Genomic DNA, 576,716 nt, shown 5'->3' with positions numbered 1-576,716 from the left:
CTGGGATAATTCTTGTAAGACCCCATTGAGGGGGGTTGTATATTTTTTGCAAGCTGTATTTTTCTACATATTTAGAATGTTATAATTATGCATGATGGTTGCCAGTTTATGTGCACTTAAATAGGCCGGTGTTGGGTAAGGTGTACAGTCAATGGTAAAGGGTAAAACCCACGATGTTCATTGTGAAAAGTCATGCCAGTTTCATAGGATTGATCTGTTTATTATGAAACTTTATGACAAACTCGGTAGGCCTGACCTATATATTGTGAAAAGTGTGCATTAAAGACAATAGGCTTTCACGGATAGATTATTACACCTGGATACTTGCCTTTTGGAAAGCATACATACTGTACAGTAGGCCTGAGTTGGACATGGTGACAAGTCAATAGTAAAGGCTATAGCCCTGACTGTTTACTATGAGAAGTTATGATAAAGGCAGTAGACCTGGCATATTGATTGTAAAAATTATATATTAAAGGCAGTAGGCATTTAAGGATGGAATGTAATGTTATTACTTAGAATTAAAGCCTATAATTAGTTTCTGTTACATAAAATCTTACATATTACCTTAGTAGGCATAGGTTTTGATTATGGTTTCCCGCTCCCAAACTATGAACATAGAAGATTTGCACTGAGAGAATCCTTGTTAAGCCCTGTTAGGATAGATAGTATTTTGCTGTGAAACTATAATTGTGTATACATGCTTTTGCTCACCATGCCACCCCAGTTTAGACCTGCCCATATGCAAAGCAGTTTTGACCCTGTGCCTCATGGAAGCAGTCCAGCCTGAACTCTCATGCCAGGTCCTCGGACCAGTTTCGGGGTTTCACCCCTCATCAGCCAGGATAGCTTGAATCCAGTGCCGAAGTGAGCCTGGGACCCACACCTGGGCATACCCGGTGCACTTAGGGCGAGAAAGCATAAGACACACAATTGATGGACGGAATGCAGAACAATGTCATACATTCACCCCAGTACAGAGATCTGGGCCTAAATCCATCGTTTTTTTGCTCCCCATGGCATTCCAGTTTGAACTCACAATATACAAATCAGTCTTAACCGTGCGCCCATGAAGGGTTTATGATAAAGTAAGTAGGCCCGGCTTACGTTTTGTGAAAAACATGTATTAAAGGCTTTTAAGAGTGGAATCTTATTACACTGTTCTAAAGCGTGTAGGCAGGTGTTTTGTTACATGGAATCTCACAGATTACGGTAGTAGGTTTGTTTTGACATTGGTGACCCACCTGAACAAACCATGAGAATAGATGGTAATCCTTACTAGTAGGGATTTTATATTGTCTTGACAACTGTATCTTCTACATATTTCTAGTTTCATCAAGGCATAACTGATGGATGTCTTGTTGGTTTGGGTTGGTTATGGTGACAAACCAATGATAAAGGTTACATGCCTGACTGTTTCTAAGGAAAAGCTACGATAAAGGAAGTAGGCCTGACATACTGATTGTAAAATGAATATGTTGAAGTCAGTAGGAATTTAAGGATAGGTTGTTATCATTCTATAGATATGCATTTTGTTACACAGAATGTCAGAGATTACCGTGGTAGGCAAGGGTTTTGGTGCTCGTTACCCCCTGCTTACAATTGTGGGTATATAATCGTTGTAATGAAATCTTTTCATTGCCATTTAATTTTTTATCGTGCAGCTCGCAGCGGGCGGGTCAAAAATGAATGTGCTTCAGCGTCAGGGCTGGTTGGCCAGTCCTTTAGTTTTCAGTTCTCTCCTTTTATAGTTCTACTTTCATTTATTTGCTTCTCTTTTTATCGTAATATTTCTGCACTCCATGCAGTGCTAACCGGTTTCTTGCTTTCAGCTAATTTAATCTGCAGTGTGCCACATCCCAAGATGCTACTTCCTCCAAACAAGCAGCCCATTGTGCAATGCTGTTGCCATAGTGTATCATTGTCTTACAATTCCAAGATGGCCATCACATTGGTTCTAAATGTACCATGCTGGAACATTAAAACAACAATAGATTATTTATAATACTTCTAAAGCACCAACACCTACTGCTATGCTTAGTTTTGTTATTCCAAGCATATGCCTGTTGTGGTAAAATTGCAGCATATTTTCGTTTTCTACTTGTCTTGTTATACTTTATCTTGCATATGTTGTTAAGTGTGCATGTGTTTTATTGCAGTTATGTCACAGGGTGGATTCAGAATGAGTCAGTACATTGATGAACGGATGCATGAATACAAAGAGAGTGACATAGAGTAAGCAAGATGACTTATTGAGTACCTAATCCCATCAATGACACATGCACTTTCATTCATAAACCAGGCATATTGGCATTGCCAATGCTAGTTTTAGTCAGAGTGGTGAAGGGCCCTTGGGTCAGGGGAGTTGTGAGCCCATATGCCGGTCCTTGTTTGGCGGATGGTATGCTGCACACCTTTGTTTGCAGGTGAAGTGGTAGAGAGCTGGGGACTCAGCGGGCCTGCTGAGAGGTTGGGTGGAGGGGGCATTTAAGGAACAGAGCATTGTTTTTTAGGGCCACACAGGTGTGATTATGGATTTGGAAGCGGAGGCAACTCTCTTCATTAAAGCATATAACTTTTGCTTTTGGACTCATTTTGCGTCAGAATTTATTGTCATAATGTTTGCCGTCCTATTTCTGCTGCACATAGTCTTACTGTTTATAAATGCATTTAGCTGTGTTGTAGGGCTTAGTGACTTTCGAATAGCTAATTGCCTAGGTCCTCACTGTGCGTTGGATCTTATTATCATTGTGGGGCTGTGCAATTTCTATTGCATATGCGTTTTTCTCCTTCTTAGTGCTGAGTGCTTGCCATTGTGAAGTTTAACGATGCAGTCAGAGATGTCCCTCTCTTTGCTGCCTGTGGTTTGGTTCTTGTAGCAACAATATGGTAGCACATTCCTTGGACATTCCTTCCCTGTGCCCCCAAGAAAGTGAATTTAGCGACTTTCGTTTTTTTTAAAAACTTTATTAACATTTTGTTAAAGACAAAGGGACACAGAGTCATTCTGTATACAAACAAAAATCATATAAATGTTAGGATTCCCTTTTCTGGCAAAGCATCTTGAAGACGATTTGAAACCTTAAGGCATGTTCCACTCCCTTGTTCGTTCATGAAACTCATACTTTTTAGATGATCCCTAAACAACAATGCAATGAAGCACTTTAGAGACGTCCCCTACCTTTCATAAAAAGACGTCTCATACACAAATCAGTGCTTGGTTTACTGATCTTGCATTCGACTGGTGACCACGCGCCCATTTCTAGCAATTAGCTTCTGAATCCCTGAGCTACTAGTTTGCTCTCGCCTTGTTCCTGCTTTATTTTGATATCAGTCACCTGAGGCTAAATAGTGACTGACACTGATCCGTTCCTTCCATCTCCCCCGGACCGGTCAGAGCTGCATATCTGTCCGCAGCCACGAATGATTGTCGCGGCTCCACTCCCTTCCTGTAAACAGGAGTAAACTAACCTTAAGCGTTTGTTCTGTTGCCTCCCTTTACAAGACCGGAGCCGGCTAGTGTGGTGTGCCCACTTTCTCAGGTAGGCGTTTGTTGCTGCTCCGCTCTCTTCCCTCCATCGGAGCCGGCCAGCGCGGTGCGTTACCTGGGTAGGGGGGACGTCGCGACTGCTCCGCTCCCGTCTCTGGGAATTTCTGCCAGCGTTGAACAAACGGTATAACTATGTTTAAAGGTGTCTGTGACTGCTCCGCTCCCTGCAATTACTACAGGATCCGGCCAGCACAGTACCGCCATTATTGATTTGATTCAGGGCAAGTTCCTGACTGCTCCGCTCTTCACTTCCCCTTTAGAGCCGGCCAGCAAGAATTGCCCTCATTTATTTTTTGACTCAACCGTGTTCGTGATTGATCCGCTCACCTCGCTCTTGAGCCGGCCAACTCGACACGATATTTTATATCCCTTGGTCCCTAAGTCCTTTCCAGTGCACCCTCAGGGTCCTTCGCATTTTCCCCTGCATCTAGTGTTGTATGATTGTGAGTGTGAGTGAGTCCTTCCTTGCCCATCCTTGGAGTCTATCGTATAAGTACAGCAACCCCGACATACAAGACTTCAAGAAATGGTTGGTGATATGGGCTGCCTTCTTAGGAGGAACCTTAATTTATGCCACACCGAGACACGCTATCAGTAAGTGGATACAGGGGGAGAGTGGACATGCATTAATGTTATGAACGCTTTGTGTCTTTATAATGAACAGTCTTAAACCTCACCTGTATTTCCTTTCAGCATTCTAACGATCAACTACCAATGTTGCCTGCTACAAACCTCAGGGGAAGAGTGGTGGTCACTCATTGATTATTCCCCTCACTTTTAGCGGACAATAACTCAAGAGGAGGTTGTTCTGTCTTTCTCTGGGAGTTGTTTTCTGAAAGTTTGAGGACTAGGTCTTCGCTCCTGTGGAAGTTCTGACTTGGTGTCCATTCCGGATCTGCCTGACAGAAAGTCAAGTCCAAGAAATATTTCCACCCGAGCGAAGATGAATCAAGATGGGGCTGGTGCCCCGTTAAACCCCTCTCTACACAATGCTTTGCATAGTCCGTCTGTAGACGACCTAGCCGTAGCATTAGTCGACTTACAATCAGAGGTGGGGAGGTTAAGGACTGAGAATCAGAGATTACAGGCTGAGGTAATGCAACTAAAAACACAGGTTCCCATAGATTCTAGAGACCCTGGTGCCTTTCCCAAGAGCGGAAGAAACTACATACAGCCTGCTCATTTTTCTATTCCGTCTACGAGTGCTAGTTCCCCTACTAGAGGAGATAGTTCCTTCCCTCCGGTACAATTGACCATACATACACTCAATCTAGTACCCTTAGCCATGCCAGAGAAATTTAATGGAGATAGTTCCAAGTACAGCATTGTTATGAACCAGTGCCAGCTACAGTTCCTTTGTAAAGCCACTGCGTTCCCTGATGATGCAGCTAAGGTAGCATTCGTCATATCCTATTTAGCGGGCAATGCGGCAGACAGGGATGTTCCATTAGTAGAGAACAACGATGCCTTGTTATATGATTTCTCGTTATTTCAGGACAAAATGAAGAGTCTTTTTTCTAAACATACTTTTATGCAAGCAAGTGACAATGCCCTCCTTAACCTTAAACAAGGAAACAAAGACCTGCTTTCATATGTCACCAATTTTAATTGATTAGTTGCGGAAACGCACTGGCCTGAGGAAAAAAGAACTTCCTTATTCTATCGTGGGTTATGTGACAAACTGAAGGACCTGCTATCCCAGATAGTCAATCCACCAGAGGATTGCGCTACGTTTATTGATTTAGCAGTGAAACTGGATCACAGACTCCATGAAAGGAAAGGTGATAAGTCGCGTCTAAATCCTCCTAGAGACCTAATGGTAAAAACAGATAAGAAAGAAGTACCGGAACCCATGCAGATCGGTGGAGTGCGGAATCCTCTCTCCATGGAAGAAAAAGACAAAAGACGGAAAAATAACCTCTGTCTCTATTGCGGAAAAGACGGACACTATGCCCAAGATTGTCTAGTTCGTCCTCGTACACCTTCAAAGACTCTTGCAAGCAGTCAATCACCTACTATAGAAGAGGGAAACTAGAAAGCTTGGAGAAGGTAGAGACCGATTCTTCAAGTGTTGGGTTTTTCAAGGTCTCCCCCTCAAAAAAGATAACACCCTTAATACCTAAGCAATTTACCCTGTCTGTCACTCTGGTACTATCCCCACAATGTCGAAAATATTTTTATATTTTGTTAGACTCAGGAGCCACTGGTAATTTTTTGGATATTCAACTAGCGAAAACCGTCGGCATTCCTTTCATACGCAAACCCCAACCAGAACCTGTAAAAGCAGTCGATGGGTCTGAACTATCGTATGGGTTTATTACCTACCAGACTCCTCAGATGGAGATGATTTGTAGTAATGGCCACTCCGAATCTATTACCTTCGATCTCATAGATGCCCCTAACTTTGGAGCAATATTAGAGGTACCCTGGTTACAGAAACACAACCTGAAAATAGATTGGATCTCTCGTACCGTGGCGCTAAAGTCACATTATTGTATGTTGAACTGCTATCAAGAAGCAAGAGAATGGGACACTTCTCTATGCTGTGCCACAAGTACGATGTCTTCACCTCCGGGTCTTCCTGCAATCTATGAAGAGTACAGCTCTGTTTTTGATGAAGCAAAAGCCACTGTTCTACCCCCTCACAGGTCTTATGACTGCCGTATTGATTTAATTCCGGGAGCAGAATTACCTATCAGTCGCATCTATGCTTTGACCGCGCCTGAAACAGAATATCTACAAGAGTACATCAAAGACATGTTAAAAAAGGGGTTCATCAGACATTCCACGTCCCCGGTTTCTTCACCTCTTTTTTTATCCCGAAGCGAGAAGGAGGTTTACGTGCGTGTTTGGACTATCGCGCACTTAACAAAGTGACCATCAAGAACAAGTACCCACTCCCGCTTATTCCTGCTCTTTTAGACCAGGTATGAGGAGCCAAAATATTCACCAAAATAGATGTGAGAGGAGCCTACCATCTTATCCGCATTAAACAGGGAGACGAATGGAAAACAGCCTTCCGTACCAAATTCGGATTATTTGAGTATTGTGTAATGCCTTTTGGCCTTTGCAATGCTCCTGCTGCTTTTCAATTCTTTGTTAATGATATACTGCGTGAGTATCTAGACATCTTTGTGATCGTCTATATCGATGACATCTTGATATACTCACAAAACGAGCAAGATCATATGATACATGTGAAGAAGATCCTTCAGAAGCTTAAAGAGAATCAGTTATTCGCCAAACTCGATAAGAGTATGTTCCATACCACTCGCGTGGAATTCCTTGGATTCGTAATCTCTCCTGAAGGGGTGCACATGGATCCAAAAATGGTAGAAGCATTGGTTAAATGGCCCAGCCCAGGTTCAGTGAAAGAGGTGCAATCTTTTATTGGATTTGCCAACTTTTATCGAAGATTCATACACCACTTTTCCGAGTTAGTGAAACCAATAACACGGCATGTACGAAAATGAACATCCTTTAAATGGACAAAAGAAGCAGATCTTGCCTTCTGCCTTCTAAAAGAGAAAGATTCACTAATGCTCCCATCATTAAACATGCAGACAATACACAGCCTTATTATGTGGAAGCAGACGCATCACAATTTGCAGTAGGGGGAGTCCTCTCACAACGAGACAAGACCTTGGGATGTTGACACCCTATTGCCTACTTCTCCAAGTCCTTGTTACCCGCAGAACAAAATATACCATTGGGGAAAGAGAATTGTTGGCCATTAAATTACCCTTCCAAGAATGGAGACACTATCTGTTAGGGTCCCCGCATGTAATTACCATTTATTCTGATCATAGGAACCTCCAATTTTTTAGATCAGCCAGAGCACTTACCCCTCGACAGATGAGGTGGGTGGCATTTTTTAGTGAGTATGACTTCATGATTACGTATCGTCCTGGCCCTCAGCAAGGCAAAGCAGACGCTCTTTCAAGGCTAGGTCATGAAAAGACCCTTACACAAGACGAGTCTTTCCCCATCATTCCAAATGACAAAATAATAGGGGCAGAATATCAGAAGAACACTAGTTCCCGAGAATTCCTGGAGAAACTAAAAGAATTATTTAAAGAAATTCCACTGGAAGACTGGAAAAAGGATCCTCTGAATCATATCAAAGAAGGGCTTTATTATCATGACGGTAAATTGTACTTGCCCACAACTGAAATGCAGCAACAGCTGTTACAATGGTGTCACAATAGCGCTTTGGCTGGACATCCAGGTAGCATTAAAACACTCAAGGCCTGCCAACGATGGTTTTGGTGGCAAGAAATGAACAAAGACGTTACCGCTTTTGTAGAGTCCTGTTCTACTTGTGCTCGACAAAAAGCTTCCCATTGTGCACCCACAGACATGTTGAAACCACTTGCAATACCCCCTTCGCCCTGGCATTCCATCAGTATGGACTTTATTACTGATTTACCTCGAAGTCAAGATTATAACACTATCTTGGTGGTAGTGGATATGTTAACCAAGATGGCACATTTCATCCCCTTGAAGAAATTACCCACTTACAAAGACTTAGTGCAGGTGTTTGTAGCTAACATCCTTAGATTGCATGGCCTACCCTCTGTGATAGTGTCAGATAGAGAAGCTCAGTTCGTATCAAAGTTCTGGCAATGCATGTGTATTGCTCTGGGAATAGAACACAGGTTATCCACTGCCTATCATCCCCAAACGGATGGACAAACTGAACGCACTAATCAAACCCTAGAGCAATACTTAAGATGCCTGCTTTCCACAATCACAAGCGACTGGGTTGGCGCTCTTCCTCTGGGAGAATTCGCCTATAACAACACCACTCACGCCTCAACTGGGGTATCCCCGTTCTATTTTACATTAGCCCAACACCCTAAATTCCTACCCATTTCCTTTCCCACGGAGCTGGATAGTATCCCTGCACTTAAAGAACACCAGAAAAGTCTGTCGTCCGTTTGGGAAACAGCCATAACCGAATTACAAAAAGCCAAGGAAAGTATGAAAAGACAGGCGAACAAACACCGATGTCCGGAGCCCGCTTACCAAAAAGGGGATAAGATCTGGTTATCAACAGAAAATCTAAGATTAGCAGGGCCTAGAAAGTTGCAACCCCGATATGTAGGCCCTTTTGTAATTGATAAGGTGATACCCCCGGTTACCCTCAAACTACAGTTACCAGAAGACATGCAGATACATCCCGTCTTTCATTGTTCCCCAATTAAAAGGTATATACCCCCTCTACGCCCTGAAAAACCACCACCGCCAATAATGGTTGAAGGGGAAGAAGAGTTTGAGGTGAATAAGATTCTGCATTCCCGTAGACACAAGGGGAAACTCCAGTACTTCGTAGATTGGGTGTGTTATTCCCCAGAGGACAGATCATGGGAACCCATGGAAAATATTCATTCCCCTCTCCTGATCCTTAGATTTCATGCCCTCCATCCCTCAAAACTACGCCCCGGGAGTGCCTCTTTGGGTGGGAGAACTGTTAGGATTTCCTTTTCTGGCAAACCGTCTTGAAGACGAGTTGAAACCTTAAGGCATGTTCCACTCCCTTGTTCGTTCATGAAACTCATACTTTTTAGATGATCCCTAAACAACAATTCAATGAAGCACTTTAGAGACGTCCCCTACCTTTCATAAAAAGACGTCTCATACACGAATCAGTGCTTGGCTTACTGATCCTGCATTCGACTGGTGACCACGCCCCCATTTCTAGCAATTAGCTTCTAAATCCCTGAGCTACTAGCTACTGAGCTGATCCGTTCCTTCCATGTCCCCCGGAGCCGGTCAGCACTGCATATCTGTCCGCAGCCACAAATGATCGTCACGGCTCCGCTCCCTTCCTGTAAACAGGAGTAAACCAACCTTGAGCATTTGTTCCGTTGCCTCCCTTTACAAGACCGGAGCCGGCCAGTGTGGTGTGCCCCCTTTCTCAGGTAGGCGTTGCCTGCTACAAACCTCAGGGGAAGAGTGGTGGTCACTCATTGGTTATTCCCCTCACTTTTGAACAAACAGGGGGTGTTATTAATGTGTCAGGCTTCTGATGGGCGCACTGGGAATTACGTAAGTGAATGGACCTGAAAATCTGTAACGGTGCCACAGAAGAGGGAAAAATACCCCTAAAACCCTCAAATGGTGGACGAAGGTCCACTAATATCCACAAAATACCAATTGTGCACACGTTATAAGTAAAGTTGCGTATTAGCATGAAGTATCCACAACATTTATAGAACAAACAACTGTATAAGCAATGGATGACAAGAAACAGGGTTGTATTCCGTTTTGCAGTTTTATGTGAAATTCTGTAGATCCAACCAGCCAACACGTGTTTCGTCAGAGGGTATAAACCCCAGACTTCTTCAGGGCTTCTATGCGTATTGTAGGAGTGTTAGACCTTGGAACCGGTGATAATTCCGACCCGGTAGGTCTTAAAGGAAATGAATTCGTGTGTGTCCTCTCAAAAAAGTTGTTTCTTCAATAAAGTTCGTAACTGCCGCTTTTATCTGAGACGAGTACATCCAGACCAAAGGTGCTTCCATCCGTAGTGTGGGTGACCGGCGTGTTGTTGAAGTGCGCCAAACCTGCTACAAACCTCAGGGGAAGAGTGGTGGTCACTCATTGGTTATTCCCCTCACTTTTAGCGGACAATAACTCAAGAGGAGGTTATTCTGTCTTTCTCTGGGAGTTGTTTTCTGAAAGTTTGGGGACTAGGTCTTTGCTCCTGTGGAAGTTATGGCTTGGTGTCCATTCCGGACCTCCCTGACAATAAATATTTTGCATAGCGTACATCATCACTGTCATGTAAATTAGTTGTAGTGAACACTGTCTAATCTTAATGCACCTTACTGAACTCAACTCAACATCATAGTAACAGTGCGGCATCTTGTATCCTAATACACCTTACAAGCATGCGTTTTGTCTTACATCTCAGCTAACATAGCTCAGACCAGCCGTTAGACATTCGGACCACAGGATATTGCAATGTTTTTAACTACTTCCACCGCTACGGAGCCTCTCAGCACCCCCCCATTCGTGCGCAGGTGCGTCCGCACTCTTCATCTCATTTTCTTTGGTAAGCAGGTATGTTTTATACAGTCCCGAAAAGTTTTTAGGACGGTCACGAAGGGGAAAGTTCTCACTGTAGTTTTGCGTTTGTGTACTGCAATGTACCATATCTTTCGACCAGCACGTGAAACTGGGAGTCGGACCTCGGGACCTACAAATTGCTAATCTTCATTTGGCTAACAGCAGCGCCATGTCTACCAGCCGTCTGACTGCTTTTGGTACTTGCTTGGAATACACCAATAAGGCCAGCATAGGGTCAGGTGTCAATGTCATATCAATGATATCCCTCAACTGTTTAAAAAAGATCAGGGCCTAAAAGACAGCAATCCCTTGGCATAACCAAGCTAGATGGAAAAAGTCTGCCACATGTGCACTATAGTGCTCACACTCTGCGGAATCACACAATCTACACCTGTGCAACCTCTCAGCTGTGTAATAGACCCTATTTAAAAATTTGTAATGGATCAGCCTGTGTCGGCCATTCAGGGAGATCCGTTTTGTGCTTTCACAGTATCTCCACGTTGTGGCATCGAGGTCTCTTCCCAGGTCTGCCTGCCAAGCCAAACGGGCCTTAGTGTAGTAGTTTACCCTATACCCCTGGGACAATTTGTAAATGTTAGATACTATCTTAGTCGGAGAGCCAGTTTTAATCACATGGGTAAGTGCGACCACTGCAGGTGGCTCAGCAAGATCGCTGCCTAGGATTTCCAACGGCGCCTGTCGTGCCTATGAAACTGGAATCTGATGAGCAGCGAGGCATTGTGTTCCATTGTCTCAGCATCATCCCACTTTTTCACTATGCCCTCTGAGAACATGTCTCCTATCGTCAGAATGTTTAGGGAGCTTAATGCCTGAGTCACCCCCCTGTCACCCCCAGTCCTTGTATGGAGGAAGCCAGAGACACCAGTCTAGTGGAGTTAGCGGAGAGTACAAAATGGCTCCGGCTTGTAATTTCAGAAGGTGCAGCCAGGCATGGACTGTCGTGTTAATGGAATCCAAGATGCCTGTTCTACTATCAGGAGGATTAAATAATAGGGCCGGCAGTGGGATAGGTGCAACTACAGCTTTCTCAATCTGGATATGAGGGGTGCCGTGCATCCAGTAATGGGCATGGGCGCTTTGCGCCACCCTATAGTATAGATCCAGGTCCGGGGCGCCTAAACCTCCCAATTGATATCGAAACGTGAGAATGTCCCACTTCACCCATGCGTGCTTCCCAGCCCAAGCTAGTTTAATTAGGAATAAATGAAGCGTACGGAAGAAGGAGTTAGGTAGGACCATAGGTATATAAATCAGGCAATATCACCATTTTCATAATTGAGGCCCTTCTTGCTAGCCACAATGGGAGCCGGACCCATCTAGCCACATCCTCTTCCAGTCTGCTAACTGCAACACCATAGTTCTCCCTCATCAGCACCTCCAAGTCGGTATGGATCATAATTTCTAAGTAGCGCACCTGCTCCGTCGTTCATCCCAGTGGAAAATCAGGGGTAAAGGGGGTAGTAGCCGGCATAAGGGAAAAGATGATCGTTTTAGTCCAGTTGACTTTAAGCCCTGACATCGTACCAAACTTGACTATCTCCCATAGTATTGGTGACAGGTTAAGGTCGGGATCTCAACGTATAGCAACATATCATCAGCATATGTAGAGATGATCAGCTCATATCCCAGGAAGCATACACCCCTGCAACTATGAAACTCCCGGACTGCACAGACCAGCGGTTCCACCACCAGCGCATATAAAATTGGGGACAACGGGCATCCCTGTCGCGTACCTCTAGTTATTCTAATCGGATCAGTGACCATGTTGCTTATTTTTATCCTGGCTGTGGGGGAATTGTATTGGACTCCCACTATTTGAATGAAGATCCCCCTCAGTACTAATCTCATCTGGACGTGCTTCATGAACAGCCATTCTATGGAATTGAATGCTTTTTCCATATCTGGGAACACTACAACTGCCTGCACGTCGTCTCTTGTGTGCTGAATCACCCCAAACACTGTACAGAGATTATAAATCAGATTTCTACTAGGGACAAACCCTGCTTGTTCTGGCGCCACTAATAGCGGCACCAGTGGCGCTAAACAAGATGCCAATAACTTGGCATAAATCTTCTTGTCTAAGTTTAGTAGCGACAGTGGGCGGTACGATGCACAGTCGGTTGGCTGCTTATCTGGTTTGAGTATTGCAACAATTAGAGCCTCCCTCATCGATGGTGGCATAATTCCGCTCTCACTCATCTGTTCAAATAGCATTAGTAAATGCGGGATAAGTACTTCCTTAAACTCCTTATAAAATGCGGCTGTTAAGCCATCTACACCTGGCGCGCTGCCGGATTTCATCCCAGCCAGAACAGCAACTATCTCTTCTGTATCTAAGGGGCGCATCAGTTATTCCCGGTGTGCGTTTGTTAACCATGGTAACTTGATATGTGCCAGGTAGTCTAGGAAATCAGCTTTCATTGTCCCCACTTTGCGAGCTATATAAAGTCGAATAATATTGTTTGAATCTGTCAGTAATTGCCGTAGGGTCAGATAAAGGCACCCCTTCCTGACTGTCAAGTTCAGAAACTCCTGCGGTCTTCCTTCGCTTTTTTGGTAACGAGGCCAGAACCGAGCCTGGGCGCTCGCCCTCCCATATGTGCGGGCCGTGGCATATTTCCCTAAGTGTTTGAGTTCAGCGTCAGCTGCTTCGTGATATTCTTCCAATAGCGCCTGAAAATCCTCCTTAACGCTGTCTTCTGGGCTAGCGAGGAACCTTTGTTCCAGTGATTTGAGGAAATTCTCCAAATGTGAGAGCCGCGTGTGGAGCGCACGAAAAACCCCTGAGTGTTTGGCCATGGCTATCCCACGGATGTAAACTTTAAACGTTTCCCATACTACTGAGAACGTATCGACAGACCCTATGTTGCACTGAAAAAATGAGTCTATGGCTTTCGCAATTTCTGATTTAAAAACTGGGTCCAGCAGTGAATATGGGGGGAATCGCCAGGTGAAAGGAGGGTTGTGTTTATGTGGGCAGTACTGGCGAGTGATCTGAGTAGGTCCTAGGGAGCACCACACAGCCGCTGGCCTGATTGTATAGTGTTCTAGAGGCTAACCAATAATCAATCCTAGTGTGGAGATTATGCTAGGCAGAATAATGTGTGTACTCACCCTTCCCAGAGTGTTGCTCTCTCCAAACATCTCAAAATTCAAATTTTTTCATTGCATCTGCAATAGTCCGAGCCCAACCTATCCAGCCGAGGGTCTAAGATGCAATTAAGATTGCCACCCCAGAGTTGTGTGGTCCCCCCATAGCCCCGCATTTTCTCCAGTAGCACAGCGTAGAATTTAGGATTGTCAAAGTTAGGGGCGTATATGTTAACTAGGGTCAAATCAATTCCCTTTCCCTGGCATCTCGAGATGGTAAATCGTCCCTCCAGGTCAGTGTCAAGTGGTTCTAGTTTTAACCCTGACTTTGGATTAACCCAAGTGATCAATCCCCGGGCATGGGACGTGAATCCCGCTACATGTGTGTTGCCCTGCAAATCTTTACTACGGAGCACTGTACTAGAAAGGGGTAGGTGCGAGTCCTGCAATAGTGCTATATCTATGTTGTGCCTGGCTAGATAAGCCAGAACGTTCCTTAGTTTCCTATAATTGTTGAGGCCGCGAACGTTCCAGGTTAAAATGTTTACATTACTACTTTGAGTCTGTGCCATGTGCGCTAATCGGTCTCGGCCTTATCACTGGTGAATATGGTTTGATGCCTTTCTGTACTCTGTTAATGCGAAATAATCTTTGCCTGATCAGTTTAACGAACACATCATAAATTTCACAATCAAAATATTGGCTCCGTGCCCCCCCCCCCCCACGCCAAGCATACCCAAACTGTGCAATGGCGAAATCTCCCTGTACAAACCCAATGCTTCATGAGAACAATCGCATCTGGTGGTTTCAAACAGCCCAAAAAATTTGTAGAACTATAAGTTGTGGTTCACACACGTGGGCAGATGTTGCCTTCGCCCTCTATAATCTAGACCTTGGTAGATTATATACCTTGCGCTACCCACCGCCTAGCTCATCAATTGCATCAGTTTACCTACGTAACAATATTTTTCTTGTCATATCAGTCTAGTACAGGAGTCTTCAAACTGTGGGGCCCGACCCCCAGGGGGGCCGTGGAGCGATGCAAAGGGGGTCGCGCCTTCCCAGTCACACTTCTGCCCAAGCCCAAGGGCTTCAGCCCCCCTCTTTCCCCGTCCTGTGTCTCAGCCCGGGTGCTGCAGTGCAACTCGAGCTGCTGGGGGCTGGGCAGTGTCTGGAGTCTTATCTCCGGCGCACCAAGTTTTTCACAGATCTTTAAAGACCATTTGCATATTTACATGCCTTTGTAAACTGGTTACAGAAGCTTAGTTTTTTTCTGGGTTCCAGTACCCCCTGGGTCCCCACTCCGCCTATTCCATACATTGGTATTTTACATTTACTGCTGTAGTGTGAGAATGCATTTAATGAAAAAGAATATAAAGTAGGTTTGCCAAAAGAAAAATACCTGCCTTGTTTTGCTTAAAGAGCCTGCAAAGATCTCCTCTTGACACTAAATAGACTTATAAATAAAAAAGTATGTATGCATTCGTTATGTGACTTTTCTGTCTTTGTTCTCTTTAATTATCAGTATCATTGAGGCAGCCCTAGAACAAAATTAAAAGTGCTTTCTATTTATATTTGCTGTTCGAAGTAGGCACAGATAAGTGCAGAAAATACAGCTTTAGGTGACTGCTTATTTTTGTACCGACTTGGCCATCAAAATAATCTGCTGACAGCCCTAACCATAGGACTGTAAGTTAGTTGCAGGATCAGCACATTATTTATTTTCTTCACCCTAGATCCCCGATTAATGCCGCAATAGTTTAACTTAGATCTTAAACTCTACCCCGCCGTCAATAACATGCTGAGTTACTTCATGGGTCTGGGAATGCACCCGCATTCAGACAACTCATTCCTGATTCCAGTCCTTCACCTTCACTCTCACCCTGCATTCACAGCGATCACAATGCACTCACACTGATCACCATGCACTCACACCATTCACCCGTTCACCCTGCACTCACAGTGATCACTCTGCACTCACAATGTATTTGCGCTGTTCACCCTATACCTCACCCTGCAGTCACACAGGTACACTACTCATCCTGCACTCATGTGACACTTCACTCACCTGTCCCCCTCACTGCTCAATATGCAACTCAATCAAACAAGCCCATCAGTAATTATGCATTGATTCATCCCATTCTGAACTTGCATCCGCACGTAAATTCATACGCCACCTCACTCACCCTGCAGTCACTCCTCTTGCCCTACTCTCACACTGTTGCATCGCTCACCGTGCACTCACATGGGCACTCTTGTCACCCACACAGTGCAGAGGGTTAATGTGCCTGCTACATTGAACATGTACCATGCAGATCACAGAAATGAGGGTGAGTAAACTATGAGGAGCGCTATAAAAAAATGAAATGTTTGTCAGAAAGGTGCTATAGAGAGATGAGCTGCATTGTTGGTGAGTGGCAGTGTAGGAATTCATGGAGAAGGAGGAAACGGGGGTGGGGCATCAAAAAACACTGTTGTACGGTGTGCGACCAGTGTTAGAACCAGCCCTGGCTGGGAGTGTTAGCACCCCCCTCCGAAGTTCTGGTCTAGTGACTCCCCTGCTTCTGCCTATTATTATTTACATTTGTAGTGTGCTACTGCTACCAAAAGACGTCCTGGGGCTAATAACCATCTGCTGCCTGAAGGCAAATGAGAAACACACAGAAGGGGAAGGAGAACCAGCCAAATGGGGTGACCTACAGAGCATAGAGAAAGGTTTTTATATCTTCCTAAAGGATAATAGATTCTTGGTGGAGCGAAGCAAAGGAGGGTGCACGTTCCATAACTGCGCGGCCTGCATCAAAACAGCGAGACAGACAACTCATGCCTTCTTGAATTAGAGAACAATAAGCAGAGTGGCACATGCCGAGAGGAGCATACGGGTCCGACCCGTATGCTTGGTGAGGAGAGATGAGAGGATGAGAGAGGACAGCAAGGGAGTGAGAGAATTTGATGGAAGAGGTCAGGGATGAGGAGAAATGTGAATTGCCGAAGAGAAGTGTGGACACGCAAGAAGTGAGTGTGAGCCAAAGGTGAGGGCTTCTGTTAGAACAAAGGGGAGATGTGAAAGATGAATGGGGTGACTGGAGAGGTGTAAGATACAAATAGACAAAAATTTGAATGGAGAGACGAGGTGAATGAGAAGTGCTGGGGGGCACGGGAGGTTACAGGGCCAAAGAGGAAATGAGATAAATGCAAAAGACTGTTAGAGATGAGGGTAGTGAAAAGACAGAATGGCAAGAGGTGATTAAAGGTGAAGTGAGAGGTTGAATGGGGAGAGTTCAGAAATTGTAAAAAGGGTGAAAGAAAATGGCCTGCAAAGTGAGAGAGGGATCCGGGGCTAGGAGAGGATAGAGGGATGGAAGGGAGGGGGTGATAGGAAAGCTGCATGGGTAAACTGCTTAACTCTGCACAAAACCACCAGGGTTTTAAGGGACCCCTGCTGCTCCCGGCCAGGGCCAGGTGAGCTTCTAATGTGGCAGCACGTATTCCTGCAGAGTGGAAGGCCCTTCACAAAGGTTGACTAGAAATGTTTCTGATGATAATTGCTGTATTTTGGTTATAAACGGGTACTGATTGGGTGAAATCTTTCCTCAGTGTTACTGTCTGTAAAAAATGTCAAAATAATGAAGCAATGTTATCCCAAAATACGCGGCATCACATAACCTCATTTACATTTTCTTCCCACACAATTTAGTCAAGCCTGTCGCGTAATTTGGTCCTCAGCTGCCTCATAATTCCAGTAGCCCTGCCTACAGGTTTAGAAATTTTTGTCAGGAGGGGGTCCTTACGCCTCAAAATGTTGACAGGGGGGTCTCGGCATCCAAACGTTTGAAGACCTCTGCTCTAGTATTATGGTGCAAATCTCAATTATAGGGACCTCCTTAACTGCCCGGTACTGCATATATTGCTGGATTGCCTGTCTTGATACTGTAAAACACATTACAATTCTTAGTTTGCAACTACAGCAGAAATACAAATATTGCTCTGTGTGAGTCCCGATCACCCCTTTTAACATAGAACTTATCTGCCAAGTTGTACATCCCACCAATTAGTCTTGTTCATCCAGACTTCCTCCCGTCGCTCCCTCCTGACTAGATGGCTCGTTGGTGCTCGGTTTGTCCTTCGACCATTCCTTCAAGGCTTTCTGCAGCACTTTGGGGTCCGTGAAAATCCGAGATCTTCCCTGTCTGTTCACCCGAAGACGCGCCGTGTACAGCATGGCATAATCCAAGTTTTGCTCTCTCAATTGTTTCTTTAGTGGCGCAAATTGTCTGCGCGCTTCCTGGACCCAAAATGTAAAGTCACGATAGAGCGAAATTACAGATCCTTCATACTGTATTGATTGCTTCTCCCGTGCAGCTTTCAGAGCCACATCCCTGTCTCGGTAGTTCAACAATTTTGCGATGATAGGTCTCAGGGGAGCTCTGGGAGGGGGCTTCAGGCCCAGCGAGCGGTGTGCACGTTCCACAACGAACATCGAGGAGAACGTTTCGCTTCCCAGCAGGTCACCAATAGCTTCTCCACGAACAGATCCATGTTACCAACACTTGTGGTCGCCGGAAGGCCCGTAATGCAAATGTTGCTTCTACGGGACTGAGCTTCTAGGTCCTCCGCTTTATCTTGGAGGGTCTGCAGCGCCTTTCCCATCTGGTTTTGTATGGTATCTGTTTCTGTCTGAGCCTTCTCCACTTCAGTGACCCTGCGCTCCATCATGTCTGTCCACTCTGCCTGTTTGCCCAAGCGTTCAGTCATTCGATCCATGCAATATGACAAAGAGTCTATTTTACTATCAATGGTGGACAAGCTTTTTTGTATTACAGCCAGAGCAGTACGAATGTCTCCCTCCGCTGGTTCCGGCAAGTCTGTGTGCTTGTTAGTGCCCTCTTCGGGCATGTGCTCCTGTTGTCTGGATTTCCTTTGTTCAATTTGTAGCTTAGTCAGGTTTTTATCTACCTTCCCCATAGTGGCCACACTAGTTTGCACCCACTCTTCGCCGATGCACTTGTGGGCGGAACAGCAATGCCACCGCCTTTAGGAGACTATGTAGCTATTCCGTCAGTAATGTCCAGATACTGCAGCGCTTAGATCTCAGCCTGGGCGTCACCACTCCAATCTGTTCTATCAGTAGGGGGGTGCAAGGGATCCCAGTTCTTATCCACAGCTGTATTCCAGTTTGGCCTTTCAGCAAGCCTGGTTAGGGATGTATCCTCCAAGAGTGTGCTCAAGTCACTCTCCTTTGCAGAAATATGGCCTGGCAATAGTGGTATCCGGATTGCAGCTAGCCCCCAGGCGAGGACTCAGTCCGAGCAGTGATGACTACAGAAGGATAACGTGTCTTGCTTCAGCTCTAGGGACCAATAGATCGTGTCGTTTTCAGTGGATAGAGCAGGGCCACTATGTCAAGAGCAGTCTTTCAATGTGCCGCACTTATGCCCGTGCTGGGTCGCTACCGCTCAATGAGACCACTCCAACACACGTGAGGGACATCATAGGCCCAGCTCGATCCAAACTCGCGGCCCCGCCAGCCCCCGCAATGCCAGTTGGGGGAAGCAGGTACGGGCCCCTGTATGAGGCGCGCTGCAGCACACTTTTTCGCACTATCAGCCTGGCAGCACACCTACTTTCCTCAGTGGTCCCAGTCACATGGTGCTAGGCCCAGCAGCCTCTCACGGCTCCAGTGAGGAGAGTAATGCAGCCGTTCCAGTAGAGGGGGTCAGTCACCACTTCCCTGCCCATGCTTGGTCTGGGCTGCCACCCCAGGCTCTGCAAGCTCCCAAATTGTCCGACACAGGTCCAGCCCGATCTCTGCGTACCATACAACTATCTCCCACTATGCCAGGAAAGGTGAGCAGCCAAAGGCTCCAGCCCAAGTAATACGGCCGCGCAATTGTTTCCGATCCACCTAGCGGTTCACTCACTTGCAACGGGTGTCCAATGACTTTCGCAGGCTCAAGACCCGCGTCTCGTCCAACAGCGTGCGCCGCACTCCCAGCAGCAGGCCCAGTCGTTTGATCCTCGTCTCAGGCATTCTGGAGGCTATGATGACAGTCCCTCCCCACTCACGGCACAGATCGTCAAGGCGTCGAGGGGTTCGCAGTTCTCCCCAGTCAGAGGCGCAATGAAGATCTCGCTGCCGATCGCCTAACAAGTCCGCTGACTGGCTCCTTCCGTCGGGGAATCCAAGTGATCACGTTTTCCACGACGTAGCTCCGGCCTTTGCAGCTCGGGATCGGGCCTCAATGTCGACTCTCAAAATCCTTAGATGTAAGCCATTTCCAGACTCCTAACTCAGCTCTCTGGACAGGCAATGCATTCCAGCACTATAATCCCCGTAGGTTAGGCATACAAAACTGCCCTGATGCAGGATAATTTCCGGATATTGCGGCGGTTAGCCAGAGCACTTGAGTTAAGCAGCCATCTTGGGCTCAGGCAAGCTCCGCCCCCCAATTTAGCGACTTTAGTTAAGTAGGGACATGAACCCAAAATAGGTCAAGAGTAAGATAGTAGATGAGCTACAGACACTGACATTGCCAAGGTGATGGTTAGGTTAGAATCCATCATGGAGTTACTGTGTTAGCTGTGGCCCTCTTAGTGGGCTATTGCTACCTGTGCCTCAATCTTAATCTCCCCCTCACACCCAAGTAAGAAATACTGAAGGGCCCCTTAAGGTTTTCCCTCCTGTTCCACACCACAACCATGTTCAGGTCTCTTGGTAAGAGAGCTCTTTATGCTGAGTCAGCCTTTTGCCTCTTACTGGTTCACACAAATGACATCTGCGCCTTCGTTTTTCTATCTGAAGGTTTCTTCTTCTTTGGTAAATGGGATGCCCATGAGTTGTGCGGTGCCTTGCGTCATTTCAAGTGGTTCAGCACTTTCAATGAATGGTTGCTAAAAAGGGATAGATTATTGTGACAGGTTCCTATTCAATGGTTCAAGGAACTCTGCGGTGTAAGACTTCTTTGAGAATTGGTATCTCCCTGATGTGCATGTCAGGGGTTCCCTTAGCAGGTGGTAAGACCACTGGCCCTGCTACCACCTTAGGTTTCCTAGTATTGAGATTGACATTGTCAGCTCTTTGCCACCTGAAAGCACTGTAGCATAGGCGCCAATCAAGTGCTGCCTAGGGCTGTGCAAGGTTGCTTTGCGCCAGCTCTAAGTATTGATTGGCTAGCTGAATTTAACAATTTATATTATCCCAATTGGCGGCCCCTTCTCAAGATCAGTGGCATAAGCCACTGCCAGACGCAAAGGCCAAACATCATAGAGTCAGTCTTCCAGCTAAAGCAGAGGTCTTCAAACTTTTTATTTTTACTCTGAGCCCCTCTAAGCAAAACGTTTTTAAGCTGGGCCCCCCTCCAAAACTATATGGCAAGGATTTAATCCCAGTGCTGAGTTGGACAGATTCTGGGCTCTGGGGCAATTTCGTTTTGAATTTACTTTTCTACACCCATTTTTTGTCAAGATTGAGGATATTTAAAATCAGCTTAACCACTGCGAGCCATGGCCTATTGGTGTCTATTACACGCACCAAGTGCATAATAGACACCAATAGGCCATGGGCGGAGGAATGCACCCGCCTTTGGCCAATTGCGTGCAGTCTTTTATAAAAAGACGCACGCAAAGGCCAATCGCGTAGCACAAAAGGAATCGTACACGCACAAGCGTGTGCGATTCCTAGGTCAGCTTCGATTCCCCGTTTTTCACCCACTAAATGTCTTGCGCTGCGCCAGCACTGCTGCGCAGTGCACCACTAGGCGGGAGACCTAAAAAGCAACAACCAAAAGTAGATTTAGCCCCACCTCGCTCTGTTGCTTAGGCCCTGTTCCGGGTGCACAAATGGTGCTGTGGGCCTTAATGCTAGCTCCCATGTTCCTTTTTTATAGTAAGACTGAGTGGCCACTGGACCCCAGTGATGTCACAGTGCCTACAACAACAACAACAAAATGAATGTGTCCTTGTGTAACGTAAATGTTGCTCATGTAAAGCGCTCCAATACCTTCGTATTGAGTTCTCGCTATATAAATCTGTAAGAAAAAAATAATAATGGGTAAACATGTGCCTGGTGTAACGAATAATTCTGCGAATGCTTTGTCTTGTTTTGGGGAGCAGTGTTTCAGACGTTTTCAACCGTGGTTGGTGGAAGAAGTCTCTCTATTCCCAAAGGCTCTTTGCAAACACGGCACACAGCACTGCCAGACCTCATATTAGCCAGTGTAGCTTCACAGACCAAGAAAGGCTACGAGGGAGCATTTTAGTGCAATTTGGGTTTCTTAGGGGGGCCCACAGAGGTAGTTATTTTCACACTAATCATGGATTACCTTCTTCACTCATATGAAGGGAGATGGTTGGCCGGAAGCCTATGTCAGGAAACATACCATGGCCGACGCTTTCTTTGCCAGCGTGGCACGATTACACCAAATCATTTCACATTCAAGGGGCTTTAAAGAGCTGGGAGAGGCTTGAGGCAGACAGAATACCAGGAGACCCATGGACATCAACAAATTAGTCAATATTGTAGACTGACCCCGACTGTCTGCCCATGCAAATGAGTACGTTCTATTCAAGGCCGCTTTGTACATGCCCTTTTACTGGGCCTTTATGTTTAATAAGTTTGTTTCTTGTTCGAAATCCGACCTGGGTAAGGGGCTGCAGCGTGCCAAAATCCATTGGCATGGGGGTTCTGTATCCGTGCCGCTCTTTCTCGTTATCGAAGACTGGACAACTGGGGAAGAGAGAACATGTAGTTCTTGATAAGGCAGGAGGTCCATCTAGTCCTTTTAAGTGTTCTCAGCATTCATTCAGCTGCGGTCAGTGTGCCAAGCTTCTGTGCCATTCGGCCACCGCAGTGGTCTCCTCTTTCCAGTTCAGCAGAGTACTATCAAAGGCCCTAGAGCAGCTGGCATCACTGCTTCTAACTTTAATCCACATTCATTTTGCAGAGGTGCTGCCAATTCTTACAGTGGGTGGTAGCGCGGCAGGTCCAAAGGGTCGGGAGATGGAGGTCTGAGTGTTACATTTCGTTTCAACTTGTGGTTAGTTTGCAGACATACTTAGTTCTACTGCTGGATCCTGTGGGAATCACGTTGTTTCTTTATATTTTTCAGTGCTTGGGATTTAATGGACCCAGTACTTAATTTGAGCCGGTGGTCACCTTATTGCCTGCTCCGAGGCTTATGACAGTCTGCCACATGGTGGCGCTGTCTGGCTAATTTAGCTATGAGCACAACAACAGCTTCTTTTTAGTTCAGTTTACATTTACAATGACTAATACCTGCCTACCAAGCCATTCTTATAGCTTTGGGGGCCTGGAATAGTATGAATTGTCACATTTGTAAGAGTGTGATGGTTAGTAGCTGTGTTTGTACTGTCATTGGCAGCTGGCAGGGGCAGTGTGTAGTGCAAGATGCAGTGGCCTCCCGACGAGAGCTCCGGCACTTATTCTTTTACAAATTAAGCACTGAATGGCCCCAGTAAGCACCTAGGTTTTTGGTCACTCTTTTGTATGGTGGGCAGCACAACCTTCGGGGCTGATGACGTTTGACGGCAAGCTCTGGAGGCAGGTCTCAGAATCCATTACTTCGTTGTTGGTGGAATCCAAGTGTGTCATACGAGGCATGTTGTGGATAGAGCTCTTTGCAGGGGACTGATGCTGCCTACACTAATAATCTTAAACACATTGGTGTGAATGACCTTGCTCAGTTTGGCAGAAGGGAGCTTATTGAACATTTGATGGCACCTGGTACATTGTTGGCCCAGAAGGTTCCTGGAAAAATTATTTCTTGGCTACATTTTATTTACTGGAGTGTCTGGGGGCATGGGTCTTCTGTGACTGGCCTGAAAATTTCATTTTTGAAAAACGACTAAAAGGTTATATTTGAAAGCTCCTCAATGCAAAGTAGCTGAAGTCCAGTCCCCTTGGTTGCTTGAGAGGAGAGCAGTTTTTCCATAGTGAGGGTGTCCATCTGTTCCAGGGCAGCAATGAATTGTTTGTAGATTGTTTAATCACCTTTTCATCATGAAGGCTAACGTCAGGCAAAAGCAGGAAGAATGTTAGATGACCTGTGGTCAGCCTATCACAGTACTAGCTCATGATGGGCATGGATACCAGCAGACACCATTATGCATCCTACATCAACTCTGTTTGGGATGTTGGAGACTTCTTGGTTGTCAGGGGGTGGAGGAGGTAGGGGCGACACTTATTTTGCTTTTCCTAGCCTGTTGCTGGATACCCCATATTATAGGCCACAGGGAAGGGGGAGCTGGGCATATGACAGACATCCACGGCCCGTGCAAGTAACAGCGGTGGAGCCGGGTGGGGGGGACGGATTTCGACAGACGATGACGAGGGGAAATTAATTATGCCAGAGGACTTTGTTGCAGCCTGATCGCTCAGACACATCTTTCAGAAGGGTCACAAGGTGTCCTGACAAGGAGGCCTCTGGCATGGTTTTCAAGTCTGTTTCAGAGCTGGCCTTGCTCCTCTGTACGGGAGCTGGGTGTTGCATAATGTTGGCTTCGTCCTTGGTATGGCCAAGCTGCTTGAGTATGTAGTCCAGGGAAGACCACTCGAGGGGTAATCATGAATCTAAAAAAAATGTACTGCTTGAATTGGACAGCAAAGATTGTATGCATATATTTTGTTTTATGTTTGTGTTTATTATGAACATTGTGATGTTGTTACGTTAAATAAAATTGGCCAGAGATGTTTCTATGCTCGCTGTGTTCCCTTCTTATTGTGGTCTACTAGAGAAGTTGAAAACAACTGATTTAGGAGTTGTAATTTTTAAGACCAGTGCCGAGTTGGACAAATTCTGGACTCTGGGGCAATTACGTTTGGAATTTACTCTTCTACACCCATTTTTTGTCAAGATTGAGGATATTTAAAATCAGCTTAAAAGCTGGTTGTAAGTGTGTGATAAAAAAAACTGGACCAGAATTTGGATAGACGCTCGGGAGGGGGAGTGAGGTTCAAACAGTGCACAGTCTCGTCGCCTAGTTATCAAAATGTAATATAGTGGTATAATTATACACTTTGAAGCAAGCAGTACTGTGCTACAGTCTTGGCTTTCTTGATTTACCAAACTATTTGACTTGGGCTAATACCAAAATGTTAAATCAAAGGTAAATTGTAGTGTCCTGCGAGACACGTTCTAGTGTCTCACAGGAAGCTGTAACCCCAGCCACTCCCCCGAGGGCTGGACACACTGCACCCGACACCCATCCATCACGGGTGTCACGAGTGACGTGGCCCCGCTAATAAATAGACCCGGGTGCACGTGCTCGTGGCCAGTTACTATACCACAGACCCTGGCGTCCGTCTCAGTCATTATCATAATGAGGGCCTGAGGCCCGACTTTACAATGGCGTGAGGCGGGTCTGACCCCGCGTGCCAGCCGCTCGGCGCTGCATCATCCCCCATGGGGAGGAGAAGAGCCTGCATTGCGACACCGCCCGAGTCGGGCAGTTCACAGCCTCCCTGCGACTGCCGCGAGGAGCGAGCCCAGCGTGCCACCCAGCTGTCGCCTCCTCAACCCGGGAGAATCAGCATTGTCTGCCGGTAGGCTTACACAAGCGCATCACCAGCGCGACGGCCGAGGCAGTGCCGAAGTGGATGAACATCACCCGAGGCTCGTACCGGCACCGCGACGCCGACGGACTGCCGCCGCTGCAGCCCGGACACCAGTCAGCCCAGCTGTGAGAGGTCAGTGGGGAAACAGATAAAGCGTGTGAGAAAGCGCCACCGCAAGCGCCGCGCCAGTGGCAGCCACGCTCCCGACCCTCGTAGCGCTCCCGCCCTGAGGCCTCCGTGGACTGTCCCACCTGCAGCTTGTACACCGGAGAAGGTGAGGTAGCCTCCCGTTTACCCTCGGGGTAAGGCAGCGCCCCCCTCTGCTCAGGGTTAGCAAGGCCCCAACTCTATCAAGGGATCCACCGGCAGGTTTCTACAGACGTGTACCCCAAGCTCCCATGCCGGCGAGAGACTAATGGGAAATGCCGGCAGGGAAGCTAGGATCACGACAAAGCGTCCAGAGCGTGAAAGGTAACCGCTCCCTGGGTGACATGTTCGGCCCGCCCACGCAGCGAGAGGAGCCCTCACCGGTGACCCCAGCTCGATGCTGTGACACCTAGCATCCCTTTGCCAGCACCGCAAGCCCCAGGTTGCACCCTATGCCCCGGCGCACTTCCTGACTGCTGAAAGACTGCTGCCACTCGCCAGCGGATCGCACCGCACTCTCAACCCACAGACCTGAGGACACCGCCCTCCATGGATGCCGCTGGTGGGACAAGGAGGATGTCCAGTGCCGCCGCGCGGTGGGGGCGTTGAGGCCCAAAGATACATGAAGGAGGCGAGCGTCGGCATCCCAGCCACGTCTCACGGACCGCACAGCCGCCGGCCACGACTCCCGCCGGACCGCGGAGAAGCGGAAGCACCCCCTGCCGTCTCGCGAGGCAAGTCCCCAGTACCCCTGAGGTAGTGGTCAAGACTAGGACCGAGGGAACCATAAGCCGTCCAACACTGTACGCCCCGCCCGCATTGACAGCTCGGATTGAGCGTGATTCCAGCGGAGGGGGCTCTAGCCTGCGAGGTGCTTGCAGCGTCGCCCAGCCGACTGGAGCGGTACCGCATCTGCCACGGGAGAAGATGGGAAATAAGCACGAGAGTGACGGTGTCTGCGCGGACGTTCTCAGCGGCCTGCCACAGACGGACAACTGTCACTGTCATGGCCTAGGAAGCAACGGCAGCGCCACCTGGTGGTCAAGGTGCCACACCGCGTAGGCTGCATCCCAGCACCAGGCAAACACACAAGGAAGCAACGGCAGCGCCACCTGGTGGTCAAGGTGCCACACCGCGTAGGCTGCATCCCAGCACCAGGCAAACACACAAGCCCGCAGAGCACTGGGGAGACCCCGTAAAGAGGACTCTGTTTCTGACCACAGCCCAACCTACTAACAAGGGTAAACGAACCGCATCCAAGCCTTAAGCACCTGGCAAATGGACCTCTCCCTGCAAAGGCGCAGCCCTCCACAAGTAAGGGACTATTCCCTGAACCAGACAGGAAGCCAATGCTGCCAGAGTGGACCGAAGACAGGGGAGTCGAGGCTGTTACGGAGCATGCCCTGAACCACTTAACGGCCGTCTGCCGACACTGCAACACCCACTAGGCAGTACGTCACACTGCGACAGCTGCCACGTCTCCAGAGGCCCTCGGTACCAAAAAGAGGACGGTGCCCTCCTTGGAACCACCCGCTGCACCAACCTGGGACCACAAGGCCACGCTAGTCCCTGACAGACAAGGTAGGAGTGGTAAGGAGTAGTAAGTGCCCCAGGAAGGCCGGGGGGAGCCAACACCACGTGGAAGAGCCTCCCCTGCGCCCACAATCCGGCCACACCAGTGCTCCTCCGGACACAGCCATCGTGTGCACAAGACCGCTGCAGTGCGGAAACCCAGGTGAAAACTGCTGCGAACACGGAGGGCCGACCCCCACGGTACACACACAGAGCCAGACACGGCCGACGTCCTCACCACCGCTGCATCGGGGGACCTGCCTCCGGCATACAAGGGACACAGCAGCGGTTCTACCGAGTGGGTGGTAATCTGCACCACCAAAGAAGGAACTCTCATGCACAGCCCTGCAACAGCACTGCAAATATCTCTATGCCCAAATAACCACGCATAGCATGCAAGACCCACCCAGAAGCTCAGAGCCAAGTACAGGCAGCAACGCCATGGACAGCCATCAACAGCACAAGTGGGAGGCCACCCATAACTACATCCCCTTGAGTGAACCGTCCCCGTCGACAGCTCAAGACAAAGACTGGTGCAGGGTACACACCACACGTGGCTGCCCAACGCCACCGCCAGGGAAGAGATCGCATCACCTGTCCTACTGGTGAACAGGCACACTCGCCAACCACGACACCCAGAATGCCAGAAGAAAGCGTCCAAGAACGAGACATCTCCACGAAGAAACACAGCTGAACGCAGCACAGAGAGCGACCACGTCCCCACTGCACCAGCGAAGCCCCGCAGTGGGCCGAAAGCAACACAGGGTCCTCCTCAACACAGCCTCAAGATGGAGTCGGCGGTGACCCACGGCAGGCAAGGAAGGAGTCGCACCCGCAGCGGCCCGAAAGTGACACAGTGTCCGCGACACGGTGTCCTCCTCAACACAGCCTCAAGATGGAGTCGGCGGTGACCCACAACAGGCAAGAGAGGAGTCGCACCCGCAGCGGCCCGAAAGTGACACAGTGTCCGCGACACAGTGTCCTCCTCAACACAGCCTCAAGATGGAGTCGGCGGTGACCCACAACAGGCAAGAGAGGAGTCGCACCCGCAGCGGCCCGAAAGCCACACAGTGTCCTCCTCAGCACTACCTCAAGATGGAGTCCGCGGTGACCCACGACAGGCAAGAGAGGAATCGCACACACCACGTGGCAGGCCGCCACAGCAACAGACGCTCCAACGCCAGCGACACGCGACTGGACGTCATGTCGCCCAGCAAGCAAGGAGCGCGCCGAAGCGTAGGCAGAAGCCGGCGCCACGACAGCACCGCCTCGAGGTCCAAGCGCAACGCCCTCGAAGAGAGAAGAGTGACGGCCCTGTCACCCTGAAAACCAGAAGACACAGGTGGGCTGAACAGACCAGAAAAGGGAGAAGACCGAGGACTCACAGCAAGCCAAGAGCTCACCCTGACACATCCGACAGCCACCAAGGTGGACCAACGTCCCTGGACACAGCCTCATGGGAGAACCGAATGTAAGCCGCAGCAGTCGCGAACCGCGTCTCTCCACAACGCTTCCCCAGGTGAACGGCCACTCCCCAAGTGTCAGCAGTCCAAGTCAAGTGGCATCCCTGCTCCTGTCCGCAGATGCCACGGGGGAATATCAGCTCTGAGTGTCCGTCCTCACACAGCCTCAAGATGGAGTCGGCAGTGGCCCCAAGCCAGGCAAGAGAGGATCAACACATGCTACGTGTTAAGCCGCAACAGACGCTCAACATCAGCAAGGCGGAGGCACGTGGCTGCCCAGGTCCATCCTGACATCCAACCTCTCCCAGCAAGTCACTACCACCGGTCATTCCGACTCGCCACATGGCTGGCAACCATCACCGCGCCAGCCATCAGCACATGCGTCAAACACCACTCCCCGAGTACCGATGGACTGGAGTCCGAAACCGTTGCCACACAAGCCGACTAAATGGAACCAGAAACCACCTGCGAACCTGGCCTACACCGGAACCGCGGCAGCGAGTGCAAGTCTTGACCAACAATTATCCACCCGTGAGGGTTGTGTGTGCGACCAAGCAACGGCTCCTCGGTGGTCCTGCAGCTGCCACCAGATGGCACACAAGCAGCGGCTCCAGTGCAGCCTTCCTACAGTCCCGCAGCAACCCCGACGATGGGCCTCCTCAGGAGGGAGAGCGAGGAGAGACATTGCCCCACCGACATGGTACCAGTCACCGCCAAGTAGTTCAACAGGGACAGTCGGTCCAGCAACACCCCCGTGAAACCTCACTTGAGACTCCATCCATGGTCACGACGCAGCATGCTAAAAGAACTGTTAGAACTCACCACAGACAATCACCGACGTCAGCAAAAGGGAAGCCATACAAGACATGTCGTTGTCAGCGAACTGTCGGGATGCAGCGGACGTCTCCAAGCCAGCGGTCGTGCCCTGAGTCTCTCAGGTTAAATTACGAGTGCCCGCTGAGAAGATTCTGCTGCAAGCCAAGTTCACCAGCCCACGTCTGATGTCGTCCTGCCACCTAACTCGAGAAGCTGATGGACCCTGTGGTATTTCATCAACTGTGTTTTTCCCCACAGGTTGGACTTGACTCTTTGTTTGTCCTTCTATAAAGTTGGGGAGGAATGTAGTGTCCTGCGAGACACGTTCTAGTGTCTCACAGGAAGCTGTAACCCCAGCCACTCCCCCGAGGGCTGGACACACTGCACCCGACACCCATCCATCACGGGTGTCACGAGTGACGTGGCTCCGCTAATAAAAAGGCCCGGGTGCATATGCTCGTGGCCAGTTACTATACCACAGACCCTGGCGTCCGTCTCAGTCATTATCATAATGAGGGCCTGAGGCCCGACTTTACAGGAAATCATACACTCTCGGTGCCTCTGTCACCTAGTCTGAAAATATGTGAGCACTATGAAACAGGCTTAACCCCTTTTATGTGGTGTACGGCCCATTGATGTTCATTGCACTATCTTTAGTGCGGTGGACGTCAATGGGTCTTTCACCTTACTGGGAAAGAAAATGTCTCTGGTGAAATCACCAGGAATTTTTTCTGTTCCAAAACCAAAGTTTGGACTCAAGAGAAAAGAGTCTGTCGTGTTGCAAATTTGATTTTGTTTTGCTGTGACACGCAGCGCACTGTGCGCTGACGTCAGAGCAAAACAAAGTGAAAGCAGACCAATGCTAATGACACGATCTACTTTCACTTTTCATTAGAGCTAAGGCACAACGCTGCCCCCTGAGCACAGATCAGTGCAAGATAGGCAGCAGTTGAAAGCGGAGAATGTCCCCTTTCCAGCCCTGTCTGTTCCTAGTGGATCCCTGCTTGGGGACCGCCCTCAGAGGGTGATACCCAAGCAGGTATCCACCCAACAAGACCACAAAGAAGAAAAAATGTTCTAGCTATCGCGACAAAGAATTTTAAATTCTATTAAGGACACGGAGGGGAGGATTATGCTTCTCTTTGCTTTACTGCAAAACACAGCAGCCAATAAACAACTTTAAACATAGCATACCCCCGGAAGTACAACCCCCTCCATGGTATGCACCAATCACCATCAGTCCAATACTGTATATAGTCCGTAAAAGAGCTTATCACTTTCTCTTTCTTTGCTGCTGCAGGAGCGAGTTAAGTGTCTTTAATTTGTCTATTTTTATTGTATTGATTTATTACTGTGTATTTGGCAGCGCGAGTGTCGCAAGAGTGCTATCTGTTATTCTTGCCTCGGCGCTTTGATTGTGTAGCGCACGCTGCGCGCTTGAGGGGGCAGTCTTTCGGTTGCCATCCGCGCATGCGCGAACGCCCGCATCGGGTTTTTGCGCGTAGCGGACCGCTGCTGCCTCCACCCTCAGCCCCATTGAACGCCAGACGGGGCGCAAAAGCGTTGGAAGGTTCTGCCTTAGGGGAAATAGGGGTGGCTCCCTCCACATCTTTCTATTGGTACACTGGGGCAGGTTTTTGGGACTAAGTTGATTTGTTTATTTGTGGTGCTTCAGCCTGTCAGTGTCACCCTGGGTTTTTTCCCCCCCTGAAGTTCCTCCACCCTCCTAGATTGCACTGATGGTGTACTACGCCGAGGAGGCAGACCAGTGGGCAGAGTATGCAGATGATGTTGAATATGATGAGGTGCCTTACGAGCACCAGCTAGAGGAACAATTGGTGGAAGGCCTCGAGTCCCACGTCCAGGGTTCAGTGAATAAGGCATTAATTAATGCATTAAAACCTTTTACGCAACCTCTACAAAACTATGGTAAGCGTAAGTTTAAGTCTTCCCATGGCGGACCATCACATCACTCCTCTCAGGTGCTTGCTAAGATGGCAGCGAATGTCCTTAATGACCATGGGGGCTATAGGAGCTCTCGTCCATCGTCTAGCGCATCCTGGCAGTATGAAGGGAACGACGATGGCCGTTCTTCCTCACTCTCAGACACTTCTGACTCCGACCAAGGCACCGAAGAAGAAGCGCAAGTCGCAACCCGAAAGTTCCCTTCGTCCCAGCAAGAATTCGCTCTTCAAACCCAATGACATTGGTCATCCTAGATCCACCGAGTGGGTACCATGCGTAGAGGTGGCGCACTATGTCCAAGGTAATATACGGCAGGCCTCGGCGTAGTACACCATCAGTGCAATCTAGGAGGGTGGAGGAACTTTGGGGGTGTAGTGCCCAACGGGTATTAGACAGTGCTCCCCGGCACAACAGTCTTTCTGTGTTTCCCCTAACTTACCAGAGGGTGGATAGGGAGTTTTTACACCAGAAACACATGAAAAAGCCCTTGTCACATACCACATGTCAAGTCACTGCTTCTTGGGTCCCCCACGGCTCAATTTCAAGCGAGAGAGGTTCTAGTATATACCTCACCCATTATGTGTAATTTCAACTAATTTAAAACACAGGTCAGATGCATCGTGGTGAGTTCTAAATAAATGAGGAAAATAATGAGTGAGCACAGGAAGTGCCTCACATATGCAACCACCAGGGAGCGATTGACAGGTTCTGACCAATCTGCTCACTCTTTCACCATCTGCACTCTCCTATATTAGGGAAGGAAATCAACATCCAAACAGAAACGGCTTCTCAATTGGAGCGGAGGAGCGTCGCCCCACTCAAATGTGCCCGAGATGAAAAATAAAATGGTAATGCCATTTTATTGTTCATCCCCCGTCCCGAAGTGTGTGTCAGGACAGGGGTGGGGCCGCTGCTGAGTGACAGCAGCAGGGAATAGGGTGGGCTGTCTATGCACTGTTTAAAGTACACATAACTTTTAGGCCGGCAGTCTTGCGCACACATGCCACACATGCACACTTTAAACATCTCTAACCCAGCTGTTTTAAGACAGTTGGGTTAGAGCAAGTGCATGCCTCCATAGTGCTGTGGAGTGCCAAGTGAGGCCGCTCCCTCCAATCAGGGCGTTGCTCTTAAGCTGGCGAGAGCAGCGGCCTGATTGGTCAAGAGAGTTTCCTGGTGGTCGAGCTGCAGAAGCAAAGAGGACGTCCAGAGCGAGGAGGTCCTGTTGTGTAAGGTAGGGTTTTTATTTTATTTTATCTGCACATGCGCACTCACCCCCTTCCCTGTAGATGCCAGCCGCCACTGCCTCCAAAACATGTGTGGAAGTATCTTGTATGAGTGCAACCTAGTAACTACTTTTAGTGTATGGTGTACATCTCAAAACAACTCCCTATGAATCCTCATAAAAGGGAGGAGAACTTCTTCCTCACAAACACAAGTAAGTTAAAAAGGAGTTGCGGAAAAGCACTCTGCATACGTCTTTAATTTGTAGTGCCAGCACTCATGTTTAAAAATAAATACAATGTTTTAGACCATTATAAGAATAATGGGCAACATGTTTTATTGCCAAATCACATTCTGGCAAATTCATCAGGGCACATGGACCTCCTTCCACCTTACAAGTGCACCAGACCTATAGAATAAAATAAATAATAGGGGACAACACACAGAATAGAGAATGAATAAGACATTTGAATGAGATTTCTCCAGTAGTGAACCCCCAAGAGTTTAATCTATTGTATATAGTGTAGTTACCATGCGGCCACCAGGTGGAGGCGTACCAGCAAACCGCAGGCAGGAGACAAATATAGGGACCAACACTCGGTTGCCAGAGAAAATAGAGAGGCCCAGCATGGAGCTATATCTGAAAAATGGTTGGAGGAGCAGGTGGCCACTGGGGTTCTCTTGCAATTCTCCGCAGACAAAAAAGCACACAGTGCTTCAATGCCCTAGAAGTCGGGTGTCCCTCGGAGGCCTGTGGTGGCAAGGCATTTAATCTACATGGATAGAGACAATATTCTATAGAGAATGCAAGGAATTGGCCCGATAGAGTTAGAAGGTAACAAGGGATACTATGGTTTCCCTAATAATATACAGGAATATCATTTAGCTTTACATCCAAAAAGCTACTAACCTGCAATTACCCAGATCTGTTGGATCTCCCTTTCAGCTATCCATTGTCGAAGACTTATTGTGTACTAGACCAATACTTACAATGGACTTTGGACCAGCCCAAAGAATGAACTAATGAATGAAAAGCACTTTATAGTGCGCAAACAGCTTCTTCCACAGGAAGTGAATAGGCGCTCAGCTAACAATTGTAATGGATCCCGACTACACTTCTCTAAAGATGGTCTGCAAGCCAGCGTAAAAACAAATTCAGAGTCCATCTCGCAGAATTGTTACGTAATTCCACTCCACAGCCTGGCCCCACTGAGGAAAAGAGGGCATCCCCTAATCTGGCATTCTGGAATTTAGGAACACAAAGAAGCCCCTGATTAGAGGAGCAGAATACCCTACAAGGGGTATAATTGTTCTAATCTTTGTTGTAGGTATAATGGTGCTTTTTGCAGAGCTCTATACGTAATAACTGGAGCCTTAAACTTGACTCTCTGATTGATTGGCAGCCAATGCAATTTCTTCAGACCTCAGTGAATAGACTGACTTTTAGATATGTTCAGAATAAGGCAAGCGGCTGCGTTCTGCACTAGTCGGGGGCTATTTAGCAGTCCAAAAAAGAGCATTAGCGCAATCTAATCTGGAAGTAATAAGGGCATGCCCAAAGTCTTTCAGCGTATGAGCGGTAAGAAGTTTGAAAGACTCTTTTTTTTATAATCAATTTTATTGATTTTATGAAAAGACAATAGTAAAACCCGAATACAAAACAGCACAGCATATTCATCAGCATAATTACATATGACATTAGGCGAATAAAACATCCTTATGTTAGTATACATTGTCATATCACTGCCCTCCAAATGATATATAGGACTTGACCTAAAAGGACGGAAAAGATGACTAAATCACCATTCCCAACCATTTTCCCCAAACCTTCCGATGCTTGGCCGGGCATCCCCTGGCCTCGTACAGTGGCAGTTCTTGTGTGGCGCACCAGTCTACTCCTTTGCACCATTTGGCTATGGTAGGCAGGTCGGGATTCTTCCACGCCATTGCAATGTCTCATTTGGCCACCACAAGGGCAGTGCGTAAGAATAATTTATCTGCTCTAGACCCATCCAGCCCATCTGTGACACAAAGTAGTATGCTCAGAGGGTTGTGTGGTACCTCCCGTGCCAGCACCTCCGTAAGCTCCATTTCCAGTGACTCCCAATAGGAAGCTATGCGTGGACAACACCATACCAAATGGAAAAAGTCCGAGGGCTCATCCCCACATCGTGCACAAGATGGGTGTGGCAGTAGGCCCGCCCTGTGTAAGAGGACAAGGGTGAGATAGAAGATATGTAAGTAGTACAGTTGGACCAAGCGTAGTCTGATTAAGATGGTGATGGTCTTGGGGGCCATCAGGGCATCCATCCAATGATCGTGCTCCAGGGCCATCTAGTTCTCAGCGGGTTCAGGCAGGTGGAACCATTGTTAGTTAAGGAGCAATAAATGCGTGATACCCCCCCCCCCCTCAAGTTACCCATTGTGATTTGAGCTTCTAATGGGCTGTGCTCTGGAAGTGTCATGCCTGTTGCTATATGTACGCTAAGGGCGTGGCAGAGCTGCAAATACTTGTAAAACTGTGACTGGTGGAGCGAGTGTCTGGTCTGAAGGTCTGAGAAGGAACGGATATGGTCGCTGACCCAAATATCCCCGAGTTGTGAGATACCAATAAGGTCCCAATCTCTGAATCCTCCCAGGCTTCCCACCTCTCGCAGCCATGTGCCTTGCCAGAAGGGTGTTTGCTGGTTCAGTTTATTCCCCCATTGGGTGTGACATAGGGAAGCACGCCAGGCTAGCAGAACTGTACGGGTCACTGTGGCAAGTTCTAGGGCATGGGACCCCCGTACATCATAGTTTGGATTTGAGGGAGTCCCGAATCCCTCAGCTCAGTCCTATCGGCAGGGTCAGAACAGCCCCGAATGAACCAATCATGCAATGCTAGGAGACGGGTTGCTAGGTATTATAAGTATAAGTTTGTCATATCCAGGCCTCCATCGAAGGGCCGAATTTTGCAGCGAGAGAGGGCCATGCGTGGCCGCAAACCATTCCAGAGGAACCTCGTGATCAGACTGTCCAGCCCCTTGAACCAGGTCCAGGGAATATGGAATGGAGTGTTTTGAATGATGTAGAGGAATCGGGGGAGAATCATCATTTTAAAAAAAGTGCTACTCTACCAAATGGGTTGAGCGGTAGGGTTTGCCACTTTTGGAGGTCTTGTTTGGCTTTTTTGACCAAAGGGGTGATATTAAGTGCCCAGGCCAGCTCCGGAAGCAGGGCGACCCAAATTCCCAAGTACTTAAACGATTGTCTTCTGATGGGGATGGTAGACTGCCAATCAAAGCATTCTCTAGATAGATGCACGGGTACCAGGGTTGATTTGGCGGAGTTCAGATGTAATCCAGAGGCTCATTCGAAGATATGTAGTATCTGTAGGCATCTGGGGCCGGATTGGGCTGGCTCTGCGAGAAAGAGTAGGACATTGTCCACATATAAGGCGATTTTGTCCTCATGAGAGCCTGTCCACTTCCAGCCCTGGACCCGATCCTCAGAACAAATGAGGCTGTGAAAGTCTTTTTAGAGACTTAAGTACTGAAAAACAAAACACCGTGGTTGCACTTACTAGTGATTTAAAAGATAAGTCCTGGTCTATTTTTACCCTTAGGTTTTTGGCACCAGCTGTGGGACTTGGGAGTTCCCTAAGCTTGTTGGGCCAGAGTCTCATAGTATCCAGAGGAGAAGAATTTCCAAAAATCAAGATCTCAGATTTGTCTGAGTTTAATTTGAGATAGCTGTCACTCATCCAGCTTGCAACCACTGAGAGGGAATCTTGAAACTTTTCCTCAACTATACCATCAACTTGTTGAAAAGCTAACATCAACTGTGTATTGTCAGCAAAGGACGCAATCTTAAATACGCATGGCTCCACTTTCTTAGCTAAAGATGCCATATAGACAGAGATGTTGTAAGGCATGGGCAAAGTGGGCTGTGGCCCAGGGCCCCGGCCTTTCAGGGGGCCCCCTGATTGAGCAAGCTCTGTTCTTATGAGAGTCTTGCTGTAACGCCCTGAACGTCTCAGGATCGTTTAACAGACACGATAATGAGAACGCAACCACTTGTGAAGGTTTAGTTATTTTAATGAAGGCAAAAATAATACAAGGAATAAACAAAGGTTATAGTCACTGGAAGTACGTTACCAGCCCACAGCACGGATGGTCCTAGCCGTCCTCTGCATATACGCCGATCCCGGCGTATGCCAACAGAGGGCAGAAATGAAATGGCCGACAATGCCAATCGGTAGGCTGTGAGGGGCACGAAGAGTGTTGGGGAGAATCGAGGAGTCAGGGAAACACCCAGCCGGGGTCTCTACCTGAAGGGAGCAGCCGCTCAACCTCTTCCTCAGACTGCACCGGGACGCGGAGTCACCTCCTGGTGATGCGTCACCGATACCCCAATCACAAGCAAAGAAGACTGAACCGAGAGCAGCCGCTCGATCGATCCTGTGGACTTCCGAGTCTGTAACGCGGCAAACACCTCCTGGTGTGCGTTACAGCTGGCAGTCCCTGTATCTCTGGTCGGGCTGGGAGTTACGACTCCAACCAGCAAAAGAGCCACTGCGCTTTGACTCAGCCGAGTCAAAAAGCGAAGCTCAATGGTTATCCGGTAGAGCTTCCGGGTCCTTCACAGGTGACGATGGGGCAAGACACGGCCCAGGGAGTAACGACTCGACCTACCTCCGTTCTTGCCTTACTGGAGCACCACTCCGGAACACTGCTCTTCACTAAGCAGGTACGTCGGTGTAAACACAATATCCGACAGCGTTGTACCTCCCGGTTCCTCCCTTTATAGGGCGTGTTTTCCTTGAGTTATGTAACAGCTCTCCTGTTTACATAAGGGCGTGTTTTCCTTGAGTTATGTAACAGCTCTCCTGTTTACATAAGGGGGTGTTTTCCTTGAGTTATGTAACAGCTCTCCTGTTTACATAAGGGCGTGTTTTCCTTGAGTTATGTAACAGCTCTCCTGTTTACATAACCTCTCAACCGCTAAGCATCCTGGGAGATGTAGTCCGTTTTCGCTGGTTACCGTTTTCCTCCCCTCGCATGACAGGAATTCTTGACACTTGCCCTGTTGACCTTGTATAATTCCTAAACAGACTTTTCTAAATACCATTTTCCTTTAATGTATTTTAATGTGGGTGATGTGCGAGAGTCTGTTACAGACATTCTGCAGAGAAATGTGTTTGTTTCATACATCTTATAAAAAAGCTTCTTTTAGATGACAATAGGACCTCACATATGAGAAATGGGAGGGTGTCACAGAGATTATTTGCAGTAACATTAGGGACCTGCAGATGTGTTACAATATTGAAAACACGTCACTATCCCTAAATATTAGAAGTAAATACATTTAGAATTTGAACTAGTGTGCCTGTACACTGTCAGTGACCTGGTTTAAAAGGGCATGAAAGAGCTGAAATTGAATCATAAATTGAAAACTGTTCCAAGCAGGGTCCTCCAAAATACATTTGGCCCAGCGCCTCCAAAATCCTTAAGACGTTCCTGCATATAGACATTAAACCACACAGAGCTTAGGGCATGTCCCTGAGGTATCCCATAGTAGATTTCCTTAAAACTTGAGATATAGAGTGGTAGATAAACAGCCTGTTCCTTTCAGATAGGGAAGATTTAAGCTACAGCCAAGCTTTGCCCACTATACCAGTAATTTCCAAACTCTCAAGGAGGATCTCATGGGACACCGTATCAAAGGCGGAGGAAAGATTTAAGAGGATAACCATTGGTCTATACCTGAGATCAAGCTTAGATCAAACAAATTCCATGACCTCAAGAACAGTCAATTCTGTACTAAAGCCTGAGTGAAAGCCTGATTGAGTAGGATGTAACATTGCTGATTTTAAAAAACTGTGTACGCTGAACATTAACCAGCTTATCCAACAGATCAAGGGAGATAGGTCTATAGTTGCTCAGACAAAATGGGTTGGCATTCAAGTTTTTTAAAAGTGGGAGCAGAAGCGCTTTTTTCCAAGATGCGGGAGCAGCACGTTGAGCCAGCGAGAGATTAAATATTTTGTTAATCTGAACATTAACAGATGATCCCACCTTTGTGAGTATATTAGGAGTACAAGGGTCAAGGGGGGTTCTTGACCTGGTCTTACGAATGATGGACTATGAATCTGTTTACGGAGATCTTATTGAAAGCTGCTAGCTTGATTCTATAACTCTGCCTGATCATCCAGGACTGACCTCAAGCACACCTCATCTTCTGACCTTTGCAAAATTGGTATAGGTATTGTTCTCCTTTTCCTGAAAGAATAGTGAAAGATTATCACATAATGTATGGGAGGCTGCAATGGTCTGCTTCCCTGCTTCTGGACTGCTTACCGTTGGTTGGTTTTGTCAATTTTCTTGCTTCATATTCAAAAGCTTTCCTTCCTCTTCTTGTGTTTGTCCCTCCACATGAGAATAGCTTCTTTAGCATCCTTCTAGTTAGATAACTTGTATCCTTCCACTAATTAAACTTAGGGAGCTATTTATTTCTTTTTCTTTCAGCACTCCTAACAAGTTTTCTTGTTCTCTCCATTATGTCCTGATTCCCCCCTCGTACCCTGTCCGGTACTCTCTGTTTTGCTCCCTCCCTCCTACCTTGTCTGTTACTTCTCTAGCCGCTCCCCACCATGTTTTTTTTTTTAATTATACAAAACATATATGTTCTTAATACACCACTCACAGACTGACACACTTTGGCTAGAAACTATAAATCAAAAGTTAAAAACATTTGTCTTCCTCGTCATGATACATATGTGCACATGTGGGATGATGGATGCATGTATGCGTATATATCATCATGCTTTGGCGCACATTTTATTTCCTGGTACTATTCTGAATAGACAAACAAGCACTTTTTTCTTTTTCCGGCATTGATAAAAAAAACTTTGGACAAGCCAAGAGGCTAGGTAACACCATTGAAAGGCAAGTCCTATTGTCTTTGCCAATGATTGTCAAAGATTAAAGGGATCCTCCAATTACTGGGAATTGAGCAATGAAGCCAACTCGATTACTACAGAGAACAGAGACTGGTAGCCCAACAATCTGGGACCTCTTTGAAAACACTGGGTTTTGCATTTCATTGCATACCTGTTGTGTGCTGACCCGCAATTTCAGTATCCACATATAACTTTGTAATATAAAGTTATCCACTCTGCAACATTGATGTTGTCCCCTATCGCCGCTTCCTTGGGTGCATTGACGTATTCCCAGAACTTCTGGGAATCTCATGCATTATGTACAAAGAATGCATTCAGTAAAGGTGCTTGCAATATGTGCACTGACTGTTACTGAATGCTTTGGTATTTATTATTTACTAATAGGTCAGTTCACAAAATACGGAATCATTGTGGGTCGCAATTCGACATACTTCATGAATATGAAAGAGTAAGGCCACAAATAGCGACCCGCTAGGATTCACTGCCATTACAGGGATGGTGGCCTGCAAGGGTCACAAGACCGCCATGCCTGTGACTGCTTTTACTAAAATAAATCATTTTTGTTTCAAATGAAGGCTATTTTGTTTAAGCTCGTCTTGGGATGGTTGCAGACTGTAACTTCATTGTAGCACATTGACCTAATGCAGTCCTGTTTCAGTTTGCACTGCATATGGGGGCTAGGAAGACACTTATTTTCCAAGCATTACTGAAAAATGGATTACTACAAACATAGCTTATAAAATCTTGATGATACATCAGGTGTGCAATGGCTGAGGGACACCAGGCACTAAGATGGTTGCGCTGTTGTGTGGTTCCTTTGGTCAGGCTCTTTTATCTGACTCAATCTTCCTAAATATAACCTCTCAAAACCTGCTGTTGAATCATTTGGTATAAAAAGGCGGCATTGCATGTAGAACTATTAATGACGTTCAATGATAGCTACCGAGTCAATTGTGAGGCCATCAGCTCTAGCAGCCCAGCATGCAAATGCACGACAGTGAGATGGTCTGCTGTTGAGCCTGCAGATGGAAGGGAAAGCTGCAAGCTACTTCCAGTTAGCTGAACATTGGACATTGGAGGTAGACAGCCTCCTGAGTGCTGCTGTGTTGAATATGATGACACAGTGGGTTTCCATGTCGCCCGGGTGGTGATCAGCAGCAGGGACTGTTCCACAACCAGCCTTGGGTAAATCCGTGTTGCTGCCACGATTTAGGCTGGGTACCTGAAAGGCAGCCCTGGTTTATGGCTGCTTCTGTGGATGTTCTGGAGTAGATGGTTAGGCTGACATGGGAAGGCCACTCGCACATGAGCTTTACCATCTGCCATGGTGTGGTTGGTTGTGGTGCCACTTGAGTCATGTCTTGTGGCTAAGGACCACTGTCAGGACAATATGTGCTGACTGATTAAAGGGAAGCGTGAACTCTGCAGGAGTCAGGAGGCTGAGAAGGCATAAGGGGACGAACCCCATTCCTAGCCACATATTGCTGCTTAAATTTTACCCTTCTTAACTAGCCAGGTGCTTTTGTGAAATGTCTGAGGCATGAATGTTATGTCTCCTATCTTATGATTATAATGCTCTTGGTATTAATTCCCTTGGCCTTTCGGGCTGTATAAGAATGTACCCGCTGCCCAAACATCATGTTACATGCAAACTGACCTAGTCTGCTTTTGAACTGTTGAGCTACCTCCACCTGTTTTGGACCACATCCAGACTCGCCACAGTCATGTATTGAATCTAGCACATGCTACTCCTCTTGCCAATTGTGGACTGTCTGGGTAATGCATTTGGGTACTGATACCTATTATTGGTAGGTGTTTTTCTGCCCTGTATGTTGCTGTAACCATGGATGGATGGGATTAGCAACATTTAAAGTTAACATTTGACCCAAAGCAGGGTACGAAAGTTTCTGAAAAGGATCAAGATTTACACACTTATTCACCATTTAAATAAACCAAGCCTTGATCACAGTCGCCCTTACCCAATATGAAGAAAAGACTGTCTACCACAAATCGCTTAGGTAGACAGCCATGGAATGTATGAAGGAGCGGATGGGTAAGCAAAGGGTCCAACAATAATATAGCCGGACACCAGATATTAGACAATGATGACTACACTAGGACTAGTAATGAGAAATTCCGTAACAGGGAATAGGTTCTAAAGGTAATAAAGGGAAATAATGAAGACTTGGAAGTAAGATCCTGCACAATAATCTCAGAATTATTGGGGTCGACGAACATGGGCACAGGCAAAATGGAAACATATACGGAGATCATGCTTAAACTACCTATTTGAAAGATTCTATATTTCTATTGTGCTTGTGGTTGAGTGAGTCAACAATTCAAAGATACCGAGGCCAGGCCACTGGACACCACAGACAAATTGTATTCCCTCTTTTAAATAATATGTATTGCATTACAGTTATCCACTAGGGTATAGAGAAGTGGGACCTATCATATAGCTTCAGTCACAGATATCACACTGCTGGTGAAGGAGTCCATATTTATGAACATCAAAAATAAATTCCAGTGGCTAAAATTAGGTATTCTATGCGCTACCGAGCTCATCAGACAATTAAAGTGAAGGGAAAAGTGCATGCTTTTAGTAACTCACAGTCAACCATGTCCTGCACCAAGACTTATGTCACTGATGGCGGCTCCTCAAGACTTCTAGGACATAAAGGTGATTCGTAGAACTAAATATGGGAGTAACTTGGGCAACCAATTGAGTTTGGTGGGCTATGGGAGTTTGCTCCCGTTATTGTTAGTTGGGTATATTGTATTGGTAAATATGGTCATTCTCCATTTGGCGATTCAATTTATTCAGTAACATTCCTGTTCTCCTAATTTGTGATATTTTCAAAAGTTTAAGATAGCATATGAAATAACTAATCTAGTCTGACAAGAAACTGCTCATTGACTAGCAGACGCTGACACTACCTTATTATAAGGAGGTAAGAAGGTGTCCTTCTGGATATCAAGCCATCTATAGACCATCAGGTTAATCATACAGTCTCAACCTGTTTCTGGACAATTAGGATGTTGAGGAAAATATTCCTGTGTATGGCCCTCCCAACTCGGAGGCACGTTGCTCTTGCCCATGTCTCCTCAAGGATAGATTATTGTAATGCAATCTACCTCAAGGGCAACAAGTCACTTTTGCAAAGCTGCAACTTGTGCAGAATTCAATGGCAAGGCTCACGCTGGACATTCCAAAGCGCCACTTGGTGTCGAACGGACTCCAAGAACTGCATTGGCTCCCAATAGAGGAACACGTCTGGTTTAGGTCCTTATGTTTGGTGCATAACGCTATGTGGAAAACGCAGTGGATATCAAAGCCATGTTCAAATGCTATGTACCTGCTGGAAATCTCTGATCAGCACTCCAAAATCAGATTACGGTCCCCAGAGTGTGGAAGAAGAAATGAGGAGGTGGAGCTTTCCCTTTTGCAGCAGCAAGGCTCTGGAACACTTTTCCACTCTATCTTACATCCCTGAAAATGCATCTCCCTTTTTGGAAAGCCTTAAAAACCTGGCTGCCTACTTTATAAGTGAACGTTACAACAAACAAATGATGGACGGAATGCTGACAATGCAGACATTCTCCCCCAGTCAAGAGATCTGGGTTAAATCCATTGTTCTTTTGCCCACTACGCCACCCCGGTTCAGACATGGCCATATGCAAATCAGTCTTGACCCTGTGCCTCATGGGAACAGTCCAGCCCGAACTGCCAAGCCATGTCTTCCCTGGACCGGAATCAAGCATCCTAGGACCAGTTTCTGGCTATCAGCCGTCATCAGCCAGGATAGCTTGACTCCAGTGGCGTAGTGAGCACGGGTCCAGTGGCGTAGTGAGCACGGGTCCCACGTCTGGGAATACCCATCCCACTTAGGGCGAAAAGCGTTACAACAAACAAATGATGGACGGAATGCTGACAATGCAGACATTCTCCCCCAGTCAAGAGATCTGGGTTAAATCCATCGTTCTTTTGCCCACTACGCCACCCCAGTTCAGACATGGCCATATGCAAATCAGTCTTGACCCTGTGCCTCATGGGAACAGTCCAGCCCGAACTGCCAAGCCATGTCTTCCCTGGACCGGAATCAAGCATCCTAGGACCGGTTTCTGGCTATCAGCCGTCATCAGCCAGGATAGCTTGACTCCAGTGGCGTAGTGAGCACGGGTCCCACGTCTGGGAATACCCATCCCACTTAGGGCGAAAAGCGTTACAACGAACAAATGATGGACGGAATGCTGACAATACAGACATTCTCCCCCAGTCAAGAGATCTGGGTTAAATCCATCGTTCTTTTGCCCACTACGCCACCCCAGTTCAGACATGGCCATATGCAAATCAGTCTTGACCCTGTGCCTCATGGGAACAGTCCAGCCCGAACTGCCATGCCATGTCTTCCCTGGACCGGAATCAAGTATCCTAGGACCGGTTTCTGGCTATCAGCCGTCATCAGCCAGGATAGCTTGACTCCAGTGGCGTAGCGAGCACGGGTCCCACGTCTGGGAATACCCATCCCACTTGGGGCGAAAAGCGTTACAACAAACAAATGATGGACGGAATGCTGATAATGCAGACATTCTCCCCCAGTCAAGAGATCTGGGTTAAATCCATCGTTCTTTTGCCCACTACGCCACCCCAGTTCAGACATGGCCATATGCAAATCAGTCTTGACCCTGTGCCTCATGGGAACAGTCCAGCCCGAACTGCCAAGCCATGTCTTCCCTGGACCGGAATCAAGCATCCTAGGACCGGTTTCTGGCTATCAGCCGTCATCAGCCAGGATCGCTTGACTCCAGTGGTGTAGTGAGCACGGGTCCCACGTCTGGGAATACCCATCCCTCTTAGGGCAAAAAGCGTTACAACAAACAAATGATGGACGGAATGCTGACAATGCAGACATTCTCCCCCAGTCAAGAGATCTGGGTTAAATCCATCGTTCTTTTGCCCACTACGCCACCCCAGTTCAGACATGGCCATATGCAAATCAGTCTTGACCCTGTGCCTCATGGGAACAGTCCAGCCCGAACTGCCAAGCCATGTCTTCCCTGGACCGGAATCAAGCATCCTAGGACCGGTTTCTGGCTATCAGCCGTCATCAGCCAGGATAGCTTGACTCCAGTGGCGTAGTGAGCACGGGTCCCACGTCTGGGAATACCCATCCCACTAAGTGGGATGGGTATTCCCAGACGTGGGACCCGTGCTCACTACGCCACTGGAGTCAAGCTATCCTGGCTGATGACGGCTGATATGGCCATGTCTAAACTGGGGTGGCGTAGTGGGCAAAAGAACGATGGATTTAACCCAGATCTCTTGACTGGGGGAGAATGTCTGCATTGTCAGCATTCCGCCCATCATTTGTTTGTTGTAACGCTTTTCGCCCTAAGTGGGATGGGTATTCCCAGACGTGGGACCCGTGCTCACTACGCCACTGGAGTCAAGCTATCCTGGCTGATGACAGCTGATAGCCAGAAACCGGTCCTAGGATGCTTGATTCCGGTCCAGGGAAGACATGGCTTGGCAGTTCGGGCTGGACTGTTCCCATGAGGCACAGGGTCAAGACTGATTTGCATATGGCCATGTCTAAACTGGGGTGGCGTAGTGGGCAAAAGAACGTTGGATTTAACCCAGATCTCTTTACTGGGGGAGAATGTCTGCATTGTCAGCATTCCGTCCATCATTTGTTTGTTGTAACGCTTTTCGCCCTAAGTGGGATGGGTATTCCCAGACGTGGGACCCGTGCTCACTACGCCACTGGAGTCAAGCTATCCTGGCTGATGACGGCTGATAGCCAGAAACCGGTCCTAGGATGCTTGATTCCGGTCCAGGGAAGACATGGCTTGGCAGTTCGGGCTGGACTGTTCCCATGAGGCACAGGGTCAAGACTGATTTGCATATGGCCATGTCTAAACTGGGGTGGCGTAGTGGGCAAAAGAACGATGGATTTAACCCAGATCTCTTGACTGGGGGAGAATGTCTGCATTGTCAGCATTCCGTCCATCATTTGTTTGTTGTAATACTTTATAAGTGAAGGCACAGTATAATCTGAAGTAATCTAACAGTTCACTATCCTGCTTTGTAAAACTACAGCACCTAGACGCCTAGGGACCTTTGTGCGCTTTATACATTCTGTTAATTTAATTTAATTTCATTTCATAAGAAAGTGAATAAAGTGGAGTGATGGTAAACCACCACAAGTAAACATGTCACTAACCTGTTAGGTCCAGGCAAAGGTTCAACTAATTTAAACCTGAGCTCGACCCTAATAGCTGTGGCACATAGCAAACAAGCTTAACTAAAAAAGAAAATTGACAAAAATCACAAATAATGGTGCACCAATCAGCCAATGTTCAAGCAAAACAGTCCAGATCAAGACTTGACATATTTCTTATCTTCTTTATTTTGTTTGTGTACAAAAGGAACTCCAAATGTTACAGCAAACGTGTTTTCTTCACAGCATGTAAACTTCTTCACGGCTGTAACATAATAAATAGAAAAAATATATAAATTAATACAAATACTCATAAAAGTGAAAAACCATACAATACATAATCTTCAAGGACAGAAACACCCACCACTACCACTGCAATAGTGCATAGACATAACCACATAACATTCAATATGTATGCTTAGAGTCAGCCAGTAACAGTATTATTGAAAAGTCACAAATCTACACCCAAGATCAGTGACAATGATGCAATCTTAACAGACATGTTACAATTTTTTCAAATATATATTTTTTTCCGTGATCGAAATTTTACAAAAAAGAAAGAAAAGAAAGAAAGAAGAAGAAACAGGAGTTGGTCAAAAGAAGCAATTTTTGACATTACAAGTTTGTATACTTGTATTAAATAGATTTTTGGAATCCGGGAAGTTGAATCCTTTCTACACACTAGAACTGCAGATTTGTTGGAGCACAACAAAATGATTATTGAGATGATGGATATCAATCTCTCAAAATATTTCTTTCAACATGACGTATGCTGGAACCATCAAATTCAAGGCACGGCGATGGGCTATAAATTTGCTCCCTATGCCAGCTTTTTTATGGGCTTGTGGGGAGGGTGCATGCCTTGGGCCGATATGTTTCCCCCTGGACAGACTATGTTGTCTTTTGGTGGAGGTATATCGACAATATCATCATGTTATGGAAAGGATCAACCAACCAAATCATTAAATACTACACGTATCCCAATGAAAACCCATTTAACGTCAGATTAACAATGACCCACAGTAGAGAGAGGATTTCATTTTTAGATCTGTAGTTTTATGTGGAGCATGGCTCAATACAAGGTACTATGTTCAGAAAAGCCACGGCCTGTAACAGCATCCTACATGCTTCGAGTGCCCACCTGAAATCAGTGATCAACAACATACTCTTTTGGGAGATGGTGAGCATAAGGCGCAATTGCAGTAAGACAGAGACTTACACCCAATATCAAAAATGTGAAACAACGTTTCAAAACTACAGGATATGAAAGCAGGGTTTTAGAAAAAGCGGAGGGCAGGATACAGTGAGTAGCAAGGAAAGATACACTTAAAAAAAGACAAGACAATGTGGGAAAAAATGAGGCCAATTGGCATTAATTGCTAAGTATACCATGCATAGTAATGATATCTATAAGATATTGTGGAGACATTAGCATTTACTTACTGAGGTGCCCAGGATTAAGGACGATATTTCAAACATCCCTAAGCTGATTTACCACAAGGGCAAAATAATTAATCAATCAATCAATCATAGCATTTATAAAGCGCACTACATACCCGTGAGGGTCTCAAGGCGCTGGGGGGGAGCTGCTACTATTCGAAGAGCCAGGTCTTGAGAAGTCTCCTGAAGGTTAGTATGTCTTCGGTCTGCCGCAGGCAGATGGGGAAGGTGTTCCATGTCTTGGCGGCGAGGTGGGAGAATGATCTGCCACCAGCGGTCACTCTTTGGATGTGGGGGACGGAGGCGAGGGCGTGGTCTGCGGAGCGGAGCTGACGGGTGGGGGTGTAGAGGCTGAGTCGGCTGGTGAGGTACGCTGGTCCGGTGTTGTGGAGTGCCTTGTGTACATGGGTGAGGAGCTTGAAGGTTATCCTCCTGTTGATAAGGAGCCAGTGCAGGTCTCTCAAGTGAGGTGTGATGTGGCTGCGGCGAGGGATGTTGAGGATCAGGCGTGTAGAGGCGTTCTAGATGCGTTGGAGCCTTTTCAGGAGTTTGGCCGGGGCTCCTGCGTAGAGTGCATTTCCGCAGTACAGTCTACTGCTGACGAGGGCCTGGGTGACCGTCCTTCTAGTTTCGGTGGGGATCCACTTGAAGATCCTGCCAAGCATGCGGAGGGTGTTGAAGCAGGAGGAGGAGACGGCGCTGACCTGCTTCATCATGGAAAGACTGGAGTCGAGGATGATCCCTAGGTTGCGTGCGTGGTCGGTGGGTGTAGGGGGTGCTCCTAGTGCAGTCGGCCACCAGGAGTCGTCCCAGGCCGAGGGCATGGATCCGAGGATGAGGACCTCCATCTTGTCCAAGTTCAGCTTCAGTCGGCTGTTTCTCATTCAGCCGGCGACGGCCTTCATTCCTTCATGGAGGTTGGTTTTGGCGGTCTGGGGGTCTTTGGTGAGGGATAGGATCAGCTGGGTATCGTCAGTGTAGGAGATGATGTTGAGGTCGTGCCGTCATGCGACGTGGGCGAGCGGTGCCATGTAGACGTTGAACAAGGTTGGGCTGAGGGATGAGCCTTGGGGTACGCCGCAGATGATATTGGTGGCTTCAGTGCGGAATGGGGGAGGCGGACGCTCTGTGTTCTGCCGGAGAGGAAGGAGGTGGTCCAGTCCAGGGCCTTCTCTTGGATTCCGGCGTCGTGGAGATGTGTTTGTAGTGTGCGGTGGCAGACCGTGTCGAAGGCGGCTGACAGGACCAAGAGGATGAGGGCCGCGGTTTCTCAGTTGTCAAGCAGGGTCCTGATGTAGTCGGTGGTGGCGATGAGGGCAGTTTCGGTGCTGTGGTTGCTGTGGAACCCGGACTGGGACAGGTCCAGGATGCTGTTCTCCTCGAGGAAGTTGGTCAGTTGCTTGTTGACGGCCTTTTCGATGACCTTCACCGGGAACGGGAGCAGGGAGATGGGTCGGAAGTTCTTGAGGTCCTTGGGGTCCGCCTTGAGTTTCTTGAGTAGGGCATTGATCTCTGCGTGCTTCCAGCTCTCCGGGAAGGTTGCTGTCCCAAAGGAGATGTTGATGGTTTTCTGGAGATGGGGTGCGATGGTTCTGCTGGCTTTGTTGAAGATGTGATGTGGGCAGGGGTCTTCCGGGGATCCGGAGTGGATGGTGTTCATGATCTTGACGGTGTCGTCGTCGTTGATGTTGGTCCAGGCGAGCAGGCTGTTGGTGCGGGTGGTGGTCGTGGGAGCAGGGGTCTCAGCGGTTGCCAGGGTGATGACAGCGTTGAAGCTGTCGTGGATGTCTGCGATCTTGCGACGGAAGAAGTTGGCCAGCAAGTTGCACAGGTCTTGTGACGGTGGGATGTCGTTGGTGTTGGAGCTGGGGTTGGAGAGTTCCTTCACGATGTTGAAGAGCTCATTGCTGTTGTGTGCGTTGTTGTCTAGGCGGTCTTTGAAGGAGGTCCTTTTGGTGGATCTGATGAGGTGGTGGTGTCTGCGGGTGGCGTTCTTGTGGGCTGTGTAGCTTTCCGGTGTTCGTTCACGGATCCAGTTTTTTTCGAGTTTTTGGCAGGTTCGCTTGGAGGCCTGGAGGTCTTCGGTGAACCAGCTGGCTTTCTTGCTGGTGTGGGTGTTGGAGGGCTTCTTGAGCGGGGCGAGGGTGTTGTGCAGTCGTCGATCCACTGTCTGAGGCTGCGGGCTGCGGCGTCGCGGTCGGTCGGGTCTGCGGGTGGGCTCTGGGCAAGGGCGATGGTTAGCTGGTCCTCGGTGACTTTGCTCCAGCGGCGGCAAGGAATCTGCTAGGTGCGGTGGTGTGTGGTGGGTTTCCGGAAGGTGAAGTTGATGCAGCGGTGGTCGGTCCAGTGGAGTTCGGTGGTGCGGTTGAAGAAGACGTGGGAGCTTGCTGAGAAGATGGGGTCAAGCGTGTGGCCGGCGGAGTGGGTAGGTGTTGTGACGAGTTGTCTGAGTCCGAGGTTGGCGAGGTTGGCGATCAGGGTGGAAGAGTTGGAGTCGTTGTTGTGCTCGAGGTGGAAGTTCAGGTCCCCGAGGAGGATGAAGTCCGTGGAGGCGAGGGCGTGTGTGCTGATGAAGTCGGCGATGGAGTCGCTGAACTGCGGTCGGGGTCCGGGGGGTCTGTAGATGAGGGTACCTCTGAGGGTGGTGTTGGGGTCGGTATGGATCTGGAAGTGCAGGTGTTCGGCGGTGCTGAGGGTGTCGTCAGTGTCTGTCGAGATTTTGAGAGTGTTTCTGTGGACAATGGCAATTCCTCCTCCTACTCCGTTGGTGCAGTCCTTGCGGGTGATCTTGTAGCCTTCCGGGATGGCTATGGCGATGTTGTGTGCCGAGGAGGGGTTCAGCCAGGTCTCCGTCAGGAAGGCGACGTCTGGGGCGTTGGTGTCGAGTAGGTCCCAGAGTTCGACGGCGTGTTTGCGGGCGGAGCGGGTGTTGAGCAGGATACATCTGAGGAAGTTGGGTTCTTCGGTGGGTGGGTTGGTCGGCCGGATGCTGGTGAAGCTGCAGTTCCGGCAGGAGAAGGGTCCTTGGGTGCGCTTTGGGACGGCCAGGCAGCAGGTGCGTGATCGTCTGGCGTTGAGTGCTTGGAGGGTGCTGGAGTTGTAGCAGAGGCAGGCATCGTGGTGTTCACGGGGGCCAGGGGTCCTGGCGCTGGGCGGTGGTCCAGGCGCAGACGGGCTTGCCTTCGGACTGGCTTTGCCTCAGCTACGTAACCACCCCCAGGGCAGAGAACTCATGGCTTCCTTCACCCACAAATGATTTTTTCACAAGTAATGGATGGAATGTATGCAGATTAAGGAGAAATAAGAACAAACAATTTTTCTACAATACTAAACAAGTACACGAGATACGCCATTACATTAATTGTAAAACAGAATTTGTCACATATGTAATTGGTTGCGGTTGTTACATAATATATGGAGGGAGCAGTGTGAGGTCTTTGAAATCCTGCATCCAGGAACATGTCTCGGCCCTTAAGAATCAGGGTTTGAGATATCCCATGACATCCAACATCATGAAGGCAATGCAGATATACGGTTCCATGGTATTGATCATGTTCCACCCAATGCAAGGGGAGACAACAGAGAATTGCTACTGAGACTGAATGATGTGGGGTGGATTTGCTATTTGGGTTGTGTTGAAATGGGTCACAGAGGAGGAATTCCACTTCAAACACAGAGATCACAGTTTGCCACTCTGGTTTATAAAGTAATTCATTTCTAGGTGTCACTGCGGCCAAGCTGTATTACTTAGGGTGCTTGTGGAGTTAACATCTGGAAACATGGAATACATTTGTTGACATAGATTTGTTGTACTGAGAGGTACTGTTTAGGGTTCTCATAGAATTAACTTCTGAATAAATGGAATAACATCAATGATGTGACAAAAAAAGAAATATTTTAGTGTATTGAGCTGCATTGTGTAAAGTTGTAAGACTAAAAAAAGGGAAAACCATAGTACTCAATAAGTAATCCAAGAAAACATGTAAGGTCCAAACAGTAAGGACTTGTGTTGAGTAGGAAGTTTTGTTTATTGAAGAAATACGTAGTTTAAGTGTTCTTCAGTACATACTTCCCTATTACTGGCATCTCTTCTTCATGGAATTTTTATGTAAATGTACTCATTTGCTCCTTTTCTTCTAATCAGTTGTTCAACACTTTGGAGCCGTTTTGTTACTTACATGAGAAGATTACGCACCTTTTGCCTTGTTTATACTGTTCTCTGCTGTTTACATGTGAGCGTTCCAGTCATTACCATATTGGGAATACATAGAAGAGACTATGGGCTTTTACTACTATATATTTCACTAGTATTAGTCTTAGTATTTATGAGGCCTGCTCTCTTTTTTGTTCCTTAATACTAGCTTTTCGCATCACAGCAGCCTATGGCTATCCACCATGTGCTGCCCTCAGAAAAAGAACAAACACTTGTTGCTTCTTGGTTCGGCAAAACTCTCCCAGTGCCAGTAGTCTCAATACCAATTAAAGTTGGATGCTAGATTCTATCTACTGTGCAGAAATGGGCACTCATCGTCGCATGCTTCAAATTTAATTTCTACAATTCATATACTTTGGCACATATTCACTTTTTTGCGCTGACACCTATTCATGCGCTATGGGTCTTGTATCTCTATATTTTTTCTGATTCATGGTTTGGGCAAATTTTTATTGCGTACTTCTTTGTTAAGTACATTTTCTTATTGACCTATACTAACTACAGGTATAGGTCCAAGCTCTTATTACACACGTTTACTTCGGATCTAGCTGTTTAGGACAATTACGTTTAATTGGTAACTCTTTTGAGGCTTGTCTCTCCCTCTTTATCTATTTATATTTTTTTCTCTTTTTCGAATGTACAATTCTGTTCTGATGGATACATCTGCCAGTGGATTCCTCACCTTGTGAATATCCCCTGCGCCAGCAACATTTGGAAACTTTTGTAGCAGTCCACGCCGATGGGGTCGACGACGACGTCACAGAGACACGGCTCCGCTCGCAACTCCGCTGATGTCACCGGCTCCATAAGAAGACCTCGTTGGCGTGATGACGTCAGTTCCCTTTTTTCCGCGTTCTCGAAGCCAACGGTTTTCGGGAATCGCTGTTGTTAGCGTCGTTGATACTTTGTGTATTTTCGTTAGGAGAAGTGATTGGTTGAGAACTTCGGAGTTCTCTCAAGATGTGCAATCAACCCTATTGGATCTACCGTTTGATGGGTCTGGCCTATTTGGGAAAAAGGCAGATGCTGCTCTGGAAAGATTCAAAGAGAGCAAGGCAACTGCTAAATCTTTGGGACTCCAGTCTCAGTCGAGAGGGTCTTTTAAGAGGTACAGAGGTTTTGGAAGAACATCTTTTCGAACCTATAGGCAGACTCAGCAGCAGCAACAGCAGCAGCAGCAAGGTTCCTCGTCGAGAGGTTACAGAGGAAGAATCAGGGGTCGCACACGTGGCCGTCAGCTCTCCTCCTCCTCTTCCTCTTCCCCAGCCCCTCTCACCACCGCAAAACAGCCCTAGATCCGCCATTCCGGATCATGCTGGTCCCGTGGGGGGCCGGCTTACCCATTTTCTACAAGATTGGAAATCTGTAACTACAGATCTCTGGGTTCTAGATCTTGTAGAAATGGGTACGCCCTTCCCTTTCGGGAATTCCCTCCAAATTACCCTCCTTGCCAAGGGGCTTGCTCGGAGGACCACCGTCTTCTCCTGCAGGAGGAAGTCCTGAAGTTGTTTCAGAAAGGTGCGATAGAGGTGGTTCCAGAGCAGAGAGGGGTCAGGGATGCTACTCCCGGTATTTCCTGATTCCGAAAAAGGACGGCAGGTTACGGCCGATATTGGACCTCAGAATCTTGAATCTTTATCTAAAACAAGAGAAGTTCAAGATGCTCACCCTTGCTCAGGCGCTGAATCAGGAGGACTGGATGGTGTCCATCGACTTGCAGGATGCGTATTTTCACATCCCAATCCTGAAGTCGCACAGAAAGTATCTCCGTTTCTCGGTAGGGTCGCAACATTATCAGTTTGCGGTCCTCCCGTTCGGTCTTACTTCTGCACCTCGGGTCATCACGAAGGTGATGGCAGTGGTGGCAGCCCATCTCAGAAGGTCAAGGATCTCAGTTTTCCCCTATCTGGACGACTGGCTGATCAAAGCGGAGTCTCCAGAGAAGGTGCTGCATCATCTGCGGGATACAACTCAACTGTTGTACAACTTGGGTTTTTCGATAAACGTGCCCAAATCTCACCTGGTGCCCTCTCAGCGCAACCTGTTCATAGGTGCGGTACTGGACACTACTGTTTGTCGAGCATTCCCTCCTCCTCAAAGGATTCTCGACATTCAGGAAATTATTCCTTTATTTTACAACGGAGCGGTTGTTCCGGTTCTGAAGGTCCTTCGCCTGCTCGGTCTGTTTGCTTCTTGCATTCTGTTGGTCAACCATGCACGCTGGCGCATGAGGGCGCTCCAGTGGTGCCTCCGCAAGCAGTGGTATCAGCACAAGGGAGATCTCAGGGAGTCTGTGAGGATCTCCAGAGAAGCTGCGGCGGATCTATCTTGGTGGGGCATGGAGGGTAATCTGTCTCAAGGAAAGCCCTTTCATCTTCCTCCATCGGTGGCCACAGTGATAACGGATGCATCCACCTTAGAGTGGGGTGCTCATCTGGGGGATCTGGAGATCAAGGGTCTTTGGTCTCCAGAGGAAAGGTTGCTTCACATCAACCTTCTGGAATTGCGGGCGATACGTTTGGCGCTCAAGGCCTTCCTCCCTTCCCTTCGCGGTCAGTCTGTTCAGGTCCTGACGGACAACACTACCGCGATGTGGTATATAAACAAACAGGGAGGAGTGGGGTCTCTTTGTCTCTGCAGAGAGGCCCTGCGTCTATGGTCCTGGGCTCAGGACCATCAGATTTGTCTGATGGCAAATCATCTGGCCGGGGTGCTGAACGTGCGTGCAGACAGTCTCAGTCGGCAGTTCTCCGCCGACCACGAGTGGAGGCTCCATCCGGAGGTGGTTCGTCACGTCTTTCGGACGTGGGGAACTCCTCGGGTGGATCTATTTGCCACCCGCGAGAACGCGCACTGTCCGTTGTTCTGCAGTCTCCAATATCCGATGCAGGGAGCGTTGGGGGACGCGTTTCAGCTGAGTTGGGGCTCACGACTCCTTTACGCGTTTCCTCCCATACCCTTTATTCCTCGGGTTCTGAGGAAGATTCGCCAAGACCGGGCCCAAGTCATATTGATCGCCCCGGATTGGCCAAGAAGGGTGTGGTACACGGATCTTCTCCACCTCTCCTCGTGCCCTCCGCTCCGTCTCCCTCTGAGGGCAGACCTCCTCTCGCAGTCGGAGGGGCAGGTTCTACACCCCCACCTCCAGAGCTTACACCTTCATGCCTGGAGATTGAACGGGGCAACCTGAATTCTTTCTCTCTCCCGCCGGATGTGGTGGATGTTATTTTATCGGCCAGGCGACACTCCACCAAATCTATTTATTCATATAGGTAGTTTAAATTTGTTCTCTGGTGTGGAGAGAGGTCCATTGATCCCTTGAAGGCTCGTCTGTCTAATATTCTACAGTTTGCCCTTTCTCTTGCTCAGCAAGGCTTTGCTGTGGCTACTGTGAAAGGATATTTATCGGCTCTATCGGCTTTCCTTTGTTTACCGGATCAGCCGTCGCTGTTCAAGTCACCTATTGTTCTTCATTTTATAAAGGGCCTTACAAACAAGTTTCCTCCTACTCCCTTTATTGTGCCTCAATGGGACTTAAATCTTGTAATAACCTATCTTATGGGTTCTCCCTTCGAGCCCTTACACAAGTGTCCCTTGAGGCTGTTGTCCTTTAAGACAGTTTTCCTCGTTGCAATCACCTCGGCAAGGAGGGTAAGTGAGCTTCAAGCTCTAAGTTCAAAACCCCCATTCTTGACCATTCATGCTGAACGAATGGTACTCAGGACCAGGGCTGCGTTTTTGCCTAAGGTGGTAACTCCCTTCCCTTTGGGGCAGTCCATTACCCTTCCTTCTTTCTATCCTCCCCCTCACCCTTCCAAGGAGGAGGAGAGACTTCACCGCTTGGACCCTAAGAGGGCGGTGAGCTTCTACCTGGACGGGACAAGGGACTCCAGGATTGATGACCAGCTCTTTGTGGGCTTTGCTGGCTGCAGGAAAGGTCGAGCGGTGCACAAGCGCACCCTTTCCAGGTGGATTGTCTTGTGCATCAAGATATGCTACTCCCTAGCTGGTAAGGAGCCTCCGGAGGGTTTGAGGGCTCATTCTACCAGAGCAAAGTCTTCCACATCTGCCTTAACTAGGGGTGTTCCGGTGGAGGACATTTGTAGGGCGGCAACTTGAGCCTCCCTCCACACCTTCGCAAAACATTATTGCTTAGACACCAAGGTGAGGAGGGACGGACATTTTGCGCGATCCGTCCTTCAGGACTTTCTGGTATAGAAGGGTGGACACCCTCCTCCGGGAGTGGGGACTGCTGTGGAATCTATTCACAAGGTGAGGAATCCACTGGCAGATATATCCATCAGAAGAACAAGTTACTTACCTTCGGTAACGCTTTTTCTGGTGGATACAGTATCTGCCTGTGGATTCCTCACTGACCCACCCGCCTCCCCGTTGTCCATCCTTCTATACCTACAATTCTGTTGATGGTATTTCAAAATGCGTTTTGTTACTGTCAAGGGCATTATGTTTTTTTCTTGTGCCTTGCTATTTATTTTCCACACTGTGTGTGTTGATTTGCATATCATGTACTGTGTATATTGTATATGTATATATTGCTGTCAGTCCGTCCGTGTGCCTCGAAGGCACGGAAAAAAGGGGCGGAACTGACGTCATCACGCCGACGAGGTCTTCTTATGGAGCCGGTGACGTCAGCGGAGTCGCGAGCGGAGCCGTGTCTCTGTGACGTCGTCGTCGACCACATCGGCGTGGACTGCTACAAAAGTTTACGAATGTTGCTGGCGCAGGGGATATTCACAAGGTGAGGAATCCACAGGCAGATACTGTATCCACCAGAAAAAGCGTTACCGAAGGTAAGTAACTTGTTCTTTACAAATGTAACACAGCTTTGAAAAAGTCACTGTGTGACGAAACATGTGTCGGCTGTCATCCAGTATTGAGAACGAAAGAATATGAATTTGTGAAACATGAATGTACTGAAGAACACTTAAACTATGTATTTGTACAATAAATAAAACTTCCTACTCAACATAAGTCCTTGATTTTTGGACCTTACATGTTTTCTTGGATTACTTATTGTGTGCCATGGTTTTCCCTTTTATTCATGTTGACACATTGGATCTCTAGATCCAACATGAACTCACACCTTTGATAGTAGGGTGTGGGATAACCTCAAAAGCACCATCCCAAATCAATTTTCTGTACTTTTCACTTATTACCTTATACCCACTACAATGTGTACATCAGTATGAGGTGCAATTTGTAGTCCACTGCTGCCTTCTTTGTTATTTAAAGTTGTAAGAAGTTGAACGCTGTGGAGCTCATATTTGTATCTGTGTACCATCACATTGCGTAGACCAACTGAAGGACTTTGGGTCACTTTTGGATGGACTCATATTTTTGGCTTTATTATGACTAAGGGTTGACACCTTCTGGCATTTTTGGAACTTTTGAATGTACCAGTGTTGTAGGCAACTATCCTTGTCCGTTTTATTCTCATTTAATTCTAATCTCATTTTCTTTTTCATTTAACTCTAATTTTCTTTTTCCTTAGCAGGATACAATTTTTTTTCTCGTTTTGTTGCAACATACAGTTTCTAAGATCAGGGAATAGTGGTCCCATTGGTCTTTTTTTTTGTTCTAGGTTGTGGAATTTTTGGCACCCATATGATCGCTTGAGTTTGCAATTATGATGCAATATGGAAGGGGAAGTGGTCACGTTATCGCGACGAACCCAACATTCCGGCATGATGTCCCAAATATTGAGGGTCTGAATGTACCAGATGGCGCTTGCATAAATATGAGAAACGTGTCAATAGCTGCCTGAATGTGATTTGATAAATGCTACCAGGTCATTTCTGAATCAGCACCGATATACATTTATCGGTTAAAATATACCCCTCGTAGATGGCCCATCTGCTAACCTTACACTGTGCGGGTTGCTTCCTAGTGGTCCCAGGTACCAGAGTTTTAATAAATGAGGGACTATTTAACAGGACCCAGCCCTGGGAAACTGGTTTTCTTTCTTGCCGGGACTTACGTGAAGTGAGAGACGGCTGATGTGCGGTTTGAGACACATATTAAGGTATGGACATGCTGCCACATAAATTGCGACACATTGGGATCTCTGAGGTGGAGAAATTGATTTTTGTGGTGGGTATAAAATTGAGTGTGGTGACCCCATGGGAACTTTAGCAGAACATACAAATTGTGTGTATTGAAATAACATATTTGGCGGTGTGAGACGCCACTTTGAATTTGGCATGTATGAAGTCATTATGTTTTGGTGTGTGATATCTTTGGACACACAATTATTCTCCTATTCTGGGTCTTATTATCCGTCTATATGTAAATGCAATGTAGCATCGATATGGAGGAAATGCATGGGAACACTTTTTTGTAAGCCGCTTCAGATGGCAGCATGCTATGTTTTTCCAGCAAGCTCTGGGCTTATTAGTCTGATACATGTGGATAAAATGCAACACTGGTGTGGACGTGACACATAGGGATATTTTGTTTCAAGCCGCGTAAGATAGTGGCATGCTGGGCTTTAATAGGAAACACTGACAATGTGCTTTCTTTGGTCTTGGAAAGGACAGAGTAGAGAGGAAACACATGGAGATTCATTGTTGCAAGCTGCTTAGGATGATGGTATATTAGCAAGCGCTGATATGAGCTTTTCGGGTTAAGGTAGAGCTACAGGCCTTGCTTTGTCAATTCAAGTAGGTGTACATTATCTTGGGACACGAGTTGGGTTTCTCATCTTGGGGCTTGGTAGTCGGGCACATATGGATAAAACGCTGCATTAATATGGACACTATACATAGGGCCATGTTGTGGCAAGCCGTGTAAGATGGCACCATGCTGTGTCGCATTAGAATATACTTAAAAGCACTTGCTTTGGTTTCCAGAATGATAACCTATACATATCGGAGACAGTTAGAACCTGTTTTATCCCACGCACACGTCCATGCTGCACTTTGTTGGAAATACGCCAAAGATGGCAGCATGCTGCGTCGCATTAGGAAATACTGATAAGCATTTGATTTGGTTTCCAGAATGACAACGTATACATATCGGACACTGTTAGGATTTGTCTCACCTCACATACAGTTTCATGCTGCATTTTGTAGGAAATAGGCATCGGCATGTGGAATCTTGGGATATATGATCTTTTTTGTTGTTTATTATGGGTTCATCAGCCATGCATACACCGGTAGGATATTTCAGTGAAAAAATCCAATATACGCATTATGCTGTAAGATGCGTTAGGCGATAGCTGGTGACTGCAAGTTGCAGCACACTCTGGATGAGGAGTGGTGAAGCTGAGATTATGATGGATATACTGTGATATGCTGAAAAAGGGATGTTGGGTGTGGCAAGGCCTGTTACTTACATAATCGATGGAAACACGCATAGATACCAAATGGCAATGATCTTCCCACTGGAAGGCAGCCCATCATTGGGCATACTTCCACAGATGTTGTGAACATTTTATATATTGTTATCATTATTTGTATTTTCCTTTTTTCCTGTACCCTGTGTGTTGTGTATATTTGTATAAGTATTCTGTTTTTTTTTCTTTTTGCTTTATCATTAGAGTTTTTTACACCACCTATATATTGTGCCATTAGGTGTCAACTACAAGGGCAGACTGGTCAGAACCATAATGGATCTTGGGTTCTAAATTTGATAGAGATCCCATCAACATATGAAAAGGACTTCCTTGTGGTAAAATGTGGAAAACAAGGAATTGACAAATGATTTAACAACATGCAATTCAAATGGTATGTATTTAATGCAGCACTGTATACAGATTTAAATATGTAGTAATTTGAAGGATGCCAAAATAGACCTTGGAAACATTTCTTTCTTTTCTTTCTTATTTCTATAATTTTGATCACAGGAAATAGAATAAATTTGGAAAAATTGTAACATGTCTGTTAAGATTGTATCATTGACACTGAGACCAGTAAGAATCCTTACAAAAGAGTCACATGAATGGGTCCAACCTCTGGGAACAAAAGCCTAAGAGGAAGATTTCAAAGACGTAAATGTAAATGTAAATGTACAGGAATTTATATAGCGCAAATCACCAAGCGGTCTCTAAGCGCTTGCTTAGGGAACCCGTCCTGGTATTCCCCTGTGAGATAACCCGGCAGGGCATCCGCAAGGTGAAAGCCAGGCATCCCGCCGCGAGGGGCCCATGTGGAGATTAAGCAAGCTATTGCCCAGAGTCGCAGAGTGTGAACCCATGAATCGAGTATGCACTGGAGCGAGAATTATCGAGTCCATGGACATTTATGGACTCAAGACCCAGCCGAGCCGGGAATTGAACCCTGGTCCCGGGCTGACCTCTGCTTCCAGGTCTGCCTCCTCTAACCAGTGAGCCACACTTCTCCACGTCAATAAATAAATTTTTTGTAATTTCATTTGTTGACAGAGCCACTATAAAAATATGACTACAGCCAAAGTGCAATATAGAGTTTCAAAGTCTAACTATTGCATCCCTCATCGACTCAGGTGCCTGAGTCAATGTGTTGGCCAAGGAACAGTACTGCCAATGGAAACCATGTCCGAAAATAACAAATTCCAGCACCAGGATATATATGTATGGGGATGGAGAAACAATACCCCTGGAAGGAACATTCCAAACATCAAGTTGCAGATACATCTTCCCTACTTAGTGCAGTTAGCACTGCATCTTCGAGTAACATCTCAGTGACAGGAGCAGAGGGAACAACTGAGGGAGCAACCAATGTAGCTATGGGTAATATTTTTTCGGATCTCCGGTATTCAGTTTCAGGATATGTGGCTGTCACCTATGAACTTATACTCGGGTGATTGAGGTTTGGATTTTGCGATTTGATTGTACAGACGAAAGAAACGTGTATTATTACTTTAGGATTGCAGAGGAATCTTCTTGATCTTTATTCCGAACTTGATATTGTAGAATTTCGCCCTGACGAAGTCCATGGCTAATAGCCTTTTGGCTTGGCTTGAAGGCACTTGTTTGAAGAAACTGTATAGAAACAAGAATAACATCTGGCAAGCATGACATAAAAGAAGAAGAAAAAAAGCAGGACTGATATTTGGACTTTATTTGATACTTTGACTTATAAGCTTTTGCTCGGTTTACCTATTATTCAAATTGCATTAGGTGGGCATATTACGACGTGAGGTGGTCGTTGTATGGTTAACCTGGAGCAGTGGCTTTTAGCAGGACATTTATTGTTACCACGATTACCACTTCCCTGCGCAGATTTTCCCTACCACTGTTCTTTCTGTTGTTTGGGATTACGAAACATCACTAAATGGAATTTTCCAATTAATTTCGATTTTCTTCCTCTTTGCCTTGTTCTGCCAAACTCCCATATGAATTGGCAGCAATTTCATCTGATTGCTGGCCCCATTAACCATTAATCCCACTATTCATGGGCACGTTTGCAAATCCCCCTATTCACTTAAAAAATTGAGCCTTTCATCACAAAAAGTACTGCTTCGTGATCGGCTAGTTGTTAACAACCCCGCTGCTTATTTATCGAGGCACATCATACACAGAGAAAAGGGCTTGCGGGCCAACATTATGAGAAGAGGGAACGTGTGAAGTTTGCAGCTCAGGCGACATGCTTCAAACCTAACTTGGTTCAAGAAATGGTGCGAGACTCAATATATGGAAGACATTTCTGTCTGGAACTAAGTATAGAGACAAAGCGGGAAACAGCGATTTGATGGCTTTGTGGCGGCTATGCAATGAGTTGAGAATGTCTGATTATGGATTGATACAACGAGACACAGGTTTCTTTGACCAAGGAAACTACGAGGTGAGAGAACAATGACACTGCAAGCCAGAGAGCAGCACTGAGACGCCTGAATGTGGGTGATCAAGTATTGATTAGTCTGCCACCCTGGTGGCAAGATCCAAACCCCTTTGAGAAGTCACAGCACAGTTTCGCTGTAGAGCAATGGGCACTACCAAAAAATGGCATCAGAAAGTCATGGAAATGTGTTGTTTAAAAAGCTCAGCAATACGACTGAGTACCTTGCTAACCTACCCCAGAGAATCAACTAAGCAAATTTAACAATTGCCTAAGAAAAAAATGGTGGTGTGACAGGAATACAGCATAGATTTATCTTAGTATGGTTTCGTATGAACTTGTTCCCTTTGATGGTGGGTTATCCCACAGGAAGATTTAACCCCGCAGACTTGACTGACTGTCCTTGTGACAGCGGATCAGGGCAATCAGAACTTCATATAATTTTATTTTGCGACTTATGTAAAGCGGAAAGAGCAAGATACATTTTACCAATTTTAAGATATTACAATTTTAGACAATGTAGAGTGGCTTTTAGCTTTCTTTAAAAACTCGGCTACCCTCATACAAGCTTTTCAATAGCTAGCTTGATATGGGCTTGAATAAGGAAAAGGAAACTTACTTCTTAGTCATTTTAAGTACCAAAGTGATGGAGCTGTGTTATAAAAATTGTGTTGCTTTTCTGTATATCCCCCCCGCCCGCCCAGCACACATCATGAGCGAAGGGATGTTATAGAGTGGTATTGCATTGCATGGTATGGGCAGGTCTAAGTAAGATGATCTATGTACTTGATTTGAAAGGCATGCAGTCCAGTGGGGGGATAAACACCTAGCACTATTGGTTTTATTTTTTTTAAGTACTAAATATTTTTATGCAGAACAAGAGAAAATGTTATTTGCTTAGGCTGTAAAATGAAATGGAATTTTATGTTCTGTCTTTTTTTAGAAGCTGGGATATGATGTACTGTACTTTTATGATCTTTTTGTTTTAAGATCGAATACACTTTTTATATGATATGATGACAGGAGTACCCTTAGCAATCCATCACAGTGGCCTAAACTGATCTTTCCTGATCTGTTGCCTACTGACAATTCTGGGGACACAGATGACCCACCAAGATCAAGTAGGATCTCAGACCCCATGCTCAACCCCGTCTTGAAGATAAAGTGTTCTATGTGGTGATCAGGTGAGAATTATAACTTTACAAATGCTGTGTGTTATGTTTGTTTCAATTCAGATCCAAGTTGAGGAAGGGTGTAATCTATGAGTTCTATGAGTTCTGCGCTCATCTGATGCACACACAGGCATTCATGTGACAAATATGGGATTTAAGGGGAGTTGTTGAAGGTGGAGCTAAAGTGCACAAGCTCCGTCGCCGGACCCACATACTCAGTGTTTAATTTGAGCCGGTGGTTCCCGTAGCTCAAGACCGGGACTCATGACAGCCAGCCACCTGGTGGCGCTGTTTTCCAATTTTTTGATGAACACAACAACAGTTTTTTGTTAGATCGATATACATTAAAATGACTAATATCTGCCACCCAAAGATAGAAAAATAGCTTGGGTACCAGGTATTACAAATTTTTAATGAATAAACATTCTGAATTGTCAGTAGCAACGCAATGGGTGGTGCAAGCTGCTGTGGTCTCCTCACAAGGGCCCCGGCACTTTTATTTACAAATTAATTACTGCACATACTAAATCCTTGTGTGTTTATCACTGTATATGCCCTGCTTTACACAAGTCCCTTCTTAGGCAATACATGGCCTCAGATGTGTTACTACCCTCTCAGGCCTTTCCAGGGTGGGTAATGTCAGCTGCTGGCCCTGCTCACAGATATAGCAGTGGGCTGGGGGCTCACCTACCTGAGGCATGCTGTGTGTAGCATTGAAATCATTCACATGCTTAGCAATTTACTGTGCTTTACCCTTTATGCTTTCTCTAGCCCCTTCCCTTGTGTCTCTGGATGTTGTGCCATTACATGCTGTTGTAGTACCGTTGGGGGGGTAAACATTTGGTGGTTGGCAGATAGACCCATTCATTGTGAAGAGCTTGTGTAATGCAATAAATACATGGTTGTTCTTTTCATCTTGCTCACTTCATTTCATCACCGCTGGCAGACTTTGGGTCCTGCTGCCATTGTTGCCAGAACCCTTTGTTTACCTCAGGGTTGTGCTGTTGTGTGCCTGACACTGAGCTACTACTTTGTGGTGTGTGATTTATTTGGCTGTCATCATCCCAAGATTGCGCACGATCATATACTGGACAGATGAAAAACGCGTCCTTGAAGCTTCCTGGATGTACAGGTTTGTCTCAGGAGAGGTCAGTGACACGCGCAGAGTGGGGTGTCGCTCGGTGCAATATTTCACGTCTGCAAAGGGTGCATTATGTGAAACATACAGCTGGAATAAGGACAAGCAACAAGTCACTGGGTGCCATGGGACTTGCACAAAACTTGCAATGATGGGAACAATATTAGATTCATAAATATAAGTTATTTGTGCTTCAGAGCGTTCTTTCTTAGGCAATCAAGATACTTAGTTAGTGCACCTGGACCCTTGTTGCCACTGCTGGGAATTCACAACAATACACAAGGAGTATGTAAAGTTTTGCTGGAAATAGATACTAAAGATCAAGGATTTAGAATTCAATGTTCATACACTATGGGAGACATCCTTTTAAGGATTATGGAATTTAACTCAACTTACTGTTTTATGAGAAGAACAAGAAGAATCCTCACCCTTTACAATATTTTCCTTTGCCAGTGGTGGGGAAGTGACGGCTTGTAGCCCAGGGAAAAAGTAAAATACTATAGCCTTATAGCCTGCTGTAGCGGGCTATACCGGCTATTAAAGGCCTTTAACAAGGGAGCGGGACTTTAATAGCCGTTATAGCCCAGCTACGAAGGGCTAAAAGACTATTAGAACATTCTACCACTAGAGGGCAGAATGTTTTTTTAAAACAAAGGCTTCAGGGAGCCTGAGGGGGTTAAATCCCCTCAAGCTCCCTGACGCCTTTGTTCACAGGGACTGCTGTGAACAAAAGAAACATTAGAATGATGGAGCTCTGGGCTTCTACCAGCCATTTGAAGTCAGAAGCACTCCATTGTTTTCAGTGGAGCTCCCAACATTCCAATGTTCTAATAATGTGTATTCATTATGTTACTTACAGTTGATTAACTTGTTAAATTGAGATTGAATCAGAATACAGACTGAATTTACAAATCGCAAAGGGTAATTATCAATATAGAAACAGTGTTGTAGTTTAGGTATTTCCTTGCATCGGTAATAGAAGTTTCATACAGAGACTGTAACAAGGTGTATTATGTCATTTAGCAACTGTGATTTGGACTTCCAATGCTGATATACCAAACAAAGTATATCTTGTTTTAGATATCACTACATCTGCAAAGTAGATTAAGCCCAAGTATAAGAAATGCTATATGAAGATACTTGGTGCCTGTTTCCCACTCTTGTCCAATTCCTCTAGTCTACTAATGACCAGTTTAAATATTGTTTGCATGGTTATCTGTGAGTTCAGATAAGTATGGATAGTAGCGTCGCCCCTGTTGGATCCGGGCTACCAGGTAAATACAAATGTGACACTGTTTGGCACCCTGCTGACAATGTTCCGTTGGATGTACGTTGTACGGGCTGCTGTCTCCTGTACCCTCCATAAGCCAGCAATCTGCGGAGTGTGCCCTCTCAGCCTGTGCCGCTGCTCAGGCCATGTCGACCTTTCTACTCTCCCAAAAGGCAATTTTGCCAACATCCCTCATCCAATGCCTTGGTATCATGGCAATGCAGCACGCTTGATAAGTAATTCTTTGAAGAATAAAAACTGGCTGCCCAGGAAACCATTCATACAGATCTCTCCTTGTCTGAGGGATAACCCCTAATGTAATCCTACTCCTCTACGGTGTTCTCACCATTTAAGTGTCAACTCTTGTGTGAATATTGTTATTGTTAATTTGACTTAATATAGCGCACAGATCACCTTAGGGCATCTCGGCGCTGTTGCGGAACAAAATCAAGAGACTAAGAGGGTGATTAAAATAAGTGGGCTTTGAGGTGTTTCCTGAATTTACAGTAATTTGGACAGGAACAGACGTGAAAAGGAAGCTTGTTCCAGTACAAGGGGGCGAGATAGGAAAATGCCTTTCCACCGCTACATGGTAAACGAATGCGGGGGACCCACAGCAGGGCTTTCGAGCAAGATCTTAGATTACGGCGGGAGCGTACACTTTTATTATTTTCCAAAGACAAAGCGGCCCTTTACCCTTTAAGGCATTATATGTTAGACAGCAGATTTTAAAATAAGAGCATTTCTTCACGGGCAACCAGTGTAGTTCTTTCACCAAAGGCACAGAGGAAGTGCCAGAAGGGCAGTTAAGCACAAGCCTGGCTGCCGTATTTTGAACGACCTGAAGCTTAGAGATCAGAGTTTCATTGACATCTGCCAGCAGGGCATTGCCATAGTCTAGTCTGCTTATTACGATGACCTGAACCAGAGTTCTACGGGCGGAAGTAGGGAGGTAGGGGAAAATTCTGCGCAGTAGGCGTAGGTTGTGTTAACATGAGCCAGTGGTGGCCAAAATATGCTCTCTCATTGTTAAGGCTTGGTCCAGTTTTATCCCTAGATTCTTTACTGCTTGCTTGGGCACGGGAGTGGAACCCAGTTGTAACAGCAATTGCGGTCACAAAACATGCACAATTTACCACCTACTTCAAGTAGGTGGTAACGCATTCGCAAATGGGATCAAATGGGAAGGGGTCCCCAAGGGACCCCTTCCGCTTTGTGAATGTTTGTAAAACTAGTTTTAAGAGCAGGCAGTGGTCCCACGGACCACTGCCTGCTCTTAAAAAAACGAAAAGAAAACTTTTCATTTTTCGTTTTGTAAAGCATCTCGTTTTGCTTTGCAAACAATAAAGATTGCTTTATTGAAAAGCAATCACGGACATGGTGGTCTGCTGATCTCAGCAGGCCACCATCCCCATGATTTTTGCGATTCCTAGGGGTTCGCACATTGCAACCTATCTCATTAATATTCATGAGGTAGGTCATTCGCGATCCCTTAGGAATCGCAAAAGGTGTACTATGCATCTTCATACATTGCATTTTGCGATTTCTTATTCGCAATTAGGGAATCGCAAAATGCTAGCTACATACATCTGGCCCTATGTCTTGTACTTGTGGTTGTAAAGAATTGATGTGTTTGGGAATGCAGTAATGTAGGAACCTTTTCCACTTTGCTGCAGAGCAAGCCCTCAGGGGTAAATTGAGATATTTAAACTCTAGGATTTTAGAAGCCAAATTGTTAGGTTGAGTTGCTTTGGTTTGAGATGCCTTAGAGTTTATTGATGTTGCCTGAGAAGGTCTGGTCTGTTGAGGAGCTTCTGATGAGACCTCTAGGAGGGTTGTGAACCAGAGCTGTCTTGCCAATGTGGGAGCTACTAGAATTAAAGTGAGGGAAGTTCGCTGTTGTTTCCTGACTATATACGGAAGTAGTGGGAGAGGTGGAAAAGGGTAGACAAATATCCCTGACCAGTTCATCCACAGCACATTTCCTTTGGACTGTGGGAATCGGGTGCCAATGTCTGGGCATTCTGCATTTTCAGCGGTAGTGAACAGGTCTATGTAAGGGAACTCCCAACGTTGGAAGTAAGGGAGTAGAACTTGCGGGTGGAGCTCCCACTCGTTGACTTGTTGCTGCATCCTGCTAAACAGGTCTGCAAAAATCACAGTCCACTCCTGATATATACTCTGCCAAAGCTGTACTTTGTGGTGTATTGCCCACCGCCAAATGTTCTGTGCTAATAAGGACAGTTGGGAGAAGTGTGTGCCCCCCTGTGTCTGAACGTAGTACATTGCCGTCATGTCTGTTTTGATTAGGAGTGTTTTCTGATGAATGCGACAGAAAAATGCTTTGAGTGCTAACTGAATCGCTAACAAATCCAGGTAGTTTATGTGGAATGTTTGCTGCAGGGGAGTTCACAATTTTTGAACATTTATGATCTGTATGTGTGCTCCCCAACCTGTAAGGGATCCATCCTTCATAAGAATCGTGTCCAGAAAAGGCCTGCCCACCGGTACATTTTTGGTGTTCCACCACTGCAAAGAGTGATGTCTGCTGGCCTTTAACAACACTACATCCTCCCATTCACCATCCGTTTGTGACCACTGCTATGCCAACCGCCCTTGAAGTGGACGCATGTGAAGCCTGGTGTGCGGGACAATGGCGATACAGGATGCCATTATTCCTAGCCGGCACCTGATTGTGCAAACTGTTATTTGACATTTGGCTGAAAAAGAGGTAATGGAGCCTGAAAACTTTGGATTCGAGCGGGGTTGAGATAAACTTTCCCTGTCACTTAATTATGTACATTGCACCAAGAAAGGGCTGGATTTGCAACAGTTGTAAATGAGATTTGCACAAATTTATGTTGAAGCCCAAATTGTGGAGTAAGTCCAAAGTTTTCTGTGTGTTGGCAAGACAGTATTGTTTGCTGGAGCTCTTAATCAGTCTAAGGTCCAAATACAGGCAGATGTGGATGCTGCTCCTTCTCAAGTGAGCTGCAACCACTGCCAAACAGCCGTGGTGACCCCAAAGGGTAGGTATTTTAATTGATATTGTTGGCCACTTACCACGAATCTGAGGTAAGGCCGATGTGCTGGGTGTATTAGTATGTAGAAGTAGGCGTCCTTCAAATCCGGGGCAGTCATGAAGTGTCCTTGTTTTAGGACCGGTATGACATCTTGAAGCGTGACCATATGGAAATGCGCTGACCTGATGAATTTGTTGAGATGCCGCAGGTCTAATATGGGGCTGAGAGAACCATCCTTTTTAAGGATGAGAAAATACAGAGTACACTTATGTGTTTTTGTGGTGGGGTGGCACAGGCTCCATGGTTCCTTTTTAAAGTAGAGCTTTTACTTCCTCTTAGAGAAGGTGAAGATGTTGTGGTAAAAGGGAGTGTGATCGTGGGAGTATGTTTGGTGATGTTGAAATGAGTTCTAGGCAATACCCGTGTTCCACAATATCTAAGGCCCATTGGTTCCCCGACAGGTGTTGAATGATCGGAGGAAGGGAAAGGGAGTCAATGTTTGGTAGGGGTGGCTAATTTAGCCACTCATCCCTTACCTCTACCTCTGTTGTTACTCCCTCTATATGAACCTCTAAAGTACCCTCTTGTTGGCTGGGTGTGCTGCTGCTGCCTCTGATAAGAGGTGTGGGTTTCTCGGGATGTGTGAGAAGTTGGCCTGGCATATGCTGTCTCCTAGTTATAGGGACACCTTGCACCAGTCCAATTCGAATCTTATTGATGATAGGTTTAAGACAACCTTTAAAGAAAGCTATCCTAGTGGTAGCTGTGGAGAGCAGCCTTCAGGCTAAGTCTTGAAGGAGTGTTAAGCTTATTGTTTTACCATAATAACCTCTTGAATAACCAAATGAAAGAGTAGCCCACACAGGTATATATATCAAATATATGTATTTATGTATTTATTCTAGACAGAATCCCACAGTCTCTTTATGAAGCTGTGGCAAAGTTACAATATCAAACAAGCATTGATAGACACAATAAATAGCACTATTAACATTGGGCCCCAGGGGGGGACCAAACCATATACTAAAAAAGTGGTATAAGAACCACGACAATTCTACAGGCAATGCCTAGGGCATTCAGGATCGCTGGCCCCTTAAGAATCCACCCCAGGTTATGAGGAAGGGTACCCATGGGAGGCGCGTGCAGTGCAAGTAGCTGCAATCGGGATCTCTATTACAGCCTATGGAGAATGTCGCGGTTGGAAAAAACAGTTTAAAAAATACTTCTAGCAGGAGTACAAAGTTAAAACTTCAGACTTAAGCTTTTGAAGAGCCCACTACCACGAGAGTACCGAGGTACCACTGTTACCTGCCCCAGGGAAGCCGGGTGCATAGGTCGTTTCTGCTGTCGGGTCGCGGGCTGATTTTCAATGGGAAAATAGTCAAAAGTTCTGCTAGCCAAAAGCGTCGATGATGCCGTGAAGATCAAAGATGTGAAGATTGTAGAGAAGAACCTGAAAGCAGAGGGGACAGAGTCTGGGTCACGGCAAAGTGACCAGGAGGCTCAAATCAAAGAGCCCTTCGATGTCGGGTGCTTCAGGTGGAAAGTGGTGTAGCTTGGATCTGCAGCCACGGGCTCCGGGAGGCTTCAAGGAAGGCCAGCTTCAGGAGGGCGACTGTCCCACGTCGGATGAGGGTCGCTGTAGTGTTAGTGTCCGGATTGGATCCACTAAGCCTTGGCAACTGCAACCCACGAAGAATAAACAAATCTGCTACAGTGCAGACCCACGAGGTCTGGGAGAGGTCTCCTTCAAGGAGACTGTAGAGCAGGCCTGAAGCAACCAGGGGAACTCTTGAGTGTAAAGATAGACCTCCGCTAGGGCCCACCAGTCGAGAGACAAGGGACCGCGGGAGGCGGCAATTTGGCGTGCGTAAAAGGGCACCCACGGGCCACCGGAGGGGGCTAGGGCGCTGGTCTTTGGCACAATTGCTGTAGAGTGGTTGGCTCGTAAACGGCCCAAAGCACAACTTCCCCACTAGTCAGGGTCGTGTGCTATGCAAGAGGTGGCCGGTGTCCTCGGGTATTGGGGATCTCGGCACCCACGCAGTCCACGGTGCCCAAACTCGTTGAGCACACTCACTGGCCTCTGGGATGCGCTGGAAACCCACCTCAAGGGTTCTGGAAGTCGTCAAAATTCATGAGAGCAGCGAAGTTCCAACCGGGTCACTTGCAGTGTTTCAGGTGCCTGCCAAGCAGGGGATAACTCCTTTATCCCAAGGGAGATTTCTTCCGTCAGCTGGGCAGCAGCAAGTCGAAGGTCAAGACTGTAAAGTTCGAGATTAATGTGAGGCTCTGGGGCCACGTTATTCACCTTTATCCCCAAGATTAGGGGAGTATCCAGAGTAGCGTCCACCAATGGTAGGTGAAGCGGGAAAGGGTGGCTACACCCTCTCCCCTTTGTGTGTTTCCCACCTGGGCGAGGGGCAGGATGCCCCTGAACCGGTTCCAAGCGGTGTATGCAGAATGAGGCTTCTGCAGCTGCCTACGTGCAACTCTGAAAGGACTTTTGGTGCACCCACCCTGTTCCAATCCACATTATCCTGTCTGGGGAGATGCTAGGAGCCCTATTGTCCAGCTGGCGAGGCTGGGGTTTTCCCCCAGCAACATCCAGCCAGGGTCGTGTAGGTGGCGGGTAGTAGCCATTTTGTACTGCTTGTGCACTTTTAAATTGGTATCTAAATTCTGCCTCTTTTCCCATATCGCCCCTCTAGCAGGGGGGAATCGTACCCTCATGCCCATGGCTGGACTGGGGGTAGGATTCCTACATGTTTGACACCAAACACGATATGGTTCTGTGTAGCCATTCTCAAGTTATCGCGTTATCGCGATAGACTTATAATGCGGTTAAGAGTATATGGTATGGCTACACTACAAACAATGATTTTAAGAAGGTTGCAGAGAGGCCCTACTCATGTAGGGGTCCTCCCTCACACATACCTCAGCACCCTGCCTTGTAGGATTACCAAGGCCTGCTATAGGGGTGACTTATGAGAGTATATGTGTTGTAATGGGGTGGGATATAGGGTACCTATATCCCTGTAAGGGGTGCTAGCACCACCTTACCCAGACTACAGTAGTGGTCTGGTGGTGTCAGTTTGTATGGCTGTCCCAGGGTGGCACAATAAGTGCTGCAGCCCTGGTAGGCCTACTGAGGGGCCCATGCCCTGGGTACCTAGGGTACCATCTACAAGGGACTGTCAGGGCATCCTCAGCATCCAATTAGTTTGTACCTAGGGTACTTCACATTAGTTTTAGGGAGAAAGCAGATAGGCTGGGGTCCTGGATAGCAGGATCCCAGCCAGACTAGTCAAAAACCACTCAAATACCAGGCAAAAAGTTGGGGGCAACCATTAGTCAGATTCCACCTTCCTACAGGATGTGATGGTGGAACTCCACCAAAACTGGGGGTGATGGAAATTGGTTTAGGGGTGGAAACTGTAATGCTCTCAATTGCCTTGACTGTGTCAGTGTCTTTTTTATTTTTTCCAGGTTTGATCTACCTCCGGCCCGAAAAGATGCTCTCCATGAAAGGGCAGGATGATCAGATGCTGTTGAAACCATGTCACAAATCCAGAAAATCTAAACTAAGCATGCCTTCTAATGACGATGCTAGAATGAATTCCTCTTGCGGAAGTATCTGCCGCATCAAGGGCACACCAATTAGATGTATTTGAAACTGTCTGTCCCTCTGAAACTAATTATTGTGCTTATATAACTGCGATAAGTGCTGTATGAGCTCCCCTTCTCATCCCACTGAGCACGATCGTATCGTGGTAGGAGTCCTACCGAATTGGCAACACATCAATGAACTGCCAATTGTGCTGCAACCTTATTTCCTGCGACGTCATATTTTTTTGCTCTCTTTGTGTGGAAGTGGAGCATCTCCTGTCCCCTCGGCATTTGTAAGACTGTTTATGAACAGCATGTGCCACTGGCGAGGCAGGGGGTAGTTGGCCAGTAATGTTTGGTGGTTCAGCGGGCATGGGTTTGTATTTCTTATCCACCCTTGGGTGTACAAACCCTCGCCTTTACAGGCTCTTTATTCGCTTATTGTGTTGGTTTTTATCATGCCCTTAAGCATGGGCAGAAACTAGGTGGCTCACTGTGTGTGCGATAGGTCCTCCTCCTCTTGGGTTGAGTGCTGATCTACTTTGTGGAAGTGTGCTGCCCCTTGAATAACCTTGAAAAACATACTGGTATCATCAGGGGAATACAGTTTCGCAGGCTATAAATCCGGGTCATTGGGTCCCAGAGGTGCTACCTCATAATTAAGGCTCCCTGTTTTACAGATAAATAAAGATGGAAAATCATTTATTTTCCTGTCTGTATTTATTTATAAAGGTGGATAAACCCAGAAATTGTATTCTTTTTGTCTGATTCTAAATGCTGTCAGTCATGACAGCATGGGCAATAGCTGTGCGGATTGACAAGTAAAGGGTTAAAAACAGAAAGGAATTTTAGTAAAGAGGATTAAACAGCAGCAGATATGCACAACCTTGATACTAAAATGTTAATGTTTTCATACATGTGCATTGATTTATCATCTGTGGGTGTTGATATCATTGAAACAGGTCAGGCGTTCAAGCATGAATGCATATATATCGGTTACATAAATGTGGAAGTATACTAGTTTTAACTTTTTCACAAAACCCAAAATAAATATGGATAAGTACAGGTAACTTTAGCAAAAAATAAATATGGATAAAAACAGAAGGAAATGCCCAAAAAATAAATACCATAAAACCAGGAGCCCTACTCATAATCCTCCAATGGGTCTTCTTGCATATCTTGTGGATAGGGGACATCTTCAAATTCTAAAGGGGTGGGCAACCCTGTTTATAGTATGAATAGTGCGACCCATGTGTTGATTGGTGTTGTGGAGGAAGAGCAGGTGGCTGTGGTAGGGGCTTTAACCACTGTCCTGTCTCTTCTTTTGCTTGGGTGGTGGTATTTCCATTGTTCATTGTTCCTCTAAATTGAGTTGTCTTTTTAGAGGAAGAGTCTGTTGGACCTGAAGTGGAGGCCTGGAAATAAGTCTACCCATATAAGGAAGAATTCCTAAGTGTCTTTGTCAAGAAACCAGCTCCTCCTGTAGCCATTCCAGAACAGGTTGCTGCACCTCCGAGTCCGCTTTTGAGGGCCTACTGTGCTGTGCCGGACGTCTCAGTTTCAAAGCTGTCTTAGGGCTTGATGCTTGTTTGGGCTCTGAAGGGTGCTTGTCCATCGGTGGTTCTTTCAACTTAATGCAGGCTTCAGCTTGTTTTGGATGCTGATACAGCTTTCGGTGCAGATGGATGCATTGTCTCTGACGAGGGTTTTGGCGCTGATAGAATGTATGGACTCTAAAGTGTCATTGATGTTAATACCTCTGCTGACATCGAAGAAGCTGTCAACACTGAGGGTTTTGCTTTGAGGCGCTGACTCTGAGTCTGGCCCAATGTCAATTCTGAATCTTTCAGTCTGTGCCGGTCATGGCTGGAGAGCAGTGACGGCCCAGTCAACAGGAAATGAGGGCTGGAAGTCCTGGCCCCTGAGGGGCGGTGGGTGCTACAGTCTGGGTTAGTACTCACTGCGTGGGTGCCATATCTTTGTGTGAATGCCAGATGCAGATTTGCTTCTTCTGACTGTGGCTCCGGGCTGTACGCTGCTTTCCTCCATTTCAAAATGTTCCCCAAAGATATTGGGGGATCTTCTCGTCCCTATGCTCCTCCATCGCTTGTCTTGTAAGGCATCACTAACGACGGTTGTGGATGGTCTTTTTGGACCTGAATGCAAGGCGGGCGGAGCAGGAAGTGTTGCTGTGTTCTGGGGAAAGCCATAGGCTACAAACTGTATGTTGGTCTGTCTAGGAGTACTTGGGTGTGGCACTGTGGACAGTATCGGAAGGATGCTTTTTGCATCACGCTACATCCATTTTCGAAGGGGAGCAACACCAAAGAAACAAGCATTGGCATAGCCAATAGGTCTCGCCTTTGGGAAGTTAAAAGTGTTTAGCCATGCAACAGTTGATGCTGCACCAAGGATATTGTGCTGCATAACTAAATACTTATAAGGTCCCAAAGGCGAGACCTATTGGCTATGCCAATGCTTGTGTATGGCTGCAGCGTTTGATTAATCAACTTGAAGATATTCGATTAATAAAGTGAAAATCCAATCGTTTCCACTCTTATATGGGGGTTGCTTTATAATACTTTTTTCACACAGAATGGACAATGATCAGTAATAGTACACTACAAGTGACGTTTATAAACACATTATGAAATGACATGTGCAGTTGAAGTGCACACTTCCTCGTCCTGTGGCAGCTTTGAGTCAATATGGGGTGGTACGAACGTGGGCAAACTAATGTGGCCATGGAAAATGAAGTTAATATTTGTGTAAACGGAGATGGGTGATTAAAAAAAAAAAGCCCATATCTAAAGATGTTACACCTGGATAGTGTGCAGATCCATATACAAGCCCTCTTCTGTAGTAAGGGTTTAACTGGGGTTTGTTGGTCAAGTGCGTCAAGACCTAACTGGTGTGTTGCCCCCACCCCCTTTATTAACATCTTACCACAACATTTATCCAGTTTGGAGGACATGTGTGGAGTGTTGTGTCCTGTACTATAGAACTGTACTTGAGTGTTGCCGTTTTCTTGGGCCACTTGCTTGTATTTCCCAGTTTTGCTAGTTATAGCCTGAACTGCTCAACACACTTTAAGATTCTTGTGAAGTCGCTGAAGCTTTGTTTCTTCATTCTTCTGACCCGGAGGTCACACCCTGGAACCCTAGCATCAGTACCGTGAAGTGCACTACGTTGTTCTTTCATTTCCAAGACGCTCTGTATGCACCTTGCAGTTGCTCCTAGCTCACATTTACTTCCAATTTACTGTTTCAGCACCGTGAATGACCCCCCAAAGACAACTTCCATAGGCAGTGCCAGACTAGTTACCCGGCGCCCCACTCACTGTGTCCATAACTGATGACACATCAGGTCCTCTGAGCCCTGAATGGTGCTCTTTCATAGTGCCAATATCGGCAACACTCAGTTCTCACAGCAACATACATAAATAAACCACACGACACCTTGTTAGTGGAGAAAATTGCTGCAGGTTTATTTGCATAACAAATATGCCAACATGGTGGGTTATCTTACGGGCGATCTGAGGGCAGATATGCCGCCTGCCTGCCTGATGAGCCAAATTACACCGTGGCTGTCACCAATCGGTGGTTACCAGTTTTGGGAGGGGCCACCCCTCCCATCAGTGGACCGCCAGTCCACGCACTTACTCACGCCCCACAGGAGGGGGCGGAGCGTTCCTGGCCGCCCCCGGTTGCTCAGGCCCACAACCGTCCGTAGGACTAACGGGGCGCCGTCATACTTCCAGGGGACAAGCTAAGACATCCCTGGGTATCCTTGGCTTAGCACCCTTACAGTGCTGCTGCATGTAGTACCCTTCTGTACCTTGCAGACTCTGGATCGCCCTGTAACTCCTCCACAGCTCTGGGGGTGGCCACCGTCACAACCAGGGCCCCCCACCAAGGAAGGCATTTTTACCAATATCCTGCTGATTACCGGGCCTCTCCCAGGTCTAGCCAAAACAAGTCTTAGCCCAACAGGAGCGGAGGCCAGCATGCCCCTTCTGGACAGGTGCCCCCATCCTCTCTAAACTCCCCGTGGAATTTAGACTGATATGCCTTAATACCAATAGTTAGGTGTTGGTTCAATGTTAACATTGCCTGGCTGAAGAGCAATACCTTTGACACGCCACTCCTGCCAGGAGGTGCCAATGCGGGTGGAGGTAAGAGTTAACAAGCCCGCCTTACTTCCTCTTTCACTCAGTTATCTGTGTATAGCACTAGTCGGAGTCTGTCCATCGCATTCCGTCAGTCACCACCCTAGGTGATGCCCTGCCCTCTCAAACTTCTGCTAGTATCCCCGGGAGCAGACAGGACAGTGTGAACCAGAGGGGGAACCAAAGTATAAATACCTCTCTTTTTTTAATACTGGGAATGCCAAGTGTTCTCTAATACTTTGTAGCCCATTTGTGTTTGACCAAGTGGTTTCCCCCCAATCTTATGGACCATATCACCCTAGTTGGGTGACAACTTCCACAACCTGCATAGCTGCCAGCCATGGCTATAGGGCAGGAGAAATTTCACCTGTTCTTGTTACTCGACTCAATGGTACTTGTTTCAATGACCTCAGAAAGCTGAACTGCTAGGTGGACCGACCAGGATCTGAACCTGTGACCAGCGGTCAAACCCCAGCCCCTTTCCGTACTGCCGCTCCACCTGCCTGTGAACTTGCATCACAGGGCAGACTTCAGGCACCATAACCCATATTTGGACATGCCTGAGCTAAACACATATCTAAAAGGCCTGCCAACCGGCTAACCACCAACGTTGCAGTCTGACTGTTCGCTGACAATTCCCAAGGTAACTTGGCTTAACTGAAGCAACTGGTAATATGCCAACAAATATAATCAATGTAACCTTTACTATGACTGCAAAATGCGCTCTGGTAGTTGTCCGTATAAGTGCTCCATCCCCTCCATATCAGCACTAACAAGGCAACCCGCGCTCTATTGGGAATGGCACACACCCGCAGCAGCTGACAGAAAGTGCCTATTCGTGTGTCGCCCGCGGCCTTACGTATATCACTGACAGTATACCTGGAATATGTTTCAACTTGGCTGGTTCTACAGCTTAGTGCCCATTGCACCATCACAGGTACGTCTTGTCCTAATCAGTTTCTGGCTGCACAGCTTTATGACATTGCCAGCTCCCATCCCAGGCGAAATAAAAATAAGCTTTACTGCTATGCCTGTGAGCCGCTGCTGGTGCTACTGAAGGTACAAATAGCACCTGTCGTACTTTAATATTCGGAACCACGTAGGGAACAGGGCCCTACCCCTGTCTATCTTGGTATTAGCGAACCGCAAATGGTAAATGCGGCATGTACGAGTGCTTTACTTATCGTTCTAGCTATGAATGCACTGTGTACACGTTATTCTGCTGCACTACGCGGGTTCCATTTTGGAAGCAGTGGCCATCTTGTCATTGCCCTCACATAGGCTATAATGGAGCAAATACGGGCCTCACAGTACATGGGCTTCTTCTCTGACTTCTCTGTGACCTGGGCAGCTGGCTCTGCTGCCCCGGGTCAAACTGGTCTCACGAGCTCCCCTTCCTCTCTCCACCTGTGATTAGCATCAGGGCTTGACCCGTCATAAAACCCTTTCATTCTACACAAGCCCCTGGCTAATCTCTTTCGCACCTGGCTGTTCCTGCTTTATGACTTGGTTCCCAAAACAGGAGATGCTCATGTTTATTGGGGGGATCTGTTTACAAGTAATGTGGGATCTGAACCTTGTTGTGTAAATCATTGTGGGCTGGCCGAACTGGAATGTGGGATGGTCATCATGACTCTGCCTTTTCTTTGTAATGTACACTTGCATATTGCCGTATCATAAAACCTAGGAATGTATGCTTGAGGCAGGAAAAAGGGTATTTAAGATGAAGTCCATTCCTATGATTTTCAGCAGTCTCCTGAGAACATACACGCTGGTGTACTTCTAGGATACCTGTCATTGGTCTGCAGCCAATAAACGATTCTTTGACTTCACCCAGAAGACTCTGTGTTTCTGTAGGTCCGGAACAGGGTGAACCCAGAAGTCATAGGGTGTGTGCCCCTGCACCGCTGGGTCTAAAATACCCAGTACTTCAGTTTGGCGCCCAACGTGGGGCCGATTTCAGCGGTACCAGTCCAAGCCAGAGGTTCGTGAGGAGCTTCGTGTGGAAATTCCGGAGGAAGGCCGCCACTTCATCGACCCCTGCATGTCGACGTGGTCCGAAAGTCTTTTCTGCGAGGTTCTCCGCGTCCCGACGGCTACGAAGGACTGCTGCCCTGATTAATCGACCTGTTTTGGACCCTTGACGAGTTTGAGAGAGCGAAACAATCGAGAGAGTCTTCTGGTGACGCCATCGATTAGCAATATTCAGTTAAGTATACGTGGAGCGTCTCCCATTTGTTTTGGTATCCTTCGGGATCGTTTGGTTTGATTTGGTAATTGGTGATTTGGTGTTTGCAAACCCCAAAGCCAGAGGACTCGTGTATTCACGAGAATATCGTAATCGATAATCCTTTGACGTTTGGATCTAGACTAGTGAGCGAAGATGCCTGGTTCTAGAATATTTGGTAGATTATTCTGTTTGGGTTGTGGAAAAGATTTCCAGCTGGAAGAATCATGTCCGGTTCCTCCGGTTGGAACTCCAACTTATGAGCTCTATGTAAAACATGGCGTAGGCCCCATTGCATATAACGAAGTATGGATCCACTACACCAGAAAAGACGGTGTTTTAAAATGGCCCCAAAATGGTAGTTTTGATACCGATATTTTAGATAATTTGGAAATTAAATTGTTTAAGAAGAAAGCCCGGCCGGCGATGTTTGACTCTTTCCGCTTATGGCGAAAGGAAGCCAAACAGAAGGAAATTAAGCTAGCGAAAAAGAATAAAAGAGAGAGAGGTATGTCAGTAATGCAAGCAGCTGTACAATTTAAAGACAATGAAGAGGAGCAAATGAATGAGCAATTGCACAGGCAGCGTAAGTTAGGGGTTGACAAAGGTTACCCAGTTTTGCCACATCCTAAGCAGGATGAGTCAGAAGAAAAGGAGAAAGATCCCTTGATGTCGCATTTGTTGAGTTCGCCACCCCCGTATGCTCAAACTGCCACGGCGCCTCCCCAGCTTGTAAATATGCCACCTCCAGTGCATATACTGCAAGCCTTGCCGCAACCGCCAGTTGCTTTGCAACCAGTTCCTATTCCTGTAGCGCAGTCCTCTCAAGCGCCTCCGGTAGTGCTTCCAACTGCCCCCGCACTTCCTGCGACTTTGCTTAATCCAGCAGCTGCCTCCCCTAACACTCTTCCTTGCACCACTCCAGTACCCGTTTCTACATCCTCTTTTCTTCCCTCTGTTTTTCCCCCTGTTTCCGCTTCAACTTCCCCTTCAGCGCGACAGCGTTTAGCTAATGTGGTTACTACATTAATGTCGCCTCTCTTTGAGTCGTCTGGTGCGACTCCTGGTTTACGGCGTAAGCAATTGCGTAGTCAATTGCCTAACCCTGATGAGAAAAAGGTAATAGATCACATGGCGCGTAGATGGATCGTTTTTCCTTCACTGTATGATGTGGAATCGGTTGTTAACACTTTCCATCAATGGGATGCCCCGAAACAGAGATATGTGTTTGAGAAAATGTGCGAAATTCTCTGTGAAGAATTGGAGGATAGTGGTAAAAATCCGAACCCGCAGGAATTGTGTAGAGTGAGGTTCGATTTTGGAACTGGTATAATCGTGGACCGCGAAGTAGATAAAGCAGTTGCAGTTGTATTGTCACTTAGGAATGACGATTGCCAACAGTCATTGTTTGAACAAGAGGTCCTTGTGGGGAAAAAGGTAAAAGCGCGACAATACCCTATGAGAGAAGTTCCCCCGGTATGGAAGGAAGCAGTTGCAGCTGTCGGCAATAACCCCGCTGTGCCAGCGCATTTCCAACGTGTTTGGGTGCATGTTCCATGGAAGCGCTCTGAAGTGTTAGCACTTAAGCAGACATTGCCTGATCCCCGTAAAAACCCAGCAGGTTATTATAAAGAGTTGTCACAGACGGCAGGGTCATGCATTATGAATCTGGCCGACATAGACATGTTGTTTGGTAATGTTGTTCCACAGCCTCTATGGGGGTCAATTCGTAATGTAGATCACAATGCAGAACTAGGGGATACCTGGGCTAACATTGTCGCTGCTGATGCTAGACAAACGGGTGGTGCGAAACCAGAACCTTTAGTAGCTGAACTGCCTGGTAGAATCATCACATATATGAAGACACTAATGCCTGCAATGCGCGTAAATTGGGACAAGTTATCTGCGTGTAAACAGAAGAAGGATGAGACAGTGTCAGACTTCTTTACTAGGTTTGAGGAAACGTTTATTGACCACAGTGGGCAGGATATGAGTACTGAGGGTGGCCAACGGTTATTTGTGGATAAGTTTGTGCAGAATTTACTTCCTGACCTGTGTAAAAAGTTGAAAGATTCAGAGAGTTCTTGGGCCGTTTCTTCTTCAGCGCAAATACTGGCTACTGCACAGTATTATGAAAACAGAGATAAAGACGAGAAAGATAGAACGGAGAAGAAAACGAAGGAACTAAAGACAAAGGTCCTTTTACAGCAGGCCTATCCACCACGTGGCGGCGGTAATAATTATAGACAACCCCAAGGTGTCTATCACCAACCCCAACAATTTCAGAACAATCAGCAAATGAATGGGTATTATCAACCACGTGTCCCTATAGGTCCCAACCAATGTTCATACTGCAAAGAGGAAGGTCATTATAAATATAGTTGCCCTAAATTAATGCAACGGAACGGTAATGTGTATGGCGCTAGAGGTAGGGGTGGTCAGCAAGCTCCTAGAGGCAGAGGGCGTGGAAGTGTTCCCCAGAACGCGCGTCCTCTTCCGCCCCAAAGCGCCATTAATAGCTTTGATCAGCAGGCTAATGCGACTAGTAATACGGCTCAGTATTATAATAATGATTATTATGCAGAAGATGGTGATGCAGAAAGTAGTGATTACTAGGACAGCCATAGACAGAGAGAGGGAGTTGTTTCAGTGCCAGTGGATCAGAGTGGACCGTATGTTGATGTGACTACAGCAAATGTAACGGAGCCTTTTCTGCTAGACACTGGTGCTGCAAAGAGTTCAATCATGCATTCCAAACTCCCTGGCGCACATTTGTCTGGCGATATAAATGTTTCAGTAGGTTTTTCTGGCGCCCCGGTTAGGAACCCGATTTCTAGTCCCATGTCACTTTCTGTTGGGCCTTGCGAGCTGAAAGCACCCCTGATTCTGACAACAGGTTGTGGTGAGAATTTGCTGGGATTAGATTTGTTGAAAAGATTGCACGCTACACTGTATTGTTCTCCTTCAGGAGTACAACTTACATTAGGCAAGAAAGTGGTTTCCCCAATGTACTTGTCTAAAAACACAATGCCACCTGAATTGTCATCCCTTCCGGACGCCCTTTGGGCTACTGGTCCCAATGACGTGGGCCTCTTGGAAATACCACCATACGTGGTGACTTTAAAGACTAATGTCAGACTGCCACGTATTCCCCAGTACAAGATCTCTAATGAAGGCCAGAAAGCATTGTTAGACATTGTCAGCGACTTGATTAATAAGGGTGTGATTGAAGAGACAAGAGGCAACGTTTGCAATAGTCCGATTTTACCTGTTTTAAAACGAACGGACCCTTCACAGCCACCTGTTTACAGATTTGTGATTGATCTTAGAGAGGTTAATAAGATTGTTGTGCCTCAGTTTCCGGTTGTCCCCGATATAACTGCCTTGTTAACGATGATTCCAGCCTCTGCGGCATGGTTTTCAGTGATTGATTTAAAAAATGCTTTCTTTAGTATCCCTATTGCAGAAGAGAGCAGAGACATTTTTGGTTTTAGTCTGGGAGGCCGAAGCTTCCGCTTCAAACGCGCTCCCCAGGGCTACTGCGAGAGTCCATCCATATACAGTCAAGCTTTGAAAGCGCAGCTTGATGCACTTGTCTTACCTAGTGGCGCTATCCTGATTCAGTACGTGGACGATCTACTAATCGCTGCGGATACTGAGAAGATCTGTAAAGAAGCCACATTGTCACTGTTGCGCCATTTATCCGCTTACCATCACAAAGTGTCTCTCTCTAAGCTGCAATATTGTCGACAAGAAGTGACCTACTTAGGTCATCTCTTATCGAAGGAGGGAAGGAGACTGACCCCAGAGAGAATTCAAGCCATTGCACAGTTGAGTGTGCCAAAAACACAGAGAGAAGTGCGTGCTTTCTTGGGCATTACTTCATACTGTAGGCATTGGATTCCTAGTTTTTCTTTGTTGGCAAAACCTTTAGTAGCCTTAACATGCAAAGACACACCGAATCCTATCCCATGGTCTGAAGAGTGCCAGAAAAGTTTTGTGGAATTACGCAATGCGTTATGTTCAGCACCTGTGTTGGGTACTCCCGACTATAGCAAGCCTTTTACATTGTATGTTTACGAGAAAGATGGATGTGCGTTGTCAGTGTTAACACAGCCTTTTGGCGACAGACCGCGCCCATGCGCGTATTTTTCATCCACCTTGGACCCTGTAGCGAGGGCATTGCCAAGCTGTCTGAGAGCGACAGCTGCTGCAGCAATGTCTATCCGACAATCTGCTGGTCTGGTAATGGACAACACATTGATTGTCATGGTTCCACACGCTGTAGACACATTATTGAATAGGACCAAGACACAACACTTGACTAGTGCGCGATTATCAGGGTATGAACTCACACTGTTAGCGAATCACATACACATAAAAAGATGCAATACGCTGAATCCAGCCACATTATTGCCGATTCCAGCAGACTCAGATGAGATTGAGCAACATGACTGTCTGTTCAGGACAGAAGAAGAGACGAAAGGGAGAGTAGATCTCAAAGATACTCCCCTGACTGAATGTGATGGCACTTTATGGGTAGATGGGTCATGTTTCAAGCTCCCTAATGGTGACACGACTGCTGCATATGCTATCACGACTTTACATACGGTCGTGGAAACTGCACGAGTGCCACATAATTCGGCCCAAGCAGCAGAATTAATTGCCCTCACGAGAGCATGCGTGTTGTCTGAAGGAATGAGAGTTAATATATACACAGATAGCCAGTACGCCTTTGGCGTGGCTCATAATTTTGGGCGTTTGTGGAAAGAGCGTGGGTTCCTGACGTCGCATGGAGCTAAAATTCAGAATGGCAAGTTGGTGAATGATCTCCTTGAGTCACTGACCCTACCTTTGCAAGTTGCGATCATGAAATGCAGTGCGCATAGGAAAGTCACAGATGATGTTGGACGTGGGAATGCGTTTGCTGATGAGACCGCGAGAGAGACAGCACAGAATGTGAAGACTAGAATGTATGTTGCAGGCCCCGCAAGATGGGTTAATGATGTTGGAATGTGTGAGAACACAATAGAGAGTGTGAAGTCGCTTCAGGCTGAAGCCACAGAGGAAGAGTTAAGCAAGTGGAGAGAGAGTATGGGTAAGTTGGATGAGAATGGTTGTTGGATTGATTTGACAGAACATAGGCGATGGTTGTTGCCTGATGCATATGTGCTTCCAGTGGTTACTATGGCACATGGAATGGCACATATCAGTACGAAAGGTATCTGTAAGTTGTTGGCTCCAGTATGGCAGAATGCTGGGATTCCCAAGTGTGCAGAGAATGTGGTCAAGAATTGCATAGTATGCTTGAAGTACAACCCTGGTAGGGGAACCCCAACTCCAGCCGGTCACTTTGCACCCCCATCATGTCCATTCGAAGTTTTGCAGCTGGACTTTATTCACATGGAAAGATGCAACAACCTAAAATATGTACTGGTGGTTGTTTGTGCTTTCTCAAAATGGATAGAGGCTTATCCTCTGAAAGATAACACTGCCCTATCCACAGCCAAAGCCCTTGTGAAGGAGTTTTTCCCCAGGTTTGGGATGCCGAGAATGGTGTGGTGTGATAACGGAAGTGAGTTTGTGGGTAAAGTGATGAAGAATGTATGTGAAGGGCTAGGGATAAAGCAGAAGTTCCACGCTGCAAATCACCCCCAATCGGCTGGACTAGTAGAGCGCTACAATGGAGCCTTAAAGCTCAAGCTGGCCAAAATCCAGGCGAGCACCGGTCTTAAATGGCCTGACGCCCTGCCTTTAGCACTCCTGTCCACCAGAATGACGATACACTCACGAGTGGGACTTAGTCCCTATGAAGTAGTCTTTGGCCGCCCGGCCAACGTATGGGGTGTGCCAAGGCCTACGAAGTTCAGTGAGATTGAGCATCCAGTACTGCTCGATTACCTGTATGATTTGACTGTTAAACTGCGTGTTTTGCACCAACAGGTACATGATACTCTTCCCCAAGCCTCTGAACCTCCTGGACACCCCATCAACCCTGGCTCGTGGGTCCTGGTCCGGAATTTCCAGCGTAAGGGCAACGACGAACCTCGCTGGATCGGCCCCCATCTTGTTCTTCTTTCGACAAGATCAGCAGTGCGAGTGAAAGGGAAGAAGCACTGGATTCATGGTACTCACTGCAAGGTAGTTCCCTTGCCTCTGCCATATGACCAGTGGGTCAAGGAGGGTATCGCCGACACTGAGACAGACACTGTACCTCGTTTTGTACCATTCAGTGACGCACGCCTAAGAGACACAGCTTCAGTCCAAGAGAGTGACAATATTCTGCAGGAAGCTGTGCCGCCATCAAATCGACTGGACACCACTGAGCCTGAACTTTTGTTCCAAGACCAAACGGCACCTGGCCGTCTCCGCTATAACTTGAGACCAAGGCCCATGGACAAATAAAGATTTCCTTACTATTTCCTTTTTGGACACTTTTTGCTCTCCCATCTGAAGGACTTTCTTGATTTTTGTTTTTCGAACCACCATCCGGGTTCTGCCGCAGGGTCGCGGTGCCAAGACTTTGGGGTACAGGCCGAAGACGTTAGGTCAACGGTTCTGGTTGGTCTAGGGCGTTTCCCTGGACTGACAGGCGTACTCCTTAGCAGAAGAAACTCATCCACCGCGAGCGGCCCGAGTAGAGGATGGAGTTTTGTAGGATGGAGAGACCGATTGAGGAAATGAACTCTCAAACAAGGATGTGTAGAATTGTAAAAAGTAAATGTTTTGTCTTTTTGTGCCTTTTTACACTGTGTAGTATTATGATGTTTATTGTAGGATTTGTGTTTTTCTCTGCTCCAAAACCCATTGCACCCACTCAACAGCCTATATCTCTTTCTACTGCCTCCTCTCACTCTTTTCACCCTTTGCCTGAACACGAACAGACCAGACGATCGGAGTTTGTAAATAACTCGTTTATCCAGCTCTTGCACCAGCACCAACTGGTAATGAATACGACCAATTGCTGGGTCTGTGGGTTAATGCCCCATACCATTAACAAGGGTATTCCCTACCTGGTGCTACCGTACAGTTACAATGGATCGTCATGGGCATTCCAAACCATGTTTCTCTACGCCCTAGATATATACTCCCCTCGCCCACCGCGTTCCATCAGACCCATCACCAATAATAAGGCTTTGATGAAAGGAGTTGCCGATATGAGCAGGGATATTAATGCATACTCGTCCATTCCCAAAGAAGAGTTGAGACCTTATGTAGGATGGAACGCGACGGGGTATAGTATTAGTCTGGGTGAAAGACAGCGAAAAATCTCATCTCCAATCTGGGTCGTACCCCACCTGGGTCGGTTCTGCTTACAGGGTAATGGTCAGAACCCTAGGGCTCAACTGGGAAGAAGTGACTGTACTGAAACGTACACTTTCCCGTCACAGTTTTCCCCTGCGTTTTTGGCTGCTAAGGGTACATATTTCATCTGTCATGACCGAGCATATACATGGTTGCCCTCTGATTTCTCGGGCACATGTTATATTGCGAATCTGCTACCGCCTACATTTACTGCCGCCTCCGACTATCACAAGACCAGAGTTGTGAGAGGTGTGATTAGTAAGGAGGACACTGCCGGTCAGGAAGCGGGAGACTTCTTCTTGGGTTTCCTGCCGTTTTGGGGACCTATGGTCAATAGTAGGAACCTGAGACAGCTGACTCGTGTGGTTGAATCCACCGTTAATGTAACGGCTGGTGCCCTTAGTAATTTGACAGCTGAGCTCCAAGCGGATCGCCTTATGACTTTGCAGAACCGCATGGTCCTAGACGTTATTCTTGCAGACCGCGGTGGGGTATGCAGGGTTATCCAATCCAGTTGCTGCATTTTCATACCAGATAATGCTCCAACAGTGTATCAAGCCATCTCCAAACTCCATAAAATATCTGAATCCATACACGTGGATAAGGGAGATTGGTCACTGGTGGGGTGGTTCTGGGAACTGATATCTGCCTGGGGTTGGAAAGTTCTGATGGTCATTGGAATGATCTTAGCCATTCTTTTCCTGTTCTGTCTGTGTATACAGTGTGCTCCTGCGATATGTGGCCTCTGTGCTACCTTATGTGTAAGGAAACCTGTATCGAGGGACAAGCTAAGTAATAGGATGATGCTACAGCAACATCTCCATGACTTCGTGAACATTGACCTAGACTCGGATTAAGATGAGTATAGTGATTGCCTATGTAAGGGCAAAAGGAGGGTCTGTCGTACTTTAATATTCGGAACCACGTAGGGAACAGGGCCCTACCCCTGTCTATCTTGGTATTAGCGAACCGCAAATGGTAAATGCGGCATGTACGAGTGCTTTACTTATCGTTCTAGCTATGAATGCACTGTGTACACGTTATTCTGCTGCACTACGCGGGTTCCATTTTGGAAGCAGTGGCCATCTTGTCATTGCCCTCACATAGGCTATAATGGAGCAAATACGGGCCTCACAGTACATGGGCTTCTTCTCTGACTTCTCTGTGACCTGGGCAGCTGGCTCTGCTGCCCCGGGTCAAACTGGTCTCACGAGCTCCCCTTCCTCTCTCCACCTGTGATTAGCATCAGGGCTTGACCCGTCATAAAACCCTTTCATTCTACACAAGCCCCTGGCTAATCTCTTTCGCACCTGGCTGTTCCTGCTTTATGACTTGGTTCCCAAAACAGGAGATGCTCATGTTTATTGGGGGGATCTGTTTACAAGTAATGTGGGATCTGAACCTTGTTGTGTAAATCATTGTGGGCTGGCCGAACTGGAATGTGGGATGGTCATCATGACTCTGCCTTTTCTTTGTAATGTACACTTGCATATTGCCGTATCATAAAACCTAGGAATGTATGCTTGAGGCAGGAAAAAGGGTATTTAAGATGAAGTCCATTCCTATGATTTTCAGCAGTCTCCTGAGAACATACACGCTGGTGTACTTCTAGGATACCTGTCATTGGTCTGCAGCCAATAAACGATTCTTTGACTTCACCCAGAAGACTCTGTGTTTCTGTAGGTCCGGAACAGGGTGAACCCAGAAGTCATAGGGTGTGTGCCCCTGCACCGCTGGGTCTAAAATACCCAGTACTTCACACCGCTAAACTAGACAGGGAGTGATCCTAAGAAAAGAGGTTGGACCACCACCATACCCAGCATGTGAATCAGTATAGGTTTACCTTGCCATCTGCAGTAGTGCAGCCACAATTCGCCGGCATCTAAGCTGTGCAGTATCCTGTTCTGTGCATTCCCCCACATGTTTCCACTGGGCATCACTGCCTGATGTAAGTGACCTAGGTACATGGTCCCCCTGACTGGCGGCCTGCCAGTGAGAAATACATCACATACCCAAAGTACTGCTACCTGCCTTTGCTAAAATCTTGCCTGGTATTCCTACCTGCCAAGATATACCCAGCGAAAATGGCTATACTCGGTCAATTGACCCGACTAAACATCAAACCCACCAGTTTGTGCCAGCTAACCTGCCCGAAACTCTGCGGAAACAAATAAGCAGGATCTGACAAAAAGGAGGGGGATCCCTGGTTGTACTTTAAAATTTCATACTGCCCAACCAGATGTGCCCCTTGGAAAGATACCACAATCGCTTTGGATTTGAGCCTCACCCAGCACAACCTTCCATCCTGGACCTACCTCCAACATGCCGTGTATTTGAGCGCGCCGTCACCCGAGGGGTCCGCTGGCACTGACAGAAGTGACAAGATGATGCCTGCTAACCTGCCCCCCAAACTCCTCAGAACACCCATGTGTGCGCGCTAACCACCAACGTCTGCAAAAGATTCCCAACCCATATAATGTTTTACTTCCCTTTGCTCGAGATGGGGCAGTCCTGTCCCAAGGAGTGTGTATTCAACCATATGTGTCCTGTAAGTACCTATGATTTGAGTACCACTGACTAATTTATAGTACCTGGTGTTTTTAATAACTAATAGCAGATCTAACAACTTCAACAGGCATCCTCCGCTTACTTTAGGCGTGTTAGATTAAGGGTATCCCGTGAAAAGGAAGATACCTCCCTTGGCATGCCATCCCTTTAGAACCCCATTTACAGCTTTATGTTGGTCGCTTAAATAGTATGTGTTTAATGCTAATTAGTTTGAGTTCCGCTCTTGACAGCATCCCTTCTAACCAACAGTGTTGAGCCACTCATGTTAGTTTCTTGTACAAGTCGCCCCCGTTACCTGCCACTGTTAGACCAAATGAACCTATTAACAAACTTCCTATACACAAGTGTCATGTTGCGCAACTAGGGACACTGTTATTTCATCCCTACGTACGTTCAGGCATGGAGATACTGCCAAAGGAGTCCTCACCTTAGTCCTGTTTAACCACTAAATAAATACTGTATAAGGGAACAAAATGTTACCCGTGCACCTAGCCATGGACCTGAGTAAGGGAATGAGTCTATAGTCAGATATCGCTGTAGCTCGCTCTACATGGCTCCTAATTTTAACAAGGTGCCGTTGCATGAAAAATTCTCCTCTTATGCAAGGCTAAGTACTTGGGGCAAATTTATGATTTCCTAGGCCTAAACATAATGCCCCCAAGTCTTCATTCTGTAAAAGCGTCGTGTTTAAGTCTCAGGTATGGGGAGGGGCAGCTTCATCCCTTATGAACACCCTGCTGTCTGAAGTCCCTTGTGGTCTTTCTTTTTTGCTCGTTGGCACCAAATACTGCCTGCCACGTAGCATGCTCTACTGAAGATCTCAGGTACTCCTGCCATACCTCCTAGCCTACCCCATGCATAAATAATTTGTGGTAGCAGCGTACCCCAAAAGGTGGGGGGATATCCCCTCACCAGCATCCCGAACACCTTCCCCCAATCCGAGGCTAATCCTGTAAAGTGGGGTCCTAAAACTTGCGAACAGTGGCACTATCAATTGTTCATTACTAGTGTACTGCCAGCGTCCCCTGGATGGCTAGAATGTGGCCTGGATGCGGAGGGAATATCCCCCCACCCCCGAGCAGCATTACTGTACAGTCCTGTCCCCCATTCCCCAGGGTGCAAATAGTACCGATGTGAGTGGACCCAATGACATCAGTGTCCAAACTGAGATTCACAGGCTCCAGCAAGGACCCCTCTGCCTTACTGCCTGAAACCTAGCTACTTCACACACAGCGCACATGCGTGCCCTTCAAGTAGAAAACAGCCAAACCCATCGCAGGCCCTCATGCGAAGACACAAACAATGTCTGGCTAAAATGTGCCAATAAGTGTCCAAAGAGATTAAACAAGTAAAAGGCTTTGTTGCATCAACCTGATCAGCAGGGTAGTCAGAGCAGAGTGGACTAAGTGTGGGCCAGAATGAAGGAGGTATAAATGTCTAAGAAAATGATGATGTTGTGATACCACGTAAGTTAATGTCGGTAGAGTTAAATGCGTCAGTTCATAGTTCAAGCATATGTATAGTTCGACTGTAGAGTGTGTATCACTGTGACTATTGGCAGGGTGAACATTGATTGCGTCCTTGCCCCTGCAGTTTCCAAAACCCGATTGGATAACACTTATACTAATCTGTAGATAAATGCATGACCGTCAACGATGTACCTCAGACTGTTAATCCATGTCAGGGGCAGGGGACCCGGGATGCAATATATACCTTACATTCCTAAGAATTATGGGTCTCAACTTCATGTTTACTTCACTACACACGTTTGTGCGGACATCCACATGAGTGAGCCGGCTCATTATCAGGTGACAAATTATGGGCTGTTGGGCAATACCCAAACCCATTGGCTCTCCCTGTGTTTGTATCCTGACCTTGCCGCATAGTGAGTACGTCTGGGTCAGGCAGTACCCCTGTTGCTAAACCTGCCCACAATCACGTTGAATCGTGGAATGTGACAATAATATGTTGCACTGCACCTGAACACTGCAATACTGCAATTCTCATTGACAAGGCGGTACCATCAGACAGTTAGTTCCACCCCCATCCCAATAGCGGCCCCTTCTTCACAGCCTAGGAGTGAATACGCCACAGGTCTGCCGGACCTGATAGTCATAAGATGACATCGGAAGATGGAGTCAATTATGCCTGACCGAAGCCCAGTGCCAATGTAGCTGCACTAAACTATGGTTTAGTGACATCACTTAGTTACCGGCCATTCTTTCAAAAGGGGTTGCCCCCTAAGAACTCACCTGGGGATAGCCAAGGTCTGTGCAGCTACCCCAATGCGGCAACTCCGTGTCCTATGATGCCCGATACAGCTCGTGGCCTGTCTCAAATCCGAGATAGCGCAGCCAGATACCACGTGAAATAAATAAAGAGACAGGTGACATTGCACTCTCTAATTGACAAGATCATCAGCTCACATGATTAAAAAAATAGACCCATGTTTTCAGACCCGAGCAGGAGATGACACTCGACTCCCAAATAACGTGAACTCACAGCGACCTAGCCGTACACTCAGCCTTACTGATTAAGTATTGAACACGTGTATCACTATCCCTACTGTGGCCTTGGAGAAACATGTTTGTGTCCTTCTCCCTGCAGTCTTCAATTTCCAATTGTATATCCATATAAGACTCCGTAGGTAACTGCATGTAATGGTCATCATTTACCTTACAGTGTTAAACCAAATAAATACACCTGGCCCCTGATAGCTATCAGCGATCTAGCTGTCATGCTGTAAAGTCATCTGCCTTCATAAACTTTTTTTTTTTTCTAAGAATCCAGCAATGCAGGCTCTGTTGCTTAGATACGTCCCCACGCAGGACAGTTTACGACTTACCTCCCCAGCGCTTGTACACGGTATCATGGTCAGAGGCAGGGGAGGAGTAGAATAACTGATACCATGTGAACCGCTACACGCGCTCTTGGAGAGCCTAGCTTCTATCCAGGTTGAGCTATGACACGGTCGCGGTCATATATTGCATGCCGCTTTTTAGAGGTTATAAGGGTTCAGGAGTTTTCCCACAGACCCCCCAGTGAAAATATTACATATGAAGAGGCCCTTGTAGTCCTCCAATTTATTGGCATAGGTGTACTTGAATGCTGGCAGGCATACTTCCAAAACCGGGCAGCATCGCTGCGCGGGCGGGGGGCCCCCAAATGTCACCCTACTGTTCCCTGCTCCCGAATGAACCCAGGTATCCCAACGTTCCCAACAGGACCCGGGGTAGCCTAGCCTGGTGCATCCAGTTCCCAATATAGGGCAGAACAGCATAAATGAATGGGACCCAGTATGCCTCCCAAGGTAGCCGAATTCCTGTAGCCGTGTGCATCCAGCACCTGGTGTCAGGCAGTCTTGCAGCCCCCTCGCAGTCGTGTGCGCGCCAGGACACCAACAGGGTGAAAAACAGTCGACCTGTCTCTAATTGCCTCTCGGACCCCCACCAGTGAAACGCCAGAATAAGAAACCCTAACCTATGAAGTAGGAGTCCGAGACCATAGACACTAGGCCTCATAGCCTCGTAATGGAAATAATTTTAAAGCAAGAGGTAGCACCACCAGGCTTAACTTTATAAACAGCAAGTTGTGGATTCAAGCACGTGACTCATTATGTGTGTGACCAAGCGCGGAATTATGGCCCCCTCTCCCTGCGACGTTTGGTGTACTCCGCTAAAATGTCACAGCCAGATGTCTCCCTATTCAAAGATCCAAGGCCAGATTTTGAAGTAATGTGTTTTTTTTTTGCAAAGTCGACCCGAAGGTATAGTAGCGTTATAGATATGACATTCAGGCCTGGGAGAATAAGTGGTTTACCCAGAAAAAAAAAGATGTGGACGCGATCCCGAGGCTCGAACCCTGATTTCCAGCACCAACGTCGTAAATAACGTGGCGCGAAGTCGACCCGAAAGTGATGGAGCGTATCGCAGAGCACCGTCATACATTGCAGATTCAGGGACGGTGAGAAAGTTATTTGCCCAGAATGAAAAATTGTCTAGCAAGCGCGACAAAGAATTTTCAATTCTATTAAGGACACGGAGGCGAGGATTATGCTTCTCTTTGCTTTACTGCAAACACACAGCAGCCAATAAAACAACTTTAAACATCGGCATACCCCGGAAGTACAACCCCCTCCAGTAGTATGCCCCAATCACTGTCCACACTATCATATATAAGGTCCGAATCACGACATCACTTCCTCTTTCTTTGCATGAAAAACTTTTCAACACAGTCCACCAACTTGACCGTCGAACACTGGACCACCGATTTCTCCATCGACGTGCGTCCAAACTTGAACCTTGAATATCCTCTCCGGAAAAGACGACATCTGTCCTCTGTCCAGATGAATTATCTCCCTGATGAACCGAATCATCCCTGCCGATGCCAGACCTCCTGGACCTCAAGATTGCTTGGTCTGTTCTCCTGAAATGGAAACTGACATCGTAACACCCGTACAAAACAACCTTGAAGGCAATGTACAGGATTATCGGGTGGGTACAACATCATAATAATTACATAAGAATGCCAACATTCTAACTGCTTGGGTGGGATAATCCTCGCCTCCGTGTCCTTAATAGAATTGAAAATTCTTTGTCGCGCTTGCTAGACAATTTTTCATTCTATGGCAGTCCACGGAGGCTCTGATTATGCTAGTTTAAAGTTGATTTACCACCACCGAAGCTACATCCACAATAGGTTTATGATAAAACGTTTTGAATGTGGAATCAGCCGACCAGTCCGCCACAGTCATGATGTCTTGCAACCGGGAACCCGCCCCCAAAGACTTAGAGGCCATAGCTCCCCTAACAGAATGAGCTCCAAATATGGAAACATCCACCCCCGCAAGGCCCATTAACCAAGTGACCCACCTGGCCAGGGTTGCAGATGAGACCGGGCGAAAAGGTCGCTGAAGAGCAATTAACAATTGTCCTGAAACATCAGATCGAAATTCCCTAGTACAATCTTCATAAACCTTCAAACACTTGACTACACACAACTTGCTATGATGAGGAAATGCAGGGTACGTAATACACTGAGAATGCGTCTTAGTACGTCTGGAAATCGTAAAGGAAACTCCCGAAGGAGTAAATACTCTACCTGCCAAATCCAATGCTCGCACATCCGACACCCGTCTACATGAAATTAAGCACAGTAGGACTGTTAATTTTGCCGATAATTGTTTTCTAGAAAGTGCCTCATTATTCGGCCAATTCCTCAAAAAACGCAAAACCACCGACACATCCCAAAGTGCGGTGTACCGAGGTTGAGGAGGATTCACCAATCGAATCCCTCGCACTACCTTGCAAACCAAGGGATGTTCCCCCACCGGTCTGCCCTCCACATGCGGATGGCCCGCTGAAATAGCCGATCTAAAGTTATTTACCGTCCGGTACGCCAAACCGGACTTGGCTAATTCCGACAAGAAGTTCACGATTAGATGAATATCGGATCCCACGGGATCACACTGTCGCTCACCACACCAACCAACCCACCGTCTCCAAGCCGATTCGTATCGCTTGTGTGTGGATGGAGCCCAAGCCTGGGACAAGAAGTAGAGAGTGTCTTGCGAAACTCCCGGCACCTGCCAGCGACGCCTGAAAGTCTCCAGGCCATGAGGCCCAGTTGGTTCTGCAACACTAACGGGTGGCGCAGTCCCTGAGGATCCGTGAGAATGTCCGGAAACGACCGAAGACGCACCGGAGGCGCACAAGTCAAGTTCAAGGCGGTTGGAAACCATGCTTGCGCTTTCCAACAAGGTGTAACCAGAACTAACTCTGCTTTCTGCCTGCGAACGTGAGCCAACACTCTCGGAATCATGGCAAATGGTGGAAAGGCATATAGAATGCCCGTCGTCCACGAGTGAAGAAAGGCGTCCGAACCGACCGCTGGAGGGTCCGGCCGCCAACTGTAGAACCTCGGAAGTTGACTGTTGAGTCTGGACGCAAACAGGTCCAACACACAGGGTCCCCACTTGAGATTCAGCGCTTTGAAACTGTTGGGATGCAGTCTCCAGTCGCTGCTGTCCCGCAAATGCCGTGAATTCCAATCGGCAATCACGTTGGACGACCCGGGAATATATTCCGCCGTCACCACCAGACGATGGTCCAGGCAATAATGCCAGAAGTCCTTGGCTATCTCTGCCAAGAGGCGAGATCGGGTCCCCCCGAGTCGATTGATGTATCTCACCGCGGACACATTGTCCATACGTAGAAGAATGCAACAAGACACCTTCTGCGGGGCCAGAGTTCGAATCGCAACGCTCCCGCCAGAAGCTCCAAGCAGTTGATATGCAACTTTAGTTCCTCCTGAGACCAACGACCCCCTGTCTCCATGGCCCCGCACCGCGCTCCCCAGCCCCAGCGACTCGCATCTGACTCTATCACGACATTCGGGCTGGAGGAGAAAATGGCTCTGCCGTTCCAGGCCTCCATATGGTCTAACCACCAATTGATCTCCGTACGTGCCTCCGGTGAGAGGGCTATCTGTTGCGCATACGAGAGACCCTTGCGTAGATGCAAAATTTTCAGTCTCTGAAGGGCCCTGTAATGCAAGGGCCCCGGAAAAATCGCCTGAATGGACGCCGCCAGCAAACCTACTAGGCGAGCTAACGTCCGTAACGATATTGTCGGAGAGGCAAGCGCTTTCCTCAATTCCTTCCTGATAACTACCCTCTTCCTCAAAGGAAGGAGCAATTGGCACGTGAGGGAGTTGATCTGAAAGCCCAAAAATTCCATCGATTGCGATGGAATCAGGACCGACTTCTCCAGATTCACAAGGAAACCCAAATCCTGTAACAGTTGGAGAGTCCAAGTTAGATGTCTCATCAAGAGTTCCCGTGACTGTGCCATAATTAGAATGTCGTCGAGGTAAATGATCAGGCGGACCCCTCGTTCTCTCAACCATTGGACCACCGGTCTCATGAGTTTGGTGAAACACCAAGGGGCGGAAGACAGACCAAAGGGCATCGCGGAAAACTCAAACCTCCTGTGTGGTGGGAAGATAGGAACCGCCAAATAGGCGTCCTTGAGATCTAAACGAACGAGCCAATCCTTCTCTAAGAGGATGTCCCTCAGCAAATGGATGCCCTCCATCTTGAAATGTCGATACACCACCCAAGCGTTGAACTCTCTGAGATTCAACACTAAACGGAACCCTTTGTCCTTTTTCGGGACTAGGAAAATCGTGCTTACAAAACCCCGAGGATGGGGCATAGCCCTCACTATTGCACCCTTCTGGAGTAGTGCCTCCACTTCCCTGTCGATGAAACTCTGTTCTTGTAGGGAAAAATGTAGGTCGCCGGGCACCCGACTCTGAGTCGGAGTGGTGTAGAATTCTATGTGGAAACCCTGGCCTGTTTGTAGCACCCAGGGATCGACCGTAATCTCCTGCCACCTGTGAAGGAACAACGCAATACGACCTCCCACCATGCATTCTGAGGCATTCAACATCGTTACCTGAATAGGAGTTATCTCCGGAGTTTTGCTGTCCTCGATAGGATCCTCTGTGGCCTCGACCTCGGCCACCTCTATTGCGGGAGGGGTAAAACTGCGACCTCTGACCGCCTCTGCCTCTTTGTTCCGCCCCTCGGGAGGTCTGGTTGTAGCCTCGGCCGGACCCTCGACCTCTAGCGCGTCCGGCCCTATCAAAAACACCAGTGTGGAACACTTTCTTGATGTTAGCCTGCGCCTTGTCTAAAGCTGAGAAAGTGGCCACGTACTTGCCCATCTCTTTGACGAATTTGTCGCCAAACAGCATACCATTGGCCAAAGAACCCGGTTCGGTCGTGGCCATCTCCGCTAATTGAGAATCTATTCTCATTAAGAATGAGCGCCTCCTTTCGGTTGACAGCGCCACATTGGCATTTCCTAGAAAACACAGGGCCCGCTGAGCCCACTCCATAATCTCAGAGGTGTCCAAATGAACATTCTGGTTTTTCGCGTTGACCGCCGCGTCTAGAATTTTAGTGAGGGGTCCCGAAACATCCAACAACTTATCCTGGCACCCCCGCCAGGCTCTATCTAAACCCTTTTTCGGGTCTTTAGCGAACTTTCGCATAAATGTAGCCATATTAGGATCTAATTCTGGCGTGTCCGCCACCTTGCCAGTCAGGGATGGCCTTGGGCATTCTGATCGCAATGTGGCTCGCACTTCCTTCTCGAAGCCCTGCCGTAAGTTTACCCCCACATAATGGGCCACCTCAGGACAGGGAACCCATTCCGAGGACCGCGGGTGAATAAGGCTCTGCGGGTCAAACAGTAGATTTTTAGGAGCCTTGCTGTCATCAGCCTTGTAAGCAGTATGCTTCACCTTATTTGTTTTCTTTTTGGGTCTCACTGACTCCACATCCGAGTCAGAAGTGGTAGTAGTAGCTGGCAACGAGTCATCCGTGTCATACGCAGCCATGGAACCATGGTCTTTCATTACATTTTTTGCCATACGCGCCAAAACTTTGGCCGAGGACTGCGAATTGCCTGCATCGCTGTGCTTGGACTTCATTTTCCTCTTGCCATACTTAAGGAGGGGCTTAGTAAAAGGCTTGAGGGCTTTGATTAAGGCCATGTTAACCGAACCCTGGACGTGGGTATCCAGGGCTTCCACCAAATTCTCCTCCAAGTGTTCAGGTTCCTCATAGTCCTCATAGTTGTCACATTCCACCCACTGATCCTCCTCTTCGGCGTAGTACGCCATTGCTTTAAGCTCAGAGGGGTTGGAGGAGATTCACGGGGGGGGAGCAGCCCAGGGGTCTGACAGAACCTGCTCCTCAACAGGAGCACAAAAGAACAACTTAAACTAAAGGTTCTGCGCTACAATCAAGGTGGAAGGAGCAACCCCAGTACACTCCCCTAGAGCAGTGCTCTATTCCGGTCACACGCTCCGGTAAGCGTTCAATAATTGAGGCCAGAGATGTGTGCAGTCATGCAGGTCTAAGCGCGAGGAGCCGTTCGTTCAAATTGAATGAAGAACGAGTTCGCGCGCACAGCCAGAGCGTCCTGATAACGACGCGACCGCTCTCTGCGCACGAGCGTGTCGCGTCTGCCTCCTCCTTCTCCACCGCCCCCTAACGCCCGCAGCAGGCTATCGACGCGCGCGCGCTGCGAGGCGCCACAACTTGAGCGAGAACGGAGCCGAGAACACACGCTTCGGAGCCGACTCGCCGCCACACAATCAAACCACAATATCCATGAAAACAACAGGTAATAGCGATAAATCTCACTAAAAGAACTATATCCCCACACTCTACCAAAGCTGATAAAAGTAAGGGAAAAGCACTTATCTGCTGCTGCAGCAGCAAAGAAAGAGGAAGTGATGTCGTGATTCGGACCTTATATATGATAGTGTGGACAGTGATTGGGGCATACTACTGGAGGGGGTTGTACTTCCGGGGTATGCCGATGTTTAAAGTTGTTTTATTGGCTGCTGTGTGTTTGCAGTAAAGCAAAGAGAAGCATAATCAGAGCCTCCGTGGACTGCCATAGAATCAAGTAATGTGGACGCGACCCCGAGGCTCGAAACCTTTATTGCGAGCGCCAAAGTCGCAATACAGACGGCACGAAATTGGCCCGAAGGTAATGGTGCGCATACCCGAATAAACTGATGTGGACGCGACCGCGATGCTCGAACCCTGGTTTGCAGCACTAAAGTGTGCAAATACACAATGTCACGCAGACGGCCCGAAGGTATTGGAGCGCCTGGCAGGGCACCCTTAAATATCGCACATTCAGGCACAGGAAATAAGATATCAGGCAAAATGAATGTGCCGCTCATTTTTGTTGCATATTTTATGTGGCGCGAACACGACCCGAAGGTATTGGAGCGCTTACATAGCACCTTATTTACATTACACATTCAGGTGCGGGGAGACCGCGAGGCTCAAACCTTGGTTTCCAGCACTAAAGTGGACAAACAAACCGTCGCGCAGACGACCCGAAGGTATTGGAGCGCATGGCAGGGCACCATTAAGCATAGCACATCCAGGCACAGGAGAATAAAAGAATTGACAAAATGAATGTGCCGTTGATTTTTGTTGCGTATTTTATATGGCGCGAACACGACCCGAAGGATTGGAGCGCTTTACATAGCACCTTATTTACATAACACATTCAGGTGCGGGGAGATAAAGTGAATTGCCCGCCGGAATCACAGGATGTGGACGCGACCTCGGGGCTCAAACTCTGGTTACAGCACCTGAGTCAGCAGCTCTGGCCGCTGGACCACATCCTCTCCCACATGAATCCAATAATTTGAACGCGACCCCGAGGCGCATGCCGCGGATCGCTGTGCCAGAGCCCTCCCAAAGGAAATACCCGTGCCGCCCCTGCGTGTGTCGTGGGGCCCGACTCCCAGCAAGGATAATAAAGGAGGGACCCGGGAGGGCACCGCCATCTTGTCTGGCCCAGACTGTTCCCTCTTAAAAGTGTTCGCGCTAGGTAAATATGCACCAAAATTAGGGCTTCCGGTGTACAAATGCTAGCCAGCTTTTACTTTTCACTCTCACCAGCTGACTAAATAAGATAACTTGCTGGAAGCTTTCCAGGTTTACAGGAAAACAGATATACAATGGACTGTTGCCTCTTTAAAGGCCTGCACACCTAACTGTGGAGTAGCTGGCCCGGAGGATTGGAGCACTAAACATAAGCGGATGCCCTGGTGAGAATATACCCTACACGAGAGCATGCACGCCCGCTCTTGTGAGGCCACCGCGACTGCCGCATTCGTGACCTCGCCCAGCCCCCGTGCCCTTGTTCTGGCCTCCAGCCCGCCGGCGGAGACCGCTAACTACACGGAGACCAGGGGCACAGAAGCAAATATATAACATGGTGAGAAGAGACACCACCGCAGTCAATTATAACGGGGGGAGGGAGGGTGCGAACTAACCTCGTTGCCTTCCACGTAGATGGCAGCGCGGGAGTCGCACGACCAAACAGCGAGACGGGCAGCAGACAAGAGGCTGCCTTGTGGGCGGGGGAAGGTATTTGTACCCTTGACCCCCTCCCCCACGGCCGGAAGTGATGCGGCCGACTGATCCCCTGGTCACTAGACTGGGGCACTAGTACGCTGACTGGTGTGCCTTCCTGTGGCACTAAGGTGGCCGCCCTGTTGGAGGGTCCCCTACGTGGCCCCCCGGGCAGCCTTGGCATACATTACACATCGGCACCAATCAGAATGGGAATTATTTTTGCCTCTGGTTTAACAGCTGTGCTTATTCCAAAAAGTCAACTTTTACAAGTGTAATACAAGCACAAAGATGAGGGTAGAGGCTGATTGAATCCGCACCCAGCAAATGTCAGTGGTTCTCGTAATCAGTGAATAGTAGTGCACGAAACCAGAGAGTACTCCCCTCTTTACTCCCAAAAGTGTAGGATAAAATCCTACATCAACATATATAGACACAGGTGGTTCAGCACTATACACTATACACTTATCATATAATCAGAGCATGTGACACAAAATATAGAGATTTTCTTCTTTATTTCTCTTGGTTAAAGATTTCTTGTAATTCATATGTTCACATAGCCGTAGCCAACGCGTTTCGTCTCACATGAGACTTCTTCAGGGCTACCAAGAAAACATATATAAAAACAATCTCAAATCTCTCATTTTATAATAATTCTTCCAAACATATTATAAAAAAATATATACTATTTCATTAAAAATCAACGCACCTCTAGCAATTCAATTCCTTTACTAACAATCAGACAAAAAGGCCTAGGTATACTACGATAGAAAAAACCTTATTTGCAATGCATCATGTGTATCTTGCATCATATGTTCATCACATTATTAACTTCATAGTTATATGTATGGCTTTCCATAGGCACCAGTATATTACATCATTCCAACGAAGTTCTGCACAACTATTTTAAACCTTCTAGGGCATAATCATTAGAGGCATGCATATTGTTTTGATTACATCTGGACTATTCTGGTTTGTCGCATAATACAGGATAAATACAAAAGAGGAAGTCCCATTGTTAGAAAACCCCGGGCAACCAGGGTTTTGCAGTCACCCGGGCGTTTTCCAACACACACTGCGGTAGCTTGGCTCGAGCGGTAAGGAAGGCACCGTGTTAAGCGTACGTCACACCCTCACAATAACCATGCGTGCATCCGTTCCAAAAACGACACTACACCGTAAAAATTTATGAAAATATATCTGTGTTTATCTTGTTTTCTCTTAGTTGCAGGTTAAATAAATAATAACACACTTACAGTACACAAAGCTTCTTCTGTAAAAAGGGGTAGGTCAAATAAATAAGCTCAGATCATAAATAATCAATGAATAAATAGATGTGCATAAAATACATAGGCAAATAAATACTGTGAGGGAATAAATACTGTGAGACAATAAATACTGTGAGACAATAAATACTGTGAGACAATAAATACTGTGAGACAATAAATAGGATAATACAAAGAATACAATACTCTCAATAAATATAAGCCATCAATACACTTTCAAATCAGGTCACATTTGTGAGGTACTATGGGTTGATTTGGCCCAATCACTGCTTGTGGTTATGTGGATGGCCTGAGGGTGTCTCACCTAGCTTGGATAAGGCTGAGGCTAAAACTGAGGTAGATCAAGGGTAATCTAGGAATCTGGCTCTCCCAAACTACACAACCCCTCACACAGGTCACTGTATCAGTCTCAGTCCACCCCTGGCACTCCCAGGCTGGTCCTAACACCTCTCTAGCCCCTAGGATGGTCTCTTAGGGCTCCACAGGGCCTTAGGCGCCCTCTATTCCACTTACTGCCCTCTTTATGAACTTCCGACTCCGCCGGAGTCGTGTCGACGCCGTGAGGCGGTTCCGGTTCGATGTCGCTAGCCGGCCTCGGCTCGATGTCAGTTCTTGTCGACGCCGTGAGGCGGTTCCGGATCGATGTCGGCGGGCGGCCTCGGCTCGATGTCAGTTCCCCAACGTCACAGGGACACGATCTCCCTACTTCCGGGTGTCTCCGGAGTGCGACCTCCACTCCCGACCTCCGGTGCTCTTCCCTTCAGGTTCCGGCGACTCCGGAGTGCGATCTCCACTCCCGACCTCCGGTGCTCCTTTCCTCAGGTTCCGGCGACTCCGGAGTGGGATCTCCACTCTCGACCTCCGGCACGATTCACCTCGGTCTCCGGCGACTCCGGAGGGCGGACTTCACTCCCCCGTCGACGCCGCACACTCGACCTCAGGTGACTTCCTCCTCGACCTCTGGTGACTCCACGACCTCCGTCGGCGCCCTCTCTCGACCTCTGGCGGCTCCGGGTACGACGTCTGCTTTCCAGTCAGCGCCGCTTCTTCACCTCCGGCCCCAGGTCTCTAGGCTTCTCGGCGTCCGACTCCAGGAAGATACCAATAGACAGGTCAGGAACTTGCTGTTCTTTACTTTCAAGGCCTGTTCCGGCTGTTCAGGTCCTTGAGTTGGTTCTGCTTGACTTTATCCCACACAGGGCTCCAGGCTGGGCTCAGTCAGTAGGGACTAGTATCAAGGGTGGGTTTCTGGACCCCACTCCAGGCACAAGTTTCCACCCCTGCTGCCTCACTCCTTCCTCCTTCAGTGTTGTGCTGCTCTCTCTTCACCAGTCAGGTGCCAACTGCCTACTCCAACTGCCAACTCTGAGCTGGCTTCCCAACATTCTAAACCTGCCTCACACTGTCACAGGGTTCTAGAATGTTCTGGAAGGTACTAGTGGGTTCCAGTGATGTCACAGCTGACAATGGGTGGCCACCATTTTGTGTTTCAGGCCCTCAGACAGAAATTCCAGGGGTAGGGAAAATGGCTCCCTGACCCTGCATCAACACTAAAAAGTCTGGTGGTTCCCAAAAAGGAAAAATACTAACAGGGTTTGAGGCAAAAGTGGGACAAAATAAATAATGATGAGGAGGGACCACCCAAAGGGCTGACAGGTCTAACACGCGTCCCCCCCAGCTGAAAGTGGGGAGAGCTACCCAACCCCTTGGGAGTTCTCATCACTAAGGCGGAAATACCTTGAGAGACCGTCTGCATTGGCGTGGTCCACTCCAGGCCGATGTTCCACCTGAAAGTCCATTCCCTGTAGGGAGATAGACCACCTTAGCAACTTGGGATTCTCCCCCTTCATCTGCATCAGCCAGCAAAGGGGTCTGTGGTCGGTCTGAACTAGGAAGTGCGTGCCAAACAGGTATGGCCGCAGCTTCTTCAGAGCCCATACCACTGCAAAGGCTTCACGCTCTATTGCACTCCACTTCTGTTCCCTGGGAAGTAGTCTCCGGGATAGGAAGACCACGGGTTGATCCAGACCCTCTTCATTGAGTTGCGATAACACTGCCCCAATGCCATGTTCCGATGCATCCGTCTGGAAAATGAACTCCTTGGAAAAGTCTGGGGCCCGTAGGACCGGGGCCTCGCACATGGCTTGCTTCAGTTTTACAAAGGCCTGCTGACAAGCCTCCGTCCAGACTACCCGTCGAGGTTGTTTCTTGGACGTAAGCTCCGTGAGGGGGGCCACAATGGTACCGTATCCCTTCACGAAGCGGCGGTAATATCCGGTGAGGCCCAGAAAAGCTCGGACCTCAGTCTGAGTCTTGGGGGGTTCCCAGGCCATGATGGCCTCGATCTTCGCCTGGAGGGGTTGCACCGCTCCCCTACCCACCAAGTGTCCAAGGTACACTACCGACCCCTGCCCGATCTGGCACTTGCTGGCCTTGATCGTTAAACCAGCTTGTCTCAGGGCCTGGAGAACAGCTTGCAGGTGACGCAAGTGATCCTCCCAGCTGTTACTGAAGACGGCTATGTCATCCAGATAAGCAGCAGAGAAACTCTCCATTCCAGTGAGGATCTGGTTCACCAGACGCTGAAACGTGGCAGGTGCGTTCTTGAGCCCAAAGGGCATCACACAGAACTGGTAGTGGCCTTTGGGCGTGGAGAAGGCTGACCTCTCCCTAGCTCCGTCAGTCAGAGAGATCTGCCAGTACCCAGAAGTAAGGTCAAAGGTACTTATATATTGGGCAGCTCCCAGCCGGTCAATCAATTCATCCGCCCTTGGGATCGGATGAGCATCAGTCTTGGTTACTGAGTTCAGTCCCCGGTAGTCCACACAGAACCTCAGTTCCGGTTGGGCACCCGGTGGTGCGGCTTTTGGTACTAGCACCACCGGACTGGACCAGGGGCTGCTGGAAGGTTCGATCACTCCTAGCTCCAGCATCTTAATGACTTCACTGTGAATGCTGGCCTTCACCTTGTCTGACATCCGGTAGATCTTGGACTTCACAGGTGGGCTGTCTCCTGTGTCCACATCATGGACGCACAGGTGAGTCCTACCCGGAACAAGGGAGAACAACGAAGAGTACTGTCCCAGGACCTGGCGGCAGTCCTCCTGCTGTTCAGGAGTTAGAGATGGGGAGAGAATCACTCCCTCCATCCTTCTCTTGAGACGCAAACAAATCGGGGAGAGGCTCGCTTTCCACGTCCTCTGCTCCATCAGTCACCATCATCAAAATGACTTCGGGCCTCTCGTGGTGGGGTTTGAGGCGGTTGGCATGCAGCACCCGTAGGGGCTGACGAGGGGTCTTAAGATCCACCAAGTAGGTAGCCTTACCCTTCTTCTCCAATACCTCAAAGGGTCCTGACCAGCGATCCTGGAGGGCGCTAAGCTCTCCTGGTTCGATCACCCACACCTTCTGGCCAGGCTCCAATTCCACCGGGTGAGCGTTGTGGTCATACCACGCCTTCATTACTGCTTGGCTGACCTCCAAGTTGTCAGAAGCTTGCTTCCACAACTTAGCCATTTGGCCCCGGAAGGCCAGCATGTAGCTCACCACGTCCTGGGGAAGCTTTCTGGGAGTTCTTTCCCATCCGTCTCTCACCAGGCTGAGAGGTCCACGCACAGGGTGCCCATACAAAAGCTCGAAGGGGCTGAAGCCCACTCCCTTTTGTGGCACTTCCCTGTAGGAAAACAATAGACAGGGTAGGAGGACGTCCCATTTCCTCCGCAGGCTTTCAGGCAGACTTCTGATCATGCCTTTCAAGGTTTTGTTAAACCTCTCCACCAGACCATTGGTCTGGGGGTGGTAAGGAGTTGTGAACCGGTAGGTCACTCCACACTCCTTCCACATGGCCCGCATGTATGCTGACATGAAGTTGGTCCCCCTGTCGGACACAACTTCCTTGGGAAAACCCACTCGGGTAAAGATTCTCATCAGGGCCCTAGCCACAACAGGTGCTGTAATGGTCCTTAGAGGTATAGCCTCTGGGTACCGTGTGGCATGATCCACCAGAACCAGGATAAACCTGTGACCAGCTGTAGTAGGCGGATCTAATGGACCCACAATGTCGATGCCCACCCTTTCAAAGGGGGTGCTAACGACAGGAAGTGGTTCCAGGGGAGCTTTCAGCTTCACCCCTGTTTTCCTACTGGCTTGGCAAGACACACATGTCCGGCAGTAGGTATCGGACGACACTTTCATTTGAGGCCAATAAAAGTGTGGGACAAGACGGGCGAAAGTCTTGTCTTGCCCCAGGTGTGCTGCCAAGGGGATCTCGTGAGCCAATTCCAGTAGGAAGGCTCGGTAACGTTGAGGGACTACTAAGGCTCGTGACGATCCATGTAGGGGTGCCTTGGGTTCACTGTAGAGGAGGCCATCCTCCCAGTAAAGGTTGTAGTTCCCCTCAACGTTCCCTGCTGCCTGGGCTTCGGCCTGTCGCCTCAGTCCCTCAAGGGTAGGGCACTCCCTCTGACCCTTGCAGAATTCCTCCCTGGTCCGCCCTCCCTCCACGTGCCACTCGGCCGGGATGGGTAGGTCCTCCAGTTTGGTAACATCCCCCACCGCGGACTCCTGGTCCACCACCTCCGGTGGCCTATCCGTCACACGGGGCGCGGATGCCGAGGCAGGCTCCTCCTGTCCTCGGTTCTTCCCTTGGTCGGCAGCCGGCTGTGCCTTTGTTCCAGGCTCCAGTCGAAACAAACTCCCTCTCCGGGTAGTCGCGGACCCTGTGCTAACACAGGCCCAGTCAGGTGTACCCAGCATCTCAGCATGAGTCCGGTATTCCACCTCCTTCCAAGCATTGTGCTCCATGTCATTCCCCAGTAGACAATCGACCGGCACGGCAGGGCTTACGGCAACTCGAAGTGAACCTGCAACCCCCTCCCATTCAAAGGGAACCTCGGCCACCGGATAGTGGCTGGTTCTGCCGTCAGCCATCGCGGCTGGGTGGAGTACATCGGGAATTACCTGCTCTGGAGACACCAGCTGGCTACGTACCATAGTCATACTGGCTCCTGTGTCTCTCAGAGCCTCCCCTCTTTGGCCGTTGATGGTGACCCACTGCCCATACTTTACGGTATTTGCGGGCACCTGGATCTTAGGAACCATCTCCCGTTCTCCCAGGGACACTAAAGTGACACCCGCCCACTCCCTTCCCTTAGTTAAGGGCATCTCCTCCCCGAGCACTACACTAGCTACTCCGGGGGCCTTTCCTCCAATGGGAGGGGGTGGTCTTTTCGGGCACTTCGCATCTCCCTTATAGTGTCCGACACCACCGCACTCGAAGCAATGGACAACCCTTGGCTGCTGACTCTGGCCAGGATTAGGGTTTCTGGGTGGGTTAGCCCTAGGGGTGAATCCTATTCCCTTTCCTTGGAAGTTATTTTGGGGGCCTTTAGAGAACTCCTTTTTCTTTTCTCCTCCCTCTTTCTTCTGGGGGGCGCCCTGTCCGGCCTTTTGAGTATCCCCTCCAGTCCCCTTGTGGACACCTGGGTACTAGCCCAAATGTCCGCCTCCTCAGCAAGCTTCCGGGGATTGGTCAGCTTGCTATCCACCAGGTGTTGACGCAGTTCAGGGAAACATTTTTCGAGCAGGTGTTCCTTCAACATTAAATCAAACAACCCCTCATAGTCCCTCACCTCACTGCCCTGAATCCAACCCTCTAATGACTTCTTTGCATAGTCCAGGAAATCCACCCAATTCTGTGTGCCCAGTTTGTGGCTACCCCGGAACTTCTGTCTATACTTCTCGGGTGTTAGTCCAAACTTTCTTACGAGCGCCACTTTCATGGTGGGGTAGTGGGTCTGCTCATCCTGCTTTAGGGCCAATAATGCATCCCTACCAGCTGGAGGCATGTATTTGTACAACCCCCCTCCCCAGTACTTCTCTGGCACCCCATGGGCCCTTAAAGAGACCTCATAGGCCGCTAGCCACTTGGCAATATCATCCCCTGCACTATAGCTAGCTACTATGTCTTTTGGCAGATAGGGTTTGGGTTCCCTGGTGATTTCTTTGTCTTTGCTGCCACCATTAGGAACAGTTTGTGCCCCGACTCGTAGGATCTGGAGATCCATCTCCTTGAGCCTCAACTCGTGAGCCATCCTCCGTTCCTCCTTCTCTTTCTCCAGCTCCGCCAACTTCCATGTGAGCTGTCTTTTCTCCCTCCGGTCAGTTAATTCTACTTCTGATAAGCCACCGCTAGAGACAGTGCTGCCCTTCCTGGAAAGTGTTCTGGGCCCCGCTAACAGGTTCCCCACCTCAGGTTGGTACAACCCAGCCCCCTTGCTAACAGGCTCTCCATCCCTGTCCTCCTGCTCAGCCTTACTTTCCCGTCGTGCCTCCCCCCAAGCCCTCAAGCTGGTCTGGAGTTCAGCCTTCTTGGCACCCGGGGGGACAATACACCCCCTCTCGCTGACAAAACTCTCTGAGTTGGGCCACAGTGTAAGTTTCCACATCTTCCAACACAAACTCCATTTTGCCAAATCAGAATAGAAGACAGGTGTCTACAGAAGCTATGCAGGGGGGTACCTTTTGTAATACCTCCTCCCACCACCAGAAGTAAATTTGGAAAAACAAAACTCAGAATCAGGAAGTCCGCTTTGAGAAAACTCCCGGTGTAGGCCTATGGACTACCCACAGTTATTGTCGAGTGGACGCAAGCACAGCTCGATCCCACCGCTGAACACCAATTATGTTAGAAAACCCCAGGCAACCAGGGTTTTGCAGTCACCCGGGCGTTTCCCAACACACACTGCGGTAGCTTGGCTCGAGCGGTAAGGAAGGCACCGTGTTAAGCGTACGTCACACCCTCACAATAACCATGCGTGCATCCGTTCCAAAAACGACACTACACCGTAAAAATTTATGAAAATATATCTGTGTTTATCTTGTTTTCTCTTAGTTACAGGTTAAATAAATAATAACACACTTACAGTACACAAAGCTTCTTCTGTAAAAAGGGGTAGGTCAAATAAATATGCTCAGATCATAAATAATCAATGAATAAATAGATGTGCATAAAATACATAGGCAAATAAATACTGTGAGGGAATAAATACTGTGAGACAATAAATACTGTGAGACAATAAATGCTGTGAGACAATAAATAGGATAATACAAAGAATACAATACTCTCAATAAATATAAGCCATCAATACACTTTCAAATCAGGTCACATTTGTGAGGTACTATGGGTTGATTAGGCCCAATCACAGCTTGTGGTTATGTGGATGGCCTGAGGGTGTCTCACCTAGCTTGGATAAGGCTGAGGCTAAAACTGAGGTAGATCAAGGGTAATCTAGGAATCTGGCTCTCCCAAACTACACAACCCCTCACACAGGTCACTGTATCAGTCTCAGTCCACCCCTGGCACTCCCAGGCTGGTCCTAACACCTCTCTAGCCCCTAGGATGGTCTCTTAGGGCTCCACAGGGCCTTAGGCGCCCTCTATTCCACTTACTGCCCTCTTTATGAACTTCCGACTCCGCCGGAGTCGTGTCGACGCCGTGAGGCGGTTCCGGTTTGATGTCGCTAGCCGGCCTCGGCTCGATGTCAGTTCTTGTCGACGCCGTGAGGCGGTTCCGGATCGATGTCGGCGGACGGCCTCGGCTCGATGTCAGTTCCCCGACGTCACAGGGACACGATCTCCCTACTTCCGGTTGTCTCCGGAGTGCGACCTCCACTCCCGACCTCCGGTGCTCTTCCCTTCAGGTTCCGGCGACTCCGGAGTGCGATCTCCACTCCCGACCTCCGGTGCTCCTTTCCTCAGGTTCCGGCGACTCCGGAGTGCGATCTCCACTCCCGACCTCCGGCACGATTCACCTCGGTCTCCGGCGACTCCGGAGGGCGGACTTCACTCCCCCGTCGACGCCGCACACTCGACCTCAGGTGACTTCCTCCTCGACCTCTGGTGACTCCACGACCTCCGTCGGCGCCCTCTCTCGACCTCTGGCGGCTCCGGGTACGACGTCTGCTTTCCAGTCAGCGCCGCTTCTTCACCTCCGGCCCCAGGTCTCTAGGCTTCTCGGCGTCCGACTCCAGGAAGATACCAATAGACAGGTCAGGAACTTGCTGTTCTTTACTTTCAAGGCCTGTTCCGGCTGTTCAGGTCCTTGAGTTGGTTCTGCTTGACTTTATCCCACACAGGGCTCCAGGCTGGGCTCAGTCAGTAGGGACTAGTATCAAGGGTGGGTTTCTGGACCCCACTCCAGGCACAAGTTTCCACCCCTGCTGCCTCACTCCTTCCTCCTTCAGTGTTGTGCTGCTCTCTCTTCACCAGTCAGGTGCCAACTGCCTACTCCAACTGCCAACTCTGAGCTGGCTTCCCAACATTCTAAACCTGCCTCACACTGTCACAGGGTTCTAGAATGTTCTGGAAGGTACTACTAGGTTCCAGTGATGTCACAGGTGACAATGGGTGGCCACCATTTTGTGTTTCAGGCCCTCAGACAGAAATTCCAGGGGTAGGGAAAATGGCTCCCTGACCCTGCATCAACACTAAAAAGTCTGGTGGTTCCCAAAAAGGAAAAATACTAACAGGGTTTGAGGCAAAAGTGGGACAAAATAAATAATGATGAGGAGGTACCACCCAAAGGGCTGACAGGTCTAACACCCATTATATATATACACTATCTATTTAATGTTTTCCAGTATATCTATTTCATTTCACAAAAGTTTTTCCAACTACACAAGTCGTCACTATATATTAATTAATATACATAACATATATATATCTTGCATACCTCAAATATATCATGAATATGATCCTTTTGTAATGGCGATTTCCTATGGTATGGATTCTGCGATGAATACTTCTCAAAGCCACATATTATTCTAAAAGAGAGATTTTCTTACATGTATATACATGCAGTCATAATGTATAACACAATATTTCTTATCGCCAAATGTCGTAACTGAACTAGACTGTAATCGCGCAGTCCGCCTACTGTTCATTCAATTATTCAAAAGTTGGTTGTCATTTTCATTTTAAGTACCATATGATATATTACAAATCGATACTATTTATGTAATTTCACCTCTATTCAACTCCTGAATTCTAACACCATAACATCAGCACGAATGCGATGTGATATATAATCTGGACAAGTTACACAGAACACATTCATTCATTTTTCTTCAGAAACCTACTCAGTTTTGACAATACCCATTAATGTTCCCTATTTTATTCTAAATGAGTAATTCTAAATATGATAATTAGGGGTCATGACATATATAACTCATAGGACCGCCCTTTATCTATCCTGCGCCGTTAAGGCAAATGCATGGAATACCGATTTCCAGATAATCTTACGGCAAAGCACTGGAATATTGTTCAGGTTTTTTATGATATAAAGTTACTGGACTTGGCTTCACAGTTATTAATACAGTCCAATTAGGGGTCATGACATTTGTGGCTCATAGTGTCGCTCTTTATCTATCCTACGCCGTTCTAGCGAGTATAAAGATTACCGATTCTGTGTTGATCTTACGACAAAGCAGTGAAATATCAGTCAGATTGTTTGTGATCTAGATTTGCTGGGCCTAACTTCACAGTTATTGATGTAAGCCAATTGCTAGTCTATTAGTTTTTTGAATTAATCAACCCATTTACTGCCTGCTCTGTAATCACCCCGAACCCATCCTGAACAAAATTACGGATGACAGCGTACTTCTCCCTTCCGTACGTTCACATTCAAAACCTTTATGGTATGCGAGTTCCTACAGCTGATTCTTTAGATAACTTACTTCTGGTGGACTGATAGCCAGCGTGTTCACATCATAGTTGCGGCGAAACCGCCTGAGCATATTTCGCGGTTTCTTATAGTCCGCCCCCGGAAGTACCAAAATCATGTGTCTAATTAGATGCACCGGTATAAGTGTGTGTAACTCAGTTTAAACTCCACCAGGAGTCGCTTGGATATCATCTTACCCCCCACGTGTAATGAGATCTAACGCTCCTTCGCACCACTAGGTGACTACATGCCTGACAGAACATGAAATTGTCTTCACTTAAATGGCAGACACCCTGGAAACAAATAGTTTTGTTTCCGTTTTGAAGATGTATTTATCACAGCCCTTAAAGATGCCCAGTCGGTACAATGCATACGAATTTGCATCTGTTAACATTGTGGCCATTGTGCTTTATTTTCCCTCACTATCCGGAGAAGTTTCTCTGAACTGACTTGGGCATAAACGTGCCGTCCAAAAATATCCTACAAAGCAATATTGTAAACCCTAAGGCTCTGTCGTGAGAGGTTTGTTTTGCAATATGTTTTTGCGCTAGTGCTTTGAGGCGGCAGTACGGGTCGCATTGGTACAATGCTGTCGGTATTGTGATATAAAGAAAAGACTTAGCAGGTAAAACTCGTCATGCAGTGGACACTGAAGTGATTTGGGACATGTAGGGTGCAGCCTCTCGACTCTACGCCGGCCCCACTGCAAAGAAATGGACACAGGCGTGCACCAAAACATTTAAACTATTTGACCTTCGGAATAACTTTTTCTGTGAAGCATAGCAATTCCAAGATAATTTTAAGGAATGCAGATTGCTGTCTTCAAAAAAATTCAGTTTTTACCTGCAGGGGTTTGCTTTGTAGTGCGGAGAGAGAGACCACCTGGAGCCCCATTAGGTTATGTGTAAGGACTCCGCACAGAAAACGAGCGGCCTTTGTTTCCAGGTGACTGGAGACGACAGCTGCGCTTTTACCTGCCCTCAATCTACGGCCTATGGAACAGACCCAGGCTAAAATGGAAGCGCAGGTCAGCTGCTGACGTCACGCAATCAGTACATAGGCACAGCTGTCATGTGCAGTCTGGTGGTGGCAAAAACAGATAAAGGACTCCTGCACTAAGCCTAACTTGCCACTCATCAGTGGTCCTTCGCATTTGTTAGTTGTTTCTATAGCATGTTTGACTTGTCCAGCAGTGAGAACTTCAGTTTTACACCACTGTTCATACAATCAATGCCTAGTTTACGACATCGTCTACGAGAACGTCACTTTCCCTGTGCGAGGACAGCAGCTGCAGTTCTTAATGCAAGATGAGATTTAAATTTCAATGCGAGCCAATAGCCAAACCCCACATCGTCTGCCCATCACTGTAATTGCACGAGTATGAGATGCACTATTAACCCCTTCCCTGCTCATGACGGAACCACTCCGTCATGAGCCACGGTTGCGCTGTGCTCATGACGGAGTGGTTCCGTCATGCTGCGTTGGCCGGCGCTCCGCCCACGCGGCGCTAATTCCCCGCCAGTGCGGGCGATTAGCGCAGTGGGCGGAGATGTGACGGAACCACTCCGTCATGAGCACAGCTCAACCGTGGCTCGTGACGGAGCGGTTCCGTCACAAGCACAGCGCCACCGCGCTGCCCCCAAACCCTCCCCAGCGCCGCGGCGGAATTCCTGCCGCGGCGAAGGGGTTAAAACATAATGTACTTGTATGTCCTTTATTAGCATCACCTAATGCTTGTTAATGTGATCAATGGACTGCTGTATTAGAAGATGTTTATTTGTATATCGCTGGCAGGTCTTGTTTGTTTCCATAGTTCCAATATCGGCAACACTCACCATCCCCCCATACAGCAATCTCTTAGCGAAATAACCAGACAAGACACCTTCTTTGTGGAGAAAATTGCTGCAGGTTTATTAGCATTACAACAATGCCAAGATTGGTGGGTTAGCTTACGGGCGATCCTAAGGCATGCAGCCCCTCGCCGCCTGCCACTTGATGAGCCAAATTACACCGTGGCCAATCCAATCGGTGTTAGTCAGATTTGGGGGCGGGGCGCCCCTCCCACCGGTGGACAGCCAGTCCACTCCCTTGCTCAGGCCCCAGAGGGGGCAGAGCCTTCCAGGCAACCCCCGGTTGCTCAGGTCCACAACCGCCCGTAGGACTAACGGAGCGCCGTTGCTCCTCCAGGGTCCAACGCGAGGACCTCCCTGTGGATATTTGGCTTTAGCACCCTTACTGTGCTCTTGCAGAGGGTATCCTTCTGTACCTTACAGCCTCTGGATCGCCCTGTAACTCCACCACAGCTCTGGGTGTGGCCAGCGTCACCCCAGAGGCCCCCACCAAGATAGGCTTCCTTACTTACACCCTGCTGTCTCTAAGGCCTCCCCAAGATCAAGTAAGAACAGGTCCATACCCACTCTGGACAGGAGTACCCCATCTTCATCAAAACACCCTGTGGCCTTAGTGTGCAGTAACCCATGACGGATGAAGGCAACCCCCCTTTCTCAGTAAATTTCCTCATGGCGATGTTACTTTCCTGCGAGAGACCTCCATGGCTTCCCTGGATTGTGCGCCATGCCACACCCTGGGGCGTTATCTCAGACCACCATATCTCACAGGTCCCCAGCTGGTTGCATGGTGACCGTAATGCTTGACACAGTGCCCTTCTCCCCAGAGATGCCAGATAATTCGCTCCCAGGTGTGTGGCCAGCAAATTAAGATGAGGAATCCCACCCCCCCAAGACTCTGCTGTAGCTTCTTCAGCAAGCTGGTCCAGTGCATGCCTGGGTATCCTAGCCAAATAATGTCTATTTTGTACAGTGAATTTACGCATGGCGCGGTAAATTCTTTTGCATGAGGCTTCCTGGCCTCTCTTGACCGGGCTTCCTTGCTTCACTAAGCAAGGGGTTATCCTTGACCCCTATAACTCACATGTCTCTCGTGCCACCCATGAAGACGCACAAAAGGCCATATACCCAACCATTGACCCTGGCAAAATAAAGAAATGCTGAGTTGCTTAACACCCTTAATTGAGCACTGCACACCTTTCTGTACACTCCAGTTTGCACCTAAGCCTATTTACCTATATCCTGCTTGCTCTCGCCCCTCTCCAGGTCCAGCAAACATGTCCATGCCCCCTCTGGACAAGGGTGGGCATCTTTACCTACATCCAGCAGATACCCGGGCCTCTCCCCGATCCTGCAAACACTTTTAGCAGGTGTATCCCCATCTTCTTCAAAACACCCTGTGGACTGGCAAGCAAAACTCACATGCCCCCAATTGTAGATTAACTTACACATGAAGGACTTCATCTCTTGCACAGATCCCTCTTCCCCAAGACAGTCAAGTGGCTCAAGGCTAGTGAAGCCCTGTAGTAAATCATCCAAATAACTTGCCTGCCCTTTCTTTTCGATGCAGGAGAGAAAAAGTAGGAGCACTAATACACTATCATCCAGAGTTCTCCCACAAGTGTTCCCACACACTGAGGATCTTGCCCCCCTTCAAGGGCAACCGCTCCTACCCATCTGGCACACCGGGGTACCTTCGGCATAGTCACAATTTGCCTGTACATAAAACGCTTAACCTGTCTTCCGGCCACTCCCCTGGGTGGCTTACGGTCGGATGTACCTCTTAAAACCATGGGATTCCTATTGTCCCATCTGTAAGCTGTGATCCGTGGAAAAGCCAGCCCTGACCGCTGTAGTTGGTGTCCCTATCCTAACCAAGTGAATGCACCAGCGCTTGCCTGGACAAGCATTGCCTGACATTTTTAAGCATGACTATATTACCTGTACAACCTGAAAATCGGAAAGGGTCATGCCAAGAATTCTTAAGACATTGTACCCCCTACACCACGGGGGGAGAGGGGGTTAGCAGTCCCGGATTTGGAGACCTACTACTTAGCCGCTCAGTTACAGTGGTTGACCCAGGCGGTGGCTAGGGAGTTACGGGGGGTGGGGGAGGCTCCGAGGGGATGGATTCCAGCATGTCTACTGTCCAGGATTGTCATGCAACAACCGCTGCGCCTCGGGGGTCTCTCTAGTGAGGTACGGACCTTCAGGTTATGTTGGAATAGGAGTCAACAGAGGGCGCGGATCTTGCGCCCGTATGCACCTGAGATCCCGTTGTTGATGTGTCAGCAGTTGCCCCATGGGGGCAACTGGTTGGCGCTGGCGCGGTGGAATGATTCTGGACTGATGACTGTGGGGGATCTCTATGAAGACAATGTACTGTTGCCCTACGAGACTCTCCGCGACCAGTATGATCTCCCTCGCGGGGACTACCTGCTGCACGCGGCGCTGGTGTCGGCTATTCAGCGACGGTGGAGGGGAGGGTTGTCTGAGCCTGGAACATCCATGGCCTGCCAATACGTGGTACTAGCGGCTGGCGACATCAAAGCGGTCACGTGCTTATACCGTCGGATGACCTGTGAAAGGTTGGTCCCCCTTGATCGGTTGAAGCAGCAATAGGAGGAGGATATTGAGGGCGCAATACCTGATAAAATATGGGCTGAGGTGTTGGAGAGGCCCTGGAAATGTTCTAGAAATGCCCGATTCCAGCAGATCCAACTGTTCATATTGCACAGGGCTTACCTTACCCCTGTTAAAATCCAACAGTATTTTCACACGCTTACGGCGAGTTGTCCTAGGTGTCAGGCCGAGGGGGCCGACTTTCGCCACATGCTTTGGAGTTGCCCTCGGATAGGGGGCTATTGGCAGAAAATTTGGTCCTTACTGTGTGAGATCACGGACAGGGAGATTGAATTTGGTATTGCCCCTTGCTTGCTGCACTGGTTTCCCCACACCTCGAAGACTAAAATAACTAGTAAATTTATAGATCTGGGGTTGGTACTGGCCAAGCGAGAGATTACAATTAATTGGAAGGCGCAGCGAGGACAGAGATTTCAGAAATGGAGGGCGGAATTTATTCGGTGGGCGGAATGTGAAACGGTTCTTAGATTGCAGGCGGCTACCCGCGCTCATAGCGATAAGGCAATGGACTCGGCCCGGGCCTGGAGGGCTTTAGCAGAGCTTCTGAAACCCATGGAATCTGATAGTGAGGTAGGATCGGAGCTTAGCGACCCGCACGACATACCCTCCTCTGGGCCTGGTTAGAATGACTCTGGGGTGAATGGATGGTTGCTCTGCTTAGCTTGTTAGTAGTCCTGAGCTGGGGAAGTTTGAAGTGCACCTTACAACTGTGGAAGATGCAAGTATGAGCAAAACTGAAGACCTTATGATGTATTCGCTCAACAAGTCATGCCAGGGGAGTTATGGGAAGGGGGGTAAGAGGGAGGAGAGAAGTTAACAAGGGGTAGGTTTTAGGATATTGTGTACTTTTCTTTGCTTGCGAACTGGAACTTCCGAGTGGACTTACTGATATAAGCATGGTTATGTGCCGCTTTGCTATGAAAAGACGATGGTACAGTTAGTGGGTGGTATGTTGCAGGCTGTTACAATGTGTTCGGACGACAATGGCTCTATTCCATAGACCACGAAAAGGCTTGAGTGTACAAGGAGTATTGTATCTTAGAGTACTGCTATGTCTGCGGAAGGTCCGGATTGATGTACTCCGGAAGTATTGTAGAAGGTTAATCAATAAATATATTTACAAAAAAAAAAAAAAAAGACATTGTACCCCCTATGTGCTTTTACCGCTTATTACCAGGTTTCCGGGGGAGTAAGTAAATGCTGTGGATTTGAGGATGGAAAACATAAAGCAAATTTACTAGCCCCATCTAACTATGACTGCAAATGTGTTCTGGTAGTAGTGTTCTTGGTGCTTCAAACCCATATTTTCAACACTTGCAGCACCGACACCTATCTTTGGCGTGAAAATCTAAGCAACCCCCCTGGCTGGCATGGTGGATCTAACAAATGTAGCCCATAAGCCAGCGTTCGCTAGAGGTATACAAGTGTGTCCCACAGGGCCAGTGCTCTTGGCTAGTGCAGCCCTGGAGTAAATTGTACGCAATACTTGCCTGCCCACTTATTTGATTGTCTGCAAGTCCATCACCGCCTGAAAGCGATCTAAAGATGCGGAGTCACCTTGCTACTGTCCCCACCCAGGCGTGAGTAGTTCCTTGCCCAACTTCTGGTAATGAAAACCAGGAAGCAGACCAGTGGATGGTGAGAACGGGAGGACAGTCTGCACCGAATCCCAACCCAGTCTGACTGCGGACTTTGATTAATGTTGTGTAGCCGTGCCGGTGCACCCATCCTGGTGTGGATTACCCAGCCCCCAGGTTGGACTATCACTGGGATGCAGGAGAGGAAATATAGGATCTTCAATACACTTAGTCAGCCAAAGTCCTCCAACAAGTGTACCCCATACCTTGAGGACCATGCCCCCCTCTAAGAGCAACCACTCCTACCCACCTGGCTGGGCCACCTAAGGGGCAGGCAGTCACCTAACCATAAGGGAAGTGTCCTGTGGTACCCACTGCTTATGCTGAGCAACATCCCCATTACTGGCCACTTCATAACATGGCCATTGCACGCTAGCCCCACACCTTCTGCCTGTGAATATAAGTGCTGGGATTCCAGGCTGCTGTCTCCTCCTACTGCAGTCATTCTCATATAAAACTTCTGCCAGAGTGAAACCATGGCGCAGTCAAGTGTATGGAGGGGGGCACAATAAGACAGCTAGACTAATGGGCATGCCAACTTTCCTTAATCCCTTGAAGCCTTTTAGTGCTCTACTACCCTGTTTCTCCAAGAATAATAACTGTGCAAACGGCGTCAGGGGTAGTGGGCAAAGAGGGCACCCAGTGGGCAGGGAAAGGTATATATACCTCACCCAGCCCCCTCTACCCGGAAGTGACGCTGCATACGGGACCCCTGAGGGTCCCAAACACTAGGAGGCTGCCTCCTGTGCCCTCTTGTGGCACTAAGGGCGGCCGCCCTCTTAGTGGGTCTCCTGCGTTGACCCCGGTCAGCCGGCATTTTAGTGATCTGTTTGGTTTTGTGTATTGGGATTTCAGTACTTGTATGACCTCAGACATGCCCTATTAAGTCGTCAATATGTGTCTTTATCCTCCCATTGTAGGTAACTGGGATCAAAGCGTTGTATGAGGGGAAGCTGGCCGATGCCCGACGAGTGCTGGATGAGACTGCTAGAGTGAAGGCCAAGCTTCAGATCGAACTTGGGAAATTCAAGTCTGACCTGGACGAGATAACTAAGAAGTAAGACATTTACCTTGGTGTGGTGTGAAATGCTCGATGTATGTTGCTGGTTACTGAATTTCAGTAATTATTATTTTTTTTGTGAACAGTCTCGCACATCTCAACACTTCAAAGTTTTACTGCAAAAGTAGGCCGCAGATAAACGGGTGAAGTAGGGAAAACTAGCATTTTAATACGGCGGACACCAATCTTGTGGCAGTAAATAATACAAACAAAGTTAAACAAAACAAGCCCCTGCTTCAAAAGTGGTGCGCGCGCGAGCGAAAGTAAAAGCAGCGCGTCTGTACATATGTTAGCAATTAACGAGAGACGCGGCGGAGGAGAGTTGAGAAAGCAATCCAGATGGCGCCTGATCGGGCGCTGAAAGCTGGCGGTTGCGCGCGTGCACGCACGCGTGAACGCAAGCACTAGGCCAGCCAAAGCTTGTGGTAGCACTTTTTAAAGCCCCTACTAAATGTCTCACAGAGCCAGCAGCGCATGCGCTGGCTCAGCGAGACCTAAAAAGGGTGGACGGGCTGCGACCCTGCCTGAGGAGATGTCCCTAAACGCAGAAGCTGCTGACTGTGGCGTACATTTCTTCAAACAAAAACAAGTAGCACACATCCAACCCCAACATTATATTTCAGGAGTATGCATAGCATGTGTATAAACAGCTATACATGCCACAAACACTTATGTCAAAATAAGGGGCTAAAAGCAGCTCCATAGGTCAAATCATTTGATGAGGCCTTGCAATCAGTGTAACAACAGGTTCAGGTCTAACTGGTTTATGCACTATTTACATAAAAAAAGGTACAGAGAACCGCACCATAGCATGTGCTTTATGTAAGTCCTAAATTGAAGTACTTCTTATTCGAAAGTGAACTGTTAGCTTGCGTATGGGTGGTTAACCGCTACATAAGATTCCTATAGGAAGGAAAAATTTTGGTAAAGACAGACCAGAAGCAAAGAATTGGTTACTATCCTTGAAAATATATAAAAAGTAAAGTTTCACCAAAAACATACAAGTTAACACGCAAGTTACATGTTGAACATACATACATGCCAAGCCTCCTGATTCATGCGGAAGACTAACTTTTTCAAGGTTAGTGTCCTGCCTCCAATTTCTGTATGCAAAAAACGGATTCCTCTGCAGTTCTGCAGACCGGGACTGGTCTTGTGTGACCCACAGTATACACTGCCAGTAACCTGTTCCCGCAGCCCACTCCACAACGTTTTTGTCACACTCCCTCTGCCTGCCATACCGCTTTATGCTACGGACACGTAAATAAAAAAAACAATATTTTCATTGAGCCCCAGTACATGACAATAGACCCGATTCAGACCTCAATCTAAGTAAATGAGAGAAATGTATTCTCCCGATTATTTTATAAAAATCTTCCCCTTTCTTAAAATTATGGCATGTATGAATATATTTCAGTGAGAAGCAATATCACGGCTGCCTACCCTGTTACCACAAGTACTAATAAAAAAGACAAGGAATCTGACGATGAATATGACATTGGGAGGACGGGGGCACATAAAGCCAGGGCAAGCAAAATTATTCATTACGGGGGTGTTGTACATCTTACTTATAGTGTTTCGATAAAGTTGTTTGTATATAGTTTGTCTGCACAACATAGAGCACTCTTTGTTGCTCCCTGTATTGTTATGTTATCATAGAATACTCGGAATGTATTTAAATGATGTCATGGAATGTTGGTGTCAGATGAGCCATTTTCCTTGCCTGTAAACCTCGCTCTTATGCTTGCTACCCGCAGGCCTTTATATCAATAAATTTATATGTATTCATCCTAAGCTGTGACTCCCTTTTGTTACTACAAATTGGCGATGATTTAAAAGGAAGTTTTCTTCATCTTTTGCTAAGGCCTGTGACAGTAGGAAAAAAAAACTTTGAAGATTACGGACTTGCCAAGTTTGAAGCAAGTCAGGAAAACGAATTTGAGGTCAGTTCATGTTGATTTTGTGAGACTGTTTTTGGAAGAGCAGGAATTCTTTAAGAAATATAAGGAAATGAAGTAAGTGAAAGCGTTGGGCATACCGTTATCCGTTGCGGTTGGATTCTACAGTTGTCGAAGCCCAACGAATGCTGCTGCACTCACGAGACTTCTCGACAGTCACTGCGACGTAATTGTACTTAGCATTGCTAACCAAACATCACTACGCTCGCGATTGAGCGACGTGCGTAACTCCATCTTTTATCCAGGCATCGTCCATTGTGAAGTGTTGGTGTAAATAAACAGCACATTCGTTAAAAAGAAATATGCATAGTATTTAAACATCAGTGGAAACTACAGTGTGCAGCGCCGGTTACTGGCATCACTTAAGGAAAGTGCATTTAAGGAAAAAAGTTTAAAAGAAATTTACTATAAAAAGTTATTGGCAAAACTAAAGAGTAAACAAATGTAATGTCTATCGTCAGAAGTTCAAACGGTAGGACTTTCTTTGGCAAAAACAGTTTACATAGTGTAAGTAACAGTTTACTTACTACAAGTATCAAAATAATATTGTTGGGGATAATTTTTTTAAAATGGCACAAAATAGTAACATAAGTACACCAGCAGCATTTTTATCTGAGCCAGGTAAACCATCAATGCGCTGGAAGAATTGGTTGAGGGCGTACGAAAATGATCTGGTAGCTATTGACCGAAAAGCATATGAACCAGAAAGAAAGAAAGCTATTTTATTTGGATTACTTGGAGCAGCTGGTAATGAAATATGTGACAGTTTGTCTGAATACGAGAGCCCACCAGGACAGTTTATTCCTTTAAATGAGTACCAGGAAGCCATTAAAAGATTGGAAAAAAAGTTTGGAGAGGAACCTAATATAATGATTGGAAGACATTGTCTTTGCATGAGGAAACAACTAGAGAATGAAACTATAGAAGAGTATATTGCGAGTTTAAGGGTTTTGGCAACAAAATGTGAATATAATGATATGGCTGATATATACATTAGGGACCAATTTGTGTTCCACTGTTTTTCATAGAAAATACAGGAAAGATTGTTGGCTTGCAGTAATCCAACACTACAAGAAGTAGTGGATATAGCGAAAGGTATTGAACGCTCACTTGAATCTTCAAAAGTACTTTCAGAAGATAATTTAAAAAGGACAAGCATTGGCATAGCCAATAGGTCTCGCTTTTGGGACCTTATAAGTATTTATTTATGCAGCACAATATCCTTGGTGAAATAACATCAACTGTTGCATGGCTAAAAACCTATAAGGTCCCAAAGGCGAGACCTATTGGCTATGCCAATGCTTGTTTTTAGAGGCCTAGCATGCAGTTTTAAATGTAGGCTGGTAAGAAAGGTTCCAACCCGCTGGGCAAGGTCTAGAGAGAAATAAGATAGGAAGAGAGGTGAGTTATAACTGGGGGCAGAGAAAAACTCAACTCTTAGGTCTTGTTTACAATGTAAATGCTCAGTCACACAGACGATTACATAGCTCAGGGTCCCTTAAAATTAATAGAAAAGGGCAAAATGAACTGAACACAATTTTGTCCTTTCATAAATAAGCCGCCGTATGCACCCAGAGGTATCAACAAATGTTTGCACAGTAACAACACCAGCCAGCTTCAACTGGATTTCAGCACCCAATACATTCTTCATAGGCGATTTCTTCCCCTACACAGTAAAGAGTTACGGACATTCGACACAAGAGGATGTACCAGGGAGTATACTGGATTTGGGGGATTCACCCGTCCACTACTTACACGGCCAATTTAGCCTAACAACCATTCTCTGTTGCGGATAGTTTTTAACGGATGACTTTTGTTGTATGAAGTTTTGAAACTTCCGGGTGGCATAACAACAAATGTCACAGTCCAACACTTTCTGCAAGTCGTCTGGAAGTGGGTGATACTGCTAAAATGTAAGAGGGCCTAGGATTGTCGCACTGAAGTCACACCAGTCAATCGTAGTGCACTCCACAGAATTTCGACGTGCTGGTTGGCTGTGGAGTCCGCACATGCCCTTTGTCCGAGCTGTACTCTCTTACAATTGTTGGGCGCCGCGGATGTATTTCTGTCTGAACTAGACTGTGAATCTAAGGGTCGTCTGAACTAGACTGTAAATGTATGTCTCATGCATGCCAAACTAAGCTGCTGACGCGCATGATGTTCTTTATGAGCTGGAAGAAAGGGGAGACGTGTTTAAATGGGAGGACTGGTCAGTATGGGTGAGCAAGCAAATTTATAGGGACTGCAGAGCCGAGGATTTAGGTTGATTGTAAGAGCACGATCCAACCCATCAAAATCGTTTGGCAGATAAATCGTACAGCTAAAATCACTTTTGCATAGGATAAAGACGTCAAGCTTATTTCTTTATAGCGCAAGAACGATTCATTTTAGGTCATCGTCTTGTTACATTGAGTGCCTTTGTTTAGAATTGCTGTGTGCGTGCGCGCGCTAAAAGAAAAAAAAGGCCGCGAGTGGTGCGCGCATGACAAGAAAAGTGAAAGCAGGCTGGCAAGTGGTTTGCGATGACGAGAGAGGAAAGCCAGATGGCACCTCTGCTCGTCATTGTGCGAGTAACCACACGCTCTATGCCACCCGGTTGGACTTTTGAAAGGCCACTCACTAAATATCTCGCCAGAGCAGCGCATGCGCTGGCTCAGGCGAGACCTAATAACGTATTTTCATTACAGGAGAGAAGGATAGCAGAAATTAAAAATGAGAAAAGAAATAGGGATGGAAGTTTTATGGAATCTAAGTTCATTGTTTGTTACAGATGTGGTTTGAAAAATCACAAAGCTGATTATCAAGGATGTCCAGCTAAGGGTAAGAAATGTGCAGAAGGTAGGTCATTTTGCAAGTGTATGTAAAAATGTAAAAGCAGCTCAATTTAAAATGGTAAAGGCAAGCAATGTTGAAGATTTTGATGAAGAAATGTGTTCGAATATTGTTTTAACGGTTGATGAGAATACAGGAAGCATTAAAGGATCACTTAGAGTAGTCAATATTGGAGCTGTTGAGTTAAAAATAATTGTGGATTCTGGATCACCTATAACAATAATATCTGACAAAACGTATGAAGACTTTTGGGCAAATGTTAAGGTTCTTGCAACTGATGAAAACCTCAAAGCATTTGGGGAATTTGATATTACCATGTTAGGTTATTTTCATGATATTTTAGAAATGAAAGGAAGATCAATTACAACAAAAATATATGTTGCAGAGAAGGGTAGAAATATTGTAGGATGGAAAGACTTGGCAAGATTAGGAATTATTCTTAAAACTGGTTCACCTGATCCTATTGTTTTGGGGGAAGTTGAAGTTGCTAACATACATGTTTCTAAAGAAAGTGAAACTTTAGATTCACATTTTAGAAAATGTGAGTCTGTTTATAAGGATCGCATAGGATGAGTGAAGGGCTTTGAACATTCGATTAAAATACAAAAAAATGACATTCCAGTTAAACACAAAATAAGAGCTGTACCATTGTCAGAGGCAAACGTAAAAAATTATTGAACAAACTAGTTGAAGAAGAAGTTATAGAACTCACAGATTCTTCAGAGTGGGTTTCAGCTATTGTTATTTTTAAAAGAAAATGGAGAGATTTGGCTCTGTGCTGACTTGAGGTCTTTAAATAAAAATATGGTGATAGATTGTCATCCCCTACCTAAAATACAGGAGATGTTGGCGGCTACTTGTTTTAAGTGCAAATGGTATTAAACCAAAACTTGTTCAAAGCAATTGTTGAGGCACCTAAACCGGAAGATAAAGATTCACTTTGATCTTTTATAGGTCTCAGGGAATATTGTTCTCGGTTTATTGAAAATAATGCAAATAAAGTTGAACCTTTACGTGCCTTATTAAGAAAAGGTGTAACATTTTTATAGAAAAAGGAACATGATTTTGCATTTAGTGACATCAAAAAGGCTATTGTTGATGCACCTTCGCTGAATCCTTATGATTCAGAAGGAGAAAATATTGTAACAGTTGATGCAAGCTCAGTTGGTATTGGTGCTATATTCACTCAAAAGGTTAAAGGACATGTGCAAACAGTAGCATTTATATCTAGAAGATTACGAAATGCAGAACTCTATTACAGTACTATAGAGAGAGAGACTTTAGCTTGTGTATGGGCTGTGGAGAAGCTCAAATTGTATCTCTGGGGCAAACACTTTGAGTTGGTTACTGATCATAAGCCTTTAACTTACATGATGGATGGATGTGGAAGAGGTAATGAAAATGTATCTTCAAGACTTGTAAGAATACTGGCGAAATTACAAGAATTTAACTTTTCCATAGAACATATTTCAGGAAAACATAATATTCGAGCAGATTGTCTTTCAAGACTTTCAGTGTCAGATTCTGAAACTAATATAGCTGAAGATACAGAGTGTGTTGTTGCGAGTATTGATATTTTTAAAGATACTGATTGCACTTGTTCAGAAACTGAATGGTTTGAATTGAGTAAAAATTATCCAGTTCTTAATAAAGTCTTCGATTATATTACTGGTAAATGGCCACCCATAAGAAATTTAACAAGTGAATTAAAACCATATCAGCAAGTGTCCGATGAGTTGAGTATTGAAAAAGGTTTGTTAATAAGAGATTTGTTTGTTCCACCAATGAAACTCAGGAAGCGCTTAATTAATTTGGCACACAGTAGTCATCCAGGATCTATTAAAACTAAAAAACTTTAAAACATTTATTATTGGTGGCGAGGCTTGGGCACCAATGTAAACCTACATGTAGATCAGTGTTCAATTTGTTTTAAATCTGATAAACACTGGAAAACAAGAGTGAATTAAATGCAATTAGTAAATAGACCAAAGATGTCATGGAGTAAAATAGCCATTGATTTTGCAGGTCCTTTCAATATTTTGGAGAGCAATTCATGATTTGTTGTTGTAAGCGAATACTACAGTAAATGGATTTATTTTGAGTTTGAAATTAACACAGATTCAGTAATTATATTTTTTGAAAAATGTTTTTCAAATGAAGGTTTATCAAATGTAATGGTTTTAGACAATGGTAAACAATTTACATCAGACAGAATGATTTCATTCTTGAAAAAGAATGGAATCAAACAGGAGAAGACACATTTGTATTCACCAGAGTCAAATGGACAGGTTGAACGTTAACAGATTTATTAAAGAAGGAATTCAACTTGCAATAGCATCCAAATTATCTGTAAATGAATTTATTCAGGAAAAGTTGATTGTTACAATAACACAACAAATGAAGTAACTGGACATACACCTTTTTTCTTGATGAGGGGTAGGATGGGTAATACGTTACTTACTCTGAAGTTTGGTTCTAATGCTAACAATACAAAACAAGCTGTTGTGATTGATGATGAAAAACTTAAAGTACAAAATAACATTCAGCAGAAACACCTGTTGTCCAAGAAATATCATGACAAAATTCACAGAGCAAAAGAGAAACAATATGAGAAAGGTGATTGGGTTATTTATTTATTTTTTTTGTTTGTTTTTATGTCCTCATTTGCCTTACCCTCCATATGGGAGATTCCAGCCACCCTACATAACACAAAAGCGTAGGTTGTTATAGTGGTGGCATACATGACCCATAACCGGAAGGACTTTCACCAACTCCAACTAGGTATATTGCAACCTGCAGGACCATTAATGAACCTAGACAGAACCCGGTCCAGGGAGTGTTCAAGGCATAATCATAGGAGCCGGGGAAAACAAAAACACAAAAAAAAAACCCCCGGACACTATCGCCATTTAATCAGGAAGTTCCAAAAGGCTAAGTTGTGTTTGCTGCATGATCTATTAAGATCAGCTTTAGATGTTTCATATAAAGACGAGAGCCACCCAGATTGTAATGGGGCTGTTTTCTCTGTCCAATGTATACAAATTTGCCTTCTGGCCAATAAAATTGCATAGAAGAGGAAGGACCTTGCTTTGCCAATGATGTTATCTTCCAAGCCAAAGATGACAAGTGGTAGGGTTATTGACAAAGATACATTTAAAATAGAGTTTAAAGTGTTCTTCACTTCCTCACAAAATCCAGCAATAACCGGGCAGTCCAAGAACATGTGAACGTCGCAAGCTTCCATACAATTACATTTATTACACTTTTTATCTGGGAGAAACTTGGAGAGTCTCAACGGTGTTATATATGCACGATGTGCTGAGAATAAATGATTTCGTTTTAGCCATGATGGTTTCACTATTCTATGGAGGAGGCCAAAAGAGTTTAGCCAAAGCTCTTCACAATGGAGGCCAGTCACCACCCCCCATAACTGATCTGGAAGGAGAAACTCCCCATCAATTTCCTCCAACAGCTGCCAATACCATATGGCTACTTCTTTCCCTCCCAGTGGTCGTTCCACTAAGCGTTGCTCCAGTATACTAGCCTTCCCTAAGTGGGGGTCTTTACGCCTTTGGGATCTCGCCCAGCTTTCCAGTTGAATGTATTTAAATCTAGAAAGCCCAAGCCCAACATGATCGTATAGTTCATCCCAAGCTATTAGTGATCCTTCCTTAAATAGTTGACCCCATCTTATAATATCAGCTTGTTGTATTATGGAAGACAAACTGTCACTCAGACAAGGTGGAAGACCAGGCGAGTCCCAGATTGGAGAAAAATTGGAATAGTAGAACAGCCCCAGTCTTTTCCTGATACTAAACCAGGTTTTAGTCCATGACTATAACATTTTGAGTTTAATTTTGTTTCTTAAATTTCTGACTCCCAAATTTAAACATGAATCCATCTGCTGCTAGGTTCGCCCCCATTAGCATAGCTTTATATATTGACCCAGAAGGAAGATTAGATGGCATTTTTAAAAGGATCCTAAAGTGTGACAACAGGAATGCCCATGCATAATACAATAAGTCTGGCAGAGCAAGCCCACCCTTCTCTCTTCTTCACCTCAACTTTTTCCAAGCTATTCTAATGGGTTTGTAGTTCCATATGAAGGAGTTGATTTCTTGCTGACATTTTTCAATTGTTTTGTGATCAAATGCCAAGGGGATTGCGTTAAAAATGAACGTAAACTTTGGGAGAATTGACATTTTTACCAGATTTACCCTACCCGTTATGGAGAGTGGCAGGTGAGTCCAAGATTTTAGAAGTTTTTTACTCTCGGTATATAATCTGTTCAAATTGGTTTGTCCGATGCTGCCCACTTCTTGGGTGACTCTTATCCCAAGATATCGCATGGATGTTGAAATGTGTACCCCCAGATGTATATCAGGAAGGTTCCATACCATTGTCTCGCTCTTACTCGAATTAATATCATAGCCCGAGATATGACCAAACTCTTCTGCCCGTTTAATAATAACAGGAAATGCCTTTAATGGGTCGGATGTAAAAATCAAAATATCGTCCGCATAGAGTTCTACCCGCCTTTCCCATTCTCCGAAGCTAAAAGATGGAATGTTAACCTCCTCTCGCAAAAGCTGGGCAAACGGTTCAATATATAAGTTGAAGAGGAGAGGGGAAAGCGGGCAGCCCTGCCTTGTACCTCTGGTTATATTGAAGGCATCTGTCAAAACCCCGTTGATCAGCAATCTGGCCGCAGGGGCAGCATAAAGCTGCTTCATAATTCTACAAAAACCTTCCCCACAATTAAATTTTTTAAGTACATCAATCAGATAGAGCCAATTGACTCTATCAAAAGCCTTAGCTGCGTCTAGGGTAAGAGTAGCTAGAGGTAGGGAGAAGGCTGTAGCAATGTCTATAGCCCCTATCAGTTGGTGTGTTAGATCTGATAATTGTCGGCCTTTAATGAAGCCTTTTTGATCTGAATGGACTATGGTACCGATGACGCTAGCCAGTCTAGCTGAAAAAATTGTTGTGAACATTTTATAATCATTATTTAATAATGATATTGGTCTATATGACCCACATTCAAGGGGAGATTTCCCTGGCTTCGAGATAAGTACGATTGTAGCCTCCCCCCAAGATTTAGGCGGCAACTCTCCTTCTATTAGAATACCGTTAAATAGGGTCATCAGCACAGGGGCGATGACATTTTCCAAAGATCTATAAATCTCCCCCGGCAGACCATCTGGACCAGCAGCTTTGCCTTTTTTTGATTGTCGAATAGCTTTAATCACCTCAGCCTCTGTAATCTCAGACTCTAAGGCCTTACTTTGTGTTGTCGAGAGGGTTGGGAGGGTGATGGCATCTAGCCATCTATCTCTTGCCTGGTGGTCGTTGGGAAGATCCTCCCTGTATATCGCCTCAAAAAATTCAAAGAAAGCTCTACCTATATCTAGGTTAGTAGATCTTGTCACTGTCTCACCCTCTATCCTAATTTCCTTAATAAATTTGAGGGCTTGGTCAGATTTTATTTTCCATGCTAGCACTTTCCCTGCGGCCTCACCAAATTCAAATTGGGAAGTCTTGGTCACTTCCCATCTTTTGTTTACTCTCTCCTGTAGGATATTATTCAGTTGTGACTTCAGTTCAGCCAATTTTTCCTGTTCCTCTGATGTTCCTGAGGATGAATCAGTCCTTGACTGTAAGAGTTTCATATATTGCTCAAGGCTAGCCACCCTATCTCTATATAGCTTCCGCCTAAAAGAGGCTCTGTTGGTAATCAGACCTCTTAAAAAGGCCTTAAATGTTTCCCATACAACGGCCGAGCCAGCAGAATCCCTGTTTATGTAAAAAAAAATTAAGGACTCAGCTACCAGAAATTTGATCTCTTCATCCTCAAGCAAGAGAGTCCGATCAAAAGACCAAGATGGATAATTAATGGTGTTTTCAAGTCTCAAAGAAAATGTTAGTGCAGAGTGGTCTGACAAGTGCGAAGGTAAATAGTCTATCATGGTCAGAGTGTCCTTTAAACAATAGCTAAAAAGTGCATAGTCAATTCTAGAATTATGTTTGAAGCGACTATTCCGAAGGGACACCCCTAACTTGTTGCCAGCTCTTTCTCTCCATACATCGGCCAAGCCAAGCTGTGTCATAATTGTGATAAGAGTGTTGCCTAGATTTGACGGAGCTACAAGATCTAGATTTGACAGATTTATCCAGCCTGGGGTTAAGAACGATGTTAAAGTCCCCCATCCAAATCACTGGATCCCGGACTAGTACTAGTTGGTTCCTGACGACATCCAAATATGATGGGTCATCGGAGTTAGGGCCATAGTAACCAACTAAAGTATAGATATGAGCATCCAACAAGACTCTCACTAATAGCCATCTCCCTGAGTGATCTTCTTTGCAATCCAGGATTTGCGCTTTTGCGGATTTTTTAAAGATGAATATGACCCCCCCTAATATTGGCATTATGGTCTGTTGAACAGAATTTATCAATCCACCTTTGTTTTTTAAGCAGGGTAGTGGCCTCTGTTTTAAGAAGATGTGTCTCCTGGAGAACAATGATCTGCGCCTGAGAGTCTCTTAAATACTGTAGAATACAATCTCGTCTGCCTCTCACACGCAGACCATTGACGTTCCAGGACATATAATGTATAGATGTCATACTATATGTGCTATCCCAACTCCTTCATTGTTTCGCTCCCCGTTTTGATGAAATCTTAATTTTGGCGTATTGAAAAATCTAATTATGAAAAAAATAACCTGAAAAGGTAGACAAATGAGTTTTTTTTGGTATGCTGACTTCCCCCCCCCCCCCTGGAAAGCCCTCCCCTACCTATTCTGGCCTGATGTCTGGCCAGATTTACGCCCTCCTAGAGCCTTACCCTTCGACCCTTCCCCTGCTGCTCTGATTTTAGGGTAAGGTAAAAAAAACGCTATTGCCAACCGATACAGACGCAAAAAAATAGCCCATTGATAGTATCTAGTATCCCCCCTTTTTGTTTTTTTCTCCTTCCTACTCTCTTTTTTTTTTCCCTTCTGTCTTCTGTTGTCCTTTTTATTATTTTTTCCCTTTTTTTTTTTTTTTAATCTCTCATTTCCATATTTCCATTCCTTGCCTTTTTTTAATATAAGTATAAGATACATAAGGAGGGGACTTTCCTAGTTAACTTATAATTCCTAACCATAACATAAACAGATCTTAATCTAAGTCCAGACTACACAAAAGAGAAAAAAGATAATTCAGACACAGACACAGGCACAGCTACCCATAACCCATAGGGGCCCAAGAGACCCATAAAGAACCATCACCCTCATTTATTTTGTAGTCTGGGCCTGTCGTCGAATGGATTCTAGTAGGTCCTCAGCATCATGAATAGAGCGGATATTGTTCATCTTATTGTTATACATGATCCGTAGGAATGCTGGAAACCTCATCTGCACTGTGGCACCCAAGGACCTAAATTTATCCATGCGTTGCCCCAGCTCCCATTGTCTATCCAATGTAGTTTTGGAAAGATCTGAACGTATCTCGAAGGAAAAATCCAAGCACTTCAATGATCTAGCTTTCAGAGCAAGATTTAAAATCTTTTCTTTAAGAGTGTAAGTCAAGAAATTGATTAACACCTTCCTGGGTTTAGCTCTTGCTGGGTTCATGCGGAATGGGTCCCTATGTATTCGCTGAATATCCTTGTCTAATTCTTCAGCTGATTCGACAAGGTTAAGGGATTCCTTCAAGATCCGAATTATGAAGCCTTTAAGGTTAGCACCTTCTTTGCCTTCTGGAATTTTCAGAAGTCGGATGTTATTACGCCTTGAATAATTTTCCAAGACCTCAATCCTCTTTCTCATGTTATCCCCATCTCTTTGAAGAGTGTGTATTTTGGACCTAGCAGCCTCTAAGTTTGTAGTTAAGAGATCTACTGAGCTTTCTAGTACTCTGGTTCTTTCGCATAGGCCATCCACCTTTTGGTCTAATACCTCACACGTAGCTCTTATTTCATTCTGATTAGTTTTGGAAACTACGAAGTCGTGCCGAATCTCTTCCCTCATTGCAGCAATAGAACTGACTAGGGCCTCAAGAGTGTTGCCCACCTCCAGATCGACCTGACCCTGGTCCACCGCCTCCTGTATCGTCACCTTTTCTGCTGCAACCGCGTTTTTTTTCCCTTCGATTAACAGTTTGACTTGTTGACTGGATGATTTATCGACAGTGGCAGTCTCTGTCTCTGTAACCAAAACCGAGTCAGATGAGATAGGTACTAAAGAGCCCTCGGTGAGGAGACTAGAAGAGAGTGTTGAACTAGGGATAACATTAGGTATATCCTGTTTCTCTTGCTTATCAAGTTGTATGCTTTCTCCCCTAGATGCAGCCATATCCTGCGTAATTTCCAACACCTGGGGTAGTGCTTTAAAGAAGGAGCGCAGTGATGGAGCTATACCTCCCGGGGCTTTCAGATTTCTATTTTTAGCCTTTTTTTGTCTAGTTTGTTTTTTTCCTTCTTTGGCAGATTCACCCTTAGTTTCGCCTAAACTTATTTTATGCTCCAGACTTGGCTTAGAAGCCAACCCCAAGGTGCACTCTCGGAGCTGTGGTTTACTATCTTCTTCCAGCCTAAGCTCTGTACCTCGGCTCCTAGTCTTACTCCTTGTAGATCCTAATGGGGGTTTACTACTTTTGTTAGTGCCTGTCTTAGACCCCCCCCTAGCTGAGACAAGCACCTTACTTTCAACTGAAGAAGAGTCACCGCAATCCACCGGCTCCTCCAAGTTGGCCGCTACGCGAACTGCTTCTGGCTCTAATGCTTGACCGATGAGGCGAAATCTACTCAGTACTGTGTCCCTCGGCGTCGGGATTCCTCTTCCTCCTCCTCTGCTGAAAGAAGACGTGGTGTGAACCCCCCGAGCGGCGGCCGCGCCTAATCTCCACGGCTGCCTGCCTCCAACGCGGGTTACAGACGGGAGCAGGAGCAGAAGCGAGAGAATTCACCGGCAGACACATTCGCCAGTGCCTGCACCTCAAAAACGGTAACTCCGATGTCTTTGTGACAAAAAAAGGAAAAAAAAGATGTTCGTAGAGCTTATCTACAACTTAAGTTTGCCGGCATAGCATAAAATGCTAATGCAGCAGCGCGGGTCTCAGGAGGCTGAAGGGAGCGTGCGAGCCGCTCTAGCTAGCGATCGCCATGTTTTCCACCAAGGTGATTGGGTTATTGTAAAAGAAACCTTTTAAAGTTAAAAAGGAGAATCTATATACTCTGAACCTTGTAGAGTAATGGAAGTTTCAGGAGGTTCAGTTCTTATAACAAACAAAGGTTGGCGGAACAAAAGTGATGTCATTAAACTGAAACAAGGACAAAATGAACTCATAGAAAATACTGAAACTCTTTTATCTGAAGAAGGAGAAGGGTTTGTATGGGATGAACAAGAGTTTTTGAAGGACAAAAACAGAGAATGTATTTATCAAGGACATGGTAAAAACACTGTTGAGGCATTGTCTACTAGTAATGTGGAAAATTGTTCTTCTAACACGAATAATGACATACAACATGATGATTCATTTGAAACTTCACCTGTCAATGAGAACAGCACTCATGATTCCAGTAATGTTTCTTCGCAAAACGTATTTTAGGGCAATTCTACGGTTTCTGGTAGAGTTCCTAGAATGCCTTCTAAGTATCAAGATTTTGTTTTGTTTTAAACCCTTTGTATAAAGGGAGATGCAGTAATGTATTAACCTGTTTGATTGTATTGTCAGCATGGCTCCATGGTTACAGAATGTTCATGTTTGAACAACGAGGGACTATTATCCATTCCCCGGGAGCTGTGGAGACGAATGGTCAATAAACTCATGGTTTCCTCCACTTACCTTGTGTTGAGTGGTCACTTCAAATTGGCGACAAATTGGACAACCGTTCCGCGTCTCCACCCACGTGTGTAGCAATGGCTGTCTGGTCTAGGAATTTGACCGCTCTAAGAGACTTCGTTGGAGCTGTTTCACTGCCTGCTCGTGATTCTTGCCTCCATTTAAAAAGTGTTCCGGCTTTGGAAACTGCTACGTGTATGCCAATGGGACATCGTGTCTCGGCGTGATTCGGTGGCGGATTCTCCGCACGTGTATGCCAATGGGACATGGTGTTTCGGCGTGTTTCAGTGGCAGATTCTCAGCTTTAGAAGTTCAGCGTCTCTGCCAGAGCATTCCCGATTGCCCGTCCGACGTAAATCTGAAGTAACGTGCCGACTGTGTGCTTTCAACCCGGTTTGTTCCTGGCCTCCACTATCTTCCGGGCAAGCAAGTTTTGTGCCTTTGCAGTGTGCGCTGAAGTCTGCGTGTGGAGAGTGTGGATTTCACCGGACTCCTCAGGGGTCCGCTTTCCTCCGAGGTCCTACTCCTTTTGATGACGTGATGGAACGCAGGTAGTGTGATGCGTACCATCAGCTACACATCAGCTTTGGAATTCCAGACTGTGAGCAGCACTTTCGCAGAACGCGCTGAGGAACAGAGGCACACAGGAAGTGTTCATGCGTATGCCTTTGATTCTTCAGGCGTTTTTGTGTTCATGAGGCAATTACAAGACAATTTGGGTGTCAACGTTTTAGAGAGCAATTTTTTTTCTTTCTCTTGGAATCTTTATTTTGCGGTTGGAACATTGTGGGAAGGTTTCTTCAAGTATCCGGTTACATTATTAGATTTTGGTACTTTGAACAATTGTTATCGTTTTCCATTGACTGAAGAGTTCATGACATTTGGGCAATAGATTGACAGTGTTCTGTGGAAATACTAGTTTCTTCTTCTTCGTTCAAAATTACAAAAAAAAAGTTTTCATATGTAGTATTTGGTGCTCATTTAGATCTGTGTTAGAAAACAGCTTATTGTGTTTTCCACTACGCTATTATCTCAGTGTGTTTTACTACTGCATTTCTTCATACAACGTGTTGTCTTTAGCGTACACATTTTAGTTTCAGTTGTTATATCCACTCTGCAAAGAGTACAAGCTCATCCACCTTTTTTTACAGCTCCTGGAAAGTATGGTATAGGGCCTTTACTAAATATTTAGGGGCCATGGGAGGGAACAGGTTCAGTGCAGAACACAACACAAAAAGTTTATTTTAGAACATAATCTTGGGTTGGAAGGACAAGCTGATTTGGAACACTTACCACCCCTTGATGTAGTTGATGGTGAAGATCCCCTTAATGAATTTGAAAAAGCTGTTGTCATGTTAGAGAAGCAGTTTGATGTTGAAGGGAGGTGGCAAGGCACAAATTCTTCACTAGAGAACAAGAAGCAGATGAAAGTATTGTATCATATGTGGCTGCACTACGTATTTTGGCATCAATGTGAATTTGAGCATTTCACCTCGCAGTTGATCAGGGATCAAGTGGTGGTGCGTTGCAGAGATAAGAAAGTTCAAGAGAAACTTCTCACATTGACAAATCCATCAAAAATCCATCTTTGCAAGAGACAATTTCTATTGTTAAAAAGCATAGCATTATCACACAAAGCTTCTAGAGAGTTGAAACCAGATAAAGCTGTTATTGGTGCTATAAAGGAGTCCAAAGACCAAGGGGAAAAACAATTAAGTGAGCATAGGGTCAATAGATTTCCGAGTAATAGGTCTGAGAAAATAAATTGGTCAACAAAGGAATTTATGTCCGAAATGTGGTTTCCCTTCACATTTTCCAAACTCTTGTCTCTGTCATGCAAGGAGTGCTGCTTATCGCAAGTGTGGTAGACAAGGACACTTTGCTAAGGTGTGTAACTCCAAGGGAGATGTCAATGTGGCTTATGTTGATGAGGATAAGTGGGACATGCGAACCGAAATTGTCAGTTCCATGAGTGATTTAATGCTTGTTGTTAAGGATGATTGTGACGACTGTGTTGATCCTATCGTGGAGGTGATAGTTGATGAGAAATCAATTTGTTTGCTAGTTGATTCTGGGGCTTGTATGACTATGATTACTGAGGAATTGTTTGAGTGCAATTGGATGGATAAACTAGAACCTCCTGACAGAAATCCTGTCTCCTATGAATGGAGAAGGATTGAATTGAAAGGATTTTTTGAAACGAAGTTGATTTTCAAGGAGAGATGCATTAGTGAAAAGGTGTATGTGGCCAAGAAAGGATTAAACATTTTAGGATGGTACCGCCAGGGTTTGTTTGGTATGACCCTCAGGCCTAGCACCAAGGAACCTGTGTTGGTTGTTGATGAGGGTGTGCAGGGTGATGGTGTATCTCAGTGGGCCTTTAAGTTTGGTAGTGTGTTTGCTGACAATCTGGGACACATTTAAGATTTCAAACACCTCATTAAAGTTAAGGATAAAGCTGTTCCTGTAAAACATAAGTTGCGTAATGTGCCCTTCAGTGTCAGAGATGATTTGGCTGAGGAGCCCAAGAGGATGTGTGAGTCAGGGGTCATTGAACCAGTGGAATCATCTTTATGGTTATCTCCATTGGTCGTGGCCAGGAAACAAAATGGCAGTCTTAGGGTATGTATTGACTTGCGCTGCTTGAATAAGGAGATATGAGTTGATTCGCACCCTCTTCCCCTTATTGATGATATACTGTCAGAGTTTGCAGGTTCAAATTTGTTTTCTAAGATAGATTTATCTTCTGCTTACCACCAGGTTGAGTTGGATCTTTCTTGAAAGCATCTTACTGCGTTTCTTTCACCTGTTGGAACTTTTCAGTTTAAGAGGATGACTTTTGGGCTTGCTTCGGCGGGCTCGGTGTTTCAGCGTATTATGAAAAAAGTGTTGGAGGATGTTGAGGATATTGTTGTATTCCTGGACGATATTTTGGTGGCTGGAAATTGTAGGGTTTCACATGACAGAAATCTCAGAAGTTTTGAGGAGGTTGCAGGAGAAAGGAATTGTTGCAAACAAAGACAAGTGTGATTTTGGTGTAGAATCTATTGAGTATCTAGGACATCGAATCTCGGGAGAAGAGATTCTACCGAGATAGGGGTTGATTGATACTATTTTGAAAGCGCCATATTCCAGGTCAAAGGAACAGGTATCTTCGTTTTTGGGGTTTTGTGAGATTTATACTAAGTTTATTCCAAATTTTGCTGCCAATACTGTGCATTTGTGTGAACTTCTTAAGAGGAAGGTAACTTTTTTTGTGATTTACCTGGATGTGACGATGATGAGGAATGTTTGATTGCAGCTGTGGATGTTTGCAGTGTCGGGTGTTTTGATGAAAAATAATGGTTGGATGCTGTGAAAGGTGATAGTTTGCTCAAGAAAGTTAAGCATCACATTGTTTGTGGATGGCCTAAGGAAAAACATCTTGATGTGGATCTCCAGCCTTTAACCAAGATTGCTCCTGAGTTGTCGTTGGAGGGAGGTAAAATGATCATGCGTGGTGATAAATTCACTCCACCCGAGTATTTGAGGGCTCGCATTTTTAATTCTGGTCATGAGGGTCATCTGGGACAGACCAGCACCAAACGTAGGATTAGTGCTGTTTATTGGTGGCCTTCCATGGATCGCCAGATTGATGATGCGGTCAAGGGTTGTGTTATTTGTTGCTCAAGTGACAAGGTGGTCAAAACAGTTACTCCTCTCACACAAGTTGCCGAGATTCCCTGTGGACCATGGATGAAGTTGGCTGTTGATTTTGTTGGACCTTTCAATGCTTTACCCAACAGGTAAAAGTTTGCTTTGGTTGTTGCTGACTACTACAGAAAGTGGTGTGAGGTGCATTTTATAGTTGATCCCGACACCCAGGAGGTTATCAAGTTTTTTCAAAGTCTTTTTGCCAGGGAAGGTTTCCCCAAAGTATTAGTGTCTGACAATGGGGTGCAATTTGTCTCAAGGGAAATGTCTGAGTTTCTTTCCCAATCTGGCAATGCGCATCGTCGTGTGCCTCTTTATCATCCACAAGCAAATGGCTTTACTGAGTGCATGAATCAAATTTTAGTAGAGTGTGTGCAGTGGGCTATTTCCAACAGGGTGGAGGTTAAAGAAGCTGTCCAGAGCATGTTGTGGGCTCATCGCACCACTCCCTGTCCAGCTGTTGGAAAGAGTCCTTTTGAACTGTTGCGGGGGAGAGTGGCTACATTTGGTAAGTGTCCCGCTTGGATGAGGAAGTGGGGTTTGTGTTCCAAAACTGTTTCTACTCGTTCGGCCGTGGAAGGAGCTGTCTCGCCGACGAATACCTCCATTCAGTCATCCTCTAGGAGTGTCAAGGAAGTGAAGAGTTGGTGCTCTAAGGTTCAGGTGGGCAATTGGGTGAAAATCAAGCTCCCCTATAGTGTTCCTGAAGGATTGTCTAAGTTCGGTCCTCCTGTTCAAGTGGATTCCATTTCACGTTATGCAGTGAGAGTTAAGGGTAAGAGTTGGTGGAATCTCTCGAGGAGCTACAAGATTCCTGATCAAGTTGTTCAAAAATTTGGCTTGGAAGTTGGACCAGACCGCTCTTTTGGTGTGTCTGATCTTAGTGTTCCCAATTCCAAGGTTCCTGAGGAGAGTTCTACTCAACATCTATATACACGAAGGAGTGGTAGAAAAAGGGTTCCACCAAAATGCATGGACTTGTGATTTGGACTTGTGATTATGATTTGTTTCCTTGTTTTCCTTGTTCTTTATAGCATTTCATTTTTGGTGTTTCTTTTATTTGCATGTTTCTTTCTTAACTCTGTGCTAATATGTACCTTGCTTTAATATATGCATCTGTTAATTACTTTTCTCCTTCTTACTTTTATTGTAAAGAAGGGAGATGTTGTAGGAATGTATTAACCTGTTTGATTGTATTGTCAGCATGGTTCCATGGTTACAGAATGTTCATGTTTGAACAGCGAGGGACTGTTATCCATTCCCTGGTGTAGCCACTGAGCAGTCTAGTTGTCACCGGCTGCCGCCGGATGTGTCGCACCCACGCGCTCCCGCTGGCGGGTGGAGCGTGCACAATAAAAGAAAGGGGCGGGCCCGCTCGGGAGCAGTCTGCACCCACTAGCTAACTGGTGCGTGTCCATTCATCCGCACAGCGCGCGCACTGCTATACCCGCGGCCAGCGAGCCTTTACAGATGTTACACTGGTGACGAGGAGGCACGGACTCATGCTCCCACCCCTGCACACTATTGAGAGCCGGCCGGTGGAACAACGCGGCCCCAACGGCAGCCTGCACCACACAGCTTGCAGTCACGTGGTCGCTGCCTGCCATAAACCAGGCCCAACGAGGGCCATCACGTGCTGGGGAACTTCCTCATGCCCTCCACATTCTGGTAAGGCACAGCCCCTGACCCTACAGCAACGCGCGGCAGCTTCCACCTTCCTGCATGCCCACCTAAGCCCTGGGACATTGTGCATGCGACCCACGCTTCACTGCTGTAGTTGACCCAACAGTGGGAAAGGCAAGCCCTCACAGTGTCGAAGGAGCCCAAAAGTGGTGGATCCAGGACAGATATGCCACAAGCCACCGGGGGCCCACCTACAGTGCCACACCAGCAGCAAGCCCTAGGAGGGTAGACACAAGGGACACCAAACCCAGCCAGGCGTGTGCGCAGGCAACAGGCCGCATCACACACAATACAGTGGAGATGGGAGACAATCCAGATGGCCGGCCGGCGCAGTTCCGCGTCGTCACCCCCCAAGCGCCCACTGGAGTACTACCCCCATTCAGTGAATCGGCCGACCCTACGACAGCAGGTCATAAAGGTCATAAAGCGTGAACGTCACATCACGCCAACAATGGATGACATAGTGGCGGACGTCAACGGGTCTCGCTGGTTTTTTAAACTAGACCTGAACGCGGGCTATCACCAGCTGGTCCTGGCCAAGGAGACCCACTACATAACTATGTTTAGTACCGATCTTGGACTACAAAGATACAAACGCCTCAACTTCGGGATATCGTCCGCAGCAGAGGTATTCCAGGACGCAGTGAGGGAGATCCTAACTGGCCTACCGGGAGTGCTGAACGTGAGTGATGATATCCTCATCCACTCAGAAACCGTGGACGAGCACTACCGCCACCTGAGGCCAACGCTGAAACGGCTTCAAGACCATGGCGTCACCCTACACAAAGAAAAGTGCCTCTTTTTCCAGAAGCAAATAGAATTCTTCGGTTACCTGTTTAATCAGGAGGGCATCTAAGTAGATCCGCAGAAGTCCCAAGCGATCAAGGATGCCCCAGCTCCAGTAACAGTATCCAAAGTACGAGGCTTCTTGGGGATGAGAAGACGTTTGCAATGTTCGGATGCCCGGAGGAGATCAAGAGCGACAACGGGCCTCCTTTCCAAGGGAGTGAGTTCCATGATTTCATGCAGCAACACGGCATACAACATTGTCGCATCACGCCCAATGGCCACAAGCCAACTGGGAGGTTGACACATTCATGTTGACCCTCAACAAAGTCTTGCGGATTGCTGTAGCGGAGAAGGGGACTGGCCCTACCTATCTGACTAAGAAAATTGAACGCTATCAACCTGTACGACAACTGAGATCCAGCAACCGCAATTTGCTCTGTACGTGGAGAATAAGGAAGACCAAAATGGGTGGCCGTGCGTTTTCCTAATTGGCCCCTAGCCATTGGAACAAGCTCCCTAAACACGTACCTGCTCCAATCTATCTCAATTTAAAAAAATGCTCAAGACCGGGCTATTCTAAAGATTTCACTGTATATAAGGTTTCTCTTCTCAGGCGCTGAGAGATCCCCTTGGGGATGATTCGTTGCGCCATACAAATGAGTCTAAACTAAAGTAAAGCAAAGAATGTGGACCCTGAGCGACATCTGCAATCTTTTCTCCGGGAGTAGAGGGGCACCCCCCACAGCACTACCCGATGCACACCATGGGCGCCAATGTTCAATGGAGTCCGCAGAGACACACTCCCTGTCTGCCCAGGGTTGACCCCGCCTCCCTACTTTGAGGAAGATGTCCTAGAGTGGAGGAAGAAGCGGAATCTCGCTGCCAGCCGAACCCGGAAGGTAACACACCGAGAACTCCAAAGAGGAGATTCTGTGATTGTGAAGGAGAGGAGGCCGGGGGGAAAGTTCTAGATCAGGTAGGAACCGGGCCACTGGACGGTGGTCAACGTGAAAGGAACCATGGTAACAGCAGCAAAAGGGGGAGAGAGAGTGACATGAAATATCTCCTCGTTCAAAAGAGTGCCGGAACCTCGCTCTGTTCCAGAAGCTGATGACACCCCAGACATCTGGGAACACCCCAGGACCGAGGGAGAGGAACCTTCTGTGGGTATGGGGTCACCAGCAACCCCAGTGACGCACCGTGAGGTGCACCAGGAGCTGGAGTCACCGACCACTGAGACCCGTGTGACGACGATGGCGAACCCCGAGGGACTGGAGTCCTGCTTTGCCACCCGGGGTGATCACCCCAGATACAGACTAAGAGAAAACCCCATGCCCAGCTCCCGCCTGAAAGACTATGCCTGTCGAGTGCTGGAGGGGTCAAGATCCCGCAGAAGAAAAAGAGACTGAGTTGAGATGGGATGTAGCCACTGAGCACTCTAGTTGTCACCGTGCGCCATCGGATGTGTTGCACCCACGCGCTCTGTTGTGTCCTGCGAGACACGTTCTAGTGTCTCGACAGGCACTATTTTAGTTGCCACTCCCCTATGGGAGTGGACACACACACACCCCACACCCATCCATCACCGGCGTCACGAGTGACGTGACCCGGCTAATAAAGGGGCCCGAGTGCACGTGCTCGTGGCCAGTTGAACAATGGTAGCCACGGTGTCTGTGTCACTTATTCCTTAGCATGTGGGCCCAGGGCCCACGACATCACATTGGCGATGAGCGGGATAATCCCGCGTGTGCAGCCGCCTGTTTGAAGGTGGTGGAAGGGGGAGAGTGTTGCCCGTGGCGAGGGCACTCCCTGGAGCAGGCGAGAGAAGCGCCTGCTCGCCCGTGGGGCGTGTGAAGAGCCCTGGACGTGAGAGGAGGTCGGGAGCCCACCCCGATCCTGCAGTGCCTGCATCGACTGTGCCCCCCTGCGCCGAAGCGCTAGACGCTCCTGCCAGTCCGAGGGTGTGAGAAAGAAGCCAAGCAGGAGCCCACTCCGCATCAGACGAGCCGGCTGCCGGTGAAAACGGCGATGTAAAGCCCGGGGAGGGCTGAACATAGGCGGGCGGGGCTGGACTGCTGAGACGCCAGCCGCCGCAGATAGTCGGAGGCCAAGTGACGTCCGAGGAGTGGGCCAAAGGTGAGCAACTGTGGAGGACTGCAAAGTCAAAGAGAAGCACCCCGGATGAGCTGAGGCCAGCGGGAGCCTGCCACGCATCTGCGGCAAAAGGTCAACACTAGCCTGTAGTAAGGCTGAGTAGTACCCAGGCCATAGCTCCGACCCCCACCCGTGCAGCGCGCGAACTGAATGAAGCTGCTGTGGGTGGGAGGGGCACGGAAAGAAGAAAGCGTGCGGCCCGCGGCCGTCATGAGCTGCAGCCAGGCCCCCTTCCCCGCTCCAGCGCAACGTGTAAGCTGAGCGACTGCGACGAATACCAGACTGGGCTGTTGGGAAAGCCCGCGGCGACAGTGGAGTCCTTCAAGTCCCGCAGCAGAGCTAAACATCAAGGCGGCACATCGGAAATAAGTGCAGGCGGGCGAAGACACAGTAAGCGACGTGTCACTGCATAGTTGCCCAGCAACTCGGCCAAAGCCTGTCCGCTTACCGCAAGTGAAATTAGCACCGGGAGGACCAGCCGAAGTGGAGGAGTAACTGTACGTAGAAAGCGGCAGTACAGTGAAGCCCACAGAGTGTGCCAAGCGGTGGAAGTAAATCCTGATGAGACAGACGACGGGGCACCCCAAGGAGGCCCTGGCCGCAACGAGGGTAGAGTGCTGCAGAAAAGGTAACTGCCAGTAAGAAAAAAAAAATAAAGTGTAGCCACTTACCGGGAGCGCTACCAATAGCGCGGGGAGTACCAAGAAGTTAATGTAGCCGGGGGAAGACTTCGCGCTGGCGACAGAAAAGAGCAAAGAGTGCGAGGCCTCAGGCATCTAGAAACCAGCCTAGATCACGTATGAAATATGGAGACACTGCCATCTAGTGGCCATCTAGCGGTAACGCAGCCGCTGAACAAATAACGAGCAACAGAACTGGGACAGAAGGACTAGAGAGCACTAAAGTTACTCGGCGAGAGACAGCTCAAGGCTGATGTGACCTACAGAGAGGAAGTGGCTGAGAGAGAGCTGCCCGGATGGCAAGTAGGTGCATGAATAAATTAAGTACGTGCCAGGAGAAACAGCAGCATGAGGTAGCAGCGAGAAATGCACTAAAGGCACTATGTGAGGTATGCGCAGGAAAGCGTCTGAGTACGTGAATGGATCACAAGGACAGTTCTTGCACCCACTGCAGAAGTAATAGATACGTACAGTACGTGAACAGGACACACTGTTGGACCACACTGATACTGGAAAAAGGGACAAGCAGCCCCATGTTATTCTTGTGCGAAGTGAAACAAATAAACTGTGGCAAGGGAGGATGCAAGCCCTTTTAAGACCTCTTGAGCCCAAAACTGCCCCAGCCAAGAAAGATGCATTGGAAAAATCATCGACTCTCCTGAAAGAGGAAGAAGTTCTGTGGTGCCCTGTGGTGGCAGGACGCCATCACTGCAGGAATGAGCGGATACGCAGAGTGTCAGAAGACAACGCCGTGGAAGAGACCATGCACTTGCACCGCTAGTGCTCCCCCAAAGATAAGCGGGGAGGCTACTGCTCCACAGAGGCGGAGGAGCATCTCTCTATAATCAGTGACAGAAACCATAAGAGAAAAGTGACAACTTTATGTAACGTAGGTGAAAGACTGAGCGAATACTCACTGGGGCCCAGTGACAATGAATGGCTGCATAAAGGAGTCGGTGCCAGCCAACCAGTCCAGCACTGAAAGGCCACCTTGGAACCATCAATGAGAATTTCACAAGGAATTACCAACTCTGCCGAGCATGCAGAAACCAAGGCAGAATCCGACGTCGATACGATGCAGCCTCAAGTACGAGAGCAGTATCCTCGAGCAACGGATACCCAGAAGAGGGTAGAAGTGCGCCAAGTCCGAGGTGCGCGACAAAGGCACCCAGAAGTTTGGTTGCATGGGCAGTCGCCCAGGAGAGCAAGACCTACTCGAAGAGAAGGGGAAATGTCGAAGGCATCAAGAAGAATCTCCATCGCCTCAACGAAGCCTGGAAGGGGCCAAACGCAGAACAGTGTCCTCCCTCACTGCCTCATGCTGGAGTCTTCAGTGACCCAAGGCTGACAAGAGGGCCAAACGCAGAACAGTGTCCTCCCTCACTGCCTCATGCTGGAGTCTTCAGTGACCCAAGGCTGACAAGAGGAGAGTCGCACACCACAAGTGGCCAGCCGCCACCACAGCTCACCACTGCCCGCGGAAGCCATTCCCTGGAGAGGGAACACCCGGAGCAGGAGCTTCAAGAAGCTGCCTGAAGAAGGAGCATCCAAGATGAATGGCTGCTCGCCATGCCGCCGAGAAGAGCGACTGAAGGTTCGCCTGAATGGTCAAGAGACCATTGAAGTTAATAGGCCCGTTGGCCTTGTTAGAACACAGTGCATGTCACTGCACCTGGAGGAGAAGCAGGAGAAGAGTGAAGATCGTGTCACCCTAAAGAGCTGGACAAACGGAGGTGTGTCAAAGACAACGTGAGGAGAAGCAAGAGGACTCGTAACACCAAAAGCCAAGAGCTCCTCCAAAGACACCAGACAGCCACCCAGGCAGACCGACGGCCCTGGCGACAGCACCAAGGGAGAACCACACATAAGCCGCAGCTAGCGCCACACGTAAGCCGCAGCAAGCGCAAACCGCATTGCTCCCATCGCTTCACAGTGAGACCGTCCAGCCCAGAGTATCGGCAGTCGGAGGTGAACGGCTTCCCTGCTCCTGACTGCACATGCCCGAGATGCGAGAAAAGGTTCAGAAGAGGCAGTCAAGTGGCTACGGCGTTCATCCAGAAACCTCCTCTCCTAGTTAATCTTCGCCACCTGTAGTCCTGGCCCAATGGCAGCTACGTCATCAATGCCATGTGCATGACACAGCACTCATGAAGACACGTGGGAGTGTGACCGGAGGGTCCACACCAAGAATCGGACAACCAATTGAGGCCAGAAGGGGAAGTCGTGATTGGCAGGGCTGGACGATGAAGAAACCCAAGCTACAACAGGAGTGAGTCCTGATACAGCGACAACAAGGGAAGAGGGGGAAAACCCGAAAAGGAACTGGTAACCGCACAGCGGGAGGCCGAGGGTAAGCCGCACAGTCTGCGCGAACCGAGTCTCATGCCTTATGTTTCACAATGTGTTCATCACCCTCAGTCATCAAAGTCCCAGCAGCCCAAGAAGCCCAAGTACACAAATGCAAGTGCTTCCCAGAGAACGTGGAAGCACCTGGCCGCCCCTGCCTCAGGTGATCGACTTCAGACTGAAAGCCTGCAATCATCAAAGTAAGTCATCACCAGCCATCGTCCAGATTCACCACACGACTGGCCATGCCATCACGCCAGTCTTCAATCAAGTGCGTCACTCGAAACCATCTGGAATACACATGGAATGGAGTCCTACACCCGCGCCGACTTAGACAGCAAGAAGACTCGGAGGTTGTCTGCTAACCTGGTCTACACCTGAAATGTGGCAGCGAGAGCATGTCCTGACCAAGATCCATACACCCTTGAGGTTTTTGCGAGAGACTGGCTACTGGCTCCCCGGTGGTTTGCCGCTGCCCCCAGCTGGCACATACGCAGCCCCAATCGCAGCCTATCAGCAGTCCCGTGGCAAGCCCGATGAAGGGCCTCCCCAGGCGGGAGAGCTGGAAAAGACATTGTTTCCCCCCGACAGGTCACCAGACACAGCAAGATATCCTCAGAGATACTCACGGCTATGCCGAAAGAATCCAGTGAACTTTCACCATGGACTCCAACCATGATTTTGACGCACCAGTTAATGAACAGTCGTTAATCACCACATGCCATCCTCAAGGTCAGCGAAAGGATGCCAGCTGGGGCCAAAGGGCCTGATTCCACAGACCCGTCACTAGAGTGCCGCGGACATCTTTGAGCAAGCATTCGTGTCCTGAATAACACAGGTTAATGATGAAGGCCTGCCGAGATCGTCCTGCTACCTTTGGAGTCACCAACCCTGGTCTGTTGTCTTCGGGATGCCTGACCCGAGAAGCTGATGGACCCTGTGGTGTATATTTTCTTGTTATTTCTCCCTACAGGTTGGACTAGGAAACTTTTGTTTTTATTAAAATTTGGGAGGAATGTTGTGTCCTGCGAGACACGTTCTAGTGTCTCGACAGGCACTATTATAGTAGCCACTCCCCTATGGGAGTGGACACACACACACCCCACACCCATCCATAACCGGCGTCACGAGTGACGTGACCCGGCTAATAAAGGGGCCCGAGTGCACGTGCTCGTGGCCAGTTGAACTATGGTAGCCACGGTGTCTGTGTCACTTATTCCTTAGCATGTGGGACCAGGGCCCACGACATCACAGCGCTCCCGCCGGTGGGCGGACCATGCATAATAAAAGAAAGGGGCAGGCCCGCTCGGGGAAGTCTGCACCCATGAGCTAACTGATGCGTGTGTATCCATTCATCCGCGCAGCGCGCACACTGCCATACCCGCGGCCAGTGCGCCATTAGAGATGTAACACTTGAGAGCTGTGGAGACAAACAGTCAATCAACTCATGGTTTCCTCCACTTACCTTGTGTTTAGTGGTCACTTCAGGAGATGTTGTACATCTTACTTATAGTGTTTCGATAAAGTTGTTTGTATATAGTTTGTCTGCACAACATAGAGCACTCTTAGATGCTTCCTGTATTGTTATGTCATCATAGAACACTTGGAATGTATTTAAATGATGTCATGGAATGTTGGTGTCAGATGAGCCATTTTCCTTGCCCGTAAGCCGTGCTCTTTTGCTTGCTGCCAGCAGGCCTTTATATCAATACATTCATATTTATTCATCCTAAGCTGCGACTTCCTTTTGTTACTACAGTGGGGCAGAACAGCTGGGCAGACTGTCAGTAGTGAATGAACCCGGCCCGTCAATCACTCACTCGGCCTAACCGATCATCACTCACAGCCTATACTAAACCGTGTTGTGAAATCCCATGCAGCCGCAGCTTTATCACTCACTCCCAGCAAGCCCAAAAGCGTTAAGTAGTGCCCGTCTGCCGTGGCCACTTGCGAGCATTCCCTACTATCTCTTGTCACGTTCACTGACCAATCGTGGCTTACTTGCCTTCGGTGGTCATCAGATACGAACAGTGTTTACGTGTTAGAGAGGCACGTGCAGAGTTTACAGCCAATGAGCACCTCGAAATTCCGTATAGCGCAGCACGATTCGTTTGGGTGTCGACACTGCTCCAATCCAAGGGCACCTTACGTTTTTGGAGATCCTCCCACTGCGAGACGACTCCCAAAATATGACCAGCCCTAGGATTGGCTTCAATGCGACCCGGAAGAACTGAAATTACGAACAAATGTCATCAGTTTAAAGATCAATAACGGGCATTGGCTGTATTTACAGTCTATCCGTGTTAATAGCGGCTAGGTGGACTCTTTATTATAGATCGGATTCTGTTGATCTTCCCCAGGTAACTGCATGCTCTGTGCTTGCCATCTGTTATGGGCAATGGTGGATGGTAGTCTTTGGGGAGGTCGAAGACTGGTGTATTTAGGTACTCTTTGCTGTGCATAGTTGGGTGAATGGACATTCCGTACGCTGTTTCAGTAATACGGACGATGGTACCCGGGTGTTCTTTTTGTGGACGTGCCTCTGCGACCCGTGCTTCATGATGTCTTTCGCTTTTTTCCTATAGCGGTCGATCTGTATGGAGTAGAGTCCAGCAAGACATGACTGACCAAGAGAACAACAACAGCATTTCCCAAAATCCTTTTGCAGCTCTTTTCAGTTCCGTGGCAGATGCCAAGCAGTTTGCCTCCGTGCAAAAGCAGCAGCTGTCTGGTAAGTTGTGGTTCTTAAAATGGGTATAGACCACAAGGAAGTCAAAGACCCAAGAAATAAAGGCTGGCAGTTGCTGTGATTGAAATTTAGAAGTTTTGTTACTCGCTATTCAGAGAAATGTATTGTAGTCGTGCAGGCATTCTCCCTTCCAAATTGAAGAAGTGCAGATACTCAGTATCGGACAATACATTTCCATGTAAAGCACTGAAGTTGTGTCATTGGTGTAGTGTTGCCCGAGTCCTTATAATCCAGCCTGGACACTAGTTAATTACAGGGCACAAGTCCTAAAAAAAAAAGTGGGGGGGACTAACCAAATTAGGCAGTATGCAAGTGACATTATGGCACGTCACAGCATGACATCATAGGAAGTGACATCACAACCCATGACCTCCCAGGAATTGACATCACAAAAAGGGACATCCAAGTTTAACATGTCACACACATGTTCGCAGTTCTCATGAAAGCTTTTGAGCGCATTATGAGATGTAGCACATGATATTTTGCATCTGGGTTCGGCCAAAAAAGCAAAGCAGTCCTGACGCAAAATGTGGACCTCAATTAATCCTTTAAAAAAAAAAAAAAAAAAAAAAACTCTGCCACAAAGAAGTTGGCAATAAGAAGAAATGTAACAGTATATCTATTCTACATAATTGGATGCAAAGTCTAAATTTTAAAATGTGTAATGGGTTTAAGGCACCTGCTGCAGAGAGAGATCTTTATGTGCCCAGGAAACACTAATAGTGGTAAGATTACTTTGGAGGGTAAAGCATTTGCTGGAGAGACAGGTGTTTTCTCTAGTCCCAATTTTGAATCAAAGTAGTGTAGAGGGCTAACGTGTCTCCTGCAAAGCACATCATCTAACATGTGGATGACAGATTTTTATTTTATGTAGCTAGGTTAGTGAGTTACTACTTTTAACGCAGAAATCCTTTTGTTTCTCACAGTTCATAAATTGTAATCCTTCTAATATAGCACAGCAAGCTATGAAGGACCTGTAACTCCTATACATTGTATCCTTCACTGTCTTAAGTAACACATTTTGTATATTGATTTACACATTTATAGGATTCATTGTCAATGTATAATGTGCATGTGCAATGTAAAGGGTTCTGACACCCTGCATTCAGATGAGTAGCACTATAAAAGAAGTAAAACAAAATAGTGGTATTTAAATTGTTTGCGTAAATACTGTGTCCAGAGCAATACACCCTATATTCTTACATACATGGATTGAACAATGTAAAAAGCATTCCTCTCCAGTATTTGTCAAGTGATAACAACAAGGTGTCAGGTCCCCAAAGCTTAAAGAATGTCTTGGGTGGCAGGTATTAGTAATTTTTAATGTATATTGAATTAATAAATCACTGTTGTGCTCATCTCTAAATTGTACAAACAGCACCACCCAGTGGCATTCTGTCACAAGTGCCAGTATTGACAATTAAGCGCCAGTGATGTCACTGACCATGTCATGAATGATGTAATATGTGACCTCATCAGCAGTGCATTGCGGGCGCGTGAGTTATAGTTAGCAGAACTAACTATAATGGAGGAATTTCTATGGTTTTGTACGAGTGAAATGTCCAGCTAACTAGAACACCCCTGAAACCTATGGATTTTTTCTGTGAATTTCTAAGGTTTTCTAAATGCTAATTTTTAAGTGTAATAGTAGTTGTTATACCTATTTTTTTGTACTGATTTTCTACAGTTTTTTAACTGTTTATTTATAAATATTTTATTCATTAAATAACATTCTATATTCTGAAAATTGCAAAAAAAATAAACTGAGTTACTTTTTTGTTGTATTTTTTTATTTTAATATATTCTTTTTTATTTAATTTTTTTAAATTTCATCGGAGTCACGCACCCAAAGCGTACGCATCACGGTGGGTGCGCGGATTCTAGTCGCCACTTTAGAAACGTCATGAAGGATCCGCGTACGGTGTGCGACGGCTGCGTGTTTTTCAGTTACATCATATACATTTAATATTACGTGATGTGCGCGATTGGTATGCGACCAGTCCGCGACTCCTGCGCATTCGCGGCACATGCGCATTGCGGTACGCGACGCTTGCGCGGTGGCGGGTCCCGCATGATGTCATATACGTGATGGGGCACGCTGGGTGCGCGACTCCCGCAAAAACTTTTTATGTTCTAAAATGATATGTATGTGTTTAATATACATATTAGGGCAAGAGACTATCTAAGATAGTCATAAAAATAATATATTTGTACTTATAAACTTATATTATTTTTAAATATATTTTCGCAAACTCGCGTCTGGTGTGTGCTTTGTTAGCGCAGAGTGCGCGGATCCCATGTGACCTTAAAAAAACCCCAAAATATTTCATTTGTTCATAACCTTTCCCACTGTAACTATTGAAGGACCCCACCCATTTTAATCATTCTTGTTGGAGCATCTTTAGAGAGACCTCTCTTTTCCTACAAGAACTCTTTTTGCTTGTTTTTTTTTTTTTTTTTTGTTGGTGTTTTTCAAAAAATATCAAACAAAATGGCATCTGGACAGCAGCAGAAGGAAGTATCTTCTGAAGAATTCTTGCAGGAGGCACTACGTCCACAGAGGCCGGAACCTGTCGTGTGGTAATTCTTCACTTTTCCACCTGGAGAGAAGAAAGTAAATGCGAGAAAGGTGACGTGCAAAATTTGTGACAGTCCTGTCAAGAGGCAGTGAAAAAAAATAATCTTGTGGCACTGCTTCTATGTACAAGCATCTCCGAACCACACATCCTCTCAATCTTGCTCGGGAGGAAATGAGACCAGCTGCTTTGAACCCCTCACCTGCTATGGCAAGTACATCTGGAGCGTCCTCAGGAACACCTGCAATGGACTTTAGGCCGGAAGTCTCCTTTCTCGAGCAACACTGCGTGAAGTGTAAGAACTTGTATGCTTCGGTGAGCAGTCAGTGGATGCAGTTTGTGCTGCGCAACTCAACCATCGTTGTTAATTTTTTTTGTTTTTGGAATGATCAGTAATTCCAAATGTTTCCTGTTTTATTCGTTCTTTTTTTTTTTTTGTTCATTTTTTTTTTGAAAAAACAAAAAAAAATACAAAATTGTTCAAGAAAAAAAAGGTCTTATCAGCACTACCTTATCTGGTTAAAGAAAGAACTATAATTGTAAGATAATGTGTGAAAGTTTGGTTGAATATATGTATACAGCATGATTGACTGAAAGAATGCTGACTTTATAGGTGAAGATTTAGGAGGAAGTACTGCAGCGTGACACTGCAAGCTCTTTAGCTGCACTGCAGCACTTCCGAAGCACAGGGATGTGACCTATGTACATGAATATGTTGCAACTCTGTGCTTCCCTCTGCACTACTACACAAACTGCAGCCATGCGGTGACACAGGCACCCTTGCACCATGGTGCAAGGATGTCTGTGTCGTGTGGAGATCAGTAAAGGCATTTTCCTCTTTCAATGTATGCTGTGGAATGCAGCATGCATTGAAAGAGGAAAAAATGAGGAGAAATGAAAACAATTCTCCTTGTTGCGCCTAGCTACACCAACTCTAGGATGGCGCAGCATTCACACACATCTCCAGATTTACGATTTCTCATAAATCTGGAGATGTGTCTTGTTCTATGGGTGTTGCGTGGGAACACCCACAGCAACATCTATGGGACGCCCCTTTAACGCAAAGTTCTGTGTATGAAGGGGTCGTATTTACAAGAAGAGGAAAAACCACGCAGGGTGGCTTTTCCTCTCCTTGTAAATATAAAGGAGTGCCGGGCGCCATCACTACGTTACAAAAAGTGACGTACTGGTGGCGTAGTGTGCTTGTAAATCTGCCCCATAAGTGCTTAGGTATTGGCAGACTGATACAATAAGAACATAGTGCTGGATGGGTGATTGAAGAATTGCATGAGACTGACAGGAGGTATCCTACGCTGCATGGGTACTACTTCAGTATTTAATGGAGTGGACCAATAGCATGTATCTGCTTAGAGATTTGTAGGGATTATGCACAGAATATTTTACGTGTACTTGTGTTGGTGCCTAGGTCTTCTTATAAGAATACCACTAGTAACTGGAATGATGACAGTGCTGCAAACAGAGTGAACACTTAATTTATAAGTGCTTACGTATTGGTGGACTGATAGGATAAGTAGATAGTGGTATATAAGTGATTAAAGAAGTGCATGGGACAGACTGGACAATTCCTACACTGCATGAGTACTAACTGGGTATTTAGAAGAGTGTATCAATAGTATGTAGCTAGTTAGAGGTCTGCTTGGATAGTGCCCAAATTATTATAGATGTACTTGTGTTAGTAGCCTGGCCATTCCATAAGTTCATGACTGGTAACTAGAATAATTACAGTATTATAAACAGTGTATAGTGAATTTATAAGTGCTTAGGTATTGGTGGAGTAATGGGATAAGTAGATAGTGCTGGATGGGTGATTGGAGAAATGCATAGGACAGACCGGAGGATTCCTACACTGCATAGGTACTAACTGGGTATTTAGAAGAGCGTATCAATAGGTTGTAGCTGGTTAGAGGTGTGCATGCATAGTGAACAAAATATTGTACATGCACTTGTGTTTTTGACTACGCCATTCCTTAAGTATACGACTAATAACTGGAGTAATTTCAGAGTTGCAAAGAAAGCGCGTGCTGAATTTATAAGTGCTTAGGTATTGGTGGAGTGATAGGATAGGTAGATAGTGCTGGGTGGTTGAATGGAGAAGTGCATGGGACAAACAGAAGGATTCCTAGACTGCATAGGTACTAACTGAGTATTTAAAAGTGTGTCAAAGCTATGTAGCTGATTAGAGGTCTTCATGTATAGTGCACAGAATATTGTAGCTGTACTAGTATTGGTGTGTGTATGGTTTCGAGAATGGTAGTCTGTATTTTAGGGTGTGAGGAGGTGCATCATATGATCACGTAGATGATGTTATCAGTGATGTCATTTGAGATGTCATCAGTGATGTCACTGACCATGTCATGAGTGATGTAATATGTGTCGTCATCAGCAGTGCATTACTTTAATCCAAAAAGCTGGCGGCCATATTGGCCTGGTCACGATGTGAAAATTCAGGAATTGATACAATAAAGAAAGGAAAACAAGTGTTGATATGCTTACAATGTCATTTCAGCATATCTTGCCCCGTGACCGCCATACCTGTATGTTCGTCAACGTGACTTATTCATAATAAACATACTTAGAATTTCAAATATCAACATAAACAATGGACTACACATTACTTTAAAGTGAAAGGCTATCGGCCATATTAATCTGGGCACGTTGCGTATTATAATGGTTCTTGCACGAAAGAAAAGGGAAAAAAGGGGTGTTAATATACACACACTATCCCTAAATAAAGTTCTAGCGATTATAGTTCCATTACATTCACAGCTCATTAGAGATGTCATGAGTGATGTAACTGACCATGTCATGAATGATGTAATATCTGAGGTCATTAGTAGTACGTTGCGGGGGCGTAAGTTATAGTTGACTCAGTTAACTATAACTGCTGAATTTCACTGGTTGTGTATGAGTGAAATCTGAGTCTAACTATACCGTTCCTGTAATGTTTGTTTTTTTCCAGCAAATTTCTAGGGTTTTTTTTTTTTTTTTTTTTTTTTTTTAACGTTAAGTAAGATGCATATCACAATGGATGGTGGGGGGTTGGAAGCAGGGCCTGGCATTGTGCTGCCCCCCACCCAAGCTTGCTGCTCCTGCCTTCCCTCCTCCTAGCCATTCATTGTCCGAGTCCATGTCCCTGCTCCCTTATTATAGCCCTGTGTGGCCGTTGTTCTGCCACTGGCCTTCCCACCTTCTCTGAACAGTTAGCTTGCTGCCCCATCCACCTCCTCCCTATCCCCTGTTGTCTGAATCCATGGACTAGCCTCCTCCCTCCTGCCATGCATGGTCTGATGTGCTGCCACTGCCCTTCATTTAGCATGATGTACCAGTCCACTCCTCCTGCCCTCCATTGCCCAATTCTAGGCCCCATCATTGACCTCCTGCTTAGCCTCTGTGCTTAGCTTGCTGCCCCTATTCTCCTTCCCCCTGCCCTCCGATGTCTTTGTGCATGCCCCTGCTCCATCCTTTTTGCCCACCATGTTCCATGGACCTGCCACTCCTATCTACTCTGAGTGCTCTGTTGAGCTGCCACTCCCCTCCCACCTGCCTAGCATTGTCAGATGACTGTAACCTGTCCCTGCCACCTCCACCCTGCCTGTCCACATTCCATGCCCCTATCCCCTTCCTCCTGTCCTCCATAGTCCATTTTACTGCCACACCCTTCTGCCCTCCCTGGTCTATTGTGCTGCAACTGCTCCTCCTGCCTGCCCCGTGTGGTCTGTTGTGAGGCCCCTTCCCTTGAACTCTCTTGTCTGTGCCCAGGTCCTGACCCTCCCTTCTATCCTCCATGGTCATTTGTGCATGCCCCTACACCCTCCTTCTTGTCCATCATAGCCATAACCCTCCTGCTTGCCATGCATGGTCTTCTGTGCTGCCACGGCCCCTCCCACCTTCCCTGTGTGGGCAGCTAGCTGCCCCTGACCCCCTCCCACCTTCCCTCCATGGTCTGTGTGTGTATGCCATCATAGTCTCACCGTTGCTCTCCATGGTGTGTCTTGCTTCTAGTGCCCATCCTGCCTGACCTCCATGGTCCTCTTGGTGCTCCTGCCCCCTTGCCCCCAGCCCTCTGTTTCCATGTGCAGACCCCTATTCCATCCCTCCTAGCTTGTCTGTTCCATTGTAATGCCCCTGATCTGTCCCTCCTGCCCTTGATGGTCTGTTATGCTGCAGCTTTCTCTCCTGTCTATCCATTATGGTCCGCTAGCTACCATTGCCTCTTTCCCCTCTGTTCTCTGTTGTCCAAGTGCATGGTCCTGTCCCCTCCCTATTGCTTTCTATGGATTGTTGTGCTGCACTCCCGTACCGCATGCCCTGTGTGGTGTATTGTGCTGCTGCAAACCCTGATGCCTGTCTGGTAGGGTCAGTTTGGTGCACCTCTCCATGTCCCTCCTGGCCTCTGTTATCCGAGTCCATGTCCCTACCCCAATACCTCCTTCCTTCCATGATCCTATGTACCATACTTGCGAACATTTTGAACTTGGTAAGAGGGAGATTTTGAAAAAACACTGGGGTATTGATTTTACCCCTTTGAGTTGCATTGAAAAAAGAGGATATTGTAGACAGGAGACAGATCAAATAAAGCCCATTTGAGCTTAAAAACATTGGACGTTTCCTGGCTGAATCGGGTCTGTTGGCATGTATGGTTGTACTACCATTGCCTCTTCCTTCTGCCCACAATGGTCTATTATATTGCCACAGCCTCTCTTGCCAGTCCTGTATTGTTGGTTTGTTGCCCCTGCCCCCCTTTCCACTGCCCTCCATAGTCTGTTGTGCTGCCACTGCCCTTCCTGCCTGCCCAGTGCGGTCAAATTGTTGCCTCTGCACCCCTCTACCTGCCTTCAATTTTCAGAGTCCGTGCCCCTGGCCTCTGCCTCTCAACAGTATCCTCATGAACAACTAGATTGCTAACATTCTATATTTATTTAAAAAGTGTGGAACGCCTGACGTCATCTTGATGTAATCAAAACTGTAATACCTAGAGCATTTCGTTTAGAAATTACATATATGAGAGAGTCTTATTTGCATCAACATTATGGTTAGTGCTCTAAAAAACTAAAATGAGGACATGTTTTCTGAGTTTTCAAATAGCAACAAAGCACCTTTTTAAATTATTTGTTATCTTTGTTTTTTTTTATCCAGTTGACCACTTGATTAAATGTTGCACTTAGGGGAGAGGATGTGGTGTTACTTCCAGAGCTGCAGACTTTGCAACTGGGAAGCCAGGTTGGAGTTTCTGCTTCAGCTAGAAATTCTGTGATTCTGGTCAAATCACTTAATCTCCCCATGTCTACAACCAAAATGAACTTGTTCTTGTGTGATGTAACCAATGCTCATGTAAAGCACTCCAATACCTGACAAGTCTGCACTATATAAAACTGCAAAAACACAAACAATAAGTGTTTTGCACTTTTCTGTCATTGGGTTACATGTGGGCTACATCTGGGTGAAATTTGTACTGCATTTGGGCTCTTTTGTCTCTGGTGGCCATCTTGGGAGATTTATTTGTTATGAACTTTCCTAATTTCCTCATTTACTGCAGTCTCCTCAGTAGGAAATACTTTCAGTTTTTTACTTTGATTCCATCAAGAACTTATTCAGATGTGGCATACATTTGCCATCAATTCTGAATGTTAGCACTCTAGTTGCTCATTAGATCACTGTAGTAAAGCTACTGCTCACCAGGGAAGTCTGCTGCTGGTATTGAAAGTGCATGTTTCAGTCTGCATGTCAGAATCTTTTTATGAAATAGAAGAGGATTTGAGAAGTCAAAATGTGCCCTAATTTTTCTTTCTGCAGCACTAATCATACTTTCTATGGCAAAATGAACCCCCTCATTTTGTTCCTTTGCAAATTAAATGTTTTAAGTGTTACCACTTAATTCCAATCAAGATGGCTTCAGGTGTGCCATACGTTTGTTATAATTAGGACTGTTAGCGCTCTAGTTGTTCTTTGGAACACTCTGGGAACCTGCAGTAGAACACAAAGGAATCAACTGACATTCTCTACCCTTTTTGGATGTACATAATTTACTGAGAATGTCAGACTTCATTCTCACATGACTGAGAAAGATAATGTGAATTTACAGAAAATATGCTCTCCGTTCAGCTTATAGATCACCTTCCAAACCTCTGTGGGAAAAGCATGAGAAAATAGTTTTCTCTCAAACATGATTCATGATATCACAGCAGAAGGATTTTTGACCTGGTAAAATCACCTTAGAACACACCACAATTCCTAAAATGAGTATGGTAACATCAACAAATGATTTATAATATAACTAAAAGTCTTAAAACCTTCTATTAACTGCAATGCTTTTTAACGAGGTGCTATCCTGTATACTGGTCCCATGATGGCTGCCAACACTTCTTGGATGAAGTGCTGACAGCCAATCAGATCTCACGATGAGATGTGTGGTTAGGCTCCGCCCAGATATATATGTGATTTTACTTTTGATTTTCTCAGGAACTACTGAACGGATTTACACCATTTAACCAAAAGGCACGACCCTGAACCAAGAGCTACCTTTTTGCCAAATTTGGTGTAATTCCATTCAGCAGTTCGGGCTGTAGCTGCGACTAAAGGTTCCTATGGAAAATTGCATGGGGAAAACACGTTTTGGGACCCCCCCCTTTTTTCTCGGCCCCCGCTTGACGAATCACCCTGAGACTTTCAGGATAAGAGCGGACCGGAGATGGCCAAAAGTTTTGAAAATTTCGCGAAAATTCGTCAACCGACGCCAAAGTTATTGGGAATAGACTGTTGCGGATCTCCTATGGAAAATAGGTCCTAACTATAACTACCTACTGGCGACTGCCAGTAGGTAATATATATTATAAAGGGCGAACAATTACCCATAAGGGTGTCAAGGTGCTGGGGGCCATCGGGAATATTAAGCGAGGTATTGCCCAGAGTCACATGGTGCTGGGCTAACACGGCGCCGGGGTTCCAGAGTAAGTCGCCCTGGCTGCTGCGCCACACTTTTTTTCCATGGTACTACAAGTTAAGAATATTTCATTGGGGCCCACCTCTAGCAGGGTGGACGGCGTCCACCCTGTGAATATAGTGGGTGGACGCTGTGTGCTCGTGTGTACCCTGACTTGTGCCCTGTTTAATTTGTATGCTCTGGTATAACGCACTGACCTCCATTTGTGTGTGTGTGTTGTTTTTTGGGCTGTTTCATATTGCGTGAACCTGACCCGACAGTATTACAACGTTTTACACAAGCATCAGTTACATTTCACAAGGTCACAGTAATATTTTTTTTAAGGCACGGGGAGGTTACGTGATATGCTCAGGATGTTGAGCAGGTGTAGAGTCTCAAACCTGATTCTCCAATTCCAAAGTCGGCAGCTCTGGCTGTAATGCCACATCATCACCTGATGTCACTCGGAACATATCAAACAGATCAAAACTAACCTGGTTCATACCACATTTACTTCCCCAGTATTACGCTGCCCAATACTACTACATGACAAATAATACTTCAATGCTCACAGTTCAGAGAATGAATTCCCAGTAGTCCGTACAAATCCCCTGACCCCTACCACTGTTCGCTGCACAAATTCACTGCCCTTCTGCGAAGTGCTTGGTTCTGCTTTGAGGTTGTATTGTTGAATACCTCCTCGCTAGCACTGGGGTTCAGTCATCATCAAATCACTTTATTCGATCTAATTAAAATATAGATCATAAAAGTACATTACAACATAAACTACATTTCCATAAAGTAGTGGTGCATATACTGGAAAATTACAAATTGCATCGGTACAGAAATTGCAGAAGAAGGAAACCTCAACAAATACTTGTGCACAGATATTAAGTAGAAGAAAAAAAAATGAAGCACAGCTATAAACATGGGAGCTAAAACCTCACACGAGTGTCCGCCAAGCACTCCAAGGTATCATAAATTAATATAGCAGTGTTGCAGTCATTCTATAATAATTAAATGAATGTTAGTTCATAATATACATAATTTCGATAAAATGAGCCTTAAGTAGGTCAGAATAAGATCTATTAAAAGCAGGTTAAGATGAAACTTTCGGTCCATATTAATAAAAGATAGAAGGATAATCAAAAAATTTCTACCTGGGTAGGTGGTTAGGAGATTCGGTTGGAGCTTTCTACCGAGTAGATTGCCTAGTCATTATTGATAGACATAAGTAGGATGCTACACAGTAGCACACAAGATGATCAGACAGCATTTGAAGGAAATATAGAGCAGGACGACATTGCGTAAATTTGTATTTTCGCATAAGAAGGAAGATAAATCTTTTGCGGTGCACCATATAAAATTCCCCCAAAAATATAAGGTGTAGATTAGTTTGTGGAGATGTACCATCACGCGGGCAAAACCGGCAGCGTGTTTGGGGGAAAAGTTCCTGTAGGGTGTCCCAGCATGCACGGGAAGAGGTTCAGTCTAAATCTTACTAGTATAAAGCGATGTTGTGCATTAGTGACAAACACTAGGTAGGAGTTTACATCATAGGGGAAAGAGGGTATCTTCGAATACAGTAAAACCATGAATTTGTTACGGTTGCTTTCATGTCTGTTGTTCCATCTATTAGAAACATTTTTAATTTAGGATTTCGTGGTCAACAAACAGTTAACTGGGTTCATAAACAAAGACTGCAATCCCAGGGTGGTCAGTGTGCCTTTAACCTATTTAATCCAGGCAACCTTTTGTACGTGGTCAGGGGTTAAACAGTCTGATATTTTGGGTAAAGACCAGTTTCCTTTCTCTTCAGTGAGTGCCATATTAGGATCCGGGCAAGGCGCACCGTATCTAATCAATAAGGGGCTCTTGATGCATGTTCGAATTAGAGCAACTATTAGGGAGGGCTTAAAGGTTTTTGAAGAAGGATTCTTCAGTACTTTGTAGGGCATCTACATTTGCCAGACCCCAAACCCCTGCCCCATATGTGGCTACGGAAATCACTTTTGCTGCTTAGATCTTTTGAATTGCCTTCAATGGCTTGGACCCTAGTTTTTTTGTATAAAAGCAAATCTGTCTAAAATACTTTTTTTTCCTAACAGACGACATCTGTTAGCTACCCTATTGGTGCAAGTGGCCATGCTATTAAATAAAACACCCACATAGGAAAAGGTTTGGGTGATTTCGACTGCGCCCCGCTTTATAAAAGGATGGTAATATTTTGGACCATTTCCCTGTGACCAGGATAAAAGTTTTAGATTCATTGACTAGGAGGTCTAAAGATGACATAAATAAGACCTACTCCTCAATAAGGTTTTGCATTTCCACCCCGGTCCTTGGTACAGCATAATCTGCGTATATATTATGATATGGGTACGCATTTTATTCACTATAGGGACATCTATTGTAGAATCTTCCAGAGTTGTTTCGACACCATTGGTATAAATGGAGAATAGAAAGCGGGCCAGGACACAGCCCTGTTGGACTCTCCTATTGATCGGCTTCCCCCCCGCATACACGCCGAGGCTTGTGAATACAGTTGACGGATAAAGGAGATAATTGTCTTGTCTATACTCCTCTCCTTCATAATTCTCCAAAGTTTATAATGGGTGACTCTATCAAAAGCTGCTGAGAAGTCCCTAAACACCATGTACATTTTGCCCTATTTGGCTATGGTGTACTTTGCTGTAATCCGGTTCAGATTTGGATATTGGTCCAGGGTCCCATTCCCAAATCTGTACTATACCATAATTAGGATATTTTTCGCTTTGTCCCATTCCTCTAATCTGTTAAATAATAGCCGCCCCATTAATTTAACTGTGCCGTCCAAAAGAGAGACGGACCTATAATTTGTGGGCAATGATTTATCTTTTTTTGTCGATGGGAAGAATGTTTTTTTCCCCATGATATCGACGGCCCCAGCACCGCAATTGCATTGAACACATTAGTTAACAGGGGTACCCAAAGGGCTGAATGATCAAAAAATATATCTATAGGGCCTCGTTCAAGGCATGGGGCCTTGGCGCTGCTGCATTGCAGCAATCCACATCTGCCATAGTGAATTTTAGGGGGGGTAAAGGGACGTTACTTTCACCATTGGGAGGGTATTCTCCCCCTTCAGGGGGGATCCCATATATACTGTGGTAATGTTCCACCCAGGTGCCTTCGTCCACGTGTACTTTTAGGTTTGGGCCTGTGCCCCATTTCAAAAAAGGATAATTATTTTAAGCCCAGAATTCTCTTGTATTTTTAGAGGCTGCTGCATGTTTGATGTTTTCCCAAGCCTCCTCATTCAAGGATCCCAGCCTAGCCTTCCTGGCTTTCTTGAATTGATGACTCGTGTGCCTGACCGAGACCTTGTCTCTTGGTTTACTTCTAAGGGCCATGTGAAGTTTGAGTGCTTTAATACAGGCCGCATGAACCATTGGGGTTCCGCAGGGTCAAGAGACGACATTGGGCGTGTTAGGTTACGCCTCCCTTCGCTCAGAATTCTCTCAAAGGCCTGTATTATACTAAGGGGATCAGTACACGGATCAAGGCAAGTCATTATGTCCCTCTGAATAGTGACTGCAACCAAAGGAACCAGTTCATCCCTATTTATCTTAGCCCATTTAAGAACTATACAATTCTTTCTTGCGATGTAGCGTGCAGGAAGTCTCATCAATGGATGACTGGATCTTTCGTTCCATTTAAGTTGACAAGTTATTGCGGCGTGGGCCCTAAAATCTGAAATGTGGGTTTTAATGTTGCCAAAAAGAGGTTTTAGAGGGACCGAGACCACAAGATATTCCAGAGCAGAACCCTGTATGCTAGAACCAAATGTCTTTTTGAGGAGACCAGTGATCTCGCCAGTGGGGTTAATGATTTCCATATTCCTTATGGTCAAAAGTATATTTAACGAGTTACCATAGGAATTGTGTAAGAAATGTGGTATTACTCCCCCCCCCCCCCCCCCCCCCTTTCATCCATTAAGCCACACATTGGTTTTTATCATCCTACCTCAGCTATAGACTTTAAAGTCGCCCATCCATACAGTGTTAAGGGGGTGATGATGGGCTATCCGAGTTATCATCTCCTTCTCGAGTGAGTCGGTCACCTGTGACATCTTACTCTTGAAGTTATTATTGTAATAATTAATTAGCAGCATGTCAGTATCTCCAGAACCTTCACACACTAAGAGGTGGTAGAAAGGGGACTCGTAGAAGCCAAAAACTTTAAGATTTATAGTATTTCTAATCAACATAAGAAGCCCCCCCCCCCCCCCCCCCCTTCCTCGCTCTGCCTGCTCTTGAGGGAATCGCTGGAGTGTCAATGGGCCAAAATTTCAAGATGGTGTTCGCTCCTATTTCACAAGTTTCCTTAGACCTATTAGATCAAAAGAATTTCTGTGCTTAACCCAGTCAGGGTCAAACAGCTTCAACATGAGCCCTGCTATGTTCCAGGTTATTCTTCTTCTCGTACCATTACCGGAATCCACTGCGTAACTAACAATTGGGGGGCTAGCTACAGGATGGGTGAGTGGTTGTTGGGCCAACCTTTCTCTCCTCTGTCAATCACATGCTTCGAGACCTTCCAGAACAGTACCTCAAAAGGTGATGGTCATTGAAATGTACTATTATGCAATCCCCTCTGAGTTATTTAGTGGAGTTACCCACCGACGCATCCCTCCTAGCCATGATTATATTGATAATTTGAGATCCAGTGTAGGGCTTTAAATATCTTTTGCTGTGTTGGATATGAGTGTGTATGTTTCAATTCGGGGGTGTTTGCCAGAATAATAACATGGGGACAAGCTGCTGGGCGAAGTCCTAAATTTAAGTGGGTCTTCAGACGCTTGGCTCCCTCCCAGATTTCCCCTGATTGAAGCTGCCCCACTCTATTTGCAGCTTCTGTTCTGGTTAAAAAAGGAACCTTCTGCCCCACCCCCTGTCGCAGGAGTGGATTGTGGGGCATAGACACTGCTTGGAGGAATTGGGGGTATTGGGGAAGCGTGAGCGGGATGGGAACAGTGGGTAGGTATTCGGGTTGGCAGAGATCTTATTGGATTCAATGGCATTGTCTGGGTAGTAAGATTGATGGAACCTTCCACCCCCCCCCCCCCCCCCTGCAGGGTCCACCAGGCCGCCCTGTGTCTGGCTACGTGAGAGTGCCCAGCACTTCATTGCCAATCGCTGAGAAGAAGCAATTACATTGGTGTTAAGGTTTGGCAAATCCAGAGGGAGTTCCTGTGTAACCTCTGGTACCTTATTTGCCCCTTCTTGGGTTCCAACCCCTCTCATGCTAATTAAGGTAACACTATCTTCAATCCTTTTTAATCTATCAAGTAGGGTTTGAAGGAATAGGCAGATGGCCTGTTCAATTTTAACATAGGGCCTCAATCTCTGTCTGGATAGTTGGGTTTGTTCCTTCCTTTGCTTGTGTATTCGTTCTTGAGGGCTTATACGATTTCCCTCCCCCTCTCTATCTTTACTGGAGGTTCTGTGGGGGAACCACAATCTCCTCCAATAGATCCTAAAGGGAAGAGGAATTGAGCTATAACATTGACATTGAGAGGCTGGGGCAAACATTGCTTGTAGGCACTAAAACATTGTCCACAGTGTCCATAATTTGAAGCGGGTGTCTCGCCTCGCCTACGGAGAGCCGACGTGTGGTTAACTCAGTCTCTTTAAACAGGACATCTGCAGCTTTAGTGAAAAGTGAGTCCAGAGTATTCATGTTCTCGACCCATTGATCGCTAGGCTTTGCCTTCCGATTGCCCTTTAGTTAACAATGACTGGAAAAATAGCTGCTGTGTAAAAAAGAGGAAAAAATTAAAATAAGTAGTAGTAGCAGGAGTTAGAAGGGGGAGGGGGCAGCCCAGCCCAGCCTCCTCTGTGCTCCGACTGGCGTAGATGGGCCTGCCCTTGGCCACGCGGGTCAACGTTGCGCTAATACCTGCGTGTGTAAGACTTAGTAGATGATGGGGATTAAAGTTTCTGCCAGCAGTGACCCACAGTTATCCCAAATTGCACAGCTTCTCCCCCTCAGCTGCTGGCAGATGATGCCCCAGTATTAACCTCCTTAGAACAGACCTCCCTCTTGGTTGGGACTTGCTAGCTAGAATCAGCTCGTCCAGTCGTCACCCCACCGGTGGGGTGATTGCCTGCGGCTTATTCTCTCAAGCGACCTCATTACCACTATTTGGACAGTCGTCACACCCTGCCGAGTTGTCAACCTGCTCGTGTTCCCCAGCACCATAATGGCTTCCCAAAACAACTCCTCTTAATAAACCCTCACTGAAGCCAGTGTTGGATTTATTAAACCATGTACCCAAAGGGGACTACAGAGGTACCCCTTGTAAACCTACCAACCCATGTGTGGTCTCTGATTGGCTTTAGGCAGCCTTCCACCACCAGACCTATTCCTGAACCCCTGGGTGGAGAGCCTCTGCTCTCTGTGGCCAGAAACAAAGCAGATCAATCAGTCAGCTGTTTAAGTGCGACTACTCACACGTAAGGGTCTCAAGGCGCTGGGGGGGGCGGTTTCCAGTCCTTCAAGAAAGGGGTCTGTCGAAGAGCCAGGTTTTGAGGTGTCTTGCGAAGATGGGGGGGGGGGGGGGCGATGTCTGTCTGAGGTGGAGCGGAAGGTCGTTCCAGGCTTTGGCCGCGAGAAAGGAGAAGGAGCGGCCTCCCGATCTGGTCTTTCTGGTGCGGGGGACCACGGAGTAGGAGAGCTGGGCTGATCGTAGGGTTCTTTGGGGTGCGTGGAATTTGAGTCGACTGTTCAGGTATGCTGGTCCGGTGTCGTGGAGGGCCTTCTGAGCGTGGGTGAGCATCTTGAAGGTGAGTGAGCATCTTGAAGGTGACTCTAGCTTTGATGGGGAGCCAGTGGAGGGTGCGCAGGTGCTGGGAGATGTGGCAGTGTCTTGGCAGGTTGAGGACCAGTCTTGCGTCGTCGTTTTGGATGTTCTGTAGTTTGCGGGTGAGGTTTTTGTTTATTCCGGCATGGAGTGCGTTGCCGTAGTCGAGTCTGCTGGTGACCGGGGCATGAGTGACGGTCTTTCTGTGTTCAAGGGGGGATCCATTTGAAGGTCTTACGTAGGAGGCAGCGGGTGTGGAAGCAGGATGACGAGACAGAGTTGACCTGGGCAGAAGTGTCTCTTCCCCCCCCCCCCCCTGCCCGATAGGCACAGTTCTCGAGAGAGAAGCTTTAAAAAAGGTCTGCCGCCTTAGTGATGTGACCCCAGCCTCTTCTGCTAGCAAAAGATGACAGGCCCCTTTCAAACCCCCACTTTTGGGTGGGAGAGAAGGAATATGAGGTGTGCTTCCCTTTGCCAACTCTGCCCCTCAGGTGCAGGAGCCGTAGTAAAGCACATTTTTCAGTGCCCACCATCTTGAAGATGACCGCTCTGCATCGACTCCTGCGGCCTGTATCCAGGGGTGCCCCACCGATCCAGAGAAGGTTCCCCAGCAATCCTGAGTCCAAGTCTAGCACTGGCTTACCCCTCTTGGGCTCCACAACGCCACTGCCGTGTGGATCCAAAGACACCCCCCCCCCTCCCCCCCCACCCCCCCTCAGCCATGACCGGCTCCAGATAGAGAGACTCTGTCAAAGGACACCCCTGCATCCGAAGCCCCTGGGCCTTGGGAAGCTCGAATGAATGTCCCTGCGACCCACAGCCTCCCAGCTTACCTGTGCTGTCTCTGGTGTTCTTCGTGCATTCTCCAGTTTGATGCCTGCAGCCTGTTTTCAAAACAGAGTTCCTCTGTTTGTTTGCATTGGGCGTGCAACACTGTTTGCACCCTACTGCTCCTGTGCCGCTGGTGGTGCATGTGATTTTTTTTGTGCTGCCTTGTACCCCCCTGTGCTTGCCTAAACCTCCGAAGCTTGAACCCAGCAGCTGCTTAACTTATCTGCAAGCCGCGTGTCTTCAGGCACCCCCCAGTCTTTGTTGGTTAACCTCTTCAGTGCCCCGCCCTTTCCCCGCCCTGTGCCGGTCGTTGCATTAGCGGGCGGGGTTCATGACGAGATAGTCTCGTCATGGGCACAGCGCAACCGCGCTCCATGACGAGACCATCTCGTCATGGGCACTGAAGGGGTTAACATAGGACCCTAACCTCAGATTTAACCTCTGCACCCGGCCTCCCCTGTGCTGCTGGTGATGCAGTGTTAGTGCTTACCTGAACCTTGCCCTCTGCTGACCCTACACCCCAAAGACTGGAACTGTAAGTTGTGTACTTAACCTACAAAACCGTACTATTCTTTTCCTCCCATAGGTCAACATTTCAAAGACTGAAAATTGCAATAAGTGTCCACTTTTGAAACTGAAAAGTGTTTTTATTTAAGAAATTGCTCGCTTCTGTGAAAGGATTCTGCTCTTAGTAAATAAATATACCAAAGTACTATTGTTATAAATTGGTCTCGGATTTATTAATTGAGTGTATCATTTATTGCCAGTTTGTGTAATGCTTTCTTATGGGAGTAAAAACATTCACTGCATACATATACTTGCAAGACTTTTTTTCATGGGACCCCTGTCAGTCGTAAGGTGGTAGAGGGTCAAGGACCAAAGATCCACCAGCATATAGGACCGATCTGCCCTTGTGAGTTCTGGTGCTGCGGTGCTGGACTGGTTAGTAGCCTTATGTGGTAGAAAGGAGGGGGCCTCTTGGAAATAGGCAGCAGAGGGCTACTCGGGGACAAGTCCGGGAGCTCCCAACAGGGGGCTCAGGTCTTGAGGTGTTGTGTGTAGATTTAGATTCCGTATAGAGGTTTCTCGATTTATGCCCTTGTATAGGAACAATTCATATTGCCCTTATTTAGGCATAGAAAATCCTGCCCTTATTTAGGCATTATCCATGCTAACCGAATACAGGCATGGTCTACATCCGTCCATCCACGTCACGAGTTCTTGGAAAACCAGACTTAAGCCTATATGAATTTCCCTTGCTTGGATATTGATTTCTCCAAGAACTCATTTAGTATGCATGAGCATCTATTCCTTAGGGTTTCATTCATGACGTTCCGATGCCCGACTTTTACGTCAATACAGGCATTCCTAAACACCTTCAAGGTATAAATATACCTGCACTTGCCCTGGCAAACCACGGTTCCGGTACGGTCCAGCTTGACTGCCTACTTGTGGTTCGCCACGACAAGTTCGGAAGGAGATCGAGTTCCCGCCTGATGCACTGACCGGAAGCTGTCATCCTCCTCGCAGAGAATCCAGCTCCAGTGTTTCTGACTCCCCTTGCGGGGTGTTAGATATCGAGTCCCGGAAAGAAAGTCCAACCTCACACATTCGAAGGTATGGAGCAGACTAGAACTTGGAGAAACTTTTGGCAACTCTTGGCAAAACCGAACTATAGCTAGCTATACTTTAGAAAACAGCACCTACTTCTTACCTCGTACTACACTTAGGTTAGGTACATTGGGGTAGAACTATTTAGAAGCATCAGATGAGTATCACATTTTAGCTTGTGTCATTTATGTATGTATTTTATGAATATATGTCATAGCTACAACCCATGCTATTGCAGTATTCTTTTCTTACTGCTAACTCTGTACATCGCAGCCTGTCTTACGATTGTAGCAGTTCATATCTCTTGCACGAGAAATAAGACTGTTCAATAAACCCTTTTTTATTGAAATGCCCGTCTCTCTATTTCTGTGCAACTCTGTAGAAACTAAGCATGCACGAGTGAAACTGTTATCAATTGTTTTCACGGTTCTGAGATTGTTCCGACTCGAAGGGAAACAAAGTAGTCCTGTTTATGCGGTTGTCAGAAACCAATCCCTTCTTGTTTATTAGAGTAGTTTTTAGTGACCTCTGAGTTAGCTGGCACACACAAGTAATTAAGTTTAATGTACTCGATCGAGACCTACTGACCTCAGTCCTATGTCAAATCTATGGTGTATATTATTCCAATGCGCAGAGCCTATCCGGGATATAGGAACTACACTACATGGCGCCCAGCGGTTTGGTAAGGCACTAATTTAACACTAGATACTGAAGTAACTAAATTGTGCTTTTCTCAGAGACCCCTACTCCTAATACTCCATAAGACGTCTGGAGTGGATAGAGATAATATCCGCCATAAATGAGTAGGACAAAAATCCTATGTATTAGCTGTTTGGTTTGTTAAACGTTGAAGGATAGAGTGTTCCAAAATATTGGGCACCTTATCTTTGTTCCCTTGAAACTTGCTCTGAATTTTTCATTAAACAATATCCGACCACTGTGATGTTGTCGTTGAAAACGGTACAGCTGCGGCTGACGTTACAGGTTTTAATGAAGACGAAGCGGGTGTTATACACATCCAACCAAATTTAAGGAGAGCCATCACTCTAAAACTTATAAAACATGGCCGAACACCAAGAGGTGGTAGAGCAGTTTTTGTGATAGAGGCACATGAATCGCACAAGACAGAGGTATTCTGTTCTTGGATAGTATTCCCAGAATCAAATCCAGTAACAAAAATGTTTCACTTCTCAAAGACGATGATCCAACTGAGGAATGTATTCCTTTTGAGGATATTGACATTCCACTCTCCTACCAGGAGCATGAGCTCTGGTTTAAAGGTGCCCTAAAACATTACAATCACATTACCAGGCTCGGTCCACTAGGTAGACCAGGAGCTACATGGACGATTTTAGCCGGCTACACACCTCATCCTGACATTGAAGAAATGTCAGATGTAGACTTACTTGCTCAACTCAAAGAGTTGATTAAAATTTACAGACAATTGGTTCAATATGTCATGCGGACTTTTACAGTCCAACCACCATTAGCTATTCCACAGCATAATACTCACCAGGGGAATGCGCTAAAAATCACTCCACAGACTTTACACGCAGTCATGGGTAAAATGCCCACAAAAGGTGAACAAATTCCATTCTGGAAAGCTCAAAAAATGACTCGAAGCAATATTTCCTAATACTAGCCCTTATGAGAAACACAGAATTCTAACAATCTGTCTACCAATGGGGATCACACCACATCTGAAAGACTGCACCACTTGGGGCACAGTCTTTGCTGCAATCTACACAAATACACATGGTGTTCCGTCTATGGCGGTAATACCTGACGTCCTGAAACAGATTCAAAACGAATACGGGGCAGAGCCTGCTCTGAATTTAGGTATGAAGTTTCTTAAAAATTTCGACCAGGTCTCAACAATAATATTATCTAATATTAAAGGAGAAGCAGCATCAGTGGCAATCCGCCAGAAATTAAGGGAATTTGATGTAACAGAACAACCACAAGAACTAGCCAGAATAATCGTGGACGAATGCATAATAGTGTAAATTTATTGGTCGATTAATTAAAATCATTACAGTCAATAGCAACCACACATATACAATGAGAATAGAACAACAATATAGCATCAAAATCACATAGAGCATGGGAATAATTGACCAATTCCTATTATTGGCGGCTACTGCGTCAAATTTGCATAAAAACAAAGTTTACAAAATCCATTATGTACATTAAGTAAAGGAAATTTAACACAGTTGACTTAGCAGCGATAGAGGACATTAGGTAGTAAGGTGCATTTGTGGTAACAATTCTTAATAGCTATGTTTTTAAAATATACTTTATATAACCCTAAAATTGTGTCCTCCATATACTCGACAATAGACCATAACAACAAAAAGTAAAGTGCATTTGTGCTAACATTGCAACTGTAATATCCCGACTATAATTCGTGCAACTTTTTTTTTTCTTTCTCTAGGCGTATTTTGATTGACTGGTGGTAATAATATAAAATATACAATACATTGTCCTAAAATTATATATTGTAAATATACTTGGCAATTGTAATATACTGATTGACGGATACTATAGCAATTTAATAATTGACTACTTAGTTTTCATTTCATAATTACAACCACCTCAATAATATTTATCCCTATATTATAATGCCGTGGATGAATGCAATCCCACAAACACTAAGTCAAGGTTACTATGGATATGGCGTCAGCGCTCGGCTGACACTCGAATTGTTATAAAAGATGTGCGAGTCTTTATTGGCACATACGCAATTGGCACACTACATTCTGACCAGGGTCCTGGTTTAGCTCTCGAGCTTACAAAGAAGCCATGGCCAGTTTGGGCGTAGCATTGCGGTATTCTTCTCAATTCCATCCTGAGGGAAATTCTGTTGTGGAAAGAAAAAACCGGGACATAAAGCAGTCTATAACAGCTAGGGTATTCGGTACGGGTGATGGGTGAGTCAAGCACCTTTAAGGGATCCAATGCGCACTTAATAACTTGCCAAGAAGTTCTCTAGGGGGTGTCACTCCATATGAGGTCCTATTTGGGACTAGAATGTTGATACCGGACCTTGATATTCAAGGCACAGTGATGGAAAATAAGAAATTTGATATCAAAGATCGTTTGGATGTTTTACAGGACTTAAATGAACTGAGAACAAAAAGCAACGTGCTCATGAAGCCAACCATCACTGGGGAAAAACCAGCCGTCCCAGCAAGGCCTACCTGGATCCCAAAGCTTGGTGATCTAGTCAGAGAAAAGATCGCGGACAAGAAGGAATTTGTGCCTTTTTACAGACAACCAGTACCTGTCCTAGCAATCCACGGATCAAGAGCAGTACTTTTGCTGTCCCTTGCTGGTAAAAAGGAGAAAAGATTTGTGTCCATCGACCTGATCAAACCACACTATGTGACGATACTAAACAGTAGGCCAAATGGACTCCGCCAATGTAGCAGACGCACTCCTCTAGTGTGAGAAGTTGGCCTGGTATATGCTGTTCACTAGTTAAAGTGGACACCTTGCACCAGTACAATTCGACTCTTATGGTAGATAGGTTTAAGACAACCTTTTAGAGAAAGCTATCCTAGTGGTAGATGTGAAGAGCAGTCTTCAGGCTAAGTCTTAAGAGGAATGTAAAGCAGCTTGTTTTACCTTTATAATCTCTTGAATCACTAAATGAAAGGACACGACACAGGTGTGTGTGTGTGTGTGTATATATATATATATATATATATATATAATATATATGTATTTATTACTAGACACACTCTACTAATCTCTTTATGAGATTAGAAGTCAAGGACGTATGCACAAATCAACATTTCACAACAAGTTAAGCACAAATATGGCTGGGGCCCTAGGGGCGTACCAGACCATATACTAAAAAAGAGACTTGGGAATATCGACTTGCGAGGGGACCAGGCCTAGGGCCTTCAGAAGCGCTGGGGCCTCACTAATCCACCCAAGGCAGGTAAGTAAAGGACCCACGGGAGACGCATGCAGTGTGAGAACACAGCCACGGATCCCAATTGACTTAAATGGAGCAAGTCGTGGTTGGAATTTTAAAGTTTTAGGATACTTCAGGAGAGTCTACAAGCCAGACCCTTACAGGGTAAGTTGTTCTAGAGCCAACACACACAGGAGCACCGTAGTGCTGGAGTTAACTCACCCAGGGAAGCCGGGTGCATAGGTTTCTTTTGGTGTCAGGTCGCGGCGTCGTTTTCAATGGGAGCCAAAGAAGACTTGCTGCTTGTGAAGACAGAAGAGGTGTCCGGTGGAATCCAAGGCTGGATTCAGACGAAGGAAGACCTGAAAGCAGAGGGGACAGTGTTCAAAGTCACTTGGCAGTGACCCGGGGCAAGGAAGATGGATGCCCACAGTCGTCGGGTGATTTCAGGTGATCACGGGTGTCTTGATTCTTAAGCCACGAGGTCCAGGAGGTGTCGACGATGACCAGGAGCTGGATTTGGCGTGTCCCACGAAGTCTGCAGCTTACTGAGGTGTCTGCGACCAGATTGGAGCCAACAAGCCTTGGCAACAGCAAGTCTCGTGGAAAGTGTAAAAAATTAAGCGGTGCAGACCAGCAAGGGTAAGTCAGGGCAGGCCTGGGGCAACCAGGGGAGCCCTTTGGTTTTGTAGAAAAGTCTTCTGGGGACCCACAAGCCAACTGGCAAGGGATCGCGAAGACGCCTCGTGAGGATTCACTCAACACGGGCCCACGGTCACTTGGGACGGGGTAGGCCTCTGATCCTCGGTGGAAATCCTGCTGGAGGTTTGGGCCACACGTGGTGCAAAGCACAGGTTCGTAGAACGTCGTGAAGGGGTTGCACTCGTAAATAGTGCACGGTACCCAGGGATTGCGGTTCCTCGTCACTCGTGGGGTCCACTTGCGTCTGCGTCGCTGGGGACTCACGATGGACTTGGAGAAGTCAGGAAATCCTCTTCCTAGGATGCAGGGACTTCGAACTCCGCCGGGAGTGGGAAAGTTTGCGACCGTTGATTCAAAGTTTTGGTGCCGGCCAAGCAGGGGAGTCACTCCTTGACTCCAAGGGAGATTCTTCAGTCTTCCAGAGGTAGTGGAACGTCGCAGGTCCAGGATTCTTCTTCAGAGCGTCGTCCAGGGATATCTAGTTTGCAATGGCAAGGGTTCCCTAACTTATACTAGAAGGAAGGAGGAGACTAGCTCTATGACCCCACCTATGGGAGGGTCAGGGGAGTGGGTGGCTACACCCACTTCCCTTTGTCCAGTTTCGCGCCAGAGCAGGGGCTGGTAGCCCCTGAACCGGTTTGAGCTGGCATATGCACAGAGGAGCCTACTGATCCCCCCCAGTGCAGGACTTCAAAGCACTCTAGGGTGCACCCACCCAGCCCCAATACACTAAATTCTGTCTGGGAGGTGACCACACCTCCCTGTGACAGGATGCCTATTGTTGGGCCTCCTCCACTGCGAGTTTCGGTCATCAGCAGGAGGGCAGCTTAGTGTCTGTGACTGGTGGCATCCATTTTGTGATACCAGGGCTCTTCAGGATTCTACTGTGTTTCCACAGTGGGTACATGTCTATCCCTCTAGAAGGGTGGGATCATACTCCCACACCAGTTACTGGTGTGGGGGTATGATTCCAAAGCGCTTGACACCAAACACGACATGTTTTGATGCAGCCATTCCAAAGTTAGCATTTACCGCTAGGTTATAATGCACTTAAGAGTATATGGTTTGACTGCATTCACAAACAGCCCCAGAGAATGGACTCTGAGAGCTGCAGATGGGCCCTGCTCAGGCAGAGGCACCCCCTCACATGGAAACCAAGCACCCTGCCCTCAGGATTGATAGGGCCTACCTTAGGGGTGACTGATAGGTTTATATGTGTGTGCAGGTAGAGAAATAGTGAACCTATATCTCAGTGAGGAGTGCTAACACTACCTCACCCAGGCTGCAGTAGCAGGCCTGTGGTGTCAGATTTAGTCTGCTTCCCAGGGGTGGCATAATACATGCTTCAGCCCCTGGTAGGCCTGTGAAGTGCCTATGCCCTTGGTACCTAAGGTACCATATACTAGGGGCTCACAAGGTACCACAGTATCCAATCACTAGTGCATCTAATATGCACTCCCAAGTTGTTTAAGGGAGTAAGCAGATAGGCTGGGGTCCTGAATAGCAGGATCCCAGCCAGACTAGTCAAAAACCATCAAAACACCAGAAAAAAAAGTGGGGCAACCATGCAGTCAGATTCCACCTTCCTACATCTAGCTACAATCCAAGAGCTTCAAACTGAGAGACTCATCACCTTTGAAGATTCTACAGTGAGAAATGAAGGACTAAGCAACAAAGCTATGGAACTTGTTCCTCTTGAGACCCAAATAACAGTTCGTCCTGATACACATGTCTACAACGAAGTAACAAGTGATCAACTGGTTCCAGCGAATTCAACGAATCCTGATGCAATTCCTACCATTGACAGAACTGCCTCTGGCTATTTCATGAACTTTGACACATTTTCTGAGGATCACAGCGAACCTGAAACGACAACAGCGCAAAGAGCTTTCAAAGAACAAGCAACAGACTTTTTTCATCTTCTGAAAAAGACTTATCTGGTTTCACTATGGATTGTTTTGGGACTATTCTTCTTTCTACTTTGGTTATCTCTGGCATTAACTCTGGGTATGCTGATAAATGGAAGATCTATTCAAATGGACACAGCAAGTAAAAGAGTGAACTTAATTCTCCAGGCCCACAAATCATCCCATCGTGAAGCAAGTGACTTGTCAGCAGTGAACATCACAGCCGTTCCTATACATGATGGTATAGTTTGGGACCAAACTCAATATATTTTTGGTCCGTCGGAGCTTTTGAAGATTCCACATTTATTTAAGATTTCATTAAGTGACTTTATTACCTCTAGTACCTTTTTCTGATGATTGGGACTTCGAGACTATTAATAACCTGATGTCTGATCTAGAGATGTCTACAGTATTCACTAATCATGAATATTTAATAGGTTCATCAGACTATGAACAAATGTATTGTTATAACCATTATGGTCATCATTTCTTGCATAAATCTGCAACACCTAGAAATGTATTTATGTATAACCAATAGGAACATTGCCCTACACCTCCGAAGGGTAGCTCAAAACGTTTGCAATGAAATTTCCATATTTTTCAGGCTACAATTTGTCTAATCCAGAATCGTTGTACTTTCAAAATGTGAACAAGACCGGAACGAAAAATGTTGACCAATACAAAACAGATTTATTCTGCAGCTTTTATTGCCCAACTGTCTAGACAGGGTTTCGACTTTTGGAAAGACAACATTGAGACAAAATCTGTCTGGGGTACAAAAGATTGGCAAGTACAGGGGGTAGAAGCTTTGTTTAGAGCCTGTATCATCCCTGAGCAAATTATGTTTTTGCATGACACTGTCCAACAATCGTCATGCCTTGGATTAGCCAAGATAAGACATTAACACTCTGTCCATACCTTCACCTGCAAGTAATAGCACTACACAGGGGGAGGTCGACGTACATAATATTTGACATCACAACAGATCAGATGCAGCATGGAAAAAATGGTTGCTCTGGCCCACAGACACGAATACCTGTCAAGATCGATTCCTGAACAAAACACAAGGTTTCACTTTTAACAGGCCAGACCCACGCTATGTCCAAAGACCGCATCCAGGGGTAGTAACAACATGCAGTGTAGGGAAACTTTGCCTTGATTGGCTACAGAAATCTACACTGAAGGATGTAAAACAACACTTAACTTTACTTCAAGAAGGCGCAGACCTTAGGGATTTCTTGCTAGGTCCAAGAACACTGCGTCAAATGTTTCATATATGCCGGTATCTTCGCTGTTTATGATGAAGCATTGAAGGTTACCCAAGGAGAGACTGCAGAAAGAATACAAGAAATTGATCGTATTAATTTAGAGAAATCTCTCTGTAGTAGACAATGGGTTAACGACTGTCGTCCAGAAAATATTAAATGGACTGCATTGTGTCTTCTGTCATAGACATCATGGAACAAGACTTGGTCATGTTGCAACATGGTCAGTCTCCGCTACGTTCTATCTTGCTATTGGGCTGGACGCTACAAAACCTGCGTGCAGGCCATGTGCCTTGGCGTTTAATCAACACTACGTCACTGTTTTCAGAATTCAATCTCGCTGATCAGACTGGCACAAAAGGGAGCAGACTACACTGTGCTGAGCATTGAAAAACTGGAAAAATTACCATTCACAGTGGCAGAAAAAACAGCTACTGAATGGCTCATACATGGTAAAATTACTCTGCCTGTTACAACTTTCCATTTTCAGTATTGCCTAAAACATATACCAGTAGGCAAATATGAAAGTTTGGGTAAAGGATACATCAAGACATCTTGGAATTTACCTTACACACACAGATGTTGGAGTGGGGAACGTGAAGTGTTTCTTAGCGGTGAAAACTGTGAACACACACTAAGCGGTTCTCTTCTTTGTCAGGTTATTAACTTACACGGGGTCTGTGATGGTTCCACTACAAACTTATCCTGTCACCTGCAAGGTTCACCGGCTGCATTGATTAATCCAATTTTTAGCCAACTTTCTAACAGGACTTGCATTATGTTGAATGATCACAGCTGCTGTGGCATGTTGCCAGGTATTCCATATCTAGTTACGGTTACGTCCAGGGTCACTTGCTGTATGCAAGTCTTGTTTCCACAAATAGACAGTCAGGAGTCGCCTTTGTGGCCTTCACTGAACAGCTCTTCTATACGAATTGATAATCTAAGCAGAATGAAAGCTAATCTTTTACAGAAAACAGTGCCACTGACCTCGGCCAAAGAAACCTATGATCTGCAAGTCGCAAAGACTTCTGCGGAGATACATACCCTTTTGTATACAAACTGCCTTGTACATTTCTCAGAAATGTTAGGTCGTATCTTAAACATGTCTGATACGATCGGTATTATACATGTATTTAAGAACGTGTGTGCAGGACTGTTAGCACCTTTTGTGAAAAAGTGGCTCTGTATATACTGTTCCCAAATAGGTACACTGTGTACAGAGTCCACAGTCACCAGAGGTTTGGCAGAGGCTAAAGTTAGATCTAACCTTACTCTCTAAAGTGGTAGCTTGGTCGAGCAGTAAGGCAGTATCAGAGGACAGTGTAAAGCATTTTTTGTACACACTCATTCAGCAAATGGTCTCAAATACTCAACTGAACTCCTCTAGGCCAATGGTTTATATAAAAAATATGTTTGTTTTATTTTAGAACCAACAATAGGTATTAAAATATACTTTCTCAGAATGAGATGCTTTAGTTAAGTACTTTGCAATAGGCCATTGACTTGTGCAGGTAATTGTTACAGTTTGTTGCAATATGCAATGCTATTTTAAACACAATAATACATTGAGCTCAATGGGAATTTTAAGTTATATGCAATTGATTACTTTCAAGATTACTTTTCTAACTCCAGGACTGGATCCTAGATTCAGTCCTGGAACAGTTCTTGGAAACAAGTGAGTAAATTCGTTTTAGTTACTGTTGTGATTTTTAAGCAATATTTTGCTATTTTAAAAGTTGACACTTAGAAGATTTTTCTGATCAAATTACCAATGTTATCCTATGGAAGGAAATTCACTTAGCAGGTAAGTGGGGTTATGGTTACTTTTTCTAGGTCAGTGTTGGATCCTAGATCCAGCACTAGTGTACCACCTGTAAGCAGTTGAGAAACTGCGTTTAAGTTATACAGGCGATTTTGAAGGAATATTTATAAGTTTTCAAAATCGACACAGAAGAAATTTCTTAGAAAAACAGTCCATGATTCCCTATGGAAGAAAATTCAAGTTACAGGTAAAGTATGTTCTCGTTACTTTTGTAATCCAGTGCTGGGCTCCTAGGCTCAGTACTGGAACATCGATCTAAAACAGGTAAGTAATCACGTTTTCACAGTTGGTACGATTTTTAAAGAATATTTGAAGTTTACAAAAATCGACACTTAGAGGAAATTTCACAGAAAACAGTCAATGATTTCCTATGGAAGAAAATTGGGTTACTGGTAAGTACGGTTGTGAATATGTTTCAGGGTCAGTGCTGGGCACCAAGATCCAGCACTGGGATCTCTCCTAATAGCAGGTGAGTATTTTAGTTTTCGTTACTCAGTTGATTTTTGGTGAATATTTTAAGTTTTAGAAACTCCACACTTAGAAGAAATTTCAGAAGAAACCAGTCAATGTTACCCTATGGAGGAAAATTGGGTTATCGGCTTTTGGGTAAGTACTCGACTGGCAGAGTTAAGATTCTGGGCACAGACTCAGGGGTCTCCCAGGGTCAGGTAGGTACAGTTGTTAGACCCTCAGCGGCACAGGGGCAGCCGGGTGCAGAGGGAGGTAGGCCCAATATTATCCTATAGGAGGCAGGGGGCCCTTGGTTGGTGGCTACTGACTAGTAGGCCACGCGGCTGTGGGAGCTGGGCTCCTGGTCACTTGCTCAGGGCAAATGGGGAAGTAGATAGGTGTAGAGATTACACTGCCAGGGCCACTCGGGCGGCTGGGTGCAGGGTGCTTTTGAGCCTTCGGCGCTCAATGGGTTTCAGTGGGAAAGCTCCTGGTCGAACAAAGGCTGCAAGCTCGGGGACGAAGATTCTCCAGGTGCCACCACCACTTCAAGAGGTAAGTTGGGTAGTTGAACGATAGGTGGGTACCCAGGAGTTGGGCACAGGGGGCCGCCGGGTGCAAGGGTGCCTTTTGATGTCGCGAAATCTTACCCTCTGTTGATCGCGGTTGGGGGGCGGGGCACCTGGTTCTGAGGCTGTAGGCGTTGTCCGGAGCGTCGAGGTGAGTCCTTGGGTTCCCGATTCGGGGTCACAGTCGCCGGGGGGACGTCCTCGGGGTCTTTGTTCGCTCCGGCACTGGCCAGGCTTGGCGGGTGCAGAGTGTGCAGGGTTTGTGGTTCTGGTCTGATGCCAGGGGTTAGCAATTTGGTTTGAGCAGAGCCACTGCTCGTGAGGGTCCCAGTCTTGGTAGAGTCTCCAGGTGGTCCGGTCCCCCGGGTTTTTGAGGTTGCTGACCACTGAAGGCGCCGGAGTTCCACAGGAGCAGGTTCAAGCATCAACAGGCCGGTAGGGCTGGGGCCAAGTCAGTTGATGTCGTCCTTTTGTTAGCAGCTGCGTGGCGGGTCTTCTGGTTTCTTGATCTTCTTGCTTGTTGTTGAATCTGGATCTGAGGAAGGAAGGTTCAGGGTGCCCCTAAATACTAAATTTAGGGGCGTTATGGGTAGGTAAAGCGCAGGGACCACTGGGTCCATGCCCTGGGGTGGGTACACCCCCTATCCTGCCACTCTCCTGTGGGAGGGGGGCAGTGGCCTAGTCCTGATTGGGCAGGGCTCCCATCTTCAAGATGGCGAGAGCCCGGGGACGTCCTTTACCTCGCCTCCCCCCCCCCACCTGAGGGGTGGGGTTGGCAGAGGCTGGCACACCCCCTGTCCTTCCTTGGGGTTTCCGGCCAGTCTTCCCGCCAGAGAGGGGGTTGAGAACCGGTAGGGGCCAGTTGCTGGGTACATCAAGTGGCCTGGAGAAGCTCACAAAGGCAGAATGCCTTTGAAGCTTCCCCTGCTCATCCTGGGGGAGGAGACTTTGCACCTCACCCAGGATGTGCATTGTTGCAGGCCCAGGAGAGCAGATGGCTCTCTACCCAGGGGCCCAGCAACCTGTCTGCTGTGTGTTAGCATAGGCACCCCCTCAGACAAGACGTGGATTGTAGGTTAGGTTCAGGGGGCATCTCTAAGATGCCCTCTGTCGTGCATCTTACAGTAAATCCCACACTGGCATCAGTGTGGGTTTACTGTGCTGAGACGTTTGATATCCAACTTTTCAGTCTTCAGTGCAGCCATCGTGTTAACGACCTCCCAGCACCATATACTCTTAATGGCAGCACTGCACTTAAAGTTCCCAGGAATGGACCTGGGTACTGTAGGGGCACATGGCTCATGCACCCTTGCCCACACCTCTGGCATAGGGCACCCAGCTAAAGGGGTGACTGAGGTATGCCAGAGCAGTGTGTGTTGTGGGCATGGCACACCGGAATGTGTGCCATGTCGACTCTTTGTTTTGTTCTGCACCCAGACACTCAGCCTGCAAAAGCAGTGTGTGTGTGTCAGGGTACAGGGCCTCTAAGGGTGGCACAATAAGTGCTTCTGCCCTTAGGGGCCTTCTCTGGTCACCAGGCCCTGGGCACCTAGGGTACCATTTACCAGGGGCTGAAAGGTGACCAGAGATGCCAATTGGGTTTTGGCTGTTAGGCAGTTTTTAGGGAAGGAACACAAGGCTCTGGGCACCTGATTGGCAGGAGCCCAGGGCACAACAAGGAAAAGTGCATCAGTTATCGCGCAAAAAGGGTGGGGGGGGTTGTTACTGCAACAGAAACCCACTTTCTTACACATTTTTCAAGCAGTCCTCGGAATTTTTCCAAACTTCAGGCACTCTGCGTGTGGCGGACTGCCACTCCTTTTAGCACTTGTTGCAGGGACCCTATTTTTGCTCCTGCTGCTACGATATGGCAAGCCAACTCACCATCGACACCCAATTCACCATGGAGAGAGCTCTATTGGAGATGAAGTGTCGTGAGCGCATCGTCCAAATTTTGGTTTACCTCGCCTACGAGAATTAAATACCACATGGTTTCTGTCATTTAGACCAATCTGGCAAGATTGCATCTTACCTGTTCTACGCTGCCTGCTCTGAAGAATGCGTGCTAGACATCTGTCTAACACTCCCATCAGTCATGCCTACGGATATCGATACTCTGCTGGACCCGGGTACGGCCCATGCTCTGTGTTGTCCCCCAGCGGCTACCAGTCCTGATGACGGCATTCATTGAGATCTCAGTCGCAAATTGCTACTGCTAAGGTACGAGATGAAACATCAGGCACGCAGGTAACATCCGATTCGAACTTTGCTGATGCAACCAATGCTGAAGGCGATAGTTCACATCTATGTGCAGTTAATTTTCTAAACGAGGTATTCCAACTTTCACCTACAACAGTAGATGACTTTTTGTCTACAGGATTAGAGGATTTCATGTTTTTTCCAGGCCCACACACTGACTTTTGATTCAGGCCCACGGTGTTCTGAAGAGACTCTGAATTTGGCCTTCCTTCTTTTCAGACAAGGGACTAACTTTGGAAATCTTTTCCTATGATTAATTTGTTCTCATTTTTGGCACAGTAATCTGCTTATAGTAGAACTATTCATAGAGAACCGAATTCTTTGACAAACTTCCAGGGACAATATGCCACCTTGTCATAAAACAACAAATTGATTTATGTAACCTGATATGAAATGGTTTCGGCATTTTTTCTTCTGTATCAACGAGCCATTTCATTATGTGTATATATTTTTGGTTCATTCATTTGGCATTCCAATGTGACCTTATGCTAAGAATGAAATATTGCTTTTAATATGTACAGCACCTTATGCATAGCAATGGTTTTGTAATGCATTTTTAGGACATGTTTTTAGATATGTTTTAGCATGTTTTAGATTATCATGCTTTTAGACATGTTTAGTATGTTTAGGATTTAGTAAGGTCGTTCATATGAAACTGGAGTGGGTGTTGTGTGTAGATTTAGATTCCGTATATAGGTTTCCCGATTTATGCCCTTCTATAGGTACAATTCATATTGCCCTTATTTAGGCATAAAAAATCCTGCCCTTATTTAGGCATTATCCATGCTAACCAAATACAGGCATGGTCTCCTACATCTGTCCATCCACGTCACAACGAGTTCTTGGAAAACCAGACTCTTAAGCCTTTAGGAATTTCCCTTGCTTGGATTTTGATTTCTCCAAGAACTCATGTAGTATGCATGAACCTCTATTCCTTAGGGTTTCATTCATGACGTTCCGATGCCCGACTTTTACGTCAATACAGGCATTCCTAAACACCTTCAAGGTATAAATATACCTGCACTTGCCCTGGCAAACCACGGTTCCGGTACGGTCCAGTTCGACTGCCTACTTGCGGTTCGCCACGACAAGTTTGGAAGGAGATCGAGTTCCCGGCTGATGCACTGACCAGACTCTGTCATCCTCCTCGCAGAGAATCCAGCTCCAGTGTTTCTGACTCCCCTTGCGGGGTGTTAGATATTGAGTTCAGGAAAGAGTCCAACCTCGCACATTTTAAGGTATAGAGCAGACTAGAACTTAAGAGAAACGTTTGGCAACTCTTGGCAAAACCAAACTATAGCTAGCTATACTTTAGAAAACAGCACCTACTTCTTACCTCGTACTACACTTAGGTTGGGTACATTGGGGTAGAATTATTTAGAAGCATCAGATGAGTATCACATTTTAGCTTGTTATTTATGTATGTATTTTATGAATATGTCATAGCTACAACCCATGCTATTGCAGTATTATTTTCTTACTGCTAACTCTGTACGTATTGTACATCGCAGCCTGTCTTACGATTGTACGAGAAATAAGACTGTTCAATAAACCCTTTTTTATTGAAACGCCCGTCTCTCTATTTCTGTGCAACTCAGTAGAAACGAAGCATGCACGATTGACTAAATGAAACTGTTATCTATTGTTTCCACGGTTCTGAGATTGTTCCGACTCTAAGGGAAACAAAGTAGTCCTGTTTATGCGGTTGTCAGAAACTAATCCCTTCTTGTTTATTCGAGAAGTTTCTAGTGATCTCTGAGTTAGCTGGCAAACACAAGTAATTAAGTTTAATGTACTCGATAGAGACATACTGACCTCAGTCCTATGTCAAATCTATTGTGTATATTATTCCAATGCGCAGAGCCTATCGGGGATATAGAACTATACTACTGAGGGTCCTGGGAGCACAGGGGAGCAGTCAGTTTGCTTATGCCCTGGATAGGTGCCTCGGGTGCAAAGTGTTTGTAGTCGGCTGGCTCTCTTGTGTCAAGGCACTCAAGTTGTCAGTCGGGACCAGCAAGGGGGATTCAAACAGGACAGCTGGGCCACTCTCAGTGCCGGCCTCTGCAGTGCGGACGTCCCTCGTCAGCCGCTCATTGGTGATTTCATTGTAGTTCGGCTGAACTTTCAACAAGCTTTGGTTGTGGCATCAGTCTGGTACCCCGGTTATTGGTGCAGGAGGGCTTGTGAAGTTCCTGGCGTCTTCCGTCTTGACAGGAAGACAGATCTGACCTCCTTGAATGTGGTTACTGCTCTGTGGACCCGGGGGACAGCAGCTTCTATAAACCAACATCGCAGTCAGTGGCTGCAGGGAAGTAGCCCCTTTACGCCTAGGGAGATGTTGGCTGCTGTGTGAAGTGCTAGCAGCCCTCCGGGGCTTGTGGAGGATGCACAGCTGCAGGACTTTGCAATTGTTGAGTCTGTGCGACAGGCAGAGTTTGGCACCAAAAGTTCACAGCAGTCTTCAGTGCTTGTGGGGTTCGTCTGTTCAGTGTCCTCTTCTTTTCAGTCTGAATCTAAAGCTCTGGATTCAGGGAGCTCTCTAAATATTAAATAGAGTAGTAGCTAATGGGCTACCTACCCTTGGGGTCACTATGCCCCTTATATGAACACTTCTGTGAGAAGTGGGCATAACCCCATTCTTGTCTCCTTAATTCTGCCATCACCAAGATGACAGAATTTTCCTTGAGTGGGGCACATCAGGCAGCTCACCTTGGGGGTGTGACTGACCTCTGTGTGCTTCACGCCTACTTCAGATACTAATTTCCCGCCTGCCCTGGTGCCCAATGGGTCTCGGGCCAGGGGGTGGCAGCTCACATGGCTGTGGGATTCCAGGGTAGCATATCCAAGGCTTTGAAGCCTGCAGCCTAAATATGCTGATTGCTAGCCATTCTGTTTAGAGGTGTAAACTGTTCCTTCCAGAACAGGCACTGTTCCTGGCATCGTAGAGTGGGGTGGTCACCTTCTAGGGGGTCAGAAGCATGTATGTGGTGGCAAGCTGGATTGTACCAGTCAGCCAGCACACTAGTGGACTTGAGGTTTTCAGGGAGTACCTCTAAGGTACCCTCTGGGTGCATGTATTAATAAATCCATCACTGTAATCAGTTTAGGCTTATTAATACAAGATGTTTGATACCATACATCTTTGCTTTCAGTGAAGCCATCATGTAGCTGGGAAACTCATAATCACTAGTGCTCAGTACATATACTCACGATGGCTTCCTTGTTCACTGGCAATGTCCAAGAATCGACTTGGACATCACAGGGGCATATCTGCTTATGTGTATATATATATCCTCACATATAATATAATTCCCCCTGCCTTAGTGCTGTAAGGGTGACTTACATATTTTGCATGCAGTGTCTGCAGGCATGGTACACGGGAGATGTGCCATGTCGTGTCTTTAGTTTTGTCTGCTTCATGTCACGCAGTTTGCAGGAGTGTGTTGAATGGTCCTTTAGGGTGGTTCAAAACATGCTGCTGCCCTCGGGGACCCACTTTAGCAACCATGTCCTAGGTACCAGGGGTGCCATTCAGTAGGGACTTGGAGGGGTGCTAAAGTTATTGCCAATTGAGAGAACAATTGAACTGTTTTAGGGAAAAAGATATGGCACTGTGGACTTGGATAGCAGGAAACCAGTGCACTTTTGTCAAAATTGCATCAAATACCCGGCAAAAAGTGGGAGTGGCCAACTAAAAAAGGGGCACTTTTCTTTCACCCACCTTTTGAAGGGCAAGTGATGCACACACATGGGAGGGGCTGATCTGTTTGGCTAGACAGGCCGGCAGTAAAGACAGAGCGGGTAAACAGTTGCCTAACCAGTTTTCCCGTGAGCACGTAGCCAGAGGTACCACACTACTAGGGTATGCTACAAAGCTCCACACACCGAGAGAGGTGTAGCCACTTTGTGAGTGGTCCGTATACAGCACCCTGGGATAGCCAGGTTCGATACTTCACAGGAAGTTGCCATCAAGCAGGAGAAACCCAGGTAGCCCATTGGCTTGTGACTGCGACCTCTGCTCAGGGCAGTTTCAGGGCATAAAAGGGGCACCCCTGGCACCTAGAACTCTGACCTCGCTTGGACTGGGGAAGAGGATCAGAGGACTGCCCTCCTGACCTTAGACCTGCCAAAGAGAGGCTGCATCAAAGTTAAACTGCACCTGCTGCTCCTTGCGCTAGCGAAGGAAAGACTGTGCCTACTGTGTCCTGCTCTGGAGAAGTCGTCCCCTGAGCACATCCAGAAGTGGAGACTCCAAGAGTCAGTTGGCTGACTTCCTGTTAATGACAGAGGGTCAAAAAATGCTGAGGAAGCCTGCCTGGGCGAGTTGGTAGCCCAGATCACTGGATCATCACTCTTCGTCACAGGGCAGCCTGGGAGACTGATAACCGAGACCAGAAAGTTGCACACAAGTGTGCTGGATCCAGGAGGGTTGTCTGAATGCAGTCTGGTCACCCAGAAAGATAATTATCAGAAAAATAAGGGACCTGCTGGTTTCGCTGTGCCTGGCGACCAGGTGTGCAGTTACGACTGGACTTTGGCTGGATCAGTGAAGACTTAAAGGACGTCGGCCCCTGTGGCCAAAGTCTCACCACCCGGACTGTGGACGAAGAGTAGCCCTTGCATCAGAAGCATTCCATAGAAGTCCATGGCAAGTGATGATTCAATGTTGAAACTGAACTGGAGGCTGCTTTTCCGGTGACGGTAACTGTTTCTACAGATTTTGTTGGTCCACTTGACTGGTTCTGCTCTATAGTTGGTCACACAAAGTACTTCTAAGTAACCACATGCATCCCTATAGTAACTTTTTTGCTGAGAAAGTTTCAAAGTGTCATATTAATTGAATTTGTCAGTGCTGCTTTGCGATTGTGTCAAAATTCTTTCTTCGAGCCTTCAGGTGTATCTTTTGTTTTAATTTTGGTGCGTATCAATTCATAAAAATAAAACCTGCTTTTATTAATTTGTGTCCGATTTATTGTGAGTCCTGTTTCTTTCTTCTTCATTTGTTTTGGTGCTGTTTAAATGCTTTACACTTGTTACTTTGTTGGAGCTTGACTACTTGAAGCCACAGCTACCCAGGTTTGAGCTTTACAAACAAAGCCTGACTAATCCTAAGAAGACTTGGCAGTGTATTACACTGTGAGGTCTCACAACGACTCTGTATTGTACAGTCCATTTCTTCACAATTGTTATATCCTAGGGCTAAGCTCTGTGTGTAGTGGCAAACTGGCTCTTGTGTTTCTGATAAGAAATATTTGCAGCTGGGTTCTGTCTCTCCATGTTGGTGTTCATGGGAGTGTGCATTGTCAATGCTATGCAAGCAATGTGGGTGAGTGCAGCTGTATTTATTGTCTCTCATTTCCAACAGAAGAGGCACTAAGTGACCAAGATGACTCCGACAACAGTGTGTCAGAGAGTCTGGATGACTACGATGACTCTGTGGCTGAGATCAGCCGCTCATTCCGTTCGCAACAGGAGCTGTGCGAGCAGCTCAACATCAACCACATGCTTCAGCGGATCTTCCTCATCACATTGGATAACAGTAAGTGAACGTTGTATTTCTCCTCATTTCGAACAAGCAATAGCTGCACTGTTCATTAAGTATGAACAGTATGTTAGTGCCTGCAGTGTGATTGTCTTTCAGTAGATTATTTTCCAGGTATTTGAGTTTAATCAGTCTGCATTTATGTTGCATAGTTGAGGTGAAAAACTCAGTTTCATCATTTTGACACTTGCTTTCAAAATTTAAAGTCTGTCACAACACTAATATGGGTAATTCCTGCAGACCCTATTTTGCAGAGCTGTCATGCTGTAGAGGACTGATCTACAAAGTTTGCCCGCTCAATGCAGAGAAAGGAGGTGCACCCGAAATTTGCTTTATTTCATAGTGGCGCTTATCGCTTCTGTGTGTGTGTTTTTTTAAAAAAATGTTATTGCAACCACAAACGCTTGTATTTCTTAGCAATGTGTTTCTGAGCATTTGGTAAAGATTTGGATCTGCTTCTCCCCTTTATTTTCCCAACCCCTCCAAGCAAAGTAGCGTATCTCTTGGTAAATGTGTATTTGGTTCAAATTAAGCTGCCCAGTCTCTGACTTTAAGGGCTGCCAGTGGAGCCAAATCACCTAAGCCTCAGGCACCGTTCCCATCCTCCCAAGAAAGGCAGTCCGAAATTGTAATTCCTGCAGGCCCCATTTTGGACTGGTGCTGTGCTGCAGAGGGCTGAGCTGCAAACTTTGCATACTTTTCCTGAGAATGCAGGGGACACCAGAAACAAAGTTTGTTTTGTAGCGCTATGTATGGTTTCCCTGTTAAAGAATTTGACATTTATGCTGACCAGAAAAGTTTGTATTTAATGGCATTGTGTTGAAAAAGCATTACTGACCATTAAGTACATTTGAATCAACTTTGCCCCTATTTTTTTCCTGCCCCTTTCAAGCCGAAGAAATGTTCCTAGTGGCGCGGCACCGCTTGGTTAACCCGTTTATTGGGTTCATATTGAGCCTACCTTTAGGCCACCACGACGATGACTTGTGGGGCTTCCATTGAAGCTAGCTCACCTGACAACTAGTGTTTTTCCTGCTACTTAAGTTCTTTATGGCATCCATGGTGGAAGTCCAGGTTAGGAGCAGTGCTGCCTGTTTGGGTCTGTTAGGACTTTAAAAGAGCCTATGGCAAGAAACCCTACTTCTTTTTCTCCCAGACCACAGGGGTCCGCAGCTATTTACCACTGCAAGAGATATTTGCTGTGGGTGATTAGTACACTTGTGTACAAACCTTGAAACGGGTTGCTGGTACTGGGCTTTAAGTGACTATCACCCTCCGTACTAATGATCTTCTGGGCTCAGTGATCATCAGTCCTTGCTACTGCCCACCTACTAGTCTCTAGGAGTCTATCACACTGGGTACAGTCTACCTGCTACATTGGGCCATCAATTTTCTATTCAAATAGCAGCACTTGGATAAACTCCTTATTTAAGCATAAGATGTAGGACAGTAACTGTAGTCTTTCTGTCAGTTCTCCTTTTCTCAGTGTGATGTAATATTTGTTGCAAGGCGATTCCATATACCACTTTTCTACCAGATTCCCTCATCTTTAGTGTGACACTTACGTAAAGTATTACATGTCTTGTGGAACTTGATGGCAACTGGGCGGCACAGATACAGTAAATAGCAGGCCACTTAACTAACCACTCCATGTTTGCAAGATGGGTCTGCGAAGACTGAAGAGGTCTGACACACATTTCTGGGCATCGCAGGACTCAAACTTTTATTGTGTTAAATAAACAGATTAAAAGTCAATAGCAAAATAACTTACAATTACGTCAGGGAATTTTTGATGAGAGTTTGAAATGGAAGCAGTATACAACCTTCTTCGAACGTTGAAACGATGATTGATCACTCCTTTTTATTTTTTTACCAATACTTTTTAAAACTTTCAATTAATGAAATGTTTGTGCCTAAGAGGCAATCTTGAGGTCAAGTATAAACAATAATAAAGTACCTCTTTGAGGCAAGGGGCTTATCTGAACATACCAGGAATCTGTGAAGGTGGAAGCATGAGGTTGGCTTCTGCTTCCTTGCCACTCATTGTTTTGTTGTTGTGTGTACGGTTACTCTGTTTTATGTTTGTCAAAATATCTTTCCAACTACAGGAATGTATTTACAACTCCGTTTCCAGCAACAGATTGTTTCATTAGACCCGTTTCACACTGAGCGACGTATCAGCGTTCCAGTGCATTCCTATCATGAACCAATTTTTTCAGAGACATAACCCCAGAAACACCAAGTTGCATACAATATATTTACACCTTTTTATTCTCTATGTTCAATAGAACAAGTTTACTTGGGATTAATTATGTTTCAAGATTTGTTCTGTTCAATGGCAAGTCCATCAATTCCTAGCCAGAAAACGTTGCTAAAGTCCATGTTCTTTTGCATTTTTACCATCCTTTGGCTGTAAACTTATTTGATTCACTGAGTTACCTTTTTGTGTGTAGCTTAAGTTTCTTTTAAGTTCAAGAAAATTTTATTGGCAAGTATAAAGGTGTCTATAAAAAATACATAATAGTAACCTCATATCGGTACATTCAGAATAAGCATATTAAAAGTATACGAATCAGACTTATAAATAACAATATATGAGATACAAGCAATACAAATAAAAACTGAGTATCAATAAATTATAGAAGATTTTAGGAACGGATAGGGGATCAGAGGGGTTTAAGAACTTCTTGTTGTGATGGTTGTAACTGAGAGAAACTTTTGGCATTTGCATCAAGAAATATTGTAACAGGTGACCATAAATCCAAGCGCTTAGTCGCCAAATTTATAGGGTACACAAAGGCAGTATCTAACCTATGGTTGTGGCAAACAGCGTACCACCAGGCTCTAAAAGAAATTTGTGTGGAGTCTTTCCAATTTATAGTAATTTGTTGAAAAGCAACTGCTAATAACATATCGATAATTTTGACATTCAACATCACGTTTTCCCAGAAAGGTGAATGACTTCCTAAGAAAACATTGGCAAAGGAAAAAGGAAACTTAGTTCCAAAAATTAGGTTGATTTGAGCCCAAACTTGTTTCCAGAAGTTACATACGGATACACAGGAGAATAACATGTGAAATAAATCGGCGTTAGGAGATGAACATGTCCAGCAAACATCTAATACAGTTGAAAATCTTTTATTTAAAATATGTGGTGATAATAAAATAAATAAAAGTCTATTATATACAAAAAACAATGTTTGCGTTGTGTTTGCCGCTCTGGAGGATTTGCGTAACTTCATCCATAAGTTCTTCCATAAAGGAATTGGCCAAGATGTCTAAAAATCATGTTCCTACGCCTTCTCTATTTTGGATTTCTGCCTAATAGTGTCATTGCCCTGTATATAGTGGAAGCTTTGGGTGTACTTTTGCAATTGTGAGGGGGAGTCCGAATTGTAAGGGAAGATGGGTGTACTGGATATACGGGTATATGTAGTCATCACAACTTCCTTTAAAAGATTGTATTTAATGGTGAACGAGGTAGGAAGCTTAAACAATTGGCTAAGCGAGGAAAGGGTAAAAAGACTGACTGGGCGAATAACTGGTGAACCCAAAGTAATCCCTTCTGTCTCCAAGTTTTCCAAAAAAAAGGGTTTATTGGGAATAAGCAAGCTTTTATTATGCCATATGGTTGAATTGAGGAAGGAATGTATAGTTTTGTGTGTGAGGGGAAGTGATGGCTGAAAGAGTTTGGAAGTCCATTTGATTATGGGGGTAGAGAGGGTCTGCGGTTTGCGTGAGAAGGAAAGATGTTCATGAAAAGAAAATGGAGATAGAAAAAGACGCTCCATTGAGGTCCACAGAGGACAGTCATCTGTGGGCTCAAGTAGCCAAAAGTATGCCTGACGCAGAAGGAATGCTTTCTGGTACGCCCGAAAATCGGGAAAATTAACTCCACCTTCTGATGGATACATCTGCCAGTGGATTCCTCACCTTGTGAATATCCCCTGCGCCAGCAACATTCGGAAACTTCTGCAGCAGTCCACGCCGATGAGGTCGAAGACAACGTCACAGAGGAACAGCTCCGCTCGCGACTCTGCCGACGTCACCGGCTCCATAAGAGGACCTCGTCGGCGTGATGTCAGTTCCCTTTTTTCCGCGCCGTCGAAGCCAACGGATTTCGGGACTCGCTGTTAGCTTTGTTGATACTTTGTGTATTATCTAGATTTTCTCTGTTCTTTCTCGAATGTCGGCAAGGAAGTCTGGATTCAAGCCTTGCCGTGTGTGTGGCAAGCACATGTCGATCACAGATCCACATGAGGACTGTGTGTGGTGTTTGTCATCAGACCACGACGTGGATGGCTGTTCCAGCTGCCGCAAGATGAGCACGAAGGCTCTTAAGGAACGGGAAGCGAAGCTCTTCATTGCAAAGATGAAGAAGGAGAAGAGAGGGAGAAGGAGGTCGAGGTCTCGATCGAAGTCAAGGTCGGTGTCTAAGTCGACTTCGGGGCATGCTTCTCGAGCCAAGAAGCATAAGAAGGGAAGATACTCGTCTCAACACCATTCGGACAAGAGTTCGGCTCCGAAGTCGAAATCACCAACTCGACGCCGGAGGAACTCTGTTTCTCCTTCTCCTGTGCCTGATTAACCTCCTGGTCCTTCATCGCCAGTGGCTTCCTTGACTCTGGCTTCACCGGTTTCGGCTCAGACTCCGACGCCGATTCCATCTCCGGTGCCGGTATCATCTCCGGCTCCATCTCCGGCCCCGGTTGAAGAACTTCAAGTCCCGGGTGAGCCTGCGACGCCGTTGATTCCACCGTCGGCGCCGGTTGGCCCGAGTCCGGTGATGCCTGACCAGTACCCTGCTTTCCCTGGACCAGGTCAGGACCCCTCGCATTATTTAAATGCTATGTACGGGGTGTTCGCTAGAGCCATGTACACCACTGGTGCACCTGCGGGTCCAATGGCATTTAATTTAGGGGTGCCGCAAGTATATCCACAGGCCCCTTTCATGCCGTTCTTTCCAGCGACGCCGTCTTGGCATCTACAGGCGCCGAGGACATCAACGCCGCTTCCATCCTCACCGGCTCGACCTCGTTCGACGCCGGCGGCTCCTGCAGATCCACGCTCGGCGCCGTCTGATTCGAACACGGCACCGCCGATGATACGGATTCGGTCCAGAAGGGAGGCTCAGAGGGTTGTTGATGAGCGGAGGTACCTTCTGGAGGAAGCAGAGGAAGGAGAATTGGTAGAATCAGATGAAGTATTTGAGGAGCTTAAGGAAGCTAGTGGGTTGGATTTGTCACCTGAGTGGGAGATTACTCCACCGTCGGACGAACCCTCGAAGGACGTTGCTCCTTATCATGCAGTTATCAGGAAGGCTGCAGAACTGCTTGATCTCCAGTTACCAACTACGGAGTTTAAATCGAACATTTTAACTGAGGTTTTACTTTCTCCTACCGCAGCTTCAGAGCCATTGCTTCCTTTTAATGAGGCCATTATGGGCCCTGTGTTAGAGGTGTGGCGTAAGCCCTTTTCTGCTCCTGCGGTCTCTAAGACGGTCGCTAGGAGATATAGGGCAGCACCAGGGGACCCTGAGTTTTTAACGTCACATCCTTCACCTGAGAGCCTGGTGATTCGGGCAGCTTGTTCGGGAAAGTCCAAGGGTGCTTTTCCTCAGGTTCCAGGGGACAGAGCGGCTAAAAAGCTGGACCAATCAGCAAAAAAGGTATTTTCATCAGCCAGCATGGCCTTGAAGTCAACGAACGCCACTTGTCTTCTAGGACGCTATGTGCATGCGCTTATGGGTTTGGCTAAGAAGCTGGCGCCGAAATTGTCTGAGGAGGATAGGGCTGGATTCAATGAGATCTTGACTGATGCCCAGGCGGCTGCACACCAGGTGATCCAAAGTGGACTGGACACGGCGGATTCAGTGGCGAGGATCAAGGGATCTTCTGTCGCCACCAGAAGGAGTGCATGGTTAAGATCTTCGGAGTTTTCACAGGATGTGCAACCGACTCTTTTGGACCTGCCATTTGATGGATCTGGCCTGTTTGGTAAAAACGCAGATGCTGCTCTGGAGCGTTTCAAAGAGAGCAAGGCGACTGCTAAATCTCTCGGCCTGCAATCTCAGTCGAGGGGGTCTTTTAAAAGGTACAGAGGGTTCGGAAGGACATCCTTTCGATCCTATAGACAGACCCAGCAGCAGCAGCAACAGCAGCAGCAAGGTTCCTCGTCTAGAGGTATCGGAGGTAGAATCAGGGGTCGCACGCGTGGCCGTCAACTCTCCTCCTCCTCCTCAGCCCCTTCCACCACCGCAAAGCAGCCCTAGATCCGCCATTCCGGATCATGCTGGTCCTGTGGGGGGCCGGCTTATCCATTTTCTACAAGATTGGGAGTCTGTAACTACAGATCTCTGGGTTCTGGATCTTGTAGAAAATGGGTACGCCCTTCCCTTTCGGGAGTTCCCTCCAAATTACCCTCCTTGTCAAAGGGCTTGCTCGGAGGACCACCGTCTTCTTCTACAGGAGGAAGTCCTGAAGCTATTTCAAAAAGGTGCGATAGAGGTGGTTCCAGAGCAGGAGAGGAGTCAGGGATGCTACTCCCGGTATTTTCTGATTCCGAAAAAGGGCGGCAGATTGCGTCCGATATTGGACCTCAGAATCTTGAATCTTTTTCTAAAGCAAGAGAAGTTCAAGATGCTCACCCTTGCTCAGGTTCTTCAAGCGCTGAATCAGGAGGACTGGATGGTGTCGCTCGACTTGCAGGATGCGTATTTTCACATCCCAATCCTGAAGTCGCACAGGAAGTATCTCCGTTTTACGGTTGGGTCGCAACATTACCAGTTTGCGGTCCTCCCGTTTGGCCTTACTACCGCACCTCGAGTCTTCACAAAGGTGATGGCAGTGGTGGCTGCACATCTCGGGGATTCCGGTATTCCCCTACCTGGACGACTGGCTTCTGAAAGCAGAATCCCCAGAGATGGTGCAACATCATCTGCATGTAACATCTCAACTGTTATTCGACTTGGGTTTTTCGATCAATGTGCCCAAATCTCACCTGGTGCCCTCTCAGCGCAACCTGTTCATAGGGGCAGTACTGGACACTGTGTGTCGAGCATTTCCTCCTCCTCAAAGAATTCTCGACATTCAGGAAATGGTTCCTTTATTCCACAATGGAGCGGTTGTTCCAGTTCTGAAGGTCCTTCGCCTGCTCGGTCTGTTCGCTTCCTGCATCTTGTTGGTCAACCATGCACGCTGGCACATGAGGGCGCTCCAGTGGTGCCTCTGCAAGCAGGGGTATCAGCACAAAGGAGATCTCAGGGAGCCTGTGAGGATCTCCAGAGAAGCTGCAGCGGATCTGTCCTGGTGGAGCGTGGAGGGCAACCTGTCTCAAGGGAAGCTCTCCTCTACCTCCATCGGTGGCCACGGTGATAACGGATGCATCCACCTTAGGGTGGGGTGCTCATCTGGGGGATCTGGAGATCAAGGGTCTTTGGTCTCCAGAGGAAAGGTTGCTTCACATCAACCTTTTGGAATTGAGGGCAATTCGTTTAGCACTCAAGGCCTTCCTCCCTTCCCTTCCCTTCGCGGTCAGTCTGTTCAGGTCCTGACGGACAACACTACCGCGATGTGGTATATAAACAAACCGGGAGGAGTGGGGTCTCTTTGTCTCTGCAGAGAGGCCCTGCGTCTATGGTCCTGGGCTCAGGACCATCCGATTTGTCTGATGGCAATCATCTGGCCGGGGTGCTGAACGTACGTGCGGACAGTCTCAGTCGGCAGTTCTCCGCCGACCACGAGTGGAGGCTCCATCCGGAGGTAGTTCGTCACGTCTTTTGGATGTGGGGAACTCCTCGGGTGGACCTGTTCGCCACCCGCGAGAACGCGCACTGCCCGTCATTCTGCAGTCTCTAGTTTCCAATGCAGGGGGTGTTGGGGGACGCGTTTCAGTTGAGTTGGAGCTCACGACTCCTTTACGCGTTTCCTCCCATACCCATGATTCCTCGGGTTCTGAGGAAGATTTGCCAAGACCGGGCCCTAGTCATATTGATCGCACCGGATTGGCCAAGAAGGGTGTGGTATACAGATCTTCTCCACCTCTCCTCGTGCCCTTCGCTCGGTCTCCCTCTGAGGGCAGACCTCCTCTCGCAGTCGGAGGGGCAGGTTCTACACCCCCACCTCCAGAGCTTACATCTTCATGCCTGGAGATTGAACGGGGCAACCTGAATTCCTTCTCTCTCCCGCCTGACGTGGTGGATGTAATTTTGTCTGCCAGACGTCATTCCACTAAATCTATATATTCCTATAGGTGCTCTAAATTTGTACTTTGGTGTGGAGAGAAGTCAATTGATCCTTTGAAGGCTTGTCTGTCTAACATTCTACAGTTTGCCCTTTCTCTTGCTCAGCAAGGCTTTGCTGTGGCCACTGTGAAGGGATACTTATCGGCTTTGTCGGCTTTCCTTTGCTTGCCGGATCAGCCGTCATTATTCAAATCACCTATTGTTCTTAGATTTCTTAGGGGTCTCACAAACCGGTTTCCTCCTACTCCCTTTATTGTGCCTCAATGGGACTTAAACCTTGTCTTAACTTATCTGATGGGTTCTCCCTTCGAGCCCTTGCACAAGTGTCCTTTGAGACTGTTGTCTTTTAAGACGGTTTTCCTCATTGCAATTACCTCGGCAAGGAGGGTAAGTGAGCTTCAAGCTCTTAGTTCAAAACCCCCGTTTTTGGCCATTCATGCTGAACGAATGGTACTCAGGACCAGGGCTGCATTTTTGCCTAAGGTGGTAACTCCTTTCCATCTGGGGCAATCCATTACCCTCCCTACCTTCTATCCTCCCCCTCACCCTTCCAAGGAGGAGGAGAGACTTCACCGCTTGGACCCTAAGAGGGCGGTGAGCTTCTACCTTGACAGGACAAAGGACTTCAGGGTTGATGACCAGCTCTTCGTGGGCTTTGTTGGACGCAGAAAGGGTCGAGCGGTGCACAAGCGCACCCTTTCCAGATGGATTGTCTTGTGCATCAAGATATGCTACTCTTTGACGGGTAAGGAACCTCCAGAGGGTTTGTGAGCTCATTCCACTAGAGCAAAATCTTCCACTTCTGCTTTATCTAGGGGTGTGCCTGTGGAGGACATTTGTAGGGCGGCAACTTGGGCCTCCCTCCACACCTTCGCAAAACATTATTGCTTGGACACCGAGGTGAGGAGGGACGGACACTTTGCTCGTTCCGTCCTTCAGGACTTTTTGGTATAGAAGGGTGGACACCCTCCTCCGGGAGTGGGGACTGCTGTGGGATTCTATTCACAAGGTGAGGAATCCACTGGCAGATGTATCCATCAGAAGAACAAGTTACTTACCTTCGGTAACGCTTTTTCTGGTGGATACAGTATCTGCCTGTGGATTCCTCAGTGACCCACCCGCCTCCCCGTTGTCCATCCTTCTATACCTACAATTCTATTGATGGTGTTTCAAATGGTATTTGTTACTGTCAAAAGGCATTGTGTTTATTCTTTTGCCTGTTTATTTATTCTTCACACAGTGTGTGTTGCTTTGCATATCATGTACTGTGTATACTGTGTATATATTGCTGTCGGTCCGTCCGTGTGCCTTGAAGGCACGGAAAAAAGGGGCGGAACTGACGTCATCACGCCGACGAGGTCCTCTTATGGAGCCGGTGACGTCGGCGGAGTCGCGAGCGGAGCTGTTCCTCTCTGATGTCGTCTTCGACCTCATCGGCGTGGACTGCTGCAGAAAGTTTCCGAATGTTGCTGGCGCAGGGGATATTCACAAGGTGAGGAATCCACAGGCAGATACTGTATCCACCAGAAAAAGCGTTACCGAAGGTAAGTAACTTGTTCTTCTGTTTTGGAACGATTTAACCTTATCGGAGACATTCTGGGTCTTTTATTGTTCCATAAAAAGGAAGAGAGGATGGAATTGATCTTGTTAAATGATTTAACAGGAATTGGAAGTGGTATATTGGAAATAGTGTATAAAACTATGGGCGACAGCATCATCTTAATGGTGTCTAAGCGCCCCCACCAAGATAAGTAAACTTAGCGGTTAGGTCTGAAAGATTTGAATACATTTATTCATGCACAGTGCTACTGTGTCTGAAATATTAGGTGTAATATGTAGCCCTAGGTACTTAATATGATTGGAACTCCATGTAAAGTTAGAAGCATTCAATTCTGGTTTGAAAGTATACTTGGTTATGGGCAACATTTTGCATTTTACATTATTTAGCTTGTATCCTGAAAGAAGGGAGTATACTTGAACTTCAGCTAGAAAGGCAGGGATTGATTCGCTTGGATTTGATATAAAAAGCAAGAGATCGTCCCCATTAGCTGCAAGTTTAATATGGTAATTTAACATTTGGAAACCATGTAAATTTGGGTTTTGGCGTAATTTGGAAAGGAAAGGTTCCAGAGCCAAATTAAAGAGGAAGGGAGAGAAGGGGCAACCTTGACGAACTCCTATACCTAAATCAAAGAATGAGGAAATCATACCATTAGCACAAACTACAGCACGAGGATTGGAATAAAGAAGAGAAACCAAGGATGTAAATTTGGGACCAAAGCCAAACCACTTAAGAGTGTAAAATAAATAGAGTGTAAAATGAATAAGTCCACTCAATCTATAAAAAACCTTTTCCGCGTCTAGTGCAATTGCTGCTAGGGATTGTTTTAGGTGAGAAGATTTGGATAAAACGTTACAAAGAAGTTGTGTATTGTCTGTGATAAATCGTCCCTTAACAAAGCCAGACTGTTCCTTTCCCAACAGGTTTGGTAGGTAGGAATCTAATCTAATAGCTAACCCTTTAGAAAAGATGTTATATTCAATGTTAACCAGGGAGATAGGCCTATAGTTTTTACAAAATCTAGAGTCTTTGCCTTCCTTGGGGATGAGGTAAATATGTGCTTCCGAAAAGGATCCAGAAGAGTTGTTAAAGAACTAAAAAAATTCATTAGAGTGCAATTTAGGCAAAAGGAGCTTGGAAAAATGAAGGTAGAATTCAACGGTAAAACCATCCGGACCCGGTGCCTTATCTTTTTTACGATGTTGAAGTGCAATAAAGAGTTCTCGTGTAATATCTGACTCCAAAGAGGCTAAATCTAGAGAAGAAAGTTGGGGTTTTGGTATGTTAGAAAAGAAATGTGACGGGGAATGATCAGTGGGTTGTGTTTCAGATGAATATAGAGATTTGTAAAAATGGGAGAATTCACTTAGAATTTCAGCATCCTTAAATTTTAAATTTGAATGTGTGTCGTAAATTGATTCTATGTTTAATTTGTTCTGCCTAACTTTTAAGTAATTAGCCAATATTTTCCCAGCTTTATTTTTACCTCGATAAAACTTTGCACTGGATTTTAACAGGTATAATGAGGCGTCATCAGTCGACTTCTTATTAAACTGTAATTTAGCGTTTGTAAGGGCTGTTAAGCAATGTTTCGAGTGAGACGTGTAATAAGAATGTTCTAACTTCTTGATGTCCTGAAGAAGATTCTTAGTGTGTAAACGTGCATTTCTGCATTTCTTGGCAACAAAACCAATAATGAAATCTCTTGCCGAAGCATTATATGCATCCCATATAGTTGAAAACGGCATGTGCTCAGTTTGATTTCAAAATATTCATTGAAAAATATTCATTGAAAAAAAGTAGTGAACGAAGCAGTAAACTCTGGGTTTAAAAGGAGAGCAATATTAAAACGCTATCTTTTAGGAATTGAAGATTTAGGTAAAATGTCTATGCCAATTGAAACAGAAGCATGATCCCAGAGTAAAATGGGGCCAATTTCTGCATGTGTAAGAGTTTGTGAGGTATTGTGGGAGACAAAAATATAATGCATTCTTGACTGGGTGTGGTGAGTGGGGGAATAGAAAGTATATTCTCTGGTAGTTGGATTACATAGGCACCAAGGCTCTAGGAGTTTGTGTTGAGTAATAGTGTGAACAAAGGATTTATGTGGTTTATTAGGAACAAAGGGAAATCTAGAGTTCCTGTCAACAAATGGGTCAAAAACCTGTTTTTCTGTTAGATGAGTTTCTTGTAAAAACACCAAATCAGCATTCAGTTTAGTTTAATGAGTAAGGACTCTGTCTTTTGATGGGAGAGTTTAGACCCCTCCATTAAATGAATTTTAATGACATAAATAATCAAAAATGAAAAGATTCAAAACTGTGAGACAAAAATCCAATTAGTTATAACACTGTATATTATTAAAAAAGAGTAAAAGGAGATGGAGGAAAGATAAGAACTCAGATAAGAGGAAAAATGTAGAAGGTATAAACCATGAATGAAAGACGAAATTGACAAAAAAGAAGAGTTAGAATTAATGAGTAGATAAAGAGGAGACAAGGAGCTAAGAAGAATGAGTATTAGAGTAGCAAGTACTGTTTTGTAGAAGAGAGAATAAAACTGGGTAAGAGTATAAAAGACACCGGAATCAAAAAGAGAGGGAAATTGTAAGACAATACAAAAAACGAAAGACAAAACAAACAACATACCTACACTAAGGGAGCAAGAATGTGGGGGAAGGTGGAGCCACACGGAGCAGACGAGACGTCCAGTGAGGACCGGACCAGACCAAGAAGGGAACACGCCATAACATAAACGTGACTGTGGAAGCAAAAAAATTAATGAAATGGTCAAATTAGCTCTAGCTTATATGCTAAATATAAACATGGAAGAAGCACAAACTTGTAATATTGGTTAACATTGTCAAAGATGAGACTAAAATGTAGGCCTAATAAAAATATTTAACCGCATAAATCCTGTAATCAACGAGAAGATGACAGCTCAAATAAACACAGACGAATCAAGTTCCATGTGAGGAGGATGGTCTTGAAGAATCCATAAGATCAGTCGTGTGTATTAATGAAGCTTTCAAACGTTCTGGATCAACGTATGAAGTAGTTTTGTTATTATAAGTGACTTTAGACAAGCATGGATGAAATAGACCATATCTGGCACCCTTGGAGCGGAGTTCTGTTCTCATGTCGAGGAAGGCTTTACGTCTTGACACAGTAGCTTTGGAATAGTCCTGTGCACAAAATAATGTAGCACCAGACCAGGACATTTTTTGAAGAGCCCTGGCAGCAGCCAAAACTTTTAACATATCTGTATACTCTAGAAAGTACAAAATGACTCGCCTCTGCCTCTGTGAAGGTGAAGTATTAGTGACAAAACGACCTAATCTGTGAACACGTATGTTCACTATGGTGTATTCTGGCAAGTGAAGAATTTTAGGAAGAAAAGGTTCAAAGAAAGCAATAGGATCTTCCCTTCAACCCCTTCCGCCAAATTATAGATGCGTATGTTATTTCTCCTGTTTCGATTTTCAAGGTCCTCAACTTGTTTTTGTAGTGTTGATACTTGAGAGTGTAAGGAGGTAACGCATTTAGTGGTATCCTGATAGGAGGAAGCATTCTGCTTCACTATTGAGTCTAGCGTCCAGCTGCGAACAGTTGTCTGATAGGATTTGGTATTTGTTTCCTCCATGAAAGGTCTGAGGGCTCTTATTCCCTGTAGCAGTAGTTCCATTGAGACTGGGGAGGCCGGTTTGGGTGGTGAAGTGGGTTCTTTTTTTCAGTGTTTCACATTAGACTTCCCTCATGTTAACTGCGTAGGCTCCATATCTGTTTTGCACTGGTCTATTTCAAGGAACCCCAAACTATCCAAATTAGAGAGTTCTGAGAAAACTTTTGAGTTTTTGATGAAGATGCGTTTTGGTTTCGAAGTAGCAGAGATGGTGCCTTTTGTTCTGCCCATCAAACTGTAAAATCGAGAGTCCAGAGGGCAAACACGGACTTCAAAGGTGAGGAAGTTGGCAATGAGGAGGAAAAAAAAACAACTGGCTGAAGGAGTGTACAGTTCAACGGGACAGCGCAGTGAAAATCGATTTTGTGGAATAAAACAGACCAAAAAGTATTAGGAGCCTATGTATATTAAGAGTCCGTTAAGTCGCCACCACAGGATAAGCATTTGAGATGCTTGAAAAAGCACTATGAATAGTCTAAAATGTGTCCATAAAGCAAAGAGGTATCACACATGAGAGGAATAATCCATACAGAGCCTCACAATGCTGTAAAAATAAAGCTAGTGCGCCTCTTAGTATTGAAAAGCTATCCTAATAAAATTGGAGATGAGACAAAATGGCGACTATAACCACATTACCTCAGCACCTATGGAAAGGTGGGGTGAAACTGGGCTACAGCGCCAGCATAGACCTCTGCTGAGAAATATGGCATTATAAAAGCACAGGGGGTCCAATGTGTGCATTAATGCAAGTCAAAATCGCTGCTTATGCAGAAAGAGAAACGTTCACGTTGTGTTAAAAAAAAAAAAAAAAAAATGGTGGCGTCATAGCGCGACCTCACAGGCGTGTGAACAGCATCCAATATAGCCTTGAAAATTACCGGAAAAGCAGAGGAGGTGGCTACATCCCCGCGAGTATCGACACCCGCGAGGTACTTCAGGCAGCTTCACGATTGGGTCTCTCTGAGCGCGGTTCGCCTGCAGCGGTCCGGGAGCCTCACCGCCATGCCTGCCGGGCTTCAAGCCACGCCCCCCTAGCTTAAGTTTCTAGAATTAGCAAAACACATTCGGATAGGCATTGGCAATGCCAGTAGGTCTGGCCTTAAAGTTCTAATGTAGAATGTGTTAGCACGTGACACACACATGAGGAAGCAGCAGGAGCAGAACGAGAGGGCTATAGTTGTAACGAAGTCCAACATGCAGTTTAACAGAAGCACTTGAGTGGAGATGGGAGTACACTCCCAATCTTCCAGTAGCATTAGGTGCGCGATAAATGCTCCACCTCCCAGAGCCAAGATGTGATTGACAGTCTCTAGCCAATGACTGAAAGAGGCTTTTCAAAGAAAGTCAATGGTTGAAAGGGATGGACCCAAAGCCCACATATTGTTACCGGTAAGTTTGTTTGAAAGCTGAGCTGTCAAACCCCGACCTTCTGACGTACACATTTGATGCTCTTCTGCTGGAAGACCAAGGGAGTACCCAAAGAATACAATCACTGGGTTGCAATGTACACCAAGGAAGTGTTGGAAATGGAGCATCCTTCCTAATCCTAGGAAGCCTCTAACAGGGGGATTTAAATTTACATTTTTGAAAATGTTTGTGGATTAAAGCAACCCAAGAACATTAAGTTGCAACGTTGCAGTTAAGAAGTGATTTTCATATCTAGTTATAAGTTGTGTTCAGTAATATGTCCACAACTCATTGGAGTGCGCATTGAGTTGCTACACGTGAATGTGTGTTCATGGTGAATAGGAAGTATGTAGTGGCTGGGCCTAGCACTGAGTCACCCTCTAGTGGCGGGCGGTGTTCATTTATAGTGCATATTCTGTCTACCCAGGTGACCCCAGCCTGAAGGGCGGGAATGGAATTCCAATGCGATGTGTCTACCTCGAAGAGATGGTGGCAGATCTGGATGGACAGGACTGGCTCGACATGGACAATGTGGAACAGGTTAATGAATAACTTCTCTTCTGTCAGGGGTCGGATAGTGGTCTCTTGTCTCTTCCAGTATTGGCCGCACTTAACATCTTGCATTTGTATGGAAAAAGGTTTTTGAAAGCAACTTAAGGTTATGGATATTGCAGGGGAACCACTGTCACTGATATTTGAGTGAGCGTATTAATGTAATGTGTTTTGCACATAGCCACCTCTAAGGCGGGATATATAACTTTTGACTGGGCCCTGAATTTATTTAGGTCCCTTTGCTGTATTTTTCATTGACTTATCCTGACCGTGAGCTGTTTATGGTGTTAGCATCTAAGTTTTGCATTGTGTACTGGGTGCTGGTTGTGGGATCGGTGCAGTACTGCATCTTCCCGGCCTCTTGGGTTTTAGGCTTCCGAAATAGATGTTGCTTTAATAAACACTCCCCTCTAATTTATGGGTACTTCTTCTATGGTTGTGTTTTGTAGAACCCTACTTGGGTTTTTGTTTGGTTTCCCAAACACTGCAGTTTCGATATTCTGTTCTTTGTTCGATGTTGCCACCTGTGTGGGTTTTTTTTTTTTTTTTTTAAATGTGCTTACATTTGTTTTGTTTTGAGAACATTCCCATGTGTGGTTGCTGGGCTTCTTCTAGATTGTGTTGGCAATACCCAGCTATTGGCAATCCTATGTGTTTGGTCTTATTTTGTTTTTCTCTCTCTCGCTTCTCAGGCCGTCTTCAGTCGATTGCTGCTCCCAGAACCAGGCAACCACCTTATCTACATGACTTCTGTAGGCACACAAAACCTCTCAGCAGATCGTGATGCTGGAGAGAAGCACATTATCCCTTACCTGAGTGCCTGCTTCCAGAGGGCAAAGGAAGAGGTTTGTGGTGACTGGGGCTTGAGATGTACTAGCTGTAGTGTGGGGCAGGTGGCACAAAAATGAGAGGGGGGGGGGTGTCTTGTCTTTTAATTCTGTTCTAGTTTTATGGTTGGCTGACGGGATAATTAATATTCATGATTAAGTTAAACTATTCATTGATTGCGAATACTAGGTTTACCAGTATGTTTACATAGATGTGATAACATTTTCCACATATCGGTCATTTGGGGGCTACCACTTCCAAATTGCATTCTAAGGTAGGGACTACCAGTTGCAAATTTTAATTTTTATCATGTGGTCTTTTTGAGCTAAAGGCTAAGAATATAAGTCTGGTTCATTCTCAATGCAAAAATGGGCCACAAGTGGTTGATTTCATTTGCACTTTGTGTGCTGGTGCCAGTTGGGGAAAAAAAGTGATTCAGGGCTTGTAACTTTTAGTCCTTCCATCTGCCCCTTCCTGAAAGATGAAGGGCACACTTTGCATTTATTTTACTGATTTCTCTGTAGGAAGACTGAACCTCTTTGGTGAAAGTAATGTAATGAAAAAGGGGATCCTCTGCTAATAATGCGAGTTCCTGAGGCAGTGAAAGAACATATCAATGTACAAAAACTTAGGGCAAATCAAATGGTTTAATTCACAAACCTATGTCAATGGGAAAACTCATTCAACAAGGAAAAAGGACTCAGAGAAAAATACATGGTGGGTTTATCGCAAACCTATTTATTATTTATTTAATTTTGAATCCTTGTTATAGAATATGGTGAAAATATTAAACTTTATTGAGCAAATGTATTTTTCATAAAACTAAAGCCATTTCACACATCTATTGCTTTCTCATAATTTATTCAAAACACACCCACTCCTGTTACAGCAGAGTAAATCTAGTATATAGAGCAATGTATTGTTCACTGAGCCCTTTTTCCTTGTTGAATGCGTTTTCACATGCATCTGTTTGTGAAGTAATCCATCTGATTTGACTTCAGGTTTTTGTACATTGATCTCCTCTTTGGTGACAGGAAATGGGCCAGACTTTGAGATCTGCTGGGTTATTGCAAGCCAGTGCAGGCATACGACGGACCTTGCCTCATAAGTCTTGGACTAGGGGGAGGAATTCTATTTACTCATGACATTCTTGATTACTGTGCATGTTTTAGGTCTATTTAAAAGCCCCAAGGTATCTTCTAGCCAGTGAGTGACAGTTGTGATAGAGCTGTGTAACTGTACTGGGACTGCAGTGGAAACCATGGGAAAGGTAGAGGGGTAGCATTAATTTTCAGAGCCTCACTGAATGTAACCATAGTAAGTCACAAAACATAAGGTTCGAGGCATATGAGCTGCAGATTACACACTTTTGCATAGATCGCCATCTGGTGTTGGGCCCGGATGTTTGCAGTTTGTTTTTCCTCTTGGCAGTCACGAGGTCAGTGACTCCTCCTTTGGATCGTATTGCGCATGGGCTTCGGCTCCATCCTCAGATTGTTTTTATCCGCCATCGATCTCGGATGTAATCTTCGCGCTCCGGTTCCGAACATTTTCCAGTTCGACGATCGAAGCGGAATCCCCACCACAAATCGCGGTATTGTTTCGATCGCGATCTCCTCAATCAACGCACCTTCTCATCGGCAAACCTTCGATTCCAGTCTTCGACGGCGGCCTTTGGGCCTACCCAAGCTCCGGTCCCGGCTGATGGAAAGAACTCCATTCAAGAAGTGCCCTCGATGTGAGTCCAAATTCCCCCACACCGATCTTCATGAGGTATGCAACCTCTGCCTCTCCCCTGAACACGAGGCTCGAGACTGTCTGGCCTGTAAGTCTTTCCGATCGAAAAAGACTATTCGGGACCGAAGAGCCAGAAGAAACATGGCACACTCCTCGACCTCCGTTCCAGTCGATATCTTCAGAGACGACATCCAAGATCCGGGACAGCAGCACACCGAAGAGGAGCTCGTCAGTGCTTCCGAGGCCGACGAGTCAGATGTGGAAGACATCACTCCGGCGCAGAGGGTCGTGAGTACTATTACCCCCCCCCCCCCCCCCTCCCCACCACACCCACGCCAACACCCAAAAAGGCTTCGGTCACGCCTTCGCCTCCGGGCCTAAGCAAGACCAGAGACACTGCTTCCCACACCCCACCTTCGGGCCCGGTGAAGTAGCCAAGTAAGCCTTCCGGCGGCTCGGGCTCGAGTCAGCCTACCAGCGGTGCCGAGAAACTCACTTCGGCACCGAAAAAGAAACCGGCCTCTACCTCGACACCGAGCTCCGCACCGAAGCCCTCTGGGTCGAAACCCAGCTCTACCGTACCGACGCCATCTTCGGTACCGACCAAACCCCATAAGGCCCTCTGCACCGACACTTCCAAGCTGAAGCCCATCTCGGCGCCGACCAAGAAATCGGAGGTTCCCAAGCCCGGTGCTAAGCAAACTGGCACGCACAAGCCTTCGGCGCCGACGGACCAAATACTTTCACAGGAACTATTTACACCGGATCCCTTGCAAAAAAACTCTCACCAAGGATCCAAAAACTGGACATCTGGCACTCTCTTCCAAAAAGAGACATTTGGACAAACCGGCTCCGCCTCCACCTCCAAAGAGGAAGGACTCTGCTACCTCTCCTTTCAGAATACCTTCCCCCCACCTCCTCCATCCTCTCCACCCCCCCTGCCTTCTCCACCCCCACCTCATCGCTCTCCGACCCCCGTCTCCAGACGATGATGATCAGGGGGACCCATATCACGATATAGGGGATGTGCCCCAAGACCCCACCCCTACAGGATCCCCAGACCCATGGGACGACTACAATAACCCAGATATCCCCGACGTCCTACAAGATGACCTTTACCCTTCCAGGCCATCTCCACCGGAAGACTCATTAGGGTTTCACCATCTACTTCAAAGGGCGGCACACTATCACGGGGTAGACTTGCACACTGACCCAGTGGAGGAGGATTTCCTCCTCAACACATTTGATACCACAGTTAAACCAGATTGGTCGCACACTGCTACACCTACCAGGCGTGTTCCCCCAATGAAAATGGCCCCTGAAGGTCAGCGTCGGCGGATACACCTATGCTCGAGTGTGAATGCAAGTATGCGTGGCGTGTGCCATCCCTGACACGCTAGTGGGTGGAGCAGTGTGCGACCAACTTGGGGATACATATTTAGTGGCTCTCTGAGCCCCGGAGTCGACGGGCTCATGGTTACGCACCTGCGTTCGCTACGAGAGGTACAGACCTGATATGATTTTAGCAGCCTACACAAGCAACCCTGCATTCTTCCTACTCCCTGCTGACGAGCGGCAACTACCGGGAAACACGTGTCCAGGGATGGCTAACGCTACTCTGACTTGCACGCACCACTGAGCATAGGCGTACCCGCCGACGCTGACTACAGGGACCACAATTCTTCGGGGTAACACGCTAGTGGGTGGAGCAGTGTGTGACCAACTTGGTGATACATTTGATACCACACATAGGTCTACCTCCATACTACCTATGCTTAAGGGGGTGGTAAAGCATGCGCCAGAGGTTTTTAAAGACCCAGTTAGGGCCAGGGTCATTAACCCACGCATAGACAAAAAAATACAAAGCTGCCCCCACAGATCCCTCCTATATCAAAGGGCCAGCGCCACTAGATTCCCTAGTGGTTTCCACTGCACGAAAAAGAACAAATTCCCAGGCGTCAGGCGAAGCCCCACCACCTGACCAAGACTCAAAACTACTGGACGCATCAGGAAGGCGCACTGCGTCACAGGCAGCCAATATATGGCGTATCGCCAACACCCAAGCACTATTGGCCAGATATGATAGGGCACATTATGATGAATTAGAAAACCTAATGCACCACCTCCCTGAAAAATATAAAACTAGGGCCAATGAATTAATTCAAGAGGGTAAGACAATCACTAACACCTCTATACGCTGTGCCTTAGATGCAGCAGACACAGCCTCCAGGGCCATTAATACTAGCGTCCTCCTCTGTCGCCATGCTTGGCTAAGAATATCAGGATTTAAACCAGAGGTACAAGTCTCCATCCTTAATCATCCCTTTGACCAACAACAACCTTTTCGGCCCAAAGGTAGATGAGTCCCTCGAAAAAATGAAGAAGGACACGGATACGGTGAAGTCCATGGGAGCCCTACAGTCACACCCTCCTAGGCGCTCTTTTCGCCACTCTTCCTTTCGGAGTACATCTAGAGGCTACTCCTCAGATAACGCGTCCACTTCCTACAAATCCCCCACTCAGTCCACCTTCACAAGGGGTTATCAAAGAGGCGACTAGAGGGACAACAATAATAAAGGCAGAGGCAAAACAAATAAAGCCCGCTCTGCCACAACGCCTACCCAATGACTACCCCCCCCCACCCCCCCGCTCCCTCCAGACCATCCCACTCCGGTCGGGGTCAGACTTCAAAATTTCCTTCATGTCTGGGAGACCATCACCTCAGACAAATGGGTGACCCAAATTATTCGGTCAGGATACTGCGTGGAATTAACATCTACCCCCCCCCCCCCCCCCCAAACATTCCACCCAGGCAACGCCCAATGTCACAAGAACATTCCACATTACTAAAGCAGGAGGTAATCTCCCTCCTACAAAATCAGGCAATAGAACACATTCCCGTCAATCAACAAAATTTAGGGGTCTTCTCCCTATATTTTCTAATACCAAAAAGGGACGAGACTCTACGACCTAGTCTAGATCTCCGGCCCCTAAACACATACATACACTCAGACCATTTTCACATGGTAACGCTTCAGCAGGTACTTCCGCTCCTCTCCCAGAACGACTTTCTCACCACACTGGACTTGAAAGACGCATACTTCCACATTCCAGTACACCATGCTCACAGAGTACCTCATATTTGTAGTGGACGGACAACACTACCAGTTCAAGGTGCTCCCATTCGGAGTCACAACAGCACCACGGGTATCCACCAAGTGCCTAGCGGTAGTGGCGGCACACCTCAGAAGACCGCACATTCACGTCTTCCCATACTTGGACGACTGGCTGATAAAAGCCACTTCATACAACCAATGTGTACACCACACCGCCACCACAATCCAACTATTTCACCAACTAGGCTTCACGGTGAACCACCAAAAGTCCCAGCTAACACCATCCCACATAAAACAATACCTCTGTGCCACCATAGACACCTCAAAAGCAATAGCTTACCCCAATCCGTCCAGGATTGCAAGCATTCAGGCTTTGTGACAAAAATTCGTACTTCAACACTCCCTTCCAGCAAGAGTGTTTATGCAACTGATAGGGATGATGGCCTCTTGCATTTTCATAGTGCCCCACGCAACACTCCAGATGCGTCCACTCCAAGAGTGCTTAGCGTGCCAATGGAACCAGGCCCAGGGGCAACTGACAGATCTGGTGTTGGTAGACGGTCGTACCCATCGCTCTCTGCAGTGGTGGAACACCACAAACCTTTCCAAAGGTCGACTGTTCCTGGACCCGGTTCCCCAAATAATACTAACGATGGATGCATCGCTCTCTGGCTGGGGATCTCACCTATTACACCTCACAGTGCAGGGCACATGGACGCCGCAACAAAAGTTACTCCATATCAACCATCTGGAGTTACTAGCTATCTTTCAAGCCCTGAAATCCTTTCAACCACAGATTCAGGCAAGGCAGTCCTCATTCGCACAGACAACATGACGGCCATGCATTATATCCAAAAACAAGGCGGCACACACTGTCCACAGCTCTCTCAATTAGCACAGAGCATATGGAGATGGGCAATTCCCCCAAAAATCTTTCTCCTAGCTCAACATGTCCCAGGAGTCCAAAACACCATGGCAGATCTGCTCAGCAGACAGACACAACAAATCCACGAGTGGGAACTTCACCCACAGGTTCTTCATCCATTCTTTCAAATGTGGGGGCATCCACAGATAGACCTCTTCGCCACCCACGAAAACACAAAATGCCCAAGCTTCGCCGCCAGATACTCCCAACCATTGTCCAAAGGAAATGCGATATGGATGAACTGGTCAGGCAAATTTGAGTACGCATTTCCGCCTCTCCCACTCATTCCGTTAGTGGTACGAAAGCTACAACAGCATTCCCTCACACTGATCCTAGTACCTCCAACGTGGGCCAGACAACCGTGTTACACCACGCTGCTGGAACTCTCGGTAGTACCACACCAAAAGCTACACCTCTCACCATGCCTCCTAACCCAGAACCATGGAGAGATCAGGCACGCGGACCCAGCTCAGCTCAACCTTGCGATCTGGCTCCTGAAATCCTAGAATTCGATACCTAAACCTTCCCCCTGACTGTATGAACGTCATCAAAGAAGCTAGACGCCCTACCACTAGAGCCTGCTATGCTGCCAAGTCGAAAAGATTTGTTGTTTATTGGCATAACAACACAATCGATCCTCTAGACTTGTCTATACAACACATCATATGCTACCTACTCCACCTACAAAGGTGTAATCTAGCCTATACCTCCATTCGGCTACACCTCGCAGCAATTGCAGCTTACCTACAAAACAGGCAGCACCTATCACTTTTCAGAGTACCTGCCATTAAACCCTTCATGGAAGGCCTCAAAAGAATAATTCCCCCCAGAGTACCACCCTCACCTGTGTGGAACTTAAATATCGTTCTCACAAGGCTGATGGGGCCTCCCTTCGAACCTTTGCATAAATGCGAACTGCAATTCCTCACATGGAAAACAGCTTTCCTTGTAGCCATCACTTCCCTTAGAAGGGTCAGTGAGATACAAGCACTTACCATACAAGAACCCTTTCTTCAAATGCACCAGAACAAGGTTGTTCTCCGTACCAACCCAAAATGTCTCCCTAAAGTCATTTCCCCTTTTCACCTAAACCAATCTGTAGACTTACCAGTATTTTTCTCGCAACCACAGACTGTTGCAGAAAGGGCTCTGCACACGCTAGATGTCAAACGAGCCTTACTTTACTGTATCCAAAGAACACAACCTTTCAGAAAGACCAAACAACTGTTTGTCTCTTTCTCTCCACCACACAAGGGCAACCCCATCTCAAAATCAGGGATAGCTAGGTGGATTGTAAAATGCATCCAGATTTGCTACCACAAAGCAAAACGAACGCTATCCGTTCCCCCTAAAGCCCATTCTACACAAAAGATAGGGGCTTCTATGGCTTTTCTAGGGAACATCCCATTAGATGATATCTGCAAAGCAGCTACATGGTCAACACCGCACACTTTCACTAAACACTATTGTGTAGATGTGCAAACCAAGCTGTACTAAAAACATTATTTCAAACCACTGCAACAGATACTGGTGGTCGCCGCTAAGGTTGGAAACTGTTATATGTCTATGCAAAAGTGTGTAATCTGCAGCTCATATGCCTCGAACGGAATATGCTACTTACCAGTATGCATCTGTTCTTGGCATGTAGAGCTGCAGATCTACACACGCCCACCCGCCTCCCCGGCTACCTGTATCTGTTCCAGTCTATCTTATTTAGATACAACACACATGGGTTTCTTCACTGTTACGATGCTCCATCTTTCCCTGCTGGCGAAAAACAATCTGAGGATGGAGCCGAAGCCCATGCGCAATACGATCCATAGGAGGAGTCACCGACCTCGTGACTTTCAAAGACTTTCCAAGAGGAAAAACAAACTGCAAACATCCGGGCCCAACACCAGATGGCGATCTATGCAAAAGTGTGTAGATCTGCGGCTCTACATGCCAAGAACAGATGCATACTGGTAAGTAGCATATTCCTTCCTTTGACAGGTGCAAGCTAAATTCACTGTTACCCCTTCTGCATTTTGGACCCTAATCTTTATTTACAGCCCTTCAAATAATCTAGACTCTCTTGCCAATGAATTGCTACAAGAATCACTTAAGCCATTTTCATCTTATGCCAGTATAAGGATTTCTAGGAGATTTGAATTTACGGCAAGATAAGCTAGTTACAGAGGTCCGGTGCACTTTTCAGGGGAAAAAGGCCTTAACCAAATTGTCAAGAAATCCGCTCAAATCAACGGTCAGTGTTGATTGGATACACTCTAATAATCCTGTGGTGTACGTGACTGACATAGTCGGCCTTAACTGGACGAATCGTTGTGCAGTGCAATCATACACTGGCATCCTCGCCGTTTAACAAGTGGAGTATTGAAATTTAAATACTCTGAATGTAGATAGTTTTACAGAATCCCTTTAATCTCATCTAATGGACTCCATGGGCAACCTGCTTAAAGTCTCATAAGGTAATAGAACTCTTAAGAGTGATGCCGACAAACTAGCCCCATGAAACTGGCCAGATTCAGAGATGACCCTAAACTTAACAGCTACTTTACCTACATGGGATGAAGTAAGACTGATTGACATTTTCTTAGACCTTTCTTTTGTGTCATTTACATTCAATGACACAAAAAGGTCTAGGAATAAAAGCCATCTAGAGAAAAAAATGTGAGGAAGTCATATAAGAAAGCTATACTTGATATTGAGCTGCTCGTACAGCTCTTGTTGCAAATGAAATGAAAGACTGATCTCGGCCACAGAGTCATCGTAGTCATCCATGTCATCAGAAAGAAGATGACAAAATTGATACAGCATTTTTTTTGTTTTTGAAGATTAGCAGGTTCACTTTGTTGCAGCTCTCATACCGGCAACAATTTAGCCTGAAATGCTTGTCTTCTATTGTAGGTATTAGGGTGGCCTATTCTAAAGCTTTCAAGGGCAGGGGGTGCCACTTCTGTTTGGGGAAGAGGGCAAGGTTTTAATGAATTGCTAGTGTGTTGTCTGAAAGGACTCCATTGAAGTTTTTTTCCGTTTGGCTCTGTCCACACAGATAACAAAAGTGCCTGAGAACTTGCTTCCATATGCAATCCGATGCAAAAACCTGATTGTCTCCAACTCTCGCACTGTTTTCCTCACTCCGGAGATTTATGAGAACCAGAACATTCATGAACAGCTGTTGGACCTGCTGTTGGAAGCTTTCAGAGGAGGCCGTACGTATGTCTCTTGATCTATGTGTTTCGCATGGTTTACGTGCAACCTACACGATCTCTTCTCTCTTTGAAAGATTGCTACTTTTTGACCATGTCCATCTTTGCAGAATACCAATTAAAGGTTTAGGCTGCAATAAAACAAATGACTGTTTCAGCCAGTTCAAGGGGCAAAAAAGTCACTGCAGGGATTGCTGCAAGTCGCACATTTATGCCCGCCTCATTGAACAGGCATGTATTTTCAGAATATGTACTAAACCGAAAAGTGGATCTTTCTTGTTTATATGTTAGCATTTGTGTGTTGTCTAATAAACAATACAGTGTATTTCTTACTAGTACAACCAGCAAGAGTCACAGGCTAATTGTGCCCACTGCCTAGATCTTGCACGAGATATGAGAGACAGACCGGGTCTGAACCTGTCCTTATTATGGACTCATGCTTCGCTGAGCCACAAAAACTGAGAAGAGGAGGCAGAGAAATGTTGCACATAGGGAAATTGTGCATGAGGTGTGAATGCATGAGGTGTGAAGGAACTGCAGTGAAGTGCAATACAAGTGTAAACCAGTTTTCCAGTGCAACAATATTTTGCTCCACTGATGTCTTTAATGAATGGGGAAGAGCAGTTGTGGCAATGCCTTGATTTGTAATGGACACCATAAAGTATTAGTCAGGAACATGCTGCATCCTATCAGATGACCAAACACACTATAATTTCATCCTCCCATTGATTTCAGAGGTTGAAGAAGTGACTTCTTTCCTGGAAGAGGTGATTGAAGCAATCACAGCTGATGAGGAAGTGCGCACCTTCACAGAGGTCATCATGCCCCTCTTTGACGTGATTCTCGGGAGGGTGAAGGATCTCGATCTCTGCCAGATGGTGCTCTACACATATCTGGATGTGCTGCTATACTTCACACGGCAGAAGGACATCGCGAAGGTGAGCACTCAGGACAACTTCTTCACATTGCCAGACTCAGTTTTAGGGGAAATTGAGTGATTTTCCAACTAGATGGACCTTCTAGAGGACTTCAGAGCTGACAACCAATCAGTTTCACGTCAGCATCAGCTTGAGATTCAAAGTTTGCTGCAGTGTAGAAAAGATGAAAATGAGCTACACATTCATTTAACTAACTGAGCTGTCTAGTTTACAAAAGCAGCTTGCATTCCAAAAGTGGACTCTAAAGGTGGACCATAAAACCAGACAAAAACTACCTATAATGAAAGTAGACAAAAAACTGGGCAAATAATGAGCTCAGAAACTGTGTAATATGAGACAAACCGCAAAATATGGTCAATAGTGGAATAAAATGCGGAGTGTCCTTTTGGACGCAGGGATGCCTCAGGAGCTATTAGCCATATTAATTAAATTGCATACTTCGAACTATGCACAGGTACGATGGGGATCAATTGGTGAGGTTACCGATAGATTTCCTGTCCTAAAGGGTGTGCGCCAAGGATGTGTCCTGGCGCCCACGTTGTTCTCCCTGTTCATTGATAGGGTGGTCCACTATTACTCTACAAATGCCCCCACCTTGGCGGGGGCTGAGGATACCACTGCTCATGTTCGCGGACGACACCTTGATCCTATCTAAGACTCAGAAGGGATTACAGGCTGCACTGTCTAGGTTTGAGGTGTTCTGCCATGATCATGGGCTGGTGGTAAATGTGGACAAGACAAAGTTCATGGTTTTTCATAAACACAAGACCATTAAAGGTAGTGTGTACATGAACAATGTCCTTTTAGAACAGACAAATGAGTTCACGTATTTGGGGATCACCTGAGGCAGGAAAATCAACTTGAAGCATCACATTGACTTGGTGGCTTTAAAACATGTCCAGCTGGCAGGAGCGCTTGTAAAAGAGCATAGGCTTTCGTTCACCAAGCCAATAGCCCCTGTCCTGAAAATATACAACACCAAGGTCATTACTTCAATCTTATATGGTGCTGAATTATGGGGTTTTGAGAACATCTCCCCTTTAGTATTAGCCCAGAACAAATTTGTCAGAGTTATCACGGGACTCCCGCAATCATCCCCATTGTTGCCCCTCTTCCTGGATTTGGGTTGTTTACGCATTGAGGACCTTGCCCGATATAGATCAATAGTGTTTTGGAAAAGGCTGTGGGTTACCCCTGAGCTCTCCCAATATGCTAAATCCCTTTTGGATTTTAGGGGGGTTAGATGTTTAGGAAAGATCAAATGGCTACTGAATATAACCAGCATTTGCAATGCAATAGGTCTCGCATTAACGCGAGTTTGAGCTAATGACATTGCAAATGACAATGCCTTTTATTTTTGTGTTTTGGAACATAAATAAGTCATTGTCATTTACATTGCCAATTCTCGTGTAAATGCGAGACCTATTGCATTGCAAATGCTTGTCTAATGGGAGATAAGGTGGGGCAGACTGCACGAAGCAAACCGGCACATAAATTATAGAAAGCCCATGTAAACATGATCCTTACAACATTGACTGTTAACCCAGGCACTGTTTGCTAAGCAATTTCTTTTTTAAACTAAGAGCTTCAAAAGTATCCCAGACAACGATCAAGCCAAGAAATGCAAGTTTTAGCAACAAGTTGAAATTATAAGAAAAAGGAATGTGCCGGTGCACAATAAATCTCATGTAATGGATGCTTCGTTTTGAAAGAGTTGATAAATCATCACAAACTCTAACAATATGGTGAGAAGGACATGGCGAGTGTTTGTTTTTAAGTCGGAAAGCAATCTGGGTTACATTGGAACAAGCGAAAGTGAAAGCGATCGCGATCAAACATCAAAGCGGCCGTGCGGCCACGAAAGTGAAAGCAAATGGTGTGCAGGCTGCCAAATGGTGCGCGCGCCCGGCGCACATGCACTGTATTTGGAGGCCTGAAAGCACTCGTTTGCACTTCCAGATCCCCCATTTACAAAAGCTCTTGCGAGAACAGCACTAAAGCGCTGGCTCAGGCAAGACCTAAAAAACACCCCTGTGTGGGATGGGGATGAGTGGTTTATGGGAGCATCCAGAAGAAAATCTATTCCCGCCTAAAAGGGAGTTTAAGGCTGCCTATTGGAATATGGTTAAGAACAATTATTTTTCTTTCGCTATTAGGCCCACCCTGTCTAGGGATTTTTTGATGCTTAAACAGGACTTTGTGTTTGAAGCTTATTGGGATGTCATCCTAAAACTCATGGACAGGAAACTATACCATCAGTTTAGGGTTGGCTCTATTCCGATTAATGCTTTTACAAGTAAATGGCTTCTGCATGGGCCAGATCAATGTCCTGCATGCTCAGCCCAGACGGAATCCATATCCCATGTCCTTTTTGTATGGCCGGCTTATAAGTTACCCACGATCAAATGGCTGAAACCTACTTGTATGAACCTGGGTACTAGATCTGCCATGGAGGCGTTAAGGATTCTGCAGACATCTACCAATAGTTATTGCCATGGCGAAATTCCTGAGCTGGGTTTGGCTTATTCAATCTAAAAAATTAAGAGAAACTCAAGCCTAGTTATAATTATTTAGACGTTATGTCATTTTAGTGTGTCTCCGTTAATGAAATTAGTCGTGTTGAATTATTTCTATATATCTTACCATTGTATATTTATGATTTTAACGGTTTTTCTTTTTACACTTTTGAGCTTTTTCCATATGGTATAAATCTTTGTACTAGTTACTGTGCTTAGTTATACCTTAATGATTGTTATGTACTGTTTTGTGTTTTTATTCGAAGTATTTTAAATTAACATTCTGTACTGTCTTATGATTATTTTAATCGAAATAAAGAGACAATGAAATGGAATTGGACAAAAACACAAATTGCATTAGTTAGACTTGTTTGGTGGGACGTTTGTGTCTCAGGTTTCTGCAATATCGGGCACTATTCATAGCTGCATTGTACCGCTATAAAGCTTCTCTGAAGAATAGTTGTCTTTCTGGAATTCATGTTAGAATTGCATCCAAAGATGTTGGAAATATGCTCACCATAGGATATTTAGATGTTCAGGGAAAACAAAAGGAGCTTGATTAGGTGGCTACCTCAGTTCAAGATATACTAATATTGCAGAGGCATTGGCCTGTTTGGAAAATATGCTATTTTTAATGTAGGCTACTCACAGCCACAGTGAAGACAATACTGCTGCCCACCAGTTCCTGTGTGTTGTAAGATATTGTTCAGTTTCTATATGTGGACAGAGCCTTCTGTGAACTCTGGGTCTTGACAAAGGAGGAACAGGATGGGCCACAGCTGGCCTCTTAGACCCGGCAAAGGAAAACATGAAAGCTAATTTTAAAATAGATATGGAGAATACGGAGAGTTTGGGGGTCTCCGCTCTCAATGTAACACACTTGGACACTACTGGGAACACCTCTTTGTCTCTTAGTTTGCAACTACACAAAAATTAAGTCCTCTGCTATGACCCGTATGAGTGTGCACATTTATCTCCATTCTTTATTTTGTATTCAGGTGTTTGTGGAGTACATTCAACCTAAAGACCCCTTGAACGGTCATATGTATCAGAAGACTCTGCTAGGGACTATTTTAAATATCTCCTGCATGCTGAAAACACCCGGCGTGGTAGAGAATCATGGCTACTTTCTGAGCCCTTCCCGGTCCAGTCCGCAGGAAATCAAAGTGCAGGAATCCAATATCCATCAGGTAAAGTACCCATTCCATTTATATAGATTGGATTTAAAGCGGTCAAGTGCACACCTGAAGAATTTTAGACGATAGCTTTAGATCATTCGATGTTGAAAGTTTTTGCTAAAAACCCAAATCTCAACATGTTTAGCAGTCCTGTATAAGTATAAACCTATCTAATTGTACTGAAATTAATATGCCAAGATGGTGAGTGATCAGTCATAGCTTTTACCAGTCTCTAATATTATTGTCTACATAGAGTTGGGCCAGTTCCACCTCCTTCTCTCAGACTTATCGTTCTCACTCCAATCTGTCTGACTTCAACCTACCCCTACTGTTCTCCCTCAGTCCCAATTTAACTTTTCTGTGTGTTCTCCTCATCCGTGTTAACTCTCCAATACTGAACCATAAAGCATCCTCTTTTTTAATATGTATTTTATTGAAGCAGTTCTACTGAATGCCTAGTTAATTAAGAATTGTTTTAAAGCCAATTTTACCCTTCCACATTTCTATGATTTTTGCATACCTTAATTTGGCAGTATTTTTATTGTTTGTATCCAAAATGTGTGCAGTTTTCCAGCATATTTAAACTTTTCGCTTTTTTCATTATTGATGTAATTGCAATTCAACCTTTGTTTTACCTTTGCATTTTTTTCACTTTTGGGCTCTATTTGACATTTTTTGTATTTAAGGCTTCTATAAAATGAAGTAAAAAATGGTATCCTCCAGAATAGTTTTATTGTCATGGTTCTATGACAGAATCATCACTGACATCGAGCAAGTTATACATAGGCTTCATTTTCTTGTGTATGCTTACTGAAACACTGATGACGCATATGTCCACTCAAATTAAATACCCTCTTTCATCTGGAAGTCCGCTTACTATAAGACCCCCGCTAGCCCCCCCCTCCCAACCCCAAATATCTCCCTAAAGTTTTGATACGGATCACGGCTGAAAGGAACCACTAATTTAACAACGATTATAGGCACTCTACCACCAAACTGCAAAGGAAAAGTCTAACTGCGGTACTGCTCCAAATTATGCATTTAACTTCATCCCTCATGGCAACACACTGACATTAAAGACTTTGAAAACTACTGTCATCCAAATGCTCTGAAATGAAGTGCCACATTGAACAGCTAACAGCAATTGGATAGGTTTTAGGCAAGTATGAAGTAGAAAGCACAAGGTCTTCTTAAAGATACAAGGGCAAGAATGTAAAGTTTTGAAACCACTTTATTCATTAGCCCATAGAATCCTGGAGTCATTTTGGAAAGTTAATACTGTGACAAAATGTTTCTCCTTCTCTTTGGCCCAGTTCATGTCCCAGTTTCATGAGAAGATCTACCAGATGGTAAAGAACCTGCTGCAGCTCTCCCCAGAAACCAAGCACCGCATCCTGTCTTGGCTGGGAAACTGTCTCCATGCCAATGCTGGAAAAACCAAGATTTGGGCCAATCAAATGCCAGATATATTCTTCCAAATGTATGCCTCGGACGCCTTCTTCCTGAATCTTGGGGCAGCCCTGCTGAAGTTGTGCCAACCCTTCTGCAAACCTAAGTCGCCCCGTCTGCTGACATTTAACCCCACCTACTGTGCCCTGAAGGAGCTGAATGAGGAAGAGCGGAAGAGCAAGAATGCTCACATGAAAGGTAGGCAGGGCAGGCCGTTTCTGGGGTGTGGGATTAGAGTAAATGAAAGTACATAAGGGGAAGATGGCTGATCTGGGCAAACAATGTAGGCTAGATCTTGGCAAATGCAATTGGCTTGAATAATTCTTTAGGAGCAGGGACCAAGACTGGTCAGTGGTAGAGGGGTGGGAATGTATAATCTTAAACAGATACAAGGAGCAGGAACCAACAGTCTGGGCATATACAGGGGTGGAGCTGCATTGTCTTTTCAAACTCAAGGGTGTGGGTGACTAAGGGTCCAAGTGAATGTGTAGTGGAGACTAGGTCTGGGCAAGCGCATTGAGCGATTACTAAGGCTAGGCGCATGCTAGGGGCATCGACTAGTGGTCAGAGCAAATTCAAAGGGGCTATTAATTTAGAGTCCTTTCAAATGCAGGGACTTGGGAGGGGGTGGGCAGGGGGGGTGATTCTGGACGAAAGCGGAATGCGGGATCTTGGGCCTAGGCAGATGGCAAGTGAGTGTCTAAGAAAATGCAGGCTCGGCATTTTTTCTTTTAGGTATTTCGTTTCACACTTTTTAAAAATGTTCTCACATTTGTTTCTCCCAATGACTAAACTTGTCTTTCCTGCATTTTATTTCTGTGTCTCCATCTCTCTGCTGATACCCTCCCTTTTTTTTTTTTTTTTATCTTCTCTCTTTCCCAATTAACTTTTCAGTTCTTAAAATATTGCATTTACTTCGACCTTGTTCTCAGCATTAGGTTTTCAGGCATTTTACCGTTGGCAAACACTGGCACACTCTAGATGTCTATGTTTGCCCTGTGGTGATTGCGATTTATGTAGGTTGTGTTTTTTGGTGTGTGTGTGGGGTTTTTTTTTTTTTTTTTTTAACCTCCTCATTATAACATTTACCCAACTCTGGCAGTGCCAAATGCTTTGTCTCTTTCTTCAAGTTCATTTGAGTTTAGGCTATTCAGTTAATCTGATCACTAAAATCGATGGTCAGAATAATCAAAATCTGCAGTTCAACAATGTTCATAGTCTGATATTCAGACCACATACTTTTTATATTCCCCCTTCGATTTTGGCTATGCCCTCTTCCTTCATGTTATTTCCTGAATAGTTTCCTCTGCCCAGATGATAATCCTTCCTCAGAGTTCAAAAACACGTACAAATGGCTCATTTCATGGCTGAAGCACATGGATTGTTTCCTGCACTATCCTCCACAGCCAGCTCTAGGTCAAAGTTGTGTAAACCACGGCTCTCTGTCTAGTTGAAGGGCATGTGATTGGACAGGTCACAGCTTTAAACTGATTGTGATATACCAGCTGACAAGAAGACTAAGATCGAACTCTTTATGGTTGGGATGCTAGTCTCTGGGCTGTCATTGGGCCACAAACGATGGGCATTGCAAAGGTTGGGTGTCAAGATTGTTGCAGCCAATGTAGTCATTTACAGATTCCCTTGTCTCTTTGTAGGTCTGGATAAGGAAACCTGTCTTATACCAGCTGCAACTGACCAACAGTTGGACATTGCTCAGAGCTACAACCTTGTGACTGAGAATTTGGTCCTGACCCAATACACACTACACCTGGGCTTTCACAGGTAATTTAGCAGCGGAATAGAAAAAAAACTAGTACTAATCATGTGAGCTAAGTGCACATACAAGCCTCATTGGCTATAATGGATTCAACATCATTTTGATAAAATCTTAGTACTAGACTGTGAGGTAAAACTGCCCTACTTTAGCATATTTTGTACCTATGCTGTGATGGCTTGCCGTTTGCAGATGGAGTAAAGGCAACCGCTAGATAAAAGTTATAGAATCATGTAAAGCATTTCTGATGGATACATCTGCCAGTGGATTCCTCACCTTGTGAATATCCCCTGTACCAGCATTCCACAGAACTTTTTTCCCCAGCTCTCTACGCTGACGTGGACATCATAATACCTCGGCTCCGCTCGCGACTTCGTATGACGTCAGCGGAGCCATAAGAGAGCCACGTTGGCGTGATGACGTCAGTTCCCTTTTTTCCCCCCTGTCGACGCGTAACTGTTATCCAGCACTCTCCTGCTACTTTGTTGTCTTGCAGTGGGTTACTGTTTCTGGATAAGCCATGCCTTTGACGAGAGTCAGGTTTTAAACCTTGTAGGGAATGTGGGGGCCACATGTCCATTACTGACCCCCACGAAGATTGTTCATGGTGCCTTTCATCTGACCATGATGTGGATGACTGCTCCTCTTGTAGAAAGATGAACCCCAAGGCCCTGAAGGAGAGGGAGGCAAAACTCTTCATGGCCAAGGCGAATAAGGAAAGAAGAGGTAGGAAAAAGGAGAAGTCGAGGCCGGAGTCGTCGACTTCGCACTCTTCGAAGTCGAAGAAATACCATAAGAAGAGGAAGCATAGCTCTCGGCGCCGATCGTCGAGGAGTAAGGCTTAGAGGTCACCGTCGTCTCGGCGCCCGAGCAAGGAAGTTGTTTCTCCTTCTCGTTCTCGTATGTCTCCAGAGAAGACCCCTTCGCCGAAGTTTACTCTGTGGCAGTCACCGGCGCCAGTGGAGTCTCCAGCTTCCGACGCCAATCCGTATCAGGAGGAAGAACTTTCTCCGGTACCGGCTGGACCTGCGGCGCCAGTGGAGGACACTTCGGCTCCGGTTCCTGATACTCCTCGACCGGATCCAGGGTCAAACCCATACCCGCAATTCCCCACTCCGGGTGTGGATCCAACGCATTTCCTCAATGCGATACATGGGGTTTTTCAAAGGGCTGCCTTCCCATCCGGCGCACCAACTGGTCCCGTGGGTCCAATGGCATACACCTTGGGAGTGCCGCAGCATTATGCTCAAGCTCCTTTTATGCCCTTCTTGCCGATGACTCCTTCATGGCAGTTCCCGGCGCCGTCTGGAGATCCATCCCGGCTTCGTCTGGATCGTTTGCCTTCGGAGCCTCCATCGACGCCGTTGTCGACTCCATCTGCTCCATGCCCGGCGCCGCCTACTCCTCTGGTGCCGCCGACTCCGTGTACGGCGCCGCCGACGCCGGGTCCTCGGATCTGTTCTCGAAGAGAGGCCCAGAGAATTTTGGAGGAGGAGCATTATAGAGAGGAAGTGGAGGAAGGTGAGGTTGGTGATTCAACTGATGAGTTTAAAGGCATTCAGGATGCTAGTAGACTTGATACTACTCCAGAATGGGAGCATTCTTCTACTAGGCCTTCTCCTCCACAAGAGTTGGCTCCTTATCATTCGGTCATCAGAAAGGCTGCAGAGTTGCTGGACTTACGGTTGCCCTCTGCGGAATATAAACAAAACCTTTTAACTGAAGTCCTACATTCACCATCGTCTATTGTAGAGCCTTTGTTGCCCTTTAATGATGCTATTTTAGAGCCAGTGACGGGCGTTTTGCGCAAGCCTCTTTCTTTGCCTGCAGTATCCAGACAAGTGGCAAGGAGATACAGGGTGGGTCCGGGGGATCCGAGCTTCCTTTCTTCTCACCCTTCACCAGAGAGCCTTGTGGGGCAAGCTTCCTGCTCGAAGCAATCGTCAGGCGCCTTCCCTCAAACACCAGTGGATAGGGATTCTAAAAAGACCGAACAATCAGCCAAAAAGGTCTTTTCATCTGGAAGCATGGCTCTTAAATCGATTAATGCTACTTGCTTATTGGGGCGTTATGTTCATGCCCTGATGGACTCTATGAAGCTATTAGCCCCTAAGCTGCCTGAAGAAGAGAAGGCCTCTTTTATGGAGGTTGTTACGGACACTCAAGCTGCCGCAAGGCAGGTTATTCAGTCGGGTCTAGACACGGCTGATTCTGTGGCTAGAATTACGGGGTCTTCGATAGCCACTGGGAGGCAAGCTTGGCTTCGTTCTTCCGGCTTTTCTGCAGATGTTCAGGCTACGTTAGTTGACATGCCTTTTGATGGAGAAAAACTGTTTGGGGAGAAAGCCGATTCTGCCTTACAGAGGTTTAAAGAGAGCAGGGTTACTGCAAAGTCTTTGGGTTTGCAGACTCCGGATAAGGGATTTGGCTTCAGAAAGTATAGAGGATTCGGGAGGCCTTCATTTCGTACCTTCTGTCAACCTCAACAGCAACAGCAGTAGCAGAATCCTCTCTATAGGTCATATAGAGGAAGACAAAGGGGGCGGAGAGGTTCTGGCCGCAATCCATCTTCATCTTCTGCCTCCTCTGCTCCCAATGAAGCTTCAGGGAAGCAGCCCTAGATCCCCATCCTAGATCATGTGAGACCTTTGGGGGGTCGGGTGTCCTACTTTCTGCGAGGTTGGAAATCGGTCACGACGGACCTTTTGGGTTTTAAACCTCGTAGAGAATGGATACGCCCTTCCCTTTCGGGAGTTTCCTCCCCCTTACCCTCCTTGCCAAGGTTTTTGCTCAGAAGACCATCTGCTTCTTCTGCAATAGGAGGTTCTCACATTGCTACAAAAAGGTGCGATAGAGGTGGTTCCAGAGTAGGAAAGGGGTCAGGGATGCTACTCCCGGTATTTCCTGATTCCCAAAAAGGACGGCAGATTGCGTCCAATCCTGGACTTCAGAGTCTTGAATTTCTACCTGAAGCACGAGAAATTCAAGATGCTGACCCCTGCACAGGTTCTTCAAGTGTTGCAGCAAGGAGACTGGATGGTGTCGATCGACTTGCAGGATGCGTATTTTCACATCCCAATCCTGAAGTCGCACAGGAAGTATCTCCGTTTTACGGTTGGGTCGCAACATTACCAGTTTGCGGTCCTCCCGTTTGGCCTTACTACCGCACCTCGAGTCTTCACAAAGGTGATGGCAGTGGTGGCTGCACATCTCAAGAGGTCGGGGATTCCAGTATTCCCCTACCTGGACGACTGGCTTCTGAAAGCAGAATCCCCAGAGATGGTGCAACATCATCTGCATGTAACATCTCAACTGTTATTCGACTTGGGTTTTTCGATCAATGTGCCCAAATCTCACCTGGTGCCCTCTCAGCGCAACCTGTTCATAGGGGCAGTACTGGACACTGTGTGTCGAGCATTTCCTCCTCCTCAAAGAATTCTCGACATTCAGGAAATGGTTCCTTTATTCCACAATGGAGCGGTTGTTCCAGTTCTGAAGGTCCTTCGCCTGCTCGGTCTGTTTTCCTCCTGCATTCTGTTGGTCAACCATGCACGCTTGCACATGAGGGCACTCCAGTGGTGCCTCCGCAGGCAGTGGTATCAGCACAACGGAGATCTCGGGGAGTCGATCAGGATCTCCAGAGAAGCTGCAGCGGATCTGTCCTGGTGGAGCGTGGGGGGCAATCTGTCTCCAGGAAACCCCTTTCATCTTCCTCCATCGGTGGCCACAGTGATAACGGATGCCTCCACCCTAGGGTGGGGTGCTCATCTGGGGGATCTGGAGATCAAGGGTCTTTGGTCTCCAGAGGAAAGATTGTCTGATATCAATCTTCTGGAATTGCGGGCGATACGTTTGGCGCTCAAGGCCTTTCTCCCTTCCGTTCGCGGTCCGTCAGTTCAAGTCCTGACGGACAACACTACCGCGATGTGGTATGTCAACAAGCAGGGAGGAGTAGGGTCGTATCGTCTCTGCAGAGAAGCGTTACGGCTCTGGTCCTGGGCTCAGGATCCTCGGATTTGCTTGATGGCGAATCATCTGGCCGGGGTGCTGAACGTACGTGCGGACAGTCTCAGTCGGCAGTTCTCTGCCGACCACGAGTGGAGGCTTCATCCGGAGGTGGTTCGTCATGTCTTTCGGACGTGGGGGACTCCTCGGATAGACCTATTTGCCACCTGTGAGAACGCGCACTGCCCGTCATTCTGCAGTCTCCAGTTTCCGTTGCAGGGGACGTTGGGGGACACTTGTCAGTTGAGTTGAAGCTCACATCTCCTTTGCGCGTTTCCTCCCATACCCTTGATACCTCTGGTTGTGAGGAAAATTCGCCAAGACCGGGCCCAAGTTATTTTGGTCGCTCCGGATTGGCCAAGAAGGGTGTCGTACACAGATCTATTTCACCTTTCATCGTACCCTCCGCTCCGTCTCCCTCTCAGGGCAGACCTCCTCTCGCAATCGAAGGGGCAGGTTCTTCACCCCCACCTCCAGAGCCTGCACCTTCATGCCTGGAGATTGAACAGGGCAACCGGAGTTCCTTCTCTCCCCCGCCTGATGTGGTGGATGTTATTTTATCGGCCAGGCGACACTCCACCAAGTCCATTTACTCCTACAGGTGGTCTAAGTTTGTTAAATGGTGTGGAGAGAGATCCATTGACCCTTTAAAAGCCCATCTTTCTAATGTGCTTCAGTTTGCTCTTTCCTTGGCTCAGCAGGGCTGTGCTGTGGCCACGGTTAAGGGCTATTTATCAGCCTTATCAGCTTTTCTATGTCTCCCAGATCAGCCATCTTTATTTAAATCTCCTATTGTTCTAAGATTTATCAAAGCCCTTACTAACAAGTTTCCACCTACTCCTTTTCTAATGCCGCAGTGGGACCTTAATCTTGTTCTGACTTTTTTGATGGGGTCTCCTTTTGAGCCCCTTCATAGCTGTCCTTTGAGGCTATTGTCCTTTAAAACAGTCTTTCTTGTAGCCATAACCTCGGCAATGAGGGAGAGTGAGCTTCAAGCTCTTAGTTCAAAACCCCTGTTTTTATCCTTACATGCTGAAAGGATGGTTCTTAGGACCAGGGCTGCTTTCCTACCTAAGGTAGTTACTCCCTTTCATCTGGGGCAGTTCATTACTCTCCCTGTGTTTTATCCACCTCCTCATCCTTCCAAGGAGGAGGAAAGACTTCACTGATTGGTCCCAAAAAGAGCTGTGCGCTTTTATTTGGACAGAACGAAGGACTTTCGTTTGGACGATCAGCTCTTTGTGGGCTATGTTGGACAGTCTTGAGGCAAAGCTGTGCACAAGCGCACTCTGTCCAGATGGATCATCCTGGCCATCAAGATCTGTTACGCCCTTGCTGGAAAGTTTCCTCCGGAGGGTATTGGGGCTCATTCAACTAGGGCCAAATCGTCTACTTCTGCCTTGGCCAGGGGTGTTCCTGTGGCAGACATTTGTAAAGCCGCGACTTGGGCCTCCCTCCATATTTTCGCAAAGCATTATTGCTTAGACTGAGATGAGGAGGGCCACTTTGCGCGCTCTATCTTGCAGGACTTTTTGTTATAAGTAGGTGGACACCCTCCTCCAGGAGTGGGACTGCTGTGGGAATCTATTCACAAGGTGAGGAATCCACTAGCAGCTGTATCCATCAGAAGAACAAGTTACTTACCTTCGGTAACGCTTTTTCTGGTGGATACAGTATCTGCCTGTGGATTCCTCATTGGCCCACCCGCCTACCCGTTGTCCACCTTTGTATACCTTAAAGGATGCCTTGCTTGACATGTAGTTTTATCTGGTACACTTATAGGAAATGCGTTTGTTCCTTTAGCTTTCCTTTTTGTATATGTACTATGTATATTTGTTCGAATATTGTATACTTTGAATCTGTCGTTGGTCCACCTGTTCGCCTCGGAGGCACGGAAAAAATGGGTGGAACTGACGTCATCACACCGACGTTCAGTGGAATGCTGGCGCAGGAGATATTCACAAGGTGAGGAATCCAAAGGCAGATACTGTATCCACCAGAAAAAGCGTTACCGAAGGTAAGTAACTTTTTCTTCAGGCTATATGTTTCCATATATTATCTTTCAAAAAATACAATAGAGTGCACTTTAGTAAACCTATACACATGACCAAACAATCTATATCTTTGTTTTGAAAAAGGATTTTTTTTATTAAAGGCATCTCATTGGTGAGAAGTCTTTTTTTGTGGAAAAGTTTAAGATGTATCAAATATATAGTTTTATGTACAATTATTAGTATTAATATTCTCTTTTTTTTTTTTTTTTTTTTTTTGTAAACTTGTTTTTATTGCAGAAGTAAGAGTAAGGCATCCGTGAGAGCAACCCTTCACCAGATGGTATCTCAGAGCACACCCATCTGTTTAGCATAGCACACAGCCAATCAGCCCACATCCCGGAGGCCGGGCGGCGTACCAATACAGAAACTCTGAGTATCATAGCCATCAATTCACGCAGTGACAGGTCACAGCCCAATTTAACATCTGCTTTTTTTAACCCACCCGCCTCAATCCCCAACATTCCGTCCTGACTGCTCACTCCGGACTCTACTTCAATACCCCCAATAACTCCCCCCCCCCCCCCCCCCCCCATCAACTACTGCTGAGGTGGGCCCTTGGTGTGGGGTCTAACGCAATTATTCTCCAGCTCTCACTTGTGACATGCAATCTCACCGGCCTCTTGGAACCCCGCCCTCCGAACCCTCATGCTCCGTACTCTCCAGCCGGTAGTCCTTCAGCGCCTGTACTATCATCTCCCACGCCCTGACCCATTCCAGTCCTTTCTCGTCTCCTGCCCTGGTCGCCTGTCGCCTCCGAAGTATACTCTCACAGCCCGCCCACTTCAACAGCTCAGCCATCCTTCTCCCAAACGACGGGCCCTCCCGGGATTTCCAATGCCATGTAATTTCTCTCTGGGCCAACATAAGTCCTAAGTCAATGAATTTGCTCGTCACTTTCGTCTTTGCTGTGTGAGGGAACCAGAGCAGTAAGCAGGCCGCCATGTCGAACTCCACCTCGCGATCGGTGACTGCGTTCAAAAGCTCCCCCACCTCAGCCCAATACGTCCCTAGCTTAGGGCACCCCCACAATAGGTGGTCCAGCTCCGCCCCAGGCGCTAGGCATCTCGGGCACGCCGCGTCCTGCACCTTAAAATATCGTTTAATCTTTCCCGGGGTCAAATAGGCCCTGTGTATTACGAAGAAATGCACCTGTTGGAAACGGGCATTCCTACTTCCCTTCCACGTCCTTCGCAGGATGTGACCCCACACCGTATCCGGAATGGGTTTGCCTATACAATCCTCCCAACTCTCCTTCAATGCTGTGAGTGGCTCCAGTCCTTCCCGTAACATTCGCGAGTGGAGGCAGGTTACCGCCTTAACCATTCCCGCCGCCATCACCACGTACTGGCAGGTCTGTGTCACGGTAGGTTCCGCCAGTCCTTCCCTCCAATGCTTTTGTACCGCCGCGCTCACCGCCGCATGCAGTAGGTAACTCCCATCCGGAAGACCAAACTGCTCCTGCAACTCCCCGAAGGGGGCCAGCGCCCCGTTGACATAAAGGTCTCCCACCATCTGCAACCCCAGCTCTTCCCATTCCGCTAGCGGGGACCAATCGCCGCCGTGCGGCAACGCGGTCAACATCCCCAGCGGGATCTCCGGCGCATACGGACGCGCCGCTTTCGCTCTCTTCATACTCCTGTGCCAGCACTGCCTAGTATTAATATTCTCGATCATCAATGATTCATATGTATAACAAACTGATTGATATATAGTCATAGGTCTGTGAAGAACATATACATAATCATGTCACACATACATAAATATGACAAAAGTTATACATAACACTATACATAGGTTTAAAATGCAAGAAAAGGTATAAAGCAATTCAAATGCCTGGCGGTAGATAAGAACACAAAGCGCGTTTCGGCGTGTATACTTTCGTCAGGAAAACCCGTCTCAACTTTTTCTTATGTAAATGCAGTAACAGTAGACTTAAATTTAAGATTGAATGACCTTGCTTCTCAGGGTCCAAGACCAAAACCTTTTTATCTGTATAATAGCTCAAAAAGGAGTTACTTCGTATATATCGATGTTTATATTAACGTTGCTTCATTGGAGGGTATAAATATAGGGTGAGGTAAATAAAGTCCTCGATATACGAATAATGATGTATTATAAACAGTTTATCTCCAACGTGAAAGTTTAATAGCAAGAGTAGTTCAGGGGTATATAGGAATTGCTTTACAGTCTACCCACCTTTTCTTGCATTTTAAACCTATGTATAGTGTTGTTATACATAACTTTTGTCATATTTATGTATGTGTGTATCTGTCCTTCATAGACCTATGATTATGTATATTTTTTTCACAGACCTATGACTATATATCAGTTTGTTATACATATGAATCATTGATAATCGAGAATTGTAATACTAATAATTGTACATAAAACTATATATTTAATATGTCTTAAACTTTTCCACAAAAAGATTTTCCTCACCAATGAGATACCTTTTAATAAAAATATCCTTTTTTATAACCAAGATATAGATTGTTTGGTCATGTGTATATGTTTACTAAAGTGCACTCTGTTGTGTTTTTAAAAAAATGATAATATATGGAAACATATAGCCTGAAATGCTTTACATGATTGTATAACTTGTATCTCGCCGTTGCCTTTACCCCATCTGTAAATCCTCCCTCCAGCTAGCACGTTCTATTGTTTACCTTAGGGGTCCCCTTTTTTCCAAACCATGGCTTGCCGTTTGCCCTGCTGTTGCCATAATATACATCTTATGTGAATGAGTTGAGGCTTGCACTGCTGATGCATATTGTGCTAGGGAAGGACTCCTGCGCCATTGCTGTATTGTTTGTGTGTGAGGGGAAGCTTGCTTTTCTCTGGCCGTCCAGTTTGTATCTCTGCTATGAATGAGAGCAGATTGTGCTGCTAGTGCTTCTGCTGCATCTGTTCTGTGGTCCAGGAAATGCCTGCTATACTACTGCTATACTGTATGATACTTCATTTTAAGGTTCCATCACCACATATTGTACTACTCATTTCACAAAGACCTTCTCGAATGTCCTAATAATGTTTAGATTCACCTGCCAAGAGCTTGTTGTGCTTCCTGCTGTGTTTATTATATACCCCGCACTCTAATTCCTACTGAATTTCTGAGTGCTGCCTAATATGCGGCAGTAGGCTCTCCCGTGCCGGTCATATTTCTGACCTGTTTCATGCCTGCTCTAATTCCTGGCCGCTTTTTTTTTTTTTTTAAATGCTTCCTGGTCCCATATCAAAGCTTTCACTACCTTTTGTCCTTTCCCAGAACTTTTTGCAGTAGATGCTTTGAATCTCCGCCACCTTTCTGCCCTCTGTCATAGGACTTGTAGCAAAATCCCTTTAATCTTTACCATTTAACTGCTATCACCCAATTTCCTTTTAAGCTGTGCCATATTTTGGAACTTTTGGCAATCTTCCATATACCTGTCCTGTCTTGGACCATTCTCTGGTCCCTTCCTTACCTTTGCCATTTGTTCAAAGTTCTTGATCGTCACTTCCATATCCTACCTCTTAGAACTGTCTAACCTGTTCATTGTCTGTGCCCTCTGTTAGATACTATTAACATCTTTAATGAGTGTTGAAGGTAATATATCTCTGTCTCCCCAGAGCTTGTCCTAATGCCTGCTCTGTCTCTGCTGTCTGTCATAGCTCTGTAAATTTCTATGTCTACCATCACACTTTAACCCCTGCCATATCACTACACTCACTCAATGATCTGTTACCCAGGCATGATACTTCCCTCCCGATCTTATGGTAATCCTCCAAATTTCGTCTTTATTTTCCCAAGAGTCTTCAGTAACCCTAGCCACGATTTAGAGTTTTCTATAACACACCCTGTGTCTCCAGTCTCCCAAGATGTCTTTCTGATGCCCCCCTTTTCTCTATTCTCCCTCAGATTGCACGATCAGATGGTAAAGATGAACCAGAGCCTTCACCGGTTGCAGGTTTCATGGCGGGAGGCTCAGCAAAGCTCCAGCCCAACATCAGAAGCGCTACTGGAGCAATTTGAACGGCTGATGACAGTCTACCTCTCTACTAAGGCGATCATGACCGAACCCCAGATGCTGCAGAACTGCCTGAACCTGCAAGTGTCCATGGCACTTCTCCTGGTGCAGTTTGCCATTGGGAACCAAGGGACTGAGCCAATTGACCTTACATTCCCATTACCTGAGGTGCAGCATAGCATGCTGGCATTCGTACCAGGTAAGGGGGACATGGGAGGATTGTCTAGTACAAGTGCACCTCTGTTCCCTCATCTGTGTTGTCCCCGACTTAAAACCTCTCCCTCAATTGAGTACCTTTTTAGGTCGAGGACTACCGGTCTGCCGAAGGCAGAACCGGAAGTCGGAAGATTTAATGTTTCCTAGAGTGGCTATTTAGCCCGCCTCTCTTTTTGCTTCTCCTCCATTGGCTGGCTTCCTAAACGGAGGCCCGCCATTGGAGGAGAGAGCCGTCCCTCCAAATAGGCTCCGTCTTTTTCAGATTCGGGGGCGTGTTCCTTGCTGTTCTTTCCACTTTTTAGCCACGCCCTTTTAGAACAGCAGGAACACGCCCCCGAATCCGAAAAAGTTTCGAAGCTTCCATCCGCCATTTTTTCGCTAATCTCTGGCCGTGAGGATCTTCTTGCTGTTGTGCGTATAGGTAAGGCATTTTGCCTGTTTGTTCGTCTCGTCTGCCCCTGATGATCGTCTTGCTCTTGTCTTTCCATTCGGCTTTAGCAAAGTCAGCAGTGTGTTTACTTTCGCATCGCGCTTTCACTTTTGCGCGATGCGAAAATAATCATGGGGCTGCCTTTGCAGTACCGCGCTTGTTCAGTACAGATTTCGTCATGGACGTAGTAGCCCGTTACGTACATTCTTAAGCATCTCTTTAAATCACCGCGGTGGCCCAATAGCATTTCTCCTAAAGCTATATTTTGAAAATCGTAGTACTGCACCCTGGCGCTGCGTGAAACCACGAGGATTAAAGTTTAATGTGGGGGTCACTTCAACCTTAAAAGAAATACACAAGGCACCTACGTTACTTCTGTCATTCGAAGGAATGGCGCTAGCCTTTGCATCAATCTCACGGACACGTTAACATGTTCTAATCATAATGAAAGGTGCATAATGGCTGACGTGTTTTGCCTTCATCTTTCGTTCGCCTTCATCTTTCGTTCGAGAGGATCTGCAATCGTTTACAAGCACCCCGGGCTTCAGAGGGAAACACCCCGCTGTGTTATCAGACTGTAATCTACACCTTTCGATGTTTGCGCAGGCACGCAGACATACTCAGCACTTCTGTGTTTACATGTCTCTCTGTCTCGCCGTCACTCTCTGTAGACACCTACAGACACATGCATGCACACACACACACACATATACACACGTACACAAGACACATACAGACATGCACACACGTACACACACACACACACACGTACACAAGACACAGACACATACAGACATGCACAGACACGTACACACACACATATACACACGTACACAAGACACAGACGCACATGCATACAGACATGCACAGACTCGTACACACGCATGCACACACACACACACAAGACAGACGCACACAGACATGCACAGACACGTACACACCCACATGCATGCACACACACGTACTAACACTGTTACCTACAGACACACGCACACACATACAGATGCAGACACACAGGTACAGGCACACGTCTATGCACAGAGTGTAATGTTATTTGTTATCGTATCAAATATGGGGAGGGCTCATGACTCAAGAGATGCCCCCCTATCCTCCCTCAACAATGGTAGTGGAGAGGCCGCAAAACAGGGTCTTTCTGGTGTCACTTTTGCTGTACTGCGGTGATGAGCCCAAATTCGTCGTTTGTACCTCAGTAATTAATGAATGTATGTATGTGTGTATAAATATATATACCCAAACGTATTTCATCCGTCATGGATGCCTCCTCCGCGCTTTATGAACACATGTTAATATGTTATATATACGTTTATTGCACACTGAACTGGAAGTCGATCATATGCGGGCTGGGATATTTGGAATCTTGATAGTGACTTGTAATGTGACTCGTACTCTGGCCGTGTACGTGTAGAACGGTGACCGGAAGCTAAGCTCAGTCTAACTCTTATCTGTATTACACAGAAACGCCAGTCCTGCTCCACTGGCCGCTGAGACGATGGAGAAGCTGGGGCTGCCTGAGCCTCTTGAACTGTGTTGGGCCCCTGGTGGTGACCGCGGATCCTTGGGCCCCGTGACATGGCTTTATGTAGATATCAGTCCTTCTGGAGAGCGTCCTCAGATAGCTCTGATCAACTGAGGACTGCAATGACTCTGGGTCCCTTAATAACAATCACCCCGACCCACCACCGATGATTGTTTCAAGAATCAATGGTGCCCTCTAAATCAGGCTCTGCGATTCCGGAAAATAAAACAGCAACATGTCGACAGCAGCGTCTGTCTGCAGCACAGAGGGCCATGCTGTTAGTACACGCACTGAGTATCCTCTGAGAATAAACCTCGCTTCCTGTAATGGACAATGTTAGTATGCACTGAGAGGTGGCTTATTAGGAGAGAAAGAGGGTATGCTTTTACCTTACATGCACCTGTGTGTGTAAAGCCTGCCTAGGCATTAATAAACCATCACCGTGGCCCATCTATACCCAGGACCACTGAAATTATGACATTTCGACGCCGTGGACGTTCCCGCATAACTATGGGCTTGACTTATTTACCACATAATCGATCATTTGCTACCTAATCTGAACATTGCTGAAAAAAAAGTGTTTCTGGTTCAAAAGTTACAAAAAAACATTGCAACACATACTGCTTGATTGTGGAAGGCCCTTTGCAAAGCTTAACATGCCACGTTTCTGTTGCTTATTGCTATATTTGGCTTCTAAACTGGTATCAAGGAGGTGCAACCAATGCCCAGACAGTGTTAAGTGTAAACATGACAAAATATTTAAATAACACTCACAAAATGTGCTGCATTATTACGCCGCATAATTTGCCCTTTCTTGGAGAAAAAAAAAATACTCACCCTGCTGCATAATTTGGCCCTCCCCTGCCGCATAATTCTAGCGGCCCTGGGTATGGCACATTACAAAAAGGTGCAGTGCAAAAACATCTTTACAAACAAGCTGACATACCTATGTCACATGCAGGAGTGGGAAATATTTCAAGCAAATAAAGAATCAGTGACATAAAAAACAAGCATTTGCAATGCAATAGGTCTCGCATTTACGCAAGTTTAAGCTATTGGCATTGTAAATGACAATGCCATTTATTTATATTTTAAAAATAAAAGGGATTGTTATTTGCCATGTCAATAGCTCAAACTCCTGTAAATGCGAGGCCTATTGCATTGCAAATGCTTGTAATATTTTACCTCCCTGCATTGCTTTAGGCAGTTTGGGCTTACAAGCAGAGGCTTTCTTGGGTATTGGTTTTCGTTATGATCTTTTATCTGACGGGCACCAGCCCTCGAATTTCGATCCTCTAGAAATAATGGATCCTTCCTGAGCATAGTCAGTTCTGCTCTCAGGTCCCATGGGGCAGTCGCCTGCACTCTTTTACAGATGCATTACAGCCAATGATGCGTAGGCTATGATTACCAGAGGGGGCTGCAGCGGTGGCTCAACTGAAGCCCTCCTTTTCACAGCCACCTTATGCACACCCACTGGTATGCCTATCAGGTCACTAATCCTCACTGCACTAGTGTTCCTCCCCAGACTAATGGTATGACTGACTGGTTCAAATATACATTCAAGGTCATGTTTGCTGAACACGTGGCCGAGAGCTCGCCCCACCTACTTTCTGCACAGCATGAGCTACCCTGTTCAAAAAGGGCCAAGAGAAGCAGTGGCCTGGCTGCCAAATCCCCACACTTCTCCAAGTCTGGGCTTTGAGATGCTTGAACTGCATGAGGTAGTTACAGTAGCTCAAAACGTCCAACTCCTCCGAACAGGCTGATTGGGCTGCCTCCTTCCCCTCCTGGGACGTTTAGTTAGCTATAATTTCTACAGATCCAGATTTTTTTTTTAATTTCTTGCAGTTTTCTATAGCAAAAACTCGACCCGAAGGCATAGGGAGCGCTTAACATGAGCACCAGTTACACTACACAAGAAGACACTCATTTTTGATAAGCAAGGAGAGATTAGTGATTTGCCCACAATCACAGGGTGTGTATGTGCTTTCCAGTATGGAGCAGCTTTGCTCATTCATTTGCTGGTCGCTGAAGTAAAACGCCTGAAGGCGTATTCTCTCGCTCGTGACTTCTTCAGAGCGCTGCCGTGACAGAGTGTTATCTATTTCTGTCTCACTCTGGTGCATGTACCTCTCTCTCTATCTCACTACATCACAACATCACTCTATGCTTATATATCACTACCTCACAACATCCCTCTCCCTCACTACCTCACTCTCTATCTACCTCACTCTCTCTCACTACCTCACTCTCTATTTCAATACCTCACGCTCTCTCTCTATCTCACTATCTCACTCTCTCTCTGCTAATGCAATAGGTATCACATATGCAAAACAAATTCTAATGCCAATAGAAATGAGAATGCCATTTATTTAGGGATAGAAAAATAATAAAAAAAATAATGAGCAATACCAATAGCTCTACCTATAATATTGCCGAGACCATTGCATTGTAAATGCTTGTTTAAATCTGCTTTGCCTACTAAAAAAGCATGGAAATATTATTTAGCCTCTTCCCATTGTATTGATGGAGTGCTTTTTAATATGCCTCACTTGGTAAAGCAGGTATGCCATGGGAGGGCAAGTGCCTGATGCTTTTTGATTTAGAGTACTGTGTGTGTCTATAAATCTTGAGGCCTCAACGCCAACTTTTGGGGAGGAGCAGCATGCAGCAGCAGTACACCCTAGTCTGCAACTCAGGAGCACTAGTTCACCTTACTCTGACCCTGCTGTGTGTTTTCTACCAAGGCAAGGTAGAAGTAGAAAGAATTGCATACCCAGCTGCATGGGGCATCTGCCGCTCTGCCTATAATTTTTTGGGAAGAGTATCTTACCCAGCATACCAGTCAGACATAAATAATATTCTCATTTTGTGCCTTTAGGATGGATCCAAACGTCATAGTAGGGTGATTAGTCACTCTTCTCAGACTGACTCATAGTAATCAATGTTCACCATATGATCTGAAAACGAAGAAAAATGCTTGATGACCAAAAAAGCGAGGCAAATACTTGACAGGAAGGGAATAGAATAGTGCTTAATGTAGAACATTTCCTTTTTGTAACTACACAAAAACTGCCATAGGCAGATTGCTTTAACTGAGGCATGAATCGTACACATTTACTGAGTTGTGAAGCTTTTAATTGCTACACTGTAGTGTGAAAAGCTTTTGTAGGAAGATCCTCCACTTGCTCTTAAGAACAAACGAAAGTCAAACAATTATTCTACATCGGAAATTAGTTTTCTTACAAGGGTAGTGAGCTGTCGTAACCACCTGGTAAGGCTACCAATGTAAACTTTTCTATCTAATGTAAATGAAAGTTGTAGTTTTCATAAGGACAAGTAGGTGAGGTTTATCCTATAATTTCTTTAATGGTACCAGGCCAGCCACCATACAAAACATACAATTAGTACCAAAACCAAATCTCCCAGCAACAGCAGGGCAGGGATTACAGCTATCCAATACATGTTAACAAAGAAAAGCAATACAATTCCCACAGTCCTTTATAGTCTTGATTGTCCGAACTCCACTTCTATTTTTTTTGTTTCACCTCCACGTTCACTAGAGCAGCAGTTCTTAACCTTCTCACTTCTGTGTACCCCACTGAATCACTACTGAACGTAAAGGACCTGACTTAAAAAATGTCTACCATATGAACCTCTCAATAAGTCCCAAATATGAAATAAATACATACATTATTAAATATTTTATGTAATTGAGTGACAATATACAAAAAATGTAATTTTAATTGGAAGGTTTGAGCTTTTCAAAACGTAGTTTTATTTCTTAAAGACAAGGCAATGTATTATTAGACTCTACCATATCCCTTTGTTTTGCTCCTAATGCATGCCTTCAATTTGTCAGTGCATGCCAGTGCTTCAGTTGTGGTCAACAGTTGTTCATATTCGACTCTTTAGCTGTACTTGGGCGGCTCCTATTAATCAAGTGAAGTATACCAACTTAGTTTTTAGCCTTCAGTTTCAAGTTCCTTCACATTTACAGAGCCTTTTAAAGTTTATTTGACATTTTTGCTTTTTAGAAGTGTATATATAATTTAGAAAATTAAATAATATAGTCAGATTAGTAAACCGCCATGGAGCTCCTGAGTAAGTTTAACAGGCCCAGGGGTCCCAAGTTAAAAACTGCTGTTCTTTGGTGATTCCAACAACACCCATTTCCAAAAGAACGTTCTCAATTTTGCTTCTGGTCAGTCTGTGAAAGAAAACAATCATTTTAGGAACACCTCACCTGTGAATAAAAATCATTATGCATTTAAATCAAGGCTGCTGTAATCAACTTATCTTAGAAATGTAATCAGCAATCTAGTATCCAGTAATCTCATAACACAGGGTGTGCTACAGACACGTCTGATTTAAACCCAGGTGCGATAATCTTCACCTCTGTGTTTGTAAGAGAACTTTTTTTTAAATTATTTAGGAGTTTTTACATTTAATGGCAAGACAGAGACGAGGATTTTGCCATTTTACTTCTTATCAGCACCAAAGAAGCATAATCCGCTACTGGCTTCCAAATAGATTTTCTTGAATGTAGATTGGGCAGACCAGTCCACTTCCAACCTACTACCCAAAATGAGGGCCTTGGAGGCTAAAGTATTTTGTGCAGCGTATATTTCAAACTTTAAAACATACAATCCAGTATCTTGAATAGCCTGCTGTACCCAACGGGCTAAAGTCTGGGAGAAGACTGGGTGAAAAAGGTTGAAAAGAAATAATCAGAAGTGAAGCAGAACAAAGCCTTAAATCCTGAATAACCAATCCATGTTGCTTCAAGTATATGACAAGAAGCAACTTGGAATACTTCTCCAACCAAATTGGAGACCAGAAACCTTCCTACACAAACTGAGGCACACCAACAAAGTAAGTTTTCGAAAGAACCCTTCTTGAGAATAGTATTCCTTATTTAGGAATTGCTGGAAGAAGGACAAGACTCTGACATCCCATAGCTGAGAATACTTCGTTTTAGCCAGCCTCACTATGGTGAGCGTGCTTAGGAGAAGATGTTTGCCAGTTGAAAGCTCATCAGTTGTTGAAGGTTGAGCGAAGTGGCTAACCTATAGGAGTTCACCAGACTACTTTGGTGAACAATTTAGAACACTAAATTGATATTTATCATATTTTTGTACTTTTTCAAAAAATTAATTTTATTACACGATACCTACAAAAACATGTCTAGGTTTAAAAAAAAAAAGAATTTTTAATTCAGGCAAGGGTAGTCATACAAGCCCTTCATATATAGATCTTTACATCGAGTATGCTTTTGCTATAGAGGGAGCCTTCTAGGAGACGTAACACCCCAGTTTGAGAGTGAATTCTCCTTAGAACAGATCTGCTGTGTTCTGTGAAAATGGTGTACTTCACATTTCCTAGCAGATAAACACTATGCAGGACCACCCTGATGGTATATTGATATCAATAGTAGTGCCACCATCTTTGACTGCCCCATGCATTTCCATTATCGTAGTTGGGGACCATAGTGTCCACTCTTGGTCAATAGAGTATTGACCAAGAGTGGTCCATGCTTTTTATTGTTCCCGCCTATGAGAGTGACCTTCTTGGAGTATATTTCTGGAGTTAAGGATACCTTTCTCTCAACTGAGAGGTGGCTTCTAGCCTCCTTGTGACTAAGAACTTGGTTGACTGGTAGCGTCAATCCTCCTTAACGCACATAAGCAGCACCTTTAGGCTAAGTGCACCACTTCAAAGCATGGAAATTGTGTAGGTCATTTGAGTCAAAAAGATTGTCCTAGTCGTCAGTTGTGGCTGTCTTCCAGACCAGTGGTTGAAGTGTTCTCTCTGAGTCTTGGCTGAATTCATACCTCTGCCACCCGTTGGGGAGGGTGGTTTCTAGATCACCTGGATTCACCACCCAAATCAACGACTGCAAATGCTTCATTATCCTCGTCCTATTCAAAGATGTCACTGTTTTGCAACCCTGTCTGTTCTCCTAAGAGGAGGGTGGGGCTTTAGTTACCGTAAGGACTAACAGGAAGACCCTTTTTAACTTCTCAGATGGGTCAAAAACTGTAGATGGGTATCTCTTACTTGCTTTGCATGGGCGTTGCTTAGAGAGAGTGTTTTCTTTTCAGGTAACCTGATCTAGTCTTGCAGGGGTGAATCATATCTGAATGTAGTACGGTTGATGAATTTGCTAGCCCTGGGCTTTATCACTGCTACCACTGCCATTTTACTTGTTGTTTGTGTTGACTTTGTAATAGTTTGAGAGAGTTCGGAGGGTCAAGGTGTAAGAACATTCCACTTCCTTAACATAATCCCTCTAAGAAACCGATGCAGCACATCTAACATCTACCATTTTAACCATTAAAACCCTCATGTGCACACGGAAAAACTAGCTAAAATGAGAACCACATTCTGAAATGTCAGTTAGCATCCACCATGTGGCCGAAAACCCCAGAAACCTAGGACCCGGGGGCAGCACTAACTAAACCAGACAAAACACACTTTGCGACAGGGGACACCACCCTGCAGGATTACTATTGGAGCAAAATCAAGGATCCTCTATCATGTATAACAGTCCAATGAATGGCATTTAATATTGGGAAACTATTGAGCAACTGGGGCTGGAAGAAAGAGTGGAATTAAAATGGCAGACTCAGGGTCTCAGGGACACTTGTTCCCGACACATCCTAAAACTAGGAGTATGCAAGGCTCCTATGGAGGAAAGATCACATTCAGCAGCAGCAAAAATCTAACTGCATAACACAGGTTCTCCCACACTAACAGTTTGCATTTGGTAGGGCACACCAATGAATTTGAAATGAGTGGAAAAATCTCGTAGACTGAATATTGGCCAAAGCATCCCATGTGGTGAAGCCAGATTCCGGTCTCAAGTCTTTTTTAACAGCAGAAACGGGTAAAGAAAACAAACCCTAAAGACCGAGCCAGACACATGACTAAGATGCCCCAAAGAATGACTTGGTGCTTCTCCCTTTTGCAGTTCCCATTGGAAGGTTCCATAAACAGTTTTGTATCCAACATTTTACATTCAAAAAGCATGATTGGTGAAAATGCTCCACGATGCCAGAATTACAGAGCACACACCTGAGACGAAGCACAACCTCTACTGCAATGAAACTGCCTCCACCTCCACCTCCTTCTCTCCCTTTATCCAATTATTGCTGGTAAAATGGGACATATCAAAGCAGCGAAAACTAGTGGTGAGGACTTCCTCCAAACGTCCCAGACAGACCGCAACAACACTATGCCCCAATTTGATTAACTTGACCGCATACTCCATTGCCATTGGCTTGAGTCTACTGTGAGCAAAAGAATAAAAACAAAGTCCTGTATACTGAATACATTCTGGCTGAACTCCTTCCTGAAGTCAAGGGCCTATGTGAACAAATTGTGAAACTACAAGAGCGCAATCACTTGCTAGAGTACAGCACAGAGGACTCCGAGGATTATGAACCTGGTGCAATGACCTGAGGATCATTGTTCTACCTTAGAGGTCAGGGGGACCAACCATGAAGTAATTCCTGGAAAGATGGCTTCAAAGCAATGTGCACCACAATAGCATCTCTAAATTCTTTACTCTTAAAAGGCTACCCATCAAAACCAGGCTTGCCACTCTGCCAAGTAGTGGCCTGACTATTGAATTGTAGAAACGATGGCATACAGCACCACGAAGCTAGGGAAAAAAGTGATGCATGGTAATGAACAATATAAGGATCTATCTGTTCCCAAACAATGTGACAGCAGTACAATGTGATGGGATTAACCTCCTAGAAGTCAAACAGAAACTCTCACAACTGGGTGTCAAATACATTTTACTGTCGCTGGCTAATTTAAATGTTGAAGAGGCATACTACAGACAGTTGTACACAGGCACCAAGGGGGGGACGGGACAGACGAAACAATGGAGTGATGAGCAGGCACCATGCCCCAGATGCCTGAACAGACTGAGAAGCAGAGCTAGACACAAGTGCTGCTAAACCCACAACTGCCCACTTCTCAAAAGGATCAAGAAGCTGTCATTTCAACTCTCAGTGCCAGCAATCTAGAACTTCACCTACAAGAGGCAAGCACGGACACTACTGCTACTGGAACAGAAAAGAAAGACATTGGAAAAAACTCCTGTAACATACCTGAGATTACACCCATGACATCCAATGGAATAATGGATGAACAGACTCTAACAAATCAGGCCTAACTGAGTGCCAGTGAAAGACACCCAATGGTCACTCTAGCAGAACTAAGGGTCAGGATGATTAGACGGTTGCAGCAGAAGAAAATAACACACTTAATGTTGCTTCTCTACTCCTTTTTTTTTTTTTTTTTCTTTTTTTTCTACATATGCAGAACAGTACTGCCTCTGAGCAGATAGGACGAATATGCAGGGATACCTGGTCTGTCATTGCCCTTCCAAAGAACTATTTGACCAGTGTGGAAGGAATATTGGTCCCCCTGTCTGACCATGTTCAAGCTGAATGAGGTCAGTTGGACCCTTACCCTGGGTGGAAGTTAATTGTGAGTAGTTTTGTTCAGTCCACAAGCAACACGACTGATGGGGAGCTGATTTGGAATATAATACAATCTTTCTATAGGTGTCTTTTGACTTGATGCAAGATGAACAGAACAGATGGCAGGTCTGATAGCACCACGTACCTATCCCACTTTATACAAATGCCCTGGCACATGATGTGACGGAAAACATGTATGATGTGGAATGGGGAGCCTATCCAAATATCACAATTTATACATATATTAGACGACAAGGGTTGCCTTGCATTCTTGCGGAAGTCTTATTTGACCAATGTGGGAAGGAGAAAGACGTAAGAGGGATCCCCAGTACAACACAATGTATTCCTACTTTGGTACGGTCACATTGTGATGTGACCCAAATATACCTTTCAAAATTACTGGAGTAATGACTGACCCAGCCACAGAAGGATCATATTGGAAAGCCAGTTAATGACGAGCCGATTTAATTAACGTATCCCACAACTGACTTTACATTCCCATGATATTGCAAGAGGACTTCAACAAAGTCATGTACCCAGACACACCCTCTACTGCCTGAGGCGACCGCTAGCACCACCTGAGCACACTTCCAAACTGGCAACACAACTGGATACTGACGGACAATTGGCAGAGCAGGCATCCCCTAAAGAGGGAGTACTCATTCCAATCTTACGTACGCTTCCTTCATGCCAGAACAGGCATGTTCCTACACACATACAGGGGCAAATAACCTCCACAAAATATTTGAATAAAACTTACTCGGATCATAACTACTCCCTAAGATGCTTTAGTAGGTTAAGTGTCAAACACTGATACATTCCTGGCAAAACCAAGCAGTGGCTCTTCAGGAGTCTGTTTTTAGGGAAAGTTTGAACTCATTAAGACGATACTTTCCCAACAACACAGCAGTTATGAGCAGTGCACTGGCTGAGTGGAAGGCTTTTGAGGTCTGTACCAGGTGAATCTGTATAGGACTGACTCACAAAATTAAAACTGTATTCAAGAGGGAAGACAGCACAATAGATCTAGAAAAGGACTGTTTAATGGACTCCGATGCATTGTGGCAGCTAGCAAGATCAACCGCATAATACACTGAATTATTAAATAGAGTTAATCAGTTCAACTTAAAGAAATACTTAGCTAAGAAACCCAGTGATGGGTCTTGCAAAACTCAACATACCCTATTTAAATTTTAAGAAAATCGAGAGTGAAATTGGGGCGTTACTCTGGAATGGAGGCCCTGCACGGATACCGCAACACAAATTGACAAGGGGATGGTATGATGGGGGCGTGGCACTACCAGACATCCAGAAATCTTATTCGGCAGAGCAGCTGACCACTAATAATGGATGGATATTTCGCCCGCAGAGGAACCAGCCTTCCGTATGGATGGGCTGGTGATGCAGCTGGAAGAGGGGGCGGAAAATCTTGGGGCTCTTTAACGTTACCCATCTACACCTTAACCTTCTGGGCTCCACTGCAATGGTGGTAAACCTCTGGCACATAGCCACGGGAGCCTTGGGATGGAGGGGAGACTCACACAGGCTCCCTCCCTCCGCTTCCTTCCCGCTCCCTACCAGAAGGACACCGCAATGCTGGTTACACTGGGATGTTTGTCAGGCTGCTATATAGGGGACGTGATTGGTCTCTCCCGAGTGAGTGACTTGTGGCGTCAAGGAGATGTCGTCGCCCTTACGGATCTACAATGCGACTATCAACTGGCACCCAATGAGACCTACCGCTACATACAGGTCTGTCATGCCCTGAGAGTGGCGCTGCCATGAGGCACGGTGCTCCTAGAGTCTTTGCCCTTAGGGGACAGATTACTTGAATACATGTCGCACAAAGCCACATCACTGACAGAAATTGCTTAACAATACACCGGACGCACTGACATTGCTGAGGGAGTGACAGTTTTAAGATGCTGGAGGACAGCGAATGGGTGGAGGCCTGGTGATTCCTAGGTAAGTGGCCATATGGTCAGGTTTTCGCTTAGTCCAATTAACGATCGTCTACCGCTCCTACTATGCACAGACCACAATGGTGAAAATGGGCAGGGCACTGACAACTGCTTGCCGAATAGGCTGTGGCTTTACCAGCACCTTCTGCCATGTGATTTGGGACTGCCCAAAAATAGATGGCTTCTGGACGGTGGTGGCTGCCTGTCTGTGCGAGGTCTGTTGGGCTCCCCTCATCGCCTAGGTGAAAAGGTGTCTCTCAGATGTCTGGGAGGAAACTGACTTTCTCCGTAAGGAATGAAATCTAGATCATTTTGTGGGTTGGCAGTGGCCAAAAGGAATGTGGCTTCGTTGTGGGGTCCATATCGGGAGCCCAAGTTGGGAGGCTATAAATGTGATATGGACTGGTGTATGCTAGCTGAGAAAGTGGTGTATGAAGGCCGTGGTTGGCCCAAAAGTGGTCGAAAATCTGGGGACACTGGAATGAGTATACAGGTACCATATGTGACTGCTGGATCCTTCTAACCCGTGGAGATCTGTAGTCAAAGACATTTTCACTGGGCCATGCTACAGGTGACGTTGAGGGGCGAGGGTGGCGGGAGGTCACAGGATTTTACAGTGCTCAGTTATGTTTTTGTGTGTTTCTTATTGGCAATAAAAAGATTTGTCAAAAAACACACATAATGTCGCCTCTTACCGCTGCTGTTCATATTGAATCTTGACTATAAAATCCTGGCTGAAATACTAGTAAAAAGGAAACTTGATTCATACTGGGCATCATACATTCTTCACCAGTCAAGCTTTGTACCAAGCAGGCACGTGCCCCCAAATGTGAGATGCCTGTTCTGTGTCCTTAATAATCCCTTGACGGTGGCCAACTTACCAGTAGTGGCAGCCATTGAAATGGAAAACGCCATTGACAGACTTGACTGTGAATGCATAGTCTTAGATTGGGTGAGATGAGATGGTGGAATATATATATATATATATATATATATATTCTCTACTGGCGGTCGCCAGTAGATAGTTATAGTTAGGACCGAGTTCCCATAGGAAATCTGAAAATTCTATTTTGAATAACTTTGGCGCCGGTTGACTTATCTTCGTGAAATTTTCAAAACTAATGGGGCGCTCCGCTCAGCTCCTACCCTGAAAGTCTCGGGGTGTTTCGTCAAGCGGGGGCCGAGAAAAAAGGGGGGTCCCAAAACGCGTTTTCCCCATGCATTTTCCCATAGGACCTTTAGTCGAAGGTACAGCCCGAACAGCTGAACCGAATTACTTGAAATTTGGCAAAGAGGTAGTCCTCAGGTCAGGCATGTGCCTTTTGATTTTCTCAGGAACTACTGAACGGATTTACACCATATATGCAAAAGTAAAATCACATATATCTGGGCGGAGCCTAACCACACATCTCATCGTGAGATCTGATTGGCTGTCAGCACTTCATCCAAGAAGTGTTGGCAGCCATCTTGGGACCAATATACACGATAGCACCTCATTAAAAAGCATTGCAGTTAATAGAAGGTTTTAAGACTTTAGTTACATTATAAATCATTTGTTGATGGTACCATACTCATTTTAGGAATTGTGGTGTGTTCTAAGGCGATTTTACCATGTGAAAAAGCCTTCTGCTGTGATATCATGAATCATGTTTGAGAGAACTATTTTCTCATGCTTTTCCCACAGAGGTTTGGAAGGTGATCTATAAGCTAAACTGAGAGCATATTTTCTGTAAATTCACATTTTCTGATGGATACATCTGCCAGTGGATTCCTCACCTTGTGAATATCCCCTGCGTCAGCATTCCACGGAATTTTTCTTCCCCAGCACTCCACGTCGACATGGGCGACGTCATAATACATCGGCTCCGCTCGCGACTCCGTATGACGTCACCGGAGCCATAAGAGGCCCACGTCGGCGTGATGACATCAGTTCCCTTTTTTCCGCGCCGTCGACGCGCAACGGTTTCTTCCAGTACTCCTGCTACTTTGTAGTTGTAAGGTGTTTCTGTTGCAAAATTCTGTAATGTCTGCGACAAGAAAGTCTGGCTTTAAGCCCTGTAGGGAATGTGGCGGACATATGTCCATGACGGACCCACAGGAGGACTGTTTGTGGTGCCTTTCGTCGGACCACGATGTCGAAGACTGTGCATGCTGTAGGAGGATGAATCATTAAAGGAAAGAAAGGCCAAGCTGTTTATGGCGAAGATCGGTAAAGAGAAGTGAGGGAGAAAGAAAGAGAAATCGAGGGCGGCGGCGTCGAAGTCAAGGAGACCTCATAAAAAAAGAAAACCCTCTTCACGACGCCGGTCCTCGAAGAGCAGGAAGTCGAGGTCGACTTCACCTCGGTGTCATCGGAGTAAGGACATTTCACCTTCTCCTTCTCCCTCTAAGACTCCGGGAGGTTCTCCGTCTCCGAAGCGGGCTCCAGAGCGTTCCCCGGCGCAGTCCCCGGCGCCGTCTCCGACGTCGTCTCTGGGTCGGGTGGAGTCGCATGTTTCCGATCAGGAACGGGAGGAAGAACCGACTCAGGCGCTTGAAGAATCGATGGCTCCGGTGGAGGACACTACGGCACCGCAGCCAAATACTCCGCAGAGGGATGCAGGTTCAGTGCCTTATCCTCCGTTTCCTGCTCCAGGTACTGATTCTACTCAGTTCTTAAATGCCATGTATGGTATTTTTAATAGGGCGGCCTTCCCATCCGGAGCACCAACTGGTCCCGTGGGTCCCATGGCTTATACGTTGGGGGTGCCGCAGCATTATGCTCAGGCCCCCTTCATGCCCTTTCTGCCGAAGGTGCCTTCGTGGCAGTTTCCGGCGCCGTCTGGGGATCCGTCACGACTTCGGATGGATCGACCTGCTTCAGAGCCTTCCTCGACGCCGCTGCCGACTCCATTGGCGCCGCGTCCGGCGCCGCCGACTCAGTCTATGGTGCCGCCGACTCCAACACCTCTGGCTTCACCGACACCGCGTACGACGTCGTCTACGCCGGCTCCCCGGATTCGATCGAGAATGGAGGCCCAAAGGATATTGGAAGAAGGAAGGTACAGAGAAGAGGTAGAGTAAGGTGAGGTGGGGTGGACACATCCTCTGATGATTTTGAGGGCATACAAGAAGCTAGTGGCCTAGACACCACCCCAGAATGGGAGCACACATCGGCAAGATCCTCTCCACCACAATCACTGGCTCCCTACCATACGGTTATCAAAAAGGCTGCAGAGCTGTTAGATTTACAGTTGCCCTCAGCAGAGTATAAATCGAACTTGTTGACAGAGGTTCTGCACTCTCCTACTTCCACTTCAGAGCCTTTACTGCCCTTTAATGAGGCCATCTTGGAGCCTGTTTTGGAGGTATGGCGGAAACCACTTTCTTCTCTGGCGGTTTCCAGACAGGTGGCGAGAAGGTATAGGGTGGCGCCTGGGGATCCGGATTTTCTATCTATACACCTGTCTCCAGAGAGCCTAGTTGTGCAGGCATCCTGCTCGAAGCATGCTTAGGAGGCTTTCCCTCAGTCTCCCGCAGATAGGGAGTCTAAGAAGGTGGACCAGGCTGCTAAAAAGACTTTCTCTTCGGGGAGTATGGCATTAAAGTCTTCCAATGCCACGTGCTTGCTCGGGCATTACGTGCACGCATTGATGGACTCAATGAAGACGTTGGCCCCTAAGCTGCCGGAGGGCGATAAAGCGTCCTTCTTGGAGGTGGTTACAGACACTCAGGCCGCTGCCAGACAGGTGATCCAGTCGGGATTGGATACGGTGGATTCGGTGGCAAGGATTATGGGCTTGTCCATAGCTGCAAGAAGGCAGGCATGGCTCAGTTCGTCTGGATTCTCCACGGATGTTCAAGCCACATTAGTGGATTTGCCATTTGATGGGCAGAAGTTGTTTGGTGAAAAGGCAGATTCTGCTCTACAAAGATTTAAAGACAGCAGATTAACAGCAAAGTCTTTGGGTCTGCAAGCTCCTGCAAAGGGTTCTGTTTTTAGGAAATTTAGGGGCTTTGGAAGGTCATCTTTTCGCTCCTACCGACAGCCTCAGCAGCAACAGCAGCAGCAGCAACAGCAGAATCCCCTCTATAAATCCTATAGAGGGAGACAAAGGGGTCGGAGAGGTTCTGGACGCAACCCCTCTTCTTCTTCCTCCTCCTCTGCTCCCAATGAGGCATCAGGGAAGCAGCCCTAGATCCCCCATCCCGGATCATGTAAGGCCTGTGGGGGGTCGGGTGTCCTACTTTCTACGGGGTTGGAAATCTGTTACGACAGACCTTTGGGTTTTGAACCTCGTAGAGACTGGGTACGCCCTTCCGGGAGTTTCCTCCCCCTTACCCTCCTTGCCAAGGTTACTGCTCAGAGGACCATCTGCTTCTCCTTCAGAAAGAGGTTCTAGCCTTGCTTCAAAAGGGTGCAATAGAGGTGGTTCCGGAGCAGGAAAGGGGTCAGGGATGCTACTCCCGGTATTTCCTGATTCCCAAAAAGGACGGCAGATTGTGTCCAATCCTGGACCTCAGAATCTTGAACTTTTACCTGAAACAGGAGAAATTCAAGATGCTGACCCTTGCGCAGGTTCTTCAAGCGTTGCAGCAAGGAGACTGGATGGTGTCGCTCGACTTGCAGGACGCGTACTTCCATGTCCCAATCCTGAAGTCGCACAGGAAGTATCTCCTGTTTTACGGTTGGGTCGCAACATTACCAGTTTGCGGTCCTCCCGTTTGGTCTTACTACCGCGCCTCGAGTCTTCACAAAGGTGATGGCAGTGGTGGCTGCTTATCTCAGGAGGTCGGGGATTCCAGTTTTCCCCTACCTGGACGACTGGCTTCTGAAGGCAGAGTCCCCAGAGATGGTGCAGCATCATCTGCAGGTAACATCTCAGCTGTTATTCGACTTGGGTTTTTCGATCAATGTGCCCAAATCTCACCTGGTGCCCTCTCAACGCAACCTGTTTATAGGGGCGGTACTGGACACTACTGTGTGTCGAGCATTTCCTCCTCCACAAAGAATTCTCGACATTCAGGAGATGGTCCCTTTATTCCACAATGGAGCGGTTGTTCCAGTTCTGAAGGTCCTTCGCCTGCTCGGTCTGTTCGCTTCCTGCATTCTGTTGGTCAACCATGCACGCTGGCACATGAGGGCGCTCCAGTGGTGCCTCCGCAAGCAGTGGTATCAGCACAACGGGGATCTCAGGGAGTCGATCAAGATCTCCAGAGAAGCTGCAGTGGATCTATCTTGGTGGAGCATGGAGGGCAATCTGTCGCAAGGAAAGCCCTTCCATCTGCCTCCATCGGTGGCCACAGTGATAACGGATGCCTCCACTTTAGGGTGGGGTGCTCATCTGGGGGATCTGGAGATCAAGGGTCTTTGGTCTCCAGAGGAAAGGTTGCTTCACATCAACCTTCTGGAGTTGCGGGCGATTCGTTTGGCGCTCAAGGCCTTCCTCCCTTCCCTTTGCGGTCAGTCGGTTCAAGTCCTGACGGACAACACTACCGCGATGTGATATGTCAACAAGCAGGGAGGAGTGGGGTCTCTTGGTCTATGCAGAGAGGCCTTACGTCAATGGTCCTGGGCTCAGGACCATCAGATTTGTCTGATGGCAAATCATCTGGCCGGGGTGCTGAACGTACGTGCGGACAGTCTCAGTCGGCAGTTCTCCGCCGACCACGAGTGGAGGCTCCATCCGGAGGTGGTTCGTCACGTCTTTCGGATGTGGGGGACACCTCGGGTGGACCTGTTTGCCACCCGCGAGAACGCGCACTGCCCGTCATTCTGCAGTCTCCAGTTTCCGATGCAGGAGGCGTTGGGGGACGCGTTTCAGTTGAATTGGGGCTCACAACTCCTTTACGCGTTTCCTCTCATACCCTTGATTCCTCGGGTTCTGAGGAAGATTCGCCAAGACCGGGCCCAAGTCATATTGGTCGCCCCGGATTGGCCAAGAAGGGTGTGGTATACAGATCTCCTCCACCTCTCCTCGTGCCCTCCGCTCCGTCTCCCTCTGAGGGCAGACCTCCTCTTGCAATCGGAGGGGCAGGTTCTACACCCCCACCTCCAGAGCTTACACCTTCATGCCTGGAGATTGAACGGGGCAACCTGAGTTCCTTCTCTCTCCCACCTGATGTTGTGGACGTTATTTTATCGGCCAGGTGACACTCCACCAAGTCCATTTACTCCTACAGGTGGTCTAATTTTGAGAAATGGTGTGGAGAGAGGTCCATTGACCCTTTAAAAGCCCATCTTTCTAATGTGCTCCAGTTTGCTCTTTCCTTGGCTCAGCAGGGCTGTGCTGTGGCCACGGTCAAGGGCTATCTTTCGGGCTTATCGGCTTTTCTATGCCTTTCGGATCAGCCGTCACTGTTTAAATCTCCGGTTGTACTGAGGTTTATCAAGGGCCTTACAAACATGTTTCATCCCACTCCTTTTGTAATGCCACAGTGGGACCTTAATCTTGTCTTGACTTTTCTGATGGGGTCCCCGTTTGAGCCTCTTCATAGCTGTCCTTTGAGGCTGTTGTCCTTTAAGGTGGTTTTTCTTGTAGCCATAACCTCGGCAAGGAGGGTGAGTGAGCTCCAAGCTCTTGGTTCTAGACCCCCTTTTCTTACATTACATGCTGAAAGGATGGTTCTTAGGACCAGGGCTGCCTTCCTGCCAAAAGTTGTTACTCCGTTCCATTTGGGGCAGTCTATTACTCTCCCTGTTTTTTATCCACCTCCTCATCCTTCCAAAGAGGACGAAAGACTCCATCGCCTGGACCCGAAGAGGGCTGTGAGTTTTTATCTGGACAGGACTAAAGACTTTCGTCTAGATGATCAACTCTTCATTGGCTACGTTGGTCATTCGAAGGGTAGAGCGGTGCACAAGCGCACACTATCAAGATGGATCATCCTTGCCATCAAGATCTGCTACGCCCTGGCTGGTAAGACTCTTCCTGAGGGCATTAGAGCTCATTCGACTAGAGCAAAATCATCTACATCTGCTTTGGCCCGGGGTGTTCCTGTGGCAGATATTTGTAAAGCTGCGACTTGGGCCTCCCTCCATACTTTCGCAAAGCATTATTGCTTGGACTCTGAGATGAGGAGGGAGGGCCACTTCGCGCGCTCTGTGTTGCAAGACTTTCTGGTATAGGAAGGTGGACACCCTCCTCCGGGAGTGGGGACTGCTGTGGGAATCTATTCACAAGGTGAGAAATCCACTGGCAGATGTATCCATCAGAAGAACAAGTTACTTACTTTCGGTAACGCTTTTTCTGGTGGATACAGTATCTGCCTGTGGATTCCTCACTGGCCCACCCGCCTCCCCGTTGTCCACCTTTGTATACCATGAAATAGGTCTTGTTTGAAATGCTTGTACATTTGTTGGAAATGCTTGTTTATTTAGCATCCTTTTCCTTGGTATACTGTATACTGTGTATACTTTGAGTTTGTCGTTGGTTCACCTGTTCGCCTCGAAGGCACGGAAAAAATGGGTGGAACTGACGTCATCACGCCGTCGTTGACCTCTTATGGCTCCGGTGACGTCATACGGAGTCGCGAGCGCAGCCGATGTATTATGACGTCGCCCACGTCGACGTAGAGTGCTGGGGAAGAAAAATTCCGTGGAATGATGGCGCAGGGGATATTCACAAGGTGAGGAATCCACAGGCAGATACTGTATCCACCAAAAAAGGTGTTACCGAAGGTAAGTAACTTGTTCATCTTTCTCAGTCATGTGAGAATGAAGTCTGACATTCTCAGTAAAACATGTACATCCAACACGGGCAGAGACTGTCAGTTGATTCCTTTGTGTTCTACTGCAGCTTCCCAGAGTGTTCTAAAGAACAACTAGAGCGCTAACAGTCCTACTTATGACAAACGTATGGCACACCTGAAGCCATCTTGGTTGGCATACAGTGGTAACTCTTAAAAGATTTAATTTAAAAAGGAACAAAATGAGGGGGTTCATTTTGCCATAGAAAGTATGATTAGTGCTGCAGAAAGAAAAATTAGGGCACATTTTGAGTGACTTCTCAAATCCTCTTCTATTTCAATAAAAAATTCTGACATGCAGACTGCAACATGAACTTTCAATACCAGCAGCAGACTTCCCTGGTGAGCAGTAGCTTTACTACAGTGATCTAATAAGCAACTAGAGTGCTAACATTCTGAATTTATGGCAAATGTGTGACACATCTGAATGCCTTCTTGATGGAATCAAAGTAAAAAACTGAAAGTATTGCCTACTGAGGAGACTGTAGTAAATGAGGAAATTAGGAAACATCATAACAAGTAAGTCTCCCAAAATGGCCACCAGAGACAAAAGAGCCCAAATGTAGCCCAAATATCACCCAGATGTAGCCCAAGTATAGCCCAATGCCAGAATGTCCCAGAGTGTTCTAACGAACAACTAGAGCGCTAACAGTCTTACTTATGACAAAAGTATGGCACACCTGAAGCCATCTTGATTGGAATAAAGTAACACTTAAAACATTTGTTAGAAATGGGGGTCTCTAGTTGGCAATGGCTGGCCACTGTCCAAGTAGGGACCCTTCTTCCCAAGTCAGAGTAAGCAGCCTACACCCTTTGATAACCCCTGCTCAACCCTGTGGTAACGTAGCACGAGCAGCTAGGCTTATCTCAGTGTGTGAAGCATTTATGACCATACACAGTAATATAATGAGGAACACTACAAATGGACACCACTCAAAAAGTTCTAAAAAAATAGGTATATTTATATAGACTTAATCACAAGACCAATAACAGTAAAAATCCACAATACTAGAAAAATATAATTACTTTAAAAATGCTGCAAAAATAGTTCAAGGTGCACAAAATGATGTTCAGTTCAATGCAGTGGTCTCTGCGACCTATTTACTCACAAAGTATCTGGATTCCGTAGCAAAGCAACAAAAATGTCGCTAAGGAGTTGTAGCGATAAATGTCCTCACGCTAACCAGTGATGCGTTGAATCCTTACCGCAAGGGAGGATGGATGCGCTGGGTTGCGGGCAGGAGAAAGCGACAAACTTCTTCACGCTAAGCCGGTGATGCGATAAAATCCTTGCCGCGAAGGGAGGATGATGCACCGAGCCTGTTGCGTGTGCGATCTTGCTTGCGATGAAAGAAAATGGCGCTCTGTGAGCGACTATCCTGATGCGATGCGGGGAAAATGGCGAACGCTCGGCGTCCGCGCTGCGATGAGCTTGATGCGATGATTTGGGGTTAGCGAGCACTTTGGGGCCCGCTGACAAGCAATGCGACAATCTTCGTGATGGCGGGCGTTTTCAGGCCCGCAGCCAGGTGCTGCGACGAACTTCGGGATAGCGGGCGTTTTCAGGCCCGCTAACGGATGATGCGATAATCTTCGGGGTTAGCGAGCGCTCGGCGACAGCTGAGCGACTTTTCTCACGCTCACCAGCTGCAGCGGCTCGCTAACGGGGGTTAGCGACGATTTTCAGCACTCTCTTCTCCGCAGTAGAACTAGAGGCCCTGGAACTCACAGGAGCCTCACCTGCAGATAGAAATCCTCGCTGGGAGGAAACAGGAGGCTGGTGGTGGAGTCTGATGTGCCTGAGACCCCTGAAGGAGGCTAGCTCTCTTCTAGCCCTTGAGTGAATGCTGTAGCAAAAATACAAAGTCTTTTTACTCTTCTTCCAAGTCCAGTAGTAACCACTGCAGGCCAGTCCCAGAAACAACGCACAAGGACAGTCCTTCTCCTGCAGATTCCTGTAGTCACACGGACAGAGGTTCTTCTTGTTGTCCAGGAGCAATACAAATTGTAAGGGTTTGGGCACAAATATTTATACCCCCAAAGTCTTTGTTCTTAGGGGTCACAAGTCTCTGAACCCAGCCAGAACCAGTTCTGCCCAGCCCTGGAGCACTTTGTTTACCAGGCTGCATCCTTCCTTTCAGAAAGAGGGGGTCTGCCTTCAGACGCACAGTGGGAGGTGGAGCCAGCATTCACCTTGCCAGGCACAGCCCTATTCAAGTGCAGGAGCTACCCCTCCCCTCACTCCAAGGCAGATCTCTCTATTCAACCCAGGTCTGACTCAGCCTGCCCTGTCCCTCCAAAACCAGACAGCCAATATACATAATAGCAGAGCAAACTGGAAGGCTGAGGCAAGAAAGTACCTATACTCTAAAAGTAGTAGTTTCAAACACAGAATATAAAAATAACCTTCACTAAAAGATGTATTTTAATATTCTGAGCTCAGGCATACTAAATTCGTTTTTCTACGATGTTCTGTGGGTCAGTTAGGACTATAGAATGTAATAGCCCAGACCTCCCATTCCGGCCTATGGAGAACAGGTAGCCTTACAGTAGTGAAAACGAAATTGGGTGTAATTCACTACTAGCACATGCTACACACATCAGATCATGTCCTACCTTACACATACAATGCACCCTAACATAAGGGTGGCTTACAGGATGCCAAGGGAAGGTTCAGGGGCTGGGAAGTGGGTGCACTTCACAGCCAAGATGGCAGTTCCGGACTGCACACAGACACTGCAGTGGCAGGTCTGAGACACACTTTACAAGCTGCTTATGTGGGTGGTGCAAACCAGCGCTGCAGGCCCACCAGCAACATTTGGGTTACTAGCCCTGGGCACACACAGGCCATGCTACTAGGGACTAACAGGTAAACCAAATAAGCCAATCAGGGATATACCAATTCACATAGTCATATTTACAAAGTGTGAGCATATGTACTTTAGCACTGATCAGCAGTGGTAAAGTGCCCAGAGTCATAAAGCCAACAAAAGCAGGTTAGGAAAAATCCAGGAGAGAGGCAAAAAGCTTAGGGATGACCCTGCAAAAAGGGCCATTTCCAACAACATTTAATTTACAAAGGAACAAAATGAGGGGGTTCATTTTGCCATAGAAATTATGATTAGTGCTGTAGAAAGAAAAATTAGGGCACATTTTGACTTCTCAAATCCTCTTCTATTTCATAAAAACATTCTGACATGCAGACTGAAACATGCACTTTGAATACCAGCAGCAGACTTCCCTGGTGAGCAGTAGCTTTACTACAGTGATCTAATAAGCAACTAGAGTGCTAACATTCTGAATTTATGGCAAATGTGTGACACATCTGAATGCCTTCTTGATGGAATCAAAGTAAAAAACTGAAAGTATTGCCTACTGAGGAGACTGTAGTAAATGAGGAAATTAGGAAACATCATAACAAGTAAGTCTCCCAAAATGGCCACCAGAGACAAAAGAGCCCAAATGTAGCCCAAATATCACCCAGATGTAGCCCAAGTATAGCCCAATGCCAGAATGTCCCAGAGTGTTCTAACGAACAACTAGAGCGCTAACAGTCTTACTTATGACAAAAGTATGGCACACCTGAAGCCATCTTGATTGGAATAAAGTAACACTTAAAACATTTGTTAGAAATGGGGGTCTCTAGTTGGCAATGGCTGGCCACTGTCCAAGTAGGGACCCTTCTTCCCAAGTCAGAGTAAGCAGCCTACACCCTTTGATAACCCCTGCTCAACCCTGTGGTAACGTAGCACGAGCAGCTAGGCTTATCTCAGTGTGTGAAGCATTTATGACCATACACAGTAATATAATGAGGAACACTACAAATGGACACCACTCAAAAAGTTCTAAAAAATAGGTATATTTATATAGACTTAATCACAAGACCAATAACAGTAAAAATCCACAATACTAGAAAAATATAATTACTTTAAAAATGCTGCAAAAATAGTTCAAGGTGCACAAAATGATGTTCAGTTCAATGCAGTGGTCTCTGCGACCTATTTACTCACAAAGTATCTGGATTCCGTAGCAAAGCAACAAAAATGTCGCTAAGGAGTTGTAGCGATAAATGTCCTCACGCTAACCAGTGATGCGTTGAATCCTTACCGCAAGGGAGGATGGATGCGCTGGGTTGCGGGCAGGAGAAAGCGACAAACTTCTTCACGCTAAGCCGGTGATGCGATAAAATCCTTGCCGCGAAGGGAGGATGATGCACCGAGCCTGTTGCGTGTGCGATCTTGCTTGCGATGAAAGAAAATGGCGCTCTGTGAGCGACTATCCTGATGCGATGCGGGGAAAATGGCGAACGCTCGGCGTCCGCGCTGCGATGAGCTTGATGCGATGATTTGGGGTTAGCGAGCACTTTGGGGCCCGCTGACAAGCAATGCGACAATCTTCGTGATGGCGGGCGTTTTCAGGCCCGCAGCCAGGTGCTGCGACGAACTTCGGGATAGCGGGCGTTTTCAGGCCCGCTAACGGATGATGCGATAATCTTCGGGGTTAGCGAGCGCTCGGCGACAGCTGAGCGACTTTTCTCACGCTCACCAGCTGCAGCGGCTCGCTAACTGGGGTTAGCGACGATTTTCAGCACTCTCTTCTCCGCAGTAGAACTAGAGGCCCTGGAACTCACAGGAGCCTCACCTGCAGATAGAAATCCTCGCTGGGAGGAAACAGGAGGCTGGTGGTAGAGTCTGATGTGCCTGAGACCCCTGAAGGAGGCTAGCTCTCTTCTAGCCCTTGAGTGAATGCTGTAGCAAAAATACAAAGTCTTTTTACTCTTCTTCCAAGTCCAGTAGTAACCACTGCAGGCCAGTCCCAGAAACAACGCACAAGGACAGTCCTTCTCCTGCAGATTCCTGTAGTCACACGGACAGAGGTTCTTCTTGTTGTCCAGGAGCAATACAAATTGTAAGGGTTTGGGCACAAATATTTATACCCCCAAAGTCTTTGTTCTTAGGGGTCACAAGTCTCTGAACCCAGCCAGAACCAGTTCTGCCCAGCCCTGGAGCACTTTGTTTACCAGGCTGCATCCTTCCTTTCAGAAAGAGGGGGTCTGCCTTCAGACGCACAGTGGGAGGTGGAGCCAGCATTCACCTTGCCAGGCACAGCCCTATTCAAGTGCAGGAGCTACCCCTCCCCTCACTCCAAAGCAGATCTCTCTATTCAACCCAGGTCTGACTCAGCCTGCCCTGTCCCTCCAAAACCAGACAGCCAATACACATAATAGCAGAGCAAACTGGAAGGCTGAGGCAAGAAAGTACCTATACTCTAAAAGTAGTAGTTTCAAACACACAATATAAAAATAACCTTCACTAAAAGATGTATTTTAATATTCTGAGCTCAGGCATACTAAATTCGTTTTTCTACGATGTTCTGTGGGTCAGTTAGGACTATAGAATGTAATAGCCCAGACCTCCCATTCCGGCCTATGGAGAACAGGTAGCCTTACAGTAGTGAAAACGAAATTGGGTGTAATTCACTACTAGCACATGCTACACACATCAGATCATGTCCTACCTTACACATACAATGCACCCTAACATAAGGGTGGCTTACAGGATGCCAAGGGAAGGTTCAGGGGCTGGGAAGTGGGTGCACTTCACAGCCAAGATGGCAGTTCCGGACTGCACACAGACACTGCAGTGGCAGGTCTGAGACACACTTTACAAGCTGCTTATGTGGGTGGTGCAAACCAGCGCTGCAGGCCCACCAGCAACATTTGGGTTACTAGCCCTGGGCACACACAGGCCATGCTACTAGGGACTAACAGGTAAACCAAATAAGCCAATCAGGGATATACCAATTCACATAGTCATATTTACAAAGTGTGAGCATATGTACTTTAGCACTGATCAGCAGTGGTAAAGTGCCCAGAGTCATAAAGCCAACAAAAGCAGGTTAGGAAAAATCCAGGAGAGAGGCAAAAAGCTTAGGGATGACCCTGCAAAAAGGGCCATTTCCAACAACATTTAATTTACAAAGGAACCAAATGAGGGGGTTCATTTTGCCATAGAAATTATGATTAGTGCTGTAGAAAGAAAAATTAGGGCACATTTTGACTTCTCAAATCCTCTTCTATTTCATAAAAACATTCTGACATGCAGACTGAAACATGCACTTTGAATACCAGCAGCAGACTTCCCTGGTGAGCAGTAGCTTTACTACAGTGATCTAATGAGCAACTAGAGTGCTAACATTCAGAATTTATAGCAAATGTGTGACACATCTGAATGCCTTCTTGATGGAACCAAAGTAAAAAACTGAAAGTATTTCCTACTGAGGAGACTGCAGGAAATTAGGAAACTTCATAACAAATAAATCTCCCAAGATGGCCACCAGAGACAAAAGAGCCCAAATGTAGCCCAAATATCACCCAGATGTAGCCCAAGTATAGCCCAATGACAGAATGTCCCAGAGTGTTCTAACGAACAACTAGAGCGCTAACAGTCTTACTTATGACAAAAGTATGGCACACCTGAAGCCATCTTGATTGGAATAAAGTGGTAACACTTAAAACATTTAATTTACAAAGGAACAAAATGAGGGGGTTCATTTTGCCATAGAAATTATGATTAGGTCTGCAGAAAGAAAAATTAGGGCACATTTTGACTTCTTAAATCCTCTTCTATTTCATAAAAAGATTCTGACATGCAGACTGAAACATGCACTTTGAATACCAGCAGCAGACTTCCCTGGTGAGCAGTAGTTTTACTACAGTGATCTAATGAGCAACTAGAGTGCTAACATTCAGAATTTATGGCAAATGTGTGACACATCTGAATGCCTTCTTGATTGAACCAAAATAAAAAACAAAGTATTCCCACTGAGAAGACTGCAGTAAATGAGGAAATTAGGAAACTTCATAACAAATCTCCCAAGATGGCCACCAGAGACAAAAGAGCCCAAATGCAGCACAAATATCACCCAGATGTAGCCCACATGTAGCCCAATGACAGAATTCGCAGATTTATATAGTGCAGACTAGTCAGGTATTGGAGTGCTTTACATGAGCATTGGTTAAATCACACAAGACCAAATTCATTTTGGTTGTAGACATGGGGAGATAAAGTGATTTGACCAGAATCACAGAATGTTGAGCTGAAGCAGAAACTCCAACCTGGTTCCCCAGTTGCAAAGTCTGCAGCTCTGGAAGTAACACCACATCCTCTCCCCTAGGTGCAACATTTAATCAAGTGGTCAACTGGATAAAAAAAACATAGAATACAAATAATGTAAAAGTTCTTTGTCGCTATTTGAAAACTCAGAAAATATGTCCTCATTTTAGTTTTTTACAACACTAACCATAATTTTGATGCAAATAAGACCCTCTCATATATGTAATTTCTAAAGGAAATACTCTAGGTATTACAGTTTTGATTACATCAAGATGACGTCAGGCGTTCCACACTTTTGTAATAAATATAGAATGTTAGCAATCTAGTTGTTCATTGGGATACTGTTGAGAGGCAGAGGCCAGGGGCACGGACTCTGAAAATTGAAGGCAGGTAGGAGTGCAGATGCAACAATTTGACCACACTGGGCAGGCAGGAAGGGCAGTGGCAGCACAACATACTATAGAGGGCAGTGGAAAGGGGGGCAGGGGCAACAAACCAACAATACAGGACTGGCAAGAGAGGCTGTGGCAATATAATACACCATTGTGGGCAGAAGGAAGAGGCAGTGGTAGTACAACCATACATGCCAACAGACCAGTTTCAGCCAGGAAACGTCCAATGTTTTTAAGCTCAAATGGGCTTTATTTGATCTCTCTCCTGTCTACAATCTCCTCTTTTTCAATGTAACTCAAAGGGGAAATTCAATACCCCAGTTTTTTTTCAAAATCTCCCTCTTACCATGTTCAAAATGTTCGCAAGTATGGTACATTGGATCATGGTAGGCAGGAGGAATTGGGGTAGGGACATGGACTCTGATACCAGAGGACAGGAGGGACATGGAGAGGTGCACCAAACTGACCCTACAGGGCAGGCATCAGGGTTTGCAGCAGCACAATACACCACACAGCACATGCGGGACAGGAGTGCAGCACAACAATCCATAGAAAGCAATAGGGAGGGGACAGGACCATGCACATGTACAACAGAGAACAGAGGGGAAAGAGGCAATGGTAGCTAGCTGACCATAATGGGCAGACAGGAGAGAAATCTGCAGCATAACATACCATAAAGGGCAGGAGGGACGGATCAGGGGCATTACAATGGAACAGACAAGCCAGGAGGGAGATGACCATGGAGGTCAGGCAGGTTGGGCACTAGAAACAAAACACACCATGGAGAGCAACAATGAGACTATGATGGCATACACACAGACCATGGAGGGAAGGTGGGAGGGGGTCAGGGGCAGCTAGCTGACCACACAGGGAAGGTGGGAGGGGCCATGGCAGCACAGAAGACCATGCATGGCAAGCGGGAGGGTTAGTGGCAGCACAATGGCTATGATGGGCAAGAAGGAGGGTGCAGGGGCATGCACAAAGGACGATGGAGGATAGAAGTGAGAGTCAGGACCTGGGCACAGACAAGAGAGTTCAGGGGAAGGGGCCTCACAACAGACCGCGCGGACAGGCTGGAGGAGCAGTTGCAGCACAACAGACCAGGGAGGGCAGAAGGGTGTGGCAGTAAAATGGACCATGGAGGACAGGAGGAAGGGGATAGGGGCATGGCATGTGGACAGGCAGGGTGGAGGTGGCAGGGACAGGTTACAGTCATGTGACAATGCTAGGCAGGTGGGAGGGGAGTGGCAGCTTAACAGAACACTCAGAGTAGATAGGAGTGGCAGGTCCATGGAACATGGTGGGCAAAAAGGATGGAGCAGGGGCATGCACAAAGACATCGGAGGGCAGGGGGAAGGAGAATAGGGGCAGAGGCTAATCAGGAGGTCAATGATGGGCCATAGAATTGGGCAGTGGCAGTGCTCCAGCGCGGAGTGCAAAATCCCTCCCTACCGTTGCGGACCAAAAGATCTCGCACATGCACACTATCCATACATTCGCTGGTGGGGCCCATAACACCAACACACACTCCCCATCAGTCCGTACGAGAGGCGATTATCCTTCCAAGTGCTGGATAATGAGGGAGGAAGATACCACTTTACCCTAATGAGCAACAAACCTACAAACCCTTCTTATACTCATTAGGCCCTAGATTCTACATTTGGAGGACGTCGACTCCGCTTCCCTCTTCACCGGCGCCGGCTCGACCTCGTTCGACGCCGGCTGCTCCTGTGGATCCACGTTCGACGCCGCTGCCGGCGCCGTCTGATTCGAACACGACGCCGCCGACGCCGCTGGTGCGGATTCGATCCAGAAGGAAGGCACAGAGAGTGGTGGATGAAAAGGAGGTATCTTTTGGAGGAAGCTGAACCTGAAGAGGGAGAGTTGGTTGAGTCAGATGAGGTGTATGAGGAGCTAAAGGATGCAAGTGGTTTGGATTTGTCTCAGGAGTGGGAGATCACTCCTCCATCAGATGAGCCCTCAAAGGATGCAGCGCCGTATCATGCGGTTATCAGGAAGGCTGCAGAGCTGCTTGATCTCCAGTTGCCAACTACGGAGTTTTAAGTCCAATATATTAACTGAGGTATTGCATTCTCCTACGGCAGTGTCGGAGCCATTGCTTCCCTTCAATGAGGCTATTGTTGACCCTGTGTTAGAGGTCTGGCGTAAGCCTTTTTCTGCTCCTGCGGTTTCCAAGACTGTTGCTAGGAGATACAGAGCAGCCACAGGGGACCCTGAGTTTTTAACATCACACCCTTCGCCTGAGAGCCTGGTGATTCAGGCAGCTTGTTTGGGGAAGTCCAGGGGTGCTTTTCCTCAGGTGCCTGGTGACAGAGAGGCTAAGAAATTAGATCAGTCGGCCAAGAAGGTCTTTTCATCGGCCAGCATGGCACTTAAATCAACAAATGCAACTTGCCTCTTGGGACGATATGTGCATGTGCTTATGGATTCGGCTAAGAAACTGGCGCCGAAACTGTCTGAGGAGGATAGGGCTGGATTCAATGAGATCTTGTCGGATGCCCAGGCGGCTGCACGCCAGGTGATCCAAAGTGGACTGGACACGGCGGATTCGGTGGCGAGGGTCATGGGATCTTCTGTCGCCACCAGAAGGAGTGCTTGGTTAAGATCTTCGGAGTTTTCACAGGATGTGCAATCGACTCTTTTGGACCTGCCATTTGATGGATCTGGCCTGTTTGGCAAAAAGGCAGATGCTGCTCTGGAGCAATTCAAAGATAGCAAGGCGACAGCTAAATCTCTGGGCCTGCAGTCTCAGTCGAGGGGGGGTCTTTTAAAGGATATAGAGGGTTCGGAAGGACATCTTTTCGAACCTATAGGCAGACCCAGCAGCAGCAAGGTTCCTCGTCTAGAGGTTACAGAGGAAGAATCGGGGGTCGCTCACATGGCCGTCAGCTCTCCTCCTCCTCTTCCTCCTCCTCAGCCCCTCCCACCACCGCAAAGCAGCCCTAGATCCACCATTCCGGATCATGCTGGTCCTGTGGGGGGCTGGCTTACCCATTTTCTGCAAGATTGGGAGTCTGTAACTACAGGTCTCTGGGTTCTGGATCTTGTAGAAAATGGGTACGCCCTTCCCTTTTGGGAGTTCCCTCCGAATTATCCTCCTAGTCAAGGTGCTTGCTCGGAGGACCACCGTCTTCTCCTACAGGAGGAAGTCCTGAAGCTGTTTCAAAAAAGTGCGATAGAGGTGGTTCCAGAGCAGGAGAGGGGTCAGGGATGCTACTCCCGGTATTTCCCGATTCCCAAAAAGGACGGCAGATTGCGTCCGATACTAGACCTCAGAATCTTGAACTTTTACCTGAAACAGGAGAAGTTCAAGATGCTCACCCTTGCGCAGGCTCTTCAAGCGCTGAATCAGGAGGACTGGATGGTGTCTCTCTACTTGCAGGATGCATATTTTCACATCCCCATCCTGAAGTCGCACAGGAAGTATCTCCGGTTTACGGTAGGGTCGCAACATTATCAGTTTGCGGTCCTTCCGTTTGGTCTTACTTAGGCACTTCGAGTCTTCACGAAGGTGATGGCAGTGGTGGCAGCCCATCTCAGAAGATCGGGGGTCTCGGTTTTCCCTTTTTTGGACGACTGGCTGATCAAGGCGGAGTCGCCGGAGATGGTGCTGCGTCATCTGCAGGATACAACTCAGCTGTTGTACAAATTGGGTTTTTCGATAAACGTGCCCAAGTCTCACCTGGTGCCCTCTCAGTGAAACCTGTTCATAGGTGCGGTACTGGACACTACTGTTTGTCGAGCATTCCCTCCTCCTCAAAGGATTCTCGACATACAGGAAATTATTCCTTTATTTTACAACGGAGCGGTCGTTCCAGTTCTGAAGGTCCTTCGCCTGCTCGGTCTGTTCGCCTCCTGCATCCTGTTGGTCAACCATGCACGCTGGCACATGAGGGCGCTCCAGTGGTGTCTCCGCAAGCAGTGGTATCAGCACAAGGGAGATCTCAGGGAGTATGTGAGGATCTCCAGAGAAGCTGCAGCGGATCTATCTTGGTGGAGCGTGGAGGGCAATCTGTCCCAAGGAAAGTCCTTCCATCTACCTCCATCGGTGGCAACAGTGATAACGGATGCATCCACCTTAGGGTGGGGTGCTCATCTGGGGGATCTGGAGATCAAGGGTCTTTGGTCTCCAGAGGAAAGGTTGCTTCACATCAACCTTCTGGAATTGCGGGCGATACGTTTGGCGCTCAAGGCCTTCCTCCCTTCCCTTCGCGGTCAGTCTGTTCAAGTCCTGACGGACAACACTACCGCGATGTGGTATATAAACAAACAGGGAGAAGTGGGGTCTCTTTGTCTCTGCAGAGAGGCCCTGCGTCTATGGTCCTGGGCTCAGGATCATCCGATTTGTCTAATGGCAAATCATCTGGCCGGGGTGCTGAACATACGTGCGGACAGTCTCAGTCGGCAGTTCGCCGACCACGAGTGGAGGCTTCATCCAGAGGTAGTTCATCACGTCTTTCGGATGTGGGGGAACTCCTCAGGTGGACCTGTTCGCCACTCACGAGAATGCTCACTGCCCGTCATTCTGCAGTCCCCAGTATCCGATGCAGGGAGCGTTTGGGGACGCGTTTCAGTTGAGTTGGGGCTCGCGACTCCTTTACGCGTTTCCTCCCATACCCTTGATTCCTCGGGTTCTGAGGAAGATTCGCCAAGACCGGGCCCAAGTTATATTGATCGCCCCGGATTGGCCAAGAAGGGTGTGGTACACAGATCTTCTCCACCTCTCCTCGTGCTCTCCGCTCCATCTCCCTCTGAGGGCAGACCTCCTTTCGCAGTCGGAGGGGCAGGTTCTACACCCCCCCCCCCTCCAGAGCTTACACCTTCATGCCTGGAGATTGAACGGGGCAACCTGAATTCTTTCTCTCTCCCGCCAGATGTGGTGGATGTTATTTTATCAGCCAGGCGACACTTCACAAAATCTATATATTCATATAGGTGGTCTAAATTTGTGCTTTGGTGCGGAGAGAGGTCCATTGATCCCTTGAAGGCTCGTCTATCTAACATTCTACAGTTTGCCCTTTCTCTTGCTCAGCAAGGCTTTGCTGTGGCTACTGTGAAAGGATTATATCGGCTTTGTCGGCTTTCCTTTGTTTGCCGGATCGGCTGTCCTTATTCAAATCACCTATTGTTCTTCGTTTTATAAAGGGCCTTACAAACAAGTTTCCGCCAACTCCTTTTATTATGCCTCAATGGGACTTGAACCTTGTATTAACTTATCTTATGGGTTCTCCCTTCGAGCCCTTACACAAATGTCCCTTGAGGCTGTTGTCCTTTAAGACAGTATTCCTCATTGCAATCACCTCGGCAAGGAGGGTAAGTGAGCTTCAAGCTCTAAGTTCAAAACCCCCTTTCTTGACTGTTCATGCTGAACGAATGGTACTCAGGACCAGGGCTGCTTTTTTGCCTAAGGTGGTAACTTCCTTCCATCTGGGGCAGTCCATTACCCTTCCTTCCTTCTATCCTCCCCTCACCCTTCCAAGGAGGAGGAGCGACTTCACCGCTTGGACCCTAAGAGGTTCGTCAGCTTCTACCTGGACAGGACTAAGGACTTCAGGGTTGATGACCAGCTCTTCGTGGGCTTTGCTGGATGCAGGAAATGTCAAGCGGTGCACAAACGCACCCTTTCCAGGTGGATTGTCTTGTGCATCAAGATTTGCTACTCCCTGGCTGGTAAGGAACCTCCGGATGGTTTGAGAGCTCATTCCACTAGAGCAAAGTCTTCCACGTCTGCTTTGTCTAGGGGTGTTCCTGTGGAGGACATTTGTAGGGCGGCAACTTGGGCCTCCCTCCACACCTTCGCAAAACATTATTGCTTAGACACCGAGTTGCGGACGGACGGACACTTTGCGCGATCCGTCCTTCAGGACTTTCTGGTATAGAAGGGTGGACACCCTCCTCCGGGAGTGGGGACTGCTGTGGAATCTATTCACAAGGTGAGGAATCCACTGGCAGATGTATCTATCAGAAGAACAAGTTACTTACCTTCGGTAACGCTTTTTCTGGTGGATACAGTATCTGCCTGTGGATTCCTCACTGACCCACCCGCCTCCCCGTTGTCCTTCCTTCTATACCTGTAATTCTATGTCTGTAATTCTATTGATGGTATTTCAAATGTGTTTTGTTACTGTCAAAGGCATTATGTTTTTTCTTGTGCCTTGCTATTTATTCTCCACACTGTGTGTGTTGCTCTGCATATCATGTACTGTGTATACTGTGTATATATTGCTGTCAGTCTGTCCATGTGCCTCGAAGGCATGGAAAAAAGGGCGGAACTGACGTCATCACGCCGACGAGGTCTTCTTATGGAGCAGGTGACGTCAGCGGAGTCGCGAGCGGAGCCGTGTCTCTGTGACGTTGTCTTCGACCTCATCGGCGTGGACTGCTACAAAAGTTTCCGAATGTTGCTGGCGCAGGGATATTCACATGGTGAGGAATCCACAGGCAGATACTGTATCGACCAGAAAAAGCGTTACCGAAGGTAAGTAACTTGTTCTTTAGCGCAGGCGCACTTCACCCAAGCCTGGTTCAGCATCGGCAGTTGCGTTAGGCACCAAAAGCAGCCATCATTTGATAGGCTAGAATAGTCTACTTAAGCAAAGAAACACAAAAACGTAATTCATACATAGAAATGACTAATTAAATGTTATTCCCTCGCTAATACCCATATGTGTGTGTGTTTATCTAGCCAAAAGCAACACTCAATGCGGTTTATACTTACTAAATGAAGCATGAATCACAATTTCATCACCAAAGCGACATATATCATGCAATGTTCTAATTATCTATCATTAATATGCATACGAAATTTAGTTCACGTCATTAATTAGGCCATGCAGATGCAAATCCCACGTGTATTTCGGTCATTAATAAGGTTGATTAGTTATTTCCACATCACTCCAAACCATTAGTACGATTATGATTAATTAATATAATTAATAAAACGACATGCAAAATGGAATGGGTATACAAAAACTTTGCATAACCCGCTCCAGCAGCAGCACATCAAACCATGCATGACAGGAGGGAGGAGGCTAGTCCATGGATTCAGACAACCGAGGATAGGGAGGAGGTGGATGGGGCAGCAAGCTAACTGTTCAGAGAAGGTGGGTATTAGGAACTTTATTGTTTTTAAAATGTGTGTCTGTGCAAACTACTTACAATATGAACAAGTATGCAGCATAATCTCACTTTTATTCAGGAAGAAGAGGACGTTTGTGACTGTGACTCCGGGCTCACTTGGCAGAAACACCCCCTGACCCTCCACCCCCCCATCGCAAAATGTAATGCCCGTGAAAAGGGTAGGTGGACGCAGTGTTCTATAGAACATAGTCCTGAGAGCACGATTGAAAATGAAAACTAGATATAGTATATGGTATAAACTATGCACCAAAAAGTGTGATATAAGATGAACCGGGGCGTGAAATATAATATGCAATACATTGTGCGCAATGACAGATTCATTGGAGAGCGCGAGATGGCACTAGCGCGTGCTATACGATATGCGCCTTGGAGTGTAATATGCACAGGGCAGTGTTGTGTAACCTAACTAGTCTCTAAAGTTGTAATATAAAATATGTGCTGGGGAGTGTAACGTTGCATATGCACTGTGACAAAGATATGGATCCCAGATTGTAATATGTATGGCATAGCGCTGTGCGTTATAACATAGGCATCGAGGAAGGCACGTTAGATGGGGCAATATAACCCGTGCGAAGGCTAGTGTGGCATGACATATTCGCGGGGTGGTGTTACAGTGCACATGGACTAGAGAGTGTCATAGCATACGCAATAGCTGGTGGAATACCACACAGATGTGTGAGGCACTCGGTGGGCACTGGTGGGTGTAACATAGCATTGGGCTCAGCCAGGAGCACGCTGTGACTCTCAAGTGGGCTTTGTCTCCTTTCCAGAGAGTAAAATAAAAAGTATTACACATCCGGCGGTGGATGTGTGTTTTATTAACTGTGAGGGGGATTTCTTGCATAGTTTGGTCAAATTTTTGTCGATTTCCCCTTTGAATGGCTTGGTGTGCGTGTATATTAAATGTGCCTGTCAGGCCATCTGCCGGGGGAAGATGGCGGCCGGCTAGGACGCCAGGTCGGGAGTTCCGAGTGACTGCTCTAGTATAATATCAGCAAAAACGGCTATTTTTCCTTCCCGTATTCTCCGTTGCGGAAAAAGGACTCCGAGTATGGGAGACCATGGATACCGCTTAAAAGCGTATAGAACTCACCGAAGGCCGTAGACTCCCGACATACAGAGATTTTTCGCAAAGCATAGCAAGCTATCAGGAGTCCTACACCCCCCCCCAGAAAACTCACGAAGTCGGAGGACCTCAATGTTTGTGCTCAACTCCCAGTGTTCTGTACCCTCTACTCCGACGAGTAAAGCAGGAGAGGCAGCGGTTTCTCCGTCCACAGGGGTGTGGGGCGCTGCTCGAAAGGCTCGCAAAGCCGTTCGGCGAGCCACGAGCAGAGTGTCCTTTCTGTTCCGGGGCAGCGGGGGAAGAGACAGAACAGTCGATACAGCGAAAGGTAAGGCAGGCTGTGGGACGCTGAGCATAGCCAGGGAACAGCTGCAGCTGCAAAGCCTTCCTCCTAAGTGCAGACAGTACCTGGAAACGTGTACAAGGCGACATATGGTCTATGTGAATCAGGGAGAGTTGATCCTTGGGCAGAGTGGTGTTCAGGGGAGTTTGGACACTGTACAGAGTACATTGGAAGGAGAAACATTAGAAAACAGAGTGGATAATCCTCATACCGAAGTTCCAAAAGGGACTTTCTTGATTTTGAATGAGCGCGGGAAGAAAAGTACTGCCAATTCTTGCTGCCCAAAATCAACGAATACTGGAGGACCGAGTGTTTTGACTCAAATAGAAGAGGCACAATCTAAAACACAAGCTAATGGAGAAATAACAAACATTGAGCAGGAGAAAGGCAGGTCCACTTACTGTCTAAGGAATAGGGATTTTTTTCAAAACGCAATCCCAGTAGACCCAGTAGGCCCTAAACTACATATTGCCCCTCGTAGTACAAAGAGAAGCTCAAAAAAACAGAGTAAGCTGTACTCTAACAGTTTTTATACGAAAGGAAGAACTCGAAAAGAATCAGGGAGGTGTGGAAGCGTTGTACCCCCCCCTCGAGTGACCCCCTCTCTCAGATCCTTCTTTAATATCCAAGAACAACGTCAAAAGAGCTTAATAAAAGGGACCAGCTTTATGAAAACTGTCTCCCTCTCGATTTCCTCCTCTGCAGAGAACTCCCTTGGCTTCTGCTCCTTCTGCTCCTGTATCAACCGGGTCTCATCCCAAAACCGTTACCCCATCGACACCCGACTCTTTCTTATCGATGTCTAAAGTAGCTACTGCCCCCCCCCTATTTCAGTCATGCCAACTCAGCCAGCTCAGCCTAAGTCAACGGTAGATGAGCTGGTGGGCCACCAATTGACCCCAGCAGACGATCAACCGAACCCACACCTTGGTGAGAATAGAGTTCCGGGGGACCATACACAAACCCCAACCTCAGGTTTAAGTCCAACGGATCAGTTCTTGGAAAAAATGCTGGAGGAAATGAGAGCAAAATTTGCAGTATCCGAGATGAATCAGAGCAAAATCCGGGAGGTATGTGAGGCCCTAGACACTAAGATGATCGCACTGAATGACCGTGTTACTGAAGTTGAAGCAACAGTTGAGGGGCTCTCTAAAAAAGTTGAACAAAATGAAAAAGACTTAAGAGCACTAAAAGAGAGTAAAAGAAGTACAAATGAAAAATTGGAATCCTTGGAAAACCAGGCAAGAAAAAACAACTTACGAATATTAAATGTCCCCGAAGGAAAAGAAGGGGTAGACGTTAAGAAATTCATAATCCAGTTACTCGAGGAACAATTTCCATGGACAAAAGAATCCGGACTAGATGAAGACATTCAAAGAGCTCACCGTGACCCCTTTGGCAGAAACAAACAGAGGAAAAACCCAAGAAAAATCTTAGTAAATTTTAAAACATATAACATTAAAGAGAGAATCCTGAGTGAAGCACTAAAAAAAGGTTCTCACAATAAAGATGAATGGTCCTTCAGGATTAGATCAGACATCGCGAAATCTACTCAAGATAGACAATGGGAACTCGGGCAGTACATGCAGGAACTAAAATGTTTAGGAGCCTCAGTACAAATGAAATTCCCGGCCAGTCTCAGAATAATGTGGCGAAATAAAATGCACAACATAAGAGATCCCGCAGAAGTTGCACTTTTCCTTGAGCAAATGAAAGATCAAGTAAGGAGTTAATCAGGGTTGTCTACTGGAGTCTAAATCATTAGGAGAGTAGGACTGTTGACTTAGCTCTTGGTGATTTAGTTCAGAGTTTGTGTGTATGAATAGTTAACTAAAAATATAAAAGCGAAACTTACACAATCCACACAATTAAAAAAAAAAAATATATATATATATATATATATGAGTCCACATAATCTAAAATGGGAAAAAAGGAAAAAAAAAAAAGGGAAAAACGAGCAGTCATGGAGCTCAGAAGGGGCTATTAATATACCCCAAAGAGATAAAGAGGGAGGCTTCCCCAGGGTGGGTCTTTTATCTTTCAAAAAATATAAAAGTAAAAAAAAATGTACAAGGGTGGGGAGCAAATTAGGGAAAAAATTGAAAAAATATCCTCAGAATGCGGAAAAAACAATAGAAAAAGCAATGGGAGTTATTAAGACCTATCAAGGTCAGCTAAGAGAAGACAGGGTTAACCAGATTGCAAGATTAGGAGAGAGAATAAGAAATGTCTGGAAGAAATATTAATATTTTATCTTGGAATGTAAATGGGTTAAGGATACCAAGCAGAAGGCGTCGAATTTTGGAGTACTTAAGGATGACTGACTGTGAGATTATAATATTACAAGAGACACATCTATTAAAGAAGGAATGGGAGGAAATAAAAAAAACGAGATGGGTAGATTGCTATGTTTGCACAGATCAGGAGTGTGTTGTAAAAGGGGTGGCTATACTCTTTAAAAAGTCAGTAAAAGCTAGAATAGAGAGATTTGAAGTAGATAAAGGTAGATGGGCAATTGCTATGGTCAGAATTAACAACTCCCCATACACGATAGCCGGGTATTATGGGCCGAATCTAGATGACCCTACTTTGTTACAAAATTTATATACTCTTTTATTATCGTCTGTATCTCCAGTGGACTTAGGAGGAGACTTCAATTTAATTCCGGACCCCAAAATAGATCGCCTACCCCCAATGAAATATACTAATCTCCCAAAAATGAGGGAATGGTTGGGAATCTATAGAAAAGACCTGGGGTTGGTGGATATTTGGAGGGAGAAAGGACACAAAAATTACCCTTTCACTTTCAAAAACAAAAGACTGGGTCTTCAGTCCAGAATTGACTTATTTTTGGTGGAAAAAACGATAGTGTGCAAAATTATTAAGGCCGAGCATTTACTCGCTTTACTTTCAGACCATTCTGCCGTCCTACTCAAAACTAATTTGGGGAGGGGACAAACTACCATGAGATGGACGGTAGATCGGACCATTTTTAATGATGCGCATATCGTTGAGACTCTAAAAAAAGAGTCAATGTTTTTTTTTTGAGAATAATAAAGGAGTATCTCCTCAAACCACATGGGATGCATACAAGGCGGTTATTAGGGGGAAAATACTCAGTCTGGCCGCTTATAAAACAAAATTATCAAAACAAGATATCAGAAGATTGGAAACCAATATTAAAGATTTAGAGTTATTAATAGAAGCCGAGGTAACCCTGGAAAAGAAAAAGAAGTTGGAAGCAGACAAAGCGGCACACGAGGAAAGTCTAACAGGAATCTTAGAAAGCAAGGTTAGAGAGAGATGGGAAGTAAGTAAGCTCGCTCACTATGAATATGGGGAGGGCTGTAGTAAGCTGTTAGCTTGGCAAACGAAGACCGAAATCAGTAGAAATAAAATACTCAATATTTTACCACAAGACGGTACTGTCCCTTGTTCAGAAGAAGGGGTAATAATGAAAGAATTTGTAGAATTCTTCTCTTCCTTATACACTGAAGACACCGCTCCAACGAAAGAGGCCATAGAAGAATACCTACTTAATTTGGAACTCCCTGAGTTAACAAACCCGGAAAAAGAAGATCTGAACGCCCCAATTACTAAAGAGGAGGTTGAAGAAGTAATGAAAGGCCTGAAGAGAGGTAAAGCAGCAGGCCCAGACGCTCTCCCCAATGAATTATATAGCAGACTTAGTGAGATTATAGTACCCCCACTTACAAATTTATTAAATACAATTTATCTTGAGAAGGGGAGACTCCCTGATTCTTGGAATGATGCTACGATAAGTATCCTGTTAAAACCTGGTAAAAATCCAGTTAAATGTGAATCTTACCGCCCCATAAGCTTACTAAATTGTGATTACAAGATCTATACACAAATTTTAGCTAAGAGGCTTGGTAATATAGCAGGAAATTTGATAAAAGAAGATCAGAAAGGCTTTATAAGGGGTAGGATCTTACGCAGGAGCTTATCGGGACAATAGACATAGCAATAACTGAAAAAATTCCTCTGACAATAATAACACTGGATGCGGCCAAGGCATTCGATAAAGTAAACTGGGCCTTCTTGAACGCAACTTTAACAAAATATAATTTGGGAGAAAATTTTCAGGGTGCTATTAAAGAAATGTATCGAGAACCAAAAGCTAAGGTCCTAATTAACGGGAAGTTAACAGAAAATATCCACATATGTAGAGGGACCCGCCAGGGATGCCCCTTGTCTCCCCTCCTTTTTAATTTATACATTGAGCCCTTGGCAAACAGGCTCAGAGATCACACGGAAATAATACCCTTTATATTCCAGACCTGGAAAAAAAAAATAGCCTTATATGCAGATGTGGTGATTTTTACGAGTAACTATGCAGGTTCTGTCCAAGCTATTGAGGACACCTTAAGAAATTTTGGAAGGGTTTCAGGTTACCAAACTAACCAACTACAAACGGAAATAATGAGTTGGAATTCCCAGGTAGATAATATTTACACCAGGGAGAAAATCAGGTACTTGGGGATAGACCTGATTAAGAATCTAGACAAAATACCTGAAATAAATATGGACAGAGTAACAGCCGACGTGAAAAAACTACTGAAAGCATGGGGATGTCTTCCTTTAACTTTTTTAGGTAGATCCAACATAATCAAGATGTCTATTCTTCCAAAATACACATTCTTATTTAGTGCAATACCATTGGAATTTAAGAGGGAAACATTAAAAAAAATACAAGGAGAAATAGCGAGTTTTATTTGGATGGCTAAAAGTACACGTATAGCCTGGAGCAAACTACGAAGAAGAAAAGCAGAAGATGGAATTGCCAGCCCAGACTTAGTGGAATATTACAGAGCCTTCCAATTCAAACATATCAGGGTCCTACTAAACAACTATGATTTGTATCCAGAACACCTTAAAGAAATGACTAGAAACACTGGCCACTTTCTATTCAAAATTGGTCACCCAAAATACTTCAAAAAGGTGAAACTGAAGACTCTGAGAGCAGCAGCTAAGTTATGGTATCAAATCAGGTGCACTCTAAATATTCCATATTACAGTGAGTTCGCGCCCATATGGGACTCCCCAGGAACACCAGAATGCCTTAAAGACAGCTTGTCAATACCTCTTAAATCCTTAGGATTTCGAGTCTGGGGCCAGTTATTGGTTGGTAATAGCATAATAGACTGGGGAACTTTGCTCACGAATCCGAGAGTAGCCCTTTCAAAATTCAAATACTATCAACTTACCAGCTGGGCAAAAACACTGAAGGAGAAATTTACCGGAAATAGGACTGTGGAAACCATCATGATAAAGAATCCCCCGAAGAAAAAAGAAATAGCAACATGGTACTGGGCATTCGTAAAAGCAGGAGAGGAGGATTTTCTGATTCCTGACGTGATCTGGGGGAAAGATCTGCTGGCGCTGGATCTCCAAAACTTGTGGCAAGTATCAATGAGCATATGCTGGTCCATTGTGAAGTCTGCTACCTTAAAGAGAAATCATCTCTTTACTTCTCACAGAGCATACTGGACCCCGAAGCGTCTTTCTAGTTTTGGAGGATCCGTTATGAAATTATGCCCCAAATGTGCTCTACCAAGAGCAGATGGTGTGCACATGTTTTGGTTATGTCCTCACATCGAAGGATTCTGGCAGGAAGTGAGTAAAACCATAGATTTGGTATTAAGAAGACCAGTCAAAGTAAGTATAGATCTTGTTATTTTTGGGGTCAGTAGACATGATATGGAAATGACGTTAACTAAGAAGGAAGAGAATCTTTTGTTTATTATGATTTTGCTTGCTCGAAGGGAACTCTGCTTAAAATGGATAAGACCAGTCCCTCCTACACACTTGGAATGGGTGGCCTCAATTAACAGAATAAATAAATGGGATAGGAGAGGGAAACCCAGTAAAAGGTATGAGTATTGGGAAATATGGGAAGATTCCCAATTCGCAAACTAATCCTATAGTTTCTACGTCATAATTAAGTATGGACCCACCTAATTCCAATGATTATGCAATGGCAATAAAACCACAAGCATAATGCTTGTGTGAGTGACTAGAATGGTCAGCTCCCCCAGTGCGTAATTGAAGTGGTACGGACGAAAGGGGACCCTACTCTGCAGAATCCACAGAATGAACCTCCCCGAAATTCGGAGAACTGGGCCGGTTCAGAAAATAGAGAATTGGGTCCCTGATAACTTCAGATACACTACATTGCAGTATGAGGAATTAAAAAAAAAAAAAAATAAAAATTTGGCTGTCATTAGCTACCCATGTTAGTATAAATAAACGACAAGGGTGTCTACTTGGAGAGTACCCACCGGCGGGGGTGCCGAGATTAGGCACGGTAGGGCGTCAGACACGTCAGAGCTTCACTAGCGGTGTAAATACATTCCATGTGGATTCATTCTATGCATAGTCGCCTTTTAATGAATATCACGCAAATCGTCATTGTGATAGGTACATACGGTTTGTCCAGCATGTCATAGGTGTTTCTATAAATATATATATTTTTAAAATAATAAAAAACAAAGGCAGTCCCCGGGGCCATAAGTGGCCTGAGGAGGGGGGCAACGCAGCCCCCTCCTAAAGATTTTTTTTAAAAAAAGGTCATGACCCGGGGGTTGGGGTCCCCGGGGCCGATTAAGGCAGAGGGCCAAATTTATTTTTTTCAACAAAAAAAATTAGGGTGCAGGCCCTGAGGGATGGGGTCCCCAGGGCCAGTAAAGTAGAAAAAGAAGGGGGGGCCACACAGCCCTCCTTCTTAATAAAATAAATAAAAGACCGGCATTGCGCCGGAGGCCACGCCCCCTCCTTGCAGCACTCTGCAAACGCGCCCCCTGGCCAGTTGCAAGTGGGGGAATTAATTCCCCTTCAATACTGAGGGTCCCTGAGGGCCAACTAGCCCAACAGGTATCTCCAGTATGCGCCAGGGAGCTGCGTTGCAGACAGGTGTTCTGAGGCCTCGCCCCTTTTTACACCTGTATGCAACGCAGCTCTGTGGCGCTTACTGGAGGTACCTAGTGGGCTAGTTTGACCCTAGGGACCCTTAGGATTCAAGGGGACTTAATCTCTCAACTTAGAACGGCCACAGGGCACATTTACACAGTGGTAAAGGGAGGGGATGGGGCCTGAGGTGACGTGTGCAAACACGCCCTGTGGCGCATTTTAAGTTGGGGAAATAATTTCCTTTCAATCCTGAGGGACCCTGGGGGCCAACTAGCCCACCAGGTACTTCCAGTAAGCGCCACTGCTTTGCGTTGCAGAGAGGTGGTGCAGGCCGTGCCCCTTTTTACACCTCTCTGCAATGGCGCTTACTGGACGTACCTAGTGGGCTATTTTTCCCCTAGGGATCCTAAGGATTCAAGGGGACTTAATCTCCCAACTTAAAAAACGGCCACAGGGTGTGTTTTCACAGTGGGGAAGGGAGGGGACGGGGCCTGAGTTGACATGTGCAAACACGCCCTATGGCGCGTTTTAAGTTGGGGAAATAATTCCCCTTCAATCCTGAGGGCCCCTGGGGGCTAACTAGCCTACCAGGTGCTTCCAGTAAGCGCCACTGAGCTGCGTTGCAGAGAGGTGGTCCAGGCCGTGCCACTTTTTACACCTCTCTGCAACGCAGCTCTGTGGCGCTTACTGGAGGTACCTAGTGGGCTAGTTGGACCCTAGGGACCCTCAGGATTCAAATGAACTTAATCTCCCAACTAAAAACGGCCACAGGGCGTGTTTACATAGTGGTGAAGGGAGGGGACGGGGCCTGAGTGAACATGTGCAAACAAGCCCTGTGGCACGTTTTAAGAGTTGGTTTTAATCCACTGCCCTATTATATACTAGGGGCTTACAGAGGAGGTCATGCTGATCACAGGGGGACCCCAACGCATAGTGTTCCCTAGTGTATGTAGGTGTTTTCACTGTATTCTGAGTGTCTTTTAACATAGCACTGGCTCTAGGACTGGTTAGTCAGACTCAGTTACCACCAGTGTCAGTCTGAAAAAGTTGAGGGTACAGGATAATTTTGCAACAAGGCTTCTTTCTGCTCTTCTGTTTGTTCTTTCTGCACGTTATCCTTCTTCCTGCACTTTTCTTCGTCTTTGAGGACTTCTGTTGCTTCTTTCTGCATTTCTTTTTTTTCTTTCTGTGCGTTTTTTCTTCCTTCTTCACATGTCCTATCTCTGTAGGCATAGTTAGAAATTAGCATTTAAAAAACCTTTGAAATTCACTGAAAAAACCATAGGTTTCAGGCATGTTATAGTTAGCTGGACTTCTCACTCGTACAAAACCATTGAAATTCCCCCGTTATAGTTAGTTCAGCTAACTATAACTCGCGCGCCCGCAATGCACTGCTGATGACGTCACATATTACATCACTCATGACATGATCAGTGACATCACTCATGACATCACTGATGACATCTCAAATGACATCACTGATGACATCATCCTTGTGATAGAGTGGCAGACCTCCTCTCCCCCTAATATAACCTTTGATACACACATTCAAAAAATAGAAACAACATTTTTCAAAACAATGGACATACCAATATCAGTTACAACAACCTATTCAGTAATTCTAAGATCCACATACACATCCACTCATTCACCAACAGTCCTATACAGTCACTCATACATGTACTCACTCATCATATGTACTCGTACACCTATACATCCTGTTACACAATGCCACTCATCCATAGAGTTACTCACACACATAGTCACTCATGCTAATAAAGAATCAAACATCCATTTACTTGCATATACTGTTATACACACACCACCACACCTACTTCTACAGAAACTTACACATACTTAGTCTTTTAAACAATCGCTTATAGAAACAGATACTTATTCATACAAGAACTCTTTCAATCTCAATCACATATACTCGCTTATATACACCAATAGTCACATATACTAGTTTAAAACTTATGTAGTTACTCATAAAGACACTATTGAGACAGTCATTCACTCACTAACACACCCATGCACACACTCATCTACCCATACAGTCCTGCACACATGCTGTCTTCAACACATACAAACAGTGAGTCACTCATTCATGCACCTATGCACTACGTAATACCCCCCACCGAACCATTCAGACACTCATACTGATACTCCAAAAACAAACCAATAACCTATATAGACACTCACCAACCCATGCAGCCACTTATAAACAAAGCGAGAGACTGATACAGATATTTACACATTTAAACATTACTCATTAAGCCATTTATTCATTAAGATACACTTAATCAGTCAGATATACAACCAATTTTTAAAAAACAAATCATCCATTTCATCATCATCCTCATCATAACGCTTTATTCGACAAGAAAATGTCATAAAAGCACAAACAAATACACATTAAAAAGAAAAAGCCAATAAGGAAAAATTAATAGGAAATAAATATGCATTCGTTAAAAAGACAATAAAATCAGATTAAAAATGAGAATAATAAAATTGATAAACTTGTTACCAGTCTATAATACAATGTGCAAATAGTAGCAAGGGAGTTTGCATTCATATGGATTATAACAATAGAAACGGGGTACAAGTGGAAGCAAAAACTCTTTGTATATCCGTGGGCCAAAATATCATGCATGGATTAGAGAGGCATCACCACTTTCAATCGTATTATCCATGCCCATCCAAGAAATTTTGCTACAGCTATAAGAAGAGGAAGCCAGGTTTCAGTGCGTATTAATCTAAGAGCAACCTCAGATTTTTGAGTGCCTAGAAGACGACAGATGGGGGCCAACCAAATGCGTCGAGGAATAGTATATGCAGGGCACACAAACAAGAGGTGGGGCAAACACTCTCTAGGTGCATGGCAAAGGGGGCAAGATATATCCGCTGCATTCATCAATTTAGACACTTATATACCCATTTATTCTTCCATCGACCTTGAGATATACATATATAAAACGTATGTAATTTTCAGAAAAACACATTCACTGGATGATGTCATCAGTGATGTCATTTGAGATGTCATCCGTGATGTCATGAGTGATGTCACTGACCATGTCATGAGTGATGTAATATGTGACGTCATCAGCAGTGCATTGCGGGCGCGCGAGTTATAGTTAGCTGAACTAACTATAACGGGGGAATTTCAATGGTTTTGTACGAGTGAAAAGTCCAGCTAACTAAAACGCCCCTGAAACCTGTTTCATTCAGTGACTGTATATATAGAAGCGGATAGGCTTCGAAACGCGCGTCAGGCCAAAGGAATAAACACTGTGATGGGAAACTGCAATGAGCCATACAAGGGCTTTGTGAGCCGCCTGCGGGTGAGTTGCGGCCTCAAATCTGAGCAAGTTGTGGATAATGAATTATCGCGGCGGCTTCGGCCGTGGAGAGATCGCGCTGCCTGAAAGTGTTACAGGAACCAACAGAGAGGTATCGTTCCTCTTTGATCGGCACCAGCAGGGAGCATTATTGACATTGCACAATCTCATCCGGGAGCCCAATGGAGGGCTTTAAATGAATCCTGAAATGTCATGCAAGAACGGAACCCACTGAGGGGAGTGAAATGGCCCAAAACTACATATCCCAGCAGGCATTGGTGAAATTGAACTCTATTTAAAGAGGAGACCAATGGTGGTCGTGGAAAAGCATGCTGGGAAAATGCGGCATAAACGAACTCTGATTTCTTGTGTGAGGCCTCTGATGAGAAGCGGATAGGCTTCGAAACGCGCGTGAGGCCAAAGGAATAAACACTGTGATGGGAAACTGCAATGAGCCATACAAGGGCTTTGTGAGCCGCCTGCGGTTGAGTTGCGGCCTCAAATCTGAGCAAGTTGTGGATAATATATATATATATATATATATATATATATATATATATATATATATATATATATGTATACACGTATTTACAACTTACAAGCATACCATTTGCTCTGTTCATCAGTGATTTGCTTATACAATGATCCACTACAATGATATTCCCAATTTGTCGCACTGCCCCCCCCCCCTCCCTTCACGCATGCCAGATACCACCTAAGCCCCTTCTTACCATCTAGTATCACCATTTCTGCCAAAACTTTGTGTATTTGTAGGTGCAGCCCCTCACTTCAAAGCTGGTTTCTTCCGGCTTGCCACACCAGTCCATACGTCTCATTCATACCTCCACCAAGTGGGCTGTAAGGGAGGTCCACTGCTGGGGTTATGTCTCTCTTAGCTTTTATTGTGCCTAGGCCCACCAGTGTTCTCTCACCCTGGGCCCACCCACATCATCAAGGATACCCAGCAGTGTATTTTGCGGATGTGTGGAATGATTTTAAATGGTGAATATAACCAATATTTATTGCTTAGCTGCTGACCGGGCTAGGTGGTATTTGAAATGTGGAGGGTACTAGAGGAGCAGAAACAGGAATCCCCACTTCTGTGCGCCATGGAGATGGAAATCTATAGCTTAAATGATCATGATGGGAAGTAGAGTGAGGGGAGTCACACTGAAAAACCACATGCAGTTCTTTTAACCCCTTCCCTGCTCATGACGGAACCGTTCCGTCATGAGCCACGGTTGCCGTGTGCTCATGACGGAACGGTTCCGTCATGACACGCCCGTTGACGGCCGCTCCGCCTGCGCGGCGCTGTTTCCCCGCCTGTGCGGGGGGACAACGCAAATGGGCGGAGTCATGACGGAACCGTTCCGTCATGAGCACAGCCCAACCGTGGCTCATGACGGAGCGGCTCCGTCATGAGCACAGCGCCACCGCGCTACCCCCCAGCACCGCGGCGGAATTCCCGCCGCGGTGAAAGGGTTAAACAGGCGATGTGTTACTATATCTCCGAAATCTGTACGAGAATTGTACACCTCTAATGTTGAAGCTTGACCAGTATGGTCAAAAGTCCGGTTTAAAGGTGGACAAGGACAAATTTTGTTTGTTTTTCTGTGCGCACTATCCCTATCCTCCCCGATCCCTAAGAAATGGAGAGACTATGTCTACGTCATCCCTGCAATGTGAATTGAACACCATTTATAAACCTGGGGGACCAGATGTACAATGGGGAAACAGATACCATAGAGGTAAATTGGCTATCATTGACAACCACCACTGTCGGCCATGAGTAGACTGGCACTTTACAAAATGATTGTGTTGCCACAGTTTCTTTTTGTTTTTTTTGCAAATATACCTATGAAATTCCCAAGACAATATTGAAATAATTAAACTCACTGTTAAATGACCTGATATGGGGATGATAGAACTAAAGTAGCCCTACAAAAACTGTAAATAACATTGGAAAGGGAATTAGTGGGATGAGGGGGAGCAGACTCTGAAATTAACTCTATCAGTGGGTGGCAAGATGGTTTAATAAGAACATAAGTCCTCAGAGGTTTCCCTCAATAGCTCACCACTGACTGACCTGACAGTTCTCCATCACAGCAACCAAAAAACTAAAGGGGCTTATTTGGCCAGAAATTCTGCAGTGGCTTCATGCCAAATTTAGAGAAATGTTGACCTCTTTCAGATGTTAGCTCTGTACCATTCTGCAAACAAGAGAGTTCTTTGCAGATGAGGCCTTGCCAACATATGATGAACTAAGATTATCTCCAGCAATACCAGTGGGACAGTTTCAGAAGCATGGTACACTCACCTGACTAACTAGACTGACGTGGAGCTATGCCGGCATCAAACTCCTTACCCATACATCATGGCACACACCTTACTCATGGAGAAGCTTGTAAATAGACCTTCATGGTATAATGTATTAATCTGAAAGAAACACGTTAGTTAGATTCCTCACCTTAGAATATCCCCAGGCGTCAGACTGGATCCGGAAGATTTTTTGTCAGCAATACCCCTTGCGCGTCGCTAGGCGTCGTCTGCGGCTCCGCGTCCGTCGTCGGCGTCGTGCGCCGGAATGACGTCGTCGGAGTACTTAGACGCCGCCCTCGCGCGCTGACGTCAGTTCTTCTTTTTTCCGCGCCAGTAAGCGCAGATCCGGGAGAGCTACCCCTTTAGTCAATTTTTGACTAACTTTTTGATCCTTTTTGATCCTGTCAATCGACTCCGGTGCCGGTAGGATGCCTGGTTTTAAAGCCTGTGCTGACTGTAACCGCCTGATGTCGGTTACGGACCATCACCGCCGGTGCCTGTACTGCTTGGGCCTCGACCACGATGCGGAGTCGTGCTCGGACTGTAAGGCCCTGACCTCGAAGGCTAGACGGGAGCGGTCCCGTAAGCTTCTCGAGATTCGCCACGCGGCTCCGCGCGCCTCTCGCTCCCGGTCCAGGAGGAGGTCCAAGGATTGGTCGCGGAGCCGCAGCCGACGTCACCATCGGTCGTCGGGATCCAAGTCTTCGGGTAAGTCGAAGCATTCCAAGAAGTCCAAGAGGCGACATCGCTCTTAGGACTCCCCTCGCCGGTCGCGCGACTCGGCCGAGGGTCAGGGTGGTTCCACCCCCGCGGCTCCGGCGGAGCCGCAGGCGCCGCGCACGTCCCCATACCCTCCGGTCCCTGGGACTAACGCGACGCCGGCGGAAGTCAGTGCCTTCCTCTCGGCCATGTAGAACCTGGCTCCGCCGTCGGCGCCCGCTGGTGCGCCTTCGGGCCCCGCGGACCCGACTGGGCTGCCTTGCCTGCCGGTGGCTCCGGCGCCGTTGACTGCTCCGGCCTCGACGCCGCAAGCGCCCGAGGGACCCGTTCTCGAGTCCCCGTCGACGCCGGTCGACCTCGTCACGCCTCCTCCGCCGGCGTCGACACCGGTACCACCCCCGACGTCGACTCCGCTCGACGTCGTGCCCCAGTTCAGTCCCGCTCCGGGCCCGGCGCCGGTCCGGCGTCGATGGACGCCGAGATCGACGCCGCTAGAGACACATTTTGTCTACCGCCCGGCTCCGTTACTTTATCCTCTACACCAGGAGTCGGATGATGGGGACTACTGGGAGGGATCCGGTATCCTATGGCCGCTCAGGCCCAACTGTCCCAGGACTGGGCAGATGAACTGGGGGAGGCCAGTGGTCTGGATACCTCTCCAGACACTGGATTCATCTCTCCTCCGACTGTGGCTTCGGAGGAGGGTGCTGCTTTCTCTGTGGTGCTGCGCAATGCGGCCGCAGCCCTTGGGCTCGAGCTACCTGCCGTGGCTGTGAGGACGAACGTCCTCACTGAGGTGCTTCAGTCTGCAGCAAGCTCCACTGAGCCTCTGCTGCCGTTCAATGAGGCCCTCACTGACGTTCTACAGGGCACCTGGTCCAAGCCCTCCACAGTTCCTCCTGTGGACAGGAACGTCGCCAGGCGCCACCGCCCTGCTCCGGGCGACCCCAGTTTTCTGTCCCAACACCCTACCCCTGAGAGCCTGGTTATCCAGGCCTCCACCTCCCAATCCTCTTTCCCGACCGCCCCGCCGGACCGGGATTCCAAGAGACTAGAGCAGTTTGGCAAGAAGCTGTTCTCTTCCCTTAGTTTGGGCCTGCGGTCTTTGAACACCGCTTGTCTCTTGGACCGTTATTCCCACTCTCTGTGGGATGCGGTGGAGGACGCGCTGCCCCTGTGTCCGGAGGAGGTCCGGACACGACTTACCCAGGCTCTGGCCGATGGGAGGGATGCCGCGCGACATGCTATAAGATGTGGGCTTGACACCACGGACTCGCTGGGTAGGGCCATTTCTACCTCAGAGGCGCTTCGACGTCACGCCTGGCTGCGGTCCACGTCATTTTCGGGTGATGTCCAGAGCTCTCTCATGGACATGCCCTTTGATGGCACTCGCCTTTTAGGCGAGAAAGCGGACAGTGCGCTGAATCGCTTTAAGGACTCCCGGGCTACGGCCAAGTCCTTGGGCCTCTCGGCCCCGCGGTCGCAAACTTCCGCCTTTCGCCCCTTTCGTGGCCAAGGAAGGGGTGCCTCCTCACGTACGCCTAGCCACCAGCCGCAGAACCAACCTGCGCGCGGTCGCGGACGTGGTTTCCGCCGAGGCGGTTCTGGAGGACGACGAGGTCAGTCCACATCCACCCCGGCAGCATCCGCCTCAAAACCTTCCTAGTCCGAGCTTTCAGGCCCATTCCACGCCAGTGGGCGGCAGAGTTCGCCATCACCTGCTCCACTGGCGGTCCATCACGTCGGACAGGGGGGTGCTGCAAATCGTCCGAAGGGGCTACTCCCTCCCCTTCGAGACGACCCCTCCAGCCATGCCACCGCAGCACCACCGTATCTCGGGGGATCATTTGAATCTTCTCCACGAGGAAGTTTCGGCCCTCTTGGCCAAGGGGGCCGTCGAGCGCGTTCCAAGTCCAGAGGTAGGTCGTGGTTGTTATTCCCACTACTTTCTGGTTCCCAAGAAGGGCAAAGGGGGCCTACGCCCTATCTTGGACCTCCGGAATGTCAATGCCTTCCTCCGGAAGGAAAGGTTCAAGATGTTGACTTTGGCTCAGGTTCTAGCTGCCCTAGACCCCGGAGACTGGATGGTAGCGTTGGACTTGCAGGACGCATATTTCCACATCCCCGTCCTGCCGGCCCACCGGCGTTACCTGCGGTTCACGGTGGGCCAAGAGCACTTTCAGTTTACCGTGCTCCCCTTCGGCCTCACCAGTGCCCCTCGGGTGTTCACAAAAGTGATGGCGGTGGTCGCAGCTCATCTGCGCAGATCAGGGGTTCCAGTCTTCCCCTATCTCGACGACTGGTTGTTGAAGGCGGGCTCGCCCCAGGCAGTCGTCTCCCACCTCCAGACTACGGCGGATCTCCTGCATTTGCTGGGGTTTTCCATCAACGTACCGAAGTCACACCTGAGTCCCTCTCAGAAGCTCCTCTTCATCGGAGCGGTTCTCGATTCGGCGCAGTTCCGGGTCTATCCACCGGAACAGCGGGTCTGGGATATACAGGCCCTGATTCCCATCTTTCGGCCTCTATCCTGGGTTTCGGTCAGGCTAGTGTTGCGGCTTCTGGGGCTGATGGCCTCCTGCATCCTACTAGTGCATCACGCCAGGCGGCGCATGCGGGCTCTGCAGTGGGACCTGAAGTTTCAGTGGGCCCAGCATCACGGCAACCTGTCCGACCATGTCTTGATCTCGGAGGGCACTGCACAGCAGTTGCAGTGGTGGCTCACGGACCGCGATTGGGTCATGGGCAGAAGCCTCTCCCTTCCCCAACCGGAGCATGTCGTAGTGACGGATGCGTCCCTCCTGGGATGGGGTGGCCATATGGGAGAGGCGGAGATCAGAGGCCTCTGGTCTCCGGCGGAGTCTCGTCTCCACATCAACCTGTTGGAGTTGAGAGCGATCCGACTTGCATTGAAAGCCTTCCTTCCCTCTGTCCGGGGAAGTGTCGTGCAGGTGTTCACGGACAACACCACCGCCATGTGGTATTGCAACAAACCGGGCGGGGTGGGGTCGTGGACCCTTTGTCAGGAGGCCCTGCGCCTCTGGACGGGGCTGGAACACCAGGGCGTCACCCTGGTGGTTCAACATCTGGCGGGCTCTCTGAACGCCAGAGCAGACGAACTCAGCCGCCGGTGCATGATGGTTCACGAATGGCGTCTGAACTCCGAAGTGGCACAAGGTCTCTTTCAGCAGTGTGGAGAGCCTTGGTTAGATCTATTCGCCACCGAAGAGAACGCGCAATGTCAGCAGTTCTGCGCGTTGGAATTTCCAAGGCGGCACTCGCTCGGCGACGCTTTTCGTCACGAGTGGAGTTGAGGTCTGTTGTACGCCTTTCCGCCTATACCACTTCTGCCCAGAGTGCTGAAGAAGATCAGGCACGACCGGGCCCAAGTTATCTTGGTGGCTCCGGATTGGGCACGAAGGTACTGGTATCCCGAGCTACTCAGTATGTTGACCGATCCTCCGATACGTCTGCCCCTTCGGGAGGATCTTCTGTCGCAGCAGCAGGGGACGGTCCTCCACCCGAACCTGGCCAGCCTCCACCTCCATGCGTGGAGATTGAGCGGCGGCAGTTGATGCCATTTGACTTGCCTCCTGAAGTCTGTGATATCATTCTGGCAGCCAGGCGTCCCTCCACAAAGTCGGTATACGCCTGCCGGTGGAACAAATTTGTGGCATGGTGCACAGCAAAGGCTGTGGATCCCCTTTCCGCCCCTCTTTCTGAGGTTCTCCTCTTTCTTCTTTCTTTGGCCCGGCAGGGCTCTGCCCTGGGCACCCTGAAAGGTTATCTTGCTGCCATCTCTGCCTTCTTGCGGCTTCCTGATCAGCCTTCTCTTTTCAAGTCCCCTGTGGTTACACGGTTTCTAAAAGGCATTACTCACACGTTCCCTCCTGTCCCTTTTGTAATGCCTCAGTGGGACTTGAATCTTGTTCTCACATTTCTAATGTGCGCTCCCTTTGAGCCTCTTCATAATTGTCCTCTTCGTCTGCTGACGCTTAAGACTGCTTTTCTGGTAGCCATCACCTCGGCTAGACGGGTGAGTGAGCTCCAGGCTTTATCTTCAAAGCCTCCTTTTCTGTCTGTTCATCCGGACAAGGTTGTCCTTCGGCCTCGTCCCTCCTTTCTTCTGAAAGTGGTGACTCCATTTCATCTTGGTCTGTCACCTTGCCCACCTTGCCCACCTTCTTTCCGCCTCCGCATCCTTCCAAAGAGGAAGAGAGGCTCCACCGTCTGGACCCAAAACGTGCGCTCTCCTTTTATTTGGACCGCACAAAGCAGTTCCGGGTGGACGACCAACTTTTTGTTGGATACGTGGGTGCTAAGAAGGGGAAAGCGGTGCACAAACGGACCATCTCTCGGTGGGTCGTTTTGTGCATCAAAATTTGCTACTCCTTGGCAAACAAGCATTTACAATGCAATGGTCTCTGCATTGTTAAAGTTAGAGCTATTGGCATTGCTCATGACATTATTTTTGTTTGTTTTTGTTTCTAAAACATTTAAAGAAACGGCATTGTTATTTACAATGTCAATAGCTTAATCTCTCTCAAGAGTGTGCTTTTCATGGCTTAAGCAATTAAGGGTAGCTTAAAACATGTGAACTACAATGCTATGCTTCACTCAGCATGTTACCTGACCAGCATTTACGTGTCTCTTTATGAGTTTTCTGCTTTTGCATCCTGGCCTGTCCACTCTGTTGGCGCTCCTTCCAACATCTGCAGCCACCTAATTTCACAAATAGAGGACTGTACCACTGAAGTAAAGGTTAACTACTTAAATGGAGGATTGTTTTTTCAAACTAGCATAGTGCATCCATTAAGCCCTAAATATATATAAAATTATTTTATTAACGTATGTTGCCAACATGCCTTTGTATTCTCATACATTGCAGGCCCATTTTGGTTGCTGGCTACATCTGTGCAGTTCACCCATTTCGTGTGCATGCGTTACAAGAAAGGATTAACTATCTCGCTCTTTACTCGCTGGAGTCTTTCATTCTTTCTCAATCGAAGTAGCAATCTGGATTTGCCGTTGTAGGCTCATAAATTCTAAATACAGTTTTTAGAAAGTACCAAAAGGTAGAATTAAGCAACAAAAAGTAATCAACAAATGTCATCTTCTTAATTGTCTTATTAGGCCCTACCATGGAGAGACTTACTGTTTATATCCCATTTAGATGCACAAACCTATTTAATGTTTTTCACTCCCACAATACGAATATTTTTTTGCTCCATTTTGTTTATTGTTATTGACTAGTGGAAGAAGGGTGTACAATTTTCCTACTTTTTAAGTAGTGTATACCGCAAATCTGTAATACAGAACGGCAGAAACCCTGACCTTAGAAACGCGTTACTAAATGGGGAAGCTTGTAGCTAAACAATTTCAAGTTTGCCTTGGGCACTCGCAGACAACGCGATAAAGGCGGAAACGCGCAAATATTTAGAGTGCACTAAAGCACTGCGTCCTCTGTGGCAAGCAGAACCAAAACAACCACCACAAAAGGGGTTACATTTATCAAGCGCAAAAAATGTACTTTATAAGGAAAAGTCTCCCGTAAAAAGAGTGCAAATTAATTGTTATGCAAAGACAAATATACCACCATGTTTAAAGACAATGTGTTTCTTCAATACCACAATGGGCAACCTATTTGCCATATTATTAAGCAAAAAAAGAAATGTCATTTGAGTCAGAAATTAGGGCAGCGAGCATTTCTAAAAAACTGTATTATGCATCGGAAAGGGAAAGGCTCCAAGAGTTGTGGGTGGCATTTTTGCACAAGTCGTACCTCCACTGGATCTACCAGTGTAAACCTCTGACCTTGTGGGTCATACGCCAAAGCAATGGTTTCCCTGCACTTTTGAGGGCAGGTGAACCTCACTGACTTTTCATGCTCATGTCCAATATGTCAGGCATGGAGGACATGGACTAGGAAAATATACAAAGCCCACGTGCACAGGATAGGGAGCGGATACCCTGCATATCAGGGGTCACTTGTTTTTTGTTTCAATAACAAAAAATGCTCCTACTTCGGGAGTTTGTTTTATCAACACAATAAATTATACCAATCAGCTCTTTACACTTAGGCCCACATGCAAACTTGAGGTGATGAGAGCGAACTCGCAGACAGTGCCTACATTAAACCTGTGGTTCCCAGTGCTCGGCACCGTCACTTAATTGTACGCACTTGTGGCAGTCTGCCACCTGGTGCCGGTATCTGTCTAATTTAAAGATGAGCACAGCAGGTATTTGTTGATTCAATATACATTAAAATGTTAATACCTGCCTCCCAGGTCATGTTTTTAGGTTAGGGGTCCTGGAATTGTCTGAATTGTTACATATGTAGGAGTGAGACAATTAGGAGTTGTGTTAGTATCGTCATTGGCAGCGATGGGAGGGGCAGTGTGTGGTGCCAGCTGCAGCTGCAGTGGCCTCCTGGCGAGAGCCCTGGCCCTTCTTGTTTTACTAATGAAGCACCGTTGATAGCTCAATGCCCATCAGTTAATATATGTGTGTGGGCACACATCGATCGCCCACTGTACATGCCATAACTATTATGTATGATAACATGTTTTATTCAAATCAAAATGCAAAAAAAGGAACAACAAAGTGGCCAATAATAGGTTGCTTTACTTTAAAGGACTTGAGGAATAAAGGCCGGGGCTAGTGGCAGTACCATGAGTATAAAGAATTACAAAAGAAAAATCTGTTTTAATGATCCAAATACTGTTCTATCTCAGTAACAAAAACGTGGTTACTTTAAATGATGATCTTTTGCAGGCGAGTCACACTACACCAAGGCTGAAAGCAAACTAAAGCATGTTCCAATCCTTGATGATTTACAAAAATAAATAGACAAAAGTGACTTATTCCAACGGGCTGAACACACTTAATAAAATAAAAAGGCATTGTTAAAGCTGCAGTGCCCTCATCAATGAAAAAAAATATTGGCTAACTGTAAAAATATTTTGTTGGTCTCAAAAAGCACACATTGTCATGGTAGTCGCCAGTACTTTGTGTCCGATTTGCTCCTTGCAAAAGGGAGTGCGGTCCCTTACACTGAAGTTATCCAATGCCTTTAGTGGGCTGGCGCATTGCGCCGTGCTGTATGCTGTAGTGGGCAGAAGAAATGTGAATGACACAATAACAGACCAATGGGACAGAACGAAAGAAAATAAGCATATAATATATTTCATATTTGTAGAATTAAAAGGTCCTGGCTAATTGCAGGCTAAAAAAGCTTACATCGTAAGCCATACTAACCATATGAGTGCTTAACTAAGCTACAGTAACTAACTGTGGTAGGACTAACGTTCCAGGCACTTGCAATTGTTGAATTGGTCACACAAGCATCTCTGCTCATGGGCAAATCGGGAATGTTGACCGGACCTGAATAGGTGAAGACGATAGACGTGTCGGAATAGGAAGGAGGACACTGCTGAACTCGACGAGTCAGATCAACAAATAAATCGGGATCACAAGAATTCCCAAAACAAATACTCAACTTCACGCAAAGCACAAACACATTTTAAATCACTGCAGTGGGTTGTGAGCAGCAACAAAGCCACTGCCTTTCAAAAGTCGGATTTCAGTCTACATCTGCACTGCCTTTCAAAAGTTGCACTTCAGTCTACATCTCCCATCAAGTAAGCAGACCAGGCAGAGAGGTATGCAACATGTGATTTATACAGTATATCGGAAGCACGCCGGATCCTAGGCACTTGTGTAACTTTGAAGGATCAGGTATTGCGGGTCCTGCATTGAAGTGAATGACACTTCAGATTTTCCCTTCCTTCCCTTGTGCCACTGACAGTGATGTAACTAATATCCACATAACCACACACGCATATTTCTACATTAAAAAATCCTCCTCCAATCCGGGCTCCCACGATGACGTGCCGTATAATCCGGCCGCCTTCTCCTCATTGTGCACCGCCCCAGGCCTACGGTCCTGTGTTGCAGTCCACCCCTCTGTCTATGATGGCAGGGTAGTACTGCTCGCCACCTCCCCCTCCCCCCCCTTGTGGTGTCTATGTACATTGGGGCCTCTGTCCCGGTATGCCTGATACCCTCTTCCCTCAAGGAAGGCGGGGCCTTCTCGCCCACAGGGAGTGGGAACTAGTAACTCTCCCTCCCAGCACCGGGCTCCCCCCTTAGCGTCCCGTGCTCTTTCGCACTCACCGTGGTGTGTCTGAGCGGCGGCGGTGGCACGGGCTCTCCCGGGCCTCTCTGCACGGGCTGCCAGGACCCCGGCGGCAGAGATAGGGCTGCCCGCAGCGGCGCCTGATTCGAAGAAGCACAAAGGAGGGGTCACGGAAGGAGGCGGGGGGGGGGGGTGAGATAAATCATAAGAAAAATAACCGGGGCGGCGGTTAGACACACAAAACGAAGGGGGAGGGATAAACAACTTAGGGATATTAACTGGATGGTGGTCCCAAGGGAGGCAGCAAGGGGGAGGAGTCGGCGGGTATGGGAGGAAATGTTGACTATAGAGTGCATCCAAGCACAATAGTGGAAGGGAGGAGCAAGTACGTAAGGAAGGAGTCTTTGGGAGCAATACTAAAAGGAAGGCGGGGAGAACGGAGCACAGAATGAAGCCAAATAATCGGGCCAAAGCGGGCGGCGAGTCTAACAAACTGAAATGCTATTGGTAATAGGGGAGGACAGGGACCATGGAAAGTAAGAGGAGCTAACAGGGATGATGGGGAAGTCCGCACTGATCATACATTCCCGCAATTGGAAAAAGTTTAGAAGACGAATAAGTTGGAACCAGGGAAGCAACGGGGAAGCCCTGTAACAAACAAACAAAGACAGAGTAGGATAAAAAGCAACAAAACAATAACCAACATAAATTAAAAAAAACCTCACTTACCAGACAGCTCCGGGAAGCCTTCGCCTCACAGCAACCAACACAAAATGAGCTTAAACAGGGAAAACAAAAAAAAAAAACACGCCCACCGTCGGAAAAAGGGGACGGCCAGCACGATTAAGAATTTTCGCAAAAACCACGCCCCCCGATCCGAAAAGGACGGGGCATAATGGGAGTGACTGGACCTCTTCTCCAGTGGCTGGCCAACATTTAAGAGGCCAGCCAATGGAGAACAGGAGAGAAGAGGGGCGGGTGCATGCCCCTCTTCTTAAAGTCATTAAATCTCGCGGGCGAGACTGCGCAAGCGCAGCCATCGCTAGCCGAGACCTAAAAAGGACCCTCCTGTTGGGCTGCGCGCCCACTCCACTCGGGCCACAGCAGCTACTACTGCTTTGGGACGGGGTGTCCCTTTGCAGGACATCTGTCAGGCGGCGACGTGGGCTTCGCTACACACGTTTGCCAGGCATTATTGCCTTGACAGCCAAGTCCGGAGGGATGGCTTCTTTGGCCGTTCTGTCCTCCAGGACTTTCTGGTGTGATCTTGGTTCGCAGACCCACCACCGGGGATGGTATTGCTTGGGTATCTATTCTAAGGTGAGGAATCTAACTAACGTGTTTCTTTCAGATGAACAAGTTACTTACCTTCGGTAACGATGTATCTGTAAGAAACATTAGTTAGTTAGATTCCTCACCGACCCACCCATCCTCCCCGTTCTGCGAACCGACATCTAGGGTTAAGGATATCCTTTTCAGGCCCCTAGATTTTCTTTTTGGCACCAGTGTCGGTCTTTGCATGGCTCTGCGTTCCTGGCGCGGAAAGCTATGTACAAGAACTGACGTCAGCGCGCGAGGGCGGCGTGTAAGTACTCCGACGTCATTCCGGCGCACGACGACGGACGCGGAGCCGCAGACGACGCCTAGGGACGCGCAAGGGGTATTGCTGACGAAAAATCTTCCGGATCCAGTCTGACGCCTGGGGATATTCTAAGGTGAGGAATCTAACTAACTAATGTTTCTTACAGATACATCGTTACCGAAGGTAAGTAACTTGTTCTATTGGAAATGTTAGAACTGACCTAGGCACCCTCAAGAACAAGTGCCTCACACATCTGTTACGAGATGCAGAATAGACCACCACAACGCCACTCCCCACACAGATATTGAGCATTGCTTGATTTAAACTAATCCAATTTAATATACTATAGAAGGCATATTTGATACCACAGGTACTGCATAAAAAAATTCCAGTGACAAAGCAAACCTTGCCTGAGATTCTTATACAGGACCTCTGACCTATTGCACATGTTCTGGTCTTGCCCTAATCTATTTGACATCTGGAAAGCTGTGACGGACCCAATTACTAAGTTAACGGGGAAGTAGGCCTGGTTTTTCTCTACTAGGAGTGATGGTATGACCAAAAAATGTGGAATAGATTTGCGATTCTGGTGTTGATTCTTGCTAAAAAGGAATTGGCTATGCCATGGAAATCATCAACTGCTCTTCAACTCGAAAACTAGCTATAAACTAGCTGCTTTCAAATAGTACCAATGCACCGGACTAAGCTTGACGCTTCAGCTTCATACTGCCCCACTGGGATCACCTTGCCTTTAAACTATTTTGGCAGTGGGTTAATGTAGTACAGATTCAACTTTAATGTAGTGTTTGTTGCAGTCACAATTCTGGAGTTTGTAATACTTACTTGTCCTTCCCAACTCCTCTTCTATGTAAAGATTGTGCCCTTGTGTAGTAAACTGTCTTTTTGTTGCAGTAGTCCCCCCCTCCTCCCACACAGACAGACGCACACTTTTTGCCTGGTATTTGAAGCAACTTTGACTGAAGTGCATTGGGTTCCTACTAATCAGGTCGTTAGTGCCAGCGTTTTCCCCAAAACAAGGTCACTGGTCAATTGACCCCTAATTGACCTGGTATTTGGCACCTATGTAAGTTCCTTATAAGTGGTACCCCTTTTGCCTAGGGCATAGGTACTAAAGAGGGTCCCTAAGACCTGCAGCATATATTGAGCCACTTCAAGGGACCCAGCACCAAACCCATGGAGACTGCCACTGCAGGCTGAATGACAAGGCGCTCTAAAAACTGAAAACATGACATGGCACACACCCCGTGTGGCTTTTTCCTTGATATTGCATGTAATATTTGTAAGTCACCCCTATGGAAGAGGTGTGGCGCAGTGGCCAGGGGAGCTGACTCCAACACCTGGACTCACGGTTCGATCCTCGGTGGTAGGTTAGCCCAGCACCATTTGACTCTAGGCAATAGCTCGCTTAAGCTTCCAGACGGCCCCCAGCGCCTTGACACCCTTAATGGTTCTTGTTTGCGCTTTACAAATACCGGTATATATTACAGCAGCCCTTACAGCCCTAAGGCAGGGTGCATTATATTACATGCGCGGACATGTCTCCATGAGCAGATATGCCCGTCTGCTGGCCAGTTAAATTACTGACTGTACAAATGACCAGGGCAGCCTTCTAAAGTTATGTACTGGGCACAGGTCAAAATTAGTTTCCCAGCTACATAATGGCTTCACTGAAACCAATGGTGTTTAGTATCAAACGCCACTTATTAATAAACCCACACTGACTCCAGGGATGGATTTATTAATGCATGCGCCCAGAAGGTACCTTAGAGGTACCCCCTGAACCCTACTAGTCCTCTAGTGTGCGGACTGCATGGTCCAGTCTAGCTTGCCACCACAGATGAGTTTCTGATGGATACATCTGCCAGTGGATTCCTCACCTTGTGAATCTCCCCTGCGCCAGCATTCCACAGAACTTTTTTTTTTTCCCCCCAGCACGACATGGACGACGTCATAATGCATCGGCTCCGCTCGCGACTCCGTATGACTTCACCGGAGCCATAAGAGAACCACGTCGGCGTGATGACATCAGTTCCCTTTGTTCCGCGCCGTCGACGCACACCGGTTTTTCAAGTACTCTCCTGCTACTTTGTAGTTGTTAGGTGTTACTTTTCGTAAAATTTGTAATGTCTTCGACGAGGAAGTCGGGCTTTAAGCCCTGCAGGGAATGTGGGGGCCATATGTCGATGACGAACCCCCATGAGGATTGCTTGTGGTGCCTTTCGTATGACCACGATGTTGAAGATTGTGTATGCTGTAGAAGGATGAATCCGAAGGCATTAAAGGAGAGGAAGGCTAAGCTTTTTATGGCCAAGATTGGAAAGGAGAAGAGAGGGAGAAAGAAGGAGAGGTCGAGGCCGGAGTCGTCGACTTCGAGGTCATCGAAGAAGCATCACAAAAAAAAAAAAAGGAAACATTCTTCTCGACGTCGGTCCTCCAAGAACAGGAGATCGAGGTCGGCTTTGCCTCGACGACGTCGAAGTAAGGACTTGTCTCCTTCTCCTTCTAAGTCTCCGGGAGGATCTCCTTCGCCGAAGCGGACTCCAGCGCGATCACCGGCGCAGTCCCCGGCGCAGTCACCGGCGCCGTCACCGGCGTCTTCTCCGGTTCCAGTGGAGTCGCCTGGTTCTAATGGTAGTCAGGACCAAGAAGAGCCTCCTCCAGGGACTGAGGATTCTGCGGCTCCGGTGGAGGACACTGCGGCGCCGCTGCCAGGTACTCCGCAGAAGGATACAGGTTCGACACCTTATCCACAGTTCCCGGTACTGATTCTTCGCATTTTTTAAATGCCATGTATGGAATCTTTAATCGGGCTGCCTTCCCATCCGGTGCACCGACAGGTCCCGTGGGTCCTATGGCGTATATGTTAGGGGTGCCGCAGCATTACGCTCAGGCCCCCTTTATGCCCTTTCTGCCGATGGCGCCTTCGTGGCAGTTTCCGGCGCAGTCTGGGGATCCATCTCGGCTTCGTCAGGATAGACCTTCTTCGGAGCCTTCCTCGACGCCGTTGCCGACTCCCTTGGCGCCGCGTCCGGCGCCGCCGACTCTGGCGCCGTCGACTCGGACGCCGGCTCCACAGATTCGATCAAGAAGGGAGGCCCAAAGGGTATTGGAAGAAGGAAGGTATAGAGGAAGGTGAAGTGGACACATCCTCTGAGTTTGAGGGGATACAGGAGGCTAGTGGCCTGGATTCGACCCCGGAGTGGGAGCACACTTCATCTAGATCCTCTCCACCACAGGAATTGGCTCCCTACCATATGGTTATTAAAAAGGCCACAGAACTGTTAGACTTGCAGCTACCCTCTGCGGAATACAAGTCTAATCTATTGACAGAGGTGTTGCATTCACCCACTTACACATCTGAGCCTTTGCTGCCTTTTAATGAGGCCATTTTGGAGCCTGTTTTGGAGGTTTGGCGAAAACCATTTTCTTCTCCGGCAGTTTCCAGGTAGGTGGCGAGAAGATACAGGGTGGCACCTGGAGATCCGGATTTTCTGTCAACGCACCCGTCTCCGGAGAGCCTGGTTGTGCCAGTCTTCTGCTGATAGGGAGTCCAAGAAGGTTGACCAGGCAGCTAAGAAGACTTTTTCTTCAGGAAGTATGGCGTTAAAGTCTACCAATGCCACGTGCTTGCTGGGTCGATATGTGCATGCCTTAATGGACTCAATGAAGTCTTTAGCCCCTAAGCTGCCAGATAATGATAAGGCGTCCTTCATGGAGGTGGTCGCAGATACTCAAGCCGCTGCTAGACAAGTTATCCAATCGGGGCTTGATACAGCAGATTCAGTGGCGAGAATTATGGGCTCGTCTATAGCCACAAGAAGGCAGGCATGGCTCCGTTCATCTGGCCTCTCCACGGATGTTCAGGCCACATTGGTGGACTTGCCGTTTGATGGGCAGAAATTATTTGGAGAAAAAGCTGACTCCGCCCTTCAAAGATTCAAGGACAGTAGGGTGACTGCTAAATCTTTGGGTCTGCAAGCACCTGCTAAAGGATCTGGTTTTAAAAAATTTAGGGGTTTCGGAAGGTCTTCATTTCGCTCCTTCCGACAGCCTCCGCAGCAGCAGCAACAACAGAATCCCCTCTATAGGTCCTATAGAGGGAGACAAAAGGGTCGGAGAGGTTCTGGACGTAACCCCTCTTCTTCCTCCTCCTCTGCTCCTAATGAGGCTTCAGGGAAGCAGCCCTAGATCCCCCATCCTGGACCATGTAAGACCTGTGGGGGGGTCGGGTGTCCTACTTTCTGCGGGGTTGGAAATCTGTTACGACCGACCTTTTGGGTTTTAAACCTTGTGGAGACTGGGTATGCCCTTCCCTTTCGGGAGTTTCCTCCCCCTTATCCTCCTTGCCATGGTTACTGCTCAGAGGACCATCTGCTTCTTCTACAGAAGGAGGTTCTGGCTTTGCTTCAAAAAGGTGCGATAGAGGTGGTTCCGGAGCAGGAAAGGGGTCAGGGATGCTACTCCCGGTATTTCCTGATTCCCAAAAAGGACGGCAGATTGCGTCCAATCCTGGATCTCAGAATCTTGAACTTTTACCTGAAACAGGAGAAATTCAAGATGCTGACCCTTGCGCAGGTTCTTCAAGCGTTGCAGCAAGGAGACTGGATGGTGTCGCTTGACTTGCAGGACGCGTACTTCCATGTCCCAATCCTGAAGTTGCACAGGAAGTATCTCCGTTTTACGGTTGGGTCGCAACACTACCAGTTTGCGGTCCTCCCGATGGTCTTACTACCGCACCTTGAGTCTTCACAAAGGTGATGGCAGTGGTGGCTGCTCATCTCAGGAGGTCGGGGATTCCAGTTTTCCCCTACCTGGACGACTGGCTTCTGAAAGCAGAGTCCCCAGAGATGGTGCAACATCATCTGCAGGTAACATCTCAGCTGTTATTCGACTTTGGTTTTTCGATCAATGTGCCCAAATCTCACCTGGTTCCCTCTAAACGCAACCTGTTCATAGGGGCAGTACTGGACACTACTGTGTGTCGAGCATTTCCTCCTCCTCAAAGAATTCTCGACATTCAGGAAATGGTTCCTTTATTCCACAATGGAGCGGTTGTTCCAGTTCTGAAGGTCCTTCGCCTGCTCGATCTGTTCGCTTCCTGCATTCTGTTGGTCAGCCATGCACGCTGGCACTTGAGGGCGCTCCAGTGGTGCCTCCGCAAGCAGTGGTATCAGCACAACCGAGACCTCAGGGAGTCGATCAGGATCTCCAGAGAAGCTGCAGCGGATCTATCTTGGTGGAGCGTGGAGGGCAATCTGTCTCAAGGAAAGCCCTTCCATCGGTGGCCACGGTGATAACGGATGCCTCTACCTTAGAGTGGGGCGCTCATCTGGGGGATCTGGAGATCAAGGGTCTTTGGTCTCCAGAGGAAAGGTTGCTTCACATCAACCTTCTGGAATTGCGGGCAATTCGTTTGGCGCTCAAGGCCTTCCTCTCTTCCCTTCGCGGTCAGTCGGTTCAAGTCCTGACGGACAACACTACCGCGATGTGGTATGTCAACAAGCAGGGGGGAGTGGGGTCTTTGTCTATGCAGAGATGCCTTACGTATATGGTCCTGCGCTCAGGACCATCAGATTTGTCTGATGGCAAATCATCTGGCCGGGGTGCTGAACGTACGTGCGGACAGTCTCGGTCGGCAGTTCTCCGCCGATCACGAGTGGAGGCTCCATCCGGAGGTGGTTTGTCATGTCTTTTGGACGTGGGGGACACCTTGGGTGGACCTGTTCGCCACCCGCGAGAACGCGCACTGCCCGTCATTCTGCAGTCTCCAGTTTCCGATGCAGGGAGCGTTGGGGGATGCGTTTCTGTTGAGTTGGGGCTCGCGACTCCTTTACGCGTTTCCTCCCATACCCTTGATTCCTCGGGTTCTGAGGAAGATTCGCCAAGACCGGGCCCAAGTCATATTGGTCGCCCCGGATTGGCCAAGAAGGGTGTGGTATACAGATCTCCTCCACCTCTCCTCGTGCCCTCCGCTCCGTCTCCCTCTGAGGGCAGACCTCCTCTTGCAATCGGAGGGGCAGGTTCTACACCCCCACCTCCAGAGCTTACACCTTCATGCCTGGAGATTGAACGGGGCAACCTGAATTCTTTCTCTCTCCCGCCTGATGTGGTGGAAGTTATTTTATCGGTCAGGCGACACTCCACCAAGTCCATTTACTCCTACAGGTGGTCTAAGTTTGTGAAATGGTGTGGAGAGAGGTCCATTGACCCTTTAAAAGCCCATCTTTCTAATGTGCTCCAGTTTGCTCTTTCCTTGGCTCAGCAGGGCTGTGCTGTGGCCACGGTCAAGGGCCATCTTTCGGCCTTATCGGCTTTTCTATGCCTTCCTGATCAACCGTCGCTGTTTAAATCTCCGGTTGTACTGAGGTTTATCAAGGGCCTTACAAACATGTTTCCTCCCACTCCCTTTGTAATGCCACAGTGGGACCTCAATCTTGTCTTAACTTTTCTGATGGGGTTCCCGTTTGAGCCTCTTCATAGCTGTCCTTTGAGGCTGTTGTCCTTTAAGGTGGTCTTTCTTGTAGCCATAACGTCGGCAAGGAGGGTGAGTGAGCTTCAGGCTCTTAGTTCTAAACCCCCTTTTCTTACATTACATGCTGAAAGGATGGTTCTCAGGACCAGGGCTGGTTTCCTGCCAAAAGTTGTTACTCCGTTTCATTTGGGGCAGTCTATTACTCTCCCTGTTTTTTATCCACCTCCTCATCCCTCCAAAGAGGAGGAAAGACTCCATCGCCTGGATCCAAAGAGGGCTGTGAGTTTTTATTTGGACAGAACGAAAGACTTTCGTCTGGATGATCAGCTCTTCGTTGGCTATGTTGGTCATTCGAAAGGAAGAGCGGTGCACAAGCGCACTGTCGAGATGGATTATCCTTACCGTCAAGATCTGCTACGCCCTAGCTGGTAAGACTCCTCCTGAGGGTATTAGAGCTCATTCAACTAGAGCTAAATAATCTACATCTGCTTTGGCCCGGGGTGTTCCTGTGGCAGATATTTGTAAAGCCGCGACTTGGGCCTCCCTCCATACTTTCGCAAAGCATTATTGCTTGGACTCTGAGATGAGGAGGGAGGGCCACTTTGCGCGCTCTGTCTTGCAAGACTTTCTGGTATAGGAAGGTGGACACCCTCCTCCGGGAGTGGGGACTGCTGTGGGAATCTATTCACAAGGTGAGGAATCCACTGGCAGATGTGTCCATCAGAAGAACAAGTTGCTTACCTTCTGTAACGCTTTTTCTGGTGGATACAGTATCCTCACTGGCCCACCCGCCTCCCCGTTGTCCACCTTTGTATACCGTGAAAGAGGTCTTGTTTGAATTGTTATGCTTTCTTGTACGTTTGTAGGAAATGCTTGGTTATTTGGCATTCCTTTTCTTTGTATACTATGTATATGTGGTTGTATATTGTACACTGTGTATACTTTGAGTCTGTCGTTGGTCCACCTGTTCGCCTCGGAGGCACGGAAAAAATGGGTGGAACTGACGTCATCACGCCGACGGGGTTCTCTTATGGCTCCGGTGACGTCATACGGAGTCGCGAGCGGAGCCGATGCATTAGGACGTCGTCTGCGTGGAGTGCTGGGGGGGAAAAAAAAGTTCCGTGGAATGCTGGCGCAGGGGATATTCACAAGTTGAGGAATCCACAGGCAGATACTGTATCCACCAGAAAAAGCGTTACCGAAGGTAAGTAACTTGTTCTTCTGACCCCCTAGGAGGTGAGAGCCCTGCTGGCAGAGGCCAGAAACCATGCCTGCTCTGGAGAGATGTTTAAACCTCCTCCTCCAGGAATGTTAGTAAATCAGCATATTAAGGCAGGAGACCTCAAAGGCCTCTGTGGCCTTTGATGCGCGCCTCTCAGATTCTGCATACAGGGAAGATGCCACCCCCCTGCCCTGGGCCCATCTGGCAACAGGACAGGCGGGAAAATTAGCTATGCAGGAGGCATGTTGCACTGTCAGGCTGGACACATATCTAGGGTGACCAGCCTGAAGTGAACACAAAGTTAGCAATTCCACCTTCTTGTGTGTGGTGGCATTAGGAATTCTGGCACAGGGTGATGCCCACTCCCTAAGGAAAGTGGTCATCTAGGGGTTTAGTGACCACAGGGGTAAGTATCTTAATACTACCCCTCACTCACCTTGACACCCATAAATTGAGAATTTAGGGGACCCTCTGATACCAGGACTTCAGATTTCAATGAACACAAAGTAGTGGAAACAAAAAACTGCTGACCCAAGAACAGAGTAGCATGACTGACTTAGCGCCAACCCTGCCTGCATGCCTGTTGAACCTGACCCTCGTGGAGCAACCGGCTCGTCCTCCCACTGTGCAGAGTCCAAGAAACCCAGAGGGCTGCCAGTGCTTCACAAAAGGAAGTCCCTTGGAGTAGAGGAGATACTCCCCTGCAGCTGTCCAGGAAGAGTTCACCATGCTCCTACAGTAGGTCAGATCCGTCTTCCCTCCAAGTGCGGGAACACCAGGACCGACCAGAGCTCCTCACTATCAATACCGGGGGTACCAGACCCCTTGCAGCAGCCAAGACTTGTGTCCAGTCCAAAGAACAATGTCGAGCAAAACCAACCTGCACATTAAGGGACTTCAGAGACAGTGAGACTTGCACAGAGTGGCCCAGCTGTCCTGTTTGCCCCCCCCGTAGAACCAAAGATAAAAAAGTGAGCATTTGACCACTGCCACCCGACACCTTACTGTGCCTCTATACCCGAGCTCCACACTGCGAGTCCAAGGGAGATGACAGTGCCCATGGGGTCCTGAGACACACAAGAGCCAAACCCATTCTTTGGTCTGGCCAGCCAGTTGCTGCCTGCAGCCTCTTTCTGCAGGCCCCCTCCAACCACGAGTGACTCCAGCACTGAACCAGGTGTCTAAAGACACCACTGCACCCGAGCCCTACAGCCAGAGGAGAAGTGGCCCAACAATGTCCATACGTACCTGAGCATCTCAACCCCACTGTGGGTTCCTCTGGACTGGGCCCACAGTTGCAGTTTGCAACTCTTTCTGACCAGACCATTCCCAATTGAAGTGAATGGTAAATGAGATGCCGTACTATACCTCTGCACCTAGACCACCCCCCCCCCCCCAGAGCACCCTGGGGTGGCCTGTTGGTGTAGCCTTGGACGTTGCCCCCACACTCTCCTTACCCGCAACTTACGGGACTGTTCTTCTGGACTTAAGTGCCCGAATTCAGTACATGTTTTTCCCCATAGGATAACATTACCGTTGCAAAAATTGCAACTTTTGAAAACTGTAAAAATATATACCTCAAAGTACTTAGCTGATTCCGATCTTGGTATCTAAATTCATATAGATGTACATGTTTTTTGTAAATTGGCGTTGGATTTCTTTATTTAGTGTATCTTACTTACTGCCTGTGTGTGTGCAATAAATGCTTAGCATTACCGTCTGATATGCTTAACTGCTTGCCCACACTAGTACGAAAGATCATTTGGGGTATCAGTTGTACCTCTGTAAACCAGTTAGGATTTGCTTGGACTCCTTACACGGTGTACCTCGTTTTTGTCCACTATATAACGTGCCAACTTCCTACACCTTGTAAGAGAACATTTTTCAAGCTTGAAGCCCAAAGCCACTTGCTAAACTTTAGAGATCTTTGCACCTCGAATACTAACGCTTCGGTTTTCTCTCCGCTTACTACTAAATACTAATAGAAAATTACTGCTCCATTGCTGGAGTAAATGTAGTTTATGCTTAAGTCCCTCTGGTGCTTAGTCCATTAGGATTAGTTAATCCTTCCGCAGTAAATCTGCCAATTTTGGGAGACAAAAAAGACTACTTTTAAGATGGCTTGAAGTAGGTCTGTGAGAAAAAGGCCAAAATGGACTTCTGCATGCATGCAACATTACTTCAGGCCACTTTTAGGTCTCGCCTACGCAGCGCGCAAGTGTTGCTTTGGAGACCTCTTGGTATCACTACGGACTTTTTGGGAAACTCATGCATGTTCTGCACTGTTTCCAACGGGCACTCGTGCCCGTATGGAGTTTACCTTGCGGGAGCGAGCAGCGGCGCCATCTGTTACCAATTATCGTGCTCGCGCTTTGAAAACAGATGGTGCCGCTGCTCGCTCCCGCAAGGTAAATGCTGAACATGTCTCAGCGACCCTGGGGAGGGAGGCGGTAGCGGACAGATTGAAAAAATAAACAAACAAAAAAAAGAGACTAGCAGGATATTTTATTAACTTTAGAATATGCAGCAGCGCAAAACCGGAAATTCCCATCTAAAGGACGATGCGCTTCTAAAGAATGTGAACATACATATTTTGATTCTGTTGATGTATCACAGGGAGTCAAACGAAAAAAGCAGCTCCTCCAATTCTCAGCAAATGTCCATTTGTATGTACTTCCTTGGGCTACGTACTGTAGATATGAGACAGTTTACCGCTTTGGTCGCTAGTTGGTATTCTTGCTCTCTCCATGGAGCTAGAGAAAACAAATAGACCCGAGCTGCTGAAGTGCATGACTATAATAAGCACATGTTTTATTGGAGCAGATAACTAGTATGTAGCAGGGACGCTTTCCTCAACGACGAGGATAAAGGTTGCGCAACCTGCAGAAAGTGGCCTGTGGGGAACCCAAGTTCATCCTTGATTTCGGTCTTGGGAACAGCACGTACCACTGCAAAGCACAGACTGAAAAAATTTAAAAAGTAGACCGCGCGCATAAAGCAAAACCCCAGGCCAAAAATTAAGAGTACCAGAGATGACCAAGGAACACAAGCACAACTAACACAAAGTGCCAAAAAGTAACCTGAAGATTAAGAAAAAACTAGGCACAAAACAAACCCCGCCAAAGTAAAAAGAACAGCGTCCCTGTCAACTTCTTTCTTGCCAAAGCTATAAACACACTAACCGGAGAGCGAGACGGAGGGAATCCTGCTGCAACAGCCAGCTCAATCACCAGGCAGACCCGCCCCCATAATTATGCACGGTTTACTAAATGTAAAACACACTGCGTAAGCAACCGGGCTGAAATCTCCCACCTGGCTGCGGCCTCGGGTTGCGGGTGGACTGCAGGCATGCAGAATGTCACTACCATGCCCAAAGCTGGCTTGTGGGGATTTCCACATCTGCTTTACAATCAAAACTTGCACCGCGAATACTGCAGAGAGCCACTTCCTTTAACAGCCAAGCGCCGATGGGAAGAATGTGTGACAAAGTTACGGATATTTATAGAAGCAACAAATGCAATCACTGGGAGGGGAAGACCAGTTCCACTGATACATATATTAGTATAGGCGGTAGGAACAATTTGCTTTATTGCATAAAAGGGAAGGAGGCAGCTTAAAGAACCTGTGACATGTTAACCCTTCTATGGAAGCTGTAAAAGAGGTAACAGAAAATAAACGTACGGTGGACATGTCCAGACAATATGCAGCAAAAGATATATAAATCCACTACCTTGTGTGTGCATGTCGCGATTTGTGATAAATACGTATGTTCAGAGACGTGCTAAGGCGTGGGCAACTGCCCAAGGATGCCACCTTCCAAGGGGCCCCTGGGAACGTTAACTTTTATCCCTTTGTCCATCTCAAACTTCAACATATGATTCAATTTAGTCTGCCATCATGGCTCTCGAATTAACAGAAAATGGGTAATAAAATGTCAAGTTGTTCCAAACTGGGGCCCCCAAAATATTTTTTCCATTGAGCCCCGAAATCCTTATAACAGTAGTGCGTAAGTTTAAAAATTGACTATCTTAGTTTAACAACATTACATACATACTGCATTGGGTTTGAAATTATATTAGGGCGTTGTAATTCGAATGTAAACTCAACCTTATTGGCACTGACTAGCAGATCATTTTGCCCAGCACATGATTTTCTGAGGCCTGGTATCGCGTACAGTCCGTGGACCTAGTCGTGACAACAGGGGAAATATTGTGTGACCAGATAGCATTGGCTGAGTGCATCCTGGGTGGTTGGGAACTGCCAGTACCACTGCAAAAATATACCAAATCAGGGGGTAAGACGATTCAAATAGGGAGTCCACTGTCTGATGGATGTAAGCAAAGTAAGACAGTATATGGAAACACGTTAATACTTGATGTAATCAAAAGCATGTGAAACAAGCATTGGCATAGCCAATAGGTCTCGCTTTTGGGACCTTTATAAGTATTTAGTTATGCAGCACAATATCCTTGGTGCAACAATATCAACTGTTGCATGGCTAAACACTTATAAGGTCCCAAAGGCGAGACATATTGGCTATGCTAATGCTTGTTTTAAATTGAAATGTGTTTTAAAAATATACAAAAAACTTTGGGACATCCTGAAAAGAAATTTTGTTTTCACTTTAACCTTCTCGCAAGGTTATCGGCAAGACTGTGTATTTAAGCATAACGGTGAGCTTGAGTGCTCTCTGGATTCATATGGTACCACAAAGAAAACTGTATCTGATTCAACAAGACAACTGATCATATGATCCCCACGTGATCAAGGCTTTAGCACCTCTGTAAGTCCATAGTAAGTGGTACCTCTGTTACCTAGGGCATAGGTACTAAAGAGGGTCCCTAATAGTTGCAGCATATCTTGTGCCATTCTAAGGGGCCCAGCACCAAACTCATACAGACTGCCACTGCAGGCTGCGTGTCTTGGTGCTCTAAAAAGTGAAAACATGACATGTCACACAACCCTGTGTGCCATGTCCCCTAACACTGCATGTATTATTTGTAAGTCACTTTAGAGCCCTAAGGCATGGGGCATTCTTTTACATATGTGGACATATCGGCATGAGCAGATATGCCCTTGTGCTGGCCAGTTCAATTACTGCCAGTACAAGTGACCAGGGAAGTCATTTCAAGTACATGTGCTGGACACTGGTCAAAAATGAGTTCTCTAGCTACATGATGGGTTCACTGAACCTAGAGATGTTTGGTTTCAAACATCTCGTATTAATAAACCCACACTGATTCCAGTGCTGGATTTATTAATACATGCACCAGAGGGCACCTTAGAGGTACCCTGTGGAAACCTACCAACTACTAGTGTGCTGACTGACTAGCCAGCCTGCCACCCCAGATGAGTTTCTGACCCCCAGGAGCCTTTGCTCTCAGGAAGTCAGGATGTTCACACCCTCTCCTTCCGGATAACTTTCAAATTAGCATTCCAAAGCAGGGAGCATTAAAGAGCCCAGCACCTTTGGTATGTGAATCTGGTTTCCCTCACAGGAAAGGATGCCAACCACCTCCATGCCCCTTCCCTTCCCCCCCCTGACCAGGTCCCATTTGGCACCTGGACAAGGTGGGAAAATTAGTAGCCAGGGAGGCGTGTTCATCTTCAGGCTAATTCCACACCTAAGGTGGTCTACCTGCAGTGAAGATGAAATTTCAGAGTCTGCCATCTTTGTGATGGCAAACTTAAGAACTCTAGGACAGTGTTATTCCCACTTCCTACAGAAAGTGGTCATATGGGGGGGTGTAGTGACCCCAGGGATAGGTAGCCCATTGGCTACTACCCTACAATCCCCTAACACCCCAAAATATAAAGGAGATAGTCGCAAGAACTGAAGAACCAGTGACAACCTTGCCTGCCTATCCGCTGACTTCAACAGTTGCACCAAAGATGACTTGTCCTGCAGCTGCTGTGTCTCCAAAGCCTGGGAGACTTGCCAGCACTTTGCCCAAAGAACCAGGAACCCCCGTGGAGCAGTAGAGCAGCTTTCCTGCAGACACCTCAAGAGACCTTGGAGGACTCCGGACTGCCAAAGCCCAACCACTGAATCCGAGCCACCTAGCCCGAGCTGAAGTGGACCAACTGTGCCAGTGTGATTCCTCAACTCTCCAGAGATGAAGGCTACCTTGGACTTGTCCTCTATGGACTTCCTGACTTTGCCTGCAGCCTTTGTGTGCATGGCCCCTCAACCGTGAATGTCCCCAGTGACAAAACCCCAAAGCCTCGAAGTACTTCTGCACCCGACGCCCCTGGCCTGTGGAGAAGAGGATCAAAGGTGTCCCCACTTCCCCAAGCTTTATGAGGCCTGAGCCCCCCTGTTTCAGCCCGACTGACCTTCCAATCCAAACCTGTAGCCTCTTTTCACAACGACCAGCCCCCATAGATTAATATTGGGCACCCGATGCTGTATTGCACCACTGCACCCTGCCGCCCTAGTGCCGCAGAAGGTGACCTGCTGGTGCTGCCTTGAACCTTGCCCTGTATTCCCCTTAAGTCCTGAGGATTGGTCTCATAAGTCACTGAAAGAACTTTTATGCAGTATTTTTTTTCCTCCCATAGGATAACCTTGCTGCCTATGAAAATTGCACTGTGTCCATTTTTAAAACCTTAAAGTATTTCTATCTCGAAACGTGTATATGTGTGTATATATATATATATGTGTGTGTGTTATTTTTATAAACTGGCGTGGATCTCCTTATTTAGTCGTGTGTATCACTTTTATTCACTGTGTGTATTTGGAAATGTCTCCCACTACCCCCTAGCAGGGCACATTGGGATTGATAAAGCAAGTCCCTGTCCACTCATAAGGGAATACCTAGACTCTTTGCATGATATACCTCTTTTTGGTATATCATATAAAGAGCCAGCTTCCTGCAACAATATGTACATCTATGTACTTTGATATGTTCGGCCACCTCTTTCCTCTTGAAATGTCTGTAAGGAGGACATGACCATATAGGCACATGATCAATCTGTATTTCAGTAAATGTGTTCTGGGGCCCCAGCATCTCTAACCCTTCCGTCCCCAACATACCGCCTGACTCCCCGGATACTAATGTATACTGCTGTCCCATCCCTAACCATAACACCTGTTTTGCTTGCAGAGTTCTTTGCTGATAATCTAGGGGACTTCTTCATCTTCCTGAGGCGCTTTGCAGATGATATCCTGGAGACCTCTGCAGACTCCCTGGAGCATGTTCTGCACTTTGTCACTATCTTCACTGGGAGTGTAGAAAGGTGAGGAGCGTTTGCAGGCATAGGATGAGATGTCGAAGGTGATTGGAGTTTAGTGGCATAGGGCAGGCAGAGTTGAGAGCGGATTATTCTGTGCACCAGACTAAGGAGTGTTTAGAAGTAAAGACCCTCTGTACTAGGCTGAATATTTTAAAGAGCTGCCCGAACATTGCTGGCACATTCTTGAAATGTAGTGCACTATGCCTTGGTGACCCAGAATGCATAGTGTATTGGGTTGGGGGTACAGGACTTAGAGTTTAGAATGGTCCTCATTGACCTTGAATTGGTAATTTAGAAAGGTAAGACACCCTGATAGCCAGGACCATGACCGTAGAGGAGGCCTCCTTGAACCAGAAGGTGGGGAGTGGACTGTAACAAAGAGAGAGGTATTCATATTTGGACGACAGTCTAGAGCAGTGAGAGCCCATGTACCAGGATGGAAAGGACCTGTATGGCAGAAATTGTTGTTCGGCTGATGGCAGTAGCGCAGAAAATACAGAGCTGAGGAAGCCGCACATATGGTCCATGGTGACAAGATGTACTGTTGAGGTGGAATGACAATCTTTTTAACTGCTGGCACAATGATGGTATAGACCAGTTTCATACTAAAAGGCATGTGCTTGGTGATCTTGTAAGACGTCATTCTTGTTTGTGGTTTAAAGTGTGGTAGAATACTCTCCGTCAGCACTAGCATCAAATGTCTGCATTCTTCACTACCCCCATTTCTAGAAAAGCCTACAAACACTCAATAGTTTTCCTCCAGAACAGTCATCTGACTAGTTCTAAAGTGCCTAGAAACATAGCATATACCCCCATATGCCAGTGATATTCGAGTCTGCTATAGTGTGTGCTTGTAGCTGTCTGCTGACTTCTTGTTTGGCATCAATGCCCAACTGAATGCCTCTGCTGTTCCAATAGTATGTACAATGAGGCGATGCCATCTGGCTCAGCTCTCTGCCCCTATGAAACCTTAGCATCTTGCTAACGATCTCTGCTCTGTGTAGTAGGCACCACTAGCTGTATTGTCCCATGTTGCACATCTACCATTGTATGTATGTTGAGATTCTATTCTCAGCTTGTACTTGCCCTCTATTGTCAGTGGCTTCTATTTCACGGATTACTTGTCCACATCTGTGTGCTCCTTATATCCATGCATTTGTATCACTCGCCCCCACTTTCCTTTTCTCTGGGCAATTTCTTCATCACAGATGGGTGGGGAGCACATGCCATGAGAGTTGTCTTCCAATCATAACCCTGTACCTTGCAGAGTATGTCCTCCCCATTCTGCCCCGGAACCCAACATGATTTTGCATGTGCCTGCAGGATGAAGAACCCCCACCTTCGTGCTAAGCTGGCGGAAGTGCTGGAGGCAGTGATGCCCCACCTGGAGACTGTCCAGAACCCATTACTGTCCAGTGTCTTCCAACGAGAACGTGTCTTCTGCTCCTACCGCCATGCAGCACATCTTGCAGAGGCCCTAATCAAAGTCTTTGTAGACATCGAGTTCACAGGTATGTAGGACGGAACAAATGCCAGTGACATGAATGTTGATGGACCAGTGTCTGTGGTGGGTACGTGCTATGCAGTTAGTGCCACTGATAGGCACATGGGAGTGAACCAGTCGTGGACATGTGAAATGTTGTGAATGCTAATGGCAGGAATATGGAATGCGTTCTAATGTGGAACACATGTTTGTATTTTTCCTGTACAGAGTACCCAACATGATCTTCTGTTTTATTTTGTTTCTCAGTTCTTTCTTTCAAATCCCAACCTGGCAACATCTGCACAGGAATTCTTCCAAACCTATGTTCTGAATAATAGTATGTTCCAGACACAAAGGCACTTTCAGTCTCACTACAGTCAACTGAATGCTGCAGGCCGCTACCTAACGACCTGAATCATTGTACATAGAGAGGGTCTTCGTCATGCTCCATTGTCTGCTTCAGGGTGGCGATAGGTGTGAACCAATCGACTTTGAGTCCAGTGGCGTCCTTCATGCTCACCCTTAATATTGTTAACCAGATGTTCACTGCAATGCTTGAGATAGCACTATAGAAACAAGATGTTTTTCCTGGGTGTGCATAGTAGGATCCCCCTAACGTGGGCAAATTCTGCATCCCCCTAGTTGCCCCATACAATAATTGGGAGTCAGGACCATTTTCCACATTTTATTCATTTGTTGGGAAGTAATGGATCACCATTTCCTGTTGGTTTGTGTTTTCAGACCACTTTATGGACTTTTCCCTAAAGTGTTCAGATTGTTTGTTTTTCTCTTATTAGTTTTGACATAAAGGTTTTGTAGCCATTATCAGATGATTGCGGTTGGATTTTTCCACTTCACTTGTTCTCTGCTTTCCCCACAAAATGACCTATAAATAGAAGCAACTGAAAAACCTAAGCAGGCAGTTGACTTCAATAATTAAGATATGAAGCTGGGGTTTAATATGTGTGGGATTGTCAGGATGGTAGACTTGTACACAGTCTGTGAAAGTAAGCTTGATTTCAAGCTTTAAAACAATTGGTACATGTGAGGTACCCTTTCAGTGGTGAAATATATTTTCTAGAGCTGTATAGCTTTACAATCTTATGGCTGTGTTGTAACTCCTAGTACTAATGTAAACGCGGTCAGGATGATTAAATGCTGAGCTCACCTCTATTGGAAGTAAACCCAATGATGGTTCGGTGACCAGTGGTGTAACATCAGCCCCTGCAGTGTATAGGCGGCCCATTGAGCTCCAGGGGGCCGCCTCCACGGACGGCAGGCTCCTGGCCTGAGAGCTCTTGACTGGGTCTGGGGTTGGGTCTCTATGTACTTTGCAGGGAGGCCACCTCCTGTTTGGTGATGCCAGAACATAATTTGACCTCTTATGTCCTAGTTCTAGATGGCTCTGCGTTGATTTAGATAATCTACAAGAATTGAGTAGCTGTAGAGAGATAATTAATGGGTGATCCATTGGAGTTGTGCTACAAATTTGAGTGGTTCAGTGGCTTAAGATGATGGACAATTGTACAAAGACCCAGTAAGAGATTTCTAGAACTTACCTTTTTCTGCATGCTGAGGCGCTGTGTCTGGCCTTACTCAAGATCTATCTACAATAGCCCAATGTTTTTTCAGTCTAGCTGACACAAGTAGTTATTCTAGTTGAAGTGTATGAAGAAAGGATCACAATATCCTTCACACTTGCCTGTCAATGGAGGTAGAACATCAAGTTTCTCTCTTTTGTTAATTCAAGAACAAACCATTTAAAAAGGCCATGTTGTCCCTCATCTTTTAAGCAAGTGTGAAAGGTGAGGATTTGAAGTGACAAAAAAAGAACTTCCAGCAATGGGCCTCCAAATGTCAATAAGATCTGAAAGTTTGGATTCCAGTCAGAGACGAATAATGATAGTCTTTTTCCAAGATGTAGTGTTACAGTTTCCTATTGGCAAGCACATTTGTGTCCTTACTCCACAACGTGGTACATTAAATCCATGTGAGTGCCCTTGTCTATGTGTTGTGAGGAATTTTGTTGGGAGTCCTGCTTTAAATATTAAATGCACTATAGTGAGAAAAATCAATGACTAGGCAGACTAGCTATGAATACGAAGTGTGATTCTATCTCGATTTTAGTTATCCCCACTGCTTTGGCTTGCTTTCTAACAAATTAATTTCTCTGTGCATTTTGTCTAGGTGACCCACATCAGTTTGAGCAAAAGTTCAACTATCGCCGACCCATGTATCCGATCTTGAAGTATATGTGGGGTCAGGAATCCTACCGGCAGAGTATCAAGGTGAGGAAGCTAGTGTAATTTTCTTTTTGTTGTGTTTTAGTAGCAAGAAGCATGCCTGGGTACTTGTCCAATCCATTGTGCTCAAACTCCTGGACTAATGTCTGGCACTACCTCTTTTTAACATAAAACCACTATGCGAAAAGTGGGAGAGCTTACAGAGGTATGTGCACTGTGTGAACTTGTGCAGCATCTCTTTTTCATTGTGCTTGTGGAGGTCCTTTCAGAGCAAGTAGCACTTTCAATAGTAACCCAGTTCCGTTACTGTTAACTGATTTGTCTTCAAGAACATTTTGGGGAGGCATGAAACCACCTTTCCGGAGGGTACCTTGGAAATGGCTCTAGAGATGCATGCAGGGGCTCTGCTCTCCATCTGATTTTGCCTTGTTGCTAGTGCAGGACCTTTAATTTCCGACGGACTACTTTGGTGCCTATGCAGCAGCTCTACATTACAACTGACTGTTCTTTGGTGCCTTTGCAGCAACTGGCAAACTATGCTTCAGAGAACCTGGAAGCCATGAATCCCCCTCTATTTCTGCGCTTCCTGAATCTGTTGATGAATGATGCCATCTTCCTGCTTGATGAAGCCATCCAGGTGAAGTGTGACCCTGAGCCGTGCTTGTGCTTGTACTTGTGCTCTTTCCCAAGTTCATTTTAATGTATCTCTTGACCTCCGCAGTTGAGAAAAATATGAATTGATAGTTTAGAACTATCTACATCCTCCATTAATTAATATACTCTGTGCTTACAAAACAATTCAGGGAGGTTTAATATGGTGTAACTTCTTGGGACAGCGAATTTTGGGAGGACTTTTATACTGCAAGGGTTGTCTCTAGTGCCGAAGGTACAGGACCCCTGATGAATTTACAGTGGGAAGGCTAGAGCAGCCAAGAGTTTGAAATGACTGAGTCACTATGAAGAGATTCTGAATACATGGGTTTTGCGACATTTTTCGAGACTTAGTCAAACATTTTACCTTTCTCAAGTTTAGAGGGCAAACCAACAACCTGTCCTTTTAATCGTTCTTAAGTCGGGTGATTTTTCTTTCCGCCCGCAGTACTTGAGTAAAATTAAAATCCAGCAGATCGAGAAGGACCGTGGAGAGTGGGACAATTTGTCCACTGAGGTTCGCAGAGAGAAGGAGGCCAGCCTGCAGATGCTTGGACAGTTGGCCCGATTCCACAACATCATGTCCAATGAAACTATTGGAACTCTGGCATTCCTAACCTCTGGTAAGAATTTTACTGTAACCTTCCAAAACTTTCTGTAATATTGGGTAATAGTCCTGCACTTCTTACTGAAACCAAGAGTCCTTTCTCAACTTGGTTTAAAGCTATCCACTTCCTCACCTCAGCTAAGAACCCCGCTCTTTCTTTGCTCTGCTAAAACACATGCTCCCTTACCTCTGGTAAGAATGGGTTAAAGCTCTTCTCCCACTTCTTCACCTCTGATAAAGACTTATTTGCTTCCTTGAGTAATGCTACTTTGCTCTTCCTCTCCTGTTATGAGCCCTACCAATCTTCCCCAGCCCTCCTGTTAGAATCAGCTCAATTGCGTGTCAGACTGTAATTGGGTTATTGGAGATTTGGTGCTATCTGTTCTTGGTGATTGTCATTCTCAGCTCCTCATTCTTAGAGTGACATGCTTTCACCCAAAACTGTTTTTTTCCCCAGAGATCCGATCTCTGTTCGCTCACCCGTTCCTTGCTGAGCGAATCATCTCTATGCTAAACTACTTCCTGCAGCACTTGGTGGGACCAAAGATGGGCGCTTTGAAAGTGAAGGACTTCAGTGAGTTTGACTTCAAACCGCAGCAGCTGGTGTCTGATATTTGTACCATCTACCTGAATCTGGGGTAAGGATCTTCTTACTGTACGTTTCATAAGTTCCCAAACTATGTGTAAGGGATATTTATGTGTCTTGTACTCTACCATGCCAGGCAAAGGGTCTTCATTTGGGGTCTAGCTTGTCTTATTCGTTTTCTTCCAGCCTGTTGTAATGTGATTCCTTCTCCTCACTAGTTGTAATCACTCTTATTCTCCCAACCTGTTGTAATCCATGTTCCTTTCCCCAGTTGTTATAATGCTTTTCCCTTTAATTTCCTGGTTGTGTCTTCTTTTTTTCCCCTCACCCTTTAACGTTGTGTAATCCATTTTCCACTACTGGTTGTAATCTCTTTTCTTCCTGTTCTCTCTCTCTAGCAATGAGGAAAATTTCTGTGCCACAGTGCCAAAGGATGGACGCTCGTACTCCGCCATGCTTTTTGCCCAGACATTAAGGGTCCTGAAAAAAATCAACAAGCCTGGGAGCATGATTGTGGGTTTCAGTAACCTAGCAGAGGTGATTAAGGTGAGTGATGTGGCACCAGTCCGTACACAGGGAAGTAATACAGGAATTGTGTTGGTAGCATGGCTTGGCTACCTTGCAGTCCGAGTCAAGGGAATATAAGATTAGTAAACGTGCTTGTCAGATGAGATAGGTCTATTCCTCTTTTTGTAGTTTGATTGGGATGGTATTTCCTCTCCATTTTTTGGAGGAACATGCTGAAAAGGGCATTCAAGTCTTTCATTGCTGTAAAGTAAATGTTCAAGGCTCATTACAGCTGTCTTTTTCCCAACCCTAAATTCCTCTAGTTATTACTCTGTTCCAGGAAGTGGAATATAGAGGTCAGAGTAGTGCTGCTCGTGTGTATGTTGACATGTGCTTGAGGGTGGCATGCTCATTTTTGCAAGCATTGATGGATAGTGGTGTAATGGACAAAGTTACTTATGTGATTTAAGTGATGAAGGGAACAGTGACCTCTTAACCCCTTCAGTGCCCATGACGAGCTGGACTCGTCATGGGCCGCGGTGGCGCTGTGCCCATGACGAGTCCAGCTCGTCATAGACCCCGCCCGCTAATACAACGGCCGGCACAGGGCGGGGAAAGGGGCGGGCACTGAAGGGGTTAAAACCTGTTCTGCTATTGTGCATTGCGCTGTAAATCATAAATAGGCCTACATACATTTTAAAAAGGAAGAGTGGTGTGAGGCTAAACTCAACATGCACCAAACATCCTCTTTTTCTCCTTTTCTTGACTTCAGTTTTTTAATTCCTCTGCTCCCCTTTTTAAAGGCAAGGGCCCCAGAAGTATCTTTTTTCTAACGCCTTTATATTTTTTCTTTAGCTATCCAACATAACCGCAGTTTCATTGAAAGCAATTATTTGGCCCATACACAAAAGAAAGCAAACCCTCACTTCTTATTCTGCATCATCGACGTCGGTACAGTGTAATAAACATTTATTTATTACATATTACTTTACCCATGTAGAGAATGTCCATACACTCCATGCCCCTACTACCGTGCTCGCTTGCATTGTATACTCCTTTTCAGACTCCACAAAATAAAGTAGCTTTAGCTCAGTTGCTTCAGCAAAATGTGGGCCTCCTAGTAGAGTGCCGGGGAAAAGTGGGTGGGGTGGGCGTCCGCCCCTGCTCTGCAGCCAATCAAACTGTACTATCGAGCAGGGCATCTTATTTGGTACATCTCACTCATCCTCCTTCTCAATGTAATCAGCTAGCCTACGGATTGTAACTGCCCACTCCTCCTGATCATCCTCCACTCACTCATCGGTTCCAGTGGTTTTCAGGCATTGATCTTCTGCCGTCGGCCACTCCATGTCTTTACCCCATTTCAGTACTGTGGGGCCCTTGCTTGACAACCAATGGATTGTTATACTGCATTTGGCCAAGAGAAGGCCAAGTGTCGCAAACCTATGCAGTATCTTGCCTTGCTAGAGTGTGATACTCTTCAGGTAATCTTGATCAACGTTTGAAGTCTGAGACTTGTCATTTATTTCAGGCAAAATATCACCTCATCCGAAAACTGAAACCATGCCCTGCAAGTCCAAGTTGTGCAGGAATGTGGCCACCTGCTCAACACATTGTGTGCAAGCTGAGAATATTTTAGAATATATTCTCTGCAGCCTTGTGGGTGCCATATGCACGGTGAAGATAATTGAATTGTGAAACACTAAAGTATATGTTCGAGGCATATGAGCTGCAGATTACACACTGTGCATAGATCGCCATCTGGTGTTGGGCCCGGATGTTTGCAGTTGTTTTTCCTCTTGGAAATTCTTTGGACGTCACGAGGTATGTGACTCCTCCTTCGGATCGAATTGCGCATGGGTTTCGGCTCCATCCTCAGATTGTTTTTTTCCGCCATCGGGCTCGGATGTGAACTTCGCGCTCCGGTTCCGAACAGTTTCCAGTTTTTCTATCGACGCGCAATCCTTTCCCCCTTTCGTGGTATTGTTTTCGAGCGCGATATCCACACTCTACGCGGCTCTCATCGATCCAAGTCTTCGATTCCGGTCGTCGACGAGGGCCTGAGGGCCTACCCAAGCTCCAGTCCTAGCTGATGTAAAGGACTCCATTCAAAAAGTGTCCTCGATGTGGGTCCAAATTTCCCCACACCGATCTCCATAAGGTATGCAACCTCTGCCTCTCCCCTGAACACGAGGCTCGAGACTGTCCGGCGTGCAAGTCCTTCCGGTCCAAGAAAACCATTCGAGACCGAAGGGCGAGAAGAACCATGGCACACTCGTCGACAGTGATCCCAGACGACCTCTTCGGAGAAGGCGTCGACGCTCCAGAAGGACAGCGCCTCCGAGGCCGACGATTCAGATGTCGAGGACATCACCCCGGCACAGAGGGTTGTGAGTACCAACATCCACCCCCACCCCACACCCTCTACTGCATCGAAAAAGGCTTCGGTCACGCCTTCGCCCTTGAGCCTAGGCACGACCAAGGACACTGCTTCCCACACTGCGCCTCCGGGCCTGGTAAAGAAGCCTATCAAGCCTTCCGGCGGCTCGGGCTCGAGGCAGCCTACCGTCTGTGCCGAGAAACACTCCTCCGCACCGACGCTGAAAAAGAAAATGGCCTCCTCCTCGGCACCGAGCTCCACACCGAAACACTTGACGCCGAAAACGAACACCAGCTCCTCGGTACCGACAGTCACCGGAGCCGACCAAAAAACATAAAGCCATCGACACCCACACCTCGAAGCCGAAAGTCATCTCGGAGCCGAGTAAACAACCAGCCATTCCGAAGCCGCACAGTTCAAGACAAAGAACTGATGCAGACTCCAAGACAAAAAGGCCTACAGCCCGATGCCTTCGGCGCCGACGGACCGGACACTCACTGAAGAACTATTTAGGCCTGATCCATTACAAAAAACACTGGTCAAGGACCCCAAGACTGGACATTTAATGCTCCGCATCAAAAAGAGACCGCTGGACAAGCCTGCCCCAGCTCCACCTCCAAAGAGGAAAGCCTTTGCTACCTCCCCTTTAAGAATACCTTCACCCTCTCCTCCACCCTCTCCTCCACCGGCTCCTCCGCCTCCTCCTTCACCTCATCATTCCCCAACACCCTCTCCGGATGATGATGATGATGTCTATGATGACACAGGGGACGAGCCCCATGACCAATCTCAGGGGACCCCACTCCTACAGGCTCCCCAGACCCATGGGATGACTATAACATTCCAGACATCCCTAATGTCCCGCAGGATGATGTCTACCCTTCGAGACCATCCCCACCTGAAGACTCAATGGGGTTTAACCAACTACTCCAGAGGGCTGCACACAACCACGGTGTGGATCTCCATACTGAACCGGTGGAGGAGGACTTCCTCCTAGATACCTTGGACACAACACACAGGGCCACTTCCATCCTGCCCATGCTCAAAGGCGTCATCAAGCACGCGCCGGAGGTCTTTAAAGACCCAGTCAGAGCCAGGGTCATCAACCCTCGCATCGACGACAAATAGAAGGCTGCCCCTACAGACCCCACCTACATCAGAGGGCCAGCACCACTAGATTCCCTAGTAGTGTCCACTGCAAGAAAGCGTGCAAACTCCCAGGCATCAGGCGAGGCACCACCACCTGATAAGGAGTCCAAACTCTTGGACGCATCGGGCAAGCGCACTGCATCCCAGGCTGCCAGCATATGGCGCATCGCAAACACACAAGCACTTTTGGCAAGATACGACCAGGCACATTATGATGAATTAGAAGCCATAATGCAACACCTCCCTGATAAACAATAAAGCAAATTAGCTAATCCAGGAGGGTAAAACCATTAATAACACCTCCATCCGGTGTGCCCTAGATGCAGCTGATAACCGCCTCTAGGGCAATTAACACCAGCGTCGGCATGCCTGGCTACGGATTTCAGGTTTCAAACCAGAGGTGCAAGCTTCCATCCTGACCCACCCTTTTGACCAGGAACATCCGTTTGGCCCAAAGGTTGATGAGGCCCTAGAAAAAATGAAGAAAGATGCAGATACGGCGAAGTCTATGGGAGCCTTACAATCGCATCCTCCCAGGCGCTCCTTTCGCCGCTCTTCCTTTCGAAGCTCCTCCAGAGGCTACTCCTCTGACACCGCTTCTACTTCCTATAGAGCCCTACCCAATCCACCTTTACAAGGGGTTACCAAAGAGGCGGCTACAGGGGCAACAATAATGAAGGCAGAGGCAAGACAAACACCTCCCGCTCTGCCTCCACCCCTGCCCAATGACTTCCCTCCACTCCCCCCAGACCATCCCACTCCGGTCGGGGGCAGACTCCACAATTTCCTTCCTGTCTGGACTACCATCACCTCCGACAAATGGGTAACGCAAATAATTCGGTCAGGCTACTGCCTTGAACTAACATCTACCCCCCCCAAACATTCCCCCCCAAACACCCAATGTCACAGGAACATTTAGCACTACTAAAACAAGAGGTAATCTCACTCCTACAAAAGAGTGCGATAGAACTAGTTCCTACCAACCAAAAAAATATGGGCGTTTACTCCCTATATTTTCTCATACCAAAAAGGGACGAAACTCTAAGGCCCATCCTAGACCTCAGACCCCTAAATCACTATATACACTCAGACCATTTCCACATGGTCACACTCCAGCACGTACTTCCAATGCTCTCCCAAAACGACTTCCTGGCCACCTTAAACCTCAAGGATGCCTATTTCCACATTCCTGTTCACAACGCTCACAGGAAGTTTCTCAGATTTGTAGTGGACGGTCAACACTATCAATTCAAGGTGCTCCCCTTCGGAGTCACCACAGCACCACGGGTGTTTACCAAGTGCCTAGCAGTAGTGGCAGCACACCTGTGAAGACAACACATTCATGTCTTCCCATACCTAGACGACTGGCTCATAAAAGACAACTCCTATAACCAGTGTGTACAACATACTCACGCCACTATCCAACTACTTCACGACCTGGGCTTCACAGTAAATCACATGAAGTCCCATCTGCAACCATCCCACGTAAAGCAATACCTCGGTGCTACCATAGACACCGCAAAAGTGCTAGCCTACCCCAGTCCTGCCAGGATAGCAAGCATTCAGGCTTTCCGTGCCAAATTTCAGCCAGAACACTCTCTTCCAGCTCGAGTGTTCATGCAACTTATAGGAATGATGGCCTCTTGCATATTCATAGTACCTCACGCAAGACTCCAGATGTGTCCTCTTCAAGAGTGCTTAGTGCGCCAATGGAACCAGGCCCAGGGTCAATTGACAGATCTGGTGTTGGTAGATGGTCATGCCCATCGCTCTCGCAGTGGTGGACCACCAAAAACCTTTACAAAGGGCGACCGTTCCTGGACCCGGTTCCTCAGATAGTACTAACAGCGGACACATCGCTCTCCGGCTGGGGAGCTCACCTACTACATCACACTATGCAGGGCAGGTGGACAATTCAACAAAAGTTACACCACATCAACCATCAGGAGTTACTAGCCATATTCTTAGCCCTAAAGGCTTTTCAAACGCTTGTCTCAGGCAAGGCCGTCTTAGTATGCACCGACATGACAGCCATGTACTATATACAAAAACAAGGTGGCACACACTCTCTGCAGCTCTCTCAGCTAGCACAGAGCATATGGAGATGGGCCATACCCCAAAAAATCTTCCTCCTAACCCAACATGTCCCAGGAGTCCAGAACACTATGGCAGATCTGCTAAGCAGACAAACGCAACAAATCCACGAGTGGGAACTCCATCCACAAGTTCTTTACCCGTACTTTCAAATGTGGGGGCATCCACAGATAGACCTCTTCGCCACCCACAAAAGCCCAAGCTTCGCTGCCAGATATCCACACCCATTGTCCAAAGGCAATGCGATATGGATGAACTGGTCAGGCAGATTTGCGTACGATTTTCCGCCCCTCCCACTCCTTCCCTTAGTGGTGCGCAAACTACAACAACACTCCCTCACTCTCATCCTAGTAGCTCCAACTTGGGCCAGACAACTGTGGTACACCACACTGCTGGAACTAACTGTAGTACCACACCAAAAGTTGCACCTCTCGCCACGCCCCAGTGACACTGATCCAGATCTCTACCAAGCCAAGTTCTCCTCTTACCATGAGGTCATCCATATGGCTGCCACTTTCCACAAAGTAGACCTAAAACGCGTTCAGGAAGTCTAAGACTTCATGATCAAGACTCTGTCCACTAATCAATGTACTGTGCAGTTCCTTCCCAAGCTTAAAGGCCTGAAGACTACACTAGACACCTTTCAGGGAGCCCATAAAGGTCAGAGAGGCTACACTGAAGGTAGATAATAAATACAATCCTTCCCCCACCGACCTCCTTACGTTCAGGGTCAATTTCCACCAGACTCTTTAGTGGGCTGCACTGCACGCAATTGCCCAAAGGACGGGTGAGGCCCTTCCACCAGACAAAGAAAGTAAGAAGATTGACGTAGCAGCTTAGAGTTTCATACTCAATCGGCCACTCGCTGGCAGATTGCCAATTCAGTTAGATTACTTTACTGTAATGACGGAGCCAACTTGGACTAGGTGGAGCACCTCCCAGAGCAATATAGGCAACGTGGCCACAAGCCTTTCTCCAAAGGCAAAATAATTTCCAACACATCCACCAGGTGCCCCCTTGATGCAGGTGATACGGAAGCCTGGGGAATCTGATAGACTTCTAGCCCCAGATTCCTTCACGGAGAATTATCCCCAGGCGTGAGACTGGATCCGGAAAACTTTTTGCCCAGCATCCCTGCGCGCCGGGGGGACTGCATCACGCGGCTCCGCCCAGGCGTCATCCGCGCACGTGACCTCTGCGAGGTCACAAGTCCCACCCCGGCGCGCCTACGTCAGTTTTTTCCTTTTCCACGTGCCATGCAGATCCGGCTTGTGCTCTGGGCCTGTTTAGGCCTTTCCCCTCTGCTATTGCTGCGTGTGTGAGAACAGTGTGCGAATGCCTTCGGGCTTTAAAACTTGTTTGTCGTGTGCCCCCCTCGTGTCTGCTACGGATCCTCACCCCATCTGTATGTGGTGTTTGGGGGAGCACCACGACTCCACTGATTGCGAGGCGTGCCAGCAGATGAAGCCAAAGTCCCGGCGTGACCGCCGGATAAAACTTCTGTCGGCTCGGGTGTCCAGTCAGCGTCGTCTTGTCGGCCGGCCACTGAGGAGGGTTCTCGGACCCGCGGCTTCCCTCGCCGGTCTCGATTTTCTCCCAGGTCGCATGTGCGCTGCTCACCTCTTGGTAAGTGTCGCAGTTTGTCCCCGAGGGTCGGGTTCCGGCCTTTCGGGGGCGTGGGCTCTCCGTGGGTGGGGCGGCACCGTGTGTCGTCCCCTTATCCACCATTTCCCGGCGTGGGGGCGACCAGAGCCCAGATGGAGACGTATGCGGCGGCTTTGCCGGCCTCGCTGGCTTCTCCTCCTCCTCCTTTCCCTCCTGGGATGTTGGCGGATCCCTTGCAGTGTGCGGGGCCCTCCGCGGCGTCGCCGACTGCTCCGGCGCCGACTGGTTCGGATCCAGGCTCGGAGGATGTGGTGTTGTTGGGGTGGGGCCCTGCGAGGGTCCCTCCTTCGGACCACGGCGCCTCTGCTTTGCAGCAAACTCCCACGGGAGTCCCTGTGGTGTGGCGGGAGATCACCGGGGCTCGGGTCGCACCCCCGAGTCCCTCTCAGTCCTCGGGACAGGTGGCGGCCTTGTCCGAGGCCGTGGTGATAACGCCACGGCGCCGGCGGCTGCTGGCCCTGGCGGAGCCGCAGGGGTCGGCGGAGGGCCCTTCTCGCCCGAGCCCCTCTTGGTCCTCGGGACAGGCAGCGACCTTGTCTGAGGCAGAGGTGACGCCCCTACGGCGCCGGCAGCTACTGGCCCTGGCGGCGCCCAGGGGTCGGGGGACCGCCCATTATGCCCTGTCTTGAGTCGCGGCTGGCGGGGGTCTCCTTGTCCCTCCTCGGGCCCTTCTCGTTCCTCCGCGCAGGCGGCTGCCTCGTCGGTCAGGTCGGCGCCGTCCCTTCGCCGCTCCGGTCTCCTGCGCCGTGTGCTGTGTCGGAAGTCGCCTCGGCGTCTACTCCGGCGACGGTGTCCTACCTCGGTTTGAGGACTCTTCGGTGCCGGGCCGACGTCGGGTCGTTGACTCGTCTTCGGACGCCTCCTCTTCCCCAGAGGTTCGGCGGTTGCTGGTGTCATCCTCGCCGGAGACGGGCCGCCGTGTCATGGCTTTTTCCCCGACGTCGTCTAAGGGCGGCTCCTCGCCGTCTCCACGACCGCGGTCTTTGCCGGAGGAGCCGCAAGTCCCCCACTCTTCCGCCCCTCTTCCTTCCTTTCGGCCTTGGCCATTACTTCCACCGGTTGGCTTGGGGGATGGCCGTCTTAGCTTGCAGCAGTCACCAAACGAGGAGCTGCTTTCCCCTGCGCGTGGCCCTACGGAGGCAGGTACGGCTTTCGCCTGCACGGTTTCCACGGCTGTGGGAATTTTGCGCATGGGTGATCCAGCTACCCATTTTCCCGCAGATCATCTTCTGGAGTTTCTCCATCAGGGCTCTGGTGGTAGAGAGCTGTTGCTTCACTTCGAGGGTTCACTCCACTCTTCTCTCTTGGGGACTTGGGGCCGTCCCGCCACGGGGGACCTAGTGCCCCAGCACCTTCTGCACCGGCACCCTGTGATCCGGTGTGCCTTTCTCTTCACCCTTTGACCAGAGGTCCCCTTTTACAGTCTGCCTTTCCTGCTTTGCCGCCGCTGCTGTTGTCTCCCCCTTCCCGGGAGGCCCGCTGGCTGGACTCTTAGGGGCGCAATATGTTTGCCTCAACCAGTGCGGCTCTGCGGGCCCTTAACACACTGTGTGTTTTGGCTAGGGCCACTTCTTGCTTGTGGGACTCGGCAGAGTCCCTTATGTCTGCCGCTTCTCAGGAGGGTGCTTATGTGGATTTGAGACATCACGTCTTGGATGGTCGGGAGCTGGCGGCGTTTATTCTTCGCTCTGCTCTGAAAATCTCGGAGGTGTTGGGTCATGCCATGGCTTCTTCGGTTGCCCTTCGTCGCCATGCCTGGCTTCGGGACAGTGTGATCTCGGAGAATGTTTGTGAACGGTTGGTGGACCTTCCCTTCGATGGTGCTCTTTTGTTCCATGCCCCTGCGGACTCAGCCATCCAGAGGTTCTTGGCGGGGCTTCGTCGTCCTCCTCCTGCTCCCCCTCCTTCTCCTCCTGCTCCCCCTCCTTCTCCTCCTCAGTGACCTGCATGTTGCTCTGGTTCTTGGAGCTGTTCTTCCGTTGGGGCAGGTCACCCCGGTTGTCTGGCTGAGGTTGTGGTTCTGTTGGCTGCTGGCCAGCCCTTTTTGACTGTGTGTTTTTCCTTTGGGTTTTTCACAGCATGCTGGACCTTAGATTGGGCATTCTGCATTCTCCTCTGGCTGCTTGATGGGCCTCCTGCGGGGTTTTTTGCAGCAGGTCTTTTTTGTTGCCCTCTGCTGCAGAAGTTTCTTCCTAAGAGGATCCCATGTCTTGGGATCGGACATGCCTCATGTGGGGCAGGGTTGGCTGTTATATAGCCCTGGTATGTGCTTGGGAGTCGTGGTCGCCTGCGGGCTTCTGCTCTCGTGGCGTTATGGTATGTTGCGAATGCAACCTTCTTCGCCTTTTTGCTTTGAGTGTTCGTTCTGTCATGTCCCTGGCGTCTGGCGGAGCTTGCCAGTGCCGCCCTCTTGTTCTTTCTGCACTGTTGTGCCTTTTTGGGACTTTAGTGGGACTGTCATCTTGCCTTCTCTGCTGCTTCCAGTGGGCCTTGCACTCTGCTTTACCTCTTCTCCCGGTGGGGGGGATGGTCCCTGACTTCTGGACCCTCTTGCGGGTGCAGTTTGCCCCTGCGGGGTGTTGGACGATTCTTCCTGGGTGACCTTGAGTTCTCCTTTTCTGCTTCCGCCTGCTCCTTGCCGCCGGCTCCATCCTGTTCGGGATTGCCTCTGCTCTTCCTCTTCTCCTTAGAGCCTCTAGGTTGCTCTTCTCCTTCGGTGCTCCTTTCCTTACCTTGGCCAGAGGTTTTGTTGCTTCACGTGGGCGTGGGGTGTTTGGCCTCTTTGCGCCTTGCCTTGTTTTCTCTGCTGAGTGGTGTGAGAAAGTGGCTCTGTATATACTGTTCCCTAATAGGTACAGGGTGTACAGAGTCCACAGTCCCCCAGAGGCTGATAGAGGTCAAAGTTAGGTATGACCTTACTCTCAAAAGTGGTAGCTTGGTCGAGCAGTAAGGCAGTACCAGAGGACAGTGTAAAGCATTTATTGTACACACGCAGTCAGCAAATGATTTCACACACTCAATAACTGAACTCTAGGCCAATGGTTTATATATATAAAATATATGCTTGTTTTATTTTTAGAACCACAAAGGGGGTAAAAATATACTTTCTCAGAATGAGAGGTTGAATATAAATACTTTTGTCTTAAGCAATAAATTTGTGTAAACAGTCACAGTTGGTTGCAATAAACAATCCTATTTCCTAAACATAACAATGCATTGAGCTCAATGGTAAATTCAGGTTATTTGTAATAAATTACTTTTCAGATTACTTTTGGAATTCCAGGTCTGGCTCCTAGAACCAGCCTTGGGTCAGTATTCAGAATCAAGTGATGAAAGTCGACTTAATAACTGTAATGATTTTTAAATAATATTTAGCTATTTCAAAAGTAAGCACTTAGAAAATATTTCAAAGAAAACATTCAATGGATCTCTATGGCAAGAAATTCACATTGCAGGTAGAGTACTTTATCGTTACTTTAGTAATCCAGGACTGGGTGCCTAGACCCAGGACTGGGGTCCTTATCAAAAGCAGGTAAGTAATTTCGTTTGCAGAATTGGTACGATTTTAAAAGAATATTTCAAATTTGCAAAAATAGACACTTAGAAGAAATTTCACAGAAAAGCAGACAATGGTTTCCTATGGGAGAAAAATGAGTTAGAGGTAAGTATAGTTGTGAACACTTTTCAGAGTCAGGGCTGGGCACCAAGATCCAGCACTGGGAGCTCACCTAGGAGCAGGTGAGTAAATTCGTTTTTGTCACTTGGCTGATTTTTGGTGAATTTTTGCAGTTTTGAAAAGTTCACACTTAGAAGATTTTTGAAGAAAAAGCCAGTCAATGTTACCCTATGAGGAAAATGAAGTTAGCGGTTTAAGGGTAAGTACTCGACTGGCAGTGTTGAAATTCCGGGCATGGACTCAGGGGTCCCCCAGTGTCAGGTAGGTACAGTTGGTTCACCCTCAGCGGTTTCAGGACGGCCGGGTGCAGAGAGAGTTGGGCCCAATGTTATCCTATGAGGGATAGGGGGGCCTTGGTTGGTGGCTGCTGTCTGGCAAGCCACGCGGCTGTGGGAGCTGGGCTCCTGGTCACTTACTCAGGGCAAGTGGGGAAGTAGGTTAGTGTAGAGAGGGCACTGCCAGGGCCACTCGGGCGGCTGGGTGCAGGGTGCTTTTGAGCCTTAGGGCGCTCAATGGAAATCAATGGGAATGTTCCGATTTGGAAAAAGGCTGCAGGCTCGGGGACGAGGATGTTTCAGGTGCCACCACCACTTCGAGAGGTAAGTTGGGTAGTTGTAGGTTAGGTGGGTACCCCGGAATTGGGCACAGGGGGTCGCCGGGTGCAGGGGTGCCTTTTGACGTCGGGAATCTTACCCTCTGGTTGATCGCGGCTGGGGTGGCACTTGGTTCTGAGGCTGCAGGCTTCCTCCGGGATGTCGAGGGGGGTCCTTGGGTGCCGGACTCTGGGTCACAGTCGCCGTGGGGTCGTCCTCTGGGTCTTTGTCCACTCCGGCACTGGCCAGGCTTGGCTGGTGCAGAGTGTGTTGGGTCCGCGGTCCCGGGCTGGTGCCAGGGATAGCAAATAGGTTTCTTGAGTAGAGCCTCTACTCGTGGGAGTCCCAGGGGCTTAGAGCTAAAAGGTAGCCAGGTCCTCCGGGGTTGGTGAGGTTGCTGGCCACGAGGGATGCCGCGCTGGTGCAGGTTCGAGAGTCGACAGGCCGGTAGGGCTGGGGCCAAAGCAGTTGGTGTCTTCTTCTCTTCTTAGCAGCTGCAGGGCAGGTCTTTGTTCTTCTTGCTCTTCTTGTAGTTTTCTATCTGGAATCTGAGGAAGGAAGGTTCAGGGTGCCCCTAAATACTAGATTTAGGGGCGTTACAGGTAGGTGAAGGCCAGGGACCAATGGGTCCTTGTCCTGGGGTGGGTACACCCCCTATCCTGCCTCTCTCCTGTGGGAGGGGGGCAGTAGCCTAATCCTGATAGGGTAGGGCCTCCCATCTTCAAGATGGCGAGAGCCCGGAGATGTGCTTCACCTCGCCTCCCCCACCTGAGGGGTGGGGTGGGCAGGCTGGCACATCCCCTGTCCTTGTATGGGGTTTCCGGCCAAGCTTCCCGCCAGAGTGGGGGGTTGCAGTGGCCTGGGGAAACTCCAAATGGCGGCCTGCCTTTGAAGCTTCCCTTTGCTCATCCTGGGGGAGGAGATTTCTCACCTCACCCAGGATGTGCATTGTTGCAGGCCCGGGAGAGCAGGGGCTCTCCCACCCAGGGGTCCAGCAACGTGTCTGCTGTGTGGCAGCCTGGGCAGCCTCAGAGCAGACGTGGATTGTAAGTTAGCTGTAAGGGGGCATCTCTAAGATGCCCTCTGGGGTGCCTAGTACATTAAATCCTACACTGGCATCAGTGTGGGTTCAATGTGCTGTGAAGTTTGATACCAAACTTCCCAGGCTTTAGTGGTGCCAATATGGTGCTGTGGAGCTCGTGTTTGACAAGCTCTCAGCACCATGTACTTGTAACGCCCTGAACGTCTCAGGATCGTTTAACAGACACGATAATGAGAACGCAACCACTTGTGAAGGTTTAGTTATTTTAATGAAGGCAAAAATAATACAAGGAATAAACAAAGGTTATAGTCACTGGAATCCTCCAGGCTAAGTACGTTACCAGCCCACAGCACGGATGGTCCTAGCCGTCCTCTGCATATACGCCGATCCCGGCATATGCCAACAGAGGGCAGAAATGAAATGGCCGACAATGCCAATCGGTAGGCTGTGAGGGGCACGAAGAGTGTTGGGGAGAATCGAGGAGTCAGGGAAACACCCAGCCGGGGTCTCTACCTGAAGGGAGCAGCCGCTCAACCTCTTCCTCAGACTGCACCGGGACGCGGAGTCACCTCCTGGTGATGCGTCACTGATACCCCAATCACAAGCAAAGAAGACTGAACCGAGAGCAGCCGCTCGATCGATCCTGTGGACTTCCGAGTCTGTAACGCGGCAAACACCTCCTGGTGTGCGTTACAGCTGGCAGTCCCTGTATCTCTGGTCGGGCTGGGAGTTACGACTCCAACCAGCAAAAGCGCCACTGCGCTTTGACTCAGCCGAGTCAAAAAGCGAAGCTCAATGGTTATCCGGTAGAGCTTCCGGGTCCTTCACAGGTGACGATGGGGCAAGACACGGCCCAGGGAGTAACGACTCGACCTACCTCCGTTCTTGCCTTACTGGAGCACCACTCTGGAACACTGCTCTTCACTAAGCAGGTACGTCGGTGTAAACACAATATCCGACAGCGTTGTACCTCCCGGTTCCTCCCTTTATAGGGCGTGTTTTCCTTGAGTTATGTAACAGCTCTCCTGTTTACATAAGGGCGTGTTTTCCTTGAGTTATGTAACAGCTCTCCTGTTTACATAAGGGCGTGTTTTCCTTGAGTTATGTAACAGCTCTCCTGTTTACATAACCTCTCAACCGCTAAGCATCCTGGGAGATGTAGTCCGTTTTCGCTGGTTACCGTTTTCCTCCCCTCGCATGACAGGAATTCTTGACAGTACATCCTCCCTCTCAGCGGCTCCCCACGGGTCCAGCGCTGGCAGGAAAACGCCGATGGAACAAGGAGACCAAGCGCGGAGCATGAACCCCTTCAGCCGGTTCCAATGACTGCTCCTCCGGGCCATAGCCTTTCCATGCAACCAGGTACCACAGCTTCCCCCTGCGCCATTTGGACGCCCGTATGCCCGACACTTCATACTCCACCTCCGACTCCACGCATACCGGCCTAGGTGTCCCAGACGGCTTGGAGGGCGCTGGTTTGAGCAATGATACATGAAAGACAGGGTGTATCCCCAATGACTGGGGCAAGCACACCTTCACGTTCACGGGACCCATACACTTGGTAATTCGATAGGGGCCCATGTACTTGGGATGGAACACACTGTTCTTTCGAAACCTCATGTTTCTTGTGGATATCCAGACGTAGTCTCCAGTGCGGTACAGTGGCCCGGGCCTTCTCTTCCTGTCTGCCGCAGCCTTGTATCTTCTCTTGGCCTCTATTAGGACAGCCCTTGAGCGCATCAACGTGTCTTTTATGTGTGCCACCCTGTCCGCTGTGGCGGGAATCCTGTCCTCTCTGAACGGATGTAGAAATGGCAAGAACCTGGGATGTTGGCCATAGTTGCTATAGAACGGAGATGCCTGTGTGGAGCTGTGAGTGGCGTTGTTATAGGCTATCTCTGCAACCCATAGCAAGTCGACCCATTCTTCCCTGCCCTGGTCCACAAAACATCGCAGATACTGTTTGAGCGTTTGGTTCAGGCGCTCGGTTTGGCCGTCCGTTTGAGGGTGGTAGCTGGTGGACAGGGCGGTCTTAACATGCAGCGCAGTGCACCAAGTCTTCCAGAATTGCGCAGTAAACTGAGACCCCCGGTCCGACACGATCACCCCAGGTAATCCATGCAGTCGTACCACATTCTTTAGGAGTAGTGACGCCAATTCCCCGGCCGTAGGGACTCTCTTGCAGGGGATGAAGTGCCCCATTTTCGTCAAGTAATCCACCACCACCAGTATTGCCGTCATCCCCTGGTCTACCGGTAGGCCCACCACGAAGTCCAGTGATATGCTATCCCATGGTCTATCCGGGGTCGGAAGTGGATGTAAGAGCCCTTGGGTTCGGCCATGGTCGGCCTTCATGGTAGCACACGTAGGACACTCCTGTCCCCACCTCCTGACATCCACTCTCATGGTTGGCCACCAGAAATGCCGTCCCATGCTAGCCACCGTTTTTTCAAAGCCCAAATGACCTGCGCATGGAGAGTCATGGCACCAGATGAATGCTTGTTTCCTTAGCCTAGGCGTGGGTATCAATAGGCACCTACCCTTCAGGGGTATCCCGTCCTTCAGCTGCCATTCTCTGTGACTGAGGAGCCACCTCCGCCATGCGAATGACCTGATCCCTCTCTTTATTCCCCTCAGGAAAGTATCCGGTTGGATAACCCCCAATACCATCCTCGGGGAAATGATGGAATGCTCGGTCACAGGCAACGGTTCCTTAACTGCAGATTGACGGGACAGGGCGTCCGCCTTCCGGTTTTCCGTCCCCGGCCGATATGTGATGCGGAAGTTGAACCCCGCAAAGAAGATCATCCACCGCAGCTGTCTGGGAGAAAGGTGTCTTGTGGCCGTCATGAACTGTAGGTTCCGATGGTCTGTGTACACCGATACCACATGTCTTGCCCCCATCAACCAATGCCTCCATTCGGTGAAGGCGTCCTTGATTGCGAGAAGCTCCTTCTCCGCAATATGGTAGTTGCGTTCGGCGTCGTTGAGTTTGCGGGACATGTACGCAACGGGATGAAGCACCCCTGTGTCGTGGTTGCGTTGGGACAAGATAGCCCCCAGCGCCACATCCGATGCGTCCGCTTCCACCACGTAGGGGAGATCCGGATCGGGGTGAGCCAACACCGGCGCCTTACCAAAGGCGCTTTTCAGGGCCTCAAAGGCTTTGTTCGCTTCAGGGGACCAGACAAACTCCTTGGACTTCCTCAGTAGCTGTGTGATTGGGGCCACCAATCCTGAAAATCCATCTATAAACCGCCTGTAAAAGTTGGCGAAGCCAATGAAACTTTGGACGTCCTTCACGCTTTGGGGCACCGGCCATTCTTTCACCGCCTTGATCTTTCGTTCTGCCATCTCCTGTCCCTCTGGACTCAGCATCACTCCGAGGAATTCCACGGATGTGACGTGGAAGTCACACTGGCTGAGTTTACAAAACAGCATGTTTTCCCTCAGCTTTTGGAGCACAGCTTTGACGTGGTGTACGTGCTCCTCCACACTGGACGAATAGATGAGGATGTCGTCGATATATACGACCACGTAGATATCCAACTCCTCTCTGAATACCTCATTCAAAAAGTACTGAAAGGCTGCCGGGGCGTTGCACAGACCGAACGGCATGACGAGGTACTCAAAAAGGCCGAACCTGGTCTTAAAGGCGGTCTTCCACTCGTCTCCGTCCCTCATGCGCACCAGATGGTATGCCCCTTTCAAATCCAACTTGGTGTAGATACGAGCTTTCTTGACCTGTTCCAGAAGTACACTGATGAGAGGCAAGGGGTACCGATTCTTTACGGTTATCGCATTCAATGCCCTAAAGTCCACACAGGCTCTCAGCTCCCCATTAGCCTTCGGGATGAAGAAGAGTGGCGAGGCGGCCGGAGACTTGGACGGGCGGATGAATCCTAGCTTGAGGAGTTTATCCAGGTACCCCCGGAGATGCACGTTTTCAGGCTCCGTCAGGGCATACAGCCTGCCGCTGGGAACGCTGGCCCCTGGCACCAGGTCGATCTGGCAGTCAAACTGTCTATGTGGTGGTAGCACTTCCGCCTTCACCTCATCAAATACATCCTCAAAACTGTGATAAGCCTGGGGGAGAGCCACATCTTTTTCTGCCGCTGTAGCCACCGTCTGACTCCCGCTCTCATCTGCGTCCAGGGATTCCGTTCTTATTCCACAATGCAGGATGCAATACGGTGACGTCAGTTCGATGCGATGTGTTGGCCAATCTACAGAGGGGTTGTGTTTCTGTAGCCACGGCAATCCCAATATGACGCCATATTGGGGCGCTCGGATGACGTTAAAATCGATTTGTTCCAAATGGTTCCTCCCACATCTCATCGGAAGGACCCCCGTGTGCTGCCCGATGGGCCCCGTCACCAATCGCCTTTCGTCTACAGCATAGACGTCTTCGGGTACAGCTTTGGGAAGAAGCACTAGCCCTAGCCTGCATGCCTCGTTGTGGTCCATAAACATGCCAGTGGCCCCTGAATCCACCATGGCCACAACGGGTATCCACTGGTCATGCACTCCCACGTGCACCGTGAGAAACAGGTGTCGTTGTCCCTTAGTGACCGAGTTGGAAAGTGAAGGGATGGATGAGTGACTCCGAGATGCCCCTTCTTTGGTCTGGGAGTCCTCTAGTTTTCCGCCGGTACGTCCACCACGGCTGTTACCGACCGGTTGGCCCGATAACGTGACGTCTTCGGTTTGGCAGGGCATTCACGTACGTAGTGGCCTTTTTTGCCACAATATAGGCACAATCCTTGTTTACGGCGTGACTCTTTCTCCGTGGCTGTGAGGCTCGCTCGTATTGCGCCGATGTCCATGGGTTCTCCCTTGGATGCGGTGGAAGTTTCAGGACTTCCCACTGTCACATAGGATGGAAGGGAGTTTCCTTTTCTCCCATGATCCCCCTTTCTTTCACTTAGCCTATGTTCCAGCCGTAATACCAGGTTGATAAGGCCCTCACATGTCTTGGGTTGTGGGTCAATATGAGCCACGGCGTCCTTGAGCTCATCGCACAGCCCGTGATGGAAGAGCGCCATCTGTTTAGCAACAGGCCACTTGGTTTCCGCAACCAGCCTTCGGAACGCGTTGAGATACTGCAACAGGTCGTTGGATCCCTGTCTCAACTCAAGCATTTCACGGTCCGCCGTGTACGAGTCAGCCCTTCTGTCGAAGACTTTCAGGAATTCCTCGCGAAAAGCACCCCAATCGCATAAGATGGGGTCGTCCCTGCTCACCAGAGGTACGGCCCATTGTGCCGCGTTTCCAGCCAAATAGGATATAAGGAAAGCCACACGAGCCTGACTTGTGGGGAACGCCCTTGGTTTGCACGATAAATGTAGCGCTACTTGTGTGAGGAATACCTGCACTGTGTTAGGATCCCCACTGTACCTCTCTGGTGTTGCCAAGGGGACGGCTACCGGCATTTCCACTACTACCGCAGGGGTCTGGTTCGTGAGGGAGGTGCTGGGCGTGAGCGGGTCCAATTGGATAGCATCCAGTCTGGCTTTTACATCGGCTGTTTCTTGCCTGGAGGCAGCCAATTCAATTTGCACGGTCGCTAAAGCAGCCAGCACATCATCAAGTGTTGCCATGTCTGTTATCGACCGGGAGACAGTTAGTGTTATTAAGGTCGGATATTTTGTAACGCCCTGAACGTCTCCGGATCGTTTAACAGACACGATAATGAGAACGCAACCACTTGTGAAGGTTTAGTTATTTTAATGAAGGCAAAAATAATACAAGGAATAAACAAAGGTTATAGTCACTGGAATCCTCCAGGCTAAGTACGTTACCAGCCCACAGCACGGATGTTCCTAGCCGTCCTCTGCATATATGCCGATCCCGGCGTATGCCAACAGAGGGCAGAAATGAAATGGCCGACAATGCCAATCGGTAGGCTGTGAGGGGCACGAAGAGTGTTGGGGAGAATCGAGGAGTCAGGGAATCACCCAGCCGGGGTCTCTACCTGAAGGGAGCAGCCGCTCAACCTCTTCCTCAGACTGCACCGGGACGCGGAGTCACCTCCTGGTGATGCGTCACCGATACCCCAATCACAAGCAAAGAAGACTGAACCGAGAGCAGCCGTTCGATCGATCCTGTGGACTTCCGAGTCTGTAACGCGGCAAACACCTCCTGGTGTGCGTTACAGCTGGCAGTCCCTGTATCTCTGGTCGGGCTGGGAGTTACGACTCCAACCAGCAAAAGCGCCACTGCGCTTTGACTCAGCCGAGTCAAAAAGCGAAGCTCAATGGTTATCCGGTAGAGCTTCCGGGTCCTTCACAGGTGACGATGGGGCAAGACACGGCCCAGGGAGTAACGACTCGACCTACCTCCGTTCTTGCCTTACTGGAGCACCACTCCGGAACACTGCTCTTCACTAAGCAGGTACGTCGGTGTAAACACAATATCCGACAGCGTTGAACCTCCCGGTTCCTCCCTTTATAGGGCGTGTTTTCCTTGAGTTATGTAACAGCTCTCCAGTTTACATAAGGGCGTGTTTTCCTTGAGTTATGTAACAGCTCTCCTGTTTACATAACCTCTCAACCGCTAAGCATCCTGGGAGATGTAGTCCGTTTTCGCTGGTTACCGTTTTCCTCCCCTCGCATGACAGGAATTCTTGACAGTACTCTTAAATGACAGCACTGCACTTACAGTGCTCAGGAATGGACCCGGGTACTGTAGGGGCACAGGGCTCCTGCTCCTGTACCCACACCATAGGCGTAATGCACCCAGCTAGAGGGGTGGCTGACATATGCCTTGGCAGTGTAGGTGATGGGCATGGTACACAGTGATGTGTGCCATGTCGACTCTTTGTTTTGTCCTGCACCCAGACACTCAGCCTGCAAGGGCAGTGTGTGTGTAAGGGTACAGGGCCTCTGAGGGTGGCACAATGAGTGCTGCAGCCCTTAGAGGCCTTCCCTGGCCACAAGGCCCTGGGTACCTAGGGTACCATTTACTAGGGGCTGACATGTGGCTAGGGTTTGCCAATTTGGAGTTTGTGTGGTTTAAGGAAGGAACATAGGCCCTGGGCACCTGATTGGCAGGAACCCAGGGTACACTCAATCGAAGTTCATTCAGCAATTTAGCAAAAAGTGGGGGCATACCATGCAAGAAAGATGGCACTTTCTCACAAGTGGGGACTGGCTATCTTCTTCACTTTGTTCCTCCTTGCCTGGGGGGGTGCTCCTCGTCCTGTTTGGATTCGGCCCCCGGTGAGGTCCACTCGCAGACCCTCCTTCCCCTTGGGTATGGCTAGGGTATCTATTCTACATGAAGGAATCTGCGGCTAGTAGTCTCTATCAGATGTACGAGTTACTTACCTTCGGTAACTATGTATCTGGTAGAGACGATTCTAGCTGCAGATTCCTTCACGGCCCCCTCTTCCTCCCTGTTCTGCGAGGGCTTGTGTTTTGGTCTGTTGCACTTGCTTCCCTGTGGGTGGCTGTGTCTTCTATGGGTACATTCTTTCCCTCTTTCTGTCGGGCTGTTCACCTGTTCACCTTTTCCTCACCGTTGTCACATGGGAAGATCGGGTGGTTGGTACTTCTGGCTCTTTGGGAACCTTGAGGTTGGGTTCTTTTGGCTGGGCCTCTGCCCTTGTTCCTGATGAGGGTTGTCGCACTCTGTGATGGGAATGTTTTGGAGTTTTGTCGTTCCCTTTGTTTCCCCAACTGGTTCCCCTTCCTTGTCTTTGTTGGAGTTGTAGTCCTGTTGCATGTTGTCGTGACATTTTTACATATGTCCCTTGTCTCGGGGGGGGGGGGGCGGGCTGTCTCTGTACTGGCAGGGTTGCTGCCCTGTTCTTTATTCTTTCCCTGCCTTTGGGTACTGTCGTACCGGGTGCTGCTGTTTATGGTGTTCCTCACCATTCTCTTTTGCTGCTCTTTCGCACACTGTTCCTATACTCTCACAGTTTTGTCTGCTGACTCCGCGTTGTGGCGCGGAAAAGTTCTCAGAAGAAAACTGACGTAGACACGCCGGGGTGAGACTTGCGTGACCTCGCTGACGTCACGTGCGCGTACGACGCCTGGGCGGAGCCGCGTGATGCCGTCCCCCCAGTGCGCAGGGATGCTGGGCAAAAAGTTTTACGGATCCAGTCTCACGCCTGGGGATAATACTACGTGAAGGAATCTGCGGCTAGAATAGTCTCTACCAGATACATCGTTACCGAAGGTAAGTAACTAGTACATCACTGCCAGTATCCTCAGTAGGCATCATGCTTAACTGCGTGTCTCATGCTTCAAGTCAGAGGTCCAACAGTATCTGCTAAACCTGCCATGCTGTTGCACGACCACAGGTGGATACGATGCTGGAAAAGATAAAGAAGGATACAGATATATGGCCTAGGCCACCTCCCCCGATGCTGCAGCCTCTTCCCGGAGGCTGCCGCAGCAACCTTCACAAGGTTAATACGGAGAGGCTTACTGAGCAAACAACTCCAATTGGCAGAGGTAGAGGGGTGAGCCTTAGGGAGCCACCCTGTAAAATAGGGACTCTTCTTTCACCCAACCCCCGATCACACTACACCTGCAGTGAGAAGAAATAATCTCCAACTGATGGGTCCTCTGCTGCTTAGATCGCAAGCATTTCCATCAAACTTTCCAACACTGCCCACACCCCCTAATGCAAACAAACTCTTCAAGAGGAGTAACAGGCGCTCATCCTCAAGGGTGCGATCGAGCCTGTGCCACAAAATCAGCACAGCAAACAAGTTTACTCACCGTACTTGATTCCCGAGAAAGACTGGACCCTGAGGCCTCTACTCTATCTCGGGTCACTCAACCAGTACATCCTGTCAAAGCACTTTCATATGGTCACGCTATTGGAAGCCCTTCATCTAATGCAACAATGCGACTTCATGACTGCCCGTTCCAATCCACCATGCTCACCGCTGCTACCTGCGGTTTGTGGTAAGTGCCCAGAATTTTCAATTCAAAGTGCTGCCCTTTGGGGTAACTATGGCCCCCAGGTTGTTTACAAAATGCCATGCCAAGGTAGCCCCTCATCTCGGACTCAACGACATACACATGTTGCCTTATTTGGGCGACTGGCAGATCAAGAGCACAGGCAGCAGTTCCTCGCACACTCAAGCCTCCATAGATCTCTTACACGATCTAGGATTAGACCATCATAACTGTCAAATTCCATCTTCAGCCTCTTCAGATCCAGCAATTCCTGGGTGGAGTTCTCACCACTATTGCAGTGAAAGCTTATCCCAGATAGGAACGAGTTCATGCATTCTGGTGGTTACTGCCTTTCTTTCAACCAGATCACTATATAAACGGTATGAACAGTCATGTGCCTCCTTGGTGTGATGGCATTCTGTATCACCATTGTCCCCCATGCAAGGTTACTTATGCTTCTGTACAAGCAGGCTTAACAGCAGAACGGTCACAAGTAGTGGGCTATTGGGAGATCTCGTGTTGGTGTGGACCAGCATGCATCGTTCTCTGCAGTGGTGGAACAGCAACAATCTGTTGCAGGCAGACTCATTTTAGACCCAGTTCCACAGGTGTCAATTGCAATGGGCGCATCCCTCACTGGTTAGGTGTGCGTATCTGCAAGACATGACCGTTTAGGGCATGTGGCCCCCTCAGTAGAGCTTCCACATTAATTACTTTTAGTTGCTGGACAGAACTCTATCACCCAAGGCCTTTTTCTTCCAGGTCCAATGCAAGGCAGTCCTCATCAGGACATGCAACATGACGGCCATGTTTTATCTCCAGAAAAAAGTGGGCATGCATTCTCTGCAGTTGAAAGCACTAGAGCATACCATTTATCGTTGGGCACTGGTCTGGCACCACTACCACCACCACCACAACATACACCTAATTGGGGAAACATTTTGGGAGTGGACAATGACTTTGCAGGCCTGCTCCGCAGAATGCGGCAACAAGTCCAATAGTGGCAACTCCACCCGCAAGTCTAACTCCTGTACTTCTGTCTTTGGGGGTTCCTGACTTTGGAACTTATCGCAGTCGCCGAAAAATGCCTACGCTTCGCCTCCAGGTTCTTACACTCCAGTCCATCTACAATGCACCCTGGATGGACTGGTCTGCGATATTCGCCTATGCTTTCTCACCTCTCCCACTCCTTCCATACGTGATTCTGAAGCTTTGGCAAACCTCCTTCACTCTACTGCAAAAACAACATTGTGACTGAAGGGATGCTTGAATTAATCTCAGCCACTGGCAATCGCTCTAGATCACATTCCAGACTAACATTTTTCTCCCACTGTGCCTTTGTAGACACAGATCCGTCTTGTGTAAATCAGTCTTGGTCCTGCTCCCATAGGAGCTGTTCAACCCGAACTGCCAGACCAGGCCCCCTCCAGATGGGAATGGGACTCAAGCTGTACCTTACTAATGAAACCTTAGTAGGTCGAAACTCGGATAGCATTGCTTTTGACCCCTTTTGGAATGGGCATCACCGGGCAGTTCGTGACACTGTTTCCATGAGGAGAAGAGTTAGGACTGATTTGCATAAGGTGAGCCTCTGTTTAGAGTAGCGTGGTTGGGGAAAAACGATGGACTGGGATGCGACCCGATTGATTGCTACTGGATATAATTTTTCAAACATTCAGCCTATCATCTTGTTGTTGCAGTAGATATTCTAAGTGTGGCAGGTATGCCCAGGCGTGGTTCCTTTGCTCACTGTGCCATAGGACTATAGCTATTCCTCAAGGTAAGTAGATCGAAACCGGTCTGGGGTGCTTGTGGAGAGTGCCTCACCAGCCAGTTTGGGACAGACAGTTTCCATGAAGAGCAGGGTTAGGACTAATTTACATAACGCGGGTCTTTGTTTAGAGTGGCATTGGGCGAAAAAGGATGAACTGGAATGCAGCCTGAGCGATTGCCAGTGAGTAGGATTAATTCAAGTACTCCTGCCATGAGCTTGTTGCAGTTCACTTAAAATACAAAATGATTACTTTGGGGACGTCTGGGTAGTCAGTGGGTTGTGCAGTACCTTCAGCCTATCGCCCCTTGTCTCGATTTTTACTACAGCGCTGAGAACCTTTCCTGTAGGGCTTGCGATACATCCACTGCACCACATTTCTGTCACCACAAACATAACTGCCATTGACGATTCAAACCGGTTGCACGAGTAGCATGATCTCTTTACCGATTTCCAACAGGACGTGCGTGCAGTCTTCACTGTGACTATAACACACATGTATAATATTTCTTATTAGTGATTCTGACAGGTGTGGTGTACCCCCATTTTCCTCAAATAATTTTGTAGTACCTCTGGTCAATGGTTGTAACATGGCATGAGTTCTTACTGACGGGAGGTGTTTCAGAATATTGATTGTTATGGTTTTAGTGAGATGTAAGTCATCATGTCAATAGTCAGTGTTTGACATGGAGCTAGAACATGTTATTATTATGAAGGAACTTGAACAGACTTTCCACTTCAGTCTTTTGCAGACCGCCAGCATCAAGACGAAGAAACGTATGCTGATGCACCGGATGAGTTCCTGGATCCAATAATGAGCGCGCTGATGGTTGACCCAGTGGTGCTGCCATCATCCAAAGTCACAGTTGACAGAGCCACAATCGCCCGCCACCTGCTAAGGTTAGCACGAGCACTTGTACTCATTCTAAAGCAGCAGCAGTATTTCAGAAGCTATTGGCATATATTTGGCATGTATTTAGTGTGAGTTGTTTATTAAGACCGTGTTTCTCGGACATGCAGTGACGTTTTTTTGATGAGGCTGTATAAGGCTTTTAAAGCTTCCTGCACCTAAATACTTTAAGAAATGCTTTGTATTACATTCTTCTTTTCTCCTTGTATGGTGAAAACCTGTTAGGACATTTTAGCACTCTAAACCAGGAGAGGGAAGAGGATGCTCTTACTTTTCTCTAAGAGAACAGCACATAAAGTAGCGGTCTGTAGGGCATTTGGTGCCTGGGGTTGTACCAGTACTCCAGGGCCTGCACCAACTGTAGGTTGATGCATCCGAATGCAATCTGAGAGCGAGCCATGAAGCTCCTAGCGGAACACAACAAGAAGACCCTGCGTCGTTTCCAGTCCCGTGGAAAATTTTGGGCAGGGATCCTCTGGTCTCCTATATGCCTTACTACCAATTTCACTTCTGCCCAAGTTCTCAAGAAGATCAGGACCAACTGGGCACATTGAGATTGGAGATTCAGCAGAGAGCATTGGGTATCTGTAATCTTCGTTCCAAAATGTGTGAGGTAATTCTGGGAGCCAGATAAACATCAACAAAGACTGCCGCTGGGGCAAGTTTGTGTTTTGGTTCTCCTCACAACAAATTGACCCACTTACTGCTTCTCTGTCAAAGGTGCTATTTGTATTTTCCCTCACCTGGAAGGCCTTGCTCTCGGAACTGTTGGAGGCTACCTGTCTGCCATTTCAGCATTTTTGCATGCTGGATCAGCCCTCTCTGTTTTGGTTACCCTTGGTGGCACGTTTTCTTAAGGGCTTACTGCATCTGTTCCCAACTAACCCTTTTATTATGACCTTAATTTGTGTTTCCCCTTTAAGGCCATGCACAGCCACCCTGTGAGGCTTCTGACACTTGAGACAGCCTTTCTAGTGGCAATTACATCATCTAGGAGGGTGCGAGAGCTTCAAGCTATTTAATTTCAACCCATCCTACACAAGCTTCTGCTCAGACAAAGGCCCACGCCTCCTTCCTGCTGAAAGTGGTGACCCTCTTCCATGTTGCACAAAACATTACATTGGCAACATTTTTCACGCCACCTCATCCTTTCAAGGAGGAAGAGAGGCTCCATTGTTTGGACCCCAAATGAGCTTTTTTTTATTTATTTTTTTTACATCATTTGAATCGAATAACACTCGGTGGACAATCAAGTCTTCCTTGGGTTTGCTGGAGCAAAAAAGGCAAGGCAATGCAACAACGGACCATCTCCCATTGGATTGTGCTCTGCATAAAAGTCTTCTACTCATTGGCTAAGGAGCAGTCTCATCATGGCTTGCGGTCTTATTCTACCAGAGCATAAGCAGCCACTATTCCGTTATCACATGGAGTGCCTGTCCTAAACATCTGTCAGGCTGCTATGTGGGCATCATTGCACATGTTCACGAAACACTACTGACTGGACAGCTGGGTCTTTCGGGACGGGCATATTGTTGGTTTGGCCTCCAGGACTCTTTAGGTTGAAGCCCACCAGACCGCACAGCTGGGACATTCAGAAAGCTTCCGTGGGAATGCATTCCACCCATTGCTCATCATTGGCTTTGTGGTTTGTAAGTCACAATTGCTTGCTTTCTATTTGCTGCCTTTATTTATTTTAGGCTGTCCAGCTTGGGTTAGTCCATTCCATAGAGCATAGCCTGTTTACAAGGGCTCCTTGTATTCTGTCGCTAAAGCGTCCATGAGTGCCCACTTTCTGTAAACAGGCCTTTAAATTTTGTTCTTATCTTGCCACATTTGCTGTGCATTCTAAGACCGAGGTAAAATGTCAGGCTCTGTCTTCTGAGGGAGCTTGGTATTTACTCTTCTTTCACTGACTGCATAGTGAGTGGATTTATCTGGCAATCTGGGGGTGTGAGAGGAAGGGCATTTTTCTAACACAAAACAACATTTAAACATGTGTAAATGAACTGTGCAAACATTTCAGAATATATAAGAATTGGGAAAGTTCAAATGAAACTTATTTTTGTAATTCTGAAGTATGCTGGAAACCAATATTTTAACACTATTCAAAACCACTCCGTATACTTGGTGATGCCATTTCTGCACATGAATTTTTGTACGCTGCACAGTTTTATCAGTAAAACTGTATATCTGATAGAGACATCTAGCCGCAGATTCCTTAACTTAGATTCCTTAACTTAGAATATCTCCAGGCGTCGGACTGGATCCGTAAAACTCTTTTGCAGCAGCACCTCTGCGCGCCGGGGGACGGCACCACATGACCCTGTGCAACGCGGATCCGGAGTGTGCGGTTCCTCTGGCCTGTTTTCAGGCCTGTGGTTCCTCTGGCCTGTTTTCAGGCCCCTTTTTCGATCGAGAACAGTGTGCGATGCCCTCGGGCTTTAAATTCTGTACTTCCTGTTCGTGGCAAGTGTCCGCGACAGACCCGCATCTTATTTGTATGTGGTGTCTGGGCGAGCACCACCACTCCACGGACTGTGAAGCCTGCCAACACCTTATGCCGAAGTCCCGGCGGGAGCACCAGATGAAGCTTCTTTCGGCACGACTGTCCCGGTCGGAGTCGTCTTGTCCCACGACCTCTTCAACACAGTTTCGCCGTCGATCGCCCTCTGGGGCCCGAGGCCGTCGTTCACCACTTCTTGGTAAGTTGCAGGGCAAGTCGCAGAGTTCCTCGACCTCCATATCATCTGTTGTCAGGGGCACTGGATCCCGGAACATTCAGGACGTGCGTCCCCTGTCAGTCGCCCCCCCCCTATCCACCCTATCCGGGTGCAGGGGCGACTCGGGCCCAAATGGAGGCTTATGCCACGGCTTTGCAGGCCTCCCTTGGGTCCTCTCCCATCCCTGGGGCGTCCTCGGTGCCTCCGCGGCCTGTGGGGTCCCCGACTGCTTCACCGGTTGGTTCGCCCCCGGCATCAAATGAGCCTTTGCCTCCCAGGGATGTCGGAGATGTTGTATCGTCAGGGCGCGGCCCGGCTGGGTCCCCCTCTTCGATCCATATGGCGTCGTCTGGGTGCGGCCTGGCTTGGTCCCCCTCTACGGCCCATCGCACCCCTGCCACGCCGCATAGTCCGTGGGGCTCCCTGTGGCGTCGCAGGTAGTTGCTGGTGCTCAAAGCCTCGCTTTGTGCTCACCTCTGCCTTCTGGGCAGGCGGCCGCCTGTCCGGAGCCCGAGACGGCGTCGTTCCGGCGCCATAGACTCTCCTCCACGGCTCTGCCTCCGCTTCTTTCTCCGGAGTCGGAGCCTGTTGCGGTTGAGGATGAGGCGGCGCCAGAGATTTGTATCCTCGGCTCCAGCGCCTTCTCCTTCGAAAAGTGAACTTGTCGCCTTCCCGCCTCTGCCTCCGCTTCTTCCCTCAGAGTCTGAGCCAGTCCGGGTTGAGGCGGAGTCGGCACCGGAGGCTTGCATCCCCGGCTCCGGCGCCTCCTTCTTCTTCGGAAGGAGAGCTTATCGTTGATTCGGTGCCAGATGGAGTCGAGTCGGCACCTACTAAAGTGGTTTTGGCGCCGCATCGACGCCGGGTTGTTGACTCTTCTCCGGAGGCGTCCGCAGAGAGTTTAACGTCGCCCTCGCGCCCGGCGACACCGGATGTATTTATGACTGTGCCTCCCTTAGAGTATGTGGATCCTGTAGGGTCCCCACTTCCTCAGGAGCACCAGCAGCCGACAGGCTTCCTGCCTCCTCAAGTGCCTCATCAGGACCCCCATTCCTCCATGGGGCTCCCTTCAGTTGGGCATTGGTCGCACTCTCACCTTCTTGGGAGGGTTAGCTTACAGCCATCACCTACTGATGAGCTCCTATCCCTTCCGCGGAGGGCTACCGAGCCTGGTGCAGCTTTTTTCAAAGTGGTGTCTTTGGCCACTTGGATTTTGAACATGCAGCCCCCTTCAGCGCCCTTGTCTGTGGACCCTTTACTTGATGTCCTTCACCGTGGGTCAGGGAATGTGGAGCCGCTTATGCCCTTTGAAGCTTCTCTTTATGATGCCCTTTTAGGCAGCTGGGTTCGGCCAGCTTCTGGTAACCCGGTGACTCGTTTGGTCTTGCACCGCCACCGTCCTGCTCCACATGATCCGGTCTGCTTATTTATGCATCCCGACGCGCAGGGGTTTGTTTTGCAAACTACCTTCCCTTCTTTGCCTCGGCTATTGCTTCCTCCCTCCCGGGAGTCTAGATGGCTTGAGTCATGGGGTTGGAACATCTTTGCCTCCACTAGTGCTGCGCTACGGTCAATAAATACAGTGTGTGTCCTGGCTCGGACTACCTCTGCCCTGTGGGACTCTGCAGACTCTTTGCTCTCTACCAGCACAGAAGGCGCTCGTGTTGACCTGCTTCTTCTCCGGGATGGCTGTGACCTTGCTGAGTTTACGATCCGCTCCGCCTTGGATACTGCTGATTCCTTAGGCCGGGCTATGGCTGTTTCAGTCGCCCTGCGGTGCCATGCTTGGTTACGGGATAGCATCTTCCCGAAAAATATACGGGAGAGTCTTGTTGATTTACCCTTTGATGGGGTTTTATTGTTTGATGCGCATGCCAACTCGGCTGTTCAGCACCTCCTTGCGGGTTTTCGCCCCCCCCCCCCCCCCCTCCACCCAGGCCTGTTCCTATGATGCGTTATGTGTTTTAGGCTGACAGTAAGCCTCAGGTCTTCCTTTTACATGGTCGGAGGTGATTGCCCTTTCATTTCTCATCCTTTGGATGCATTATGCGTTTTCAACTGGCGGTTAACCTGCTGTGGCAGTGTTCCACAGATTGTTCCCCTGACTGTGGTTTGCCCTTATGAACATGTTCCCTGTTAGGGGGGTACATACTCTGTGTGGGGTACTTGTTTGCTATTATATAGCTCTTTTATGTCAACTGGGCCTACGAGTTCCTTTGGCCTCTAGGTGCCCTCTGGTGCTCTTCTCTGCCGTTGTACGGTGCTCAATGTGGTGCCTTGGCATCATCTTTGCGTCATTGGTCATCTTGCTTCATTCTCCTCCCTCTAAGGTTTTTGGGGTGTTCATCACGCTTTAATGGCAGCTTCTGTCTGCTATTACGGTACCAGATGTGTTCCTCTGCAACGATGTTGTATAGTTGTGGCTAGTTTACCCGTTTTTGCTATATATATTCTGTAATTAGGTGTATATGTACCAGTTCCACGGGTACTCTTCTTCCTAACTCTTCAAGGCTGCAAGGTCTGGTCTGAAGTCTCCATGTTTCAGGGACCTTTCCAGTGATGCATCCGGCATTACCAATAAGGCCCCTTTTTGCGTTCCGCTTGCTGTGGTGGTCCCCCGGGTTTACGCTGCTCCCTTCTTCGTGTTCAGTTACTGAACGATTCTCTACTGGACAAGGGTTACTTTCCTTCCAGTCGGAGGGTGTGGTCTAACATTCTGCGATTAATTCTCCGTTTCTACGCCTTAGTACTTTGGTGCCTCCGCTGCACCTTCCTTCGGCTGTGCTATATTGTATCAGCTGGGCATGCGGGACGGCTCTCCTAATTTCAGTCGTCCTAGATCTACACCCTGCATTCTGTATTTCGTGTGTTGGTCCTCACCTTGGTCTTACCGCGGCCTAGTCGAGCAGCCTTATGCTTATTTTAGCTACGCCACCTTATGGCCTCTGTAGCTGTTTGCTCTGCGCATGCTTCTGTGGTGGCCTGCATCAGCGGGCTTAAGATTGTTACTGTTCGCCCCTGTTCCCCCTTTTGGGACTGGGTGTGTGCTTGGCGTGTTTCTTGTCTCCACCTACAATTCCAAGAACATTGCTAATTCTATCTCTTGACCTTTAGTTCTTGGCTGTAGCCTCTCCGGCCTTCCTTCCGTGGGCTGGCCTGGAAGGCTCTGGTTGCATCTCTTCATGTTTCTTCTCAACCTTTGGTCGGTGTTCACAAAGTGCGCCAGTACGCTGAGAGTGGTCCTTTTCCTCTCTTTTGTTCTGGTATATGGCTGGTGCCGTTTCTACTTCTCGTGCTTATACAGGCATGGTGTAGCACCATTAAGGCATTTTTGGGATGTCTTGCATCCTGTTATCTTTTGCTCTTCCGAGCTATTTGGGTTGCTGTCTGGCTGTTCTGCCACAACCTTCCCCATTGTCCGTCACTCTGTAGCCGGCTCAAATGCTTCGCGCTTTCTGTTGTTCTGTCGCAGACACACCTCCCATTTGGGGTATGGCTGTGGTACCTATTCTAAGTTAAGGAATCTGCGGTAATGATGTATCTGGTAGAGACGTTGTCTAGCCGCAGATTCCTTAACGCCCACCCAGCCTCCCCATTCTGCGAGGACCTTGCCAAGTGGGGTTTTCCGTAGACCTCCCCCTTTTACAGTTGGCATTGGTTTTTCTCTCATGGGTGCTCACATTGTTGCGTCTCTTTGAGATGTGCCATAATACAGCTCAGTCCCTCTCAGGGGTTTCTGCTACCACAATACAGTTGTCTCCCTCTCAGGGGTTTATTACCTGTAAAATGATGCCTTTTTGATTGACCTTCACCAGGAGATTCCTCTTAATTTCTTTTTCTCTCCTGCTGCCTTCCCGCCTTCTCTATTGACTCAGGGTTCTGGTCTCCTCTACAGTAGTCTTCGTGGGGATCTGTTCACTTCTGTTTCAGACCTCCATTAATATAGGGGCAGTGCCAGACTTTTCATACCTTTCTACGGTGGACTGTTCTCTCCTGTGCTCAGTTCTTACTGGACGGCACAGTTCTACATAGCACTGACAGTCTAAGTGTGTCTGTTGTTCTGCATGGTAATATCAGTCTGTTTCTGTCTGTTGAGATCTTCTTCCCTGGTTGCACTTGGGAAGGGTCTTCGCTTAGCTTGCGAGGTTCCTCCTCACAGCTTTTTTACTTATATGTAGGCAGTGTCTAATTCTGTCTTTTACGATGGTGTCTTGCACCATCCTCCTTATTTATTTATGGATTTTCATCCATCGCACACTGTTCCCATACTTTCACAGTTTTTTATTGGTGGCTCCGCGTTGTGGCAGAAAAGCTTCTCCGAAGAAAACTGACGCCAGCGCTCCTGGAGGGACTTGTATGACCTCGCTGACGTCACGTGCGTGGACGACGTCCGGGCAGGGTCGTGTGGCGCCGTCCCCCGGCGTGCAGAGGTGCTGCTTCAAAAGAGTTTTCCGGATCCAGTCTGACGCCTGGGGATATTTTAAGTTAAGGTATCTAAGTTAAGGAATCTGCGGCTAGACAACGTCTCTACCAGATACATTGTTACCGGAGGTAAGTAACTCGTACGTCTGTGCAAATGTAATGCCTATTTCAATTGAAAATTTTTGTCTGTAATGGTAATGTGCTCTAATGCCATGCATACTCCACTCTACCCAAATAGCCTCTACTCCACACTGCGCCAGTCTACTGACACAACACTCTACGACACAATAAGACACTACTCTCCACTGCGGCACTCCACTCTACTCCATGCAACTCAACTCTGACACACTACTCTATGCCACTGCACTCCACTCTATGCTACTTTATTACACTCTACGCCACTTGATTCTAGGCCATTCTACTCTACGCCACTCCTTTCTAACACAACACTCTACTCCATGGCACTCTACTCCATGCTATGACAATCTATGCCGCTTCATTCTGATAGGCATCTAGCCACAGATTCCTTTCTTTAGAATCTTTCCCAGGTGGCAGACTGGATCTAGAAATGTTTTCCCATGGCACGTCCTCACATCGGTAGAGGGTGCTGCGTGACTCCATATCCATGGCATCCACCAGCTATGACGTCAACAGTCCATAAAATTCCCTTGCCGATGCCAGTTCCTTCTTTTCTGCGGTAGGGAAATTTTTCGGCCCATTTCATAAAAATTTCAAGGAAACTATGTTGTTTGCGATTGTATTCGGGATTTAAACACTCTGAATCTTGTGACAAACAGATGGCGATCACAGATTCTCATACCCTCTGTTTGTGGTGTGTTAGGGAACACCATGACTCTGAGTAGTGCAGTTCCTGACGGCATCTTCAGCTGAAGGTGTTGAGAGAGTGAAATATGAAACTTTTGGTGGCGCGACTATCTGAGGTACTGATGCGTCATCAATCTTCGTCGAAGTCCAGAGACCGGGCTAAGAGCTGTTCGGGTGATGGTCCATCTCAGTCTATGTCGAAGAAGGCTCCGAAGCACCAACGGTCAAAACGTAAGTTAGTTTATGACGCCGTCTCCCAAACTTCGATTGCAGAGCATCCACAGGAGTCCACCCTGCACCTCCCTAAATATCCTGGAACAGGGGCGACTCGAGCCCAAATGCGGGAATATTACATTTTCCTTCGTGAAGTCTTTGGGCACCCTCTGGTACACCTTAGAGCCCCAAGGAGGGGAGAGGTGCCCTAACTGCATCTTCACCAGCGAGTTCACCCTTGGTAACAGTTTGGCCTTCTGAATCAGTTATTGGATTTGAGGCGGCACCAGTGCACAGCCCTTCGGGGTCGGGGCAACCTGTGACTCCCAACCCATTACTCTTTCCGACGTTGATACTATACCGAATCTGCGCTGGATGCGGCACCAATGGAGCTGTCTGCATAATGGCAGATGGGGAGTTGCCTAAAACAATCTGTTCCTGCTTATCCTACAGGAATGCACCGTTGTGCAGGTGAAGGGGATAATATAAGGTCCCAAAACCCTTTGGACACTGCTGTCCAGCCTCCTTTGGAGGAGAATTGGCTGACTGAAACTGGAGAGGTCTCAAGTCCTCTGACTTTACTCAGCTCAGACTTACTTTCTCCACCTGGAGACAACAGAGGTGAGTTCCTCTTATACCGTGGTATTGAGGAGGGCAGCTGTAGTTTTAGGTGTCCACATTGTCCACAGTCCCTCTGGTGGATGTTCTTCACCAAAGTGAGAGGGGGTGGAGCCTTTACTCCCTTTTAATGAGCCTCCATATGACCTTGGGCAAAACCACTATCAGAAGTTCCAGTTGATCGGGCTATAGCCCATACGCATTCACTCGCCCCTGGGGACCCAGTTTTTCTGGTGCTGCATCCCACCACAAAAGGACTGGTGGTACAGGCTGCTATGGCTTTGCCAGACCCTCGTGTCCTTCCCTTGGTTCCGCCAAATAAGAGTCCAGATGGCTGAGCATTGTGGGAGGAATATATTATTTTCTGTTAGTTCTGCATTGAGGTTGCTAAACACTGCAACGGCGTGTGTTTTGGGCAGATTTTCTCATGCTTTAAGGGGCTCTGAGGTACATTGGCTGCCTTCTCTTTCAGAGGAAGCCAGGAGTCCACTCCTACAGGTGGTACAAGATGGCCGGGAAACTGCAAAATTCACCATAAAATGTGGTATGGACACCACCGATTCCGTGGGAAGAGCTTGGCTCAGTCAGTTGCACTGCACAGACCTGCATGGCTATGTCAGTCTGGGTTTTCAGAGTCTGTACAGGATAGACTGAAATATATGCCGTTTGATGGTCTGCATTTTATTTGGTGAAAATGCTGATTCTGCTTTACGGTGATTCAGAGCTGGTCAGTATTACATAGCCACCAAGAAAGGTCTTTGAATGTTCTGGTGGATTCCTTCTTTCGGACTTATGTGGAAAGAAGCATTTATACATGACTGAGTTGCAATATCCATTTTATCTGATGACCACCAGTGTGGTGTTTCTTCTTAATGCAGAGGTTTATGGTTTTTTAGATAGCCTGGCGGTTCTTCATGCCCTTAGTTCTGGTCATTAAGGATTATAGGCTTTAGAATTCTTTTCAGTCCAGATATATTCTTTAACGTCTATTCCACAATAAGTGGCTTTTGTTATTATTATTTACTGCTTGGTGCAGAAGTTGTGACTTTCTTCTCCAGCTCTGTCGATTACCATTTTTCCGCTGTTCATTTGTGTTGGTTTAATGGAAACCTGATATACAGGTCATGTTGTGTGCTTTACTCCGAGGAAGAGCTCAAGAGTTGATACCTTCATGGTATGTACGTGGGGTATCTTTGTGTGCGGTGGTGAGCATTTCTAAATATATATGTGCTGAGCTGGGATTGCTCAGCTTGTGTACTATTAAACCCTCATTTGGGGGTTCAGAGTTCTTCCCTTTGGAGGGGGGGAGGGGGGAGGGGTTACTTCTCTGACGTACGATATACATTTGTGCTGTTATTCGGTACTTGTGATATTTGAACCTCCATGGGAGTGTCGGTATGTATGTTCTGCATTTTGATAACCGTGTTTAAGTTCAATGATCCTCTTATTAATCTTGGTTAATATGATGAAGTGTTTCTTATAGTTTTATATGGTATTTGTGGGACCTTATGATTCATTTATGGGCGTTCATCAATAGACTATTATGCCGTTGATGGGATAGTACTGCAGTGAGGGTGTCTATCCCAAGATTCCTTCTGGTATTTTCACCAAAAGAAGCCTACATTATTGTTTTAGGTGGCTACTGCTTTTTCCCTGGTACTTGCCTTATGTTTATGTGAAAAATGTCGTTACTTATGATTGATAGTAACAGTTCTCTACTTTTGCTAGATTTAGAACATTGTTAACCAAGAGCTTATCCTGTGTGCCTTATGCTCTTCAGGTTATAGCCATTGCTGTTTCATTGGCTCTTCTACCACTTCATGTGGAGATTTTGGTGTGTACATGTTCCTTGAGCATGAGTGTTTTTTTCTGGGATTATGTCCTGCTATTATTGGTCTCTAGGGAGACTTAGTCTCTCGGTCAATTCTATTCCTTCTATTCTGAAGGGTACTTAATATTCTTCACTCTTTTGGGGTTGTTATAAAGCTTAGTGTTATTACGAAAGATTTTCTTCTTTTCTGAAGGACATTTCCTTCTAATGCTGTACCTTTTCTTCTCTATGAAAGGTTTCTTATACGTTGGTCCATGAGGGGAATAGGTGTTTGCCTTATAGCTTATAATTTTTGTAGATTACGTTTATTCCCATTTTACAGGATTGTTGCTCTTCTGGGAGACAACCCTTCATCATTTACCCAACTCTAGTTACCAAGGTTTTTCTTTTTCAAAGTTAAGATCATATTCAACTTTATACTACTATTTTTAATGTGGTATCTCAGTCATCCAACCAGTCAGAGTAATGTAAGTTGCCTGTTACTCTCCTAAGTCGAATGATCCCACTATAGTTCCATACTGCTTTGTCAATATTGTCTGCTGATTATTTGGCTTTATTTTTTTTTTTGTTCATACATAGGAGTAAAATAAAAAATAAACGCCTATGTCGGTACATATATTAGGGATAGCCTAGAGACATTTGTATCCTCTCTAGTTCTTAATCCCAAGGAAAGACTGCTTCTATGCCAAAAGTTGCTATTGTTGTCTTCGACTTCTTAATAGAGTATTTGTTCTGTTTTGCCCACAGGAAATGGGCATTGCCTTGTGTTTATATCAGGGCAGTTCTGGCTAGGACTGGACTTTATATGGCATAGGTATTGTTAAGTGGCATGACCTACTGATCTGTGTTTCACAGGTATTGAACATGCAGTTCATGCCTGAATATAAGATCAAAATACCAACCATGGACAGAAAGTTGAGAGACCAGCTCTTCTATGGATACTGTGGTGCCAAAAGAAGAAAAGCACCCTCAAGTGGATCATCGTCTGCATCAAGACATTTTATGCATCGGTCAAGAAACTCTCCAGAAGGTACCTGGGCCCATTCCACCTGGGCCAAGTCAATTCTGCACTTGCCAGAGGCATTCTGATAGCAGAGATCTGCAAGACAGCCATGTGGGTTTCCCTACACACTTGCCAAGCTCTATTGCCTGGATTTTGAAGTGTATAGGGACAGCCATTTTGCCTGGTTGGTTCTTCGGGATTTCCTAGTCTAACCATCCATCAAACCTACTCTTTATGCAAGGTATTGCTCGGTAATCTGTTGTACAGGTGAGGAATCTGCCGTTAGAACTATACATCGGAAGAAAAAGTTACTTACCTGTGGTAACAATCTTTCTGGTGAATACTGTGTACCTGCAAATTCCTCACCGACCTGCCCACCTTCCCATTTAATGAATGCACTATGCAGAATGTTAACATTTCACTTGTATGTCTGGTACTGTACTACTCTTTTGATGTTAATCTACCTATCGCCTCCAAGTCTTGGAAAAAATTGTAGGAAACTGAAGTTGGTGGCCCAGGGTGGGAGCTACATAGCTTTGCTGCAGGTAAGTAACCCTTTTGACAATTCTCTCCATAATGACTCCTGCATAACCAGTAGTATATTCTTGGCCTTATGTGCCGTAGGGTTGCCCCTGTTTTAGGCTTATCTCTTAAGCAAACCCAGCTCATCCTTTAACGCTTCTGGACATTTTTGCCTTCCAGTCTACATCCCTAGGTTTGTTTACCTTTAGTATCCAGTGCTCTCAAAACTAAACTTGACGCGGAGGATTGGAGTCATGTTTTATCAGTCCATCTCTTTGTTGAGGCTATCCCAGTACTCAAGAACCAGAGCTTTGCATTGTAGACTTAGGACCATATTTGTATTCCCTTGTATTTCAAAGTTGCCTCAAAGTACCCCACCACATTAATTGGCTTGTTACCGTAGGCTACTTGTTTAATTTTTATAGCAGGACACTTGTTTAAGTATCAGTTTCCCCAAATTTGGCATCCACTTATGGTCCGTGAGGGTATATAACTCGTTATCTGATAGAGACTACAAGCCACAGATTTCTTCACGTAGAATTATCACAAGGTGTGAGACTGGATCCGGAAACTTTTTGCCACAGCATCCCTGCGCGCCGGGGGCGGGGCGACATCACGCGACTCTGCCCAGGCGTCGTCTGCGTACGTGACGTCAGCGAGGTCACATAACACCTGCCCCGGTGTGCCCACGTCAGTTTTTTCCTTTTCCGCGTGCAACGTGGATCCGTTCCTTGCTGCGGGCCTGTTTAAGGCCCCCTTTCTTCCATTCTTTTTTTGGTGGAACAGTGTGCGAATGCCTTCGGGTTTTAAAACTTGCACGATTTGTGGGTGTCTTATGTCGGCGACGGACCCTCACCTTATTTGCATGTGGTGTTTGGGGGAGGATCACGGCACCTCAGATTGTGCGGCATGCCAAAAGTTGAAGCCGAAGTCGCGGCGGGAATGAAACTTCTCTCGGCACGTTTCTCCAGGTCGACGTTCTCCCCACGGTCTGCTTCGGCGGACGGCTTCAGGTCCGGCCGTCGTCCTCGCCTTTCTCCGATGTCATGTGAGTGTCGCTCCCCGGTGGGTAAGTGTTGCAGTTCGTCCCCGGGGGCTAGTTCCCGGTTTTTGAGTGATTCTGAATGCTGTCAATCATGACTGCCAGGCCCGAAGTTGTGCGGATTAACAGGCAAGGGGATTACAAAAATAAAGGAATTTTAATAAAGAGCCTTAAACAGCAGTAGATTTGCACAACCATGATACTAAAATGTGCATGTTTTCTTAAGTGTGTATCATCTGAGTGTGTATATACATCATTGAAACCTTTCAGGCACGAGTGTACATTAATGGGTTAAATAAATGCAGAAATATACACGTTTCAGCTTTATTTTTTCACAATACCTAAAATAAATATGGATAAATACAGATAAAATTTGCAAAAAATAAATATGGATAAATACAGACGGAAATGATAAAAATATAAATACCATAAAACCGGTAGCCCTAACTATAAATAAAGCAACAATAACCGTTTTTACAGGCTAATAAATTCATTGTTTATACCATGATAGCCTAACTACCTCAGTTTTAAAAGGCCATGTTAAGACTAGCTAGAAGTACTAAGTCAATCGCGGAAGACAGCATGCCCAGGAGTGACTTGTATATCCTCACTGAAGTCAACCGTTTTTTGTTAGGTTTAGAGCCAAGGCTTGTAACCATTCCTGCCTTTCTCTGGAGAGGAAGGACCTGTTCAGGGTTGTCTAGCTCGGCTCCTAGGAACGTCATTGTCTGACTGGGGATGACTGACTTCCGATGGTTTATGGTAAGGACCAGCTTGTGAACGAGGGTTATGCAGGCTTCCATAGCCCTGGTAGATTGACGAGCCATTGGAGCTTTTTAGAGGAACCAGTCGTCCAAGTATGGGACTGCTTGATGACCTTGATTCTGTAAGGCGGCTGTGACTAGGGCCAGGAACTTGGTGAACATCCGCAGAGCGGATTTCAGGCTGAAGGGAATGACTGACTTGATATTGGGTACCAGCTACTGTGAATCGAAGGTACTACTGGTGCTTGGGGTGGATAGGGACATGGAAGTAGGAGTCTTCTAGATCCAGGGATTTCATGTCTCCACTGTTGAGGCACTGAAGGATATTTGAGAGCGTAATCATCCTGAAGGTTTGATTCCTGAGGAATTTGTTGAGCTGTCTGAGGTCTAAAATAGGTCTCCACTCCCCTGATTTCTTGCGCATCAGGAAAAAACGGGAGTAAAAACCTTTTCCTCTTTGTGCCACAGGAACTTTCTCTATTGCTCCCTTTATTAGCATAATGGTCACTTCTTGTTTTAGTAAGTTAATATGAGGGGGGTGAGATCCCCGGGGTGGAGTGTTTGGTGGACACTGAACAAATTCTAAAGTGTGGCCATAGGATATCAAGTCCAGTACCCAATTGTCTGTAGTAATGTTGCGCCACTGATAGATGTGATTCGAAATGTTCGCAGTAGCTGGTACCTGAATGCGGTCACTGCTTCTGACCCGAGTATCGTCCCTGGGATGGTGGCTTCCTGTGAAAGCTCTGTCTGGAGAAACCAGCTGTAGTTGGTTGTTGATATGCTGGTTACCTTTACGATAGTGTGGTTGAAAGGACTGGTACTGCTGGGTACGTTGGTAGGCACCTCTATACCTGGAGAAACTCCATCCACGTGCTCCTCGAAAGGGCACCATACAATATTGCAGGGTGCCCAGCGATTTGGCAGTATCGGTTTTAATGGCTAATAAAATGTCATCGATGTGTTTTCCGAACAAACTCTCGCCATCATAAGCCATGTCCAGGATTTTAGATTGTTCCTCTGGGCGAAATGATGAAGCTCTAAGCAATCCCTGGTGCCTTACTGAGTTGCACTGGCTAGTTGCCTAAAACCTGTGGTGGCTATGTCCATAGCACAGTTGATTATTTCAGCATCTGTGCATTCTCCTTCTTCACATATCTTCTAAATTCCTGTCTTATTTCCTCAGGGATGAGGTGTAACATGGCCCCAGTATCGGACCACATCTCCTCATCATAACGGCCAAGAATAGCCATGGTGTTAGCAGCTCGCACAGTAATTGCTGACATAGATGAAAGGTGCTATTTGATGGTATCTAAGCGTCGCCCCTTCCTTGTCGGATGGGGACGTGATGGGAGTTGAATGATTCCATGATCTCCTCTGTTCAGCTTGAGAAATTACAGAGTCCGGTTTGGGGTGCCCTGTAAGAAATGCAGGGGAATCCTCTGGTGCTCAGTATTTTTCTATTCGAGGCAATGCAGGCACCACCGTGTCTGGTGACTTCATACCTTTAAGGCTCTCCTGCCAGATATGGTCGATGATAGGCATGAACCGTATAGAATTCCTTGACTCTTCTTTGAAATCAGAGGTAGCAATCTAATTGCTTCATTATAGTGGGAAGATGAAATCTGGAGGCAGCCCTATCCATCAAGTTGACATCCTCTGGCGAGGAGTAAGGAGGAGGATATGGAGGTGGCAATAGTGTGGGTATGATATAATTGTCCCCTTCATCCTCCGGCAGTGGAGGGGCCTGAATTTCACTCTTCTGAAGAGGACGCGGAAGAGGGTGGCTCATACCTAAGAGGAGCTGGAATGATGGGACGAGGCGTCAATCTAGGCGTAGGAGTATTGGTGTAGATGGCACCGTAGGTGGTGGTGACGTAGCGTGTTCCTCCTGGGGTGTGAAACTCCTCCTGTAATCTGTTAGCATGGCTTGTAAATCCTGGACCAAGGAGGGCAGAATTTGTGGCGATTCCTGTCTAGGGATGTCAACCTCATAACTGTACTGCTGTTATTCCTTAGTAGGTACCTGATAGTAATGCTGGTAATATTGTTACTCATCACAGTAATCTTTCTCTTCCTCCTGACATTTTATGTTGAGTTCTGAGGGACTATGAGTCATCCCAAAGGAACCGTCGTCTGTCTCTTCCGTATCCAGTAAGTGACTCGGGGGCAAAGGTGAAATCTTGCCTGGTGATGTGAACTCAGGCCATAGAGATGCCTTACTTACTTTGGATCACTATATCCACTGCAAAGGAAAAATATGTTTGAGGCATATGAGCTGCAGATTAAACACTTTTGCATAGATCGCCATCTGGTGTTGGGCCCGAATGTTTGCAGTTTGTTTTTCCTCTTGGAAAGTCTTTCGAAGTCACAAGGTCGGTGACTCCTCCTTTGGATCGTATTGCGCATGGGCTTTGGCTCCATCCTCAGATTGTTTTTTTCCGCCATCTGGCTCGGATGTAATCTTCGCGCTCCGGTTCCGAACATTTCCAGTTCGACAATCGAAGCGGAATCCTCACTCACATTGCGGTATTGTTTTCAATCGCTATCTCCTCAATCGCCTTCTCATCGACAAATCTTCGGTTCCAGTCGTCGACGGCGGCCTTCGGGCCTACCCAAGCTCCGGTCCCGGCTGATGGAAAGAACTCTATTCAAGAAGTGCCCTCAATGTGGGTCCAAATTCCCCCACACCGATCTTCATGAGGTGTGCAACCTCTGCCTCTCCCCTGAACACGAGGCTCGAGACTGTCCGGCCTGTAAGTCTTTCAGATCGAAAAAGACTATTCGGGACCGAAGAGCCAGACGAAACATGGCACACTCCTCGACCTCCATTCCAGTCGACATCTTCGGAGCGACGTCGAAGATCCGGGACAGCAGCGCACCGAAGAGGACCTCGTCAGTGCTTCCGAAGCAGACGACTCAGATGTAAAGGACATCACCCCGGCGCAGAGGGTCGTGAGTAATATACCCACACCCGCGCCGACACCCAAAAAGGCTTCGGTCACGCCTTCGCCTCCGGGCCTAGGCAAGACCAGAGACACTGCTTCACACACCCCACCTTCGGGCCCGGTGAAGTAGCCAAATAAGCCTTCCGGCGGCTCGGGCTCGAGCCAGCCTTCCACCGGTGCCGACAAACACACTTCGGCACCGAAAAAGAAACCGGCCTCTACCTCGACACCGAGCTCCGCACCTAAGTCCTCTGTGTGGAAATCCAGCGCTTCCGTACCAACGCCATCTTCGGTACCGACCAAACCCCATAAGGCCCTCGGCACCGACACTTCCACGCCGAAGCCCACCTCGGCACCGACCGAGAAATCGGAGGTTCCCAAGCCCAGTGCTAAGCTCGGCACGGACAAGCCTAAAAAGTCATCGGCCCCGAAGACTTCGGCGCCGACGGAACAAACATTGTCACAGGAACTGTTTACACCGGATCCCTTACAAAAAACTCTTACCAAGGATCCAAAAACTGAACATTTGGCACTCTCTTCCAAAAAGAGACATTTGGACAAACCGGCTCCGCCTCTGCCGCCAAAGAGGAAGGACTCTGCTACCTCCCCTTTCAGAATACCTTCCCCACCTCCTCCACCCCCGCCCCCACCTCATCGCTCTCCGACCCCGTCTCCAGATGATGATGATCAGGGGGACCCATATCACGATCCAGGGGATGTGCCCCAAGACCCCACCCCACACAGGATCCCCAGACCCATGGGACAACTACAATAACCCAGATATTCCAGACGTCCCACAAGATGACCTTTACCCTTCCAGGCCATCTCCACCGGAAGACTCATTAGGTTTCCACCACCTACTTCAGAGGGCGGCACATTATCACGGGGTAGAGTTACACACTGACCCAGTGGAGGAGGATTTCCTCCTCGACACATTTGATACCGCACATAGGTCTAACTCCATACTACCTATGCTCAAAGGGGTGGTAAAACATGCGCCAGAGGTTGTGAAGGACCCAGTCAGGGCCAGGGTCATTAACCCACGCATAGAAAAAAAGTACAAAGGTGCCCCCACAGATCCCTCCTATATCAAAGGGCCAGCGCCACTAGATTCCTTAGTGGTTTCCACTGCACGAAAGAGTTCAAATTCCCAGGCGTCAGGCGAAGCACCACCACCTGACAAAGAGTCAAAGCTACTGGATGCGTCTGGAAAGCGCACTGCGTCACAGGCAGCCAATATATGGCGTATCGCCAACACCCAAGCGCTATTGGCCAGATACGATAGGGCGCATTATGATGAATTAGAAACCATAATGCACAACCTCCCGGAAAGATACAAAAATAGGGCCAATGAATTAATTCAAGAGAGTAAGACAATAACGAACACCTCCATACGCTGTGCAGCAGACACAGCCTCCAGGGCCATTAATACTAGCGTCCTCCTCCGTCGCCATGCTTTGCTGAGAATATCAGGTTTCAAACCTGAGGTACAGGCCTCCATCCTAAATCATCCCTTTGACCAAGAACACCTATTCGGCCCAAAGGTAGATGAGGCCCTCGAAAAAATGAAGGAGGACACTGATATGGCGAAATCTATGGGAGCCCTGCAGTCACACCCTCCTAGGCGCTCCTTTCGCCGCTCTTCCTTTCGGAGTACGTCTAGAGGCTACTTCTCAGATAGCGCGTCCACTTCCTACAAATCCCCCACTCAGTCCACCTTCACAAGGGGTTATCAAAGAGGCGGCTATAGGGGCAATAATAAAGGCAGAGGCAAAACAAATACCTCCCGTTATGCCACACCGCCTACCCAATGACTTCTAATCCCCCCCCCCCGCTCCCTCCAGACCATCCCACTCCGGTAGGGGGCAGACTACAAAATTTCCTTCAGGTATGGGAGACCATCACCTCAGACAAATGGGTGACCCAAATTATTCGGTCAGGGTACTGCCTAGAATTAACATCTACCCCCCCAAACATTTCACCCAGGCAACGCCCAATGTCACAAGAACATTTCACATTACTAAGACAGGAGGTAATCTCCCTCCTACAAAAACAGGCAATAGAACAAGTTCCCCCCCCTAAACACATACATACATTCAGACCATTTTCACATGGTAACGCTTCAGCAGGTACTTCCGCTCCTCTCCCAGAACGACTTTCTCACCACACTGGACTTGAAAGACGCATACTTCCACATTCCGGTACACCATGCTTACAGAAAGTACCTCAGATTTGTAGTGGACGGGCAACACTACCAGTTCAAGGTGCTCCCATTCGGAGTCACAAAAGCACCAAGGGTATTCACCAAGTGCCTAGCGGTAGTGGCGCACATCTCAGAAGGCCGCACATTCACGTCTTCCCATATTTGGACGACTGGCTGATAAAAGCCACGTCCTACAACCAATGTGTACACCACACTGCCACTACAATCCAACTACTTCACCAACTAGGCTTCACGGTGAACCACCAAAAGTCCCAGCTAACACCATCCCACATAAAGCAATACCTCGGTGCCACCATAGACACCTCAAAAGCCATAGCCTACCCCAATCCGGCCAGGATTGCAAGCATTCAGGCTTTGCGTCAAAGATTCATACTTCAACACTCCCTACCAGCAAGAGTGTTTATGCAACTGATAGGGATGATGGCCTCTTGCATTTTCATAGTGCCCCACGCAACACTCCAGATGCGTCCACTCCAAGAGTGCTTAGCGCGCCAATGGAACCAGGCCCAGGGGCAACTGACGGATCTGGTGTTGGTAGATGGTCGCACCCATCGCTCTCTGCAGTGGTGGAACACCACAAACCTTTCCAAAGGTCGACCGTTCCCGGACCCGGTTCCACAAATCATACTAACAACAGACGCATCGCTCTACGGCTGGGGAGCTCATCTATTACACCTTACAGTGCAGGGCACATGGACGCCGCAACAAAAGCTACTCCATATCAACCATTTGGAGTTACTAGCAATCTCTCTAGCCCTAAAATCCTTTCAGAGATAGATTTTAGGCAAGGCAGTCCTCATTCGCACAGACAACATGATGGCCATGTATTACATTCAAAAACAAGGCGGCACACACTCTCCACAGCTCTCTCAACTAGCACAGAGCATATGGAGAGGGGCAATTCCACACACAATTTTTCTCCTACCCCAACATGTCCCAGGAGTCAAAAACACCATGGCAGATCTGCTCAGCAGACAGACGCAGCAGATCCACGAGTGGAAACTTCACCTGCAGGTTCTTCACCCGTTCTTTCAAATGTGGGGACATCCGCAGATAGACCTCTTCGCCACCCACCAAAACAAAAAATGCCCAAGCTTCGCCGCCAGATATCCACACCCATTGTCCAAAGGCAATGCGATATGGATTAACTGGTCAGACAAATTTGCGTACGCTTTTCCACCTCTCCTACTAATTCCATTAGTGGTGCGAAAGCTACAACAGCATTCCCTCACACTAATCCTAGTAGCTCCAACGTGGGCCAGACAACCGTGGTACACCACGCTGCTGGATCTCTCGGTAGTGCCACACCAAAAGCTACACCTCTCACCATGTCTCCTAACCCAGAACCATGGAGAGATCAGGCACCCGGACCCAGCTCAGCCCAACCTTGCGATCTGGCTCCTGAAATCCTAGAAATCGGATACCTAAACCTTCCCCCTGACTGTATGAACGTCATCAGAGAAGCTAGACGCCCTACCACTAGAGCCTGCTACGCTGCCAAGTGGAAAAGATTTGTTGTTTATTGCCATAACACAATCGATCCTCTAGACGTGTCTATACAACACATCATATACTACTTACTCCATCTACAAAGGTGGAACCTAGCATATACCTCCATTCGGCTACACCTCGCAGCAATTGCAGCTTACCTACAAAACAGGCAGCACCTATCACTTTTCAGAGTACCTGCCATTAAACCCTTCATGGAAGGCCTCAAAAGAATAATTCCCCCCAGAGTACCACCCTCACCTGTGTGGAACTTAAATATCGTTCTCACAAGGCTAATGGGGCGCCCTTCGAACCTTTGCATAAATGCTAACTGCAATTCCTCACATGGAAAACAGCTTTCCTTGTAGCCATCACTTCCCTTAGAAGGGTCAGTGAGATACAAGCACTTACCATACAAGAACCTTTTCTTCAAATGCACCAGAACAAGGTTGTTCTCCGTACCAACCCAAAATTCCTACCTAAAGTCATTTCCCCTTTTCACCTAAACCAATCTGTAGAATTACCGGTATTTTTCTCGCAACCTCAAACTGTTGCAGAAAGGGCTCTACACACGCTAGATGTCAAACGAGCCTTACTTACTATATCCAAAGAACACAACCTTTCAGAAAGACCAAACTGTTTGTCTCTTTCTCTCCACCACACAAGGGCAACCCCATCTCAAAATCAGGGATAGCTAGGTGGATTGTAAAACGCATACAGATTTGCTACCACAAAGCAAAACGAACGCTATCCGTTCCCCCTAAAGCCCATTCTACACGAAAGATAGGGGCTTCTATGGCTTTTCTAGGGAACATCCCATTAGATGATATCTGCAAAGCAGCTACATGGTCAACACCGCACACTTTCACTAAACACTACTGTGTAGATGTGCAAACCAAGCAACAAGCTAGTGTGGGCCAGGCTGTACTAAAAACACTATTTCAAACCACTGCAACAGATACCGGTGGTCGCCGCTAAGGTTGGGAACTGCTATATAGTCTATGCAAAAGTGTGTAATCTGCAGCTCATATGCCTCGAACGGAATATGCTACTTACCAGTATGCATCTGTTCTTGGCATGTAGAGCTGCAGATCTACACACGCCTACCCGCCTCCCCGGCTATCTGTATCTGTTCCAGTCTATCTTATTTAGCTACAACACACATGGGTTTCTTCACTGTTATTACTACGCTCAGTCTCTCCCTGTTGGCGAAAAACAATCTGAGGATGGAGCCGAAGCCCATGCGCAATACGATCCAAAGGAGGAGTCACCGACCTCGTGACTTCCAAAGACTTTCCAAGAGGAAAAACAAACAACAAACATCCGGGCCCAACACCAGATGGCGATCTATGCAAAAGTGTGTAGATCTGCAGCTCTACATGCCAAGAACAGATGCATACTGGTAAGTAGCATATTCCTTACCTTTCTGTGCTTTCCAGCATAATTCAAGGAGGGAGGTAAGATTTTAAAGAACCAGTATTACTGAAGGTAGTGAGACTTAAGGTGGAGAAAAAGTAGGAGCCATCCCTCACAAGATGTTGTTTACAGTAGATGGATGTTACCTGCTGGCTTCCTCATTGTAACCACAACTAGGAAAAATGTAAATCTACCAGCATCTACTGACCCCATCTCAAGACGAGGACACCAAATTCTGGAAAAAATTGAGAGGTTAGCAGCTATACAGTAAAGAATTGCAAATTCGAATGTCCTCCTTAGTAGATATTGGCAGCAACAGTTGCCATAGATAAAAGTTGTTGCATCTTCTCGTGGAATTTATAAAGAGTAAAAACATTTTTACAAGAAGGGATGACAACATCCAACAGTCGTCACTGGATAAAATTGAAACTGCCGGCAAACAAATCTGCACTGGGTCAGAATCTCAGATTTTAAGCTGGATGTGCAGACTAACATCATTAAAAACCTGTTCAGGTAGAGGAATCGAAGAGGGCTGTTAATAACACCCATGAACAAATAAAGAAGGTTAATGATATTGCTCGAGCCAAGAAAGCCTTCCAAACGATAATGTCCCTGTCATAGGAGTACTGCCAGCAACAGGATGGGTCAGGGTAGAACCCCCTTAAACATCTGCCAGTTTAAGCAAGTCGACAGTTCAGGGAATCAACAGTTGAATTCATAGTGGCCAAAAAACGGCACAGTAAACAAACTTTCAGTGGCAGAGGAAGGGGACAAGCCCCCTGAGATGCAGGCAAAAATAACAAATGACTACCATAAGGACTTTAATCTCCTGAGGCGGAAGCCGGGAGAAACGCTTGCTAAATTTTAACATTTGAGTGTAATATTACTGTGTTCTTAACTCACCATTCATTCTCCCCCTGGCATCCCCGAGCAGCGGACTCCAGCGCTGCCGCGAGCTACTGTTTTTGCTTGCCGCCATTTCCACGAGCACACAGGCCACGCCCACCACCGTCAGGACACGCCCCCCCCCCCCCGCTTATTATAAAATATGTGCATCTCCCGGACGCGCAGCGGGCGCGCCTGAGGCGAGCCAGTCTGCGCCCGTCCGCGCCTGGCCAGGGCCGAGGGCCATGCCCCCTATATCCCAGCCACAATATGCCAGGCATTATAGCGTGGAAGCTCTGCTTAGTATGAGGTCTGTGGGAACTGTTTGTCGCTCGCACCTCTATCATGCCACGGAACTTCCAGTAATCTCTCTTCAAGGTGCAAACAAACCCTCAAACCAACTCAGGCTCGGGATGTGAAGCAGGATTACTGTATGTTTTTGCTAAATTGCAGGTCCTTGCCAAAACACAGGGTGGAAATTGCCCTTTTGTTAGAGGAACGCATGCCAGATGCAGTTTTCCTCACTGAAACGTGGCTTGCGTCGGACTCTGATCCTGTCTTCGTGACAGCCCTCCCTCCAGGCTTCCAAATTACTCGGCTGGATCGTCCTGAAGGGAGAGGAGGAGGCCTAGCCATTATATATAAAGAGCAATTCCACTGTCGAGTAATTTCTGAAGTAATTCCAGAATGCGAGAGCTTAGCATTCAGTCTGGAATTTTCCCCTAACAACTGCTTCTCAGGTACGGTCATATATCGCCCCCCGGGACCCCCTAAACATTTTCACAATCTTCTTCCGTAGATTGTGGCTGAACGGGTTAGCACTGCCTCTAATTATACTCTGCTAGGGGACCTTAATTTTCATTTTGATAATACTCTGGACCGCACTGCTATGACACTTGGAGACGATCTAGCTGCACTACAATTAGTCCAACGAGTGGAAACACCTACTCACATCAAGGGCCACTTACTGGACCCTGTGTTCAGTAACTGTACAGACCTTGTGGCCGGGTTGCCTATTTCCCTCCCTTGGACTGACCATCTACTTGTGCCTTTTACCTGGACCACATTCAAGCCACTCCCCTCTACACCCACTGTAAGGTATGCCAGATCTTGGGCGCGGCTACCCGTCGATGCCTGGGCAAGTAGATTAGCGATTGACCAGCCCTCTTACAATGAGGACCCATGCTTGTCCAATCAGGAATATGAAGACTGGATCACACAATCCCTTGAAACCACTCTCCCCTTGGGTAAAATCACGTTGAAACGTTCTCATAAGACAGCCCCCTGGTTTTCAGAGGCGCTTAGGGAAAAGAAGCGCCAATGCAGGAAAATAGAAAGACGGTGGCGTTTAGACTACTCCTTGGAGGAAAAAGCCCGATAGAGAGGCAATTAAAATCTACAAAACCGAGGTTAAAGCTACCCAATCTGTATACTTCTCTGATAAAATCATACAAGCCAAGTCCAAGCCTAAGGAAATTTTTCAGATATTGAAAAATCTTACTAATCTTCCCTCCTCTAGCATGCATCAGGACATAACAGCCCACTGCAATGACTTGGCAGAATTTTTCCACCAGAAAGTTAATAAAATCTATTCATCTTTCCCCTCTACAGCAATGGCTTCCACAGCTCAGGGCCTGACAAATTTGGGGGATACTCCACCCCAACCCTTGATATCATTGAATCACTTTCCACCACTAGACCCTGAATCTTTGGATTCCATAGCCCGCAAGGTAAAATCTGGGTCTCCGTGTGATCCAGCACCTCCGGAAGTCATGATGTTGGCATCCCAGGTTACTCTACCGATCATCATGGACCTCCTGAATGCCTCCATCATCTCTGGTACTGTTCCTCCTGCCTGGAAGCGGGCCATGGTTCGGGCCCTGCTAAAAAAAAACTAATCTGGACCCTACTGATTTCAGTAACTACCGACCGATTTCTCTACTCCCATGGGTGAGCAAAATTCTCGAGAGATACATCAACCTCCATCTGGTGAATTTTCTCGAGAATAACCAGCTGTTAGACGCCACCCAGACGGGCTTCAGACCCAGACATGGGACAGAGACGGCCCTACTGGCAGTCACTGAGGAAACCAGAAAAATCTTGGATCAAGGGGGAGCAGTGGCAGTGATCCTCCTTGATCTAAGTGCGGCATTCGATACGGTCAGCCATGACACCTTGCTGAGCCGCCTCTCGAGTGTCGGAATAGTTGATGGAGCATGGCTATGGCTCAAATCCTTTTTGAGTGACAGATCCTTCCAAGTCTTTGATGGAGATACAGTATCCACGAGCAGACCTTTGAGGTGCGGAGTCCCACAGGGCTCCTCCTTAAGCCCCGTGCTTTTTAACATCTATATGAGACCACTGGTCGAGATTGTCTGTCCGTTTGGGGTTAAAATAATTTCCTACGCGGACGACACCCAGCTAGTGGTCTCCTTGGCGCAGGAGGCTGCCCTGTCATCTTCAGGTGGGCTAACAAAATGCTTAGAGGAGGTAAAGGGATGGATGACTTCCTCCTCCCTTAAGCTCAATGGGGACAAAACTGAGCTGATGCTCCTGGGCCCCACAAATCCCACCTTTTTCAGCTCCTTGTGGCCCTCTTGTTTAGGTACTCCCCCTATACCCAAGGACAATATTAAGAGCCTTGGGGTCTGGCTTGACAAAACCCTCTCATTTAACATCCAGGTTACTAAACTCTCGGCTACCTGCTTCGGACTTCTTAGGATGTTGAAGAAAGTCCTCCCTCTTCTACCTGTGGAGGCAAAGCAGGTGGCCATTCAAGGCTTGATTCAGTCCCGTTTGGACTTTAATAATGTCCTTTATCTCGGGCCCCCGGAATACACCTTGCGCAAACTCCAGATAGTCCAGAACTGTGCGGCTCGCACACTGCTCCAGCTGCCGCGCAGACAGTCAGCCAAACCTGGACTGAGCAGGCTGCATTGGCTTCCAGTGCGACAAAGAATCTCCTTCAAGGCCATGTGTATTTCTCACCAGGCCTTTTGGGACACAGGACCGATGATTGTCCGGGACCTAGTAAATCAGTACCACCCTAGCAGGGACCTCCGCTCTAGCCAGGCATGTATGGCTACAGTCCCCAGAATAAAAAAGGTAAGCGCTGGCGGCAGGACGTTCGCTTACAATGCCGCCAAGATATGGAATTCACTCCCTTTTTATCTTCGGTCCAATTCCAACCTCTTCTCTTTTCGAAAACAGCTGAAGACTTTTTTGTTTAATGGCCCCCTCATTAACTACCTGCTATTCTTTTTCCCTCCTCTGGCAAGCAACTCACTCTGGCCTCTAGCGCTTGGACGCCTCTGGGCAGCAACCGCGCTATATAAATTTACTTTTCATTTCATGCCCCAGATCACAATCCTTAAGTTGAAAGCGGAATACGTGTTTTTTTGTTGTGTTTTTTGTTGTTGTTTGTTTTGCAAGAGTTGCAGATAAGTAGGTGCTAATTATACGATGTTGTTGGGATTGCACATAATTTTACATTAAACCTCTAAATATACCACCAAATGTACAACATTACAAACAAATCACCAAGAGATTTTTCTCCAAGAAATACAAGTATCCGGGCCTAATACTTTGGGAACATTTTGTTTGTATTGAATTACACCCAGCTCCTACGGCTTTTGGGTAACCCCATTATTTTGTAATGGCTTAGTGCATGCAACAGGCAAGCATCAAACCAAGGTCAATGAAAGTCTCGTAAAGCAACTCTCAGTGACCCTGGTTTAATTTCTCCTTGTGTTTGCTTTGTTCTCCCTAAATTGACAGGGTATGCCCAGACGTGGGTCCCTTGCTCACTTTGCCACTGTATTCAAGCTCGCCTGGCTGATGAGGGCTGTTAGCCCGAAATCGGTCCCAGGATTCTTGTTTCCGGACCAGGGAAGACATGGTTTGGCAGTTCGGGCTGGACTGTCCCCATGAGGCTCAGGGTCAAGACTAATTTCCATATAGCTGTGTCTGAACTGGGGTGGCAAAGTGAGCTAAAGAACGATGATGGATTCAACCCAGATCTGTGCCTGGGGGTGAGTGTCTGAATAGTTTCAGCGATTCGTCCATGAGCTCCTCCTGTTTGCCTGGTTAAATTTGTGTCTGTCGGGGTCACTAGGCCAAGTCACACAAGTGGGGTAGCGTTTTTAATTGGCACAAGTGGGTGAATGGTGGGTGATAGGAATTTTGTGGCATCCTGCTGATTCGGGGAGGTTACGTCACAAAAAATGCAAGGAGAAAGTGCCATTTTAGGCAAAGTTTGCAGGGCATTGTGGGTAAGAAAACTGCACTGGAACCCCCCCCCCCCCCCCCTCCCCCCAATATCTAGTTTTTCGAAATGTTTGGGTTTTGGTAGGTGTCCCCAGGTGGCAGCTGACCCGAACCCAATGAGTGTTGCCAGTAAACATAGAAGTAGGACGATATTGGTACTTAGTCCAACACTGCTACCCATATGTATATATAAAAAGGAAAAACCCATCAAAATTGTCCTTCTTGACAAAAAGATGGGGATGCTTTAGTCCTCAGTGGGGCAGAAAGACTGTTGGGTCTTATTGGAGGTGAAGACTAGGCCCAAGGTGTGGGTGGATGGGCAGGCCATCACCACACCTTGTAGTAATAGAAAAAAACTCCCTGATGTCTAGTGGGCTTTCTACCCCTCCCACCGGGCAGATAGGAGTTATAAGACCTTATCTGCCCTATGGGGGAGAAGGGGCAGAAAGACTGTTTCAGGTCATTTGAAGGGTGGGGTTCGGCCCAGTGCTTATGCGGGCTGCCCCCACATATTTCGCCACAAAGAAAATCATCCCTCGTGTCTATTGGGCTTTCTGCCTCCTGGGGTCCCCCAGGGGGACAGAAAGACCTTTGTTCCTGGGGGGAGAGCATTAGCCCATAGCCATGGGGCAGCTCCCCATACAAATATAATCCCTGGTGGTTTAGTGGGCTGTCTGCCCCTTATGCAAGGCAGAAACACTCCTGGGGGGTTATATAGGTGAGTGGGGCTAGGCCTGATGCCTGGGTGGGCCACCCCACCCATGTATGACCCTATTCAACTATCCCTGGTGTATAGTGTCTTTCTGCCCCCAACTCCTGGGGGTGCAGATTGGAGGTTAGAACCTTCAATTTCCAGGGGAGGTTAGAAAGACTTTTGGGCCCGGGGTAGGTGGGGAGCACTAGCCCAGTGCCGGGACAATAGAGAAAAGTCTGAAACCAACCCTTTTGAGTGAGTGGGCTTTCTGCCCCTGCCAGGGAAAGATTGCATGAAGGCACCTCCAATCTTCCCCCAACAGGGGAGCAGAAAAACTGCTGTGGGTGATATGGGTGGGTGAGGGCTAGGCCCTATGCCTGGGTGGGATGCCTCCACCCATTGTTGGCTTAAAAAATAAATAAACCCTGGTGTCTAGTGGGCTTTCTGCCCCATGTTGGGGGCGGATTGGAGATAATTGCTTTCAATCTGCTCCCAAGGAGAGCCTGAGACTTTTGGGGCTGGGGGAGCATTTGCCCATTGCCTAAGGGAGCCTTCATCCCCACCCCCCTCCACCCATCTTCCTCTAAAAACCGTCCCTGGACGTCTATTGGATGGATAACTGCTTGCGATCATGATTCTCCTGCGGCAATCCCCAAGCAGGGATCCACTAATAACTTGCTTAATCTCCACAACAGCCCCAAAAGCGCTAGGATGCCTGGCTTCACCTTGGGGGTGCCCAGGAGTGGGCACTTCACAGAGAAAGGCCAGGAAGGGTTCCACAGCGGTATGTGCACAGCGCCTGAGAGACCCTTTCGGGGGTGTGCGGAGCGCTATATAAATGCACTACATTTACATTTACTGGCAAATAGTGCCATTGGAAAGGGGAGATTCTCCCTTTTCCAATGATATCTTCATCTGAATCTATGCTAAGGGAGCCGAGATATGCCCGAGCACCGATGCATTGAATATCAAATAAGCCAATCGGCTCATTTCACTTTCAGTGTAATGACGTCAGCGCACCATGCACGCCGATCGTCATTACAAGTTTTAAAAAAATGTCTCGAGTTGCTGGGGAAGCTAATCCCCAGCCCCTAAGGCTAAAATAAATGAAAAAGGGAAATCCTCTGCCCCAGAGGGATTTCCTGCCTCTGTCGTGAGGACAGCACAGAGCCGTTCTCAACACCCAAGGACTTGTGCCGGGGATGGCATGTCCTCCTCACACAAGGGGTTAAGGTGTTATTTTGTTGGACAAAATTGGCACCATGGGTGTTTACAAAATGCCTAGCACTTGTTTCTGTGCACCTAAGGTGCCTTATGATACATGTATACCATTATAACTGGTTGATAAAGGACATCCAGTTCCAAAAATACCTGAACAGCATAAATAAGACCATTTACATTTTGTTTACACAGGGGTTTACAATCCATGTAACAATCTCCCCCATTCCTTCAGGATATTTCTGGGAGTAGAGTTGGACACTCTTGTGGCAGTGACATACTGCATCCAAAAGAGAGCTTAGAAATTGAGAAGCAAGTTCGCCTCTACCACAAGTCTGTATCAGTGAGGATGGTAATGAAAATACTGAGCACCAAGGCATCTTATATTCCCTTAATACAATTAGTGACACTCCAGATGAGACTCATGCGGGTATGGCTTTCAAATCTATGGACACAATCTACAGTGGATAAGGATGATCTGGTGGTTGACACTAGCAGATTGCTAAAGGAGCTGAAAGTGTGGTCACAGGAGACCTTGATTAAAGGCAGGCCATTAGTGGACCCATTCTCTCTGTGGCAGTCACCACAGATGCATCACGCAGCATGAAGTGCATACACAGATAAAATATTATGAGGCCATTGAACACAGCAGATGGCTGTGAACTATACCAAACTTTTAGATCTGAAGAAATTGTTTCTAGCCCTGAAGGTGTTTCATTCATAAGTAAAGGGGAAGACAGTGCCGATTCAAACAGACAATACCTCAACAATGTTCTACCTTGACAAGTAAGTTGAAACAAAACCCTACACTCCCTTAAAACTTGCTCAGGAAATCTGTACATCGGTGCACAAGTAAATAGGGATGGAGACTGTACACCTACCATGAGAGCAAAACAAAGGGGGGAGACAAGCTAAGCAGGCAAGAAGGGGTATTCTATGAATGGGAGCTACACAAGGAGATGGCAGACACGATCTTATAAACATGGGGAAGATCAGAAATAGACCGGTTTGCAACAAAATACAAATGAAAATGCCTAGCCTTCATGTGCAGACGTATCCACGCCCCAAATCTAGGGGGAATACTATGTTGATAAGTTGGTATAGAATATTTGCATACACTTTTCTGCCTATACTACTTGCACCAAAGGTGATATGCAAACCTACTCGCACCAAGTGTGATTTGCAAACCAACACACAAGGGAATAATTCTCATTGCCTCTCAGTAGGCATACCAGAAAATGCCAATAAAATAGATCTACTGCAAACCCAGAAGAGGTTTTTCACCCAGATCCAACCAGCCTCAATGGTGCGTCATGGTTCCTAAAGTAGTATACTTTTTCATATCTGCATTTAATTACAGACTGCAGGAAAGTCTTTAAGGTTGCAAGGAAAATAACCACTCATGAGATGCTATGCTGTGAAGTGGAAACTGATCATTATCTACTGCACAAGAGGGAAAACCCACAAAGGAGCCTTTTTATATGATTTCTGATGTATTGCTAAATCCAAATTGCCATATGCGTATGTAAGAGTGCAGTTACTGGCCACAGTGGTATGCACTTGGATGGAAGGAAGTCAAAACCTTTTTGAAAGGGGCAACAAGAGTAAACTCAACTAGGTCAACACCAATTCCAATGTGGAATCTCTATGATCTATGCTCATGATATTTACGAGGCAACCATTTGAATGAACCCTTAACATCTTGCATTAAAGACAGTATTCCTCATATGACTCGCCTCTCTTCATAGAGTAAGCATTGTTTAGGCACTAATGTTCTGTAGCCATACCTGCAAACGCATAGTTGCGAGGTAATAATCAGGACGAAACCTCACTTGAACCCTAAAGCAGTACCTCATTTTCATGTAAACCAAACTATACTTGTCCACTTTTATCCAACAATTAAAGTTACAAGCTCAAGGGACACTCCACAAAATAGATGTTTGGAAGGAAGTCATTGTTTTATCCTTTTGTAACAAAAATACATAGGGAAAATAGAACAGTGTTTGTATTGCATGATACAAAATTAAAGTGACCTGCTGCCAAGAGAACAATAGCAAGATGGATAATCCAAACGATATAGTTATGCTGCTCATTAGCAAGAAAACACAAGGAAGGCAAAGAGAAGATTCTACAAGGGATAAAAGGGTTACCATAGTGTCCATCTGCAATGTCTCATTACAAGACCTGTACATGGACACACGTTTACCAAGCTTTATTGCACTGGCATACAGTCAAGCGGACGGGGTGGCATAAAGGGTGCTAAATCTACTATTTGCATAGACTGGTACTTTGCGTCGCTCCTCGTACTGAAGTTTTAAAAGCTATGTGCACAGCATTTGAATCTAGAAGAGATTCATGCTGACAAACCATTGAGGATAGTAATCTGTTTCTTCTTGCTCAGGAAGATGTTTTCAGAGCTCTGTACACAACTTTGTGTGTGGCTCATTCACCAGGATAGTGTATTAATAGATGGAAGTCTCCAATTACTCCCCAATCACACATTCATAGGAGCCATTCAAGATACCTCTGTATGACCACCTTTGCTGCTGAAGATTCCTGAATATATCCTAAACAATGGACGGCTGAACTACCAGAAGGACTTTCTAATACTGGAAGATGGTTTGACAATAGTAGTGGGATAAGGCTCATCTCCAGGAATCACTGTTCAGATCTGCTTTTGTTTGAAGACCGCCTGCAAATGCATCTCATAATACAGCTCCACAATTGCAGGTAAATAACGTGCCTTAATTGATAGACAAACGTCTTGTACACCGCTGGGTAACCTCTCTTCATTTCTCTTGCTTACGTTCCTCGAGCCATTAATGAATGTATTTATTGCTGCTATGTGCTTTAAGGTTGGGTGGTTCTCTGGCACCAGTTAATCTCTGCTTTTCTCTGCTGTAGTGATCAAACGGACCCCTTCAACCGGAGCCCCCTCACAATGGATCAAGTCCGTCCCAACACAGAGCTGAAGGACAAAATCCAGGCATGGTTAGAGGAGCGGCAACGTCAGAAGAACCAGAGGACAGAGATGTCATGAGCCAAACAAAAGACTGCAAACCCAACAAAACATACCTGTGTTCTAAGTCACAACTTGTAAATGAGCCATTTTTACTGTTCGACACATGAAAAATGATGCAATGACCCCTAGCAAAGACGGAAGGACTTCTTCAGCTGTAGTCTGTTAACTGACAACTTCTCCAGACCACAAATTGGTCAGTGACGTTTACCCTTTTCTGTTTTGGTAAGACTGTAGTCTGCTCTGCAACCATCTAGGCTTTATATTGCCAGCACTCCCTTCTTTGATAACCGTTGCTGGCATATTTTTCAGTTTTTTTCCCCCCATGCATAGAGCGAAAGAAAAAAAACAGACTGGTATTTTGCAAACTACTGGGGGTCTCTCTTGCCACCTCAATAGAGGACGCACTCTTACTACGTCATCACAAGGCCTTTTCCCCCTCTACCTTTGCTTCTGCCTCCCTTAGGTGGGTGCTGCTTTGGCAGAAGCACCAGCCTTCATCTCTCTGCATAGTGGGCTGTTATCAGGACTTCCACAAAGCATGTGAACAGTGTGATCACCAATACAAAAGTCTTCACTGGCTATTCGCACAACAGCTGTTTTCTAAGTTTTGGTCGTAAACCTGGAGGACAACTAGATTTTTTTAATATATATATATATTTATTTTCTTTTATTCCCAGTGATGCTTTGGATAAAGTAGCCCCAAGAGAAATCTTGTCATAGCTTCAGAACGAGCCATTTTGTGTTTTCAGACAGATATCGAGTTGTGAGAAATCTGGCATGGGAGGTGGGGTACAGGCAGCCACAGTCTCTTGTACCCAGAGGGAGCTTGTGCTGTGGATGCCTACATGTTGCCGCCCTTCAGATATTTACATGCTCCCCAGAGATCTGAAGCAGAGCACACTTCTTTCAGTTATTCCAGAAATAGGGGTGCTCTAGTTTGTATCATTGCTGCTTTCGGATCATCGCTGCAATTACTGCCCAAGCGATGAATAATTTAAATAAAACTGATTCATTTTGAACATGTATTACTTGTTTCACATACTACCATCACCACCTTCTGCGGACGTTCCCAGGGAAAAAATAAATCTTATGTTTTATATAACCATTGTTTATGCTATTCAGGAGTTTGTGGCAATGAGGACAGTGGTAAAGGGGGTGTACTCTCTTGGGGTTTGTGACCGCATGCAATTAACATCTTAATCTGAAAGAAACACGGTAGATTCCTCACCTTAGATTATTCCCAGGCGTCAGACTGGATCCGGAAAGGTTTTTGTTGCAATACCCCTTGCGCGTCGCTAGGTGTCGTCTGCGGCTCCACGTCCGTCGTTGGCGTCGTGCGCCGGAATGACGTCGTCGGAGTACTTAGACGCCGCCCTCGCGCGCTGACTTCAGTTCTTCTTTTTTCCGCACCAGTAAGCGCCGATCCGGGAAGAGCTTACCCCTAGTCATTTTTTGACTACCTTTTTGACTCTTTTTGGTCTATCGACTCGACTCTGGTGCCGGTAGGATGCCTGGTTTTAAGGCCTGTGACGCCTGTCATCGCCTGATGTCGGTGATGGATCACCACCGCCGGTGCCTTTACTGCCTGGGGGCCGACCACGACGCGGAGCCGTGCCCCGACTGTCAGGCCTTGACATCGAAAGCTAGGCGGGAGCGGTCACGTAAGCTTCTCGAGCTTCGGCACTCGGCTACGCGCCGCTCTCGGTCCCGGTCCAGGAGGAGGTCCAAGGACCGATCGTGGAGCCACAGCCATAGTCATCGCTCGTCGGGGTCTTCGGGTAAGTCGAAGCACTCCAAGAAGTCCAAGAGACATCTCTCTTCGGACTCCCCTCGCCGGGCGCGTGACTCGGCAGAGGGTCAGGGTGGTCCCACCCCTGTGGCTCTGTCCCCATACCCGCCAGTCCCTGGGACTGACACGACTCTGGCGGAGGTCAGAGCCTTCCTCTCGGCCATGAGGGTCCTGGCTCCGCAGTCGATGCCTGCCGGCGTGCCTTCGGGCCCCGCGGACTCTACTGGGCGACCTCGCGTGCCGGCGGCTCCGGCCCCGGCGCCGTCGAAGGCTCCGACGCCGCAGGTCCCCGAGGGATCCAGGCCTGGATCTCGGTCGGCACCGGTCGACGACACCGGTTCCACCTCCGACGCCGTCCCCGGGCGACGTCGTTCCCCGGTTTAGCCCCGGTCCGGGCCAGACGCCGGCACGGCGCCGACTGGTGAACCTTTCATCTACTGCCCGGCTCTGATCGTCCTCCTGTTTATCGGGAATCGGATGACGAGGGCGACTGGGAGGGGTATGATGACCCTATGGCCGCTCAGGCTCAACTTTCTCAGGACTGGGCAGAGGAATTGGTGGATGCCAGCGGTCTGGATATCTCCCAGGATGCTGGTTTCATCTCTCCTCCGACTGTGGCCTCGGAGGAGGGTTCAGCCTTCGCGCAGTGGTGCTGCGCAAGGCGGCCGAAGCCCTAGGGCTCGAGTTGCCTGCTGTGGCCCTGAGGACTAACGTCCTCACAGAGGTCCTTCAACCGACAGCAAGCTCCACTGAGCCTCTGCTGCAGTTTAATGAGGCCCTTATTGACGTTCTGCAGGGCACTTGGTCCAAGCCCTCCACAGTCCCTCCTGTGGACCAGAACGTTGCCCGGCGCCACCGCCTTGCTCCGGGCGACCCCAGTTTCCTCTCTCAACACCCCACCCCCGAGAGTCTGGTTACCCAGGCCTCAACCTCCCAATCCTCCTTCCCGTCCGCTCCTCCGGATCGGGAATCCAAGAGGTTGGAGCAGTTTGGCAAGAAACTGTTCTCGTCCCTGAGTTTGGGACTGCGGTCTTTAAATACCGCTTGCCTGTTGGACCGTTATTCCCACTCTCTGTGGGATGCGGTGATGGACGTGCTGCCCTTGTGTCCGGTGGAGGCCCGGACACGACTCGCTCAAGCTCTGGCTGACGGTCGAGATGCAGTGCGGCATGCCATATGGTGTGGACTTGACACCACGGACTCGCTGGGTCGGGCGATTTCCACCACGGTGGCGCTTTGGCGTCACGCCTGGCTGAGGTCCACGTCATTTTCGGGGGATGTCCAGAGTTCCCTCACATGCCTTTTTGGTGAGAAGGCGGACAGTGCGCTGGCTCGGTTCAAGGACTCCCGGGCCACGGCCAAGTTCTTGGGTCCTTCGGCCCCGCGGCCGCAAGCTTCTGCCTTTCGTGGACAAGGAAGGGGCGCCTCCTCACGTCCGCCGAGCCACCGGCCGCAGAACCAACCTGCACGCGGTCGCGGATGTGGATTCCGCCGAGGCGGTACTGGAGGTCAACGTGCCGGTCAGTCCACATCCACCCCGGCAGCATCTGCCTCAAAGCCCTCCTAGTCCGAGCTTTCAGGCCAATTCCACGCCAGTGGGCGGCAGAGTTCGCCATCACCTGCGCCACTGGCGCTCCATCACGTTGGACAGGTGGGTGCTGCAAATCGTCCGAAGGGGCTACTCCCTCCCCTTCGAGACGACCCCTACAGCCATGCCACCGCAGAACCACCGCATGTCGGGGGATCATTTGCATCTTCTACGAGAGGAAGTTTCGGCCCTCTTGGCCAAAGAGGCCGTTGAGCGCGTTCCTGGTCCAGAAGTAGGTCGTGGTTGTTATTCCCACTACTTTCTGGTTCCCAAGAAGGGCAAAGGGGGCCTACGCCCGATCTTGGACCTCAGGAGCGTCAACGCCTTCCTCCGGAAGGACCGGTTCAAGATGCTCACTTTAGCTCAGGTTCTGGCTGCCCTCGACCCTGGAGACTGGATGGTAGCGTTGGACTTGCAGGATGCTTATTTCCACATCCCCGTCCTGCCGACCCACCGGCGTTACCTGCGGTTCACGGTGGGTCAGGAGCACTTTGAGTTCACCATGCTCCCCTTCGGCCTCACCAGTGCCCCTCGGGTGATCACGAAAGTGATGGCGGTGGTCGCAGCTCATCTGCGCCGATCAGGGGTTCTAGTCTTCCCCTATCTCGACGACTGGCTGTTAAAGGCGGGCTCGCCCCAGCAAGTTGTCTCCCACCTCCAGACTACGTCCAACCTCCTGCACTCGCTGGGGTTCTCCATCAATGTGCCGAAGTCACACCTGAGTCCCTCCCAGAAGCTCCTTTTCATTGGAGCGGTTCTCGATTTGGCGCAGTTCCGGGTCTATCCACCGGAACAGCGGGTCCGGGACATTCAGGCCCTGATTTCCATCTTCCGGCCTCTGTCCTGGGTTTTGGTCAGGTTGGTGCTGCGGCTTCTGGGGCTGATGGCCTCCTGCATCCTGTTGGTACCTCACGTCAGGTGGCGGATGCGGGCTCTGCAGTGGGACCTGAAGTTTCAGTGAGGCCAGCATCGAGGCAACCTGTCCGACCATGTCTTGATCTCGGAGGGCACTGCGAGCCAGCTGCAGTGGTGGCTCACGAATCGCGATTGGGTCAGCGGCAGATACCTCTCCCTACCCCAACCGGAGCATGTCGTAGTGACGGATGCGTCCCTCCTGGGATGGGGGGGTCATATGAGAGAGGCGGGGATCAGAGGACTCTGGTCTCCGGCGGAGACTCGGCTCCATATCAACCTCTTGGAGCTGAGGGCGATCCGACTTGCACTAAAAGCCTTTCTTCCCTCTGTCCGGGGAAGTGTTGTGCAGGTGTTCACGGACAACACCACCGCCATGTAGTATTGCAACAAACAGGGCGGGGTGGGGTCGTGGACCCTTTGTCAGGAGGATCTGCGCCTCTGGACATGGCTGGAACATCAGGGCATCACACTGGTGGTTCAACATCTTGCGGGCTCTCTGAACGCCAGAGCAGACGAACTCAGCCGCCGGTGCATGATGGATCACGAATGGCGTCTGAACTCGGACGTGGCGCAAGGTCTCTTTCAGCAGTGGGGAGAGCCTTGGTTAGATCTATTCGCCACCGAAGAGAACGCGCAATGTCAGCAGTTCTGCGCGTTGGAATTTCCAAGGCGGCACTCGCTCAGAGACGCATTTCATCGTGAGTGGAGTTGCGGTCTGTTGTACGCCTTTCCGCCTATACCACTTCTGCCCAGAGTGCTGAAGATCAGGCGCGACCGGGCCCAAGTCATCTTGGTGGCTCCGGATTGGGCACGAAGGTACTGGTATCCCGAGCTACTCAGTATGTCCATCGATTCCCCCCGATACGACTGCCTCTTCAGGAGGACCTTCTGTCGCAGCAGCAGGGGACGGTCCTCCACCCGAACCTGTCCAGCCTCCACCTCCATGCGTGGAGATTGAGCGGCGGCAGTTGATGCCATTTGACTTGCCTCCTGAAGTTTGTGATGTCATTCTGGCAGCCAGGCGTCCCTCCACAAAGATGGTATACGCCTGCCGGTGGAACAAATTTGTGGCATGGTGCACAGCAAAGGCTGTGGATCCTCTTTCTGCCCCTCTTTCTGAGGTTCTCCTCTTTCTTCTTTCTTTGGCCCAGCAGGGCTCTGCTCTGGGCACCTTGAAGGGTTATCTTGCTGCAATCTCTGCTTTCTTAAGGCTTCCTGATCAGCCTTCTCTTTTCAAGTCCCCTGTTTCACGTTTTCTCAAGGGCATTACTCATATGTTCCCTCCTGTTCCCTTCGTAATGCCTCAGTGGGACTTGAACCTTGTTCTTACTTTTCTGATGTGGGCTCCCTTTGAGCCCCTTCACAACTGTCCACTTCGTCTACTGCCTCTGAAAACTGCCTTCCTGGTGGCCATCACCTCCGCTAGGCGGGTGAGTGAGCTCCAGGCTCTGTCAGCTAAGCCTCCCTTCCTTTCGGTTCATCCGGATAAGGTTGTCCTCCGGACCCGTCCTTCTTTCCTTCCTAAAGTCGTGACTCCCTTTCACATCGAGCAATCTGTCACGCTGCCCACCTTCTTTCCGCATCCTTCAAAAGATTAAGAGAGGCTCCACCGTCTGGACCCAAAACGTTCGCTGTCATTTTATTTGGCTCGCACAAGCCAGTTCCGGGTGGACGACCAACTTTTTGTTGGATATGTAGGTGCGAAGAAGGGTAAAGCTGTGCACAAGCGGACCATCTCGCGGTGGGTCGTGTTGTGTATTAAACTGTGCTATTCTTTGGCAAAAAAAGGCCCTCCTGTTGGGCTGCGAGCCCATTCCACCCGGGCCACTGCGGAGACGACTGCCCTGGGACGGGGAGTCCCCTTGCAGGACATCTGTCAGGCGGCGACGTGGGCTTCACTGCATACGTTCGCCAGGCACTATTGCCTGGACAGCCAAGTCCAGAGAGATGGCCACTTTGGCCGTTCTGTTCTCCAGGACTTTCTGGTGTGATCTTGGTTCGCAGACTTACCACCGGGGTTGGTATTGCTGGGGTATCTATTCTAAGGTGAGGAATCTAACTAACGTGTTTCTTTCAGATGGAACAAGTTACTTACCTTCGGTAACGATGTATCTGTAAGAAACATTAGTTAGATTCCTCACCGACCCACCCAGCCTCCCCGTTCTGCGAACCGACATCTAGGGTTAAGGTTCTCCCTTTCAGGGCCCTAGATTTTTTGGCACCAGTGTCGGTCTCTTGCATGGCTCAGCGTCCCTGGCGCGGAAAGCTATGTACAAGAACTGACGTCAGCGCGCGAGGGCGGCGTCTAAGTACTCCGTCATTCCGGCGCACGACGCCAACAACGGACGCGGAGCCGCAGACGACGCCTAGCGACGCGCAAGAGGTATTGCTACAAAAAACTTTCCGGATCCAGTCTGACGCTTGGGGATATTCTAAGGTGAGGAATCTAACTAATGTTTCTTACAGATACATACTTACCGAAGGTAAGTAACTTGTTCTTTAATGGTAATGTGGCTTTCAACCATGGATTCCTCTGGGCCACACTCGTACCACCTATTTCTCCTTTATGCGGTTGTGGAACCCTTTCTATCTTCACCTTATGCCACAACATCACGCATGCCTCATCACCGCCCTGAGATGAGGGAATGGGCAGTTTAGATGGTACAGCGAAAGGCAGACGGCACTCTGGGGATGATGCAGGGCAGGCTGCAAAATTAAATTGGCATAGTTGAGGTTAGGAGGCGAAGACGACATGTGTATATGGGGCTATGGGAGGAAGCTGTACGATCAGGAACTATTTACAGCTTGATGGCTTAGAACACTGTGACCGCCTTACAGAATTGAGGAAGGATGGTGCAAGCCTGGTATTTTATGGGGGTAGTTTAGGTCCAAGAGCTATAAATGCAAAATATAGGTTAGGAAAAGTTTAGAAGTGAGGGCAAGGATCATGGGCTCTTGATTGGTATTTTCTAAGTGGAGATGCTCACAGGGCCAAGATAAAGATGGGGCACTGATGAGGTCATGCAGACTATGCCTAACGGTAGTGCTAGGGATGAGAATTCTAATTGGGGCATTGGTCACTTTGAAAGTCAAACACTTGGAGGGCACGGCTGAGATTTGTTTGTTCAGTACAGTAAAGGTTACGTCAAGGCATGGTGGATGGAAGAACATACTGTTCCAGGGTGTTCAAAGGGCTAACTGTAAAAGCTAAAAGAGCATGTTGCAGGTAGCATGTGTTCAAAACACACACAGAAGACAGGAGGAGCTTGGATACAGCTGCTTTGCTTGGTGCATGTTGATCAACACATCACAGTATGGTACCATTTAATCTTTTCAAAGTTCCTATTCTGACCACTTGGCTACACATCAGCAAACCTGCATACATTTCTTTAAGCTTCTCTACATACAACTGTCATCAACACAGTATATCGGAATATGGTGCTAGTCCCAGAAATGGCCTCCTGCTTCCTTCTGTACTACAGTTGTCAGCACATCACAGAGCCAGTCTATGATACTAGACACACTTTAAGGCCTTGAGCGCCTGTGCATATCATTTTAACCCCCACAAGTGGTGCAGTACTAGAGCGCAAACAAAGGCCTTGATCTTTTGTGTCTCATATCCTATGGTAACAGTTATTGTACTACAATATAATAGAAGAGCACCATAGAAAAGCCTTGACCTCCACACTAATGAAGAAACACAAGAATTACCCGAATATTGAGAAGGAAATGTCCCCTGCATGGTATGGTGGTGTGAACACTGCCCGAGTGCCCGACTGCATATGTATCTGTTCCTGCAGCCATGCTAATCCAGCATATGAGGAGAGGTTTAGGCCTGTCTGTTGTAACTCAAGGCCTACAAACTGTTCTTTGACCTCGGAGAATACAAAACCTACCCTTGTAATGTCTCATGGCTATTGTTTATGCCCCGGGTTGATCACATAATGTGGTAGTGTACTTTGTTTTCTGAAATGTTTGTTGCCCAGAGCTTTTTTTCTGTCAGGAAAATGTTGTCTACTGATCCCACCTGTTTAAATTTCAGCTTTAGTCTGCCCCCTCCCTGACCTTTGCAATGACATTCCTTGGGCATATTGATTTCATGGATTTGTAGCATGTGTGCTAGCAATTCGCTGTCTATAGTGAGTCTCAATACTGAGATCAGTAGAAGGATCCATTTTAGAAGACCCCCTAGTTTATCATGGCACATGATGGAGGGTGGAGACAGGCACCCAGCCAGTGGAAATTTGACTGTATTCTTGTGCCTAGAGGGTGGTACCCAGACACTGAAGTGAGAAAGAATGGAGACAGATTCTTGTAAGCAAAGGGCTGCTCATTAGTTCTTCCTGAGCACTGCCATTTGGTAGATGCTTGAGGTGAGGGGTGGGTGAGCAGTTTCTGGTAAAAGTGAAGAAGTTTTCAGGAGGGTTGCTACTTTGTTTGTCCCTGATGACTGTCTCAAGAAGAGTGATGACAACAATATGCAAACACCTTACACTTAATTGTGCCCTTGTTCTGGATGCTCCTACTTGGAGCTACCATCATTTCTACCTGCTATGCGAGCCACCTCCTTGCACAGAAGCTGTGTGAGAGCTATAACATTACATTTGAAAGAGAACTGCCCTAAACTGTTACCAGAACCTTAGACAGTGGACCCTCATCCCTTCTACAAAACGACTACTAAAATGGGACTAAACCACCCCACTTTCTTTCACCTCTTCTTGACTGTGGAAGGGAGGGATCTGCAGAGTACTCTAGGGACTAGTTTGACCTGCTTGCTTTGCAACTTGCTGGAGTGTCTGCTTGCCTGCTCAGAGAGAGGAGAGTTCCTGGCCTTGCAGGGGGAGAGGCTGTCCAAGATGAGAATCCCAAGCTTTGTTCCAGCAAGACCGAGAAATAGCGGACTGCCTTTTGGAAGCAAAGCCGGTGTAGACCTGAATTGTGAGGTGTCCTCCGGTCTGCCAGTGCAGTTCCTGTAGTCTGCTGTATAAACAAACTAGTCAGAATGTCATTGTGCAGTCCCTCTTTTCCACCACAGGCCACGAAGGTCTGACATTACTGCGCCGCCTGCACCAATTCAGAGGCTACAACTGCCAAAAACTAGTTCCTGTATGCAACAGCCCAGAGACTGCCGCAACAGACAGGTTCTTTTCTTCAGTAGTTGCAGACAGGCTGCAATTGCCGAAGACGAGAGCATGCCCAGCCAGTCAGCTGCTAATGCTGAAAACAAGCACCAGCCTTCACTGACCCTGAGGCCACAGCAGCTGATGATTCAAACCCACTGAGCAGGCCTGTTGTGCTGTTCAACAATGGTTTCCAAAGGTGGAGTAAGAGCACCCTCTGTAGCCCCCCATCACTGACACAGACGGTGCGAGGTCACTGACCTCACCAACTAGCGCCAGCGCCACAATTCCGATGAGAAGGTAACATGGGACTGAACTTGCATGAGTAGAGAGGTTGGCCCTAATTTGCGCAAAGGTGAGACCTGCTGCTTCATTAGAACTCTTAGATGAGATTTGTACTCTCTAACTGAACTAGCCTCATAGCAAAATACAAAGCTACATACTCTGAGATTGAAATACTTTCTTTTCAACTATAGATAAACACTGGACAGGAAAATATTGTCTGGTGTGCGACATGATTTCTGAGCTCTTGTCCCCCATACTCCCTCACTGAGAAGCCTTTTGAGTTCACCCTTCCTACTCAGAGAGTCAATCGCACAAAGTATGTAGTTGGCCCAGTTTGCAAAGCCACGGTAGGACAGACTCTAGAACAACAGTGGCAAACGTCTGCAAGCACAATGGTTGTGGGCCAGTAGCTCATGTCTGCCTTGTGGTCCCCTTGAATGGAGTCTGACATATGTTATTTAAAATTACTGCAGGTTCTTACTTCTGATAAGTGTCTGATTTGTGATCAGGCCTAGGAGCATCAGCATTTCAGTGTGCTGCTATCTCAGACTAGTCCCAACTCCCTCCAGTCTCACCAAAATCAGAAACCAAATTATGGAGCTTAGGACAAGCCTGAAGCAACAGTAGCGGCAGGGTTAAACACTCAGAAGGAAGGTGTAAGTATCTGATGTCAGGGTAGCTAAACCTTGATATGATGCCTGTAGGAAAGTAGGATCTGCTTTCATGGTTACCCCCACTTTTTGCTTGATGTCCATATGTTTTTGACTAGCCTGACTGGGATCCTGCTAATTGGGACTCCAGTCACTGTGCTTTCTCCATAAATTGACCATGGCAATTACTTGTGTAGATCCACAATTGACTACGGGTGTTCCCATGTAAGTCCCTAGTATATGGTACTAGAGTACCCAGGGCATAGGTACACCAGGGTTCTTTCATGGGCTGCTGCATGTAGTGTGCCACCCATGGGAGTGCACTTAAACTGTGACTACAAGTCTGCCATTCCAGCCTGTGTGAGTTGGTGCTTTCACCGCTCATGACGGATAAAAGTTTCCTTATATCTGAGGTCACTACACTTAAAACCCACAAGTCACCCCTATGGCAGGCTCTTCAGTCCTGAGGGCAGGGTGCTTGGTTGCTTGCTTGGTTTGAGGGTGCCCCTGCCTAAGCAGGACACCCCTAAAACCCTGGAGTTGACTCTCCAGGCTTTGTAAGTGTGGTCAGCCATTTTATTACATATAGTGGACATCAGTCACTACAAGACGTCTAACTATATAGTGACTGCACTGAACCTGGTCATGTTTGGTATCAAACATGTTGGAATCATACCCCTACTCAGATTCCAGTGTTGGAAGTATGATCCCATGTACTGGGGTGCTCCCTGGGGGTACCGCTCCCCCGTACTCCTGGTTAAAGCCTTTCAGGTTCTGACTGCAAGCTAGTGCAGCTGCCGACCACAGACCCAATTTTGCCCTCCTGCATCTGAGGTGAGCTCGAGAAGGGGAAAGTAGAACAATAGGTTTCTTGCCACAGGGAGGTGTGACCACCTCCCATAAAGGACTCAGTGTATTGGGCTGGGGTGGGGGCACTTGCGAGCACCACCAGACTGCTTTGAAGGGCACATTTGGTGCCCTCGTTGCATATTCTAGTTTTAGCCAGTTCAGAGAGCCCTTTTCTCCTGCAAAACTGGACCAATTTCATGGGTTTATACTCCCCTCTTCCCAGCCCCTCCTCTTGGAGGGATCCCTGAGTTGTTCCAATCTTTTCCCTAGGGTACTTAAGGGCTTACCTGTGGGTGGTTCTTTAGGTTTGTAGTGGGGAAAGACTCACTCTTTGACCGTCCGGACACTTGGACTTTGCCTGGAACCAAGACTGCATCAAGGAAGACTCCTGCTGCTCCTGGTCTTGCTGTTCTGCAAGTCTTGTTCGTCGTCTGTGTCTGTGCTTCTTCCAGGATCCACAACAGACCTGTGGGCATTCAAGGACACCTGAAGTAATCTCCTTTGGGGTGAAGGAGTCACGTTCTTGCATCTGCAAGCACCACAACGAAGCTGACCTGTCTGCTACTCCTGAAGTCCCACGGACTTTGAAAGGCTCAGGAGCACAGGTGGTGGTATTGCAACTCCCTCGAGGCCTGACCTGTACTTTCTGCGATTTTGAGGTCAGTGCACTGCGTCGACTGGCCGTTTGCTAGGCTTGTTGGCTTTGCACTCCTGAGATCTTCGGGCTACAAGAAGGCTAGTCCTCACAGCCGCAGCGACAAGTACTCCGTCAAATCTTCTGAACTGTCCGACATCGGTTGGCATTGCTCTTGCGTGCCTCCTGGTCACACCTGAGTCACATAGACTCTGTCCCATCTGCTTGCAGGTTCTTCACTTCCAGAATCCACCCTTTGATTCAACTGGACTTCTTCACCTTCTTCTCCAAAGGCACTTTTCTCCAAGTCTTTCATTGTAGTCTACAAAGGTTTACGTCCTTTATTCACCCCAATGAACCTGGCTTCCCTAGTGTTGGTAACCTAGTCTCCTGGGCATCCACGGGTGGGGTGGCTCTCTAACCTTCCATCCTCCAAGGGAATTCTTTGGGGTCTTCTTTGAAGGGTCATTCTTCTGCAATGCGACTTCTCAATTGACTTCCATTGGGCATGCAGCTGTGTTCCCACTCTGCACACAGCCTCCGTGGGGTTCCTGGGCACGTACCTTGGGTGATTACTTGTGTTCCCTCTGGGTTTTCTGGTCCAAGTCCCGTCCTCTTCTGCAGTTCGCATTCCAATTTCTTAATATATGGTTTGGTCTCCCCCGGCAACCATTGTATTTGGTGCTACTTACCTTATTGCAATTGAAGTATTGTGTATTTGTGTTGATATCTTCTAGGTAGGAGATATACCAATGTGTTAGTGAGCGTTGGGCAATAAATAGAAGTATTTTTATATAATCACTGTGGTTCTTTTTCGTTTGACCACAAGCTGCTTAACTCTCCTTCAAGATGCGCCTCAAGGCTGCTCTCCACAGCAACCACTTTGAGAGCTTTCTATTGTTATCAAAGACCATTAAAATCACCGTAAGGGTTGCTTGGATTAGTGCAAGGTGCATCACTTAAATAAGTGTGCCCCACATACTAAGCCAGCTTCCTATATTGTTGTGCAGCAGTTGGGATGTAAACACTGTTTCTGATGGATACATCTGCCAGTGGATTCCTCACCTTGTGAATATCCCCTGCGCCAGCATTCCACGGAACTTTTCTTCCCCAGCATTCCACGTCGACGTGGGCGACGTCACAATACATCGGCTCCGCACGCGACTCCGTACGACGTCATCGGAGCCATAAGAAGCCCACGTCGGCGTGATGACGTCAGTTCCCTTTTTTCCGCGCCGTCGACGCGCAACGGTTTTTTCCCAGTGCTCTCTAGATACTTTGTAATCTAGTGGTGTATTTTTGTTAAAATCGGTATGTCTTCGACGAGGAAGTCGGGCTTTAAGCCCTGTAGGGAGTGCGGAGGCCTGATGTCCATGACGGATCCGCATCAGAATTGTTTATGGTGTCTCTCCTCTGATCATGACGTGGATGAGTGCGGGTGCTGTAGGAGCATGAATCCTAAAGCGCTGAAGGAGAGGAAGACCAAACTCTTCATGAAGAAGATCGGTGAGGAGAAGAGAGGGAGGAAAAAGGAGAAGTCCAGGCGGGAGTCTTCGACTTCGAGGTCGTCGAAGTCGAAGAAGCACCATAAGAAGAGGAAGCATTCTTCTCGGCGTCGGTCCTCGAAGTCTAAGAGGTCGAGGTCGGCTTCGCCTCGTCGACGTCAGAGCAAGGTCTTGTCTCCTTCGCCTTCTCCTGATAAGTCTTCGAAGTCTCCCTCTCCGAAGCGGACTCCAGCTCGTTCGCCGTCGCCGGCGCCGTCCAAGGCTTCGACTCCGGGTCGGGTGGAATCTGATGTGGAGCAGGAGCAGGAAGAGTCTGTTCCGGTGCCTGATGACTCCGCGGCTCCGGTGGAGGATTCAGAGGAGCCGACGCCGGTGGCTCCACAGGAGGATACAGGGGCAGTTCCTTATCCCCAATTCCCGGCTCCAGGTACGGATCCTTCGGGATTTCTGAATGCCATGTATGGCATTTTTCAGAGAGCATCCTTCCCATCCGGAGCACCAGCAGGTCCCGTGGGTCCGATGGCGTTTTCTCTGGGAGTGCCGCAGCAATACGCTCAGGCTCCTTTTCTGCCTTTTATGCCGATGGCGCCTTCTTGGCAGTTTCCGGCGCCGGTTGGGAATCCGGCTCGACCTCGGATGGATGGTCAATCTTCGGAGCCTTCTTTGACGCCGAGGCCGACTCCATCGACGCCGCATCCGGCGCCGCCGACTCCACCTGTAGCGCCTCCGACGCCGGTGCCTTTGGCTCCACCGACGCCGCGTATGACGTCGACGACGCCGGCTCCCCGGAATCGATCGAGGCGGGAGGCCCAAAGGGTTTTGGAGGAGGAAAGATATCGGGCTGAGGTGGAAGAAGGTGAAGTCGACTCTTCTTCGGATGAGTTTGGAGGTATAGAGGTAGCAAGTGGTTTGGATACCACCCCGGAGTGGGAGCATGCTTCTACAAGGTCTTCTCCACCACAGGAATTGGCGCCCTACCATGTTGTGATCAAGAAGGCCGCGGAGTTGTTAGATCTGCAGCTGCCCTCTGTGGAATACAAGTCCAATCTGCTTACAGAGGTGTTGCACTCCCCGACGTCGGCTTCGGAGCCTTTGTTACCTTTCAATGAGGCTCTCTTGGAACCAGTGTTGGAGGTGTGGAAGAAGCCTCTGTCAGCTCCAGCAGTTTGCAGGCAGGTGGCAAGGAGATACAGGGTTGCGCCAGGAGACCCGGATTTTTTATCCACGCATCCTTCTCCGGAGAGCCTAGTGGTGCAGGCTTCATGTTCTAAACATGCTTCGGGTGCTTTCCCCCAATCTCCTGCTGATAGGGAGTCAAAGAAAGTTGATCAGGCGGCCAAAAAGACATTCTCCTCAGGAAGTATGGCGTTGAAGTCATCAAATGCCACATGCTTGCTGGGGCGTTATGTTCATGCCCTGATGGACTCTATAAAAACTTTGGCCCCTAAGTTACCTGAGGGGGATAAGTCGTCCTTCATGGAGGTTGTGGCGGACACTCAGGCAGCTGCCAGGCAGGTGATCCAGTCTGGGCTGGATACGGCGGACTCTGTGGCGAGGATTATGGGGTCGTCCATTGCCGCAAGGAGACAAGCTTGGCTCCGTTCCTCAGGGTTTTCTGCAGATGTCCAGGCCACGCTGGTGGATCTGCCCTTTGATGGACAAAAGTTGTTTGGGGAGAAGGCAGATTCTGCTCTTCAACGTTTTAAGGACAGTAGGTTGACGGCGAAGTCCTTGGGTCTGCAGGTTCCTGCTAGAGGTTCAACTTTCCGTAAGACTAGGGGATTCGGAAGGTCATCCTTTCGCTCCTTCCGACAGCCACAACAACAGCAGCAACAACAGCAGCAGAATCCCCTCTATCGCTCCTATAGAGGGAAGCAAAGGGGTCGGAGAGGTTCTGGTCGCAACCCCTCTTCTTCCTCCTCCTCCTCTGCTCCAAATGAGGCTTCAGGGAAGCAGCCCTAGATCCCCCATCCCGGATCATGTAAGACCTGTGGGGGGTCGGGTGTCCTACTTTCTACGGGGTTGGAAATCTGTTACAACCGACCTTTGGGTTTTGAACCTCGTAGAGACTGGGTACGCCCTTCCCTTTCGGGAGTTTCCTCCCCCTTACCCTCCTTGCCAAGGTTATTGCTCGGAGGACCACCTGCTTCTCCTGCAGAAAGAAGTTCAAGCTTTGTTTCAGAAGGGCGCAATAGAGGTGGTTCCGGAGCAGGAAAGGGGTCAGGGATGCTACTCCCGGTATTTCCTGATCCCCAAGAAGGACGGCAGATTGCGTCCGATTCTGGACCTCAGAATCTTGAATTTTTACCTGAAACAGGAGAAGTTCAAGATGCTGACCCTTGCGCAGGTTCTTCAAGCGTTGCAGCAAGGAGACTGGATGGTGTCGCTCGACTTGCAGGACGCGTACTTCCATGTCCCAATCCTGAAGTCGCACAGGAAGTATCTCCGTTTTACGGTTGGGTCGCAACATTATCAGTTTGCGGTCCTCCCGTTTGGTCTTACTACTGCACCTCGAGTCTTCACAAAGGTGATGGCAGTGGTGGCTGCTCATCTCAGGAGGTCGGGGATTCCGGTTTTCCCCTACCTGGACGACTGGCTTCTGAAGGCAGAGTCCCCAGAGATGGTGCAGCGTCATCTGCAGGTGACAACTCAGCTGTTATTCGACTTGGGTTTTTCGATCAATGTGCCCAAATCTCACCTGGTGCCCTCTCAACGCAACCTGTTTATAGGGGCAGTACTGGACACTACTGTGTGTCGAGCATTCCCTCCTCCTCAAAGGATTCTCGACATTCAGGAGATGGTCCCTTTATTCCACAGTGGAGCGGTTGTTCCAGTTCTGAAGGTCCTTCGCCTGCTCGGTCTGTTCGCTTCCTGCATTCTGTTGGTCAACCATGCACGCTGGCACATGAGGGCGCTCCAGTGGTGCCTCCGCAAGCAGTGGTATCAGCACAACGGGGATCTCGGGGAGTCGATCAAGATCTCCAGAGAAGCTGCAGCGGATCTGTCTTGGTGGAGCGTGGAGGGCAATCTGTCCCAAGGAAAGCCTTTCCATCTACCTCCATCGATGGCCACAGTGATAACGGATGCCTCCACCCTAGGGTGGGGAGCTCATCTGGGGGATCTGGAGATCAAGGGTCTTTGGTCTCCAGAGGAGAGGTTGTTTCATATCAACCTTCTGGAGTTGCGGGCGATTCGTTTGGCACTCAAGGCCTTTCTCCCTTCCCTTCGCGGTCAGTCAGTTCAAGTCCTGACGGACAACACGACCGCGATGTGGTATATAAACAAACAGGGAGGAGTAGGGTCTCTTTGTCTCTGCAGAGAGGCCCTGCGTCTGTGGTCCTGGGCTCAGGACCATCAGATTTGTCTGATGGCAAATCATCTGGCCGGGGTGCTGAACGTGCGTGCGGACAGTCTCAGTCGGCAGTTCTCCGCCGACCACGAGTGGAGGCTCCATCCGGAGGTGGTTCGTCGCGTCTTTCGGACGTGGGGGACTCCTCGGGTGGACCTGTTTGCCACCCGAGAGAACGCGCACGGCCCGTCATTCTGCAGTCTCCAGTATCCGATGCAGGGGGCGTTGGGGGACGCGTTTCAGTTGAGTTGGGGCTCACGACTCCTTTACGCGTTTCCTCCCATACCCTTGATTCCTCGGGTTCTGAGGAAGATTCGCCAAGACCGGGCCCAAGTCATTTTGGTCGCCCCGGACTGGCCAAGAAGGGTGTGGTACACAGATCTTCTCCACCTCTCCTCGTGCCCTCCGCTCCGTCTCCCTCTGAGGGCAGACCTCCTCTCGCAGTCGGAGGGGCAGGTTCTACACCCCCACCTCCAGAGCTTACACCTTCATGCCTGGAGATTGAACGGGGCAACCTGAGTTCCTTCTCTCTCCCACCTGATGTGGTGGACGTTATTTTATTGGCCAGGCGACACTCCACCAAGTCCATATACTCCTACAGGTGGTCTAAGTTTGTAAAGTGGTGTGGAGAGAGGTCCATTGACCCTTTAAAGGCTCATCTTTCTGATGTGCTTCAGTTTGCTCTTTCATTGGCTCGGCAGGGCTGTGCTGTGGCCACGGTCAAGGGCTACCTTTCGGCCTTATCGGCATTTCTGTGCCTTCCAGATCAACCTTCGTTGTTTAAATCTCCGGTTGTTCTGAGGTTCATCAAGGGCCTTACAAACATGTTTCCTCCTACTCCATTTGTAATGCCTCAGTGGGACCTTAATCTTTTCTTAACCTTTTTAATGGGGTCCCCGTTTGAGCCTCTTCATAATTGTCCTTTGAGGATGTTGTCCTTTAAGGTGGTTTTTCTTGTAGCCATAACCTCGGCAAGGAGGGTGAGTGAGCTTCAAGCTCTTAGTTCCAAACCTCCTTTTCTTACCTTACATGCTGAAAGGATGGTTCTCAGGACCAGGGCTGCTTTCCTGCCAAAAGTTGTTACTCCTTTCCATTTGGGGCAGTCTATTACCCTCCCTGTTTTTTATCCACCCCCTCATCCTTCCAAAGAAGAAGAAAGACTCCATCGCCTTGACCCGAAGAGGGCTATGAGTTTTTATTTGGACAGGACCAAGGACTTTCGTATTGATGACCAGCTTTTTATTGGCTACGTTGGTCGTTCTAAAGGTAAAGCGGTGCACAAGCGCACGCTGTCAAGATGGATTATACTGACCATCAAGATCTGCTACGCCTTGGCTGGTAAGACTCCTCCTGAGGGTATTCGTGCTCACTCTACTAGAGCTAAGTCTTCAACATCTGCTCTGGCCCGGGGTGTTCCTGTGGCAGATATTTGTAAGGCCGCGACTTGGGCCTCCCTCCATACTTTCGCGAAGCATTATTGCTTGGACTCTGAGATGAGGAGGGAGGGCCACTTCGCGCGCTCTGTCTTGCAAGACTTTCTGGTATAGAAAGGTGGACACCCTCCTCCGGGAGTGGGGACTGCTGTGGGAATCTATTCACAAGGTGAGGAATCCACTGGCAGATGTATCCATCAGAAGAACAAGTTACTTACCTTCGGTAACGCTTTTTCTGGTGGATACAGTATCTGCCTGTGGATTCCTCACCAACCCACCCGCCTCCCCGTTGTCCACCTTTTGTATTCCATGAAATAGGTCTTGTTTGAAATGCTTATATTTTCTCTTGTACATTTGTAGGAAATGCTTGTTTGATTAGCATTCCTTTGTTTTGTATGCTATGTATATGTATTGGTTTTTCTATATACTGTGTATACTTGGGATTGTCGTTGGTTCACCTGTTCGCCTCGAAGGCACGGAAAAAATGGGTGGAACTGACGTCATCACGCCGACGTGGGCTTCTTATGGCTCCGATGACGTCGTACGGAGTCGCGTGCGGAGCCGATGTATTGTGACGTCGCCCACGTCGACGTGGAATGCTGGGGAAGAAAAGTTCCGTGGAATGCTGGCGCAGGGGATATTCACAAGGTGAGGAATCCACAGGCAGATACTGTATCCACCAGAAAAAGCGTTACCGAAGGTAAGTAACTTGTTCGTTACCATTTAATCGAAGTGTGGTTAGATGAATCACCAACACCTTTTTGTGATTATTCAGTTCTACTGAACTTTTTGGATTGGTATTCAGGGTCTAGCACAACCCTTTCTCCAATCTTTGGAAGATTAGTTTCACTAAGGTAGGTAGGTGCAACACCACGCCACACCTAGTCCTCCATGACTTTTAGTTGGGAAGGCCAGTGGGTCCCAACCCTCTATATTCAGTGGTCTTTAGTTCCAGAAACTTAGAACCCTGACTGCATCCAGAAAGATAAATGCCGGTAGCAACACTAACTCATAGCAACTCTTATAGATGCTCCAGCAGTATGACCTCCAGAATCCTGTGAGGCCAGAAAAGCAGGAAAACTGTGGGTTGGGTTGGCCTCATGAAGAAGGGTCAGGGGTGGCTCACCCTAGTGACCCCAGTTCTGAGCATGTTCAAATGAAATAACAAGGGCCAATAATTGTGTAATTCCTAGGGCAGGGTACTATAAAGTAAGGTATAAATCCCTAGGCAATATAATTCAAATATCTGTAATCAGTTGGTATACATATGCCCTACAAGTGCAATTTAGATATCAGAAAAAGTGGAGTGCAACACTATATAAATTCAACTAACACTTACTAAATTTAAAAACATTCATTTAATGACATATTAAAAACATTTCATAATACAAAGTAAAATACAATTGTATGAACATTAAAACATTGCGTTTTCATCAATAAACATAATAACTACAGTTGCATAAGTACATATTCTTTAGTGGCTGACGAGTAGATTCTTTTTTTCGACGCGCGTTTCGACGCAAACCTGCGTCTTCATCAGGAAAGGCCACACGTTAACCTACAACATAATATGATAATTACACTCCAATCGTTGATGTTCTATAGATAAGCTTATTTTCGACCTTCACCATCACCTCTGTGAATCAGTTTCTCCGGTTATTGTGGTTCTAACATTATTTTTTTTAATAAAGCACTTACTCATTTATAAACAATAAAAATATAGAGTAATGTCTGCATTTTATAATCCGTTTATATGTCATATCTCTTGGTGGTATATCTCAAGAGAGTACCTATAATTTTACTTTCTTGCTATAATTTTTATCAATAATGCCGTATGCTTACTTTGTATCTCCTATAAATTTCCAATGGTCAGAAAACTTTATTTCTTTTGCTTTATTGTCAATCTTTTTGGGATGATTACTCGTGCTAAAAAACAATGATATTTATTTAAATCAATTATATTTCTCGACCCGGAATATTACGAATACGTAGATTTTACTCTAAAATTAGATCTAATCCTACTAAAAAAATAAGCCACAAAATTAAAAACTTGACAGACAGGGCCTATGGTATAGGAGATATTAGCAAAAAGGAACATGAATATCTTAACAGTTCCCTTGAGAAAATGCCATGTATCTATGGAATTCCTAAGGTACATAAGAATGAATTAGATCCTCCCTACCGTCCTATAGTGTCAACAATTGGTTCGGTAACTGAACCTTTGTCCAAATATGTTGATTGTAAAATCAGACCTTACATCCCGAAGATACAGTCTTGTATAAAAGATACTAGAGACATGATTAACAAAGTTGAAGGTCTTGAATTCAATCCAGTGAGGAACACACTAGTAACCCTTGATATAGAATCATTATATTCTAATATCCCACAAAAGGAAGCTTTAGAAGCCGTAACATGGTTTATACATACATATGAAGTTCCAGGCCCTACAAAGTTTATACTTGACTGTTTAGAAATTGTTTTAAATGAAAATAATTTTGAATTTGGAAATAGCCTTTATAGACAAACTAAAGGCGTAAGTATGGGAGCCTCGGTAGCGCCCTCTGTGGCAAACATATACATGGCTCTTTTTGAAACCAAAAACATTTTTAATGAAATCGTCCCTTTTTTCGAGTCCATTACTCACTGGTCTAGATATATAGACGATATTTTTTTTGTCTGGACCAACGATAACCATGAACTTGAAGAATTTTTAACATGGCTAAACCTCACTGACCCTAATCTTAAATTTACTGCTCATTCAAGCACGCAAGAAGTAGAATTTCTTGATATTCTCATAAAACACAACTGTGGTACACTAGAAGTAGACCTATTTGTAAAACCTACCGCTAGAAATACACTTCTCCATTTCGACAGCTATCACCCCAGAACACAAAAACAAAGTATACCATTCTCTCAATTCTTAAGAGTTAGACGTAATTGTACAAGGTTAGTAGACTTCGATAATCAGGCCATCTCTATGAAACAAAAATTCATATCTAGAGGATACCCACACCGATTGGTGAGGGAATCATACAAAAGAGCTAGATATTATGATAGAGATAATCTTCAAACAACTAAGAAGAGGCCCACACAGCTTGTATGTGTCACAAAACACTCGACACTCAATGCTAAAGTCAAACAGATAAAAATTCTAATTGGCATATTCTAAATAGTGATCCAACACAAGAATACACTATACCAAAACCTTTATTTGCATATAAACGCAATAAGAATATTAAAGATATAGTAGTACACTCACGGTTCTCTAAGGCTAACACTCTGATACAGAAAACAATTGACGGAAGTCAACCTCTAAAAGGAACTTTCAAATGCCTATCCTGTAAATCCTGTGACTCTGTTATAGAAGGAGAAACTCTGATCTTTAATGATTACACTATTCGTGCATCACAAATGTGGAATTGTAAGACACAAAATGTAGTCTATTTAATCATATGTCCCTGTAGATTAGGGTACGTAGGAGAGACCTCCAGAGCAATCCACACAAGATTAACTGAACATCGATCAGCAATTAGAACAGCTAAACTCACCGCCCCTCTAGTGAAACATTATATTGATTCAGAGCATAAACCAGAACAGATGCAATGGAGAATATTAGAAAAAATCAAATGTACAGGAGAAAATGAAAGTAACAGAATTCGCAAGCTGAGAGAAGTCTATTGGATTTTTTCTCTCAACACAGCGACCAACGGGCTCAATAATGAGCTACCTTGGGAAAATGCGATCTGAATCGATTCATATTATAGAGAAGTACCTTTAAAGAAAAAGGAAAAAATAGCAGCTTTAGAATAATTGTTATAAATAGAGAAGAAAATAATAGTCTAAATTATATATAAGATCCATATAAATACTATAATAAGGAACTTTTAATATGAAAATTGATATCAATGCAGAAACCAGTGTTCACTTTTGAATATGCACTTTTCCGCACTGTCATATTCGTCTTGTTAATAAAGGTTTCTTTTTCCAAAAAGAAATACAGGGTTTTATTTTACCCTGGTCACATGATATAAGATATCCTATCATAGCTCTTGTTGCATAAATAAAGAATGAAAATGTAGGGGCTGTAGCGAATTGCTTTATAAAACTTAACCCTAGGTAACCAATCAGAAACGAGTCTCCCGTCACAACACCCTCGATATCCAATCAAAGTTTGTGATAGAGAATTTAACTTAACCTCAGGTAACCAATCAGAAACGAGTTTCCCGTCACAATACCCTCGATATCCAACCAAAGTTTGTGATAGAGAATTGAACTTCAGATATATATCCGTACCACGAGACCAACTGTTAACCAATGAGAAAACAGGACTCCCACCACTAGGCGTGTTTATATAACACGAAGAGAGAAGAAGTATATAACGTCCCGTAACAGACCGAGTAGGACGCAGAGACGCCGCCGGTATATACATCGATAAGAATATCTTAAGGTAAAAGAATCTTTAGCTATCAGCCTCACTAAGAGGACCTATAATGTCTAAAGGAAGTAGGAATTTCATACAGTGCAATCTACCAATTAGAATGTTCGTGTAGGTCCATATTTAAAAGTAATGTTAAGGTTAGTTTAGACTCATTGCTATAAATGGTTTATTTAGAATCTTCAGGTGATGTAGGTATCTAATATAGTTAGCTACATTTCACACTAGGATCGAAATCTACTTCTATAGAGAATGACGATACTCAATTAACAAAAAACTGAGTAGTAAAATAGCAATTTCCTGATTGTACATCGCATTTTAATTTCAGGTATATCCATATGATGACATTCGCCTAATAAATTGCCGTCTCCACCGTTAATCAGTTATCATCGAAAGACGGAACAAATTATATTAGGTAAATCCAAGATACGAGTTTGAAAAGAATATAAATAAAATTTGATATGTGAATGAAAAATCATCATGTATATCTTTTGTCTCTCCGCTTTAGCATACTTCGATTCATTGTATCACACCCTTTATCATGATATAAAAAGGAAGAGAGTTTTAAATCTGGTGAACAAAACTATTGTAAGTAATGAATTAAATTGTCAACGTCTCAGTACGATATAGTAAAGGAGAAATATAATTGATTTAAATAAATATCATTGTTTTTTAGCACGAGTAATCATCCCAAAAAGATTGACAATAAAGCAAAAGAAATAAAGTTTTCTGACCATTGGAAATTTATAGGAGATACAAAGTAAGCATACGGCATTATTGATAAAAATTATAGCAAGAAAGTAAAATTATAGGTACTCTCTTAAGATATACCACCAAGAGATATGACATATAAACGGATTATAAAATGCAGACATTACTCTATATTTTTATTGTTTATAAATGAGTAAGTGCTTTATTAAAAAAAATAATGTTAGAACCACAATAACCGGAGAAACTGATTCACAGAGGTGATGGTGAAGGTCGAAAATAAGCTTATCTATAGAACATCAACGATTGGAGTGTAATTATCATATTATGTTGTAGGTTAACGTGTGGCCTTTCCTGATGAAGACGCAGGTTTGCGTCGAAACGCGCGTCGAAAAAAGAATCTACTCGTCAGCCACTAAAGAATATGTACTTATGCAACTGTAGTTATTATGTTTATTGATGAAAACGCAATGTTTTAATGTTCATACAATTGTATTTTACTTTGTATTATGAAATGTTTTTTAATATGTCATTAAATGAATGTTTTTAAATTTAGTAAGTGTTAGTTGAATTTATATAGTGTTGCACTCCACTTTTTCTGATATCTAAATTGCACTTGTAGGGCATATGTATACCAACTGATTACAGATATTTGAATTATATTGCCTAGGGATTTATACCTTACTTCCCAGTTCTGAGCATGACCAGGAGGAGTCTGAAGACCCCTCACTGGTGAACTGTGATTCCCCAGGAAATAGTACAGATGGAGTCCCTAGAGGTGGGTCCCCCTTTATATCTTCTGGGAGGATGAAAAAGTCCAGGGGAGGTCTAGGTCCTTTTCTGCCAATTCCAATGCTTCTAACCACTCCATAGGGACCTCCATCTCTAGTAAGAGGGAGGATTCCTTAGAAAGGGAGCACCACCTGCTCATACTTGAGAGATCCAAGATCAAGAAGGAGCAGTTGGCCCTTGATAAGGAGACCGTGGAAGTTTAGAGGGCTAGGGAAAATTAGGGACTAGGGTCCCCATGGTGGCAACACTAGCAAATCCAGGATCAGGGAGCAGTCCTTTGATACTAGGAACCTGAGCAAGATAGTCCCTCCTTACCAGGAGGGGGATGGCATCCATAAATGGATCACTGCTTTAGAGAGGGCCTCCAAAGTTCAGACGGTCCCTCAAGGGCAGTGAGCAGCTAGACTGTGGCTCTCCGTTGCTAACAAAGGTAGAGACAAACTTCTCACTGTTAGAAGGGAAGATGCAGATTATTACTCGGTCTTGAAGAGTGCCCTCATAGACTGGTTTGGTTTAACCACTGAACAGTACAGGGTTAGGTTTAGGGACACACAGAAGGCACACACCCAAGACTGGGTTGATTTTATAGACCGTGCTATTAAGGCTCTGGAAGGTTGGCTCCATGGAAGTAATGTACATGACTATGAGGGACTGTACAATTTATTGATGAGGGAGCACATCCTTAATATTTGTCAAAATCAACAACTGCATCAGTACCTTGTGGACTCTGATCTGACCTCCCCCAAAGAAGGCAGGCAAATGGGTCCGCAACAGGGTCAAGCAGACATCTCTCGGTGGTGGTGACCAGAAGAAGCAAGCTTCTTTTAAGGCCCAAGAGAAGGATGAGGAGAAAGGTAAAGACAAGAAAGAGTCTTCACAAGGTCCCTAAAAATCTTCCTCTGAGGTTGGGTGCTCCAACAACAAACCTTGGTGTTACCTGCGTAAGGAATACGGCCATAGAGCAAAGGATGCCAATTGCTCTATAGCTGGAACCAAGGAAACTACTACTACTGCCCCTAAAGCAACTAATGCCCCTATCACCAGTATAAGTAGTAGTAGAAACCCCAAGGGATTAGTGGGTTAACCGTGGGTTCTGGCCTAGTCAGAACACCCACTCAGGCTGTCTGTGACAGTGGCGTGGACCTTGCCACTTTGTACTTGCCCACATTAGTGGGACTTGCAAGTAGACAGCAGCCACTGAATAATGGGCAAGAAGCTGTGGCATACAGAGACACGGGCCAGTGTCACTATGGTGTCCGAGAAACATGTGTCTCATGAAAAGATCATACTTAGTCAAATCTACCAAGTGACCAATGAAAGCAATGTCAGGACTGATCATTCCTTGGCATTTGTGAATTTCAGCAGGAGAGGGGTAACTGGCCCTATAAAAGTTGTGGCTTTCCCAGACTTACCTGTGAACTGTCTGTTGGGCAATGATTTAGAAACTTCAGCATGGTCTGAAGTGGAGTTCAGGACATATGCAGAGATGATAGAAGTCTCTGCCAGTGCCTTTGCTGTTACCAGGAGTCTGGCCAAACAGTTAAGCACTGAGGCAGCTCTGGATCCTGTAAGATAGGACCAGCTAGCTCCTAAGAGAAGACACAGCAAGGGTAAGGATTTATCTGCCTTTCAGAATTTAAGTGAGGATCAGTCTCCTGAGGGACATGACCTCAGCCCTACCGAAGGAACTGTTCAAGATGAACTTTTGCCTGACACAGCAGAGATCTTGGGGGCAGGGGGTCCTTCCAGGGCAGACTTAAGTCTGGAGCAGAAAACCTGCCAATCTCTTAAACATCTCCGACCTTAAGTTGCTGCAGAGGAAGCAGAGAATGTCAGTGGGTCCCATAGGATCTATTAGGAAGATAGACTTCCAGCCTGGTGCCACCAAGAGATTGATCATACCTCAGACATTCAGGGGTTTTCTACTATCCCTAGCACATGACATTCCCCTTGCAGGACATGTTGGGCAAAGCAAGACTTGGGACAGGTTTGTCGGTCACTTTCACTGGCCCCACATGTCTGAGAATATCAAGGAGTTTTGTCACTCCTGTGTCACTTGCCAAGCCAGTGGTAAGTCAGGTGGCACTACAAAGGCTCCTTTATTCCACTTGCAGTGTTTGAGATTCCCATTTGAGAGTGTAGGGATAGACATTGTAGGTCCCTTAAACCCTCCAATATCATCTGGGCTTGGTTACATAACTAGTGGTGGTGGACCTTGATACTAGGTATCCAGAAGGAAGCTATTCCACTTTGGACCACTACAGGTCCTGTGCTGAAAAGGGCCCTTTTGGGAGTCTTTTCCAGAGTGGGGCTTCCTAAGGAGGTCTTGTCAGGCAGAGGTACTAATTTCATGTGGTGTAAACTAAGTGTACCACACCCTGTCATCCACAGTCCAATGGGCTTGTTGAAAGGTTCAACAAGACCCTTAAGAGTATGATCATGGGAATCCCAGAAAAACGGAGGTGAAAATGGGATGTCTTACTACCCTGCCTGTCGTACTTTAATATTCGGGACCACGTAAGGAACAGGGCCCTACCCCTGTCTATCTTGGTATTAGCGAACCGCAAATGGTAAATGCGGCATGTACGAGTGCTTTACTTATCGTTCTAGCTATGAATGCACTGTGTACACGTTATTCTGCTGCACTACGCGGGTTCCATTTTGGAAGCAGTGGCCATCTTGTCATTGCCCTCACATAGGCTATAATGGAGCAAATACGGGCCTCACAGTACATGGGCTTCTTCTCTGACTTCTCTGTGACCTGGGCAGCTGGCTCTGCTGCCCCGGGTCAAACTGGTCTCACGAGCTCCCCTTCCTCTCTCCACCTGTGATTAGCATCAGGGCTTGACCCGTCATAAAACCCTTTCATTCTACACAAGCCCCTGGCTAATCTCTTTCGCACCTGGCTGTTCCTGCTTTATGACTTGGTTCCCAAAACAGGAGATGCTCATGTTTATTGGGGGGATCTGTTTACATGTAATGTGGGATCTGAACCTTGTTGTGTAAATCATTGTGGGCTGGCCGAACTGGAATGTGGGATGGTCATCATGACTCTGCCTTTCCTTTGTAATGTACACTTATATATTGCCGTATCATAAAACCTAGGAATGTATGCTTGAGGCAGGAAAAAGGGTATTTAAGATGAAGTCCGTTCCTATGATTTGCAGCAGTCTCCTGAGAACATACACGCTGTTGTACTTCTAGGATACCTGTCATTGGTCTGCAGCCAATAAACGATTCTTTGACTTCACCCAGAAGACTCTGTGTTTCTGTAGGTCCGGAACAGGGTGAACCCAGAAGTCATAGGGTGTGTGCCCCTGCACCGCTGGGTCTAGAATACCCAGTACTTCAGTTTGGCGCCCAACTCGGGACGATTTCAGCGGTACCAGTCCAAGCCAGAGGTTCGTGAGGAGCTTCGTGTGGAAATTCCGGAGGAAGGCCGCCACTTCATCGACCCCTGCATGTCGACGTGGTCCGAAAGTCTTTTCTGCGAGGTTCTCCGCGTCCCGACGGCTACGAAGGACTGCTGCCCTGATTAATCGACCTGTTTTGGACCCTTGACGAGTTTGAGAGAGCGAAACAATCGAGAGAGTCTTCTGGTGACGTCATCGATCAGCAATATTCAGTTAAGTATAAGTGGAGCGTCTCCCATTTGTTTTGGTATCCTTCGGGATCGTTTGATTTGATTTGGTAATTGGTGATTTGGTGTTTGCAAACCCCAAAGCCAGAGGACTCGTGTATTCACGAGAATATCATAATCGGTAATCCTTTGACGTTTGGATCTAGACTAGTGAGCGAAGATGCCTGGTTCTAGAATATTTGGTAGAATATTTTGTTTGGGTTGTGGAAGAGATTTCCAGCTGGAAGAATCATGTCCGGTTCCTCCGGTTGGAACTCCAACTTATGAGCTCTATGTGAAACATGGCGTAGGCCCCATTGCATATAACGAAGTGTGGATCCACTACACCAGGAAAGATGGTGTTTTAAAATGGCCCCAAAATGGTAGTTTTGATACCGATATTTTAGATAATCTGGAAATTAAATTGTTTAAGAAGAAAGCCCGGCCGGCGATGTTTGACTCTTTCCGCTTATGGCGAAAGGAAGCCAAACAGAAGGAAATTAAGCTAGCGAAAAAGAATAAGAGAGAGAGAGGTATGTCAGTAATGCAAGCAGCTGTACAATTTAAAGACAATGAGGAGGAGCAGATGAGCGAGCAATTACACAGGCAGCGTAAGTTAGGGATTGACAAATGTTACCCAGCTTTGCCACATTCTAAACAGGATGAGTCAGAAGAAAAGGAGAAAGATCCCCTGATGTCACATTTGTTGAGTTCGCCACCCCCGTATGCTCAAACTGCCACGGCGCCTCCCCAGCTTGTAAATATGCCACCTCCAGTGCATATACTGCAAGCCTTGCCGCAACCGCCAGTTGCTTTGCAACCAGTTCCTATTCCTGTAGCGCAGTCCTCTCAAGCGCCTCCGGTAGTGCTTCCAACTGCCCCCGCACTTCCTGCGACTTTGTTTAATCCAGCAGCTGCCTCCCCTAACACTCTTCCTTGCACCACTCCAGTACCCGTTTCTACATCCTCTTTTCTTCCCTCTGTTTTTCCCCCTGTTTCCACTTCAACTTCCCCTTCAGCGCGACAGCGTTTAGCTAATGTGGTTACTACATTAATGTCGCCCCTCTTTGAGTCGTCTGGTGCGACTCCTGGTTTACGGCGTAAGCAATTGCGTAGTCAATTGCCTAACCCTGATGAGAAAAAGGTAATAGACAGCATGGCGCGTAGATGGATTGTTTTCCCTTCATTATATGATGTGGAATCAGTTGTCAGCGTTTTCCATCAATGGGATGCCCCAAAACAGAGATATGTGTTTGAGAAAATGTGCGAAATTCTCTGTGAAGAATTGGAGGATAGTGGTAAAAATCCGAGCCCGCAGGAACTGTGTAGAGTGAGGTTTGATTTTGGAACTGGTATAATCGTGGACCGCGAAGTAGATAAAGCAGTTGCAGTTGTATTGTCACTTAGGAATGACGATTGCCAACAGTCATTGTTTGAACAAGAGGTCCTTGTGGGGAAAAAGGCAAAAGCGCGACAATACCCTATGAGAGAAGTTCCCCCGGTATGGAAGGAAGCAGTCGCAGCTGCCGGTGGTAACCCCGCTGTGCCAGCGCACTTCCAACGTGTTTGGGTACATGTTCCATGGAAGCGCTCTGAGGTGTTAGCGCTTAAGCAGACATTACCCGATCCCCGTAAAAACCCAGCAGGTTATTATAAAGAGTTGTCACAAACAGCAGGATCATGCGTTATGAATTTGGCAGACATAGACATGTTGTTTGGTAATGTTGTTCCACAGCCTCTATGGGGATCAATACGTAATGCAGATCACGATGCAGAACTAGGGGATACATGGGCTAACATTATTGCTGCTGATACTAGACAAACTGGTGGCGCGAAACCTGAGCCTTTAGTAGCTGAACTGCCTGGTAGAATCATCACATATATGAAGACACTAATGCCTGCAATGCGCGTAAATTGGGACAAGTTATCTGCGTGTACACAGAAGAAGGATGAGACAGTGTCAGACTTCTTTACTAGGTTTGAGGAAACGTTTATTGACCACAGTGGGCAAGATATGAGTACTGAGGGTGGCCAACGGTTATTTGTGGATAAGTTTGTGCAGAATTTACTCCCTGACCTGTGTAAAAAGTTGAAAGATTCAGAGAGTTCTTGGGCTGTTTCTTCTTCAGCGCAAATACTGGCTACTGCACAGTATTATGAAAATAGAGATAAAGACGAGAAAGATAGAACGGAGAAGAAAACAAAGGAATTAAAAACAAAGGTCCTTTTACAGCAGGCCTATCCACCACGTGGAGGTCAGAATAATTATAGGCAACCCCAAGGTGTTTATCACCAACCCCAACAATTTCAGAACAATCAGCAAATGAATGGGTATTATCAACCACGTGTCCCTGTGGGTCCCAACCAATGTTCATACTGCAAAGAGGAAGGTCATTATAAATATAGTTGCCCTAAATTAATGCAACGGAACGGTAATGTGTATGGCGCTAGAGGTAGGGGTGGTCAGCAAGCTCCTAGAGGCAGAGGGCGTGGAAGTGTTCCCCAGAACGCGCGTCCTCTTCCGCCCCAAAGCGCCATTAATAGCTTTGATCAGCAAGCTAATGCGACTAGTAATACGGCCCAGTATTATAATAATGATTATTATGCAGAGGACGGTGATGCAGAGAATAATGATTACTAGGACAGCCATAGACAGAGAGAGGGAGTTGTTTCAGTGCCAGTGGATCAGAGTGGACCGTATGTTGAGGTGACTACAGCAAATGTAACGGAGCCTTTTCTGCTAGACACTGGTGCTGCAAAGAGTTCAATCATGCATTCCAAACTCCCTGGCGCACCTTTGTCTGGCGATATAAATGTTTCAGTAGGTTTTTCTGGCGCCCCGGTTAGGAACCCGATTTCTAGTCCCATGTCACTTTCCGTTGGACCTTGCGAGCTGAAAGCGCCCCTGATCCTGACAACAGGTTGTGGTGAGAATTTGCTGGGATTAGATTTGTTGAAAAGATTGCACGCTACACTGTATTGTTCTCCTTCAGGAGTACAACTTACATTAGGCAAGCAAGTGGTTTCTCCAATGTATTTGTCTAAAAACACGATGCCACCTGAATTGTCATCCCTTCCGGATGCCCTTTGGGCTACTGGTCCCAATGATGTGGGCCTCTTGGAAATACCACCCTATGTGGTGACTTTAAAGGCTAATGTCAGACTGCCACGTATTCCCCAGTACAAGATCTCTAATGAAGGCCAGAAAGCATTGTTAGACATTGTCGGCGACTTGATTAATAAGGGTGTGATTGAAGAGACAAGAGGCAACGTTTGCAATAGTCCGATTTTACCTGTCTTAAAACGAACGGAACCTTCACAGCCACCTGTTTACAGATTTGTGATTGATCTTAGAGAGGTTAATAAGATTGTTGTGCCTCAGTTTCCGGTTGTCCCTGATATAACTGCCTTGTTAACGATGATTCCAGCCTCTGCTGCATGGTTTTCAGTGATTGATTTAAAAAATGCTTTCTTTAGTATCCCAATTGCAGAAGAGAGCAGAGACATTTTTGGTTTTAGTCTGGGAGGCCGAAGCTTCCGCTTCAAACGCGCTCCCCAAGGCTACTGCGAGAGTCCATCCATATACAGTCAAGCTTTGAAAGCGCAGCTTGATGCACTTGTTTTACCTAGTGGCGCTATCCTGATTCAGTACGTGGACGATCTACTAATCGCCGCGGATACTGAGAAGATCTGTAAAGAAGCCACATTGTCATTGTTGCGCCATTTATCCGCTTTTCATCACAAAGTGTCTCTCTCTAAGATGCAATATTGTCGACAAGAAGTGACCTATTTAGGTCATCTCTTATCGAAGGAGGGAAGGAGATTGACCCCAGAAAGAATTCAAGCCATTGCACAGTTGAGTGTGCCAAAGACACAGAGAGAAGTGCGTGCTTTCTTGGGCATTACTTCATACTGTAGGCATTGGATTCCTAGTTTTTCTTTATTGGCAAAACCCTTAGTAGCCTTAACATGCAAAGACACACCGAATCCTATCCCATGGTCTGAAGAGTGCCAGAAAAGTTTTGTGGAATTGCGCGATGCATTGTGTTCAGCTCCTGTGTTGGGCACTCCTGACTATAGCAAGCCTTTTACATTGTATGTTCACGAGAAAGATGGATGTGCGTTGTCAGTGTTAACACAGCCTTTTGGCGATAGACCGCGCCCATGCGCGTATTTTTCATCCACCTTGGACCCTGTAGCGAGGGCATTGCCAAGCTGTCTGAGAGCGACAGCTGCTGCAGCAATGTCTATCCGACAATCTGCTGGTCTGGTAATGGACAACACATTGATCGTTATGGTCCCACACGCTGTAGACACATTATTAAATAGGACCAAGACACAACACTTGACTAGTGCGCGATTATCAGGGTATGAACTCACACTGTTAGCGAATCACATACACATAAAAAGATGCAATACGCTGAATCCAGCCACATTATTGCCGATTCCAGCAGACTCAGATGAGATTGAGCAACATGACTGTCTGTTCAGGACAGAAGAAGAGACGAAAGGGAGAGTAGATCTCAAAGATACTCCCCTGACTGAGTGTGATGGTACTTTATGGGTAGATGGGTCATGTTTCAAACTCCCTAATGGTGACACGACTGCTGCATATGCTATCACGACTTTACACACGGTCGTGGAAACTGCACGAGTGCCACATAATTCGGCCCAAGCAGCAGAATTAATTGCCCTCACGAGAGCATGCGTGTTGTCTGAAGGAATGAGAGTTAATATATACACAGATAGCCAGTACGCCTTTGGCGTGGCTCATAATTTTGGGCGTTTGTGGAAAGAGCGTGGGTTCCTGACGTCGCATGGAGCTAAAATTCAGAATGGCAAGTTGGTGAATGATCTCCTTGAGTCACTGACCCTACCGTTGCAAGTTGCGATCATGAAATGCAGTGCGCATAGGAAAGTTACAGATGATGTTGGACGTGGGAATGCGTTTGCTGATGAGACCGCGAGAGAGACAGCACAGAATGTGAAGACTAGAATGTATGTTGCAGGCCCCGCAAGATGGGTTAATGATGTGGGAATGTGTGAGAACACAATAGAGAGTGTGAAGTCGCTTCAGGCTGAAGCCACAGAGGAAGAGTTAAGCAAGTGGAGAGAGAGTATGGGTAAGTTGGATGAGAATGGTTGTTGGGTTGACCTGACAGAACATAGGCGATGGTTGTTGCCTGATGCATATGTGCTTCCAGTGGTTACTATGGCACATGGAATGGCACATATCAGTACGAAAGGTATCTGTAAGTTGTTGGCTCCAGTATGGCAGAATGCTGGGATTCCCAAGTGTGCAGAGAATGTGGTCAAGAATTGCATAGTATGCTTGAAGTACAACCCTGGTAGAGGAACCCCAACTCCGGCCGGTCATTTTGCACCCCCATCATGTCCATTCGAAGTTTTGCAGCTGGACTTTATTCACATGGAAAGATGCAACAACCTGAAATATGTACTGGTGGTTGTTTGTGCTTTCTCAAAATGGATAGAGGCTTATCCTCTGAAAGATAACACTGCCCTATCCACAGCCAAAGCCCTTGTGAAGGAGTTTTTCCCCAGGTTTGGGATGCCGAGAATGGTGTGGTGTGATAATGGTAGTGAGTTTGTGGGTAAAGTGATGAAGAATGTATGTGAAGGGCTAGGGATAAAGCAGAAGTTCCACGCTGCAAATCACCCCCAATCAGCTGGACTAGTTGAACGCTACAATGGAGCCTTAAAGCTCAAGCTGGCCAAAATCCAGGCGAGCACTGGTCTTAAATGGCCTGACGCTCTGCCTCTAGCACTCTTGTCCACCAGAATGACGATACACTCACGGGTGGGCCTTAGTCCCTATGAAGTAGTCTTTGGCCGCCCGGCCAACGTATGGGGTGTGCCAAGGCCTACGAAGTTCAGTGAGATTGAGCATCCAGTACTGCTCGATTACCTGTATGATTTGACTGTTAAACTGCGTGTTTTGCACCAACAGGTACATGATACTCTTCCCCAAGCTTCTGAACCTCCTGGACACCCTATCAACCCTGGTTCGTGGGTCCTGGTCCGAAATTTCCAGCGTAAGGGCAACGACGAACCTCGCTGGATCGGCCCCCATCTTGTTCTTCTTTCGACAAGATCAGCAGTGCGAGTGAAGGGGAAGAAGCACTGGATTCATGGTACTCACTGCAAGGTAGTTCCCTTGCCTCTGCCATATGACCAGTGGGTCAAGGAGGGTATCGCCGACACTGAGACAGACACTGTACCTCGTTTTGTACCATTCAGTGACGCACGCCTAAAAGACACAGCTTCAGTCCAAGAGAGTGACAATATTCTGCAGGAAGCTGTGCCGCCATCGAATCGACTGGACACCACTGAGCCTGAACTTTTGTTTCAAGACCAAACAGCACCTGGCCATCTCCGCTATAACTTGAGACCTAGGCCCATGGACAAATAAAGATTTCCTCATTATTTCCCTTTTGACATTTTTTGCTCTCCCATCTGAAGGACTTTCTTGATTTTTGTTTTTCGAACCACCATCCGGGTTCTGCCGCAGGGTCGCGGTGCCAAGACTTTGGGGTACAGGCCGAAGACGTTAGGTCAACGGTTCTGGTTGGTCTAGGGCGTTTCCCTGGACTGACAGGCGTACTCCTTAGCAGAAGAAACTCATCCACCGCGAGCGGCCCGAGTAGAGGATGGAGTTTTTTAAGATGGAGAGACCGATTGAGGAAATGAACTCTCAAACCAGGATGTGTAGAATTGTGAAAAGTAAATGTTTTGTATTTTTGTGCCTTTTTACACTGTGTAGTATTATGATGTTTATTGTAGGATGTGTGTTTTTCTCTGCTCCAAAACCCATTACACCCACTCAACAGCCTATATCTCTTTCTACTGCCTCCTCTCACTCTTTTCACCCTTTGCCTGAACACGAACAGACCCGACGATCAGAGTTCGTGAATAACTCGTTTATCCAGCTCTTGCACCAGCACCAACTGGTAATGAATACGACCAATTGCTGGGTCTGTGGGTTAATGCCCCATACCACTAACAAAGGTATTCCCTACCTGGTGCTACCGTACAGTTATAATGGATCGTCATGGGCATTCCAAACCATGTTTCTCTATGCTCTAGATACGTACTCCCCTCGCCAACCGCGTTCCATCAGACCTGGTACAAATAATAAAGCCTTAGTGAAAGGAATTGCCGATATGAGTAGGGATATTAATGCATACTCATCCATTCCCAAAGAAGAGCTGAGACCTTATGTAGGATGGAACGCGACGGGGTATAGTATTAGTCTGGGTGAAAGACAGCGAAAAATCTCATCTCCAATCTGGGTCGTACCCCACATGGGTCGGTTCTGCTTACAGGGTAATGGTCAGAACCCTAGAGCTCAACTGGGAAGAAGTGACTGTACTGAAACGTACACGTTCCCGTCACAGTTTTCCCCTGCGTTTTTAACTGCCAAGGGTACATATTTCATCTGTAATGACCGAGCATATACATGGTTGCCCCCTGATTTCTCGGGCACATGTTATATTGCGAACTTGCTACCGCCTACATTTACTGCCGCCTCCGACTATCACAAGACCAGAGTTGTGAGAGGTGTGATTAGTAAGGAGGACACTGCCGGTCAGGAAGCGGGAGACTTCTTTTTGGGTTTCTTGCCGTTTTGGGGACCTATGGTCAATAGTAGGAACCTGAGACAGCTGACTCGTGTGGTTGAATCCACCGTCAATGTAACGGCTGGTGCCCTTAGTAATTTGACAGCTGAGCTCCAAGCGGATCGCCTTATGACTTTGCAGAACCGCATGGTTCTAGACGTTATTCTTGCAGACCGCGGTGGGGTATGCAGGGTTATCCAATCCAGTTGCTGCATTTTCATACCAGATAACGCTCCAACAGTGTATCAAGCCATCTCCAAACTCCATAAAATATCTGAATCCATTCACGTGGATAAAGGAGATTGGTCACTGGTGGGGTGGTTCTGGGAACTGATATCTGCCTGGGGTTGGAAAGTTCTGATGGTCATTGGAATGATCTTAGCCATTCTTTTCCTGTTCTGTCTGTGCATACAGTGTGCTCCTGCGATATGTGGCCTCTGTGCTACCTTATGTGTAAGGAAACCTGTATCGAGGGACAAGCTAAGTAATAGGATGATGCTACAGCAACATCTCCATGACTTCGTGAACATCGACCTAGACTCGGATTAAGATGAGTATAGTGATTGCCTATGTAAGGGCAAAAGGAGGGTCTGTCGTACTTTAATATTCGGGACCACGTAAGGAACAGGGCCCTACCCCTGTCTATCTTGGTATTAGCGAACCGCAAATGGTAAATGCGGCATGTACGAGTGCTTTACTTATCGTTCTAGCTATGAATGCACTGTGTACACGTTATTCTGCTGCACTACGCGGGTTCCATTTTGGAAGCAGTGGCCATCTTGTCATTGCCCTCACATAGGCTATAATGGAGCAAATACGGGCCTCACAGTACATGGGCTTCTTCTCTGACTTCTCTGTGACCTGGGCAGCTGGCTCTGCTGCCCCGGGTCAAACTGGTCTCACGAGCTCCCCTTCCTCTCTCCACCTGTGATTAGCATCAGGGCTTGACCCGTCATAAAACCCTTTCATTCTACACAAGCCCCTGGCTAATCTCTTTCGCACCTGGCTGTTCCTGCTTTATGACTTGGTTCCCAAAACAGGAGATGCTCATGTTTATTGGGGGGATCTGTTTACATGTAATGTGGGATCTGAACCTTGTTGTGTAAATCATTGTGGGCTGGCCGAACTGGAATGTGGGATGGTCATCATGACTCTGCCTTTCCTTTGTAATGTACACTTATATATTGCCGTATCATAAAACCTAGGAATGTATGCTTGAGGCAGGAAAAAGGGTATTTAAGATGAAGTCCGTTCCTATGATTTGCAGCAGTCTCCTGAGAACATACACGCTGTTGTACTTCTAGGATACCTGTCATTGGTCTGCAGCCAATAAACGATTCTTTGACTTCACCCAGAAGACTCTGTGTTTCTGTAGGTCCGGAACAGGGTGAACCCAGAAGTCATAGGGTGTGTGCCCCTGCACCGCTGGGTCTAGAATACCCAGTACTTCATGCCTTCTCTTTGCCTACAGAGAGGTTCCTCAGAAAGGGGCCAGCTACAGCCAATTTGAACTTCTGTTTGATCATTGTTAGGGGTCCTTTGTGTCTGGTTAAGGAGGCATTGGAGCAGCCTATCAAACCCCCTAAGCGTGACAGAGTGAACGATAACCTTGGCCTGCACTTACGTATGGCTGAGTACATAACGAAGTACAGCAAAAACCTTGAGGTCAGCCAGGTACTTCAGAAAGCTTGGCATGACCAAAAGGCTGTATCGACTGTTTACTAGCCAGAACAGAAAGTGTGGGTGTTAAAGCCTGAGGCCCCAGCAGCACACCAGGACATGTGGAGTGGCCCCCACACCATTCTTGAGTAAAAAGGTGAGGTCACCTACTTAGTTGACCTAAGATCACACCAGAAAGTCACGGAGAACAGAATGGCCAAAGAAGCCGTCTCTCCGGACTTGGCTGTCAAGGCAATAATGCTTAGCAAAAGTGTGCAGTGAGGCCCACGTGGCTGACTGAACGATGTCTTGCTGGGGGACACCACGTCCCAATGCAGTAGTAGCTGCTGTCGCCCTAGTAGAATGGGTGCGCAGCCCCACCGGTGGCTCCTTTTTAGCCAGAGAATAACAGGCTTTTATACACAAGACGACCCAGTGGGAGATAGTACTCTTTTGTACAGCCTGGCCTTTCTTGGCGCCTACATAGCCAACAAAGAGCTGGTCATCCACCCGGAACTGTTGTGTGCGATTCAGGTAAAATGAGAGTGCACGTTTTGGGTCCAGACGGTGGAGCCTCTCTTCCTCTCTGGAAGGGTGCGGAGACAGAAAGAAAGTGGGCAAGGTGATAGTTTGCCCAATGTGGAAGGCAGTAACAACCTTTGATAAGAAGGAAGGACGAGTGCGGAGCACAACCTTGTCCAGATAAACAGAAAGAAAAGGAGGTTTACAGGAAAGAGCCTCGAGCTCACTCACGCACCTAGCGGAGGTGATGGCAACCAGGAAAGCAGTCTTTAAAGTGAGTCAAAGAAGAGGACAGTTGTGAAGCGGCTCAAAGGGAGCGCACATCAAATAGGTAAGAACCAGATTCAAGTCCCACTGCAGCATCACAAAAATAAATAGATTCCTCAAAGGCCTTGCTCACCTTTTCCCTCCTATTCCAACAGGGGACTTGAAAAAAGAGGGCAGATCAGGTAGCCTGAGGAAGGCTGAAATTGCAGAAAGGTAGCCCTTAATAGTGCCTAGAGCAGAACCCTGATGGGCCAAAGAGAGAAGGAACAAAAGGATTTCTGAAAGAGGGGCAGAAAGGGGATCCACAGCCTATGCTGTGCACCATGCCACAAATTTGTTCCACCTGCAGGCGTATACCAATTTAGTGGAGGGACGCCTGGCAGCCAGAATGACATCACAGACTTCAGCAGGCAAGTCAAAAGGAATCCACTGCCGCCACTCAATCTCCACACAAGGAGGTGGAGACTGGACAGGTTCAGTGGAGGACCGTCCCCTGCTGCTGCGACAGAAGATCCTCCCGAAGAGGCAGTCGTATCAGGGGATCCACGCTCATACTGAGTAGCTCGCAACACCAAACTCTTCGAGCCCAGTCCGGGGCCACAAGAATGACTTGGGGCCCGGTCGCGCCTGATCTTCTTCAGCCCTCTGGGTAGAAGTGGTATAGGCAGAAAGGCGTACAATAGACCGCAAATCCACTCGTGACGAAAAGCGTTGCCGAGCGAGTGCCTCTTTGGAAATTCCAACCCGCAGAACTGCTGACATTGTGCGTTCTCTTCGGTTGCGAATAGATCTAACTCAGGCTCTCCCCACTGATGAAAGAGACCTTGCGCCACCTCAGAGTGAAGATGCCATTCGTGATCCATCATGCACCTGCAGCTGAGTTCGTCCGCCCTGGCGTTCAAAGAACCTGCCACGTGTTGAACCACCAAGGAAATGCCTTGATGTTCCAGCCATGTCCAGAGACGCAGAGCCTCCAGACATAGTCCACGACCCCACCCCCCTTGCTTGTTGCAGTACCACATGGCGGTGGTGTGTGTGAACACCTGCACTACTTTACCCTTGACAAAGGGAAGGAATGCCTTCAGTGCAAGTAGGATCGCCCGGAGCTCCAGAAAGTTGATATGGAGCCTGGACTCCGCCGGAGACCAGAGGCCTCTGATTTCTGCCTCTCCCATGTGACCGCCCCAGACCAGGAGGGACGTATCTGTCACTACTGTGAGCTCCGGTTGGGGAAGGGAGAGATCTGCCTCTGACCCAGTGCTGGTTCGTGAGCCACCACTGCAATTGTTGTGCAGTGCCCTCCGAGATCTGGACGTACTTGGACAGGTTCCCCTGATGCTGAGCCCACTGGAACTTCAGGTCACACTTCAGAGCCTGCATATGCCATCTGTCATGATTGGTCAGCAGGATGCAGGAGGCCATGAGGCCAAACAGCCTCAAGGTCAGCCTGACGAAACCCAGGACAAGGGCTGAAAGCTCGGAATCATAGCCCGAATGTCCCGGACTCGCTTTCGGGAGGAAAAACCCAAAACAGCGCCGTGTCCAGAACCGCTCCGATGAAAAGGAGCTTCTGAGAGGGAATCAGGTGCGACTTTGGCACGTTGATGGAGAACCCCAGCAAATGCAGGAGATCGACTGTAGTCTGGAGGTGAGAGACGACTGCTTGGGGTAAGCCCACCTTCAACAACCAGTTGTCGAGATAGGGGAAGACTGGAACCCCTGATCTGGGCATATGAGCTGCGACCACAGCCATCACTTTTGTGAACACCCGAGAGGCGCTGGTAAGGCCAAAGAGGAGCACGGTAAACAAAGTGCTTGTGACCTACCGTGAACCGCAGGTAACGCTGGTGGGCCGGCAGGATGGGGACATGAAAGTAAGCATCCTGCAAGTCTAAAGCTACCATCCAGTCTTGCAGGTCTAGGGTAGATAAGACTTGAGCAAGTGTGAGCATCTTGAACTTCTCTTTCCGGAGGAAGCGACTGAAGTTCCGAAGGTCCAAGATGGAACACAGGCCCTTGTCCTTCTTTGGAACCAAGAAGTAGTGGGAATAACAACCATGACCACTTCTGGCGTCGGAACGCGATTGATGACCCCCTTAGCCAAGAGAGCCGCAACTTCCTGCTGGAGAAGCGCCAAGTGATCCCCCGACATGCGGTGGTACGGAGGTGGCATGGTTGGAGGGATAGTCTCGAAAGGGAGGGAGTAGCCCCTTCGGACAATCTGTAAAACCCACCTGTTCGAAGTGATGGTAGGGGAGGTGATGGTGAATCCTGCCACCCACTGGTGTGTAATGGGTCTGAAACACCGGACTAGGAAGGTTTTGAGGCAGTGGTGGAGGGGGTGGTGGTGGACTGATCCACCCGCTGGCCCCGTGACCCACCTCGGCAGGTCCCAGGCCGCGACTGTTGCTGCGCAGGCCTGTGGCTCTGAAACAAACATGTTTGTGCGCCACTTCCTTGGCCACAAAAGGAGCGAAAAGCAGAAGCCAAACAAGTGCGCGTTGCCGAAAGGCCCAAGGACTTGGCCGTAGCCCGCTAGTCCTTAAAGCGCTCCAACGCACTATCTGCCTTGTCGCCAAAAAGGCGAGTGCCATCAAAAGGCATATCCATCAGAGTGTTCTGGACATCCCCTGAAAAGCCAGTCGTCCTCAGCCAGGCGTGACGACGTAGCGCCACTGTTGTGGAAATCGCTCTGCCCAGCGTGTCGGCTGTGTCCAGGCCACAACGAATCATGAACTTGGCTGCATCTCTCCCCTCAGCAATAGCTTGGGATAGCACCGTCCGGGCCTCCTCCGGACACTGAGGCAGCACCTGCGCCACCGTATCCCACACAGAGTGGGAATAACGGCCCAAGAGGCATGCGGTGTTCACGGACCACAAACCAGAACTGGCGGAAGAGAAAATCTTCTTCCCAAACTGCTCCGGTTTCTTGGATTCCCTGTCCGGAGGTGTGGAAGCGAATGCGCTCGGGGACGCCGAGGTTTGGACAACCAAGCGGTCAGGGGTAGGGTGTTGGGAGAGGAAAATGGGGTCGCCTGGGGCCAGGCGATGGCGTCTGGCCACGTTCCTATCCACAGGAGCCCCTGTGTTGGGCCTGGACCAGGTGCCCAAAAGAACGTCCGAAAGTGCATCATTAAAGGGCAGTAGCAGCTCCGCAGAGGAAGCCGCCGGCCGAAGCACTTCTGTCAGGAGGTTAGTCCTGACGGCCACTGTAGGGAGCTTGAGGTGAAGTGCCTCTGCTGCCCTACGCAACACCACTGAATAAGTACCACCCTCCTCTATAGCCACGGTAGAAGAAGACAGTGCACCAGGTTCTGGAGCGAAATCCAGATCACCGGCGTCCTCCAAATTCTCTGCCCAGTCTGGGTCTAACTCGCATTGGGCTGCGAGAGGGTCTTCAGACCCCTCCCAGTCTTCCCCGTCCTCCTTAGCCCGCTGGGTAGGTGGGAAAGATGGAGGTTGGAGAAAGGGATAACAATTCCCCATCGGCGTCGATCGACACCGGTTTGGCACCGTCTCCATGTCGGGGTGGAAGCCGGGGACGACATCGGCAGGGGGACTGGCCGAGGCCAGCGATAGTGCCGTAGACGGTAATGTCAGTGGAGGTCGTACGAGGTCAGCCGACATCTGGGATACATGCATGGATCCATGGCAGTCTCGCGGCGCCGAAGCCATTGGAGCCGGAGCCATCAACGAAGAAGGGCGAGAACCCCCAGTCGGACCCGTGGGGCCCGAAGGTGCGCCAGCGGGGACCGACGGGTCAAAGAGGCGGACCATTGCTGACAGAAATTCCTGCAGCTGGGCCAGAGTCGCCGACGGACCCGGGAAAGGCGGGTAGGCCATCAGCAACTGTGTAGGCTCCGCCGGAGCCGCGAGGGTGGCACCCCCCGCACCCTCCCCCATGTCGCGCAAAGGGGAAGGCGAAGAGCGACGAGGCTTCTTCGACTTCTTGTGCTTCGTCGTACCTGACCCCGAGTGCAAAGACTTCATCGAACGATGGTGGCGGCTCCGCGACCGGTCCCTCGACCTCCCGAGGGACCGGGACCTTGAACAGCACGGAGCCGTCTCCCGGGCCTCAAGCAAATTTCGGGACCGCTCCCGCAAAGTTTTCAGAGCCATGGCCCGGTAGTCTGAGCACGACGTGGGGTCGTGGTCGTACCCCAGGCAGGAGAGAGACTCTTTGTGTGGGTCCGTCACCGACATCATGCGGGGACAGGCCTCGCAAGACTTGAAACCAGTTATCCCTACAGCACCAGGAGTCAATACTCAAAAAAGAGACCAAAAGTCCCCAAAAACCCAGTCAAAAAGTGACTGGGGGTACCGCTCTCTCCGGATCTGTGCTTGCTGGCGCGGAAAAATAAAAAATTGATGTCAGCGCGGGAGGGCGGCGTCTAAGTAGCTGCCGCAACGTCATCCCGGCGATCATGACGCCTACTACAGACGTGGAGCCGCATGACGCCACCTTCCAATGCGCAGGGGTACTGCTGATGAAAACTTTCCGGATCCAGTCTGATGCCTGGGGGTAAGTCTAAGGTAAGGAATCTATCACTAACGTGTCAGATTGGTTGTCCATGATTGGTATGTTTGCCTTACTAGTAAAGTCCCTAGTAAAGTTCACTATGTGTGCCATGGCTAGTAATGCAAATGCTACTAGTGGGCCTGCATCACTAATTGTGCCACCCACACAAGTAGCCCTAAAGGGAGAAGTCAGGCCTGCCACTGCAGTGCCTGCGCGCAGTTTGTTAAACTGCCATGTTGTCCTGACAAGTGCAACCACTTTCCAGGTCTTACACTTCCCTTTCTGTGCACATCAGACACCCCTATGGTAGGTAGGTATGGGCAGGGTGCAGTGTATGTGAAAGGTAGGACATGTACTGAGGTGGTTACCATGTCCTGACAGTGAAATTCTCTCCATTTCGTTTTTCACTGTTGAAAGGCCAACTTGCACATAGGACAGAATGGGAAGGCTGTGTAATATGTTTCCAGTCCATCTTCCCAAAGGCTTAAGATGGAGAGGTGAAGTTTAGTATGCCTGAAGAACAAGTTACTTACCTTCGGTAACGCTTTTTCTGGTGGATACAGTATCTGCCTGTGGATTCCTCACCTTGTGAATATCCCCTGCTCCAGCATTCCACAGAACTTTTTTTTCCTCCGCTCTGTACGCCGACGACGTCCCAATGCATCGGCTCCGCTCGCGACTCCGTATGACGTCACCAGAGCTATAAGAGAGCCACGTCGGCGTGATGATGTCAGTTCTACCCATTTTTTCCGTGCCTCCGAGGCGCACAGGTGGACCAACGACAGATACAAAGTATACAATATACAATCATATACACAAAGTATACAAGGAAAAGGAAAGCTAAATAAAACAAGCATTCCCTACCAATATACAAGAAAGTATAACAACATCTCAAGCAAGACAACTTTTAAGGCAGGGGTACTCACAAACTTTCTCTCAGGGGCCAAATTTACAGTGTGGTTTGTGGCCGAGGGCCGCACTGGTGGGGGCGGGGTCAGTGGCGGAGGGGGCGGGGCTAGCGCAAAAAAAACTGAGTCCATGAGGTTGAACACAGGCCCCTGCAGTGGACGCCTTCGTCCACTGAGCCACCAAACCTGGCATACGCACATCTCTCTCTCTGTCTGTCTCTCCCTCTCCCTGCCTGTCTCCCTCTCTCCCTCCGTCTCCCTCTCCCTCCGTCTCCCTCCTTCCGTCTCCCTCTCCCTCCCTCCGTCTCCCTCTCCCTCCCCGTCTCCCACCCTCTCCCTCCCTCTGTCTCCCTCCTTCTGTCTCCCTCCGTCCCCCTCTCTCCCTCCCTCTCCCTCCATCTCTCTTCCTCCCTCCATCTCCTTCTCCCTCCGTCTCCCTCCCTCTGTCTCCCCGTCTCCCTCCCTCTCCCTCCCTCTCCCACCCTCCGTCTCCCTCCCTCTCCCTCCCCATCCCTCCGTCTCCCTCTCTTCCTCCCTCCGTCTCCCTCTCCCTGTCTCCCTCTCCCTCCCGCCGTCCCCCTCTCTCCCTCCATCCCTCTCCATCTCTCACTCCCTATGTCTCCCTCTGTCTCCCTCCCTTTCTCCCACCCTCCCTGTCTCCCCGCCTCCCTCCCTCTCCCTCCATCCGTCTCCCTGTCTCCCTCAATCCGTCTCCCCCCTCCCTCCATCTTACTTCCTCCGTCTCCCTCCCTCCCTCCGTCTTCCTCCCTCCGTCTCTCCCTCCGTCTCCCTCCCTCCGTCTCCCCTCTCCCTCCGTCTCCCTCCCTCCATCTCTCTCACCGTCTCCCTCCCTCCCTCCGTCTCCCTCCCTCTGTCTCCCTCCCTCCCTCTCCCCCTCCCTCCCTCCCTCTCCCTCCCCCTCTCCGTCTGTCTCCCTCTCTCCATCTGCCTCTCTCCGTGCCTGTTCCGGTCTCTGCCTCTACCTGCCTCTGCCTGCCTCCTGCCTTTATCTGTCAGTCTGTACCTGTCTATCTATATCTCTCTCTGTCTCTGGGCCTCGGACTGTGTCTACACGTCCCCGACACCAGCCCATAAACAGCCCCCCCACTTCCCCCTCTGTAATGTAAAAGCCAGCTCTCAGACCCTGCTGCCCTCCGTCACCACACCTGGCTCTCACTCCCTGCTGCCACCGTCACCTTTTGCCATTTCACCCGGCTCTCACTCCTCGCTGGCTCACTCCCTGCTGCCCCCCCACCCCTCACCTCACTGGGCACTCTCACCCTGCTGTCCTCTGTCACCTCACCCTGCATGTGTGGCAGCCTGGGCTGGGACAGCTTCCCGGGCTCAACGGAGAACTTCACGGGTCTTTAAAAGACCATTTACTTGCTAATGAGGCTTTGTTGTATTTCACCTCTTCTTAGCGCCCCTGCAACCATCAAAGCCTCGTTAACAAGCAAAAAGTCTTTTAAAGACCTGTGAAGTGCTCGGGTGCGGGAAGCTCTCTCATCCCGGGCAGCCAAACACGACGGGGGCCTGTCTCCACTCTATCCTGGAATCTCCTGGCCCCCATAGAGCAGTCTCTCTCGGAGTCCGGCGGTGTTTGCTGACACACTTTGGAAAAAAATAAAAAACCAAGGTACGATGTCTGCATGGTCCGCGGGCCGCCAAGGAAGGCTTGCAGGGCCGCTGGCGGCCCGCGGGCCGTACTCTGGGTACCCCTGTTTTAAGGAATACAAAGGTGGACAACGGGGAGGCGGGTGGGCCAGTGAGGAATCCACAGGCAGATACTGTATCCACCAGAAAAAGCGTTACCGAAGGTAAGTAACTTGTTCTTCTGATGGATACATCTGCCAGTGGATTCCTCACCTTGTGAATAGATTCCAACAGCAGTCCCCACTCCCGGAGGATGGTGTCCACCTTCCTATACCAAAAAGTCTTGCAAGACAGAGCGTGCGAAGTGGCCCTCCCTCCTCATCTCAGAGTCCAAGCACTAATGCTTTGCGAAAGTATAGAGGGAGGCCCAAGTCGCGGCTTTACAAATATCTGCCACAGGAACACCCCTGGCCAAAGCAGATGTAGACGATTTTGCTCTAGTTGAATGAGCTCTAATACCCTCAGGAGGAGTCTTACCAGCCAGGGCGTAGCAGATCTTGATGGCAAGGATAATCCATCTCAATAAAGTGCACTTGTGCACCGCTCTTCCTTTCGAATGACCAACATAGCCCACGAAGAGCTGATCGTCCAGACGAAAGTCTTTCGTTCTGTCCAAATAAAAACTCACAGCCCTCCTTGGATCCAGGCGATGGAGTCTTTCCTTCTCTTTGGAGGGATGAGTAGGTGGATAAAAAACAGGGAGAGTAATAGACTGCCCCAAATGAAAAGGAGTAACTACTTTAGGCAGAAAAGCAGCCCTGGTCCTGAGCACCATCCTTTCAGCATGTAATGTCAAAAAAGGGGGTTTGGAACTAAGAGCTTGAAGCTCACTCACCCTCCTTGCCGAGGTTATGGCCACAAGACCACCTTAAAGGACAACCGCCTCAAAGGACAGCTATCAAGAGGCTCAAACGGGGACCCCATCAGAAAAGTCAAGACAAGATTAAGGTCCCACTGTGGCATTACAAAGGGAGTAGGAGGAAACATGTTTGTAAGACCCTTGATAAACCTCAGTACAACCGGAGATTTAAATAGTGACGGTTGATCAGGAAGACATAGAAAAGCCAATAAGGCCGATAGATAGCCCTTGACCGTGGCCACAGCACAGCCCTGCTGAGCCAAGGAAAGAGCAAACTGAAGCACATTAGAAAGATGGGCTTTTAAAGGGTCAATGGATCTCTCTCCACACCATTTAACAAATTTCGACCACCTGTAGGAGTAAATGGACTTGGTGGAGTGTCGCCTGGCCGATAAAATAACATCCACCACATCAGGCGGGAGAGAGAACGAACTCAGGTTGCCCCGTTCAATCTCCAGGCATGAAGGTGTAAGCTCTGGAGGTGGGGGTGTAGAACCTGCCCCTCCGATTGCAAGAGGAGGTCTGCCCTCAGAGGGAGACGGAGTGGAGGGCACGAGGAGAGGTGGAGAAGATCTGTGTACCACACCCTTCTTGGCCAATCCGGGGCGATCAATATGACTTGGGCCCGGTCTTGGCGAATCTTCCTCAGAACCCGAGGAATCAAGGGTATGGGAGGAAACTCGTAAAGGAGTTGTGAACCCCAACTCAACTGAAACGCGTCCCCCAACGCTCCCTGCATCGGAAACTGGAGACTGCAGAATGACGGGCAGTGCGCGTTCTCGCGGGTGGCAAACAGGTCCACCCGAGGTGTCCCCCCCGCCCGAAAGACGTGACGAACCACCTCCGGATGGAGCCTCCACTCGTGATCGGCAGAGAACTGCCGACTGAGACTGTCCGCACGTATGTTCAGCACCCCGGCCAGATGATTTGCCATCAGACAAATCCGATGGTCCTGAGCCCAGGACCATAGACGTAAGGCCTCTCTGCAAAGACAGAGACCCCACTCCTCCCTGCTTGTTGACATACCACATCGCGGTAGTGTTGTCTGTCAGGACTTGAATCGACTGACCGCGAAGGGAAGGGAGGAAGGCCTTGAGCGCCAAACGAATCGCCCGCAATTCCAGAAGGTTGATGTGAAGCAACCTTTCCTCTGGAGACCAAAGACCAGCCGTGGTGCGTCCATTGGGGCGTAGGGGCGTAGCCCCACCAGCCCTGCTGCTTGGACCCGCGGCTATAATTAAAATAAATGTTTAAAACTTTTACCATTTACTAAATGGCATTGATTTACTTACTTTATTAGCGCAGCACCGGCGGCGCCGGGCAGCACCCGACTTTATCGGGAGTGTGCAGGGGGGGGGGGGGGGCGGGCGGGCTGGCTGGTGGTGATTGAATGAGATTGACAGGTCTTTCCTTTGAAAAAAACTTTTTTCCCCCCGCATGTATGCTTCGGGCAGCAACTTGCCCGAGCATGCGCACCCAGGCCAGCCCCATTAGCTAGTAGGGGGGGGGGGTGCAGGACCTGCTGGCGGCAGCGCTGGCAGCAAAGGGCGACAGGGCGAGCAGTCACTGTGCCCTCCAAGCCAATCCTGGCGCTGCATGCAGCGCCAGGATTGGCCGGTCACCGCGCAGCACAGCAGGGGCAATCCATATTGGATGCCGAGCGTGGGTGGCTCAGCCGCCCTGCACAATGGCCAATCACTGTCTCTGACTTAATGTAGTCATGCAGTGATTGGCCATTTTGCGGCGCGCGGCGCTGCAGCAGTGTCGTAAGCGTGCGTCACTCGGATCATAACGGTTCACTTCACTCGTGACTCGCGTCGCCTGAGCCTCGTGGTCGTGGACTGGACGGTGTGTGGACACGCTGCAGCGTTGGGCCTGCCACAGGTAGGACGCGTCTTCTGGGGCTGAAAGTGCCAACAGTCCTCCAAAATACTCCTCATGCTTTGTTTCAACTCCTCATTTTGTTTCTTGTCCTTGTCTTTGCTAATCATCTCCTCGAGATTTTTAATCTCGATCAGCAGTTCTTCTCTATCGCTCGAGGCATATTTTATTAGGATCCTCACCATGCCTTTGGCTGATTCGGTAGTATGTTCAGACCAATCCTTTAATAACGCTGGATCAGGATTCTCATAGGAGGGGACAGTAAAAAATACATAGTCCCCGTGGGATTCGTTCAAAGTCTAGATATTTTTGTAGGGAGGTAGACTCCCACCACTTGCGTATTTCTTTTTCTTGGGTTTTTTCTGGTGTCTGGTAAAATATTTTCAGATTACTTGGCGGGGTACTGCTGACACTAGTTCTTTGTGTTGCCGCTTTTCTGTCTAAACAAATGTCCGCTGCTGCTTCCTCGCGCTCAGTGACTGTTGACATGATGTCTTGTGTGCACATTTGTCGGGGGCCCGTAATCAATTGGTTATTTTTAAACCCTCGGGACTGTTGCTAACATTGCCATGTATACCACAAATTGTGCGCAGTGCATGCCGTCACTCACCAGCTTTCCCTGCAGAAAGTCCGTAGTCCACTCCTCCAGCTCCTTCAACTGCAGGCAGTCGATAGTACAGCAGTGGCGGGAATCTTACTGCCAGCGGGGTGGCCTGCCGAACCTGTGGTTATCATGTGTTCAAAGCTTTAATGTGTGCAAAGTCTGTCTTGTGAATGGCCTCCTGGTATGTAAAAATGTATCTGTCCAGTGCTAATATTATTAGCCCCTTGTTGTGGGGTGGGCAGTGGCACTTCTCTTGCCTGCGGAACATTCCTCGCTGCTACCTTTGCTGTTGGTCAGTTGTAGACAAACTTATCATGACATGTCCCCATTTTATTTTTAACTTGTTCAAGAGCAGTTGGTATTTTATAGGATTTTGTGCTAATTTGTATTAGCGGTGTATTGTCTCCATACGGGCCCTTTTAGTGCGCAGTGCCCTTTATAGCGGCGTTTAAGCATATACTCTCCTGTGGTTCGCCTCATATGCCGCTTCTGCCCCCACACCCAAGAGCCTGTGTGTCAAGAGTCCGGCACCGCATGGAAGTTAGACCTCCTACTGTGAGCCGGGGCTGGGAACAGCGTGTTCCAGATTAGATTGGCCATTCTGGAAATTAGCTGGAAATCGCATGGCAGCTCAGAGGGTATAAAAGCCCAAAGGTATTTCAAATTTCTGTGTGTATGCAAGGCCACTGGGACAGACATTATCAGCATTAATGGGTATTTATAGAACGTATGGCAGGGTGATAAAGGTGTCAGCGTGGTAATTACAGAGCTGGGCTCCAGTGACTTCTAGTTAAATCCGAGGCTTAAAGGCCAACTGCAGACGGAAATACTCTGCTGTGGCCCGTGGACATTACTTCTCTTCTCGCCCTTGAGTTTCCAAAAGCGTTGGTGCAGATACCCGCTGAATTAATTGTTCTATTACTATATATAGTCTTCATTATTACTGTTTGGCTGCACGCACACAATCGCACACAATCATATAATACACACACACACACGCACGCACCCGCACACACGTTGAGTTAGTAAGAAAACACACACAATTTCAGAATGAGAAATTAACACACACAGACGGAGAAGAAAACACACGTTGGCAATGAGTCTAAGTGTGCAGAGAGAGCCCGGGTCCCTTCCCACATCGGGTTCCAATAGAGACCCTGCCTGCCTTTGGGGAACAACCTCGTCGGCTGCCTGAACCCCCGTGCGTCCCTTCTGCTTTCATCAGCCAGACTTTGAACATTTGAACTTGAAGTCTGGTGCCCCCGACCATTTTATGGGTTGACCTATGACCCTGGCTGTCCCCATCGCGTCACTGTAGTCCTGCTCAAGAGCTAGCCAGACCTCAGGCTGGCCTACAGCAGATTAAAACCAGATTAGCAGTGAGACCCCCTCCTATGCCTGTGTGCTCTGATCCACCCCCCAGCTTTCATGTGCCCTCTGTTGTGAGAGAGGATTTGCACCCCATCAACCATGCAGCAAATCCCTTTACGCACTAAGGCTGCTCGGTCTCTAATTGGGCAGCCCGACCCAATGCATTTCCTTCATGTTTGCTTTGCAGCAAGCAGGGAGTATGCTTTGATTCACCTGCGTGGACATGTGGCTGTCCACACTGAAATAGCTGCAGTCCAATGCAGCCAGCGGTCCGTTTTCCCACCTGAAATAATTTATATTCAGAAGAGCACATGCCTGACTGATTTCCTGCTAACATTACAAAGTGGTTGTGTTATTTCATATTGCTGAAATTTGTATTACTCCTTTCTACATAAGAGAAGTCTTTTGATCTGCATTTATTAAGGAGAAAGAGATGCACAGGCTTAACGCAATCTGACATAAATGCTGCAATATGTTCATTTTCTCCCACTACAAATTCAATCCATTCATATTCAGAATCCTTTATCTAATAGCGTTTATTAGATTGTTTTGGCTACAGCTGCAAAGCAATATATCACTGAAAAATAATAGGTTTGTCTTTTGCAGGTGATGATGATGTGATTTGCTTTAGCTACACTAGCATGAAATCTGGGCTATTTATTAATAAAAGTCTCTGTTAGATGAACTAACCTGCCTGCAGTTCAGAGAACAAAGAAATACTGTTTCTTGTGTTTGTATGATTCACTTCTGGGTTACACCGAGCTTCATAGAACTAAATTCTTTCGCGAGGGCGATTCTCTCTGGGTATGGGCATGTTTAACAACTGCAATATATTTAGGAATATGCATCTAAATACAAAACACAGATTCCAGTCCACAAAGGCACATAGCCGGACTTAAATGTGTGTTGGTCCAGCTGTCTTAAGCACAGACCTTCGCACACGCTGTTTTCAGTGGCGGCCAGGGTTTGAGGGTATTATAGGGTTGTCATGATATCGCACACACACATAGAGCGATGAATACATTATAAAAAGCTGAAAGAAGAACTCCAGGCGGTGGGAGTTTTAAGTGGTTAGCATTTTATGTGAAGCCCAATCAATCCACCAACATCTTTTTTGCCCTCTTAAATGCCTGTTTTCTGGCACTCAGAGTAGGAATCCGAATTTACAGAAATAATGGAGGTGAAGTGAATGTGACTAGAGGCAAAGGAATGCATATTCGGGGAACAGGAGTGTAAAAGTCTTTCTTCCCTTCCCACAGAGGTGATTCAGGGCAGCCTATTTATCTTTGCTGAGGATTAGGCCGCTATAAAAACAAGCAATTGCAATGCAATAGGTCTCGCATTTGCAAGAGTTTGAGCTATTGACAATGCCTTTTTATGTGTTTTATGTGTTTTGAAAACCTGAAAGCGGTGAGTAAATAAGCACTTTGTACTTGTAGTCCTTGCTTACGACAAGCAAGTCTGGCAGTAAACGAGGCGCAGTTACTGCCAGCCTTGGTTCTCGTAAGCAACGACGAAAAGTAGAAAAGTGCGTGTTTACAACCACTTGCAAGTTTTTACAACACATACATAAAATACATGCCCGATCCGATGTCTCGGGTCTACTTCGCTATATAAAACAAATAGAAACATCAGTTGTTGACCTATATATGTAGGAGCGTTGGCAGTCTGCCAGACTAGTATGTTTGTGGTCCCACCGTCCCAGTAGTGAACTAGCAGCAGGCGGCAGCGCAGAAGCTTAATGTGCCTGCTGCAAAGAACATATATACCTGATGCAGATCACAAAATGCATATGATGTAAATAGGTCAGTGAGGCACTGCTTTTGTCAGAGAGATCCTTTTGGTACTTGCAGTTTCTAAGTTAAAATCCTAACATACAACGGACTCTCAGAGAGCTAATAACTGTCATCTAAGAGCTGGATGCAAACTGCAAGGAAAAAATTGGAGTGTTATGTTTTTTCCCCACAGTCTTTGTTTCATTACCCTACTGTTTCAAAAATAAATTGTTATCTTTTCATTTTCAGCACCTGACAACCTGAAACATTACCGCATTTTAGGGCAATTTTCCAGCAAACAACAAGAGCACCCCAACCTCCTTTGCTGCTCTCTCACCCGACCCCGGCTACAACCCAGCAAACACCAGTGTTAAAGGTATGGAAACTGATGCTATATATTTTTTTACATCGTAGTTAGAGCTATGTATGTGGTCACTCTCAAGGCCCTCAAGCAGTGTCTTTCAGTGCCTCCAGCAACCACTATGGCACAGAGAGGCAGGAGGCAGTACGGCTCTATTTTTAGCAGTCATTTGAGATGTATTAGGATAATGCACAAGATATATGTATAATGTATTTATACTGAAATTTCATATTATTGCACTGCACCTTATACGTTGTACTTTGATTATTGACAGGTTTCTTTAATATATATATATATATATATTGGTAAGCCCAGCAACACCCCATCATGAATACAGTACAAGAGCTGATTACAAAGTCATTCCAGTCACGGCCAGTTGAACAAAAACTACAGTTAAAACAATTGGGACCTCATCAGCCTGAAATAAACCTACAGCAAACTAACCAGGACAGAGGAAAAATGTCAAAACGTACATTCTCAAATGCCTGGTACACAAAAGCTGATTGGCTTACAGGGTGCCCTATAAGAAATTCTCTGTTCTGCTTCCCCTGCTTGCTGTTTGGCGGTGACTTTTCTTGGACACGGCAAGGAATGGTCGACCTGAAGCACATCGCTGAAAAAATAAAGAAGCATGCGCTCACAAGAAATCATCTGGAAAACCTGACAAGACTGGGAATGTTGGGGGAAGACGCACCAATTGAGCAGCAGATAAATGATGCGTATCGCAAATCCATTCAAAAACACAATGAAGCTGTTGATAAGAACAGACAAAATCTATCCAAGATCATTGATTGCATTCGTTTCTGTGGTGCTGTCATTGCGAGGCCATGACGAATCAGAAACTTCCTCAAAACCTGGGATCTTCCGAGGCCTAGTGTATTTAATGTCAACCATAGACCAGGATTTGGAAAGACATTTAGCACATGCTACAGTCTTTAAGGGCACCTCTAATACAATACAAAATGAACTCCTTGACTGTATGCTCGAAATTATAAGAAGCCATATTGTGCAAGAGTTGCGAAACACAGACTTTGTGGCTATTCAGGCTGATGACACCACTGATGTGTCCACTCAAACACAGTCCGTGTTAGTGTTTCGGTACCTTGACAGTGACAGAAACATTGTGGAAAGATTTTATGGCTTCACGCATTTAAGTGACTCTAGTGCAGCAACCATCACTGAAGCAATACTGTGTCAACTGGACTTAATTTTCCCGGACCTGCCTCAAAAACAAAAGCTTATCGCACAAAGCTATGATGGTGCATCCGTAATGAGTGGGAGCCTTAGTGGAGTTCAGAAGAGAATTCGAGATGTGTACCCTAATGCTCATTTTGTGCACTGTTACGCCCACCAACTCAATCTTATTATGCAACAGGCGGTATCAAAGATCAGAGAGACACGAGTTTCCTTTCAGGATATCGGAGGCATAGCAGCATTCTTCACACGTTCCGCCAAAAGAACAGAAGCCCTTCATGAGATTGTGGACAAAAGCGTACCAAGGGGATCCTCAACTCGTTGGAACTTTCACATTCGTACAGTCAACTTAATCTTTGAACAGAGGGAGGGCCTTGAGAAATGTTTTGTCGCCATAGCATCCAGAGCAGACTTTGATCACACAAGTCAGAATGAAGCCCATGGCTATTAGAACACTACAAGACAAAGAGTTTCAGTTCTTACTGTTTTTATTTCATGACATAATGATTCCTGTTGATGTGTTATACGATCAGTTGCAAAGAAAAGACCTAGATACTGTCTCTGTGAAAGCCAATACATCTGCATTTGTACAACAGATTATGAAAGTGAGAGATGGGGTTGAAGATTTAGAGAGCAAACTGCCGGAGCATTCTGTTTTTGCAAACCGCAGACAAAACATCACCTCTCTGGTTCGAATTGGAAAGGAGATATGTGACATTGTAATTGTGCAGGCGAAAGAACGTTTTTCGTTCACAAAACATTTGGTGAGTGCGACTTTATTGCAAAGTAAAGAGTTTGCACAATATGATGAATCCTTCCCTGAGCGTGCTCTGAATCAGGCTGTGGAAGCATATCCTATGCTCAAAAAAGAGCAGCTGAGAACTGAGTTAACTGTACTCTACGGAATGCCTGTGTACCGGAAGGCCACAAGCGCCTTGACTTTGCTGAGTTTAATTCATAAACTGCATATGGAAAACTCACTTACAGAGACAGTGACTTTACTAAAAATTGTGATTACGACTCCAATGACAACAGTAGAAGCTGAACGATGTTTTTCAGCCTTAAAGCGCATAAAGACATTCCTCAGGAACACCATGCTAGAGGAAAGACTAAATGCTTTGGCGATGCTATCTGTAGAGAGCAAGCTAGTCCAAAAGATACCGGACTTCAACATGAAAGTAATTGACAAGTTTGCTACACTGAAAGACAGACGTGCGGATTTCATATACAAAAAGTGAATGCTGCTACTTGTTTGAATACAAAAAATTCTGATTGAGGTAAGAAATGCATTGTTATCTCTGTTTTTAAAAGTTTTGTAGTGTTTGTTCTATTTGGAGACTACACAGATTTGCTCACCTTTGTTCACTGGCCGGACCTATCTCCCGCAGGGTGAACGATTCGTTGCTTGTGTTGCCTATCAAACCTTTCCCCTTGGCAAATTGCGAAAACCTTTATACCATTTATATTTGGGGTACTTGCGTGGACTTATGTGAAGTGTGTGTACAAAGTTCAGCTCAACCAGAATCACGGTAACCGCGCATTGCGCTGCCTCTTTTATATTCAGTATATTGTAAGACTGTTTTTCTTCCCCCGCCTTTCCTTGTTTTGTTTCCCTGTTTTCCCCTTGCTTGCCATTCGTTACTCTAGAGTCTAATATTCAGTATGTTGTAAGACTGTTTTTCTTCCCCCGCCTTTCCTTGTTTTGTTTCCCTGTTTTCCCCTTGCGTGCCATTCGTTACTCTAGAGTCTAATAGAGTCGGAAGGCCGTAGGGGAAGACTGTGGACTTTTCTTCAAGTTCCTGACGCTCCTGCGGAACGAGCCTGGCAACCATTACACTGCTGTGCAACTTCTTCTACTCTTAGAGCTGAGATTTCCATGAGTCTTATAGTCTGAATTCAGCACCTGAGCATAATAGGACAGAATGTATGAAGCTCTGTGGTAATAATGAATAAGCAGCTACCTATGTTATGCCATCTATTAATGTAATAACTGCACTTTCACAATTGCTTTATTAACCTTCCTGCTTTCTCAAATTTGCTTGAAAATGCACGATTTTTCTTCTTTTTTTCCAAAATTTTCTGGGGGGGGGGGGGGGTAACCCCCCCCAAACCCCCCTTTTGGGGTTCGGGCTCGCTCGCTACGGTGCTGTATGCTAATTCGTTTGCGCCCCACCACTTTAAAATCTCACCCACCGCCCCTGCCAAAGACCCTTGATCTCCAGATCCCCCAGATGAGCACCCCACCCTAGGGTAGAGGCATCCGTTATCACTGTGGCCACCGATGGAGGAAGATGAAAGGGCTTTCCTTGAGACAGGTTGCCCTCCACTCTCCACCAAGACAGATCCGCTGCAGCTTCTCTGGAGATCCTGATCGACTCCCTGAGATCTCCGTTGTGCTGATACCACTGCTTGCGGAGGCACCACTGGAGCGCCCTCATGTGCCAGCGTGCATGGCTGACCAACAGAATGCAGGAAGCGAACAGACCGAGCAGGCGAAGGACCTTCAGAACTGGAACAACCGCTCCATTGTGGAATAAAGGGACCATCTCCTGAATGTCGAGAATTATTTGAGGAGGAGGAAATGCTCGACACACAGTAGTTTCCAGTACCGCCCCTATAAACAGGTTGCGTTGAGAGGGCTCCAGGTGAGATTTGGGCACATTGATCGAAAAACCCAAGTCGAATAACAGCTGAGATGTTACCTGCAGATAACGCTGCACCATCTCTGGGGACTCTGCCTTCAGAAGCCAGTCATCCAGGTAGGGGAAAACTGGAATCCCCGACCTCCTGAGATGAGCAGCCACCACTGCCATCACCTTCGTGAAGACTCGAGGTGCGGTAGTAAGACCAAACGGGAGGACCGCAAACTGGTAATGTTGCGACCCAACCGTAAAACGGAGATACTTCCTGTGCGACTTCAGGATCGGGACATGGAAGTACGCGTCCTGCAAATCGAGCGACACCATCCAGTCTCCTTGCTGCAACGCCTGAAGAACCTGCGCAAGGGTCAGCGTCTTGAATTTCTCCTGTTTCAGGTAAAAGTTCAAGATTCTGAGGTCCAGTATCGGACGCAATTTGCCGTCCTTTTTGGGAATCAGGAAATACCGGGAGTAGCATCCCTGACCCCTTTCCTGCTCCGGAACCACCTCTATCGCCCCTTTTTGAAGCAAAGCCAGAACCTCCTTCTGCAAAAGAAGCAGATGGTCCTCTGAGCAGTAACCTTGGCAAGGAGGGTAAGGGGGAGGAAACTCCCGAAAGGGAAGGGCGTACCCAGTCTCCACGAGGTTCAAAACCCAAAGGTCTGTCGTAACAGATTTCCAACCCCGCAGAAAGTAGGACACCTGACCCCCCACAGGTCTTGCATGATCCAGGATGGGGTATCTAGGGCTGCTTCCCTGAAGCCTTATTGGGAGCAGAGGAGGAGGAAGAAGAAGAGGGGTTGCGTCCAGAACCTCTCCGGCCCCTTTGTCTCCCTCTATAGGACCTATAGAGGGGATTCTGCTGTTGTTGCTGCTGCTGCTGAGGCTGTCGGAAGGAGCGAAATGAAGACCTTCCGAAACCCCTAAACTTTTTAAAACCAAATCCTTTAGCAGGAGCTTGCAGACCCAAAGATTTAGCTGTTACCCTGATGTCCTTAAATCTTTGTAGGGCGGAGTCAGCCTTTTCTCCAAACAATTTCTGTCCATCAAACGGCAAATCCACCAATGTGGCCTGAACGTCCGTGGAGAAGCCAGATGAACGGAGCCATGCCTGCCTTCTTGTGGCTATAGACGAGCCCATTATTCTCGCCACTGAATCTGCTGTATCAAGCCCCGATTGAATCACTTGTCTAGCAGCAGCTTGAGTATCTGCGACCACCTCCATGAAAGACGCCTTATCACCCCTCAGGCAGCTTAGGGGCTAAAGACTTCATTGAGTCCATTAAGGCATGCACATTACGACCCAGCAAGCACGTGGCATTGGTAGACTTAAGTGCCATACTTCCTGAAGAAAAAGTTTTCTTAGCCGCCTGGTCAACCTTTTTGGACTGAGGGAACGCTCCCGAAGCATGGTTAGAGCAGGACTCCTGCACAACCAGGCTCTCTGGAGACGGGTGCGTAGAAAGAAAATCTGGATCCCCAGGTGCCACCCTGTATCTTCTCGCCACCTGCCTGGAAACCGCCGGAGAAGAAAGTGGTTTTCGCCATACCTCCAAAACAGGCTCCAAAATAGCCTCATTAAAAGGCAGTAAAGGCTCAGAAGTCGAAGTAGGTGAATGCAACACCTCTGTCAGCAGATTAGATTTATACTCCGCAGAGGGCAACTGTAAATCCAACAACTCTGCCGCCTTCTTTATAACCATATGATAAGGAATCAATTCCTGAGGTGGAGATGACCTAGATGAATTATGCTCCCACTCAGGAGTCGTAACCAGGCCACTAGCCTCTTTTATCCCTCCAAACTCATCAGAGGACGTGTCCACTTCACCTTCCTCTACTTCCACTCTATACCTTTCCTCATCCAAGGCTCTTTGGGCCTCCCTTCTCGACCGAATCCGTGAAGCCGGCGTCGTCGTACGCAGCGTCGGTGGAACCAGAGGTGTATGAGTCAGCGGCGCCAAAGACGGTGTCGGCGGTGCCGGACACGGCGCCGATGGAGTCGGCAACGGCGTCGAGGAAGGCTCCGAAGCCTGACGATCCAGCCGGAGTCGCGATGGATCAGACGGCGCCGGAAACTGCCACGAAAAGGCATAAACGGGGCATGTGCCTACTGCTGCGGTACCCCAAGAGCCTACGCCATAGGACCCACGGGACCAGTCGGTGCACCGGATGGGAAGGCAGCCCGATTGAAGATTCCATACATGGCATTTAAAAAATGCGAAGAATCAGTACCTGGAGCCGGGAACTGCAGATAAGGAACCGATCCTGTATCCATCTGCGGAGTACCTGGCAACGGCGCCGCAGTGTCCTCTACCGGAGCCGAAGGATCCTCAGGCCCTGGAGAAGGCTCCTTCCTTTGTTCCTGCTCATCATCAGAAACAGACGACTCCACTGGAACCGGAGACGACGCCGGTGAAGGCACTGGTGACTGCGCCGGGGACTGCGCCGGCGACCGCGCTGGAGTCCGCTTCGGCGAAGGAGATCCTTCCGGAGACTTAGGAGAAGGAGACAAATCCTTACTTCGACGTAGTCGAGGCGAAGCCGATCTCGACGCCTTGTTCTTAGAAGACTGGCGCCGAGAGGAATGCTTCCTTTTTTTATGATGTTTTTTTGACTTCGATGACCTCGAAGTCGACGACTCTGGCCTCGACCTCTCCTTCTTTCTACCTCTCTTCTCCTTTCCGACCTTGGCCATAAAAAGCTTCGCCTTCCTCTCCTTCAACGCCTTCGGATTCATCCTCCTGCAGCTTGAACACTCCTCGACATCGTGGTCAGATGAAAGGCACCACAAACAATCATCATGGGGTCCGTCATAGACATGTGGCCCCCACATTCCCTACAGGGCTTAAAACCCGACTTCCTCGTCGAAGACATTACAGATTCTCTCCAACAGTAACACCTAACAACTACAAAGTAGCAGGAGAGTACTGGAAAAACCGTTGCGCGTCGACGGAGCGGAAAAAAGGCAACTGACGTCATCACGCCGACGTGGCTGTCTTATGGCTCCGGTGACGTTGTACGGAGTCGCGAGCGGAGCCGATGCATTATGAAGTCGTCCATGTCGGCGTAGAGAGCTAAGGAAAAAAAGTTCTGTGGAATGCTGGCGCAGGGGATATTCACAAGGTAAGGAATCCACTGGCAGATGTATCCATCAGAACTCACAATTCAATAACATCTTTTTGTGAAGGTGGTTTTTGCACTGTGTGTTTAGAAACCACTCTTTCAGAAGTGGCTGGGTTTTTGTGCATTAACATTTCTGTATGTTTCTGCCTGGTTGTGGATTGACTGTCTGGATTTGAAAGTGATAGGATCTGGAAAATGTCTTGACCCAGGGGAGGAGGTGAGACAGCAACAGGCTGATCTGCAACTGGAGTGTAGGGGGGTGGAGTAGCCCCCGGAGGTGAAGAGGCCTGGGCTGCAGTCGTAATACAATGGCTCTATCCCCTGCTGAGTGATTGAGGATCCAGACCCCCACTATCAAAGGAATAAGGTGTCAATGGCAGGGAAACACCCAGAACTGGTTTAGACAGGGGTCAGTGTCCCCCTGAACACAAAGACTTCAAAGACCTTCAGGGGTATAACTATGAGAGCTGAACCACCTGGACTTTGAAATGGAACTGATAAGACTGAACAGGAATTGGACTGTTCAAGACTGTAAATGTTTGAAGCTACTTCATGGTCAAGAAGAACCTCTGCCAAGGAAGAAACAGCTGAATAGACTAAAGGAAAGGACTGACCCTTGCTGTGTGTTCTGGGGCTGGCCTGCAGTTTGCTGCTTTAACCAAGGAAGAGACTAAAGGGACTTTGCTGTGTGCTGTGTCCCCCTGCCTGAAAGGACTTTGCTGTGCTGTGTCCTGAAATAACTTAACCCCAAGGGCCCGAGGTGAGCTGGCTCCCTGTTGTGGAAACTCAGGAACACAAAAGTTTTCAGAAGTGTCTCAGCGGCGTGCTTTGTGCAGCCTGAAACCCTCTTAAGAATTGCCCTGTGATCGTGGGCACCTGGAATCCAAGTCAGTCCCAGCGACGCTGTGTGCGTGTGCTTTGCGCAGCCTGAGACCTTCGTGAGGATTGTCCTGTGATTGTGGGCACCAGAAGTTCAAGTGTGTCTCAGTGACGCTGTGTGCATGTGCTTCGTGCAGCCTGAGACCTTCATGAGGGTTGCCCTGTGAACGTGCACACCCGAGGCTCAAGGGAGTCTCAGCGACGCTGTGTGGGTGTGCCCTGTTGCAGCCTGAGATCTTCGTTATTGCCATCAGCCCGGAAGCCCGGAAGCAACCAAGTCTCATCGGAGGTCCAAGTCATGAGAAGAGGAGAGCGAGGTTGCACCCCCCAGGTAACGTGTATCAGTGCCTGGAGAGGGGTGCGGGCTCAGTGAGAGACTCTCTCGGGCTCTCCCCTTCTTGCAGCGTGAGCCTCTGTTCCAGCTCGTATCGCGGCCCGTACGTGCCAAGGAGTGGAGCTGCACTGTGGTTTACACCAGACCCGTGTTAGGAGCATATGTTGGCGGAGACAGACAGGGAGTCAGTACTAGTGGCAGAGAGACCGTCTGAAGCACCGTGATCGGTGCCGAAGTGCCTTGCGCATTGCATTGTTTCTGCATTACGAACTGCCTGATTGTTGCATTACGCATTGCATTAATTCTGCATAACGAACTACCTGATTGTTGCATTACACATTGCATTATTTTGGCATTACGAATTGCTTGATTGTTGCATAACGAACTGCATTATATTTACATTGCAAAGGGCCTGATTCTTGCATTACGAACTGCATAGCATTGAATTAGGACTACATTGGATCTAGAATTGCTCATTAATACCGCCAGAACCTACAAGAGCTGGCTGGCCTAATCGCCGGCCAGGAGGAATATTACCGATACGCATATGTTGGATTTATATTGTGTGGTCTCATCGTATATCTTTTTATATAAACTTATACTTGTTTTTCTATGAAACTCGTGTGGAGTCCTTTTGTGGTGTCATCATTGGGTCACTGAGAGCGTGATTGCAAATACTTTACACATTTGCCTTGAAGATAAGTCTGGCTGCTCGTGCCAAGCTACCAAGAAGGTGAGCAGGGGCTATCTGAGAGAGTGTCCTTCCTTTCCCTGACGTGGAAGCGAGGGCCCTTACTTGGCCTAAGGTACCTACCTCAGCCAACTAGTTAATCCCGCTTCTAACAAGGATATTGAATGGTCTCTCCTTCTCTGCATCCTGACTAACTTCCGGACCTCCGGCACAGTGTATTGGTGCTAGCTCTGATAGTTTCCTCAAACCGTGGGGGAAAAATCCCATCTTCAAACAAATTGGTCTCCCCCTGTGGCATTTGTGTTGTGAAGACTAACATTTGAGATTGACTAGTCGACCATACAGCAATCTGTGATTTCTGTGAAGTTGGCGATAAATCTGTTGCTGGCACTCCTCCAACAGCTCCTGAAATTGCCGTATTTGGGCTAATATTAATCAGGATACTTGGCATGCTCATCCCTATTGGCTGTGCTGTAATCACCCTAGTAACGGGTGCTGGTGCAGTTACTATCGAAGCAGTAACACCTGTAGGCATTATCGCCTGAACAGTCCCTACTCGAGCTGGTACGTTATTTGTTATGACTGGTTGTGCATCAGGCTAATACCAGGCTGATGCCATTACAGGTTGTGCTACAACAGGCTGGGTCATTGGCAATGGTCTATCAATTGATATGCATTTGTATCAAATGGGACTGTAGCCACTGTCACATCACTAGTTGTCGATCTTTCAGGATCATTCACAAGACCCACGTGAGGTGGTGGACGTGTAACCAATAAATCATCCAGAATGTCATCTCATGTATCTATATCAGATTTTGTTTCCTCTTTTGTCTCTTTTTTTCCCCCTGGGCTTTCTAACATTTTTCTCTTTGCAGTCGTGTGTCCCATACAGCGTCTGCAAACGTTTTCACAGCATGCTTTGTTTATTTTTTGGTATTTCTCTCTCTATTTCAAGCCATCTTCTCCCAAGAGCTTAAGGCTTCAAATTGTGTAGGTCTAGGAGGAGGCTCCATTTAACAGTTTCTGTCTTAATTTATCATTAATTCTCAAATTAAAGGTACCCCATGTAGGAAAACTCAATGAACCCTCTTTCTCACTGATCTTGCACCAGTGGTAAAGCCTTCCTCAATCATCATGTGGTAAGCAGGCGAACCCTCATGAGATGCCTCTTCACCTTCCCGAACAACAATAGTCAAATCGCCTCTTATTTTACCTTAAATCTCTTTGAAGAATTTCATGATTTCAAACTTATTTCAACAATGGAAACAAAACATAAATATAAACTTCCAATGTTTTGATTCTGTTCTGTATATGTCCGGTTCAGTAAGCCCTTTCTCCCAATCTCGGTGTGACTCTGTAAACCAGCCAACCAATATCAACGTGTCTCTCCACACTGCTTAACCGACCTCAGTGCGGTGTTTCACAGTAACCAGCCAATACCAGCACAACACAATGTGATGTCACAACTTGCTCCATGCAGCACCTCACCCTCTGTTACAGTTTCTTACATACACACAAAGCTTCAATACTACAGTTCTGTACAACATAAAATAACTGTCTTTGCTTTGTCTGCTTCTTCTATTGAAAATTAATATAGAACAATTCAAAAACTGGATTCTTTAGATTTGCACACCCTCCAACTTTTCTCAAACAAAAGAAGAATTTCTCACACTCCAATAAAATCTCGACCAGCGAGAAATCACCTAATCAATGCAGTGTCACCTTTGTGCATCAGATTCTCTGAACACTGATCAATTTTAATACAATCACAAAAATCTGTTACGATCCCTGTCTCAATCGTGCAGTCAACGATGTCTCACAACCTGCACTTCAAATCATTACGCAGACAAAAATCCCAAACTCAACTCTTTGTTTAATTCTCTATCCCAGGATCTTAAACTACTTCTTAGTTTATTAACCTCTTTATCGACAAAGGCACAGGAATATCAACAAATCGCAAGCTCTTTAATTAAATTCAACACATCAATGCTTTTTCAAATTGCAAATCATAATTCCCAACACAAATTGTGAGGCATGACCTTATTAAAACTCACACCTGCAATTCTGGAACTGCACCGTCTCAGGAAAACCCCACTGCATCAATCTTGAAACTCGCGCTTTGGGCATATGAGCATTGGGCTTTAATCTACCTTGGGCACTTTTTAAAATTGTGTGGCTCCTCTTTCTCACTAAATAAACCGTCCTCTCCTATCCGCTTTGGTGGAGCATGGCAACGTAATAAATATTTGATTTGAGGTTCAGAATTTGTGTCTCAGCATACCAGGAAATAAAGTTCATGCCCTTACTGGGCCCTAAGGCTACAGACCTTTGCTGTGGGTAAGAATGAATCAGAAGCTGCAAATCAACATTCAATTCAATTATTGGGAATCAATGATGAGATTTTGGTATGAGTTTAAAGGGTTTTCTTAATCTCTTTTAGTAGATATTACTTTATTAGCCATCAATAAGTAATCAATTTATCAGTAATAAAATACAGAACAATTGCATAAGTGTATTCCAAATAAGTAGAGTCCCTATTCTAAACATTAAGACGAGAAAAGCATCTTGAACCCATAGAGAGTTTGAAATCGAGAGGTGAAAGCATAAAGTTTTAAGCAATTCAATTTGTACTTCAATGAATTTCTGACCTTCTCTTCATGACGAGTCTCAGAAATTGTGGCATAAATCTGGCAAGGGAAATGAATAAAGGTCAGCTCAGAGCACAGGGCTTTAGAGCATAGAGAGTCTGGAGCATAGGAAATCGGCAACTGATAAAGAAGCTTTTTCTCTAGTCTAGGAACGAGCACCGATAGAACATTTTGATGTCCAAACTAATACAATTGTTGCAGTAGTCTGGTTTCTTCACCCGATGGAATCCCGATGTCCTAATTGGAACAGAAATCTTCCACCGTCTACGCTGTCTTGAAACAAAGACTTACAAAAATTAAGTGCTTCATGTACATTACTAACAACATAGTACAAGTCGTGGTTTGGCCTTGCTCGCCTCTCTTCTAAAAAACAAAACAGTCACAGTTAGGTTTGTCGTTCCACAAATGAAATCATCTCTTTCTCACATAGTCTACCTAATAAATCTTATTAAACTAAATTTCTATTGTATTTTATGGGTCATGTTTCTATGGGGAGGTCGAAAGATACCTTTTCTACTAGATTATTTTGTTTCAACACATTTCATCATTGAACTCTTCACTTATTCACATTACCAAGAATGTTGACCTAAGGTCAGTCAATAAATGGAAAGTAAAACTGCATCCTAAAGCATTTCTAACTTGACATGCCTAGCTATGGAAGCTTAATTCTCCCATTTGCCATTTTTAAATACATTTTAATTGCACAAATTTGCATTTATCAAAAACGCCCTATCACAGAGCTGTACTTTAAGGAGAAGGAGTTTCCTCAGATCCCTTTAGTGTTGTCAAAGGAGATTGCTCTTCTTTCCTTGATATTTCTAGCTCATCAGTTTTTTTTTTTTTCGTTTGTGTTTTTTTAATCCTCATTCGCCTCCAACCACATTGGACAAACAAGCTGTCCGTACACCTACTCAATGGTCTGAGAAAGGTAGGCTTAAAGTTGGATCTCGTGGAATGGCCCGCCTACAGGTACTTTGACAAGCTTAAATGTCACGAACCCCGAAAAGGGGAAGAGGTTGCTCTTCATATAGACCTGCATAAGCCTGGTGGACTACATCGTTGGCATTCCGGATATCTGGGTAGTGCCCAACGTGGACCGAAGAGAACCGATGAGGCATAATCATAGGATCCACTATTTTGACATAGATAACAACAACAAGAATATAGCTCCCTACTGGTTAAGCCCTATCCCATTTTAATAGCAAGTCCCAAAATGCAGTCTTTTTCCTACTGCAAGCTTGGGACAGATCGGTTTTAGATGTTTCAAAAAGCGAAGTCATCTAGTCAGAGTGCGTGGGGTGGATGGATTCAGTCCATTGCTTGCAAATTTGTCTCCTGGCTAATAAAATAGCATAGAATAGAAGGGATCTGGCCGGTCCAGTAACTTGGTTAGAAAGTCCAAATATTATCAAGGCCCGATCTATTTGAATTGGGAACACCAAAATGTCCGCCATAGACTTCCCAACTCTATCCCAGAAAACTGCAATGGCAGGGCAGTCCATGAACATGTGTATGTCTGAGGCTTCTACGAGACCACATTTCCCACAGCTGACTGGAGCCCCCCTTGTGAATTTTGTCAGCCTTAATGGTGAAAGATAGGCCCTGTGTGCAGTGAAGAGGTGGTTCCTCTTCAGCCAAGCAGGGTTTACGATGCCAAAAAGAGTCTTGAATGACTTCTGCCATAATTGTTCGCACAGTTCATTTGGTAGAAGTTCACCCATAATTCGTCTGCGAGTTTGAATTCACCATCCACAGCCTCCTCCATGGAACAATACCGAAAAGACACCTCCCTCTTCCCAGCTGGCCTGGTTGCTAACTGATGTTCTAAAGTGTTACCCCTGCCTATGGGATTTTTCAGGCTTTGTTGTGTTTGAGCCCAACTCTGCAACTGAATCTACTTTAACTTTGACAGGCCTGCTCCGACTCTTTCTCTGAGTTGCTCCCATGAAATGAGTGTACCCTCATAGGCTAGGTCCCCCCAGACCATTAGACCCGCTTCTCTCAGGGGTAATACCAGCCTATCTCTCAAGTGTTCTGGTACTCCTGGTGAGTCCCAGAGTGGGGCTAAACTTGAAAAATAGTTAAGACCAATAAAACGCTTTAATCTAGCGCACGTTCTGGCCATTGCCTGGAGGACTTTAAGCTTAACCTTTTTGAAGAACTTTGGTTCCCCAAATTTAAACAAAAAGCCCTCCACAGGTAAGCTGGCGCCCCTTAACATAGCAAGGAAAATGCCTCCTGCCCCTGTGTTTACTGGCATTTTTAACAGCATCCGGGAGTGTGAAAGCTGAAAAGCCCATGCATAATATTGTAAGTTGGGAAAAGCAAGACCTCTTTTCTCTCTCCGACGCCTCAGCTTCTTCCAGGCTATTCTGGTAGTTCTATATACCCAGACAAAAGAATTGATGGCCTGATGAAGTTTGTCTATAGCTGGTTTATCAAAATGGAGAGGGGTTGAGTTAAAAAAAAAAAAGGTTCTCTTAGGGAGAACCACCATCTTGACCAAATTCACCCTCCCAAGAATGGTTAAAGGAAGATGAGCCCAGGATTTCATCTGTTTCTGGCACTCCCTTGATACCTGTGCTAAATTAACTTCTGCGATCTTTGCTATATCCTGAACAATTCAAACCCCCAGATATCACATGCTGGGACTGACCTCGTGCTGACTCCTCTCAAGTTTCCACGTCATGACCTCAGTCTTCCCTGCGTTCACTTCATACCCCGAGACTTGTCCGAATTCCTGCGCCAATTTGATTACTGCCGAGAAGGTTGTTGCCAGATCTGCAGAGAGAACCAAAATGTCGTCTGCATACAGAGCCACCTTCCTCTCCCACTCTCCATGTTTAAAAGGCGCTATACTAAGATCTTCCCTGAACCGCTGAGCAAAAGGCTCAATGTACATATCGATAAGGAGGGGGGAAAAGGGGCAGCCCTGCCTGGTGCCTCTGGTGATCTTAAAAGGTTTGGTCAGATTGCCATTGACCAACAGCCTGGCTGACTGCTCTTGATATTATCAGCTGAATGGCTTGACAGAACTTCTTACCCAAGTTGAATCTCTTCATGACTTATGACAGGTATACTCAATTGACCCTGTCGAATGCCTTAGTGGCATCCAGTGTCAAAGCCGCAAGAGGAAGGGAATATGTAGAGGCAATATCGATTGCCCCAATAAGGTCATAAGTGAGGTCTGATAGATGTCTTCCTTTGACAAACCCCTTCTGATCAGAGTGAAGGATATACCCAGCGACAAGCCCTAACCTGGCAGCTAAAATTGTGGAGAAGATTTTATAATCCGTATTCAACAGCGAGATGGGCCTATATGACCCACAGCTCGCTGGATCTTTGCCCGGTTTCAAGATTAAGATGACTGTAGTGTCATTCCAGGACTCCGGATGCTTGAAACCGTCTGATAGGATCTTATTAAATAGTTGCGTCAAGACCGGAACTATCGTTTCACCCAGAGACCTATAAAGCTCAGCTGGAAACCCAACGGGCCCTGCCGCTTTCCCACTCTTGCAGGCAGCTATGGCCTTCCTCACCTCTTCCTGAGAGATATCCTGTTTTAAATCTTCCTGCTGCTTAAAAGTCAGGGGTGTCAATGTGATCATACCCAGCCAGTCTTTAGCCTTGGGCCTTTCAACCCAGTCCTCTTGATACAGATCTTGAAAGAAATTTAAAAAGGCCTTGCCGATTTCTAGGTCTGAAGAGAGCATGGCTCCCCCATTATCAATAATGATTTCTTTAATCTGGTTGCGGAGCCGATCCGATTTTGTCTTCCATGCCAAAAGTTTACCAGCTCCCTCCCCATTCTTGAAATGGGCGATCTTACTTGCCTCCTATCTATGCACAAGCTTGTTTGAAGAATACTCTCCGACTGCTGCCTTAGTTTATTACGTTTAGTGATATCTTCTTGCTGCCTTTCCAAGACAGGCTGACCATGAAGTTCTACCTCCACTGCCTTTATTTCTGCCTCCAAAGATGCAATCTCCCCTCTGTACTTTTTATTCCTGAAACTCACCCTACTTGTGATAAGGCCTCTTAGAAAAGCCTTGAGAGAGTCCCAGACTACAGTTATGGAGGCTGAACCTGGATTAACCTTCAAGAAATAATCCGCCTCCTGGGAAAGACATCTCTTTCTCCTCAAGAAGTAGCGTTCGATCAAACGACCATGTTCTAGCCTGCTGAGCCTGCACCTAGTCAAGTTCTAGTAATATTCCCGAATGAGCTGAAAGATGGGACATCAGGTATACAATATCTTTGACCTTGCCCCTAAAGATTAGCTAACCAGAATATAATCACTTCTTGATTTATGTCGGTACTTGTTGTTGCAGTATGATACACCCAGCTACTGACCAGATCTTTCTCTCCAAATGTTGCAACGACTAATTTGCGCCATAACAGTCTGTAAAAACTATCTTGACCTAGAATGGACAGCTGCTCTGTTTTGAGAGAAGAGGGGTCATCTCGATTTGGACCATAATATCCAACCAAAGTAAACAGGGAACCCATGAGGGAGACCTTCAAAATTCGCCATCTGCCACATGGGTCTACCAGATGATGTAAAATCTGGGCGTTGGCTTGTTTCTTAAATATAATAAGAACCCCTCTGATGTTTGCAGTGCGGTTTGTACAAATAAGAGTCCACCCATTTTTTGTTCTTGAAAATGTCAATGGTCTCTTCCTTAAGAAGGTGTGTAACCTGTGCGGGAGAATCTTTTCAATATTGCAGGATCTTGGCCCTTCTAGACCTCACGCGCAGGCCATTGATGTTCCAGGACAATATCTGCATAGTTTTCATGGTGGTTTGAGTCTGAGATCCCAGACCCGCTCAAGACCAAGAAGAGCCAAGCACCAGATGGATCGAGGTCCAACAGCAGCTAACTGAGCTAAGTCTGAAGCGAATGAGGAATTTTTATATTTTATGCCCCAGTAATCCCCACCCCACACCCAAAAACACCGCTCCCCCCACCAACCCCCCTGGAGAACCCTACCCCCATTTGTCTGGACAGATGTAGTCCAGGTGTTGCCTCCCGGAGCAGCCGGTTACCTGTCCCGTCCTTATATACATGGATTTTATCAATTTCAGAGAAAGAGAAAAGGATTAAGCCCCAACAAAAAAAGAAAATATAGATAGGTTGTAAAGTGAAAAAATGTCTAAGATGACCTTTCATCCATTTTTACGAATTTTATACAGAAGCGGAAGAGAGATGAATCCAGAGGGAAAACAAGAGACTGAACCTAATCCCGCCCGTAAAAAAAGGGAAAACGCGCCTAGGGGGGCCTGTTTTCCGATAATGTCAAGCAGCTCGTCCGCCTCCTGGGCATTTTATTGTTATACATGACTTTCAGGAAAGCTGGAAATTTCAGCTGAACTACGGCTCCGAGTATTTTTAAGTCATCCATCTTTCTGCCTAATTCCCACTGCCTTTCAAGGGTGACTTTAGCGAGGTCTGAGCTGATTTCAAAGCAAAAGTCCTTGGCCCTTAATGATTTTACCTTTAAGGCCAAGTTAAGGATCTTTTCCTTTAGAGAGTAAGTAAGAAAGTTGATAAGGATTTTCCTTGGCTTTGTTTTATTTGGGTTCCTACGAAATGGATCCCTGTGAATCCTCTGTATGTCGTTACACAGGATCTCTTCTGACTCCTTGCGCTGCAGAGATTCTTTAAGCAGTGTGATGACATAGGGTTTAAGATCCGTCCCTTCGCTCCCTTCCGGGATATTCAGTAGGCGAAGATTATTCCTGCGGGAATTATTCTCCAACGTCTCCATTCTTTCGCGAAGGGCCTGTTCCTCCTTTTTAAGTACCAGAATATTAGCTTTTGCAGCCCCCAGATGATCTTTCAGTTCTCCAACAGTATGCTCTAGGGTCTCAGTCCTGGTATTTAAGAGGTCCACCTTCCTCTACAGCGACTCACAGAAGTTCCTTATCTCGCCCTGGTTGGCGGCTGACACCGAGAAGCCCTTCTTTATATCATCTGATAGAGTCATGAAAAGAGGCTCCAATGAGGCTACTGAGGGCCCACTCGGTTCCTGAACCTTGGGGCTTTTGACTACCCCCCTGCCATCCTGGCCAGCAACTGCCACATAGCTCTGATCGGCTCGATTGGCTAGATCTATCATTCCATCGGAAACCACCGTAGGCGCACCCTCAATGGCTGAAGTTGATGGTACTGCTGGTACAGCTAGTACTGCTGGTACTACCTGGGTTGTCGGACTACCAGCAGATTCCATGCTGTCAGTGGCTGAGTTTGCCATAGGTAGCCCTGTTAAACCACTTCTGAGAGCCTCGCCCTGCTTGGTAAAAATTTAGTACTTCTGGCTGTACTCTAAAGTATGACCGTAGGGAGGGGGTACCCCTGACTTTAATGTCACGGGAATTGGGAGGATTGCTCTTGTTCCTCCCAGGCTTGATACTTCTGCCTTTGACCTGATAGGTTTGAAATGCAGAACTGTTAGTAAGGGTCTCTGCTCTTGGTAAACCACTCAAGCCTTGGTTTAAAGTGCGCCCCTCAGAAGGCTTTTTATTGTTGCTTGCACTAACTCTTAACTTACCAGGCCCTGGGGTGCCCCCCCCCCCCGCATTTGTTTACATTTCTTACCCATGCCTGGCGGGGGGCTACTTTTTGGGATGGATTTATGTAGTTGTGCGGGAATTACTGGCCTGGGGCGGGCGCCCACCATCGCCACATGCATGAGATTGCACTGTCTGAGTCTGGCATTAAATTGGCATTTAATTGGCATTGGCAGCAATTGCACAAATCATTCAATCAGAGCGCAGCTGCGCAGGCGCACAGGCAGGCTCAGCCTGGCTCAGTCAGCAGTAGGGTAGCACACGCGTGACGCGCGTCCTAAGTTGGGGGCCTGCCTCTGCCTAAACTGCGTGTCGCGGTGGCGCCGGCAGCGGTCAATCAAAGTTGTTAAATTCTCCCCCCGCCCAGCGGCCCAGCCCCAGGCCAGCGACAGCAATCATCATTCCCGCCCAGCCCCCCACCCCCCTACCCAGAGAGAGCACGTGACGTCTTCAGGCCAGCAGCCACAGACAGGTATCAACAACGAACCAAGCCAGGCAACGGTCGGCAACGCAACAAGTCATTGGTCAACGTTGATCTTATTGCAGTTGCAGTTACCATTGGCTAAGTTGACTAGTTGAACTTGTTACATTGTTGCTGCCTGCCCGGCCCGGCTGCGGCACCTGCCTGCCACCAAGTCTGCACAGCAGCACAGTGCACACACACTCTACTGTGAGTCACAAGTCACGACGTGACGTCACACCCACAAGAAGAGCCAGACCACGCAGGCACCACCTAACTTTACCGTACCCTTCGTGGCAAATAATTAGCCAATGTGGAGGGTCTCCAGGGCCGTCATGTTGTAGCGCGCGCAAACGCTACCAATGACGGCACTGGGAATTAATTTTAGGTCAGCCCCCGCGGTTGCCATATAATGCGGGGGCTGACGTGAGCATGGTCGTTTCGGCGCGGCGATCGATTGAGTGAGTGAGTGATGCTGATGACTACGAGGAGTGCAGAGTGCAGCAGTCACACAGTGCAGCGCAGGCAGTGAAGACGTGATGTCTACTGTGTGTGAGGAGAGAGACGACGAGGAGTCCGAGAGACCGAGACTAAGACTACTACTAGTGCACTCATCAGCAGGCCCAGGCCCAGCCCCAGCCGCCCAGGCCCAGGCCCACCTCGCTCCAGCTCCAGCCCCAGTCACTCCAGCCCCAGTCAATCCAGCCCCAGGTCACTCCAGCCCCCAGGCCCGCCAGCGCCCAAGCCCAGCCACGGGCCCAGGCCCAGCCACAGCCACCGTGCCTGCTGCCAGGCAGTGTTCGTTTCCAGTCCAGTCTGCCAGCCACCCACCACCGGTGACCGCGTGACTCACCAGCGACCAGGTAAGTGACAGTGAGACATCATGACACAATCCGGCCCGGATCCAGGAATTTTTAGTTGGGTGGGCCAAGAGTACATTTGGGTATGCCACTGCGGGCCCAATTTCTCACTTCTTGTGGTAGCCTACAAGCCCTAGATTACATTATATTTTCTTGCCGTCACCATGATCCCACGGATCAATTCTGTGTGTACACAGAGCATGTCGAGAGTTATTTGAAAGTAAAAGGGATGTCTGAAACTTAAAACATTGACTATAACAATAAATATAATTAGCACACATTTTAAAATATGTTGCACAGTTGCCCTAATGACCTGACTGCTAGTTAAATGAAAACAGAAAGGCAATGACAGGGCCGTGTTTAGCGCTAGTGCGAAAGTCTTTTTTGGTGCCTCATCAAGGACCTCTTTTTCAGCAGATACCATTGCTACCAACCTCCAACAGTGCCCTTCATGTCTCTGTAGCCCCCTATCATATGCATTTCATTTGTTGTATAGCGCTATTCATATCCGTGTAGGGTGTCACAGTTCTTAACATCACACACACAATATACAGAGACAATGAATCATACAAGTATGTCATTCAGTCTATAGGGAATGTCACATAAGTCAATGAGGATTACAAGGTGTAAGAATTAAATGTCATCCATACTGTTGGGCAGTATATTTTAAGAGGGTTTGGGCTGGGAAAGCACAAACTCGGGATTTAAAGCATACCCAGTGGTTGGGGGTTGGCTTTACTAATAAAAATGTATATCGGCCCAAACTCATTTGAGCAACATTAAAATAATGAAAGACTGGGGAATTTCTAACTATATAGTAACACAAAAAAAAGTTCTAACTATACCATCCATGTTTGTATGCAGCTCTTTGATGACAGTTCATAGGTCACTGTCCTATGTTAGGATTGTAATTTCTGAACTGCAAGTAACACAAGAATCTCTGTGACAAAGGCAGTAACCCACTGAGCTATCCAAATAAAATACAGCCTATCTGCATTTCAAAACTACAAACAGGCAAAGGGCTGCTCTCCAGCAGGATCATTAATCACCAGTTCGCTGGACATTTTTTATTGTTGCCTTGCATCCATGGCCATGTTAATGATAAAAACTATTTAAATGAAGCATATGCAAAGTATGTGCCTTGCTGGGCTTGTGCAGATTTTTTAAATAAAAACAAATAGTAATACATTCGATTACCTACTCCTTGTGTCACCGCCTGATCTGATAAGCAGTTGCAGTAGTCAGGAAAGGTGAATGAGAATAAACAAACTTCTTTTCTCAAATGCTGAACAGAAATGGAAATATCCACGCAGCACAGGACGGTAGACAAAAGTTACTCGGTGTCAAATAAAGAATTTGTTCCCTTCGCCATGCCCCTATTGTACTTGACATGGACCACCTGAGCCCAGGCCCAATAACGCATCTCCCAGAATATGAAGAAAAACAACGTTCAGAGGAACGTTTTAAATTAAAGCGCCCATTTTATATTGCCCTTCATGTCCTCACTGCGAGGGCCAAGGCTCATGTTTGGGTGGGCCTGCCCCACCCTCTAGAACCGGGCCTGGACACAATGCACGAGTTCGGAAAGCTCTGAAATGCGCCTACATGTTACAGAAATGCATTCTTTTAACTTTAAAGACATTTGATCATGTATTTGTTTGTGTCACAGAAACACGTAAACTGAAAATCTATGCATAGCATAGCATAGTGTGCCACCTGACTGGTATTTTGCTGCTTCTGTCACTGTATCCAGATATAGAATACCACAAGTAAACAAGCATTGGCATAGCCAATAGGTCTCGCTTTCGGGACATTATAAGTATTTAGTTATGCAGCACAATATCCTTGGTGCAACATCAACTGTTGCATGACTAAACACTTATAAGGTCCCAAAAGCGAGACCTATTGGCTATGCCAATGCTTGTTCAAAATAGGGTGCATAATCTTTAAACCCCCACCGCGAGAACGTGTAAACAGGTCTCCTCCACTTGCTTGAAAGTTCTGCGCTATATTCATGCCCGCCAACTTAGATCCCCATATTTAAATGTACGGGTTGTTTGTTTCCTAGAAGCAAAAGAGAGTGAGGTTTTCTGTGCACCTTTCCTCACTTGGAACACATTTCATTTAAGGCAGTTTAAAATAGCAGAAATGAAAGTGGCAATACGGAGAAGCATGGTACTACATCTGTTATGCAGAATTGGTTGCAAAGTGCATTTTTTAATATTTGATGGGGTTAAGACATCTTCAGAGGTGCCCAGTAATCAGTGAATAATAATTGGTGAGAAGTCTGGAGGTTAAAGTATCTTTTAGATGTCTGCTTTGTGCAGTCCTAGATCTGAATCAAAGTAGTGTAGAAGTTGAATGTGTCTATGCCAAAACACTACACAATGTAATTTGCAGATGACAGGTTTTTTGAATGCAGCTACTTTAGTGGGCTAGTGCTTTGAACACAGATCCTTTTGTTCCTTGCAGTTCATAATTAGTAAGCCTTTCACTGTTGCACATTGAGCTATGTGTGACTGCTACATCTTTTTACCTTCAGTCATGAAACACATCTTGTACGTTGATTTACACACTTGCATGATATATGATTTATTGTCAATGTGTCTGTTATGTTAAGCTGTCAGATACCATGAGGTGCGCTATAAAAGAAATAAAATACTGCTATTTAAATTGCGTGTAAATACTGGGACAGGTCAAGCATGCTTAAGTACCTGTGAAGAGATGAGCTGTGTTCTTTTGTTCCCCTTCCTTGTGTTTACATTTAAGTGTGAAGTTGCAGGTCACTCCTTCTAAAGTAGGCCTGATGGGCCCTTACCTTTGGCCTTTATCTATAAATGAAAAGCTGGGGCTAGACAAAACATGGATCCCTCCAGCAAATTCATTATCCTCCTTAATTTTCTTACCACGTGGAAATGCGTAAGGAAAAAAGAGATCTGAATCCTAAATGAGATTTTATTTTTTTGTCAAGTTTAATATGCATTTTTAATCAATACATCATGCTTAAAGCACAGTCATGTTACATGCATTGAATTATAAAGGGGTAATGCTGAATGGACAAAGTCTGACCAGATCAGTTGGGTGCATGTCCCCTGGGTGCTAAGTATTGAAATGTTGTAGTAAAGGAATGTGGTTTGGGCAACAAATGGTGTAGGATTCATTTTGTGTCCTGTATTGTTTCAATAAAAAGTGTATAACAATCCACTAGATGGGGCTATTGATTGCATATTATCTGTTGCAATTTCAGGTATTCGTCCAGCATCATTGTGAAATAGTTCATCATTTTTCTGCTCCCAGCTGACTTGGCAGTTTAAATATTGTAAGATGGGCAAGTGGTCAGGATATAAAAAAATATACAGAAAAGAGTGGGAGTTGGATCCTGAACTAAAAAGATGGATTGCCCCTGTAAGGACAGATGATAGCAAAGCAGCATGCAAGTACTGCCATGTACACATCCGTGCCCATTATAATGATTTGAAGCAACATGCAGCAACCACTAAACACCGCTCACGCTGTAATGCAGCGAGCACATCTGTGGCATCCTTTGTACAACCTATCCCTTCCATATGTAACGATCAGAAAAGAAGAGATTTCAGATTTGCCATACAAACTGCTTGTTGTACATCCATTAATAATATAGATGGGTATGGTGAAAGTTTGAAAGATGAGTTCCCTGCCTTCCGAATGCACCGGACAAAATGTACAGCACTAATTAATTCTCTGTTGGGCCCATATTTCAAGGAGGAATTGCTGAAAGATATTGGAAAATCACCATTTTCTTTATTGATTATGAATCAACTGACACTGAAGTGAAAAAACTACTGTGCATTTGCATTAAATATTTTAGCAAAAAGCTTAACAAATTTGTAAGCACCTTCCTTGCCATGGTAGAGTTAGATCAGGCCTATTCCGAAGATATAGCAAATGCAGGCCTAAAGTTGCTTGAAACATGTAACCTTGAGATTACAAATTTAATTGGCATAGGTACAGATGGGGCAAGCGTCATGTGTGGGAAGCACCACTCAACGTTCACCTTGTTGCAAGATAAACAAACCATCCTTGCAACTTGTGCGCTGTATTTGCCACTCCCTTGACATCATTGCTAAGAAAGCAATAAGGAGCATTCCTAGCAATATAGAATTTATGATCAGAGAAACATACAACTGGTTTTCCCACTCGCCAAAACGCCAGGCTGACTATAAAGAGTTGTATCTCATATTGGACGTCGGCATGCCCCTGAAATTAATTTCGCCTTGCGAAACACGCTGGCTAGTGATGGCAGATTGTGTCGATCGTTTACTAGAACAATATGATGCCTTAAAATTACACTTTAGCACAGCATCCTATGTGGAACACTGCTATGCAGCAAGGATGCTCCAAGAAATGTATCAAGATGAGATAAATCTACTTTACCTCACTTTCTTAAAGCCAGTGCTCCAAGAAATAAAGGTCGTTAACAAAATCTTTCAGCTAGAATCTGGGGATGCACTCCACATCTTCCGTGATCTATATACTCTGTACTTGTCCACACTGAAAAGGATACTAAAACCGAGTGTTTTCACATGTAACAATAAAGAACAGTTGCAGAGCCTAGACTTACAAAGTTCTGCCATTTACCTTTCAAAGGATGATGCCGATCTTGGGCTCAGTTTCCGAAACAAGCTGGAACAAAGTCAACTCACCTCGGTGTCAAAGGAAGGCATTGTGACAAGGTGCCTGGAGTTCATGAAAGTATTGGTGTGTGAATATAAAGCTCGTCTCGCCGAGTCTTTCAGCATGCTGAGAAAGTTAGAAACTTTGAGTCCCCAAAAAGTACTTGCCGATCTCAAACCTCCTGTAACAGATTTGCCAGAAGCCCTTTTCAATAGTCCATTGGAGGTCCTGGAGTCACAATGGAGAACTTTATCCTCACACTCCTTTCTTAACACTTCAAACATAGAATCGTTCTGGATGGAAGTGTATAACTACACCGATGCTGCTGGCAATCATTGTTTTCAAGAACTTGCAATGGGTGCTATTAAGATGTTGACTCTCCCGATATCCAATGCTCATGTTGAACCACAGTTATGCCAGTACAGATAGAGTGCCTGGAGGCACACCATGTGCCTATTGACCTAGCTTGCTGTCTTCTACCTGGAAGAAACCTAAGTGTCTCCTGCTGAGGTCTTTGATGTGTCCAGCCCAAAAGCTGCCAAAGCTGAAATACAAAGAAGTGATTAATGAACAATTCGCAGTTTCCCTGTGCTGGCCATGTTTACAGGGACTTGCCTCACCCCTTGAAACGAGCGTCTACTCTGGAGGCACACCATGTGCCTATTGACCTAGCTTGCTGTCTTCTACCTGGAAGAAACCTAAGTGTCTCCTGCTGAGGTCTTTGATGTGTCTAGCCCAAAAGCTGCCAAAGCTGAAATACAAAGAAGTGATTAATGAACAATTCGCAGTTTCCCTGTGCTGGCCATGTTTACAGGGACTTGCCTCACCCCTTGAAACGAGCGTCTACTCTGGAGGCACACCATGTGCCTATTGACCTAGCTTGCTGTCTTCTACCTGGAAGAAACCTAAGTGTCTCCTGCTGAGGTCTTTGATGTGTCCAGCCCAAAAGCTGCCAAAGCTGAAATACAAAGAAGTGATTAATGAACAATTCGCAGTCTCCCTGTGCTGGCCATGTTTACAGGGACTTGCCTCACCCCTTGAAACGAGCGTCTACTCTGGAGGCACACCATGTGCCTATTGACCTAGCTTACTGAGGCATAGGATGTGCCTATTGACTTTGCTTGCTGTCTTGCAATGGAAGAAACCCAAGTGGCTCCTACTAAATGCTTTAATGTGAGCAGGTGTCAGAGGACTTAGCGCACTTGCTAGCTGAAAGCAACGTCCAGCCAAAAACTGCCATTCCTGAAATCCAACAACCACAAGATTTACAAAACTGCTGCCCATGATCACGCCTCACCCCTTGAAACAAGCTGACTGAGGCATAGGATGTGCCTATTGACTTTGCTTGCTGTCTTGCAATGGAAGAAACTCAAGTGGCTCCTACTAAGGGCTTTAATGTGAGCAGGTGTCAGAGGACTTAGCGCACTTGCTAGCTGAAAGCAACGTCCAGCCAAAAACTGCCATACCTGAAATCCAACAACCACAATATTTACAAAACTGCTGCTCATCACGAGAAGTGAGTGACCATTTTTCAATGTAGCTTTTTAATGTGTAATGAATAATGACACTGAGTTTTACAGACTTTATTAAAATCCAATTTAGAGGGAGCTGTAAATTGCACAGAACACTATTTATGCCTTGCTTATTCTTTGTTTTCTACTATTGTATTCTGAGCAGTGCCTGTTTCACATGACAAAGTCACAGGGAGAACTGGTCTTAAAAATGAGTAGCATTAAGGCGGGTGCCCAGTTAACACCCTCCCACCATCTGTATATTGAATAGAATGTATATTTGTCGTTAAAATTGGTTCTGATGTCGATTTGCGCTTAATTGGACACTTGCTAATTTGGGCTGGCTTTTGAGCTGGAACTGGTCTGATTGGGCTTATTTTGGGCTTATATTTGAGCTGCATTGGGCTTGGGACGGGTCTAAAAATCTGGCAACACTGCCTCCTGGCCTCCCAGTGCCTGTCGCATTCCCTGTCGCTGATGAGACACAGCCTCTGGCAGTGGCACCCCCAGTGGGGGAGAAGCGATATCTGCTGAAGCCGGCACCAGCTCCTTCTTGGCCCCGTCGCGCTTCGATGATTCACGGAAGCGGCTGATGCTGTCGCTGCCTCCGCTGACATGGAGGAGCCCGTGAGCCACTGCTCTACAGCCCCTCCTGAGCTCCAGGGCAGCCTCGGACCAGCGAGACAGATTGAAAAAATGGAGAGTCCCAAACCCCCCCCCCCCCACACATCCCCGGCAGGCATAATTCTGCAGACGAAAAAGGGAGGATACCAGGAACAGCAATCCGCCGACTCGACAGACAATGAGGCGGTGAGGTGGGGGATTACCAGGCTAAAGGACGGGAGACGAGCGCTCCGGGTGCAAGCAGCTGCCCAGGTAGCAGTTGCCATGTTCTCCTTATCGTGCCCGCTCATCAGTTTTCTGTCTCTTCAGAGAATAAAGGTTAAGAGTCTGGAGAGAATGTGTTGTCTCTGCCTGTCTCAAATACTGTTGACAGACTTATATACTGTGCATGGCTTGTCTGTTGTCAGGCTTATATACCATGGATGGCTTGGACAGAAACTGAATTTCATGTAACAAAAGGCCCACTTAAAGCTCGTTCCCATAATCTAACTAAAAGGTATTTTTAGTTATAGACTAAGTCCTATTCACAAAGCAGTGAGATACCTAACACAGCTTTATTTTGAAGATTGTTACAAACTGCCCCTGAGAGCTTGTTCCCATTCAGTGCAGCAAATGTGAACTAGGTGCACAGATTCTGAGACAAGGTTCAAGACGTTGTGAGGTCCATGAAGTACAATCCATCATTTTCTGAACTGCTTTATTTGTCTCAGCACCCAACTCCAGACAACCTGATTGTGTAGGTATCCTCTTGCAAATTACTATTCTGGTGGCATTTCCTGGCACTGGGAATCAAAAGTGGCAGGAGGCACTAGGCTGCAACGGTTTTGCTACAGGATCCCTAGGTCTAAAATTATCTAATGCTACTTGCTTGTTAGCTAGACATATGATTTTTACCTTAAGAGGAATTGTTTCAAGATGGGATGGATACCACTAAGTGATTCAGTTTCAACACTTCATTCTGAATAAGTTTATATCCTTAAAAGTAGCATACATATAACAAATGAACATTTCATCAAGTTAAAAAAGGTATTCATAAATATAAATAGCACAGATAGCAGCAGATAGTTAAAATGGTAAAGTGCAACAGCATGTCTTCAAAATGAGCCAATGTGTAAACAGGTTTCCATATCAGACACTTAAATAACCAATAATAACATGGCTCTGCACTGCCTGATATTATGATACTACTTTTTAAAAAGAGGGATTAAGAATAGGCTGGTATAAAATTCATGCAATTTACCAGATAATAAAAAATGTAACATTGTTTGGTCAGTTTTGTCGTCCAAGGGCAAAGAATAGCAGCAAGATTTGACTGATACCCAAGTGGGAAACACAATATGTATTTAGCGGTGTTGCCTCGAAACCTGAATAACACAGAGCACTTCCATCTGCCATAAATAAACAGGGGGGTACTTTTCTTTTGTTAAAACTTGAAAATGAATTTGGCTCAATAAAGGCCTTTGCATACCAATTTTACCTAATTCTGATTTAACATACGCCAACCATGGGATTCAGAGACCGTTCGCAATGGAGAGGCAATCAAATATTATATCTCTAGTTAATATTGCCTTCTCATAGCTCCAAATAGACAACCAAAACAGTAGGGGTCTCACCCTAATAAAGTCAATTATGTATTGTAGGTTTAGTTCTTTGTGGCAGATGATAGGTGGGGTGGAAATTGGTACAACAAGGAGTCGCTTGCAGAACCTGTTTTCTTCATATTGTATGGCTTCGCAGTTTGCAACCCCCCCCATATTTCGGTTCCATAGGTAGCAATGGGGACACACTGAGATTTATAAACCTGCAACATGGCTGACAATTGAGAGAGGCAAAATAACAAACCAATTTCCTTTGAGAACTGCATTCTGTGGTGTGCAATACTGGATGCCCAGACTCCTGAAGCAGAAAACATGACTCCCAAATATGGAAAACTATTGACAATAGACAAAGAGTTTTCACCCGCTTTCATAGAAGTAAGTTAGGTACAGAGTTGGTAGCACGCCATAATATGGGAAATTCGAAATATTGGTGCAGAAGTCTCGATTAGCCATAAATTCAATGAAGGCAAATACTAAAAGGCACAGTGCTTTAGGCATTCGAGCCATAGCACTGCTTCGTCAACATTTAGGAGTGAGGGTAAACATCCCCCTTTGACAGTGGAGATGTCACTGGTGACCTTTGCTAAAGATGGGTACAGATCATTAATGAATTAAATAAACAAAAGATGGGTGAGCAAGCATCCTTGACGGACACTCCTGCCAATCCCTACAATAGACACATTTCCATTGTCACTAATTTTAATCCTGGCTCTCATGTCCCAATACAGATATGCAAGTAAATGAACAAGAGAGGCACCCAGGCCCTGCAAGAACAGCATGTGCCATAATTTGGATTGGATGACACAGTCAAAAGTAGCACTTAAATCCATAAAAGCCAGGTATAAGGGCACACACTTTGTGACAGTGTACTTACCTATTATCAGATTCAGATTAGCACATTACTCAATTGTTCCGATCTTACTTCTGAACCCGTGCTGGGAAGGATGCAAAATAGATTCATTTTGGGCCCACTCCTCAATTCGGTTATAGATGACACTTCCCAAAAGTTTGACAGTGTCGTTGATCAGCGAGATTGGTCTGTAACAACTACGGTCATCTCTATTAACCTTCTTGAATATGGTGACAATGATGGAGGTACACCAGGAGGCCGGCATATATGTGTGTGCCACGTGACTGAACACATTAGTTAGAATAGGGGACCAGATCTCAGTGTTAAATTTAAATACATTGATTGGGACACCTGTGGGCCTTGAGGTTTTTCCCCCTACACTTAGAGAAAAGGCCTCAACCACTGTTGTCTTAACCTCTGCTAGTTTCCTGCTATCAATATTAAAAATGTCCTCTGTTGATTGTGCAGCATAAACTTTTCTAAAGTGGACTTCCCAGGATTCACTCGTAATATGACAAGAGACCGGGAGAAATAACAGATTTTTATGTCTCATATCTGAGGCAGTAGCCAAAAAATGAATACTATCTTTCATACAGGCTGCTTGTGCTAGTGTATCCCACTGGTCTGTTACAACTAGCTGCCATTGTTTAGCCGTGACAGCCTTGTATTGTATAAAGAGGCACACTTAGATTCTCACCATATGTTTTTCTATTGAAGTTGAAGCACGACTGGTGCAACAGAAGTGTTCTCTGCAAGATATACAGGTGTGCTCCCCTGCCATGAGTGTTCAACTGTATATGTAGCAGGTATCTTAACTTCTATTTTGCCCCCGGTGTCATGTGTATTTACGCATGGGCGCAGAGAACGAAGTGTGCCCCAGACTATGAGGTCCTGAACCTGTCCTGTGACATGTAGGGGTACAGCAAGCATGTCCTCATTATGGGAAGTGGCTTACTGACCATTTAGTCGGTATAGTACATAAACTGAGGATGGAAGCATACCATGTTTTGTAAGAGATCGGTTGTGGGATCAGATCTCTTTATCTTTGTCACTGAGAGTGAGGCTTACTGACCCACTTGTGTAAAGTTCCACTATTATGTGTATGCCCATAACCTTGCATTGACATCCTTTGTGTGTATTAAGTTTGTATGCATTTGTGTATAACATATGCAGTGAATATAGCTTATGCATGATGAGAAGTTGTGTCTATGAATAAGCCTAGAAAAGGGAGGCCAGTGGGATATATTTTGGATGCAGCTGGCCTGTAATATCACAAGATGGAGAGCAAGGAATGAGGTCCCAGACTGTGGTAGTTTATTGCCTGCATTCCTGTAGCTGGCAGGAGGAGAATCAGACACTGAAGTGAGGAGGATAGAGACAGGACTACTTACAGAAATTACATGAGGGCTTTAGTTAGCATGAAGCTGCTGATTAGTCTTCTTAAGCCATGGCACTTGGTGGCTGGTACGGGCTAGGGATGGGACTGTAATGTCTGTTGAAAGAGGTAGGGAAGTTTATATATGATGTCGGCCTTTTTGTCTGTCCGTGAGTACTCCTTCAGTTGGGCTGATGACAGTCAAGTGCCGAAAACTCGCACATCGTTGTGTCTCTGTTACAGGTTGGAGACAGCCCTGATACTGCCTGCTATGAGAAGTCTCACTTTACACAAAAGATGTGTCTGAGCAGTTGCCTTTGGAGGACATTTGAAAGAAGAGCTGTACCCAGACTGGTTCTACATTTGAGCCAGTGGCTCCACATCCCTTGACTCAAAGTTGCATATAAAAGTGGAACCCAAACCACCCCACTTTGTTCCAAACCATTTATGACCAGGGAAGGGATTGCTGTGGAACAAGGACAGCAGATGCTATTCCATTTGAGGCTTTAGTTCATGGTGTGTTGTATGACTGGTGTAAGTTGGAATGAAATGGATGGAGGCCAATGATTTTCAAGAGGGTGTTCCATGTGAACCTGCTTAAGCCATACCTCCTGCCGGGCTATACAGGGAATATCATGGTTATGACCGAGGAGGACGATGTGCCTATTCTAGAACCACTGTATGGTGATGTGAAAAATGGTTCTGTGGAAGAAGTATTTTCTGATCTCTTTTTTGTTGACTCCACTGTTGACACTTGTCTGTGTCCATGATATAGATAAAGGGGATAGCTTGGCAGTAAAGAGCAAGACATACCGGATGCCTGGAGGAGTACAGGAGTGCATCAAGGCAGAGAATGCCAAGATGTTGGACGTGTGGGTGAATAAGCATTCTAGTAGTCTTTGGGCCAACCCTGTGTCACTAGTTCCCAATCAAGGATCCCAAGACTTGTACTTTTGTATGGACTACTGGGCCCTCAATGAAGTGACTAAGACAGGCACACACCCAATCCCCTGAGCTGATGAACTTGTAGACCAATTGGGTGCTGTTCACTACTTAAGCACCTTTGATTTGACCAAGTGGCTACTGGCAAATCACTGTAGTAACCAACGCTGAAAAGAGTGCATTCTCCATGCCAAAGGGATTATACCAGTTCAGGGTAATGCTTTATGGTCTAAAGAATGTGCCTGCAACTTTTCAGAGCGTAGTGAACCATGTGTTCTCAAGGTTAGACAAGTTCTGTGTGGACTGCTTAAGTGTTATTGAGGTCTTAAGTGATTCTTTTGAGGACCACCTGAAGCATGGAAGGCCAGGTGTTTGTCAGCAGATAAGGAGCAAAGTTGACTATCAAGGTAACCAAATGCCAGTTGATGCAGTCCTCTGTGGTCTACTGTCAGATAGTAAAAACATGGCTATTCCCTGCCATTTCTGTGGATAACCATTCTCCTCTTCACCCACCGCTTATCTTCACACAACAGCTCATCTAAAGGAGAAGAAGAATATAAAGGCAGATTTCTGAGCAGTATGTAGTCAATGAACTATGGCTGACAACTTCCTCTGGAAGTCTTGGGTCAGATCTTTTTGTCATGAGGCTTTCCAGACATGCATGTTTGCACAGTGGAGACAATAAGGGGATTATTTATAAGCCCTTTACGCCACTGGGGCATCACTTTTAACATGGGAAAAATTGGTGTACCGGCGGCACAGAGGACTTGTAAATAAGTGCCGAAGTGTCCTCTCTTTTGCTCTTTGAAAGGGCTCTAGTAGATTTGCTTTGTTTGAATGGGCATACATTGTTTCTTTTTCTCATTCTTCTCCTTTAAAGGGCCATAGAGAATATCCCCTTTCATGAAACAAGGGATTTTGACCTCTCAAAATTACTTGTCCATGGAACACCAGTTCAAACCAGGGGGCATATCTACTAAACTTTCACCGAACGCAGGGCAGCAAGCAAAGTTGCTGTGCTCAGTTGTGTAAAAGGGAGAGAGCAGAAATGCCCCATATTTACCAAGATATGGAGCATTTATGCTCTCTCCTTGTGCTGGAGCACTGTGTGAAGCCTAGCGCCAAAGCAGACAATCTTGCACCATAGTGCAAGGATGCCTGCGTTACAGGCAACATTGTTTTTGTGCAGGAAGGGATTTTAAAAATATAGACAAAATATTCTATATTATAATCGAAAGAGAGCAACGACACATAGAGGAATCGCTGCATCCTATTTGACATGACGAAAAACACAGAAACTGGGTGGGCGTGGTTGATGATGCATGACTAGAGTGGAGCGAGAATGGTGGTGCAAGAGCCAATCAAAAACACATTTGTAAAAGGACCCCCAGAAAAGTTTGAATTTCCCATATAAACGGACATGCTATTATTTGTGAACCACGCTTTATATCGTTTGTTGTCATGCAAAATTTTCTTTTAAACAGCACCATCAACAAATCTGTTTACTTAAACAAACTTCAGGTCCAATTCGCTGTGGAGGTGACACCCTTAATACAATTTTCCTCAGCCCCAGTCTTGAACAGATTCACGTCTACTTGAGAGCTCGTTTAGAGCGACCAGGGAGCCATCTTGTTTCTTCGCAGTTTTCGTCTCCCAGGTCCTCACTTTTATGTGACCAGCTGCCAAAATCTGGAAGAGGCCTAGTCACAGTAAGGGTCATATTTACAAACCCCTATCGCCACCACAACATCCCTTTTAGTGATGTTGTGATGGAGATAGCGGCCTCGCTTAATTTACAAGGCAGCGTTAAGCCACTTTACGTGCATTAGGCAGCAAACATGGAAGTTAAAATATGGCATTTAAAGATTGTTTATGTGCAGGAAGGGACACCTTCCTGCACATAAACAATCTTTCCCTGCACGCAGACACCCTTGCACTATGGTGCAAGGGTTTAGCACCAGCGCATGGGGAAACGCAGGGCTGTACCATATTCTTGTGAATATGGTGCAGCCCTGCGTTTTGGAATTGGCGGAGCGTGTCGTTAGCCTTCTAGGCTTAACGACACGTTTCGCCACTTTCATTGTAAATATACCCCATAGTCTGTTCTCCTTACCTAGTACTGATAAAGTGGTCATCATAACTTTAACACTTGGCTTACTTACTTACTGACACACTTTACTTCCAACATCCATCTCGAATCGATGGCCTACTCCAGAAGGGTTCAATGTGCACCTTGTTTTTAACTGATTTCACAAAGGTCGAACACCAATGTAAAAAGCTGGAACACTCCTGCCAAGTTTCTTAGTCTGCCTGAGGATAGGTTCACCTATACCACTGAACTACATAGCAATACAATAAGCTTTCCAAAGGTATTCTACTGCGCATCTCCAAAAACACAAAGTGAAGTCTCCTTTTTCTATCATAGTTTGGCTAAACCTATCCAAAGGTCCTCTTTGATTATCTCTCTGCTCCACTCTTTTGTACTTTTTTCAGTCTAAAATTATTCTTCAAAATGTTCAATCCTGCTTTGTATTATTTCTTCCCCAGCTCGTTTTCTCCTTTTTCCAACTCTGATTCTCTGGCGATAATAGCCTCTTTGGTCTATGACTGTGATGCAGACATTTTATTCCAGTGGCATTTATTTATTTCGGCTCCTCCTGGATCCCTGCCGTGAACATAGTGAAGTCTTTAGGAACTACGCTGCCATCTACTCTGACTAATCTGGGCAAAATATCATTAGGCACTGGTAAATTTCCAATTTATAGGAAAATGTCCACCCTCAATCTTTTAAAAAAGCCTTTTGCAGATCCGAACTTCCTGTGAAATTTCGGGATTAGCTAATCTCTTTTGTCGAGAAGATTACTCAAAGTATTGTTGAAATACAGTTTTTTACTCTAAAGACAATACATACAGAACGGATTTGTGGTGATGGATATAAAATAATTATCTAATCATGCTGAATATTCATGGCCGTGCCAAGTCTTTACATTTGTTTGGGTCTGTGGTGTTCTGATATATCAAGAAGTGTTTGTGTGCTATCGTGTCAGATTTCTGTGTATTATCTAAGAATTGTGTAAGGCTAATACTATTTTAAACCCTCGCCTATCTTTATTTATCCTTATCTCTGGACTTTTTTTGTCTCAATTTCTAAGAACATTTGCACACTGCTGATGCTGTTGGAGAAGCAATGTTGATCCTATGGGACCTTTTCTTAGCCTTTCACACTTTAATACCCACCCCTGTTGAATTTCCTCTTTCGGGTATGTGTGAGGCACACTGTCTTGAGCTGGGTTGACTTCTTCCTGGAAAAATCATGGTCAGGCGGTCTCCATAATGCTATTCATTTCAATCTACCACTAGTCGTGTCCTTCAGGGCTTTGCAGTCCCAGTGGCAATAGAAAGGGGCCTTGGTTACATTTAGCCATATCTTGTGTTGAAGTCTAATGAATGGAAGGATTCCTTTACAAGCAAGAGCAAGGGAGACCAAACTCGCTTATCAGCTCCACTGCTCCCATTTCTCTCCTCTGCGGCATGCTCAATTTTCCGGATGTGTTAAACGGATTGGGTATTTGTGTACTTAGCCTTAAGACCATCCTATCAGGCAAGGTGCACAGTCTAAAAGGAATGCTGAGGCAGCCTTATCCATTTTACATATTTGCACAGACCATAGTCAGTGGAGGATGAGATTGAATGTATACACCTGAAAGTGAAAGGCTCACCATTCAGTGCTGCTTTGGGTTGGGACACCATGATGGTTCTCAAGGTCTGTGTTCAAAATAACGCATTGTAAATTGAAAACGCTATTTAGAACCTGCTCTTCTAATATTAGAACTGCAGTGGAATTCCACTGGTTGTTCCTTAACTCAAAAAAGAGTCACGTTTTGTGTATAATAAGCTACCTATAAATTCCAATATACTAATACTCCGAATTTTATCAGTAAATTGGTGAAAATTTGTTTCCACTAATCCACCTCCAACTCTAATACTAAACTGTTGCTCACATGGTACATTCGCACTCAAATAGGATTTGGATTTTTACAACCCTTATTACTTTTTTGAGACTGACCAGTACTTCTGCTCTAAAAATTGGTGCAGCACCAATGGAAGTTAGAATCCAGTCAGATGAGAGCTAGGTCATTTCTTGGACTTGTCAGAGTGTTCTTATTAAAAGGACTGTCTAGAACAGATTTTAAAGAGCCCTCTAAAACACAGGAGTTCTGCTGCACTCAAGAAATGGTTCAAAGACTACCAGCGTTTGGAAGACCCAGAGAGCCACTCCCCATCCCTTGCTTTGCCATTGAAGGATCATTGATGTATGGAGTGTGAAGCAGCGAAGTCAGGGTTCCTAGCTGGAGTGGTGTGTGGTACCACATTTTTGCCAAGAACATGGGGCCTGTGCCTCAGGAGGCCAAGGCATGATGCCTGAAGTTATCATTATCCGGAGAAAGCTTCCATGAATGGCTACAAACTATCACGTTCCTGCACCCCTTTCGGTGGTCTGCTATTGCTGCTTGTTCCTATGAAGAAGCATCTTCATTATGATAAAAATTCACCAGTTTTCAATTTTGCCAGAATAATTTTGGGGATATTTTAGTAAGTCATTAAATAAAACCCAGGGAAAATGCGCCACGGTTCATTTGACACATGTAACGGAAGAAGTAAACCACGATTCCATGTAAAAATTAAAATACCATTTATGAAGATGTATTTTAATTTACTGACTGAAAACATGTATTTTATTAAAACGTTTCTTCCTATAACCAGGTTGGTTTAATTTTCAAAAACATGCTATAATCTCATTGTAGCTGTTGTGATCTCTCGATCTGTATATTTATATTACTTTAGCCTATGTAACCTCCCAATTTTGTTTAGGTGTTATTTAACTAAAGTCTGTATTTTCCCAGCTGACCCCTACCTTGTTAGAATTGTTGGATGATCCATGGAACACCTGGAACCCTTGGGAGTGCAAGTTGTTTAAGGTTTTTCAGTCAGCTGGGACAGTTGTGTGACCAAGGAAGCTCTGTTGGTTTGGGAACATTTCTTACATAATAAATATCTTACCTTCGTTGGGTGTTTCCGGATTTCTTCTATTTATTCATCGTTTTATTGGCGACGATTTCCAATGCTTTGCAGGGGACAGCTAATGTTCCCACCCCTGTGGTTCATATATCATGCTGTGTTTTATTAGGTCCTTCCAGAAAAAGCGGTACCAGCCTCCACGGTCAGTATCCATCTTGTCATTTCTTGCTTTGGAGTTTTGTGTAAAGCTACATTCTTCAGCTGTATTCCTGATTTTCAGCAAGGGTTGACTGTGTATTGGCTGTCAGTATCAGCGCACTCCATTCTCCTCTTAAATGTTTGTTTATATCCACGCCAGCTCCACCTGCTTTTGGCTTTTACTAATTAAATTAAGCTCATCTGCTTCACAGTGTGTGGTTTCCCTGTTATCATTCCTCAGTTAACATTATGCTCTTCCGGAGCATTCATGCAAATTGCGGTTCTTGCTGCCGGGGATTGACTTTACAGTGCTGACTTTGTTTATTTTATAAACCACTGACAGGTACAGCACCAGTTCTTTCTCTTCCACCCTTGTATATCGCATCTGTTTGTGAGAGTTAAAATTTGCCGTTTCTATAACTTGCTTATGGGTTTTCCAGCTGCGCCTCTTCATCCTGCTACGACTTGTGGAGAGGCTTAACGGCTGCGCCTCTTCGTCCTGTTATGTGATACACATGCTTGTCGGCGTTTGCTAATTACCACAGCGTGGTTGCGTTCCAACTTCTAATCCTTTGTTTACAGGCACATCTTAATTCAGAGACACGTCTCCTTGCCCTGCTGGAGGAACATGTTTGGTTCGATGCACACTAATTAGTACAGTGGGGTTGCTTGTCAATTGCTAGTCTTCGGTGACAGGCACAGCATACCTCTGCTTTGTGGTACTGCGGTGCTAGTTAAAAATCAGCTGGAAACCACGATCTTATTGATCAAACCCTTCCAGAGCCTCTGTGACGCATGGTTTCTTAAATTCACAGCATTCAGTAATTTTTCCCACTGATAAGGGAGAGCTTTTTAAAAACGATCAATGGAAAAAACAAAATAAAGGCCAACTGGATCATTTTTCTTTTTTCTTTTCATATTCCATTGCCTAGATTTGGTTGTAGTACATGGACTCTATAATTGCCCTACATCACAAGCTTATTGTTTTGTATTTTATTGTTAGTTTTCTATGGGTTCCCTGTTCCCTCCTTTCATTATGGCTGTAGCGAATATGCGCCAACCTCCTCAATTTTTGAATGAGGAAAGAGAACCAGAAATTCCTTGGGATAGATTGGTAAACATGTTGCACTCCTATTTAATTGCCATGGGGGAGAAAATGTTTCTTTAATTAGAAAACAACATATATTATTGCATAAATAGGGGGTCCAGGGAAGAAAAGTTTATGAGGATTTATCCGATAATTGTGAGGGGGAGGAAGATGGAGATGAAGATGTATTTACTACAACTTTAAGAGCACTAGATACTCATTTTAAGGAAAAATTGAATGTTGTACTTGAGAGGCATAAATTATTCAAAAGAATTCAGGGAATGAATGAAAAAGTTACCTCTTACATAGCAACGCTCAGAGGTTTGTCTGCTACAAGTAAGTTTGGACCATTAACATATTCTATAATTAGAGATCAGTTGGTCCGTTGCGCTAATGACCACAAAGTGCAAGAAAGACTCCTAATTTATTATCCAGATCTAGAGGATGCTATTCAGATAGACAAAAGTATTGAAAATACTGCTTTTTGTGTGAAAGAAATACAAATTAATAAGGATAATGGTAGGGATGAAAAGGAGGTTAGTGTTATAAGTAACTCTGATCAAGTGTTAGAGGCTCAAGAGGGAAAACAGATTGTACAGACCAAGTCAAAAAATTATAAAGTGAGATGCTATAGTGCGGTAATCCTAAGTATATTCCTAATCACCTCAAATGCCCAGCCAGAAGTTTAACCTGCAGGAAATGCAACAGAACAGGACACTTTGCAAAAATGTGTAAATCAAGAACTACAGGAAAAGGGGTACATTTTGTTCATACTGAGGTTGACTAGGAGTACAAAAAAGTTAATAAGTGCATATTTCAAGTGTATAGTCAAGAGGAGGATGACAAAGTTAAGCATCCTTCATGTGAAATCCAGTTAGATGGAAAGTCTATCAATGCTTTTACTGACTCTTGTTCACCGTACACATTGATTGACAATGGCACTTTTAATGACATTTTTAAAGAGGATGAGTATATAGTAGAGAAACCAGACATACATGCGGGTGGATATAACAAAGATTCCATTCCTTTGAAGGGCATGGTCAAAATGAGAATTTCTTTAAAAGACAGACACATAATTGGCAAGGTATACATTACTGAGAAAGGGTAGAATTTATTAGGTTGGAAGCATCAAAGGGATCTAAGAATTAAATTAGATCCTAATAATAGGGAACAGGTTCTTCTAGTGGATAGAGCTTTAGTAGGGAAAGATATATGTGAAGATTTCCCTGATGTTTTTGTAGATGAAATAGGTATGCTAAAAACTATTTACATAAGATCAAACTTAAATCTGATGCTGTTCCTATTGTACATAAAACGCGTTCCATACCTTTACTCATGAAGGAACCTTTAAAAAAAGAACTAAAAAGATTGGAGGAACAAGGTGTAATTGAACCTGTAGAAAGGTCTGAATGGTTGGCACCTATTGTCATTACGTCCAAGAAAGAAGGAAAAAAATATCCGTATGAGTGTTGATTTGAGGAGTCTTAATGCCAGTATATGAATTGACAGACATCCTCTTCCTAAAATAAATGAGATGCTGAGTGTGATACATGACGCAAAATATTTTTCAAGAATAGATCTTTCCTCAGCATATCATCAAGTTGCCCTTCACCCTGATTCTCAAATACTAACAGCCTTTACCACTCTATTTTGAAACTAAAAATTATTGAGATTGCTGTTTGGCTTCGCATCTGCAGTGAGGCATTCCACAAAATAATGCAACATGTTCTTGAGGAAGTGGATAAAACAGTATGCTTTCAGGATGACATCCTTATATATGGTTCTAATGAGGAAGAACACACCTGCAATTTGGGAACGCTTTTGAAAAACTAAAGAATGCTGGTCTTACCCTAAAAAAAAAATGTAAAATTGGGGTAGCATCAGTTGATACTTTGGGTCATACCCTTTCTAGTGAGGGAATTAAACCAAAAATGGATTTTATTGAATCAGTTACAAAAGCCCCAATTCCCACTAGTAAAGATGAAATCAAGTCGTCTAGGGTTGGCTGAATATATGTTGACGTTTATCAAGAATCTTTCGGTTTTATTCCAACCAATGAGATTTATTGAAGAAAAACACATCTTTTGAATAGTTACTTAACCATACTGTTAATTATAATGAAATCAAGAAGGCCATTGTTTCAGCACCTTCTATTGGAAATTTTGATAGCAAAAGAGATACCATACGTACCACTGATGCCAGTAATAGAGGGCTTGGTGCTACCCTTTCCCAAGTGGTGGGAGAAAAAAAAAGAATAATAGAATTTGCTTTCAGGACTCTTACAGAGGCGGAAATTAATTATTCCACTATTGAAAAGGAAGCACTGTCATGTTTCTGGGACACTAATCATTTCAAATACTTCCTTTGAGGTTTTCTTTTTGAACTTGGAACTGATCACAAACCCCTCCTTTCTGTTTTTGCAAAAAAAGATATTGAAAAAGCCGCTCTGAGGATTAGTAAGTGGTTGATTTATTTGCAAGGTTTTGTCTTTAGAATGGTGTATGTACCAGGAGCAAAGAACACAGTTGCTGGTTGTTTGTTTTGCCTTCCCATTGGTAAACAAGATGAGGATTATGGAGAGGAGTTGGCAGTCTTACAAATTGCGATTCCTGCAATTTTAAAGTCTTGAGTGGGGAAAACATGTCTGAAGATGAAACTTTGAGGTTGGTAAAGGATGACATTATCAAACGGATGGCCTAGTAAATGTGGAGATATGTCTGAGGAACTGCAATCCTTTTGGAATGTGAGGGAAGAATTGTCTACAGATGGAGATAATGTTCTTTAATGAGACAAAATTATTCCACCTGAAAAGTTGAGGAATCACATCTGTGAACTAGCACATGAGGGCCACATAGGCAGGAACCTCACCAAGAGGAAACTTAGGTGGTATTTAACTAAAGTTGGTATGTTTCCAGCTGACCCCTACCATGTTAGAATTGTTAGATGATCCTTGGAACTCCTGGAACCCTTGGGAGTGCAAGTCAGAATGTTCAGGGTTTTTCAGTCACCTGGGACAGTTGTGTGACCAAGGAAGCTCTGCTGGTTTGTGATCATCTTCCTACATAATAAATATTTTACCTTCATTGGATGTTTCCGGATTTCTTCTTTTTATGCATCATTTCAGTAGCGTTTGAGCAATATTATTAAAAACAAGGGAAACTCAAGTACCTTTTCCTAATCCGTACTGCCCAGTGGTTTATAGATCTCTGTTGTGACTGCCGACACTGGTAATCTGGTGCCCATGGTGACACACTACTCCTTTCGCCACTTAAGAACGAATCTTGGCCGCCCTTATTTTACTCACTGCACAGCATCTTTCTCCCCCTGGAGTGGGCATGCCAGTCATTACTTTGCAAGCTCTTTATCTCCACAGGAAGCACTCATTAGTAGTATTAGGCCTTCAGATACCAGCACCAGCCCTCCACTCGGGACATGGCCATAGGCCCTGTAGTCGTGCACTTCAAAGGACCAGGGCACGTCTTGCGGTAAACAGCAGCTTTATTCTCAAAGTGTTCCTTGCGAGGCAGCCCCACCATGGCCCACATAGCTTCCAAGTTTCCCATATTCATGCATGACTGTTAAGGTCAGACCTGTTTTTTTTGTAAGATCTCTTATTTAACCTAGTATAAAACTAGGACTTAGAAGTCCTAGAATTCTGAGCAAAAAATATCAGGACTGGTTTCAAATTAGTCATGTATGGATATGGGTGCCAGCTGCGTGGGGGCAGCAAAATGTGAGGAATGTGTGGACAATTTGCAGTGCGACTCCAAGTACTACAACGCTCAGATCTGTAAACAAAGCTGAAGATAGCCATAGAGGGCTCACAGCAGGAACTGCTCTTCTATCTGAGCTCTGGTCCCCTTGTACCAGCACGGTATACAGTTTTCCCCCTATCTCAACAAATAAATCTGCATTCCACTCTTAGGCTCTACAGAGAAGAGCACCTCAAGTGTCACACCACGAAGAACAATAACATATGCACCAAAAGGACATGACCTGAACTGTAGAAGAGCAGGGGAGCACGGGGCTCCTACCTTGGCAATTACAGTAAGCCGCGGACTAGAGGAGAGTACAGTAGTAGTGCACAGGTGCAGTGTACAGTGTAGATCACAGTATAATTAGTAAAGAGACCTGCCTAGAGACCATAAAATGGGGAGGCCCAGAACCAAACAGCAAGAACCCCCTACCACTGAGGAGACTGAAATGTCTAGGCACACTGGCCAGGATCACGGTTCTCAGCAGGACGAGATCCCCCCTATGGCACGAGTACAACAGGAAGACAGGAGATCAAGGAGATCAGAGAATCGCGCGCAGCGATAGAAATGCAAATTAGTGCACTCACAACAAATTTTACCCTATTAAAAGCTAACCACGTGAAACTAGCAGATAGAGTGAAAGAACACAAAATAATATTAGACAATCTGGTCCCACAGCAGACTGCCGCGTCCACAGAAGTGGAACAACTGAAACGACAATTAAAAGGACTGCAGGACAGAGTGAATGATGCGGAGGAGAGGTCCCGCCGCAATAACGTGCGTATTCTGGGCATTCCGGAGAAAAGCAAAGGGACTAACCCTAGCCAATTCATTGAGCAGTGGATAAAAGACCATGTTGTCACTGAAGGATTAACCACGATGTACAGGCTGGAGAGAGCACATAGAGTGCCTCCGAGGCCGCCACCGCCAGGAGCATTGTCGAGACCAATCATTGAGAAACTCTAAAATTATAAAGATAGAGACAAGATACTAAGAGCAACCAGGGAACAGGCACCGCTACAATTTGAGAATAAAAGAATTTCAATATATCCGGACTTTACTCTTGCAGTTCAAAAAGCACGCAATAAGTTTTGTGAAGTCAAGAAGATGCTGCAAACTCACAATTTGAAATATGCTATGCTGTTCCCAGCTCATCTGAAGATCATTTACAAGCAGAAAGCCCTATTCTTTGACAATCCTGAAGAAGCAATGGAGTGGGCAGAGATGACACTAACACTAAATTCCACACAGAGTACATCGCAGGACAGTCAAAGCCGACGATCTCCTCTGCACTCCAAAAACAAAACAAAGACAGATAAGCAAAGATCTGCAGGAGATAAACAAAACAGTAACCCTACATTGGAACAAATTGTGTCTGGTCAACAGGATGCGTTAATGTCTGCAGCGGCATTATTATCTCAAGGCATGACTTCTGGAACAGGGGTATTGAACTCCTCTGAAGACCCTGACCCACAATCGGACTGTGGTTACCCCGCAGACTGCGAATGACCTTTGAAATGGAGGAATGTGTCCAAATGGTGCTGAGGTCCTGCTTAGACAGATGAGTATGAACAGACTTATTCAGAGACTAAGATTAACAGGATGCCCCCCCCCCCCATTACATTCCTGATACAGTGGGGCACGGACTTGGAGCTATCTGAATGTAATTGTAGTGTATATATAGTTGGAAGTCCAGAAAATGGTGGTTACCACCCCCCCAGTGGCGACTGCACTGTATTATACCTTATGTAGAGGTGTTGCTTTTTCATTGTTGATACAAGTTTGGTCCTCTAAAGTTTCACAGGGGAACCCAGTATTGAGAGTTATAACCGGGGCTTTTAACATGAACCCTATCACGATAATACGCCAAATTCGCTTGCAGGCAGGGGCTGTGTGTCGCGTCATGACAACTGTTAAAAGGCAAGATGATGCAACATAATGCATACACATTCACGTCTTGGAACGTGAGAGGGATAGGATCAATACACAAAAGACATAGAATCCTAGCACAGCTTAACCGAAGGAAGGTGCATGTGGCTCTATTGCAGGAATCTCACCTTATGGAGGCAGAGGCAATGAAGCTGAGGAAAAAATGGAGGGGACAGCTGTTCCACACATCCTACTCGGCATTTGCTAGGGGCGCTGCAATCTGGATAAGGAATGGCACCCCTTTTGTACTATTAGAGAAACGAGTAGACGTGAATGGTAGATACGTACTTTTGTTGGGCACATTAGATGGGAAACACATAGTATTAGGAAGTATCTACACCCCGAACAGGATAAATTCCTGGACCGGTTATCCACTGCACTGACGGGGTGGGATTCTTATCCTTGGCTAATAGGAGGCGATTTTAATGCAGCACTTGATATAACACTGGACAGATCCCACCCACCTCTACAAAATACAGGTAGCAAGAAACAGGCGGAGGCTCTCTAGGGCTGGGCAGAGGGTTGGAGAGTGAGTGACGTATGGCGAACAAAACACCCAACTGATAGAGAGTACTCTTCTTACAGGTTGCATACACAAATTGACCGGATATTTTGTTCACATCCTTTAGTTCCCAATATGACAGATTCCACTTATCTAGGGAAAACATACTCAGACCACAACCCACTAGAGGTTACTATGGAATGGGTATGATACCAGCGCCTATTCCAACATTGAAATTACACCCTACACTCTTAGAAGACACGGTGTTTAGAGACGCCCTGTCCATGACAATAGCTAACTATTTCACAGAAAATGCTCAAACCGCTAGTACACGCCAAACAGAATGGGATGCTTTCAAGACGGTACTACAGGGGTAGCTATTAGTACACGGGTGGGGCTTCATAATTCGGTTATTCAACGACTAAAAATGGTAGAGGACAAACTGGGAGAGTTGGAACACCAAGCGGTAATGAGTGATCCCAAGAAAGAAGAACTACAGGAAGCATGCATAAACTAAGCGTACTGTTGGATGAGCGCCGAGTGCTAGATCATACTCTATATATGCAAAAACAACACGTTGAGGCAGACAAAGCAGGCCCCTTGCTAGCTAGGATTATATGCAACTCCCCGCAGACGTCCGATCCTTGAAATTAATACACAAAATGGCACAACAGTTAATACACAACTGGAAATCAATTTGCTATTCAAAGCGTATTATGAGACACTGTGTGCAGCCCCACCAGAACCCAAGCAGAACGAGTTTGACTCGTTTTTAGTGGGACTTACTTTTCCACAAATAGTAGAGGACCATAGGAAGGAACTTGAAAAACCAGTAACAGAAACAGAGATCAGAGCAGCTATAAAGCCTCTGCCCAGAAATAAAGCCCCGGGGTCAGATGGGCTGCCGGTTGAGTTTTATGCGACTTATATGTCATTGTTGGTTCCACATCTGCAGAAGATGTATCAGGCGTCGCTGGACACCGGTTCATTGCCCAAACTACACTCCAAGCACTGGTGGTGTCCCTACCCAAACCAGGCAGATATGGTAGAGACATCTCAGGATACAGACCCCTATCATTATTAAATACTGATTACAAAATCTTGAGTAAATTGTTGGCCAACAGAATACAACACCACATACCAAAATTAATACATAAGGACCAGAACGGCTTTGTACCTGGCAGGAGCACTGCTAACAACCTCCGTAGATTACACCACATCATGGTATGCTCAAAGTCACATAGAAATGACCAGGGATGTATTTCCTTGGACCTACGACAAGCATTCGACTCTCTGATGTGGAGTTATATTCTACGTACTATACCAAAATTTGGAATACCGGACGCCTATACAAAATGAATTATCCTTCTATATACCAACCCTACTGCCATAGCTCGCACGGGGAAATACATCTCACAACAATATGCGGTGGAACAGGGTACGAGACAGGGTTGCCCGCTTTCACCCTTAAGTTTTATATTGGCAATCGAACCATTACTTGCAAAACTTCGCACACTGGCGGACCAACAGGGCATTCAAATTGGCACCAATACACACATAGTATCCGCTTATGCAGATGATATTTTATATCTCCTACTTCTACGAGGTGATCACACGCTTCTTTCTGAGGTATTCAAAACCTTTCAAATATTGTCAGGGCTTTCCATAAATGAAACTAAATCCTATGCATTCTCATTCGCAGAACAGGAGATGCAGAGCACAATACAATTTGGCCGATGGTCCTTTCCACTAGCCACTAATACTTCGAAATCCTTAGGCATCAAAGTGTATAGGGGATCTGTGGACATATTAACCGGTAACATAAACTGTACAATAACATTACTTAGACCACAAATAAAGTTCTGGACATCCCTCCCGTTGTCGGTGGCTGGGAGGGTAACCATTGCCAAAATGGTGATACTACCAAGATTACTTTACTTCTTTACAAATGTACCACTTGTGATACCAATGTCTGTGTTCAAACTATTATTTACATTGTTAATAGAATTGATATGGGGTGTGGGGAGACGCAGAATAGGATTGTCTAAACTACAGCTGTCCACTAGACACGGTGGGCTGGGAGCTCAGGATTTTAAGGCGTACTGTTATGCAGGGCAGCTACAGTGGCTGACCTACTGGCTTGTGGGACGCAATCTTCAAGAAATAGAAATGTCCCATATGGACTGGAACAAGGGTGCTCTACATGCACTTCTGTTACCTAATGGCAGGTGTGCGTCTTCCTTACCCCCGCTGTTGAGAATAGCACTTATTTATCGGAAGAGGGCACTGCTATATACAAAGACACAGACTTCATATGCGCCCCATATCCTACTGCTAGGCAGGTACGGTGTCGCTGAGGCAAATATCTCCATGGTCGGAGGAAGGTGTAGATACGGTTGGCATGTTGTTTGCAGACAAAACTCTAATGAATCATGACACATTTGTAAACGAAAGTGGTGTGTCGAATACACTGTTCATACTACATGCAAATATCATACGCTATATTAGGGAATATTGGGTTCCCACTGGTAACGAACCCTCGACGCATACCCTTGTTCACTTACAATACCTAATGGGAAATGGTAGCCATATAACCAAATGGCTATACAATGGCATTCGGACACATGCTGAAATACCATTGCAGGCTCTTAGAGTTAAATGGAACACGGACGTAGGTAGGGAACTTTCAGATAAGGAATGGGCTACCATCCTAGACTATCCAAGGAAGGTGTCCAGAAACGCGAAGTTCAAATTTATCCAATTGATGATTGTACATCGCGCATACCTCACACCACGCAGGCTACAAAGGATGTTCCCGAACACGCCAGATGAATGTCCTCGTTGCAGAACATCTACCGCTGACTTGGTACATATGTTGTGGTCCTGCCCACGGCTACACACCTATTGGGCTGAAGTACACGAGATATTGAGGGAGGTGGCACCGGGGAGCAGGGGTGTAACAATGGAGCAATCTCTCCTAGGACTAGTGTTAAAAAACAAAAGTGGAAACCTTACAAACCGATTTGTTAATATGGCATTGCTTCCAGCTAAAAGAACGATAACTAAACGTTGGAAAGCTAAAACAGCACCGCTGATACAGGAATGGCATACCGAGATGGTGCGCTGGGGGAAAGCTGAAAGTACCGAGCTTAAGAGGGAAGAATACAGAGGGTTACGAAAAAAGCCTATTTCGCTGGAATGGAATATGATGTTGGAGGAGTTTATAGCAATGGAACTGTCTGCGGCATAATATAGACATACGGGAACTGGAGAGTTGTGTAATAATACCATATAATTATATAAAGGAAACGTCCAAGATGTGTTGACAAAGAACATACGGAATGTGATTTTGGTTGCTGGTCAGTAATTATAGTAGATTTAATATGTACAAGAGAGTGGTGTGTCGCATGCACGGTACTCATAACTGCACAAGGGTTCATGGAGGGGAGGGGGGGGTAATGTTTAGTTTTCATTGTTCTATTTTTGTTTACAGGTGTAACGAGCATGGAACGGATAATGGAATAATTACATTGTACCCAAAGTAGATTAACATTTGTACAAGGATCTGTAGCAAAACACAGCGAAATGTGATTATATCAGGAGTTCTATTGCAGAATGTGTGACATTGAGAAAACCAATTAAAAATATTACATTAAAAAAGAAACTGTATGGATGTGGGTAACTTGACAGTCTTACTGATACGGAATGGTGCCTGAGGATTGAAAATGATCAAGGATGGAACTTTGGAATAGTGGGCAACAGCCCCGTGTTCCATGACTCCATGAGCCATCATAACAAGCGCATATAAAAGCCTTGGGTGCTGGCCCATCGAGCTCCAGGAGGCTTCCCATGTGCACAGCAGTGAGCCTAGGGTGGGCTGATCCTACTGGTGGTCATGCTGTGTATGCACAAGAATGATATGCATGAAGTGGGGCACAGCAAGCAGACCAGAAGGTCATCATGCTGCAAAGGCTTCTAAGATTGGTCCGAATTACCATGCCCCACAGATTGGATGGAATCCTCGGTGGAAAAACATCTATTCCTCCAGATGCCTAACACGTCAGATTACAACTCCGAAACTTGGTAAAATCATTTGTTCGTGAGCTTTTTGATTTGCATTGCACGTGTTATATATACACATATGTATTCCACTGCATTGTATGCTGCACACTATGGGATACCACTATATTATATTGTTTTCCCTTCTCATCTTCAATAAATGTCAACATTTTGGAAGAGTAAATTAGGAGATTTTAAAAAAAGAATCAGGAGAATGTATTTGTCTCATTGACTTCTTTTACGGCCAGAATCAGGTCTATTGGTGTGTATGGAACTTGCAAGTGCACTGCTGCAGGATCGAATATCAGAAATTCAAATATGAGTGTTATCCATGCCTGTCAGGTGCACAGAGAAATCACTACGGCAGGCAGACTAAGGGCAAGATGTATCAAAGGGGTTTTACCCATTATGTGTGTATGGGAAAATGTGTTCATACATATGATCCAAAGTGTGACAAAGCTGATGTGCACTTGCTTGCAGGAGCAGGTTACTGGCAATACATAATCCGAGTTACACAAGACCAGCTCCTGCCATCTGAAGCCCGCCGAGGAATCAGTAGTTTATTGCGTGAACCGGGAGGGTTGGCATGTATGGCTGTGACTTTTAAACACAGCAGTGTGAATTGTACCCCCACATCAGCAAACTTGCTATAGCTCAGTGGAACGGTCACACCACCATTTTGTAGAGCTACTACATAACGAGATAGTGCAGACATTTATCAGCAGCAGAGACCGACTTTCAAAGGGAGAGTATCTTACTTTTCTAACACTGACACTTCTCTTCAGGGCTATTCCACCTATAATAGAACAGGGTCACAGAGTCACTGTGTAATTTTATGACCGCTTTTCAGGAGGGGATATCACATTTTTAACAGGATAGTATTGGCATCTCTCAGTAGGATTGTTTTTATTCTCAGGAGGCCTGCCATCATTTTCTTAGATAAGAATAGCCTACTTGGTTGAAAGGTCCCTACAACTGGCAATTCCCGGATGCACAGAACTATCACAGATGCTTGGTTGGAGGTGTCCCGAACTAAGTACCTCTACAGATTAATGAGGTGCTGTAAAGTTGAGTGCAGCTCTGCACTGAGCAATTCTGCTCCAACTGATGCTGCCGACATGAAAAAAAACACTGGCTGAATAAACGAGCAGTTCTTTGTTAAATCTGTCCCTCACATCTGATCCTACACCTACCATCTTTCCTTGATATAAAGATGCAAAATAGTTGATCATGTATTTGACAACTGCTGCTGAATTTACCACCTCGTTTGGATATGTAAAGACTATACAGCTGGATTCGTCCTTACCAGCACCACCTTTGTGGTTTTATGTAACTGCAGCAAGAAAACTGAGAAGCCGATGATACGCGTGCCCGTTGGATATGACGTATGCTGATTTTCCTTTCGGTATCATATTTGCTTACTCCTAAAATCCAGAAATATTACAATTTTAAAAACCCACTGCCTCCCCATCAGATTTAATTCTCATACCAAACCCACACTGGCTATTTATGAGCAGAATTGGTTATGAGAATGGTGTTTACTAACTACAATAGCCCTTACAAATAATTCTGTTTTATTGCACTGTACATCAATCATCCTACACTTTAGAGCTAAAACTCTCATTACATACACCTAAGAAGAGTAACAGATCTACATTGGTAGTATATTTGACGGAGAGGGATACATGGGGCGAAAGGGGACAGTTATAGAATGAAGAGAGAGAGTGAGAAATAGGGATAAGTTTGAAGTAGGAGGTTCTAGGAAAAGGAGCAGGCAGGAGAGAGAAACCAGATAATAGAGTGGAGAAATAGAAATCCGAAGAGACTATTATGGAGAGATAGTGCATGATAGAGATAACAAAGAGGGAAGAAAAAGAATGAGGGGGAGCCACAGAGATCTGAATGGAGAGAAATATGTAAGACTAAATGAAACAGGCAAGAAAGGAAGAGAGACAGAGTGCAAGGAAAACAGGAAAGGCTATTGGGGCAGTCTTAGAAAGACATAGGAGATAGAGATTAGGAGATGGAGGAGAGAAGAAAAAAAGAGCATAAAGATGCAAAAAGAGAGCCAACAAGATTTTAAGTTGAATCTATAGTTCATCATGTTTTGCCCGATGTTCCTGGTCAAATGTGCTTTCAAACACCCACTTTTTTTTGCTAAATTCCAAAACATGCTCTTATCCTAGGCCCAAACAGTAGCGACTCCCTTTCTTAACAAGTGGTGGGCGGTAATAAAATAGAACACTTACCTGCTGCTGCGCTGCCATCCGCCGTCTCGGGATTCTTCTGCTCAGGGTCCCTGAACACTACACATGCTCCTGGATGCAAGTCAAGATGCTGCTCTCATGAGAGCAGCGCTGTGATTGGCCTGATCAGGCTTGTTTAATGCTCGCTCAGGTCCTAGAAGCCTGTACCTCTACTCCACCCAGCTGTGCAACACAACTCAGGTGGAGAGAAGTCAAAGTGAGCATGACTGTTTGGACGGCATTAGACAGTGAGCCAAACCGTCATGCGCACTTTACAGGGTGCACTACTCTACTCTACTCTACTGCGAAACATTCTTCCTCACTTCCGTTTGGCCACTCCTGGGGTAGCCACTGCTGTTAGCGACGGACTAGCTTTCCCTACTCACTCCCCTCATTGCAGAGATATAAAGCACAATGGCGCCGACGCACAGCGGACACGCGCAGCGGGGGCGCCGGCGGTGCACCAAAGGCGCGCCTAAGGCAAGCCCGTCTGCGCCCGTCCGCGATCTGTCCGCGTCCAGCGCCAGTTACTATGTTGATGTGGGGGCAGACCAATCCGCTGTTCCCGCTCCTAGAGGACTACTGGTATCTTCTCAGTTAATGGATACGCAAGTCAAGGCAGTGAGGGATGTACAACAAGGGGGCTCGGTAGAAATGGTAACTGTTCAGACTGGAACAAGTGCCCTAAAATGTGGTATGATCAATGTCAGGCCTCTTTGCAAACATTATTTGGAAACACAGATGCTGCTGGAACTTCATGACTTAGACGTTCTGGCAGTAACAGAGACCTGGACCCATCCGGACTCTGATCTAGAACTCGGTCTAGCCTGCCCGCAGGGCTACAAAGCTTTCCATAAACCCCGCCCAAACGGTAGAGGCGGAGGGGTTGGAATCTTCTTTAAGGAGGTCTGGAATGTGTGTCGCCCATAGCTATTGACATGGTTGAAGGGGTTGAACTGCTGGGTTTCGCCCTAAACACTCTTGGGCACCAGGTGCTGACAGGTATTATTTGCTACAGACCGCCGGGAGCAGCCAGTCTCCTGCAACAAAAAAACCTGGTAGACGTGTTTAGTAACATGGCGCTTACACACTCTAGGCTCCTCATACTGGGGGATTTTAATCTTTGGGCTAATGGTAGTATGCATTCAGGATATAATAATCTATTACAATCATGTATGGATTTGTCCCTTACCCAGTGGGTGGCGGAGCCTACACATACCGGGGGGCATATACTTGATCTGATATTTGCCAGGGAAGATTCAATGGAAGTTGTAAGTGTGACCCCAGTCGGCTGGTCTGATCATCACTTGATAAAATTTGAGGTGTTCAATATCAACGCTAGCAATATGGCTAGGAAGGAGGTAAGATGTTCTCTTGGCAGGGACTGGAAAGGCCTGCTGAGGAATATCACCTCCTCCCCGACATTCCATTTGGAAGGTCTGTTCGAGCCGGGGAAAGAAGTGGGTGACAATTACATCTCTTTTTGTCTACACATTAAGAACCATCTTGATCGGATCGCTCCACAGAAAAGGCTCAGAAGAGATGGCAAACTCTCTGCACCATGGTACAATGCTGCCCTGAAAAAGCTAAAACTGGGATGTAGACAGGCTGAGCGAAAATGGAGGCAGGGTTTTTCGGATGCAGATAAAATTTGCTGGAAAGCGAGAATCTCAAGTTATAAGGAATGTATTGCTACTGCAAAAGCTGAGTACTTTGCCGAGATAATTTTGAAAGCTCCAAACAGCTCTAAGAGTATTTTTAATATTCTGAAAGATATTGCCAATCCAACATGTACTGAAAATAAGGTCCTTCCCACACAAGAATTCTGCGATAGCTTAGCTGTCTTTTTTAATGAAAAGATTGGTAAAATTATAGAAGGGCTGGAAGAAAACAACAGGTCGGCTAAGACCGACGGTCCCACACAGGAAAAACAGGTGGAAACAAGGGCGTCAGGAAGTGCCCCGGATGTGATCCCCGTTTTGGATAATTTTGATGCCCTCTCCACAGAGGTTTTTGAGCAACTTGCCATGGGGGTTTCCTCCGGTTCACCCTTAGACCCTTTTGCACACAAGGTCTGGAAAGCGTTCAAATCTGAACTGTTTCCTCCACTTAGACAGTTGTGTAATCAATCCCTGTCTAATGGGACGGTCCCTCCCTGCTGGAAGCAAGCAGTTGTCTCCCCCCTTCTGAAGAAGCCTTCACTCAACCCGGAGTGCCTTAAAAACTATAGACCTACCTCACTCCTTCCTTACCCAGTCAAAATTCTTGAGGGCTATGTGAGCCGAGTACTTTCCCAGTTCCTCGAAGCAAACAACCTTCTGGACGAGGTCCAGTTTGGTTTCCGCCCGGGGCATGGGACGGAGACTGCCCTCTTGACCGTGTTGGATGATCTTCGTCTGCGTGCAGACAAGGGTCATCATGCCATCTTGATCCTATTAGATCTGTCTGCCGCATTCGACACGGTCAATCATAGTGTCCTCCTGGAGCGGCTGAACGGAGCGGGGGTGACCGGTCTGGCTTTGAAATGGTTCCAGTCATATCTTTTGGATAGAAGCCAGGCCGTAGCTCTCCCCCCCTTTCAGTCCAAATTCACCAAGAGTCAGCATGGTGTACCGCAGGGGTCTGCAATAAGCCCCATCCTGTTCAATGTTTACATGCGTCCCCTGGTGGATATTATAAAATCTTATGGCATAGGTTTAGTAAACTATGCAGACGACACCCAGTTGATTTTATCACTGGAGGGTGAGCAGTCGTCCTCCCTGGAAAATTTTCACGCATGTATGCAGAATGTGGCTTGTTGGCTAAGATCTAACTCACTGCAATTCAATGCAGATAAAACTGACATTCTCTGTACTCTGGGTGGGAAAGTCTCCCCTTCCCTCCCGGTCAATTTCTGGCCTCTTCCCGCAGATCCTCCACTACAGCCTGTCGGGGCAATCCATAACTTGGGAGTTATATTTAATGAAAAGCTGTCCTTGGAGTCACATGTCAACAAGACTCTGGGGACCTGTTTCTCTCTTGCAAGAACCTTGAGGAAGATTCTCCCTCTGCTACCGGTTCATGTGCGTCCCCTGATAGTTAGGAGTGTGATCCTGAGCAGATTGGACTACTGTAACTCATTGCTGCTGGAATCCCCTCGATTTCTGATCGGGAAATTGCAGCGAGTTGAGAGTATGGCAGCTAAGCTGGCACTGATGCGCCCCTGTCACTCTTCCTCCACTCAGGCCCTTGCGGAGCTACATTGGCTCCCCATAACACAGAGGATTTATTTTAAGTCCCTCTGTGTTGTGTTTAAGGCACTGCATGGTATGGGTCCCCTACCTTTGCAGACTAAATTTCGCTGGTATATACCCTCCCGTTGCCTTCGATCCTCCACGGCCTGCCGGGTGGGAGTACCTTGAATTAGAAGAACTAGGTTTGGGGGACAAGCTTTTAGTGTCGCAGCTGCGAGACTATGGAATGCTTTGCCCCTGGAGTTGCGCCAGATAAAAGACCTCATGGTCTTTCGTAAACAACTCAAAACCTGTTTTTTCCCAAAAATGTAATACTCCTCCATCTGAGTTCTTAATTCTTCCCCCTGGGGTTGCACCAGCTGAGGGATTTAGGGCCTCTCGTTTACTTTTAACTTGGCTCCTTCTTAATAACTTAATACCCCTATATCTGTCTCTAATTCCCTCTTTTAGCGCCAGGATGCTCGTCGAGTTGCAGTGCGCTCTATAAGATTCTATTACATTACATTACTCCTCCCACTGCACTCCTCATGGTCCGTCCCACCCAGACTTTGCTGCATGGCCCTCAGCGGGGGCAGGGGTGGGACCACCTCCTCCATAGCGAAGCCATCGATGCACCCAAACATCACCCTGCAAAGTAATCTTTGAAGTCCAAGAGGTTTAAACAATGTCACTTGCTCCAACTTGCATGGTGTGGTAACAGAATCTTGTTGTTTGAATGTCATCTAACATGAATATCATGTCCTCAATATTGCCTACAAAATATTACACTATTAACCCCTTGTGTGCCCATGACGAGCTGGACTCGTCATGGGCCGCGGTTGCGCTGTGCCCATGACGAGTCCAGCTCGTCATGAACCTCGCCCGCTAATGCAACGGCCGGCACAGGGCGGGGAAAGGGCGTGGCACACAAGGGGTTAAATTAAAGTTAACAATGGAAAATCTACACCCAATGGGACAATATATTTGTAAACAATATAAGGACAATATTTATGTTAGACGACAATTCTGTACACAATATTCTAACAACAAACGTGTGATGCATGGATTTTCTGGTGGGTTGCTGAAAGGTACAGCATGCATGTTGAGGAATGTGGATTCTATTATGGGGTCACTTGGATTGCTAGTGTGCATTTACTCATTTGGTAACCTCTTGGCTGCTTCATACCATGACTTCTGACATTTAGCTGCACCATTAGGAATGTGGAACAATTCCAGTTAAAGTAAACCTATTTCTAGTGCACATGGAAGGTTCCCACGATTTTTTCAATCATTGCTCAAAAAAGTACATGCTTGTCCAAGCAGTTATAGTCAGCTAAATGGGGCAAAACTTAGGAGCCTATGTCTACTGCATGTGAGAGAGGAAAATGTTTGTAATTAAGGACAGCTGAACACTCGCCTACAACCAATTGGGAGGCACCATGCAAGCAGCAGCAAAGACCACCATCCATTTGTTTGCATTCCCAAATTGGAAACTGTTAGACCTGGCATCTTTTGGCGTGGTTACCCCTGACTTTTTTGCCTCTACCTCCGGTATTTTTTGATGCTATGCTGGATGTCGTTTCTACTGGTATAGATGCTTTGGGCAATTTGCCACTGCTGATCAGTGTCAAAGTGCAAGTGCTCCCTAGGGAAATTGTGATGTAATTGGCTATACATGTTTGGCATATTTGTTCTACCCTAGTAAAGTGCCCTGAGAGTGCCAGGGCTGGTAGTACAAATGCTACTAGTGGGCTGCAGCACTGATTGTGCCACCCACAGGAGTAGCGCTAAAATGATGTCTTAGGCCTGCTTGCAGTGCCTATGTGCAGTCCAGGACTGCCATGTAGACCTGGCCAGTGCACCCACTGACCAGGCCTTATCCTTCCCTTTCTGTACATGTAAGGCATCCCTATGGTGGCCCTAGGTACCCCCCTGGGCTGGGTGCAGTGTATCTGAAAGGTAGGGTATTTACTGAGGTGTGTAACATGCCCTGGTAGTGAATTACAGCCATTGTCGTTTTTCACTGCTGAGAGGCCCATAGGACAGAAAGGGGGAGGCTGTTTAAATGCCTATCTTCCCCTAAATGCAAGATAGAAAATCCAAGTTTGGTGTCTTTGTGTTCAGAATTTAATTATACATCTTTTTAGAAAGATGGTTTTTAAATTCACTGTGTGAGAATAGCACTTTTTAGAAAGTAGCTATTCTCCTGTTTAATCTTCCTGTGTGCCTATGTGCAGATTGGCTGACTGGTGTCATGTGATGGGCTAGGTGGCTCCAGGAGTCTGGATGAGTCAGCAGCAGGGTGAATAGGGATATCTGCTCTAGATGGGTGGGAGGAGTAGCCCCTGGGTTTGAATAGGGCTGCCTCTGCCAGCACAATGCCGGCTCCACCCCCTGCTGGCCAGGCTGAGGACTCTGCCTCTGCCAGCACAAAGAAGGCTCCACCTCCTGCTGAGCATCCAACGACCCTGCCCCTCACTCTGAAAGGAACCAGGTGCTCCAGGGCAGAGCACACCCAGGAACCGGTTTGAGAAGGTGAATCCCCCCACTGAAACAAAGAGACTAAGACTTGGAGGGGTATAAGAAGAGGACCCCAGACACCTAAATTTTAGATCACTGTGGAACTAAGAAGGAACCTCTGCCAAGGAGAAAGCTGGAAGGAACTGAAGTGGAGAAGACTGCCTGCTTGCTGTTTTGCTTTGCTGCCAAGGAGAGGGGAAGGACTATGTGGTGTCCCCTTCTTTAGATTCTGATCTCCAAGGGCCTGAGGAGAGCTGGCTCCCTGTTAAGAAGTCCCAGGAACAAAAGGACTTCACCACCAGCTCCCCTGGAACTCTGCTGAGGGAGTTCTGACCTGCCTTGGAGTGCTTGCCTAGTCTTGGGGCCTCAGGAGGTCGTTTTGCTGTGTTTGGGAGCTGGAAAGCAGAAAGCGTGAACAAGAGTAACTGGTACCCATCGCATCATCCGTTTGAGGGTCGCAAGATCGAGAGTGCGAGAAGAATTTCATCGCAGCGTCATCACAGCACCCGGAGTCCCCGCATCGCCGAGTGCGTCGAGCATCGTCCCGATGCGTGAAGATTTCTGACACTGCGAAGGTCGTCGCAGAACCAGTTTGCGGGCCGCACCACTGCCGGTGCGTGAAAGTATCCAGTCGCTGCGTGCATCGACGCAGAGTCCCGTCCCATGGCGCATCGAGGGTTGCGGCGCCAGAAGTCAACGCTGTGCCGCGCGCCACATCGAAGAGCGTCGCACCGTACCTGTGCATGAAGCTTCCCACTAAGAAACCTACGCAACGAAAGCCAAAGTCATCGCATCCTCCCCCTACAGATCGGAGCCGGCGCATCCACCTCTGCTGCGTGAAGCAGGGCTGCTGCAAAGCCTCCCCAAAGTCTCAGGAGTATCGCATCGCCTTTGCCATCTTCATTGTTATAGCTTTTGGGAACCTTAGCGCAACTACAGGTACTGTTGGGCACGAGAGTGTCGCATTTTGTGCATTGAGAGTCGCATTGTGCAGGACATTGATTTTTACATCCTGGAGTACTTTCTACAAACTCTTGAACTATCTTTAAAGTAACCTTTTTAACTGTATGTTGGTTTTTCTGTAGTATTTGGTCTTGTGAAGTTTTTAGTAAAGATACCTTATTTTTCTAAAACTGGTGTAGAGTAAATCTGTGGTGTTTTCACTGTGTTACTGTGAGTGTTGGTACAAATACTTTACACATTGCCTTTGATAGCCTAGACTGCTCAGGCCAAGCTACCTAGAGGGTGAGCAGGGGTTATCTTAACAGTGTATCGCCCTTTCCCTGACTAGAAGCAAGGGTCCCTACTTGGACAGTGGTACCTACCCTGCCAACTAGAGACCCCCAGATCTAACATTGGTGGTCAGCGGTTAGGATTGAACTTGTATTTGTACTTGACCCATAGTAATTGGTGTACATCACTAGGAGAGCAGACCATTACACAGCCACATACTGCTGATTGTTGATTTTTGGTTCTATTTTTGAGGTAACTCTTGAATTATCATGGCTCCAAGTGAGAAAGCAGCCAGTGCAGAAAGAGAGCTAGAGTTCAACATTGAGGATGTGTATTCATACAAGGTGGAGGAGCTCAAGCGGTTCTGCAAGGATTTTGGTTGTCCCATAAAAAGCAACTTCAGAAAGGAGGAGTTGCAGAAGGTTCTGAAAACATGGTGGGAGGCTAAAGAGGCTGAGGGAGCAGATGATAATAATGAAGGGAATGGGTTTTGGGCACATGATTTGCCAGTGGGCAACCCCACCAGCGGAGCGGGGAGCCACCATTCCAGCAGGGGTCACTCCCCAGCAGAGGAGTTACAAGAGAATCAAAGAATCGGAGAACATGAGCTGGAAGTAATGAAAATGAAAATGGAAATGGCAAAGGAGGAGAAGAAGAATGCCCTTGCTTTTGAGGAAAGAAAATTGCTTTTGGCTCATGAGCTGAGCATGAAGGAGCTGGAGATCAAAGCCAGAGAGGTGGAGACCGGCTCAAATGGTGGCAGCAAACAGCCAGTGAAGGGGGGTTAGGTATATATCCCCAAGGATGTGGTTCAGAGTTACAGAGTGAGTGATGATATCTATGGGTGGTTTTCTGCCTATGAGATTTCTTGTAAGATGCATAGAGTGCCTGAAGAAGATTGGGGTGCAGGTCTGTGGAAGCATTTTGAGGCCTCAGGGAGGAGTGCTCTAGAGCCCTTAGAAGCAGCCGGTAACCTGACCTATCCCCATATGAAGGAGGCCTTATGCCTCAGGTTTGGGTCAACCCCAGAACAGTACAGTGTACAGTTCAGGAACTCCAGGAGGGAGGGGTCCCAGACTTGGGTAGAATGTGTAAATCTGTTCTCACGTGCACTGGAAGGTTGGATAAAGGGCAGCAAGGTGAATGATTATAAGGGGTTGTTGAATTTGATCAATTGGGAGCACTTGAGTAGTATATGTGTTCCAGAGCTGCGCCAGCATCTTTTAGACCGCAAGCTTACTGATCCCCTTGAGCTTGCACAGGAGGCGGACCGCTGGGTCAGTACCAGGGTCCATAGGGGTTTTGTGGGTACCACAGCCAAAGGTGGGCAGGGTCCCCAGCAGAAGAGTGGGGGGGACAAGGGTAACCAAAAGGAGTTCTCACAAGGGCCCCAAAACAGTTCCCAGGGTAACCAGTCCCAGCCCCCCTTCCCCCCCCCCCCCCCCCCCAAGTCAAACCCCAAACCAACCTGGCCCCCTAAGGGCAGGTCGGATTTCAGGGGTCCCATTAAGTGTTATCACTGTCAGTAATTGGGTCACAAATCCCCTATTGTCCCAAGAAATCACAGGCACCCTCTGGTGCTCCAACACCGGGTATAGCTAGTGTAGCTTTTGGTGGGCATTTAATTTCTTGTGATTTGGAGGGATTAGCAGTTATGTCCCTTGTCTCTTTAGGAGACACAGAGATGGTCCGGGAAACCCCTGTGCCTGATAACAATAAGAAGTACAGGCAGTGGGTGACCATCAATGGAAAGAGGGTTGAGGCTCTCAGGGACACTGGAGCCAGTGTGACTTCGGTCAGGTGTCAGTGGGTCCCTGAGGAGCTGATCATTCCTAATATACTTCCCCCTGTAGTGTCATCTGACAACTCTGTGCACCTTTGAAAGGTGGCACATGTTCCCTTTGAGTGGGGGGGACTCAGGGCCTCTAAGAGTTGTTGTGAGTCAATCCATGCCAGTAGACTGTCTGCTAGGTAATGACCTGGAGAGTTCCCCATGGATGGAGGTGGAACACCAGGCTAATTTGGAGATGTTGGGTTTACCTGAGTGGGTCTGTGTGACCACTCGGTCCATGGCAGCCAGACAGGGTTGTGAAGCAGACCCGGAGCCTGAAACAGTGGCCCAGGTCCCTGCCAGAAGGAGGAAGGGCAAGGGGCGTGGTGCGTCCACCCCCGCTGTTTCCACCGTCCAGGAAGGAGCAGACCCTGAGGGGGATGCCCTGGAGCCTACAGGGGAACAGGTAGCTGAGCTGGGAGACATACCTGAGCTGACCCATTGGCAGCAAGAGGGTGGTCCCCCCAGAGAGGAGTTCTGCCAGGCGCAGAAGACATGCCCTACTCTTGAAGGTCTGCGGCACCAGGCTGCAGACCAGGCAGCAGGTGCTGATCCAAAGAAATTCTTTCTCTACTGGGAGAATGACTTGTTGTACAGTGAGCCTAGGTTTGCTGAGCCCAGTGGATCACGTACCCTGGTGGTACCCGCAGGGTTCAGAGACTTCCTACTGGGTCTGGCTCACGACATGCCTCTTGCAGGACATCTCGGGCAGGACAAGACCCGACAAAGGCTCGCCACCCACTTTTACTGGCCCGGGATGAAGACGGACGTTGGTTCCTTTTGTAGATCATGCCAGACTTGCCAGGCAAGTGGCAAGGCTGGAGGGAAGTGCAAAGGCCCTCTCCAGCCTTTTCCTGTAGTGAGCACCCCTTTCGAGCGGGTGGGGATAGATATTGTGGGGCCACTGGACCCCAGGACAGCCTTGGGCAACAGGTTCATCCTGGTCCTGGTAGATCATGCCACCCGGTACCCGGACGCTATCCCTCTCGGGACAACCACAGCCCCGGTGGTGGGCCGTGCGTTGATGGGGATCTTTTCCTGTGTGGGTTTCCCCAGAGAGGTGGTATCTGACCGGGGTACCAACTTCATCTCCAGGTATATGAAGTCTCTGTGGGAGGAGTGTGGGGTAACTTATAAGTTCACTACTCCTAACCACCCTCAAGGAAATGGGTTGGTTGAAAGGTTCAACCGGATCCTGAAGGGCATGATCATGGGGCTGACAGAGCCTATGAGACGGAAGTGGGGCGTCTTTTTGACATGCCTATTATTTGCCTACGGGGAGGTACCACATAAGTCTCTAGGGTTCAGTCCCTTTGAGCTTTTGTACGGGCACCCTGTTAGAGGCCCTCTCAGTCTGGTGAAGGAGGGTTGAGAGAAATTCCGTGGGAAAACCCCCCAGGATGTGTTCAGCTATGTGCTGGCCATCCGCAACCAGACACAGCGCTTCAGGACACTCGCTCAGGCGAACCTGGGAGCCAGCCAGGATGAGATGAAGAGATGGTATGACCAGCATACCACTCTGGTGGAGTTTCAACCTGGGCAGATGGTGTGGGTGATGGCACCAGTGGAGCCTTGCACGCTCCAAGACAAGTGGACTGGGCCATATGAGGTGGTGGAGCGCAAGAGTGAAGTGACCTACCTGGTCAACTTGCGGTCTCCCAGGAACCCCATGAGGGTCCTACATGTGACCCGCCTCAAACCCCATTTGAGAGGTCTGAAGTAACAATGCTACTTGCTACAGATGCAGGGATGGAGGAGGATAGCGATCCTCTTCCTGACCTCCTGGAAGCTAAGGAGCAAGATGGGTCAGTGGATGGAGTGGTCCTCTCGCCCACCCTGACCCCAGAACAGCAGAGGGACTGTCGCCATGTGTTGGGTCAGTTTGCATCTCTATTCTCCCTAACCCCCGGTATCACCAACTGGTGTGTCCATGATGTGGACACTGGAGATAGCATGCCTGTAAAACAAAAGTTTTACCGGGTGGCTGACAAGGTCAGGGCCAGCATCAAGAAGGAGGTTTCTAAGATGTTGGAACTAGGGGTGATTGAGCCCTCCAGCAGCCCCTGGGCTAGCCCAGTGGTACTTGTACCCAAAGCTGCTGCGCCAGGTGCCACTCCAGAACTTAGGTTTTGTGTGGACTACCGTGGGCTCAATGCGGTCACGAAGACTGACGCACACCCCATCCCCAGAGCTGATGAGTTTGTGGATCGGTTGGGAGCTGCCAACTACCTCAGTACGTTTGATTTAACTTCTGGGTACTGGCAGATTGCCTTAACTGATGGGGCCAAAGAGAGGTCTGCGTTTTCAACGCCAGAGGGGCACTTCCAGTTCCGTGTCATGCCCTTTGGGTTAAAGAACGCCCCAGCCACATTCCAGAGACTGGTCAACCAGGTACTGTCCAGGCTGGAGCAATTTAGCGCCGCATATCTGGATGACATTGCTGTGTTCAGCTCCACTTGGGAAGAACACTTGCAACACCTCTGCGCAGTGTTGAAGGCTCTGCACAGTACAGGCCTCACTATCAAGGCTAGTAAGTGCCAGATAGGGCAGGGTTCAGTAGTGTATATGGGACACCAGGTAGGAAGCGGCCAGGTGGCGCCCCTACAAGCCAAGATAGATACCATCCGGGCTTGGGAACCCCCCAGGACCCAGACAGAGGTGAGAGCCTTCTTAGGACTATCGCCGTTTTGTCAAGGGGTATGGCACCATTGTTGCTCCCTTGATAGAACTAACTTCCAAGAAGTTACCCAAGAGAGTGATTTGGACAAGTGCCTGCCAAGAAGCTTTTGATGCCCTCAAGGAGGCCATGTGTACAGCACCTGTACTCAAGGCGCCTGACTTCTCCAAGGAATTCATAGTGCAGACAGACGCTTCTGAGCATGGAGTGGGAGCAGTGCTCTCTCAACTAAATGATGAGGACTTGGATCATCCTGTAGCTTTACTTAGCAGGAGGCTACTTCCCAGGGAATAGATGTGGAGTGCTATTGAGAGGGAAGCTTTTGCTGTGGTCTGGGCTCTGAAGAAGCTGAGACCCTACTTGTTTGGGACTCACTTCCGGGTTCAGACAGACCACAGGCCCCTTAGATGGTTGATGCAGATGAGGGGTGAGAATCCTAAGCTTTTGAGGTGGCCCATTTCCCTACAGGGGATGGACTTCATGGTGGAACACTGTCCCGGTACAGACCACGCCAACGCTGACAGTCTGTCCAGGTTTTTCCGCCTTAGTGATGAGAACTCCCAAGAGGGTGGGTAGTTCTCCCCACATTTCAGCTGGAGGGGACACGTGTTAGACCTGGCATCTTTTGGTGTGGTTACCCCTGACTTTTTTGCCTCTACCTCCTGTATTTTTTGATGCTATGCTGGATGTTGTTTTTACTGGTATAGATGCTTTGGGCACTTTGCCACTGCTGATCAGTGTCAAAGTGCAAGTGCTCCCTAGGGAAATTGTGATGTAATTGGCTATACATGTTTGGCATATTTGTTCTACCTGCAAGGCCCTAGTAAAGTGCACTGAGAGTGCCAGGGGTGGTAGTACAAATGCTACTAGTGGGCTGCAGCACTGATTGTGCCACCCACAGGAGTAGCGCTAAAATGATGTCTTAGGCCTGCTTGCAGTGCCTATGTGCAGTCCAGGACTGCCATGTCGACCTGACCAGTGCACCCATTGACCAGGCCTTATCCTTCCCTTTCTGTACATGTAAGGCATCGCTATGGTGGCCCTAGGTACCCCCCTGGGCTGGGTGCAGTGTATCTACCGAGGTGTGTAACATGCCCTGGTAGTGAATTACAGCCATTGTCGTTTTTCACTGCTGAGAGGCCCATAGGACAGAATTGGGGAGGCTGTTTACATGCCCATCTTCCCCTAAATGCAAGATAGAAAATCCAAGTTTGGTGTCTTTCAGTTCAGAATTTAATTATACATCTTTTTAGAAAGATGGTTTTTAAATTCACTGTGTGAGAATAGCACTTTTTAGAAAGTAGCTATTCTCCTGTTTAACTTTCCTGTGTGCCTGTGTGCAGATTGGCTGACTAGTGTCATGTGATGGGCTAGGTGGCTCCAGGAGTCTGGATGAGTCAGCAGCAGGGTGAATAGGGATATCTGCTCTAGATGGGTGGGAGGAGTAGCCCCTGGGTTTGAATAGGGCTGCCTCTGCCAGCAAAATGCCGGCTCCACCCCCTGCTGGCCAAGCTGAGGACTCTGCCTCTGCCAGCACAAAGAAGGCTCCACCTCCTGCTGAGCGTCCAACGACCCTGCCCCTCACTCTGAAAGGAACCAGGTGCTCCAAGGCAGAGCACACCCAGAAACCGGTTTGAGCAGGGGAATCCCCCCACTGAAACAAAGAGAGACTAAGACTTGGAGGGGTATAAGAAGAGGACCCCAGACACCTAAATTTTAGATCACTGTGGAACTAAGAAGGAACCTCTGCCAAGCAGAAAGCTGGAAGGAACTGAAGAGGAGAAGACTGCCTGCTTGCTGTTTTGCTTTGCTGCCAAGGAGAGGGGAAGGACTCTGTGGTGTCCCCTTCTTTAGATTCTGATCTTCAAGGGCCTGAGGAGAGCTGGCTCCCTGTTAAGAAGTCCCAGGAACAAAAGGACTTCACCACCAGCTCCCCTGGAACTCTGCTGAGGGAGTTCTGACCTGCCTTGGAGTGCTTGCCTAGTCTTGGGGCCTCAGGAGGTCGTTTTGCTGTGTTTGGGAGCTGGAAAGCAGAAAGCGTGAACAAGAGTAACTGGTACCCATCGCATCATCTGTTTGAGGGTCGCATCATCCGGTTGAGAGTCGCAAGATCGAGAGTGCGAGAAGTATTTAATCGCGACGTCATCGCAGCACCCGGAGTCCCCGCATCGCCGAGTGCGTCGAGCATTGTCCCGATGCGTGAAGATTTCTGACACTGCGAAGGTCGTCGCAGAACCAGTTTGCGGGCTGCACCACTGCCGGTGCGTGAAAGTATCCAGTCGCTGCGTGCATCGACGCAGAGTCTCGTCCCGTGGCGCATCGAGGGTTGCGGCGCCAGAAGTCAACACTGCGCCACATCGAAGAGCGTCGCACCGTACCTGTGCGTGAAGCTTCCCCCTAAGAAACCTACGCAACGAAAGCCAAAGTCATCGCATCCTCCCCCTACAGATCGGAGCCGGCACATCCACCTCTGCTGCGTGAAGCAGGGCTGCTGCAAAGCCTCCCCAAGGTCTCAGGAGTATCGTATCGCCTTTGCCATCTTCATTGTTATAGCTTTTGGGAACCTTAGCGCAACTACAGGTACTGTTGGGCACGAGAGTGTCGCATTTTGTGCATTGAGAGTCGCATTGTGCAGGACACTGATTTTTACATCCTGGAGTACTTTCTACAAACTCTTGAACTATCTTTAAAGTAACCTTTTTAACTGTATGTTGGTTTTTCTGTAGTATTTGGTCTTGTGAAGTTTTTAGTAAAGATAATTTATTTTTCTAAAACTGGTGTAGAGTAAATCTGTGGTGTTTCACTGTGTTACGGTGAGTGTTGGTACAAATACTTTACACATTGCCTTTGATAGCCTAGACTGCTCAGGCCAAGCTACCTAGAGGGTGAGCAGGGGTTATCTTAACAGTGTATCCCCCTTTCCCTGACTAGAAGCAAGGGTCCCTACTTGGACAGTGGTACCTACCCTGGCAACTAGAGACCCCCAGATCTAACAGAAACTTAGTTTTTTTTAAAGCAGCCTGTGTCCTTTAAAGGGACCAGTGCTACTTTGAAAAAGGCAACCCATTTGGGAGCATATCTGGGTCCTCTGGACCACTGGTGCGTGATAATTCCGAAAGGGGGACCTGTTCAACGGGGACAGCTTCTCCTTTCGAGATGGGCTACCACTTCCTTTGAGGACTAGGTAATTTTCAATGGCTTACGACCGTAACTACAATCACAAACCATTGACAAATCTTACTGTGATTCGGAACAGGGAGGAAATGTCCATTTTATGCCCTTCCTTTTGAGGAAACTGCTTTGTACATCAGGACCCCTAGTGATTATTTATCGCTATTGCCTACCCCCCAAATGAAGCCTATCACACTGTGTCTTTCAGTGTTATAAATGTTGTTAGTTTTAGACCGGATTTCTAAGATGGGTCATGCCATGATCTTAGATGCCACTTCTTCAGCCTTGGCTGGCACAAGTACTCTCGAGCAAGAAATCTTGCATTTAGGGTTGGGTCATCCAAAGCCGCTCTGCATTGCTACCCCAATATATCAAATAAGTGTGCCAAGCAGTATATTCACAGACTTTGAAATCAGTAGTACGTAATTTGAAAAAAGCCGATTTTAAAAATGTCTAAAATGTGGCTTTTAAGGTTGGAGAGTGAAACTACGCATTGCAGCCTCTCTTTGTCTGTGAGTCATGTGCTTATCCAAATATAATTTATAACAATGAAACTGGAAAATACCATCACTGGTGTTGTAATTATTTTTGGGTAAACACATTTTATTGGATTTTTAAGTGAGCATCAAACAGATATAATACATCAGAATGCAGCATGTTTCGGGGGACTCTTTGTCCCACACCAGTACAGGCGCATTGGTACAACAGAGATTAAAGGACAGGCTGGGAGCCACCGCATGCATGGAGTCACCCCTCTCCCCATCAGAATTACGAGTTGTTCACTTAAAGCACTACTACACCAAGTCCATCTCCAAGAAACAAACCTTAACAAGCCATCCTCCCTTCCTGCCTTCCTCCCGCCCTCTTCCGTGTGGTGTCCTGTTCTCCCTCTCCCATTCTATTGGACTGCTAGTGAGTATTGATTGGGGCGGCATCTCTTATAGCACATCAATAACCTGTTCCAAGTACCTCATACCATAGCAAATCCTCCCTCAGTGTCGGCCATCCGCACCGGACTAGGAGGTCATCAAACTAATAAACCCCTGTGGCTTCTATGCATTATCCTGTGGATTTGCAAGGTAGCTATTCTGACTCAATGGTCCCATCTCCCTCATCCCACTCGTTTAATGCATCAGTTAACGCCTCCCAAGCTCTAGCAAAGTCTATCAGTCTCCTGCCCCGATAGGCCTCTCTAAGCAGTGCGCCCCCCTCCCAGTCTACCCATCTAAGCATTTTAGCTCTCCACCGTTACACCCTGGGACCTTTATCTTGTATTTCATGTCTCACTGTAAGAATATGCAAGTTCAAGAAACAGCCCAATCGTTTTTCCCTACTGTACAGCCTTGAGTTTGGAGAGTAGGAAATTGTAGGGCATTGTAGATTCATTACTAAGTAGCAGACATGTATTTTTCATAATAGATTGGAAAATACCTGAACTTTAAGATCGTATCTTAGATATTATCTTACAATTCCATATAAATGCAAAGCTGCTTTGTCAGTCCAGAAAGAGGGGGGGGGGGTGGTAGGGGGAAGGAGAGGGTTAATAATAGGCACTCAAGAAAAGGTGAGCGATGGCTCTTCAAGGGGAGACTCCAGAAGTTTATAGAAATTGAGATGGTGCACATAACTGGTCAAAGCAGCATTCAATAAAAACATTGCTTTGTTGAGAAGAGTATGTGCAATTTTAAAGATCAGTTACCTATGTGTCTCTGCGACTGTATTACCAAGCAAAGTGCCCTTAATTTGTTATTCTTTTGTAGTCAGGTATTGCCTAGCGTTGGAGTGCGCATGCACTCCACGCTCTGCGAGGCGTCTTGTAATCGATAGGATTTCTGAAGTGGAGTTGAAGCCACGCCCATCATTTTGATTGGCTAGCGTCTTTCACCGTTTATGCTAAACGCTGGGTCATGATTGAGAATGAGGCTCTTTTGTTACCGCCCTGTCTCCTTTTTGGACGGCCCATCAGGACTAGATTTTTTTGTTCTTGCGGCGTAATACATTCTCCTTTAACTAAGGGGTAAGCACTATTTATTTTCATTTGCGTGATGGCGACAGCTTGTTTCAGTCACCTTTGGCAAGGGCGGCCGCTTGTTTATATTTGCATTGCATTTTCACTTAAAGTGAAATTGCAATGCAAATATAAACAAGCGGCTGTTCGCCTAATGGCGACAGCTTGTTTTTTTAGTGTTTTCCTAACCTCGGACTCTCCTGCACCCTTACATATTCTCAGAAACCACATGACACAGGCCCACGCTGTTTCTTGTTTTTGAAGGAAAAAGGAAGTGGCAGTTCTCGGCCCGCGATCTGAAGCAAGACTCAGAGACCGAAGCCCGAGCGCCTCGAGTGGCCGCCGGAGAGGTACGAGCTTGCGAGGTCCAGGAGTTCCAAAACTGAGGCCCCCGTGACGTTGTTCGCCTGAGCCTCTCATATTCTTTTGTCACTCCCGTAAATAGTTCAGTCTAGGGGTCCTGGGTTTTACGCGGCGATATCTCCTACCGTTATTTTTGTTCTACTCTCTGAACTGTGGAGCTCTCGGGGTGAATGCGCCCGCATGAGGTTCCGTCTCTGTAAATTACTTTGCGGGTTAATGTGCCTGCTACAGATATCTGTTTACCTGTGCCTTGTATTCTGGTGCAAACGGATTGGCTCAGAGGAGTTATGCCTTTGTTGCTGCGCACAATATTTTACCGGGAGGCTACAACGTCCAGGTGTGGTAAGGTAGCTCAGGTGGTAAAGAACAAGTTACTTACCTTCGGTAACGATGTATCTGTAAGAAACATTAGTTAGTTAGATTCCTCACCTTAGAATATCCCCAGGCGTCAGACTGGATCCGGAAGATTTTTCGTCAGCAGTACCCCTTGCGCGTCGCTAGGCGTCATCTGCGGCTCCGCGTCCGTCGGCGGCGTCGTGCGCCGGAATGACGTCGTCGGAGTACTTAGACGCCGCCCTCGCGCGCTGACGTCAGTTTTTTTACACATAGCTTTCCGCGCCAGGAACGCAGAGCCATGCAAAGACCGACACTGGTGCCAAAAATAAAATCTAGGGGCCTGAAAAGGACAACCTTAACCCTAGATGTCAGTTCGCAGAACGGGGAGGATGGGTGGGTCGGTGAGGAATCTAACTAACTAATGTTTCTTACAGATACATCGTTACCGAAGGTAAGTAACTTGTTCATCTGAAAGAAACACGTTAGTTAGATTCCTCACCTTAGAAGAGATACCCAAGCAATACCATCCCCGGTGGTGGGTCTGCGAACCAAGATCACACCAGAAAGTCCTGGAGGACAGAACGGCCAAAGAAGCCATCCCTCCGGACTTGGCTGTCAAGGCAATAATGCCTGGCAAACGTGTGTAACGAAGCCCACGTCGCCGCCTGACAGATGTCCTGCAAAGGGACTCCCCGTCCCAAAGCAGTAGTAGCCGCTGTGGCCCGAGTAGAATGGGCGCGCAGCCCAACAGGAGGGTCCTTTTTTGCCAAAGAATAGCAAATTTTGATACACAAAACGACCCACCGAGAGATGGTCCGTTTGTGCACAGCTTTCCCCTTCTTAGCGCCCACGTACCCAACAAAAAGCTGGTCGTCCACCCGGAACTGTTTTGTGCGGTCCAGATAAAAGGAGAGCGCACGTTTTGGGTCCAGACGGTGGAGCCTCTCTTCCTCTTTGGAAGGATGCGGAGGCGGAAAGAAGGTGGGCAAGGTGACAGACTGCCCAAGATGAAATGGAGTCACCACTTTCGGAAGAAAGGAAGGACGAGGCCGAAGGACAACCTTGTCCGGATGAACAGAGAGAAAAGGAGGCTTTGAAGATAAAGCCTGGAGCTCACTCACCCGTCTAGCCGAGGTGATGGCTACCAGAAAAGCAGTCTTAAGAGTCAGAAGACGAAGAGGACAATTGTGAAGAGGCTCGAAGGGAGCGCACATCAGGAATGTCAAGACCAGATTCAAGTCCCACTGAGGCATTACAAAAGGGACAGGAGGGAACGTGTGAGTAATGCCTTTTAGAAAGCGTGTAACCACAGGGGACTTGAAAAGAGAAGGCTGATCAGGAAGCCGCAAGAAGGCGGAGATGGCAGCAAGATAACCTTTCAGGGTGCCCAGGGCAGAGCCCTGCCGGGCCAGAGAAAGAAGAAAGAGGAGAACCTCAGAAAGAGGGGCGGAAAGGGGATCCACAGCCTTTGCTGTGCACCATGCCCCAAATTTGTTCCACCGGCAGGCGTATACCGTCTTTGTGGAGGGACGCCTGGCTGCCAGAATGATATCACAGACTTCAGGAGGCAAGTCAAATGGCATCAACTGCCGCCGCTCAATCTCCACGCATGGAGGTGGAGGCTGGACAGGTTCGGGTGGAGGACCGTCCCCTGCTGCTGCGACAGAAGATCCTCCCGAAGGGGCAGACGTATCGGGGGATCGGTCAACATACTGAGTAGCTCGGGATACCAGTATCTTCGTGCCCAATCCGGAGCCACCAAGATGACTTGGGCCCGGTCGTGCCTGATCTTCTTCAGCACTCTGGGCAGAAGTGGTATAGGCGGAAAGGCGTACAACAGACCGCAACTCCACTCGTGACGAAAAGCGTCGCCGAGCGAGTGCCGCCTTGGAAATTCCAACGCGCAGAACTGCTGACATTGCGCGTTCTCTTCGGTGGCGAATAGATCTAACCAAGGCTCTCCCCACTGCTGAAAGAGACCTTGCGCCACTTCGGAGTTCAGACGCCATTCGCGATCCATCATGCACCGGCGGCTGAGTTCGTCCGCTCTGGTGTTCAGAGAGCCCGCCAGATGTTGAACCACTAGGGTGACGCCCTGGTGTTCCAGCCACGTCCAGAGGCGCAGAGCCTCCTGACAAAGGGTCCACGACCCCACCCCGCCCTGTTTGTTGCAATACCACATGGCGGTGGTGTTGTCCGTGAACACCTGCACGACACTGCCCCTGACAGAGGGAAGGAAGGCTTTCAGTGCAAGTCGGATCGCTCTCAACTCCAACAGGTTGATGTGGAGACGAGACTCCGCCGGAGACCAGAGGCCTCTGATCTCCGCCTCTCCCATATGGCCACCCCAGCCCAGGAGGGACGCATCCGTCACTACGACATGCTCCGGTTGGGGAAGGGAGAGGCTCCTGCCCATGACCCAATCGCGGTCCGTGAGCCACCACTGCAACTGTTGTGCAGTGCCCTCCGAGATCAAGACATGGTCGGACAGGTTGCCGTGATGCTGGGCCCACTGAAACTTCAGGTCCCACTGCAGAGCCCGCATGCGCCGCCTGGCGTGATGCACTAGTAGGATGCAGGAGGCCATCAGCCCCAGAAGCCACAACACTAGCCTGACCGAAACCCAGGATAGAGGCCGAAAGATGGGAATCAGGGCCTGTATATCCCGGACCCGCTGTTCCGGTGGATAGACCCGGAACTGCGCCGAATCGAGAACTGCTCCGATGAAGAGGAGCTTCTGAGAGGGACTCAGGTGTGACTTCGGCACGTTGATGGAAAATCCCAGCAAATGCAGGAGATCCGCCGTAGTCTGGAGGTGGGAGACGACTGCCTGGGGCGAGCCCGCCTTCAACAACCAGTCGTCGAGATAGGGGAAGACTGGAACCCCTGATCTGCGCAGATGAGCTGCGACCACCGCCATCACTTTCGTGAACACCCGAGGGGCACTGGTGAGGCCGAAGGGGAGCACGGTAAACTGAAAATGCTCTAGGCCCACCGTGAACCGCAGGTAACGCCGGTGGGCCGGCAGGACGGGGATATGGAAATATGCGTCCTGCAAGTCCAACGCTACCATCCAGTCTCCGGGGTCTAGGGCAGCTAGAACCTGAGCCAAGGTTAACATCTTGAACCTTTCCTTTCGGAGGAAGGCATTGACGTTCCGGAGGTCCAAGATGGGGCGTAGGCCCCCTTTGCCCTTCTTGGGAACCAGAAAGTAGTGGGAATAACAACCACGACCGACTTCTGGACTCGGAACGCGCTCGATGGCCCCCTTGGCCAAGAGGGCCGAAACTTCCTCGCGGAGAAGATTCAAATGATCCCCCGAGATACGGTGGTGCTGCGGTGGCATGGCTGGAGGGGTCGTCTCGAAGGGGAGGGAGTAGCCCCTTCGGACGATTTGCAGCACCCACCTGTCCGATGTAATGGACCGCCAGTGGTGCAGGTGATGGCGAACTCTGCCGCCCACTGGCGTGGAATGGGCCTGAAAGCTCGGACTAGGAAGGCTTTGAGGCGGATGCTGCCGGGGTGGATGTGGGCTGACCACGTCGTCCTCCAGATCCGCCACGGCGGAAACCACGTCCGCGACCGCGCGCAGGTTGGTTCTGCGGCTGGTGGCTTGGCGGACGTGAGGAGGCGCCCCTTCTTGGCCACGAAAGGGGCGAAAAGCGGAGGTGTGCGCCCGCGGAGCCGAGAGGCCCAAGGACTTGGCCGTAGCCCGGGAGTCCTTAAAGCGGTTCAGCGCACTGTCCGCCTTCTCACCAAACAGGCGAGTGCCATCAAAGGGCATGTCCATGAGGGTGTTCTGGACATCCCCGGAAAATGACGTGGACCGCATCCAGGTGTGGCGGCGGAGCGCCACCGTGGTGGAAATCGCCCAACCCAGCGAGTCCGTGGTGTCAAGCCCACATCGTATGGCATGCCGCGCTGCATCCCTCCCATCGGCCAAAGCCTGGGTAAGACGTGTCCGGACCTCCTCCGGACACAGGGGCAGCACGTCCTCCACCGTATCCCACAGAGAATGGGAATAACGGTTCAAGAGACAGGCGGTGTTCAAAGACCGCAGGCCCAAACTAAGGGACGAGAACAGTTTCTTGCCAAACTGCTCGAGTCTCTTGGAATCCCGGTCCGGCGGAGCGGTCGGGAAGGAGGATTGGGAGGTAGAGGCCTGGATAACCAGACTCTCGGGGGTGGGGTGTTGGGACAGGAAACTGGGGTCGCCCGGAGCAGGGCGGTGGCGCCTGGCAACGTTCCTATCCACAGGAGGAACTGTGGAGGGCTTGGACCAGGTGCCCTGCAGAACGTCAGTGAGGGCCTCATTGAACGGCAGCAGAGGCTCAGTGGAGCTTGCTGCGGTTTGAAGCACCTCAGTGAGGATGTTAGTCCTCACAGCCACGGCAGGCAGCTCGAGCCCAAGGGCTGCGGCCGCCTTGCGCAGCACCACAGAAAATGCTGCACCCTCCTCCGAAGCCACAGTCGGAGGAGAAGTGAATCCAGTGTCTGGCGAGGTATCCAGACCACTGGCCTCCCCCAGTTCATCTGCCCAGTCCTGTGAAAGCTGCGACTTAACAGCCATAGGGTCCTCGAACCCCTCCCAGTCGCCCCCGTCTTCCGATTCCTGATAAACAGGAGAAATGATCGGAGCCGGACTGTAGAGATGATAGGTCTCAAGCGGCGCCGGACGCGGCGTCGGTCGACGCCGTTGCGGCGCCGGGTCCGGAATAGGGCTAAACTGGGGTTGGACGCCGTCCGGAGTCGGCACCGAAGGCGTCGGCGGCGCCGGAGGTGTAGGCGTCTGCGCCGGCGGCGCCGGTGGCGGCGTCGGTGGTTCATTCGCCGGCGCCGGTGGAGGAGTGGTTAGGTCAACCGGCGTTGACGGGGGCCCAGGCATGGGCCCCGCGGGGACCTGCGGCGTCGAGACCGGAGTCGTCGACGGCGCCGGGGCCGAAGCCGCCGGCAGGCAAGGTCGCCCAGTCGAGTCCGCGGGGCCCGAAGGCGCGCCAGCGGGCGTCGACGGCGGGGCCAGGCTCCTCATGGCCGAGAGGAAGGCACTGACCTCCGCCGGCGTCGCGTTAGTCCCAGGGACCGGAGGGTATGGGGACGGGCGCGGCGCCTGCGGCTCCGCCGGAGCCGCGGGGGTGGAACCACCCGGACCCTCGGCCAAGTCGCGCGACCGGCGAGGGGAGTCCGAAGAGCGATGTCGCCTCTTGGACTTCTTAGAGCGTTTGGACTTACCCGACGACTTGGAGCCCGACGATCGATGGTGGCGTCGGCTAGGGCTCCGCGAGCGATCCTTGGACCTCCTCCTGGACCGGGATCGCGCACGACGCGGAGCCGAGTGGCGAAGCTCGAGAAGCTTGCGGGACCGCTCCCGCCGAGCCTTCGAAGTCAGGGCCTGGCAATCGGAGCACGACTCCGCGTCGTGGTCGGGGCCTAAACAGTAGAGGCACCGGCGGTGGTGATCGGTCACTGACATCAGTCGATGGCAATCCTCGCAAGCCTTGAACCCAGGCATCCTACCGGCACCAGATGTCGACAGACAAGGATCAAAAGTGATCAAAAAAGATTTAGTCAAAAAAGACTAAAAGGGGTAGCTCTCCCGGATCTGCGCTTACTGGCGCGGAAAAAAGAAGAACTGACGTCAGCGCGCGAGGGCGGCGTCTAAGTACTCCGACGACGTCATTCCGGCGCACGACGCCGACGACGGACGCGGAGCCGCAGACGACGCCTAGCGACGCGCAAGGGGTATTGCTGACGAAAAATCTTCCGGATCCAGTCTGACGCCTGGGGATATTCTAAGGTGAGGAATCTAACTAACGTGTTTCTTTCAGATCGCGCGTTACGCACTGATCTGTGTAAGCTGGAGGTAAGTTATAGTTCAGTTTAGATAGATTCCTCATATGATAATTAGTTTTTCCTCTGTCGATATTTGGATTACTTGCACAGGTCTGTAGATTTTGGAGCTGTGGATCCGGGTTCGAGTCTCAATAGCAGTGAAAACCTCCTGGGATTTTTGGGCAAATCACTTAATCTCCCCGTGCCTACCCTCCCAAAAATGAATCTGTCCTTGTGTAACGTAACTGGTGCTCATATAAAGCGCTCCAGTACCTTCGGGTCGAGTTCGCACTACATAAAACTCTCCCAAAAAACAGATAGCTTTGTAGGGTTAGCTGGTCCGTAGCAACTAATTGTGGGTGATCCCCGCCCCCCCGGAAAAATAACTCACAACACAAATTATTCGTCTAGTCCATCATCAAAATTTAAGGGGTTTCTGCTCCTACTACATAATTTTTGGGGTACGGTTGCTGCGAAAAAAAGGAGCACTTATTTTCATCTAAGAACTCGCGAAATATTGATGAAATGGGTGCACGGCTCTAAAAGACAGCTTTTTTATTTCCACGTTTTTCTTTTTCAAGAAAAGTCACTAAGTCGGCAACGTTCCATTATTATTATTTGCAGATTGCTAATTATTTTTATGAATATTAGATGCGAGGTTGTGTCGAGAAAAGGAGCCCAACGCATTTGGTGGCTTTGTAGAATGTAAAATCGACAATCTCGGCTAGTTGGCTAAAGAAAAAGGTCTTGTTCTTGTTACAGTTATTGAGGAGTGAAGTTATAAACATGGAGCAGTCTAACAGCGTGCGTCACAAAGATAATAGCATTTTTCGGAATAGAGCATATTTATTTGTGACGGGTTGGTGAGCGTAAAGAGCAGCCACAAGCAGCAGAAAAAGAACAAAGGGTTAGGGAGGGCAGTGCTAGGTTTGGAATAAACTCCACTGGGCACCCCAGGGGTGTGAATTTATTAAAAATCATTTCGTGTAATGCTTCTGAAATTTACTTGTCCTGTAAAAATAAAAATAAACACTTGGACCAATTGGTGCTATGCAGTGATGTGACAAATTATGGGAGCCTCTCTGATTATGCCGATGTTATATTAAAGTTTGGATTGTCGCAGGTCTCAGATTTTCACACATTATTGCAACTCTACATACAGTAGGTAAAAGAAGGTGTAAAGCGTAGTTGTAGGGTTCGAATGACCTTTGGGTTTGTGCACACCAACGAACTTATATGTTGAACAGTATTTACCATGTCCTCTTCACTCTCTTCACACACTAAACAAGCATTTGCAATGCAATAGGTCTCGCATATTTGCGAGTTTAAGCTATTCGCATTGTAAATGACAATGCCTTTTATTTCTGTTTTCAAAACCAACACATAGATAAAAGGTTTGTCATTTACAATGCCAGTAGCTCAAAGTCTTGCAAATGCGAGACCTATTGCATTGCAAATGCTTGTTTTTATAATATTCCCAGGAAGCAATAAAGAAACTTTACTCAATGCAAACTCACATTCCTACATCTGCAACATATGCATACTTGTTTATCAGTAGCTAATTTTCTCCTCAAGTCTGATGCATCAGAATTTTTTTTCATTGAGTTTAGTCAAAGAAATTGTATTCTTATACTGTATTTTTATTAATACGATGTTATTTGACTGATGCAGATTTTAAGTATTTACTAAATATATTGAAACATGACAGGTATAAATTGATGCATTACGAATTGTATTTCAGTTGTATAAACTGTATTGATGTTTTTATGGTTCATGTGTGAATCGAATAAAGCTATTTGAATGCCTGTGTAGAGTCAAAGCAATTGTTAAGTGGCAAGTATGTTGATACTTTAACACTGACTTCTACTGAAGCACTTTCCCATTGTACACTAAGTACCATAAGAAAATCCCTTCATACATTGGTATCATCTACTGCAAAGCTGATTCTCTGTTAGGTGCTGGCTGCACCACCCAGCATGCTGCACTGTTGTCTACTAATGTGCCCTAGAGTTTTACAAAGAAGTAGAACACCAAGTTGAAATGGCTTCCAGGCACCTCTAGGGATGTCCATTATGGCCAATGTTGCCGATTTTGGAACTGGGGAACCAGGTTCGAGTCTCACCGGCAGCTCAACATCCTATAATTCTGGGCACATCACTGAACCTCCCCGTGCCTAAAAAAAATAAATGAATGTGACCTTGGATAATGTAATTGGTGAATATGTAAAGTGTTCCAATTCCTTTGCGTCAAATTTGCGCTATATAAAACTACAAAATAATTAAAATAGAGATAGAAGGCTCTGGACATTACAGTGCCACAGAATTCCAGCCAAGCAGATCCGGAAATCCACTAAACATTGAGCTAAGCGCACTTTCATGGAATGGCTGCTGGTACCGACATTCGTGGTCGAGGCAGGTATTGTCTGGATACCCTCACGGGTAAAAGTGCGCTGACAAATTCACAAAACATATTGTGGTCTGTTATGAAGGTGAATTTTCATGAGAATTCTGAGCCCATTGGCCATTGACAGGCTTTCACCCATGCTGTAAGAGATTGTTGTGATGTGACTGTCTTTATCACCCTTCAGTGTTGGTACATTCACACAAGCGGCAGATATAGTTTTAGTGCAGAACATTGTGGGGGCTGGATCCAAGCCAGTTCAAATCGAGCCCAGTGGTGGATGGGATCTACTCTTTCTACCCGAAACACAATGATAAATATATCTATTCTACTTATATTACCACACTACTCTGTTTCACTGGCGATGAGCGTGTGATTGTCGCAGGAGAAGAGTCACTCACCACCATCCACCTCTGGCCTTGTCAACTGGAAATCCAAAGCGCTGCTTCCCATTACACGACATGGAACTCTTCACTCATATGATCAAAACAAAAACAACTCTTCCAACCACACACCCAACTTGATGTAGCATACTACCCATACAGGCAAACGCACCCCACATTGGAGTAGTAAGTGAAGTGCTATGTAAATGTAACAGTACAACACTTCAGTAAGCTGGCCGTCATCCTCTTTCTTTGGGGCTTGTTGCTGCTGGATAACTATAGTGCCGATTTCGGCAACCCCCGCTCAGCAGTAATTAGTCGCGCTGCGCAAATTAAACAGTCCACACAAGTTTTTGTTGGAGAAAGTTTGCGGCAGATTTATTACATACAAGGAGTATGCCAAGTTGGTGGGTTAATTTACGGGTGATCCAAGGGCAGGCAGCAGTGACTCACCTAAGCTGCCCTTCACGCCTAATGAGCCAAACTGCACTTGTGGCCAATCCAATCGGTGCTACCATTTATGGGGGGTTAGCCCCCTAACATATCATCAACCACCAGTCCATACCTTTTACTCACGCCTTTTTAGGGGCGGAGCGTAACTAGGCAAGCCGCCGGTTGCTCAGGCTTACAACCGCTTGAGACTAGCAGGGCGCCGTTGCTTTCAACCAGGGTCCTGCCATAAAGACTCCTGGGATGTTGGCACCCTTATTGTGCTCCTGAAAGGGTACCCCTCATACCAATCAGCCTTCGGATAGCCCTGTAACTCCACCAAAGCCCTGGATGTGGCTGCCGTCATATCCCCCACCCACCATGGCAGGCTCCATAACCTCCTGCAACGTGTGGGTACTAGTCCTTCTAGCTGGACTATTCCCATCTACCTCTGACAGGTCACCAGTCCTGCTAGCTGGATAATTCCTATCTACCTCTGACAGGTTACCGGTCTGCAGGTATTTCCCGTCCCGGGAAACTTTGTGGCGTATGCACTCAAGAGACCCAGCCCGCTTATTTAATTTGATTTTGAATAAAGTTGAATCAAGTGCTCCTGCTTAGTGGGCTTGTACATGGCTTATTTACCCCATCGTAGGCAAATTTGATGGCCTCCACTTAAAAATGGGAACTACTGGTCTCTGTTTTAACCATGGTTTTATTTACCCATCCATAGGCATGTTCGATGGCCTGCCTATGAATTGAAACAACTGCTCTCTACTTTACCCGCAGTTCAGGGTGAAATCCCTATGGTACACTGTGCCAAGAGGGCCTTCTTGTTAGGTGTTGCTAGGTCGTGCATTGCCCTTCACTGCTCAGTCACTGATTTCAGAAAACGCTGGAAAACATTTTGGAGTTCGCTTCCCATGCCAACAGTGTATTTGTTAACAAGTTATTAATTGTGGCCAATACCATACCCTTATCTCTGCCAGCTGGCCTCATCCTGTATAGGAGTACCACGCCGGCCAGACTTCTCACTCAAACAGGGATGCAAAACGACTTCTCTTCGTAACCCTGGAATGTCTGATTAATCCATTGAGCACTGCGTGCAATATGTGCCTTACATTTAGGGTTGACTACGCCCTTGTTTACCCCCCTACTTGAATCTTCCCAAAAATGAGGGTTCAAACTGATAATCGTGTACAGCACCAGCATTGGAAATTTACCTGCTCCTTCCGAACTCGTCTTCACGCTGTGTCTAGTAGCTGTCAGCATAAGTGCATGAATCCTTCTTTCTCCCCCTCATTGGAGTCGTAGGACACACTGTTTGGAATGGCAAAATTATTCAACCCCTTTCTAAAAACCCACTCTATTTGTGGGTTCCTGGCACTGTACCCTTCTGCCCATGTATGGCCAAGGTAACGCCTATAGCATCACGCCTGACCCCCGTGTTCTGCTTCATTAAATGACCATATTGCTTGTCAGCCCCTCACCTTCTGATTACGCTATTTAGCTGCTGTGACGCCATGCTGATGTCCCCTTCCAGGGCAAGTAGTGCACTTCCCAACTTCTGCTAATGTGCACCATGAAGCAGACAATTGGGTGGGGACAGGGGGGGAACAATAAGTACAATTACCTGCCTTTTCTTGAATAATGGACGTGCCAAATGTTCAAAATACATTGTAGCCTTTTGTGCTTTAACACCTTGTTTCCACAACTTTTGGGACAACAGCACACCTGTTGGATGACAGCTTCCACAGCCAACCTAGCTACTATGGCTATCAGGGCGGGAAATTGTTTGCTTAACTGAAGCAACCTGTAACATGCCCTCGGTTCCAGAGTTCACATACCTTGCTGAATTTGACCAGACATTTGCACTGAGCTTTTTGATTGCTAAACCATGGAGAACACATTACTGGTGTCAAATCTGGGGGGATGTTTGTATTGTGCCCACTATTGCAGTCACCTCACCCTTTTTGGATTGACAACTTACGCAGCCCTCCAGGCTTGCTTAACTGCAGTCCGATCACAGATACACACTACCTGCTAACCAGCTGTGACCCTTGGTGCTTAATCCAGCAATGGACCTAGTTCACTTCATTATCCCCGGAATAGATTGCCCTCCACAGAATCAAAGCCGGATTTGGTTTACCTTCTAGTAACTTTGTAATTCATGTTGGAAATTTTTTACCCCACATAGCCAGAGAGTCTTGCGTATTTATTAATCCAATGATAATGTTGGAATCTAAGATTCCCAGTTTCATGTTTTGCCGCCGCCCACCTATTGTGAGTCCGCTGGGACCTCTCTGCGAGTAACCCCGTTACTTAATACAGCTCCCTTACTGAACTTGCCTGTCACTGCTGCTTAGAGAAGAGGGATTTTTGAGCCAGACATACCCCAGTCCGTGTTCTCAGCATTTGTCCTTTATAGCGGCTCCAGTTCGTATGAAGTGTGTGTCAATGTCCTGGCAAGCCATACCCAATAGCCTGTTCCACATTGGTGGCTCTCCTACTATGATGTAAAATGGCTCAACTATCCAATGGGTTTAAAAATGTCACATTAAGCAAAGGTGTCCTCATGTACTTGCCATGTACCCTCCTTTCTTACAGGAATTGTGCCTGTTCAGTTTAAACTGTAGTGTTTGCCCCTAGACTCCTCAGGCTACTTAACTGCTAGCAATGTGAGCAGTTGCTGACATTCCTGAGGGAATCTCCCGGTTGCAACTTGAATTTTGTACACCGCTCACCTTAATTTGATACGTTGTAAGCGATTAGGTAAATATCTTATATCTCTTCCCCTTGAAAAGTTACAACAAACCGCTTTGGTCATGAGAACCTTAATAAAAGAGTTCTAAAGTTCAGGGGTTTGGGCCCCACCTTTCATAGCCAAAACTAATTTCCCCTTTCAGACAGAGAGTGTCTGTGCCCAGCCAGAACCAGTTCTGCCCTCTCTGGTGTGGCTTCCTGGCAGGAGGTGGGGACGGCATTGTCAGAGGCAAACCAGACCCATTCAGGTGCAAGGAAATCTCCTCCGCCTACTCTAAATGCAGCCCAGGTCTATTCAGCCCTTTCCTGACCCACATAGACTATCTGAAGCCACGGCTCCTCCCCAGCCCCTGTCGTCCAAAACCCAGACAGTCAATCCACAAACCCAGCAGAGGCCTACTGGATGGCTGGGCAGAAAAATACCTACTTTCTAAAAGTGGCATTTTCAAACACAGAATGTAAAAATCACCTTTACTAAAAGATGCATCTTTAGATTCTGAGTTCAGGAATACTAAACTTTATTTTTCCACCTAGTTCCCAGGGCCAGTTATGTTTATAAGATGTTATAAACAAACTCCTCATTCTGTCCTATGGGAACAGGTAGCCTTGCAATAGTGAAAAACGAAATTGGCAGTAATTCACTATCAGGACATGCCACACACACCAGGGAATATCCTACCTTTCACATACACTGCACCCTGCCCACAGGGGTACTTTGGGCTTACCCTAGGGGTGACTGACATGTCAGAAAAGGGAAGGTCAGGGCCTGGCAAATGGGTAAACTTGCAAAGGCGACATGGCAGTCCCAGGCTGCACACAAGCTCTGTAATGGCAGGCCAGAGTTACATTTACAGGCTGTTTGTGTGGGCGGCACAATCTGTTGCTGCAGTCCACTAACAGCATTTGATTTACAGGCCCTGGCACACTCAGTGCACTTTACTAGGGACTGACAAGTAAATCAAACATGCCAATCATGGAAACACCAATCTATAACACAATTTACAACAGGAGCACTTGCACTTTACCACTGGTCAGCAGTGAGAACATTGCGCAGAGACACTAAGCCAGTAAAAACAGGGAGGTCAAAAAGCAAAAACTCAGGGGAAACACACCAAGTCTAACACAGAGACATTGAAAAAGTTGCTGCTTTGTATTTGCTTAGGCCCAACACTCTTGTAGTAGTAGTTGCTGAATAGTGAAGGTGCAGCCCAAAAGTGAGGTTTAAGATATGTTGGCAGAGGGATTAGTAATTAGGTTAGCTCGTATTGGTCTATGAAGTTGTATACTTCAAGTATACCGCATAATTTTAGGTGTCCCTTTAAAGTGAAAAGTGTAGTCTGTCAAGTTTAAGATACTTTTTAGTCTTATGAGTGAGGTATGTGTCTGCGTGCACATGTATTCTCTCACGTGTTATGTCTAAACAGATGGAAGAGATATAAAACTTTGGCATACATGTATCTGTATGTTTCTATTATATATGCCAATAGGAAAAGGCACGGACAAATGCATGCCATGTAATCCCTCAGACATTAACCATAGATTTGTGCAATCACCCAGGCACGACTATCCCACTCAAAGATTCAGTAAGGCACTACCCATGCTCTAAACTACTCACTCTGATACTACTGATGCACTCGTAGAATGGCCCAAGCATTACCCTTACACTCGTATTTATTCTCAGGGGCTTCCCATACAGTCAACAATCATCGAGTTACTAGCACTGCAGTCACAGAATCACCCAGGTAGTATCCAAGCACTTTTTTTGTTCTTTCAAACACTACTCATACACTCTTGTCTTCAACCATGCATTAGACTTGCACTCATGGTTTGTCTAAGGTATTTCCCCTGTACTGATCTAATCACTCATTCAGTACTGTTGCTCTCATGCAATCGCCCAGGCAGTACTGTTGCACTGAACTATTCACTCAGGTGCTACTCATCTAGTCACCCATTCTCTCAGGCACTACCCAGTAACCATCTATTTGTATGTTTCTTTGATATATGATGCCACTTTTAAAAGTTACAGACACAAACATGCATACTCTTTGGAATATGGTGAGACTTTTAACAGACACATTGAAAAACTTGGTGCTTTGTAATTGGCTAGGCTCAAGACTCGGAGTAGTTGCTGAATAATGAAGGTGCAGCCCAAAAATGAGGTTTAAAATATGTTGGCAGCGGGATTAGTGATTAGGTTAGCTTGTATTGGTCTATGGAGATGTACACTTTAAGTATGCCGCATCATTTTAGGTGTCTCTTTAAAATGAGAATAGTCTGTCAAGTTTAAGGGACATTTAGTCTTATGACGGAGAAATGTGTCTGCGTGCTCATGTATTCTCTCGTGTTATTTCAAGAGATGGTAGAGGTGTAAAACCATGGTACACATGTATCTGTATGTTTCTTTTACATATGATGGCACTAGGAAAGGGCACAGACACATGCATGCTTTGTAATTCCTCAGATATTGACCATAGATTTGTGCAATCATGAAGGCACTACTATCCCACTCAAAGATTCAGTCAGGCAGTACCCATGCTGTGATCAACTTAATCTGGTACTACTGATGCACTGATAGAATGTCCCAGTTAGGCACTACCCATGCTCTTAACTACTCACTCTTGTACTACTGAGGCACTCATAGAATGGTCAAACATTACCCTTACACTCTTATTTACTCTCAGGGGCTTCCCATACACTCATCTAGTTGCTACCACTGCAGTCATAGAATCACGCAGGCAGTACACATGCAGTTTTTATATTCTTTCAAGCAATACTCATACACTCATGTCTTCAACCATGTTAGCCTTGCACTCATTGTTTGTCTAAGGTATTTCCCGTACACTGATCTAATCACCCATTCAGTACTGCTGCTCTCAGGCTGTACTCTTGCACTGAACTCAGGCGCTACCCATCTAGTCATCTATTCTCTCAAGCACTCCCCACTACCCATTTATATGCATGTTTCTTTGATATATGATGCCACTTTTAAAAGGTAAAGACACATGCATGCATGCTTTCTTGAATATTGTGAGTCTTTTAACAGACACATTGAAAAACTTGCTCCTTTGTATTTGGCTAGGCCCAACACTCTTGAGTAGTTGCTAAATAGTGAAGCTGCCGCCCGAAATTGAGGTTTAAGACTTGTTGATAGAAGGATTAGTGATTAGGTTAGTTCGTATTGGTCTATGGAAATGCGTACTTCAATTATGCTGCATAATTTTAGGTGTCTCTTTAAAATGGTAAGTGCAGTCTGTCAAGGTTAAGGGACTTTGTAGTCTTATGACTCAAGTGTGTGTCAGCTTGCACATGCATTCTCACATGTATTATTTCTATAGAGATGGTAGAGCTATAAAACACTGGTATGCATGTATTTGTATGTTTCTTTCACATATGTTGCCCCTAGGAAAAGGTGCAGACACATGCATGCTTGCTTTCAGGAAAATGGTGAAACTTACATATATTCTCACATGTTATTTCTATAGAGATGGTAGGGCTATAAAACACTGGCATACGTGTATTGGTATGTTTTTTTTTTTTTTTACATATGATACCACTAGGAAAAGGTGCAGAAACATGCATGCTTGCTTCAGGAAAATGGTGGGACTTACAGCAGAGACATGTGAAGGATTGCTGCTTTATATTTGGCTAGGCCCAACACCCCAAGTAGTCGTAGAATGGTGAAGCGGCAATCACCCACGCAGCATCGCTGTACTCATTCAATTATCCAGGCACTACTCTAGCACTGAACTATTGACTTAGGCAGTAGCCATTTAGTGATCCATTTTGTTAGGCACTACATATGCACTCATCAAATGATCCTACCATTACTCTTACATTCATCCGTTTACTCAGGCAATACCATGCAGTCATACAGTTAAGGAGACACTACCTATATACATACTATCCCTCTTTCAGCATCTCTTGCTTCTTTCTGTATTTCTCTTGCTTCTTTGTGCACCTCTGTTGCCTCTTTCTGCACTCCTCTTGGCTCTTTCTACACCCCTCTTCCCTCTTTCTGTACTTCTCTTGCCTCTTTCTGCACCCCTCTTCTGTCTTTCTGTACCTCAGTTGCCTGTTTCTGGAACTCTCTTGCCTCTTTCTGCAGTTCTCTAGCCTCTTTTTCCATTTCGGTTGTTTCTTTGTGCAGTTCTCTTGCTTTTTTCTGCACTCCTCTTTTCTCTTTCTGTCCCCCTCTTGCCTTTCTCTTCACCCACTTTCTGCACCCCAGTTCCCTCTTTCTGTAGATCTCTTGCCTCTTGCTGCACCTCTGTTCCTTCTTTCTACACTTATCTTGCCTCTTTCTCTACCCTTCTTCACTTTTTCTGTACCTCTCTTGCCTCTTTCTGCACCCGTTCCCTCTTTCTGTACCTATTTTGCCTGTTTCTGCAACTCTGTCTTTCTGTACTTATCTTGCTTCTTTCTGCACCGGTTTCTTCTTTCTGCACTTCTCTTGCCTCTTTCTACATCCCTCTTGTCTCATTGTACATGTTTATTGCTTCTTTCTGCATCTCACTTGCTTGTTTCTGCACCCCTCATCTCTTTTGCACGAATCTTGCCTGTTTCTGCACCCCTCTTCCCTCTTTCTGCACCTTTCTTCCCTCTTTCTACACCCCTGATCCCTCTTTCTGCACTTCTCTTGCCTTTTTCTGTACTTCTCTTACCTGTTTCTTCATTTCTCTTGCTTCTTTGTGGACTACTCTTGCCTTTTTCTGTATCTCTGTTGCTTCGTTCTGCAGTTCTCTTGCTTTTTTCTGCTCCTATCTTGCTTCTTTCTGTACCCGTTGGTTCTTTCTGTACTCATCTTCCCTATTTCTGCACCTCTGTTGTCTTTTTCTGTATCTCTTAGTTTCTTTCTGCACTTCTCATGCCTTTTTCTGCAACTCCGTTGCTTCTTTCTGTACTTTTCTTCCTTCTTTCTGCTCGTCTTACTTCTTTTTCAAGTCATTTTGCCTCTTTCTTCACCCCTTGTATTTGTTTCTGTACCTTACTTGTGTTTTTATACAACTTTTTCCTTTTTCTGCACCTCTCTTGCCTCTTTCTGCACATATGTTGCTTCTTTCTGCATTACTTACATTTTTCAGTAGCTGTGTTGTTTGATTTTTTCATTTTAATCTGTTTGTAAACTTTTTGTTTTTTTTCCTTTTTCCTTTTGGCTGTGTGACCACCTTTTCTTGTGTTTTTGCAGATGTTTTGCTCGTTTTCATACTTTTCTATTTTTGTGTTATAAATGCAATAGGAATTTAATTGTAATTTTGCGCTTAGTTATTTTCAAAATTGATATGTTCAAAATGTTGAAATTAGAATTGAGGTACCAAAATAATTAAACTATTATTTGTTTTTTAGGAAGATATTTTGATTGGATTACAAATAAAAGATGGCATTAAAAGATAAGAGAACAAAGGAAACAGAAGTACTTTATGAAAACTAAAACGAGTGGAGGACAAAAAAACCAAAAAGGATGCGGAAGATAAAGTGGCTTCTGGTAAGAGAACTAAACAATTTATTTAAAAAGTTGTGGAGAGATTGAACGATCAAAATACTAATCAAAGGAGGAAAGACATTTTTAGAACAAAGGATAAGCAAATAAGGAAACACAATGGAAAAGAAGCACATGTAACAAAAAGACAAACCATTTAAAGACATACATGTATGTATGTTTCGTAATAGAGTAATTCAAAATTGATTAAAAGATTGTAAAAAGTATTAAAAAAAAAGATATGTAACATTTAAGAAGAAGCAACAGATTGAAAGTGTAGTAGATACTGCTTTTGAATTGAAATGTTAATTATTTATATTGGTATTGAAGAGAATGAAAACATTGAATAAAACAATGCACTTTATGAAGGAGAAAAGACAAAGAAAAAGGCTGGTTAATAGAAGTAACTTTTGCAAAATATTTACAGGTGAATGGAAGCACACTTCTAGTACTGAGCCTTTCTTTAATGAAGAAAGCTATTTTCAACAAAGTTCATTAGTTCATGCAGTAGATACCAGTGGTGGTTGTTATGAGATAAAAGATGGTTGTCTAATTGAAAGAGAAAAGATAGTTCCTAGAAATGTAGAAGAATAGCTGAAGAAGTTCAAGGGAGACTTAGACAAGTTCCAGGGTATAAGTGGGATTGTAGTAGTATTTGTAGTATTCAACAGGAATCTATCAATATATTATGAATTTCCTTACGAGAATATGCCAAAAAAAAGTGTTAAACAGAAGATTAAGATGTTGCAAGTACTAGCTCCTTGTAAAGTGAGAAAATATACTAAGATTCTCTGGCCTGTCCTTCTAGAAAAGTATGTCGAAGTACTTTTTATAATTTAAGAATGTTAGCAGTACATCACTCAGAAACGTGGAAGTTAGTAAGGAGATTGTACTATGTAAAAAGTATGTTGTATCCTGCCTATTGTTTATTCCTATGTATGCCTTTACCCACTTCATGACCTTCTAGTAGAATGCCTCTGCACTGTGATGCACTACGGAATGTTGGGTTCTGGTTGAAGATAAGCCACAGTTATGATGGGGCTGAGCTGCCTGCTGGCTGCTCCTGGTGGGGCTTATTCCAGGCTACTTAACAACTTACAATAAATCTTCATGAAATACCTCAACCAGTCTGGACTCTATTACTACAAAGTCCTGCATTATCTTTAAGTGAAATGAACACAGCTCTTTTGCATGGTTCAGTATCGGATGTAAAAAAAAGTTTGTGATGATATACAGTTTGGTTTCTTTGGTTCACAAGAGTCCAGTAGAGAAAGTGAGAGCTTCATAAGAGTAGGTGTTGAAGAACACGTGGAAGATATTAGTACTGAGAAGTTTGCAGAAGTAATTACAAAGTTTAAGATACTTTCATGTGAAAAACCAAACTATGTTTGTATTTGTTGTCGACGTACTCACTATAGAAGTCAAACAATAATGTTGATGTGTAGTTAAAAAGTGAAAAGAAAAATAGTGTTAAGTGAGAGCAATTTGGTGCTTATTTGTTGGTGGAAGGTCGTTTTGAGTTGGGTACTGATCAAAGTATTTGTAAATATGTTACAACAAATTAGAAGAGAACAAAATGCCAGCTAGAGCAGTACATAACAACTTAGAGTTGGTAGCTATTCCTCCGGAACTGGCAGATTTAAATACATATGAGTCCATTCTTTTTTTTTTTTTTTTTTTAAAACCTTTATTACAATTTCAAAAAGATACAAGTATGGGCCTACAACCAACAGGCCGGCCGCTAAACGCAGTGTAAACATAGGCACGACTTAACATGCACATCAATGAAGCAGCAAAAGAGTTACTAAAGTGCTAATCATCGCAGTCAGCCACAGCCGCAGTCCCTAAGCAAACAGGAAAGGTTTCATATTTTAGAAAAACAGAAAACATCAAACTCACAAGGCAGAGGAGGTTAATGACAGAAACATGTGCTCCTCGTATCGAGGGAGTAAACCAACCCGGGTAGTCAGAGGGGGGGGGGGGGAGGGGGGCAAGGCAGAAGCGACAAAGTCGCATGTCGCAGGAGCACACAGGAATGCGGGGGCTAGGGAGACAGCGCGGCGTCCATCTCACGCGTCTGGGGCGGGGCGCAAATACCTCCACGATAGGAGTTCCAGGGACCCCACACCTTAATCCACTTCCCAGGCTTGCCTCTCGCCACATACACCGTTTTCTCTCTAAACATACACCAGTCCATGTGTTCCTTCCACTCGGAGACCGTTGGCGGCCTCTGGGAGCCCCACAGTTGTGCGATGTCACGCTTCGCTATCATATAGCCTAGAGTCACCCATTGCGTCTGCGTCGCATTGTAATCAGTCGGCTGCCAGACATTCAGCAAGCATCTACGTGCCTCAGGCAACAAGGCAACATGCGTGACTTCTTCTAACACCGCATGCACTCTGCACCAAAACCGAGTCACCTCCGGACACTCCCACAAGATATGGAGAAAAGTCCCCAGTAGCCCACAGCCTCGCTTACACAAACCATCCACCGAATACCCCATACGCATCAGGCCAGGCCCCGTGACGTACACTCTATGCAGTATCTTAAGCTGGACGAACCGCAATCGGGCCGGGATAGCCACCTCTTTCGGGGAGGCCACCGCTGACACCCAATCCTCGTCGTCCAGTTCTATACCATCTGCAATCCATGTCTCCCGCAATGAGGCCAGCAAACCCATTCGATCATTGATAAGCTTTTTATAGATCAACGAAATGGTGCTGTCCGGCACATAACCGTCCAATACTCTGTCTTCCAACGGGGAATGCTCCGGAATAGCCGCCACGTCTGAAAACACGGAACACAAGGCGTGATGAACTTGAACATACCGATAGTATTCCCTATCATTCAACTGGTATTCCGTTTTCAGCATGTCGAACGTCTTAAATTTCCCTTTCGTCCAGAGATCCCCCACCGTGCTGATACCAATCGTATCCCACTTCTCGAAGCCTTTCGTAGTATACAGACAACCCAAACGCTGGGACGCGTACAATGGCGTAGCCCGAGTCAAGCGATCCCTCCACCCCATCGCCGCATTTGCTGCATGCCACACCTGCACCGCGACCCGCGTCGGGCCCGTCAACCACGCATCAAGGGACCCCGAGTATAGTGCCCGATTATAGTCTCCGCCTGGCAGTAGCAATTTATCCATCTCAAAAGCCGGGTTCAAAGCAGGGCCATACATCCCGTGATTGACGGCAGCCAACTGGGAGGCCCAGTAATATCGCTTAATGTCAGGGAGGGCGACCCCCCCGTCATACCACGGTAGGGTCAATTTAGCAAGAGCAATCCGCGGCCGCCCATCCCAAAACAATCGACGCTGGAGACACTCCACCTCCCGAAAATAACGGGCCGGCACTACGTCCATAGTGTTCTGCAGGGCGTACAAAAAGCGTGGTAGCGACATCATTTTGAACAATGCTGCCCGGCCGAGCGGCGAGAGCGGCAGCCGCCGCCAAACCGCCACATCCGCCATTAGGCGCTGAAGGGGGGGGGGAGAAGATTCCGTTCATACCGGGCGACCGGATCCAGGGTTATAAAGATACCCAAATACGTGAACCCCGACTCTGGATAGGGCACCCCCGCGGAAGGGGGGGGGCCTCCCCGGAGAGAACGTATACACAAGACTTAGCCCAGTTAATTACCAATCCGGAGTTGCGACCAAAGGAGCTCAACACATCCACCAATACAATGAGCGATTTACGCGGAGATGCAAGATACAAGAGGATATCGTCCGCATATAGGGAGACACGATCCTCATATTCCGGCGTCCATCTAAGGCCACGTATCGAGGGGTGCCACCGCAACCATTCCGCAAGGGGCTCCAAGCAAAGCGCGAAGAGAAGAGGCGACAGTGGACATCCCTGTCGGGTGCCCCTACCCAAAACAAAGGGAGCCGACACCCGTCCGTTGACCACTACCTGTGCCAGTGGGTTGTCATAAAGCAATTTCACCCAACCGATAAACCCCGGGCCAAACCCAAACTTCGCCAACGCCGCCCAGATGTATGGCCATTCCAAGGTGTCGAACGCCATGGTAGCGTCCAAGGACGCCAAGATGGCCGGCTCACGAATTAATGGGGCGCGAGCGAGGACGCCATGCAGTCGCCGCAGGTTCAAAGCGGTATTGCGATGGGGTATAAAACCGGATTGATCCTGATGAATCAGGTCGCCCACAACCCGGATCAGACGATTGGCCAGTACCTTGGCGAGGATTTTGGGCTCCGCGTTTAACAAAGAGATAGGCCTGTAAGAAGTACACCGATCCCGCGGCTTCCCTTCCTTATGGATAACAACAATAGTAGCAAGACGTTGGCTTCCCTTCCTTATGGATAACAACAATAGTAGCAAGACGTTGGTCAGAAGGGAGGGAGCCCGCCGCCTGAGCCTCAAGGAACATGTCCCGGAGATACGGGGCAATCGCATCTGGGCGCAGCTTATACTATTCGATGGGAAGTCCATTAGGACCCATGGCCTTACCCGAGGCAATGGAGCGAATGGCCAAAGCAATCTCATCTGGCGAGAGGGCCGCATCCATCAATACTTTATCCTCATCAGATAGGGAAGGCAAAGTAATATCTCGAAGCAGCAGTCGAGAGTCTTCCTCCGATCGCTCTGAGACCGGAGAGTAGACCCCGTGAAAATACTCCGCAAAGCAATCAACAATGTCACCGGGGTCCGTCACACGCACACCATCCACCCTCTCAATCTCCGGCACCACTCGACTCGCTCTCTCCTTCTTATCCAACCAGGCAATCAACTTCCCTGCCTTATCACCCATATCATACAATCGCCCCTGTTGCTCCCTGCCCATACTCCTAGCAGATTCAGTAACCAGCGCCTTATAGTCGGCCTGCTTAAGCTCCAGCACATGCAATCTGTCATCCGTGACACCTTGCTCCAAATCACTCTCCAACTCGGTGATCTCATTTTCTAGCCGAACAACCTCCTGCGCCTCGCATTTTTTGGTGTGGGAAATGAGAGATAGGGCCTGGCCCCGGAGCACCGTCTTAAAGGCCTCCCAAAGGGAGACGGCAGAAGACACCGACCCCACATTATCATTAAAATAGTGTTCCAAAGACTTAACCAGGTCTGCCCGGATCGTGGGGTTTCGTAGGTACCAGGGGTTGATCGGCGCCACCCTCCCCTCCGCCCCCAAGGCGATATCTAGATGTAGCAAAAGAGGGGAGTGATCAGATATACCGCGTGCCAAGTGTCGCACTTCCCCGATCATCCCAGCTTGGGCCGCAGGCACTAGCATATAGTCAAGCCTCGAAAGATTACCGTGGGCCCCAGAGTGGAAGGTATATTGCGCCTGTCCAGGGTGTTTCAACCGCCAGCAGTCTATCAGTCCCAGGGTATCCAGAAAGCCCCCCAGCCAGTTCTGGGCCCGAGGGAGGTCCCTAGGGGGGTGTCGATCTTCAACTCCGGAAACCACTGCGTTAAAATCCCCCCCCAAGACCAAAACCCCCCCCGGAAGCCCAAGTAGCAGGGTCCCCAAATCAGCAAAGGTGGCCGTCTGCAGGCCCGGCGGCACGTAGACCGCGACCAGCGAAATCAATCTACCCTCCCACCTCCCCACCAGCGCAGTGTAGCGCCCTCTGTCGTCGTGGAGCACCTCATCCACCACCAGCGGGAGAGAGGTCCTGACCAAGATGCCCACTCCCTTCGAGCCAGAGGTGAAACCAGAATGGGCCAGGAGGCGATATCCTCGTCTGTTCATGGCATGAAAAGAGTTCCCTATGAGGTGCGTTTCCTGCAAGAACACAATGTCAGTCGAAATACGTTTCAAGAACTGCAGGACTACCCCCCGCTTTATCCTGTCCCCCAGCCCATTCACATTCCAGGAAAGAAGTCTCAGTCCCCTACCCCCCATCCCTCCCAGCACAAAATATCCCCCTCCCGGGGAGCACAATCATAATAGCACAGCAAAGAAATATTACCCCGCCTTGTGAAACAAACAAACAAACCCCAACCCCCCCCCATCAACCCCAACAAAACTCCCCCCTCCCTGCACCCCTGCGTGAGCCCGAACAGCCCCCCCAACATGCAGTGTGCCTGTCGCCCCAATGTGAAGAAAGGACAAGAAAAAAAAACCCAGAAGGAGGAAAGGGCCCCAGCAAGCCCCCCGCAACCTCCAAATACCACAGGGCAAATCGTTACAAACTGGAGTCCAGTGCAGCCACAGGTTCAAAACGTTACCAATACAGTCCATCACCAGGATCACAGTTCCATTCCTACTCCGTCAAACCCACTCCGCTCTCCGCCATCCGACCCTCCCGATCCCGACTCTTGGGCAGGGCATCCAGCCACTCTCCCACCGCCTCCGGCCGGTCGAAGAAGTGGGAGCGACCATCCAACTCGACCCGCAGCCTAGCCGGGAACAGCATCGCATACTTGAACTCCATGTCTCTCAAGCGCCGTTTGATGGCCGAGAATCCCATCCGTTGCTTTTGAACCGCTTGTGTAAAGTCTGGGTAAAAGCTAACACTAGAGTTCTCAAATCGTAATGGCCCAGCCACCCTCGACGCCTGCAGGATAGCGTCTCTATCCCGAAAATTAAAAAGTCGGGCAATGATAGGCCGTGGGGGGGCACCCACCTTGGGCGCACCCCCCGGGATCCTGTGGGCCCGTTCCACAGTGAAGAACTTGCTCAGCCCTTTGGGTGCTAGATGAGTCACCACTAGATCCTCCACAAAAAAATCCACAGCAGACTCCTCCGACCGTTCGGGCACGCCGATAATGCGAACGTTGTTCCGTCTGGCCCTGCCCTCGGAGTCCTCAAGGCGACGCTCGGTCAGGTCACTGGCGAGCTGCAACCTCCGCACCGTCGTCTGCAAGGCGGCCACATCTACCGTTAGGCTCGACGCTGCTTGGGTCAATGAGTCGACCCAGTCATTGGTTTTCGACAGGTCCGCTCTGACCAAGGTGACATCAATCAGCACCGAGTCCAATTTGTTAGCCAGAGTATCCAATTGCTGGTTCACAGTCACCTTCATCTCCTCAATGGCCCCCATGACATCCAACAGGGTCAATTCGGATGATGCGCCCGAGGCCTCCTTGGGCGGCTCAGGCGATTTACGCGATCCACTAGAGGATCCCTTTGGCTGTGCATAGCGGTCCATATTGTTGGCCTGGGAATAAGCTCCCCTCCGGGTAGATTTAGGTTTCAGTTTGTCGCCGTCCACTCTCGTCGTCATCGTCAGCAATCAGCAAGGTCAGCACCCTCCAGCACCCGGAGGAAGGCCAGTAGTTCCGGGCCGCCAACCGAAAGAGGCCTATTCACAGTTCAAGACTAGGCCTTGCACTCCGCACCCCGCGCAGCTCTCCCAATGTCCGACGCATCAGTCTCGGTAGCTTAACTCGAAACCGAAAGTGAAAGCACGGGGTCCGGGGCAGGCCCAGCCTGGCATGCCGCTGTTGTTCAATTCGCAGCCGGGCACCTCACCAACCCGAGTTCGGCACCAAGGCCGGAGAAGGCCGCAAACTTCAGATCGCCAAAAAACACGTTCCCGGAGTCCAATTTCGATTCGGAAAACGAGTGGCACCTTAGCGCAAGATCATAAACAAAAGCCCATCGAAAAAATCAGGATTATGACAGGATAGACGTGGGAGGTTGAGGAGGCCCCCGGGAGCCACAAGCCTACGCGGCCATCTTGGTTGCGCGCTAGGCTCCTCCTTCTATGAGTCCATTCTTATTAAATCTGTGCACCAGTTTCAGGCTATAGTTCGTATGGAGCCTAAAACAGGCACGCTACCTCCAACGGATTGACAAAGAGCTCTGAAAGGAAGAGTTGTGTACGTATGTTTAGATTTTAAGAAAAAAATTGAAACTGTTGGTATAGAGGCATAGAGAGAGAGGAAAGTGAGCCTGCAGTCATTCTAGTTAATGGTGTACCAACAAAGAGTCGGACAATATGGCAAGTAGAGGTCACCAAACTTCAAAAGGCTACATTATATCTTGTAAAGAACAATATTTATTATAAAACTGTAAATGTGGAAGAACAGGAAATATGTTTTGGAAGATGGTACAGAAATTTCAACTGGCCAAATAGAAAAAGTAGACAAGTCCAGGAGTGAAGAGAATTACGAACATTACAGTATACATCCTCTACATTCAAAAGAAGTGATTGGAAACACTATTGAATAATTTCAAAAGAAGAAAGCAAAGGGAACTCCCATGAGTGTATGGGAAAAAAGTTTAGAAGCTAATTGTTTTCCGTAGCTGTTCCCAACTGGAGAAGGTGGACGATATGATGAACGAGCAGAAAAGATTCCAGCTTCAGAATACCCCCTCAACAAGATTGTACTCAGAAGATTCAATATTTCGACAGTGCATTCCATATATATGTCATCTTCTATTTGAAAGTGACTTGTATGGACTTTCATATGCAGTGAACCACATATTAAAAACAGGAGTTCATCTCACACATGTTTCTGCAAAGGAATTTATGGACAAAGTTCAATGAAGAGACTATCATTTAGAATCTCAGTTGATTAATTTGATGGCGTGCCAACGTGGTACGGAGTAGTGGTATCATTGTCACAGTGAACTTAAATGTATGTTAAGAAACTTAGGTACCCCTATGTGGTTTCAAAGACTTAGCTGTGCTGAATATGCTTGGGATGATTAACTTGAACGACAAGCAAATTCAAATGTAAAAAACATTGAATTGAAGACAGCTGGAGAATTGTGTTACTTGGATCCTGTGAATGTGTGCAGATATTTTAATCATAGATTTCAAACTATGATGTATTTTAGCTGCAATAAAAATAATCCACCTCTTGGAGAAGTTACTGATTTCTTTTGGAGAAAGGAGTACCAAGTCAGAGGTGCTCCTCATATTCACGTGCTATTATGGATCAAGAATGCACCAACATTTAGAACTGATACTGATGAAATTATGAAGATTAGGGGAAAGGAGATGGCCTAACGGATATGGCGGTCGACCTCGAATCGAACTGGGTTAGAGTCTCGGCAATGACACTGAACATCCTATGATTCTGGGAAAATCACTTAATCTCCCCGTGCCTAACACAAGAAAAAAAAATGAATGTGTCCTCATGTTATGCAACTGGTGCTATATAAAGGGCTCCGATACCCGATTTGGGTCAAGTGCGCGCTATATAAAACTCTAAAATAAAATAATTAAAAAATGAAAGTGTTTTGTCTTTCATCAAAGAGTATGTTACCTGTGCCATTCCAAAAATAGGAGAACAGCGCTTGAGAGAACACGTTTTACGTTTTCAAAGTCATCGAGGTGGAAAATATGGTCGACGAAAAAACAAGTCAAAGGGAAAATGATGCAAAATGTCGTTTTGGATTCCCACGTCTAATAATTTCAAAAGGAAGAGTCAATAGCTTTATGTCAGCAGTAAGACATACTATAAATACTATACCTCAAAAATCCTTGAAGAATACATACAACATAAAAAGAACTGAAGATTCAAAGTATATTAATGACTACAATCTAGTGATTTTGACAATGTGGAATGCAAACATGGATATCCAGTATGTTGCAGATAATTCAATTGCTGTTACTTGCTATGTTACATACAACCAAATCTGAAGAGAGTTGAAAGAAATGTGGGAAGAAATTTCACAAAAGAAGAGTCTCAGTAACAAATTGTACAGCTTTAGTTTGAAAATGCTTTCCCGTCGAGAGATTGGATCATATGAATGTTCGGATCGGTTGAGCTCTGCCAGTTTATATTCAAAGTCAAGAGGAATCAATTGGGTAAGTCTAGGTCTTGCCGCCACACGAAATAGAGTATTGAAATCTCTGCAAGAAATTGAGTACTTAGCATTGAATTAACCAGAAAGTACAGATATTGTTAAAACTAATATGTTGGATATGTACTATCCCAAAAGAAGTCCACATCTGGAAAACCTATGTCTCTATGACGTACTACAACATTACAGCTTTAAGAAAAATTTTACAGAAAATATAAATGAAGAAAAACATGCAGTGATTGGATGTGATGGATGGTTGGTAAAACATGCGAAAGGAAATCTTATTAACCACAGAAAATTCAGTTGCGAAACTCCAGATAAAAGGGAATTTTTCTATTTAGCACTTCTGCAACTCTTCAAGCCTTGGTGTAGTGAAATGGAATTACTTGGAGATTTTGACTGCTATGAAGATTCTTTTAATGCATATGAAGATAGCATTCAATGCACAATTTTCCCTACTTACATTACAAATGTTAAATGAAGAGATTAAGCGAAAACTACTATTGCAGCTGAAATAGCTAGAGACAGTTCTTCAAAAGTATTGAAAATGAAGCAGTAATAGCCATGAATGAAGTAGAAATGTCAAAGCAACAAGCACAACAATATATTATTGAGTTGGGAAACTTGGAAGAACTAAATATTGAACAAAAATAAAGATATCAGCAAGTGACACAACAGATACAGCATGGTTTGCTGCATGAAAAAAAAGAATGCCAATGCACATAATTTAAACCTATTCGAATATACAGCAGTGTGCGACCAATCTGGTTTAACTTTATATTCAGGCTCCCTTGAGCCGGTGGAGTCGACGGACTCATGGTTACGCACCTGCGCGCTACTAGAGGTACTAGACCTGATAACGATTTTAGCAGCTTACACAGCAACCCCACACATTTTCCTACTCCCTGCTGACGAGAGGCAACTACCTCGAAACACGTGTCCAGGGATGGCACACGCCACGCATACTTGCATTCACACTCGAGCATAGGTGTATCCGCCGACGCTGACCTTCAGGGACCATTTTCATTGGGGGAACACGCCTGGTAGGTGTAGCAGTGTGCGACCAATCTGGTTTAACTTTATATTCAGGCTCCCTTGAGCCGGTGGAGTCGACGGACTCATGGTTACGCACCTGCGCGCTACTAGAGGTACTAGACCTGATAACGATTTTAGCAGCTTACACAGCAACCCCACACATTTTCCTACTCCCTGCTGACGAGAGGCAACTACCTCGAAACACGTGTCCAGGGATGGCACACGCCACGCATACTTGCATTCACACTCGAGCATAGGTGTATCCGCCGACGCTGACCTTCAGGGACCATTTTCATTGGGGGAACACGCCTGGTAGGTGTAGCAGTGTGCGACCAATCTGGTTTAACTTTATATTCAGGCTCCCTTGAGCCGGTGGAGTCGACGGACTCATGGTTACGCACCTGCGCGCTACTAGAGGTACTAGACCTGATAACGATTTTAGCAGCTTACACAGCAACCCCACACATTTTCCTACTCCCTGCTGACGAGAGGCAACTACCTCGAAACACGTGTCCAGGGATGGCACACGCCACGCATACTTGCATTCACACTCGAGCATAGGTGTATCCGCCGACGCTGACCTTCAGGGACCATTTTCATTGGGGGAACACGCCTGGTAGGTGTAGCAGTGTGCGACCAATCTGGTTTAACTTTATATTCAGGCTCCCTTGAGCCGGTGGAGTCGACGGACTCATGGTTACGCACCTGCGCGCTACTAGAGGTGCTAGACCTGATAACGATTTTAGCAGCTTACACAGCAACCCCACACATTTTCCTACTCCCTGCTGACGAGAGGCAACTACCTCGAAACACGTGTCCAGGGATGGCACACGCCACGCATACTTGCATTCACACTCGAGCATAGGTGTATCCGCCGACGCTGACCTTCAGGGACCATTTTCATTGGGGGAACACGCCTGGTAGGTGTAGCAGTGTGCGACCAATCTGGTTTAACTTTATATTCAGGCTCCCTTGAGCCGGTGGAGTCGACGGACTCATGGTTACGCACCTGCGCGCTACTAGAGGTACTAGACCTGATAACGATTTTAGCAGCTTACACAGCAACCCCACACATTTTCCTACTCCCTGCTGACGAGAGGCAACTACCTCGAAACACGTGTCCAGGGATGGCACACGCCACGCATACTTGCATTCACACTCGAGCATAGGTGTATCCGCCGACGCTGACCTTCAGGGACCATTTTCATTGGGGGAACACGCCTGGTAGGTGTAGCAGTGTGCGACCAATCTGGTTTAACTTTATATTCAGGCTCCCTTGAGCCGGTGGAGTCGACGGACTCATGGTTACGCACCTGCGCGCTACTAGAGGTACTAGACCTGATAACGATTTTAGCAGCTTACACAGCAACCCCACACATTTTCCTACTCCCTGCTGACGAGAGGCAACTACCTCGAAACACGTGTCCAGGGATGGCACACGCCACGCATACTTGCATTCACACTCGAGCATAGGTGTATCCGCCGACGCTGACCTTCAGGGACAATTTTCATTGGGGGAACACGCCTGGTAGGTGTAGCAGTGTGCGACCAATCTGGTTTAACTTTATATTCAGGCTCCCTTGAGCCGGTGGAGTCGACGGACTCATGGTTACGCACCTGCGCGCTACTAGAGGTACTAGACCTGATAACGATTTTAGCAGCTTACACAGCAACCCCACACATTTTCCTACTCCCTGCTGACGAGAGGCAACTACCTCGAAACACGTGTCCAGGGATGGCACACGCCACGCATACTTGCATTCACACTCGAGCATAGGTGTATCCGCCGACGCTGACCTTCAGGGACCATTTTCATTGGGGGAACACGCCTGGTAGGTGTAGCAGTGTGCGACCAATCTGGTTTAACTTTATATTCAGGCTCCCTTGAGCCGGTGGAGTCGACGGACTCATGGTTACGCACCTGCGCGCTACTAGAGGTACTAGACCTGATAACGATTTTAGCAGCTTACACAGCAACCCCACACATTTTCCTACTCCCTGCTGACGAGAGGCAACTACCTCGAAACACGTGTCCAGGGATGGCACACGCCACGCATACTTGCATTCACACTCGAGCATAGGTGTATCCGCCGACGCTGACCTTCAGGGACCATTTTCATTGGGGGAACACGCCTGGTAGGTGTAGCAGTGTGCGACCAATCTGGTTTTACATCAGTGGTCAAGCTGGAACAGGAAAAAGTTCCTTAATTAAAGTTTTCACCAGTTATCTACACAAAACTAATGAATCACATTTATCTTGTGTTGTAACAGCTCAAACTGGATTAGCAGCACTCAACATTAAAGGCATTACTTTACATAGATTACTCTGGTTATCAGTTGAACATGAAAATAAATTGGAATATCTCAAGCTATCTGGAGAAGCGTGTTATTAAGTTTCTAAAGTACTGAAGAAAATGAAACTTTTAATCATTGATGAGGTGAGCATGGTCTTAAACTTAATGCTTGCATTTGTACATTTAAGAGTGTAACATATTTTAAAAACAAATTATGATGTTCTATTTGGAGGAAAACATGTAATTGTATTTGGCGATCTACTACAACTTACTTCTGTGAAAGGACAACTGGTTTTTAAAACACTTGTCCATGAAGACACCAGGAAATCTTTGGGGAGTGTTGGAAATGTGAACACTTGGTCTCATTTTGCATATAAAGAACTTATTAGGAATATGCAACAAGAAAGTGATGAACATTATGGAAACATTCTTCAAGATATAAGAATTGGTGTTTTGACAAAACATGGTAAAAAAAACTTTCCAAAGTTGGCTACTAATGAGCTTGTTTATAAATGAAAACATAGCACCTGAAATACTGTACAACAAAATTGGAGAAATGAAGTCTATAGTTTGCCTAATGCCTACAATGCAAGTGTTCTACATTCCATAAAGTACTTGTGAAATTGGAAAAACAACCAATAGTGAAAATAGAAGCTACTGATAAGATGGAACACAAAGGAGTTACTATTCTTCTCTCAGAGAAATTACAGTCAAAATTGGATTCTTTGGAAAAGTCTGTATCTAAGACTGAAAAACTTTATATGTATGTGTAAACTGTTGGGTAATTTTATGTCGAAATTTGAATTTAGAAGAAGTTTTAGTAAATGGAGCAATGGGAAAAGTTGTTGATTTTGTAAATTTTCAGAACAGAGATGGAATTGAATTTTTGAAGATTAAATTTGATCAGATTGAAGAGGTAAAACAGATTGGACGTTGTGCTGTCCATTTTTTGCTTGTAAAAGACTTGTATGTTCGTAGGAAACAGTTTCCTCTTTCTTCAGCATATGCAGTAAATATTCATAAATCTCAAGGTTTAAATGTAGACAGTGCTTTGGTAAATATTGGAAGCACAGTGTTTAAAGAGGGCATGGCATATGTTGTATTGCCTCGAGTAAGAACATTATCTGGTTTGTATTTGATTGATTTTGATGAGAAAAAGATTAGTGCTGATGCAAATTGTGAAAGAGAGTACAATCGGTTAAGAAGACTTTATGCTCCTAACTTAGGCAAACATCCCGTATATGAGAAACGTGTAGTGTGTCTAAAATGGAAATATGACATTCTACTAAGATTAAAAAAAAAAGACAACAATTCAAGAGAATCATGAAGGTGCAAGGATAATAAACATGGACACTGTAGATGATATTGTAAAATACCAGTTAGAAAATAGTTCAGGTATCAACTGCTGTGCTAATGTAACTGTAAATGTTGTGTTTTATCTAGAAGATCTTCATCATGAAATTATGGAGAAAAAAAAAAAACGAGAACAAAGATTCTGTTCTTTACTACATTTTATTTTCCAAAAGTTGGTAACTGATAGAGGTAAAATCCATACTGCTTCTGGCATTAGACATCTTTTGGATATATGTACTGGTTCATTGAAATTTACACTGAATATACAACAAGATGCACAAGGATTTCTTATGTTTATGCTTGGAGTATTGGATGATGAAGGTACAGAAATTGAAATTTTATTTGGACTAAGTTACAGATAGCATCATAAATGTGAAGAGTGTTCATTTTCTTCTACTACTAAAATAGACACTGAACGATTCATATAATTGACAATACCAGATTGCAAATCAGTGTCTTTTAACAAATTAGTAAAAACAGCTAGTCAGATATGAAATGTTCTCATTGTAAATCAAAAATGTTGTCAACATTACATATAGAAAGATTTGGAAAATATGTCATTTTAATGCTACAACGTTGTAGAGCAGATGGAAGAAAATTGGAAACCAAAATAAAAAAATGTTGTGGCAAGTCAAGTATCAATATCAGGAAGAGCTTTTAAAGCAGTGGCTATTATTTTCCATGGTGGACCTACAACAACATCTGGACACTATACTGTGTATTTAAAGCGCAATAAAGGATGGACTCATTGCAATGGTGCCCATTTGGAATTGAAATGTAGGTTGCCTTACAAATTACTATCTGATATTTTTGATGCCAAAGTTGTGAAAACATCATTTGGCCTATTAGGAAGATGTGAACACTAATTAACGAGTTTATTTTTCAATGCAAACGTTTTGGAAACATTATTCAGCCTATTGGGAAGATGTGAACAATAAGTATATGGATTATTGTTTGTGCTAAATCAGATGGCATTTGGAAAATTGTGTTTAGAAACAAGTAGTTTATATATTTGTTGTCTACATTATACGAGATGTAAATGAGAGTGTACATTGAGAGAAATAAAATACTTAATGTAGATGGAGAATGTAATTAAGAAACTGTAGATAGGTAAACACAGTTACACATGTTCTAAATAAAAATCAACACTGGATTCTTTTTACAATGTTGTCTGTTTTTTCCCCCCGCTGTTGTATGATGATACTACATTGAAATCACTGTGTACGGTGAAATTCAGTAGAATCTGAGAACCGCAGAAAAGGGCAACTGAAAATGTTATGTAATTCTAAAATTATGTTGTGTTCTTAAAAGTATAATATTATATTCGATAACAGTTTTTCTTCTTTGTTACAGAAGGTAATGGTAAAGTTTGAAAAGATTTTAAATTCAGTTTACAACTAAACTACTGTAAAATAGTTCCACTGAGTTTTGTATCTACATTAGTAAAAAAGGTAAGAAGAAATAATGTAATATGCATGATAATGTAAAATAATGCTTAGAGCCACTTTTAATGCATTCATCCATTACCATGCATTCACCTATACACTCAGGCACTATTCCCACACTCATTCAAATTACCGAGGCACTACCCACTTACTGGTACAATCACCGAGGCACTACCCATGGACTCATCTGTGCACTCAGGCACTACCCTTGCACACATGTAATCACTCAGGCATTACCCATGCACTCCTCCAATCACCCAGGCAGTAGCCATGCACTCATGCAATCACCCAGGCATTACCAATTCATTCCTTCAATCACTTAGACACTATCCACGCACTCATGCAATCACTCAGGCAGTACCCATTCACTCCTCCAATCACCCAGACATTACCCCTGCACTCATGCAATCACTCGGGTAGTACCCATCCATTCCTCAATCACCCTGGCACTCATGCAATCACCCAGGCACAACATATGCACTCATGCAATAACCCAGGCCCTACCCCTGCACTCCTCTAATCATCCAGGCACCATCCATGCAGTCCTACAATCACCCAGCCAGTACCCATGCACTTACAAAATCACCCAGGCATTACCCATGCACTCCTTCAATCAGGCAGTACTCATGCACTCCTCCAATCACCCATACATTACTCCTGCACTCATGCAATCACCCAAGCATTAACCATGCACTCCTTCAATCACTCAGGTAGTACGTATGCCCTCCTCCAATCACCAGACATTATCTCTGCACTCATGCAATCACCCATTACCCATGCACTTCTATCATTCAGGCACTACCCATGCAATCACTCAGGCACTACCTATGCACTCCTCCAATCACCCAGGCACAATCTTGCAGTCCTCCATGCACCCAGGCATTACCTATGCACTCTTCCAATCACCCAGACATTACTCATGCAATCACCTATGCACTCCTTCAATCGCTCAGGCAGTACCCATCTGTAGGAGAGTAGGGTCTGCAATCCTATTATCACCCAGATTTTTTGCTTTTGCTTCATTGGTTTACGACTTTCCCCGGCTGCGGGCCTGCCAATCAGACCCACAGCCTAGCTGTTCTCTCTCGAAATTAACACACATGTACATTAGGTGCATCCACTAATTGGAACTGGGCCGCCTTATCAGTCCCTGTATCAGCATACCACAGGTATCCAGGGCATCGGTGTACCCAGGGCCTACCAGGGGCTGCAGCATGTATTATGCCACCCCTGGATGGCCACCCAAATCTGACACAACTGGCTGCACGACAGCTGGGGCAAGGTGGTGTAATCACCCGTTGCTGTAGGTGTAGTATTCCTATACCTAACCTTAAAATGGACGCATGGATTCCTGTCAGTCACTCCTATGGCAGGCCTTATCAATCCTGAAGGCAGAGTGCTGGGAATCATGTGAGATGGTGCTCTGGCGCGAGCTGAGCCCGTCGACGGCTTGCGGAACCAAATCCTACTAGCCGTTCCATGGTGACGCGGGCCAACTACCTTAAAGTGCATTATAATCCTCGCGGTTATTTGCTAACTTTGGCATCGCATCACCCAAACATGTCGAGTAAGGTATCATACGAATTGGAATACGAACCCCTCGCCAGTTCTGGCGACGGGGTTAGCATTCCACCCTTCTAGAGGGACACGACATGGAAGTAACCTTGAACCCCGGTTAAAAGTTGACTTAAGCCTCAGCATCACAAAATGGATGCTGCCACCAGACACAAGTCTGACCTCCTGCTGCTGGGAGACCTTCCAGCGAGGGGAGCTTGGACAAAGGGTTTCCTGCCAAGGGCGGTGTTAGCACCATCCCAGACAGGGTTTGTGTATCCCAGGTAGGCAGGGCTGAAAGGAAGGTGATTGCAAGTAGCACCCCGGTGCTCACTGTGCATAGCCCGGCTCAAACCAGTTTCGGGGGCAACCCTGCCCCTGAGCTGGGGCGAAGCCGGACAAAGGATAGGGGTGTAACCACCCCCCTCCTGGCCCCACCCATAGGTAGGACCTAGTCACGGGCCAGCCCCTTTTCTTAGAATAAAGGTAGGAGCGAGTCCCCTTCCCAAATTGGATAATTCTGAATCTTGAACTACTTTCCACGAAAGGAACTCTTGACTATTTCTGAAGACTCTCCCTTGTGGCTAAGGAGTAGCCACCCTGCACCAGCAGGCACCACCTAAGCGCTTGCGGTTTGCTGCACGTCTCTCCCACGGATCAAGACTGCCCAGCTCGACGAGACCCGGGTTCCCTGCCATCTCTGACCTCTACCTACATCATCAGCTCAGCTGAGATTCGTAGGTGTGACGAGACCTGCGGGGCCGGCCATCTTCAGAACCTGCACGACGCTTATCTAGCACGCCCACCGAGGGACCCTCGAGTGAGTACACCTAGGGTTTGAGAAGCCCTAACCCTGAGCGGCTCCAGCACCGAAGTCTGCCTCCCCAGCATCCACGAGATCTGCGTGGGGGCCCTTCTGCTCCTCGCTGCTCACCGCGTTGTCCAACCACTCGCCGACCGGCTTGTGGCCCTCTTCACGACGCACCACGACAGACTTCCATCACTGGTCTGGTTGCTCCAGACTGGCTCTTGCTCCCCTTCAACAGAGGAGTACCTCGGACCCTCCTGGTCCACTCCCGACGCCATCTTGACTCTACCGCGTGGGTTTGCCACTGCCAAGACCTGCTGCCCCATTCCTGGGCCCAGCATCATCGACAGCAGACACCTTCGTGGGACAGCTCGCCCTCCCTCCTGGTCGCCGCCGCGCCTCCTGGTCCGAGGAACAGCCGAGTCCGACGTCATCCACTCACCTGGTTGCGGTGACTTCAGCCGGTACCTCCCTGGTACCCACACGATCGCTGGCTAGCGGTTGAGAACTGAGTCCCCTCTGCTTTCAGGTTTCCTTCATCACCGATCCAGGCTTGGATCTCTCTGAACATCGACACTGGTCGCCTGCCAGCAACTTCTTTCAGGCTCCTGAGACTACAACGAGGACTCCCGACATCTTGCTGAACCCCACGCAGCCGCAGCCTCTGGGCTAGGTAACTCGAGCATCTCGGTGCTCCATCGTAGGGTCACTCTACAAGTGTCCAATTCCTTTTTCGTTTAGTCCCACTGAACGGATTCCTCCGGAATCAGTAACTTTCAACTATCTACCCTTTCCCATTCCACTTGCAGTGTATATGGTTTCGTGCCTTCGGGCATCTGTGTAAATTGTGCAACCAGAAGTATTTTCCTAAGAGCTTTGTAGTGTGCTTAGCTCCCTGACTCATAAAGAGCCAGGGTAGTCTTGTTATAAATAAATATCCTTTATTTTCATAACAACTTGTGTGGTGTCCTTTCACTTGGTGTTCAAGGGGTATATGTGATGGTAAACAGCTGGCTTAACACGCCCTCTAGAGTTTAGCCTAAAGACTGCTCGTATCCACGCTACTAGGATAGCTGGTCTATAAGGTTGACTTACAACCAATCATCAATAAGGGTCGTTTGGAATGATACACAGTGATCACTAGAATAGTGAGCACTACATATCAGGCCAACTTCTCACATTGGTGAGCAGCGGTTGGGATTTGAGCTTGCTGTTGGTTACCACACACGTATCCTAAGAATATCAAAGTGAAAGATCACATAAGTACCCAGGTACATATAACTTAACTTGGAATACTCTGAGTTCTACTGAACCAGCTGTTGTAGTGTAACAGGGCTTAGCACACCCTGACTACAACTCTTAGCAAGGGATCAGTAGGTAAACAAATAGTGTAGGTAGGTGCATCACTTACACCTCACTAGAAAGCATGTCGGTCCACGGAGAGTCTGCAGAGACTCCCTTAGTGGTCAGTGACCCTCCACAGGTCGTGTCACGATATGCAGCTCTTAGCTTCAAGGAGATGAGACAACTGTGTGCCTCCAGGAAGCTAAACCAGGGTTCTAACCCTACCATCGCATTTCTGATAGGTCTCTTAGAGACGTACGATGCTAGGAGGTCCTCTAACACAGGTCCCCCCAATGCTGATGGGAACATGCCTCCCTTAGAGGGAACCCTTGGTGACCCGGACCTCGACCTCCATACAGAGGAGGAAGACGAGGAGGAGTTATCAGGAGACGAGGCAAACAAAGGTCCAGTGGTAGTCGGCAGGCTTACGAGGACCAACTTAAGCAGGCATGAGAATGGAACCGGGGGAGCCCCGGGCCCACGCTCAAGCAGGCCTAACATTGGGAACGGACGAGCTAGGTCTCTCTCCAGAGGCTCTAACAGATCTGTTCGTACACATGTCTCTCAGGCATCTTCTCAGAGAGGAATGACGTCCCCTCAGAGAAGGGAGCATGAAGCGAAGATGAGGGAAGTCAATCTGAGGATCGAGCGGGAAGAACTTGCCCTCGCCAAAGAAAGACTTGCCTTAGCCCGAGAGCAGAAATTAAGTGGGTTAGATCCCACTGGTGGCAGCATTCTCATTAGAGAGAAAGACCGGGGTATAGATACTAGACACCTGAGTAAAATAGTGCCCCCCTTTAAACAAGGGGACGACATCCACAAGTGGATAACTGCTTTGGAGAGGGCCTGCACTGTCCAGTGCGTCCCCCAAAGTCAGTGGGCAGCTATACTGTGGCTCTCCTTTGAGGGTAAAGGACGAGACAAGCTCCTCACTACTAGAGCTGAGGATGCGAACAACTACCAATTCCTGAAGAATACACTGATTGATGGGTTCGGCTTAACCACCGTGCAGTACCGGGTGCTGTTCAGGGACACCCAGAAAATTCAGTCTCAGGATTGGACTGACTTTGTCGATTGTGCCACTAAGGCTTTGGAGGGCTGGTTGCTGGGTAGCAAGGTTACTGATTACACAGGATTGTACAATCTTATCATGAGAGAACAGATTTTAAACAACTGTCAGAACCAATTGTTGCATCAGCACCTTGTCGACTCGGATCTGACCTCTCCCCAAGAATTGGAAAAGAAGGCAGACAGATGGGTCAGAACAAGCGTCAAGCAGAACCAGACTCAGAACCAGGGTGGTCAGAAGAAAGCAGACTAAAAGGGTAGTAACAAGAACGAACAAAATGACCAGAAGTCTTCGACAGGTCCCCAACAAACCAAAGAGGGTGGGGGGTCAGGCTTCACAGAAAAAGAAGACTTAAGAAGGCCAGTCAAAAAGGTGGTGCCAATACTGTAAAAGTAAGACTCACTGGTTTAGTGAGTGCAGCAAGAAAGGAGGGCAAACTCCTGCCACTGCAGCCCCTAAGGCACCTGCACCCCCTAGTACAGTCAGCAGTGGTAGTGCGCCTCCCAAGGCATTAGTTGGGTTAACCTTGGGAACCGAGGGGAGTGACGACTTAGTCAGCACGCTCACTCAGGCCGTCCTTGTCTGTACAGGGGATATGGATATGTCCCCTGGTGCCAGTCCCAATACTTTGGGCAAATACAGACAGACACCTTTGATCAATGGAAAAGTGGCTCAGGCCTACAGGGACACTTGTGCCAGTGTCACCATGGTGACGCCTAACTTTGTGGACCCTGGACAGATCATGCTAGGTACCGATTACCTAGTGACCAATGCCAGCAATGTCACTACCAATCACAGTATGGCAGTTGTTGATTTCTCCTGGGGAGGGGTAAGTGGCCCGAAAAAGGTTGTGGTTAGTTCAGACCTCCCCGTAGAATGTCTGTTGGGCAATGATTTGGAAACGTCACAATGGTCAGAAGTGGAGCAGAGGACTCACATGGAAATGTTAGGCTTGCCAGCACATGTCCTTGCTGTGACCAGGTCACAGGCCAAAAGATGCCCCACTGAACAGGTGCTGGATCCTGGAAGAACGGACCAGACACCTTCCAAGAAAAGGAGCAGTAAGGGTAAGGCTTCGCCTTCCCCCTTGCCCCAGGTCGTGGATCAAGTCTCTGAGGAGGCTGACCTTAAAGAACTGAGGGAAACTGAGCCGAAAGAGCTTGAACCTGGTCAGGTTGAGTTTCTGGGCTCAGGGGGACACTCCAGGGAAGACCTGGGGAAGGCACAGTTAGACTGCCCCTCACTTGAACCCCTCAGACAGCAGGCTGCTGCTGAGGCTGCAGGGAACGCCACAGGTACCCACAAAGTGTACTGGGACGATGGACTCCTGTACTCCGAGGCAAGAGACCCCAAGCCTGGCGCGACCAGGAGGCTGGTCGTCCCCTTGTCTCTGAGAGGTTTCCTCCTTACCTTGGCCCACGAGATTCCCCTTGCAGGTCACTTAGGCCAGAATAAGACTTGGGACAGAATTGTTCCACACTTTCACTGGCCCCACATGTCCGAAGATACGAAGGAGTTTTGCCGCTCCTGTGTCACTTGCCAAGCCAGTGGTAAGTCAGGTGGCACGACAAAGGCCCCCCTTATACCACTACCGGTGGTGGGGGTACCCTTTGAACGAGTGGGGATCGGCATTGTCGGACCAATGGAACCCCAGACAGCATCAGGGCACAAGTTTATACTGGTGGTGGTGGACCACGCCACCAGGTATCCTGAAGCTATTCCCCTTAGGACCACTACAGCACCTGTTGTGGCACGAGCCCTAGTTGGAGTGTTCTCCAGAGTGGGCTTCCCTAAGGAGGTTGTCTCAGACAGAGGTGCAAACTTCATGTCGGGATATCTGACTGCTATGTGGAAGGAGTGTGGTGTCAACTACAAATTCACCACACCCTATCACCCACAATGCAATGGGCTTGTTGAGAGATTCAACAGGACCCTCAAAGGGATGATTCATGGACTACCTGAAAAGCTTCGTCGGAGATGGGATGTCCTGATACCCTGCCTCTTGTTCGCCTACAGAGAGGTCCCGCAGAAGGGGGTTGGCTACAGCCCTTTTGAACTTCTGTTCGAACATCCTGTAAGGGGACCCCTTTGTTTGGTAAAGGAAGGATGGGAGAGACCTCTCAAAAAGCCGGCATCAAACATTGTGGACTATGTGCTCGGTCTCCGCTCGCGGATGGCTGAGTACATGGAAAAGGCATCTAAAAACCTTGAGGCGAGCCAAGAATTACAAAAAGCTTGGCACGACCAAAAGGCTGTCCTGACTGTGTATCAGCCTGGGCAGAAGGTGTGGGTGCTGGAGCCAGTGGCCCCAGCAGCACTCAAAGACAAATGGTCTGGGCCCCACACGATCATTGAGCAAAAGGGAGAGGTCACCTACTTGGTAGACCTGGGAACTCCCCGGAGCCCCCACAGGGTGCTCCATGTAAACAGGCTCAAGGCATATGTCGACAGGGAGGGCATGGGCTTGCTCATGGCCACAGATGAGGTACAGGAGGAGGAGAGTGACCCTCTCCCGGACCTGCTCTCTCAGAACCCTGACGATGGGTCGGTAGATGGTGTTGTCTTTTGCGGCAGCCTCTCTGGACATCAACAAAAGGATTGTAAACAGGTTCTTCAATCCTTTCGACATATGTTCTCTCTGACACCCAGTCAGACCAATTGGTGTACCCATGAGGTCGACACTGGGGACAGTCTGCCCGTAAAGAGTAAAATCTATCGACAGCCTGATCATGTCAGAGACTGCATCAAGACAGAGGTGCAGAAAATGTTGGAGCTGGGAGTCATTGAGCCCTCGGACAGCCCCTGGGCTAGTCCCGTGGTTCTCGTGCCGAAACCTCACACCCAGGGCGGTAAGAAAGAGATGAGGTTTTGCGTGGACTACAGAGGCCTCAATGCAGTCACTAAGACTGACGCCCACCCGATACCGAGAGCAGACGAACTTATAGACCGGTTGGCTTTGGCCAACTACTTAAGTACGTTTGACCTGACAGCTGGGTATTGGCAAATCAGGTTAGCTGAGGAGGCCAAGCCCAAAACAGCATTTTCTACCCCGGGTGGGCATGATTAGTTCGTGGTAATGCCCTTTGGTTTGAAAAATGCACCTGCCACCTTCCAAAGGCTGGTGAATCGAGTTCTCACTGGGTTGGACGACTTCTGTGTGGCGTATCTGGACGATATCGCTGTCTTTAGCTCCACCTGGGAGGATCACCTGGTCCACCTGAGGAAAGTGTTAGAGGCTCTGCAGAAGGCAGGCCTCACTATCAAGGCCACTAAGTGCCAGATAGGGCAGACACAGGTTGTATACCTGGGCCACCTTGTAGGTGGAGGCCAGGTTCAGCCATTGGAGAGCAAAATACAGGCCATACAGGACTGGGCTCCTCCAACCACCCAGACTCAGGTTCGAGCTTTCTTGGGCCTGACTGGTTATTACCGGAAATTTGTCAGAAATTATGGATCCATTGTGACCCCGCTAAACGATCTGACAAGTAAGAAGATGCCAAAAAAAGTTCAGTGGACAGCCAGCTGTCAAAAGGCATTCGATGACCTAAAGCAGGCCATGTGCACAGCGCCTATCTAAAGAGTCCAGACTACTCCAAAACATTCATTGTCCAAACAGACGCTTCGGAGTTGGGTGTGGGAGCTGTTCTATCTCAGCTGAATTTTGATGGTCATGACCAGCCCATAGCTTTCATTAGCAGGAGGCTGACCCCCAGAGAGAAGAATTGGTCAGCCATTGAGAGGGAGGCCTTTGCTGTGGTTTGGGCCCTGAAGAAGTTGAGGCCATACTTGTTTGGCACTCACTTCAAGATTCAGACCGACCATAAGCCCCTCTTGTGGCTAAATCAGATGAAGGGTGAAAACCCCAAACTACTTAGGTGGTCCATTTCCCTACAGGGGATGGACTTCACAGTGGAGCATAGACCTGGCACTGATCATGGCAATGCAGATGGGCTCTCCAGGTATTTCCACTTAGAGCAAGAAGACTCACCTGGTCAAGTTAGCTTATTGTCCCAAAGTTTGGGGGGGGGGGGGTCATGTAGGAGAGTAGGGTCTGCAATCCTATGATCACCCAGATTTTTTGCTTTTGCTTCATTGGTTTACGACTTTCCCCGGCTGCGGGCCTGCCAATCAGACCCACAGCCTAGCTGTTCTCTCTCGAAATTAACACACATGTACATTAGGTGCATCCACTAATTGGAACTGGGCCGCCTTATCAGTCCCTGTATCAGCATACCACAGGTATCCAGGGCATCGGTGTACCCAGGGCCTACAGCATGTATTATGCCACCCCTGGATGGCCACCCAAATCTGACACAACTGGCTGAACGACAGCTGGGGCAAGGTGATGTAATCACCCGTTGCTGTAGGTGTAGTATTCCTATACCTAACCCTAAAATGGACGCATGGATTCCTGTCAGTCACTCCTATGGCAGGCCTTATCAATCCTGAAGCCAGAGTGCTGGGAATCATGTGAGATGGTGCTCTGGCGCGAGCTGAGCCCGTCGACGGCTTGCGGAACCAAATCCTACTAGCCGTTCCATGGTGACGCGGGCCAACTACCTTAAAGTGCATTATAATCCTCGCGGTTATTTGCTAACTTTGGCATCGCATCACCCAAACATGTCGAGTAAGGTGTCATACGAATTGGAATACGAACCCCTCGCCAGTTCTGGCGACGGGGTTAGCATTCCACCCTTCTAGAGGGACACGACATGGAAGTAACCTTGAACCCTGGTTAAAAGTTGACTCAAGCCTCAGCATCACAAAATGGATGCTGCCACCAGACACAAGTCTGACCTCCTGCTGCTGGGAGACCTTCCAGCGAGGGGAGCTTGGACAAAGGGTTTCCTGCCAAGGGCGGTGTTAGCACCATCCCAGACAGGGTTTGTGTATCCCAGGTAGGCAGGGCTGAAAGGAAGGTGATTGCAAGTAGCACCCCGGTGCTCACTGTGCATAGCCCGGCTCAAACCAGTTTCGGGGGCAACCCTGCCCCTGAGCTGGGGCGAAGCCGGACAAAGGATAGGGGTGTAACCACCCCCCTCCTGGCCCCACCCATAGGTAGGACCTAGTCACGGGCCAGCCCCTTTTCTTAGAATAAAGATAGGAGCGAGTCCCCTTCCCAAATTGGATAATTCTGAATCTTGAACTACTTTCCACGAAAGGAACTCTTGACTATTTCTGAAGACTCTCCCTTGTGGCTAAGGAGTAGCCACCCTGCACCAGCAGGCACCACCTAAGCGCTTGCGGTTTGCTGCACGTCTCTCCCACGGATCAAGACTGCCCAGCTCGACGAGACCCGGGTTCCCTGCCATCTCTGACCTCTACCTACATCATCAGCTCAGCTGAGATTCGTAGGTGTGACGAGACCTGCGGGGCCGGCCATCTTCAGAACCTGCACGACGCTTATCTAGCACGCCCACCGAGGGACCCTCGAGTGAGTACACCTAGGGTTTGAGAAGCCCTAACCCTGAGCGGCTCCAGCACCGAAGTCTGCCTCCCCAGCATCCACGAGATCTGCGTGGGGGCCCTTCTGCTCCTTGCTGCTCACCGCGTTGTCCGACCACTCGCCGACCGGCTTGTGGCCCTCTTCACGACGCACCACGACAGACTTCCATCACTGGTCTGGTTGCTCCAGACTGGCTCTTGCTCCCCTTCAACAGAGGAGTACCTCGGACCCTCCTGGTCCACTCCCGACGCCATCTTGACTCTACCGCGTGGGTTTGCCACTGCCAAGACCTGCTGCCCCATTCCTGGGCCCAGCATCATCGACAGCAGACACCTTCGTGGGACAGCTCGCCCTCCCTCCTGGTCGCCGCCGCGCCTCCTGGTCCGAGGAACAGCAGAGTCCGACATCATCCACTCACCTGGTCGCGGTGACTTCAGCCGGTACCTCCCTGGTACCCACACGATCGCTGGCTAGCGGTTGAGAACTGAGTCCCCTCTGCTTTCAGGTTTCCTTCATCACCGATCCAGGCTTGGATCTCTCTGAACATCGACACTGGTCGCCTGCCAGCAACTTCTTCTTTCAGGCTCCTGAGACTACAACGAGGATTCCCGACATCTTGCTGAACCCCACGCAGCCGCAGCCTCTGGGCTAGGTAACTCGAGCATCTCGGTGCTCCATCGTAGGGTCACTCTACAAGTGTCCAATTCCTTTTTCGTTTAGTCCCACTGAACGGATTCCTCCGGAATCAGTAACTTTAAACTATCTACCCTTTCCCATTCCACTTGCAGTGTATATGGTTTCGTGCCTTCGGGCATCTGTGTAAATTGTGCAACCAGAAGTATTTTCCTAAGAGTTTTGTAGTGTGCTTAGCTCCCTGACTCATAAAGAGCCAGGGTAGTCTTGTTATAAATAAATATCCTTTATTTTCATAACAACTTGTGTGGTGTCCTTTCACTTGGTGTTCAAGGGGTATATGTGATGGTAAACAGCTGGCTTAACACGCCCTCTAGAGTTTAGCCTAAAGACTGCTCGTATCCACGCTACTAGGATAGCTGGTCTATAAGGTTGACTTACAACCAATCATCAATAAGGGTCGTTTGGAATGATACACAGTGATCACTAAAATAGTGAGCACTACATATCAGGCCAACTTCTCACACCATCCACTCCTCAATCAGCCTGGCACTACACCTGCACTCGTGCAATCACCCAGGCACTACCTATGCACTCCTTCAATCGCTCAAATAGTACGCATGCACTGCTCCAATCACTCAGACATTACCCCTGCAATCATGCAGGCACTATACAAGTAGCCCTGCAATCACTCAGGCAGTATTCTTGCACTCATGCAATCACTCAGGTAATTTTTCTATTTTTAACCAGTATATGTGGTTCCGTGTATTTTCTAACATTTTTTTCTTTTTTTGGTGTTTTTAACTTTTTTTTTTTTTTAAAACAAAGCAAAATTGAAGAGTCCAACATAACTGTTTGGACACACAAAAAAAGAAAATGTGGGAGCAGATAAAAAACAAATGAACACTTATGTGTTTTAATTGCATTGTTAACAACGTCAATGCATTGCTGCCTAATGCAGAGTTTTGCATCGCATTTTTTGTAGGTGGAACGCCTGCTGACGAAGTTGATGGGGCATTTGGCTCAAGTTGTGCCGCTTCCTTTCTCTCCCGTTGAGATAATTATTTGGCTAAATGCAAGGGGTGAATTGTCTCCAAGTGCTTCTTCATGGAAGACGTTCCGCATGAGTACTATTTCTCAGAACCTCTGAACAGTACTCATTTGCATATCTTGCATGTCACCTTTCTCACATTCACCTTCTACTCACCGACCAGCACAGTGAAGAAGGCCCAAACCACAATTTATTTTCTCTTCTTGACAGGCTCCACCACACCATCTTCCTCTTCCACTAGGTCTTGATGCCATTGTTTGGGGGGGGTTAAGAAACACAGTAAAATACAAAATTGTAGGAGGATACAACAAACAGGTCTTGTCAGGAAGACAGACAAATAATAAGAGGAATAAAACAGGTGTTGGATCCTCCCTCTAACAGAATGAAAATGTTTTAAACCAATCAGAGTCTTTCTTTTCAGGCCACATGAAGTCTCATAGGGTGCACGCACAAGTCACGCACCCGTAAAATTTCATATCCATAATTATAAAGTACAAATAGGTGTTTATAAAATATTTAAAAAGTATATTAGTGAAAGTGCTTAAACAAAACTGATGTTTAAACTTTGTACAGGGCTATTTCACACTTTGAAAATACGCCGAAATCGCGACCCTGGAAATACGTGCAGGCAGGGGTAGCACACCCTACGCGCATTCGTGAAATTTCATACAGTTAATAGTTTATAAATTATTTTCTAAATTATATTGGTGAAAATCTTTAACCAAAACTGATATTTATAATGTCTACAATGATATTTTATACTTTTGAAATTACGCCAGTCATGACTCCAGCGCAACTCCGCAAATGCATGCCAGCAGGGTTTGCGCACCCTAAATCCATGCACCCATCGTGTAGGTTCGAGTAGGGTGCGCAACTCCTTTGTAAAAATTCAAAATAAAATACAAAGCATAATAATACAATAAAACAACTTTCACAGTATTAAAAGCACTATTTCAAGTAAATATAAATGTAAGTTGTACATATAAATAAGAGTATATTTTTAGTAGTGTATTATATATATATTTTAAAAAGATTGATTTTAATTGTTGAAGATTTTAGAAATACTAAGTATATTTAAAATAAGAATAAGGTCAAAAATACACTTCCAATCATCCACCCGTTCATTTTTATATTTTCTCGGCCGGATTCGCAAACCCAGTGCGAATTCGGCCGTTGTGAAGGGAAATAAAATGCTTTTTTTGGCCCTGGGGGTCCCCTGAGCAGGCCTAGGGGGTCAGGGTGTTTCTACCCTGCCCCCTTTTCTTGTTTTTCACCTTTTTTTTTTTTTTTTTTACAGATTTTTTGAGATTCGGTTACCAAGTCACAAGATGGCTGCCAACACTTCCTGGTTTGGAGTGTAGGCAGCCAATAAGAAGTCAGCTTTTGCTCGGGAGTCGTCGTGACTCCTCCTCTGTGCTCAGATATCAAAAGTATTCTTTTTAAAATTTCTCAGGAACTACCGAAAGGATATACACAATTTTTTTTTAAAAAAAGGTCTCTTTCTGAACCAAGAGCTACCTTTTTGCCAAATTTGGTGTAATTCCGTTCAGCAGTTCGGGCTGTAGCCTGTTCCAATTTTTCCTATGGAAATTAACATGGAGAAAACGCGTTTCGGGACCCCCCCTTTTTCTCGGCCCCCACTTGACTAATCACCCCAAGACAGGAGCTGACCGGAGCGCCCCATTAGTTTTGAAAAATTCGCGAAGATTCATCAACCGGCGCCAAAGATATTGGCAAATCAAAAAACACTTTTCCTATGGAAAGTAGGTCTTAACTATAACTACCTACTAGCGATCGCCAGTAGGTGATATATATATACACACACACATATATATATACACACACACACGTTATCTTAGCTCTTATTACCATAACATATCACATGACAATGAAGAACTGCCCACGATGTGAGGTGGAGAAAACATATTGGGTAAATATGTTCTGGTCATGCAAGACTGACCAGGTGTTCGGAGACGTACAGGTGCCCAACTCCAGAGGGAGGTTGGATGTGTGATCAAAATGGACGCTTTCCTATGTATAATTTGGTTGGACTCATGCCAAAAGAATAACACATATTACTGCGTAATGACCCTGGGTCTACTGTTATCCTAAAAGTGTTTCTGACATACATCAGTTGCAGTTAGGGGGGGGGGGGTCCACTATTAGTGTGGATCAGTGTTACTCATAGTACGGCCCGCGGGCCGCTGGCGGCCCGCCCGGCCTTCATTGGCGGCCCGCGGACCGTGTTCGATCTTACACTATGCTGGTATGCCCTTCCTTGGAGTAAACAAGGAAGATGGCCGCAGGAGCAAACGTTGTGAATACGCTTGAATACGTATTCACAATGTTTCCTCCTGCGGCCATCTTCCCTATTTACTGCTTGCCTGTGATTCGCCTGCCTGCCTCTGACGTCACACCTGGACCCGGCGCGAAGCTCAGGCCCTTTAAAAGTCAGCTGTAACTAGCGCTAGTTACAGCTGACTTTTAAAGGCCCTTTGGTGAGCTTCCTGTTGACGACGTCGTCCTTCCAGCCCGCAGCCCCGGAGAACCTTCGCAGCAGCCTGGTGTCCGGAAAAGCGTCTCTTCGCCTGAACAGTTATGGTTTTTTTTGTGACCTCCTCTGATCCTTTACCCCCGTACACTCTTCTCCCTTTCCCTTCGGTTTCCCTTCACTTCCTTTTGCAAAAATCGGCGGCTTAGACACACATTTTTTCACAGCCTGTTCTTGATCTCGTGTCTCGCTCTGCTCTACTGTCTGCTTCTCTTTCTAGCCTTCTTTGCGTCTGTCTCCCTCTTTTCTCTTCTTGATTCCACAGCTTTTTTCGCCCGTTTTCACTATGTCTCCTATATTTTCTTTCCGACCTCTCTCTCTTTTTCCGTTCCATTTCTATCCACCACACGTGCTGTGAGTTAGAGCCCCCCTGTTGTAGCATTATATAGCGATGTTAGGCACAGCCCTGTCGGTCCTCTCTGAATGTAAAGATGTGTGCATAAATGTGATAAATACGTTGCCAACGCGACCTCCGTTTAGCCCCCATGTTAAGAAATCAAACATTATAATGGCTGTTGGGATGGTGACTGCTGGACTGGATTGCGGGGACATTCTATCTATTTTGTATACCTTGGTCACTCTGTGGACATTTGACTACTTTTATGATGTATAATGTCGTGCTTCTACATTGTTTTGCTAATGGCAGCTTTATGGTTAAAAATGTTTAAATACCCATGTCTAGCACAGGGTTACCTATCAGTAGGAGTGTGAACAAGAAACGTGAGCACCTTCTTCCCAAAAATATCCACCATATTTAACTTCAACCTTGCTGTTGACGATTAGCGAACCTCCCTCTTTTCCTGGGTGAAAATGGAAGCCCCTGTTGATTTATGTTGGCTAGCCATGGTCCCCACATTGATGTCTAGCCTCATATAACCTTGGTAGTCAGTTCAGAATATGAGAGTCATCAGGCCAAACCATGAAATATTTGAGTGCTGCTCACACATTTTTTAGTGGTATTTTGGTGCTTGGTAAATGTACCTTTTCCCATCGTATTATGAAAGCTGACATGTGGAGGTGGTATTGAGTGGGAAGTATATTTGTGCCTACTTATTATGTTTAATATGGTTTTGGTTGATATGTGTTGTTTTTTGTATTGCTCTGAATTTGTACTGAATTATTGAATGTTGTTTTTGTATGCTATAGAGTTATTGGTGGGTTGCATTATGTTTTAAATGTGTTGTCTTGTGCTTTATTATATTCTAGTTGTGTTGTTACTTTATCTTGTCATGCTATATTGTATTTCGTTGTGCTCTATAACTGCTATTGTTAGTCCTACCAAAAGCATCAAATTCCTTTAGAAAGAGCAGTGGAAAATATGTATCTACCAATGTCTAATATGGTAAATTATCTCCGATACTGATCCCCAACTATTTAGTTCACCAGTCAGTCCAGAATAGTGTCTGAGACTGTGCCCTAATGGCTCCCCTTGCCCCTATGTGCTAGTAATTGCCATTATGCCAATACACCTGCTGCAATAATTGTAGTGCTGGCCCATTAAAAATATATAAGCCTGCATTTCTAAACACTTTCTTCAGTACAGCTCGCTGAGGAAATGGGGAAGCTTTTTGAAAGAATTAGACCCCATGCAGCCCCCTTTTTTGGGCAATCTCTTTCAGGCTTTCTCCTTTACCATAACTCTGAGGTCCTAGGGGTCCAGACCATCAGAGCTCTAAATGTGCCCCTTTTGGCCTCCTCCCTATCACCTCCTCAGTTCACCAGAAAGGCCAAGAACTGGATGAGTCACACCTTTGTGACCCACTACCAGGCACCGCGAAAAACATGCACTGCCTTCAGACATTAAAATACATTGACAAATTGGGATACGTATCCAATCACAGAATGTCCCAAATACGCTTCAAAGTGCTATCACAAGCCATTTGTCTCTCAGCCGTGCAGTTTCTGTCATCAGCGCTTTTCCTCCCCTTTTCCACAAAAGCAGTGCAAACATAAACGGCAAAATATCCTATTATGTGAGATTTGGTTGGCTCTGTTTTAAAGTAGCTTTGCGCGGGAACAAATTTGCACGAAGTAGGGGCATTGATTGATGGCGGTTGATTGATTGGGTTCGGCCTCAAGCATAGATATCAGCTGGCATAGAGGGCAAAGTTGAGCTACAATGTTTTGTTAAAATTGTCCCCACCTGAAACCAGGGCCCTCCCCTTGTCCACTGCAGGTGCCTGCGTTCTACCTCATGGTCACAGGGTCAAATCCCGGCGGGTCCTGCCCTTCATCCATCTGAGGTCGATAAAATGAGTTGGTTAGCAACAAACATCTGTTATTTAGCGCCAAGATACCTGCGCGTGAACGTGTGCTTTTAAATACGTGTGTGTGCATGCCATTTATTTCAAATCCCTATTGAGTGACATGTGCAGGTTTACCCATTATGTTGTATGTTTAAACAAAACATTACTTTGATGTTGCTCACAGATCTGTTGCGCGAAGTGGTGTTGGTCCATCGGTCGTGACGCAGTATCGGTCGTGGGGTGTGTCGGTTTACCAGTCGTAGGGTGCTGTTGGGCGCAAAATCCGAATCCTGGTCCTTGTTACTTATTGTGTAGTAACAAAGTAGCTGGAGAGCTCCGCAATGGCCTACAGTCCAGTTTCCAAGCCTTGCAAACGACCCAGATCGATCCAGAGTGAACACAGGACCTTCCAGGAAGCATGGGAAGAAGAGTACTTGTTTGTGGAATGCCCAAAAGAAAAAGCCACTTGTTTGCTTTGCAAAGACAAAGTAAATGTGTTTAAGAGGTATAATCTGGAACGGCACTACAAAACGCGGCACTCTGGATACACTGCAAACTTTCCACTGAACTCCAAACTGCGTTCTGCGAAGGTGGCATCACTAAAGGAAGCCCTTGTATCCCAACAAAAGCTCTTTCTGTGCCAGATGAAAGAATCCGAGGCAGTAACCGAGGCATACTTCCAAATTTGCTACTTACTTGCCAAACATAAAAAGCCATTTACAGAATCAGAGCTGGTTAAGAAGTGTTTTCTCTCGGCAGCAGACATTTTATTTGCCAACTATCCTAATAAATCAAACATTATGAAGGAAATAGGTGCATTGCAACTGTCAGATTCCACATGCACACGTCGCATCGAGTCAATGGGTGACAATGTTCTAGCGCTGGTCATCAATGCAGTCAAGCTGTCCCCTTTCTTTAGCATTGCTGTGGATGAGTCAACAGATGTAGGTGATGTGGCACAGTTAATGATTTGGGTGAGGTATTTGGAACAAGGAATCATTCCAAAGGAAGAGCTACTCTGCCTTTTGCCATTGCATGGTCACACAAGAGGAGAGGATGTATTGGCCAGCATGTGTCATTTCTTTGAATCTCATCACCTGCCATTGAACAATCTTGAAAGTGTCCCTACAGATGGGGCACCCTCCATGATTGGACATGAGAAGGGCTTTGTATCTCTGTTAAGAAAAAAACTTCAATCATCCACTTTAATTGATTATCATTGTATAATCCATCAGGAAGCATTATGCACCAAAATAAAATAAGGGCAACGAAATGAGGTTATGAAGCAAGTCGTTAAAATTATTAATTATATTCGAGCAAAAGCACTCAACCACAGACTTTTTAAATCATTGCTGAGGGATGCGGAAAGTGAATATGCAGATCTGTTGTTGCATACTGAGGTTAGGTGGTTGAGCAAAGGTAGAGTGCTAGAAAGATTTATTTGTTTGCTTCCTGAAATTGAGCAATTTCTAATCAGCCGAGGGCAGTCCTTCCCAGAATTATATGACTTGCAATGGCTCACCATGCTCCATTTTCTGTGTGACATCTTCTCACATTTCAACACACTCAATCTGGCACTTCAAGGTAGACAGAAACTTGTGTCCTCAATGAAGAGTGCCATATACTCCTTCGAAAGTAAACTCGAGCTGTTGCGAGAGCAGATGAACGATGGTGATCTCACACACTTTCCTAAGTTGCAGGCTTTAACACAGAGGGTTGAAAAAGCTCAGGAAATGTTGTTCAGTCTCAATCTGTGTACTTATCTGGAGGAAGTGTCTGGGGACATTAAGAGGAGATTTTCTCAGTTCAGAGTTCTCACCCCACTTTTCAGACTTGTAGAAAATCCATGGATGGTTAGTGCAAGGAATCTTGAAGCTGTTGAACTTCTTGGTTTGAAAAGGGCACAAGCTGAGATGGAACTAATTGACATGCAATTCAGCTCTGTGCTCGAGTCCTCTTTCTTGGGGAAGGAACCAGAAGATTTCTGGCAAAGTGTGCCACCTGAGAAATTCCCTCTCCTTTTTACCTTGGCACAGAGAATACTTTGCATGTTTGGCTCCACATTTGTATGCGAGTATTCCTTTTCTACAATGGGTGCTATAAAAAACAAACTAAGAAACAAACTGACTGATGCACATCTGGATCACCTCATGAGACTTGCACTCTCTGAAAAGGTTCCAGAATACAAGAAGTTAATTGCGGACATGAAATGTAAAATTAGTGGATAAACTCTGTGCCTTGGGAAAGACTTTTCCCCATTAGGTTTGCCTTTGTACTTGCTGTTCTACTTTCACTAAATGCCTTCAAATAAAAATGTATTATTGTTAGACCTGTCAGCCCTTTGGGTGGTCCCTCCTCATCATTATTTATTTTGTCCCACTCAAACCCTGTTGTAATTTTTCCTTTTTGGGAACCACCAGACTTTTTAGTGTTGATGCAGGGCCAGGGAGCCATTTTCCCTACCCCTGGAACTTCTGTCTGAGGGCCTGAGCCACAAAATGGTGGCCACCCATTGTCACCTGTGACATCACCAGAACCCACTGGAGGTTTCTAGAACCTTCTGTAACATTCTAGAACCCTGTGACAGTGGGAGGCAGTTTAGAATGTTGGGAGGCCATCTCAGAGTGGCAGTTGGCAACTGACTGGAGAAGAGAGAGGACAGAGATAGAAGGAGGTCGGAGTAAGGCAGCAGAGGTGGAAACCAGTGCTTGGAGTGGGGTCCAGAAACCCACCCTTGATGCTAGTCTCTACTGACCAAGCCCAACCTAAAGCCCTGTGTGGGATCAAGATCAGAAGAACCATCTTAAAGGACTGACTATTTGGAACAGGCCTTAAAGAAGAAGAACAGCAAGCTCCTGACCTGTTCAGCAGTGTCCTCCTGGAGTCCTGACGTCGAGAAGCCTGGAGACCTGAGGCCGGAGGTAGAGAAGCGGCGCTGACAGAAAGCAGACGTCGTACCCGGAGCCGCCAGAGGTCGAGTGAGGGCGCCGACGGAGGTCGTGGAGAGGCACCCGAGGTCGAGTGAGGGCGCCAACGGAGGTCGTGGAGAGGTGCCGGAGGTCGAGTCGGGAGTCACCGGAGGTCGAGGTGAGGCGTCGACAGGGGAGTGAAGTCCGCCCACCGGAGTCGCCGGAGACTGAGGTGAAGCGCGCCGGAGGTGGGGAGTGGAGATCGCACTCCGGAGTCGCCGGAGACTGAGGTGAAGCGCGCCGGAGGTCGGGAGTGGAGATCGCACTCCGGAGACACCAGGAAGTGGGGAGTCCGAGTCCCTGCGACGCCGGAAGGCGACATCGAGCCGAGGCCGCCCAGCGACATCGAGCCGAGGCCGCCCAGCGACATCGAGCCGAGGCCGCCCGGCGACATCGATCCAGAGCTGCCTCGCGGCGTCGACGCGGTGCCGATCATCTTGAAAAGGACAGTAAGTGGTAGAGGGGGCGTCTGAGGCCCCGTGGAGCCCTAAAAGACCATTCTAGGGGCTAAAGGGGTGTTAGAACCAGCCTGGGAGTGGCAGGGGTGAACTGAGACTGGTACAGTGACCTCCATAAAGGGTTGTGTGGTTTGGAGGGCCAGATCTTTAGGTTACTCTTGATCTGCCTCAGATTAGGCCCCAGCCTGGATCAATCTAGGTGGGACACCCCCATGCCATCCAAGTGTCCTTAAGTTGTGTATGGGCAAAGTAAGACCAAGTGACCTCATGAAAATGATTTGAACTGTAACTGTCATTGATTGTTTTACCTTATTTATTGAGGTGCTCTATTTATTGTCATCCACTAATTTATTCTTGCACTGTATTTATTGTCTGACTGTATTTATTTGCCATCTGTATTTATTGCACATCTATTTATTCTTTGCTTAATGAGGACCTGAACCTATTTATTGAAATCCCAAAGTAGCATTGTTTATTTGACCTGCTCTTTTAAAGGAAAATCTTATTGTATTGTATTTATGTAATGAAACCTGCAACTAAGAGAAAATAAGATAAAGACATATATATTTTCAACTTGACTTGCATTATTTTTACGGTGTAGTTTCGTTTTTGGAACGGATGAACGCATGGTTATTGTGTGGGTGTGACGTACGCTTAACACGGTGCCTGACCCCCAACCGCTCGAGCCAAGCTACTGTTGTGCTGGGAACCTGGTGACTGCTAACCCGGTTTCCAACATAAAATTGGTGTTCAGCGGTGGGATAGAGCTGTGCTTGCGTCTACTCGACAATAACTTTGGGTAGTCCATAGGCCTCCACCGGGAGTTTTCTCCAAGCGGACTTCCTAACTTTGAGTTTTGTTTTTTCCAAATTTACTTCTGGTGGTGGGAGGAGGTAGTACAAAAGGTACCCCCTGCATAGCTTCTGTAAGCAACTGTCTTCTATCCTGAGTGGGCAAAATGGAGTTTGTATTAGAGGATGTGGAAACTTATACTGTGGCCCAACTCAGGGAATTTTGTCAGAGAGAGGGGGTGTTTTGTCCCCAAGGTGCAAAGAAGGGTGAACTCCAGACCAGCTTGAGGGCTTGGGGGGAGGCACGGCGAGAAAGTAAGGTTGAGAAGGAGGACAGGGATGGAGAGCCTGACAGCGAGGAGGCTGGGTTGTACCAACCTGAGGTGGGGAACCTAGTAGCGGGGCCCGGAACACTTTCAAGGAAGGGCAGCAGTGTCTCTAGCAACGGCTTATTAGAAGCAGAATTCACTGACCGGAGGGAGAAAAGACAGCTCACATGGGAATTGGCAAAGCTGGAGAAAGAAAAGGAGGAACGGAGGATGGCTCACGAGTTGAGGCTCAGGGAGAGAGATCTCCAGATCCTACGGGTCGGGGCACACCCTGTTCCTAGTGGTGGCAGCGAAGAAAGAGAAATCACCAGGGAACCCAAACCCTATTTGCCGAAAGACATAGTAGCCAGCTATAGTGCGGGAGATGATATCGCCAAGTGGCTAGCGGCCTATGAGATCTCATTAAGAGTCCATGGGGTTCCAGAGAAATATTGGGGAGGGGGATTGTATAAATACATGCCTCCAGCTGCCAGGGATACATTATTGGCCCTGGAGCAGGATGAGCAGACCCACTACCCCACCATGAAAGTGGCGCTCGTGAGGAAGTTTGGACTAACACCCGAGAAGTACCGACAGAAGTTCCGGGGTAGCCACAAACTGGGCACACAGAATTGGGTGGATTTCCTGGACTATGCAAAGAAGGCATTAGAGGGTTGGATACAGGGCAGCGAGGTGAAGGACTACGAGGGGTTGTTTGATTTGATGTTGAAGGAACACCTGCTCGAAAAATGTTTCCCTGAACTGCGTCAACACCTGGTGGATAGCAAGCTGACCAATCCCCGGAAGCTTGCTGAGGAGGCGGACATTTGGGCTAGTACCCGGGTGTCCACAAGGGGGACTGGAGGGGACTCTCAAAGGACCGGACAGGGCGCCCCCCAGAAGAAAGAGGGAGGGGAAAAGAAAACGGAGTTCTCTAAAGGCCCCCAAAATAGTTTTCAAGGGAAGGGAACGGGATTCACCCCTAGGGCTAACCCACCCAGAAACCCTAATCCTGGCCAGAGTCAGCAGCCAAGGGTTGTCCATTGCTTCGAGTGCGGTGGTGTCGGACACTATAAGGGAGATGTGAAGTGCCCGAAAAGACCACCCCCTCCCATCGGAGGAAAGGCCCCCGGAGTAGCTAGTGTAGTGCTCGGGGAGGAGATGCCTTTAGATAAGGGAAGGGAGTGGGCGGGTGTCACTTTAGTGTCCCTGGGAGAACGGGAGATGGTTCCTAAGATCCAGGTGCCCGCAAATACCACAAAGTATGGGCAGTGGGTCACCATCAACGGCCAAAGAGGGGCGGCTCTGAGAGACACAGGAGCCAGTATGACTATGGTACGTAGCCAACTGGTGTCTCCAGAGCAGGTGATTCCCGATGTGCTCCACCCTGCCGCGATGGCTGACGGCAGAATGGGCCACTATCCGGTGGCCGAGGTTCCATTTGAATGGGAAGGGGTTACAGGGTTGCTTCGAGTTGCCGTAAGCCCTGCCGTGCCAGTCGATTGTCTGCTGGGGAATGACATGGAGCATAATGCTTGGAAGGAGGTGGAATACCGGACTCATGCGGAGATGGTGGGTACATCTGACTGGGCCTGTGTCAGCACAGGGTCTGCGACTACCCGGAGGGGGAGTTCGTTTAGGCGGGAGCCTGGAACAAAGGCACCGCCGGCTGCCGACCAAGGGAAGAACCGAGGGCAGGAGGAGCCTGCCTCGGCATCTGCGCCCCGTGTGACGGATAGGCCACCGGAGGTGGTGGACCAGGAGTCCGCGGAGGGGGATGTTACCGAACTGGAGAACCTACCCATCCCGGCCGAGTGTCACGTGGAGGGAGGGAGGGCCGACCAGGGAGGAATTCTGCAAGGGCCAGAAGGAGTGTCCTACCCTTGAGGGACTGAGGCGACAGGCCGAAGCCCAGGCAGCAGGGAACGTTGAGGGGAACTACCACATTTACTGGGAGGATGGCCTCCTCTACAGTGAACCCAAGGCACCCATGCACGGATCGTCACGGGCCTTGGTTGTCCCTCAACGTTACCGAGCCTTTCTCCTGGAATTGGCTCATGAGATCCCCTTGGCAGGACACCTGGGGCAAGACAAAACCTTTGCCCGGCTTGTCCCACACTTTTATTGGCCTCAAATGAAAGTGTCGTCCGACACCTATTGCCGGACGTGTGTGTCTTGTCAAGCCAGTGGGAAAACAGGGGTGAAGCTGAAAGCTCCCCTGGAACCACTTCCTGTCGTTAGCACCCCCTTTGAAAGGGTTGGCATCGACATTGTGGGTCCATTAGATCCGCCTACTACAGCTGGTCACAGGTTTATCCTGGTTCTGGTGGATCATGCCACACGGTACCCAGAGGCCATACCTCTGAGGACCATTACTGCACCTGTGGTGGCTAGGGCCCTGATGGGAATCTTTACCCGAGTGGGTTTTCCCAAGGAAGTTGTGTCCGACAGGGGGACCAACTTCATGTCAGCATACATGCGGGCCATGTGGAAGGAGTGTGGAGTGACCTACCGGTTCACCACTCCTTACCACCCCCAGACCAATGATCTGGTAGAGAGGTTCAATAAAACCTTGAAAGGCATGATCAGAAGTCTGCCTGAAAGCCTGCGGAGGAAATGGGACGTCCTCCTACCCTGTCTATTGTTTTCTTACAGGGAAGTGCCACAGAAGGGAGTGGGCTTCAGCCCCTTCGAGCTTTTGTATGGGCACCCTGTGCGTGGACCTCTCAGCCTGGTGAGAGACGGATGGGAAAGAACTCCCAGAAAGCTTCCCCAGGACGTGGTGAGCTACATGCTGGCCTTCCGGAGCCAAATGGCTAAGTTGTGGAAGCAAGCTTCTGACAACTTGGAAGCCAGCCAAGCAGTGATGAAGGCGTGGTATGACCACAATGCTCACCCGGTGGAGTTGGACCCTGGCCAGAAGGTGTGGGTGATCGAACCAGGAGAGCTTAGCGCCCTCCAGGATCGCTGGTCAGGACCCTTTGAGGTGTTGGAGAAGAAGGATAAGGCTACCTACTTGGTGGATCTGAAGACCCCTCGCCAGCCCCTACGGGTGCTGCATGCCAACCGCCTCAAACCCCACCATGAGAGGCCCGAAGTCATATTGCTGATGGTGACTGACGGAGCAGAGGACGTGGAAAGCGAGCCTCTCCCCGACTTATCTGCGTCTCAAGAGAAGGATGGGTCGGTGGAGGGAGTGATTCTCTCCCCGTCCCTAACTCCTGAACAGCAGGAGGACTGCCGCCAGGTCCTGGGGCAGTACTCTTCGTTGTTCTCCCTTGTTCCGGGTAGGACTCACCTGTGCGTCCATGATGTGGACACAGGAGACAGCCCACCTGTGAAGTCAAAGATCTACCGGATGACAGACAAGGTGAAGGCCAGCATTCACAGTGAAGTCACTAAGATGCTGGAGCTAGGAGTGATTGAACCTTCTAGCAGCCCCTGGTCCAGTCCGGTGGTATTAGTACCAAAAGCTGTACCACCGGGTGCCCAACCGGAACTGAGGTTCTGTGTGGACTACCGGGGACTGAATTCAGTAACCAAGACTGATGCTCATCCGATCCCGAGGGCGGATGAACTGATTGACCGGCTGGGAGCTGCCCAATATCTGAGTACCTTTGACCTTACTTCCGGGTACTGGCAGATCTCTCCGACTGATGGAGCTAAGGAAAGGTCAGCCTTCTCCACGCCCAAGGGCCACTACCAGTTCTGCGTGATGCCCTTTGGGCTCAAGAACGCACCTGCCACGTTTCAGCGTCTGGTGAACCAGATCCTCACTGGAATGGAGAGTTTCTCTGCTGCTTATCTGGATGACATTGCCGTCTTCAGTAACAGCTGGGAGGATCACTTGCGTCACCTGCAAACTGTTCTCCAGGCCCTGAAGCAAGCTGGTTTAACGATCAAGGCCAGTAAATGCCAGATCGGGCAGGGGTCCGTAGTGTACCTTGGACACTTGGTGGGTAGGGGAGCGGTACAACCCCTCCAGGCAAAAATCGAGGCTATCATGGCCTGGGAACCCCCCAAGACTCAGACTGAGGTCCGAGCTTTTCTGGGCCTCACCGGATATTACCGCCGCTTCGTGAAGGGGTATGGTACCATTGTGGCTCCCCCCCCACAGAGCTTACGTCCAAGAAGCAACCTCGACGGGTAGTCTGGACGGAGGCTTGTCAGCAGGCCTTTGTGAAACTGAAGCAAGCCATGTGCAAGGCCCCGGTCTTAAGGGCCCCAGATTTTTCCAAGGAGTTCATTGTCCAGACGGATGCATCGGAACATGGGATTGGGGCAGTGTTATCGCAACTCAATGAAGAAGGTCTGGATCAACCCGTGGTCTTCCTATCCCGGAGACTACTTCCCAGGGAACAGAAGTGGAGTGCAATAGAGCGTGAAGCCTTTGCAGTGGTATGGGCTCTGAAGTAGTTGCGGCCATACCTGTTTGGCTCGCACTTCCTAGTTCAGACCGACCACAGACCCCTTCGGTGGCTGATGCAGATGAAGGGGGAGAATCCCAAGTTGCTAAGGTGGTCTATCTCCCTACAGGGAATGGACTTTCAGGTGGAACATCGGCCTGGAGTGGACCACGCCAATGCAGACGGTCTCTCAAGGTATTTCCGCCTTAGTGATGAGAACTCCCAAGGGGTTGGGTAGCTCTCCCCACTTTCAGCTGGGGGGGGACGCGTGTTAGACCTGTCAGCCCTTTGGGTGGTCCCTCCTCATCATTATTTATTTCGTCCCACTTTTGCCTCAAACCCTGTTATAATTTTTCCTTTTTGGGAACCACCAGACTTTTTAGTGTTCATGCAGGGTCAGGCAGCCATTTTCCCTACCCCTGGAACTTCTGTCTGAGGGCCTGAGCCACAAAATGGTGGCCACCCATTGTCACCTGTGACATCACCAGAACCCACTGGAGGTTTCTAGAACCTTCTGTAACATTCTAGAACCCTGTGACAGTGGGAGGCAGTTTAGAATGTTGGGAGGCCATCTCAGAGTGGCAGTTGGCAACTGACTGGAGAAGAGAGAGGACAGAGATAGAAGGAGGTCGGAGTAAGGCAGCAGAGGTGGAAACCAGTGCTTGGAGTGGGGTCCAGAAACCCACCCTTGATGCTAGTCTCTACTGACCAAGCCCAACCTAAAGCCCTGTGTGGGATCAAGATCAGAAGAACCATCTTAAAGGACTGAATATCTGGAACAGGCCTTAAAGAAGAACAGCAAGCTCCTGACCTGTTCAGCAGTGTCCTCCTGGAGTCCTGACGTCGAGAAGCCTGGAGACCTGGGGCCGGAGCTAGAGAAGCGGCGCTGACAGAAAGCAGACGTCATACCTGGAGCCGCCAGAGGTCGAGTGAGGGCGCCGACGGAGGTCGTGGAGAGGCACCGGAGGTCGAGTGAGGAATCACCCAAGGTCGAGTGAGGGCGCCAACGGAGGTCGTGGAGAGGTGCCGGAGGTCGAGTCGGGAGTCACCTGAGGTCGAGGTGAGGCGTCGACGGGGGAGTGAAGTCCGCCCACCGGAGTCGCCGGAGACTGAGGTGAAGCGCGCCGGAGGTCGGGAGTGGAGATCGCACTCCGGAGACACCAGGAAGTGGGGAGTCAGAGTCCCTGCGACGCCGGAAGGCGACATCGAGACAAGGCCGCCCAGCGACATCGAGCCGAGGCCGCCCAGCGACATCGAGCCGAGGCCGCCCAGCGACATCGAGCCGAGGCCGCCCAGCGACATCGAGCCGAGGCCGCCCAGCGACATCGAGCCGAGGCCGCCCAGCGACATCGAGTCGAGGCCGCCCAGCGACATCGAGTCGAGACCGCCCAGCGACATCGAGTCGAGACCGCCCAACGACATCGAGTCGAGACCGCCCAACGACATCGATCCGGAGCCGCCTCACGGCGGTGCCGAGCGGAGCCGATCATCTTGAAAAGGACAGTAAGTGGTAGAGGGGGCGTCTGAGGCCCCGTGGAGCCCTAAAAGACCATTCTAGGGGCTAAAGGGGTGTTAGAACCAGCCTGGGAGTGCCAGGGGTGAACTGAGACTGGTACAGTGACCTCCATAAAGGGTTGTGTGGTTTGGAGGGCCAGATCTTTAGGTTACTCTTGTTCTGCCTCAGCTTAGGCCCCAGCCTTGATCAATCTAGGTGGGACACCCCCATGCCATCCAAGTGTCCTTAAGTTGTGTATGAGCAAAGTAAGACCAAGTGACCTCATGAAAATGATTTGAACTGTAACTGTCATTGATTGTTTTACCTTATTTATTGAGGTGCTTTATTTATTGTCATCCACTAATTTATTCTTGCACTGTATTTATTGTCTGACTGTATTTATTTGCCATCTGTATTTATTGCACATCTATTTATTCTTTGCTTAATGAGGACCTGAACCTATTTATTGAAATCCCAAAGTAGCATTGTTTATTTGACCTGCTCTTTTAAAGGAAAATCTTATTGTATTGTATTTATGTAATGAAACCTGCAACTAAGAGAAAATAAGATAAAGACATATATATTTTCAACTTGACTTGCATTATTTTTACGGTGTAGTGTCGTTTTTGGAACGGATGACCGCATGGTTATTGTGTGGGTGTGACGTACGCTTAACACTGTGCCTGACCCCCAACCGCTCGAGCCAAGCTACGGTTGTGCTGGGAACCTGGTGACTGCTAACCCGGTTTCCAACAATTATCAAAATGTGCTCTTTGTAGTTGCATCTGATTGTGAAATACAGCATTGCCTAATGTTTTGAAAGGTTTTTTTTTTTACTCTAGCTCCGCCCCCACTGACTCCACCCCTCCCAGTGCGGCCCTCGGCCACTAACCACACTGTAATTTTGGCCCCCGACAGAAAGTTTGTGAGTACCCCTGGTGTAGATAAAGTGTGGTCACTAGCTGTGGAAATTCGGGCGTCAATGGTTCGTACGAACCCTAAGCTAGCAGATGATCTGGAATGTTGGAGTGCAGTTTAGAGAAGTTTAGATGATAATGAAGAATCTTTGGATTATACTTAAAAAATGTAAAGTTTCTCTCTGCGCTATAGTAGAGCGATTGGTGTAATGGAATGTTAGCATCCTTTTGAACATCTGATACCCTGGAACAACTGACTAAGACCTGCACTCTTTTAGATTATCTAAAGGTTTTTTGAATAGTAGCAATAAAAACCTATTTAAAAATTAATCGAAGCACGTTTTCATCTTTGGTGGCAGATAAAATTGGGAGCAGCCCCATTTTTAATTCTGATTCTGGTCAGACTCTACAAGTAATCTATGACAACAAGGTATCTTTCCAATCCCAAGTCTTCAGATATAATCTGCCACTATAACAGTTTACTTGTAGGAAAATGGGGATCCAAGCTACTATCCTATCCCACAGACTACAGCAATTTGTTACCCTTGGTATCTTCAGGAAAGATTCCAAAACATTAAAACCATGTCCTTTCCTGATCATAGGCCCAAGAAAAAATCTTGCACCTCTGCCCACTGGAATCTCTTCATGCTCTTTGCAATTGTCTCTGCTTTTCTCATAGTGTGGTCTACCAAACTCACATTTTATCAGGCACAGATTCAATAGACCCTCAGATCCCATCTCTCTCTAATGTTCACTGTTCTCCACATATAGAAAGACAAACAGAAAATCATTGACTAATCTGACTTGGAAAGTTTGGAAATCCCTTCTTTAGCATGGCTCCACAGATAATCATCTTTCACCTATGACATTTTGTTGCTGGGTAACTAATCTCTACACAGGTTTAAACGTCATCAGAACGGACTGCATGAAAAAGGTTAACCCTAGATTACGGCCTCCTACTAGCTTTTCAGGAGACTGTAAAAGACTCCAGGTTAAAAGGTCATGGATATATAATCACCACCTCTGAGAAAAGAGTCCGGTGGTTAAACGAACCTGCTTTGAATGAGTGTGGAGTTTTTTTTACTGTCTCACAGTAACACGAGATAGCAGTTGTCCTGAATTTTGCGCTACACGAATCTTGGTGCCTCAAAATCCATGAGTGGATGTGGGAGGCTGGCTTGTTATACAGTGCACACTTATTTAACCCGTTCCGTGCTCACGTCGGCCAACGGCCGTCGCGAGCACTACCTCGCTAGTGCTGCGCATGTCCGTTGGCCGACACGGCCCCGACCACTCATTAGAACTCCCGCACCGCGGCGGAATTTGCGCCGCGGTTAAGGAGTTAAGTGAAGCACCCTGCACTAATCCAGGCAACCCTTATGGCAATTTTCATGGTCTTAGACAACCATAGAAAGCTCTCCAAGTGGTAGATATTGAGAGCAGCCTTCAGGCTTAGTCCATAACGAGTGTGAAGCAGCTTATTTTACCAGTACTAATCATATAGTGTAGGTTAAGTGAAAAACAACCACACTGTGGGGTTATAAAAATATGTATTATTTTACACATTGCAATATCTCCTACCCGGAGATAGACTCACATTACACACAATACTTTAGCAACAGAACAGGTAAGTAGCACAAATACACAGTGGTTTCCAGGGGGAGAACAAACCACATACTAATAAAGTGGAACGTGAACCGAGACTGAAGTCAAGACTGGACCCAGAAGACTTAGAAGAGCTGGGGACCTAAGGAACCACCCAAGGTAAGTGCCCTGGAGGCCATGTGCAGAGTAGAAACACGACAAAGTGCTCAGTACAAGTCAATGGGGAAGTCGCGGTCACAGTTTTCAAGACGAAGGACCCTTTCCATAGGATTCTAAAGAAATGCAGTGAAAGATGGAAAGTTGGAGTCACCCTACCCATGGATACCCTGGGAAGCAGTATAACTACACCAGGTAAGCCGAGTGCTTAGGTGCGAATCAACACTGGAAACCGCCATAGACCACAATAGAGGACTTCAGGAAAGATGCCGCTGGCGAAGGTGAAAGTGTCTGGTGGAATCCAAGGGTGAATTCTCGACGAGGAGTACCTGCAAGCAGAGGGGACAGAGTCTATGAAGTCTAGGAAGCACTGAAGACCAATGACCACCGATGACAGACGATGCAAGAGAGTTGACGGTGCCCTTGTCACTGCAGCTGCGAGGACCAGGTGATGCTGTGGAAGACCTGGAGCCATTCATGAACTGTCCATATCAGAAGTTGAGAGCCAGGGGGTTGCTGTCCGTGGGGAGCACCAACAAGCCTTCGCAGCAGCAACAGACGAGAAAAGCAACAAAGGTGCAGTGTCGGGACCAGTAAGGTCCAAGTGACTCTCAAAGTGCAGGTGAGTCAGAGCAGGCCTGAGTAAGCAGGGGAGCCCACTGGAGCCAAAGACCACCCTCAAGAGGACACACAAGCCGAAGACACAGGAGAAACAAGAGGACCTAGAGCAGCTCACCAAGAATGCAGGCCCACGGTGCAGAAGATGCGGTGAGGACCAAGATCTTGGTAGATATAGATGCTGGAGCTTCTTGGAGCCCGAAAACCTCTGGAGAAGAGTCAGCAAGGGCAACTCGACGAGGTGCACAGGGGTATTGCTCCAGCAGATCCGACGAGAGCTACTGACTTCAAACTTGCTGAGAAGACAGTGCAGGCCTCAAGGGTGTTGCAGAACCACCACCTGTGTTGCTGAGCCTCTCGGAGTGTGTGGGACGTCAGGAGCAGCAGACAAGTCAGCTTGGTTGAGGTGCCTGCAGCTACAGGGGAGTGACTCCTTCACTCCAAGGGAGATTCCTTCTGGTGTCTTGGATGACCCCAGGCCTGGAGATGAACCTGTATGAAGCACATGGCGTTCTTACTTGTATCTCCTTGCGCAGGACTTCAAGGATTAGCGTGTCCTAAATATCTTCACATATTGCACCGGTCGGAGTTTGTCCCGACTACCCAATAACAGGTTGATTCTTAGTGCTATGTATTGTGCTGTTAACCACTTACCTTCACAGGAGCAAACTGAGTGAGTTTTGGGAGGAAGGTCGGAGGGTTATTAGGGTTTTTGTTATAATACAGTGCCAAGAATTATAGAACTTTGCATGGTGCAGAGTACTGTGTTACACTTGCATTTCATCATTTGGCGTATTTGAATAAAAAGATTTGAAGCATAAAATACACACGAAAGTTAAAATTCCACCTTGTTGGCCAATAATTTCTGCCATTGGATCACACACCGAACAGGTGTCAGAATATGTTGATATTCATCTCCTTTTGTTTCTACTTTATTTTCATATATTAAGGATAGCAAGGATGCTTTGAGGCAAACGACGGACATCTCATGGGAACTAGAATATTTACTGGTGATCCTGGATGTCTCAAAAATCTGAATACAAACATACAACATTCCATACGACTGGACGCTATTAAGACTTTTCTTTATACCAAATCAGCTAGTTATTTGCAACATTCGCGGATGGTCACTGGTTTATCTGAATCTGTACTAACAATTTTTTTCTTTATCATAATCAATTGCTCCAACAAAAGAGGGACACAGCCCTGGGTTCCAAGTTTTCCCCCTCTTATGCAAACCTTTTCATGGGTCTGTATGAGAGGAAGCATTATTGGACAGAATGGGAAGAGTGTGACAAGTTAGCAAGCTTGGGACGCTAGATCAACTATTTTATTTACCATTTGGAAAGATTTGGCTGAGGAACTTATGAGTATTTTTTATTGTTTTTTATTTGCATTTTCATAACATAAGTAACAAAAAACGAACATTGCAGTGCTGTACTACGAATGATTAGTCCGGACATATCAGTACTGCAGGCAGTCCACTCCTCCTTGCGGGCGTCAATACAATTCCTGTAACATGAAGCGGCAATGAGCATGAGCATACACAACTTACACTTCCAAGGCTATACAGCACAGTCGAATGAGCATCTTTACAGGGACACACAACATGATATCACTACATTAGTCATCCCCCGCCCTAGAATTCAGCCAAGTCACATACAGTTCCCAAATATCTTCAGGCTGGGATTTGGTCAGCAGAAGTTCCCAATAGTTTGACAGTTATGTCCTGCAATAAGTAACATTTGTAACCCAATATTTTGTCATCGGGGGTTTAGCTACTCCAGAGTGTAAGGCCACTTGTCGTTTAGCCATTAAGAGAAGCAGTTCGGGTAATTTGCATGATTTAGGAGGCACTGTCTCTAGTACCCCAAGCATGGATGCCAGTGGTGTGCAGGGGAGGTCCAACCCGGTAATGTTTTTAATGTGTTGTAAGATTTCAAGCCAGAAGTTCGCTATAGGCCTACAGATCCAAGCCAAATGCAAGAAGGTTGCATGTGGGGCACTGCATTTCCAGCAACAGTCATCTTTGCGGAGCCCCATTTTATGTAGTTGTATGGGAGTACGGTAAAGGCGATGAAGGTATTTGAAGTGAATTAGACAGACGCGGTAGTTGGGCTAAAGTCACTCCAGCTGTTTACAACTCAACCTCTATTGTTCATCTGTGAGGGGTACCCCTAGCTCTTCCTCCCAGGCCAGACCCAAAGGTGGGACCGCGATCGGAGAGACTTTGTAGATGCGGGATATAAACTTTCGTCCCGACTCCACCGCCAGCAGGTTTTCCAGCGACGGTGGGGATACTGGAAATGTGGGAAACCTGCTCTTACAGGATGCGCGCAGCTGGTAATACAACAGCATAGCGAGTGCTGTCGGCTCTGCGGGGGAACACATGTGCTGCAGAGTAAGTACAGTATCATCAGGGTAGAGTTCACCACCTACTGCCATGTGTGTGCTTGCGCGTTCTTGTGCCTTTCATTCCATAAGTGGGGGGGGGGGGGGGGGGGAGACATGGGGTTGTGTAGGAGGGGTATGGATGGTGCGTATAACACCTCTAGGTGTGCCTGTTTACGAAGACCCTCCCATGCCCATCGCACGACTTCTACTGTCCATTTCCTCACACGGGCGCTTGTAAGGATGGAATACTGCTGTCGAATTTGGGAGGGGAGCTGCACGGTCTATTTTTATTGACATGTGGCTGATAGGGTATGGGGTGTACCCAGAAATGTAAAAAAATTGCACCGGTGCACTGTATGCATAAAGGACAAAGTCCGGGGCTGCCAAGCCCCCTTGTTCCTGTGGTAGTGTTAGGATTTCCCAGGCTATCCTTGGTTGACACCCTGCCCACACCAGTTCTATCATAAGCGATCTCAAGCATTTAAAGTGCATTGGGAACGGTAGCAGAATATTTACAAAAAGAAAGTAGTTTTGGCAGTATTACCATTTTAGCCACCGCTATACGACCCGCCAGAGAAAGAGGAATAGTCTTCCACTGTCTCACCCTGTTCTCAATTCCTGCAGATCATTACTGAACCATACACCCAGATAGCGAATTGGGCCAGAGGCCCATACTAACGGGTAGTCGGTGACAAAGACCATAGTGCCGGGCGTAAGTGGTAGGATCACGGATTTGCTCCAGTTGATGTTTACTCCAGAGAGCCCGCCGAAGCGAACTACCTCTCTTGTCATGGGCGCCAGGTTGTCTTTGGGGCTCACCATATAAAGCGTGATGTCGTCCACATACATGGACACCGTGAGCGCCCTAGTTGTAAAACCAATCCCCCTATTTGCGTGGTGTTGACACAGGCGCGCTGCCAAGGGTTCTGTCGCAATCGCGAACAGTAATGGCGACAGAGGACTTCCCTGTCTGGTACCTCGTGTTATAGCAAACAGCTCTGATATTAGCCCATTAACTCAGACGCGCCGTTGGTTGCGTGTAGAGCAGCTGTATTTGCTTGAAGATCGGGCTAAGGCCTATCCTCCTGAGCAGAGGAAAGAGAAATCCCCACTCAAGTGAATCAAACGCCTTTGAGGCATCCAGGAGCGCTTGACCAGGAGGCACGTGTGGTGCTAAATATTGTAACAGCCCAAACAAGGTTCTAAGATTGTGCAAGGTTGATCTGCCTGGTACAAAGCCGGACTGATCCAACAGGACTATCAATGGGAATAGCCGCTGGAGTCTGGTAGCCAAGAGTTTTGCGAAAATCTTGGCGTCCAAATTAATCAATGAGAGTGGGCGATATGAATCTCATTGCTGGGGGGTCCTTGTCGGGTTTAAGAAGGGTAATTGTGATTGCCTCTTGCATCGATGCAGGGAGGATTACTTCCTGGTACACCTCAAGGAGGTGAGGGGCGAGCTCCTCAGAATATTCTTTGCAAAATTGCGCGGTAAGGCCGTCCGCTCCCGGCACCTTGTCTGCCCGCATGCTGCCAATGACCCTACGGACATCTTCCACCGTAAACAGTACGTCAAGATACTCACGGAGGGCATTGTTAAACCATACAAGTGCTATAGAGTCAAAATAGTTCTCAAGTACCGAGTTCGATGGTGTCACTTGGGACGTGTATAGCTGTGTGTAAAACTCCCGCATGGTATTTAAAATATCCCCGGGGCGGGGTTGGGGGGGGGGGCAGGGAAGTGTACCAGATCAATGGTAAGGGTATGAAATGCACTAATAAAGGTGGCGCCCCTGGGTGGTCTCAGAAGGTTTGCAAGTGTCCTCCTGGGCCGGTCTCCCTCGCCGTACCTCCTCACGATCGCATGTTTGTGGAGAAACTTTATCTCCCCGTCAGCAGTCTCCTGATATTCAGCCAGTTTACTACGAATTTGCCCGTGTCCCCGCTGATGGTGTTGCGAAATATTGTTGTTCCAGTGCGTGTATCTGTGAGTCTAGACGGCCCAAACAGCTACGTATGTCCCTGAGCACCCTGTTTGCCCCCGCAATGCAGTGTCCACGTATAACCACTTTGAAGGCCTCCCATAAGGTCCCGACCGATTTCACGGACCCCGTGTTCTTGTCAAAGTATTCTCTTATGTGCGAGTGTAACTCCTCCCTGAAGACTGAGTCCAGTAGAGCATTGGGTGGCAGGCGCCATGTGAAGGGTTCCAATCAAAGGACGGGTTACCTGCCTAACTACTTCTAAAGGGTCCTCAAAGAGGATCCCATAATAGGCACAACAAGGCCGGGACCGACAATTGCAACAAATAATCCGATGATCAACTGCTTTAATCAAAAATATTTTTCAGTTTGATTTTCCAATAGTCAAGATCAGTTGATAAGGCAATTAAAAAACAAAAACATACAGAAATTACATCCAAAATTGGTGCAACAGCAATGCAATGTGCCACAAAACTCAATCAAAATGGTCAGTCATACTAACATGCACTCAAATCAAAACACACATTCACATTCTAAAACAAAAATCCGAAACAGCATCGGAGTAATACAGATCCCACATGATGATAGAACGACAAGATTTCATATATCATCCAAAGGGTGAGGGTAGTTAAAGTCCAGCTACCCGACACAAATTAAACGCCAACGTGCGTTTCTGTGTCTAGCCCCGGCCGGGGCCACACCTTCATCAGGGAGAAGATGGTCAAGCAGAATGGGACAGACAAACAAACCTGGGCAGGAAGAAGAAATAAGATTCCCCAGGAGAGCAAGCGGGGAATAAGATAACTGGCTCCAATCCAGCAATGGATCAGTGATTAACCGCATATATTAGCATCAACTTTTCATTCTAGCAAGCGCCAGAAAAGGATTCCCAGAGCAGCCACAGGTAAATATGAGCAGGGGGCTATAGATGAGCCAGTTTCTTTAAAAACATTCAGAAGTTTCTCAAATCAGCGAGAAGGGGAGTCTGCTTCCTCCCCGGGGCATTTCGGAAAATGGCGTGACCGGCATCAATAGGCTGCCATGTGAAGGGTTGTCTATAGGGCTTGGGTATCTGGAGGGTCAATGTGACTGGAGAGTGGTCCGAAAGCGTGCGAGCGTGGTGGGACGCCTCCGAGACCCAAGAGTGCAGGTCAGGGGAGGTAAGCCAAAAATCTAAGTGCAACCACGCCTTATGTTGCTGCATGATACACGTGCCCTCCCGGGTATTGGGATGAAGACTCCACCAAGAGTCTATTAATCCGTAGTCATCTATTAATTGTTTTAATACTGCGGCCGCCTGTGGGTGGTGCGCGCGAGGCGCCTACCCTGTCCTCTCTCAGTGACAGTACTGTATTGAAATCGCCACCCCATATTAATGCTGCATCCCCCATTGATTGTATAATGTGCCATACCTGCTGGAAGAAGGAGGGGGGTCATCTACATTCGGTCTGTAGACATTGGCAATTAGGACCCTTTGGTGAAACAATACCCCAAGAACCAACACGTAACGTCCTTCTGTGTCGCTAATTACCTTTAAGGTTTACCAGGAAGTACCTTTTTTAATTAAAGTGGCAACCCCACAGGAGTAGTTGGAGTAACATGAGGAACACCTCACTCGATTTGTTGGACTTCAGTCTATCACAAGTCGTATCTCTTAGATGGGTCTCCTAAAGGGGGCAGATCGCAGCCGAGCGCCTCAAGAGATGTGCCTTCTTGTGGTCATTAAGACCACGGATGTTCCAGGTAGCACATGTTAAAGTAGTCAGGCCGGTGAGGAAGAGTGTGCGTCCCTGGTGATTGCCAATTCTGCTAACTTATTATGAATATCTGAATACAAACAGATTTAATGTCACTTTAAGTTTAGAATATATCAGAAGGTCGGCTTTTTGGACTTGGAATTGTATGTTAGCAATGTAAACATGCTTCGAGACTTAATAGGAAGCCCACTTCAACAAATGCGATATTATATGCTAGCTCGGGTCATGGAAGAAATAGATACATGACCCACTCATTGGGGATATTTGAGAGGTAGGAGAAACGGATCTTTAAGAGACAGGATATGAGTCACACGCAGCAATAATCATGCAACGTTTTTTTTTTTTCAACGGAGCTATGAAGAAAGAATTTTTGATTTGGCCAAGTGTCAAGTGAGTACAATTAGTAGAAGCGCTCTGCTCAAAGATAAGACTACGTTCTCTAGGGAAACTCAAGAGATGATGAGATTTGTTCCCACATATAGCGGAGACATTTATTTGATCTATAAGAGTCTTGCAAGCACTGGGAAGTTTTCTCCTTTGACACTGCTGCTTTTTGGTTGAAGAAACCAGTGATTACATATAAGAAGCACCTACACTTAGGAAAATACTCCGTCCCAGTGACGGCATTACATTTAAGGAAGAGCGAGACACAGGAAGGATGGGCAAGTGGTTACCTACCCACCCTTCCAATGAGATGCTATAAATGTGGTTGTTGCATATATTGCAAGTCTGCTAGATAATGAAAAAAATGTCAATTGCATCACAAAGGCATATGAATTTAAAAGCAAGTCATGTATAAATTGAAACCTCAAACTGTGTAAATATGATCATATGTATCTGCAAGAAACAATACGTAGGACCCACCACATGCAAGTTGAAAGACCAATGGAAGGAACATGTTCATGCCATTAAAAATTATTTGAAATATCCTTTAACTAAACATTTAAGTCAATCACATAGCAATGTAGAATTGGATCACATGATTTGTTGGGCTTGAACACACAAATAGGAGAGGAGGAAGTTCGGAAAAGAAGTACAGAATGAGAGAGATCTATTGGATTAACAACTTGAATATGGTTCCAATGGGGATTAATATAGAGAATTATATACTTTGATGTAGACAGGTATCATTGAGAACAAGGCTTTGTAGTGACATTAGGATATATATAATATAGATCCATTTGTGCCCAAGTATGCAAGTATCGTTCTTAGATTAGTAGAAATCCATTTGCTTCTTTCAATAAGTGAGGGAGTTCTAACACGTTGGGGGAATACTGATACAGTTATAGGATAACAACGAGCTTGAATCACAGCTTTGGAAGACTAAATATTAAGTGCATTTTTTTAATTTAATCAATACTTTGAACCTTTTGGTATATTGAGATTACGGTTTTCTTTTTGGGAACTGAGTTAGGATATCAGTAGAGGGGCAGTATGGTTGTATGATAAAAATGGGGGTATGTATCATAGGAAGTGATATTAATATTTAGTTATTTGCAGTTTTTGTATATTAATTAATTTTATATTTTCAATAAGTAGAGAATTGAAAGAAGAATCATATTGTAAAGGCTAGACTACATTGTTTAAACGCGTCAATTTGTGTGTTAGCTCCTAATGGTTTTATTTCATTAATTTGCTGAATAAGAGTAAGATTTCGTATGTGCTGATAACTGGATGAGGAATAGTACAGAGGGACGTTTGATGGTGCAACTTGGCGAGGATAATAGGTGTTCTAATCCTGTATTCAGTTTCCATCATGATTATTTTTTTGATGTTTTCATTTAGTTTGGTAAGGAGATTTAGTGGAGTCAATGAGATAATTATTTTGTTTTCCAACTAGCAAATTATCAAGTGTGAAAGATAATAAACAATGTATTTACTAGTGTGGTAGACTAGTAGTTTTTGAATCAGGATTGAGATTACATTCAAGAAAGGATGTTGTGAACATACGAGGTGCACTTGTGAATATTTAGTATTATACGAGAATAGGATGCTTTTTTTTCTCTCAGATTACCTCATCATGGGGTCCTTTATCCATACCTAAGGATATGCATACTGCATGATTTTAAATACAATGATATTGTCTGAGGTTGCTGAAATCGCTTGTCAGCGTTCGTTGATGATTGAAGGGTACCACTGTTCAAATCAATTGGTAAGTTGAATATAATATGCAATCTTTAATGTGACAATGATTAGAGTAAGATGTGAGTTGGGCGAGTTTCTCTCTTTTTTGGTTATTTTGCATACAATTACTCTTAACTGGATTAGAATTCTGAAATGGATTGTTTGCTTAAGTATTTTATCAGTAGGTAAGTGAGTATGCTCTTGGACTTTATAATTTTGGATTTCTGAACGGTTACGTTGGTTTATTTAGGAAGAATGTGCCTGAGATCGAGGAAGAAGAAATTAGTAACAAGAAAGGCACATTTTTGCTCTTGGGTTTTAGAAAGCAGTCCAAATTATTATTTGGACTAGTTGTTGCAGCCTAACAGAGGTTCAAAGCATGTTTACTTGGTATGCAAATAGGTTTCTTTTAACAATCAAGAAAGATCATTCGATAAGAAATTAGTTGTTTCACACTTTTTAAAAACAAGTCATGTTACATCGTTTGAAGGGAATACACTTGGAGGAAATAAATTTAAAGCATTCAACTGCAATATTCAATGAGAACAGGTGTATAAGAAGATTTTTTTAACAGTGTTGAAGATCTCTGTAAATGCTTTATAAATGTTTCATGTTTCAGTTCTGGAATGTCTAATATAAAAATGGGATTTGGACGCCCTTTTGAAATTCTGGTAGGTATTGCCAATTTGGGGTATTATGTACTATTATGTTTAACATTATTATTATGATTACATTGAATAGCCTTTATTGTCTTTTAAACAGCTTAAAGAAGTGACTGTGTCACAGAACACGTTAGCTGCAATCGTACACCTTACTGAATTCTGCGATTGGTTATGTGTGTCCATAGAGACAGAAGGCTTTATCATCTGGTTGAAAATTTGAATAAATCTCATCTGACAACCTACGGATCAATTGTGAAGGACACTGAATTATTTTTCCAGCTCAATAGGTTCATTATTTTATGGAGTTACATGCCGGTTAGGTACCAGGTTCTGGGATTTGCGCCAGGCTTATTCTGTACCTGAATCTCTTTATTTTATATCCGGACTTAAACCACGTTTACTACAAATTTCTGCCCATGTAACAAACTATTTTTATTTCCAAGTTCCAAAGAAATCAGGTGCACAAAGAAGCATGCTTTAAAACTGTTTCACATAAAAGATGGAACCATGTGGACAATCTTGCTTGAGCACAAGGCATAGCTCAAGCAAGAGGAACCGAAGACCTGGGAAGGACCTATTGTAATGGGTTGTAAAGGCTTCGAATGGACTGGAAAGGGCCACTGGCTTGTTGTGATCTGCAAAATGCAAAAAAAAAATCCTTTTACTAAGTGCAAAACGTAGGGACTGGATAAAAATTGTTCAAGACTACTCAGAGATAAGGTTTAAAATGTAGGTGGTTATCCAATTTCAATCATCAGTTGATTGTGGCCTTCATCTGGTCTATATGACAATAACTTGGTCACACAGACCACATTCCTTTTTGCAGGGTTTCAATCAACAACAAGTAAGCTGCAATCGTCTATCTTTGGCAAAAACAGGCGTTTGTATATGAAGGTTATGCAAACTAGCAATTGAAAAACCACCTCCATCAATAACTTTTCATTCCAAGGTTTTGCCAGATAGTGCTCTAAACAAGTAAACGATTCCATGGCCTCTATTTTACACTGTATAGAGCCCAGTATTCTGCTGTGGGGTGAGCAGGTTGAGGCAGTAATTACTTTGAACTGCCACATTTTAATTGAGTGAATTTCAAAGCAGCCTAATGGACCACCATTGTACACTATAAGCTTTCTTGGGAGTCCATGATTATCATTTAAGCTGATGCCCCATCTTTTTTTTTAATCTTTCCACAAACCTAGAGAATGATGGACCAGAACAACAGATAACGCAAGCGTATTTCTACATCCAGTCCTACTTCACGACCATCACCCCATCTCCCACCCATGTTGGGTGGGTGCCCATAATGTGGAGTACAGAGACTTACTGACCCAACAGAAACCATAAGCTGGGGAGACTGGGAGGAGGGTGAGAAATGGGGCATGACTGTGGAACACAGCAGATCCATCAACTTCTTTGAAAAAATCTGTTTACTTATGTATAGGCTTAGTTAAGTGTTCTTCCACCCAAGGGCACCGAGACTGCAGTATAGAGAGATCATATAAATAGAGCCAACTATTTAAATTGATTTAGTAAAGCCTTTCATGCTTTCTGCTATTTCACGTTAGGCATTTTTTGCATTGCCAAAGGCAAGAGGTTCCATTGGGTGGCAATTACTACAAGACAGACCACTAATCATGGTTTTCTTCAATAACCTAAAAGAAAAAAAATTGATGCTGTGACATTCGTACTCACAATGGGAGGTACCAACCAAGTCACGAAATAAGAGGTTTATTGAACTTGACATGGAGGCTTTATGCACTTAGCACTAATCAACATACAATGTGCCTTAAAACAAGATAAAGCAAACACAAGTTGATGATGGACAGAGTGCTGACACTTTTCAAACACTCACCCCCAGACACAGATCTGGGTTGAATCCATTATCATTCTTTAGCTCACTCTGCCACCCCAGTTCAGACACAGCTATATACAAATCAGTCTTGACCCTGTGCCTCACGGGAACAGACAAGCCCGAACTGTCAAGCCATGTCTTCCCTAGACCGGAAACAAGCATCCTGGGACCGGTTTCGGGCTAACAGCCCTCATCAGCCCGGCTAGCTTGAATACAGTGGCAAAGTGAGCAAGGGACCCACGTCTGGGCATACCCTGCCAACTTAGGGCAAACAAAGCAAACAAGTTGATGATGGACGGAGTGCTGAAACTTTTCAAACACTCACCCCCAATCACAGATCTGGGTTGAATCCATCATCATTATTTAGCTCACTTTGCCACCCCAGTTTAGACACAGGCAGGGTATGCCCAGACGTGGGTCCCTTGCTCACTTTGCCACTGGATTCAAGCTAGCCTGCCTGAAACCGGTCCCAGGATGCTTGTTTCCGGTCCAGAGAAGACATGGCTTGGCAGCTCGTGCTGGACTGATCCCATGAGGCACAGGGTCAAGACTGATTTGCATATAGCTGTGTCTGAACTGGGTTGGCAAAGTGAGCTACAGAACAATGATGGATTGAACCCAGATCTGTTGACTGGGGGTGAGTGTTTGAAGAGTTTCAGCACTCTGTCCATCATCTCCTTGTGTTTGCTTTAAAACAAGATAACACCCCTTAGATTTGCGTGAATGTTTGAGTTGATAAAGCATAAACCTAGCTATAAAGCAATGGAGTGTTCAACAGAATGGGTGGCATACTAGGTGGGGGAGGCACATACTACAGGTAGTGCAGAGTTATTTCGCATAGAGCCCGTTACAGGGTCAACTAGACAAATCAAATGGTAACATTATATTTGATGGTCCACATCTTCAATTCCTTCTAGAGATTAAAGAAGAACTCAACAGATCTGTATTGGTAGGGAATTGTAGATCTTCTGTGCAAATGAGCGGGCAGTTTGTGGTCTGGAATTACACATCTATTTCTTGATCTCAGGCCAGATGGCATTGCTTCCTACATTCTTTTGGTTACTGGAAATCTCGATCACTTACACAAATCTTAAATGTGATGCAGAACGTATGAGAGCCTATAAAGCTCCAGTAGGGTGCATTGGGAAATAAGATACTTTTTGTGCAACTGTTTGAAATGCAGGGAAGATGGGACAGAAGGATGTTAGTGAACAGTTCATTAACCCCTTGTGTGCCCATGACGAGCTGGACTCGTCATGGGCCGCGGTTGCGCTGTGCCCATGACGAGTCCAGCTCGTCATAAACCCCGCCCGCTAATGTAACGGCCGGCACAGGGTGGGGAAAGGGTGTGGCACACAAGGGGTTAAAGCTGTCCAGGTGGGATACAACCCAGGCTCAGACTGCAATTCTGGAGTTTGGTTAATGGAAATGAGCTCCAACTTTAGAAAGAAAAGACTGCTGGAGCCAAGATGTTTAAGTCTTTCCAGTGAAATAAATTTGATGGGTGAATGTAAATAGTTTTACTGTGGTGAACGACTTCTGTATTTGAGCTTACTTGCTGTTCAGGACAAATTCTTCTGATGGTTTTCAGTTTCATGTAGATTTTTAATGGCCAGCACTTGAGAAGGAGAAACGTCCTGCATCATCTACAAGCTCTTATACCCCCAACTTATCTGGCCACGAATACTTTCCTTCTGTGATATCACTAGCACCACTTGTAGCATTAATCAGATGAGTGTTAAAATCTAAAAGACAAACTCATTATTTTCTTTGCCTGTGCTGTTTAGGACAATTACCCACTCTCTTACCTTAAGGCACAAACCCGAAACGTTTCCATATCCCCACTTGGCTCTCCTGCTTAACCCAACCATTTTTAAGATGGATATACTTTGTAGCATCGTTTCTTTCCTTCAATGTTTTTGTAAACATTTCTCTTTGCTTTCGTAACATGGAAGTTGCTGTACACGTACCTTTGTCCTTTGCAAAGCAGTTCACTGCCTTCTAACCAGCACATGTTGGAAGGTGTTCCCAGAACTACGGAAAGCGCCCTGCTACCCGGACTGGTTTGATCTGAACTGAATAGAACACCTAATTTAAAAAAAAAAAAATAAGACTAGGGGGAACAAACGTGTCATAAGTGAAAAACTAGCACTTAGTGGAAAATGAAGCACAGAAAAAAAAAAGCTAAACAAACAACAAAATTACCCACTTTAAAAATCTGAAACCTGATCAGTAGCATTAATTATACTTCATGAACACATACACAGATCAGCAAAATGAAAGAACCCCAAAAGGCTCTATATTTTCAATTAGATAAATCCAACTACGCTCGTCAATTTAAAAAAGATAAAAAAAGCTTTGTATTTTATCAGCATGGCATAAAGACAGAATAAACAATTGAAATCCTCAATAAGCAAGGAGGCGGGGGTCCTAGAAGGTCGGTTTAATGTGAGAGTATGAAGAAAAGAAGAAGCTAACAGGACAGTTGGTGGAGAATGTGTCTCCAACCAAAGCAATTTGAAGCTCATTAAATATACATATGCTTTACTTAACTGCGTTGCCACAACCAATGCACCCTAATGCAAGTTCTCTTTCTTTCAACATCAGTAACAAGACCAGTACGCAGTTATGTGCTGAACAGGTCATTGACATGCAACTTCTGATCACTTTAAATATACCATGTTTTTCAGTTTTTAGGTTGTTCCAAAAAACAAAGTTTAAAACAAAGCTGGTCTCTTTGACGAGGAGGGGTCTAGAAGGTATTGCTGAGTTAGAGCAAGTTTGGCAACGGGGCGTGGGAATGTAGGTCACATTTAACCCACTATTTGAAAAGGACTGTGCACATGTAACTTAAAAAGGTCTGAACCCAACGTCACCAATGTGCACAATGTACTCAGGACTTATTACAATGTTTTTTTTGCTCAAAATTGTGAAACTCTACTTATTAGAACAAGATTTAATAGGCTCACATTGCCAATCGGTATAAACAAATGCCTCCCATCGCTGTCACTGGAACTAAAATATAGCAGCAATGTTTTCTAAAATAAGAGGGTGATAATTACATAAATGGTCAAAATTCACTGAAAGCAGTTACTTGGTGGGAGGTAAGGTTAAATATATAAGGATCATGAAATTAAGTAGAGAAGCAACCTCGACTCGTCTCTCCAGTGTCCAACGTGCCCTTCCAGAACCGGGGCAGATTAAGAGCGGGGTTAATCTATATCCAATTATCTTTACTGGGGAGGATTTCTGAGTTCTTGTAACCAATCATGACCGCCAGGCAAACCTTTTCAATGACTATTTACAAAAGAGCGCCCAAATATCCAAGTAAGTCTAATGCTTATTCTGTAGCCGTGATTGGCACTGCATGTCTAGCCTGATAACAGTATGTTACACACACACACACCTTCCTGATACTACCGCTTATACCATATGCATGTTGCCATCTAGTTTTTTCCCCTACTTTTTACATCAAGTAGCTTAGCCAAGTTGTAAAAAAATGGATTTATTGTAACTTGGCTTATACAAACAAATGTCAACAGTAATCCTCGTGTTTCAGTGCCAAAGAATGAAAACTCTGCAAACATTGTGCAAGCCACAGTTTCAGGTACTCCAGGTATGTACCAATGTCTTTGGAGGAAAGGGCAAGAGACGGATAAAGGTTTCAAATTTATCAAACAGCGTGTGCGCTAATTTTACACACCTTCAGATTATGGGCGTTAGACAATGAGTTTCATTAAAATTAAAAAACAAGCCTCAAGCTTCTCAAAACCGTTATCTTTTTTCCACCTGATTTGAAGATCTCCAATTTAAGCTTGCTTGTGGATTTCAACAGCTTCATTGCTTAGTTGTTCCTGAAAAGAGGTTGCTCTGATCAGTTATAAATGGAAAGTTTCACTTTCAGTTTTTATGTCCGTCAGTACCGCCCGCCTATTCTTGCTTTTTGTGACTGTACTTATTGCTAGACAGGTAGATTTTCAGTTTCTCCTCTTTTCATCAGAGGACCTCTTCTCTCGTTCTTTTGGTTTTCCTTCGCGCTCACCATCTCTGCTTCTGCTTCGGTGCCGGTGGGGCTTGCGGTCCCTGCTTCTAGATCTTCTCTCCCGACTGCGTGACCTATGTTTTCGTTCAGCTCTGTCACGGCTCCTTTGACGTTCTCTACTCCTGCTTCTCCTTCTATCACGGCTCCTAGATCTCCGGTGGTCTCGTGATCTGCTGCCTCTCTCGTCTGAAGTCCTGCTTGAATGTCTACTCCGAGAGCCACTTCTTTTCCGCCTTTCTCTGTCACGAGACTTTTCCTCCTCATCTCTTCGCTTTTTACCCTCTTCTGGCTCCCGTTCTTTATCTTCTTTTTCTTTCTTTAAACGGTCATCACGGTCAGGTTCTTCTGTTTTTTTCCTTAATTTTTCTTTTAACTTTTCAACAGTGGATTTGATTGTAGCATAGCCCACATGCTGTTTTCCCATTAAATGGTCATCCACCCTGGACTGTGCATCCCCTACAATTAAAAAGGCCCCACACACTTCGCATACTTCCATTTGCTTTTCCTGGGCTGCAAAGCTCTCAATGGTAGATGTTGTAGACTTGAGTAGTTCTCTTTCCTCTTTGAGTTGTTCAACTAGTTTCATCATTCCTTGAGCTTCTTCCACCTTTCCCTCAGACCCCAGTTCTTCAATTTGCTGCAGAAGTTCATCCATTTTTTCAGTTAACACCTGAACTTTTTCTTCGTTTTTGCCTGTGGGTCCAGCAGCCCGTTGGCTCTGAGACAAGGCCAAACGTGCATGACCCCTACGTATACGGCGCTCAACGTCTGCAAGTAAGCTCTCCAAATATCGAAGAAAGTCTCTTTCATAGCCAGCTTTCAAAAAGCGAGAACTTTTTTCATACTGTTTACGTAAATTCTCATCATGTATCTTTTCACAGGGACCCAGGTCAGAGCGAGTGTTAGTGAACAGTTCGGCAGGGCAGAATTCGCAGAGATAGTATTTACACACACTTTCATGGTCCCAGCGCACATTGCCTCTCTTCCGGTCAGGAGCCAAGTTCCGATCCCTGCCCATAAGCTCATCGAGCAGCTGGGCGGCTGACAGCATGTTTCCAACTGAGGGGTTTCAAACTTGTCGACCAATCAGGATGTTGCCAGGTCTGAAGAACAAAACAAAATGTCCATTGAAAAAAAACCCAGAACAAGCTCAAGCCCAAACAATTACAAATCGCTACCAAAAACAAGAAAATGTATACACAAGGGAAATTTCACACTGCATTAAAAACACGTGCACTATTTTTTTTCCTTAGCGTACAGTCTGTTATACAGCCTTCTGATACTAATAAGCACTAGTCTGTGGTGCAATAGTAACTTACTACCAGTAGTAGTAGTAGTAATAAAGCTGCAAACAACAACAGCAAGTTACAATTAAGCTTTTTTCCTGAAAGTCTGATTTCACTTATTTTGTTATAGAGTATCTAGGAGGAAAGGGGCACGATGAGTAATTCTTCCAAACCAAAGTCCTTATTAGTGCGAACATATTCAACTTGTAGCGGCCCTGTATCTTGCATAGTACCTCTTATTGCTTTGCCTGTTTGAACTGAACTTTACTAAGGATTACGCAAAATGGAGAAAGGAAAAAAGGCCATAAGTGGGACAATGAACAGCATGATAGTCTGCTGTACTCCCTATATGTAATGGGGCTACTACCCCGACCCCCTACTGAAAAATCGCAATGCGTGTTGAATAGAAAAACCTCCATCAACTTTAAAGTAACTATGTAAAGATCAGTTATATAATCTGTGAAGTGCAAGTACATTTGCCGGGCATTTAGCTGCATAGGCGCATTAAGGTGAAAAGTAGGAGGTCTAATGTACATACAGTTCCAGCTCCAAACTCTGCTTGGGTTACATAAAATAAATGCACAAGATTTAAAAGTAAAACATTTTTTTATTTTGTGGATTCAAATTTACACTCCTCAAATTTGTATACAACTTTTGTAGTGCCAAATAAATCTTTTTAAACCAAACAAAGTTCAATAGGTCATGTATAGTACAGATATATATATATATATTTTTTTTTTTTAAAAACAACATTCTTCGGAATCGTCAGTTCTAGCAATCAAGATGATCAAAATGTTGTCGTAAAAACAGTCAGCTGAATGATGTCAAAGATTACTTCTGCTTATTTTCCAGCTCACTTATTCTGAGAATGTGCAGTTTGTGTGATCTGATTATGAAACCGCCCTGACAAACGCCTTTAGTAATAGTGGTTTTCTAGTTGCTGATTTACAGCCTTCAGAACCATGACACCAGTTATGAAGAGTTAGCTTGCCCGTCTGACTAAACTGTGCGTTTCAGGTCAAATTACTTACATCTTCGTTTGCCTTAATTTCTTGAAGTGCCAAAATTAGCATTTTAGAGGAGAGATTCGGTTTACTGGTATGCACTATGCAAATATAAATAATGCAACCACGAAGTGCACCATGAGCAAGCACCCAATGCTGAAGTATCTCTGTTACCTACCTGTGGTCATAACCGGTAACTTCATTCATCGTTGATGCCACGAGGTTGGCCAGTACAATACTTATGACTAGGCTGAATTGTGTTCAATTACTTGCGTTCGTTACAATGAAGAGGGGCAGCAATTAAGTCATCAGTCAGGAAACATAGGGAGACAAAAGTGTGTGGCACAAAAGCAAAACAAAGATTAGGAACGCACCACGATCGTAATGAAGATGATGATAGATATAATAGTGTCTTTATTATGGCTCTTGCCAATTTCAAAAATATAAGTATGGGTCTGGCCTGACAAGTGCAGAGATAGGGTGGGAGAGCAGGACAGGGTCTAGAATGAGGCAGAAACAAGTTACAGTACTGGACTACAATACAGGAAAATTGAAAACAGGTGGGCACAGAAACTGTGAAAACAGATTCACAAAGTTCCCCCACAATTTATCTCACCCGACATACATGCTGTTCTTTCTTACCACCTCACTTGTGACCCTGAACCTGCTATGCTCCTCATTAATTTCAATACATAGTGAGAAACTCCGCAATTACTTCAGCGTATTGCTATTTTGTAGAACTGTGATGAATTATTTATTATAACATAGCACCTCCTCCCCTACGACTGATGGGTCATCTCTTTATCGTTTGGGGATACCCCTCTAAAGATAAGGAATCCGCCAAATTAGCCCTGCGTTTCGTCCTTCTTTTGTATCGGCGCCCCAACATTGCGGGGTTGAAGTAGCCGTTGGCAGCCATCACATTGCTAGCAAACCTGCTAATCAGCCCATCCCGCCCTATTCCATCCCTGATTGGCAGGCCTGCTACTAATCTCGCTCCTTATTGGCCGAAAGCCTACTAGGCAGCTGCCAGCATTCAAGCATTCAAAGCAGCCCAAGAAGAACAAGCGGCCTTTTGGGATAAAGGAACACCATATCCTATTGGAAGGGGGTCGGATAATGCCAGTAGATTAAGAGAAGCCCAAAGGGTATAGGGCGTGCGCGCACGGCGGTACTGACCGGTGGCTCTGGCTGTGGTCGGGTGGCGTTCCCTCACTGCTCCCGCTCAGTCCAGCCTCGCTCAGTGGTCACAGTGGGCTGTGGCGCTCTGGCCTGCCTCTCGTTGCTCCGGCGGGCGCTCTACCCTGGGCGCGCCCCTCCCTGTGCTCGCTGGTGATGCGTGTGTTCTTAGTGTAGCAGATGACGCTCTCTCCTGTCCTCTCTCTGGTTCGTCGTCGCTCGGAAGGTTGCCCTCTCTCGTTGGTACAGGTACTGACTGTTGGTCTGTCCCTGCACTCGAAGGTGGACACAGCATCTAAATATCGCGATTATTTATATTGATGCACAATAAAATGTACCACGAAGACTTCAATCAATCAATAAAAGCTTTATTCGGAAGCAATGCACATCCATAAAAGCAAAATACAAATACAACAAATTAATAAAATTCCTGTTGTGATATTGCATACAAGAATCTGACAAACCAGTCTCTTTCAAAGTGAAAACAATTAATCACAGGGAGAACAAAGCATGTCAGAGATAGAAGGTATTTTGATTATGAACAAAGTTCATGTATAAAGTAATTTAGAGAAATGGTTATGGAGCACTGTTTTTTGTGTTTTATGGGATTTGTTGGCGTACAGCTAACAATCAGAACATCTGGATGTTTAAAGTTTAAAGATTTGATCTGTGCCTTATACAGAATTTTAAGAACATAGCAATATTAAAACATGATGCGGGAGACTCAAGCATTTGTAGTGCCAATAAAGCTGGACGGCATTCGCGTATAGTCAATTGTTGCAGAACAGGTTTCAACCACCGTTTTCTAGGTTCAGAAAAGTATTTACAAAAGAAAGTAACATGTAAAAGGGACTGTAAAGAAATATCGTCACAGGGACACGTGGAAAGAACCCTTGACCAGTCGTTTGGGTTAGGAAAAGTGACTAATCGGTGAAAATTGTTAAATCTGAATCTAGTAACATCGTAAATTGGGAAGCAGGAGGACAAATAGGGCTCAATTTTAAAAGAAGTTTGGATTAATAAAGAATGCTGAACAGAAGGTTTGTTGGCTTCTGTTGTTAACCGGAGATCGTCAAGATGTTTTAGACATTCCGCCTTGAGTGATTTGCGAGAAATCCTTAGCATGTCATGTGGAGCAGAATAGAAATTAGGATGACCCAAGTCATTAAGGAAGTTGTGGACGTAATGTAACCAAGGATTTTTTTCGGAATGGTCCAGTTTTTGACAATCGGTGATGATTTCTTTGGTTAAAGACGTCTTTTCTGAGGTCCAGATGCGGTGCCACAGCAAGATTGGTTGCAGTCGGATAAGATCAGTGATAAAAGGCATGCCGAGTTCTTGGTGGCAGGAGTAGGTGGATGAGGATTGAGGGAGTGATAGTAAGTATCTCAGAAAGGTGTTTTCTACTTTTTGGATGGGATCTACTCGGGCATGACTCCATATACCCGCACCGTAAATAGCAGTGGTAATACATTTTGGGCGGTAAATTTCCAGGATTTCCTTCGGGGATCTCTTTCCGAGTCTCTGGGTAAAGGACACTAGAGCCATTGTGGCCTTTAAGAACTGATGGTTTCTAGACTCGATTGCCCTTTTCCAGGTCTCCCTGTTATCTATCACCACTCCTAAATATGGATCGGTTGTTGTATGTTCTATTTTGGTGGCGGTGATAAAGATACCTGGACCCTTTAATGATGTTTTGCCAGAGGACATGATGAAGTTTTGTGTGGATTAATTTTTAGGTCAAGGTTGGACATGAAGTTGTAATAGCGGGTCAGGGAGCGTTGGAGTTCTAATGGGGTACGAGCGAGGATTGCCGCGTCGTCAGCATGTGGGAATTGGGCGGTTATTGATCAGAGGTAGGTCCTGGCTCCCTTCCAGCATGGCTGCCTCCAGGCCGTTAGTATAGATGGTAAAAAGGAAGGGGGCCAGGACACAGCCCTGTCTTACTCCACGCTCTACCTTAAAAGATGTCTTGTCCACCCCTATGTCCAGCATAATGGACCATAATTTTGCGTGTGAAACGCAGTCGAACGCTGCAGAGAGGTCAACATAGGCCATGTAGAAATTACCTCCCTTTGCGTTCACGTATTTTCCTCTTAGCAAAACTAAATTCAGGACCTGGTCGATTGTTCCCAAACCCTCCCTGAAGCCGTATTGGAGGTCAGAGATGATACTATTATGTTCTGTCCAGCATTGTAGCCGATCAAGTAAGACACGACCCACCACTTTGCCCAGGGAGTCAAGCAACGAGATGGGTCGGTAGCAAATCGGGCTGTTGCGGTCCCCTTTTTTGAATATTGGAACCAAAATGGACTCGGACCATGAGTCCATTGGTCCATTCTCGCTAGTAGCGTTCAGTACTCTAGATAAGAGGGGAGCCCACAAATCAGTTTTGGACTTATATAGGTCTACGGGAACCCCATCCGGCCCTGGTGCCTTTCCCCCCTGCTGGCTTTAAGAGCTAAGGTGATGTCAGCCAGGGTAAATTCAAGAGGAGTGGAGTTTGGCGCATAAGTAAGGGCTGGGATGTTCTGAACAGAAGGATTTGAAGATGATGGAGGAGGGTGTGTTAAACTGAATATGTGGGAAAAATGATTGATCCATTCTTGCTCAATTATGGCCACCTCTAGGGTACCGCGATCTTTTGGGCCTGAAAGGAAGGATGAGTTAATTACCTCCCAGAAAGCTGAGGAATCCTTCACTTTGCAGATATTTTGACGGGCAGACCAAAGTTCTTCTTTTAATTCTATCTTGCGATTCTTTAAGCACTCGTGATAGAATTTTCTGGATTGAGAAACCTCGGTTTTGACTCTCGGAACTTTCTTTAATGCCAGTTTGAGTGCTTTGTAAGCCTTAGAACAGGTGGAATTAAACCAGCTAAATGTAGAATTCTTTTTAGGTTTGAGGGGGATGGTTAAGGCCTTATTGATCTCTGTTAAAATGGTTTTAAAGTTTGCTAGTACCTCGAGGGGGGATGAGGAGTCCGCCAAGCAAGTTGTAAAGGCTGCCCTATTCCCTGCAATGAGCTCTTTCAAATGTTCTCAGGGTTGATGCGATACCATTTTAGGGCATAGCCAGTTGGTCAGTTCATTGTGAGATTGTTCTGGTGAAGTGAGTTAATTGCATGGGTGGAAGAACCGGATAAGTCCAGTGTGATGGAAATAGGGAAGTGGTCGCTATAAATGCAGTCATGGGTGGTAAAATTTGTAATCAAATTGACTGCACTGAGAGACAGAAGTATAAAATCTATGCAAGTCATAGCACCTCTACCATGATATGTTGGACTTAACTTAATGGATGGGGTTAATAATGCATTGGAAAAGGTAATTTGCAAAAAGGACATAATTTCATTCATCATTGAACCTTTGATGGAATGGGTAAAATGAGTAGAGGGGGATTCGTTGGAATCCATAAAGCCACAGGTGGTGTTGTTTTTATCGCATAGTGGTAAATTGAAATCTCCCCCCCAGATTAGAATGGGATTTTTAACTTGGGGCTGGTTAGAATACTCCATAATAAAAAATCGATTTTCTTTCAACAAACCTATCAATTTTGAGTCTTGCAGATTATTATAAAAGTTAACGATCAGAACGTGGGTGAGTTTGTTTAATATTATGGATATAATCTGGTAGTTTGGTTCAGATTTTAAAACGTTGATAAATTGACCTGAGATAAGATTAGAGATATAGATCACTAAGCCTCCCTTGGCCCGGCCTGAGGGTGAGGGAAGCGCAGAAGAGAAAAAAGTTTTATAACCATTTAAATGAGTAGGAAAACGAGCCCAGGTTTCCTGCATGCAGAGAATATCATACCGCCTTACAAATGCTAGCCAACCCTCATGATTAATTTTAGAATGAAGCCCTGCAATATTCCAAAAGATGGACCTGAGTGAGTAACGAGAAGGAAGTTTTACTGGAGTTTTTAATGAAGTGGGTTGTAAAGTTGTTTGGGTAACAGGAGGAACCTCGGGGGTTGGGGTTGGATTGGAGTCTATGTGAGGTATAATTTGTGGGTTAGCTTGAGTGTCTGTAGAAATTAAGAGAACGGATGGAATTGGTTGAGGGTAAATGGGAGATATTAGGGGATGGGAGGGGAATGGAGATGATGAGTTACTCAATAAGGGGAACGCTGCATCCGAATGAGGGTTTGGTTGGGGCAGTTTTTTGCTGATAACTTGTACAGGTTTTGGTGTGTGGAGGGACTTTGCAGTCGAGAATAGTCAATCAACTTCCTCAATTTGTGATAGAGAGTTAAATCTATTTTGCGTTAAAATTGAGCCGTTCGTTGGGTTTGATAGGTGGGTAGGTGGACGATAGAAAAAACCAAGAGGAAGGGAAGAAATTGCGGTTAAATTGAGCGAAGGATCCTCTTTTTGTGCTAAGATGGAACGGGCGAGTCTGGGAGATCTAAAGTTAACAATGATGCAGTCACCCTGAATAGTTTTTTGTGAGGGACCAATCCAATCTGCTCTTCGTGCCATGATAATTTGATTTGTGTTATGCACATTGAAATGTCTATGTTTAACAAGCCAATCCACCACTTTATTTCGCAAGGAGGGCCAGGATTCTGTCGCTCCTTGGTCTAAGGGAGGGACGCCAGTTAAAATTACTATATATGGACAAGTGGCGGGCGGCAGGTTTGGGCGGTCTAAATTTGAATAAGACCTAGTAGTGGGGTTATTGGGGTAGCTAGATAGGAGGGGTTTCTTTTGTAGAAGATGTGTTGTAGATGAGTTCTTATCTGTCAAACTCCTGCTTGCTGATAAGCTATGAGGTAGTTGCGGAATACCGTTATGCGGTTTATTTTTTCCGGGTTGGCAAGATGGATCATTTAGACGGGTAACGTCAGTAAGAAGAGTAGAAGGATCGTCAGAAAGTGAGGGTTGTGAGCTGAGTGACTCTTTAGTCTCTAAGAATTGGATCAGCTTGATCTCGAAGGAGCTGAGTGTATCGTTCAGTTTAGCAAGGAAACTGGTGGCCATAGCGTCGAGTTTATGATCAAGGATATTTGTCAGTTCTTCTGCTGGGAGGTTGACAGTTGGTAGTGGGTTAGAACCAGATAAAGTTACTTTACAGGTGGACTGGGCAATGGGGGAGAATTCCCCTTGGTCAGTTTGAGTGCCCTGAGTTAGCATTTTTGGTTTGATGGGGTTGCTACGTTGTTTAATTGCCCAGGGCCTTTTCTGGGTATTCCCTGAGATCATGACTTGAGGATGTTTCAGTTTTCCTCGCGTTTGTGGGCCCTTCAAAGAGGAAATAACGGGGTGAAGGTGGGTATCACTGTTGGCTAATAGAGTTTGAGTAGTGGGAGAGGAAGGTACGGATGGGGAGCTAAGATGAGGTATTTTAGGTGGAGAAGAGACTGTGCTGTGAGACAAGTGGCTGGGCGGGAACGGGTGGGAAGGATCGATGGAGAGTCTACGTTCTATGAGATGAATTTCGTTGCTTAAAATTGAGTCGGCCCGCAGAAGGTAGGCATCCAAGGTCCCCGCGGAGCAAGTGCGCGTCTCCATTGTTTTTACACGAGTTATAAGTGTACTGCTCGATTTTCCCGGCCTTCCGGTGTTGCAGAGCAATCCATATGACTTCAGTCTCTTTCCATCCGAGTCTAAGGACTGGAGTAGTGAGTAGGGCCTATCTATTAGACATTTGTGACACCATCCCGTGCTCCTACCCTTAGCTCAGGGCCTACACACATAGCCTAGGGGATAGATTCGTTAGCCTTGAGGATAATCTGCCCTATAGTGAGGGTATTTCATGGAGTCGTGCTGAATTCAGGCCTGGTAGGCCTCAAACGGGAGAGACTCCATCTTTCTTTCTGCTCCGGCAGCCCGGGACCTTTCCAGAGGGAGGGGGATGTTTTAGTTATGAGGTGTTATTCGCTCGGAGAGAACCGGTTCAGGCCGGCCCTTATCGAAGGATTGTATTTTTCTTCATGCCGAAGACACTACATCAGGCCGGCCGGCTGGGAAAGTGTCCTTGGTACGGGGAGGTACAGGAATTTGGTGGGCGGCAGGTTTCGAGCTGGAAATTTCCATGAGGGAATGCACTTCTATATTAGTGAAAGTCTGAGTGAGATAAGGGCACTTGCTTCTAGACCATAGGCGGCATCTGGCCGTTAGCAGAAGAGCTATTACTTATTCCAGGGAAGACTGATGATGAACTTGAATCCAAAGAGGAGAGAGTAGCCGATAAGGACGAGGTTCCAGTGACTCGGAGAGGGAGAAGGGAGCAGACCCACAACTGCAGAGGGGTGACTTCCAGGCTAAGCCGAGGCATAGACGAGAAGGGAACCTAGATGACCATTGAGTACAGGCGACGTACCCTCAAGGTGAAGTCGATCCCTTTTTCTTTGAAGTGTATAACTTAATCTTTTACTTTCCTTGCAGGTTATATATGTATGATGTGTTCCGTAAATGTGCATGTGGCATTTAAATAAAGTATTTAGCTTATTGTACGTTAGCATGTGTTGTGTACTTTTGTATAGGAGGATAGCCTATTCTTTAGTCAGAGCTGCCTTAGAAATGAACAGAGGTTAATCCTGGTCAGGTAAGTGGTAACTGGATGAGGGGGAAAACAAGCCCCTCGAACTAGAGAACAGGTTGTGCTCAACTAATAGTCTTTGTGTGATCTGATATATAGTCCCAATTCCCCTGTCGTGTACTAATAGGATGAGCTCGTGCTAAGGCTGCCGTGTAGGTAGGAGATTCTGGGTCTGACTGAGGCCGCGAGATCGTGTGTGTGTCGCTGCCGAATGGGTAGGAGATTCTGGACCTGACCTAGGTCGCGAGACTTTGTGTGTTGCTACCGAATGGGTAGGAGATTCTGGGTCTGACTGAGGCCGCGAGATCGTGAGTGTGTCGCTGCCGAATGGGTAGGAGATTCTGGACCTGACCTAGGTCGCGAGACTTTGTGTGTTGCTACCGGATGGGTAGGAGATTCTGGGTCTGACTGAGGCCGCGAGATCGTGAGTGTGTCGCTGCCGAATGGGTAGGAGATTCTGGACCTGACCCAGGTCGCGAGACTTTGTGTGTCGCTGCCGAATGGGTAGGAGATTCTGGACCTGACTGAGGTCGCGAGATCGTGTGTGTCGCTGCCGAATGGGTAGGAGATTCTGGACCTGACCGAGGTCGCGAGATCGTGTGTGTGTCGCTGCCGAATGGGTAGGAGATTCTGGGTCTGCCTAAGGCCGCGAGACTGTGGTTGCTGAGATTGCGAGGCTGTGAGGTCTTGATATATATATATATAATAGGAATTCCCTGTCCTTAGGTGGTACGTATATATGTGGTTATTTGGGTGTAAAAAGACCCTAGGGAGGGGGTAACGTTCTGTTTTGGGTCAGAAGGGCTCTGTAAAGCGGGTTCCACCCGATCCGAAAACCCAAGCAGAACATTTGGCGTCACGAACTGTTTACGTAACCTGTGTGCGTTGTGGTTGTCTTGTGTTTGCTTTCGGCGTGTGCGTGATTTTCTTTTTTTTGTACATTTGCGTTTATACTTTTTCTTTCTCTTTCTTTCTCTCTTCCTTTCTTTTCTCTGCGTTTCTTTTTCTTTCTTTTTCGCGATGTTTTCTAGGAAATCGAAATCTACTCTTAAATTGTCCGTTGATATTCCCGGATGGGATTCAACGCCTTATGGTGCCTTGGCCCGAGAGTGGGCTGACTCTACTGGTCTGAGTGAAAATTGGAATTCTTCTTTGGAGTCGGCGGAACCGGCTGACGTGATTACTTGTTTGCAGACGGCACCTGTATTGAAGGGTGAGGAGGTTCCCGCTTTGGGGCGCAGAGGTTGGGTTGTTCTATCTGCGTATCGGATTTTGCATCTGAGGTTGCTGAAATTGCAGATCTCTCTTAAGGATGCGGAATCGCACTTTGTTGAGGTTCAGAATTCCAATACTTTATTGCGCTGTCAAAACAAGTTGCTTTCCGACAAACTTGACACTTACCAAACGGTTGCTGAAAGGGCGGCTGTGCGGATTGCTCGTTACAAGTACAAGAACAGGCGTGGTCGGGTTTCGTCGCGTAAGGTGCGCCTGGCCGTGGCGAAGGCTGGACTGGATTGGAATCCTGATGAATGGGATGGTAATATCTGGGACTCGACTACGTCTTGTTCCTCGGGTGAGGAATGTGCTATGCATGAGTTTTCTCGTTCCCGTCATGGAAGTAAGCCTACTTCTCGCACCTCTGATGGTGCACCCCGTGATTGCGCTCGTTCTTCGGGCGGGATCGATACTTCTTACACTGATTGTCCCTCTACTAGTACTGCTCGGGCTCCTTGTGATGCTCGTCCCGTGGTTTCTGCGCATCCGGTTTTTCGTCGGAAGTTGCAGCAGTCTCCCAACGCTCCGCAGGGTATTTCTTTGGATTGTTTGGAAGATTTTACCCAGCAAGAAATTAGTGATATTTTGCAACGCTTCCGGCAGCGGACTGGTGAGGCTTTGCTCACGTGGATGGTGCGCCTTTATGAACTAGGCGCTGCTGGTATTATGTTGGATACTGGCGATTGTTTGAAGTTTTGTTCTTTGAGTTTGGATTCTACTGTGCAAGATCATTTTCGTAACTATAATGGTGGTGGTCAGATTTCTTTGCTCCAATTGGCGACTGAGGGTTGTAATTTGAAGTATCCTACTGAATCTGACTGGCCTGTCAATGACAAGCTGTGGTATACCTTGCGTGATGCTGCGCAACGTCTTAAGGAGGAAGTGATGAAAACGGCTATTTTTCTGGGCACTGCTGACAGATTGCTTGATGGGATGTTGACTTCTTCTGTGCGGAATCGTATCATTCGCTCTTCTCCTGTTGCCTACAAGCAGGTCATGATGACTTTGTTGATTAACCAGACTGGTAATGTACTATCTACGGTGTTGGAGTCGGTACGCCAACTCGGTGAGTTGGGTGAGTGGTTTAAACCTGAACGTCAGTCCCGGCCTGACACCCGTACTCCTGGTGAATATAAATTTACTAGACGTGATATCTTTACTGGTCTTTTGGCTGATGGTGTGCGTCGAGAGGACATTGATGGTGAGACTACTGCTCGTTTGTGGGAAATGTTTCGCAAACGGGGCTTGGACCGGAAGGAGGGTGCCCGGCGTGTTCGGACGACTGAGTGTGATCGTGGTTGTTCTGATGGTAGCGGTGATGATGATCGCCGTGGGCGCTTTGATCGTCGTGATGATCGGCGTCCTGTACGTGATCTGTCCCCTCGTCGAGAGCGGGACAGGGAGAGAGAGGGGGAAAAGGAAAGGGGGAGAAATGATCATGCTTACAGCGGACGTAGAGATGATAGGGATCAATCCCCTGAGCTGAGAAGGAGGGAGGATAGATATAGTTTGGCCGATCGAAACTCGCAGTGCAATGCAGAGGACAGGAATCCATTTCGTAATAGAGATGGATATGAACAGGAGGTATCGATACCTAAGAAACGTGAGAGTCTTTATCCTGATTTGTCCTGGTACACAGAATGCAGTAAGAATGACTAGGAAATAGGTCAAGCTCCGGTACACAGATGGGCTCATAGAGATAATAGACCCTATGTAGATATTGATATTTTTTGGAGACATCGTAATATCCAAAGGGCCCGAGCATTAGTTGATACAGGAGCGGAGGCCACTCTTATTCATGGAAAATCAAAGAAATTTACAGGGCAGCCTTTCACTATTACCGGATTAGGAGGAAAGGAAACCCCTGCAGTTCAAACTTTGCTTGAAATGAGAATAGGTAGAATCCCTAGAAAGGAATATTCTGTATTAGTGGTGCCACTTCTAGAATTCATAATTGGAATTGATATTTTGAAGGGAATGACATTGCATCTTGATGATGGGTGTTACCAATTTGGAACGACGCATTATATCTCGTCCAGACCTATACGGGTTGGTCGTTTAAGGATGCCCCCCATACAAGTTCCCCAGGCGACCAAAGTGGTTTGTCAGAAGCAGTATCGTATTCCGGGTGGTCATGAAGAGATTAGTACCACCATTCAGGAGTTGGTTGATGCAGGCGTTATAACTCCAGTTACTTCTGCTTGGAATAATCCTGTTTGGCCGGTGCGTAAAAGTGATAATTCTTGGCGCATGACTGTTGATTATCGAGAATTGAACAAACACACGCCCTCTTTGACTGCTGCAGTACCGGATGTTATCACCCTGATTGAAAGAATCCAAACACATCCAGGTACATGGTATGCGTCCATCGATATTGCTAATGCTTTCTTTTCTATTCCAATTGCCCCTGAGTGTCAGGAACAGTTCAGTTTTACGTGGAACGGGCGTCAGATGACGTTCAGAAGTCTTCCTCAGGGCTATGAGCATAGCCCTACGATCTGTCACCGGCTGGTGGCAGAACACTTGACTGAGGTACCAGTTCATCCCAAAATTCAGATATGTCATTATATTGATGATGTTTTGATCCAAGGCGAAACACAAGAGGATGTTCAGACACAATTAGATAGAGTCATTGAGTGTCTGCGTGGGAAAGGTTGGGAGATCAATCCGGACAAATTACAAGGTCCGTCCCAAGCTGTAAAATTTTTAGGTATTAATTGGCATGAGGGACACCGCGAGGTGATCCCTCAAGTTAAACAGAAGATTCTTGATTTTTCGGTTCCGAGGAATAGGAAGGAAGCCCAGAGCTTCATTGGTTTATTTGGTTTTTGGCGCCAGCATATTCCTCATTTGAGTCAAATATTGGCCCCGTTGTACCGTGTTACACGTAAAAAGAATGCATTTGAATGGGGTAAGCAACAACAAGATGCATTTAGTCTAGCGAAAGAGGCAATTCAACATGCTATGGATCTTTGGCCTGTACGTGATGGTGATGTGGATTTGAATGTGTCTGTGCAAGGCCCTTATGCAAACTGGAGTCTGTGGCAGAAACAAGGCAGGTGCAAAGTACCATTAGGGTTTTGGACCAAAAAGCTACCTGATGCTGGTGAGCGTTATACACCCTTTGAGAAACAGCTACTTGCTTGTTATTGGGCTTTGGTGGATACCGAGCAATTAACATTGGGACATGACATATTCTTGCGTCCTGAAATTCCTATTATGCAGTGGGTTTTGAGTTCACCAAAAACTCATCGAATTGGGCATGCTCAGGAGGCGAGTGTGATTAAATGGAAATGGTACATACAAGACAGGGCACGTGTGGGTCCGAAAGGAGTTGCGTCTTTACATGAGCGAGTGGCGCAAGCACCATCGACTGAGACTGAGAGTGAGTGTTCTGTACCTTTAGAACAGGAGTCTCCTGTCAAGTGGGGTAAACCTTTTGATGATTTGTCCGTCGAGGACAGGAACCATGTGTGGTTCACAGATGGGTCAGCAAAATTTATTGGAACTACACGGCACTGGAAGGCGGTGTCTTATAATCCGATCACACAGAAACTGTTGAGCACAACTGGTGAAGGGAAGAGTAGTCAGTTCGCAGAGCTCTATGCCGTTTATCAAGTTTTGAAACAGGAGTTACCTGGTGTATGCCATATTTTCACCGACTCCTGGTCCACTGCCAATGGACTGGCCGTTTGGTTACCGACCTGGCATTCCCATAATTGGAGGTTACACTCCAAAGAGTTATGGGGAAAAGAGTTATGGCAAGAGATTTGGGAAATGCTCCCACAGAGTACTGTTACCATCTTCCATGTGGATGCTCACACCCCCATAGATTCTCTTGACAAATTTTTTCATAACATTGCAGATGAGAAATCTAAAATTGCTGAGGCAGTGGTGGACAGACAAGATCCTGATATTGCGGGATTGGCGAAATGGGCACACCAGAAGGCAGGACACTTTGGAGAGAAGGCCACTAGCAGGTGGGCTGCTGATAGAGGAATTTATATTCCCCTGGACCTAATCAAAAATGTTATTCTACATTGTCCCGTCTGTCAGCATATCAGACAGCGTAAAGTACCCCAAATTGTTAGAGGTCATTTACATCGCGGGAAATTGCCCGCTCAAATCTGGCAGATTGATTACATCGGGCCCCTTCCCATGAGCAGAAATTGTCAATATGTTTGCACAATTGTCGATACATATAGTGGTTTGCTGGTAGCTTTTCCATGTAAGCAAGCCACCCAATTGAATACCATTAAAACATTAGAATTGATTATGATGTATTATGGTGTGCCATTCCAAATTCAATCTGATAATGCATCCCATTTTCGTGGAAGATTGGTACAGGAATTCTGTGTGGAAAACAATATTGAGTGGATCTTTCATATACCTTACTACCCGCAGGCCTCGGGCCTGGTGGAGAGATTGAATGGCCTGTTAAAGGACCAGCTACGTAAATTAACAGATGACAAGTATAAAAATTGGCGAGACTTTTTACCCCAAGCACTATTAATCCTGAATAATCGTCCTTTTTTAAATGCTGAATCTCCACTTATGCGTTTGTTCCCCCCAAAGGTTGAGACTATGCCTAATGTAATTAATGAAACTGTGATGTATTGGGAAATTACTTCCGGAGCTCTGGCTCCATGCAGAGCGACCCCAGGGTCGGCAGGCTTAGATTTGCATGCTATGGATGACACCGTTCTGGAAAGCAAAAATCGGGTCATCATTGCTACCGGTGTTGGTATTCATATACCACCGGGGAATTTTGGATTGATCGCCCCTAGATCGGGGCTGGCTGTAAAAGGCATCCAGGTACTTGGAGGGGTAATTGACAGCGACTATCAGGGAGAGATTAAGGTACTTCTGCTAAATAGCAGTGAGAATGACTTGCTGATACACCGCACCGACCGAGTGGCTCAATTACTCATTATGCCTGTTTTCAGTGGTGAAATAATGAAAGGCACTGCCCCAACTTTGCTAACTGTACGAGGCCAGAAAGGCTTTGGCTCTACGGATAACCCTGGAGCCAAGATTTGGGTGCAATCGCCTAAGAATCCCCCTGAACAAGCAGAGGTTATTGCCACCGGTCAGGATAATACCATTTTGGTTATGAGGCCAGGGAAAGATAGCTGGGAAGCTGTCCCAGCTGATAAATGTTATTTACGAGAATGATTAATGCCTGTGTTTGGTTCTTTTTCAGATCATTCTTTGGATTGTTGCTGCAGGATGTGTCGGTACTGGACACCGTTCGGTCTACTTCGGAGAGAGAGAAGGGATCCCATTAACCCGGGATGAATTGGGAACCAGAGTGTTGCGTTCCTTCAATGCGTGGGACTCGTCATCGAACTTTTGGACATTGCTGGCGAAAAGAGTAACTGATGCCCCTCACTTCTGTTTGACACCGATGAGATCTGTGCACGATATCTTAGCGACGTGCCTAGTTGCTGTCCCCGCTTCGCTGGAGACGTTAATAAGCATCTTTAACGTTTCAAAGGCTCGTCCGAATATTATTCTGGGTGATTTTGCTACCCATGCATATTGTCCTCTATGTACTGAACTGCCGAATGAGCAACTTCCCATCCAATCCCAAATAACTACGTATAA

The 576,716-nt window shown here is 46.9% G+C and overlaps 2 protein-coding genes and 1 long non-coding RNA gene across 4 annotated transcripts; 1 reads left to right on the top strand and 2 right to left on the bottom strand.

Moving 5' to 3' along the window:
• The first annotated feature begins 144,843 nt into the window (after positions 1-144,843).
• UBE4A (ubiquitination factor E4A) lies at positions 144,844-363,763 on the top strand. Its single transcript, XM_085647409.1, has 20 exons — positions 144,844-145,036; positions 145,262-145,407; positions 182,495-182,668; positions 197,990-198,102; positions 198,807-198,959; positions 207,773-207,932; positions 208,665-208,867; positions 212,382-212,573; positions 213,875-214,208; positions 215,666-215,792; positions 225,739-226,046; positions 300,145-300,277; positions 301,598-301,785; positions 303,945-304,045; positions 304,524-304,637; positions 305,100-305,274; positions 305,716-305,896; positions 306,243-306,390; positions 330,376-330,533; positions 362,544-363,763. Exons 2-20 carry the CDS (start codon positions 145,296-145,298, stop codon positions 362,677-362,679), a joined length of 3,210 nt encoding a protein of 1,069 aa, XP_085503535.1. The 5' UTR covers positions 144,844-145,036; positions 145,262-145,295; the 3' UTR covers positions 362,680-363,763.
• On the bottom strand, positions 171,988-557,870 carry LOC146856942 (uncharacterized). Its single transcript, XR_014979833.1, has 3 exons — positions 557,752-557,870; positions 195,123-195,234; positions 171,988-172,088 (listed from the first exon to the last, which is right to left on the bottom strand). It is a non-coding gene; the product is annotated as an uncharacterized LOC146856942 (long non-coding RNA).
• Positions 557,871-559,270: 1,400 nt separating this feature from the next.
• Positions 559,271-563,493, bottom strand: LOC146856941 (luc7-like protein 3). 2 transcript variants are annotated; one of them, XM_085647411.1, is made up of 3 exons: positions 563,293-563,434; positions 562,292-562,381; positions 559,271-560,926 (listed from the first exon to the last, which is right to left on the bottom strand). In XM_085647411.1, the coding sequence occupies exon 3, from the start codon at positions 560,872-560,874 to the stop codon at positions 559,759-559,761; it is 1,116 nt and encodes a 371-aa protein (XP_085503537.1). In that variant the 5' UTR covers positions 560,875-560,926; positions 562,292-562,381; positions 563,293-563,434; the 3' UTR covers positions 559,271-559,758. The 2 variants fall into 2 exon arrangements, with proteins under 2 accessions (XP_085503537.1, XP_085503536.1); XM_085647410.1 differs by lacking the exon at positions 562,292-562,381 and having other exon boundaries at positions 563,293-563,493.
• Positions 563,494-576,716: the final 13,223 nt, after the last annotated feature.

Source organism: Triturus cristatus, chromosome 3_2 (assembly GCF_964204655.1).
Source record: "Triturus cristatus chromosome 3_2, aTriCri1.1, whole genome shotgun sequence".
Lineage (NCBI taxonomy): Eukaryota > Metazoa > Chordata > Amphibia > Caudata > Salamandridae > Triturus > Triturus cristatus.
This window is presented reverse-complemented; position numbering and strand designations above follow the sequence as displayed.

Coding starts and splice junctions, on each gene's coding strand:
- UBE4A (XM_085647409.1), top strand. CDS start 145,296: ATGACTGACCAAGAGAACAACAACAGCATTTCCCAAAATCCTTTTGCA. Junction 145,408..182,494: donor GCAAAAGCAGCAGCTGTCTG/GTAAGTTGTGGT, acceptor CATTTCCAACAG/AAGAGGCACTAAGTGACCAA. Junction 306,391..330,375: donor ACCTAGCAGAGGTGATTAAG/GTGAGTGATGTG, acceptor TTTCCACTTCAG/TCTTTTGCAGACCGCCAGCA.
- LOC146856941 (XM_085647410.1), bottom strand. CDS start 560,874: ATGCTGTCAGCCGCCCAGCTGCTCGATGAGCTTATGGGCAGGGATCGG.